General features: G+C 42.5%; 3 protein-coding genes across 5 annotated transcripts in view; all 3 read left to right on the top strand.

Moving 5' to 3' along the window:
- The first annotated feature begins 8,227 nt into the window (after positions 1–8,227).
- Positions 8,228–267,483, top strand: KIAA1671 (KIAA1671 ortholog). 3 transcript variants are annotated; one of them, XM_073629519.1, is made up of 13 exons: positions 8,228–8,380; positions 65,171–66,375; positions 74,783–74,876; positions 100,863–103,670; positions 104,171–104,296; positions 218,515–218,636; positions 232,404–232,460; positions 252,787–253,003; positions 254,258–254,429; positions 255,854–255,969; positions 257,124–257,260; positions 258,786–258,867; positions 261,489–267,483. In XM_073629519.1, the coding sequence occupies exons 2-12, from the start codon at positions 65,237–65,239 to the stop codon at positions 258,862–258,864; spliced, it is 5,067 nt and encodes a 1,688-aa protein (XP_073485620.1). In that variant the 5' UTR covers positions 8,228–8,380; positions 65,171–65,236; the 3' UTR covers positions 258,865–258,867; positions 261,489–267,483. The 3 variants fall into 3 exon arrangements, with proteins under 3 accessions (XP_073485620.1, XP_073485604.1, XP_073485612.1); XM_073629503.1 differs by having other exon boundaries at positions 65,171–66,672; XM_073629511.1 differs by lacking the exon at positions 232,404–232,460 and having other exon boundaries at positions 65,171–66,672.
- A 96,413-nt stretch (positions 267,484–363,896) lies between these two features.
- On the top strand, positions 363,897–387,778 carry CRYBB3 (crystallin beta B3). The gene is made up of 6 exons (XM_073629477.1): positions 363,897–364,044; positions 370,462–370,542; positions 378,162–378,280; positions 380,771–380,903; positions 383,768–383,910; positions 387,419–387,778. The coding sequence occupies exons 2-6, from the start codon at positions 370,468–370,470 to the stop codon at positions 387,630–387,632; spliced, it is 684 nt and encodes a 227-aa protein (XP_073485578.1). The 5' UTR covers positions 363,897–364,044; positions 370,462–370,467; the 3' UTR covers positions 387,633–387,778.
- A 34,155-nt stretch (positions 387,779–421,933) lies between these two features.
- The window catches only part of CRYBB2 (crystallin beta B2), a 59,266-nt gene continuing 6,184 nt past the window's right edge, over positions 421,934–475,015 (top strand). The window contains exons 1-5 of the mRNA XM_073629490.1: positions 421,934–422,039; positions 425,233–425,307; positions 444,833–444,951; positions 460,825–460,957; positions 470,350–470,492. Of these exons, the coding sequence (XP_073485591.1) occupies positions 425,254–425,307; positions 444,833–444,951; positions 460,825–460,957; positions 470,350–470,492 (449 nt within the window). The 5' untranslated portion in view covers positions 421,934–422,039; positions 425,233–425,253. The remainder of the gene's footprint in view (positions 422,040–425,232; positions 425,308–444,832; positions 444,952–460,824; positions 460,958–470,349; positions 470,493–475,015) is intronic.

Raw genomic sequence — 475,015 nt, 5'->3', positions numbered from 1 at the left:
AGACTGTATTTTTGCACACTGTGGACTGACATAGATCTTTTTTTTCCACGTTCTTGTATATAAGTTATATCATAAGCTTGTTAAATCTTTAGCGCTACACTTGTTTGTGCACATTGGCACTGTGAAGAACCAATGGGCTTTGAAGATAATTTGATGGGCGGAATGAACCGCCAATCAGTGAGCTGGCTGTAGTTCCGCTCCGACGTGCATCACAAGGCACGTCGGGCAAGCGGAAGTGACGTCACGCACGAAGATGTATCAGGCGTGCGTCTGTCCGTAGATACGGCGGGCCAGGATCCTATTACACAGAACGCCGGTACACGTGTAAAGCTGAGGGAAGTGACGTGGTGCTTGAAATGCGCCAAACGTCAGACCCTCATCACGTGATCGGCTACGAGAGCCTGGCCAGACTGAGGGAGGACTGAAATATAGGATATGCTGTCAGTTATCTGGACTCACTGCGCATGTGAACAGAGAGGTTGAAATCAGCAAAATCTGTCTAACATGTCGCAATAGGAAAAATGGCTTAATTTTAACTGGATATTGTCGCGGTGTGCACCCCATCAAAAAATATGATAGGTGAAAATTAAATACAGAGTGAAAAATAAAAATAAAAATAAAAAGTGAAAAATAAATGAAATGTGAAAATAAAAATGAAATCTGAAAATAAAAAAATATATGAATAAAAATAAATGTAAAATGAAAAATAAATAAAAATAAAATAAAAAATAAAAATAAAAAATAAAAATAATAATAAAAATAAAAAATCAACAAAAAAATGGAAATTGAAAAAAAAAAAAAATAAGAATAAAAAATATATAAAAAAATTTTGTACATAGTGAACACGTATCCGCATTCAGAGGGTGAACTAAAGTAGTTAGTGAACATCCTGAACGAGTGACTGGTAAGTAGTAATACTTGTAAAGCAAATTCTTAATGATCAGGACCTTCTTGAAATGACAGACCCTGAAGCGAAAACTAATGAAATGGGGAAAAAATTTAAAAATTTGGAACACGGAAATAGAAATGTTGGGTGATCAGGACCGGTTAATGAAAGAGAAAGACTTGAGGTCCCACTCCACGTTCAACCCAAATGGGAAGTAGGACCTCAACTCGTATATCCAGTAAGTTTCGAGGCGGGAGACACCACGAAGTCGTGACTCTCCCCTCCAATGAGGGACAAACCGGTCAATAACTTGAAAGAGAGTCCCAGTGGGGTCTCTGTTATGGCACTCTAAATAGTGCCAAGGTACTGTGTGTTTACTTTTGCCCTTCTTGATACCAGTATACATGTTCGTTGACCCGGATCGAGAAGGTCCTGATGGTGCGACCCACATATTGTTTACGGCAGGGGCAAGTCACTAGGTAAACAATATATTGTGAAGAGCAAGTGGTGAAATGTTTCATGTGATATAAACGGTAAGTAACAGTGGATATAAAAGTGGTACTTTTACGTCTCCAATGTTATGACAACACACTTTACATCTACGGCAAGGGTAATAACCCTTGCTTTCCTGAAAGAAGGAAACTTTCTTGGGTGGGTCAATTATATTCGGAGCCATTTGTCCCTGAATGGACTGTGCCCCTCTAAAAACTATAGCCGACTGCTCAGGCAAAATGGGATTGAGAAGCCTATCGTTTAAGAGTACTTTCCAATGTTTCTTTAGAATAGCCTTAATCTGTTTGGATTAAGTAGAATGGGTGGTAAAAAACAACCATTTATACTTCGATTCAGGTGTACTTTTAGGGCGTTCTATTAGAGTGGAGATTCTTTCAGTGGATAAAGCTCTATTGAGTTCTCCGTCCAATAGGTCTGGGTCATAACCCTTTTCTAAGAAACGATCCTTGAGGACCTGTGACTGAGCTAAAAAATCAGAGGTTCTAGTACAGTTGCGCCGCAGCCTCAAAAATTGGCTGAGTGGAACCGACCTAAGCCACTGTTCTTGATGACAACTATCGACCGGAATGAAACTGTTCCGGTCGGTAGCTTTAAAGTATGTACGGAATTCTAAGTGTTGTTCAACTACAAAAATTTCTAGTTCCAAAAAATGTATCCTAGTGGAACTGGCCTCGTAGCTCAGAGATATCCCCCTATCATTGTTGTTTAATGCTGCCATAAAGATATCCAATGATGTGCGGTCCCCATCCCATAGGAAGAGGATGTCGTCTATGTACCTGGCCCAGAGAATCAGCTCAGGTCTCTGTGCAGCATAGACGACATCCTCTTCCCACTGGGCCATGAAGAGGTTGACGAGGCTGGGGGCAAATTTGGCCCCCATTGCCACGTCAGTCTTCTGCAGAAAAAACTGGTTTTGGAACCAGAAATAATTGTGCTGTGGCGAATTTTAGCAACTGCATAATGAAGTTGCGTTGCAACGAGGGAAGTTTGTTGTCTCAAGAAAGGTGTTTCTCAACCACATCAAAGCCCAAGAGATGCGGTATGCACATGTACAGTGCCGCCACATCTGCCGTGACGAGAAGCATCCCATCAAGAAATTGAACTGGCTCCAATAATTTAATGGTGTCTCTAGTGTCCTTTAAGAAAGAAGGGGTGGCTCGAACCAACAGCTGTAAATAGAAGTCCACATATTTCCCAATGCGAGCCGTAACGGAATTAATCCTGCTGACAATGGGTCGACCGGGGGGATTGGGTCCTTGTGGACTTTAGGGAGATAGTATATGGCGGGAATGCGTGGAACCTGGGGTACCAAGAACCTTTTTTCTTTTTTGTTTAAAATCCCCAGGGCAAAACCCTCATCAATTAATTCCACTAGAGCCTTTTTGAAAAGCCTAGTGGGGTCTGTAGGAATGGGGATATATGTATTTGTGTCACTAAGTATTCTGTTCATTTCCTTGAGGTAGTCTACTTTGTGTGGCGGCAACCAGGTGAGGAGTACAAAGACAAGTGTGTCTTGCCTACAGTCAAGCATGGTGATGGGAGTGTCATGGTCTGGGGCTGCATGAGTGCTGCCGACACTGGCGAGCTACAGTTCATTGAGGGAACCATGAATGCCAACATGTACTGTGACATACTGAAGCAGAGCATGATCCCCTCCCTTCGAGAATGAGCCGCAGGGCAGTATTCCAACATGATAACGACCCCAAACACACCTCCAAGACGACCACTGCCTTGCTAAAGAAGCTGAGGGTAAAGGTGATGGACTGCAGCATGTCTCCAGACCCAAACCCTATTGAGCATCTGTGGGGCATCCTCAAACAGAAGGTGGAGGAGCGCAAGGTCTCTAATATCCACCAGCTCCGTGATGTCGTCATGGAGGAGTGGAAGACTACTCCAGTGGCAACCTGTGAATAGGTATGGTCTTGATGTTCGAGTTGAAGGTAAGTTCTGGATATGCCATCAAACAGCCTGGCAGCCAAATGCCCCCTGGGATAGGCCCAATCTCTGGACTAGCAGCCCAGGGCAGAAAACACACGTCCACCCAGGCGGCAGTCCGGGTGGTACAGAACACAGATCAGAGGGATCTGGGGTCTCTCAAAGTGTACCTGTCATATGTCTATTGCTGTCACAAGGGATGTTTACATTGTTTGCGACAGCAATAAAAGTGATCAACAAAAAAATGTTAAGCAGAATTGTAAAAATAACAAAAATAAAATAAATTAATTAATTAAAAAACCCAAAAAACTAAAGTAACCCCATCTCCCTGTACTTACGCGCTAAGGCAAACGCATATCACTGTGAACAGATCATGGGCAGTAATTCTATCACCAGACCTTTTCTATAAAAGTGTCACCTGTGGATAGTAAAATGTATGCCATTTGTTGCCGTTGCACAGGTGTACGCAATTTTAAAGCGTGACATGTTTGGTATCTATTCACTAGGTGTAACATCATCTTTTACAGTTTACAAAAAAATTGGGTTATGTATTGTGTATTTTTTGCATTAAAACTCAAAGCAGTGTATTTTTTCCCAAAGAACTGCGTTTGAAAAATCGCTGCGCAAATACCGTGTGACATAAAAAATTGCAAAACCCACCAATTTATTCTCTAGGGCCTCTGCTTTAAAAAATATATATATATAATGTTTGGGGGTTCCAAGTCATTTTCTAGCAAAAAATACTAGGGCTGTTACTGATTAAAATTTTTTGTTCGATTAATCGATTTTTTTTTAAATCGATTAACTGACTAATTTCGATTAATTATAACGCACATACGCGGCCAAAGTTTTCACACTCAGCTTGTAAACACACAGTGGGTGATGCCCGCAGACTGTGTATGACATATAGTGGAAGAGGAGGAGGGAGCGGAGCGCTGCGCTGCAGCCACAGCTTGGCCCAAAGCGGCCCCAGGGCAGGCAGCCTACTGATCAAAAAAATTTTGATCGATCAAAAAAATTAACGATTAACCGAGGAATTAATCGTTAATTTCCACAGCCCTAAAAAATACTAATTGTTACATGCAAAAAATGCCAGAAAAGGTCTGGTCTGGAAGTGGTTTACAATGGGGTAATGCGTCATCTCTGCGAGCCAAGTGTTTGGCTAGCAGTTGCAGAGTGGCCCCATTGACTCGAATAGCTGAGTTAGATTGACCATACATGGAGCGAATTTCTTTCCTACAACCACGTGTTGCAGGAAAGAAATTTGCTTGATTCCCCCAACGCAGACAGTGTTGATGTGGGAATCCCTCCTGCTGGGCCATTGTCTGGGAAGAAGCGGATGGGGAAAGCTGTCTCGGCTGTCTCAGAGAAGTCAGTGATGATTGCTATTGCTAGAATCGATAATCGCAAGAGAATCCGGCAGTCTGGTTGTACCCAAGTTGATTGATCAACTTGGTACATTCAGCCTGCTCATTAATGGTTTGAATCTGCTGAACTGGCCAAGAATCGAACTGCGTATGGCCGGCCTTGTACAGGTGGTGCCGCCAGTCATGTGATATGCCGCATTAAATTTGGTTTAGGTAGACCATAGAATGCCCCTGTCAGGAGCCTTGTGCCATTGGGGGGTAAAGCCTAAGTGGGGTACACACTATAAGATTTTCCTTGTTGTTTTACAGCAAGCCGGAACCAGGGAAGGAAGTAATGAAATAATGTACGAAAATTCTTGTACCACAAAAGGCTTTTTTTTTTGTTTGTTGTTTCTGATCATGCGCAGTTTTCCTTCTCTGATTTTTCTCGTACAAAAAAGGTACACATTAAATGAAAATTAGGTGGTGCTGCGCTAATCCTAGATGAATAAACTAAAACCATAGAGTATAAATATCAATCTAAGTAGCTCTGGTCGAATCTTGCATCAGCTAAATATAAAATATCAGCTTTTATTAGAAAAATAAAGTACTCACATAAAAGTAAATGAACAGCGATTAGATCCGACGAGCGGCGAACTCGTGAGCCTCTAGCAGTATGTACAGCCTGTCCCGTCCCTACGCGTGACGTCACACTACACGTGACTTCATCAGGGGATATATATGCTTGGACGTTGCTGTCATCACTTTGCAATAGAAATGTTTTTGTGTGGAGCACCTTGAATTTTATATATTTTTCTGGGACATTTATTTTCTTTATTTTTATCTGCACCTTTTAAGAGGACACACGTTTATCTTATTACCAGTGAGTTAATTTTATGCAGATATGCTTTTAATATGTGGGTATATATGAATATGCCTTCACGTTTATAACTTATTTGCTTTATCAGTATCCTAACGGTTTTTTGTCACTTACCACACATACCGAATCTCTATTTGGCTGATGCAAGATTCGACCAGAGTTACTTAGATTGATATTTATACTCTATGGTTTTAGTTTATTCATCTAGGATTAGCGCAGCACCACCTATCTATATTTATTAACTTTTAAGGTCAGGTGTGTACCCGATTCGGTGCAAGCAGCTTTTCCCATTTTAGTGACTGCCATACCTGATAGCGCGGGAATAACCTTACCATTTTTAGATTAAATGAAAATTGTTCATTCTGTTCCATTAAAAGAAAAATTTTGGAGTTTATCCCTTTAGAAATTTTTGTTCGGAAGGTCGGAATTGGATTGGAATTGGCTGTCGAAAGTTGTGTACACACTATCAGAAATTCATACGATTGTTCCTCGGATTAAAATGTTCACTTGATTTTCTCATTTTTCTTAGAGGCCCTTCCTCTTCAGAGGTTTGCCCATGTCCTGTGGAGGCTGGTGTTTTTTTTTTTTTTGGGGGGGGGCAAAGAAGCAGCTGGTGGCACTGCTGTTTGCCGGTACTTACCCCATCTAGGCGGGTGGCGGGCAGCGGCTTTGTGTCCTCTCCCCCATTGGCGGCTTCCAGCATGTGGCTCCTCCACTCTTCCTAGGCATCCAATAGGATCACCTGTCCTTTCAGCTAATCGGGTTGACGGGTGTCAAAACCCGCTTCCTGATAGGCCGGGAGGAGGATCAGTTTTACGATAGCGAATATTCATTCGTTGTTGTAACACACCTGGGTGAATTCTCTGCACTTGGAGACCACCCTGTTTTGAAGCACCCAGTACTTCAAAAAAACACCCCCCATTGGAATTCATGCATCCAGCGACCTGAAAGGGGCTGGACGCATGGATAGGGGGAGGCGGTGATGGATAGGGGGAGGCGGCGATGATGGATAGGGGGAGGCGGCGATGGATAGGGGGAGGCGGCAATGATGGATAGGGGGAGGTAGAGATGGATAGGGGGAAGCGGCGATGGATAGGGGGAGGCGGTGATGGATAGGGGGAGGCGGCGATGGATAGGGGAAGTGGCCATGGATAGGGGGAAGTGGCGATGGATAGGGGGAGGTGGCGATGGATAGGGGGAGGTGGCGATGGATAGGGGGAAGTGGCGATGGATAGGGGGAGGCGGCGATGGATAGGGGGAGGCGGAGATGGATAGGGGGAAGCGGAGATGGATAGGGGGAAGCGGCGATGGATAGGGGGAAGTGGGGATGGATAGGGGGAGGCAGCAATGGATAGAGGGAAGCGGGGATGGATAGGGGGAGGCGGCGATGGATAGGGGGAGGCGGAGATGGATAGGGGGAAGCGGCGATGGATAGGGGGCAGCGGCGATGGATAGGGGGAAGCGGCGATGGATAGGGGGAGGCGGCGATGGATAGGGGGAGGCGGCGATGGATAGGGGGCAGTGGCGATGGATAGGGGGAAGCGGCGATGGATAGGGGGAGGCGGCGATGGATAGGGGGAGGCGGCGATGGATAGGGGAAGTGGCGATGGATAGGGGGAGGCGGCGATGGATAGGGGGAGGCGGGGATGGATAGGGGGAAGTGGCGATGGATAGGGGGAGGTGGCGATGGATAGGGGGAAGTTGCAATGGATAGGGGGAGGCGGGCGATGGATAGGGGGAGGCGGCGATGGATAGGGGGAGGCGTCGATGGATAGGGGGAGGCGTCGATGGATAGGGGGAGGCGGCGATGGATAGGGGGAAGCGGCGATGGATAGGGGGAGGCAATGATGGATAGGGGAAATGACGATGGATAGGGGGAGGTGGCGATTGATAGGGGGAGGCGAGGATGGATAGGGGGAAGTGGCGATGGATAGGGGAGCAGCGATGGATAGGGGGAAGTGGCGATGGATAGGGGGAGGCGGCGATGGATAGGGGGAAGTGGCGATGGATAGGGGGAGGCGGCGATGGATAGTGGGAGGCGGCGATGGATAGGGGGAAGTGGCGATGGATAGGGGGAGGCGGCGATGGATAGGGGGAAGTGGCGATGGATAGGGGGAGGCGGCGATGGATAGTGGGAGGCGGCGATGGATAGGGGGAAGCGGCGATGGATAGGGGGAGGCGGCGCCTGTGCACCCCTGCCCATGTCTGCATCCTTCTTGCACTTTTTTGTGAGCTGGGATTTCATGCTTCACTTTTTTGTGTTCAGGGGGGTCGTATCATGTGAACAGCCCCCACTTGAAGTAGTTTAGACTTCAGGTGGGTAGTAAAACCTGTAAAAGAAGCCTTAGCCATGCATGCTTCCAGAAGAGCTGGTGCATAGCACACATACAGCCAGCATTTATCACAGCCAGTATTCCCAACTTGTATTCATTTATTTCAGGCTTCGCTGACTACACAGGAATCAATTCCTCACACCTAATTGTGAAATACGGACGTTGTAATGCTGCGAGCGGCCAGCCGGTGGCGACAGACACTCGCACCACCTTTTAGTCTTCTCTGCAGCCACAGGTTGCCATGCTAACAAAGCCGCTTCCAAGCCTTAGCCCCGCCCAGACGCCTGACAAACAAGCTAGGTTGCGCGGCCTTTGTCCCAGCAGCCGGGGGTTCCCTGTGGAAGGCACGGCAGGGTAGGAGGCGTGGCCTGGCTTGCAGCAGGTTGGGTTGGTCGGGTGGGGGCAGCAGGTGGAATATGGAGAAAGAGGAAGGAAGACGTTGAGCGCAGGCACCGGGGACAAAGGGGGGAACGGGGCAGCCGGCCAGGTAAGACTGCTTCCTAAACTAGGTCAATGGAAACTTTGTGTACCGGGGAGAGAGAGAGCGGAGTGCTGTGTACAAGTGTCATGGCAGGGGAAAGTTGTGTACCTGGAAGTGGGGCGCCCCCTCCTCCTCACCTGACATGAGGAGTCACCCCAGGGGATCATGAGAAGAAAGTGTCACCAGGATCTCCAACCCCAGGAGAACATACAGGAGGACTAGGGGAGAACATACAGGAGGACTAGGGGCAGTGTGTTCTATGGGCTGCAGTGATGTGTCCAGGATCCTGATTTATTATTATTGGCTGCTCAGTGATGCTAGTAAAGGGTTCATCCAGCTTTATGGATCGCTTCCCTGGGAATGCTGCCTCTTCTTCTCAGGAACAGCCTTCTGATTGGAAGAAGGGGCTTTGTATACAGTCCACGCATCTAATAATCCAGCCATCTGATCTGCCCCGCACTTTAATAACTAAATGTGTCTACAGAATGAATAGGAAAACAATCTGCACTACAATACAAGTGGGTCTGTTTTGGGTATTTCAAGTCACTCTCCTGCAGAGCTAGCAATTGATTGTGTTAATTAACCCCCCCCCCCTTACATCCCAGCCCGCTCTTCTCCCTGCTTGTGTTTATACTCTTTTAGGCTGATGACTTTTGTTACAGTTGTTGGAAATTTACTACAGCATTGGGTTGTGCTCTGCTAGAAATCGCTCTCCTTCACTGATTTGGAGCTAAGCTTAGCAACATTGCATAGGAAAGAGCGTCTGCCGCTAGCGATTGTGCCACCGAGCGAAAACGCAGACAAATCTCAACCACAAATCGCTTAAAAAATTGCATTGCTAGTGATCCTGTGGAAAATCGGTATGATTTTCTGACTAATCACTGCAACAAAAAGGGGGAGGTCAGTGTTATCACTGCAAGAAAATGATTGCTGCAAGTGATCCGGTAGAAAAATCATTATGATTTTCTTAGGAACTAATCGCTGCAAAGAAAGGAGGGGGGGGGGGGTACTTACTGCAGGATCATAACCCATGTGTCATCAGCTTTACATTGGTCCGCCATACATTATTCAATTTTCTTGTACAATTTTCCTTAAAGGTTCATTATTCTTTTATTTATTTTAAAATAACAAACATGTTATACTTGCCTACTCTGTGCAGTTGGTTTTGCACAGAGTGGCCCTGATCCTCCTCTTCTGGGGGCCCTCAGCAGCGCTCCTGGGTTTTCCTCTTCTCAAGTGCCCCCACAGAGAGCTGCATTCCATGGGGGCACTCATGCTGGTGTGCTCCTGAGTCCTGCTGTCTCCATTGACACAGACAGCAGGACTTGGCCCCCGTGTCACTGGATTTGATTGACAGCAGCGGGAGCCAATGGCTCCTGCTGTTATCAATCTATCCAATGAGGACCCAAGACAGATGTTGGAGCTGCTGTGCTTATCCCCGTCGCTGGAACTATCGGGTTCAGGTAAGTAAAAGGGGGGGGGGGGGCTGCTGCACTACAGAAGGTTTTTCACCTTAATGCATTGAATGCATTAAGTTGAAAAACCTTGAGGGTTTACAACCCCTTTGAGATTTAACAAAACCATATCACATAGGGTCAGACCTAAACACTTTCAAATTGTATGCAATCAGGCAGGCCCTTGCACTACATAGCTGAAGGTAAATCTAAGGTTGCTTTCCCATTGATCAGTTTTTCTTCCACTTTTGCATAAAAAAAGTGTAATAAAAAACGTGTGATCCATGTAATCCTATGGAACTCTTCACACTGATCCGTTGCAGGTCTGCTGTGCTTGGTAAAATCCTGCTTGCTGCATTTTTGGTGCGGTTAATTAAAAAAAAAAACAAAATAAAAAAAAGTAAAAAACGCACCTCCTTATTGAAATGCTTAAAAAACGTGGCAAAAAACACATTAAAAAGCATCAAAAATGCCCTGGTTGCATATTTCATACAGTTTTTCAGTCAAATGTCCAGTGAAAAAAGAGCGCCGCAAACGTGGTAAAAACACAGCAAAGACACATACCACTTTGTGTTTTTCCTGCGTTTTTGCTATGGACCAGTGTGAAAGTGCCCTAAAGGAAATTCAGTAAGAAAATTGTATAATGTAGGGCCAGCTTTAAGCTTCATTCACACAGCTGTAAAATGTTACTGATGTTATTACATGTGTTTTTTCTGGGAGAAAAATCCCAGCAAAATGATCAGTAAAATACCTGCGTATAGATGCGTTTAAATGCGTGCAGATGCATATACGTACATAATTTGTTTTTATAATTTATTTTTCTTCTTTGTTTGCACTTAATTTGCATGCATACGAACAGTATACAGGCGTTTATACGCCTAAGTGTGTAAAGCACATGTTCTTGGACGCAGATTTTTGTATTCTGTGTTATTCTGGCCATGCATTATACAATTCTCTTGTACAATTTTTCTTTAGATTTACTAAAACCAAATAATATGTCAAATCTAAACACTTTCAATTTGTATGCAGTCGGGCAGGCCCTTGCTCTACATAGCTGAAGGTAAATCTAAATTAAGTTGAATAAGAAAATTGTAAAATGTATGGGCAGCCTTACGGATTTGAAAGCAGCTCATGTTTACTCACCTGTGTGAATGGCTGTATTGAAAACAATGCAGCTGTGTTCAGATCCGTAATTAAAAACACTCGTATGTGTGTAATTTTACGTCCGTGTCAATAAATCCTTAACCACTCCTGCCGCTCTATAACCTAAAGATGGCTACAGCACGGGCTTATTTTGCCAGGAGGGCATATGTAGACGGCCTCTCGTGATCGCGCTGCCTCCTGTGACTGGTGTGGACTCAGCTGATCGCAGATCAGCATAAAAGGGCCAATAACAGTGGCCCTTTACCATGTGATCAGCTGTCCAATGACAGCTGATCTCGATGTAAACACAAGCTGGTTATCAGCTTTCCATTCCCCATGCTGACAGCCAGAAGAGAGCCGATAACTGGCTTGTGTTGAAGGGACATCTGCACTGATAATTGGGGCACTGATTATCAGTGTTTTGATTATCCGTGCCAATCGGTGCTCATCAGTGAAGTTGAAAAATTACCTGTTTGCAAAATTTTATAACAAACTATAAAAAAAAATTTTTTTTTTTTTTTTTTTTGTTTTTGTTTTCCAAATTTTCAGTCTTTTATTTTCATTTTGTTTAGCAAAAACAAAAAAAAAAAGAACCCAGTGGTGATTAAATACCACCAAAAGAAAGCTCTATTTGTGTGAAAAAATATGATAAAAATTTTCATTTGGGTACAGCGTTGCATGACCACGCAATTGTCATTCAAAGTGTGACAGCGCTGAAAGCGGGGGTAAACATGCCCAGTAGGCAAGTTGTTTAACTTGCCATACACTGGTAGATTCCTGAAAGAACATTCATATGAAAAATCCCATCGTTCCGTTCAATAATGCCATCAGAGACTTGACAGATGTGGTTTGAAAGTAGTTCAAAATTTAGTTTACTTTTAAAATGTGATTATGGTATCGATAGAATCTTCTCGAACAAAAGCCACATACACTGGTTAGAAACTTGTTTTCTATGGGGAAAATCTTCCATCCTGCTCTTTTGAACTTTCCCGTCACTGCAATAGAAAATGATCCGGGATTTGACCCCGCTAGCCATTTGAAAAATGAGCGAAGTTAGCAAAAAATGTTCCATCTAAATTCTGCTGTTGCATGGCCAGCTTTAGATTGTAAGCTCTTGGGAGCAGGGCCCTCCTAGCCCTGTTGTATTGTAAATGTACTGTCTCCCTTTATTTAGTAAAGAGCTGCACAAACTGTTGGGACTATGAATATTCAGTATAATAATATTATCATTAATAATAATAAAGCCTATTGTTTTTTTCAAGATGCTGCTGCTGCAGCTGTCTGTTATCTAATTTAACCTGTTTGTTGCTGGAGTGCAGGGCTGGCAAGGTTTGAAAATGACATGAAATAAGGGTGGAGGGTGGAGAGCCTTTCCTTATTAGGATATTCCAGGCACCATTTTCCCATGTACAGTAATGTCGGTGGCATCCAAAGGTCAGCGCACTCCTACTGTGCATTTTCTGCACACTGCAAATCATAGAGGGAAAAATAAAAACAAAGCCCGCTCCATCCCACCCTTTAAAACATTTGGGAGAAATTAGCAGAGAAAAGGAACAGATTCCTATCCGCCCCCCTTCCCTCCTTGCTATGCGCTCTGGAGCATGGACGACATTGTTTATATGGGACTTTAAGCCCTGTTTGTTGTTGGAAGTACAGTGATAAGTGGTGAGTGCTCAGAATAACAATACATTCTTTAATGAAATTCAGCTGCAGGTCTCCCGGCTGTAGATCAAATCGGACACTTGTGTTGTGAAACCAGCGCTGGCTACAAACACACCGATGTATGTATAGGACCCTGACCAGTTCCAGTGTTTGCCAAGGATGTTTATATCACAAGTTCATCAGAAAACATCCTTTACTGGCTTTATTTTTGTTTGATGTCTTACTGATCTGTCCTGGATTGAATTCTGAAAGCAGTATTCCTAGAAGTTAAAAGCTGGGCAGCCTCATTCAGCACTGTATTTATCTTCGCTGTTTGCTTTAGTAGAATGTCATTCCCTTCCACAGTGCCATGTGCTATGGTTTTTTAAAGTGTCGGTGTTGGTTTTGAAGGAGCGTGACTTTGCTAAAATACACACAACAGCGAATTCTCCAATGACTTTGTTTTGATCATAATAGGACAGATTGTCTCTGGCATTACCTTTTATAGAATTCATACAAGTGTTCTATGCACTGTTCTATTTATTGAGCATGGGTTTTGTTCTGCAGGAAAGAATGGGACGTTTCCTTTATGGTTAATATGTACACATAACGCCTGCTGGGTATGTGGCTAAAAATAAGTTGTCTAAATATCGTCTATACATTTTTTTTTTTTTTCCATTTTCAGGGGTGTTTGGTATTTGATTGACAATGTATACATTATGTTGGCTGTCTGTGATGGCGACTAAACTGTTTGGATGTGGATACTAACGTTAGTGACTACTGCTGTGTTTGACTGAAGCTAAACAGAGTCTTGAGAGATAAAACATATGTGCCTAATGGTTTGTTGTGATCCAACCCAAGGGCAATTATTTCCAAGCGCTGAAATTTTAATATCAATTTGTAGCAGAATAAGGCCCCTTTCACACGGGCTGTCTGACTAGGTTAGCCTGTCAGTTTTTAAGGCCGACCTGATCGGGCGTTCCATTAACCCCTATGGAGCGGTGGATGTCAGCAGTGACATATCCACTGACATCCGCTGCTATCTGATCTGATCCTGTCCGCAAAATAGGACCACCAATTGGGCCCCACTCTCTTGTCACTGGCTCTGACATCCTGCTGATGTATCTGAGCCTTTAAGGGGGGAGAGAGCCTCGGCTCTCTTGCACATCGCTGGATCAATATTGGGCTTGGTGTGTATTTTCGGGGGACTGCAAGGGGAGCTGCACACAGGTGTTATCTTACTGCATAGAAAGAAATAAGGTAAAAAACCTTCAGCCTTTAAAACCACTTTAACGCCATATGAATCTATTCCTGATGTGAGAAAAGAATTCTGATATTTAAGATTTCAAAAGTGCGCCACATCCCACGAAGAACAAAAAGAGTCCCTAAATATACTTTTAGTTTATTATGAAAATTACATGAAATATTGAACATGATCATGAATATTGAGGAATCAAGATATGCAAAAAGACGCGTTTCAGGGATGAGCGTTATCTCCTTCAGGGGTTAACAGGAAATATATAATCTATTAAAATTCAAATACAGATAATCAACAATAAGTTAGTACAGCCATCCAATAATAAATAGCCGTGAAAAGGCCATAAGTGCTGGTAACTTACATCTTGTTCAATTGCATATACATAAGAACATCCATATTCATTTTAAAAGAAGGACACTGTCACATGGAGTCTTCCGATCGTCCTGCCCACTTTATGGCTGCTGCAATAAACCCCCTGTAATAGAGGTATCTCCAGCCCAAAGCCTATAATGGTGATAAAGAGATATACGAACTATGCCCCAGATCGATAGAAAGGGGTTTTGTCCCTGAATGTAGTGAAGCCACTGGGGCCTACAAGATGGGTTATTAGAGTCGGCTGCACCGCCCCCCAAATGGGTGTCAGCTGTGTGCGGCCAGAAATCACTCAGGGCTCCATAAAGACCCCTTAATTCGTGTTCGCGCCATGCCTCCCCACAGTGCATGAGCGATGTAACATCATACGCACGCACTGCGGAGTGATGTGACGCGTGCGCGTCCCACCGGCGTGGATGTCTCCAGGAAGACACAAAGCAACCGACTGCAATACACATATTTTAACTCGGGCTTCAAAAATGGACAGACATGGTGACCAGGGAGACTCATCCAGAGCTCCTGATGAGAGAGATTAAATACATTCACAGTGAGTAACATGGGGAACTTGCTGATCTACATTCTATTGCTATTACAGTTCAAATACGCCATTCCTAGGGGTGGCTATTGACGTTCTGTATTTTCTCCTCTTCTCTTTTTTTCCTCTTTCTCCGAATTTGGGACTTTATACAGTCCTAACTACAACAGTGATTTTTCTCATTGGATTACTCCACAGCATCTCCTGATTTTTCTGTCCTCCTGAGCCTGGCTGCCGGTTTTTGATGTGACATTTTAGGTACATCTAAACAGAGTATAGCCTTTTGGTGATCATGGATGCATGTTCATACTTTATTTACTTTTTTATTTTTATTCATACGTATTTTTATTACATTATGTGCTTTTTCCCAGGATTCCCATCTTGCAGGCCCCAGTACACGTGGCTTCGCTACATTCAGGTAAGTGACTGTACCTAGCCCGACAGGTGCAGCCTGGGAGGATGATGGGATCAGTCTGTTGCCAATCGGATAAAGAATATATTTCATCCTTTCCTTTCCCAGTTATCATATAGACAGACCAAGGAATGTGGTAAAGGAAAGCAACAGGGTGGATGATCTCCGTAGGATAATGTATACTTTGTAGATCTCACCAAATAATCACCCCTATGTGATCAGTCGATTGCAACCCCTGCAATGCTGCCAACTCCTGCCACCTGTTAGGGTTGGCAATGTGCATATGGAACCAAGTGATGCCCTAGGATCCTCCTTAGCTCTGACATGTCAAGTGACACAGAAGGGAGACCTGGGAGGACATCTTCACTCTGCCACATGCTGCTGCTTCTGAGGTCTGTTGAGTGAATTTTTACAGAGAGAAGGATGAATTTTGTTGTGGCACTGACCCCTGCACTCTGTGTTAAATATAACTAACCTCTGAACTCTGCGTTACTTATTCCTGACCGCTAAACTCTGTTATTTCTCATGATCCCTGCACTCTGCATTATTTTACTCCTGACCCCTGCTTTTACATACTACTGACCTCCTGTGCTCTTAACACCTTCCGTTTTAATGAGGCCTTCTAAGGCTATCTAAAAAAGAAAAAAAAAAAGCATGCTGCACCTTGGTGATCTTTGATCTCTTCCATGTTGTTAAGTTTGATTTCCACCTCTCCAGGGTTGCCTACTTCTGGTGCACACAGTTCAGAACAGTAACCGCACAGGCACTAAAACCAGTAAGTTAATGCTGATTTTTGCTGATACCTGAGCAGAGATGGCACTGACCTGGGCAGAAAGAAATATAAGTAAATTGAGAGATCATGAAAACTTGGAAGTGTTATATTTTTGATATTGCTTATAATGCATTCCCTGAACAAATATGTGGCACTAAGTACCCCTTAAAGTGAGGTTAATAGCAGGTTTATATTATTGTTACCATCCCCAGTCGCACATACTTCTTGTCTCTTAAAAAAAAGTATGTTTTTTAAATTTTTTTTTATTTTAGATTAATTCTTACCTATGTGGATGGAGCATCAGACCGATGCTGCAGCTGTCCCCCACCGTCTCTGCACTGAGAACCAAGCCACTGAATATCGCCCGTGGCTCGGTTTTCACAGATCCCCGAGAGGAGAGCTGCTGCCTGTCAGTCGGCGTCTCTCCTCTCTGCTTCTCCGCGCTCACTGGAGTGCTGAGCTGTGGAGGGCGGGGAGCGTCCATCTCAGCGGCTCACTGAGACTGCCATCAATCAAGGCAGCTGGCGGAAGTCGGGATGATGCGCTGCCTCGACTGATGGCAGTGACGTCAGTGGAGAGCGGACTTCAGACCGCTCCCTGCTGAAAACTGGTCACAGGAATGCAAAATACTCAGGCTGGACTTCTCCTTTTTAACTCCCCAACTGCACCTGGACAACAGTTACATTAACCCATTGCTTTGCAACAAAGTTGGGTGGTCATTATTCTTGGGGAGGGGAGAAAGCTGTGTGTGCTTTTGAGGAGGGTTGAAGGGGTAAAGAGTTCAGGAATGTTTACAAGTCTTAGGGGGTGGAAAGTTGAGCAGGAGATCATCCGCTCAGGAAGGTGGTTTACAGGTACTCATCAATGGGAATGGTGTCAACGGTGTTCATTAACCTATGTTCCAGTGTTCAAAGGGATAGAAAGATTGTTTATTTGAAGCTGTCTTGCCACGTAGGACTTCCGATTTAAAGTCTACCCTGGTGAGACTGCTGCCATACCTTCAGGCTTGCGTAGGGTAGTGCATCATCTCTATGGTTCAGCGATCCCACACATTCTCTTTCTTTGCTCATAAGTCACATGATCGGCAGAGAAAGCCTGTCTCTTTCCAATCTGTAGGCTGTGATGAGCTCATAGAAGCTTTTTTTTCTTGGTAGCTAAGACTGAATACATACATTTTAGTACTGATTGGAGAGTAATAACCTTCAGTAGCAGGCACTTTGCTAGGGATGGCTTTTCCATTTCGCTGTGTCTGAGAAGCTTGTCTGGTATAATGAATTCTTATATCCATCTGCCTGTTTTTTACTTCTACTGGACCAGACCTATCAGATAGGTGGGTCACTCCCATGACTAAGCTTTGACCATCTGCTTCTCATTGACCGTTTCATTTCTAGAGGGGGTGTTTAATGTTATCTTGGTATTTTGTTCAGCAATGTTCTATTATGAATAATAGAAACAAACCTGTTTCGTATCACGCTAGGGCTTGGATCTCACCAGATGCTTTGTCATATACAGTACTTGGCTGCATTTTCAACGGCAAGTAAAATGCATGGACTTGAAAAAATACATGATCCCATACTGGGCAAATACATTGACAGGTTGCAAAGGTAGAACATCTGCCATGCTGTGTTCGTTTACTCGATCTGTGATTTTGCATTGATTGAGGTTAATGGGACACCAAACTGACAATGCATATCAAGGTTTTACAGGGGCAGGCCAAATGCATATCTGGTTGAGTAGACTAAGGCCTCATGCACACTGGACGTTTTTACAGCTGCTGTTTTTTGCTTCAGACGTTTTTTTCTACAGTCAATAAACTCCCCATCATGTTATCCTATGTGTCCATGCAGACATAGGCTGTTATCAGCAGTTTTTGGCTGATGCATTTTTGGTTTTAAAAAAAACACCAAAACTAGTGGGTTTTGATAGGAGTTTTTCAGCTGTAAAAGCGCTCTAATGTCAAAAAACGCTGATAAACACCAACGTTAATGTTTTTGATCCATTGAGGAAAAAAAACCTGCTAATGCGGAAAAACGCTATTGCAAAAACGTTGAAAAACTCACTGCAAAGCTACTGGCGTTTTTATAACATTATTTTTACATCAAGTGTGCACAAGGCCTGAAATTTGAAGAGCCCTGTAGTCTTATTAGACCACTTTGAGGCAGTTTTCAGGCATTAGAAATGGCTCCTGAAAACTTTCCCATTCATTACAATGGGTGCTGTGTTTGCGGGACGTTCAGAAAAGTCCTGTATGCAGCATCTGTTAGCGGGCCGCCACTCACCTGCTGCCGCCACGTCCCTCACCTTGTTGTGTCACTGCCGCATCACCAGCCGTCCCATTAAAGTGAATGGGACTGTTGTGGAGTCAACTGCGGGTCAGAGGAGGAGCTGCTGCAGGACAGTTGCTCTTTAAAAACTATGATTTAAATCAAGCCTTTTTACCAGTGATTTAAAGCGACTTGATTTAAATCAAAACCACCCTGTATCAATGACCTGTGGCTCTGGGTGTGAGAGGTAGGTAGTGCCAAGCTTGAATTAGAAAAAACAATTTTGAATAGAAACTAAGCTGCTTATATCTCTCACTCTGCGAATTGTTTTGACATATGGATTACGGTAAAATTAAACCTGCACTTTTAAACTTTTTCCATTAAATGATCATTTTGATTTGTTTCAAATATTCCTGTATACTTGCAAAGCTTTGTCAAGAGTCATCCATGCTGTATGGTTACTTTACATTGAAAAGTGAGACTCCCATGCTCTGTAACTACAATTTTATTCTACCGTGCCTCAATTCTCATGTGTCTGGACTCATTGTTTTTAATCTTATTTATATTATACCGGATTTATTTAGCACCAACAGTTTGCAAAGCACTTTACAAAATAAAGGGAGACAGTACAGTTGCAATACAATTTTAAGACAAGTGGTGACCCGCTTGTGAAAGCTTACAATCTAAAAGGCAAGGGCTCCGTGTGTGTGTGTGTCTAGATGCCTGCTTTGTTAAAGTGGATCAGAAAGTAATGTTAACCGCTTCCCGACCGCCTCACGCAGATATACTGCGGCAGAAGGGCACGTACAGGCAGATGAACGTACCTGTACGTTGCCCTGTAAGAGGCGGCTTGCAGGCGTGCGCCCGCCGGCAGCTCGGTGACCGTGATCGCATGTCCCGCAGACCTGATGTCCCCGGGGATACCCGCGATCGCCTCACGGTGAGGAAGAACGGGGAGATGCTAATGTAAACAAGCATCTCCCCATTCTGCCTAATGATACTGATCTCTGCTCCCTGTGATCGGGAGCGGCGATCACTGTATTGTCACACACAGCCCCTCCCCCCCCACAGTTAGAATCACTCCCTAGGACACACCAAACCCCTACAGCGCCACCTAGAGGTTAACCCCTTCACTGCCAGTGACATTTTTACAGTAAGCAATGCAATTTTCTTTAGCATTGATCGCTGTATTAATTAGAGGTCGACCGATATATCGGCCGGCCGATATTTGGTGTTTTTTTCTTAATCGGCACCGGCCGATTGTGCTGATAAAAAAGGCCAATATAACTCAGCCTCAGCGCGACTTGCAAATGACTTCTGAAGTCAATACAAGTTGCCTGTAGTCTTCTGTGAAGCACTTCTCTCCCCTCTCTGGGCAGCCTGCCAAATCTGATAGAAAGAACCTGAATTGATACAATGTTTACACTTCTGAATGAGCTGAACTCTGTGTGTAGAAGTTCTCAGTTTAACCATTTAAAGACTAAATCTTTTCTGACATTTGTTGCTTACAAGTAAAAATCCTGTATTTTCTGCTAGAAAATCACTTAGAACCCCCAAACATTATATATTTTTTTTTTTAGCAGAGACCCTAGGGAATAAAATAGCGGTTGTTGCAATATTTTATGTCACACGATATTTGCGCAGCGGTCTTTCAAACGCAATTTAAAAAAAAAAAAAATACACTAATAAATTAAAAAAAAAACTAAGCAGTAAAGTTAGCCCATTTTTTTCGTCCAAAAGTTTTGATTACCTGTTTTTGTGTATTTATTTTTAAGATATAGTTTTTTTTTTTTATATATTTTTTTTTTATCTAAATTATACATACAAGTGAACTGATTGGAGGTTTGTTTAATAAATGTTTAAATGTAAAAAATTTTCTGTATCACTTTAGGTTGCTTTCACACTGCAGCGGGCATGCGTTGACGGTAAAACGCTGCTAGTTTTAGCGGCGCTTTAGCGTCATTTTAGCGGCGCTATTCGGCTGCTAGCGGGGAGCTTATAACCCAGCTAGCAGCCGAGGAAGGTGTTAAATGCACCCCTGAAGTGCCGCTGCCGAAACGCTTTGCAGGCGCTTTGGCAGCGGTGCGCATTCATTTCAATGGGCAGGAGTGGTGGTATACACCGCTCCAAAGATGCTGCTTGCAGGACTTTTTTTAACATCCTGCCAGCGCATCGCCTCAGTGTGAAAGTACTCAGGATATCACACTGAGACTGCAGGGGAGCCGTTTTACAGGCACTTTACAGGCGCTATTTTTAGCCCAAAAGCGCCTGAAAAACGCCCCAGTGTGAAAGGGGTCTAACTGTTAAATTTGATGAGATGAAGGAAAAAAAAAATCGGCCTAATATATCGGCCCAAAAAAATCGGCATCACATATCGGCCATCGGCCACCGAGATTTCTAAATATCGACATCGGCATCGGCCAGAGAAAAACCCATATCGGTCGACCTCTAGTATTAATGCCAGTGGTCCCAAAAATGTGTCAAAATTGTCCGCCATAATGTCGCAGTCACAATAAAGATCACTGCCATTACTAGTAAAACAAATTATTAATAAAAATGCCATAAAACTATCCCCTATTTTGTAGACGCTATAACATTTGCGCAAACCAATCAATAAACGCTTATTGAGATTTTTTTTTTTTTTTAACCGAAAATATGTATAAGAATACGTATTGCCCTAAACTGAGGAAAAAAATGTTTTTTTTTATATATTTATTATAGCAAAAAGTAAAAAATAATGCGTTTTTTTTTTTTTTTTTTTTTTTTTTTCAAAATTGTCGCTCTTCTTGTGTTTATAGCGCAAAGAATAAAAACCGCAGAGGTGATCAATACGACAAAAAGAAAGCTCTATTTGTGGGAAAAAAAGGACGTCCATTTTGTTTGGGAGCCATGTTGCACGACCGCGCAATTGTCAGTTATAGCGGCGCAGTGCCGAATCGCAAAAAGTGCTCTGGTCAGGAAGGGGGTAGATCCTTCTGGGCCTGAAGTGGTTAAAGTTCTATGCATTAAGATAAAAAGCCTTCTGTGTGCAGCAGCCCCCCTCGGCCCCCCTAATACTTACCTGAGCCCCATCTGTATCCAGTGATGTCCACGGGTCCCTCGGCCACCTGGGAATCTCCCTCCTGATTGACTGAGACACAGCAGCGCCACCATTAGCTCCCACTGCTGTCAATCAAACTCAGTTAGCCAATCAGGAGAGAGAGGGGGTGGGGCCGTGCCATTGCTCCATGTCTGAATGAATACACGGAGCTGCAGCTCAGCTTGGGTGCCCCCATAGCAAGCTGCTTGCTGTGGGGGCATTCAACAGGAGGGAGGGGCCAGGAGCTCCAGCCAGGGACCCGAGAAGAGGAGGACCTGGGCTGCTCTATGCAAAACCAACTGCACAGAACAGGTAAGTATATCATGTTTGTTATTTTAATAGAAAAAAAAAAACTAGACTTTACAATCCCTTTAACCTTTACTATCTATAATGAGGAACATTTTTAGATGTTAATTGTGCCCAAGAGTACCTATAATTCCTGAAAATGGCAGTGAACTTCCTTGTCTGTGATATTGCCGTCCTAGGCACTACTCTGCATACAGCTTGCAGTGTGATATTAGGGCACTGCTGCCTCTACCTGCCAATCTCATGAGAATTGGAATTAGAATTGGCAATGTCACATGCATAGCTTTAATTTGCATAGTGCTCGTCTTGGGGCTAAGGCAGCTGTAATTAAAGGGTGTTGTGTATTGGGTGAAACTACCAGACTGCCTTTATGCTGGGCCCTTTGTATGCATCCTCTGGGAGGCTGTAGATAAAATAAAAGGGACGGTTTCCTTAAAGTGGTAGTTTACCTTTTGAAATACTAAGGGGTCATTCTCTGTGAATGGGGCCTTTAAAAAAAAAAACACCATTCCAGTGGCCAAATACTGTATTTGGCCACTGGATTGAGCTAGGAATTGTAGAAAATTTCTATAATATTTAACCCAATTTAGTGGACAATTGCATTAATTTCCATTTTAAATCAGTGGTTTACATTCATTTTTGCCTCATTCATACAGAACAAAGATGCATGCATTTTCACCTTGCAGACGGCTATGCAAATTCTTTAAAAATCAACCCGTATGTCTACATTTTTTTGTTAATGTATAATGGGTATTTGGATAAAAGTTTGGGTTATAGCTGTGCTCCTGTTATCTGCAATTTGCATCTAAATCTGTTGGCAACTTTCAGCGACCCTCATGCAATCCATGGTGTCACTCAGCTCCTCTCTTGCACACAATATCCTTTCACTGGCAGCACAAGCGCATGCACATTTATTTTGTCCCAGCCAAACTTGCAGAAAATCAAGATGGCTTGCAGAAAATCTTGCAGAAAATCAAGATGGCGTGTGCACTCCAAGATTTTGCTGCACATGTATGTTTTTAGACGTGGGTGTTCTATTCGGGGAGAGCCTGGAACATCAGGAAGCAATGAAAACCCCATCACAATCCTTTCTCCACAATAAATTACAAAGTTAAGTGCAGAAGTTGATATATAGAATATGTGGGTTTGTTTGTCTTGTCAGGCTGAATAACTTCAGCATTGTCCATTTAATTTCGATCAATACAATAGTTTATTTCCACTTTAAGGATATTTCATTTTTTTTTTAAAGGTTGCCAGGATTAGGGCAGACAGAGGATCTGCAGAAAAATATAAAAATAATTATATATGTACATCTTTTGTTGCCAAGGAGAGCCTGTTGCCCTATGATTTATGCTACACATTCTGTAGTTCCCTTTTCATTATAAAAAGGATATTATATTGACTGACTCTGTTATAGTACATCATAAAAAAGCTGCAGAGTGTCAGATATAAATCACCCGCTGACACACTCCATATTATTGCCAGCAAATTTATATGAAGCAAAGGTCTTCAAGGCCACTGACATTTGTGTAAGAAGCAAGCTTTAGCCTCCATAGTCATAGACGTTCTTTTCATGGTTGGCACCACAGCTTGTATCTGCGCTCCTGCCACAATGGACCCTGCAAGCAGGATGGGACACCCTCTTGACAACACAGGAGGGTGTCAAGTGGCTGTTCCAAGTGGTGCATTGGATAAGGATTTGTATATCTGTTCTGTTTTTTGATGCCACACGCCTCATTTTCTAACAGCACCTCAGGAGCTGGTGGCTACACAAGGTTCTGGATCCTGGGAGGGAGTGGTGGCATCCGGGGTGTGGAGTCCCTCGTGAAAAGATCCTAGTCAGAAAACTGTGGTGGCGTTTAATAATGCTAACTATTTACATACAGTGAATCAAGCTTGGCTAAACTACTGATGTAAATAGCTTTTTGCAGTTGTATGTTCCTTTTCATTTTCATGGTTTAGTTTAACAGCCTACACAGGGGATAGACTTGACCTCTCACTGCTCTTCTGAAGAAACAGAGCTCGTTATTGTGAAGGGACACACCCATAAGAATTGTGTTTAAAGCATGCAATATTCTGTTTTATATGTAATTGCTCTGCATTGCTTCATCTTGTGATGCCATTGATGACACTGGTGGTAGTTAAGGACGCAGGAAAACATGTTGTTGCTGTGATTTCTCACTAATCTTGCTATCTGTTACTCCTAAAGAATAGCTCAGGCTGGTCCTTTTGATATCTTCTTTAACAGCTGGGTGTGCACCATACTTTCTGGTATGTCCTTAGGGTGCATAGCACAATAGATTTTATTTAACAATATAGTTTAAAGAACAGCAGTGTACAGTTACCTGTACTGATTTCAGTGTAGTCGGGTCATGTCATCCAGATTGCTTTGAATTTGTGCATTATTGACGTTGCTATTAACCTTCTTTATTATGAAGGTCATTGAGGGATATTGTGTAAGGCAGTGGTCATCAGCCCTGTCCTCAGGGCCCACTAACAGGCCAGGTTTGCAAGATAACTGAAATACATCACAGGTGATATAATTTGCTGCTCAGTGATTGCAGTATTCTAGTCTGCATCTCCCCAAGGTAATACATAAAACCTGGCCTGTTAGTGGGCCCTGAGGACAGGGTTGATGACCACTGATGTAAGGTACTACACAGAAATACAATGGGCCTTATAAACTACTATTTTCTGGTGCACATGTGAGGTGCATTTAACATGTGTCAAATAAAAAACAGTGTGCCTATGTTGAAGAGGCTTTGCGACACGTATGCCAGAAATGGAAAAACATAAATTGTGACTTGTCAAAGGAATGTCGCCATTTCTGTATTCTATAAACTGATATCCATACTATAGAGGCCTAACCAGGTACAGATCTGCACTTTGGACTCGCTCCTTCTGAGAAGCGTCTGTACTGATACTTTACCAGAGGGAGATTGAGCCCAGAGAAGCTGTCTTCTCCCTCTGCCTGGGCAGAGAGGAAGAAGGCACCCAGCAGGTTCCCTCTGATGAGAATCCCAACAGATACTTACACCAAAGGGTGCGCCATGCATAGTTTCTTGGGCCGAATATGTTATAAATGAGTGGAGCTGCCTACACTAGTGTTTTAGGTTGGTACAGTATTGAGCTGATTCAAAATTTTTTTGCTGTGGATTAAAAAGACAATTTAACTTCTGTGTTTTTCTGTTGCAATAGGGGTTTTGGGGTTTCTTTTTCAAACTTCAGTAGACCACTTTGCCATGTCAAATTGATATTTTGCTGCTTGCAGGCTACATATGGTGTTCATCTGTACTGTGCCCATTGTAAATTTGCTAATAATCTGGTCAGGTGTTCCTTGACAAAAGTGCAAAATTTACTTTTTAGTATCTGTGCATTTCTGTAAATAATTTTGGTAAGGCATAGTCCACTTTTTTTTTTTTAAGTTTATTTTTCTAAAGGATATTTCAACTCCCTGCAGCAACAATTTAACTATAATAAGCTCTGCAGATATGACTGTCTGTCCTTCCTTCCTTCTTCCTTTTTTTTTTTTTTTTTTTTTTTTGTACGTTTTTATCAGATTTTGCTCAGGAACACAACTGGAAATTGCTCCAGTGCATGTCTTGTCTGAGGGGCCAGCATGTGAAAAGGATCAACCACCCCCAGGGATACAGACATAGTTTACACTTCATGCTTCCACGGAGTGCCTCTTTAGTATGCAAAGTATCAATGCTCTCCTGAGAGCTGCTCTTGTTATACTAAGTTTATACAGCGTTGAGAATTCGCTTCAAGTCTCTTTCATGCACAAACTACTGAAGTCATCCTTTCATCTTGAAAGTAGTGTCCAGTCTGTGTCCTATTTGGTGAAAAAGTTTTTTCAGGGGAGAAAAAAAAACCTGCATATCAACAGTAAATGACCTCTTTTAGGATTGTATGATTGTTCAATGTTGCTGGAAGATCAAGTTTATTTCAAGCCAAAATTAATTTACCTGAATCAGTGGCAGCAAGAGATTCAAGAGCATCCTCCAAAAAAGTGAAAGAATAACCTTTCTACGTGCACTTTCTTCTGTCAGTCAAGTTGCTAAATATACTAGACATCCCAACTTGCAAAAACTAATTTCAGGGAGGTGGCAAGCTCATTTCAGGGAGGTCACGCTTCGTGCCGACACCCCCCCCCCCCCTTATTCATAATAAAATACTATGATAAATTAATGCTTTAAAGATTAATAATATAATGCCATAATAAAATAATACTTTAATAAATAATGTTGTGTCACATTCACCAACAATGCACCCTCACTGTGCCCATTTGCAGCCTCATCAGTGCCAACAATCCAGCCTCACTGTGCCACCAATGCAGCCTCACTGTGCCCATCTGTATCCTCATCAGTGCCCATCTCCAGCCTCGCCAGAACCTTGATTACACAGAGTGGGTGTCTCCCGAAGTGTCATACAGCTGCAGTCTTAACTGTTCGGCGGCCGTCCACTGTAACAAAGCCCCGCCTCCTCACCCATGATAGACGGTCAACTGAACACTGATACAATGCAGGGAAATTGAATCATTGTTCCGTCCTATCATGGATGAGGAGGCGGAGCTTTGTTACAGTGGACGGCCCCTAAACAGTTAAGACTGCAGCTTCATGACACAGCGGGAGACACCTGCTGTTTATGATTACTCCAGGCTGAGTTGCAGTGCAGGCTCAGCTGGGAGGTCGTGCCGCACTCGCGGGTGTCCGTGAGCCCACTGTCAAATGCTGTAGTATCCTGCGAGTCGCGGGAGACTTGAGATGTCTGGTATACAATTGCATCAGATTCTGAAGCTTTGGACAATGGTCAGATGTTCAACTTGTTACTTGTGTACAGCCTGAGGACTAGTTCAGAAGCAGTGCCCCTTTAAATGACATTGCTTGGGAAGTCAATGGTAGTCAAATCAAAAATGGCCATTGTCTAATGATTCTCCAAAAATAGCGTGGGGGAAGAGTTACTACCCTGGGGAACATACACCAATGCAAACAAATTAAAATTCAGTTTGGCCAGGAGTATTTTTTTTTTTAATGCATAAAGCGAAACATTAAAAATGCCCAAATAAGACCCCTTTCACACTGGAGGAGTTTTTCAGGTGCTTTAGTGCTAAAAATAGCACCTGTAAAGCGCCTGAAAAAAGCCTAAGCTGCAATCCCAGTGTAAAAGCCCAAGTGCTTTCACACTGGGGCGCTGCGCTGGCAGGACGTCAAAAAAAGTCCTGCAAGCTGCTTCTTTGTAGCGCTGTAGGAGCAGCGGCGCTTTGTGGGCGGTTTTAAGCCTTTTTCGGCTGCTAGCGGCAGGAAAGTGCTGCAAAAACGACGGTAAAGCACCACTAAAAATAGCGGCGATTTACCGCCGACGCCCGGGCACTGGCATTGTGAAAGTGCCCTAAATAACATGTCTAGGGGGCAGAGGAATGGGTGCCCTAATCCTGCTTGTGAAAGAGGCATATCTTTGTAATGTATAGAAAGCTGCAGCAAAGTATTTTAAATTAATGACAAATCACATTAACTTGCTGGCATCTTAAAAAAACAAAAAAAAGGAAACACACACACACACACATCCCTCCAGAGGTCCCCCCCAAATACAGCAACCCCTTAGGCTGCATTCACACCTTGCTGAGCAACGTTCAGGTATTTTATTTGAAAGCTTTTGAGCATTTTAGAAGTGTATTACAAGTGTTTTACAGCTACTAGACATTGAAATGAATGGATGCTCAGGTGCTAAATGCACCTAGCGTTACCACATGTTTAGACGCTGCTCCAGGACGCACTGGCTGTGGGGGTTCTTTCTGCCTCTAAAGGCCCCCTTTAGACCCCTTTCACACTGAAGTGCCACTAAAACAGTACTAAAGCGCCGGTTGTTTTTTGCAGTGTTTTAGCGGCGCTTTTCAGGCGCATACGGGTGGGTTTTTTAAGGTAACGTGACCTTAAAAAGAAAAGAGAAAAGACTAGTTTTTGCGGTGCATTGAAAGCGCTGCTCATTTAATATTGCATTAAAATTTTAATTCAATGAATTCTTAATTTAATTTTAATGGGCAGGGGCTTTTTTAACCCACCCCAAAGATGCTGCTTGCAGGACTTTTTCTAACGGCCAACAAGTGCACCGTGAAAGCACTCATTACAATGAATGGGAGGCAGTTTTCAGGCGCTTTTCAGAGGCTATTTCTAGCGCTAAAATGCCTGAAAACTGCCTTGGCGTGAAAGGGGTCTTAAACTCCTCCATAAGCCTATGTGTGAATGGACACAGGCTAACGTGCAGGGAGGACTTGAAGAAAACGCCAAACGCCCCTAGGAGCAGCTGAAAAAATGTTCAGTGTGCATGAGTCCTAAAACAGGACGTGTTACTGACCAGTTCACCAGGTACATAAAAAGACAAAAAAAGAGGTCCCCTGCTACATTCAGGCTCGGTTCACACTAGGACGACTTGGGATCCGACTTGTAAGCCCTCAAGTCGCCCCAAGTCGCCCCAGAAAGAGATTCACATTACAGTGAATGGGAGCGTCTTAATAGACACTACTGAAGTCGCTCCGACTTCAGAGCGTACTCCCTGTACTACTTGGATCCGACTTGGTAGGCGACCTGTACCATAGAAATCAATGGAAGTCGCCTCCAAGTCGGATCTCCATCTACAGTCAAGCGACTTTGCAGGGAAAAAATTTAGTTTGCCCAGGCAAACCCCTCCCTCCCAGAGAGCTGATTATCCTGTGATTGGCCACAGCCAAAGTCGCCTGTCCTGGAGGCGACTTGAAGTCGCGTTGTAATTTGCTAAAGTCGCGTTGAAGTCGCCGTACAAAGTCGCGCTGAAATCGTGTTGCCTCTGTGTGAACCGAGCCTTAGGGATTGGTAAGGTTAAAATATATTTAAACGGTTTAATACCACTTTAACAACAGAGCACTAATATATGCGAAGTTGCGTCGACTTTATTACTATATTGGTCTGGCTCATGGAAACAAAACAGTCGCTGCCAAGTCGTTCAAAACAGTAAAGATGAAGAATTTGCATTTCTCATGCACAAATAGTTTTTCCATTTGCATGTTGCGGTGTGCTACTTCTTAACTCCATCCTTTGTTTAGGAATGTAACTATGCAGGAGTTTGTTATATTATTGTCATATACTATACTATGGGGCATTTATAAAAGCTTGAATTTTGCTTCTGACTTGTGTTTCAGTTTGTAAGGAATGCAGTATTTCAACTTTGATGCAGATTTATGGAACATTTGTTTTCTTAGGGTTATTGCTGGCTTTGGGTAAAACTGCATATCAAGAGCTTAGCTTCCCCATGCCCACCCCTAGTTGGTAACAAGACATTTGGAAGGATAACAGGAGTATTCCAAAAGCAAGCCTATTTTCCATGAAAGTACGTGAAATCCTGCTACATTTGACTTTGCTTCTTAGCTGGCCAAAGACATCTTAAATTTTGTCCGGTTCCTGACTTTTTCTATGGATCCCGTAATGAGCATATGTGAGGAAATGCTCCTGACGTTGCTGTTGATGAGGCTGGAAAGACGCTGGAAATTGCATGCGAGGACCAGAGTCGTCGCTACTGGACTCCTCCATTGATTGCGCAGCGCATGTCTGTAGGATATTTTTCCAACATGTATGTACAGCAATGCTAGTGGTGTATTGGATTGGATTGTGGGCTCATTAGGGGTATATAAATGGTCTATGAAGCATTGCAAGCAGTTACAAGTTTTTAAAATATTTTTTTTTTTAGTGATTTTTCATAATTTGCTATAATTTTTAAAGTTTTTTTGTAATGTTAAAAAAAGTAGGGCACCTTTTTGAAAATGTGGCTAAACGCTGGTACCGCGCTTGGCATGTCAGTAACTTAGGTGTCTGATCTCATTTTTTTTGCCTTCAAAGAAAAGCCTCTAAACGCAACTGCCTAAAAACGACATTAAATGAACTTGTGTACATGTACACCTAAGATAACATTGGATGAGTTGAGGGGCAGCTGAAAAAAGCAGCCAACTGCCTCTGAACATCCGTTTACCAGCAGCAGTGTACATGAGGCCTTATTCTGCTGCTTGTGCACGAAAAACCCTAAGGCCCCTTTCACATGGGCAATCCGAACAGGTCCGGCCATCAGTTTTTCAGGCGGACCTGATTGGACCCGCCAGTCTCTTCTATGGAGCTTCGCATGTCATCGGACACATGTCCACTGACACACACCGCCATCCGATCTGATCCTGTTTGCCAAAAACAGATAGATGGGGGACCTATTCCCCATCTGTCTGAAGCATCAGATGGAAACAGGCGGTCCGTTTCCATCCGGTTGCCCCATAGACGAGCGGGCTGTGTACATGTCTGCTCTGCGGAGTGGACACAGACCTGTCCATCCGCCTGCTCGGAGGGATCCTGCTTTGCGGCCTAAGGGCTCATTCACACCAGGTATGGTAGGACTGTGTTGGGCAGCCATTCCAGGGCAGTCCTGCTGCAGAATGAATGCCTTGTCTCCTACCTGGCTAATTCACACCGCTACGTTGTTATGGTGCGCACTGGAAAAAGTACGATGTGCAGTACTTTTCTTTCTTTCTTTCTTTCTTTCTTTCTTTCTTTCTTTCTTTCTTTCTTTCTTTCTTTCTTTCTTTCTTTCTTTCTTTCTTTCTTTCTTTCTTTCTTTCTTTCTTTCTTTCTTTCTTTCTTTCTTTCTTTCTTTCTTTCTTTCTTTCTTTCTTTCTTTCTTTCTTTCTTTCTTTCTTTCTTTCTTTCTTTCTTTCTTTCTTTCTTTCTTTCTTTCTTTCTTTCTTTCTTTCTTTCCATTGCCTTGCACCATGCTAGGACTTGGACCCCTTTCACACTGAAGGCGCTTTTCAGGCGTTTTAGCGCTAAAAATAGTGCCTGAAAAGCGCCTCTCAAGCCTCCCCAGTTTAAAAGCCTGAGTGATTTCAAACTGGGGCGGGGCGCTTGCAGGACGGAAAAAAAAGTCCTGCAAGTAGTGTCTTTGGGGCGGTGTGGGAGTGGTGTGTACACCGCTCCTAAACCGCCTCTGCCATTGAAATCTATGGGCAGCGCTGCCGAAGCACCTGCAAAGATTCGGCAGTGGCCCTTTTTGGGTGCTTTTAACCCCTTATTTGGGGTTAAAAGCGCCCCGCTTCTGCCTGCACAGCACCGCTAAAACTATCGGCGCTTTACCGCTGATGCGGCTGCGCTACTAGTGTGAAAGGGGTCTTAAAGTGGAACTTCACCCAAAAGGGAAAGTTCTGCTTGTTTGACAGTTCGTTTTGACAGGTACCTGCTCCCACTTCTGCCCGGATTGCCTAGGTGATCCGAGAGGAAGTGCTTTGCCTGCACCCTTCTGGGACTTATCACGGGTCCCAGAAGACCGCGGGACCATTTGCAAAGCTCAGTGTGGTTTCCTTAGTTAAAATGGCGGCGCTAGGGACCTGAAGCCCAGTGAAGAATCGGCTCAGGTGAGGACAGTGCTGGGCCCCTGGACAGGTAAGTGTCCTTGTATTAAGGGTCAGCAGCTACAGTATTTGTAGCTGCTGGCTTTAAATTTTTTTGGGGGGAGACTGAAGCTCCTCTTTAATAAAATGTGACCTTAAAGCTTTAATTTTGTGTTTGTTTTTTTCTAACAAAAAGTAAATTGTGCAATGTGCTGTGGATGGTGCATTGGTACCGTTGTCCTACAACACACCTAGTACAGTCACTGGTGTGAATGGACCCTAAAATTCAACAGAATGCACTTTCCACTTTTTTTTTTTTTTTTTGGTTTTATACTGTATCTCTTTTTAAGTAGTTACAGCAGCCAACTTTTATTTTTGTTATTTTTAGTCTTTAAAAAAGTAAAGGCTATGCAAATGGTATTTCATTGAGAACAGAGATTGTCTGTCTGGTAATTTTAACCCAGCATTGGCACTTCCCTTTCTATAATGGTGTGATTGGGCAATTTGTTATGCTCAGACAATACCTCATACCCATATCATATGTTCTTCATTGTTTGGTTGAACGTATTGGTGTTTAAATGACCACGTGTATTGATACTCAATTGCGGGCATCTGCAGAGCACGACTTTCCATCAAGTTAGAAAATCATCTTGACCAATATTTCCTGTTTTATCTGTCTTTTGTACCTAGAATATTGCAGTGTTCTTCAATCAAAGATATGAGATTTCCCAAAATGTTCCTGTCTGTAAAAAAAAAAAAAACTTTGCACAATTTAATAATTATTAAATATTATTAAAAAAAAATAATTGTGCTGCTTATCCATTCTTCAACAGTCAGCAAGCACAAGAAGTGCCCACATCCTTCGATTTTGTGTAGCTGCAGTGGAGGTCCAAGACCTGGCTGTGCTGTCTGGCAGGGGGTTCTGGACTAGACTAGCTCACAGAATTAATAATCCTTTAGCAGGTAAACGCACACGACACTTGCCAAATCTTTGTTTTTAGGCTTTCTTGCCCACTTTTATTTAAAAGAAAGTTCAAATTCACACAAAAGGTTATCCTTGCAGGGTTTTTTCAGCATTCCATTGCCATAACTAACATACCAGTCTCCCTTCCTTCCTTCCTTCCTTCCTCCTTTTTATTTATTTATTTATTTTTTCAAAGCACCACTGCTTTTCTTGCTTCAGGCCCTCATCTGCTTCTCCTCCAGTGGGTAAATAAAGAGGATCTGCAGTCTGGAAATACTGTAGCTGCTGACTTTTAATAAAATGCACTTACCAGTCCAGGGATCCAGCTCGGTCCTCATCCGGTCTGATTCTTCACTGGTCTTCAGGCCCTTGGCATCTCCATCTCGGATGTGGGAAGCTGTCCTTGACTTCCTGCGGCTTCAGAGATGGTGCTCCACTGAGCCTGCATGAGTCGGGCTGTGCTTTGTAAATGGATCTGCAGCCTCGTGGGACCTGTGATGTGTCCCAGGTGGTTGTGGACAGTGGAGGGCCAGGGCTGGTGAACTTCGCCTAGATCATCCAAGCGGAAGTGGAGCGGGTACCTGTCAGAAATAGGTACCCACTCCCCAACCCCCCCCCAAGAAAAAAAAAAAGAGTAAACTTTCATTTTTGGGGTAAGTTCTGCTTTAAAAACATCTCTATTCTCTGGCCCCAACTCTCTCCTGGGTGGAGCTGTACTGTCTCCTGATGGTGAAACCCATAACTACTGCCAGTACCCAACTCATAAGGACTGTGCACAACTACCCTATCAGGTTGCTAGTTGTCTGCAAAACGTGGACCCAGGATTAAACGCTTCCTCCCTCGCCCTCTAAATAGCCTCCACCATAGGTTGGGTCCTGGGTCAGAACCTTGGGTGACATAGGACTCTTTTTTTACCATGACAGAGTACTATACAGTTATTTAGTGGTCTGCCTGGAGTTTACATTAAAGTAGAATTGAACACAAAAACAAAAATGTAATATTTTGCAGCTTACCTATCCTTAGATGTGGTGGCTGCATTTGTTTTTTTCCCTTTTTTTTTTTTTTTTTATCTTCATCTGGTGATTCAGTAAATAACACACTTCTGTCTGAGGCTTCATATACACCTGAGCATTTTGTGAACGTGCTTTTACACGTGTTCACAAGATGTGTGGAAAACGCACACGTCTTGCTTGCAGTGTCATTCATTGTTAATAGCACCCCCAACATGGTAAGCACAAACACTTTTTCATGCACTACAAAACATACAGAGCTCAATACACAAAAAGGTGCATGAGCTGCATTGGTGCATTTGTTACACATTGAAACACCAATGAAAAAAAAGGCAAAAAAAAATGGAAATGCATGCAAAAGAAAAAAAAGAAAAAACAGAATTGCAAAATGCTAGGTGTGAACCTAGCCTCAATCTGTCTACATTATGGATGTAGAAAGTAGACACCTTTTGGACAGCAGCTTTGTCTGTCTGGGGGGAGGGGTGCGTTAGACTAGCAGATTTAGATAAACTTGACTAACAAAGTGAAGCTAAACTCCAGCTAATACTTTATAAGTGGTTACAGCAAACAGTTTTTTTTCTCTTTTTTTGGTTTAAAGGTTTTCAATAATGGAAAAAAGGTGACAATTGCAAGCACCCCTGTCAGTGTTAATTGGTTTGCTTCAATCCTCTAACTGCTAAATTGTCCGAAAAGCTTGGTCTGTTAATGTAAGTTCAAAAATAACAGACTTACTGGCCAAAACAGAGGGGGAAAAAAAGCCAAAAAAGAAAACTAATGTAGCCACCACATCTTTGAAATTGGTAAGCTGCAATTTTGAAAACGTTTTTTTGATTTAATACTGCTTTAAGGGCTCGGTCACACTAGCGCAAGGGATCAAAGATCACCAGGGTTCAGCAATTTTTATTTCTTTTTTATTAAGAAATTAACTAAATGGTAAGGAAAATTTAGAAAAATCTAATCTAACAAGTGTCACTGTAAAAATATAAACTTGGCCTACTTCAAAATTGAACAGTGTCCGTCACAGTATTGGCAGTGGACAGTGTGTGGACAGTATCAGTAAGGTAGTGGATGGTGCAAGTAAAGCAGTGGATAGACATGTCAATACGGCAGAGGTTGGTGTCAGGAGGGCAGAGGACGGTGTCAGTAGTTTTTTTTTTTTATTTTTGTTGTTTTATTTCTTATAATATTTCTTTTTTTTTTTTTTTTATTTAGCAGTCCTGTTAGGGGGCATTGGTGATATATCAGGGGTCTAAACATACCCCAGATGTCTCACTTTTGATACAAAAAAAGGAGATTGAGGACACAGTCCTCAATTTCCATCTTTGTAGCCTCAGCTGCACAGAATGAATGAACAGAATGGGCTCTGCACTGTCTCCCTGTTCATTCGCAAACCAAAGCATAGTAAACACCAATACCAATCACTCACTGGGTTCAGTCAGAAAAGGAATACAATTTATCAGAAGTAGCAGGCTTTTAGGGGCTCCAGGAAGAAAATACAGGGATCAGTTCCAGTAAGGGTCGGTTCACACTGGGGCGACTTGGGATCCGACTTGTACGCCCTCAAGTCGCCCCAAGTCGCCCCAAGTCGCTTTGCATTTAGATTATCATGGTAGGCAATGGGAGCGTCTTAATTGACACTACTGAAGTCGCTCCGACTTCAGAAAAGGTTCCTGTACTACTTCTATCCGACTTGTAGGCGACTTGTACCATATTCAACTCAATGTAAGTCGCCTGCAAGTCGGATCTCTCAAGCGACTTTGCAGAGAAAACCCCTCCCTCCCCCCTCCCTCCCAGAGAGGTGATTGGCCACAGGCGAAGTCGCCTGTCATGGAGGCGACTTCAAGTCGCCTCGTAATTTGCCGAAGTCGCGCTGAAGTCGCGGTACAAAGTCGCGCTAAAGTCGTGTTGCCCATGTGTGAACCGACCCTAAATGCTGCTGCCGCTCCTGTCTGGGTTCCTGAGGTTGGCAAGGAAGGGACGTGATCTGCCTGTAGCCTACCTGCGATCAACAGGTTATCAACCCCCACACTAGCGGTTGGGGAGTCGCTGGATCACATGGTTTACCACCTTCATTCTGCTACGTCTTTTAGCTGCAGAGGCAGCAGCCGGGGGTGTACACATGCTCCCGCTGTGATGCTTTGATTGGCATCTGCAAAATATATATCCGGATGTGGACTGCTCTTCAAAGACCAAAGCTAGTGTTCAACAAGCCCTTCAAGTTTCAGCAAACAACACTTTATACAAATCTAACTGAAGGTGTCATTTTGATGTGATCATTGATTTTTCTATGCATTGATAGCGTAGCAATGAATGTATACAGTGTATTGGATATATAAAATGAAGACTTTTACTAGTCCACAATTCTTTTATGAGGAAAGCCTAAAAACATGACCCGTTCTGACATCTGTATAGAAACAGAGTACATTTTCCTAGTGTGAAAGAGTCTAATTATAGATTTGTAGGTATAAGCAAATCACACCTGCAAGGAAGGCTTGCCTCATTTCACTAATGTATGTCTTCTTTGCATTGAGTGCATCTAATATAACATCCTGTTCTTGTGAAGTACTTACCTGAAATACCATGAATGGGTGCACCTCTGAGCACTACAGGAACATGTTTAAAGACCCACGCCCTGGAACTGACCTTTGCTCCTTGAACAACTAACTCGCCCATTTCAAAAACTAATTAAGAGTAGAATCATTTTTGCTTATGGATTTCTGTCTTTTGAGTCACCTTGGGTCTGTACTGAGAAAATACCTAGGTAGACATTGTAGAACACTGAAAATCCTGGTTACCTGGCTGTTAGGCAATAATGAATAAGCAGCACGATAATGCTTATGCTGGCTATACACTATATGAAAAATTGGCCGAACCCATTTTCGAAAAACGAACATTCAGTTGTGAGAGCAAACGATAGTGCCATCATGTAATGACCGATAAATCGTTCAGTGGACATAAATGAATCCATTTTTTTGTTCGTTTTTATACATATACCTAGTGCAAACAGTTCGGATGGGAAACACATTAAAGCGGATGTTCACTCAATTTTCAAAGTTTAGCTCATTCATATTAGACAACAGCATAGAATGCAAAACGGAACTTTTTTTTTTTTTTTTTTTTTTTTTCGGGTGTACCTGTGTATATGTGCTTCGGTCTTTTTTCTCCCTGCGGCTATGGGCGGGTATTTTCGTAATTTCCGCCGCACTGTCTCCTGGGAGCTAGTGTCATTGTTCCCAGGAGTCAGTGCGGAGGCCCGCCACGAAATCTCGCGGGATTTAAACAGAAGAAGTGACGTTAGACATCGCAACGGGGCGGGAACTTCCTAGGACGCCGCCCATTGTGATGGCAACCAGGATGCTTACGACGCTCCGCGCCGTTACAACTGAGCATGCGCGGGAACCAGCAAGGAATGCTGGTAGCTCAGCATCACTGGAACTAGGAAGTGAATGCTTGTGGGCTTCAAATGCCCACAAGCAAGATGAAAACGGGCGTCCACATTTTGAAAAACGTATTATTTGCAACGAAACCGGACATCTGGGGAGGAAATTAACGCAAAACGTGAGTGTGCCATTGTCATTATGTGATGTTTTAAGTGTTTGAAAAAAATAAAAAACGTCAGTGAACATCCGCTTTAACCTTTCAATTTATCGTTTGTTCGTCAGAAAATTTCCAAACTTGTCCTTCGTTTTTTTTCGGCTCAAAAACATCCAGAACAGCCAGGTTCTGTCGGACAGGGTGGCATAAACAAGGGCAAAACAGCCGGCTTCTGTCAGACATGGTGGTATGCACATGGGCAAAACAGCCAGCTTCTGTTGAACAGGGTGGTATACACACGGGCCAACTGCCAGGCAGTTTTTTTTTTTTTTTTTTAACTGGCCAGTGTTGTCGCCACACCATCACAGGAATCTGTGGCAGGCATAACAGATACCGTATTTATCGGTGTATAACACGCACCCCAAGTTTAGGAGGGAATTATAAGGAAAAAAATGTTTTAAGGAAAAAAAAACTTACATTTAAATGCCCATCAATGCAGCCTTGCACAGCGTCCATCTGCATGCTTGTCCAGTGTCATTTGCAGCCTTGCGGTCATTTGCAGCCTTGCAGTCAGCAGTCTTAGTGTCATTTGCAGCCTTGCAGCTTTGTCAGTGCTGATCTGCAGCTTTCTTTGTCCATTTGCAGCCTTGCTCAGGCTGCAGTTAAGCTGCAGTGACTTTTCATTGTCGCTGCAGTTTGAAAATGGCGCCGCCGGCACCGAAATACACAGAGCCGGTCCTCGGCTCTTCTCGGCGGCTCTCGTTCACTTTCGGCTCCACTCGTAGTCCCGCCCAGGATGGGCGTGACTGTGAGCGGAGCTATCTGAACCTAGCCGAGTACACTCGGCTAGGTTCGGGCTGCGCTCGAGAGAAGCTGAAAGTGGGCGAGAAGAGCCGAGGACCGGCTCTGTGTATTTCGGCGCCGGCGGCGCCATTTTCAAATCGCGGTCGGCGATTTTGAAGCTCAGGATCGCAGGGGATGGGCGTATAACACGCACCCACGATTTTCCCCTGATTTTAAGGGGAAAAAAGTGCATGTTATACACCGATAAATACAGTATTTTTGAGACTATGCAGAGGGAATAAGAGAATCTGTAAATGCGATGCTGCAGCACATATTTTTTTTTATTTGGAGGTTGCAGGTTTTTCAGTTAAAACTTCCCTTTGGACTGGCTGGTTCTTGAATTGATCATTGATTTGTCTGCCTCTACCATAAACTATCTTTGTCAGTGTCAGAGCTGGCCTTATGAACCTTCCTGCATCTTCTCTTCTGGCTAAACCTGTTTTTCATGCCCATAGTAACTATCGCCTTTCTGTCTCAGTACTCAGACAGTATAAACCGCAGTCCTTGATACTCTTTTCAGGTAAACTTTACTTCCTAGTGTGGCTGTACATTGTAGCGATTATTGAGGAATGGGCGGTGTAATTAGGCATCCAGGTAATAAAGGCTTCCAGCTGTGGAAAACCTTTTGTGCACAAAGATTTTGAAAGTTTCTAAAGTATTTTTGCCACAGGCCTGAGCTGCATTCTGTTTTTTCACAGAGATTACATAGGTCACAATTGACCATACATTGTTTCATTGTCAGTAAGACGTCTGACTGTAAAGCTAGGTACACACAGGCTAAAAACCAGCAGAAAAGGCTTGTGTGCACAGCATCCGATCAGCGCTTGCAGCCAGTGGCTGATCATTGTGGTCTGGCGTGGGGGCAATCCCCCTGTCAGAACACAATAGCTCAGCGTGGAGATTGCCGCACTAATATCACTGGGTTGAATAAAGAAAAACAAAACAAAACAAAAAAAACTTCCCATGTGTACCTAGCGTTAGACTACCCATACCTTTTTTAGTTTAATGTATTTTAGGGTTTATATTATTAGGCTTTTTTTTTTTGTCCCTACTTCTCCTATGGATCAAAGGAGTACAGTTCGTTCTGTACTCCTGTGACTCGTTTTTCAGTGCTGTCAGCCGACTTTACTCAGCTGGTCCAGGCTCTGGAAAGATCCTGACTTTACTTTCGAGATCAACCCAGATGCCTGGACCGGTGTTTCGTCAGAATCGGAAACCTGTCAGATTAGGTAACGGAAGTGACATTCCGTCACTACACTGCGACGGCCATCTTGGTACACCCCACGCTTGGCCGCAGAAAGCCTGCAGTCAGAAGGAGGCAGCGGACATATTTTTACACCCACTCAAGTCTTGAATTTTACACTTCTTTTTACCAGTAAACTGGGCTTGTATAGTGAAATACAATAATTTGAAATCCGTCAGACTGTTTTTGATGTTGAATTTTAAAAGCAGCGGAGTTCTGTTAGATTAGCAAACCTGTAAGATCAGCAGGCTTGCCGCTGCTTTTAAATTCAACATCAAAACAGTGTCATGGATTTCAAAATACTGTATTTCACTGTGTGAAATGTAAGACTTGGCTGGGTGTAAAAAGATGTCCGCTGCCGCCTTCTGACTGCAGGTTTACTGCGGAGGAGTGCGGGGTGTAGCAAGATGGCCGTTGCGGTGTTGTTACGGAGTGTCACTTCTGTTATCTATTGTGATAGGTCGATGATTCTGATGGAACCCCCTGCAGCTGGCGTAGCCTCTCAGCGAGCCGCTAGGACGACTGAGCTAGCCACTCCCACCCCCTCCACAGCCAGGCTGTTCAGTGAGCACTGGAGGTGCAGAGCAGAGAGCCAGTGACTGACACAACAGCTCACTGAAGACTTGTTGAATCTATGCCATGAAGAATTAAGGCAGTTCTGAATGCAAAAAGGGGTCCAACTCGTACTAGCAAGGTGTACCTAATAAAGTGGCCGGTGAGTGTGTATGCTGATGCCTGTATGAAATTTGACATAATGCAATCATTTAAATCGCTGGTTGAATGAAAAAAATGTAGTCATCTATGGCCAGCTTAAGCCCTCATTCCCACAAGGCGGATCCGCTGCCACGGAGGCCGCCGCTGGCTCAGCGGGAGATCTCTCCGTTGATCTCTGCTGAGCTGGTGGATGACAGGTCCCTCTCTGCTCACTCGGGGAGAGGCTTGTAGAACGCCGCTGGTTGCTATGGAGGGATCGGACGAAAACGGACAGCATGTCCATTTTCGTCAGATCTCCCCCGATCTGATCCGCCAGGGACGGATGTGAACGTAGGGCCATCCATCTGATTTTTAGCGGATCGGACCGGGTCGGATGTCAGCGGACATGTCACTTCTGACATCCATCTTTCCATAGCCTTACATGGAACACCTGCCAGTTTTGTCGGCGGACCTGAACGGTCCATTCGTGTGAAAGGGGCCTTAAATGTTGTTAAACCCAGGACCCTGCATTCACTATATCTGGTCTCCTACAGTACACAGAACATGGAAATGCAATTATTTTAGTAAATATAAACTGATAAATACCTTTTCTCATCAGCAGTATATAGCAGTCTTATGACTTCTATCAGTGTCTGGTTACAATGTGTAGGATGAGTTTTATTCTACTCTTGACTGTCTTGGGAGGCTGCAGGACCCCTGACCCTCTATCTGGACAGTAGTGATTGGCCCTGTGCTGATCACATGTACCCTCCCAAGAATGAAAAAAAACTCCCTGGTAATACACATCAAACTGAGCATGAGCGGAGTGCCCCCAAGGCTCTGTTTTATCAGCAGATGGATTTTAGACAGTAAAAGAAGGGGAGGATCAGAGAAGACAGGATCAAACAGCCTTTTTTACACACTGCAGAGGATTAACTCCTTAGGTTCAACAGTGAGTATAACCAGCATGCTTTACTGCATATACAGACTGATTTGAGGGTCTGGGGGTTTGGTAACACTTTAAAGCCCCCTTCACACTGATTGGGTGCAGTTTTCCCACACTACATGTGCAGCGCAGTGTACCCGCGGGTTCCCTACAGTTTACCAAAGACTTCTATTGCATCAGGTGGTTTTAGTGCGTTTTCTGAAAGCCCACCAAAAGCCCTGCATGCAGAAAAATTGCACCACATCGGTGTGAAAGTTCCCTAAGTAGTGCAAGGACCTGTCTGATTTGATGCTAAATGAAAGGATTGCTTAGGCTTTTTATTCTGTTACATAGGGGTTTATTTACTAAAGGCAAATCCATTTTGCACTACAAGTGTACTTGAAAATTCAGTCACTGTAGATCTGAGGGGGACATGCAAGGAAAATTAAAAAACAGCATTTTAGCTTGCACATGATTGAAGGGGATACAATCAGCAGAGCTTCCCTCTCATTTTGATCTTCCCTCTCATTTTGATCGCCTCCCCCTCATTTCGACCCCCCCCCCCCCCCCCCTCATTTCAATCTTCCCATTAGATCTACAGCGACTGCACTTCTAAGTGCACTTGCAGTGCAAAGTGGATTTGCCTTTGGTAAATGGACCCCATAGTGTTGGTAAAGTCAAAGCAGATTGTACAATGAGATTGTATTGTGTTCAGTTTAAGAAGGAAATTCCTTTTACTTCCTGTGACCTTTTTGGTAAATTAAAAATAACCTTTTGGTTTTGACCCTTCCCTACTGTAAAGTTTTTTTAGTTATACATATACTTTAAAGTGATTGTAAACCTAATTACACCACTTGTACCTACAGATAAGCCTATAATAAGGCTTACCTGTAGGTACTGTAAATATCTCCTAAACCTGCACGGTTTAGGAGATATTTACCATATACACTTGCGCTGACGTCATTGGCGCATGCGCTGTGAAGAAACGGTCCTCCGTGCCGTTACTTCACTAGCAAGTGCCGTTACTAGCGGCTATCGCCAGTCACAGAGCTGGAGTCCGCACCCCTGGAAGGAAGAGGGGTGAAGATGGATGCGGGGACAGTGCAGGCTTCATTTGCAGGTAAGTGCCACATAATGGGCTAGTATGCAATGCATGATAGCCCATTATGCTTTTACTTTGCAGGGGAAAAAAGAGGGGTAAAACACATCGGGTTTACTTCCTCTTTAATGCTTCCTTTTATATGTGATTTTCTCACATAGCACAGATATTTAGGCGTCCTTTGCTCATGATCAGGTTGTACACAATTTAGGAAACTAAATATTTGGCTAGAGTTCGCTACATAAACATTCTAAAATGAAGGAAAATGTCTTTTGTAAAGATATCTTCTTCTTTTTTTTTTTTTTTTCCACAAAAGGTTTTGTAAAGATATCTTCTAGTAGAAAAATCGACCTCTATGGCAGGGATATGCAATTAGCGGACCTGCAGCTGGTCAGAGAACTACAAGTCCCATGGGGCATAGCAAGACTCTGACAGCCACAAGCATGACACCCATACGCTAATTGCATATCCCCGCTCTATGGGTATCATAGCATAGGATCAGGACACTACTCTCTATAGCATAGGATTAGGACACTACTCTCTATAGCATAGGATCAGGACACTACTCTCTATAGCATAGGATCAGGACACTACTCTCTATAGCATAGGATCAGGACACTACTCTCTCGCGTCTAAGGACTTCTTTACAAATAGTGCCCATAAGGATTGAAGAGCATCACATACTTGCTCAGTAATGAAGCAAGAACATAGGTAATGTATTTTACCCTTGCGGTAAACTAAGGCTTGTCTTCACTGACCTATATTGGCATATGAATATGACTGGAGACCAAGGCTCATACTGTACTCCTGTGTTAGCAGTCCTGGCCCCTTCCCTGGAATGCTGCACCTAGCTTTTGTATTTACATATTCAGGTCCATGGTCTGTACAAATGTCTGAAACTTGACTCCTCTACTTTCTAAAGTGAATCATGATTTGATAGTCACTTCACTGCCACGGTTTTCCTTTTTACCTTCGCTGTCCACTGTGATCGTCTTTTCAGTTTGTGCCTCAATCTTTTTCCCCCTTATTTCCCGTGTGATTGTTTTGTTTTCTAACATTGATCTTTTTTTTTTGCTAGCTTTCTTGTTGTGGAGGACTTCTGTACTGTTAATGTTCAAATTAAATACTCTGATAGGATTCTCAGAGGGATCAGCTTTTTTAGATAGACGAAAAACTTTCCCTTATTATCGCGACAGTCTGGGAAAATTTGGCTGTCACCCCAAAATTTCCCCAGTGTACACACTGACCAAATGGTTTGAATGACATATATGGACACAGCTAGATCCTATCCACATTTTTGTAATAAATTCATTTTTTAAGTCTTCCCAAGTGGCTCAATAGTGTGTGTTTGTGTGTGTGTTTGTTTTTATTGTGTATGTCCCACCAGATTTTCCTTAAAGAGGTACTAAAGTCTCATTTTTTTCCCCCCTATAAAAATAACAAACATGTTATACTTACCTGCTCTATGCGGTGGTTTTGCACAGAGCAGCCCAGATCCTCCTCTTCTCGGGTCCCTCTTCTGTGACCCTGGCCACTCCCCCCTGTTCAGTGCCCCCACAGCACGCAGCTTGCTATGGGGGCACCTGAGCTGAGTCACAGCTCCCTGTGACTCCTTGTGACTACAAAGTGATTGTAAACCCTTATATATACCAAGTGAAGTGACTATCCTTAGGTGGTACACAGAGGTGTAACAAATCCCCCTACATACGTTTTACCTGTTTACCTGCAGCCTGCTCTCTCTTCTAAAGCCATTCAAGGTACAGAATTTAGACCACATTTCTGAGCTTCAGAAAGCAAGGGGCAAGGATCTGACATTACACACTGCACAGCTTAGAGCACAAAGCTGAGTGTAATCTGAGACCTGAATGGAGGGAAAGACTACCCCCCTCTACACCGTCTCATGGGGAAACATGCACAGCTGAGGCGGTCAATCGCCTGCCGTGTGCTGGGACAGGGCTATCTCCCAGGATTGTCTGTCAGCATAGACTGTCAGAAGTGACTCCTGCAGATATCAGAGGGGGGAGAGATCAGCTAGGAACCACACTTGGTGCTTTGGATTGAGGCTAGTACACACTACAGAAAGATATACTTTGTTCATTTTTCATTTAAGAGGTTTACAACCACATCCTTATTACGCAGGGGGCTTTGAAATCCATTGTATACAGAAGATCGCTCTAAAGTTAATTAAATAGTTGTGCTTTCAGTCCACATAAAGTTACATTGACCTTGCATTTCTGGCAAGATCAATAGGTATTTTCTGTACTTGCAGTTTTCTTAGCTTGAAAAATGAAAAGGAATGCAGCTATCACATCTAAAGAACTTGTAAGCTGCATTCTATTATAATTTGGGTACTTGGGTTTAGATAACCGGTAACCGTGTATGGGAGCTGGTAGGGCCCTTCTCTGGCACTGGCCCACAAACACACTTTTAGGCTTGGTTCACACATGCGCTTTTGCGGACCGCATTTACTCAGACAAGGCAGTCCATTCATTTTAATGGGCTGCTGTGCTTGCGTTTCCAGCAGAAAAAGGTGCATGCACCTTTTGCTAAACACGGCAGGGAAATCCTGCGATTATTATTTTTATTTTTTTTTTCCCCCCTGGTGATTTCCCTGCATTTTCAGCACTCACGTTTTTACATGCTAGAGGGTACCATTCAGAATGAATGGCAGACCCGCACATTTTTCTCGCAGCGTAGCGTTTTCCCTGCGGGTGTGGAAATGGCAGCGAGTCCCACACACGCAGCCACCCGCATGGATTTGAACTGAGCCTAAGCGAGCATTAATACTACCTAGCTTGCCAGCACAGGGCTTTGTCCAAATATCACAAGCTATTGGCAGTGTTGTGTTGCCTGATAATGCTGTAGAACAGGGATATGCAATTAGCGGACCTCCAGCTGTTGCAGAACTACAAGTCCCATGAGGCATAGCGAGACTGACAGCCACAAGCATGACACCCAGAGGCAGAGGCATGATGGGACTTGTAGTTCTGTAACAGCTGGAGGTCTGCTAATTGCATATCCCTGCCGTAGCAGCTTCGTGTTGTAAGGTATCACATACACAGTATTGCAGTGTGGTTCATGGTTCTGTGTATTTTCTATAATACTTATCAGCTTACCCATTTTTTTTTTAAACTTGGCTCTAATACTGTTTGAAATACTCGTTGGTGATTCGATGTAGAAGTAGGAGAATAATGAAATCTGCAGGTGTAAAAATGTTGTCAACCAGGCTTGTCACTGTCCAAACAGATCTGGTAGCATAGTTGTGTCAGCTGAACTCATGACCTAAGCAGGATAAGCTTCAAAGACCAGAAGGCAGGGTGCACTTTGTGAACACTGGAAGTATTATTTTGCAAATCTCATACTTCATGCAAAGACAGCAAAAATGTGTTTATGTGAAAGATTTTAGGGGTTTATTAAAGTGACACTAAACTCTGGTTTAAAAAAAAAAAAAAAAAAAAGAAAAGAAAATCCTATTTAAGTATGCCAAACTCATAAGAGTGCCTTCTGTTGCTCTTAGCCTCCCCCAAATCTCTCCTTTTTTTTTTTGTTTTTTTTTTTTTTGTTGCTGTGATTCAACTTCCTGAGGGGTAGCTACTTTTTGTTCTCCATGGTCCCACTATATGTATAGGAATGAATTCACCCTCCATAGTTTTCCAAGATGGACTATGGATTTGTAGTGTGCATAGAGCAGTAAAAGTGACTGCAACTGACATGCACTAAAAACCAAGGGAAGTTGGGGAGAATAGAGGTTCAGTGGCAGGAAGGAAGACTACATGAAGGCAAAAAAATATAGTAAGCAATGAATTCATGATAAATGGGTTACAGGGCCGTTAAGTAGTGAATGTGTATGGTTTATTAGGATATCTCTATAGAAGAGTCATTTTAATTACTTGTGGACCGCCTACTGCATATTTACTGCGGCAGGTCGGCTCTATTGCGCAAAATTGCTGACCTGTACATCTTTTCGTGCAATAGCCACTGAGGCGCGATCGTGTGCTGATTGGACACTGGGAATGCCAATCAGTGGGTCCGGCAGACCGGATGTCTGCCAGCCACCCGCGATCGTTACGCAGAGAGGCAGAACGGGCGATCTGCCTATGTAAACAGATCGCTGTTCTGACAGGGAAGAAGATGGAGATCTTGTGTTCTTGCTGGAACATAGATCTCTGTCTCTGTCTTCATTCAGTCAGAGCAACTCCCACACAGTACTCCCTAGGAGTACACTTAACCCTTTGATTGCCCCTGATGTTAACCCCTTCCATGCCAGTGTCATTTAGTACAGTAACAGTGCATATTTTTTAGCACTAATCACTGTATTAGTGTCACTGGTCCTCAAAAAGGTGTCGGAGCCCAAATTGTCCACTGCAATGTCGCAGTCCCGCTAAAAATCGCTGATCGCCGCCATTACTAGTATAAAAAATAAATAAATATAACTTTTGCGCAAACCAATCAATATACGCTTTTTTGGGATTTTTTTTTTCAAAAATATATGTAGCTGAATACATATTGGCCTAAATTAATGAAAAAATTAGATTTTTTTTTGCTATTGGATATGTTTTATAGCAGAAAGTAAAAAATATTTGTTTTTTTTTTTCAAAATTGTCGCTCCTTTTTTTTTGTTTTACACCGCAAAAAATAAAAACCACAGAGGTAATCAAATGCCACCAAAAGAAAGCTCTATTTGTGGGAAAAAAGATATAAATTTTATTTGGGTACAGTGTCGCACGACCACGCAATTGTCAGTTAAAGTAACGCAGTGCCCTATCGCAAGAAATGGCCTGGTCAATAAGGGGGTAAAACCTTCCGGGGCTGAAGTGGTTAAAGCGTATCCATTTAACAAACAAGCATTATATTCCAGCTTTCTAGGCCTTATATGCGGTAGCTGCTTTATTATATTTTGTCAGCTCCCCCCCCCCTTTATTTTTACCTAGTTACACTACCAGTGGTTTCTGTCCTAGGATAGCTATGAATGTTCACTTTAAAGTGTTTTTTTTTTTTTTTTACCCTAAAAATATAAAAAAAACTATCCTCTTCCTTTTAAAGCATGTTATACAGCACAGTGCATGTGCTGTGTAATTTGGCCACCTGAAATACCTTGGTGATCCTGCCTGGTTCTGCCCCCCCCCCCCCCCCCCCCCCCTGTAAATTGACCATGGTTTATCAAGGCTGCTGAGCCCTGACACCGTGGTCGGTTTAAGTGCCTCAGTCATCCGCAGCTCTTCTCTCTGCTCTGCCCCCTCTCCCCTCCCCTCCTTGCCTGTCAGCTTGTGACCGTGCCTACCCCTTCCCCTCCTGCTGCTGAAATAACTTTAAATGCTTTATATAATCCTGTGTGTTTCCTAATCCTGTTTGCCCCTGTCTCTGTGCTTTATAAAAAAAAATATGGCGTCTATACCTGATTTCAGAGCGCCGCTCTGCGCTCAGGTGACCGGCCGGCTCTCTCCTCCTTTCCTTCTCCTGACTGATGTCAGCGGGAGATTTTCGGCCCCTCCTGCTCTAGCTGTCAGATCAGGAGAACCGGCCAGTCACACGAGCGGCGCTCTAAAAAGACGGAATTTTTTTTTTTTTTTTTTAGAAAACACAGAGACATGGGCACAAAGCATTATGAAACGCACAGGATTATATAAATATGGCATTGGATTAACAACCACTTTAAGGGCCCCTTTCACACTGACTGTTTTTTTTTTTTTTTTCTTTTTTCTTTTTTTTTTTTTTTTTTAATTCTATGGGTTGCTTTACAGGTGGGCTTGCTTATGAGTCAAACTTAAGCATACATGGATTTCATCTTCAACTGAAATTAGACAGGGTTGTCACCAGGGTACAGCCCAAGGGGGTACACCAGGGCACAGCACAGAAAATCTGTAGTAGTGTTTTAGTTTCCTGCACATGCAGAGTGGTGCAGGGAAGTTGCTGTCTGTTCTAGTGCTGATCCCAGCCAGCCCGCCTCTTGTCCATCGCAGATGAAGTCACATACAAGCGCCTGGGATGGACAGAAGAGGGCCTGAGGGGATCAGCACAGTACAATTAAAGCGGGGTTCCACCCAAATTTTGAACAATATCTGTATGTATTCTCTTCCTTGCCTAGATGCTGACATGCCGTTTAAAAAAATTTAAATCGCCGTAATTACCTTTTATTTTTCTATTCTTCTTTGCACTTCCGGGTTCTCCTCCCATGGGAGTAGGCGTGTTTCTAGCCTCTCCTAGACTCCTGGGAGCTAGTCTCAGGCTTCCCAGGATGCCACTGAGCATGTGCAGGAACGAGCGGTGAATGCTGGGAGCACAGCATTCACCACATCCAGGAAATAAATGCTTGTGGGCTTCAAATGGCCACAATGAAGATGGAAACCGCCTGCAGTGAATAATATAAGTTATTCTTTCCGACGAAATCTGACACAGGCGGACATATTACACACAATATGTGAGTATGTAATGCTGAGAAGAAAAGTTTGTGAATGAACTCAAAGAAAAAAAACCGATAGATAGGTGGACCCCCGCTTTAAGTATTTGTTCCCTGTGCTGCTCTGCAGATACACCTCAGTACAGATTCACCTAAAAAAAAATGTGCTCACCTGGCTACAGTATATTCCCCAGCTGGCATCACATCAACCTCAATAAATGAGGGGAACAGGATTCTCCCACGCTGCACGCACTCTAATCCTGTGCTGCCCTCTGCAGTGACATCTCAGGAGCCAGGACTATGGGGGGGGGTTATCAGGTGTCAATGTGCCCTGGCACCACCATTGGGCAGATATACATCCCCGACTATAGTGAATTGTTGTGGAACCCTGGGTTTGGAAATGGACAGGCTCTCTTTCATCAATTGCATCTATCTGTTGCTTTATTTGAATTTGCTTTAGGACTATATATACTTGCTTCTGGATTTTGCTTCTCTGTATTGCCCTTATTTGTATAATTTTGTAGAACAGTATAGGAGATGAGGGAGTTGCATAATTCAGTGATAATTTTAAAAATAGCCATGGTTATGGATGGAGTATGTTTTAATTTTAATTATTTTCAGTGTGTGCTAATATATCTTGCTTTACTCATTTGAAGGTAAACAGTTAAGCCCCATTCACAGCTGGGCATTTTGTAGCTTGAAGCCTGAAGCTACAAAATGCTGGAGGGGAAAAAAAATCAATTATTCTCTATGGAGATGGTCCACATCTCCGCTCCAAAACACCTGAAGCTCAAACAAGTTCTGGAACTTTTTTTTTAGGCAGATTACAGGCATTTTTCTGCTTTTTTCATTGGTGACCTTTTGATGCGGTAAAATCGTGCAACTTTCTGCTTCAAAATGCTTCGCACAGGTGTGAATGGGGCCTTTGTGAACACATTGAGGGCAACTGACTTCAAATATCATCTAGACTGGATTTTTTTATCTTGTTTTCTGAATTTACTGTAAAATTGAAGCCCGACAGGCAAAGGATAAGGCATGATTTGATTGAGGTCAGAGTGGTTACTAAATTTTTTTCCCAGTTCTTGAGAAATTCAGGTATAGATTACTTGAATGGGTTGAAAAATAGTTGATGCGATATATGGGCACCATCTTGATTAATGACTTTGAAGCAGGTGGACTGCTGAAGGGTAGGTGAGCATCTGGTGAGAGGGGTAAGAAAATGTCATAGCTGCACAGCCTGCCAAATGGGCAGGGATATCATTATTCATAGATCTGATAAAGACTTTTGCTTCAATCCATAAGTGTTTTTAGTCTAAAGCCATTAAAGGTAACTGTTTAAAGGACTGATCTGAGGTGCATGAGTGGAAGAGTGAATGGCTTATGATGAGAGTCTTTTTCAGAGAGGCCTACTGTGGTGGAGATCATCTCTTTGCTTTGTGCCAGTGGTCATAGAATGCTTCTGATGGAGATCTAGTGCTCCTTGTTTTAATTGGATCCAGCACTTTTCTTATTTAAGACCGCACGATTCTAATACTCGCACCATGTGAGTAGTTTTATGGTACCGGATAGGGTCTTGAAAACCTATGATCTTCCCTTTTTTGTTTGGGCAGAGAAAGCAGAGCCTTGTTTATCTAGTAGGCTATATGGGACCAAAAAATATGAGACACTATCCCCACTTCTCTTAGGAAAAGAGTTGAAGATTTTTATTGGGAGAGCCTGGAATAGATCTGCTGGACTTATTTATAAACTCATGGTAAAGCCTAGTATACATGGGCCGAATGTTGGACATCCCGTGTGTATGGCAGCCGGTCTGACGTTCGTCCGGCTTCTGTTGAAGGGTCATGTAACCGAAAAAGGTCTGCCGACCGACTCCCGGACAGCATTCTCAGCTAATGGCTGAGAGCGCTGACTGAAGTGGTCTGGCGGGGGGGACCGTCCTGCTGTCAGAACACAATGGCACAGCAGTGGAGATTGCTGTACTAACATTGGAATGCTAGTACAATGGCTCTGACCTGAGCTGTCAGGTTTTTTTGTTTTTTGTTTTTTTCAACCCAGCTAGTAGTGTTTACGAGGCTTACGTTTGGCAGATTCTAAGCTGTTTTGCCTCTCTATGTAAAGTAGCATATGATATATAAATACTTCCTTTTTAAATTACAATTGTGTTGCAATGGATTGGGCTAACCTGTTATGCTGGGTTTTGAGGATATGTATTTATTTCATAAGATTTGCTAGTTTATCCTATCTAGTTAGTTAATTAATTTATTTTTATTTTATAGGAAATTATTGTGGCATGTTTTTTATATTTTTATTTGTGTTCTTTTGAAGCCTCAACCAGATTCACTTGTTTTCTCTAAAAATAAGTAGAAGTATGCTATGAATGGGACTCTTGTATTTTTCACCTAGATGTTTGTTTCTTGTTTACTCTACTTGACAGCATGTGCAAGGTGTCTTTGTTGTCAAAGTCAGTGAGTCATATAGGAGCACTGCATTCTTCACCACACCTTTCGTGCCCTTTGTGTTTCAGATGAAACATAGATATGATTTCTGTATTGGCAGTGTTATTGAATTTGCCTATTAGGAAATCCTAAATGTTGAACTGTAATCAAACCGCAGAATACACAGTTGAAATACATATAGTATTCCAAAACTGTTAAGCCTAACAAAGCTTAATAATTCTGTTTACTCTAGTGATCTAGGGTTATCCAGCTGGAGAGCATAGCGTGGTCAGTGACCTCTATTTTCTTATTTTCTAGTTAAGAAAAACAGCTTGATCTTCAATTCACCCTAAGCTGGCATTTTCAGGGAGGAGAGTTTAGAAATGATGGTATATATATATTATATATATTATATTTTATGATAGATGTGCTTTTCATAAATGTAGTTAATGTTGTGGGTTCGCTCTGGCACTGTTTTGCGGGCGGATTTAACCCCTTTTCGGCCTATAACAGCAGGGTTAAAACCGCCCCGCTAGTGGGCAAATAGTGCCGCTAAGACGGCACTAAAAATAGTGCCGCTTTACTTTTGACGCCCGGGGCGGCTCGGTGTAAAAGGGCTCTTACCGTTGTTTTAGCGGCACTATTCGGGCGCTAGTGGGGAGGTTTAAACCCCCCACTAGCAGCTGAAAAGGGGTTAAATCCGCCCGCAAAGCGCCACCGGGAAGGCGTTTTGCCATCGGTATCGCAGCGCTGCCCCATTGATTTTTCTGACACCCTGCCAGCACATCGCTCCAGTGTGAAAGCCCTCGGGCTTTCACACTGGAGTGAATGCAGCAGCTGTTTTGGGGTGGTTTGCAGGCGCTATTTTTAATGCTATAGGGCCTGCAAAACACTCCAGTGTAAAGATCTAGAGATGAACACATGGTGAGAGCGTCCTGTTGGTTCTCGGACTTCCACTTTCATCATTATCCTGGAACATCCATCACTATCCACCACCCAAGCCTGACTTGACCCAGTCGGGCGTATGCCCCCTTGGGTCCACGTCATCTGGTAAGCCTCCTTACAGTTGGTGGTGGTGTGTCTCCTCTGTGTCCACCTCAGATGTCACACATTTGCTATGTTCTTCACACGAAGTCACTGATATTTTTGAATCTTATTTATACGGAGGACTTTTTCTATATGTTTCTTGACATCCTTGTTTACATAAGCAGATTGCAGTTTTGCCTCTCTGATGATCGTCGGGTGCCGGCGGATATTGGGTCCACGGTACCCGCCGATTGGCTCCTGCTTTGTGCAATCGTAGTGGGAGAGAGCCGCCGGCGGCACGCATTCCTGCCCCCTACCTGGAAGTGCAAGATCATGTATGTGTGTATGATCACAGCTGCCACCCTGTAGCAGTAAAACTGCTATAGTGCGGTTGCTAAGTGGTTAACCTATGTACAAAACACCAGAGTAAAGCTGGTTACAAACTATGAGAAAATGGGAAGGAAAATTGCATACAAGGCATGATCATTTGATTTTTGTATTGTGTGTACACAATTTTTGAAATCTGATTCAGACTTGTGGGGACGGAAGGTATTCAGACCCCCTTACATTTTTCACTCTTGCAGCCATTTGCTAAAATCATTTAAGTTCATTTTTTTCCTCATTAATGTACACACAGCACCCCATATTGACAGAAAAACACAGAATTGTTGACACTTTTGCAGATTTATTAAAAAAGAAAAACTGAAATATCACATGGTCCTAAGTATTTAGACCCTTTGCTGTGACACTCATATATTTAACTCAGGTGCTGTCCATTTCCTCTGATCATCCTTGAGATGGTTCATTTGAGTCCAGCTGTGTTTGATTATTATGATTGGGCTTGATTAGGAAAGCCACACACCTGTCTATATAAGACCTTACAGCTGACAGTGCATGTCAGAGCAAATGAGAATCATGAGGTCAAATGAACTGCCTGAAGAGCTCAGAGACAGAATTGTGGCAAGGCACAGATCTGGCTAAGGTTACAAAAAGTTTCTGCTGCACTTAAGGTTCCTAAGAGCACCTCCATAATCCTTAAATGGAAGACGTTTGGGACGACTAGAACCCTTCCTAGAGCTGGCCGTCTGGCCAAACTGAGCTATCGGGGGAGAAGAGCCTTGGTGAGAGAGGTAAAGAAGAACCCAAAGATCACTGTGGCTGAGCTCCAGAGATGGAGATGGGAGAAAGTTGTAGAAAGTCAACCATCACTGCAGCCCTCCACCAGTCGGGGCTTTATGGCAGAGTGGCCCGGCGGAAGCCTCTCTTCAGTGCAAGACACATGAAAGCCCGCATGGAGTTTGCTAAAAAAAACACCTGAAGGACTTCAAGATGGTGATAAATAAGATTCTCTGGTCTGAAAACCAGGCACTGCTCATCACCTGTCCAATACAGTCCCAACAGTGAAGCATGGTGGAGGCCGCATCATGCTGTGGGGGTGTTTTTCAGCTGCAGGAACAGGGCGTCTGGTTGCAATCGAGGGTAAGATGAATGCGACCAAGTACAGGGATGTCCTAGACGAAAACCTTCTCCAGAGTCCTCAGGACCTCAGACTGGGCCGAAGGTTTACCTTCCACCAAGACAATGACCCTAAGCACACAGCTAAAATAACAAAGGAGTGGCTTCACAACAACTCTGTGACTGTTCTTGAATGGCCCAGCCAGAGCCCTGACTTAAACCCAATTGAGCATCTCTGGAGAGACCTAAAAATGGCTGTCCACCAACGTTTACCATCCAACCTGACAGAACTGGAGAGGATCTGCAAGGAGGAATGGCAGAGGATCCCCAAATCCAGGTGTGAAAAACTTGTTGCATCTTTCCCAATAAGACTCATGGCTGTCTTAGATCAAAAGGGTGCTTCTAATAAATACTGAGCAAAGGGTCTGAATACTTAGGACCATGTGATATTTCAGTTTTTCTTTATTAATAAATCTGCAAAAATGTCAACAATTCTGTGTTTTTCTGTCGATATGGGGTGCTGTGTGTACATTAATGAGGAAAAAAAATGAACTTAAATGATTTTAGCAAATGGCTGCAATGTAACAAAGAGTGAAAAATTTAAGGGGGTCTGAATACTTTCCGTCCCCATTGTATATACCAGCAATTTATCCATCAAGCATCCTCATTTACCAGTACTTCTATGATTTATTTTCTATATATTGATCACTTGGAATGCTGAATGTCTCTACTACTAGGCCATGCAGGAGACTATTGTCACACCCCGGTTCTATATGCGTATATATATTGTGCGTTTCAAAAAAAATCATTCATTGACACTACTGTTCTTTGGGTGTGTATGGTGCACTCTTATGTCTCATGAAGAAGAAACATCTTATCTAACCAGTTGAGGCTCATAGCTTGCTTTATATGTAAACTATTCAGCAGGATTGTGCTTTCAGTAAGTAATTAAGCCTCAGCCCCACACACCCACACCTAGTGTCAGAATCTAAAGTTCACCTGCTGTGATCACTTCCACAAATCTTTATAGACACTCAGGTTGATGTTCTCACGGCATACCTTGCTTAAAAAGTTGTAAAGATAGGGCAATGCAGAATGCTTATGCTAATGTATGATTGATATTAAGTTTTATCTTTAGAGATCTTGCATGTTCTCTTCGTGTTCTTGTTTTAGATCTTTGTTTTTTTTTTTTAGCAGCAGAAAAGCTTTTAGGTAAGTAAATTGACAACCAAATTGTTCCCCAAAATGTGCTGTGTATTTGTATGACTGAGGCCAGCCATACACAGTTCGAATCTCGGCCGGTTCAGCAGGAACCAGCTGAGATTCGAACCATTAATGGGCAGGCTCGCCAGGCTGAATGTACCAAGTTGGTCGATCAATCACCTTGGGTATAATTAGCCTGCCAGATTCTGTTGCAATTATTGCTAGCGGCTGCTATAGCCGCTAGCGATAATCACTGTCTTCTCCTGGCGGAAATGGATTCCCCCACTCCCCTGCCGGGAGAAGACAATTACTGATTCTCCTGTCAACACTGCTTAAGGTGGAAGTAAACACTGCAAAGGTAAAGCATAATGGGCTACTATGCATCGCATAGTAGCCCATTATGTGTCACTTACCTGAAACCGAAGCTTGCGATGTCACTGCTGTGCCCACTAGCAGCGAGCGTCCATCAACAACCCCTCTTCCTTCCGGAGCCGCAAACTCCAGCTCTGTGACTGGCCAGAGTCGGGTGACAACACTCCCATGCATGCGCGCGGGAGCCGCCAGTCATGGTATGACCCCTATTAGTGCGCATGCACCGTAGTCATCGGCAATCGCCTTTTTTTGTAAATATCTCCTAAACCGTGGAGGTTTAGGAGATATTTCAAGCACCTACAGGTAAGCCTTAATATAGGTTTACCTGTAGGTAAAAGTGGTCGACCGTATAGGGTGTACAACCACTTTAATGGGGGAATCGTGTGAACTCCTTTCCTGCAACCTGTAGTTGCAGGAAAGAAATTTACTCTGTGTATGGCCTGCCTTAGGTTCTAAGCTTCATCTGGGCAGTACTAATGGGAGTTCAAAATATTTTCTGGCTGAACTAAAGAAATTAAGATTTGCTATGTTGTAGGGAACATTTAGAATTGTTAAAGTACATATAAGGGCAGCAAACTTCCCAATAGCATTGCTAGTATTGCTTTGTCAGTTTCTTGAGACAATATCTAAAAGAATTGCTGTATAATAACCTTTTTTATTCATTTGTTAGCTGTAATCACAAGACTGCTAACCTTCTAGAAAACTTTCCCTCCTCCCTGGGTGGTAGACATTGACTTTCAGGGAATGATGTCGCATCAGGATGTGATGTACTGCAATACCAGAGTTGGTTAGGATTTTAACCACTTCAGCCCCGGAAGGATTTAACCCCTTAATGACCAGGCCATTTTTTGCGATATGGCACTGCGTTATCTTAACTGACATTTGCGCGGTTGTGCGGCGCTGTACCCAAATAAAATTGATGTCTTTTTTTTCCCCACAAATAGAAATTTGTTTTGGTGGTATTTGATCTCCTCCTGTTTTTATTGTTTGCGCTTTAAACAAAAAAAGAGCAACAATTTAAAAAAAAAAAAAAAAAAACCCCAATATTTTTTACTTTCTGCTATAAAACCTATCCAATAAAAATATGTAAAAAAATCAAATTTCTTCATCAATTTAGGCCAATTTGTATTCTGCTCCATATTTTTGATAAAAAATATCCCAATTGGTGTATATTGATTGGTTTGCGCAAAAGTTTTATTGCGTCCACAAACTAGGAGATAGATTTAGGGACTTTTTTTTACTAGTGGGTAAAAACTAGTGAACTGCCAAACTACTCCCCTAAAGTGAAAATCAAAAATTAAAAATATAAATAAAAATAAAATAAATAATAAAAATAAACTAAAAAACAGTTGCCAACACTTACCATACTTCCCCAGATGTGACAATGCAAACTGATCTATCAAATGTGCGGCGCTTAAATAGCTATACAACTAATATACATGTGTAGCACAAATGCCATAAATAACCAGAAAATATATCCTGTAATACAAAGGTAATTAATAAATGTCCAAAAACAATAATATAATATAATAAAGTGCTCATGCTCCGTGTATTGCACAAAGATCCTTAATAATACAGTATCCTGTGATATAATAAAGTGCTCATGCTCCGTGTATTGCACAAAGATCCTTAATAATACAGTATCTTGTGATAAAAGGGTAAAGTGTCCAAAAAATATATATAAATAAAGTGCACATGCTCCGTGTATTCCACAAAAATCCTTAAAGATAACATTTCAAAAATCCATTATGAAACCATAAAACGTGATGATATCTTCATGCAGTTTGCACACACCCTCCACCAGATGTACCCTCACCTTAAGGGCTTTATATAAAAGCCTGTGATAAATATTATCAATTTGAAAAGACCCTCCTGTGTTTCCTCTCTCTTGTGGTGGCTAATTTTGGCTTAAATGCCTGATACAAGGATCACTTCTTCCTCCTGATTAAAGTGCAGATCAAAAGCCACTGCTTCCTCCTGGCTATCAGCAGGCTCCTTGTATATAACACATGTAGAAGACAATAGAAGCTTGCAATAGTGTGATGACGTTTAAAACAGGTTTATTGCAACTTAAAATCCACATAGATTTACACTCACATTTTACATAATAAAAACACGCCTTGGTATGCTTATAGATTGCTATCTTTTTTACCATTGATTTGTATGTGTTTGTTTTTCTTTTTTTTTTTTTCTTCTTTAACATTCTGCTTAAAAATTTGTGAATCAGTACTGCTTGGACCTTGAAGAAGGGAACATACCCCGAAAGCTTGTCCTGAAAAATTGTATGTTAGTGCAAATAAAAAAAGTATCACGGACAGTACTCAATTTTCTCTATGCTTATAGACAAAGGGGTGATAACATCGCCTGGAGACGGAATCTGCAGCCCTGGATCCCAGTGTTCACCCCGTCCTAAGTCTGTGCTGGAAGACTCCTTGCTTACTTCCTTGTCAGCCGATCAAGCGCCTCCAGTACTTTACCCTTGTATCACAGGATACTACATTATTAAGGAGCTTTGTGCAATACATGGAGCACAAGCACTTTTTTTTTTTTTTTTTATTTATAACCGGAACAGGGCCACACGGACCTACATTTTACAAGATAACACATAATACAGAATATAGATCAATATTACTTATAGCAACTTCTGACATATTAGGTACAACTCCTAGATTACTTCCGCCTGATGTCACATTATAAACCATTATCAGAAGGGTTTGGTATTCGGTAGTGAAGTTGTCTTCTGTGTTTATTTATATCAAGATGTGTTGTTGAGGCACATGTATCCCGTCCCTTCATTTTCTCTTATTAGTAAAAAGGGGGGTTCCCGAATATGGGAGTAGGAAAGGATGAAGAGAGCAGTCAGGGTTGGAATGTAGGAAAAGTAATGGGGGTGTGAGCTAGGGGGGTCGAGAGGGGTGGGGGGGAGAGAGAGATGAAGGAAGGAAGAGGGTTAGTGAGAGGGTGTGGAATGTCCCCTCGCTCGAGCATGGGATGTCGCAAGGGTTTTCTCCTGGTACATTGGCATGGATCTGTAATGACTTTGTCTAATGGGAGTGCGTACCACAAGCACTTTTTTTTTATTATTATTATTGTTTTTGGACATTTTATTAATTACCAATCCTTTTTTTTTTTAAACAGTCGATCAGCGATTTTTTTTTTTTTTTTTTTTATGTGTTCCCTATGTGTGCTTTCTAACTGTGTGGGGGGATGTTGACACTAGATAAAGAGAGAGATCGCTGTTCCTAAATAGTAGGAATCACAGACATCTCTCTTCCTCTGTGAGGCATGCGCTGCCATGTACAGGTACGTTGTTTCGTCCATTAACTGTGGCAGGGTGGCCCGGCTGCGTGAAACAACGTACCTGTACATGGCAGCGTGTGCCTCACAGAGGAAGAGAGATATCTGTGATTCCTACTATTTAGGAACAGCGATCTCTCTTTTTGTCTAGTGTCAGCATCCCCCACACAATTAGAAAGCACACATAGGGAACACATTTTTTTGTTAAAAAAACGCTGATCGACTGTTTAAAAAAAAAAGATCGGTAATTAATAAAATGTCCAAAAACAATAATAATAAAAAAGTGCTTGTGCTCCATGTATTGCACAAAGCTCCTTAATAATGTAGTATCCTGTGATACAAGGGTAAAGTGCTGGAGGCGCTTGATCGGCTGACGAGGAAGTAAGCAGCACAGACTTAGGACGGGGTGAACACTGGGATCCAGGGCTGCAGATTCCGTCTCCAGGTGATATTATCACCCCTTTGTCTATAAGCATACCAAGGCGTGTTTTTATTATGTAAAATGTGAGTGTAAATCTATGTGGATTTTAAGTTGCAATAAACCTGTTTATAAACGTCATCACACTATTGCAAGCTTCTATTGTCCTCTACATGTGTTATATACAAGGAGCCTGCTGATAGCCAGGAGGAAGCAGTGGCTTTTGATCTGCACTTTAATCAGGAGGAAGGAGTGATCCTTGTATCGGCATTTAAGCCAAAATTAGCCACCACAAGAGAGAGGAAACACAGGAACTCACCCACTTCAACATAAATCACACCCCTCATTCTGCAGCCAGCAAGCCATACATAACACACAGTATGATAGGTTACAGCCTTATAAATAGAGAGCATTTTAATATAAATGCAAACCAGTGCAATGTGTCAATGTCCACCAGTGCCGCATGTCGGGGACCACCCCCGGTGCCGCATGTCGGGGACCACCTCCAGTGCAGATTATTAGTGTGGTGACACCAGTGCCTTATCAGTGCCCAACAGTGCGTTGTCACCAGTGCCTTATCAGTGCCCATCATTGTAGAGCAGGGATAATTACAGATCATCGGGATGACAGAGCGCATCTCGGGCTGATAGGTCTATATGTGAGAACATTGCTCCTCATACAGCCCCACCTCCCTGCACCGGAATTGTGATGGACAGCGCAGATCGCACTATTCCATTGTGCGGGGAGGCAGGGCTGTACCACGAGCGGTGTTCTCACTTACAGACCTATAAGCCTGAGGTGCGCTCTGTCACCCCAATGATCTGTAACTCTCCCCACACTGCAGACAGATGGCGGGCGGTGCTGGCAGAGAGGAGGAGGACACCACCTCTATGGGTGGCACAGACCAGGGGCTGTGAGACCCCTCCGCCCACTACAGCGAACCACGCGGAAAAAGAACTTCCTGCTCGCTTTCAAAGAACTATAAGGGGGGCGTGTCAGACCGCTGGCTGAGGTTACTGGAGGGATAGCAGCCAGCGGTCTTATAAACAGGGAATCAGCAGGCAATAACTGTTTTTAGCAAGTTCAGCAGGGTATTGCAGAGGAACTACAGAGCTTAGAAGAACATGGCTGACATAGTTGGTGAAGGTAGGAGATCCACAATGAGAACATGGACATTTTTTTTTTGCCCGGAGTATTGCTTTAATGCAAGGAATGGATGCAAAAATGTTTAGGCTTTACAACCACTTTAAGCAGCCCAAACATTAGTCAGTTTTTTTGCTTCAACCAGCAGAGTTATTGTATTCTGACAGTGGGGGGACTTCCCCACCAACTGAATACACTGATCAGCATTGCAGAATACACTGATCAGCACTGCAGACTAAAGCCTGCAGCACCGATCAAGTGGGGAAAATGTGAAAAGGATCAGCAGGGAACGGCCACATTTTAATCCATATATAGCCAGCTTTAGTGTCTAAACACAAAAATATGATATGCTATACAGGAAGTCCCCGAGTTACGAACACAATAGGGACTGTAGGTTTGTTCGTAACTCGCAACACTGCATTTGTAAGTGTAACTTCCGGTCGGAACACTGCGTTCGTAAGTGTAACGTCCGTCTGTGCATGGATGTGGGATGTTCCAGGCGCTGGTTATGTTATCTGGGGCTCTTCTGGCCATGCAGTACATGTAGTACTGCAGTATGGGATGTGTCTGGAGGTATCCAGGACCAGCGTGGAGCACATTTGAGGCCCTTCATAAGTAGGAGTCGTTTGTAACTCGGGTGTTCGTAACTCGGGGACTGCCTGTATTGCAGTTTAGCAGTTCTTAGATTTGGTAGCTGCACTGTGCATTGACCCCATGCATAAATGTGAATCTGACCTGACAAATATATTTTCCACAGTATGCACACATCATTGCATATTTCTAGGTGTTCTAGGAGTAACCTCTATTATCAGGAATGCAAATTGTATGCAGCTGACAAAATGGCCTTTGTTTTTTTTTTTTGTTTTTTTGTTTGTTTGTTTTTTTTCTGTGTAATTGGCTTATGTTACGCGAGAAATGTTCATATCCTCCTTGATGAATCCTTTTTACCATAGGAATCTCCACTTCCTTTAGTTTGACTTTCGACATTAGGGCTATATTACGTATGATTGATTGATTTTCTTCCTTGTTTCAGAGAAAATCAATCACCCTTATGTGCATGTGAAATATTCTAGCTTCTTTTTCCTTGTTTGGTCCATGAGATCATGGCTACAAAATGCTGTGTATTGATTGGAGGAAAGCTGGACCTTGGTGACTGGCAATGCATTATCTTGTAGTACACACATGTTCTACTACCTCTGATCAGAGATTGTTCAGAGACATGAACAAAAAAAAAAAACAACTGCTTTTAAGCCCTTTGTCTGTTTTTAGGGACCATTTACACTAGGAACTGCATGTGCATCGCATAGGAACAGCTGCGTTTTCCTGTGCAGTTCACATGCAGTTATGTGCAGTACGATTTCAGCCCATTCATTTTGACTACTTTTGGAAATGCACTGCAACCAGATCACATGATACTTTTGTTCCATATGATTCGTGCAAGCAGAAATGTTGGTTTCCTGCACGGCATTCTAATGTGCATGGGCCCTTAACCACTTGACCTCCGGAAGATTTACCCCCTTCATGACCAGGCCATTTTTTCCTTTTTGGCACTACCTTACTTTAACTGACAATTGCATGGACATGCAACGCTGTACACAAATGACCTTTTTATATTTTTCTAACACAAATAGAGCTTTCTTTTGGTGGTATTTAATCACCGCTGGGTTTTTATTTTTTTTACGATATAAACGAAAAAAGACCAAAAATTTTGAAAAACCTATTTTTTTTTTTTAATTTTCAGCTGTAATTATTATCCAATAATAAAAAAAAAAAATTAAATCTAATTTCTTCATAAATTTAAGCCAATATGTATTCTGCTACATATTTTTGGTAAAACAAATCCCAATAAGCAATTTTTTTTTCCATACTACTAATGGCAGCAATCAGCGACTTATAGCGGGACTGCGATAGAATCATGGGCAATCTGGCACCAACTGACAATCAGTAACACTAATACAGTGCTAAAAATATACTGGCTGGGAAGAGGTTAACATCTAGTTCACATCTAAATATGTGCCTAACAGTGCTTGGTGCATTCTCTGTGTGCTGTTTTTTTACTAAGGGATGTGCAGGTTTTTATTATCTGCTTTGCAGGGAAACAAAACCGACACATTCTCACTGACAGGACAGAGCTCTGTATCTATTGCATTCACAGAGCCCTGTCCTGTCATCCTCTTCGCCGATCAGCAGGTGCCATCAGTCAATCATTGGCCGGCACCTGCTGATGTGCTCCCCATACCCTGAAGTGCTGGATTACGTACCAGATCTAGCGCAGGAGGGCCGCTCTGCTGCCGTACTCCTACATGGGGCGAGCCGTTAAGGTAGAACTCATGAATCGGTCAGTCCAGTTCAAGTTATTTAAAGGTCATATACAGGCACAGGTTTTTCTGAAAAGTGTATTAGCTGAATGCTTTTTTGCCCTTTACTTTATTACTCTTCATAAACCCTTGTTTTGTCAAAATAGGTTGCCTTTTATAATCATGGAGGCACCTATTTCCTGCATTTGGGAGCAGACACCTCAGACTCATCTTATGTGTTGGATGACAGGTTACCTCACCACCTCTCTGTTGTTCTGTTGGGGCAGTGGTGACGTCGTCATGACATCATCAACGGAAGCTAGGCTGTGATACCAGTGATGCATCTCCCAACCTAGATTTCACCTTTCCATCTCTGGCCCCTGCTCCACTGATTGGCATCCTGCTGCGTAACAGGATGCTGACAAGTGTGAGCAAGGCACCAGTGTCTAAGAGACCAGACCGTGCCACTTGCAAATCACTCCTCATGACAGAGGTCACACCTTGATTTTAGTAGCTACCCATGTTTATTCTACTATTAAATAGACGTTATTTCTCGTTGGCCAAGTTATTCCTGCACGAATTGCATGGTATTTATCTTCTATTAACTAGCTTAATAGTTTGTTGTAACATTTACATGGATAACTTGTTAAAATGGCTGCCAAGAAAATATCCTTAATAAAAGTAGATATTAAATGCCCGGGGTATTATAATATTATAATGTAACTGTGTCATAGTTTTCTTGGTTTTTGTGCAGTTGCTCCTTTGATGTAAAGCCAAATACAAAGGTTTAAATCTCTAAATTTACATATACTTCTATGAATCTTTAAGGCCTAACTCCCGCCACTTTTTGGGATGGAATGCAAAAGCGTTAACATTTCTGTCAGGTTGCCCAATTAGGGAAATTGTGCCTTCAGTTCTTGTCCCTGTTATGCCTGTATAAGAAATGGTGAATGTGGTTGTCACCAGGACAAAAAAGCATAGACAGCAATTAAAACATTTTCAGACATCCTGACCCTTCCTCACTGTACTAAAAAAAGTGTGTCCTTCCTGTCCTGATGTGAGAGGAGTTCTCCACAACAGGACACAGAAAGTAATGAAAATCTAATAAAGGCTCTAAGTCTTTCCCACATTTTCCAAAATGGAGATTGTGTTTAAAAATGTGTTGTACCCAGCCAGGAAAATGCAAACTTGCTTTTTAGTATGGCGTTTTCCTATACATACAGTACATATATGCAGTGACTTGTCTCAAAACAGTTCTGTTTCTGGATACTAATAACTGTTGCTTGTTAAGGACAGGAAGAAAACTACCTATTACCATGGAATCATTCTAGTTTGGCAATGTGGGGAATTTATGTAAAGGCTGGTAAAAAAAAAGTATTGCCCCTTAAACTAAAGTATATGTATGTATGTATGTATACACAGTGGGGAAAATTAATTATTTGATCCCCTGCAGATAAGACGTTTCCTGTAGTTGGTTACCAGGTTTGCGCACATCTCAGTGGGGCATTTTGGTCCACTCTCCTTTACAGATCTTCTCTAAATCTCTAAGGTTTCTTGGCTATCGCTTGGCAACTTGAAGTTTCACATCCCTCCATACATTTTCTATAGGATTAAGTTCTGGAGGCTGGCTAGGCCACTCAATGGCTTTAATGTGCTTCTTCTTGAGCCACTCTTTTGTTGCCTTGGTGGTATGTTTTGGGTCATTGTCATGCTGGAAGACCCACCCACGACCCATCTTCACTGCTATGGCTGAAGGAATAAGGTTCTCATCCAATGTTTTACAATACATGGTCCTGTCCATTGGCCCCTCAATTCGGCAAAGTCTGCCTGTACCTTTAGCAGAGAAACCGTCCTAAAGCATAATGTTTACACTTCCATGCTTGACTGTAGGCATGGCGTTTTTCGGATCATAGTCAGCATTTGTTTTCCTCCAAACACGGCAAGTTGAGTTAATGCTAAAGAGCTAAATTTTGGTCTCTCTTGATCACGTCACTTTCTACCAATCCTTTGCTGAATCATTTAGATGTTCATTGGCAAACTTCAGACATGCCTGTACATGTACCTTCTTGAGGAGGGGGACCTTGCGGGTCAATCCTGGCAGAGTATTGTGTCACCAATGGTTTGGTGACTGTGGTCCCAACTGCCTTGAGAATATTCACAAGCTTCTCCCGTGTAGTTCTGGGCTAATCCCTCACTTTTCTCATGAGCTTCCTTACCCCATGAGGCGAAATTTTGCATGTAGCTCCAGACCGAGGGCGATAGATGGTTAATTTTTTTTATTTCTTCCATTTGCGAATAGTCTCTCCCAACAGTTGTCTGCTTCTCACCAAGCTTCATCCTGATGGTCTTGTAGCCCATTCCAATTTTGTGCAGGTCAACAATCTGACGTCATTTGACATTTCTTTGGTCTTGCCATTGATGGTGAGGTTTGCATGGAAGAAAGATTGTGGAAAGGTGTCTTTTATACACATAACAAGTTGTCCTTAGGAGCACCTTCTTAAATTGACAGGCCTAAGCTATGTACCACATGAGCACATACTGTAGCCAGTCTGTAAGAGAGAGAATTCTTGTTGGTTGGTAGGTGATCAAATTTTTATCAATATTTTACTCACTGAACTGCAACTTGATTTATGACATTTGTATCCTGTTTGTTCTGGATTTTTGGTTGATATCATGTCTCTATCATTTATAATACACTTATGATAAAAATTCTAGACTCTTCAATTCTTTGTAATTTGGACAAACTTACAAAATCTGTAGGGGATCAAATAATTATTTCCACCATTGTATATACAGCGAGTGTTGAATGTTAAGATTCTGCCAGAGGCAGTAGCTCCTCAATAGCGCAAAGATCCAAAAAATGGGTAGCAGGATAGTTAAGTATTTAAATATTTTGCTGGGAGAGGCAGCACTCTGAGCCAGTCAGGTTCTGTTGCATGCCCATGTGCTTTCAATGAACAATCTGACAGAGACAAGTGACACGACCTAACAGTCTCCTGCCGCTCTTTCTCTGTCCCATCACTGAGAGCATAAAAGGTGACCAAGTTGTATTGCTTAAATCAGTATTTAACCCAAAACTGAACATGTAATATATTACAGCTTACCAATCATTAGATGTAGTGGCTGCATTTGTTTTGTTTTCTTTCTTGGGGGTTTTCCCCTCTGTCTTCACCTGGTGATGTGGCCAGTAAAACACCTACTGTATTAGAGTGCCCCCCATTCTGGATGAAGGAGCACAGGGGGATTTTCTGAGAGCAGCATTGTCAGTCTGGGGGAGGGTAGTGTTAGATGTACTAGCAGATTTAGATACACTAACAAATTGAAGCCAAACTTCAGCTCACCCTGCCAGTTACACAAGCAGTTACAGCAACCATTTGTTTCCCTTTTGCACTAAAGATTTTATATGAATAACTAAAAGTTGATCATTACAAAAGAGGATGTTCTTTTGAAAAACAGACTTTCGTGGCCAGATCACCAGATGAAAATAAAGGCAAAAAAGCCTAAAAAAGAAACAAATGCTTCCACCACATCTAAGAATTGTTAAGCTACAATATAATAAATCATTGCATTTGGGTTTAATGTTGCTTAAACAGCACTGGTTGGACAAAATTACAAATCATTTGTCAGGTAAAATGACTCCTGTTTATGTATTTAATGGTGTATCTAGGTATTTCTCTGGGATTCATTTTTAATGTAAATAATCCTATCCATGAGTGTAAAAACTATATTTAACACCTCTAGTTTGGAGTTGCGCTAACAATAATAAGTGTACAGCCGGTTAATTTATTTCTGTTTTTGTTTTGTTTTTTTAGAGCTACGGACTGGGTTACTCCATTGCTTAGAAAACCTTACAAATGGCATCATAACTAAAGAATGTCATGGCTACACGAGTAGAGCTAACAACGAGGAATGCAAGGAGTGATATTGTAAATGAGGGGAAATCTACCAGGTCATATGTTAGTCCTCTATCAGACGCAAGCAATAAGTCCAGTGAGTCCATTTCTAGTTCTCTTATTTTTGAAGAGACTGCAAGAGTTCCCTCCAAATCAGTGAACATGTTCAACGTAGGATTGAAGCCAAGACTTTCACCAAAGCCATTTACAAGGGAAAAACCTCCTGAAACCCGAAGGATTGTGGGAATGTCTGCAGATATGAAGTCAGAAAGTGATGTGCCATTTCAAACTTCTACCAGCATTTCCTTGTCTGATACAAAAACTGAAGACCATGAAAGAGGTCGTAGAATTTTTACCTCCACTTATCAACCAGACACTGAAGAGGACCAATTATATAAGTCGGATGTATTTTCTTCTTCCGTTTTTAGTAGAAAACAGACAAGCTCTAGCTGGACACCCACAGACATCGGAGAATCTAAATTGCTGTCACAGGCTGATGAACCGAAAGTGACATCAAAACCTCCACTGATGTCCAAAAAAACTGATGTTTTACAACAGCAGGAAAAAATCCATGCTAGCTCCTTCAGAAGACCCTCAGCAGATGCTACAGATGAACAAATGGAGGCTGTGGAAAAAGCAAAAGATAAGGCATTCCTGTCTGATTCAATGGACAGCTTAACTGTTAGAGCTCAGTTAAGGCCAAAGCGTCGTCCAGTATCTGCTATGTTTCTAGACTCTGTAAGTGACCAAACATCTGACAGTAAAATAACAGACAAGAGACATTGGAATAGAAGGCCACTTTCAGAGGACCTTACCTCATTATTTGAAAGTGGACTTCTTGGGAACCAAAAAGAGAGTCCCTCTGAAGAAACTAAGGAAAATAGACCTTTAAACAAAAGTTCCTTAAACAGTAGCATCACAGAGGACCAGTCTGATTTGGCATCCAAAGTGGGAGATTTTAGTAATGCTAAAAATGCCGGCAATGAAACAAGAACAGGTAGAAATAGGATTTCTTCAAGAAATTTGTTACCTGAAAGGTGGACAAAAGATACTATTACAGAAACCAGATCTAGTATGGAGCAGGAAAATACCACTGCTACTGAGGTTGACTCTATAATGAAGAGGTCAGTAAATAATAAGAACCAAGATTCTAAAGCTCTTCCTGATTCCACTGATGATTTAAGCAATGAGGTAAAGAACGCAGATGGCAGTGGCATTGCTCCTGGGATCACAAAAAAACGAATCAGTCGCTATCTTGCCAATACGAGCTCTACACTGGATTTACCTGATTCACCTACAAGTAAAGATAAACTTACTTTTACAGTTGAGAGAATGATTAGAGCAATCGGTTCTGATAAAGATATTGAATTAGGAAGACCACAAATGGCATCACAATATCAAACTGCAGACGTGACTAAGAAGTATGTATGGGTTAATACACATTTCTAAACTTATAGTTGTTAGGTGGGGAGTAAACGAATGACCTTCATTCAAAAGACAAGGTGTGCCTTACTATTTCTAAAGCTGAAAGACAACTAGATATGCAAGAAACTGTATCGATGCTTTATGACAGTACTAAGAATTAAGAAAATGATATTTTTCCTACTCTGCCCACATGCCAATTTCATTATGGTTTTTTGAAAGGGAGGGGAGTAAAAGAATATGTGCTGTTGGATTCTAAAGTGCCTCTGTTCATGGTGGCCACAGGTTAATTTAAAGCAGAACTGAAGGCAGAACTTTTTTTTTTTTTTTTTGTCATTTTGAATAGAGTAAGGTTGCAGGTTATAACCCCTGCTAAATTTTGTTTTATGTGTGCCACATTGGGGAGATTTCCCCTAACATCCCTGTCCCATAGTCACAATAGGAAGCAATAAGAAATCCCTCCAAAGTAAGGGAAATCCCAGGTAGTCACCGGGGCCACTACAATTAGTGTCCCTATTAACCTCTATTCCTGTTTTGGCAACCACTCAAAATTTGGGATTTTCTTTAACTTTTGGTGATAACAGTTATTAAGACAAGTGGGCGAATCTCCCTAACTGGGATTTAGGCTGACCATACATTATACAATCTACGTATACAACTTTCCTTTCGATTTACAGAAACCATATAATAGGAGGTCAAACCTAAACGCTTTCAATTTGTATGCAATCAGCAAGCCCTTGCACTACATAGTTATTATTATTATTATTATTATTATACAGGATTTATATAGCGCCAACAGTTTACGTAGCGCTTTACAACTTGAGGGTAGACAGTACAAATACAATACACTTTGATACAGTAGGAATCAGAGGGCCCTGCTCCTTAGAGCTTACAATCTAAGAGAAAGGTAAATCCTAAAGAAAATTGAATAAGAAAAATTTATGGTGTATGACCAGCTTTAGACCACAATAAAAAACTGACAACTGTTTTTTAATCTCTCCATTCTATCTAAAACTAAAAAAATGCCTAATTTATACCTTAAAATTCATCTAAAACGCAAAAAAAAAAAAAAAACTTATTGCCGTTAGCCATTCATGGGTGTAGATGTTGCATTTATTTTCTTTTGTTAGAGTAAGGGCATTTCTGCATATACAGAAAAATACCCTTTTAATCCCACCAGAATTCCATTGCCCTGTGCATTGAACTAAAATCTTAAAGTGATTGTAAACGGCTAAACGTTTTTTTTTTTTTTTTTAACCTGCAAGGTAAACTTACCTTAAAACAAAGCTCTTCCGCACTGAGCTGTCAGATCTGGAGGCCGCTTCCATCTTCATCCATCTTGCTTCCGGGTTCACCGACTCCAGCTCTGTGACTGGCTGGAGCCGTGATAACGTCACTTTGTGCATGCGCACGGGAGCTGCTGGTCATGGCACAGGGTTCTGAAGAAACGGCATGGTTGGCCGTTCCTTCATAAAGCCAGATGTCACTGGCTTTATGTACAGTAAATATCTCCTAAACGGTGCATGTTTAGGAGATCTTTACATAACCTATAGGTAAACCTTATTATATGCTTACCTGTAGGGTAAAAGTCGTGTATGGAAGTTGACTTCCACTTTAAGCAATGTTATTAGGCTTTCTAGTTGTCTCTGTGGACAGATCGATAGAACGTCTCCTCCTATGTTAAGGAGAAGTGGATGGGAGCTGTTCTGTAGTCTTAACACACTATCCTAGGGTGACAATACTGTTCCATAGATCAGCAAATCGGTGTTTTTACCCTGGGACAACAAGTGAGCTACTGTCAGTATCGCCAGATGAAAATGAAGGAAAAAGCATAAAAAAAATAAAAGTATAGCAGTCATCACATCCTCAGACTGTTAAGCTGCAGTATATAAAGTTTTTAGGTTTTGCGACACTTAAAGATAAAAACTCACATACAGGCCTATGCAATAATCTAATCAGTCCTTAAAGTACATCCAACCAAAACTTTTTTTTAATTTTTTTTTGGATAGAGTAGGGAGCCATTAAAACCCCGTCAAAGTTTTTTGTTTTTTTTCCCATCTGTGTCCCAGTTGGGAGATTTCCCATGTATACAAAACGGGAAGTGGGAGGGAATCTCTCTAAAGTAAGGTAAACCTACCTACTCTTAGTAGCCACTGAAACATTTTTTTTTTGTATTGCATTATGTGTCCCCAGTTCTGTAGACTGTTGTCACTGGGACTGAAGCTGAGGGGAAATCTTATACAAATGTATATCCACAAGAACAAAAAAAAAAATAATAATAAAATTACTCCAAAGTCATGCTGGTAGGTTAATTGGCTTCTGTCTAAATTGGCCCTAGTATATGAATGTGTTTGGGGACCTTAGATTGTAAGCTCCTTGAGGGTAGGGACCGATGTGAATGTACAGTGTGTATATATAAAGCGCTGCGTAAATTGACGGCGTTATATAAGTACCTTTTTAAAGTGGTTGTAAACAGATTACAATCACTTTAACCTACAGGAAAGCCTAGATTAAGGCTTACCTGTAGGTGCAAGAAATATCTCCCAAACCTAAAAGGTTTGGGAGATATTTGCAGGAATAGCGGCACCGATGTCACTGAGCGTGCCGTTTCTAACGGCGATCATGGCGTTTAATGGCGGCACCAGCGCACATGCGCGGGAATGACGTCATCGCGACTCGGGCCAGTCACAGCGCCGGAGCCGCGATACCCGGAAGTCACTCCAGGATAGATGGCGTCGTCGGAGGAGGCGAACGAGGGCCGATGCCGGGGCTTCGATCTCAGGTAAGTAATTCATAATGAGCTAGTATGCTATGCATACTAGCGCATTATTCCTTTGCCTTGCAGGGTGTATTTTTTTTTTTAAGAGGCTTTACTTCTTCTTTAAATAATAATAATGTGTGTGTATATATGTATGTATGTGTATATATATATATATATATATATATAACAACATGTTCTGCACTCATTTTCCTTTTAACAAGTTTACCGTTCATGTTCCAGTGAAGTTGGGTTAATAGAGTGATATAGCATAAAGCGATATTAAAGGCTAAGTTCGGTCAAAAAATAAATAATGCACGTAATTTTGCAAATAAAAAGGTACTTTTATTTTTTTGTACAAAATAAATGACATGGTTGTTTGGGTCGAGCCTAAAATAGGAAACACAATAATGGTCTGAAGCACCTTAAAATCAACAAAGGAGTAGCTCATAAAGAATAAATATAGGGTTATGGACTGCCATAGTCAAAGCTTCAACAGGTTCCCGTTCCCACTTCCGACTCAGTTTGCCACGGCGGTCTGAGCCGAAAGTTCAACTCCCCCTCTTTTCCCTGCAGCCTTTTGGGACACATCACAGGTCCCAGAAGACTATGGGACCATTCACAAGGCCCAGCGTGGCTTGCGTATGCACAGTAGGAAACTGGCTATGAAGCCTCAAGCCAAAGAATCGGTTCGGGTGAGGACATCGCTGGATCCCTGGACAGGTAAATGTCCTTTATATTAAGTCAGCAGCTAAAGTATTTGACAAGTTTAAGGCTTCATGTACACTGCTGCTGGTAAACGGACGTTTGGGAGCAGGTGGGCATTTTTTTCAACTGCTCCTGAACTCTCCTCTGTTATCTTATCAGTAGATGTACACAGGGTCATTTACAGTTGTTTCTAGGCAGTTGAGTTTAGAGGCTTTTTTTGGAACGCAAAAAAATGGGTCCAGAAGCTGAGTTTAGAGGCATTTCAAGTGCCAGAAGCTTCTAAACACGGGAACTCTCATTTAGCTGCATTTCGTTTACAGGCGTTTTTCATTTTTGGCTATTTTGTAAAAAAAATAATAACATTTTTATTTTTTTTAAAAAACGCTTCTAAACGCAAATGCGACATGTAAACGCGTCAAAACTAACGTTTTAAACGTTTGTTACTGTCAAGTTAAATCGTTCAGCAGAGGTTGTAAAAACATCCTGGTGTACATGAAGTCTAACAAGTTGAGCACAATAAACTAAACATTTCCCTGTAAATTATTTTTTAAGATTCTTACCCCAGCACTTGCAGTTTATTATGCAATTTATGCAGTTTTTAACTTTCAATGCTGCTGCCTCCTGCTCTCAGTGCTGCATCCCTGAACTTCTGGTTTTCACTGGAAAGAGTTAATAGTGAACAGTGGTGTCTCCAGCCAGTCTCTTAGCTTGGTGAAGGAAAGGGGAATGAGGAGGAGGGAGCAGGAGTGTGCCTTGCCATCCTAGGCTACTGGGTTGTGTTTCTATTGACGTGCTTAGTGTAGGGAGATACAACTCTAGTCACTACATGGAAGGGTGGCTCCATGGGATGCTGCAAGAGAAAGGAGCCACGCTAAAACAGGAAACCTAAACTTGTGGTAATGGCACCAGCTTAACCTGGAACATAGGCAAGGGTTAAAAGATAAAAAAAAAAACTGCACACCATTTGAGGCCTTGTTTATACTGTGGTCTAGTTCAGCGTACTCCCCACCGTATGTGACCTATTCAATGTGCTGGTGAAGGGTTTAGGGGGTTCAAAAAGACAATGAGGAGGCAATAGAGCGCCACCTCGTCACCACCTAAATGCCCTCTGAAATGCCGTCAAATGCCCTCTTCAAAGTGTGTAAATAAGCCCTAAGTGATTAAATCAGCTGCTGAAAATGCTTAAAAATACTGAGGATTTAATATCACTTTAATAAGGTTTGCATGGAGAAGTGTTCAAAGTTTCAGATATTGGTAGGCAATTATAAACAAAATGCCTAAAAAGTAATTTCTACTACAGGGGGATATACCAGCTTTTAATGCCACGGGTGTACCTATATTTTCCGCAGTACACCATTACATGTATTAATGTTTTTGTTGAATAAATGATGAAATTGCATTATTTTCTTGTTCTATTCCGGTATTATCATTATCTGTAGACACTATCTTAATTATGATCTAATGTTTGCAGAAAAAGACAACAATTTCCATGAGATATACTTCATTTTTCACATGACTATACACAATCAACATTGGGTCAGTTTTTGTACTCCTTCATTGTTGGTATACAGAATATAGTACTGATGATTTGCAGTTTGTAATCCTGGGTTGAGTTCACGGGCCTTCTTCTTATCTACAGTAAATATAAAAAGTCTACACACCCCTGTTCAAATGTCAGGTTTCTGTGAAGTAAAAAAATGAGACAAAGATAAATCATTTCAGAACTTTTCCCACCTTTTTAATGTGACCTATAAACTATACAACTCAGTTAAACAACAAACTGAAATCTTTTAGGTGGAGGGAAGTAAAAATAAAAAACTAAAATATGGTTGCATAAGTGTGCACACCCTTAAACTAATACTTTGTTGAAGCACCTTTTGATTTTATTAGAGCATTCAGTCTTTTTGGGTATGAGTCTATCAGCATGGCACATCTTGACTTGGCAATATTTGCCCACTCTTCTTTGCAAAAAGACTTCAAATCTGTCAGATAGCAAGGGCATCTCCTGTGCACAGACCTCTTCAGATCACCCCACAGATTTTCAATCGGATTCAGGTCTGGGCTTTGGCTGGGCCACTCCGAAACTTGAATCTTCTGGTGAAGCCATTCCTTTGTTGATTTGGATGTATGCTTTGGGTCGTTGACATGCTGAAAGATGAATTTCCTCTTCATGTTCAGCTTTCTAGCTGAAGCCTGAAGGTTTTGTGCCAATATTGACTGGTGTTTGGAGCTGTTCATAATTCCCTCTACTTTGACTAAGGCCCCTAGGGGTCCCAGCTGAAGAAAAACAGCCCAAAAGCATGATGCTGCCACCACCATGCTTCACTGTGGGCATGGTGTTCTTATGGTGATGTGCAGTGTTGTTTTTGCAACAAATGTATCTTTTGGAATTATGGCCAAAAAAGTTTAAACCTTGGTTTCATCAGACCATAGCACATTTTCCCACATGCTTTTGGGAGACTTCAGATGTGTTTTTGCAAAATGTAGCCAGGCTTGGATGTTTTTCTTCGTAAGAAAAGGCTTCTGTCTTGCCACTCTACCCCATAGCCCATACATATGAAGAATACGGGAGATTGTTGTTACATGTACCACACAGCCAGTACTTGCCAGATATTCCTGCAGCTCCTTTAACCACTTGCCTACCAGGCACGAACACCCCATTCCTGCCCAAGCCATTTTTCAGCTTTCAGCGCTGTCGCACTTTGACAATTGCGTGGTCATACTACACTGTACCCAAACAAATTTTTGATCATTTTCTTCACACAAATAGAGCTTTCTTTTGCTGGTATGTAATCACTGTTGGTTTTTTTTTTTTTTTTTTACAAAAAAAAAGACCAAAAATTTTGAAAAAAATTTTTTTTACTTTTTTCTGTCAGTAAATTTTGTAACTAAGTAATTTTTCGCCTTCACTGATGTGCGCTGATGAGGCGGCACTGATAGGCTGAACTGGTGGGCATTGATGAGGTGGCACTGAGGCGGCACTTATGGGCACTGATGAGGTGGCACTGATGAGGCAATAATATGTCACACTTATGGGCACTGATAGGTGGCACTGTTAGGTGGCACTGGTGGGCACTGATAGGTGGCAATGGCGGGCACTGAGAGGCGGCACTGGTGGGCAAGGATAGGCGGCATGGATAGGCGGTACAGATGGGCAATGATAGGCATTGATGGGTGGCACTGATGGGCGACACTGGGCAATGATGGGCAGCACTGATGGGCAATGATGGGCAGCACTGATAGGCGGCACTGACTGACATGGCTAATGGGCACTGATTTGTGGCACTTATGGGCAGTGTGGGCACTGATTGCTGCCACTGGTGGGCTATGATCACTGGCATTGGTGGGCACTGTATGCTGGCATTGGTGGGCATGGTATTTTATTTATTTATGGCAGTTTTTTTATATATTGTAATCAGGGCACTGATGATCAGTGCCCTGATTACTTCCCTAGGTGTCCCCCTGTGAGGAGATGCCGCTGATTGGCTCTCCTACCCTCACACTCTGTCAGTGTGAGGCGAGGAGAGCCGATTACCGGTATCTCCGTGTTTTCATGTGACCGGCTGTGATTGGACACAGCCAATCACATGGTTAAAGAGCCACGGACTCGGCTCTTTACACAGATCAGTGTTGCACCGTGTCCTAGCAACACGGTGCGGCCACGATCACCGCGGGCGCGCGAGAGCGGCTGTTCTTTGCTGCCGTCATATGACGGCGGCCCAGAACAAGAGCTGCACCGCCCCGCCGTCATATGACGGTGGGCGGGCAGCAACTGGTTAATGTTGCTGTAGGCATCTTGGCAGCCTCCCTGACCAGTTTTCTTCTCATCTTTTCATCAATTTTGGAGGGATGTCCAGTTCTTGGTAATGTCACTGTTGTGCCATATTTTCTCCACTTGATGACTGTCTTCACTGTGTTCCATGGTATATCTAATGCCTTGGAAATTCTTTTGTACCCTTCTCCTGACTGATACCTTTTAACAATGAGATTCCGCTGATGCTTTGGAAGTTCTCTGCGGACCATGGCTTTTGCTGTAGGATGCGACTAAAAAAATGTCAGGAAAGACCTACTAAAACAGGTGAACTTAATTTGGGGTTAATCAGAGGCATTTAAATGATGGTAGGTGTTTACTGACTCCTATTTAATATAAGTTTTAATGTGATTGCCTCATTCTGAACATCGCTACATCCCCAGTTATAAAAGGGTGTGCACACTCATGCAACCATATTTTTACTCCCCAGTTTATAGGCCATATTAAAGGTAGAAAAAGTTCTGAAATGATTTATGTGTGTCTCCTTTTTTTTATATCACAGAAACCGGACAATGCTGAAAAGTGTCTGGAACAAACTTTGTCTCAACTTGATCAGTTTCATTTTCAAAGCTTTGTGAAAAAAAAAAAAAAAAATAGAAGCAAATGGGTTGCTGTGAGCAAGAGCACCAGTTGAGGTAGAACTTGTCTCAGGCACTTTTATTTATCCTCAATAGTGACTTCATATGTGTATGCTTACAGTGGGGGGAAGTTAGTTTAATGCAGAATACTTGGTACTATATAAATAAGTGAAAGAAATAGGGATGGACATTATCACTAATGGTTTTCTAGTTTGGCATCATACATATGTTTTATTATGACTTTTTTTCTACAGTTTTTCAACACCCTCTTCAAATGTGGAGCCAAGATCAGGGAAAACAGATGAAGAGAGGAATGCCTTGACCTCACAAGATGTCGGAGTTCAAAAGGTTAGATTGTGTTGGATAACCTCTCAAGCAACTGAAAGAGTGTTCATGGTCAAACTAGTAGCCAAGGGACAGTTTTGAAAAGAACTTTGTCGAAAGTCAACTGAAGCCTTGACAGTTGCTGCGTGTCAACTGCCAAACTTTATATACAAAGTAATGCCTCGTTCACATCATGTGCAGAGACCAGCGTTTTTCTGCATGCGTTCTGCAAGGGTACAAAGAAAACATTTTGTTCTCTATGTGCCCTATTCACACCACAGAAATGATCTCATATGCAGATTTTTTCTGCTCTGGAATCTGCAACCTGTATAAAATTTACGGAAATGTGCATAAAAACTAATGTAAACTGATGCCTCTGCAAGTGAAATCTGTGTGTTTTTCACCATCCGTTTTTCTGCGCGTATGTAAATATGGCCTTAGAGTGTGTATAGTGAGGTAGTTATCAAGCTGCAAATGTGAAACTTCAGGTGGCCTCTAAATTCCTAACTAAAGTGGAGCTAAGCCATCCTGTTCTTTTCAGCCAAGGAAGCTGCCATCTTAGCCTCTTTTTGTTCTGCAACTGCCATGATGCTGCACATGTGATCGGTTATCACACCAGCTATTTGATGGTTTGACAATTTGTTTAAGAGCGCATCCTATGTGACAGCATTCCTGGCATGCTGAGAATGTAACCTGTTTTATACCATTAAACCTCTTCAAACTTTAGGGCTTGTCTTAGGCCCCTTCCACATGGGGCGGACTCCGCAAGGAATCTGTCTGCAGTAGTTGCGGCCAGTGTTTTTTTTTTTTTTTTTTTTGGGGGGGGGGGTGGCAAACATCCTATGACTCTAATCAGGTTCTTCAAAAAACACCCTTGCCGCTCTAACTCATATGCCTGGTGACCCGAAAGGTGCTGGACACATGAATAGGGGGCGGCTGTGGCTAGATTAATGCCATGCTATGCATGAATCCACTGCATATAGGGGTTGGTGAGGATAGGGGGCGGTGCCCCTTTTGGACGGGCCACCCCTGGTTTGCAGGCAGATGGCTGGTCCATATCTGTTCCGCTTACGCAGAGCGGACACAGACGCAGCAGCCTCTCCTGTATGGGCGGTTGGATGTAAACAGACCTCCTGTCTGTTTACACTTGACTGCTATCCAATCTGATCTACTAGACGAACGAGGAACGGATTGGGTGTCGGTGGGTGTAAATGGATACATCTCCATTTACATCTCCATTTACACCCGATCGAGTCCGCCTGAAAAACTGATAGGTGGATCCAATCATGTGAAAGGGGTCTTAAAGGGCTTTTCTTCACTTTAGAATTGCTTCTAGTCCCATACAAGTCTATAGGGTTGTTAAAGCAGCTGAAGTAGGCCAAATGCAAGTCAACTGCACCTGCAATGAATTCTAAATGATCTCAGAAACATCTCAGACTGAAATGGAAGCTCATTGACACAGCCCTTACTTTTTTCAGCCTGACACTTTAACTGTATCCATGGGAAATCTAAATTACATGCAAGTCTGCAGGGGTATAATGAAAATGGACCTACTAGCCAGATTCCTGCACAAGCTTAGTAGTGAATTATTTTTTTCAATAACAAACATGTCATACTTATCTGCTCTGTGCAATGGGTTTGTACAGAGCAGCCTTGATTCCCCCCCCCCCCCCCCTTTATCTTGAGTCTCCTGCTGGCACTGCATAGACACACAGAATATGGCTTGGCCCTGCCTCCCTTCTCACTGGCTGTGATTTGACAGCAGCAGGAGCCAATGGATCCCGCTGCTGTCTCCGAGCATATAAGGAGGAAGAGAGCAAAGAGAGCTGCTGCTCTTGTGCACAGTTCCTGATCGAGATTGGGCTCAGGTAAGTATAAGGGTGGGCTGGGGGATGCTGTACCCAGGTTTTTTACCCTAATGCAGAGAATGCATTATGGTAAAAAACCTTTAGCCTTCAGAATATGACAAATCTAGAAGGGGCTTTAAAAGTTATACCTCAGCTATGGTTTCTTAAATGTATTGCCCACCTGGCTCCAAGTATTTGTCCAATCACGTCCTTAGTGATGGAACAGCAATTTGCCTATTATGGATTTTAAAACAGCTTTTGAGACGCCTTTATTAAATGTCAACATCAGAATTTCTTGTTTCACATTGTAAGTTGTGCTACATCACTTGAAGTGATACTAAAGTCTCGTTTTCTTTCATTTAAAAAAAAAAAAAAACATGTTATACTTACCTGGTCTTTGCAGTGGTTTTGCACAGAGCAGCCCAGATACTCCTCTTTTCTCGAGTCCCTCGCAGGCACTCCTGGCCCCTCCCTCCTGCCGAGAGCCCCCACAGCAAGCAGCTTGCTATGGGGGCGCCCGAGCTGAGCCGCTGCTCCTGTGTGTCCATTCAGACATGAAGCCGTGACTCAGCCCCGCCCCCTCTCTCTCCTCATTGGCTCACTGACTTTGACAGCAGCGGAAGCCAATGTGCCTCGCTGCTATCGCAGCCAATGAGGAGGGAGAGTCCTGGACAGCCGAGACTCACGTGCAACATCGCTGGATCGAGATGGGGCTCAGGTAAGTATGAGGGGGGCTGCTGCACACAGAAGGTTTTTATCTTACTGCATAATGCATGAATGCATTAGGATAAAAAAAAACATTTTGACTTTAGAACCACTTTAAGCTGTATCTGTGGTAGAACAGCACCCTCTGAGAGGGTATAGTACAGGGGGGGTTAGGGTTGAATGGGAGCCGTTCTCCAAGCCGGGGCAAGAGAGAGTAGAGGAAGAGGTGAGCTAGCTGGATCATCAGAGAGCGGGGATTGCCCACTGTAACAGCTTTATTTTGAATTGCCAGGTGTTCCCACCACTCGTCATCCCACAGTCCCCCCTCCTGGCCCGGTGCATTTGATAGACAGAACACAGGTGCAAGGCCGGGACATGTGACGTTATCAAAGGCGCCGGCCAGAAGGCAGGACTGTGTGACAGTGAGTGACGGGAACACTGGGCAATTCAAAAGAATGCTGTTACAACGGGCACTCCCCTCTCTCTGATAGTTCGGCCGGTTCGCCTCTTCCTCTGCACAGGTCAGGCTGCATCGATGGGCACAGGTCAGGCTGCATCGATGGGCACAGGTCAGGCTGCATCGATGGGCACAGGTCAGGCTACATTGCTGGGCACTGGTGTGACCACACCTATGGGCACTGATAAAGTTGTTGTCAATATTTATTTTTGTAACTTAATTCTGCATAAAATATTTAAGTGTCATTTTATAGGATAATTTATGAGGTCGTGTTTAGGGGCGGGGCATGGTAAGGGTTGGGTGGGGCAATTGGTGGCAAGTAACCCTTAAGGCCTGGCTAGTAGCTCAGGACTTGAAATTTTGAGCCCTGGTATAGTAGATACCCCCAGGTTGTCTTTTAGAATTCTCTGGGAGCACTATACCTTTGGGGTGCTCTAATATGAATATCAAATTCAGCTGTGTTATTTTGTGGGTGGGGTGGGAGACAAAGTAATGGGTTACTTGCAGCTTTAATACTAAGAGTTTATTTGTATAGCAAAACATTGAACCAAATGATGTGTTTTGGTTCGATTACTGCTGCTTGCAGTTTAATTTTCATACATAGTAGAGGTCACGGGAATGAGAGACTTGTTTGCTGCAGGGCCTGTGGGGTATTTTTGGCTGTAGTTAATAAAATGCTGTCTGAAAAGCTTGGTTTGTTATTTCACATGGACTAGAGAAAGCATTTCCTGCTTTCTTTCCCAAGATTGTTTAGGGTTCAGAGTTAGAATGCTGAGGAATGTACACTCTAAGTTAAAGGTTTACTTAAAAAAAAAAAAAAAAAAAAAAAATGGAAAGAATTTAATGTTTTGAATTTGCACACACTAGCATTACACTTGCTTTTGCACATCTGCACATTTAATTTGAAGATTAAGGCCTCATGCACACGAGACGCTGTTAAACTCGCGTTCAGAGGCAGTTGGACACTTTTTTCAACTGCCCCTGAACCCATTTAATGTTATCCTATGTGTCCATGTACACAGTCTCGTTTTTTGACGTTTTCGGGCAGTTGCGTTTAACCTCGTTTTTGCGGAAGCCAAAAAATGGGTTCAGACGCAAAAGTTTTCAACGTTTCAGACGCCAAACGCCGGTACCGTGTTTAGCCGCGTATGCGTTTATAAGTGTTTTTTTACAACCCGAATTTGGGGCCCCATATCTCGGGGCCACTTGGTGCTAGGAACTCCAAATTTGGCATCTCGGACCCATTTAGTTGCAGGAGCCCCAAATTTGGTGTTTGGTGGAACTAGCACTACAACATATCCAAATTTGGAGTTCCTAGCACCAAGTGGCCCCAAGATATGGGGCCCCAAATTCGGGTCACAATGTCATTCTCTGCTGCAGAAAAGTGCTTGACATTTTGCGACCTGACTTTGGGGCCCCATATCTCGGGGCCACTTAGTGCTAGGAACCTCAAATTTGGATATGTTGTAGTGCTAGTTCCACTGTGTTAGTACACCAAATTTGGGGTCCCTGCAACTAAGTGGGCCCGAGATACGGGGGCCCAAATTTGGGTCGCAAAGTGTCATTCTCTGCTCTGCAAACGCGGCTAAACGCGGCATGCAAACTCGGCAAAACATATGTTTCTAAATGCCGGTTTCAGCTTTTAAAAACCTGTGTTCGCAGAGTTTGCACCAGCGTCTCGTGTGCATGAGGCCTTACTCCAGAATAGTTTCTAAATCCTCCCATTACTACTTCTCCGTTTTTTTTCCAGCTTAGTTTTTTTAAATAAGTACCTTTATTTTTTTTTTGTGCAGAAGGTCATCCTTTTACAAGGGAGAGAACAGTTATGTCCAGGCACCATGAGGACAGATCAGTTAAGCACTGATGCCAATTCCATTTTCTGTTTGATGCAAATGTATCAAAATACAATTCCCATCATGCAGTGGAAATTAGTGCATTTAAAGGGTGTGAGTAGGTGATCAGAGACTATTTCCTGGTCTGTCAGTCAAGGTATACTGTCATGGAGGATGGGGCAACCCTGGAGTCTGAGATGCCAGGGTCCTCCCACTGCAGCGAGCGGCAATGTAATGACACCGTAACTGTTAGAAATAAACTAAAATGGGGAAGTTACACTGCTGGTGGCTCAGGGAAGAGCGGGCACAGTGGCTACTGGTCTTACTTACAAGATATTAGCTACTCTGAGCCCTGAAAATGCTGCATTTAATAAAAAATTGGCTAGCTGCTGCTATGTTTATTATTATTATTATTATACAGGATTTATATAGCGCCAACAGTTTAGTCATCGCTTTACAACATGAGGGCAGACAATACAATTACAATACAATTCAATACAGGAGGAATCGGAGAGCTCTGCTTGCTAGAGCTTACAATCCACGATGATTACAAACTATATTTGTTAAAGGTAGGCATGAACTGACTGTAAAAAAGGCGATTTAAATTTTCTACCTGGAGCTTTAATATAATGTCTTTACTTTTCAGCACATAGATGCAGATATCTATTGCTACATAGGATTTTCCCTACTACAGCCCCCCCTCCCTTTATTACTGGTCTGGTATACTTGAGTAGTGTGGGAGTGCATTTCTCAGAATATCATTGCAGAGGGCGAAAATCGGTTCAGTAAAATGCGGAGCAAAAGGAAAAGAATTTGTAGCAGGCTCAGTGGTTTGATGCAGAGGTAGATAAAGTTGCTCAACATACCACTCCAAGCTGCACTAATACAATGGCAAGTCATTGGATGCTTACCAAGTGGGTTCATTTACACTGCTTCATTGACAAGCTAGAAAAGATGAAATGGGGCCAAACATCGACCAGATTCTTCCCCACAGTAAAATGTATTGCAGTTTACAAAATTAACTAGGATTTTTTTTTAATCTTTTCTGTTTTACAGGTTTTATGATTGATCTCTCACAGGGGCAGACTGACCATTCGGGCACTCGGGCACTGCCCGAGGGCCCCATGCCACTAAGGGGCCCCATCAGGGTTGCCAGCCTCAATAAAACCAGGGACAGTATGTAAAAATCTGTTTTTTTTTTTTTTTTAAATACCAAGATTATAGCTGCCCCGCCTCTCCAGTACCTTTTCAGTGTTTGTATGTGTATTCTGTGTGTGTATATTGTGTGTCTGTATACTGTATGTATGTGTGTGTATACTGTGTGGCCCCATAATCTCCTATTGCCTGGGGGCCCCCATAATCTCCTATTGCCTGGGGGGGCCCCCATAATCTTCTATTGCCGGGGGGCCCCCATAATCTCCTATTGCCTGGGGGCCCCCATAATCTCCTATTGCCTGGGGGCCCCCATAATCTCCTATTGCCTGGGGGGCCCATGAGTTGTCAGTCCACCCCTGATCTCTCATATTCTGGTGGTGGTGGTAGTGTCACCACAATTTTGCCTGTATATTCACATCCTCTATACTGAGTTGCAATCATATCAAAGTTTCTTCTGTTCTCTTGCTTTTAAATACTGTAACTGTATGTTAACACTGCGTTCAGTAGCCTTGGCTTTTACCTTGGAATATTGGCTTGAAATATTACCCCCCTGTACTTTGACTGTCACGTGTGTAGAAATGTATTTCCTACGGTCATGTTCTTCAAGAAGCAGGTTACTGTCCCTTGGCACCCTGATAAGCTTTTATGGTCCGGACTTTGTGTCGGTCTTGCAGCCATCATTTGAATTATTTACTTTACCATCATACTTGAATTTACAGCTCTTACAAATGCAGTAATGGTTTAGTTTAGTGCGGTGACCTCCTCTGGTGTCTTATTTTTGGCTGCAGATATTGGAGGAGATTTACTAAATCTGGGGCACACAGACTCTGACGCCGCTGTGCATAGCAATCAGCTTCTAGATTTTATTGGCAAATAATTGAACAAGCTGAAGTTAGCAATTGATTTGTTACTATGCACAGCTGCACCAGTTTTAGTAAATCTCTGTACTTGGTTTAGGCTGGGTTCACACTGGTCCGACAAACGCTCCGACATTGGGAGCTCATGTCGCATGACGTGTGAAATTTAATGTTTCCCTATGGGAGCCGTCCTAACTGGTCCGACACAAGTCGTTCCGACTTTAGAAATGCTCCCTGTACTACTTTGGTCCGACTTTGATCCTACTTCAGCCTATTGACTATCATTGAAGTCGGATCAAAGTCGGATTGCCGTCTTGCATGATCCGACTTCGGCACGCGACTTGTGCTCAGATGTTCTTGAGGGGGAACTCCGCGCCAAATTTTAAATAAAAAACCGGCATGGGTTCCCCCTCCAAGAGCATACCAGGCCCTTGGGTCTGGTATGGACCTTGAGGGGAACCCCCTACGCCGAAAAAACGGCGTGGGGGGTCGCCCCCAATCCATACCAGACCCTTATCCGAGCACGCAGCCCGGCCGGACAGGAATGGGGGTGGGGACGAGCGAGCGCCCCCCCCCCCCTCCTGAACCGTACCAGGCCGCATGCCCTCAACATGGGGGGTGGTGCCTTGGGGGAGGGGGCGCACTGCGGCCCCCCCACCCCAAAGCACCTTGTCCCCATGTTGATGAGGACAAGGGCCTCTTCCCGACAACCCTGGCCGTTGGTTGTCGGGGTCTGCGGGCGGGGGCTTATCGGAATCCGGGAGCCCCCTTTAATAAGGGGGCCCCCAGATCCCGGCCCCCCACCATATGTGAATGAGTATGGGGTACATCGTACCCCTACCCATTCACCTAGGGAAAAAGTGTCAATTAAAAAAAAACACTACACAGATTTTTAAAGTAATTTATTAGACAGCTCCGGGGGTCTTCTTCCGACTTCGGGGGTCTCTCCGGTTCTTCTCCGCGCTCTCCGGGTCTTCTGCCGGGCTCCTCCGCTATTTTCTGCTCTTTTGCTATAGCGGAGGAGCCCGGTCTGCTGCCTTCTTCTCTTCGGGGGTCTCTCCGGTTCTTCTCCGCGCTCTCCGGACCTTCTGCCGGGCTCCTCCGCTCTCTTCTGCTCTTTTGCCGCTCTTTTGCTATAGCGAAGGAGCCCGGTCTTCAATCTTCTGCCTTCTGCTCTCTTCTCCTGATGTTGACACGACGCTCTCTGGGGCTGGAATGCACTCTGAGCGCTCCGCTCTGACTTATATAGGTGGTGACCACGCCCCCTTATGCCGTCACAGTCCCTGGGCATGCTGGGACTGTGACGTTTTAGGGGGCGTGGTCATCACCCGATGACCACGCCCCCTTATGCCGTCATAGTCATGCCGTTCGGAGAGACCCCCGAAGTCGGAAGAAGACCCCCGGAGCTGTCTAATAAATTACTTTAAAAATCTGTGTAGTGTTTTTTTTTAATTGACACTTTTTCCCTAGGTGAATGGGTAGGGGTACGATGTACCCCATACTCATTCACATAGGGTGGGGGGCCGGGATCTGGGGGCCCCCTTATTAAAGGGGGCTCCCGGATTCCGATAAGCCCCCGCCCGCAGACCCCGACAACCAACGGCCAGGGTTGTCGGGAAGAGGCCCTTGTCCTCATCAACATGGGGACAAGGTGCTTTGGCCCCCTCCCCCAAGGCACCACCCCCCATGTTGAGGGCATGCGGCCTGGTACGGTTCAGGAGGGGGGGGGGGGGGCGCTCGCTCGTCCCCACCCCCATTCCTGTCCGGCCGGGCTGCGTGCTCGGATAAGGGTCTGGTATGGATTGGGGGCGACCCCCCCATGCCGTTTTTTCGGCGTAGGGGGTTCCCCTCAAGGTCCATACCAGACCCAAGGGCCTGGTATGCTCCTGGAGGGGGAACCCATGCCGGTTTTTTTATTTAAAATTTGGCGCGGTGTTCCCCCTAAAGATTCATACCAAACACTGCCGGGTATTGGCGGGGATCCAAGTCGGATCCCCGTTCATTGAAAGTCGGACACATGCCGGCTTCATGTCGCAGGGCAAAGTCGGATCCAAAGTAGGACGGCTGTCGTGTCGCACCAGTGTGAACCCAGCCTTAAAAGTGACATTCTACGCACATCTCGTACACAAACCTGACCATGTTCAGTTATAATTTTATCCTTGCACACCTATTGACCTTTTAATTATTGCATTTCAATTGTATTACAATTACAATTCACATATTAGAGTGTGTAAAAAGTAAATTCACGCCACTCCCTCTCGTCTTACCTTTTGTGTTAGGTTATCCGCAGAAACATACTTGCACATCCAGCGAATCCAGCAGTGCTCTGTAAGGATCCACTGCTGCACACTCAGTCCCATGCCACCATACTTCCCCCTAACTTCATCAGGAGAAGACTGTCACTTTTAGGTCCTTGCAGCCAACCCCCTTGTGATGCACAGCAGCATGTGCTCTGTAAAGTACCCGTGAACCCTTGGGATGCCTGATTTGAGTATCCCTAGGATCTGCAGGCAGCTGAATATATCATTCTCACCTAAGAGGGAAGTGGGTGGGGAAGAATGGCGGTCTGTTTTGAAATATATCTAAACCATATTTCAGTTTACAAGTTTGAAGATTACATAGTTATATAGTTGATGAGGTTGAAAAAAAAGACACAAGTCCATCAAGTCCAACCTGTGTGTGTGCTTTTATATCAGTATTACATTGTATATCCCTGTATGTTGTGGTTGTTCAGGTGCTTATCTAATAGTTTTTTGAAATTATCTATGCTCCCTGCTGAAATCACCGCCAGTGGAAGAGAATTCCACATTCTTACCGCTCTTACAGTAAAGAACCCTCTACACAGTTTAAGGTTAAACTGCTTCTCTTCTAATTTTAGTGAATGGCCACGTGTCTTTTTTAAATTCCCTATCGGGGAAAAGTTTTATCCATATTGTGGGGTCACCAGTACGGTATTTGTACATTGAAATCATATCCGATCTCTCGAGCGTCTCTTCTCCAGAGAGAATAAGTTCAGTGCTTGCAGTCTTTCCCCATAGCTGTGATCCCCCAGTCTCTTAATTAGCTTTGTTCCCCTTCTCTGGACTCTCCCCAGTTCCAGCACATCCTTCCTGAGGACTGGTGCCCAGAACTGGACGGATAATCCCAGCTGCGGCCGGACCAGAGTCTTGTAGAGAATTATCGTTTTATCTCTGGAGTTAATCCCCTTTTTAATGCATGCCAATATTCTGTTGACTTTGCTTGCAGCAGTTTAGCATTGCATGCTATTGCTGAGCCTATCATCTACTAGGACCCCAAGGTCCTTTTCCATCCTAGATTCCCCCAGAGGTTTTCCCCCTAGTGAGTAGATTGCATTCATATTTTTGCCACCCACATGCATTATTTATTTTTTTACACTGAACCTCGTTTGCCATGTAGTTGCCCACCCCATTAATTTGTTCAGATCTTCTTGCAAGGTTTCCACATCCTGCGGATAAATTATTGCCCTGCTTAGCTTTGTACCATCCGCAAATACAGAGATTTAGCTGTTTATCCCGTTCCCCAGGTCCTTTATGAATATATTAAATAGGATTGGTCCCAGGACAGAACCTTGGGGGACCCCACTTTCCACACCGGACCAATCCGAGTATTCCCCATTTATGACCACCCTCTGAACTCGCCCTTGTGGCCAGTTTTCAATCCGTGTACTCACCCTACTCACCCTCATCCATGCCAACGGACCTTATTTTGTACAGTAAACATTTATGGGGAACTGTGTCAAATGCTTTTGCAAAATCCAGACAAACCATGTCTACGGGCCTTCCTTTATCTAGATGGCAACTTATACCTTACAACTTACCTCCTCATAGAAGGTTTGGTAAGAACGATTCTTCATGAATCCATGCTGATTACTGCTAATGATACCGTTTTCAGTACTAAAATCTTGTAAGATGTGGAGACTTCATTATTAATTTTCTTTTTTAAGGCCTAGTTCATTATCTGCAATTACCAAAAACGAACTCCTGATTCTGTAAGAAATCTTGTATCCTTGTAACTTCCCGCAGGCTGAACTAAAACTTCAAATGGTTATCAGTTTTCTCACCTATCTTCTGTGAGCTACAAAAGCAACACCGCTTATGTGATGTAGATGAGGAGAGAGTAAAATGTTTGTAGTTCAAATCAGAAGAGCAGGCTAGACTGACAACACAGCTGCTCCATAGATGCAGTGCATTGAATATTGTCACCCTGGGACATGAAACATGGTTACTTGCTGAATCACCAAGTGAAAATGAAGCCTGTAAAAAGAAAACTATTGCAGGTACTTCATTTAATGGTAAGCCGCAATACATTTTTGTTTTTAAATCTAGATGCAATTTAATTTGATTAAAATTAAACCTCATTTCATAAGGCTCCTTTCACACTAGCAGTAGTGTTTACCACCCCCTTGAAAACCTTTACATAGACTAGTGAAAAAAGGTTTGCAGGTGAATACAGCTGCCTCCTGATGACTGTTTTTTAGGGCTTTTTCTCCTGCCAAATGCCAGTTTTGTATTGCAGGACTGCAGCGCAACTGCAAGCCAAGTTTGACTTGCGGTGCAGTTCCATTCACTTACATGGGAGATTTTGACAAGCGAGGCTGCCTGTGAAGCTTGGTATGTCGCATTAAAATTGCTGCCCATCGTGCCACATTTACAGATTTAACTTCTAGATATCCTAGTAATGAATAGAAAATACCAGATAACAGTAATATACACTGGATTTAGAATGCGAACATTATTCAGTTCGACAGCACTGAATGCTTTGAGACTGATACATTGTATCTTGATTACTTCTCTAAGGCTAGGTTCACACCATTGCATTTTTTTAGTGCGTTTTGGAGTTTGCAAAAATGCACTTGAGTCCATTTAACATGGTTTCCTATGATACACATTCACATCTATGCATTTTTGGAAAGGGTCGGAGACTCCCCCCCCCCCCCCCCCCCCCCCGCAGCAGATTGCGTTTTGCGTGTAATAGACTTCAATCAACATGCACCAAAAAAATTGTTGCTTTTTTGATGCGTTTTGCATGTTGTGTTTTTTTTTTTTTCTCTTTAACAAACAGTGCTGGTTGCTAAAGAGTGGGCCAGGTAGCTAGCTGCAGTGTCCTTAGTCTTGTTGTGTCGTGAGCTGTCAGCGGGGGGTCCCCCCCAAATCCATACCAGACCTTTATCCGAGCATGCAGCCTGGCATATAAAAAAGGGAGGGGACGAGCGCCCCCCCCCATTCCTGAACCATAGCAGGCCACATGCCCTCAACATGGGGAGATTCTGATAAGCCCCCCACTAGCAGACCCCCAAAACCACAGCCCAGGGTTGTGGAGAAGAGGGTAGAGCTCCCCGCCTCAAAGCACTTCCCCAACACAGGGCATGTGACCTGGTATGGTTCAGGGGGCGGGTGCTCACTCGTCCCCTCCCTTTCCTGGCCTGCCGGGCTGCATGCTCGGGAAAGGGTCTGGTATGAAATCAGGGGGGTGGTACCCCACGCGTTTATCAGAATTTGGAAGCCCCCTAGGGGACTCCCAGATCCCCATCAGTTGACAGCATATGAGTCATCCGTTGTTAAGGAAGCGGCGACTGGCTTCCCGGCCCACTCCCTAACAACCAGCTATATAGAGTTTATTAACCCCTTCCCGTCTGCGCTATAGCCGAATGACGGCTACAGCGCAGACCTGCTTTGCCGGCAGGGCATCAATAGACGTCGTCCCGTGCTCGAGCGCCCTGCGCGCCCCCTGCAGGGCGTGCATGGCGCGCTCTGTGATCAGCGAGTCTTTGAGACTTGGCTGATCACAGATCGGAGTAAGGGGTGGATCCCGGCCCCTTACCACGTGATCAGCTGTCAGCCAATGACAGCTGATCATGTGATGTAAACAGAGCCGGTAATCGGCTATTTTTTCTCCTCATGTTGATGGCGTGAGAAGAAGAAAAAAAAAAGCCGATCACCAGCGGCTGTCAGAGGGACATCTGTCCTGATCAAGGAGAGCAGCCGCGTAGTCATCTGTGCCCACCAGTGCCACCTACCAGTGAACAACAGTGCCACCCAGCAGTGCCCACAGTTCCACCTATCAATGTCACCAATCAGTGCCTCATCACCAGTGCTGCTTATCAGTGTCACCCATCTGTGCCTATCAGTGACACCTTATCTGTGCCTATCAGTGCCCATCAGTGCAGCCTCAACGGCGCATATCAATGAAGGAGAAAAATAACCTGTTTGCAAAATTTTAAAACAAACTATGAAACATGTATTTTTTTTTCCCGTCTTTTTTTTGTTTTTTAGCAAAAAATGAAAAACCCCAGTAGTGATTAAATACCACCAAAATAAAGCTCTATTTGTGTGAAAAAAAGATAAAAATGTAATTTGGGTACAGTGTTGTATCACTGCGCAATTGTCATTTAAAGTGCGACAGTGCTGAAAATTGGCCTGGGCAGGAGGGGGATTTAAGTGCCCAGTAAGCAAGTGGTTAAAGAGATTTTAAAAAAACGCATCAAAAATGCATGTTCAAAACTACAAAACGCACCGCAGAACTTGCCTGAAAACTGCATCAACCACAACCGCATAGATGTGAACCTAGACTAACCCCATGTTTGCCGTATTTAAATTTTAAATCCTTACATGTGTTGCTGACATTTACACCCTTCATTCAAAGCGGTGACTGTACCTAGATTTGCTTGGATGTTAAGGAAAGCCTCGTTTGTGGCTTTGGAAAAACATCTTTTAGGCCTCTTGCACATTGGCACCTGAACCCGTGCAATGTAAATTTCAGCATATGGCCCCTTTCACATGTGTACCTGAGCCTGTGCAGCATAAGTTCCAGCATGTTGTCCCCACCTGGAAATCCCAGGTGCTGCGTACAGCCCCCATAGACATGAATGGCTTTGTGTAGCTATACTCGCATATACACCAGTGCTCACATAAACATTCCTATAGCATATGCAAAAAAAATAGAACATTTTGAGTGTTTATGCAAGCAGGGAAAATGCACTGGAATTTTGTTGTTGTATGGGCCCAGAATCCCATGTGTAAGAGGCCTAATCCTCCTCCTGACACCTAAAAGTGCATATAAACACAAGCAAATTATAGAGCAAGGGTAGCCTCCAACAGTGTGAAGATAAAAACAACTCTCCCAACATACTTCTACTGGTTTTTGCATTGATTTTAAACTGTTTTCTTTAGGGCTGGTTCACACCAAAAAAAAGAAACCCAGATCCATTCCAGATGCGTTTCTGCATGCGCATTTTTTAACCTGTTTTTGACCTGTTCCAGTGTGTTTTTGATGCGTTTCCGGATGCATTCCAGGTGCTTTTTTACTTCTTGTTTTCTGCCTGTTTTTTTCCACTGTACTGGGGTCTGGAGCGTTTTTGATGTGTTCCAGTGCATTCCAATCCATTTTTGATGCATTTTACTGCGTTCCAGGGCAGGAAAAATGCAACCTGTTCTACTTTATTTTCTGGAACTGGAACACCATGGAACGGACCACACTTGTGTGAACTATGCAATTGAAAACAATATAACCTACTTTCAATGTGTTTTCGATGCAGAAAAAAGTGCACTTGGCTGCATGTGGTGTGATCTGGCCCTTAGTTATGCTGGCCAGTTTTGGAAACCTTTTTTTTTTTATTTTTTTTTTTTTTTTTTTTTCCATCAGCACAATCTTTTATTTATTTATTTTTTTTAACAGAAGGAATGTTTATTGGAGTAGTAAACCATTACACATATAAACGATACATTAGTTTGACATAAAGGAGTAATTCAACAGTGCTGTTACAGATCCTTTCTTCACCACAGGAACCAGCCAACATAAATCCACTCTCAATAGTTAGTACCCAATGCCAAATTGCAATATCTCACCAAATTGCAATATCTCATCAACCCCCTACAGGGGTTCAGTATGTAAGAGTAGAAGCGGGGGGGAGAGGGGGGACATGGGGAAAAGGAGAAGGGGGACATGGGGGGGAAAAGGAGAGGGGGGTAACGGGGAAAAGGAAGGGGGGGGGGCGCAACGGGGAAAAGCTGCATCCACCTTAGGCCCTGGGATAAATTTCTGGCATCTAGCAGGCAAAAGGGGGATCTAGCTATACCTGTGCATCCCTCAGCCAGTTACTTATTACAATCTCTCATATTGTCCAAGTTGCTCATATCGTGAGGTGCCTAGCTTGTACCCAGGTTGCCCAGATTTTGTCAATTTTCAGAGAGCAATTGCGCCCCATATAAATAATGTTGTATAGGGGTAGAACAGCATTAATAAGTGAGATCTGGGGGGGATCTGGGAGCTTTCATCTGGACAGAATCGTCTTCCTAGCATAGTAGGCCACACAAAATATGAAGAGTTTAGTGTGTTTGGTGGTTGCCAGATTATCAGTGATGCCCAGCAAAAAGACAAGTGGTTCCCTGTCCAGAGAGAGGCCTGTAACCCCATTCACGTCAGCAACCACTGCCTGCCAGAAGGTTTGAATATGGGGGCAGTCCCACACCATATGAATGAAAGTTCCCACCGACTGCCTGCCTCGGCTAGCGGCCGAGAAATGGTTAAAAACCACCGCAAAGCGCCTCTGCTGAGGCGCTTTGCTGGCGGTATAGACGCGCCGTCCCATTGATTTCAATGGGCAGGAGCGGTGAAGGAGCGGTATACACTCCGCTCCTTCACCGCTCCGAAGATGCTGCTGGCAGGACTATTTTTCCCGTCCTGCCAGCGCATCGCTCCAGTGCGAAAGCCCTCGGGGCTTTCACACTGGAATGAAAGCAGTGCCACTTTCGGGTCGGTTTGCAGGCGCTATTATTAGCGCAATAGCGCCTGCAAACCGCCCCAGTGGGAAAGGACCCTAAAAGAAATCAAGAAAAATAATTGTGGTGGCCAGTAACAGTTAGATTTATAGAACAAGCACAGGGAATAAATTATGGAATCACTCAATTCTGAAGAAAAAATTATGGAATCATGAAAAACAAACAAAATAACACTCCAACACATCACTAGTACTTTGTTGCACCACCTCTGGCTTTTATAACTGCTTGCAGTCTCTGAGGCATTGATTTAATGAGTGATAAACAGTACTCTTCATCAATCTGGCTCCAGCCTTCTCCGATTGCTGTTGCCAAATTATCTTTGCAGGTCGGAGCCTTGTCATGGACCATTTCCTTTAACTTCCACCACAGATTTTCAATTGGTTTGAGAATCGGACTGTTTGCAGGCCATGACATTGACCTTATGTGTCTTTCTTCAAGGAATTTTTTCACAGTTTTTGCTCTATGGCAAGATGCATTATCATCTTGATAAATGATTTCATCATCCCCAAACATCCTTTCAATAGATGGGATAAGAAAAGTGTCCAAAATTTCAATGTAAACCTGTGCATTTATTGAAGATTTAATGACAGCCATCTCCCCAGTGCCCTTACCTGACATGCAGCCCCATGTCATAATTGACTGTGGAAATTTGCATGTTTTCTTTAGACAGTCGTCTACATAAATCTCATTGGAACGGCACCAAACAAAAGTTCCAGCATCATCACCTTGCCCAATGCAGATTCGAGATTCATCACTGAATATGACTTTCATCCAATCATCCACAGTCCACGATTGCCTTTCCTTAGCCCATTGTAACCTTGTTTTTTTGTGTTTAGGTGTTAGAGATGGCTTTCTTTTAGCTTTTCTGTATGTAAATCCCATTTCCTTTAGGCGGTTTCTTACAGTTCGGTCACAGATGTTGACTCCAGTTTCCTCCCATTTGTTCCCCATTTGTTTTGTTGTACATTTTCTGTTTTCAAGGCATATTGCTTTAAGTTTTCTGTCTTGACGCTTTGATGTCTTCCTTGGTCTACCAGTATGCTTGCCTTTAACCACCTTCCCATGTTGTTTGTATTTGGTCCATGTTTTAGACACAGTCGACTGTGAACAACCAACACCTTGTGCAACACTGCGTGATGATTTACCCTCTTTACCTACATACTAACAAGCAGATTTAATCTGATGCAGGTGTTAGTGTTTGTAATGAAAATTTACAGGGTGATTCCATATTTTTTTTCCTCAGAATTGAGTGATTCCATAATTTATTCCCTGTGCTTGTTCTATAAATCTAACTGTTACTGGCCACCACAATTATTTTTCTTGATTTCTTTTAGTGTTTCTTAAAGCCAGAAAGTTGCCATTGGAAATGCCTTTAGTTTTTGGCCATGTCTGTGATCTGCCTTTTTTCTACAACAATAAACAACTGAAGGAACATCCTCAGGGACTGGTGATTCCATAATTTTTGCCAGGGGTTGTACAAAGCGGTCCTTGGCTGAGATCATAAATGGGATGCATTGTTGCAGACCCTCAGTCCAATTCTCCTCTGTCAGAGCAGGAATGTCCTGCCGCCACACTCCAAACAACCGAAGCATGTTCAATGTATCTTTGCAGGTAAGTCTCAGGTATATGGAGGACAGTGTGCGGCTGATTCCAGCAGCAGCAAAGAAGGATTCAACTGAGTGTACAGCAAGAACAACCCCATCAGGGAATTGGGCCCGTACGGCATGTCAGAGTTGCATATATCTAAAGTACATCCATGGAGGTAGTTTAAATTGACGCCTGAGTTCCTCTAGGGGAAGGATGTGCCCTCCTGACATGATATGACTCAGTTTTGTAATAGTATATCTAGCCCACATCTGGGGATCCGGTAAAGATCTGAGATGAGGTAGAGAGGGATTGCCCCATAATGGGGTGTGTGGAGATATGGTGCCCACCTCGCTAAGATGCTGGGTAACCTGCTTCCAGGCCATAAGCGTTGTTTTTATAGGAGTGGTTACTTGGGAACTATATTTGGGCCTTCAATATACAAGATTGCTAAGATCAGAGTAGGACCCCAGAATGGCCGCCTCCAGTTTCACTGCCGGGTTGGAAATGTCTTGAGCAAACCACCACCTCACAGTGACCAATTGTACAGCCCAATAGTATTTTCTGAAGTTTGGCAGGGACAAACCACCCTCAGTCAGCGAAAACTGCAGTGTGTTTTTGGCCTCTCGGGGGGGGGTCGAGCCCGCCCAGAGAAATGAGAGGATGGCTCGATCAAGTTTAGCGAAGAAAGCAGCCGGGATACGGACTGGGGATTGGTGGAAGATGTAGAGGAATTTAGGTAGATAGGATATTTTTTATCAGATTTACTCCTCCCACGGCAAGGTGTGTGGAAGTTCTTCCATATATTACATTGGTGGATAAATTGTTGGAGTACAGGGTATAAGTTGTCATCCAAATATCGTAGGGGTTTCCTTTGAATATTTAAAACGGGATATAGAGGGATCTGGATCGACCAACTGATTCCCCCTCTGTCAATGGAAACAGAAGCAATTTGTCCCAATTCACCTTAACTCCTGAAAAGAACCCAAACTGGTCAATAATAGCCAAGGCCGTCCGTAGTGACTGTCGGGCATCATGCAGGTACAGTAACGTATCATCTGCATACTGAGACACCTTTTTTTCAACTGGGGGGGGGGTGAGATGCCCTATACCTTCCCGGAGGTCCTCAAGAGCTCCGTCAATGGCTCAATTGCCAATGTGAAATCAGCCAGGCAGAGGGGACTGCCTTGCCTGGTGCCTCGGTGGAGAGGGTAGGGGGCCGAAAGCATAACATTTGTCCAAACTCTGGCTGAAGGGGCCGAATAAAGCATCCGCAGCCAGGAGATAAAGTTAGGCCCTAGACCAACCTTCTGAAGGGTGAGCCACAGATATTCCCACTCCACTGAGTCAAGGGCATTCTCAGCATCCAGCGAAGCCACCACCCCGGAGCCCCCCCCCCCCCCTGCCGAAACACTGGTTATGACTGTGTGTAGCCTTCTCAAGTTGATGTCAGTAACCCGCCCCGGCATAAACCCAGTTTGGTCTCTGTGGACCAAGGATAGGATGAACTTGTTAAAGCGAGTCGCCAGCACCTGCGAATGGATCTTTGCATCGTTGTTAAACAGTGAAATGGGCATATACGAGGAGCGTAGCTCAGGGTCCTTGCCGGGTTTGGGTAGCACAACAATAATAGCCGTAGACATCGAGGAAGAGAGAAAAGAGGCCTCAAAGGAGGCCGACAGTACTTTCAACAGCCTAATAGCCAGTGCCTCCATATGTGCTTTGTAAAATTCCACCGAGAGACCATCATCTCCTGGCATTTTCCCTGCTTGCATGGAACCAATAGCCTGCTGAATTTCCTTTAAGGTGAGTGGAGCGTCAACCCTCCGAGCCTCCTCAGACAAAGTGGAAAGCTGGATGTCCTACAGAAGAGCCTGGAGCTCAGGTCCAGAGTATCTTGCCCTAGAAGAGTAGAGGTCTCTCTAAAAGGAGGCAAAGGAGTCATTAATACCTCCAGGGTCAGATACCAGCTGTCCATCAGCATCTTTAACATCTGCAATACCTGTCATGACCGACTGCTCTTTGCGTAGCCATGCCAAGAGACGACCAGTCCGCTCACCCCGTTTGAAAATACACTGCGACTGATGCAACAGTAGTTTTTTGGCCGATGCAACCCTTAGCAACCTCACCTCACGCAGAGCACACTGTAGGTCTCAGCGTGTAACCTCATCTCTAGCAGTAACATATTGTTGTTCTAGTGCACTGGCTCTCTGCTCAGCCTGGGCCAGCTCCAGTCCAGATTGGCGTCGGACCTGACTGATTTTCATCTGATGGTATCCCCGTACATGGGCTTTAAAAGCATCCCAGCTAGAGGCTGGGTCAGTGGCAGGTGGGTTAGCTTCCCAAATACCTTTTGTACATCTGATTCAGCACCCGGGGCAACCCTGTCACCTGAGATCCAGAACCGTGACAGGCACCACAGGCAGTCAGTGGGAGCAGGACAGACATTTAGACGTAGCAGGATAGGCGTGTGATCAGATATTCCCCTAGGCAGAATAGATATATCTTGTACCTTGGTAAGGACAGGGCCGCTGACATGCACAAGATCAATTCTGGACATGGCTGCTTAAGTGGCAGACTGACAGCTAAAACTTCTCTGGAGGGAATTTTTCCATCGCCAGACGTCAGTAAGGCCAAATGTGGAGGCCCAGTGAGAAAGCGGGGAGTCCACGGCCCCACCCGGTGTCAGCTTGTCCAGATCGGGACAGGGAGGCATGTTAAAAGTTCCTGCCAGAACCACATTATCAACCGAAATGTTTGCTAGGTACTGGGCAATCTTATTCAAGACTGGCAAAGATGCCATTGGGGGGGGGGGCGGGTGTGTATAGTCCCACCACTGCCATAGGTACATTTGCAATTACCGCATGGAGAATGACAAATTTCCCCCCAGGGTCCAGATGCAAATCCACCAGAGTGAAAGAGAGGGACTTGTGAATAAGCACACCCACCCCCCTGGCGTAGGAGGAGTAAGTGGTGCGATAATAGTGACCCACCCAGGGTTTTTTAAGGCTAAGGACTTTACTGCCTGTTTAAATGAGTTTACTGAAAAATACATATATCAGGGCGGTATGTTTTAAGGAAATAAAACACCCAGGAGCGCTTAATCCGGGAGTTTAGGCCCCTGACGTTCCATGAGTTCATAGTTAAAGGAGCCATGGCTGAGGGTAGAAATGGACGGTGCGATAGGACCAAGTGTATAAAAGCATCCGGACCCTGGGAAGAGGTCAGTTCCAGACCCCTCCCGCATCACCCACCACCACATCCAATGAAAAAAGAACTTTGGTCAGCTATGTACATGCGGCTTACGAGCCCCTTGCAGGATCAGGTCACTGTCTCGGAAATTAAGCAGCCTGAAGATGAAGGTACATGGTGGGGAGCCAGCCGGCCCACAATGCAGTGGCATCCTGTGCGCTCTCTCCACCGCAAAGAAGGTCGAGAAGGCCGCCTGAGGGAAAAGTGTGTGGAACAGCCGCTCCATGTATGCAGGGGGGATCCGAGCATTCCGATCCCTTAGGCGGACCTATGATCCTAAGATTGTTCTGTCGGTTGCGGTTCTCCGCATCCTCAGCTCTCGACTCGAGGGAACGCACTCTCACCTGCAGGGTGTGCATGGAGGCTGAGTGGTCGCGGACCGTGTCTTTCGTATCACCCAGCCAGCGCTCGTTCTCTGTAGCCCTCTGGCGGATCTTATCGAAATCCTGCCGGATGAGGCCCGATCTCCAGATGAACGGTCTCTATCTTGGTAGTGAGAGTTGATGGCGTGGATTGGCAGCCTGTAATCACCTGCATTAGGGTAGCAAAGTTACTCTGCTCCGGGAGTGTGGGCTCTGGGACCTCTGTCTGGGACGCCATGTTGCTCTTACTGGCCACATGTACAGCCGCTCCGCCAGGAGACTTGGTGATTTAGGGGTGTTTCCCTGCTTTTGCATCTTAGTACGGTTCCGGGTCCATGCCATTCCCCGCCAGGATGATTTAGGGAGAAATACAGATAGCCTAGGAGAGTCCCAGGGTAGAAAAACAGGTTAAATTCCCCACGGTGGTAGCAGAGCTCCTCAACTAAGCGTCCTACACCGCCGCCATCTTGGTCACGCCCTCAAGTCAGCATAATTTAGTGGAATTGAACTGTACACAGTATTTTGACCCCCATAGCTTAGCTGGTTTCCTATGTCTCCAAATGGTTAAGATTGGGGTAGAAATGATACAAAAAACATTTGATCTGCATTACGTTTTTTGTATCTTATATAAATTTAGTCACTAGGAGATTCATAACTGATGGAAAACTTGTAACGTTGCCATAAAATTGCCAAATTTTATGCCGGCAATTTTGAAGAAGTTGAGTTTTAGAATACCAAATATTTTTTTTTTTTCTGACCAATCAAATTTTTTAAAACAAACAAATTTATATCTAGCTTGCTACACTGGTTGTAGGAATCGGGCATAGTTGCTACCAATAACTGTTTTGTGTGATTGTTACTAGTAACAAGGCTCTTACAAAAATGCATGATAAGGATAAAGATACCAGGGGTAATTTTTTTTTTTTTTTTTTTTTGCACGTGGACCTTAGGCTGCACGTATCTAGCCAATTTACAGTAAGGCCTCATGTACACCGCTGCTGGTAAACGGACGTTCAGAGGCAGTTAGATGCTTTTTCAGCTGCCCCTCAACTCATCCAATGTTATCTTATCTGTACATGTACACAGGTTCGTTTTAATGTCATTTTTAGGCAGTTGCGTTTAGAGGCTTTTCTTTGAAGGCAAAAAAATGAGTTCAGATGCCGAAGTTTCTGGCGCCAAAATATGTTGCCATTTCCTGCATTGCTAGCGAAAGACCAGCTGTGAACAGATGCATCTGCAAGAAGCGCTTATGATGAGGTCAGTTGAAAAGATTTTTATGACATGCAGCACTGAAACCTTCTCAGGAAAAATTATTAGAAAAATGGTCATTTGCAGCTGCAGAACTGTATTGTCATTAGTTAATATTGTAGCATGGCCAATTCTCAGTCATGTAGTAGCTTAATCATTTACTTTTGTTTCCATCATACTGAATTAAACTGCAGCTTAACGTGAACCTATACTTGCCTTCCCTTCACTTCTTTGCCCCTGTGTTTGAGCAGCAGGAATAACAAAAGTTAAATATTCCCCTATATGGCAGTGCCACTATATAAAAGGAAGGCAAGAAAAGACTGCCGGTGGACCAATTATTAAAGTGAATCTGTTGCTTTGGCAAAGCATAGGTTCACTTTGAAGTTGCAGTATATTTTAGTATGATGTAAATACTAGTAACTGATATAGCTACTACATTAGAGCTTGGTACACACTATGAGTTTTTTCCTTTCAACCCAGCAGGTTAATCGAAAATAAACTGTCAGCTCCGGTGAGAGCCGCTGTACTAACGATCCAACGTTGGTACAGCAATCTTCCCCGCTGAGCTGTTGTGTTCTGACAGGGGGGTGCGCCCCCTGCCAGAACACCCCGATCAGCTGCTGGTTTTCCAGCATGCTCTTCTTACGGAAGCCGGCCAAACAGCTGCCATACACACGGCCGATTGTCAGCCAGTTTTATTGACACGGCCAATGTTGCCTGGCATTCTGCCTGTGTGTACGGGGCTTAACAATTGGCCATGTTGCAATAGCAACTAAAGACAATCCAATTCTGTAACTGCTCTTGACCACAACTTTTCCCTTAAAAGGTACAGCTTGCTGTAAAAATCTTTTCAACTCGCCTCATCATAAAAGCTGCTTGCAGATGCAAGAAGTGATTGCAATTGCAGCGATGATGTGCAAAGCTCGGTAACATAGTAGCCGGTTTTAAGAGAACTCTTAGACTCCTTTCGCGCCTGCAATGTGCCCTGAAAGAGCCGCTGCTGTCTCTCCAATGTGAAAGCCCCGAGGGCTTTCACACAGGAGCGATGCGCTGGCAGGACGGTAAAGAAAGTCCTGCTAGCGGCATCTTTGGAGCAGTGTGTATACCGCTCCTCCACCGCTCCTGCCCATTGAAATCAATCGGCAGCGTGACTATAACGCCGGCATAGCGCTTTGCGGGTGGTTTTAACCCTTTTTCGGCCGATAGTGGGGGTTAAAAGCGCCCCGATACCGGCCGAATACCCCCGCAAATATGACGGTAAAGCACCGCTAAAAATAGCGGCACTTTACCGCCGCCCCAGTGTGAAAGGGGCCTTATGGATTTCACTGTGGCAAACCAAAAATCTTGTTGGTATAGAGCATTGGTGCTCAACTTTCTTGATATGGGTAGTCTCAAGTGCGATCCGATCCCTGACATTGCCAAGGGACCCACATAATATTAATAAAATATATACGTGTGTATGTATATATATATATATATATATATATATATGTGTATGTGTGTGTGTGTGTGTGTGTGTGTATATATATATATATATATATATATATATATATATATATATATATATATATATGTGTATATATATAATCTCTCAATGTGCATAACTATTCACCCCCCCCTAAAGTCAATACTTTGTAGAGCCACCTTTTGCAGCTATCACAGCTCCAAGTCGCTTTGGATAAGTCTCTATGAGCTTGCCACATCTTACCACCGGGATTTTTGCCCATTCCTCCTTGCAAAACTGCTTCTGGTTGGATGGTTTGTGCTTGTGACCAGCAATCTTTAAGTCTGACCACAGATTTTCTATTGGATTGAGGTCTGGGCTTTGACTAGGCTATTCCAACACATTTACATGTTTACCCTTAAACCACTCACGTGTTGCTTTAGTAGGGTGTATAGCCTCAAATCACACACAGAGTGGTACAGGTTTTCCTCAAAAATATCCCTGTATTTAGCACCATCCATCTTTCCCTCAACTCTGACCAGTTTCCCAGTCCTGACTGCTGAAAAACACCCCCACAGCATGATGCTGCCACCGCCATGTTTCACTGTGGGGATGGTGTTCTATGGGTGATGTGATGTGTTGGGTTTGCGCCAGACAGCGTTTTCTTTGATGGCCATTTTGGGAGTCTCCCACGTGCCATTTCGCAAACTCAAAACGTGCCATTTTGTTTTTTGCTGAAAGTAATGGCTTTCTTGTGGCCACTCTACCATAAAGCCCAACTCTGTGGAGCGTAGGGCTTATTGTCATCCTATGTACAGATACTCCAGTCTCTGCTATGGAACTCTGCAGCTCCTCCGTGGTTACCTTAGGTCTCTGTGCTGCCTCTCTGATTAATGTCCTCCTTGCCCAGTCCGTGAGTTTGTCTGCGGGCCATCTCTTGGCAGGTTTGCTGTTGTGCCATGTTCTTTCCATTTGGTTATGATAGATTTGATGGTGCTCCTAGGGATCATCAAAGATTTGGATATTTTTTTATAATCTAACCCTGACTTGTACTTCTCAACAACATTGTCCCTTACTTGTTTGGAGAGTTCCTTGGTCTTCATGGCAGTGTTTGGTTAGTGGTGCCTCTTGCTTAGGTGTTGCAGCCTCTGGGGCCTTTCAAATAGGTGTGTGTATATGTAATGACAGATCATGTGACACTTAGATTGCACACAGGTGGACATCGTTTCACTAATTATGTGACTTCTGAAGGTAATTGGTTGCACCAGAGCTTTTTATGGGCTTCATAACAAAGGGAGTGAATACATACACACATGCCAATTATCAGTTTTTTATTTCTGAAAAATAGTTTTATGTATATATTTTTCTAATTTTACTTCACCAACTTAGACTATTGTGTTCTGATCCATCACATATAATTCAGATTAAAAAAGCATTGAACTAAAGGCTGTAATGTAACAAAATAGGTAAAAAGCAAAGGGGGTGAATACTTTTGCAAGGCACTGTAAGAGATGGTTAGAGATTGCAGACATAATACATGAGATGGTTAGAGACTGTGGACATCCTACAGGAGATTGTCTGAGACTGGGTACATGATATAAGAGATGGTCAAAGACTGCAGGAGATGTCAGAGACTACAGGCATGACACAAGAGATGGTCAGAGACTATAGGCTTAATACAAGAGATGTTTAGAGTGCACAGACATGCTACAGAAGATGGTCAGGCACATGGTTACATGGTTAAGGAGACATATTGCATAAGGCTACTGGAGATCACTGCTTTAAAAGGACAATAGGCAAATCCAGAATGTCGTTTGCAGGGGCCCAGAGGGCCATACAAAAAAACTCAGGTGGGGGCACAAGGGATGTAGAGTATCACAGTTGGCACATTAAGATTACATCATGTTCTGTGTTATTAGGTTTACTTAAAGATTATTTGTTCACAATGACTTAAACTTTTCGCAAAAAGAAAATAAACTCAAGCTAAAAGTTGTGTAGTAGGGTACAAATTCAATAATGTGGTGGCAAGAAAGTTCACTGTAACTACGGTGTGGATATTGTTTTCATGTGTTCTTTTTCTGCTTTCTGTGGCTTAAAGCGGAACTAAACCCTTGTATCATTTTCAGCCAAGGAAGCTGCCTTCTTGGCCTCTGTTTGATCTTCAACTGTCATGATTGCTGCACATGTGATTAGTTATGACGCCAGCTCTTTGATGGTTTGACAGTTTGGTTAAGAGCACAACCAATATGACAGTTATATTCCCATCACCCGACGGGAATGTAACAGTTTTTTTTTTTTAAACTGTTAAATTGATGCGTTTAGGTCCGCTTTAAATCTGTAATTTTATTCATTAGTTGCACATCTTATTTTAACAGATGTCTGGATTTGGATACTAATGTTATTGAAAGATATCTGTAGAACATTATCCCATTTACATACTTATGTGCATCTTTTTTCTTTTATTTTCAGGAAAAAAAAGATTGGAGAACCAGTGAATTTTCAGAAGACAAACTACAGAAACCAAGGAGGTCATTTAGAAAAAAAGAAGAAACTTTACCACCACAGCAAAATGAAGATGTTTTTATTGACAGAAAAAGCCATCTTTATAAAGATAAGCAGTTTGGCATTACAACTGAGGAAGCTGAAGACAAGTACAAACAACCTGTCAGATCAGATGACACATTTAGGACTGTGAAAGCAACAATGTTTGAACATAATGTAGAATGGCATAGCCCCCCTGAACTGCTGAGTGACAGAAATCCTACATCCAGCCAGCTTGCTAGAAGTGATATTTTGTCTGAAAATACAGAAGGTAAAAAAGATGCAGGAAGCTGGTCAAAGTGGCTGAGTGACGATAGTGTGCATTCAGTCACACAGCTCCACAAAGGCAATGATAATTCAGACATAAGGTTCAGCAATAGCAGAGTTGGAAAGGCTGAATCACCTGCAGGCCACGACATACTTCAAAACCTCAAAGTTGATGAAAAAACGCGTATAGAGCCAAGGTTCGAAGTTATCCAGGCAGTTAGCGAAAGGGTTTTAAGTGAATCCATTCAAATGGCACCTGAAGACAAAGCTGTGGCTCTTCGATCTCAAAGATCTTTCCACAGGAAAGAAGGGGAATTGAAGAATTTGGAAGTGGATGAAAGTATCTTGCGTCGTCCAGTAAGCAGCCTCCAGAGAAGTAAGAGTGAATACAGGAGGAGAGATACAAGCTTACAAGAAAACTCAACTAATAAGTATGTTTCTAGAGACCTTGATTTTTCATTTGCTAGAAAGAGTTTAAGGGCAGCAAAAATTGACACAGTGAAAGCACCAGAAGATAGGAAGTATGAAACTGGTGGGAACAAAAGCATTGTAGACGAAACAGTCTCTGATTTTCAACCAAAGTCCTATAAACTGGACTACAAACCGAAAAAAGAAAATGCTTCTGAACAATATTCCACCGAACAGTCTCTATTTGGAATTGGTGCAACAGATGGCAAAGAAATGACAAAATCTTTGAATGATTTCAGTTGTCATGTCCATAGACCATCCAGCGACTTGGTAGAGAAAGTGTTTGAAACAGGAATAAGAACCGTTAAAGTTGAGCCAGCGGGATTTAACTTGAATATTAGGGAGGATACGAAAAAATCATCACACACTGAAGAGGATAAAAAGCAATCATACCAACGAAATAGGTTTCTTTCTGACAAAGAGTCACCTGTAACCAAAAAAGTTAATAAAGATGAATCAAATTATTTGATTAGTGAAATGTTAAGCAATGAGGTTGAAAAATTCAAAAATGACTTGACTACTCATATCACAAAAGATACTAACAGTTTCTTAAGAGGGAAGCAATTCAAGGAAGAATATGTAGAACAATCTAAATGGGAGAGAAAGCAAACACCATTTCAGGACAAGAACCCAAGCAGCAGTGGCAAAGGAAACATGTCAGATCTATACAGTTTTGAGTATGAGGAAACAAAGAGAAAACAGAATATGTCTACAATATCTCCAACAGAATCAAAAGCAACATATTTTGCAGTAACTGCAATAGACAACAAAAAAGAAAAGAATGATAGTAATTTTGAAAGCCAGAACTTTGCTCCCAGCAGCTGGACAACAGAAGAATTTTTTAAGCGAGATGTGAAAATGAGTACCACTATTTCAGGGTCTGGCACTGACAGCATTTCTTACAGGTCAGAAGCAATAAATACACAAGGAGACTTTGAAACCTCAAGTGCCTATAAAGAACTAAAAACACACAGAAACCAGAGAGTTCTTGAGGATGATTTTGTTGGTAAGCCAGAGAAAATTTTGGAAAAAAAGAGTGTTATTGATATTGATGCTTTAATCAGGAAGCAAAAGCAAAAAACAAGCCTAGATGATAAAGTTTCCTCATCAAGAGATCCTAAACCTGAGCTGAAAATATCTGCACCAGACTTGGACGCTACAGAAAGTTCCCCTCTGAAGCTTGACAGATCTTATAAATCTAAAGTTGTTGATATTGATTCCCTAATGGCAGACTATAATTCAAATCCTTCAAAAGAAAGCATATTCAGAGATGAAGATCATAATCTACCCAAGTGGGAAAGCTCTAAATCTTTAATTGAGAGCACTTCAAAAAGTTCTGGCAGCAAATGGAGAGATCCCTCTGTAAAGCATGTTAACACCAATGAAAGCTACCCGTTTGAAACAGTTGCTTCATGGTATTCTTCTCAAACAACTACCTCAACAACAGAAAGCACTAAAAAAGATGCACACAAAATTTCAAATACTGCAGATCACGTGAAATCTCTTAAAGATGCAAAATATGAGCAATATCAAGCAAAAGAAAGAGATCAAGGATTCCAAGCACGTTCAGAAGGAAATCCGAATATAGCAAGTTTTGATTTCCCACAAGAGTCATTAACCAGAAATGTAGAGAACTCTAAATCTCAGTCAATACGGGTCTCAGAATCGCCTACTGTAATTGGGGACTGGTCACCTTCACGTACTTTAGCCAAAACAACAGTTGTGGAAATTAGTGTTGATAAAGAAGACTCTGCTGCAGCAAAGCTTCACCATAGGGTTTCTGGGAAAACTGATAGGAAATCCATTGTAACTGGAGAAAGGCAACCACCTTCTGAGGGAAGACGGCCAGCAAAAGCTAGTGATTTAATTTCCCTAATGCTAGAAAATAAAGAAAAACGAATGGAACAGCATCGCGTGCGTCGGACCATTCCAGGAGAGCACCATTTTGAGTCAACACACAGATTAAAAAGCCAAAAAGAATGGCAATATAATGAGAGCAAGGTATGAATTATTGGTTGGTATTTGTGTGCAATCACCAAAATTCAATTAGGGTGAACAGGCAGCTGATTGGCTAAATATGCATATACCTACTGTTCATGTTCTTACCTGCCAAAATATTTGTAATACTGTTCAGATTTTCTTGCCTGGTCATGGTGCCTTTGGTAACTCCCCTTTGTACAGTCTAACAAATGAGCATCAGTGTGCTATTGAAGTTCTCCATGTATTCAGCCACTGCTTTTTGATGCTTTACACTGCCCCTCCAGTCCCCTGAAATATATTGGGATAGCTGGCGAGACAGTAGATTAATGCTACTTACAATGAAGGCACTACCAGTCTTTGTAAATGCATGGTATGCAAAATATTTATGATTTACTGTACTAGACACTTTAAAATACATGTAAGTAGGCTTGTAATTACAAACCTTCTAAATAAACCAAAATGGCATAATTGAGTCACTTCTCAAGCACTGTCTTTAAGTTCACATTTTATCTGTGTTTTAGGACTATTCAGAAAGAGAAAGCTCCAGACAAAATGCAAAACTATACCAGGTACCAGAAAGTGTCATGGACTTGCCACGAAGAAAAAGCTTAAATAGACCTCGAGAGCGGGACTTGAGATCAGATGAGGTAGGCTGTTGGTTTCATTGTAAAATAACAGGTATCCGCGCTTAGGAAAAATACGTGAACTGCAGCCTCCCTCTTAAAGAACTTCACCAAAGTTTTTTTTTCTTGTCACATTTTATTTCAGACTGCTGAGTGTCCATTTTTAGTGACTCTGTCTTGAGAAAATTATAGATACTGCCTCTGGGCTGGGGGTTACCACCTTTTGAAAATGGTGGCTGCCTGGCTGTGTCAACAAGTATGCTGTAAATGAGCGTCAGAAAACTGCCAGAATGTCCATGCTTTATTTATGTTAGTGACTTTGAAAACACTGACTCCAAAGCTAAAACATGGCAGCCAAGATATTACCATATTTAAAGAAAATTCATGAGTTCATTAGTGACAAGCTACATACTTTTCTGACTACAGAGCCACTTTAGGGTAAGTGTGTTTTCTTTTCAGATTAATACCAGTCTGTTCTGACTAATTTATAAACTGGTACTCGTATCCAAACATAAACCCCCAGGCAGGCTGGTTTGTGCTATACTGATGAAAATTGGGAAATGGAGGCAAAGGAGCATCTTTATAGACGCTTACATTTCACTATATACATAATTGAACTTGGGGACGTTAAACTGTATTTTTTCCATATTTAAAAGAGGATTGGGTGGGACTTTAAATGAGGTAATGATACAATCATTTACCTCCATCCCGGTATTTGTATATAAAAAAGAGAGAACAGAAAGGGGCGGGACTTTAAATGAAGTATGTGCGGGATAGGGGTCTGATTATTTTGGTAGTGGACATATCTATAGTACATTTTATATATTATATACGCATAATTAATTCATAAATAACTATTTTGTATTCTTCAGAGAAATTCATAAATATACACATAAATACCAGCTTGGTTAAAGTTATTCCAATTAGTAACGGGGAAAGACAGTAAAATAAACAATTAAAATTTAACAGCTTTATTGTATAGAATAAAAATAATGTATGGTTTAGAGCAGTCCATACAATTAATAAACGTAAGGAAAAAATAACAAAAATGACAGTACACAGGCAGAAAACAGTTGCAATATGGTAAATGCTTTTAGGACACATAATTGAAACACGGTATCTGTTAGCTCTACGCGTTTCACGACTTATCGCTCATCAGGAGCATACGTGTATTGTGTCTCTGCAAAGACATAGATAAATTTCAAATTGAACAAAAGCATCCACACACATAAAAAAACTGCGAGCAGGAATTAGAGTCCCAGATGGTACTTATGGGATATCCATGTACTGTCTGCCCGGAGATCGGGCCACACATGCCCCCAATCACGGGAACCGCTCTCCCCCCATGGGGACTGAGATGGGGTACTTCACGGCAGGTAGCCAAAACAGGACGCACCCAGGGTGGACAGGCATCAAGCAGAAATTGATGTGTAGACATAAGGTCAATGGCCGGTAGTGGCTGTAAAAGAGTGAGGTTTTAAACTGAGGGTGTGTTACACTAAATGTGTGAGAGTAGTGAGGGAATGAGTGGGAAGAAAGGGCAAGTGACATAAAACTAAACGTGACCAATAAGGCACATAAAAAACACATCCAATAAGCAGCCACCAATATAAACAAGAGGGTAAAGGGATGGGTGCATAAGGGGACAGCAAGCTATGTGAAAGAGGATTACCATAATTGAACCATGGAGCGTATGATGGGTGTTGTTCTGTGAGAAGATGATGGCCAAATGCCTGAACCAACCAAGGATGCAATTGGTTCTTTTTGAAGAGTGCATTTTTTCTTTTCCGAAGGTCTTTGCCATCTGTTATTGTAATTGTATTGTAATTTTTCCAAAATGGAAATCTTAGTAAAAATTACTGTTAGGTGAATCAAGCTGAGTGGATCTCTCAGACACATTCCATGGTCAAATAGATAAGTGGCTAAAGGCCCTAACCCTTTGTTGTTAAGCTGTTCTGGTTGACAGTTTATGTTCTAGTTCCATACTTGCTGCAAGGCACTAGAGCCTGTTCACATTAGGAGATCATCATTTGAATTACAGTTATAAAACCAGGTCATAAATCAGCAGTCATTAAGTCTCAGGCACAGTGAACTGCTGATCACATGCATTTTGCCTTCAGGCATTATCTAGCTAAAGATTTTAAAGTTCATAACCAAGCCCATTCGTAGATACTGGAGTTGTGTTTAACGCATTTGCTGCTAGTGAATATGTGTCCTGCAAACATTATTTTGTACACATTGCATTCTGAATGAAGCATATGTATTTGGACAGTGTTAAAATGTTTTATAATTGGGTCTATTTAAATCTTGGCTGACCTGCAGACCCAAGTGGACTTCAAGTGGTTATACTAGTGCTGTTTTTTACAGCCAATAGTCAGCTGTCCTGTAAAAGCAATCTTAGCGGCTAACTAGCCGCTGAATTGCTTTTACAAGCAGCGGCAGGAGATGTCCTCTGTCCCACCGGGACACCCGATCGACCAGCCAGTGCTTCCGCCAGGTGAACAAAGACCGGCACTGATCTGTTCGCCTCTATGATATAGGGAACTGGAAGCGATGAGCTTACATTACTTTCAGTTTACCTGGATGTAAACTGCACATTTTTAAAAATGAAAAGCATTTAATCACACCGATCTTTGTTTTAAGGGCAAAGAAGGGATGTGGGGTTTTTTAGACCTCAGATCTCTCCATAAAGAGTACCTGTGCCATGTCTATTGCTGTCACAAACCAGACACAAAACACATTGTTAGTATGATTTGCTTCTCCTTGCTTTTCTAACCTGGTGACCTCGCACCACGCAGCAGTGTGAACCGGCCCTTAAACTGAATGGGTTGTTTTACTCGGTGATTCTTTCTTTCGTTTTCAAAACTTAAAGTATATGTAATCTGTTTGGTTGTCATGTACATCTGCTCCCAATTCTGGCTGCTGCGGTCTTTGTAAATTGCCCTCCATGTATGTGGTTTTGTTTGAAAGTTAGTACCCACCTGTCTTTAGAAATAGAAAGTATAATGAAAAAAAGACTGGGTGACATTAAAATGAACACTGCTGCATAAAAATATGAATGAATAGGTTAACTGCACAGGCTAAAATGTGCAACAATTCTAGGTCTGTTATGAGATGCACAGGAACTATGTTGTGCTATCAATCGCTTTTGTATTGTATTGATTCTAATTACAGTGTATAAAATACAGTATATTTGAATACAGATCTAATTATGTTTTCTGCTTCTCTAAAGATGGTTTGCAGATCTTCCTTTTGTGATTCAGACTTGTAATAGTCACCAGTGCACCAATCTTCCTCCTTTACACAGATTTTATTAACCACTTTTAAAAAGCACACTGAGCACACATGCTTTTGTTGCGACTAGGGTTTGGACGTCAACAGGTGGCATCTGACTAAAGAAGCCAAGCAAAGAAAAGGTGTAAATGAGAGTTGGTATGCCTGGCATGAATCCCAAACTGTAAATTGGGGGTACATTTTACAGTGTACAGTCGCTATATTGTTTAATGTTTTCACAGTTCCAAGCTAGGCTGTATAAGCAATGGAGGATAGCTTTGTTGTTAAAGTGAGGAATTGCACTATACATGCTGAATCATTTTAAGTTTATACATCCTTCCCTTTGGCTTGCTAGATACCCACGATACAATTTTTACATTGTATTCTTCTGATTTAAGTTTTTTTAGCATATCTTCTTTTTTTAAAAACCTTGGGTAGAACTCCATTTTAATAAGAACCTCTTTTTTTTTTTTTTTTTTTTTTTTAAAGGATAGCTAAATCTAAACTTTGTTATCATGGTCATTGGGACTGAAAATGCGGGTAAATCAATTGTCTTTCCAAAGCAAACTGTTACATTGTAAAAGTAGCAATAACATCATCACTGAGCTGCACAGCCTGTTCACAACGTAGAGCTGTGGTTGGGTCTAGTCTGTGGCTTTGGTCCTTTCCTAGTGACGTGTGCTCCAGGGAAATTACCATTTCAAAGATTTCCACCACTGCCTTGATTAGTGTTTTTGGGCAGAGTTTGGGTTGGGCATGGGTGCATCAGTGCCAGGATCATTCTGACTGATTTGCCCGTGCTGCCTATCAGAGTTCATAAGTCGGAGCAGACCAGGGGATCCACATAGAGGGCCCATATGCATCAGACTGCCTGCAGAAAACTACAAGGGGCAGCTATTGCACCAGAGCATCATTGACCTGTCTTTATTACAGAAGCTCTTGTTCTTTCAGGCTGCTTTACTGCAACCATCTACAAGCAGTACCAAAAGGACACCAATATTTAAAGTAGAACTATAGGCAAAACTTTTTTCTTTTCATTTTGGATAAAGCAATGGAGGATTATAACCCCTGCCAATTTTTTTTTTTCAACATCTATGTCCTGTTGCAGAGATTTTCTTTCACTTCCTGACCCATAGCCAAACAGGAAGTGAGATGAAATCCCTACAAATTAGTGTTACTAAACCCCCGGACCCTGCATTCAATATATCTGGTCTCCCGCAGTGCACAGAACATGGAAATGGAATTATTTTAGTAAATATAAACTGCTAAATACGTTTTTGCATCAGGAGTATATAGCAGTCTTGTGACTTCTATCAGTGTCTAGTTAAAGCTTGTAGGAGGAGATTAATTCTCCTCTGACTGTCCTTTGAGGCTGCAGGATCACTGGCCCTCTGTCTGGACAGTGCTGATTGGCCCTGTGCTGATCACATGCACCCTCCCAAGAAAAAAAAACAAAAAAACTCTAGCAATACACGCCAAACTGAGCATGCACAGAGTTCCCCCAAGGCTCTATTCTATCAGGAGGTGGATTAGGGACAATAAAAAAAGGGGAGCATCAGAGAAGACAGAATTTAAACAGCCTTTTTACACAATTCAGAGAATTATCCCTTATGCCCTGTACACACGGTCGTACATTGGTCGGACATTCTGACAACAAAATCCATTGATTTTTTTCGGCGGATGTTGGCTTAAACTTGTCTTGCATGCACACAGTCACACAAAGTTGTCAGAAAATCCGATCGTTCTGAACGCGGTGACGTAAAACACGTATGTCGGGACTATAAACAGGGCAGTAGCCAATAGCTTTCCTCTCCTAATTTATTCTGAGCATGCGTGGCACTTTGTGCGCCGGATTTGTGTACACACGACCAGAATTTTGTTGTTGGAAAATTTTATAGCAAGCGCTCAAACTTTGTGTGTCGGAAATTCCTATGGAAAATGTGTGATGGAGCCTACACACGGTCGGAATTTCCGACAACAAGGTCCTATCGCACATTTTCCGTTGGAAAATCCTATCATGTGTACAGGGCATAAGGTTCCACAGTGAGTATAACCACATGCTTTACTGTATAAACAGACAGATTTTTCTGTTGTGGGTTTAGTAACACTTTAAGAAAATTCATTGGGACCCCCCAGGTCACCAGAACTAGTGTCCCCATTGGAAATTTTCCCCTCTATTACTTTTCTGGGGACAATCCAAAATTTGGGATTTTCTTTTACTTTCACTTTAAATGAAAATGGTAAACAGGACATATATAGCTTGTGAATCTCCTTAATGGGGGCACAGACAGCAATAAAAACTGGCAAGCAATATAATCCTTCTCAACCCTTTCCAAAACTAAAAGAAAAAGTGTTGCCTTTAGTTATACTTTAAATAAAAAAAATGAATGCCTTTTGTATTTACACTAAATTTTTGTAGGCCAGAATTTTCCTGCTGGACATTTACTGCTCTATTCAATGATTTGCTTCTTTGGAGTGTACTCTTTATGGATTCTTGTGCAGTACGAATATATCAAGAATATACAGATAGTAAGTGGAACCAAGATCTTCAACTCAGAGCAGAACACAAGTTATCAATGAAGAACAGGTGGTAAAGCTTTACCAGGGTCATATACAGATATTGTATTAACAGGCTAAGTAACACACTTTTAGCTTGACAGCTCAACCCGCCTTTCCTGATCTACCAGTGAAGCGCCCTGTAAATTCCTTCGTATACACAGACTGATGATAGGTCATTCATTTAACAAGACACTGTCAGGGTGAGACCAGGCACCTTATTGCCTCTGGTTTACAGAATTTGCAGTGCGTGTGATCAGTTTGCACTGGGCACAAATTTTAATTTAAATCACACCCACAGCAAAGTGAAAAAAAAAAATAGAATTCAGGTTCAGATTCAATATCAGAGGGATGTTTCGGTGTTGACAGTTTGTGTACTTTTTTTTTTTTTTTTTTTCCAAAAGAAAATGGTATTAGTACCCTCTGCTGGTCGATAATGGGAACTACAGTTAATGTTATTTTCTTTTTCCCAGTCAGTAATAAATTAGTTGTTGTTCCTGCTATGAGTTTGATAATATTTGTTAAGGTGTCTAATGGAGTAGCTGGTAGTAAGAAATGCCTTCAATGACCTTACAAGTACACCTTTTCTTTTTTTTTTAATTTACAGATCATGTATTATTATTTATTAGGTTCAGTCTTTTTCTTTAGCCCATTTGTTGTGCCTCTGAAGGCGGGTTTTAATTCCAAGTTTGGCTGTCCTAGCACAGCTTATATCAAATGTGTATTTTGTGTACTTTGATACTTTGGATCGGGTCTATTCACATTCTTGCGTAAATGTTAGAATTTTGTTACGCTTTGTTTCCCTTTTTTAAATGCAGCCATATAAAACATTTTTCACAAAGATAAAATAAGAGTACAAAGAAGTTTTTCCTTTGTCATTTATATTTTGATTTCCATTGTTTTTAGAAGGACTTTTAGGTAATGTATAGGAGTAGAAAAAGTAGTAATTAGTAATTCTCTTTTAATTCTGTTTAAACTAGTTCTGCAAGTTATCAGATGTTAACACATGACTTATAGTCTGTTTCTTCAGATCGTTTCTCCTGTTTGTAAACTAGAGCATAGGAAATAAATTTAAAACAATGGGACTTGGCCACAAAAATCCATCCTAGCTGATCATTTCTTCACAAAAAAGATATAATATCATTGTCTAGCTGACTGCAGCCATCCAGATTAGGCAAATACTTTCTTATGTTTTAGGACACAATAGATGGAAATTCAATCTCTTAAAATCCATATATGCTTTAACATGTTAACTTCACTTCAATATTTATTTATTTTTTTAATCATTTTAATTTGCAGCTTTTATTAAGGGCCAGTTTACACCATAGAAACGCAGTCAGGATGCGTTCCAGGTGCTTTTCTGCATGCGTATTTTTGATGCGGTCCAGTGCTTCCCCCCCCCTTTTTTCTTAACCTTAAATAAGTACAAGTGTGTTGCAGTGTGTTTTTGGTGCATTTAGGTGCGTTCCAGTGCGTTTTTGATGTGTTTTACACAGTTCCAGTACAGTCCAGTGCAGAAAAAATGCAGCATGTTCTACTTTTTTTTTCTGGAACGCACTGGAACTGCAAGCACTGGTGTGAACTATGCCATTGAAAACCTATATGACCTACTTAACATGCATTTTTGATGCAGAAAAAAAACGCACTGGACTGCATGTGGTGTGAACTGGCCCTAAGAGAATCCCATCTGCCCCTTCCTATCAAGGTTCTTGTTCAAGCACATCTTATTAGGGGTTACACGTTTCTCCCAGATTTGTTCCTGCATTGTCATCCTCTCACATGTGCCCCTGGTAGAGACTGCAGGAGGTGTTGATGACACACGTTGAGCTGCCATTGGTCTGTGACTTTCAGGAACCTGGCTCTAAGTGGTGATGTGCAGCTTAGACTGGAGTGATTGCATGTCTACAGGAAGTGGCTCAAAGAGACTGGATGATCTTCGATTGAAAAAAAGGAAATAACAGTGTTAACTAAAAGCAAAACTTTTTTTTTTTTTAGCTTTAGATAGTGTTTTTATAGCTGTCCGTATCTCCTGTTTAGGAGATTCACCCTCTCTATTTGTCCTGAAAATCGCAAATTTGGGGTTTTCCCCAGAAATGTAATAGAGGGGAAATGTTCCACTGGGGGCACTAGTTCTGGTGAGCTGGGGGTCTCCAAGGAATTCCCTTAATTTGCAGGGATTTCCATCCACTTCCTGTTTGGATATAGGACAGGAAGTGAAAGGAAATCTCTGAAATGGGACACAGATGGTGAAAAAAAAAATCTGACAGAGTAAGGAAAGGGTTATAACTTCTATCTATCCAAAATGGAAAAAAAAATGTGCCTATAGTTCTACTTTAATGCAAATCATGGCATTATTTGATACTTTGTGCTTTAGCAAGCTAAAGGGTTTAGATTTACTTTAAAGAGACTCCATCACCTTGCTCATTCAAGGGAAAAAGTTAGAGTCTGCATAAAGCTTACTTACCCTTACTCCGTTCTGCTCAAATTCACAGCATTTGCAGATGCTCCAACCTCTATCACAGACACTGCAAAGTATTGTTAGTAGTGCCTGAGCTTACAGGGAACATTGACGTTAACCTCCTCCATTATGTGATGGTGTACAACTCCTAGAAACTGGCTGCAGGGCTCAAGCTCTTCATTATTGGAGGATGTTACATGTTCTCCATTGCCAGGAAGCGCCAGGTATTTTGCAACAGCTGAGTAAGGAGGTGAGGGGGGGGAGCAGCATAGTGAAGGTGAATATAGCTGGGTTGAGGGGTTGGGCTTTTAGCCAGTTGTGGACCTCTAATAAAGTGCATGTGTTGTATGTCCTGTTTTTCTGCTGCTCTGTAAGGCCAAACCTCCCCCCCCCCCCCCCCCCATTTGCTGTGTGATTACCATGATTACTCATTCATCTGCAGATCAAAGGGTTGAGCTTCCATTTTCATATACTGTTCGTTAGAGCAACCTGACAAGTAAAACATAAGTAACTAAACAATATGTCTATTGAATAATTCTATTTTTAGTGTCATGTTCAATAGTACAAATTTATAAAATGTATACTTATCTACGGAAACACTTATTTGTGTGTTTGTTGTTTTTTGCATCTTTTTTTATTTTATTTGTGTGTTTGTTGTTTTTTGCATCTCTTTTTATTTTAATGGCTTGCTTAAAAAGAACATTTTTTTTTTGCAAGACCATATCACCTAAAGGAAGACTTGTTTTGTCCTACAAAAAAACGATATATATATATATATATATATATATATATATATATATATATATATATATATATATATATATATATTACTGTGTTACCATTTTACATGGTGGGCTTTCCTCCTCCAAAAGGGTTTTTTGCATCCACAGCTACAAATACTGTTCCAATGCATTAGCCTTTTAAAAAGATAATTTATCTTGTGTTCATCCAATATGGCAGTGCATAACCAAAACAGCAAAGGGGGAGAAAATAATAAGATTGTTAGAAAATTCAAGATCACTGATAAAAGAGAGCTTTTCTGGGAAGGACATCTATAACTTTTGTTTATGCTTATATTTTAAATGTCCCTACAAATAAAACCTGATTCACAAAATAGATGCACTTTGTTACTTTTGGAATGAAAAATAAGTATCCACATGGTGGCACTGTCTACAGCGCAGTGTTGTAACACAAACTGTACTACTTTACAATAGACGCTTTTAGGAACTTATAATTTGCCAGTCATTCCACAAGCCCATAATAAGTAATGTGCACAACTGCAGAGAAACCTAACACTTGTATTCTGTCCTTCAGCAACTACACAGAGAAACAAACTAAAATAATCCCCTCTTATTCTGTTTTGGAATATTCTACCAAAGCTTGACATTTCAGTTTTAACCCATAAATAATTATTTTTATTTTATCACTCTATTTAAAAAAAGTTGGCCTTAGTGTGAGTGTGTTTTCTCTTTCCATACATTTAGTTGTTTTTTTTAATTCAGTTTTTATTGTTTTTAAAAGAAAAACTAAATATAATTATTAGGTAAGTGACAGAACGTAGACCATAGGAAAAAAAAGATGGGAGGAAAAATCATAGTTATCACTATATTATGTCAATGTAGTGTGTTGTTCAGAAATAGGAAGTGATTGTACAGGAAGTTTACAGAATCCTACAGAAGAGCAGAGACCAGGTAAGGCTTCATACAAGTATAGATATACCATATCAGCAATAGTATAGATTATACCAGAGCTCGACAAACCCCAGGCGCCAGGTCGTCTCCCCGGCTGCCGCTCGAATGCTGCACCCCCCGCGCTATGCATCCTGGGCTCCACTTGCCCATCTGCGGGACCAGGGTCGGCATGGCTGGTGTCACTGAGTAGAGAAGCAGGGGGGAGGGGAGGAGAGCAAACACACATGACATGACCGTTTCCTTGGTCATCAAGGCCTGGAAAAAATGCAATGCAGTCTTTTAGACCCTGGATGCCTTATTAAATAAACCGGTCACCAAAAAATAATCATCACATAGGGGACTTTTTGACCCCTATGTGATGGGGAAAAAAATTAAGTTAAGTAAAAAAAAAAAAAAAAAAGAAAATGTTTTTTAATTGTAAAAAATTAAAGTTGCATCCAATCACACAAATCCCCCCCCCCCCCCAAAAAAAATTGAGGCCCCCTCACATATACGCACGTACAAACATAAACACACGTGGCAGGGCGCCTATGCTTGAAAACGTCTACTGCGATACACATGTTGCATATCGCCGAGCCCACCAGACCGAGAGCAATAATTCTAGCACCAGACCTCCTTTGTATTGCTAAACTGATGACTTATAGAGGGCTTTTAAAGTGTCACCTATGGAAAATATAGGGTACTGACATGTTTAAGGTTTAACATGTTGGGTATCTAATTACTCGGTGCAACCTCGGCTTTTATATTTTCCCGAAAAATTGGGTAAATTCCTGCATCTTTGTGCCCCCTAACGTTAACTTTTAATGTGGTGTTTTTTTGTTTTTTTTTTTTTACTGAAATTTTGTGTTTACTAGACCTTTTCGGTAATATTGTGTGACAAACAATTGGAACTACTGTTATTTTATTCTCTAGGGCAAGGGTGTCAAACTGGCGGCCATCCAGCTGTTCAGGAACTACTCCCATGAGGCATTGCAAGGCTGGCAGTTACAAGCCTGACTCCGAAAGCCAGAGGCATGATGGGACTTGTAGTTCCATAACAGCTGGAGGGCCACCAGTTTTACATCTCTGCTCTAGTGTCTGCTTTAAGAAAATATATAAAGTTTGGGGGTTTTAGGTCATCTTCGGGCCTAAAAAATTTTTCAAACGTGCAAAAACTTGGCTGTGAAAGGGTTAAAGGATAAGTTCACGTTTGGGAACATGTTAAATCCATAACCCTTTCATGCCTAAGCCTATTTCTGACATATGGTATTTACGGGTTAAAATCTGTATTTTTTGCTAGAAAATGACTTAGAACCCCCAAAGATTATATAAATAAAATGGTGATTGTTACAATATTTTATGTCACACGATTTGTGCAGTGTTTTAAACGCAACTTTTTGGGAAAAGGGACACTTTCATGATTTAAAAAAAAAACGAAACAGTAAAGTTAGCCCAATTTTTTTGTATAATGTTACAGATGATATTACGCCGAGTAAATAGATACCAAACATGTCATGCTTTATAATTGCACGCACTCATGGAATGGAGACAAACCACGGTACCTAAAAATCTCCATACGCGAAAGCTTTACATTTTTTTTTTTTTTTTTTTTTTTTTTTTTACGGTTACCAGGTTAGAGTTACAGAGGAGGTTTAGTGCCAGAATTATTGCTCTCGCTCTGACAATCGTGGTGATACCTCACATGTGTGATTTGAACACCGTTTACATATGCGGGCACGACTTCCGTATGCGTTTTCTTTGCTGCGCGAGCTCGCGGGGACGGGGGGGCTTTAAAATTTTTTTTTTTCTTATTTTATTTATTTTTATATTATCAAATTGTGTTTTAAAAAAAAATTGATCACTTTTATTGCTGTCACAGGGAATGTAAACATCACTTATGACAGTAATAGGTGGTGACAGGTACTCTTTATAGAGGAATCGGGGGTCTAAAAAGACCTCCAATCCCTCCTTTGCACTTCAAAGTATTCAGATCGCTGAAAATGGCGATTCTGAATACTGTATATTTTTTTAAATCCGGCGACATTGGCAGCCAAGTAAACCGGAAGTGACGTCGCTTCCGTGTTTACATTCAGGAGACTGTAACGAAGCCGTTTACAGCTTCATTCCAGTCTGTGGCTAGACGCCGGAAGTGCGGGATCGTGGATCGGGTCAACCAATGGGACAGGAGGCCCGGTCAAAGCAGCCGGAACAACAATCAAGCGGCTTTTAGCCGCTTCGCTTGTTATCCCTGAAAAGCCGATCGCCCACTCTAAAAAACGGTGCAGCTGCGGGCATCATCCCGATATAACCCCCGAAAGCCGTGGCTGCATATATGCGTACGCTCGGCGCGAAGGGGATAAGATTTGTTGATTAATAAAAAACTGGCTCCTAACTTTAACAGGCTCCTAGAGTCAAAGCAAATTTGTCAAGCCCTGGAATATACGATTTGAGGGCTTTGCAGAGTTCACTGTGAGATAATATTAAATTGATTTCTGTTAAAGAGGTTGTAAATCTCAGAACCCCCTCCCCCCCCAAAAAAAAAACCCTGCAAGACAAAGGCATAATGAGTAGAGGTCGACCGATATGGGTTTTTCTCTGGCCGATGCCGATATTTAGAAATCGCGGTGGCCGATGGCCGATATGTGATGCCGATTTTTTTGGGCCGATATATTTGGCCGATTTTTTTTTTTTTTTCTTTTCTTTTTTCCCTTCATCTCATAAAATCTAACAGTTAGACCCCTTTCACACTGGGGCGTTTTTCAGGCGCTTTTGGGCTAAAAATAGCGCCTGTAAAGTGCCTGTAAAACGGCTCCCCTGCAGTCTCAGTGTGATATCCCGAGTTCTTTCACACTGAGGCGATGCGCTGGCAGGATGTAAAAAAAAGTCCTGCAAACGGCATCTTTGGAGCGGTGTATACCGCTGCTCCACCACTCCTGCCCATTGAAATGAATGCGCACCGCTGCCGAAGCGCCTGCAAAGCGTTTTGGCAGCGGCGCTTCAGGGGCGCATTTAACCCCTTCCTCGGCCGCTAGCTGGGTTATAAGCGCCCCGCTAGCAGCCGAATAGCGCCTCCAAAATGACGGTAAAGCGCCGCTAAAACTAGCAGCGTTTTACCATCAACGCATGCCCGCTCCAGTGTGAAAGCAGCCTTAAGTAATACAGAAATTTTTTTTCATTTAAACATTAAACAAAACAAACCTTCAATCAGTTCACTTGTATGTATAATTTAAAAAAACAAACAAAAAAAAAAAAAAATATCTTAAATAATAAATACACAAAAACAGGTAATCAAAACTTTTGGACGAAAAAAAATGGGCTAACTTTACTGCTTAGGTTTTTTTTTTTTAATTCATTACTGTATTTTTTTTTTTAAATTGCGTTTGAAAGACCGCTGCGCAAATACCGTGTGACATAAAATATTGCAACAATCACCATTTTATTCCCTACGGTCTCTGCTAAAAAAATATATATAATGTTTGGGGGTTCTAAGTGATTTTCTAGCAGAAAATACAGGATTTTTACTTGTAAGCAACAAGTGTCAGAAAAGATTTAGTCTTTAAATGGTTAAACTGAGAGCTTCTACACACCGAGTTCAGTCTATTGATAAAAGAACCTGAAAGATACAATGTATCTTCTTATCAGACTTGGCAGGCTGCCCAGAGGAGGAGAGAATCCTCTCCACAGATAACTTCAAGAAACTTGCATTAACTTCTATTACAGAAGTCATTTGGCTGAAGTTATAATCGGCCTTTTTTATCAGCACAATCGGCCGATGCCGATTAAGTAAAAAAACGCCAAATATCGGCCGATATATCGGCCGGCCGATATATCGGTCGACCTCTAATAATGAGCATCGCATACTAGCTCATTGCAAAATACTTACCTTTAGAACGATGTCCTGCACTCCGCTCCCACACCTGACATCTTTCACTGGGGTTACTTCCGGGTTCTTGGGCTCCGACGCTGTGATTGGCTGGAGCCACAATGACGTCACTCCCGCACATGTGGCGGGTGCTGCCAGTCACGGCACGAGTACTGAAGAATGGCGCAAACGGTCCGTTTCTTCCAATGACGTCGGCGGCATGTGCATATAGTGAATATCTCCTAAACTGTGCAAGTTTAAGAGATATTTACAGTACCTACAGTTAAGCCTTATTACAGGCTTACCTGTAAGTACAAGTGGTGAAACAGAGTTTACAAACACTTTAAAGAAAACTATATACTGTACATCTAGGAATTCTGAGTTATCAATATTAACAGCAAAGTGGTTGGAAAATTCAAACGGCGGCTTGAAAATTTGACTTTGAAAAGCAAAGTCAATGAATTCTGAATATTCCCAGAAGCGTCACAAACTGATGTCATCAACACAAGCTCGAAGCCCTTCGACACAAACCCTAAAGAATATTAAAAATATGTAAAGATTTATTTAAAGGACCTGTTAAGAATTCCTTCCTTCCATTTTAGAAGAAAGGAATATGGCATATGTTGAAGATCTGATCTGAGCATCAGGTCAGATTTTCTGCTTGCTTTGACAGTCTGCCATGAAAGCTTGCAAAACATTGCTAGTGATAAGGATTTATGTTGGTTGTGTACAATTAGCATCATCCAGTGCTGCAGCTTCAGAGAGCAAAACTGGGCAGTTGTAGTGTTTTCCGTGTGGAAACTCCTACTCATCTCAAACTGCTGCCAGTTTAAAAAAAAAGCTACACTGAGGGGAAAAAAGTATTTGATCCCGTGCTAATGTTGTATGTTTACCCATTGACAAAGAAATGATCAGTCTATAATTTTAATGGTAGGTTTATTTTAACAGTGAGAGACCCAATAGCAAAAAAATCCAGAAAAACGCATTTCAAGAAAGTTCTAAATTGATTTGCATTTTAATGAGTGAAATTAGTATTTGACCCCTTTGCAAAACATGACTCAGTACTTAGTGGTAAAACCCTTGTTGGCAATCAGAGGTCAGACATTTCTTGTACTTGGCCACCAGGTTTGCACACATCTCAGGAAGGATTTTGTCCCACTCCTCTTTGCAGATCCTCTCCAAGTCATTAAGGTTTCAAGGCTGTCGTTTGGTAACTCTAACCTTCAGCTCCTGCCACGTGAGATTAAGGTCTGGAGACTGGCTAGGCCACTCCAGGACCTCCAATGTGCTTCTATCTGAGCTACTCCTTTGTTGCCTTGGCCGTGCGTTTTGGGTCCCTGTCATGCTGGAATACCTATCCGCGACCCATTTTCAATGCCCTGGCTGAGGGAAGGAGGTTCTCACACAAGATTTGACAGTACATGGCCCCGTCCATCGTCCCTTTGATGCAGTGAAGTTGTCCTGTCCCCTTAGCAGAAAAACACCCCCAAAACATAATGTTTCCACCTTCATGTTTGACGGTGGGGATGTTGTTCTTGGGGTCATAGGCAGCATTCTTTTCTACCAAACAGGGTGAGTTGAGTTGATGCCAAAGAGCTTGATTTTGTATTCCTCTGCCCACAACACTTTCACCCAGTTCTCCTCTGAATCATTCAGATAATCATTGGCAAACTTCAGATGGGGCTGGCTGTACATGTGCTTTCTTGAGCCAGGGGGACCTTGCGGGCGCTGCAAGATTTCAGTCCTTCATGGCGTAGTGTGTTACCTATTGTTCTCTTGGTGACTATGGTCCCAGCTGCCTTGAGATCATTGACCAGATTCTCCCGTGTATTTCTGGGCTGATTCCTCACTGTTCTCATGATCATTGAAACTCCACGAGGTGAGATCTTGCATGGAGCTCCAGACCGAAGGAGACTGACCGTTATTTTGTGTTTCTTCCATTTGTGAATAATTGTTCTGTCTCTCACTGTTAAAATAAACCTACCATTAAATTTATAGACTGATCATTTCTTTGTCAGTGGGCAAACGTACAAAATCAGCAGGGGGATCAAATACTTTTTTCCCCTCACTGTACAACTGTTGATATTTGAGTTCTTGTGGTGAACCATATTATGCCATTGGTATTTTAATCACTTTAGCACTTTTATTTAGTTATTTCATTTAACATGTTCATTTTTAGGAGTTTGCAGAGCTATAATGGCACTGTGAAATGCAAGTAGCCATCTCTCAGTGAAATTGTAATACTTGGCTTTAAATACTGATATATTACCAGAAATGATGTCGACTGTTCAGAACTGACTTGCATAGCCACTAAAAACACATAACTAGAAATTGATCTGCCCTAGCCACCTTCTTCAGCTATGCCTGTAGAATCTTTATTCAGCATGTTGAAGTAAGGTTTAAGAAACAGCAATGGGTAGCAAGTAGGAATTAACTATTATCATGCTAATAAAGTATATGGGAGAAATCAGCAGATGATAGCAGTACCTGCCTTGAAAATGTAAGAATAGATAGAATAGGGAAGAATTGGAGCCCCTGTCATGTTTTAATTGGTGTCTATGGTCCCATATAGGTACATCCTTCATTTTTATTTGTCCTAGTGACCTCTGTCCAAAAGACAAAGCTATGTGTAATCCAAAATTTTACATCTGTAACTAGGTCAAGAGGTTAAGGTAAATCTTCTTCTAGGGACAACTGTTTAAGGCCTGGTTCACATTATTGTAGCTTGGCGAGCCATGTTTGCATGGGCACGGCAGCCCATTCATTTGATTTGAATCGACTGAATTTCATGCAGGGAAAAGGTTTCTGCACCGTTTTTGAAATGCAGTGGCAGGGAAATCGCATGGTGATTTTGCACCATGTAATTTTCCAATGGTTCCCCCACCTGAAAATGTGCTGCATTTGTAGATGTGTGGGGGTGCCATTAAGAATACATGGCAGCCCCGCAGTATACAATAAATATAACGTTACCTTTCAGTGGCAAAACTATGACTTGGCTGCAGGAGAAACGATAGTTCTTTGTTACATTGGTATTACTATGACTTGGCTGTGGGAGAAAAGAAGAAGTTGACGGGGGAAGAAACTATTTAATTTACTTGAATAGGACTAGGTGAATTGTGAATAGGATCCTGACATGATATATAGGGGAAACATTATAACTATTAGTGCAAGCTCAGTGTTGATATGAGAGAGATTACAATCTACATCCCTTCAGATGAGGATGAGCCTTGGAGAGCATCTTGCCAAAAATATAATGCTGGGCTCTTTCATAAGAAAGCCCAACCTAGTTCTGCACTTGATAACTGCTCCTGCATACAGGAAATATTGAAAATGTCACCCTCCTGTTAAATTATTATTATTTTTTTAACGTTTCTTTCATTTTCTGAACTCTTTCTGAAACTCACACTCCTCGTGCTGGTTGCAGTTTGTTGTATATATTTTATATTTACTTTTACTGGATTAAAATTATTTACATTGCATCATTCCTGAACATATAAAAAAATATACATGTATGTACAATAAACAGTAAAACTGGCTGACTTTGCTTTAGAGCCCTTTCACACTGGGTGGTAGCGGTAAAGCGCCGCTAGTTTTAATGGTGCTTTACCGCTGTTATAGCGGCACTTTGGCTATTTGGGCAGGAGCGGGCTGCTTTTAACCCCCTAGAAGGGGTTAAAAAGGGTTAAAAATGCCCGTGTAGCACCACTGCAGAAGCGCCTGCTGTCCATGCATTCCAATGGGCAGGAGTGGTGTATACACGGCTCGCAGACTGCCCCAAAGATGCTGCTTGCAGGACTTTTTCTAACGTCCTGCAAGCACACCGCCCCAGTGTGAAAGCACTTGGCTTTCATACTGGGACTGCAGATGAGGCATTTTTCAGGCGCTTTACAGGCGCTATTTTTAGCACTAAAGTGCATGAAAAACACCCCAGTGTGAAAGGGGTCTTAAACCTGTTACGCAACAACTTCGTTTAACACCTTTTGATTTGCAAACCAGATGAATAACCCAGACTCCAATTCACAGTATGATTTCAGTCACTTCCCATTATTTACCTAGTGTATGGAAATCGCTTTACAGTAGAATTAGGTCATTTCCTGCATCCTGTGTATATGTTTATCTTAGCTTTACAGAGCTGTGATGTACTGCTGGAAACCTTCTTCATATTAATTTACAGTGATTTAGGATGTGTTGTAAGCCAACACCACACTGTGGTGGAGACATTGTAAAGCAGACCGGTAATAATACGTTAGGCTACAACAATGGTGAAAGAAGTGCAGGGCATATGAAAAATATGTCGATTGCCTAAGGTAATGGAGTTTTCTAGGTCAGTGTTTCTCAACCTTTTTCCAGTCGGGGCACCCTTAAAAAGTATTTTCAGTCTTGAGGCACCCCAGTTCAAGGCTTAGTTCACGTTACTGTGTGTCGCAGAACATGCGCAAAATCGCACTCGTTCCTGACACACAGACAAATGCTCTGCTCTTTAGGAGTGCCATTAATTCTTAATGGTACCTCACACATTGGAAAATGTGCTTTTGGTGCAGTGCAATTTAAAAAAAGGTTGGGGACTTCCTTCCCTGAATTTTTGTGGTTAGGGAAGCCCATTGAAATGAATGGGCTGCCCTACACGCAGCACGCAGCCACACAGATGTGAACCAAGGCCTTGTTCACATGTCAGGTTGGAGGGGTGGTAAAAGCACATGGTTAAGCTGTTTTTACCACCCCCAACTTCTTCCCCTTTAGCTGCAGAGACAGCAGCTGGGGGTGTACACATGCTGTGGCTGCAGCTGGATGTATACCCAGGGTGAATGGGGCTGCACTGCACCTACCCTGCAACTGTGTTCATTGCACGGTTGCGGTGTAGTGATGCTGCATTAAAACAGGTGGTGAGGAGGCAACATAATGCCTCTTTACCGCCTGTCAAATGCCTCTGAAAAGCGATCTGTGCATGGGTTGCTTTTCAGAGGAGAAGCAGTCCTTGCTATCACAAACAAGACCTACAAAAGCAATTCTGATGGTACAGGAATGGAGGGTGGGTGTCAGGATTAAAAGTAACATACACACGCACATATACAGACACATACACGTGCACACACACATACAGACACTTGTACACACGCACATGCAGACACGTGCGCACACACATGCAGACACATGCACGCACACACATGCAGACACATGTGCGCACACACACATACAGACACATGTGCGCACACACACATGCGCACGCACACACACATACAGACACATGCATACAGACACATGCGTGCACACACACACATACAGACACATGCGCACGCACACACACATACAGACACATGCATACAGACACATGCGTGCACACACACATACAAACACATGTATACAGACACGTGCGCGCGCACACACACACATACAAACACACATACAGACACATGCGCACACATACAGACACATGCGCACACACATACAGACACATGCGCACACACATACAGACATATGCGCACACGCACACATACAGACACATATACACACATACATATATACAGACACATGCGCGCACACACATACATATATACAGACACATGCGCGCACACACACATACAGACACATGCACACACACACACATGTACAAACACATACAGATGTACACACATACAGACACTCACATGCTCACGCACATACAGACACATGCAGCCACACACATACCAGACACGTGCACACACACATGCAGACACACACATACCAGACACGTGCACACACACATACAGACTCATGCACACACATGCACACACATACATGCACATACACACATGTACAAACACACATACAGACACATGTGTACACACACACACAGACAGTCAGACACTCACATGTACACACACACAGACACATGTATAAAGCCCTTTTAAAACAAATCTAGCTTGTAGCACAGTACCTTTCCAGTTTCCTCATTCAGCCAGGTACTGCACTGTAGTGGGAAGCAGAGAGCATAGCACACCCCCCCTGCACTTTACTGTCACTTTGTTGAGGTTGACAGAGCTTCTCACAGTGCCGATGTACAGTTCGGCAGGGGATCGGGAGATCAGGCTCATCTGACAGCCCTTCTCTCCCCTGATCCCGCAGCACACCTGAGAACCTCTGACTGCACACCAGTTGAGAAAGGCTGTTCTAGGTAGTAATCTAGCAGCAACAAATATATTTATGGTCAGGATTGTTGCAGAAACCTTTTTATGAAGCTGTGAATCCATTTGGAAAAGTGACAGTTGGTATTACAGAGCCTGCATATATAGAATTATTATTTCTCAGTGGTGGTTCACACTAGCGGAATGCGGGAACCCTCGTCGCATAGGAGGCAGGCAGTTGACACTGCCCTATGTGAACCGCTGCGGGTTTCAATACAAGGTTAATATCACCCCCAGATCAGCTTGCATATCGCAATGCAAACCGTCAAGTGGTGCAGGAATCGGATCGCATGGGAGTGAACACCCTTTCGATTTGAGTGCGGACCAAAAAAGGGTCCTGCACCATTTTGGTGTGAATGCGATGCGAATTCAGCCATACAATCTGTATAACTGAATTTGCATCGCACAGACATCACACGTGATCTGTACAGCTGTGAGGTGCAAATCACATGCGATGTCTAACATCGCACCAGTGTGAACCCAGTCTCAGTGTTACCAGTGAAAACTCAGAATGACTTTTTAATCCCAAACTTGTGATAGTGTTGTAGTTGTTTATGGCCAAAAAGGAATAGCTGGACAGCAATTACAATTATTTTCTAGAATTCTGTAAAATCTTCATGGCCATGACAACAAACTTTGTTTATATTTAAAGTAAACGCCAAACCTAACTAAGCCTAACCTATCTAGCCTTGTAAAGAAAAGATCGCTATACTTGCCTATTTTGGAGCCTCTTTGGTCCAGTCTCCAGCGATGCCCTCTGTTTACAGGAAAAAGCCAAAAACAGCTGGGAAGGTACATCATCTATAGACTTACTATGGGGCTTCCATTGTCGGCTTCTTCTCTTATGAAGTGGTATCAAAAAATTTTGAGACTAGTTTTGGAACACGCCAACAGATGGCAGCACAAGGCTGCATGCACAGTCACAGGGAGCATCGACCTTCATAAGTCAATTTGCCAAAAGACATCGTCCTGTGTACATCAGGAGCTGTGAAACTGGTGCTGTTCTGACCACGTGCGTTACCACATCTGCTATTTCATCATGGACAGAGTTAGAACAAATGCGAACTGAGTTTGGGGTGTCCACAGAGGATCATCATGCACAAGTTGCCAAATAGTTTTGGGCGGCGCATGCTGGTCGATCAGCAGCACCGTATCCCGGAGGAGGATGCCTGTGGGCTTCACATGCCCACAGGCAAGATGAGAACGTTCAGGATGACAATTTATAAGTTGCTTTTTTATAATAAAACAGGCATCATGATTTATTTTAAACAACAAACATGAGTATTAAATTGTGATTACATCATCTTTGTCATTTGGCAAAAAAAAAAAAAGTTTTATACGTTGGAACTCCGCTTTAAGTATAGCTAAAGGCAAATCTATTTGTTTTAGTCTTGGAGAGGGATTAGACTGTTTACCATTATCACAGAGAGTGAAAGAAATAGAGGGGAAATCTTCCAATAGGGATACTAGCTCTGGTGACAGCTAGGGATTCTCTCACTTTGGAAGAATTTTCTTGGAATTCCTGTTTTGTCTATGGGACAGAAAGTGAGGGGCAATTTTTCTAATTGGACATACATGTAAAAAAAAAAAGCCTGACATGGGTTGTAAAATGGGAAAATAGGTTTTCTTCTAGCTCTACTTTATTATAGAACTATAGGAAAAACTTTTTTTTTTCATTTTGGATTGAGTGAAGAAAGGGTTATAACCCCTATAAGGTTTATTTTTGCCATCTGTCCCATTGAGGAGATTTACCTTCACTTCCTGTCCCATAACAGGAAGTGAGAGGAAATCCCTGCAAATTAAGGAAATCTCTTGGTTACAAGAACTAGTGTCCCCATTAGAAGATTTCCCCTTTTTCAGGGGACAACACAATTTTGGATTTTCTTTTACTTTCAGTGATCATGGTAAACAGGACAAACTGCAAGAAAAACTGACAGGTGTTCTAATCTCTCTCCACTCTATCCGAAAAAAGAAAAAAAAAGTTTTGCCTTTTTAGTTATACTTTAAGGGCTCCTATTAATACTTTGGTAACCCATACAGTTTAGTTGCAGAATGGGGGTGAGAATCTGGTAGTATATGTCCTTCCTCGTCTAGAGAAAAGTGAGATAACATCTTGAGCATCATGCATGCAAGAGAATTAGCAACATCCCTTTATACACTCATCATAAGCATATTGTAATATTTCCTTTAGCTCCTAAGATCCTAATACCTTTGGGACTAGAAGAAATATAGCTGATAGAAACACGTTTTCTTCCTGGGATTAAAATTGTCTAAGACTTGGATGAAAGCCATTATTAAAGCAGGATGGCTTTTTTATGCTATCTCTGGGGTATCTGCTGATCAATCACCGACTAGTGTGACTAAATACTTTGCTCTTCTCCTTTGCACTTCCTTCCTGGCTGAATAATACAGACTAGAAGCTGTGTGTTTTCTCACTGTGCCTGCGTTCTACTAAAACAATTAGACCATCGAGGAGGAGTTTAAAGGGGCTCATGACTTGTCCACAAACAACCAGCCTGTATTGAATGGCATCTTCTTCTGTAAATGATACTTTGTGTTTGTGTGTACTGTATAATAGAAGCTGCCAGCTCTGTCTGCTTTACTTGAACTGGCCTTTTGATGTCTTTGTTTACAGCAAATCATATATAAAACTATTATTAAATTGTCATGCTTTTCCAGTAATTGTAACAGTTAAGCATGCCAGGCATTTGGCAATTTCTTTGAAGGCAGCAGGCTGACTATGGTTTACTCATCCCACATAATGATTTTGCTTTATCAGTAATACATAAAGTGAGCAAATTCTTATGCACATTACAGATACAATTTCTTAGGTCAGTGATCTGATAGATAGCGAGGTGTGTGTCACATGACCCGCTTGTCTCCAGCACGATGCTGTGCTGCTGAAAGAGGAAGTGTCTGTGCTGTGCTGGAGAACCTTTAAATTATAGATGTTACATCGAGAAGTTCTGAAGCTTGTAGAACAATGACCTGCCCTGTCTAAAGCGTTAAGATCATGGACTATTACTACGTTCCTCAAGTTTTTAAGTGCCTCCAGGCCTCCTGGGTAAGATGGCTTAACAAAGTACTCCGTTTTTTTATTCTTTTGCTCTCATTGGATTATAAATTAATTTGTAATCAACATTAATGTGATATAATATATGTGACTTTTTCTAGGAACTGCATTGTTAATGTATTGTAGGTTATTGTTATGGTGCTTCTAAATAATTGTGATAGTTGTTGTCGAGGAAACAAATTATTTTGCATTGAAAGGCTTTTGCTTAAAGTGAATGTGTTCAATATTAAAATTCATTTTTTATATATATATATATATATATATATATATATATATATCTATCTACAGTATCTCACATAAGTGAGTACACCCCTCACATTTTTTGTAAATATTTTAATATATCTTTTCTAGTGACAACACTGAAGAAACGACACTTTGTTATACAAGCTGTACACTCACTACTTTACATTGTAGCAAAGTGTCATTTCTTCAGTGTTGTCACATGAAAAGATAAAATAAAATATTTACAAAAATGTGAGGGGTGTACTCACTTTTGTGAGATACTGTGTATGTAGATAGATAGAGAGAGAGAGAGAATCTCTATATCTAGCTAGCTAGCTATCTATCTATCTATTTATTTCTGGTACTTATATAGCGCTGTCAATTTATGCAGCGCTTTACATATACATTGTACATTCACATCAGTCCCTACCCTCAAGGAGCTTACAATCTAAGGTCCCTAACTCACATTCATACATACTAGGGACAATTTAGACAGGATCCAATTAACCTACCAGCATTGGAGTGTGGGAGGAAACCCACGCAGGCACAGAGAGAACATGCAAACTCCAGGCAGGTAGTGTCGTGGTTGGGATTCGAACCAGCAACCCTTCTTACTGCTAGGCGAGAGTGCTACCCACTAGACCACTGTGCCGCATATATATATATATATATATATATATATATATATATATATATATATATATATATATATATATATATATATATATATATATATATATATATATATATATATATATATATATATATATATATATATATATATATATATATATAACACACCTCCTGTATTAGAGTGCCCCCACTCAGTATGAAGGAGCACAGGGGGCACCCTGGATAGCAGCATTGTCAATTTGGGGGGAGGGGAGTGTTAGATATACTAGCACATTTAGATACACTAACAAATTGAAACCATTTTCTGGCTAATACTTTATAAGCAGTTACAGCAAGCTGTTTTCTCTTTTTAGGGTAAAGGTTATGCATAAATAAAAGCTGATCGTTGTAAGCATGCCCAGGGTGGATAAAAATCAATGATTTAAAAAAAAAAAAATCGGATTTATTTGATTTTGATCAAATTCATTTTAATAAAATACCTTTTGGAGTAAAAATCTAAAGATAGTTTTCTGTTTAAGATACATTAATAATTTAGTTTATTCAGCATGAAATGGAGCTTAGTTATGTAGCATGAGGCTGCATATTCTGTAATATTTACATTTTTGGTAAACTCGTTCAGTGAATCCAAGCTCAGTAAGCTGCGATAACATGCACTGCATTTGATGCATTCACACGATTTCACAGTAACCATGAGAAAAAACAAAGTTCAGGCATATTCTTTTATCCCATTGTTTTGCAAATCTATGTACACTACAAACTGTATGATTGAATCAGTTCTGATATCGCTGTTTTACTAACCTGACAGATTATTATTCTAAATATGAAACCTTCATTTTGTTAGCAAATATTAAAGATTCTAACTACCAGTGAGAATAAGTCCTTACATTCAAAGAGCACCTGTCATTTCAGATCCATCATGGCAGCGCCTGTTAGCGGGCATCCACTCACCTGCTGCAACTACGTCCCTCACCTTGTTGTGTCACTGCCACATCACCAGTTTTTTCATTAAAGTGAATTCGACTGTTGTGGAGTCAACAGAGGAGGAGCTGCTGCGGGACAGAGATGACAGTTGATCTTTAAAAATTATGATTTAAATCGATTTGATTCTAAACTGCAGTAACTCGGTAACACCTCCTATTTTAATGGTGTTCACTGTCTGACGTAGGTTCCTACTACCACTCCTGTGCGGTTGTGTTTGTACTGGAACTTCAAATATGCAATTGAAGCTACAACGCTGACAGCTATCATCTCTGGCACGTCATGCATCTTACTGTTAACGTAAAGCCAGTTTGTCTTAACTAGCTGTAATCCTTCAAAATAGCTCTTGCAGCTTTTCCCCTGCAGAATATATTTGCTGGTTTAATTGTACTGTATCTCCTAAATATCTCTAACTCAAGTTAAGTAAAAGAAATGCGTACAACGTGACTGGGCTCATATGCCTCGAAAACAAGGGTGGGCTGAGAGATTAACAGGGTGGTGTTCCCTCTGCTGCTTCTGATAAGGGCTCTCTCACTAGGTCATGTTTTAGCCATCACATTCCTTAGGACAAGTGCAAGCATCCTGTTCCCTTCCTAGATCTTGATTTGAGTCGCAATTTTACGGAACTTGGACTATCTCCACCCCCTGAAACTATTCTGGAAGTATAATACCATTTGTTTTACATATCCTTGCTAATTAACATTCACAAAATACTTCTCAAAAGGTCAGTTCAAAGAGGTCATTTTAAATAAACACTTTTGTAGTTATGCAGTTTTTCTTCCCATTCTGCAGTTCATTTGGTCAAAAATGTAAACACATTCATGGATACATAAACTATGTATTGTTACCTATTCAGAACTTGTACAGATTGACGATAATGGCAGACTTATATTGAATAAACAGCATTTGGAGCTATTTATAATTTGATTTAAAATAATTGCATAATACGTAGTTGACTGCATTTAAAATGCAAGACATGTGATGGTAACCATTGTGATGATTTGGGGTATTTTAGCTCATTGGTAGTGCCAAACAGTGAGTTTACTCCACTCCAAAAGCCTGTTTTAGGGCTTTTTTCTGCCCACTTTAACTGAAAACAAAGTGAAAGTTCACATTAGAATGGTTTCCTTTGTAGGGGTTCTCACCATCAATGTGATAACCAAACAGTACGCAGTCTCTAGGCCAGTGTTTCTCAACCTTTCAACCTTGGAGGAACCCCTGGCAAAAAGTTTGAGATCTCGAGGAACCCCTGAAATAATGTTCACATCTACAGCTCACGGAACATTGGTATTATCAGCGAGCTGTTGATAAAAAAAATTATTTATAGAAATAGCATTAAATAAATATTTAAATATTAAAACTTACCTATTTAATGTGAAATTTGTGCTTTCTTTTCCTGCAGAGCTGATCCATTCAGGGGACATTACATGGGGCAGAGCACATGACAGGGGACATGACAGGGGACATTACAGGGGACAGGGCACATGACAGGGGACATTACATGGGGCGGCACAGTGGTGCAGTGGATAGCACTTTGACCTAGTATTAAAATAGGTCGCTGGTTTGAATCCCAACCACGACACTACCTGCCTGAAGTTTGCATGTTCACCCTGTGCCTGTGTGGGTTTCCTCCGGGTACTCCGCTTTCCTCCCACACTCCAAAGACATGCTGATAGGTTAATTGGATCCTGTCTAAATTGTCCCTAGTATGTATAAATGTGAGTTAAGGACCTTAGAGTGTAAGCTCCTTAAGGGTAGGGACTGACGTGAATGTGCAATGTATATGTAAAGCGCTGCATAAATTGACGGCGCTATACAAGTACATGAAATAAATAAAAAAATAAAATTACATGGGACAGGGCACATTACATGGGGCAGAGCAAATTGCATGGAACAGGGCACATGTCAGGGGGCATTACATGGGGCAGAGCACATGTCAGGGGGCATTACATGGGGCAGAGCACATGTCAGGGGGCATTACATGGGGCAGAGCACATGTCAGGGGGCATTACATGGGGCAGAGCACATGACAGGCAACATTACATGGGGCAGAGCACATGGCAGTGACCATTACATTGGACAAAGCACATGACGGAAAATTACATGAGGCATAGCACATGACAGGGGGCATTACATGAGGCATAGCACATGACAGGGGGCATTACATGAGGCAGAGCACATGACGGGACATTACATGGGGCAGAGCACATGACAGGCAACATTACATGGGGCAGAGCACATGGCAGAGCACATTACATGGGACAAAGCACATGACGGAAAATTACATGAGGCAGAGCACGTGACAGGGGACATTACATGAGGCAGAGCACATGACAGGGGGAATTACATGAGGCATAGCACATGACAGGGGGCATTACATGAGGCAGAGCACATGACAGGGGACATTACATGGGGCAGAGCACATGACAGGCAACATTACATGGGGCAGAGCACATGGCAGAGCACATTACATGGGACAAAGCACATGACGGAAAATTACATGAGGCAGAGCACGTGACAGGGGACATTACATGAGGCAGAGCACATGACAGGGGAAATTACATGGGGCAGAGCACATTACATGGGGCAGAGCACATGACAGGGGACATTACATGGGGCAGAGCACATGACAGGGGACATTACATGGGGCAGAGCACATTACATGGGACAGAGCACATGACAGGGGAAATTACATGGGGCAGAGCACATTACATGGGGCAGAGCACATGACAGGGGACATTACATGGGGTAGAGCACATTACATGGGACAGAGCACATGACAGGGGAAATTACATGGGGCAGAGCACATTACATGGGGCAGAGCACATGACAGGGGACATTACATGGGGTAGAGCACATGACAGGGGACATTACATGGGACAGAGCACATTACATGGGACAGAGCACATTACATGGGGCAGAGCACATGACAGGGGACATTACATGGGGGCAGAGCACGTGACAGGGGACATTACATGGGGCAGAGCACATTACATGGGACAGAGCACATTACATGGGACAGAGCACATGACAGGGGAAATTACATGGGGCAGAGCACATTACATGGGGCAGAGCACATGACAGGGGACATTACATGGGACAGAGCACATTACATGGGGCAGAGCACATGACAGGGGACATTACATGGGGGCAGAGCACATGACAGGGGACATTACATGGGGCAGAGCACATGACAGAGGACATTACATGGGGCAGAGCACATGACAGGGGACATTACATGGGGCAGAGCACATGACAGGGGACATTACATGGGGCAGAGCACATGACAGGGGACATTACATGGGGCAGAGCACATGGCAGTGCCCATTACATGGGACAAAGCACATGACGGAAAATTACATGAGGCAGAGCACATGACGGGGCATTACATGGGGCAGAGCACATGACAGGGGACATTACATGGGGCAGAGCACATGTCAGGGGGCATTACATGGGGCAGAGCACATGACAGGGGGCATTACATGGGGCAGAGCACATGTCAGGGGGCATTACATGGGGCAGAGCACATGACAGGCAACATTACATGGGGCAGAGCACATGGCAGTGACCATTACATTGGACAAAGCACATGACGGAAAATTACATGAGGCATAGCACATGACAGGGGGCATTACATGAGGCATAGCACATGACGGGACATTACATGGGGCAGAGCACATGACAGGCAACATTACATGGGGCAGAGCACATGGCAGAGCACATTACATGGGACAAAGCACATGACGGAAAATTACATGAGGCAGAGCACGTGACAGGGGACATTACATGAGGCAGAGCACATGACAGGGGGAATTACATGAGGCATAGCACATGACAGGGGGCATTACATGAGGCAGAGCACATGACAGGGGACATTACATGGGGCAGAGCACATGACAGGCAACATTACATGGGGCAGAGCACATGGCAGAGCACATTACATGGGACAAAGCACATGACGGAAAATTACATGAGGCAGAGCACGTGACAGGGGACATTACATGAGGCAGAGCACATGACAGGGGAAATTACATGGGGCAGAGCACATTACATGGGGCAGAGCACATGACAGGGGACATTACATGGGGCAGAGCACATGACAGGGGACATTACATGGGGCAGAGCACATTACATGGGACAAAGCACATGACGGAAAATTACATGAGGCAGAGCACATGACAGAGGACATTACATGGGGCAGAGCACGTTACATGGGACAGAGCACATGACAGGGGAAATTACATGGGGCAGAGCACATTACATGGGGCAGAGCACATGACAGGGGACATTACATGGGACAGAGCACATTACATGGGGCAGAGCACATGACAGGGGACATTACATGGGGGCAGAGCACATGACAGGGGACATTACATGGGGCAGAGCACATGACAGAGGACATTACATGGGGCAGAGCACATGACAGGGGACATTACATGGGGCAGAGCACATGACAGGGGACATTACATGGGGCAGAGCACATGACAGGGGACATTACATGGGGCAGAGCACATGACAGGGGACATTACATGGGGCAGAGCACATGGCAGTGCCCATTACATGGGACAAAGCACATGACGGAAAATTACATGAGGCAGAGCACATGACGGGGCATTACATGGGGCAGAGCACATGACAGGGGACATTACATGGGGCAGAGCACATTACATGGGACAAAGCACATGACGGAAAATTACATGAGGCAGAGCACATGACAGAGGACATTACATGGGGCAGAGCACGTTACATGGGACAGAGCACATGACAGGGGAAATTACATGGGGCAGAGCACATTACATGGGGCAGAGCACATGACAGGGGACATTACATGGGGCAGAGCACATGACATAGGACATTACATGGGGGGCAGAGCACATGACAGGGGACATTACATGGGGCAGAGAACATGACAGGCAACATTACATGGGACAGAGCACATGACGGAAAATTACATGAGGCAGAGCACATGACAGGGGACATTACATGGGGCAGAGCACATTACATGGGGCAGAGCACATGACAGGGGAAATTACATGGGGCAGAGCACATGACAGGGGACATTACTTGGGGCAGAGCACATTACATGGGACATTACATGGGGCAGAGCACATGACAGGGGACGTTACATGGGGCAGAGCATATGACAGGGGACGTTACATGGGGCAGAGCAAATGAAAGGGGACATTACATGGGGCAGAGCACATTACATGGGACAAGCCACATGACAGGGGACATTACATTGGGGAGGACCCATGACAAGGGACATTACATGGGGCATAGCACATTACATGGGACATCACATTGGGCAGAGCACATGACAGGGGACATAACATGGGGCAGAGCACATGATATGGGGCAGAGCACATGACAGGGGACATTACATGGGGCAGAGCACATGACAGGGGACATTACATGGGGCAGAGCACATGACAGGGGACATTACATGGGGCAGAGCACATGACAGGGGACAGACTGTTGGGCACATTGTGGGGTGGGGGGGGCAGTGGGGCACACTTCAGTACTCGCTTTCTTCTTCTGGTTTCAGAGCTCATTTCATATCTTCTCCAGTGGCGCGCTGTTTCCCCTCAGCCCCTCCTCCTCCTATCCTGTCCACCCCAGATAATGTCACATCGGGAAGGACAGGAGGGGCCTGCAGGAAACAGCGCGCTGCAGCCAATAGGGTGCCAGCCGCTTCCCTGCCTACCTCTGCCTGTGTCTGCGATCCTCCTGTCAGCTGCCTGCGACTGCCAGTCAGATCGACGCGGAACCCCAGTTGAGAACCACTGCTCTAGGCTCTTCTTTGCAGTTTCACTGCATAGGCCTCTTGCCTTGGTCCTCCAGACCTTCAAACATACAATCCCAGTGCTTGTGCACAAAACGCGGAACCTTCCTCAGCTCTGACTATTTTTCCTGCAGCTCCTTACTACTACATGCTAACAGTCTCCGCCTTTCACTGCCCCAATGTGGACAGTATGCAGCAACGTGCTCCTCATATCTCCCTTTCACAGACTGACCCCCTTGGGAGGGTGGGGCCACTCACCTCTAATTCTGGCTCTAACATATGCCCAGCACATGCCTTTATCATTAGTGTGCTTGTTTAATGCAAAACCTGGCCCAAACTGCCAAAATAGTGACATGGGCTCGCCTCTCTACACCATATATAACTTGTATTTATATCATGATGCATGTATGACGCCACACGTGGGCAGGAGATGTAGCAGCCATGCCCCCAAACCATATTACAAATAGATCTGCAATGCAAGCAGCCACCATTTGCCATGTGTTTTTTTTAATCACTTTATGCACTGTACACACCTGATGAAGCCTTGCATTTTAGGCGAAACATGTTAGGGGTTAAGGGATGTTTTGTGGTTTTTAATTTTTTTTTTTTCCATTATGGGCACTTCAATCTATTGGGGCAATGTGGATTTAGTTGTAGGAGGAAAAGGAAGAGTTTTGTGGACCAGTCGAGATAGTGGGTTGATAGCAGTGCATTATTTTCCCAGGCTGGAAGGGTACGGTGGAATATTTGATTTTAATGGGCACCTAAGCCTTTTGGTAACCACAGTAACCCTTAATATCTATGCCTTTGGGTTGTGGTATGTGGCCAGGATACTGACCCCACCCTATACACATCTCTACTCCGACAGAAAGATTGACCAACGACAGCTAGAGACATACTTGCTTTCTGGTTATCTCCACATAATGAGAGCAGTTGTATACCTGTTCCATCATTTTGTATTTTTGCACTAATCCTGCATTGCCTTATCAGACTATACACCTAGCATTCTTATGACTTCCTTTCATTTTCTTCATTATAGATTTTTAGACAGATATGAATAAAAGTGAAGATTTAGGTCATAGTTTGGTGCATGGGTATAGCGCACCCCTGCTGATGTTTCCCACGTAAAGACCAATCTTATAGTATAAGTCTACATAAGGTAGTTTTTTTATTTGAATGGTAACCATATGAAAGACCACTAGGTGGCACAACATTGTTGGGAAACAGTGCTTTATTAAACAGCTTGCAGGACCAATGCTCGGCTCTTCAGTTTCTAAAGAGCTGCAAACATTCATATCCATTTCTACAAAATTAGTGGGTAGAACACACCAAATGTATTCTAGCAGTCTTTTATTATATTCATGTGACAATTATACAAATATTTAAATATTCATGCTGCAATACATTGAATCAATTAAATAAGATGTGCACAATAATAATGGTTGGCAGAAGTCTACACCATATATGCAAGACAACCACTGGCACTTTGGTTTATGCAGCTGAAGCAAAAGGCAATATGGAGATTCCATGAATTAAACATAAGATATCTGCTTGTAGCAAAAGCTACACTGTGTAGTGTGTCATTAAAAGAGAAGATGGTCTGCTTTCAGTTTTTGGCTTATTATTGCAGCTCTTACATGATATTAACAATTAATGAGACTTTTACAGGTTTGTTGTATTTTTACATTATTTTAATAAGAAAAAAGGGGTAGGGGAGCTTTGCCTTCTTATTAACTGTTGAGGTTAGTTCTCCATATAGGGATTGCATTGTTTATATGGGCTTAGCAAACTGAGAGATGTGCATTGTGACAAGGAGCAGTAAAGTGCAATCTTGTATGGTACGGCAAAGCAATGTAGAGCTTTCTCGTGTAATTTACACGTATGGCTGTCCTGATGCGCTGTATAATTAGAAAATACATAGAGAAACACATATGTTACTAAGATTTTTAACATCAATTGTTTTATTTTGTATGTAAATCTAAAAATAATCCTAAAACATTAAAATGGCTATATAAAACCTTTAAGGCTCATTCACACAAGCAGCTTATTACTGCCCCTCTGAAAAGTGAAGGGTTTGTGGATAATGGCTTTTCAGAGGGCAGTTGACAGTGGGTGAGGAGGTGATTTGTCGCCTTCTTACTGCCTGCTTTGACTCTTAATATGTCCCTTGTCTGCCGTTGTGAGCGAACCCTTTAAAAGACTTTGTAATATTGCCTATTTGTGGCAGAGTCCTAACCCTTTGTAAGCCCCATGTCTTATTGTGTTAGACTTTATAAAGGTTTCATGATTTCACCCTCCCTCTCATGTTACATAGTTAGTCTGGTTGAAAAAAGACACAGGTCCATCCGGTTCAACCAATAGAAGGCAATAGAATGTGACCTTGTATTCGGCCGCTATGGTCCAAGCTGTGCATCATGAGAATGGGTCTTGTGCTGCCTCATACCTGAAAGCACCAGGGATTTTATGATGACTCTGATGGAGCAGCAGACTGTGGAGGAACCTGGTGAAGGTCAGCATAAGGTTGTCCATGGGTACGGTTTAAGAGCTATGTAAACTGCAATAAATCACAGTCATACTGTACATATTTCCATGAATGTAGTACAACCAGTATTTCAGAACAAGTATACATACGAAATATATTAAGCAGAGCATAAATAAAACGGAGCACGCTGCTGACTCATGAGAAAAAAAATAAAAAATGACCCTCAGAGCTTCAGCCTGGAATCCCTTTCCCAAGGTAGAAACCAGAACAGCAGCTTACTCTGATTGTTTAGCAAGCTTCACTCTGCTGCTAGCTCTGTGGCTGGAAAGGTATCACATTTTGCAGCTATTAACTTACAGGAACATGTTGTCTTCTTTCTGTCTCGCTTAGTTATAACGCTGCCATCAAGCCAAATTACATTTAACAGTTTGTGCAGCTTCTGGAGATAGCTGAAGGTCATAAGTGGCTTCAAAGTTTGTAATTTGCTTTCTTGTCTCTGCTTTAGCTGTCACAACCATGAATATATGTCATTTCTTTCCCCTTTTGTAGGTAGTTAAGTGACTATATTTGAAATAATAGACAGTGCTCATGAAATTAAAGGCACTTTGGAATATAATGCACAAGAAACTACATTTGGGCATGTATCCAAAGCTTTCAAAGACAGGAGCAGCAATAATGTTTGTTTTTGCAGCACCAATCAGTACAGAAATGTGAACCAAAAGGGGGAATACGGGCTTTGGTGAATGTGTCTTAGAAGAAGCACTAGTTTAATGGAGTGAGCAGACAAATCTGATCTTTAGTAAAATTACTGATTTTCATATTTACCTAAATGTTATGAAGATCAGCCCATAGCTTCCCTAAACAGCACTGCAAGGAAAAAATTTGATTGACTTTTAAGGCCCAACGTGTTGTCCATTCCTGTGAGATTTACACACAGTTCTGTGCGGTGCGATTTCAGTCCATTCATTTTGAAATTGCACCGTGCCAAAAGTAGTGCATGCACTGCTTTTGGAAACTCACTGCAACCACATCGCATGGTACTTCTGTACCATGCAATCAGGTGCCGCAAACGCACTGCGCTTGTAATCTGCACCTGGGGTGTCATTAACTCATGCTCGGTTCACACTATGAACTGCATGTGAATAGCACCGGACCGCACCGCATTCCTGTTCAATTTATGTGTTATTCAGTGCTGTGCGCTTTCATTGCGAATGGGCTTAATTTGCACCACATAACTTCAAAGTTGTGCATGCACCAATTTTGGAACCGCACTGCAACCGGATACAAAAGTACTATGCCATCTGGTGCGGACAAACGCACTGTGTTTGCGACCTATGTTTGGGGTGTCATTAAGATTGGAACTGACACCCACTGGAAATCTCAAGGGCAATAGTGCGGGAAACGCGCATGTATCATGGGGTTTCTTGCTCTGCATTAGTGTGAACTTAGGCATAATCTTGACACCCGCTGCAGATCGCTCTAGGTAATTAAGCTGACCTGTCAGAGTGTAACGATCTGTCTGTATTAAAGATATGGGCAGACAGCTACACAGACATTCTGCAGGACTGTGGCATTACATGATTACATGGTTTGCAGATTGTGGAGTCAATGCTTTACAGGCCCCAAATAAAAATATATATACATATATAATAATAAATGATTTTTTTTTTTTTTTTCCTGCAAAAAAAATTTCCTATTATTATTATTATTATATTTTTTTTTTTTTCTAAAAGTAAACTTATCCTTTAATGCAGATCTGCAATAATTAATACATTCATTTTTTTTTTCAATGCAAGCAGTGTAAATACCTAAATGTGACATGCTATGGGCGTCTTGCAGTCCATGTTTAGAAGGGCTGGATATGAGAGGAAAAAAACAGCAGAAGGAGCCAGCTGGAAAGAGCTGAAAGTAAAAAGCTGCTTTTTTTTTTTATTATATCTGAACTTTGGGATAGAAAAAATACTTTTCCTGTGAGTAAACAACCCCCAACCCCCCACTGCAAAATTAACTGCTTTTTAAGTCTAAGGCCCCTTTCACACCAGGGCGGGAGGTGCGTCTGCGGTAAAGCACAGCTATTTTTAGTGGCGGTATTCGGCCGCTATCGGGGGCGGTTTTACCCCCCTGCTAGCGGCCGAAAAAGGCAGAGGTGCTTTGCCGGCGGTATAGCCGCGATGCCCCATTGATTTCAATGGGCAGGAGCAGTGAAGGAGCGGTATACACACCGCTCCTTCATCGCTCCAAAGATGCTGCTAGCAGGACTTTTTTTCCCGTCCTGCTAGCGCACCGCTTTCACATTGGAGACAAAGCAGCGGCACTTTCAGGGCGCTATTTTTAGCGCTGTAGCGCCTGCAAAGCGCCCCAGTGTGAAAGGGGTCTAAGGGTAGGGGAATAAGATGTAATAATGTAGTACTCATCTTATTCCTTGCTCTGGCAGGCTTCTTAGCCTGCGGTCAAACCGGGTACGATTTAAAGCAGTGCGATTTTAAAGCCTGACTTCAACCACTACTTCTGTGAGATTTGCAACCATTTGATATGACTTCAGTGCTACTTCAGTGAGACGGGCTGTCCATGTCACAGTGAGGAACAGGGATGTTATGAACAAAAGTTTAACTAGCAAAGGGTTAATACTTAACTACTTTTAGGCTCAAGTAGTGCTGATATAGGCACAGCACACTTTACATTATAGTCTATGGCAGTGAAATTGTGCTGAAGTCCTAAAAAAGTAATACATGAACCTATTAAGACACTGCCATAGAAACACATTAGATGCTACTTTCAGGTACGATTTGCGAGTCACATGACGTACTTGAAGTCGTACTAGTGTGACTGGGGGCTTACATTTATGTCTTCTCTCTGATAAGTTAGAAAAAAGATTGTGCCATTCCCACATACAATAAAGGACTGTTGGTCCTGCATTGTACATGATGACGTCAAAGTGTGACTGCTGGCCAGAGCACCCAAGAGAAGAGGCTTTGGAGGGTCTGGTCACACAGCGTAAAGGAAGTCTGCCAGAAGTAAGTATTACAACTTATTCCTCTAACCCTAGACTTAACAAGCATTTAACCCTTGGAGTACGGAGAGGTCCCACTGCAAAAAGGTTTTTTTGTTGCTGGTGCCCGGAGTGGGGTTTTAAAGGGCTGTATATTTTTATCTTGTTTTTGTCTGCAGTTCTGCTTTGAATATAAGGAGAGTAATTTTTTTTTTTTCAGTAAGACTTTTTTGTGCTGTTTTGGCTTGTTATAACTAAAGTACAGAGCTATCCAAAATTTTCTGTTTTGTATCTTGTAACTATTCGACCATAGAGCTCAGCTACACTGGCAGATTTGCTATACCAGCCATGTGACCACAAATTGGTGTAAAGCACAGTAACTTCATTTGTTATGCTTTGTTGTAGTTTTAACTACTTGTATAAACTGACACTAGTGAATGCACCTTTTAAAGCAGAGTTCCACACAAAAATGGAACTTCCGCTTTTCGGAACCCCCCCCCCCTCCGGTGTCACATTTGGCACCTTTCAGGGGGGAGGGGGGTGCAGATACCTGTCTAAGACAGGTCCCAGGAGATAGCAGGGACCAGTTACGACGGGCAGCAAAGACTCGCGCATGAGCAGTAGGGAATCGGGAAGTGAAGCCGCAACGCTTCACTTCCTGATTCCCTCACCTAGAATGGCGGCAGCAGCTGCCGAGAGTCGAGCCATTTATCGGCGTCGGCTGCCGACATCGCTGGACCCTGGGACAGGTAAGTGGCCATGTATTAAAAGTCAGCAGCTGCAGTATTTGTAGCTGCTGGCTTTTAATATTTTTTTTTTTTAGGTGGACCCCCTCTTTAAGGTGGCCATAGATGGTTTAAATCTCGGTTCAGCAGAAACCGGCCGAGATTTGAACCATGTATGGATAGGCTGAGTGTACCCAAGTTGACGATCAATCAACTTGGGTACAACCAGCCTGCCAGATTTCACATGCAATTTATTGCTTGCGGCTGTTATAGCTGTTGGCAATAATCACAGTGTTCACCCGGCGGGGATGGCTTTCCCTGCCCCGCTGATTGACATCCGATCAGTGTTTGCAGCCAATGGTGGTGTGTTCTGGAGGAGGGGCAGCCCCCCTGTCAGAACACAATAGCTCAGTGGGGAAATTGCTGTACTACAGTCGCATCATTAGTACAGCAACCTCTTCCCGAGCTCCTCAGTTTCTCTTCATTCAGCCCGCTAGGCTAAACGAAAAAAAAAACCTCCTAGTGTGCACCAGGCAATAAAGTGTAACTTCACTTTTGCTGAGAACTAAACAATTTCCCCCTGTTCCTAAATTACAAGGGTCTTCGCAAATGTCTTTAACCACTTGAGTGCCAGCCTGTAATATCCATTCATTAGCCGTTTTTCAGTTTTCAGTGCCATGATAGTTTTACTGACAATTACTTTTTAATACAACATTGGAACCAAATGAGTTTTGTATAATTTTTAGAGACAGTAATAGCTTTCTTTTGGTGGGCATTTTAATATATATTTTTTTATTTTTTACTATAAAAAGAAAAAGACCTAACATTAAAAAAAAAAAAAAAAACATAGAAAATGCTAATACTGTACCAAAACCTCTAATACAGCCTTGTTTTGGAAAACAGATACTCCCAAGATGATTTCAGTTTTGCCTCACTTTTTGAAAATTGAGAAGTATACTGTAATTGAGGTAGTTAAATCTGAAGCTCTGGAATTGTGCACTAGATATTTAAATAAACATGATTAAATAAACAGGTCATACACAGGGGTAGGAGGAAGTGAAAGGGTTAATGTACAGGTTACATACAATGGCAGGAGGGAGATGAAGGTGTTAATGTTCAAATGTGCAGAATAAGGGGAGGGGTTTAAAATACAGGTCTCTAGAGGAGAGGTGGGGGGGGGGGGGGTCGATTTAAAAATATCCCTGTGTCACTGAAGCAGAATGAATCTGCTGCTGCTGATATCTTCATTATTTTTCCATGCACAAGTACTAAAATCTTTCTTTCCTCTGTTGTAAGTAGAAGGGGAGGGATCAATACTATAAACAATAGCATGTGATCGCTGTGATGACCAATCAGAACGATCCCATTGGTACCCAGCCCCTCGGATTAGTACAGTGTCTGTTTACCAGGTGCTTACTGGGCAAACCGGCTGCCAGACCGCTACCTATCCTGTGCCGTTTATTAACAGAATAGGGGTTAAAACTTGTCCTATACGGTATCCCTTGCAATTGAATCTCCATTTTCTCCCTTCTGGAGAAAATAAAGGCCTGTGCACACAATGTGAAAATCGGAAGTAAAATTTCGTCTGAACGATCTGACGATTTTGGGATTGTTAGTACGGTGCTTTCGACAGCCAATTCTGGTTTCTCATCTGACAAAAGCTGGATGTGCAGAATATAAAGTTTTTGTCGGATGTGAACGTCCGATTTTCGTATAATTAGTATGGTTTTCGTACAAAAAAATCATAAGAGCATGCTCAGAAACAAAAGAATACATACAAAGCCATTCAACACATTATACCACTTCTGAAGTTGTATTCTGTCGTACGAGAATTTTTGTATGGTGAGTAACCTCTTCACTTTCGACAAGAGACTAGCATGCAACAAAAAACGGTCGTCCACAAATCTGATCGTGTGTACAAGGCTTAACCACTTAAGGACCATCCTCGTTTTGGATTTTAGGTGTTTACATGTTTAAAACAGGTTTTTTTGCTAGAAAATTACTTAGAACCCCCAAACATTATATATGTTTTTTCTTCTAACACCCTAGAGAATAAAATGGCGGTCCTTGCAATACTTTTTTTTTTTTTGCACCGTATTTGCACAGCGGTCTTAAAAGCGCACTTTTTTTGGAAAAAAAATCACTTTTTTGAATAAAAAAAATAAGACAACAGTAAAGTTAGCCCAATTTTTTTTTTTTTATACTGTGAAATATAATGTTACGCCAAGTAAATTGATACCCAACATGCTTGAAAATTGCGCCCGCTCGTGGAATGGCGTCAAACTTTTACCCTCAAAAATCTCCATAGGCGACGTTTATGGCGATACCTCACATGTGTGGTTTGACCACCGTTTTCATATACGGGCGCTACTCGCGTATGCATTCGCTTCTGCGCGCGAGCTCGTCAGGACGGGGTGGGGGGGGTTTGAAAATTTTTTTTATTATTTTTATTTTACAATATATTTTTTTTTTTACACTGTTTTAAAAAGGAAAAAAAAATGGTGTCACTTTTATTCCTATTACAAGGAATGTAAACATCCCTTGTAATAGAAAAAAGCATGACAGGACCTCTTAAATATGAGATCTGGGGTCAAAAAGACCTCAGATCTCATATTTACACTAAAATGCAATTAAAAAAAAAAAAAATCATGTAAAAAAATGACATTTGAAAAAAATGTGCCTTTAAGAGGCGTGGACGGAAGTGACGTTTTGACGTCGCTTCCACCCAGCAGTGTCATGGAGACGAGTGGGCGCCATCTTAGCCTCACTCGTCTCCAGGCCGAGGAGGGAGACGGAGCGATCGCCTCCGCCGCTACCGACGGCTCCGGTAAACGGCGGAGGGCACCGGATTGCGGCGGGAGGGGGGGGCCCTCTCCCGCCACCGATTAAAAGTGATCTCGCGGCGAATCCGCCGCAGGGACCACTTTTATCAGAAAGAAGACCGCCGCACGAAAACGGGGATACCGGGGTTATGGCAGCTAGCAAGTTTGGACGTACATCGTCGTGCGGCGGTCGGTAAGTGGTTAAAGGGGTTTCTAAACCCTCATGGTAAGGTGAAAAATCTTTTTTTAGTGCTGCAGCCCCCCGAGCCCCCCCCCCCCCCCATTTTTTACTTACCTGGACACTGTCATTCTCTGCCTGGGAACGAGCACACCAACTGTAGCTGGTTTATCGTGTCCCGATTGGATAGATTGATAGCAGCGCAGCCATTGGCTCCCGCTGCTGTCAATCAAATCCAACGACGCGGCGCTGGGTGGCGGGGCCGAGTCCTGCATTCTGTGTGAATGGACACAGATGTGGGACTCGGGAGCGTGCCTGCAGGAGTGTCCATCAAGGAGAGCGCTTCTCCGACGTGGACACTCGATGAGGGGTGGAACCCCAGAAGACCAGGTTCGGGGCCACTCTGTGCAAAACAAACTGCACAGTGGAGGTAAGTGTAACATGTTTGTTATTTAAAAAAAACAAAAACATAGAAATGGGAGCAGAGAGAAAATAGCATGAAGAGCTCTTTGCATTTCTGTGGGATTTCTGTACAACAACCATGTACACAACTCCCCCATACAAGGAAGCCATTTTGGAATAGGAAGTGAAGGCAAATCTGTGCATCTATATCTTTGTTACTTCCTGTGAAACTAAAAGCACAAACAATTTTATCTTTCCTCTTTAAACTACCTATTCCCAGAACTCCCTTGTAATGGAGATGTAGACCAGAAAACATATATAAAGTCTAAAAGGGGTGATGACCATGGTTCTCTCCATAGATACATTAGAGTAAGCTAGCGCACCCACCCTACAACAAGAAATCTTAACCCCTTGCCACCCAAGCCAATTCTGACACTTCTCTCCTACATGTAAAAATCATCATTTTTTTGCACACGATCCAACATAGCAGTGCTGAGCAATCAGGCTCAGGCCCTTCCACAGGCCATATATAGAAAAAGTACAAATGGGATTGATGCACTTATTTGAAAAAGACATCAATTCACATTCCATTTGGTGTTATATATCTATATATATCTAAATATCTATAGATAGAGAGATATATATATAGATAGAGATATATATATGAAAATGCATGTAGACATATGTTGAATCATGGGTCATCAGGTGTGATCGCTTTTCTCATTACATTCGATATGCATAAAGAAGAACAAACACACATCGTGAAAAGAGAGGAAAAGGAAAAAATAAACAAATCAAAAAAATACATATAAATCAAAATCTGAAATCAATCCATTGGGCAATAATGTATTCAAACAATGTATCCATTGAACCTCCCATTTCTTAAGGGTTAATTCTCTATTTCCTCAATGTCTATTCTTAGATATGCCATCTATAACCATAAAGTTTACTTGAGAAACAGCATGTCCCTTCTCCAGAAAATGCCTGCCTACTAGGGTAGTTTATCTAATTTGTCTCTAATGGAATACTTGTGTCTGGCAATTCTATCTTTGACTTTCTGAGTAGTTTCTCCCACATATAATAACCCACAAGGGCATTTTATTAGTATGATAAAAGGGCAATCTTTTTCTCATCCACATAAAGGGTATAACATTGATATCAAAAATCATTATACTTGTCAATCCTCTACATTATATACATAATAAAATGCCCTTGTGGGAGAAAGTACTCAAAGTTTTCTGGTTTAGGCTTGTGCAATAATGATAACATTTATCATTATTTTTTATTTTTGGGATATAGCTGGTCATATATACAAATTCACGATGTGTGTTTGTTCTTCTTTAATGAATATCGAATGTAATGAGAAAAGCGATCACACCTGATGACCCATGATTCGACATATGTCTACATGCATTTTTCTATATTGTTAGCTTTTTTGGCATTGAATGATTAATTCCCATATGAGACAAAAGTATGTGTGCGTGTGTATATGTGTGTGTGTGTGTGTATATATATATATATATATATATATATATATATATATATATATATATATATATATATATATATATATATATATATATATATATATAAAAAATATATACTTGTAAAGATCACCATTATTGTATGTGTCTTGTTCTGAAGAAGGGCGCTATCTGTACAGCCCGAAATTGTCATGCATTTGGCACTGAATGCCAAATGCATGACAATTTAGCAGAGACCCTATTGAATAAAATGGCAGTTGTTGCAATTTTTTATGTCACACAGTATTTGCACAGCAATTTTTCAAATGCTTTTTTTTTTGAAAAAAAAAACAAAATACAATATTTACACTAATTTTTTTGTATAATGTGAAAGATGATGTTACGCAGAGTAATTAGATACCTAACATGTCACCCTTTAAAATTGTGCATACTCGTGGAATGGTGCCAAACTTTGGTACCTAAATCTCTATAGGCTACCTCTCCTCTATGCTGGAAAGCCTGATATCAAAGAAAAAAAAATCAAACTCAGGCTTTCCAGCTAAAAAAAAACGGCAGTGTTTACATCTGCCAGGGCCAAAAATAACATCTCTTCCGGCCTCCAAGAGTCATATAGATGGCCAGTGTATGGTAAACCACTGCTGTCAGACGTGTCTACCCGCCGCTTCTAAAAGCAATCAAGTGGCTAAACAGCCGCTATGATTGCTTTTACATTGCAGGGAATCACCTACTGATAAAAAAGATATCTGGATGATGACTGTAGCTGCAGGCATCATTCAGATCTCTCCACTTCAAGTCGTCCCTGATGTCGTATGACGTCAACCCGGGTGAAGCGGTTAAATACAATCCTTGTCAATTTGTGTGAGATTAACTAAAAGCAAAAACAATGTTGTCTTCATCCTGTAAACTACTAACCACCACCCCCATGTAATGAATATGAAGGGAGAAAGACATGTTTGAGGTCCAGCAGGGTGACAGCCATGACTCCCTCTATAGATACAGTAGAAGAAATGAGTATAGGACAGAAAAGTGTGTTATGCGCAGAGGTACCAGACTGGGAAAAGGAAAACCAACGCAGTCACCTCATCTTAAGTTTGTTAAGCTGCAATAAATTACATTTTTGTTTTTGGTTTAGATACTCTTTAATGATTACCTAAGGCAATGCAACTTTCATGTTGCTTTTCTATAAGGATAGTTACAATCTTAGAAACAGCTAAAAAAATAAAAATTGTTGGCACGCTCCCTTTCCACCTATGACTGGATAATCTGTTGTCCTCTATACCAGAATTTGTGTTGTGAAAATGCTTTACAAAAGTGTATTAGTTGTGAAAAATGTCCTGTATTTTTTCCTTTTTTCCATGCCCGGGAAACATTTAGTGGAAAAGTTACAGCCATTTCCCTTTTCGTGTGTGCTTTTATTTTATTTATTTATTTTTTCATCTGGTCCTTTGAGGGTTTTCATGCCAAGAACAATAAACACAAGCATGACTATTAAGTTGAACAGAGTACTGATCAAGGAACACAAATCAAACCATTTGATCATTTGTCTAACAATAGTATGACTAAACAGGTCCACATTTGTGGTATATATCCTGAGAACTAGGCTGCATTGTACAAATAGGGTGTATTTCCACTTTTATAGACATTTTTTTAAATCTGATTTTTGGCCACTGCTCCCGCCACTATTCCATCCTAGGCCAGAATGATGTGTACCTGGTCCTGCAGCCTCCTGGGATACTTGGATCACTTCTAAGTGGGGAAAAAAAAACATAGGTTGGGGATAGTTGAGTACCGCTTTAAAATGTAAGTTCACCTTTTCAGAAAAAATGAATTGTTCTATATAAAATACAAACTTTATCAATGTACAATAAAATCTTAAAACAATTTAAAATGAAAGCAAGGTAGGATCCTGCACCCTGTGTCGATTAGGGTGATAGCCCAGATATTTTATCACAATACAGTTACTAAAGACTGACAATCAAACTCCTAAGTAGTATAAATTATAAAGGGATCCACCATCCATTCCCATAAAGCGAAGAAGCAGAAGGTTCAAACATAAAAGTGCTACCTATAAAAAGAAGAAAAAATAAGTAGTATAAATAATAGTGCATATACAGTATAGGGATAATGTATAAATGATATGCTCCATAACCATTGATAGATTACATTTGAGATGAGCAACAGGACACAGGTAGAGTGTATTCATGAAAATCATTGAACTATCCTCCTTGAGAAAGATGTGACCTATATAATTGTTTCCAAATTGAAATGCGTTTGTCAGTTGGTACATTCTTAGTTCTTAGTCCTAGTTAGGATATAGTCAACTTATTTTTGTGCTAACGCACATTCTTTTATTTAGAGTAAGTAAGATAAAGCCTGTACAGGGCAGTCTTATGTAAAATAAAGAATGTAAAATATTTGCCGCAAGCAAACATCTATTTCTTTTTACATTTTTTTTTTCATTCTTATGGATCAGTGATGTAGTTTTATTCAGGGACACAATAATAAATGGGACTTGAAGCCATATGGCAATGCAGGGGTTACGTGCGGTTAATACCTTCATGTAAGTGTACCTCTGAGAGATGTAGCTCAGAGGAGAGGAATCTGTCTGTACTGAGGGAACGCCTTGCCTGTGTGTATGCTTGAATGGAATTTGTAATGTATCAAGTAAAGGACAAGTCAAGGCAGGTTCCAATGAAGGAGAGATAGGACCGTTTCATACCAAGGACTCCAATCCTGTAAAGATTCATATCAGGGTCACTATATACTGCTGTGTGTTTAACAAAAATAAAGCTCATCAAAGCAGCCACAATTCTGTAGATTAGCACCATTGTGTGTAATGTCTCCCCATTCAGAACTGTACAGTAACAAAAAATAAATACAGTACTAGACCCCAAGCAAAATTTAGTTATATTGTGATAAATACAAGCATCATTTTTATCAAAACAAGGTTTACTGCGTCATTAAAGCCGAGCTCCAGGTTCCTTCAGAAAAAAATTAAAATTCAGCAGCTACAAGTACTGTAGCTGCTGACTTTTAATATTAGGACACTTACCTGTCCAGGAATACAGCAGTGTCTTCACCTCAGCCGATTTTTCGATCGGCTCTCAGGTGCTGCCGCCGTCATCTCCACTATAGGAAACTGGCAGTGAAGCCTTGCTATTCCCTGCTGTGCTTTGTGAATGGCTCAGCGTCGGGGGAAGGAGAAGGGAGGCCATACTTCCTGATGCGTTTGCCGCACCAAGATCAGCTGGAAGTGAGAGCGGGTACCTGTCAAAAGCAGGTACTCCCTCCCCTTGAATGGTGCCAAATGTGGCAGTGAAGGGAGCAGGGAGGAGGCAAATAAGCAGAGCTTCCCATTTTGGTTAGAACTTCGCTTTAACTAATTGGGTAAAAATTCTAAGTGTTCGGATTCATATCAGGGTTATATAAGCAAGTTATAGTTATGAACGTCACCCAAGGTGAATCCATATTTCATTGATTATGACTGGGGGCTATGTTATTCCTTATAAAACAAAGACTTTGATGTACTTGGACTGATGAATCAATGTACTTGGGTAAATTCTTAGGTAAAGTTAATCAGTTGGCAGTACCAAAGGCCACACTCCTCCTTTTAATACTCTAGTTTTTATCTGGCTGAAAATCTCTCACAAGTGAATAGTTTTTAATCAAAGCAAGAGCAGTAAAAACCTTGGTTTAAGAGTAACTTGGTTTTGAGAGCGTTTTGCAAGACCGGCAATGTCTTGATATACAAGTATCGTTATGTCACAACTGAGTATAAAAGAGAAGAGAGGCGCCTCTAAGTGTAGCAACATGGTTACATTTAATGAAGGTACATTTAGTAATTCATATGGTTGACGATTAAAACAGGCACATCTAAGTATGCAGGCATCCGGGGTAAAGCTGTCCACATAGACCATCCTCCACACCACCATTGACGTCATCCCTTCCGCTCTGCGCTCCACGAGCGGTTCAATTGCTCTGCTGCAGGGTAGTCTTCCCAGTCATGATTGCAGACTGACAGCGATGAGAGCCGGTGGTGTGAAGGATGGTCTATGTGGACATCTTTACCCCAGATGCCTGCATACTTAGATGTGCCTCTTTTAATCATCAACCATGTGAGTTGCTAAATGTTGTACCTTCATTAAATATAACCATATTGCTACACAGTCACCTCTCTACTCTTTTATACAGTGGAACCTTGGTTTACGAGTAACGCAGTTAACGAGCGTTTTGAAAGACTAGCAACTTTTTTTTTAAAATCCTGAATCCTGTTTTGTGAGCGTTGTCTCGCAAAACAAGCAGGATTCAAGCCAATGGGGTGTGCAGTATCGCATTTGGCCAGAGGTGCGGGGGCACAGGTGACACTTGGAACGGTTTTAAGCCATTCGGAAATACTCAGTTTTCGAGCCTTTCCGAGGGTTTCCAAGTTCAGCTGAGCTGTCCCCGAGTATTTCCGAGGTTCTCTGGTACCCCCCCCCCCCCACCTCTGGCCACATGCGGCATTGCATGCAATAGAAGTCAATGCGGAACGAATTATCTTCATTTCCGTTGACTTCTATGGGGAAACTCGTTTTGATATGGATTACAAGCATTCTCCTGGAATGGATTATGCTTGTAATCCAAGGTTCCACCGTACTCTGTAGCTTCTGCTGGATTTTGCTTCTAATCCCCTTGTGGAGGCTGCCATTTGTGGATGGACATTTTATGGTTACACAGCCATATAACATTGCTATAATCTTTTTATATGGACTTTAAACTGAAGGACTTATGAACAAATGGTTGTGAAACAAATCATTTGAGTTTCCATGCTTTTTTATGGGGAAATTCGCTTTTTGTTATACAAGTGCTTTGGATTACAAGCATGTTTCTGGAATGAATTATGCTCTCAATCCAAGATTTTACTGTAATAGTAAGTAGGCAAAATGAACTCTGTTTGAACAGCTGTAGGTGATGACGGTAGGCAGAGTAGAACTTCGGAAACATTGTGACCTCCTATTAATTTCTATGTTACTATTATTGTGCTAACTGATGTCAGCAGTGCTGATGCCTTGCTGGAATGCATTGATTCATTTAGATATAAATACAACACACTTCAGCTGACAGTACAGAATTGGGTCTCCCCAAGCCTGACACAAATGTGAGTCACTCTGTCACTGGGTTGGTGATGGTGAAAGGTCCCCTATACACAATATTGTTGACTGTTGCTGTCATTGGCTAACCTTGCATACCTACAAACAAACATTTGTAATATAGCTGCACCATTAATTGAAAATCAAAGCCTGGCCATACGCATATAGGTTTCTTTAGTTTAGTCTCCTAAATCCATATTTTATTTACAATAGAAACTAAAAAACATATTTAATGTTTAAACTGAGAAAATGTACCATTTTAGGAAAAAAATATGGTAATTTTGAAATTGATGACACTAACACATTTAAAAAAAAAATTGGGACAGGACCGAAAACCGGAAGTGATGTTGTGTGGACTTGAAACCAGAAACTTAATTGACGCAATTTCCGGTTTCAAGTCCACACAACGTCACTTCCGGTTTCCGTTGGAACGCACGCCAGCAGCGGCACTTCCCATTGCAATCCTTTGCTAAACCCATGCTTGTTTTAACCTACATTTTGTAAGTACCTTTTTTTATCTGCGAAATAAATACCTTTACCAAGCAGTACTTCTACTATAGTTCCCTTCCATTATGTCATTTTGGGCACTATGAGCCATGCTTGATTGTCATGAGCATTGGAGATCTTTCTGGTATCCTGATGTGAATTTGCCATCCCCGGCCAACACTCTAAGCCTGAACGACCCCTAGACTGAAAAGCTGGGGGTCCATTCCATCCGGTGAGTGGGGACACAGCAGGGAGTGTGGTGCACTTCGAGTTTTGGAGCACGATCGCACTTTATAAATTGGAGCACATCATTCACCAATATATGGACATTCACCTTCTTGTGAATTGGTTTATTTATTGATACATTATTTGAATTACTGCGAGCGCTGTAATTCATTTTATTTCAGACAAGTCACGGCCTTTCCTCTGTAGATACCTTTGCATAGAATGGGTAGTTTATTTCTTGCAATCTAAATAATGCCTGTTAAATCAGTGGTTTTATTGGTCCAAACTCACTATATTGCGAAAGTGGTTTATCCCTCCAAAAATACATGTCTGTCAGCTGAGTATGACGGATTGTATTAAATTTATTTAAGATGTGTACACTATGCTCATATGCAAAATGATTTATTGAAAGAAAGAATATCATGTGCAGATATATATGTTTTTTCCATTATCTGGAAGCTGTACATGTATACCTGTACTGCAAGACTGTTTCTTTCAGGATTCTCTGTATGGTCACCACCTGATCAGTACAAACAGGTTACGGCTTTGGCTGCATTCCATGTTACCTTGTTGGCAGTAACTAGGTGTGTAACTTAGTACATTTGTTAAACATTAGAGGGAGCTTTGCAGACACTGAAAGCTGTAAAGCAAGATGCAATGTCTTGAGGTCAGCCCTTCTAATCTATGATTTTATGATGGCATTTTAACAGATGAAACCTTTTTGTAGCAGCCCTATGTATCTTTTCATCTGGTAAACTGATAACTAGATATCCAGATTTACTAGATAACATGACCTGGGAGGAAGTTTCAACTGCTGATCATTCCTATTGTTGTTCTCAAGCATTTCTCAAAGTATATGTGAGCCCTTGCCTTGTAAAACAACCCATTCAGTTTAAAATCATTTTGTGTATATCTATATTAAAAAAAAATATATATATATATATATATATATATATATATATATATATATATATATATATATATATATATATATATATATATATATATACAATTTTTTTTTTTAATTTATATTATATTTTATATAAGTGTTCACATAATCTCTGTTCTCAGCTGCATAAGGGTCTTAAAAAGGTGGAGTTGAAGAAGCCGCAATACACTGATCTTCCTAGTGATTAGCTTTCTGGGGTGGCAGGTCAGCACAAGTCAGACCATTGGAGAACAGGCAGGCTGTGCTACCAGCACAGTCAGAAAACTGACCAAGCTGGGATGGATGTGCTCTCAAGCCTAGTGTGGTCAGTTTGAAATAGGAACGCAGTGGGACTATCAGGAACACCAGATATTTCACACAAAGAAAGAAAGGCAAAGAGAACAAGATACTTTTTAACACAAGTACATGGTACCACAGACGTTAATCAGAAATATGAAACGGGGTAACATCAGGGGCATAGCTATAGGGGATGCAAGAGTTGCAATTGCGACCCAGCCCCAGGCTGCAGGGGGCCCGTGCAGCTCCCCTGTCAAGTTTGTCTACACTTCTGTGAGCCGGAGTTGGGGCAGGAAGGTGGAGCTGGTGGTCCTAGGTACGGAAGACTACTTGCCTCTTGACTCTACACTCTGGATGCAGCTAGTACCGGGCTGGATAGGAAGGCCAACGGGGCGGCATATTGGAGAACAGATCTCTATTCTACTCCTGTCTCCTTCAGGTCTTTCAGCAGCTGCGGGATCTATTCCCCGCCGGCTCTCCTATCCAGCCAAGAAGCAAGCAGTCATCTGCCCGCCCCCCCCCGGCTGGCTCCTGCTTCCTGTCTCGAGGCTGTTCCTGCCCCCGGAATGGTAGGAGAAATGCTCCCTGCCCCGAGGCTGCTCCTGGTAAGCAAACTCTGTCACAGCAGAGTGTAAAAGCATACACTGCCCAGCGAACATACTGTTCCAGGTGTCCTACTGACTGTGCTCCCTCCCATACTGCCCCCTCCGGTCATGCTGTCCCCCCATACTGCCCTCCACTACCCCCCCATCATGCTGTCCCGCCATACTATCTCTACTACCCCCCATCATGCTGTCTCCCCCCATACTGCCCTCCAGTACCCCCCATCATGCTGTCCCCCCATACTCTCTTCCACTACCCCCTTCCCATCATGCTGTCCCCCCTTACTGCTCATAACTACCCCCTCCCTCCAGTCATGCTGTCCCCTCCCATACTGCTCTCCACTACCCCCTCCCTCCGGTCATGCTGTCCCCCCCCATACTGCCCTCCACTACCCCCCATCCTGCTGTCCCCCCCATACTGCCCTCCACTACCCCCCTCCCATCCTGCTGTCCCCCCCCATACCGCCCTCCACTACCCCCCTCCAATCATGCTGTCCCCCCATACTGCCCTCCACTACCGCCCTCCCATCATGCTGTCCCCCCATACTGCCCTCCACTGCCTCCCTTCCATCAAAAATTGGGATAAATAAAATAACAAAAAATAAAAATTTTTGACCCCGTCCACTGCCCTACTGACCCCCGTCCACTGCCCTACCGGGCCACGTCCACTGTCCTCCTGGTAATGTCCACTGCCCTCCTGACCACATCCACTGCTCTACTGACTGACGCAATTCACAGTCCACACTGACACCCCTGGCCGAACTACCAGGGTTGCAAAGGTCGCACTTGGGGCCCAAGATTGAAGGACTGCACAACATGAGTCGGATCAGTGGCAAGGGCTTTGGGCTCAGAGGGACTGGCCCAGGTCAGAAGTCGGGGCCTTTCATGATTTATTGCACCAGGGCCCTGAAGGTTCTAGTTAAGCCTCTGGGTAACGTATTTTTTAAAGGATATGTTCACTTTTGGGAACATGTTACATGTTTTATCTGTATTTAGGGTGGAACATGTAACATGTTCCACCTCCTGCCGCCAATCTCCCCTGCTCTGGGATAGTGGGCCGGGGATCTTCCCCCCACCTGCTGTCACTTTTTGAAAAAAATGCGGGGCTCAGCCCACACAGCCGCATCATTCTTTTACAGTTTCCTGTAGAGCTGCACGATTAATCGTTAAAGAATCAAGATCACGATTCAACTCTCCTCACGATCTTAAAATAGCTTTTTCCAGATTCTATGTAACAAGTGCAGACAGTTCTCTGCTCACTTCTGATAGCTGACAAAATCCAGGCAGCCTGCCACGTTTTATCACAATATTCCTTTAGGCAAGATAAAGAAAAAACATTGTAACATGTAGTTCTTTTAGATCAAAGGAATGAAGTGCCCATTTTAGATCAAAGGAATTAACTTTGGTCTGTAAGTGAGGGCAGTTTAACCACTTAAAGACTAAACCTTTTTTCTAACACTTATTGCTTAAAAGTTAAAATCCGTATTTTTTGCTAGGAAATTACTTGGAACCCCTAAACATTTTATTTAAAAAATAAATAAAATAAAAAAAAAAAAAAAATATATATATATATATATATATATATATATATATATATATATATATATGTGTGTGTGTATATATATGTATATGTATGTGTATATATATATATATATATATATATATAAATAAATAAAATGTTTAGGGGTTCCAAGTAATTTTCTAGCAAAAAATACTGATTTTAACTTGTAAGCAATAAGTGTCAGAAAAAAGGTTTAGTCTTTAAGTGGTTAAACTGCCCTCATTTACAGACCAAAGTTTCCTTTGATCTAAAATGGGCACTTAATTCCTTTGATATTTAGCAGGGACCCTAGAGGATAAAACGGCAGTTGCAATATTTTATGCCACACTCTAATTGTGCAGCGGCCTTTCTAACACAAAAAAAATGTGAAAAAAATGCACTTTAATGAATTAAAAAACTAAACTGTAAAGTTAGCCCAATTTTTTGGTTTGATGTGAAAGATGATGTTACGCCGCAAGAATCATGATCTTTATTCGAAGCAAAAAAATCTTGATTCTCATTTTAGCCAGAGTTGTGCAGCTCTAGTTTCCTGTAAATGAATTGACTAAAACTACTGTAAGCCATTGCTGATGGCTTGCAGTTCTCAAACTGCGACGCTGCTGATGAGCGCCTTCGTGGTTCCTTGATTTATCCTGCTCTCAAGTAACTGCCTACCCGTATGAGGCTCACTAGAAAAGAAAAATAATAAATGCACATTTTTTTTATCTGCAAAAAAGTGCATATATTATTTTTTATGAAAAGTGAACTTATTCTTTAAAGAAATGTGATAGCATAGAACAAATACAACACAGTAAAGCCTTCTTAAAACAGAAGGTATCCATGTGTCTCATTCGATCACATATCCCAAAAATTAGACGATTATTTATTTTTTCAGACTAGTGGGTGGAGCCATGCAAATCATTATTTTATGCCCCAAAGAGCCAAATGCACATCCAGAACCACTGGTGTAAATCTGCCCTAATACAGTATAGTCATTTATTCCAAACTACATGTGACGATTCATGCTTTTTGACCGTCCACCGTACAGTGTAGGAAAACCACGGCTTCTATGGAGTAGGACTTGGGACCCAACAAGACATTTCTGAATTTACTGTGCTGCACATTGGAGTCAGGGCTTCTTGATTGCGTTAGTCCCTTCCCACCCTACTGTTATACTATCTTGTTGGATCCCAAGCCCTGCTCGATAGGAGCCATGGTATCCATACACTGGTACTCATGATGGCCAACTAGCCTGAAACAGCTGTATGCAGTTTGGAATAAATGGCTTTTTTAATGTTGGGCTATAGTTGCACTATGCACCAGCAACTCTGGCTGTTCATTTGGCTCTTTGGGGCGCAAATGACTTGCGTGGCTCAACCCATGACTGTTTGGAAATGAGGAATTGTCATTTCTTTTGGGATATGCGTGGCTTTTTTTTTAGCAGGAACGTGTGGGGGGAATGCATTTCCGGCACCGTCAGCGCTGAATATATGTAATGGCAAGAGGAGGTGGGGTGTTCTGGAGGTTATATTGTTGCTGGCTCCTGGGGGATCTATTGTTGCTAATGAGGTCTTCTGTTGCTGGGAGGGGTCTACTCTTGAGGGAGGGGTCTGTTGTTGCAGGCTGCTGGAGGGTCTATTGATGCAAGCTGCTGGGAGATCTATTGTTGACAGGGAATCTATTGTTGCTAGCTGCTGAGGATCAGGGAGGGTGCTCAGAGGTGGGTAGTGGAGAGACAAGGGGTGACTCGAATAGAGGGGAAAACCTGCATCTATTCTCTGAGAAAAAAGCCCTGGGGATATATGATGGAATGAAACATTCTGTTTTAGGAAGGCTTTACTCTGCTACACTGATTGCCTTAGCCCCTTCTCACCATAACCTTGGTTATAATGTCTCATTGAATAAATATTAAAGTATATTTGTTTTAACCTGTGCTGGAAAGTTTTATTAAAACATGGACCTAACAGATCAGTAGAGTAAATGGGTATGTTCTTGTGGCAGTTCATTGGCATGTTTGCTGTGGATAAACGGCTGCTCAGCTGAATAGAGTACTTTCATTTCTGGGAGAAGTGTTCTTTTCTTTCCAGATTATACTGCATTGGATTGGATTTCATTTTGTATTGGATTTCATTTTCACCAGTGTTGTCCTGTTGCACAGAAGTGTAAGGATAGTCAGGAATATTTCACATTAAGTTCAAAAACTGAGAGAAAAGTTCTGAAATGGTTTGGTTAAGTTTGGCAATAATTCACTGTCGCATTTAAATGCACACTGAGCATCTGTTCAGCATGCTCACTGTCACGTCACTTATCAGTAATACCACTCTGAACCCATCCCTGCTGTCTGTGGATTGTGACTTCATTAGCAATATATAGCAGAATCTATTCCTGGCCTGGAAACCGTGTGATATACTCAGGATCACTGTATGTTATCTACCCAGACTTCGTCAAAGCTGATCTCTGGAAATGAGCAAAAATGTACCCCCCTTTGCAAAGTTTAAATGCTCATTAAAAGAGAAGTATGGGAATCGTTTTTTTTTCTTTAATCATATGTTCTATGTGGATGCATTGCTCCGATGCTGCATCTGTCCCCCAGCCAGCTCTAAGACTGAGAACTGCGCGATCGAACAACGCCGATTGGTCAGTTCTCACACCTCCCTGAGCAGAGAGCCGGTGACTATCAGTCACCGGCTCTCTGCTCAGCCCCCCTGCAGTCACTGGAGCACTGGGCTACAGAGGGTGTGAGAGGGCCGGCTCAGTCTCTTAGCGACTCACTGAGAGGCTGATCTGGGTGCCGGTCCAGGCATGTGGACGGATCCCGACCATATGGTCGCAATCTTTCCCGAGCTTGGACCTGCTCTGTAACGTCAACCAACAACGGGCTTTAGCACGCTGTCTGCTTAAAACGGGTCACAGCAGTGCAGAACGAACTGCACTCATGTGATCTACAGGAGAAGTACAGCCAAACAAGCTTTGGCTGTACTTCTCCTTTAAATTTAGAGGGGAGATGAAGATGATATATTACTTACCTCACCTCCGCTTCGGCCAGCTCTGGCACTCTCCTTTCTCCCACAGCTTAGACCTTTTCTTGCATTATACTGTACATGAAGAAGACTGGAATGTGAGAGGCGGCAGCTAGACTGGTCACATGGATCGAAAGAGTAGGTAAAAAGGTAAGTATTATACCTTTTAACCATGCACCCCTAGACCTGATATGCAGTTAACTCTTGCAGTGGGGGTAGGTCAAGAATCAGATTTTGGGCAATTCCTAGAGTTTAACTTCAATGTCCTCCAATTTCCTGTTTGCAATGATCTATTCCTATATGTAAAAGCCCTGTTCAATTAGGCATATTATTAAATCGTTAAGCTATACCTTATTCTGTTGAATTTTTCATAATGTTGTTACAAAAGATGGTGTAGTAAAGGGAATGGATAACAACCCATAGCAAACATGTAGAAACTGACATTTACAGACTTGTTAATTTTAAATATCATTCTAGACACAGAGGAGTAGTATTTTCACAGTGCATATGTTAAAAGGATGTCACTTCAGTTGAGAGGAAGAGTTTTTTAGGCCCTCGGTGAACTGAGGACAGGCAGATGTCATTACAACCTTGATATGCCAGGCTGTGGCCACCATTTTATGGTTTAATAGTAGTGTAGTACAATACACTAAGTTGGCACAATCCATACTGCAACACCGCATGGGGAATTTATTTAGAGTATCTATGACATGCTTTAGAAGTCTGACGTGCCTCCAGACAACAAATGTAAATGCGAGCAATAGACTGGTAAATGGGTAATGAATCGGGGGGGCACACACAGCGTGTGGAGGAGTCCTAAAACCAGAGTGTCCATATGAACACTCTGCCCTCGGTTCAACTTTGCTTCCTCTTGCCGGTGCAGCTGTCACACTGACAGGGCAGCAGTGGGGAAGCTTTCTATCTGAGATGGAGATTTTGCAGACATTAGTTTCTCGCCTATAGACCAGTGGTTCTCAACTCCTGTCCTCAGGGCCCACTAAGTGCCGGTTCACACAGGGGCGGCACGACTTGCAGGTCGCCTCAGCGAGGCGACCTGCAAACGACTTCCGAGGCGACTTGCAAAACGACTTCTGTACAGAAGTCTATGTAAGTCGCCCCAAGTCGCCCCCAAAGTAGTACAGGAACCTTTTTCTAAGTCGGAGCGACTTGCGTCGCTCCTATTAGAACGGTTCCGTAGCACAGAACGGGAGGCGACTTGTCAGGCGACTAGGTCGCCTGACAAGTCGCCCCTATGTGAACCGGCACTAACAGGCCAGGTTTGCAAGATAACTGAAATACATCACAGGTGATATCATTTGCTGCTCAGTCCCCAAGGTAATACATAAAACCTGGCCTGTTAGTGGGCCCTGAGGACAGGAGTTGAGACCCACTGCAATAGACAGACTGCTATTGGTTATAGAATAAGCCCACTGCTTGCTGTTAATTACAAGAGGAGCGGGGAAATAGTGTCTTAGCTTTCCCATCAGACTCTGCCCACTTCAGCATAACTGGTTGCTTGGAAGCTGTCGTTGGCTGTGAAGCCAATGGCATCCTTAACCAGTGACAGGGAAGGGGATAGAGGCAGCAAACACAGCATATTTGGATAGGCACTCTGCCTGTCTCTTTACGCCAACTGGTCTTAAGGAAGACTTTCTTACTTGGAATTCAGCAGGTGTTAGGGAAGTTGTATACTGTCATAGAGGTCTTGCATAACAAAATTTGTACTGAAACAATAAACAGTCTTATGAGATATAATAAACGTTAGTGAATTTTAGGAAGCAAAATTGAGTTGCAATTCTGTGTTTTAGAAAATGACTTCCCACTAATAAATATAGGGTGTGATCATACTGGCAGTCACATGGGACATGGTAAATCCAAGTTCTAGTTATTATATCTTTAATGTTGCTGTACAGCTACTTTTATCATTTCTGTTGATTGCCAAGACGAGTCGCATTACAAACTACTACACTAGAAAATGTGGATTGTAAAATTTTCATTTTCTTTAGCAACAGTAATTAGCACACTCTTTTAGGGCCAGTTCACACCACATGCAGTCCATTGCATTTTTGTTCTGCATCCAAAATGCATGGACAGTTATATGGTTTCCAATGGCATAGTTCACACCAGTGCAGTCAGTTATTATTATTATTATTATTATTATTATTATTCTGGCCAGTTAAAAAATGAATTGAGGCCCAAGCGCTTGATGGGCCTAAACCCATTACACATGTTTACAGGAGTCAAGGGTTTTTTCTGCCAAAACGCTGATGCCAGAAGAAAAGGCATCTAGGGGAGATGGCCAAAGTGTCCAGTGTGCATGAGGCTTAACTGTGTCTCTGTTACAGAAGAGGTTGTTACAGACATACTTCTCAATCTCACAAATAGCAGTAGAATGAATTAGCTGTATGTTTTAGTGGCTGCATGCACATTTAGAAGACATGATTACACTGCACAGAGGGCAGTACATCATGTTCATTAAGTACAGTGGAAGTTGCACCTCTGTGGTTCGTGATGAGGTAATGTGTGGCGGCCCCTAAACCCAATCTTTTTCTGTTTATTGGCACTGTCTCTCTGGGTGATGTTAAGGATATTTTGTAACAAATGACCCTGACGTTCAAATGGTCCTGTGCTTTGAGAGCAATTCCTAGTTGTTTTTTGTAATCCACGCAACTGTACACTCAAAAGTTGCAAATTCTAAGGCTAATTCTTTACTTTGGTGTTCAGTTATTGCTCCGGTCAACTATGGCTGTGAGATTTTTTTCTTTTCTTTTTCTTTTCTTTTTCTTTAAATGCTGTGTAGCTGGAGGAGTTGGGTCCCCAGAGAATGGATTCAAATTAACTTTGTATAGATGTTTATAGAGAATTGTATAGAATGCCAGTGTTATTCATATGACATTCACAATACTTTAGGCTGCCAATACATTCTGTAATTTTCTTGTACACTTATTCTTTTGATTTTTTTAAAAACAATATAATATGCGGAGGGGGTCGACGCCGCAGAGCCATGGGAGAAAGTGGAAGCTGGTAAGCCCCCCCCCCCCCCCCCCCCAAAGATGACATGTCAAATGTGGCATCTCAGGGAGTCACCAGTACCTAGAGCAGAAGTTTCATTTTTGGGTGGAACTCCGCTTTAAGGGCCATACACACGGGTCGAATATATGGCGGCATTATCCAGCTCAACAGAAACCGACCGACATTCAGCCCATGTGTACAGCATCCGGTCCAACAGTAAAGGGGGCATGACAGAAAAAGGTCTGTCAGTCGGCATCCAATCAGTGCTCTCAGCCAATCGTGTCTCCTTGTTAGAACACAAAAGCACGGCGAGGGAGATTGCTGTACTAACATTGAATAGTTAGTGCAGTGGCTGCTCCTCTCAAGCGCTTCAGTTCTTTTTTCATTCAGCCCCCTAGGTTGAATGAATGAAAAAAACTTCTAGTGTTTAGCCATCTCTTGCCAAAGCAATCAAATTATTCTGACAATCCTTATTCATACCTTATCAATGTCCAATAAATTACCCTTCAAAACGAAGCTACTTTATTTTATTTTTAATAATAGGATAAAGGGCCATATATAGAGGTTTGAATCTATGCAATGAAGTGTGTGGGAGTCCTTTGTGAACATAGCTCGGCTTCCAGGAGCTGAATATAAATGAACAAACACCTTTCCTAGTGAGGAGGCGGATAGGTACAGTACATACTGGTGCATTGGAAATAGATTTCTGTTGGGGAACACTGCATTCTGTAACTCATTCTTTTCCATGCTTTGGCTACAACTACTGCTTTATTATGATACAAACAAACACATATGGAAATAGAACCTGCAGTTGTTATAACCTAAATACCTGGCCAAAGATGCTTATAATCCTGTTACATGAATATGTTGTACAGTATCTCAAAAACGTGAGTACATATTATAATAATAATTTATTATATGATATGATAACACTGAAGAAATTACACTTTGCTACAATGTAAAGTAGTGAGTGTACAGCTTGTATAACAGTGTAAATTTGCTGTCCCCTCAAAATAACTCAACACACAGCCATTAATGTCTAAACCGCTGGCAACAAAAGTGAGTACACCCCTAAGTGAAAATGTCCACGTTGGGTCCAATTAGCCATTTTCCCTCCCCGGTGTCATATGACTCGTTACAGGGTCTCATGTGAGAATAAGGAGCAGGTGTGTTAAATTTGGTGTTATCGCTCTCACTCTGGTCACTGGAACTTCAGCATGGCAAAGAACTCTCTGCGGATCTGAAAAATATAATTGTTGCTCTACATAAAGATGGCCTAGGCTATAAGAAGATTGCCAAGACCCTGAAACTGAGCTGCAGCATGGTGGCCAAGACCATACAGCAGTTTAACAGGACAGGTTCCACTTAGAACAGACTTCGCCATGGTCGACCAAAGAAGTTGAATGCACGTGCTCAGCGTCATATTCAGAGGTTGTCTTTGGGAAATAGACGTATGAGTGCTGCCAGCATTGTTTCAGAGGTTGAAGGGGTGGGGTGTCAGCCTGTCAGTGCTCAGACCATGCACCGCACACTGCATCAAATTAGTCTGCATGGCTGTCATCCCAGAAGGAAGCCTCTTCTAAAGATGATGCACAAGAAAGCCCACAAACAGTTTGCTGACGACAAGCAGACTAAGGACTTGGATTATTGGAACCATGTCCTGTGGTCTGATGAGACCAAGATAAACTTATTTGGTTCAGATGGTGTCAAGCATGTGTGGCTGCAACCAGTTGACGAGTACAAAGACAAGTGTGTCTTGCCTACAGTCAAGCATGGTGGTGGGAGTGTCATGGTCATGAGTGCTGCTGGCACTGGGGAGCTACAGTTCATTCATGGAACCATGAATGCCAACATGTACTGTGACATACTGAAGCAGAGCATGACCCCCCCCTCCTTTCGGAGACTGGGCCACAGGGCAGTATTCCAACATAAGGACCCCAAACACACCTCCAAGATGACCACTGCCTTGCTTATGAAGCTGAGAGTAAAGGTGATGGACTGGTCAAGCATGTCTCCAGACCTAAACCCTATTGAGCAAGCTGTACACTCACTACTTTACATTGTAGCAAAGTGTCATTTCTTCAGTGTTGTCACATGAAAAGATGTATTCAAATATTTACAAAAATGCGAGGGGTGTACTCACTTTTGTGAGATACTGTGTGTGTGTGTGTGTGTGTGTGTGTGCGTGTGTGTGATATATATATATATATATATATATATATATATATATATATATATATATATATATATATATATATATATATATATATATAATGAGAGAGAGACAGAGAGAGAGAATGAATGAATATACACAGGTGGTGCATCTTGTTTAGGGCAGCCCATTTAGTCCTATGCACAAAAAAGTACAAGCTCCTTCCTTTTTTTTTTTTTTTTTTTTTTTTTTTAATTCATTCCACGCCACACCAAAATGCAAGGTACTTTTTGTTACCATGTTTTAGCATGATTTTGTTTGCACATTAGCAAGGTGTAAGCATTGATGACTCCACCGCACACCTACAATCTGAGGGGATGTGAGAATTTTGTGTGCGTTCCTGCACCTCACAAGTGTGAACCTGGGTTATATTGGTATTTAATATACCCATCATTTTGTTAAATATATTTTTTAATGGTGTGTTGCTGGTTCTGTGACTATTATTTAAACAAAAGTATTTTTCCTTTAAAGTTCTAGCTATGTGGTGGTGGAGTAAAATATGATTCATATGTTTAAACTGATATTGTGTGTATAAACACACATTGTTTATCATCTACAATTCTCCATCTTACGAAAAGGGTTAAAGTGTCACTGTGTCATGTGACCATAAGCTATGCACAAATCATTCCCATAGATCTCACAACCCCAGCCTTCCTAAGCAGATGATGTCCCCTGGTTGCTATGACAATGGTTGCCTGTAGCGTAAAGAAAAAAAAAAAAAAGCCCAGCCCAAATCGTTTTCCTTTGGCAGACCTCTGCGGCTGCCTCACCTAGCCCATTGTTTGACTGCTATGGATTAAAGAGAAAAGGCAATAGCAGAATAAGGCATATGGAAGGCAGCAGTGGCACCCTTCCTTCCTGCCTCCTCCAGTATTTGCAAGGAAGCACAGAAAATCCTTCCATACGTTTAACACAGCAGCTGCAAGGCAACATCTAGCCATTCTTGGAAATGACTGCAGCGAAAAGGAGATCTGGGGGACTTTGAAATAGGCGTGGATGGAGGAAGTGTGTAAGTGGTAGGGGATTTTCTTTTTTTTTTTTTTTTTTTTTTTTTTTTTTTCGTTTGGCTCTCAGCCTTTAGGTTTATCTGTCCCAGCTGCATTCCTCAGTTATGCAGCTCTTTTGCAAAGGCTTGATGTCATTCAGAAAAATCTCCTGCCAAATGGAAAGAGTGTGCTTGCAAGCACGGTCTTGAAGAGAGCAGAACCGTTCCTTTCAGGCTGTGTACTGGCTAACCCATCCGTGGATTTACACAGGCACGTCTGTTCCTCAGTTTGCTCAAGAGCCATGGTTTGTGCAAGGAAATCACAGCTTATTCTTTTTATTTAAGCCTCCATATAACCACAGTTTACAAAGCTATATCACTTTATCAACCTAGAGAATTCGGCACAAGAGCTGTATGAATAGATGTTTCCAGCACAATTTGGAGCAAAGGAGCATCATACAAAACCAGGAAAATGAACAGCTGCAGCTCTCCGTGTCTGTGTAGGCTGAATGTATGGAAGATGGGAACTTACTCAGGTTAGAAGGAAGTATGTGTGTACCAACAATTGCCAGCAACAATGAGGACACAGGCTTCAATCTGATTCACACCAAAGCATTTAAGGAGAGTGTCTTTCTTTTTTTAAAGCTGTTTAATGATTTTGTACCTCTTTTCACCTGGATGACAAAACAGACACTCAACATTGTTTTCTGCGTCAGTACTTCATTTGCTTTATAGTAGTTTTTACTTTTGCAATACTGGAGAATGGAGTACCTTGGAGATAAGTTGACAGTGGCACATACGCATATGAACCAGTGGATGGGGACGATGAGGAGGTCCTTGCAGGACGCTTTCAGTTTAGTTACGACTGCTGTGACAAACGAGAGAACTAGCATAGAAGCCGGCAGCAGAAACCCTTTTAAACGCACATCATCCTTCCGACACTTTGCTTCCCGGAGCCGAGAGTCCTTCCGCAGGTTTTCAGTCCGAAGCCAGCAGAGGTTTTCTTCTTTGAGGAAAAGACACCCCGTTCCAGAACAAGCCGACCCTGTAAGCAGATTACTGTTGGTTTTTGTATGTTGAATAATATTACTTTTTAACAAACCTTATTTTTTTTGCATAAAAGTGATTTTATAATATCCTATCTTATATAGATTTTTTTTTCCCCTTTACGTTCATGCATCTGAGAGTGGGTTGTAGAGTATTTTCAAAAATATGTTTGTGGCGATTACATATTAAGAAAATGTAGGTTTTATTTAGTGAAGTCTTCATGATAAATTCATGGTGACTTCAAATCAGCTTTGGTTTTATGTTCTGTACACCATAATTCCCTGGTGCATTTGGAATTTTGGCATTGAATAGCAGCATCTGCAGCCAGTAGAGTGACTATAGGGTTTGGAGATCTTGATGAAGAATCAAACTGCTCAGCTATAAAATGTACTTACATCATGCCTACACCGGACATATAGTGGTTGATTTACTAAAACTGGAGAGTGAAAAATCAGGTTCAGCTGTGTATGGTAGTCAATCAGCTTCTAACTATAGCTTGTTCAATTTGACAAAAAAAAACCTGGAAGGTGATTTGATTGGTTTCTATGTAGGACTGCACCAGATTTTGCACTCCAGGTTTAGTAAATAAAGCCCATTCACACTTGTCTGTTTTTTACCGCATGGTATACACTTCTTGTAAAAAATCTTTTATTTCATATGGCTAGTGTACTTTTATGCATTACAGCACAGCATGTCTTTGAAAAACAGGACAGGTAGCATGTTTCTGTAGATTAGCATACATTGAGTAGGGCTATTGAAATGTATTGTGTTTCTATTAATTGTTATTGCATCTACACCATAGCAAAGCTATATTCATATATAGTATTTTGTAGCACACCAACAAGAATTTGAATAAACATGTTAAAAGTGCACATAAACACATAAGCGCACTTGAACATGCCAATACCTGTAAGCAACATATTGCATGGTGACTGTAGCAACCTGCATACAAGTGAAAGTGCTTTGGTAATACTTTGATCTCTGTTCTGTTTCCAGTTGTAAATGCCTGATTTAAAATCTATGGCAATATATAATGAAGAATATTAGTCATTTTATTGAGGTTATGTGAACTATTGGTTTTATTGACATAGTGAAGTTGGGAATCGTGTAGTTTGTTACCCATGTAAATAGTGATACAACAAACTCGCTAATATGTAGGCTGGGTGGTATACCATGTTTGGCCATCTTTGGAAGTAAGCGCCTGCTTCTACAATAGGCCTTGCTACATGAACATTTCTTGATATATCTCTGCTGTTGTCTGCTGTGGCTTGTTTTTGTGAGCGATTTCAAACTAGTCAAGGAATTTACTTGTAGATAAACACATACATTCAAAAAAACAGACCCCATAATAGCCTCTGCATGCCAATTTGCAAGTAACAAACTGATGATTCCTGCACAGTGTTTAGAATTTGAAAACAAATGGGTTCTGCAGGGACACATAGAGTTTAATGAACTATTAGGCACCATTTATGTCCATAGGGTACATTCTAAGGCTCCAAGCACACTGGGCTTTAAAAAAAAAAAGTCTGTTCTTTCGGGAGTAAAAAACGCTCATGTAGAGCATTTTTGTACAAAGTTTAGACGAGTTTAGGAGAGGTGTTTTTTTTTTTTTTTTTAATTCTGCTTCCAAGCTCCAATCAGAAACGCGAACCAGAAGGTTTTTTTTTTTCTGCCTCTAAACATTAAACTCAAAATATGCCTCTTGGCGGCCTAATGTACATGGACACATAGGAAAACATTGAGCTGCTTCTACAGGGAGAACACAGAACTCCTGTAGAGACAACGTTTTTTAAGCCAGTGGGCATGGGGCCTAAAAGCCACTCTTGTGCCACCATAGGAACAACTCAACAGTGCATTTACAACATGATTCCAGGCTTTGTACTCTCCTGGTTATCTTCATTTCAGCCAGCACATCCAGTAATTTTGTTACAAAAGGCACATGGATTGAAGAGTTAGATTGTTTCTTGATTCTGCCTTTAGGGAGTTCTAGCCAGGCTTCATGCTATGCTGGTTCTTAGGAATAAGAGATGGCTCAAAGGAAAGCTTTTATCTGTGCTTGCTAATTGATTGGCTTCTGCATAAAATATGCTGTCACTTGTTCCCTGGGGGAAGAAATCCTAAATTACTGGCAAGTGTGACCACATTTAATCGATACCCTATATCCATGTAGATTGTATTGTGCACACACACTTGCTTATGAAATTAGTTTTTATGTGGGCTGCGTATCTCTGTAATAAATGCAATCGAATTGCAAGCCTCTTGTTTTATAGCCAATTCAAAAAAAAGAAAAAATCAGGTACACATAAATCATATGGATGCCATTAGGTAAAACTGCCTATTCACCATAGAATATTGGTTGAAAGATTTGGCCAAGCGTCTGCATGGACAAATCTGAAAGCTATAGCTGCATGTAGTCTGCATTAAAATGCTGTATTGTGTAAAGGACAGTAATTGCAGTCACATGATGTCCACATTAATGAAATCAGTAAACAGCATTGTCAATTTGTATACTCACTGGGATAGACATTCCGGAAGCTGCTCTCACCCCAAATATAGTGTGGGATCTTAATGGATTAGGTTTGCTCCACCTATCATGCCTATTATTCAGAAAATGCATGGACATATTCATTAAATGCATAACAAGTTTGTAAAGGATGTTGACTACAAAACCTTTAAATGCAAAGCTGAGATTAGGCCAAAAAAAGCTATTCATACAGTTGATATAACTCATATTTGAACTGTACACCTATCAAACCCACTCCATATTGAACAGGTCTCCTTTTTGCTGCTAAAACAGCTCTGACACATGAAGGCATGGATGATACTAGGCCTCTGAAAGTATGCTGTGGTAATCTGGCACCAAGCTGTGAGTAGCAGATCCTTTAAGTCTTGTAAATTACGGGATGGGGCCTTCATGGATAGGACTTGTTTTTCCAGCATATCCTACAGATGCCTAATTGGATTGAGCTCTGGAGAATTTGGAGGCCTTGAACTCGTTTTGTTCCTCAAACATTCTTGAACCATTTTTGCAGTGTGGCAGGGTGCAATATCCTGTTGCAAATGGCCACAGCAATCAGGGAATACTGTTTCCATGTACTTCCTCTGCAGCAATATTTAAGTAGGTAGTACGTGTCAATGTACCATCCACATGAATGGCAAGACCAAGGTTTCTCAGCAACTCATTGCCCAAAGCATCGCACTGCCTTTGCCAGCTTGCCTTTTTCCCATACTTCATGCTGTTGTCATTTCTTCCCAGGTAAGCAACGCACATGCACCCTGCCATCCACATGAAGTAAAAGAAAACATGATTCATTGAAGCCGGCCACCTTCTTCTATTGCTTCGTGGTCCAGTTCTGATGCTCATGCGTCTAATCTAGGCACTTTTGACTGTGAACACGGGTCAGCTTGGGCACCCTGATTGGTCTGCAGCTATGCAGCCCCATTCATAACAAACTGTGATGCTCATTTTTTCTGCTTTCAACACATCAACTTCATGGATAACATGTTTACTTGCTGCCTAATATATCCCACCGACTTTCAGATGCCATGAGATAATCACTTTTATTCACCTAACCCGTCAGTGGTCATAAAGTTATGACTGATTGGTGTATATCTGTCTGATTATTTGTCTTTCAGTTTATTCACCTTTGGGATTCATGTAGCTCTGCCATACTGCATAGTCAGGAGGATGACATTCTGTTACTACTATAATTAAGAAGTGCGGTGTTGCCCTTCTTCCTCAGTCTAATAGCTGGGCAGTATTTTTCTTGTTTTAGCCTGGCAGCTCTGTGCAAAAACAAACAAATGTACTTTATTAGTTTTTTTTTTTTTTTATGGAATTAGTGATTTTTTTAGGTATTAAATTGTGTATTGGATCTTCCTGGAGGTTCCCTTGAAACTGCAAGTCTTTAAAGCTTTAAAGGGGTTGTAAAGGCAGAAGGTTTTCTTTTATCTTAAGGCATTCTGTGTGTAGCAGCCCCCCAAGCACCCTCTAATACTTACCTGGGCCCCATCTTTATCCAGCGATGTCCACGGGTCCCTTGGCTGTCCTGATTGGCTGAGACACAGCAGCGGCGCCAATGGCTCCCACTGCTGTCACACAAAGTCAGTTAGCCAATCGGGAGAGAGGGGACAGAGCCGAACTGCAACGGAGCTGCAGCTTGTCTCGGGTGCCCCCATAGCAAGCTTCTGGCTGTGGGGGCACTCGACAGGAGGAAGGGGCCAGGAGCAACGAAAAGGGACCCAAGAAGAGGAGGAACCAGGCTGTCCTGTGCAAATCCACTGCACAGAGCAGGTAAGTATAGGGTCCCTTTCACACGGGCGGATCTGCTCAGCAGAGTATGCCAGCTCAGCGGGAGATTGCTCCGTTGATCTCCGTTGAGTCGGCAGATGACAGGTCTGTCTCTGCTTACTGAGCAGGGAGGGACCTGTCAGAGCCCTGCTGATTTCTATGGGGATATTGGACACAAACGGACAGCATGTCCGTTTTCATCAGATCTAATCCGATCCGCCAGACGGATGGCTGAATGTATCGCCATGCGTCTGTCTTGATTGAATGGCAGGTGGGTGTCGGCGGACACATCTCCGCTGACACCCGCCTGCCCATTGGAGTCAATGGATGGCCCGCTCGGATCTACCTGAAAAACGGACACGTGGATCCAAGCGGGCTTATCGTGTGAAAGGGACCTAACAGGTTTTATATTTAAAAAAAAAAAAAACACAAGACTTTACAATCACTTTAACAAAAACTTGTTACAAAAGAAAAGTTTATTACACAATAATAATAACCCCCACTTTCTTATTGATTGACGCTATATTTATAAGGGCACTTTCACACTAAGGTGCAGGGGCGTCGGTGGTAAAGTGCCGCTAGTTTTAGCGGTGCTTTACTATCGTTTCAGAGGCACTTTTCGGCCGGTAACGGGGCGCTTTAACCCCACTAGAGGGCGGATAAAGGGTTAAAAGCTTTGGCGCACTGCCCATTGATTTTATTGCGCTGCCCATTGATTTCAATGGGTAGGGGCGCTTTAGGGGCGGGGCATCTACAGCACTCCTAAAGCGCTGCAAAGATGCTGCTTATAGGACTTTTTTTAACGTCCCGCAATCGCACCGCTCCAGTGTGAAAACCTTCAGGCTTTCACACTGGAGTGACAGGAGAGGTGCTTTGCAGGCGCTATTTTTAGCGCTATAGTGCCTGTAAAGCACCTCAGTGTGAAAGTAGCCTAAGCCTCAGGCTCTGTAGGCATGTGCATGTGATCTTCTGTAGATGAATTGTACTAGTTTGAGGGCAGTGCTTCAGAGTACCCTAGATGAGAATCATGTGCACTGTTTTTAACTTTTGATAGCATTTTCAGTAATTGATTCCACTTGACATATACAATTTCTGAAAGCATAACCAACTCTATTGGCATCAGAATTCACAGCTAATTTCTAGATTAATATGAGTAACAGATGAAACCGTTTTCTCATCTTCTTAGCTGCTTGACCACGTTTATGTATCACAACTTTACTCTTAAGAAAAATGCTTTATGCTAGTTGGTAAAGCTCTCTGTCAGCTGACGTCACAAAGCTGCTCCAGGACTATATTGTCGTATTGTCGGAATCCACCCAGCTGCCTGAGTTTACATCTGGCTTTCAGTGTGCTGCTGAGCACAAGGCAAATGCACCTGCCCCCTTCCTAGCACGGTGCTCCAGTGAGCAGTGGAAGGGCAGAGCAGAGAGCTGCCCGAGAACAGAGTGATCATGTGATTGCTCGGAGATTGTGGGTGGGGGCAGCTGCAGATTGAAGTGGGTATGCGTGTTATTTATTCCCATACTTCTCCATTCTTCTTCTTTTTTTTTTTTAAGATATACTTAGAAATTGTATTGATGTATATGACCTTAGTACTCTAGTTTTTTTTTCTCTATACTTTTGTCATTCTATAGGTACTGGGAGCAGCGATATTTATGTTCAATGGCTCTGCTTCTTCTTTCGCAGTGCAATTTTTGTGCTATTTGCTCTTTTGTTTACAGTGCAAGTCTGAGTTGATTGACTTTTGAAATGCATGTATTCCCTATGTGGGTGATATCTCAGCAATTTTTAAAGCTGAGCTCCAGGCACTCCTGAATCTGTGGTCACGTGACACACCTGGTTCAAAGTCTTTTATCTTCCTTCCTGCAGAGGAGCAAGGTTCCTTTCCTGTTCAAATATTTTATTGCATATTCATATCAATATACATGACCACTTAAAACCTTTTATGAAACCCTGAAAGTTCAGTTTTAAATAGAGGCATGTATTTAACAAGCTCACTATTGAAAGTCTAATAACAACCCCTTTACATCCCAACGACTATAGTTAGTCGTTTGAGGCAGCTTAGCTAGCTTCAAATAACTATGGACTAATCTGATTTTATAAGTTTTTAGTGATATTCCCAACCTCAGTATGACTTGGAGGAGTCTGACCTTGTGCCCACAGACATGAGAATCATGGCTAGATCAGATGAAGATTATCTCATGTCCATGGCCACCTCTATGGTTCACCCATGGACTAATGAAGCTGGAGGAAATTTAGGTAACCATAAGAGAATTTAACAGCTGCTTTTGTTTTGTACCTCATTGGACTGTGCAAACCTTTTGTGTGGAATGTGCTAGAGAAAACATGATCTGACATGAGCTTCCAAAATATGGTAATTACCAGCAGAGAATTTCTTTCATCAGAGGTCAAATTTCCAGCAACAATAATGAAACCTTTCTTTCACGATCCTTACTATTTCACTGTAGATATTACTTCAATATTACCACCATATCTATCTCTATAGATGGCGCCATTGGCTCCCGCTGCTGTCAAAGTCAGTCAGCCAATGAAGAGAGAAAGGGGGCGAGGCCGGACCACAGCTCCGTGTCTGAATGGACACAGGGAGCTGTGGCTCATCTCGGGTGCCCCCATAGCAAGCTGCTTGCTGTGGGGGCACTCAGCAGGAGGGAGGGACCCGAGAAGAGGAGGATCCAGGCTGCTCTGTGCAAATCACTGCACAGGGCAGGTAAGTATGAAATGTTTATTATTTCTAACTAAAAAAAAAACAAGACTTTAGTATCACTTTAAGTATTACATTAAACTGTATTGAGAAATTAGGTTAGTATTTAATGGTCACAGAACTACTTTTTTAAAATCTCCCTCTTATTTGTAATATACCACTGCTGCTTTAGAGTGAATTTTTTACAGTAATTTCATCTCTTCTAAGGTTTAACCTTGACCACTGAGATCACTTCTCTTTTTAATGTGTCCTGCTTTGATCTTGTACGCTGACCTCCATGGATCAATATTTCAGGTGGCTTTACAAATAGCATTTGTGGCCTGTGTTAAGTTCTGGAATACTATTTTCTATAAACAATAATATGAATCTCCTACTAATAACTGTTCCATCTGAGTCTCGTTTAAATCTTTTTTTTTTCTGGCAGCCCTATAGTAATCTGAATGTCATGTCATTAATATTTCCTCTAGACATTTATGGTTGAAGCCCTATGGCCGATACGGATATGAACAAAATAGACTTACCATAAGACTTACAACATGAATTGGACCTGAAGTGTGCCCTGATCTGATGGTCGGTATACCAAAATAAGGGGGCATACCCAAGATTAGTAATTAATATTTTGTGGAGAGAAATGAGTTTGAGAAATGCCCTGAAAAGGGGATGGGAGGGTGGGTATCGTGCACAGGAAACCGACAAAGACCACAGGCGAGCGGGCTGCTTAAATACCCCCCCGGGCTCCTCCCATAAATTCAGGCCACCATACTGGCCTTCCTACTTATGGTTGAAGCCCTATGGCTGATACAGATATGAACAAAATAGACTTACCATAAGACTTACAACATGAAATGGACCTGAAGTGTTCCCTGGTCTGATGGTCGGTATACCAAAATTAGGGGGCAAAAACATTCAGGTAGGGATGTAGTTTTATTAGTTTTAGCTTTGTTCATTGAGCGAGTTTGGTGAATGATTGTGCCATTTTCACCCGAGGATTGGGGATATATACCAAGCGAAGCAGGCAGACTTCCACCTGCCTAGTCTCTTAATGACTTGATCTGGGACCCCATGCCGGGAGGCCGCCGAGGCTGCTCCAATATGGAAAGAGTGACCGGAGTACTGACTGGGGTTGAGGTGTAGATTGCGTAGAAGAATCCTCATGTGTTTGATGAACTGGCAGGCACTCAAGGGTTTGACCGGAAAAGGTAGTAGGGGACTAGAGTTTGACTGTTCTGGTAGGGGTGACAGCAGGCGGTCGAGTATAGTTACTGGACAGCAGACATTGTTGATTTTATAGAGATGGATGTCTACCCCAGAGCCTGATTGCTGGGTTTTAGACACTGCAAGGTGGAGGATGAAATGATCTTGGTGCCGAGCCAAGTGACGTCTACGCAGAACTTGGCCTTCGGGCTTGCTGCAGGTGAACTCGCTAGGCCGCAAGAACCCGTAGTAGGCTAAGTAAATGGCTGCTTGTATGACCAGGCTGGGGAGAAGGCCAAATGGAGAACTAGCAAGGATAGTAGACATATCCCGGAAGATGGCACTTGTTATAGGCAGACGTTTGGCATTGATCATCGGTTGTCATTTTTGGATGCCGCATAGGATGGCTCGGATCGCATGGGATGCGAATAAAGATGGTTCTGCGGGATCTCGTAAGGCCAGAAAGTGCTGGATGCTGGCTAAGTATAGACGAATAGAGTTATGGGATAGGGCCAACTGATTATGGCAATATGTGATAAAAGCCAGTATGTGCTTGGTGTCTGTTTGCTGAACACGTTCCAAGCTGTGTGGTAGGCTTTGAGCGTGTTGTGGGACAGAGACTGGTTGATGAACTGTGTCACTCCGTGCAGATGCTGTTCTAGTCCAGAGTCAGCTGAGACCAAGGAGGGATAAGGGCTGGTATTGGGTTGGCTCCGGGTTTCTGCTGGAAAAAAGCAAGTGTAATTAAAGCGGGACAATGCGTCTGCTGCGAGGTTGCACTTGCCCGGAATGAACATACAGTGGACATTAAACTGGTGCTGTAGAGATAATTATACCAGCCTGCGTAGAAAAGACATAATTTAGAGCGACTTGGACCTGCCTTTATTATTAATATCGGCCGTGGCCTGGTTGTCGGTGGTGAAGGCCACGGTTTGTCCTGTCCAGATATGACCCCAGGGTATAGTTCGAACAGGGAGGAAGTCTGGGTAAAACCAGGGATTAGGAGTATCTCTGGAGGCCATGGTCCTGCAAACCAGTGGTGGCCAAAAATTGCAGCGAAGCCTCTGGAGGCTGCGGCATCTGTCACTGCCTGCGGTGATAGGGGCGATATCGACGGTATAAACATTGATAATACCATTCCACGTAGTAAGGAATTCCTCCCACATTGATAGGTCTGCTACTGCCGCAGTGTCTAAGTTAAGGATCTGACCGTGGTCCTGTGTCTGGGAGAGGAACACCAGGAGGCATGTACGGGTGAAGTCTTGGAGGACTGACCTGATGCGGTTTGCGCTATGCTGGCCTATTGATTTAAATGGGCAGGAGTGGTATATACACCGCTCCAAAGATGCTTCTAGCGGGACTTTTTTTAGTGTCCTACCAGCGCACCGCTCCAGTGTGAAAGCCCTCGGGGCTTTCACATTGGAGACGCAGCAGCGGCTCTTTCAGGGCACTCTGCAGGTGCTATTTTTAGCGCTGTAGCGCCTACAAAGAGCCCCGGTGTGAAAGGGGTTTACCTGCGACAGCCGAGCCAGACACGTTGTACAAAAGCCCCTGAAAGATTAAACACGCAACTCACGAACACTAGCGAGTTGAGTAGTCGGTCTAGCGACGTAGTAATGAGCACAGGAAACCGACAAATACCACAGGCGAGTGGGCTGCTTAAATACCCCCTGGGCTCCTCCCATAAATTCAGGCCACCATACAGGCCTTCCTACATGTTCATTATTTTTTTAGTCTTACAAATTTGTCAGAAGCACACTATCAGCTACTGTATTTTGACATGTGAAACGCATTGATGTAATTTCCGGTCTTGAGTTCCAATGTTGTCACTTCCTGTTGGGGTGGAACGCACACTGGCTACGGCATTTCAGGAAGAGTCTTACATGCTTAATTGATGCCCCGTTTTTACTGCTGTCCTGTAAGTACCTGTTTTTACATGCGCAATAAATCACCAGCATTATAGTACTTCACTATTGGCTCCCTGTTCTAGTTCCTGTTTTTGGTTTACATCTGCTGAGAACCTCGTTGGGGGGGATCCCCACCGGACCTGTATGATCTACCACTCTCAACCAGATACAAAGCTTCATTGACCCCCAGACTGAAGAGCTGGGAGTCCATTATCTCTGGTGAGTAGAGACACAGGAGGGGTGTGTGTCACATCACTGAGAAGTTGGAGCATTTTTAGCACTTTCATGAAGATTGAAGCACTATAGCACATTGAAGATTTGAGTATGCAGCACTTTTATGAAGTTTGGAGTTTCATCAGCACTTTTTTTTGGGACATTAATAGCAATATATGTTTCTATGCACAATGTTTGTATTTAATTGCTAGCGCTGTATATCTCATTTTATCATATTGGTGAAAATGTTTATCTTCTAGACACAATTGCGGTTTCCATAACTTTGTTTTGGGTCACTGGATCCTGATAGCTGTGAAATAAATTATTCTCTATTTGTGAGCATAGCTGTTCAGTTCAGTGGCTCTGCTACGCAGGACCAGGTCAATGCTGGATGAGAATGATTATATTTGTCAGCAATTCTCTAGCCTGTGAAATTTGACATTGGGAACTCAAGTGATACTTCAGAACACCATCGTTTTGCCACAGAGTGGGGGGGGGGGGGGGGGTATAACTTGTGCTGCAAAGGGCATTTTAAACGTAAAAACTGTGTTTTTTTTTTTTTTTTGGTATCCAACCATGTCAAGCCAACTGAGTAGAGCTGCTCTTCCTATCAGTTTTACAAAGGAGTTTCATTTTGAAAGTATAACTTTACATAACAATGTCTTGTGTCTTAGTAGAATATTAAATATTCTAAATTAAAAATTACTTATGAAGCGCATTGACATGAGATGACTGTTGCCCATTATGTCTGTCTGTTTTTGGATGGATTTAGTACCAATCTCTTGCCTAGGATAGCAGATAGACAATCGCCAATCCGCATCAAAGGGACAGTTTAGAAAACCTAAACTGGGTTTGGGGGGCTTATAGAGTTTTAGTGCTCTGAGGTATTCATTCGGGGATGGGTCTTTGTGCATGAAGCAGCCCATTACTTTCTTTCGGTTATTGTTTTTTGCTTGCTCTGAATAGTTATGTCCCATACAGGTTGCAAAGGCCAAACTATCTCTAATCACTCCATTGGCTACTTTGTTTATGCTTATCACCCACTAAGTATAACTGTTTACTCTGTATGAAGTGGGACATTTGGGAATGGGATCACTGGTTATTTGCTGGTATTCACTATATACTGTATAGGTTGGTTGTTGTGCATGTACTAATGGGTCTGTTGGTGGACAAAATGTCTCATTTCTTGACAGGTAAAGTGTACAGTACATTTGTGCTGGCAACACCTTTTTTTTTTTTTTTTTTTTTTTTTCTTTTATCATTTCACAATGGTATCAGCAATCGTTTGCATCTTACGGTTACACACTGTGCTTGGATCAATGCCAACTCTCTGCTTACTCTTTTCTTACCTTAGAAATGATACAGTTTTCTGCAGCACTGGGAAATACAAGCATAATCCAGGCACACTCAAAAGTCTGTGTCCAGCCATGTGTGTTGTGTGAGCTTGCCCAATCTAAGGGCAAATTCACAGCAACCGCTGTGTTGCTGTGCAGCGTCTGGTGGTGCAGTCCAGAGGGAGCATTGCTGTGCTAATATGCTGGTCTTGGTGCATCTCAATGTTCACTTCTTTCTTTGTTTTTTTTTTTTTTAACAAAATTTATTGAAATGTTACTGTGTGACATTTCATTAAGTTCAGTTGGCTGCTGCAAAGTGGGGGATTGCCTCACACTGTGCTGCACTGAAAAAAAGCAAAGCCTGTATTACTTTTTTCACCAAACACTACCCGTACACCACCGCAGTGCAGTTGTGTGAACCAGGCACACAGGAGACGAGGCATTTTGCGTTGTCTTACAGTCGGACTGCGCTGGACGCCGCCCAATGCTGTCCTCCTGCATCTGGTGTGAATGGACCCTAAGCGATTTATGCTCAGTTAGGGGCAAATGATTGTCCTCAGATGCTTAAACTAGAACTCCAGTATTTACAGCATTAGCTCCCCCTAGCCCCTTTCCATATAAATAATATGTGGCCAAGCTCTACTTACCGTCTCCATGCTCCAGCACTGTTACCAGCTTCTTTCTCTTTTCAGAATTGCCAGTCCTGTTCAGGTTGAATGCCAGTGAGCATCATTTACCCACTTCCTGGTTGCCCAGGCTGTTAATGACACACCCCCCCCCGGGGGCCTGGTGACACTTCCACTTAGACCCCTTTCACACCGAGGGCGTTTTGCTATAGCATTAAAAATAGTGCCTGCAATCCGCCCTCAAACAGCTGCAGCATTGTCTCCAGTGTGAAAGCCCGAGGGCTTTCACACCGGAGCGCTGCGCTGGCAGGACGAGAAAAAAAGTCCTGCCAGCAGCTTCTTTGGAGCGGTGTGTTTACTGTTCCTCCACCGCTGCTCCCCATTGAAATCAATGGGGCAGCGCTGGGATACCGCCGGCAAAACGCCGCTATTGCGGCGCATTGCGGGCTGTTTTAACCCTTTCTCGGCCGCTAGTGGGGGGTAAAAGCTCCCCGCTAGCGGCCGAAATGCGCCGATAATCCGACGGTAAAACGCCGCTAAAAATAGTGTCATTTTACCGCGGATGCAATGGGCGGCCCGGTGTGAGAGGGCTCTTAGGCTCAATTCACATCTATGCATGTTGCTTTTGAGCGTTTCTGGAGTTTTTTTTGTGTTGCTTGCCATGTTTTTGAGCAGCGTTTTTGTGGCGTTTTTGCCACGTTTTGCTTTTTTTTTTTTTTTTTTCCAGTTTTTTTTAGACTGTATACAGCCAAAAACGCTGCAAAAACGCTGCACTTGCATTTTTGATGCTAGTCCATTGAATTCTATTACATGCAAAACACTCCATTTTGCATGAAAAAAAGTCCCTGACCCTTTCCAAAAACGCAGAGGTACAAAAAGGCATTGATGTGAACATGTTCCAGAGGAACCCATGTTAAAAAAATTCCCATGCATTTCTGCAAAATGCATCAAAAAACCGCTAGTGTGAATGGAGCCTTAGAGCAGTACTCACACTTCCTTACCTGATCTCAGTTCAGACGGAAGGACTGCCCCATGTCAAAATTCAAGAGAAAGGGCCTGCAACATTGCTGAACTGACTAGTAAACTGCAGAGAAAAAGTTGCCTTTTGAAAATCAAACAGCAGTGATGTGATTTAAGCCATGGCAACCAATGTCAGATATAAATTAAACCTAATATTTTAGGTTAGAAATATTGGAAAGCTTACACCCAAGGTAAACTGCGCAATATACAGAATAAATACATATATGCAAGCTGTTTTGCCTGACAGAAATATTTCTGTTCATCCTGCCCTGAGATTTACACAGCTCTGCCCAACAGTACAGCCTTGTCTAGAAGGGGAGGGGATTTTAGCTTTCTCTCGCGCAGTTTAACTTTTACTTAGTCCCCCTCCCTGTAACTGGACAGTGAAAGGAGAAGCAGCAGACTAAAAAGCTCACGTCTCTGTCACTCTTCCATTCAGTATGCTTTTGCCCATTTAAAGGGTTCTGACAATATCATACTTAGGTGATTCATCTACACTGAAAAACCACAGGGTGAACTTTGTAGGTATATGTTTTTATTTAAAGCTGAATCTCATGTAGATATAATGGACTATATTCACTAAGTTAGTGAAATGGTGAAAGTAGGTACATTTGCCTTGTGTCGGTTTCTTCCTGTTCCCTATACAGCAGTGCACAGACTGGAAACGATGAGGATGCTACTGGGGTAATTGGGTGTGCTAGATGCAAATATGAGGGAGTAGAGTTGCCCTCCCTGGTCTGCTGCTGCTCCATCAATGTCCAATCACTAGGCTGGATTTGGAGAGATTACACCAATGGTATTCCTTAATTGTAGGAAACAAAAAGGGTTCATCCCTTAGTGGTGGTGTTTCTGTCATGCTTCTTGAATTAGGCAGACTACCATTGATCTTTTTCTGAAAAAGCTAGTGTGGTTATCTGACTTCACTACCTGCAAACTTGTTTTAGGTTAGTGACTTGGTATGTTTGAAAAAACAGAGAAAGCCAGGCAGCTAACATTTTATTAAGGTCAGCAAAACAAATACTTATTTTTTGTCATAGTGAGTCTTTTTTGCACAGTGGTGCAAGTGAAAGCCTAGCAAAGAACAAATTGAAATAATTATACCGTAGAATGAATTCCTCCTGTGCTACTTTACTTGTGTTGTTGGTTTCCCTGCATTTTCCTGTTACTGGAGTAATATGGAGATTATGTGACTTTACCAACCTTCAAGTGTCACTGAAATTACACACATAGTCACACAAGAGAAGCAGCAGAAATGGAGTACTAACATAAGTATGCTTTAGTAGATTGGCAAGAAGAAAAAGCTGAGAGCTACATAATAGAATATTTATTAGGAGGCTATCCTCTACTTTTTGTTAAAAAAAAAAAAAATACATGTTTAGATATTGATAAAAAAAAAAATCTAAGAGTAAAATGTCTTCAATGTGCTTTCCAAGTCAGCCAGAATACGTAACAGTATTAAAAATGTTATCTCCCCACAACCCACAGTAAACGTACGCTCATGTAAGAAAGAAGGCATCTCCAGGTGCCTACATACAAGCAAAAGAGACTAAAAAGAGCAAAAATGGCTCTTGTGTGAAGGCCTAATATGTTCAGATAACATGAAATAAGTCCAAATTCCATAAGCTCATAGTCCATGGACATCATTAGTACACTTCACCCAAAAGACTGACATGCTTTTGCTTTTTTTTGTTTTGTTCTGTAATGTGACCCTCCCAAGGACTCTTGTGTTTTACTATTGATCCATCGCTTTGATGGACAGTCTCACCAGCCAACATGAAAAGCAGTTGGCAGGAGGAGGCAGGCCAGAGTCATCACCATAGAAGCTGTTTGCATTACCGAGTGACCAGGTTACTCTTTCAGTGTTCAGGCGTGTCTGATCTTTTTATTCCTTGGAAGTTTACAATTTTTCTGGGACCACAGGTCTAAGGGCTATGCTGAAAAAATACCTGTTCATGAATAGCTGAAGCTTAAAGTGGTTGTAAAGGCCAACTTTTTTTTTTACCTTAATGCATTCTCTACATTAGGGTAAAAAAAACTTTTAATGTTCGCTCCACCCTTAAATACTTACCTGAGCCTGATCTTAATCCAGTGATGTGCCTCTCTGCAGCAGCAATGCTCTTCTCTACCTTCTTGTCACAGGAGGCTCAGCAACAGCAAGAGGCCATTGGCCCCTACTGCTGTCAATCAAATCCTGTGAAAAGAGAGCAGGGGATGAGGCTGAGCCACACTGTGTGGGTCAATAGACACACAAAGCCGCGGCTTGTTATTGAGCCTACAGGTGTGCCCCCATAGCTATGGTTCAGGGGTGCTCTATGCAATACCAATCCAGAGAGCAGGTAAGTATACCATGTTTGTTACTATACCATGTTTGTTACTTTTAAAAAAAAAAGTAGTTTTAGCTTAGGTTCACATTGATGCGACTTGGCATGCAATTTGATGTGTAAAATCGCATGCCAAATCGGAGGCAATGGCACCATCCGAATCGGCGCGGCACCGACTTTGTGGCGCTGCACCAATTCCCAAAAGTAGTTCCTGTACTACTTTTGGCGACTTCGGGGGGTAATTTGTATAGACATCTGTGCAGGAACCCACACAGATGTCTGTCAAATCGCCGCTGAAGTCAGACTGCATTGCCTGGTTAGAAATCGGGTGAGTTCAGCTGAACCCGCACAATTTCTGACTCTCTCCAATGTGAACCTAGGCTCACAGTCACTTTAACTTTATATACCACTGAATGAGAAAGAAGAGCATCTCTCCCTGCTTGCTGTGGGGCTATATAGAGCTCCAATTGCACAAGAAAAAAATCACAAAGGAAGCCGTTACTGCTGGGTTGTCCCTTTACAAAACCCAATATGCACTGCAATACCAGTGCCATAGGTGTTGCACCATTTCTTAAAACAAAACTATACTTCTCCCATACTATGCAAAGTAGTACATTCACTGCAAAGCAGTATCGTAAGGTTAAGGCTGTACCTACGTTACATATACTACCCTGCAAAATGCGCAGTGTTTCTGGGAGTGCTGGAAAGGTTAGTAAAGTCCAGTTTATGGTGCTTATGATCCTGTTTTGTCTAGTATGTGAGGATTGCAAGTTTGATATAAAAGATTATTTAAAAAAAAAAGTAAAGATGTATAAATAATAAAAAGTATATAAAAATATCAGTTTAAGCCCTGGTTCACATTGATGCTACTTTGAAATCACGCCCACTTCACTTGAAGTAGCGCAATTTCAAAGTAGCAAGGTCAGCGCAACTTCAGGTGCTACTTGATAGACATCTGGTGGCTTCATGCACAGATGTCTATTGAAGTTGTACCTGAAATCAGCAAAAGTAGTGCATGAACTACTTTTGCAAATTGGTGCGGCGCCGCAAAATGGGTGTTGCACCGATTGGAACAGTGCCATTGCCTCTAATAGGCTGCGACTTGTCATGCGATTTGAGCTCTCAAATCGCATGAGAAATCGATCCAATGTGAACCTAGGCTTAGTGCTGGTTCACACTTCTGCACTCTAGGAGATAACATGTGATCTGCACTGCAGTGCAAATCACATGCAATGTCCCTGCGATGTGATTTGCACTGCAGTGCAAATCACATGCAATGTCCCTGCGATGTGATTTTAGCCATACAGATGGTATGACTGATATCGCATCACATTCAGACCAAACTCGCACAGGACCCTTTTTTGGGTCCGTACCAGAATCGGATCACGTGGATGTGATCCGATTCCTGTCCGAACTGACAGTTTGCACTGCGATATGCGAGCTGAAATGGGGGTGTCACTGTCATTAACAATGTATTGACACTCCCGGCAGTTTGTATATGGTAGTGTAAACTGCCGTGCAAGTCGGGTGCGATGCGGGAACCCACAGTGCATTCTCAGGGTTCCCTCATCACACAAGTGTGAACCAAGCCTAAAGCAGTTGTTAAACTCCAGAGGTTATTAATGCCAAACATAAACTAGTGTGTTAGACATTAGTGAGCTATGGCTAGACATTATGGGGTTGATTTACTAAAACTGGAGAGTGCAAAATCTGGTGCAACTCTGCATAGAAACCAATCCGCTTCCTGATGTTTTTTTGTGAAAGCTTGAAGCGGAGTTCCACCCAAAAATGGAACTTCCGCTTTTCGGAATCCTCCCCCCCTCCAGTGTCACATTTGGCACCTTTCAGGGGGGAGCAGATACCTGTCTAATACAGGTATTTTGCTCCCAATTCCGGGTAAAGATAGCCGAGCCACCCGTGGGTATCTACGCCACTTCCGGCGCCTTCTCCCCCCCCCCCCCCCCTGCTGTCTTCTGGGAGACACACAGGTCCCAGAAGACAGCAGGGACCAGTGGGCTTGCGCAGCGCAATTCACACATGCGCAGTAGGGAACCAGGAAGTGAAGACGCAAGTCTTCACATCCTGATTCCCTTACCGGAGATGGTGGCGCCTCCACCTGAGAGCTGAGGGCGCCCTGGACAGATAATTGTCCTTATTTTATAAGTCAGCAGCTGCAGAATTTGTAGCTGCTGACTTAAAAAAAAAAAAGGCGGATCTCCGCTTTAATTGAACAATCTGAAGTTAGAAGCTGATTGACTACCGTGCACAGCTGCACCAGATTTTGTACTCTCCAGTTTTAGTAAATAAACCCCAATTTGACTTCACTTTATGTACTAGAACATTTCACTGTTTTTTGCCTACAGTACAGTATTACTGAAGCTTTTGAACCTTGAAATCACTGCTAAGAAGTGGATATTGTGATTGTTAGCTCTGTCGGTTAAATATAAAGTCAATCAAAGGCAACCTTTCGTTATTGCTCTACATACACATATCGGGAAAAAAAAAGCTGGCTTGTGTTGTTGGGTTTATATAGAAATATCTGATCCATTGTTGGAAATGGTCACTGCTGTGCCTGAGTGTTTGGAGATGATTAGATTAGAAAGCTTATTCAATAAGCTGTCCATTGATCTCATGTCTATGGGGGCAGGCAGTTGCCTGGTAGCCAAGTACTTTCAGGGGGAACCCTGAGCAAATAGGTTTGAAAACCTAATGACTATTGTACTCCCTCCCCCTCAAGGTTAGCAGCTCTGGAAACTTCTACCTAAGCATTTGTTCAGTACTCCTGCTTCCAAAAACGTATTAACGCATAGCTGAGCTGAGGACATAAAGCGGCGCTGTGCACTCATGGGGCCTTAGGGCCTGCAGTGATAATTAGCAAAGTTTAGTAACCCACAGCAATTACTTGATGGAGAGATTAACCCTGATAGATTGTTGTGGGCTACTTCTTTTCTTTGTATTACTTACCTGTTTACCTGGCCAGTGAGTTTACAGAAGGATACATCAATCTTTCCGTAAAATATCCCTGGTTAAAGTATTTCATTTTCTTAGCAGTCACTTTGTTTATAGCTCTATTATTGTAGTCTGCTGTGCGTTAATAGAATGCAGGCACACACATCTCAGTGACTACATGTTAGAGAATGTGACAGCACAACTGTGGAAGGAGTTGTGTTCTTGTCGGTTAGATCTGGTTGCTATTTATAAAGCCCTGAAAAGAAGCAACTTCTTATCTTCTGCTTTTGATTCAACACAGTTTAATGCATAACAGTAGTAATGGGTGATACACTACGCATGCAAATTCTACTTGGGATGATTTTCTGCTGTCCTTTAAATTTAATCTTTCTCAAGAACTGATGCACAAATAGTTTTTTTTATAGCAGCCATAGATGGAACAGTTTTTCAGTATATGTGTATGCTATATGGGCTGTCCTTACTACTATCTGTCCTTTCATTTTTTTTTTTTCCTGTTTTCTCTTCAGTGTTTGCTAACAAGGCAAGTCCACAGTTGAACTGGCAAATATTTGATATTAGCAGCCTGATAATGGAAGGCAGTGCATTTTTAATGTGCCCTGAAATCGTATGTCAGGTAATGAGTGTTGAACGTGCAATATGTTCATAACCCATTATCATTAAGGCTGCCCGTAATCAAGATGATTTTATGTAGGATTTGATGAAGACTTTAAACCTTCCCATGTTATCAGAATGATCGTAAGTGGACAAACGGTATTAACTTTGCAGATCTTTTTTTTTTTTTTTTTGTACACTTCTTGGTTGCTCTTTCTTTTTCTACATTGTTTGTATTCCTGTGGAGCAGTAGACAAAATCTACATTGGAATTGATCTTTTTCTACAAATATATTTATTATATTATGTGTGTAGAGTTGGAAAATCATTTCAACAAATCCTTTCTATTTATGTCTGTGATGATTGTTTTTGCACCGAAAGTTTTACCACTGTATTTTGAAATGAAAGGTAATCCAGTTGTTTAAAAGGGCTTTGTGTGCAGGGCCAGTTTGTGTAATGACAGGACAGCTAAGTACTGCAAAAAGATTTGCCCATACTCTCAAACCAATGCCAAGACCCTGGTACCACTGTCATTTTCAGCCTTGATTTGTTCAGCATTTCGTGCCATGAATGTGCAGCAAAACCATTGTTCCTATTTCTCATCAAATGGAATTGAATGCCAGCAGCAAGAGATACTCTTCCTCTCTATATAGTCTGCTTTTATTTTATTTTTGAAACAAATAAAATAAAAAAAAAAAACACAATCAGATAACCTATTAGATGAACATTCTCAGCGTATTTTAAGTATTAGTAGCCATTTACATTTTGTACTTTAAAAAAAACAACAAAAAAAACATACATTTGAGTTTCCTAAAACCAATTTCTGTGTGTTTTTATATAGTGTTTTTTTTTTTTACCTCTGGTGATGTGTGATGATATCAGGAAGAGACGTAGAAAAGAGAACGAGGAACTTTTATGCTTATGGTTCTAAAACAGTGCAGAGCATTTGATAACTGCTAAAAGCAATACAGATTTCTTCTTTAAGACACGTTCATTCACGAGGCTGAGAATGGATGGCAAATGTAAGCAAGAAAAATTATGGGAGTTACATTTCAGCTTGCCATTTTAATAAGGTTGGCTGTACAAACTCTATTTTATAGAAAGGTGTTTTTGATGCATGTTTTATTGTGGTGTTCAGATGGTTTTTATTGCATTTTAATAAATGATTTACCAGAATACAAGCAGACAATGTAGCACAAAAGTATTATTGACATGGGTCAAGTTAAAAAAAAAAAAAAAAAAAAAAAAGATAATCTAAACCTGATTACTTAAGGTGTGTGAACCCTTAAAGGAGTTGTAAAGGCAGAAGCGTTTTATCTTTATGCATTCTATGCATTAAGATAATGAACTTTATTTTATATAGTGCCATTAAAGGTGGCTTCTCAAAGATAAAAAGACTGTGTGCAGCAGCCTCCCCAGCACCCCTTAATACTTACCTGAGCCCCATCTCTGTCCAGTGATGTCCACGAGTCCCTCGAAAGTCTGGAACTCTCCCTCCTGATTGGCTGAGACATAGCAGCGGCGCCATTGTCTCCCGTGGCTGTCAATCCAAGTCAGTTAGCCAATCAGCAGAGAGGGAGTGGGGCCAAACTCCATGCCTGAATGGACACACAGAGCTGTGACTCAGCTTGGGTGCCCCCATAGCAAGCTGCTTGCTGTGGGGGCACTCGACAGGAGGGAGGGGCCAGGAGCAGTGAAGAGGGACCTGAGAAAAGGAGGATCCAGGCTGCACTGTGCAAAACCACTGCAACAGAGGAGGTAAGTATAACATGTGTTTTTATTTTTTAAATGAGACTTTACAATCATTTTAAGATATTGTGGGGTGGCTAGGTACGTAAAATATGATTAAACAGAATACTTTTCAAGCTCCAGCCCTATCGCAGTGTATAGTGGAGTTATCAAATATATGGGAAAAAAAGATGAGTCAACACGGAAGTAAAGCATGGCAGTTAGACAGGAAATAGGAAAGAAGAAAAAAACATGACTGCTCTGAAGACTTCAGAGTGTGGTGTGAATCTGAGTTGATTATATTCATTTGAGTTTGAATATTCTATCCAGTAGTACTAAATATACAGTATCTCACAAAAGTGAGTACACCCCCTCACATTTTTTGTAAATATTTTATTTATAAATATTTCATGTGACAACACTGAAGGAATGACCGTTTGCTACAATGTAAAGTAGTTAGTGTAGAACTTGTATAACAGTGTAAATTTGCTGTCCCCTCCAAATAACTCAACACGCAGCCATTAATGTCTAAACCGCTGGCATCAAAAGGGAGTACACCCCTTATTGAAAATGTCCAAATTGGGCCCAATTAGACATTTTCTCTCCCTGGTGTCATGTGACTCGTTAGTGTTACAAGGTCTCAGGTGTGAATGGGGAGCAGGTGTGTTAAATTTGGTGTTATCGCTCTCACTCTCTTACTGTTCACTGGAAGTTCAACGTGGCAAAGAACTCTCTGAGGATCTGAAAAAAGTAATTGTAGCTGTACATAAAGATGGCTTAGGCTATAAGAAGTTTGCCTAGATCCTGAAACTGAGCTGCAGCACGGTGGCCAAGACCATACAGCGGTTTAACAGGACAGGTTCCTTTTGGTCACACAATAAAGATACCCTTGAAATATTGGAGGTTGAATTACATGAAGCTGCTGCCAAGGCTATACTTTTTTCCCTAAAGTTGAGATTTGCAGAACTTTGCCTTTATAGGCTCAGGTTAGCTTAGCATGGCTGTAACAAGTATACACCTTTTTCTCATTAAAATGGGCACAGATGCTAGAACATGTCATTATGCCGCTGGCATCAAGCAAGATTAGACTGCAAAATAATTAAGTACATTCTATACTATTGAAGGTGTTGTCACTATTATTCCACCCAAAAAAATAAATGTGCTGATTAGCAAAATTCAAGTGGTTGTTTACATGAAGACTGGATGCAGTGAAATAGAACATAATGAAGAAATAAAATCATGCTTCCATAATTGTGATTTCCCTTATGGAGGGTTTCAGCTGTCTCTTTGCATGAGTTATGCCGCGTACACACGGTCGGACTTTTCGTCTACAAAAGTCCAACGGACGCTGACGGACTAAAGCTGGCTGGTAATCCGATCGTGTGTGGGCTTCTCCGGACTTTCAACTGACTTTTTTAGCCTCAAATCCGACGGACTTTAGATTTGAAACATGCTTCAAATCTTTACGTCGTAAGTACGACGGACCCCGAAATCCGCTCGTCTGTGTGCTAGTCCGACGGACAAAAACCCATGCTAGGGCAGCTATTGGCTACTGGCTATGAACTTCCTTATTTTAGTCTGGTGTACGTCATCACGTACGAATCCGTCGGACTTTTGTGTGGTCGTGTGTAGGCAAGTCCGTTCGTTAGAAAGTCTGCTGCAAGTCCGCCGAAAGTCCGCCGGAAGTCTGTCGGACAGGCTGTCGGACTTTTGTAGACGAAAAGTCCGACCGTGTGTACGCGGCATTATAGTTACACTTCCCCCTTATCAGCAGTCCTGTGATAGCCAGCACCCAAATCCCATTCTGATGATGTGGTTGCTGGCATGTCTGATTTTCAGAATGCAATATAACTTTTCCTGGCATTAACGGCTCCCCGCACCCCCCCCCCCACCTGCAGGGAGAACTAAGTACCTCTATGGGAGGGATTCTCCTATCAACACTAACTTTGGTTGCAGGAAAGGAAATCACACTATCTATGGCCTGCCCAAGAGCTGGGGTTTGCATCGGCTACAGTTGTTACCATCAGGAAAAGCTACCCTAAGCAATGATCTGTAGCTTCTGCCTAAGCACATAAATAGTACTGTGCAAAAGCTTTAGGCACTTGTAACAAAATGATTTTAAAAACGATAAATCGTTTTTATCAGCAACCTACAAAATGCCCAAACAGAAAACAAATATTTAATATTCATTGGGTCTCCCTTTTGCCTTTACAACAGTAAAGGTTTGTTGGGAACTCTGCAGTTAGGTTTTGCCAAACATTCTTCTGTGGCTCTTGGGTAGTTGCTTGTCACTCTTCTTTTAATCCCAAACAGACTCAATATTGTTGGAATCAGGGTTCTGTGTGGGCCATACTATCTCTTCCAAGACTCCTTGATCTTTTTACTGAAGATAGATCTTTTGCTATTTGAGGTCATTCTCCTGCTGTTGAATTTTCTTGGAACCAATCAGACACCTTTTCTGATTATTAATATTAATATTATTATACATGATTTATATATCGCCAACAGTTTATGCATACAATATAAAGAGAGACCGTGCAGTAACAATATAATTCAGTACAAGAGGTTTAGGATGGTACTGAATGATTTTCGGCCTGTAATTTTCAGCAATCCCCAAATCCAAGTGCGGAAATGCACCATTCTTCACTTTTGCCTGCAGACACTCATCCTTGTGTCACTGTCCAGGCCTTCAGCAAACATGCTGCATTCTATTTCAGCCAGATATTAAAAAAATTGGACTTGCCAGTCCAGAGCATCTGCTGTCATTTTTCTGCACACCAGTTCTTTTGTTGTTGTGCATAGATTAGTCACTTGGTCTTATTTTCTTTGTACAAGCTATTTTATTTTTAGTGACAAGCCTTCCATGAAGTCCACTGGTAGGCGGCAATGATGAGGAGGCACTGATGGGCACAGATTGGCAGCACTGGTGGACACTATTGGGACTGCACTGATAATCGGGACACTGATGATCAGTGCCCTGATTATCAGTGTACATGTCCCGTTTAGAGAAGCTGGTTATCGGCTCGCTTCTCCTCTCCTCGTGCTGACAGCATGAGGAAAGGAGTGCCGATAACCAGCTTCTATCTACATCCATGATCAGCTGTGATCGGACACAGCTGATCACGTTGTAAAGAGCTGCTGATTTGGCTCTTTACCTCAGTCTGTGATCAACACTGTCATCATATGATGGCCTCCCAGAACTAGCCGGCCGCGCTGTAGCCATCAATCGGCTATAGCGTAGTCGGCAAGTGCTTAAAGCGGTGTTAAACCCCAAAATGTTTTATATTGCAGCTAACTGATCATTATTGTGGTAGTTGCGTTAGTTTTTCTCTTTTAGGCTTTTTGCCCCTGTGTTTTCACCTGGTGATCTAACCAATAAAGCACCTACAGTATTCGAATGCCCCACTCTGTATAAAGGAGCACAAGAAAGCCTTTGGACAGCAGCGTTGTTTATCTGGGGGTATGAGAATGTTAAATGGACTTGTGCTTCAACAGAGGAGCAGTGTCTAAAAATACATGACTGACTTGAAGTTTCTGCCTGTGGGAGACCTTGTTAATGCAGTAAGACCACCCTGTGTCTGGTTGCTGTGCCTTTTTGTAGGATTTCAGTGTTCAGTGACCTTAACTTGTTAGAACATGGCTTTTTCCTCACCCAGTTTTATTCCCCCTGCACCGTTGATTCTGTTAGATTTATTTATTGTATTTTAACCTACATGTTATTTACCTGGGTGGGAACAGCAAATATTTATTTGACTTATGTATTTTTTTTCTGTTTATGCACTTTGAAAGTTGTTATTGATAACACATTTTTAAATATTACAGCATTTTTAAATATTATTTTTTAAATATTACAGCATTGTTTCACAAGTAGATAAAACTTTTTTTTTTTTTTTTTTGCAAAATATTATATATAGACCGGACGTAGCACCAAAGAGGCTGGGGGAGATAAAAAAATGAATAGAACACAATTTCCTTTAATACTTGAGCTTCCAACAGACATAAATTCCTGCTGCACATGGAGCTGGAAAAACACCGGTTTAGTTTTTAGAAGATTCAATAAAGCTTCAGGAAAAGGTCAACGATTATTCTTGATTAATCATAGTAAGTGAACAACCCATAGCAGCTTATAATCTGTAGTTGTCTTATGGAAGACATAGAATATTAGAGTGATTGGTCATTGTTTACAATCTTTGCAGTTTTATCAGTAATATATATATATATATATATATATATATATATGTATATGTGTATATATATATATATATATATATATATATATATATATATATATATATATGTATACATTTTGCTCGCAATCGCCCTGTTTTATATTATATAAGAGTGTTTTATAATGACACACTTTCTTAAAGGAGAAGTATGGCAAAAGCTTTTTTGGCCATACTTCTCCTATGGATCACTAGAGTGCAGTTCGTGCTGCACTCCTTTTGACTCGTTTTCAGCCGACAGTCACTCAGGCTGTCCAGGCTAGGGAAGGATCCCGACTGCCTGAACCGTCACCTGGCTCAGCCTCTGTACTGATAGCCTGAGCCAACCACTTCCGCCCTCTCCACAGCCAAATGCTCCAGTGAGCGTTGGAGGGGAGAACAGAGAGCCGTTGACTGACAGTCCTGGTGGAGGAGGGAACTGAGCAACCAGAGATGTTCACTGCAGAGGTGGCGGGGGGGACAGATGCAGCATTGGATCAATGCTGCATTCACCTAGCTAAGTAGAAGGATGTAAAAACCCTGCACTTCTCATTTATACAGTCCTCGACACAACACGTTTCAGACACAATAATTTCTTTCATCAGGGGTTGGTAGAGGAGAGATGCTGATTATTTATCAAACAATGAATAACACCAAGTATAGCCGTTATTAGGTCTAAAAACAATGTCCACCATCTCTCCTCTACCTACCTTTGATGAAAGACCTTATTGTGTCTGAAACAAGGATGAAGAGGACACACAATTGCACCAAATCAGGGTTCATCCACTGAATATTTAGTCGTGGATATCAATTGTTTGATGTCATTTTGTTCCTCGTTATTTTAAAACATTGTAATTTTATGGAATCTATTACTAAGTATTTTTGTATCCCTTAAAGTCCCACCATAAGGGTGTAGTCTCTATATTTTGTACATGGGCATTTGTTTGCCTCCCCCTTTTTTTTTTTGGGGGGGGGGGGGGGATACCTTATAATTTGAATGCAAAATCCTCTCAAAAGCTATGTATGCCTGTACGCACAACCTTTTAGCAAAGCAGGAAATAGACTTGCAGGAGGAACATTGTTGCAGCAGTTGCCAGCTTGGTAATATATATTGGGAGAAAGAACTGAGATTCATCTGACCTTTTATACAGTGCCAGTAAGTGAAGTGGATACTGAGTGATCTGTCAGAAAGATACCAGTCTGGTTTAAGGACAAGAAGTGGTCATACAAAATAAATTCTATAGACCTTTGTGGTGTAAGTTTCCCATTGAACCAGGATTCATTTTTGTACATGATTTATTTCTGCTTATTTCTTTCTTTCAGTAAAAGAACATTTACATCCTTCAGGCTTCCATCACAGCATTCACCTTAATAGGCATATTTCTCACTAAACACAGCACAGATAGTGTGCGCTAAAATTAGAGCTGTTATTATGCACGGGAAGAAGAACCATGGTAATCATTTAAACATTTAGACATCAGGCATTTTCTGCCCCAGAATAAATGACGCAGAGTTTTAATGTGTAATGGGTATGCTGAAGTGCTAGTCAAGTGGCTGTCAATCAGCTGTTCAATTATGTTGTTTGCCCAGAATTGCACCATTCTGTCACTGATAAACCTGGCAGTTTGCCAAGTCCTGTGCACATTTAAAGTGCACCTGTGCCCAACTATTGAACAACCAAGTAAGGGTAGCCCTGTATAGAGAATGAAAGCCTCATTTTAGTTTCCTTTAAAAACACAAAAGTGGCTCAGCATTTGTAAAGAATAAGTAAGGTTTTGCTTCAAAACTGATCTTCTCCCTACCAGTTTCCTCTGAAGACACACCACTCTGTGGTCCAGTGCTGGTCTTCTTCTGGTTTGAATGATGCCCTAAATGATTCAAGCCACTTTGATGGCGAACCTGGGCACCCCAGAGGTTTTGGAACTACATTTCCGATAATGCTCATGCACTCTGCAGTGTAGGTGAGCAGCCAAAGTTCGCCATTACTGGCCTAGAGTGTTAGACCCACCTCCTTGGGAGTTCTTCATCAAGAGGCCCTGCTCTCACAGTACAATGGTTGAGGAAGAAGCACTAATGTCAGCGCCACTCTCTGCATCATTAACTACCTCCCCACCGGCCTCTGTATATATACGTCCTGGTAGGGAGGTGGTTATACCGGTGTTCTGCCGAGAAAGTTCCACTCGGCAGATAAGTTCCCCCTACTGCCTGTGCAGTAGGATCCGGTGGAAATAGCCGAAGCGGAATAGCTGAAAATCAGCTGTACACGGCGCCTGTAAGAGGGCCCCTCGCGGGCTCGCTGCGCTCGCCACGCTTCGGGCACGGGAACCAATTCCCTTTAGAAGTCACCTGATTAGTAAATAGAGTCCACCTGTGTGTAATTTAATCTCAGTATAAATACAGCTGTTCTGTGAAGCCCTCAGAGGTTTGTTAGAGAACTTTGGTGCACAAACAGCATTATGAAGGCCAAGGAATACACCAGACAGGTCAGGGATAAAGTTGTGGAGAAGTTTTAAAGCAGGGTTAGGTTATAAAAAATATCCAAAACTTTGGAAAGGGTATGGCACAACTGCAAACCTACCAAGACATGTCCGTCCACCTAAACTGACAGGCCGGGCAAGTAGAGCATTAATCAGAGAAGCAGCCAAGAGGCCCATGGTAACTCTGGAGGAGCTGCAGAGATCCACAACTCAGGTGGGAGAATCTGTCCACAGGACAACTATTAGGTGTGCACTCCACAAATCTGGTCTTTATGGAAAAGTGGCAAGAAAAAAGCCATTGTTGAAAGAAAGCCATAAGAAGTCCCGTTTTGTGAGAAGCCATGTGGGGGACACAGAACACGTGTGAAAAAAGGTGCTCTGGTCAGATGAGACCAAAATTGAACTTTTTGGCCTAAAACCAAAATGCTATGTGAGGCGGAAAACTAACACTGCACATAACCCTGAACAAACCATCCCCACCGTGAAACATGGTGGTGGCAGCATCATGTGTGGGGATGCTTTTCTTCAGCAGGGACAGGGAAGCTCATCAGAGCTGATAGGAAGATGGATGCAGCCAAATACAGGGCAATCTTAGAAGAAAACCTGTTAGAGTCTGCAAAAGACTTGAAACTAGGACAAGGGTTCACTTTCCAGCAGGACAACGACCCTAAACATACAGCCAGAGCTACAATGGAAAGGTTTAGATCAAAGCATATTCATGTGCTCGAATGGCCCAGTCAAAGTGCAGACCTAAATCCAATTGAGAATCTGTGGCAAGACTTGAAAATTGCTGTTCACAGACGCTCTCCATCCAATCTGACAGAGCTTGAGCTATTTTGCAAAGAAGAATGGGCAAACATTTCAATCTAGATGTGACAAACTGGTAGAGACATAACCAAAAAGACTTGCAGCTGTAATTGCAGTGAAAGGTGGTTCTACAAAGTATTGACTCAGGGGGGTTGAATACAAATGTATGCCACACTTTTCAGACACTTATTTGTAAAAAATGTAGAAAATCATTTATCATTTTTTTTCCAATTCACAATTTTATCTGCCACTTTGTGTTGGTCTATCACATAAAATCCCAATAAAATACATTTATATCCAATGTCTCCCTCTGTCCAGCAGCACTTTCAGTATGTTCAAAGACTGTACAATAGCAAAATAGTCATACTACACACAACCATGCTCTGTAACCCAAAATCCTCTAAAGTCTTGATTTCAAACCTGTAGTCTGATGGCTGTAAGTGGCTTCTTGGCTGATTCACATGGCAAATCCGGGCCAAACACCTCCCAGATTAGCATATCTTTGTGGCAGGTATGTCTAGGTGTTTGCAATCATCCATAGCTGCTCAGCTTGTACAAATAACAGGCTGACACTGTCCATGGCTGTTCATGTGTGATAGCACAAGGAATGATTATATGTGGTTAGAGACATATAGTCAGCCTTGGATTCAAAGTGTCTGCGTACAGGGCTGCTCATGTGTCCCTAACCACATGTAATCACTCCGATTATATGTGAAGAGCCGCAGACAGTGTCGATTCAGACAGGCTTTCTGTTCTCAGCTGATTGCAAACATCTGACTGTCCCCACTGCAGAAATATGCTGAACTGCCATATAAATGAGCTTGTTTGTATGTCCCACAGACCTCATTGACCAGTTGGTGTTTTTTTTTTTTAACTGCCTATGAATGGATCAGCCTATGACCTTTAATGACCCACTTATTTTTATAATAGATCTTGCTGTGGGAAATCTGAAAGGTGGCAAAAGTCATATTTAGGGGCCTGTAGGTAAGGGGCAAAATTGCGGTGCATTAATTTGTAAGAGAGTTGCAATGACCGTGATCTTTAGCAGTCTCACGTAACATTTGTCTGGTCTTTAACCATCTCTGTGTACAGTACTCATTACACGTGTCCCTTTGGTGATGTCAGGGACATGAGGTCCCTTTCTCTAGTTTGTTGACTCATTGTTTTCATACATCCTGGATGACACTCTGAGCACTTAAAAGCTGTTCACCAAATGCCTAAAAGCTGCAATGGTCCTTTGATAGTTATTTTCACCATCTGTTTGTAACAAAATGTTATACATTCAATGAGATTTTTGGTTATGTGTAAACTTTAACAATCCTGCACAATCTATGTATGCTGCTCCAATCATTCTGTTTACATTAGATAACAGAAGTTTTTTTTTTTTTTTGTAAAATCCAGGTTTCTTTGCATTCATGACTGATTTTATAATCTCCCATTAAGCTTTTCTGAGCTTGGCAAAATGTCAGGTTTATCAGAAATGGAATAGTGCAGACATGATGCTTCCTCTGCTTCTTTGTCTAGCATTGATTAGGGAATACATGGATTTTAATGAAGACGGTGTTTCTGCTGACACCTTCCTGCCACCTCATCTAATGGCATTTCTGTGAAATCAATAATTAATTTTCCTTGGTTTCTTTTTCTTTTGTGTCATGTAATATATGTTTATATACAGTGAACCTGTCATTTGGTCATGAAGGGCAAGCCATATGTTCACTTGAATTCCCACCTCTCAGCAGCACACATTCAGCTTACCTTAACTTCCATATTTCTCCATTCAGCTGCTGGGAACATGGGAATCTGCCCTGTGTGTGCTATGAGTTGTTCAGATTGCAGTTTACACAGGGCTATGGAATCCCCCATGCCAGAATGTTAGTGACTTGCCCAACTTGGAATCAGTCACAAGCTCCACTGTACCCAAAAGTACAGAGATTTTCAACACTATTGACCTTTGAACGGAGAGCAATGGAGGTTTAAAGGAAAGGTGAGTATATGCTGCTGGGAGGAGAGGAATAAAGCAAACCCGACTTGCATAAGCAAAGCACAGGTTTGCATTAAAGAGGAACTTAAGGCAAAAATGATTTGCAATCGGGAAGGTTTTTAACTGCAGAAGAGACATACCATGTCTCTTCTGCAATAAAGGATTCCTAACTTCCTCCTCCCAAACTCATTGTAGTGTACAATTAGAAGCCTGATAAAGTTTCTGTGGATTCTCACAGACACCTATTTGTGTATTCACATCTGTCATTTTAGAAGGGAATTTTAATGTGTCATCATTAGTACCCAGTTTTGGATAATATTTAATATTTCGCTCAAAAGTGATATTTTATGTGACATACATTTTCTTTTACTTCAAGGCCACATCATATATATTTATTTTATATTTCATGCAAAATGTTGCTCCAAGCGATCATCTGTATGTTAGGCATTCCTTGCTTTACAAGTGTTTGAATAAACTTCGTTAATTATATAGAAAGGCTGTTTTCAGTCAGATCAAACCTGACCCATAGACTTGCATCAATAGAGAAGAGCATTATGCCGCGTACACACGGTCGGACTTTTCGGCTACAAAAGTCCGGCGGACAATCTGATTGTGTGTGGGCTTCCCCGGACTTTCAGCGGACTTTTCCAGCTGGAAATCTGACAGACTTTAGATTTGGAACATGCTTCAAATCTTTACGTCGTAACTCCGCCGGACCCAGAAATCCGCTCGTCTGTATGCTAGTCCGACGGACAAAAACCCACGCTAGGGCAGCTATTGGCTACTGGCTATCAACTTCCTTATTTTAGTCTGGTGTATGTCATCACATACGAATCCGTCGGACTTTTGTGTGATCGTGTGTAGGCAAGTCCGGTCGTTAGAAAGTCTGTTGAAAGTCCGTCGAAAGTCTGTCGGACGGGCTGTCGGACTTTTGTAGCTGAAAAGTCTGACCGTGTGTACGCGGCATTAGAGTCTACATTTGTATGAACAAGTATAACTGTCCCATGTGCATTTCAGAAAGTATACTTTGCTATAAACCATGTGGAAGGAACTCGTTTTTGAAAGGTAAAAACATATTGTTACATCTAAATACCCAGTTAGTTAAAATATAGGTATGTGTATAAATAATTTTCTCATCCAGGGCCAGAAAGCTAGGCAGATCCCGGTCCTTCCTGATGAGTAACCTACAGTTCAACTTTATCTAAGCCCAAAAACAAATACTTAATTCATTACAGTTCACCGGTTCTTAGATGTGGCTCCTGCACATTTTAACAAATACAGAAAATACCCGTTGGTCTTGTCAGAAATGCAGTGTTCTAGACACTTCCTGTGAGCTAAAAAAACAGCAGAAATAGTCCCATCAATACACCATGTAATAGAGATGAACAAAGACAAGACAGACACGTTTGAAGTCCAGCATGAGTGACCACCATTATAGATATGATTGAGAAGTAATTATGGACACAAAAGCACAGTGAGTGCGTTATATGCTGCATTATCAGGTGAAAATAGGAAAAACACCTGAAAAGCAAAAACAAACGTAGCTAACACATCTAAAGCTTTGCATAGACAGTTCAAATTTTGTCCATTTCAGCTGGAACTGACCGAGATTCGTACAATGTATGGGCAGGCGGAATGTACCTAAGTTGATCAATCAACTTGGGTACAACCAGCCTGCCGGATTTTACATATGATTATTGCTAGCAGCTGTCATAGCCACTAGCAATAATCACTGCTTCCCTTGCCGGGAGAACTCAATATCTCTGCATGAGGGATTGCCCTATCAACACTGTCCCGTAGTTGAAGGAAAGAAATTTGCTCGGTCTATGGCCAGCCATAGGACTGGTAGGCTGCAGTGCATATAAAAATTTTTTTTTTTGGGGGGGGGGTGCTTTGTATACATTTTAAGTAATACAACCTGGTCTCGGACCTTCCCCAGACTGTGAAGCAGATAACAGTACTTTGCTATGGTCATGCCTTCGCTCTCTTCTGCTGTAAGCATGCTTTTGCAAACCAATACCAATATATATGGGAGAAAATGGTTAGCGCTCTATGCTTCCATCCCCAGAATTACAGGTGACTGACAGATTCCAGTTATATCTGCTAGTTGCATGTCAAAATCAGTTTTTGTTTAGACTTAACTGGATTACAATTTTTTTTCTCTAGCTGCATGCAGTTTTAGCTTTAATTGCGCCTCAACAAATTGGATTATTAGCACCAACAATACAACTTGGAAGCTCAACTGTTTGAAATACGTTGGCCAAAAATCCTCTTTAAATATTTTCCGCCTCTAAATCAGTCTTCCCAAATCCTCCACCCACAAATGAAAGTATTTAAGCATATAAAGTGGTAGAGAGAAGAACATAGTATAAAAAGCGCTCTCATATTTTCTACCATGTAATTTTCCTTACTGTACTCCCACCTTATAGACAAGTCTTCACTTTCATGTCAGTTCACCTTACTGGCTGTGAGACCACAGGAGCTCTTATATTGTCCAACCCACGTTTGTCCCCATGAACTATACAAACCTTTTATTGTCAGCTGTGACTCATGCTTCATAATCTTTTTAATTTTTGTATCCAGGCAGCAAAAAAGTGTCATAATTACTCCCATTAACATTTCTTGTCAAGCTCATTGTATATAGCTGAACATGTTGACTAAAAGAGCAGCACAGACATAAAAACACAGATAAATGTGAAAATTGTTTTCTGCAAATTGTTTTCTTATTTTCCATTAACTGTGAATTAAAGGTGCAGTGAGGAGCACAGTGAACAATCACCACTGTGATTATGTATATGATACATACATCTGGCTTCCATTCTATGGCTTTTTTTTTCTTTCCTGGCCAGGTGTCAGATTGTGGCTAGATGTTTAACACTGATACTTGAGGCTGTATTTAGATAAAAAAAAAATTGCAGAGCTACTCGTCCTATAAAACTGCATTCATTCTTGGCCAATGGGGGCAAAATAAAGTGTTATTAGGCTATTCCTATTTACTAAAATAAAAAGAAAAAACCGCGCTGAGTTACCTAAAAAATATTAGTGAAATAATCATGCAATCCTATCCCGAGAACTCCTCTTGGGAAGTACATAAACCATAATGAAGATCAAAAATAATGTCCATACATATAGATGTGAATCAAACAGTGGTGTCCATAAGATTACATGGGAATCTTTATATATCTGATGTTATCAGAAACAGTCCCAGAGGAAAGCCCATAGGTGAACACAACAAAACTCAGTGGTGAAGATGGAAAAGACACCCCACTCCGTGATCCGTCAACACACAGATTTTGCGCTTACCACAAAGCAAGAAAAAAGTAGCCTGTAATCCGTCTCAACATGGGAAATCCAGCTGGTGTATGCTGACTGCAAGCAACGTGGCTAGGAAGATACCGCAGGGACCCCAAACACTTGTCTCAGAGGCATGTGAATGAAAGAAAACTGGCCATAGTGTAAATCTGGCAGGATGATTTATTAAAAAGAGGTAGAAAACTTACATAACAAGGTATAAAAACAGCAAAACGCCGGCCGGCATAGCGAGCACGCGTCCACAATAGGATGGCAATGACGTCAGAGCGTCAACCTCCCGGCGTACGTTTCACCACAAATGTCGTCGTCTGGGGAACCATATTCCTATTTACTGTAACCATCAGCTCCATCTAGTGACTATAACGCAGCATTTCATTCTATTTTTTGTGAAAGCATAACATTCTACCTAGAGGGAAAATAGCCTAACAACATTCAACTTTGCCCTCATTTCCACAGAACGAATACACATGCAGTGTAACAAGAGCTCTCCTTTATTTTTATTTATAAATGCACCCCTAGGTGTATAGCATATTTGTAAAATGAGATCACTTAGATAGGTGGCCTTCACATACTGCGCTATTTTTCCCTTTCGTCTACCAGTACTTTTACATTGTTACTCAGCGACCAATATGTGCAGTACATGAGTGCTGCAAGTGCAAGTGGGCTGTATTGAGTATTAATGTCAGGTAGTACCTGTGTATTGTGAGTACCTGAGTGTTGTCTGAGTAGTGCGTGTGGATCATTAGTACTTGTGTATTGTGCGTGTGAGTGCACGTTGGTCAGTGAGTGCACGTTGGTCAGCAAGTACCTGTGTATTGTCCTGTTGAGTATTAGTGTCAGGAAGCTAGTTGTTGGGTAATTTGGGCAGGGTATAATCCCCAATCCTCATTAAATTAGTAGGTACGGTGCCCGGTGGGCGTGGAGATGCAACTCGGTGTACATCTTGTGGCATGTATGCATCCCTTGATCATCCGATCGAGGGCGAATACTGCTGTGCAAAATGTAAGCACATTGTTTCCCTGGAAGCCCAGGTTCTGAATCTGGGTTAACAACTGTCAGCGCTGAGAAGTCCCTCCATACTAAAGGAGAGCCAAGAATGTAAACGGCAGGTGCCGGCAGGGGCCAGCACAGAAGCAGGTGGAGACAAAGAGCGCAGGCACTAGGAAAGAGTAGATGAGTGACAGGAAGGGTAGCGGGGGAAGTGCCAGGGAGGCCGATCTAGGGCTGGAGCATCCCAATAAGTACGCTCCAGTGAGTGACATTGGTGAAACTAGTCAGGGACCAGCACTGCTGGAGCTGAGGGACTCTCCTAGCTGCTGGGGGAAGAACTCCTCCAGTGAGAGTGGGCGGTAAGCGAAGGGAAAGGCTGAAGAGCTGGTGTAGTAAGGAGGGGTTTGGGTTCCTGGAGGACTGGGCCGACTTCTCATTCGATCACCAGTACTATAGAAGGGATGGACTGCACCTAAATGAGGAGGGTGCAGATCAGCTGGGAGTAAAGATGGCCAAAAAGTTAGAGGGGTTTTTAAACTAGGCGACAAGGGGGAGGGACCAGAGGTAGAGATAGTCAGCGCGGAACATAGGGTAGTATTGGTGGCATTAGTGGTAGGTTGACTAAAGCACATAAACCCAAGGTAAGTATAGTAAAAAGTCCTAGTTGCAGTCTTAGAATACCCAATTAGAGGCTAGTATGGGACCGGTCTAAACTTCGTGGCATGTTCACCAATGCCAGGAGCCTGGCGGACAAGATGGGTGAACTAGAGATACTGTTGTACGAGGAGGATTTGGATTTTGTGGGAATTTCAGAGACCTGGTTCAACAGCTCTCATGATTGGCTGGCAACTATTCAAGGGTATACCCTTTATCACAGGGATAGAGAGGGTAAAAAAGTGGGAGGGATATGCCTATATATCAAGAATAATGTACAAGTGAATGTGAGAAATTACATCACTAAGGGAGCTAGGGAGGAGGTGGGGAAAATAATACTGGGAGTATGCTATAGGCCCCCTAACCTGAGGGAGGAGGGGGAGACGGATCTCCTACCACAAGTTGGATTAGCAGCAAGGATGGGAAGTGTTATCATAATGGGGATTTTAAGTATCCAGACATAGACTGGGTGGAGGAAACCACGCATTCGTCTAAGGCTCGCCAGTTCCTAAATGTTTTGCAGGACAATTTCATGGTTCAGATGGTAGACACATCAACTAGAAATAAAGCGTTACTGGATCTACTGATTACCAACAATACAGACCTGATCACGGATGTGGAAATACGGGGCAATTTAGGAAACACAGGTCAATTGGTTTCAGTAGAAATCACACAAATAGGAAACATAAGGGGAATACAAAGACACTGAATTTCAAAAGAGCCAACTTCCCTAAACTACGAACCTTATTTGCAGGCACGAATTGGGATAAAATCTTGGGAACAAAGAACACGGAGGAGAGATGGGTTTGCTTTAGGAGCATATTAAATAAGGGCATTAGCCAATGCATCCCGTTGGGTAATAAATTTAAAAGAGCGAACAAAAGTCCTGGATGACTTAACTCCAATGTAAAAATGCATATAAAAGCAAAGGAGAAGGCCTTCAAACAATACAAGGTTGAGGGATCATCATCATCAGCATTCAGACTTTATAAAGAATGCAACAAGAAATGTAAGGATGCAATTAGGGCGGCTAAGAAAGAACACGAAAGACACATAGCGGAGGAGAGAAAAAAAAATTCCAAGAAATTCTTTAAGTATGTAAACAGTAAAAAAGGGCGGACAGATCATATTGGCCCCATAAAGAATGAGGAAGGACATATGGTTACAAAAGATGGGGAGATGGCAAAGGTATTGAATTTATTCTTCTCTTCAATCTTCACGAGGGAATCGGAGGGCTTCAGTAACCAAAACTGCAGTGTTTATCCTTATGACACATCCCAGGAAGCACCTCCATGGTTAACAGAGGACAGAATTAAAATTAGACTTTGGAAACTTAACATTAATAAATCACTGGGACCAGATGGCTTGCATACGAGGGTACTTAGGGAACTCAGTCAAGTAATTGCCAGACCATTGTTCCTAATTTTTACTGACAGTCTACTGACTGGAATGGTACCAGCTGATTGGAGAATAGCAAATGTAGCACCAATATACAATATACAAGATTTCAGTAATGAGAATGGTATCGTTAGCAGTAATCGGCATGGATTCATGAAGAATTGTTCTATTAACCTTCTATGAGGAAGTGAGTTGCCTTCTAGATAAAGGAAGGCCCGTAGGTGTATCTGGATTTTGCAAAAGCATTTGACACAGTTCCCCATAAACGTTTACTGTACAAAATTAGGTCCGCTGGCATGGACCATAGGGGTGAGTACATGGATTGAAAACTGGCTACAAGGGCAAGTTCAGAGGGTGGTGATAAATAGGGAGTACTCGGAATGGTCAGGGGTGGGTAGTGGGGTCCCCCAGGATTCTGTGCTGGGACCAGTCCTATTTATTTTGTTCGTAAACGACCTGGAGGATGGGGTAAACAGTTCAATCTCTGTATTTGCGGACGATGCTAAGCAGGGCAATAACTTCCCTGCAGGATATGGAAACCCTGCAAAAGGATCTGAACAAATTAATGAGGTGGGCAACTACATGACAGATGAGGTTTAATGTAGAAAAATTAAAAAAAATGCATTTGGGTGGCAAAAATATGAATGCAGTCTTTACACTGGGGGGAGAACCTCTGGAGGAATCTAGGATGGAAAAGGACCTGGGGGTCCTAGTAGATGATAGGCTCAGCAATGGCATGCAATGCCAAGCTGCTGCTAACAAAGCAAACAGAATATTGGCATGCATTAAAAAGGCTATTAACGCCAGTGATAAAATGATAATTCTCCCACTCTACAAGACTCTGGTCCGGCCGCACCTAGAGTATGCTGTCCAGTTCTGGGCACCAGTCCCCAGGAAGGATGTACTGGAAATGGAGCGAGTACAAAGAAGGGCAACAAAGCTAATAAAGGGTCTGGAGGATATTAGTTATGAGGAAAGGTTGCGAGCACTGAACTTATTCTCTCTGGAGAAGAGATGCTTGAGAGGGGATATGATTTAAATTTTTTAAATACCGTACTGGTGACCTCACAATAGGGATAAAACTTTTTTGTGGAAGGGAGTTTAACAAGACACGTGGCCACTCTTTAAAATTAAAAGAAGAGAGGTTTAACCTTAAACTACGCAGAGGGTTCTTTACTGTGGGATCGGCAAGGATGTGGAATTCCCTTCCACAGGTGGTAGTCTCAGCGGTGGGCATCAATAGTTTCAAAAAACTATTGGATAAGCACCCGAACGACCAAAACATACAGGGATATACAATGTAATACTGACATATAATCACACACAGGTTGGACTTGATGGGTTTGTGTCTTTTTTTTTTTTTTTTTTAACCTCACCTACTATGTATGCAACTATGTTATAGATTCAGATCTTACCTACTATAATCAGGTAGTTTCCAAATGACAACCTAACAACATTTTCACTTTCTCCACTAGTAATGGAATGATCCTTTTATAACTCAAGAGCTATAGTTACAATTTGACTGCGCGAGTAGTTCAAGTCTCATTGGGTTCAGTGTTGCTGCCCTTTTATAGACTACTGGCAGCTCCGTGGACTGTAACCGGATAGCACTGTAAACACTTTAATAGGTCATCATACAGCCACATTTTATTGTTTCTGCAAAAGCCAGATATTTGGCTTGGGTGAGGAATATCAGGATGTGAAAGATCACTTGTTCAAAATTTGATAGTTTATGTATAACAAAATAAATATGTATAGCATGTTGAATGGCCAGGTTACGAATGTTCACAATTTTCATAGGGGAAGTATCACAGAACTATATACAAAGACTATAAGTCTGTGTGTACTGTATGTCACAAAGGGTCTTTCATTTTAATGATAGTTTCATAATGGACCACAGAAACTATCCAGATACAGCCAGCAAAAACCCATCATGAGTTGGGCAGGTCAAATCGAGCATGTGATCAAAAAAAAAAAAAAATTTAAAATTGCATGTAAAAAAAAAAAAAAAACAATTGCTAGAGCCAGCTAAATCTCATTTTGTCTTGAAAAAGGAAAGCTGTTTCCCACTCATGTTTGCATTCTCTGCCTCCTGTTTGTCCGCCCTAGCGATGTGCAATCTTGCTAACCATTTAAAGCAGGACTGCACTGCATCTGAGCACCACAAACCAAAAGTGCTATTAATTTTTAATATCAAAGCAAACTCCCCATCCATCCTTGTCTCCATGCTTTATTATGCTGAGAAATCACTTTGAAAAACACCCCACTTGCATTTCTGGCCGTGACCATCTTGAGTAAGGGCAAATGATTTAGGTAGAATTTACTTCCTGTAATCGATCTGCCCTTAGCTGAGAATATCCCTCCTCCCCTCGTGAAGACTCCTGGGATGTATGAAATCATTTGCCTAGGCAAGGAAACCAGGAAGTAACTGAAGAAATGTAAAATAGAGTTTAAAACAAGTAAATATGATATACTTTCCTATCGATTTACTAATGCTAGCAGCACCAGACTTAAAAATGGTCAATGTTGATTGAGAGAGTGAAGTTCCACTTTAAGTTGACCTACACTGGTAAATTTTCTTACAAACATTCCCAGTAAATACATACAGACGTGACAAATGTTGTTCAAAAGTACCTCAAAAATGTTTTGTCTTTTATGGCTTGAATTTGGAACAAATAGACTTTCCTTATCAAAAACCACATACACTGTCAGAAATATGTTTTATCAAAAAAACATTTCCATCCTACTTCTTCAAATGTTCTTTTCACTGCAGTTGAAAACGATTTTTGATTTGGCCCCCTAACGATTAGAAAATGGAAATGATGCTCTTAAAATGAAAACATTTAAAACAAACTTCTTCTAATGTATATAGTAAGTTTAGGACTGTGCAAATGGTTGGTTCCAAGCTCAACTTTTCTGGTATATGTATATACCCAGATGACCGTATCTCTGGATTTACTGAGGGTCTTGACAGCTGCTTTTCACTGACCATAACCTATGCTTGTGCATGTTCATATACCCAACAAAGTTAGTAATTGTGATTACCAGCACAGAAGGGCCAAAGGGTGGGGGTGTGGCCATCTTAAAGAATGAATAACTAGACCTCTTTAAAGTTTGAAGTCTCGGTTCACACTGGGGTGGCTTCAAAGTCGTCTGACTCTGAAGCCGTCCAGCACAGCGTGACTTCAGCATGGCTTGCAAAGGACTTCTTTAATAGAAGTCAATGCAAGCCACTCCAATGTCGCCTCCAAGAAGTACAGGAACCTTTTTCTAAGTCAGAGCGGCTTGAGTCGCCGATTAGAACGGTTCCATTGCACTGAATGGAGCATGACTTGTCGGGCGTCTAAGTCAGCTGACAGGTCGCCTCAGTGTGAACCGAGCCTTACAGTAGCAGCTTTGCTTATTAGAAGAATAATTTATCAGAAATAGCACATTTTTATTTCTTTTTCATAGTGACATTCGGCATGTGTGCAATGCAGCCAGTCTAACAGAAACCTGCTGTGCGGTCGGAATCTGTCGGACGAGCATGCTGGAAAACCAGCAGCTGACCGGCTCCTGATTAGTGCTCTCAGGCACCTATAGCATATGATAAAAAGGTATAAAGATATTTGAGTGAAAAATCACAAAAGAATGAGTAGATTCAGATATGTAATCATCTGCTGTTATATTCAAATCTCCATTTCCTGTGAAGTCAAGCTTTGTCCTGCCTCCCACCTTCATACAGCTCAGTGAGGAAGATCACTGTACTAATGTTGGATCATTAGTACAGCGGCCGCTGGGGTGAATGATAAAAAAACGATTAGTGTGTACTAGGCTTAAGCGCAAAGTAAATTAGCATAACTGCGCTGGTTTTATTGATCTTTGATAATAAATCAAGGTTAGTACAGAGAATAAAGCTGGCCATAGATCAACTTTTTTTTTTTCGTTCAACCAGTGGGCTGAATGAAAAAGAAAAAAAAAAAACAGATTCCTCCTTCCACATAAACGAGGTGGATGAAGTCACCCCCCAAGGCGTTATACTCGTGATCAACAAAAGTTTTCCAACTTGTTCATTTGACAGAAGTCAATCTAATGATCGGCTTCAGTTGAATAGTCCCTACTGAACTGATTGAATTTCAATCTCATCTATGGCCACCTTAAAACATGCTTTAAAAATCTTTATGCTAACATGAATTCTAAACGCTGACTGTTTGAAGTCAATGCAGGCAGGCATAGCTGAGATACCTGGGGACAGAACAATGTAGCCTGGAGCTGTTTGTGCAGTATGTTTGTTGCTCAGTAACAGAATGATGTGGAACAAGGGTGTGACTGTCCGCTTTAAAGGTGTACTTCTGCTTTAGTAGAGATATCAGGTTGACACATATATACATTAGTAGCCTGTACTGAAATTTTGCATTTGCTTTGTAATTTTACTAACCTGAATAGACAGGTTTGTGATTCTGAAAGAGAAAACGTAAAGACAACCTGAATATGGACAGTTGAAATTCATGGCACCTAGCGTATGATAAAAAAAAAGTATAAATATTTGAGTGAAAAAAATCACAAAAATATTAGTAGAGTCAGATATGTAATCATCTGGCGTTATATGCAAATCTACATTTCCTGTGAAGTCGAGCTTTGTCCTGCCTCCTGCTACATCCATCCAGCCTCATGTGGCCTCATTGACCAAAAGGGAGGCTTTGGAGGTCAAAGTGGGTAGAGCAAAATTCTACATTTACAGAAAGTGTCAAAATTTGTATAGTATGCAATCGTGCAAGTTTCATTCCCACATGTCAGTCCTGATTTTGGGGACGATTTTAGAGACATCTGTGCAGGTTTCTGCACAGATGGCAATGGAAACCGCACCCCAAAATTGTCAAAAGTAGTACAGAAACTACTTTTGGAAATCGGTGAGGCTCCGTGCTGATTTGGCATGTGATTTGACATGTCAAATCACATGCCAGTTTGCACCAATGTGAACCAGGGCTCAAGTTTCATTTATTTTTTTGTAGTCCTTTTACCCCTGTATAATATATAATTAATTTTTATTTGGAAATGTCTTAAAATACTTTTTTTTCCCTAGTGAAAATGCTGATTCCGGTCTTCACACTATAGTGCTCTTGGTTGGTTAATCTGAGTAGCAGCAACACCCCTCATCGCATGTGGAATGGAAGGAAGAGAGGGGGGTGTTTGTTACAGGTCTGCTACTAGGTACCGATTACTGAAACTATTGAGTCTAAGGCCTTGATCATAGGAGATGTACATAACTGTATACCTATGGAGGGTCATGTTTACCTACACAGGGATGCACAGATGTTTCATGCATCCCCATGCAGGCAGTCCCAATGTTGTCAATTGGGATGCAGCAGCTGCACGGACAGACTCACTGCTCCCAATGTGACATCTATTCGAGGGCGCGGCCCAGAACGCATCCAGGATAACCGCAATGAGACTACCCATTTGGTTAGGTACTTCCTGTGTGAATGGGGTATTACTCTCAAGAATATTAGTCTGGCATCATATTTAGATACGGTTGTCATAGGAAACTGAAGCAAATCATAAGGTGCTATGGTTTGTAAAATGAAAAAAATGTTACTCTCTAGAGGGAAAAAGGATTGCTTAAGAAGGTGTCACAGTCCTCTTTGGGGATAGGTCAGAAAGAAAAATACACATCTTTAAAGCCTCTGGTACAATTAGCTGTTCTATTACCCCAAGGCTACATACTAGTTATGTGGGTGTGGGTTTACACTTTCTTTTTTCACGAAAACTAGAATAGATCTTGAATGGCTAGTTTATTTTTTTTTAGAAGGCTTTTGAGACAGGTATTTTATTTTCATTGTGAACACTGCTTTCAGTGTTTGTGTTAGGACTCTAGCTAAATATAAACCCTCCCTCTTTATGCCAGTTATGTATTACCTAAATATCTTTAAAAGTGTATATAAATGCGGTTTAGAATAACTGGTATTCTTTTGTAATCACTTTGCATGGCAGAAATGGGGTTGGGGCCTATTGACAAGCCAGGCATTGTGCAGTGCTCCTAGTGTTTGGAACTGGTGGAGAATGAGAGCCTCACCAATCATGTGAAATTCATTGACTATGCAATAGACCAGTGTGTTGTGATTTTAGGTAGACGATAATAACAGGAAATTCATTAAGAGCTGTGCAGAGGAACCATAATAAAACTAGTAGGTGCTGCGCTAATAAAATGGCAAAACAAAATCACTTCACATATTTAGATTTATACATATATAATATATATATATATATATATATATATATATATATGAAGCGCCCTACTCCCGTAGGAGCGGCTAAAAGTTCGTTCTACCCTGGAGCTTTGCCATCACCCCCACTCCTCAACCAAATAGAACACGCAGTCAATGAAAGTGAACTATATACAAGTTTATTGTGGTTTCCATATGAAATGCAGCATCATGTTGAAAAGTCACTTTGAACAATGCAGCACTGTACTGAAAAGTCACTCTGAATAACTCAGCAGGGTTGGATGATATGCAATACAATACTATTCTCGGATTACATAAGCCCCGAGTAGTAGACCTCCTGTTGTATAATATTCCCTTGTGTGATGCATGTTTCCTTCTTCCTCTTTACCACCACTTCCTGACTTTAGCAGCACCTATGATTATATCTTCTTGGATGATTCCTCGAATAACATTCAGAAGATGACTTCTGGATTCCCCAAGGGTATCAGTTCTCTAAGGCCCAGCTTCATTACCCTGAACCCGCACACCGATCCCTGTAAAGTCTCTCCTAGGTACTGTTTCCCTTTGGGTTACACTCACTTGTGTTTCTGAGTAATGATCCATGTCGCACACGGAAAATCCTCACCCATTCCTGGTTGTCAGTATTGGCAGCGACTTGGAAGAAAGTATTTTAGTTCCTCTCCATCTGCATAGCTTTGCTTTTCCTCTCCTGTCACCGGAAAGAACATCAGTGCTATATCAGTGTCTGTTTCTTGGCTCCTGGGTCTCTTCTCCACCCATCCATATCCACACCAGGCCACAGATCCAGCCCCCCCCCCCCCCCCCCCCCCCCCGAGGGGGAAGAGCACACGCGGAAGCCTCCTGGTTTCTATATCCTCCACCAGGCTCCTCTCACTTCCCATGCAGAACAAGAACCCCGGGAAGCATGTGACCAGGCCTTAAATAGAAGTCCCGCCCCTGTCCCAACAAATTAACCATTGGTCCAGAGATGTCTTCCAAAAGCTACCTGTCACTCACACTTGTATTCCTCCTGTCTTCTAGGCCAACCCCCAGAAAACAAAGGAAACTGTTCAAGCAGAGTGCAGGGGGTCACACCCTACACTATTAAACCTCCCCAGAAATCAAACCCCACCAGATTACACTGCAGAGTGAGATTCTGTCAAATTTAACCTATTTTAACACTAACCTCTCTATTGTAGCACTCACCCAAACTGGTGGGTGCTACATATATACACACACAGTTGTGCTCATAAGCTTACATACCCTGGCAGAATGTAATTTCTTGGCCATTTTCAGCGAATATGAATGATAACACAGAAACTTTTCTTTCACTCATGGTTAGTGTTTGGCTGAAGCCATTTATCATCAATCAACTGTGTTTACTCTTTTTAAATCATAATGGCAACAGAAACTACCCAAATGACCCTGATCAAAAGTTTACATACCCCAGTTCTTAATACCGTGTATTGCCCCTTTTAACATCTATGACAGCTTGAAGTCTTTTGTGGTATTTGTGGATGAGGCTCTTTATCTTCTCAGATGATAAAGCTGCCCATTCATCCTGGAAAAAAGCATCCAGTTCCTTTAAATTCTTGAGCTGTCTTGCATGAACTGCATGTTTGAGATCTCCCCAGAGTGGCTCAATGATATTGAGGTCAGGAGACTGAGATGGCCACTCGAGAACCTTCACTTTATTCTGCTGTAGCCAATGACAGGTCGACTTGGCCTTGTATTTTGGATCATTGTCATACTGGAATGTCCAAGCAGGTTCCATGCGCAGCTTCCTGGCTAATGAATGCAAATGTTCCTCCAGTATTTTTTGATAACATACTGCATTCATCTTGCCAACAATTTTGACCAAATTTCCTGTGCTTTTGTAGCTCACACATGCCCAAAACATCAGTGATCCACCTCTGTAATTTACATCATAGGCCTTGTTGACTCCTCTCCAAATGTAGCATTTATGGTTGTGGCCAAAAAGCTCAATTTTGGTCTCATCACTCCAAATGACTTTGTGCCAGAAGGTTTGAGGCCTGTGTCTGTGCTGTTTGGCATATTGTAAGCGGGATATTTTGTGGCATTTGCGTAGTAATGGCTTTCTTCTGGCGACTCGACCATGCAGCCCATCTTTCTTCAAGTGCTTCCTTATTGTGCATCTTGAAACAGCCACACCACATGTTTTGAGAAAGTCCTGTATTTCACCTGAAGTTATTTGTGGGTTTTTCTTTGCATCCTGAACAATTTCCCTGGCTGAAATTTTAGTTGGTCTACCTGACCGTGGTTTGGTTTCTATATCTATATGTATATGTATCTATATGAGATATATATATCTATATATTTATCTTTTATCTGTCATTGAAAGATAAATTGATATGTTTAGCAAATAAAATAAGATATACGTTTTCTAGCATTGGTATAGAAATGAAATTCTGCATAATTCCTGGATGTTGGCAGAGTTCAGGAAATGCTTGCAGGGGATTTTGCACAAATCATAGCTTTGGAGAAAAAAAAAAAAAGACTCTGGGATTCTTTAGGCTTAATCTACAAGGGACGTTTTTACAACCTCTCCTGAACAATTTAACTTGACAGATAGTAACCCACGTTTAAAACGTCCGTTTTGCCGTGTTTACATGCCTCGTTTAGCCGCGTTTGCGTTTAGAAGCGTTTGAAAAAAAAAAATTTTTTTTTCACAATAGTCAAAAATGAAAAATGCCTGTATACGAAATGCGGCTAAACACGAGTTACCGCATTTAGCTCTTGAAATGCCTCTAAACTCAGCGACTGAACTCTATTTTTTGCTTTCCAAAAAAGGCCTCTAAACTCAACTGCCTAAAAACGTCATTAAACGATCCTGTGTACATGTACTGATAAGATAACATTGGATGAGTTCAGGGGCAGCTAAAAAAAGCATCCAACTGCCTCTGAATTTCCGTTTACCAGCAGCAGTGTATATGAGGCCTAAGTGTTTATGCTTCTACATCTAACCTTCCCTTCAGTGTTCCATTGATTTCTGAAATTATAATACTTTCCAATATGTCAGTGTTTTCCTCTTGGGCCATTACATTTACCTTTAAATATTTGACAGGATGAAGTAGAAAAAAATTTAAATATTTTTCCCCTTCCTCCAACAATTCCTGCTCAGGCAAAAATAGTAATTTAAATGTCATTGGTTCATCCACTAAAACTGTAACGCTAAATGAAAACCACTGTCATTTGTACCTCCAAGCTATTGAAGAACTCATAATAAACAGGGTTCTTTATGTGAGAGGGGGGTCACCTCTATGTGTCCTCTGCACCTGCAGTGATGGGAAGGTGACTTATGAAAACTCATTAGTGAAGTCCATTGTAACCGCTCAATTATTCTTCAATGTCTGAATGCTACGTGCTTGAATTTTATGTACTGTTAGAATACTGAATATGGCTTTTAAAATAAAATACTCAGACATGCTCATAACCCACTTGTCAATATTCCTATCGCACACGTTCCTGGAAAGTACGGCTCTTAAAATATTGGGTGCTGTAGCTCTTACCAGTTGGGTCCTGGAAACATCAAGCACGTGAACATATTCGCCAGCACACCATGGATCAACACTTCGTCACATGCCTGATGAAGGGGCCCTGCGCAGATCCGAAACATTTCACTTATTTCTGTGATGTGATCTCTCTCAATAAAAGAAACCTTTGGACGGAAGTGTTGATCCATGGTGTGCTGGCGAATATGTTCACATGCTCATAACCCAGCCTCAAACAACCTTCTTTTTTCCTGTACCAAGCCAGATGACCTCGACCTCTCAAGAGCAAACTGTCAGCAGGTTTTTTGAGTTTATAATTATCGATCATAGGGTTCCCACTGCTCATCTAATCTCTGCAGGTAGCCATTTAGTGCCGGTTCACACTAGACGCGGCACGACTTGCAGGTCGCCTCACCGAGGCGACCTGCACACGACTGCCGGGGCGACTTGCAAGACGACTTCTGTATAGAAGTCTATGCAAGTCGCCCCCAAAGTAGTACAGGAACCTTTCTTCTAAGTCGGAGCGACTTGCGTCGCTCCGATTAGAACGGTTCCATTGTACAGAACGGGAGGCGACTTGTCAGGCGGCTAGGTCGCCTGACAAGTCGCCCCCGTGTGAACCGGCTCTTAGAATCAAAAGAAGTTGCACTTATGCATAACTTTTTTAGTAGCCTGAATTTTTTAGCAAAACAGTTGTTCGCATGCAGGTGGACCCAATCAGGCCATGGTATCCCCACCATGCTTGGCTGCTTTTAGGTCTAGTTCAGAGTGGGAATCAATAATACTGATTTCGTGTCTAGTTTGTATCTCAATTACATGAACGAGCAACAAAGCTAAGACCAATAATCCAGTGTATGCAAGCCTATTTCCAAATAGAACATATTAACATACGCTGCTAGAAGTGCTTACTTTAGAATTATATGCCTGAAAACATAAATCATAGCTTTCTTTTGGATTGCAGCATGTGGACTGTTAAGATGTTACATATAATTTTTTTCCATATATATATATAATACTGCAAAAAGCAGAAGCGTTCTCTTGTTAAAAGTCGGAGGATGGCATCACACCTACAACATGCAAACCGTTATTGGAAATTTCCAATTTCTTTTTAGAGGTTTAAATTGCCTTATGACAACGAAGACTGCCGCTAGTGTTTTTTTGTGAATCAGTCGATTTGATAACTTGTAATTAGGGATGGGCCGAACACCCCCCTGTTCGGTTCGCAGCAGAACTCCCGAACGGGGAATGTTCTAACCCAAACTGCGAAACCCATTGAAGTCTATGGGAGCCAAACAGGAAAAATCAAAAGTGGCCATTTTGAAGGCTTCTATACAAGTATTCAACCAAAAATGGGGTTTGGGTGTCTGGTTAAAAAAAAAAAACATTTTTTTTTCAGGAGCAGTGATTTTAATTATGCTTAAAGTGCAAAAATAAAAATGAAAAATTTCCCTAAATATAGTGCCGGGGGGGGGGGTTCCTTTTTAATGTGCCTGTAAAGTGGCGCATCTATAGCATGCATAAAACATGCTACAGCAAAAATGACATTTCTAAAGAGAAAAAAAACAGTCAAATCCCGTTTAAAACGACTTGCGGTTACAATTGCCAGTACCCGGCTATTGAAAAAATAAAGAAAAACAATGTGCCCCCCCCCCCCCCCCCCCCAGTCCATACAAGGCCCTTCGGGTCTGGTATGGATTTTAAGGGTCCCCTCCTGAATCATACCAGGCCACCTGCCCTCCAACATGGGTGAGTGCTTTGGGGCGTGGGGGGACCACACACTGGTAAATGAGCAAGTTTACAAAATCTGCAGGGGATCAAATCATTTTCCTCACTGTACACCCTTAACCGATATTTCACTTCTTGGCTGTTGCTGGCAAATAGAATTACACTATATTGTTTAGGTACTTCAAGTGGAGTTCCACCCAAAAATGGAAATTCCGTTTTAAGGGAAGGTGACCCCTGACATGCCACATTTGGCATGTCATTTTTTTGGGGGGGGGGGGGAGGGGGGGGACGGATATTCTCTTTTTAGAGGGTTCCAGCTCCCACTTCCTCCTGGCGCACCGCGGCATCGGAAGGGAGATCACCTCTCCCCCCTCCCTCTCGGCAATCATCTGGGACACGTCACAGGTCCCAGATTGCCTGGCCAGTTACGGTGTGCTGCGCGGCGAGTGCCCGGCTGTGACGCCACAGCTGGGCGCCCAGAGTGACTATGCCAGCGCCGCAGAGAGGAGGGGGAGACGAGCGGGGCTTAGTTCCCTCACATCGCTGGACTCCAGGACAGATAAGTGTCCGATTATTAAACGTCAGCAGCTTTTTTTTTAAAGCGGAACTCCGCTTTCAGTTATGAGCTGATGAATTTCCATGTCGCTGCAGTTTCTGGTCTTGTGAATAAAGTCTGACACTAGATTGTGTCCTGCAGATATTTTCCCCTGTGGCTCTGATGTTGGGTTTCATTGACCTTTAGAGAAAATTCAACTTAACCCTTTCACGACTAAGCCTATTTTTGAAATTTGGTGTTTACAAGTTAAAATCCGTATTTTGTGTTAGAAAATTACTTAGAACCCCCAAACATTATATATATTTTTTTAGCAGAGAATCTAGAGAATAAAATGGAGATTGTTGCAATATTTGATATCACACGGTATTTGTGCAGCAGTGTTTTAAATGGAAATTTTGTGGAAAAGGGACAATTTCATGAATTTTAAAAAATCCAAACAGTAAAGTTACCCCAATTTTTTTGTATAATGTGAAAGATGATGTAAATAGATACCAAACATGTCACGCTTTATAATTGCACGCACTCGTGGAATGGCGACAAACTACGGTACCTAAGAATTTCCATAGGCGACGCTTTACATTTTTTTTACGGTTACCAGGTTAGAGTTACAGAGGAGGTCTAGTGCTAAAATGATTGCTCTCGCTCTGAAGATCGCGGCGATACCTCACATGTGTGATTTGAACACCGTTTACATATGCGGGCGCAACTTCCATATGCGTTTTCTTTGCTGCGCGAGCTCGCGGGGACGGGAGCACTTTAACAATTTTTTTTTCTTATTTATTTTTATAAAATGTGTTTTAAAAAAACTTTTTGATCACTTTTATTGCTGTCACAAGGAATGTAAATGTCCCTTGTGACAGTAATAAGTGATGACAGGTACACTTTATGGAGGGATCGGGGGTCTTTTAGACCCCCGATCCCTCCATAAAGTGTACCTGTCATCATGCCTTTGCCATGCATGGCCATGCCTTTGCACTTCACAGTATTCAGATCGCCGAAAACGGCGATTCTGAATACTGTGTATCTTTTTAAAACCGGCGCCATTGGCAGCCGAGTAAACGGGAAGTGACGTCATTGCGTTTACAATGAGAAGGCTGGAACGAAGCCGTCCACAGCTTCGTTCCAGCCCGCCCCCAGCCGCCGGAGGCACCGGATTGGTCACCAGACCTCCCGATGGCACGGGAGGCGGCGGGAGGGGGGGGGACGTCCCCTCCCGCTGCTCCGGTATAACAGCCGAGCGGCTTTTAGCCGCATCGGTTGTTCTATCTGGATAGCCGATCGCCGGCTCTAAACAACGGTACCGGGATGATGCCTGCAGCTGCGGGCATCATCCCGGTATAACCCCGGAAAGCCGAGTACACATATCTGCATACGCTCGGCGGGAAGGGGTTAAAGAATAGCTAAAACTGTAATGTAATGAAGCTTATGAGTTCTTAGATGTGGTGGCTGCATTAGCTTTCTTTTTTCAGGGTAAGATCATTTTAAGCAAGTACAGAAAATACCTGTTACTCTTGCAAGAAGTGCATTGTACTTGTCACTTCCTGTGCGCTGAACTAGAAATATAAAACATTTTTTTCTTAAAACTACTATCTCTCTATTCCCCATGTAATGGAAATAAAGGCTGACATGGTTGAAGTCCAAAACTAAAGTTAGAAGACCGTTCCCAATCACCATTATATCCTCCTCTTACAAGTGGTGCTGGCAGTATATGTAAGAGACATTCCTCTTTCACCTTTTAAGCAACTTATTTTTATGAATAGTAAATCTATTGGGGTGGAGTACTGATAGTTTTCCTACTTTCTTTGTGCTTTGCTCTTTCAATATAAAATATTTTGGATAAAGGATGTTTCTTGATCACTTTGTAAGGCGTATATTTGATCTTAAATGTTAGGCAATGACACTTTTACAATATAAACACATTTTTGAGGAACCTAATGCATTACACAAGTTGTCCAAGCTGGACCAATGTAACTGTAAAAACATACCATACCTAGAATTTCAATTTAAATAAATCTTTATTTATTCAATGTATAAAAACAAAACATAAGATGTATAGACAGGAAACCATAAAAAGGCAAAAGAAAGTTACCCATTTGTCAACAGACCCAGCAGGAACTCAACTTGATACATGTAAAGGGGCCCGATTGACCATCCGACATAAGGAACATAGGGACATCTGCACGCGTAGTATTAACCACTTCAGCCCCGGATTTTAACCCCTTCTTGACCAGAGCACTTTTTAGAATTTGGCATTGCGTCACTTTAACTGGTAATTGCGCGGTCATGCGATGCTGTACCCAAAAAAAATTTGCGGCCTTTTTTTCCCACAAATAGAGCTTTCTTTTGGTGGTATTTGATCACCTCTGTGGTTTTTATTTTTTGCGCTATAAACAAAAAAAAACAGCGCCAATTTTGAAAAAAAAAAAACAATATTTTTTTACTTTTTGCTATAATATCCCCAAAAATGTTTTTAAAAAATACATTTCTTCACCAGTTTAGGCCAAAATATATTCTTCTACGTATTCTTGGTAAAAAAAATCGCAATAAGCGTATATTGTTTGGTTTGCGAAAAAGTTATAGCATCTGCAAACTATGGGAAAGATTTATGGCATTTTTATTATTTTTTTTTTTTTTTTTTTTACTAGTAATGGCGGAGATCTGCGATTTTTATCGGGATTGCGGCAGACATATCGAACACTTTTGACACATTTTTGGGACCATCGACATTTATACAGCGATCAGTGCTATAAAAATGCACTGATTACCGTGTAAATGTCACTGGTAGGGAAGGGGTTAGCATTAGGGGGCGATCAAGGGGTTAAATGTGTGTTCCCTCAGTGTGTTCTAACTTTATGGGGATTGGACTGAGTAAGAGAGAAGACATATCGTTGTTCCTATTTACTAGGAACAAATGACATGTCTCCTCTCCCCTGACGGCACAGGGATTTGTGCGTTTACTCACACAAATTCCAATGCTGGCGCTCGTGCCCTCTGGTGGGTCTTAAAGGGCTGACGTACCCATACGGGATTTCACGCACCCGTGCCACTTTGCCGGCGTATATCGGCGTGAGCCGATCAGCAAGTGGTTAATACAGATAAATCCACACACTTTGAATTGCCATATTCCTATTGACTAATCCCAGTATCGATTAGCACCCATCAATATATATTCGTAATATCAGGGATAAACAATCCAACAGAGAAGGTCAATAAGTGCATGACAAAAAAAAGGGGGAAGGAGGGGGAGAAGGGGGAACAAAGTAAGAAGGTAACAGAGAACAGCACTCTAGTATAAATACTTGTACGTATACAATAGAATACTCCTTGGATCTGAGCCATTGAATCTTAAACTGCCACTTATCAACAAAGTCCATCGTTCAAGAAGTTATTGGTTGAGAATTCCATGGGAGCGTATTAGTACAGTGGATCCACATAGCCCAAATACTGTAAAACTTGTCATGTCTACCTTTGCATGTCACCATCCATTCCTCCACGGTCATAATATTGTTTACTAAGCGTATCCAATCCTCCCTACTAGGAATTTCAGCTGATTTCCAGTGTACTGGAATTAATCGTCTAGCCGCATTCAGAAGATGGGGTAGTACTGATTTACGATAATGGATGGGGGGGGGACATGCAACAAAAGCTCCAACGGGGAGTTGGGGAGTTCACGATCTACGATCACTTTGACCTGGGTTTTGATATCTTGCCAATAGGGTCTAAGTTCGGGGCATTCCCTCCAAACATGCAGGAATGTGCCCCGCTGCCCACAACTCCTCCAGCAAGCATAATTTAGTGTTGGGTAAATCCTAGAGGGGACCCTACACCAGCAAATCAGTAATTTGAACCCACTCTTGCATTTTCGTATCTACAGAGCTGGAATGTGTAAAACGGTAAAGATGGTCAAGTTGTAGCTCTGTGAATTCGTGTTGCAGGTCTCTCTCCCGCTCTCTTATCTATAGGGGTTTCCCCCTTGTCTCAAGTGACTGCAGCATCCCATATAACACGTAAATAGAGTGAGGTATCACAGAGGTGGACATACAGAGCTTCTCAAAGGGGGTAGCAGAAGAGGGGGATTGGATGGGCTGAGGCAAACTGCTAATGAAATGTCAGAGCTGTCTAAAGTGCCATTCATCGATAGGAAAATGGCCATATTGGTCCCTGAGAGCATCTAGAGTTAACAACCCCTTGTGTGTAAATGTATTAAGTTTATATCTGAAATAGAAGTTGGAAGTGTGCAATTTGCTGACCTTTTTTCTTTTTTTATCTTCAGGACCATGTAAAACAGTGTTTCTCAAGATCCTCTACAAGTAACAAGGACACAGACTCGCTAGTGCAAGATCCTGACCGACAGTATGGAACATGGAGCCAGGATAAACAGCAGACTGAGGACAGGTGAGTCATTTATTACATCTATTTGTACTACTCGTCCTATTTTAAAATTAAGCATTGCCTTGTCTGCCACCCATGTCCTTGGGAGTCTAATAGCTTTGGTTTTAAAGGAACCTGTCAGGATAAGAATAGAAATACTGCTGCTGTCTTGTTTTTGACATTGCACGCTCCAGGACTTTGATTATTATCCTTGCTTTACAGCTTAGTACGTCACTGGCCTAGAAGAAGCTTAGATCCAGATGTGTGAGGCACCTAATATGGCCAATTTCTCAATATGCTGTGAATACAGGATCAGGACGTAAGGCCTGAAGCATGCACCTTTAAAATAAGTCAGCAGTGACAGCTATGGTATTTGCGCCTCAGCATTTGTTTATATTGTCGAAGTATACTACAGCTCCCAAATGAAGCCCTCAATATTTGATAGTAGACATATTAAAGCGAAGTTCCACCGACTTATTAATTTTTTTTTTTCTCTTTCGTTCATTGACAGACACAGAGCTCCATTATTCAGAACCATAGCGTTATATTGCCCCCTACAGGAGTAGGCAGAAAAAAGACTTGGCTACGCCTATGGGCAGTCCTAGGTGATATACACCCCCTCTCTGCTATAGGCCTTCAGTTTTTTTTTTCTGCCTAGTCAGAAGTAAGGACCTAGTTCCCTGCTGGGATCTCTGGTCCTGACAATTTTTTTGTTTTTGCTTTTTAAGCTACTTTTTTTTCCATTGGATTTTTTCCTGTGAGATCTACAATCAACTGCCAGACTGGGCGACGGGCTGGACACTAAGATTCAGTGGTCTCCCCAGTCTGGCCAGCGAGCGCGTGCAGACCGCAGCTACGCGTTAGGTCGGCCGCGACATTGTCCCACTGGACAGGGGCTGGCCCTGCAAGTTAAACGTCTCACGAGGTCGCATACGACCGGTTCTCAGCCTGTGTCACAGCGTTCCTCATAGCCGACAGCCCCCCCACTTTAGTGTCGAGGAGGATCTGTCTGGGAGCATTACCCACGCACTCGTTGGAGCGGTAAGTAAGGGGCCCCCTCCTCTCCTTCCCTGGAGTGGTGTGGGGTGTGGGTACTCCTTGGGGTGGTCGGTCCCTCTGGGGTTCTCCTCCACATCCCCTCCCTTCCCCAGGTGAAGCCCAGGCCTCTGGCTTAGGTGCTTCGGACACTCTGTCCACCCCCTTCCCCTCTAGGGTTGTCACTATGGGGGGGTACACCTTGGCACCTGATGGTTGGAATGGGTGACCAGGCATCCGCAGATCCGCACCCCCTGTGGCGGCCCTCCACTAATTTAGGTCGCGGCTTTGCAGCCTACCGAGCACTCACAGCGGGCGGCCAAAAATTTAGGCCGCGGCTTTTGTGGCCTACCGACCGGGCGATGAGCGGGCTGCGGAGGTTGCCGCTTTCCATTGCGGGCATCTGCCCTCCTTCCTCAGCTCTAGCTTGGTCCGGTCCCCTCGCGGACCTGTGCACTCGAAAATTTAGGCCCGCGGCCTGCTAGTCTGCACAGCCACGCCGGACGCCTTTTTACAGAGGGATGGCGCTGTGGGGGCTCTGAGGGCAAACCCCTTTTGGGGGGTTTTTTAAGTGGGCCCTCCATAGGCGCCCCCTGTGAGGGGCCTTAGTAGATGCACCCTGTGAGGGGCCTTAGTAGATGCCTCCCGTAAGTGCCTTTGTGGATGCCACTTGTGAGGGGCCTCAGCCAGTGCCCTCTGTGAAGGGCCCAGTGGTGTCCCCTCTGCGGGGCATCCGTAGGCGCCCCCTGTGCAGGGTCTCAGCCAGTGCCCCCTATGAGGGGCCCAGTGGTGCCCCCTATGTGGGGTATCAGTAGGCGCCCCAGTGCGGGGGTCTCGGCCGGTGCTTTTTGTGAGGAGCCCGGGTCAGCACCCCCTGTGCAGGGCCTTGGTCGACGTCTCCCATGTGGGACCTCGGTGAAGCCCCTGTGTGGGGCCTAAGGTGGCGGAGGTCTCAGTCGGTGCCCCCCTATGGTGTTTGCATTTTCATAGGTGGCACTTGGGCATATAGGCTAGTGAATGGCACCCCCCCACCTCCCCTGCCTCATCGGTCTCGACTGATCCTATGTTTGGCTCTGCCGTTGTGGATGTGGACCATCTTGTGGGGTTGGTGGCCACACTCCCTGTCCTGTCAGTGAGGTTGTTCCTCCACAACTGCAGTGGCACACAAAAAGGTGCTGGTTGTCTCCCTTTATTACATCTGTGTAGGAAGCGTTAAAGATGGAGGATGCAGCTGTGACTGTGACAGCTGTCCCCTTGGCACCCATAAACTGTCTTGCATGACAAAAGCGTTCCGTTCTCCCTCCTATTTTGGAATGTTTGTTCGTAAAGACTGGGAGTGTCCAAAGCATCCCTTTGTGGTTCCAAAGACGCTTCGCTGTGAGGTACCCCTTTGTTCTCCTTATAGAGTGGACTATCCCACCAGTAGTGGATCCCCCTGTCTCTAGGTTGCGCAAGGCAACCATGATTCTGGTAGAGCAGTCTCTGGCTTTTAAGGATCTGGCTGACATACCTGGAGGGGGAGCAGATTCCCTCTGTTTTCGCTGAGTTGGCAGACCAGTTGGTCTGGGGGCTGCAGTTTGTATGCAATGCCTCCTGGACGCAGTTCCCTTAGTTGCTAAGCTGTCTGTTTCTGCAGTGGTACTTAGACATGTATTGGGGCTTAAGTGTTGGTCTGCAGACTGGGCTTCTAAAAAAGCTCTTACTGGGTTACCATTTCAAGGCAATTGTCTGTTTGGGGCTACCCTGGATGACATCGTTATGAGTCTCAAAGGAGGAAAGTGTAAATGTCTTCCACAGTCTGAAATGGGGGGAAAGGGGCCTTGTAGCGGATGCGGTCCTTCTCGGCACGCAATGGATCTGGTCTGGCGAGCCGAGAGTGGGGCTCCCTAGATCCATGGACAAGGCCCCTTCAGCATGAAGGTGCGCCCTAACTTATGTCCTATTGTTCCGGCCTTGAACCCCGAAAAGGGTTTTTTCCTTCCAATTGGCGTCTGTCATTGGACTGTTGGCAGTTCTTCTTGGGACTCTGCAAGCCCTGTTGCTTCAGGGTGTACTTGTCACGGTTCCAGTGGGTACAGAATGGAGTCCATCCGCATCCCTTCATCATGGGAACTTTCGGGCTTCTGTCGACATCACGGATGCCTTTTTACGTACTCCAATATGTGCCCAACACCAACACTTCCTCCATTTTACTGTGGGAAAAGAGCATTTTCAGCTCGCAGTGTTGACTTTTGGTTTCACCTCCACCCCTTGCTTACTCACAGAGGTGTTGGCCCCAGTTCTGGTGTGGTTACGTGAGCGAGGGATTGCGGTCCTGGGCTGCTTGAATGATCTTTGTCTGCAAGCAAAGTCCTCGGCTACCCTGAGGGGCGACGTAGCTCGCTATACAGACCTGTTTTCAGTTGTCTTCTATACTACCTGAAGTCTGCTCCGGCTACTTCCAGAAAATTGGATTATCTGGGCCTGACTCTGATTTCATCTCTGGCCAGAGTGTTTCTTCCTCTGGACAAACTCCAGAAGTTGCATGCTGCGTTTCAGCTACTGTTGTCTCTCAGGTGGGCCTGCAGGTGGGTGTTGGGCCTAATAGTATCTACCTTCAAGGCGGTTCCATTTGCGCAGTTCCATACAAGCTCCTTTCAAGTGAGATCCTGCCGTAAAGTGCCCGAGGTCTTTGGGCTATCAGATTCGGCTGAGCCAGAAAACCAGAGGTCCCTGGTCTGGTGGCTTCGCTCTTCGGGATTTCGGCAGGGCACATCCTTTTTCCACTTGTATTGGACAGTGATTACCACCAATGCCAGTCTGTCCGGGTGGGGAGGTGTCCTGGGACTGGGTTCTGCTCAGGGTCATTAAACGCTGGAGGAATCCCGACTGCCAATCGATATCCTGGGACTTCGATCAGACTATGTATGGATCATGGAGGTCGACTTCGGGGGCTCGGGTATGTATCCAGTTGGACGATGCCACGCTGATGGTCTATGTCAATCACCAGGGCGGAATGAAGAGTGTGTTGGCAGCCCTGACAGTAGCCAGCATCCTCCGGTGGGCAGAACGCATTGTTACGGCCCTCTCCACCGTATGCATTCTAGGAGTGGAAAAATGGCAGATGGTTGCCTCAGTCGGCTAGTGTTGGTCCACGGGGTGGTCCCTTCACCAGGAAATGTTTCATCGGATATGTCTCCAATGGGGCACTCCCGAGGTAGACCTGTTGACGTCCCGCCTTTACAGGATGGTAGTGAGGTTTCTGGCAAGGTCACAGGCTCCTCTGGTGGACACTGCAGACTCTGGTGGGCCCTTGGATCTACACCTCTCCAGTCGGATCTACGCCTCTCTGGCTTTTGCGCAGGTTCGAGGCCAAAGGGATTGCAGTCATTCTAGTGGGCCCCGGATGGTCTTGTCGGTCTTGGTATGCTGACCTGGTGCGCTTGGTCGCTGACGTCCCTTGGTAACTGCCTCTCAGGGAGGTTCAACAGTCCCAAGGGCCGATCTTCCATCCTGCTTCAGTCTCTGGTTTTTGAAGGCCTGGCTGTTATGAGCCAGGTGCTGAAGTTACGACGCTTCTGAAGGCTAGGAAGCCTTCCTCTGGGAAGATTTACCACTGGACATGGATAGCATAAATATCCTGGTAAGGGGAACTTGCCATTTACCCTCGTTCTTTTTTGGTGGATCGGATTTCGACCTTCCTTCACAAGGGGGTTGAGCAGAACTTGGCCTTGAGTACCATCAAGGGCCAGGTGTTGGCCTTTGCGGTTTCCTTCGGCGTCCCCTGGTCTCGCACTCCCTGGTGCGTACTCCTAATATAGGGGTTCAACATCTGCCTCCACCGGTGCGGTCGCTTCTACCTCCGTGGGATCTATTCTTGGTGTGTTCGGTTCTACAGGACCCTTCCTTTGAAAATATTCAGGAGGTTCTTCTGCTTGCTCTGTCCTAGAAGGTGTCTTTTTTGGTTGCTACCACCTCTGTGACTGTAACTGTGGGCGTTACCATGTCATACTCCTTACCTGGTGATCCACAAAGATGAAGTGGTTCTTCACCCTTGTCCGTGGTTACCTCCTCTGATTCCTTTTGATTGTATTGCCTTTCCTGTGTCCCAGGTCAAAATGTCCTTAGGCATTTATCTTACATGCCCTGGATGTGTTCGGGTGATTCAGGTGTATTTGGCAGTCACAGGGCCTTTTGGAGATCAGACTCACTGCTATAACGGACGGGCCAAGGGGGCTGTCTGCTTCTTCTGCGACCTTTGTAGATGGCTCAGACAGACGATGACTCTGGTCTATTCTATCAGGGGTTGGGTCCCTGCTTTCCCTGTTACGGCGCATTCTACTTGGCTGCTTATTGCTTCTTGGGCCTTCCATCATCAGGCGTCGGCTGCTCTGGTTTGCAAGGCAGCCACTTGGTCGTTGGTGAACACTTTCACCAAACTCTACAACGTGGCTGTGCTGGCATCAGAGGATGCTTCTTTTGGCCGCAAGGTGTTGCAGGCTGCTGTTTAGAAGGTCTATTCCCTCTTGAAGGGGTAAAGTTCAGATTTGGCTCCAGTTTTTCTGTGTTGAGCTCCTGTTACCTGGTTGGCTCTTGTGTTAGCCTTGGGTTTTTTCGTTGTCCTACCCCTCATGTTTGGCACTGCTTTGGGACGTCCCTATGGTTCTGAATAATGGAGCGTTGTGTCTGTCAATGAACGAAAGAGAAAATGGGATTTTTGACTTACCGTAAAATCCATTTCTCCATTTGACAGTCACAGCACCCACCCTCTCTAAGGAGTTTTGATACTGCTTGTTACTAAATTGAAGGCCTATAGCAGAGAGGGGGCGTATATCACATAGGACTGCCCATAGGCGTAGCTGAGTCTTTTTTCTGCCTAGTGTCCTACTCCTGTAGGGGGCGATATAACCCTATGGTTCAGAATAATGGTGCGCTGTGTCTGTCAATGAACTTAGAGAAATGGATTTTACGGTAAGTCAAAAATCCATTTTTTTCAAAAGCCATCTCTTATGATTGTTAGTAATACTGCCGCTATATTTCTTCTTTTTTTTTTTTTTTAAACTAGCCTTTCTTTCTGTGTGTTGCGTGGTTCTTCTGTCTTGCTTGTGGGCATGCGAAGCCCACTAGGATACTCTTCCGGGATACGGTGCTGCTGACTAACCAGCATGCACGGCCCAATCTCGCGCATGCGCATTATACACACCTCGCAGCGCAGGAAACATCTTTGGGATCTCACGATGATGAGAGGCGGCGATGCCCACTGACTCCTGGGAATAATGATACACATCTCCCAGGAACCAGTGCGCAGTAGGATATTGCGTACATCGCGGAGGAGAGAGACAGGAAGTGCTAAAGAATGCCTTGTAAACGAGATAAGCACAGGGAAAAAAGAAAAAATTGCCCATTGCAGTGAGTATGGTAAGGTCTGAAGCAGATGATGTGGAGATAGAAAAGTGGGTGGAACTCCACTTTAAGCTTCAACTGCAATGCAGCATTTCTAATCATGTACATGCCTTCTTTATATCTATGTTATACTAACTAATTTAGAAAGTGAGGCAAAACCTGTACAGGGAAACAGACAGCAATAAAACGCTGAAAGAAGTTCTAGGGCTCCCCTACTCAAATTTAAAAAGGTGTTTTTACTACTGCCTGGGTGGTTTTTAGGCTAGCCATACATAGCTAGATTTCTCTGTGGGCTAATCAAAAGAAAATCAATAGAATTCTCCTTGCACACTAAGCAGCATGGATGGAAGATTCTGCACTGCTGACTGCATCTGATAGAATAAAGTTACTGTTTGGGTGTTTTCCCACTTGGCTTCTTTTATTTTCTGTCAGGATTGGTCAAGCAAGGTGGTGCTGACAGGGCCACCAGCAACTCAAATTTCAACTGATTCCTCTGGAATCAGCCAAAATTTTCAACCTTTTCTCAGACAAGGAGTTAGAGCTGCACAATTAATCGTTAAAAAATTGTTAAAAAAATTGTGATCTCAATTCACCCCCTTTGACGATCTCTCCTGCAAATTTTGCCAATTCTTTCAAATAACAAGTGGAGAAACTTTATCTGCTCACTCAGCTCTCAAAAGAAAGCATCCGGGCAGCCTGCCAAGTCTTTAACTTGAAACATTGTAACTAAAGCCTAAAACTAAAACATGGGCGGCCGTTTCGACCGGACTGGTCCGACAGACTTTCCGACGGACTTTCAACGGACTTTTGACGGACTTCCGACTGACTTTTTAATAAACGAACTTGCCTACACACGATCACACCAAAGTCCGACGGATTCGTACGTGATGACGTACACCGGACTAAAATAAGGAAGTTGATAGCCAGTAGCCAATAGCTGCCCTAGCGTGGGTTTTTGTCCGTCGGACTAGCATACAGACGAGCGGATTTCTGGGTCCGGCGGAGTTACGACATAAAGATTTGAAGCATGTCCCAAACCTAAAGTCCGTCAGATTTTCGACTGGAAAAGTCCGCTGAACGTCTGATGAAGCCGACGCACGATCGGATTGTCCACCGGACTCGGTCCGTCTGACCAGTCCGGTCGAAAAGTGTGTACGCTGCATAAGCTTCCTTCTTAGATCAAAGGGATAGAACTTCTGTGTAAATAAATAACCTGGGCAGTCTGCCAAGTTTTCAACAACGTGTAAATGCAAAAAGTTTAACCACTTAAAGTCTAATGCCGCGTACACAAGGTCGGACCTTTCGACCGGACTTGTCCGCCGGACGCCGACGACCAAATCCGGCAGACAATCGGATCATGTGGGCTTCACCGGACCTTCAGCAGACTTTTCCAGTCGCAAATCTGATGGACTTTAGATTTGGAACATGCTTCAAATCTTTACGTTGTAACTCCGCCGGACCCAGAAATCCGCTCGTCTGTATGTTAGTCTGATGGACAAAAACCCACGCTAGGGGAGCTATTGGCTACTTGGCTATCAACTTCCTTATTTTAGTCCGGTGTACGTCATCACGTACGAATCCGTCGGACTTTGGTGTGATCGTGTGTAGGCAAATCCGGTCGTTAGAAAGTCTGTTGAAAGTCCGCCAAAAGTTCATCGAAAGTCTGTCGGACGGGCTGTCGGACTTTTGTAGCTGAAAAGTCCGACCGTGTGTACGCAGCATTAATCTTTTTCTGACACTTCTTTCTTAAGTTAAAAGCAATATTTATTGCTAGACAATTACGGAACCCCCAAACATTATATATATTTTAGCAGAAACCCTAGGGAATAAAATGGCAATTGCTGCAATATTATATGTCACACTATTTGCCCAGCTGTCTTTCAAATGCCATCTTTTGGGATAAAATACACTTCAATGAATAAAAAAAAAACGAAACAGTAAAGTTAGCCCAATTTTTTTTGTTTTAATGTGAAAGATGATGTTACGCTGCGAGAATCGTGAGAGAATTGTGATCTATCTTCTAAGCAAAAAAATCGTGATTCTCATTTTAGCCAGAATTGTGCAGCTCTACAGGGAGTAAGGGAATCTCTCCAAAAGACCCGCCTCAAAACTTGACAGGATCCTGTTCTAATCATTTTATACTCTATGCAAAACTAAAAAAGCTTTGGCTATAGTCAGCAGTAATAAGCTAAAATAAAATCCATATCTACAATACTGCCAGTGAGCTTTTTCATCCCAAGATAGGAAATGTAAAAATTGTAGGATCCCCAGATGAAAAAAAAAAAGAAATTGGTAAAAAGCAAACCAATGTAGTCACCACTCTAGTGACTGGTAAGCTGCAATATACGTTACATCTTTGTTTTTGGGTTTGGATTTGCTTAAAACTAATCTCCCTGGAAAATGCAAAGTTACCCTTGCAGTGGGGTTACCAGTGCAATCACAAGCATTCTGTTGCAATCGCATGCAGAGTAGGACCAGCAGTCCTGCATTGTTAGTAAGGAAGCTAAGGGCCTGTTCACAAAGTCAGCGCATCAGAGAGAAGAGGCAAGCACCGGCTGCCAGGAGAACAAGGGATAATAAGGTGATTAAAATTTTTTTGTTATTGCTTCCCTATACAAAAACTGGTATTTCATCTTTGCAGTGCATGGGAGCCACACTGCAAGTTCAGCTTTCTTGAGAGATTGAGATCGGCAGTGTACAACACACTGTGTGTATTGAGCTTACCCACCTAGATTGTGAGACAGTGACAAACTATTTAGCACCGTCCAAGCTATCAAATGGCTACAGAGGCCATTGATTGCATTTGGCTTTCTTTGTGGCTGTGAAATTGTGACTGCAGTAGAGAGTGTTTCATAATTAAAAGTGATTATCTTGAACCAGGAACAGTGGTTGCCTCGCTTTCTGTGGGAAACTACCTTTGCATTGTCATTTGCACAATTTATTATGTTTTAAAAAAAATAGATGAATGCATTTTATATGTATAATATGAATACCAGGTACAGTATACAATTAGTAGTTAACAAAAATGACTTGGAGCCATCAGTAACATTTTGGATTTGATGATCTTCAAGGATCCAAAAATAAATAGGACATTAGTCTGGCACAGCTAAACCCTGAATTCCCCAGGAGGCAGTTTTGTCACTAGATTTGCCAGTGATCTGTAACTAGAAACACAAGGGCTTTGGTACATATGCAGTGTTTGATCTAGCTTCCTCATCAATAAAAACCTGCGGGAGCTGGGCTAACATTCAACAGTGTCACTCAATGCCTGGCTGTGCAAAAACATCAGTTTATACAAAATTCGTTGCTTTCTCGTTCATTAAAGGGCACAGGAAATCTTTAACCTTTGGGTTATACTGCCACATACAGAAGGATTGGACACTGATGAACAATAAAACCATAGACCAGCCCAGGACCCCCGCCCCCCCCCCCCCCCCCCCCCCCCAACTACCAGCATGCCTCCAATTTTTGTTAGTGTCCCAAGAGGATGGATATCTTTTCTTCAGTTCTGCTGTTTTAAGGACTTAACCTTTTTTTTCTAGCTTTTTTGCTTTGTAAAAACTTGATTTTTTTTTTTCCTTCAAGCAGGAGCTACCTCATTTACATTGGATACCGGGTGCCATTGTTCCTCGTTTCTGACAGTTCTGTGGCAAATGAGGTTAACGCTGTGGAACTGAGCGCTGACTTCATCTGCTGGTAAGAGTGTTGTGAGCGCCCTCTCTGTGCTCTTTCCTGCCATAAAGCGACAAGGAAACGTCTCCCCCACTGACGCTCCTCGCAAGAGCCATCTGGAACTTTGATCCAATCCTGCTGCCCAGAAGGTGACTTTGGTCACCTATGACTATCTGACCCTCACTTACTTCCAGGTTTCGTAAGTATTGCCTTGAACCTATGTTGCTGTACCACCATGTGGTTGCAACACATCTGATTCCACATACTGGGGGTGGGGGTTTTCAGCCTGAAGTCATGTTGTCCTCTGCTCTTTGAGTCTATCTCATCCTTGCAGTCCTCTTTAACTCTGTCAGGAGTGGCTGCATCCCCTTACCTTTTGGCTGAGGTTTTTACTACAGTCACGCAAGATTGATCCGTATCACCCAGTTATTTGCTGTCTCTAATTGCAGAGGCTACTGGTGCACTCCATTACTCTCTCTTGCAGATTCTGTAAATGATTTTCCTGCAGCTTCTGAGACATTGACCACCAGATACTCTAATTCTATTTCCATTCCTTGACTTATAAGCATACCCATGATCAGTAGCAGCCTAAAGCTGTTACTTCCAAATTAAAGTAGACTGTTTTGGGTCTTATTGAGGAAGTGGTCACCACTCTGAAAAAAAATCTTAGTGTTGCTAATATTGTTTTCATCATTGGGTCATAAAACTTCAAAGGTCACAAAGACATTCCCTGTACACTCATATTTCTAGTTATGTCTCTATGGAGATTGGAGGCATCCGAGGCACTTTGCTTTCTCTAAGTGCTTAGTCTTGTGTTGGTTTGGTGAGAATTTTGTACAGAAGTGGTCCATTCCGACTGTCGGTCTGGTAGTGTTTCTCCTTTACACTGTGCTTTACACGATAAATGTTTGGGAGCACTTTTTAGAGCTCTGTTTTTACTGGTGGTTTTTACTTCTGGCTGTTACTGTACTTTGTGAAACCACAAGGTGCCTGGTGCAGTTGATCCCTCATTTAGAGAAAGCATGGAGCAGATGACTAAAGAAATACATTTTAGCTGTGATGCTTTGCTGGAAACCTTCCATCTCATCTCTCAGATTTTTCATGTCAGTACATTTGTGTAAGCTACTTTGACTAAAGTACTGGACAGCAGAACCCTTGTGTAAAAAGCGTTTTAAACACATGACCTTTGAGGGACAACGTTTCTTCACACTAGCTCCTGACAACATCAGGGATGCTACTGGTGGAAAGAGTACCCATATTGCTTATTAGAGGTTGCCTAAGACTGCGGATTCTTGTTCATCTCTGGATGTTGAGAAACACTCCTTTCATTTCTCCACTCCCTTGACCTACTCGTCTGAACTTTCCAAGCTTAGCTCCCCATCCACCCACAAGGTCTGGCACTCATTGTCTGCCATATTCTCCAACAGACTTTCCTACAACAAACTTTCCTCTGCACGCACTTTTCAGAGTGGGGGGGATGTTTGCTAACCCTTGTGGACGCTTGGACAGTTTGTGTGCTCAATACTTGGGTACAGGAGGTGGAATCCCCAGGCTCCTGCACCCAATTTTCCCTGCCCCCTCCTTGAGTTCTTATCTCCAACTTTCCTGTGTCACCTCACGAACTTGCAGATCGCCATTGGGTCCTCTCAGGTCTTCCTGATCAATGTGTATTTGCCCCAGTTCCTATGACAAAATATTTCCAGGGGCTTAGTCCAATCTGTTCATTATTCCCAAGCTTAAAAGGGGCATTCTCCACATTCTGGATCTCAAAGCATTGAATGTCTTCATTGGGGTCTGGAAGTTTCACGTGGAATTTACTAAATCTGCCCTCTCCTCCCTTTAGTAAGGAAACCACCTGGCTTCTGTGGACATCAGTGATGCTTACCTATTTGCTGTGGGGCCACTGCACTACCAGGTTGTGGCCCTGCTGTTCAGCTTTTCATCTGTACCAAGCTGCTGGCCCGAATTTTAGCCCTGCTGTGCTCTTATGACATCCCCGTTGTGAGATACTTAGAGGCCAACAACATGGCTTTGACTGTCAAGATATTACAGCAGTTCAGATGGATCCTGAACCTTCAGAAATTGTCACTTGAACTGACTCATGGTTTGGAGTATCTAGGTCTAGTTCTGGACACGGCTGAGATCAGAATGTTTCTTCTACAGGAGAAAATGTAGACACTCCAGTCTCAGATTTGAACTCTCCAGTCCAGGAGACTAATCACTGCATTTGCATGAGAGTCCTAATTGTCACCTCCTTCAGAGCAATTGCATTTGCCCAGTTTCAAACCACTACAAAGCAACATTCTGTTATCATGGGGCAAGTCAATCTGGTTTCTGGACAGACCAGTTCATTTGTCACTGATTACTAGGTTTTCCCTTGTTTGGTGCCTTAGCAATCCAGTTCTTGAGTCTGGGAAGTCCTTCCTTTATGTCTTTTGAGGATCCTCACAAAATATGCCAGCCCGTCGATCTGAAAAGGCACCCTGTTTGCACAGGGGTGTTAATCAATCTAGACAAAGTAACTCGGAGTCTTGCCGCAAAAAGAGTGCACCCTGTCCTGGGCAGAACTTAACCTCCCAGCCTTTTCAGCTGACTACATTCCAGATGTAGACGGCAGGCAGGCAGGCAAATGTCTTCAACTGGCAGCACCTGGACCCAGGGGACTAGTCCCTTTACCTAGAGGTGTTACAGAACCCAGGTGGTTCCTTCATTTAAAAGCCCCTTTCACTCTAGGGCACATCTAAACTGCCAGTAAACCGCTGAACGCTTTTGAAGAGCTTTTCAGGCGCTTTTGAAGAACTTTCCATTAATTTCAATGGAGAGTGGCATTTTTTCACCGCCCTGCCAGCGCACTGCCCCAGTGTGAAAGCATTCATTGATTTTAAAGGAAATAGGTTTTCGTGAGCTTTTCAGGCACTTTTTTTTAGCGTAAAAGCGCCTATGTTTGAAAGGGGTCTAAGGTGTTCCAGGGCCTTAGTTGCAGGTGGGGGATGCTGGATTTGGACCATCTGGCCTCCATGTTCAACAACTAACTGGACAAGTTTGTCTCCAGTTACAAGGACCCTCTAGTGGAAGCAGTGCAGTGGACACTCTGGTGGCTCCATGGGATCAGTGTACCCTGATCTATGCATTTCCTTCCTCAAAACTCCTTGCTTTGCAGGATGTGGTAAATTGACGTGCTAAGACTTCTGGCAGACCATTATCCAAGCCTATGCTCCCAAGGATGAGGTTGCACCCTTTCCTGCCGCAGCACACTACTAGATTTGTGATTGTTTTTTGGGCAATGTTCACTTGTTCTCGAAGTTCTAACAGCGGATGTTTGGTCCTCATCTGATGCCATCTTCGAGTGTAAGGTCCTTCAGACAGCTCATTGACCAGCACACAGTCCCCAGTTTTCCTTTGCTTTTCTTGAGCCTGTTTTTGTTTGTTTTGTTGTTTGACCCTTTCCTCAGTTGGACTGCTTTTGTATGTCTCGAAGTTTGAAACCTTCCTGTGTCTTTTAATGGATGAGAAAGAATAAAAGACTTTTGTACTCGCCATAAATTGCTTTCTTGGAATCTATTAGGGGACACTGATCCCACTGTGTTTATGAGCACGCTCGCGATAATGCTTTGCTACTAAAATGAGACATGCTGGTAGTAGGAGGGTTTATCTTCGACTGGCCTATAGTATTTTGTTTGTCAGTGTCCACTTCTCCTATAGGCAGCAGTGTAACCCGAAAGTATGGAAGACTCCCTGTGTTCTTCAATGGGCTCAATGGTGAGTTATATAAAAAATGTTAACACATCTAATGCATGTTTGTTTTGCTCTTCAGCATGCTTTTATGCATTTTTATGAGTATACAGATCTTTTAAGCTAAACTCTTGGGATGAAAAACATTTTCCCTTAAGTCCCCTCTCCCCTACTGCAAGCGTTAACTCCTTCTAGTTCCTAGGGGATGATTAAAAAGGTGATATACCTTCCCTTTTCTTTGCGTCTGCAGGCTGCGTCCTCTTCCTGTGACTGGTCCCCTAGAGCTGCCCGACAGATGACAGCTCCCTGACATCAATTCCTTACAATACAGGACCAGCTGTCCTGAACTAATGCCATCCCTGTGGTGTCCCCTTGGAAGTGGATAGTCACTGGTAGTAGTCACTGCTACTCCAGTGATCGTGGCCCTATTTTAGGTCCCATGCCAAGCAGCTGCCCTTCTGCATAGAGAACTCAAGGGGTCGCTTGCTCAGCATGGGTGTCATTGCTGAGCATGTTGAATTTTTCTCAATTAATGCAAAACATTTACAGTTTACATACCCTGGCAGAATTTATGATTTCTTGGCCATTTTTCAGAGACTATGCATGATAACACAAAAACATTTCTTTCACTCATGGTTAGTGTTTGGCTGAAGCCATTTATTATCAATCATCTGTGTTTACTCTTTTAAAATCATAATCGCAACAGAAACTATCTAAATGACCCTGATCAAAAATTTGCATACCCTGGTGATTTTGGCCTGATAACATGCACACAAGTTGACACAAAGGGGTTTGAATGGCTATTAAAGGTAACCATCCTCACCTGTGATCTGTTTGCTTGTAATTAGCGTGTGTGTATAAAAGGTCAATGAGTTTCTGGACTCCCGACAGACCCCTTGAATCTTTCATCCAGTGCTGCACTGACGTTTCTGGATTCTGAGTCATGGGGAAAGCAAAAGAATTGTCAAAGGATCTGCAGGAAAAGGTAGTTGAACTGTATAAAATAGGAAAGGGATATAAAAAGATATCCAAGGAATTGAGAATGCCAATCAGCAGTGTTTAAACTCTAACAAAGAAGTGGAAAATGAGGGGTTCTGTTGAAACCAAACCACGGTCAGGTAGACCAACTAAGCTTTGAGCCACAACTGCCAGGAAAATTGTTCAGGATGCAAAGAAAAACCCACAAATAACTTCAGATAAAATACAGGACTCTCTGAAAACGTGTTGCTCTTTCAAGATGCACAATAAGGAGGCACTTGAAGGATGGACTGCATGGTCGAGTCACCAGAAGAAAGCCATTACTATGCAAATGCCACAAAGTATCCCGCTTACAATACGCCAAACAGCACAGAGACAAGCCTCAAACCTTCTGGCACAAAGTCATTTGAAGTGACGAGACCAAAATTGAGCCTTTTCGCAACAAACATAATCTCTGCATTTGGAGAGTCAACAAGGCCTATGATGAAAGGTACACCATTCCTATTGTGTAACACGGAGGTGGATCGCTGATGTTTTGGGGATGTGTGAGCTACAAAAGCACAGTAAATTTGGTCAAAATTGATGGCAAGTTAAATGCAGTATGTTATCAAAAAATACTGGAGGAACATTTGCATTCATCAGCCAGGAAGCTGCGCATGAGACGTACTTGGACATTCCAACATGACAATGATCCAAAACACAAGGCCAAGTCGACCTGTCATTGGTTACAGCAGAATGAAGTGAAGGTTTTGGAGTGGCCATCTCAGTCTCCTGACCTCAATATCTTTGAGCCACTCTGGGGAGATCTCAAACGTGCAGTTCATGCAAGACAGCCCAAGAATTTACAGGAGCTGAAGGCTTTTTGCCAAGAGGAATGGGCAGCTTTACCATCTGAGAAGATAAAGAGCCTCATCCACAAATACCACAAAATACTTCAAGGTGTCATTGATGTTAAAGGGGGCAATATACCGTATCAAGAACTGTGGTATGTAAACTTTTGATCAGGGTCATTTTGGATAGTTTCTGTTGTCATTATGATTTAAAAAGAGTAAACACAGTTGATTGATAATAAATGGCTTCAGCCAAACACTAACCATGAGTGAAAGAAAAGTTTTTGTGTTGGCATTGGCATTCATATTCTCTGAAAAATGGCCAAGAAATCATAAATTCTGCCAGGGGATATAAACTTATGAGCACAACTGTATATAGCGGCAAAAAATGTACCCAGTGCTTTACATACTGTACATTCATATCAGTCCCAAAGAACTAACAATCTCATGTCTCTATCTCAAATGCCGACATACATAGGCTCACATACTAGAGCCAATTTTGAAGGAAACCACCTAACCTAACTATAAGTTTTTTGGAGTGTGGAAGGAAGTTGGAGTACCTAGAGCACAGGGAGAACATGGAAACTACATACAGATAGCAAACTGGACAAGATCGGAACTAAGGACTTCAGTGCTGCAAAGAAAAAGTGTTAACCGCCAAACTATTGTGTCTCCTTTCTTTTAGTCCTTTATATTTCATCCAATAGATTGCTATTCAAAAATGTCCCTAAATGGACTTTGCTTGGGACAAAATGACATTCCAACAGTACAATATACATTACTTCCTTTTCCAAAGTAAAGAAGCTAAAGTATAAAAATATTGATTCTGTTAAGACCCTGGCCCCTTCCACTACATAATGCTATTTACAGTTCAGCAAATCTTTATGGCAATATATTGAGACAGGGAAGACGTGATGGTCTGCTGGTCATATAATACAAAAGTATTTGTAATTACCTTCCTAGTTGTTTACTGAAAGGTATTGCCAATCATCTATATCTTTACAAACGTTCAGTTAAAAAAGAAAAAAACTCACTCCCGTTCATACTGCCAGTGAATGGAGAATAAGGGCAGTTTGCCTGCAAAGTAAAACCGTACATGTGCAGTTTTCAGAGTCAGCCAAGTCTGAGAAAGAAGTGACAGTCATTATGTACAATAACAATACAGCCTCCCCCTAATCCCACCAATTCCCGATGGAGCCCCACCTCTGAAATTTTTAGAGAGTTGGTGGGTCTAGGCCACAAGAAAATAGCACTGGGAATCCCTCACTGGTGTTGCACAGCTCTGCAGTCTGCTGCACAGATGTCCGTATGCACAGCACGCATAGAAGCCCAAAATACAGATGGCTTGTGAAAGTGATACTAAAGTCTAATTTTTTTTTCTTTCAAAATAACAAACATGTTATACTTCCCTGCTCTGCGCAGTGGTTTTCCCTTCCCGGGTCCTTCTTCTATGCTCCTAGCCCCTCCCTCCTGTTGAGTTCCCCCACAGCAAGCAGCCTGCTATGGGAGCACCCGAGCCGAGCTGCAGCTCCCTGTGTCACTTCAGACATGGAGCTGTGGCTCAGTCCCACCCCCCCTCTCTCCTCATTGGCTTACTGATTTTGATTGACGGCAGCGGAAGCCAATGGTGCTTCGCTGCTGTCTCAGCCTGTGAGAAGGGAGAGTCCCTGATAGCTGAGTCTCTTATGCAACATTGCTGGATCGAGATGGGGCTCAGGTAAGTATTAGGGGGGCTGCTGCACACAGAAGGATTTTTATCTTAATGCGTAGATTGCATTAAGATAAAGAACCTTCTGCCTTTACAACCACTTTAAAGTGTATGTGCAGCTAAAACCATTTTTTTCTACTTTTAGATAGTGAACAAGGATTAAAACCCTTCCCTGGTTTTACTGCTATACTGGGTTCCATTACGGAGGTTTCCTCTGACTAATTGTCCCAGAGACAACCATTTTCTCAGACAGGAAGTGAGGAAGAATCTCCAACTGCAACACAGACAGAAGTATAAATACTTTATATTTTGTGATGTATAGGAAACCTAGAACTCTAGTAAGGTTTTCATTGCTGTGCCCCTGCTCTAGCTTTTTTTCTCTCGCTTCCTGTCTAAAGAAACCATTGAATTAATGGAGCCCCAGAAGGTGATAAATCCTGATGGTTCGTATTTTCTCCACCCTTTCTAAAGACCCATAAACGATAAGGAAATCAGAAGTAAAATTTCATACGACAAACGATCGGCCAATTAACTGCTACTGCTTTCGACAGCCGATTCCAACTTTTCGGATGACTAAACCTGAAGGTGCATGCTATAAAATTTTTATTGTATGTGAACACAACGTCCAATTTTTGTTTTAAATAAGTACAGTTTTCGTCCGAACAAAATTGTAAAAAAAATTGTAAAAAGACTATGCATGCTCGGAAATGAAAGAATACATTACAAAACAATTCAACACGTTACATCACTTTACAAGTTGTATTCTGTATGAGAATTTTCATAAGTTGAGTAACCTCTTCACTTTTGACATGAGACTAGTATGCAACAAAAAACAGATGACTATTCATCCGATAATCTGATCGTGTGTACCAGGCTTTAGGGAAAAAAAATGGCTTGACTAATACTTTAACCACTTGCCGCCCGCCCACCATCAATTGACAGAGTGGCGGTGCAGCTCTCGTTCTGGGATGACGTCATATGATGGCGCCCCAGAACGGCCGCACTTGAGCGCCCGCGCCGCATTCCTAGGACACTGCACGACCCCGATCTCCTTAAAGAGCCGATGACGCAGCTCTTTAACCACGTGATCAGCTGTGTCCAATAACACCCGGTCACATGTAAATGCGAAAGTGCCCTTTATCGGCTCCCCTCACCTCACACTGGCAGAGTGTAGGTAATCGGGGAACTGATCATCAGTGCCCTGATTACAGTAAAGCCCCAGCAATGCCCCTCAGTGGCACCAAGCAGTGCCCATTAGTGATGCCAGTCAGTGCTACCTTTCAATGCCACCTATCTCTGCCCACCAGTGCCACCTGTCAGTACTCATCAGTGTGGCATATTAGTGCCTCCTCATCAGTGCCACCTAATCAGTGCCCTTCAGGGGCGTCTCATCAGTGCCCATAAGTGCCACTTCATCAGTGCTCATCAATGAGGGAGAAAAATTTCTTATTTTCAAAATTTACTGACAGAAACTAAGAAAAACTTTTTTTTTTCAAAATGTTCGGTCTATTTTTTTTTTTTTTTTTAGTAAAAAATAAAAAAACCCAGCAGTGATTAAATACCACCAAAAGAAATCTCTATTTGTGTGAAAACAAATGATAAAAATGTACTAAGTCTCTCAAAGACTTCAACCAATACAAATCTGCCCTCCAAAAATACTATTCTTTCCTCCACACTGCCAAGCAAACCTATTTTACAACTCTTACTAACACCTTCTCATCCAGTCCCCGTAAACTCTTCTCTACCTTGAATTCTCTACTTCGTCCTCCACCGCCTCCACCCACTGACTCACTCACTGCCCAGGAGATCGCTAATCACTTCAAAAACAAGATTGGTACAATCCGTCATGAAATCTCCACTCTACAGGTATCTCCCCCAGTTAAGACCCCATGTCAACAGGTACAACTGACACTGCCCTTATTCAAATCTGCTACTACAGACGAAGTTGCTAAACTCCTTTCTAGCGCCCACCTAACCACCTGTCCCCTGGACCCTATTCCCTCTCAAATGCTACGGTCGCTCTCTGACTCTATCCTACACTCTCTAACCCACATCTTCAATCTCTCCCTTACCTCTGGCATTTTCCCCAATGCTCTAAAACATGCACTGGTCACCCCCATATCTAAAAAGCCATCCTTGGACCCTACCAATCTTAACAACCTACACCCTAGATCCTTGCTCCCCTTTTCCTCTAAACTCTTTGAACGCCTGATTTACAACCAACTGAGTGACCACCTCATTAAGAACAACTTTCTTGATCCCCTTCAATCTGGATTTCGCCCTCAACACTCAACAGAAACTGCTCTTTTAAAACTCACAAATGACCTACTAACTGCAAAAACTAATGGACACTATTCTGTACTCCTACTTCTGGACCTTTCAGCTGCCTTTGACACAGTTGACCTCCCCCTCCTCCTCAAAAAAACTTTACTCCCTCGGTCTCCGTGACTGTGCTCTTCAGTGGCTCTCATCCTACCTATCCCAACGCACCTTCAGTGTCACAATTCTACTTCCTTCACTCCTCTTCCCTTCTCCATCGAGGTCCCCCAAGGTTCTGTTCTTGGACCTTATTTTCAATCTACACCTTTTCCCTGGGTCAGCTGATAGCCTCTCACGGCTTTCAATATGATTTCTACGCTGACGACACACAAATCTATCTCTACACCCCTCAGCTCACTCCATCAGTCTCCTCACGCATCACTAACTTACTAACCAACATATCTGTATGGATGTCACACCATTTCCTCAAACTCAACTTGTCCAAAACCGAGCTTGTAATATTTCCTCCCCTACGTGCCTCTTCCCCTGACTTGTCTGTCGAGCAATGGCACAACCATTCACCCATCCCCACATGTCAGCGTGCTAGGTGTTATCCTGGACTCTGAACTCTCCTTTCGGCCCCACATCCAATCACTTTCCAACACTTGCCGCCTCAACCTCCGCAACGTCTCTAAACTACGTCCCTTTCTAACCAATGAAACCACAAAGCTCCTGATTTACTCCCTGGTTATCTCTTGCCTCGACTACGGCAACTCCCTCCTCATTGGCTTACCTTTAAATAGACTATCCCCCCTTCAGTCCATCATGAATGCTGCTGCCAGACTCATCCACCTTACAAACCGCTCAGTGTCTGCTACCCCTCTCTGCCAATCCCTCCATTGGTTGCCACTCGCCCAACGAATCCATAATACTAATAATAAGTTACAAAGCCATCCACAACTCTGCCCCCAGCTACATCACTAGCCTAGTCTCAAAATAGCAACCTAATCGCCCTCTTTGTTCCTCCCAAGACATCCTGCTCTCTAGCTCCCTCATCACCTCCTCCCATATCCGCCTCCAGGACTTCTACCCCAATCTGTCAGACTGTCTCCAAATGTATCCACTTTTAGGCGATCCCTGAAAACTTTCCTCTTCAGAGAAGCCTACCCTGCCTCCATCTAACAACTTCACTATTTTCTCCATTAGCTCATCCCCCACAGCTATTACCCTTTTGCAAGGGCGTTGCTAGGGGGTGGCTTTTGGGGCTATAGCCCCGAATCTGAGGCCAATAGCCCCGAGTCTCTGCAGGGGTCCCCAAGGGGAGGGGAGGCTCTCTGGAGACCCTTATGTAAGTGGGGGGGCTCTCTGGGGTCCCTGATGTAAGGGAGAGGCTCTCTGGGGACCCTGATTTTAAGGTCTAGGCTCTCTAGGGACCCAGATTTAAGGGGGAGGCTCTCTGGGGACCCTAATGTAAGGGGGCCTCTCTGGGAACCCTGATGTAAGTGGGGGGGCCCTCTGGGTACCCTGATGAAAGGGGGAGGCTCTGTGAGGACTCTGATGTAAGGAGGAGGCTCTCTGGGGACCCTGATGTAAGGTGATGTAAGGGGGGGCTCTCTGGGGACCCTGATGTAAGCGGGGGGCTCTCTGGGGATATATATACACCCACACGTATATTACTGTATATACATGTGTATGCCCGCCCAAGCGTATGACTTTCTTTACTACACTGCTATGGGCTCTAGCCCCAGATCTTTTGTAGACCTAGCAACGCCTCTGCCCTTTTGTATAACTTGACCCTCCCTCCTAGATTGTAAGCTCTAATGAGCAGGACTCTCTGATTCCTCCTGTATTAAATTGTATTGTAATTGTACTGTCTGCCCTAATGTTGTAAAGCGCTGCGTAAACTGTCGGCGCTATATAAATCCTGTATGATAATAATTTGGGTACAGTGTTGCATGACCTCACAATTGTCATTCAAAGTGTGAGAGCACTGAAAGCTGAAAATTGGCCTAGACAGGAAGGGGATGAAAGTGCCTACTGGGCAAGTGGTTAACACTGGGAATTCCAATGCTTCTGGTTTGGAACATTTTGGAATCCTTTATGCTATTGCTGTTGCGTGTATTGTGTACCGAGTAACATTAGGGGGGAAATAATATACCAGCTTTAAAGATTGTGAATATGAAACACAGATTTTCTGCTCTGTTAGTGATGACTAACTTCCAATACCTGCCAATGTATTGATAATAAGAATGGTAATCGTATTTTTAGATTATATTTACGCTGTGAGTGTCTGTAATGCAATGCCATCCGCTACAGTGACAGATATTGTATTGTTAGTTGTAGGGAAATTACAAGCCTTAAATTCACACCCACATTTGCGAATGCCTATAATTTGCTGTAGCGCACTCTTTTTTTTTTTTTTTTCTTCCCTACTGTTAAGATGTCCTATATAATTCTGGAGAATGTTTCCAACTGTGTGATATGTTGCAGATTTCAGGGATATGCTGCTGATCAAAATGTGGAGGCCGAAAATACTTAGTGAATATTTTTTGTGCAAAAAGTAAGAAGCATTCTGGTAGGTGTCAAAAGGTTGCACCTACCTTGTTAGTACCCCCCCCCCCCCCCACTGCACTGCTACAGACAGACACCCCACATAAGCAAATACCAACTTTCTGAAACTGAATTTATAACTAGGGCTATGTATACCTCCCACTTCTCACCTGAGATTGTGTGGTCTTGGTGAATCATAATGCATTGATCGAAGTAAGGTAAAGTGTAGAATTTTACCCCATATTGGAAATGTGGGGTTTTGTTCAGACTTTGGGACAGTTTGTCAACCCTTCTATAAAGGTGGGGTTTTTTTGTTTTGTTTTTTGTTTTAATTGATTTTTAATGAACGTCTCATGAGAATTTAAAGGCTTTCAGGAAAATGGGAATCTAAACGTAATCTTAATCCCTTTAATCTATGCAGTCTCAAAGTATGTAGAGATGATAGATCCAGAAAACACTCCTACGCAGAAAAAGCAAATTGTGTGGAATAGACAGTGGCAGTTAGCCACTTTGATAATCAGGTTGTTTACCTTGAATAATGGTCATTCAAAAACCAAAGTCATGAGTCATGAAGGCCATAACATATCTGTAACAATAAAGCTAGTAGAATCAGGGTACTTTTATTAGCCTTATGCATTCTTAAGCTACATATAGACTATAGTGTATTATATAAGGAGGAATACACTGCCTGTAGATTAAATACAATAAGAGTGACACATTAACGGCTGAAATCCCACTTTAAAAAAGATTGTGCACTACTGAATTTTAATTGATGATGAAAAAAGGAGACATGCTAAATGGAATGGTGTCAGAGCTGATCTTAAAGTCCCAAAACCTTACCCAGAAGTATGGATTTAAAGACTTTGTCTTGCTTTAAATATTCATTTTAATCTGTACTATTCGGCCACAAAGCAGCCCACTACCTTCTTTATAGCACTCTGTCATCTTCATTACTTATTTCTTACTGCATGATGTTTCCCACCACTCCAGGATGCAGTCACCATAAATAAAGCTAAGCTTCCCAAGACTGTGCTAATGGATAAATCATCTCTTCCTTAGTGAAGTGCATTCCACTATTTAGATACATGTTGTAAGACAAAAACCAGCAGACCCATATGTGAGATTTCTCTGTGTACAGCTGGCCCTTTTCCTATGAAAGCTTAGTTGTTCATGGGAATTGTTCCTCTTATCACCTCGTCTTGCTTTACAAACCTAGGATTTTTAACACGCTTTACCCTTTCTGTAAAATGCATTCGCTTTCGAAACAAAGCATTGATATCATAACCAAGACTTTAAACTAGGGGTGCTCAACCCATGGCCTGTGGGCCCTCTGATGTGGCTTGCAACCTCGAACCAGAGAAGTGCATGCCCATGCTCTGAGACGGTGGGTCGGCAAGCCCAGTTCGTGATGAACATGTCGACCCACCATCCCACAGCATCAGAGTTCATGGTGCTGGTAAACCCCAGCACATCAGTGTGAAAGCAGCTCTCTAGGGGGCTCAGGACAGTGGGGCTCATTATAAGTCTCTTATAATTTATTGTATTCATTGATTCATTTTCAGATGAAGGTTTGGTTAGTGGTCATAGCGTCTCACTTTATCTGTGTACCATTACTTTCTTCCAAGGGTCCACATTTACATCTACAATGCATACATATACTGTATGTGTGATACCTTACAAGTCTCCTTGACGTTTTGCTTCCTCCCTGTCCCTAATAGGTTATACGTTCTTCTGAACTAGGCCTTATTCAATCTATATTAACTTGTAGATCCATTGTTATGGTTGCAGAGAATTGTACTTGTTACATTGTCTGGGATGTGCTGCTTTTTTGGACAGTACTGTGCACTGTTATGGCTGCAGTGCATTGTACTTGTTACATTGTCTGGGATGTGCTGCTTTTTTGTACAGTACTGTGCAAAATGTACGGCAACTAACAATGGTAACACTGTTCTCATTGTCCAAACTGGTTTAACTAGTTATGCAAGCATATTATAAGATTAAAACTTGTTGTATTTTTAGTAAATATGGTCTAAAGCATTTTTAAATTGTGTGTAAACCCTAACAATCAACCTTTTGGTTGGTTAAATGAATGATTAAAATGTATTTTTACACCTTTTTAGTAAGTGCAAAAAAATACTTGTTCATCCTGCAAAAAAAAAGGCTTCTAAGTGAGCTTCTAACTTAGGCTGGTTTCACACGGGTGTTCTCCAAAGTCCGCAGGGGACCTCCCCGCTGAGCAGGCGGATGACAGGTCACGGACACAGCCCCACTGATCTCTTTGGGGCTGTCAGATGGAAACGGACCACCTATCCGTTTCCATCTGACTGTCATCAGATCTGATTTGCTGTTTTTGGCAGACAGGATCAAATCAAATGCCAGCGGACATATGTCCACTGACATCCGCCTCTCCATAGAGAGCTATGGATGGTCTGATCAGGTCCGTCGGAAGAACTGACAGGTGGACCTGATTGGACAGCCTGTGTGAAACCAGCCTTCCTGGGCAAATCTTGAACTGTCTTATCAGCCCTGTATAATCTACAGAGCCCTTCCTCCCTATGTAATGGAGAACATGAAAGACGTGTTTTAGTCCAGATCAGGAATGCAACGTGGGTGTGACAATAATGTGACTTCTATAGATACAGTACCGTTAGTAAGAGTTGTCACCCTAGTACAGGAGGTGTGGTAATCGCAGTATCGCCAGGTGAAACTAAAGGGTGAAAAAGCCTGAAGAAAGGAAACTAATGCAGCCACTACACCTATGGACTGGTAAGCTGTAATATAGAATATTTCTGTTTTTAGGTTTAGATATGCTTTAGAAATGTTCAGCAGTATCGGGCACATTCTTCTGAATGTATTGTAACAGGAAAAATGGTAAAAAAAAATAATACTGCCACATTTGCATTGAAATAGAAGCACGTAAGCTAATGAGATGGAAAACTGAACTGCAGCTTAATGTAAAGGTGTTTTTGTACAATTGTTTTGTCAGAATGACTCCATTCCTGACTTATTCACCTTAACACAATTGTATCTGCTTGCCAAAGCAATGCAATGCCCCATTTTAGTTGCTGCCTCAGGCACATCCCTGCTCATGCACTGCCAAAGAGCATTTTGCTTTAGATTCTGGCAGTCCAGTGTCTATCGTACATTAGTCTGCATTAATTCAGTAATAAAGTAACATGCAGCTTAGTCAGTAGGTGGAAGTGGTTTGTGTTTCACTTGCTGCATAGCCCATTGAGGCCTGCTCTCCCTGTCTGCATTGGTTAATGGCACATTGGTGTTGTCATTGTGATGTGACTGCATGCCTATAAATAGACGCATGACACTCGTACAGCAGGGAATCAGCAGCGGCTGACGTGAGCCTCCGTACACGGCTAAATCCAAATATTTACAGATATGGGAGGACAGCCTCTGGTATCTACTTCCCTAGTAGGGCAGTGATAAAGGGGAAGAGCCATTCCTAAAAGAGCCCAGCTTATCTCATTATCCTTGTTTATAGGATAAGTCATGGCAGAATCGCAGACACCTTTACTGGAAAGAACATTTGTGCTTGGAGTCTGCAAATCATGTATTGCATGGGGAAGCCAGTGACAGGAATAGGAGGCGGGTGTTCATACCAACAGGGTTTACATTCTTAGTCATTGCTACAAATTTTTATCTTATTTTCATTTTTGGTTTGGCTATTACATTTCTATGATTGTATTTCACTGGTTTAGTGGTAATCAGCCTGAAAACCTATTAAATACCTTCTGAGATAAGCAGATATTGACAAACTATGTTTCTTTTAGTCCTTTCTGTGCACGCATTAACAAGAAAAGCAATACAGTTACTGTGCTACACCTAAAAATAGAAAGCATATGCGTGAATAAATATGGCCAGCATCTACATATACAGTATATTTACACAGAATCAAGCTCATTATGTCAGGTATACACAATGATAAGAATATATACTGTGTATTTAGCAGATTAAGAATATAGATTTACTTTAAAGCGGAACTGCACTGCGTCTGAGCACCACAAACCAAAAATGCTATTTAATTCATTTTTAATATTCAAAGCAAACTCCATCCATCCATTCCTGTCCCCATGCTTTAGTTTGCTGAGAAAAACGCCCTCTAGCATTTCTGACCGTGGCCATCTTGAGTAAGGGCAGATGATTAATGTAGCATTTTCCTCCTGGAATCCATCTTCCCTTAGCTCTGGCACGCAGGCAGGAGAGTGTGCTATAAAGCGGAGCTCCAGGTTCCTTCAGAAAAAAGTAAAAGTCAAATACTGTAGCTGCTGACTTTTAATATTAGCACACTTATTTGTCCACGGACCCAGTGGTGTCCCTCACCATATCGGCTGAGGGAAACCAGCAGTGAAGCTTTGCAGCTTCACAGCCGGTTCCCTACTGCGCATGCGCACTGCACTTTGTTAATGGTCCATCTGCGAGGGAAAGAGGAGGGGGCCGAACAGCGAACTCAGCTAGAAGTGGGAGCAGGTACCTGTCAAAACCAGAAACCCTCCCGAAGACTCCTGAGATGTATGACATCATTTGCCAGAAAGCAGCAAATAACTGAAGAAATGTAAAAAAAAAAAAAAAAAAAAATGAAAACAAGTAAATATGATACTTTCCTATCAATTTACTAATGCTAGCAGCATGAGTATTAAAAATAGTCAATGTTGATTGAACGAGTGCTGTAATGTCTGAAGCATTTTATCAAACACAAAGATTCTGCAACCTGTAAAAGCTGAACTCCAAGCAGATATAAAAGACACAAAGGAATGCAGCCCCATAATCATTCTTGCGTAAATACATGTATTATTAATGCAAGCAGTGTGAGTACCTGAATTTGACTTGGTATCAACCTCCTTCAGTCCACTGTACAGTCTCTACAGCAATGCTCAGAGGGGGGGGAGATGCTGCCCAGAGAGCCAATCAGGTGTGCTGCAATACAAGGAGCATTGTGATAGGACAGAACAGAGAGATGAGCTCATCAGTCTGCTGCTTCTCCTTTCACTGTCCAGTCACAGGGTTGCGGTATGGTGAGGAGGGGATGATCAAGCAAAATTGTGGCAGAGAAAGAACAGGTCCTCTTCCTTGCAATTAAGGACTGTGCTGTAGGGCAGAGCTGTGTAATCAGGGCTGAAAGGATAATTACAGATCCCTTGGTAAGCAGAACATTTTTGTACCCTGAATTCTGAACAGACTGCAATAAATTCTTCCTATGTGAGCAAAGTCATGTAAATGTTTCTGCCGCTCTTGTAGTTATTGTTTTGGGCAGAGAAGCATGCAAAGAATGTGAAAAAAAATGTCTTCTGCAGATGCATGGAAGTGTCATTAATTCTTAATGGTACCCCAAAGCACCTTGCTAACGTTCGTGCAAAATTGTGAGCCAAAATGCAAAGTGCCATGTGTTTTGGTGTGTTACAATTTAAAAAAAGGTGCTTGCACTTCTTTAATGGACATCCCTACACACGATGAGCAAAAACATTTGCGCAGCCATTGCATGTGCAGGGGTGTGAACAGAATCTAAGGAAGCTTGAGCGCCTGAAATATGGATGTAAAAAAAACCCAAATTTTCTTAAAAGAAAGGATCTGGAGCTTAAGGCTGGGTTCACACTGAGGAACGGAGCGGCTCACAGCAGGGGGTCCGGTGCGTCTCCATTCACCGTTTTCAGGTCCGATTACAGCCCAAATTTTTGGCTAAATTCATACCTGAAATGGACCAGAAGACACACAGGACTCCTGTGCAACTCGCACCGGAGCCGGTTCACACATCTCCAGAGCGGCTCCAGTCACAATCTCCTGACATGTGAATTGGATGCGGGGAAACCCGCATCTAATTTGCACTGGTGTGAACCCAGCCTTCAGATTTATTGAAGTTTCATCTCTATATAAGCGATATTGGGGATGTGAATCTGTTGGCTATAATTTTAGGTATAGATAGCAAAGAAAGGGTCCAAGGGCAGAGCTTTGTGGTTAATGGTGGGCAAGGAAACAAGGTGGTATAGAAAAGTAAATGTATCCTAGTTGGGCTTGGTATCAGCACCTTGTAGTCCCCGTACAGCAGAGCTCACAGGGAGAGGGAGGGATGCAGCAAAATAAGCCAATCAGGTGTGCTGCAGTGCAAGGAGCATGCTGATAGAAGGAAGGAGCAGAGTGACAGAGAGATAAGCTCATTAGTCAGCTGGTTTTCTCTTTTGCTGTCCAGTGGTAAGCAGGAGGCCTGTATGTGAAAGTGCAGCAGAGAAAGATCAGGTTCCGTCCCCTACCTGTGCCTGTTCTGTGTGGCAAAACTGTGCAGATCCCTGGACTGGATTGACACATTTGAATCATTTGACAGGGAAAACCAGACTCCTATATCTATTTCACCTGTGTAATTTAGCTGTTCACCTGGAGCTTAGCTTTAATAATTTTTAACTTGACCTAAAGCAAATGTAACACAAATACAATCCAAATACCAGTGTGCAGTTACCCAATGTTACTGCTTTGAGCAAACCATTTGATTCAAGCTGGTTATGTGTGCTACTACTAGTCCACTTTGGGTAGTCTGAAGTTCTGACATACCCTACATGTGTATGGTTCTGTTTGTGTCATCTGGTTGGCATCCACATTAAAAAAGGGGGGTGTAGACACATGGCGGCCTGGGGCACCTTATAAAATACTAGCATTGCAAAATATTAACAATCAACAACCTTCATTTGATAGTCCCAAAGGATTGCAAATTCCCCTTAAACCCCTTCACCTTACATTTCCTCGCTGTATGGAACAATATTAAACTGTGCTTCGGACTTCTCTCCCCACATGCTCCAATGCTTTCTTTTATGCAGAACCCTTCATTTTATTCAGCTTATATCTCTCCCGCCTCTTTTTGAACCTGGTCAAGACCTAAAACTAACCAGCTTGCACCACTCAGCAGGTCCCAACAGGATTCTCACCTTTCAAACACTACGTCAGTGCTTCAAACTCCCAGCTGCTGAGATCTTTATGTACAAATTATAAATGTTTTTCACTCTAGCACAGCCTTTTGTTCACCATGGACCAGTTCACTGCTTTTAAGCATATGTGTGATAGAGACCCCCGCTTTCCAGGCCTTAGCTTAACACCTTTTGATGCTTTCTAAACTTTACCCACACCCCCATTTTATGTTAGTAACTGGGAGACTGACCTCGGTGTCACCATAGAACCTGAGAAATGGCCCAAAGTCCTCTCCCAATGGTATTTGGTCCCTGCTCAATAGTTAGTAAATTCTGGTTGGAGATCTTTATCCTTTCCAAGGGGCTTAACAGGACCATCACCCTGGACCCAACAATCGCTCTCCTCTCCCTAAGACACCACTAACACACAATTTAAACTTTTCCTGTAACTCACAACTGCAGCAAAACAAACAATGGCTAATGCCCGAAGAACATGGATCCTTGCCCTCATTGAATCTAAGAATCAGATCACCCATGCCTGATTGATGTCAAAATTGAAGCTACTCTACAAGACAGCGTCCCTTAATATGCTAAAATATGGCAGCCCTGAACGGACAACTTTCTCCCGTTTAGGATTTGATCTTACGCTTATTAAACCCCAAAGTGCCATCCATTGTTACTTGGGTCCGGAGACCTATCATCGCTTACCCAGAACCCTTGGGAACCCCTCCCAATCCCATTCTATTCCATATTTGATCTCTCCCTCCTCCAATCCCTGCAAAATCTGTTGAGCTGGGTGCAAAGGTATGAAAAAACTGTTGATTATGTTACTGGTCTAATGTGCGTATACAGTATGTAAAGCATCTTGCTATCTGCATCCAACTTGTTTTTGCTAATGGAATATGAATTCTTACATCCATTATTGTGCACCATATGCTGTATTTCATTTGTATTTAACACGTTTAAATGAAAATCTTGCATATAAAAAAAAGGGGGATGTAGAAGTAAGTTTACAGTTGCTGACTGCATTGTACGAGTTCTGGAAACTTGATCCTCTTAATGATTTTGATATGTAATGCTCTTTAGTACATTAGAGCTTACATTAGAGTAATTGCTGGAGTTAAATCATGTTTTTAGTAAGAACTCAATATCCTCTAAAACCTCTACATATAGTACTTAATAGAAGGAAGACAACTCATCCAGATATAACGGTGCATAGGGTCAGTACATGAATATTTCAGAATTGTCTATGGGCATTTCAACCTTACGTGAAGACATTATAACACCGCCATTGATGGCCCTTTTTAGTATTTCAAGAACATTTGCAGTGTATTGGCCAGATTTCTTCCCAACATTACCTGCAGTAATTGTTATGCTTTTACCGAGCACTGTTATTGAGCAATGCTGTTAGGCTTGGCTACCTCTTCTTGCCCTGGAGAACTATCAGTGAACAGTTATGGCCCCTCCTAGATTTCTGTGCTGAACTAATGATCGTACTTTCACCTAATCCCAATACAAAGCCCTAGAGCGATGGAGTATATGTGTTCTGTTTGTTTTGTGGGTTTGCTTCCATTCTTGGCGTCGGTATGTGTTTATTGCGGTGTTCTAAGGCTTTAACCCTATCTAAATGCCTGTTCCACATTGTGCAATAATTTAGATCTGAGCATAGCACCAGTTGTTGTAATACAGCAATTGAAATCCAAAATGCTGCACAGAATACTAGTAATCAAAAAATGAATTGTTCTTTAGCAGTCAACAGGTTAGTATTGCCCTAACACATGGTAGCATAGTGGTTACACAGTTCTACATTGAAGATGAAAGGCCCCTTTTCTTACACAATCACCCTCATCACATATATTCACCTTATAAGCCACAAACTCACCATAATGCAGAGCATGAATGGCAGAGCTGTTCAGAGATGTTTTCCCATGACGCCAGAGCTTTGTCATGTGATCTATTGTCACATGTGTCCAAATACAGAGTGCTAATGGTTAAGCGTTCCTGCACCCCCAGCTTGTATCATTCCTGTGCAGCCATTCAGCACATCCATTCACAAATCTCTGTATTAGGGTAACAGTGACAAGGCAATAAGAGTCTTTTAGAAACTAGCCTAGTTACTGGCGCAAACCTGGTACCTGAACTATTCATTTATTGTGACTCTATAAATGGGATTACATTTTCTCAAATATACTTTTAGCCTAGATTTTTCTGAACATTTCACAAAACACAAGGACAGCTAACTACGAATAACTGTAAGAAATAAGTATATTCAAGTATAACAATATATTGCATTAATAATGGTAATTTCCAGATCATTATAGTCAGTTTCTAAGTGACAAATAACAGAAATGTTCCGGGGAGATGACAATAGACAAACACAGATGATAGAAGCATTTTGTTCTCAATAATCTGTTTTACATACAGTATCTCACGAAAGTGAGTACACCCCTCAGATTTTTGTAAATATTTTATTCTATCTTTTCATGTGACAACACTGAAGAAATGACACTTTGCTACAATGTAAAGTAGTGAGTGTACAGCTTGTATAACAGTGTAAATTTGCTGTCCCCTCAAAATAACTCAACACACAGCCATTAATGTCTAGACCGCTGGCAACGAAAGTGAGTACACCCCTAAGTGAAAATGTCCAAATTGGGCCTAAAGTGTCAATATTTTGTGTGGCCACCATTATTTTCCAGCACTACCTTAACCCTCTTGGGCATAGAGTTAACCAGAGCCTCACAGGTTGCCACTAGAGTCCTCTTCCACTTCTTCATGATGAGATCACAGAGCTGGTGGATGTTGGAGACCTTGCGCTCCTGCACCTTCCATTTGAGGATGCCCCACAGATGCTCAATAGGGTTTAGGTCTAGAGACATGCTTGGCCAGTCCATCACCTATACCGTCAGCTTGTTTAGCAAGGTAGTGGTTAACTTGGAGGTATGTTTGGGGTCGTTATCTTGTTGGAATACTGCTCTGCGGCCCAGTCTCCGAAGGGAGGGGATCGTGCTCTGCTTCAGTATGTCACAGTACATGTTGGCATTCATGGTTCCCTCAATGAACTGTAGCTCCCCAGTGCCGGAAGCACTCATGCAGCCCCAGACCATGACACCCACCACGCTTGACTGTAGGCAAGACACACTTGTCTTTGTACTCCTCACCTGGTTGCCGCTACACATGCTTGACACCATCTGAACCAAATAAGTTTATATTGGTCTCATCAGGCCACAGGACATGGTTCCAGTAATCCATGTCCTTAGTCTGCTTGTCTTCAGCAAACTGTTTATGGGCTTTCTTGTGCATCATCTTTAGAAGAGGCTTCCTTCTGGGATGACAGCCATGCAGACCAATTTGATGCAGTGTGCGGCGTATGGTCTGAGCACTGACAGGTTGACCCCCCACCCCTTCAACTTCTGCAGCAATGCTGGCAGCACTCATATGTCCATATCCCAAAGACAACCTCTGGATATGACACTGAGCATGTGCACTCAACTCCTTTAGTCGACCATGGCGAGGCCTGTTCTGAGTGGAATCTGTCCTGTTAAACCGCTGTATGGTCTTGGCCACCGTGCTGCAGCTCAGTTTCAGGGTCTTGGCAATCTTCTTATAGCCTAGGCCATCTTTATGTAGAGCAACAATTCTTTTCTTCTTTTTTTTTCAGATCCTCAGAGAGTTCTTTGCCATGAGGTGCCGTATTGAACTTCCAGTGACCAGAATGAGAGCGTGTTAACACCAAATTTAACACACCTGCTCCCCATTCACACCTGAGATCTTGTACCACTAATGAGTCATATGTCATTGGGGAGGGAAAATTGCTAATTGGGCACAATTTGGACATTTTCAATTAGGGGTGTACTCACTTTTGTTGCCAGCGGTTTAGACATTAATGGCTGTGTGTTGAGTTATTTTGAGGGGACATCAAATTTACACTGTTATATAAGCTGTACACTCACTACTTTACATTGTAGCAAAGTGTCATTTCTTCAGTTTTGTCACATGAAAAGATATAATAAAATATTTACAAAAATGTGAGCAGTGTACTCACTTTTGTGAGATACTGTATAGCGCTGGTTATAGACATACTGTATGTTAATCAAATATGACAGCTATGCATAGTCTGACTGCCAAGTGCTGTCTGTGTTATCTGAGGTGCCATGACTATGCAGGGTGAATTGATTCATCTTTCGTGGCAGCATTACCAGCTGCAAAAATCCAACCTGGCCAATCTGTTTAGTAATATTTCAAGTCAACATTGTGGAACAGGTTACCCATAAGGCTGTAAACATTGTGTGCTCCCAATATGCATGCGTCATACTGATGTCTGTTAGATGGTGGGAATGATTGCACCCAGTACATTGTCAGAATGTCTCACAGGGTATTTTGTATTACATCATTATAAAACGCTCCTTCCTTAAAGCAAACCTATATTGGGAGAAATATCGAGGCTGCCATGGGTGAACTGAAAATGCTAGTCGTCTGGCTGTCTGATTTCATTAGGTCGAGTCACTAAGCTGAAACAAGCATGAAAAAGAAGGATAAGCAGAACTCTTGTTGTGCATGTGTATTCCCATTCAGTGCAACAGTATTGAGGACATCGGATCATTATGACAACAGCCAGGAACTAGCATTTTCAGAAAAGATAGTGAAATCAGCCTACATAGTTTCTAAGTATGGAATGAGTCAGAAAAAAGACAAGTTGCAAGTCTGATTGTTTCTGCCTATTGGCTGGGTCTGTGCTATTTAACTAGCACCTTACAATTATAGCTGCGTTTGAAGGACTTGGATGCCCTCTACTGTTCAACTTGCAGTAATTTTTTTTCATAACATAAGTGGTAATTGACAGAAAGAACCCCATTTCTGTGTTACAAGATGTGACATGATGACAACATGACCTAGACACACACACACTCATTTTGCCAGGAGAGGTTTTTTATATTGATGTCTATGCCTCTGTATTTAGTAGGGCACAAACTATAAGAAGTGGTTACATCAATCTCTAGAAGTTAGACATTTTAAATGACAGATCATAGAACAATTAAATACGTCAAATGTAAAATTGTTTACCATTGCTTAAACTCTTTGTTGATTTTTCGTATGTATGTTGATTCAATTATACTTTCTTTCAGCTGTGTTACTGACTCGCCATCGTATGATAACAGCAGCCGTAAGCAGCATTCACACAGTCGCCTGTCCTCACTGTCCCATACTGAAACAGACCAGCATGACTCTATCACTGAAGCCCGGGATGGCAGTCTGGACCGTTGTAGCATGGATTTGGATTCCATTGAAGGCACTGAAAGCACACCTTCTGAAGTCAGATCAGCTGACTTCTCATTCATTGATGTAAGCTTGAAACTCCAATATCTTTAGTATTCTTAACATCTATATAGTGCAAATAATATCTATAGCTAACATTTAAAAAAAATGCATTTATATAATGCAAATATAACATCTGAAACATCACATGCTTTCTTTAAAAAATTTTTTTTTTTTTTATTACTGACTTGTCCTAAAAGGCTTTACATTTCCCCACTGCTGCCTGTATGTCTGCAGATAAACTGTTTTTTAGCAGAACATCTATATGGATCCTAGATTACCATCTCGGCCACTTTCCAAAACTAATCTTTTTTTGCATTACCGTCCAATGCTAGTTTGTGCAACACAACGTGCATTGGAGGCAAATGGTTTTCCAAAGATGGCCTAATTCCTGGGGTTGCTCATTTGCAAAAACTTATTCATAGGGGTTCTGAACTGAACACCCTAACTTCCATGGATTTGCCTGATTCACCTGGGTCAGTGCCGATATGCAAATTCTGCGGATAAAAGAAGCTTTCTTGATTGGAATTTAGGATATGTGAACATCGGTTCATATTCTGCCTCAGCACAACATTCAGGGTGGGCATGGAATGAAATACGAAAAGTCATGTTCTATTTCTGGTTTATTTGCTCTTGGATGAGAGTTCTGTGCAAAATACATTGAAGAGGTACATGCGGAACAGACAGCTTTATATTTGTATTGCCATAGCCATTCCCTAACAATAGTCAATGACTTTTTAGGATGTCTCTTTTCAGACATAGATGTTCTTCAGTGTTTTAAACTTGGGGCTTATGGGCCCATATTGTGTAAATGAGCACCTTGTATATGTGGCTGGAGCTGCATGGACCCTGCGAGCAAGTGGCTGTGTCTGTACAGCTGTTGCGTCCACGTAAAGAAATATGAGCTAACTGTATGCAGCTTCAGCTGCATAAACTAGGCGCTCCTTCATGCTGTATGGACCACGCTTTTGTGGGAATGAGACCTTACTTCACAAAAATATTTCTTTTTACTTCTGAATAGAGTGGGGGAAAAGGTAAAACGTCAGTTTTTTATTTAGGCCTGTACAGTATGTCCATTGAGGAGATTTTCTGTCACTCCCTGTATAATTTTCATCAGGGCAGGAAGGTCTTTCCTGCTCTACTAAACTGTGTTTTTGTCTGTGTCAGTGTTGGAGAGTGTTTCCCATCACTGCAGTCTTAACAGAGGAAGTAAGGGGAAATTTTTATGTAGTTTAATTCATTGCAGCTAAACAGGAAGTTAATCTCTCATTTCTTCCACAGCAAACATCAGTGTTGGACTCAACAGCCCTGAAGAACAGAGTCCAGTTAAGTCGGAAGAGCCAGCGCCGAGCACCAAGTCAATTACAGCGCAGAAGTCGATTGTTGCAATCAAGTAGCCAACTAGCTGTGATTGAGGACACAGACAACCTTTGGATGTATAGTGATACTACAGGTATTGAATTTTTTATAAAGTACAATTTAAAAAAACGGCTTAGTGCTCTGTAAGCTAAGTTAAAGGGCACTTGAGGAAATATACACACACACACTCTACTTTCCCACAAAAAAAGGTTTTTACCATATAAAGTGCATCCTTTTTAACACGGGGGAACCCTTGCCCCGGAAATAGCTTTCAGGTCTCTGCGAACCTCTGCCAAGATTTATTATAACTACAGCTGAGACACTGGCAAGCTTAAAAGCAAAAGGAATGTGGCATATTTGGCATATTAGACACCCTGGGCTGCTCTTTACAGCTATATTATTTTCAGAAATAATAATGACACAAAACTCAAAATTAATATTATAAACACAGTAAAAATTGTAGCGCATTGGTGATCAGTTGGAAGAATACTCCCTTATGCTGGTGCTCAGTGGAAAGACTGGCCGCTTACATTAGTGGTCAGTGGGGAAATATCAGCTGGGTCAACAGAAACCATCCGACATTCGGCCAGTGTGTACAGCAGCCTGTCTGACAGAAGCCGGCCTAACATCCACCTTCTGTCGAACGGCCATGCTGGAAAACCAGCAGCCGATCGGCATTCAATCAACACTGGCAGCCAATGGCAGGGGGTGCCCAGGGGGCAGTCCCCCTGTCAGAACACAATAGCTCAGCAGGGAGATGCAATGTTAGTACAGTGAGCCCCTCCTTTTTTTTTTTTTTTTTTGTTCAGCCCGCTGGGTTGAACGAAAAAAAAAAAACTGCTTGTGTGTATCAGGCATTACACTGCTGGTCAGTGGGAAGAATCACACCCATACAGATACCTGAAAAGATCATTGGTAACTTATCCATGAGCAAAAATTTCTCACTGCTCAGTGAACCGCTAGCAGCCTCTGGAGAAACACTGGTTGAGGAAGACTGCCCTAAAGTGTACTTGTACAGAAGGGTTTCTCAATAACGTACAACCTTTTCATTACGATGTAGAGTTGGTCAGTGAAGATTTTGTTGGTAAACAATATACTTTTGTGACTTTAAATTAGGCCAATGCAACATTATTGGTCATTCTTTGTTGGAGTGTTGAGTGGGACACCGCTGTAGACTATAATGGTGGCTTCACACTACCCTGGTGCACTTTGGCCACAGTGTGTGTGCAGCGCAGTGTATCCATGGTTTTGATGTGGATTAGCTGCACTTTGCCATAGACTTCTATTATGTCCTGCCTTTTTAGTTTTCTGAAAGTACACCAAAAGTCCTGCATGCAGGACTTTTGGTGCAAAAACTCATCAGAACTGGGGGACATAAAAGTTTGAAGCAAAGTGCTGCTAATTGTGTGGGTACAGCACCCAGCAGCTTAAGCACTTCAGTGTAAAGCCGCCCTAATCCAATTCAAATTAGATTAATAACCAGAGTGGTACGGTATGCATTTTTCTCTTGTATTTTAGAAGAGAAGCCAGAAAAAAAGGAAGAGGTTGAAGAAGAGGAGGAAAAACCCAAGCGGTCCTCTGTTCATTCACCACGAATGCCAATGTTCCCAGGAATGGACCATTCAACTTTGATGGTAAGCAATGAAGTCCTTTGACTGATTGTTGTGCATAACCTTGGACATCTCTATTATAAATTAAATAACTAAATCTATGTCCTATATAAGAGGTGAGCAAGAGCCTATGGCTTGGAATAGGCTTACTAGAGCAATTTAGGCTGAATTAAAGCACTAATAGTCTAAATTATAGCACTCTGTGCAAGGATATTGGACTGAGTGACCTCGATCCTCCTCTTCTGGGGTCCCCTGCCAACAATCCATTAAAATTATTTTATTGCTTTGTGTGTTGTTATATCTGAATAGTCAGACAGATGTAAACAGCTGCTGAATAGCAGTTCCCATTTATCTTTTACTATCATGGTATGCATTTGTGACACCTGTTTGGAAAAAGAAAAAATGAAAGTTCTCCGTGGGGTTTTTTAGCAGCAATTATAAATCGGAAAAAGTTTTATTCATAATGTTTAATTTTATTTGAAAAAGACTCTGGACATAGGCCATACAAAACACGAATTTAAAAACATGAGCTCCGGTTTACATAATGCATAACACAGTAAGTTGAGGTAACAAATCAGACAGTAAATTTAGTATTATGTAAAAATTATTGTAAAGGATGTGCATACAACGATGTCACCTATAACATTAATTGAAAGGTGGTCACAGACGACGTGGCCCCCACCCAGAAACTGAGGGAGGAGACTGGAGAAAAGCGACACCTGATTGCTATGATTAAAAAAGTTGGACGTATGCAACATCCAGAAAAGCAAATGCATACCATTTGATCACAATAAGGACCCCGTAGGTTTGTGGGTTGTCATGCCCTCATTGCGGATCAACTGAGTCAAACTGCGTTTGTGACACCTTGTTTGCATTTTTAAGCCAAGAAACTCTTTTAATTGTAAATATAAGAAGAATATAGACTGCAATAAAAAAAATTAGATTGCCTATCTTAGGGCTGTCACAAAATTTGCACCAATAGTGATGGTGATCTAGCAAGAGACTGTTGGTGTCAAATGCTGGGAAAAGCTGAAGTAATTACTTACATTCTATTTCAAATATGGCTTGTGTAGTACAACTGGAATACTAAATCGAGCAATGACCACACTATGAACTTAAATCTGTTTCCCTTAATGTGAGCGTTTGCCTTTTATATTTAATTGCTTTTTTTTCGATAGGCACAACTTCGGAAAAGGCAAGATGCGGAAAGCAGTAGTGAATCTTCACCCCAAGTTACTAAGTCGCCAAAATCGCCTCTACCACATGGAACACTGGGCGTCAAACTTCTGCCAACCTCTGCAGACAAGCTAGACAAGTTAGTTCACTGAGAATATTATGCTTTAGTGCAGTCATAGCCTGATTGTTACATTGGTTACCTCTAATTGTGCAGTACTGACACTGTTGTATATACATCATATACCAGTTACACCTAAATCACAAATCCACTTTTTAAACCTAACCACCCCAGCATTCCTGTTTCTTTAAAGAATTTGCCTGGTACACACCTTAAAGAGTTTGAAAACCCTCAGACCCCATTCACACAGGGGCAACACGACTTGCAGGTCGCCTCAGCGAGGCGACCTGCAAACGAATGCCCGGGCGACTTGCAAAACGACTTCTGCATAGAAGTCTATGCAAGTCGCCCCAAGTCGCCCCCGAAGTCGTACAGGAACCTTTTTCTAAGTCGGAGCGACTTGCATCGCTCCCCTTAGAACGGCTCCATAGTACAGAACGGGAGGCGACTTGTCAGGCGACTAGGTCGCTTGACAAGTCGTCCCTGTGTGAATGGGGTCTAACAAATAAAGCAGAACTAAAGTTCAGCTGTAACAAATAATTATCAGGCAGGCTTTTATTGCAGAGGATCTCTTTTCTGCAATGAAATGCCTGCCTGCTCGCTGTTTTCTCTGGCTGTGAAAACTAGCTGCACATGCACAGCTCCGCTTACAGAACCAGGCTGGTCTCTGTGTGCCAGAATGATGGCCTCCTGTGCGTGCACAGGAGTGACATCACCCCATGCCGGCCAAGGAAGACAGCTGAATACTTTCACAAAGGAGAAGATGCTGACTATTAGAAAGGTGCTTATTAACCCCATTAGTTCCGCCTCAACTCCTCTTATTTGCATCTTTGGGAATCATAATTATATAGTTTAAAGCATTTTGTAATATCTCTTTGATAAGTGCAAAAAATACCTGCCCCAAATCCAGTGATCACATATGTTCCTGTGGTGTCTGTCTCTGCTGCACAGAAATCTAAAGTGTTACCAACCCTGTGCAGGTCACCTTTGTGAACCACGGTAGCCTTTAATAAATGAAAATAAGCAAAAGGGACCATTGAGAGCCGTAGGTGTCACAGGAGATACCCTTGTGGACTTCACAGATTTTTCAGGGTCAGATTGGTGTTCAGCGGCATGGGCAGCAGGAAAGATGGGGAATTTATACTCCTCTTAAACAGATAATAATTACGGTATTAAAATTTTGTATATTGACATGGTTGTATTAACAGTGACCCTTATGTAGGCAAATGGCTTTCTGAGCAAGTCTTTCCTTACATGGAGCTTCTGCCAACACAGAGATATGAATAATATGTAACAGAACATTTTTTTTCTGTGTACATCTGCACAGCTTTTTAAATGCAGTGCTAGAATACAGTTACACTTATCTGCACATCTGAAATTGCAAGACCACAATTGATGAATGTGGCTAAACAAGAACAGTATGGAAATGAACAGGCCATTTAGGTACAGTGGTTGGTTCACAAGAGGTAAATCAAGGCTGTTTATCTTTTTCTTTTAACAACAGTTTTTCTAGAGAGATTTTTAATTTGTTTCTTTTCTGTTTCAGAGCTACAGGAGAATCTCCGCAGTGGTTGAAAGAGTTGAAGTCAAAGAAGAGACAGAGCCAATATGAAAATCACAGTTAACAGGTATATTTCTAATTACTGCAGCTTTTTTTTCCTGCAGTGAGTATATATGATAAGTTAGCTGAGTATCAGTTTTTGCTACTGCTTTGTTTAAAAGTGAAGTATGAACAAAGCTTTTTTTGGCCATGCTTCTTTTGTGGGTCACAAGAGTGCACTTACTTGTGCACTGCTGTGACCCATAATCGGCTGTCAGTGGGCTAAAGCTGCTGACATCATTAAGCCGCTGCAGACTCTGGTGAGATCCCAAAAATAATGTTGGGATCCACCCAAATGCTTCACAGGCAGCTGGCTCAGCCTTTCGGTGCACCGCTGAGAGGCTGAGCCAGCTGCTCCTGCCTGGTACTTTAATGAGCGAAGGAAGGGCAGAGCACATATTGGTGACTGACGGTCACTGCTGTCTGCTCAGGGTGGACCCAACAACTGAGTGATCAGTGATGACTGATCATAGCGTAGCTGCTTCCCTCACTTCTCCTTTAAAGCAATAAATAGCAAACTCCAACTTCTCATTGGCAATAGGGGGACAAGGACTGCATTTAGTTGACTGGCTCCATTAAGACTTGGTGAAGCCATTACTTAGCTTTGTGTCGCCTCTTAATAAAATAAATTGAATCAGCAAAAGCTGCCTGCATCCACTCTGCAGTGACCACTTACCTTTGTTGCCTGAGAGCTTTGTGTGTTTCTTGTTGATTGTAAACTGTTACATTATATAAAATATATCAGTCATTTAAAAGGACCACTAGGTGAACTGCTGATGTGCGGTAACTGCTGAATTGAAGTCAAAACATTCATAAAATAGCATTTTTTTTCAGACTAGTTTACATTACATCAAAAACCTTATTTTTTGTTCAATAGAGCGTATAAGAGTCAGAATTTTTGTGAGGTTTTTATTACTGTTTGTGTCCTCAATGTGAATATTATGTGGACATAAAGAAATGGAGAGCAATAAAATCCTGACGGATGCTCTAACTCCTACTAAATTCATGTACATTTGTTCTTATCTTTGGCAACATGTCAGAGCTATCCCCATCACTGTCTGGTTTTGTGTTACAGAACAGAAAGTGAAAAACTTCAATGGGGAAACAGACAACAATAATAAGCTGACATATATTCTGACCTCATTTGTACTAAACTAAAAACAACAAAAACATTTTGGTTGGAGAAGAGCTTTAGTTTCCTGCTACAGACAAAAACTGTTTTAGTTCTTACAAACCAAGTCCCTACAAATCAACAGCAGTACAGACAAGTCTTCACTTTACTGATTTATTACGTAATTTGGGTTTTGCTTGCTGTTCTCACTCAAATTACTCTATTGGTGGGTGAAAAAAAAAAAAAATAAAATAAAAAAGGGCATGCTACCACCCAATTTTTCACCTTGTATAAGAGCTATGAGGGCCAGAACAATCTTCACCGTTGACACTTCCAAGAGTATTGCATGCCTGCATTCCCAGCTGCATGTTATGGTTCCTTTCTTCTGATATTTCCTTCAGTGTTGCAGCTTTATTTTAAACGCACATATTTGGTTAGCGCGGGAATATCTTTTTATCTTATGTTATGGTTCCTTCCACTGACCCTCCAACAAACCCAGAAATATGTCAAACGTGACAAAACTTTTACTCTGTAGGAGTGCAATGATTGGAGTACTGGGGGGTGGACAAGTGAGTATAAATCCTCCTGTATTGCAGGTGGTGCTTTTTGACATGTTTCTTTTAACCCAGTGAGTCCTTTTAAGAATAATAAGTGGATGCCTGTACCATGGATTCAATAAAGTGTCACTAAACCCAGATCATAACAAACTATCAATAAATGGTGTATTAAATGCTGTTCATACTCACTCAGTCACTATGAGATTCATTTTCTGTATTTTGCAAAAAAACCTGGTTGATGTTGCTGCTCTCTATCGCCCCCTTCTGTCCATGTCCCCAATGCAGTTGGGGATTTTGCACAACAGTGTTGGCAGCTGTGCACATACTCAGTTTTCAGTGAGTTTGTATGCTGAGCATTTCCTCCCTATCACATCTGAGCAGCCCATGGGACTATAGAGTCACACATGTGGACGCATAGACTGTAATAAATTACAGCCCACTCCCTCCCTCCTCCATACCCACTAACCAGCTAAACACAATGGGGGGTGGGATATTACATCTTGATCCATGGTGGCTTCACGTCCTTGTTATACTAAGACACAGGCTGGAGGGGTGTGACATAGGCCGTGACTGGCAGATATCCACTCACACCATCGTTTTGCCAACAATCATAAATATTTGATTTCAAATAGATATTTGTATGACATGCTGTATCCCAAAGGCTGTTTTTTTTTAATTTTTTTTTTTATACATTTTAACATGTGACCAGCAGTAAAGGACTATACGTTCCCCCTGCTTATGTGTCCCTGCAGACAGGCTGGGAGAGAGCTGGATCATGTGACAGCTGTATATTGATTAGGAAAAGGATACTTAAAGGTTTTTTTTATTAAAATAATTACAGTGCCATCAGCCACATACTGAAATAGAAGGGGCAATGTAAATGAAACAGTGTGTGTCACTTTATCACTTTAACTTAAATTGATTTGTAGAAGTACACTATTAACTGTGTATTTACCTCGTTTTCTTTTTTTTTCACCCTAGATCAACACTCAACAAGAGTGAACATAGCAGTTTAACATAAGCCTTAATCCAGCCAGCCGTACAGATGCACACCCTTCTACTGTCTTGCTTCATCTCAGCTGCGACGTGTTCTGTGCCTTCCCATTTTTGCAGAGGAAAAAAGCTGCTTAGTACTTACACAGATACAAAAAAAAATGTATTTTATTGTGGAGGAGAGAAAAGTCACTTTAAAAAAAGATATCTACTTGAAACAGATCTGTACAAAAGCCAAAGGTCATGCCTCCTGATGACCTTTTGACACAGAGTGATTCAGGACAGTGGCCACTAATGTCTGTCAGTGGAGCGAATGTGAAGAACCTGATGTTGTGCATGGATAGCCCAGTACAGAACGAGTGTGGGAAATAAAGACTGACTTTTATATTTGTTTATGGAAAAAAAATTTAATTTCACAAGAGTTTATCTTTTGTTGCTTAGAATATTGTAATTCACTATCCAGATGATTTATTTGTTCTAGAGTATAAATATATCTATATATAGATATAGAGATATATATCTATAGCTATATATACTGTATCTATATAGATATATATAGAGAGAGAGAAAGAGAACAAAATGTTTACTGCCAATATTAACAAAAGCTTGACCACTTTTTGTAAAAATAATTTTTAAACTTCTTGCTTAGAGAGAGAATGTCAGAATGAACACATTGTATTTTATGTTTCTGCGCTTTTATTTTGGGTTCTGCACAATACTGTTTTTATTAGTGAATATTTTTTAAGTAATTTTGCTGTTGATCTATGTACACACAGAGATATACATTCATTTTTAATTTTATCATTATTCATTGTATGACAATTACTCCATCTCTCTGACAGTTATCATTGTTCTGCCTAACCTGTTGTAACACACTAAAGTTTCCAATCCAGTATCGTTTTGTTCCCTGTGTAAAACTCTTGTCTGTCTGTCCGTCCCCACATAGCATTATTTTTTTACACGATGTATGTGCATGTTAGAAACACAGCCTTCTTCCCATGCTCTTGGCTTTCCCTCTGTTATGTATAAGTCTGTGTTTACTGTGCAGCATGAATCAGTACATTGTGGGGAACACAGAAAAGATGCTCCTGAAAATGTGGAACTTAAAGGTCTGAAATATGTAAACACAAGTTGGCTTAAGGTTCTCATAGAGTCAATTGTCTAATTTTGGCAAAAAACGTCAGATTAGGGAGTGATAGAATGTCAGCGGGCCATCCACAACCTTTGTATACATGCCTAGTGACCTCAGGGGAAGGATTTAATATCCCTGGATGATTTCCAGGGTAACCCAGAGATAAGGCCAGTATCAGAGATGTATGCATCAAGCATAATGTGCATACTCTGCTGTTCCATTTTTAAGTCCTCATGTTTATATGGTATAGAGGAATTGACTATCAGTTTGTTTCAATAACTCAGGCCCCTTTCACACTGCTGCGACTTGAAAGTCGCGCGATTTTGCCATGATTTCACAACAGCGATTTTTGCCTCGAGTTCAGGGAATCAACTCGCATCAAAGTCAGACCAAAAGTAGTACAGAGACGACTTTGAAGTCGGTGTGACTTGAAGTTGCACAGATATGAATGGTACTCATTGGAAATCATGGGGTACGACTTGTCATGCAGCTTTGCAGTCCCAAATTGCAGGACAAGTCGAATAAGTGTAAAATTATATCTGTAATGCATTTGGTATTACAGCACCCTTGACTCTGACTTTTAGGAAAAGCTGTATGAGGTTTGGTTCTGATCAATTAAAAGCAATTTTGAGTAGGACCTGTTGCTATAAAGATCCTAACCTATAGATGCTTAATTGGTTTTTTAGGTATGTGATCAGGACTTTTCCTACCAAACAGCCTTTCTTAATAGCATTAATTACTAAGTTATTTTTAAAGGATATTTTCATCTTTACAAAAACTAAACGCACATTTTTTTTTGCAGGTAAAAAAATATGCATTTTTTTTGTTAGGGATCAGCAGATGGTGAGTGTAATGACACAGTTCTTCAGACTGTCTATCTGTCTGCCTGTACCTCCTATATGGGCAGGCAGTTACACTGTGAAAGGAAGCTCATCGAACTACCACAGCGCTCAACAGCGCCATGGTAGTTCAATGAGAACTACAAGCTGACAGCTGCAAAGGCTATCGGACCTTGTTGTTTTCCTCATTCACAGACCTCTGTGAAGGGATGACACGGCCGGGCAGGCAGAGCCCCGCATGGCCACGTCTTTTTTAGATTGTGACATCTAGTGGGGGGAGAAAATCCCCCCACTAGGTTGGTTGGAAGCAGGAACCGGTGCATATGTAACCTATTACAGCCTAAAATTTGTTACAAAAGGTGAATTTATCCTTTAAACCTCACACGGTCTTCAACTGTCCCTGTGAGTTATTAGAGGTGAAGATGCTGCATGGCTTGTCTGCTTAGGATAAGTGAAGTCATTTTACCCATTTTGAAGGGAACCACTTTAAATTTCATGTCAAAAGTGATTTTGGTCTATGCCTACACTGTCCTTGACATTGGCTCACTCATTGATTAGTAGTGGTCACACAACTGCTGTGTGAAAAATAGCGATCAAGACTTTGCATATGACATTTCTCTAAAGTAGCAATAATTTACGTTCTTTCATCTTTGTTTTTTTTTAACCTTTGTCAATAGAGTGTTCACTGATCAGCTAGGTGTTTAGTGTTATGGGTTCAGCCAGGTCAGTTTTGGGAAAAGCTATTTACAGTGCACTTTGGTGGATCTGTGAACATTTTCTTCTTATCATTATGATTCGATAATCAATGATATATTCTGTTCTTTAAAGTTTTTACTTTTTTTTTTTTTTTTAAGAAGCCAACCTGTGCTTTAGGTTTATTGGCCCTTTAATACTAGTTGGTTCAGGTAAATGAACTATGTTAAATATTCTGGCAAATCACATTAGAAGGAAAAATACTGGAAACTACTGGGTCATTTTCTGTGCCATATAGTGAGACGGGGAAACAGCAATAATTTTACATTCTATTTTACATGTATTTAAAATGGAACACCTGCAGTAAACTAAAGTATGTTGACATGGTTACAATTGTGTTGCAGAACATCAATTTTTTATAAATGGCTTTTTTTTTGTTACTCACAAGATAAACTATCTATTTTAGTGATGCCTTGATTTATTGACCAGTTGATCAGTCCATTTGTTGCAGAGTTATATTATTCATCACAAAAATGCCTTTGCAGACCAGTCTTTCTAATTCAAATGGGGTTCCTACAAATATGTTGTACAGAGAGTCTATTTCTTGTGTGGGGATGTAGAAAACATTATGAATGGTATACATCTACAGTGTTACAATTTCTGGTAGAGAAATGGTTAATAAGCATTATAATTTAAATGCGTTCCAGCTAAAGTTTGCAGTAAGGATAACCAATTTTCAAACGAGTGTATTAATAATGGCTTTACAGAGAGGCGGTTTCCATTGATTGCATGCAAATCCTGACTTGCAGTCCAAGTCTAGATTTGTCACCCCATTACCCCGTCCTCAATGCATTGTGTAAACCTTTCAGCCTCTTTAAGGGGTGTGTCATAAGTTTTGCCGTAGACTGCAGATTCAGATTTACATGCAAATTGCCTAGGTTCCCAAATGTTCAGGAGCTTCCCATAAGGAAATAAAACTAAGATGTGTAAACACCTCAAAGCCAAACTTTGTAGACACTGCTGTCTAACCATTATGGAATTTGCCCAAACCCCCACCTTGGTTCTGCACTCCTGTGACCCAGATTCAGCTGCCAGCAGGCTAAAGTCCGCTGTCAGCTGATGTCACAGAGCCTCTGCAGGGATCCAGACAATAATGTTGGGATCCCCCCAGGTGCCTGACCAGCAGCTGGCTCAGGCTCTCATTCCCCTGCTAAGAGCCTGAGCCAGCCGCATCTACCCCCTCCGCAGCCCGGTGCTCCAGTGAGTGCTGGAGGGGCAGAGCAGTGTCTGACGGTCACTGCTGTGTGCTTAGACCGGACCCAAGAACTGAGCGATCAGCTCGGTGTAATTCTCTATGTAGAGTCAGTGGTGGACAACTGCATTGGATTGATGCTGCATCCACCTAGGCAAGTATGTATGTTTTTTTTTTGTTAAATCCTGCACTTCTTTTCCAAGTAAAGCTGCCTTGACTGCAGTGCATAAGTTGCAATTGCCTAAAGGATGAGTTCACCTGTACAAAAAATAATAAATGCATATTTTTTTTTACCTGCAAATAAAAAATTGCATTTATTATTTTTTTTGTTAGGAATCTGTAAGGCATTAGACCCACAATCAGCAGATCGTGGGTGTAAGGCCACAGTCCTTCAGACTGTACCTCTGATATGGGCAATTGGTTACACTCTGACAGGAAGCTCAGTGAACTACCTAGAGCGTTCACCTGCACCCTGATAGTTCATTGAGAGCTACAATCTGACAGCCACAAAGGCTGCTGGTACTTGTAGTTCCCCTATTCACAGAACTGGTGCATTTGTAACATGTTGCATCCTGAATATGGGTGTATCGTGTTACAAAAGGTGAACTTATCCTTTAACTCAGGGGTCTCGAACTGGCGGCCCTCCAGCTGTTGCGAAACTACAAGTCCCATCATGCCTCTGCCTGGGGAAGTCATACTTGTAACTCTCAGCCTTGCAATGCCTCATGGGACTTGTAGTTTTGCAACAGCTGGAGGGCCGCCAGTTTGAGACCCCTGCTTTAACTCCTTCGAAGATAAAAGTTCCCAAGCTCTCATGCTGACCCCCTGGTGGTGAATTTTGGAGTCACTGACCCCTAGCAAGTATACAGTTCAAAAAACAGACAAAGGGCATAATTCCATGTCAGTGACCTAAAGTATCAAAGTTAGAAAGTTTGCATGACAGCCAGGCAACTAGCTTTTCAGAAGGAGAGTTCAAGCAATGGTAGGCTCAATTGCTCCCCATAGTAGGTTTCCTGTAAAGAAGTGTGAGTCTATTTGCTTGGACTTGCCCCACCCCGAGGACTTCAAAATGTGATTTTCTCCCCTAGCAGCATGTACTGCCTTGGGTGTCTGAGGTTTCCTAATAAATGTCAGTGAAGCCAATAGATGGTTTGTGTATTGAGGGAACGTAAATGGCTCAGAATCTTTAAGGTAGATATTTCCATCTGATCTGCCTCCAACAGCTATAAGTCCGTTTGCATGAAGGACTTCACTCCAATCAGGTTGGTAGGAACAGGTGACATTACTGTGGCATAAAGCCCACTGATGTCCAGGTCTCTTAAAAATAGGTGCTTCCTTATGTTCTCATTAACATGTACACTTTAAAATCAGTAGACTGGACATCGCTTATAGTTCCTTTAATCCTATCTCTGGCAGAAAAGAAAAACACTGTAGAAAATAAATTCATGGGATAAACATTTATTTTTGACTACAGGACGTCAACCTGAAATAGATTGTATATTAGTGTAAATTTTAATGTCTTTAAACATTTAATAAACACATTGCTGTAATTACCTTTTATAAAATTATGAGAAAAGTGTTTGTGAGCCAAAACCAAATTATTGTCAACCCAGGTGTTCACAACCTGGGAGAAGTGAAGATGTCTTTCTTAATTACCTACTGAGGGAGCATGCAAAACAATGTGGAGACACGACAGGTAATGAGAAGGGGGTAGAAATGCGTTGTGTATATCTGAAATGTCAGTAGCACTCCCACTGTAAACTCTCTTGCACAAAGTGAAACTTGTATATACTTTCAGAATACTTTGCACTTACTGTCGTACTACTGTACCAGCAGGAGATGCTTGCGAAGAGGCCTTTCAATGTTCTTTGCATCTCAATTAACTGCTGCAGATTTTATTGTTGTCGCTCCAATCAGTCACAGAATAAAGTTTTATTCCACTATGTACAAATTATCTGTATACGGTGTGTAATATATATACACATATATGTATACACACAAGCACACATTATACAAATATGGTTGCAATAAAAACTGGTTTTGAATACACAGAATATATATTTAAAATATGTCTCTGCTTTGTTGTTTTTTTATTAATGTCTTCCAATGTTGCAATCAATGAGAGTTTATGAAAAAAATGCTAAATAATCAATGTAATTAAAAAATGCCTGTCCTGAGAGAGGGCTGCCTGTACTGGCCTTCTTCTGAAAATGTTAGCTTTTTGGCTGCCACCACCTTTTAAATCATAGTGCTGGAGCCAAACATGGAGCAAAAAAAAAAATATGAACTTTTGATCATTATACTTGCTTGGGGTCACCGTGTGACTATGCCTGTATTGTTTGTATCACATGATTGAAAAATTCAACGGCTTCCATTAAAGTGTTACTAAATCTAGGACCCTGCATTCACTATATCTGGTCTTCCACAGAACATGGAAATTCAATTATTTTCGTAAATATAAACTGCTAAATACCTTTTCTCATCAGTATATAGCAGTCTTGTGACTTCTATCAGTGTCTGCTTGTAGGAGGAGTTTTCGTTCTTCTTTGACTGTCCTATAAGGCTGCAGGACCTTTTCCCAATAAAAAAAATTCTTGCAATACACACCAAACTGAACATGTGCAGAGAGCCTCCTAGGGCTCTGTACTATCATCAGATGGATTGGGGGACAGTGGAAGAAGGGGATCAGAGAAGACCGGTTCAAACAATTCAACAAGCATGTTTTACTTCATATACTGACTGATTTTACTGTTGAACGTTTAGTAACACTTTAAGGAGTTAAATAAGGTAAAGAGGTTTGACTTTTAAAGATATCCATAATTACAGCTTGTATTTATGTAAGTGCCCATTTCTATAAGACCACAGTTAATAATCTGAGTTAAACCATTCTCTAGCACTACAGTTGCTATTAAAACCACTGCATTACCATGACACCGAGACAACTTGCAATTTCACAAAGACAGAATAACTATGGCAGTGTGCATATTCTCCAAAGCAAACTTTTCTTTAAAGAAAATCTGTGCTCACAGCATACGCTTTCATGGTGTAACATCAGCATTTCAATACAAATAATAGTTATTTTTGACAAATTCAATATAAACTTAATTAAAAAAAAAAACTCCTTTCTTGTTGTGACTTCTGCTGTCTACTGACCATCTTTCCACAACCCACTGGATTCCCTGAATGCTTTGCAGCTTCTCCCCTGCTGTTTTCTTTCATTTTGTAAGGACTACATGTCTAATGGTACCTTGCCTGCAAGCTGCGATTCCTGTACTGACTCCGCCTCCTGAATCTCCTCCTCTCAGCACCTCTTTAGTTCAGAATGCCGGCTCTGAACTGTGTGAAACAGCAGCGTTTACTCACAGGACAGTGAATGTGTCACATAATTCGAAGAAGTAAATGTGTAGAAATAATTAAAATACATTGCGATAATAAATATATCGTAACATGCATACGTAACAAGTAAATGCAAAATGCATTTATACAGTTGCAATAAGGTCTGTGAACCCATTGAACTTAATTTGTTATGACTTAAATTAGGATCGCACTGCATTTTAGGAGCTATTCATTCAGAAATAAAAATTACATTTTAAGAGTTCATAAAATTTTTCTTGCAAATGTAACTACATACAAATTTGTTTTTGCAAACTTTCACCATACATTGGCTAGATGATTTAAATAAAGCTTGTGAAGGGTTTTATGCTGACTCCTTCATAAGCATAAATGCTGGTGTCAATATCATGAGTATTTATTTCTACCCAAGGATAAACGCCAACAAAAGATACCTTGAGCATGTAAAAACAAAGGACTAGGATTAGAATCATATGGACCTGGAAGGAGAGAATTAGGAAAATTGTTGTCCATACTTACCGTAATTTTCCTTTCCTGGATCCTCCCCATGTCAGCCTACTATGGGTCAGCTCTGCCCCCTCTGACCCCTCCAGGACCACCTCTTTTCTAGCCCATAAAAGGGCGGCTGTCTGCCCACACCAGTGTTCAAAAAAACCCCGCCTTGCAATGGATAAACTGGGTGGGAATCCTCCGGCTGACATGGGGAGGATCCAGGAAAGGAAAATTACGGTAAGTATGGACAACAATTTTCCTTATTCCTGGACCTCCCCATGTCAGCCTACTATGGGATGTACCAAGCAATATTAAGAAGGGAGGGAAGACATAAAATAAAAAATAACCCAAACCCTCAATGCAATGCTACTTAAAATTTTTAATGGGCAACAGCCGCCGTAATACTGTAGAGCCAAATGTTTCCTCAGGCGGACAAGCCATATTAAGCTTTTAATGCCTAATAAAAAGGTGTTGGGCACGCTCCAGCTTGCTGCTCTGCAAACTACCTCAGGGGCGACCTTCGTGTATGCCCAGGATGCTGCCATACCCCTCGTCGAATGTGCTTTGATCTCTGAAGTAGGAGGAAGGCCCAGCGCTTTGTATGCAATATGCATGGTCTTGACAAACCAGGAAGACCAACTCTGGATGTTGCTGGCATACCCTTTTTAGGCTCCATTGGGAAAACCTACAGCTGATCTTGTTTGCCAAAGCTTTTAGCCCATTTCAGGTAGGTTGAAACCGCAGAGACCAGGTTTAACCTACTCCACTCAACATCAGCTGTATCCACCGGAAAGGCTGGGAGAATGACCTCCCAGTTCATATGAAATTATGTGGCCACCTTAGGGAGAAAGCTTGGTATCGGCCTAAGGACTATCTTGTCTGGGAGCACCAAACAATATGGTTCTTTAGATGAGAAGGCGCACAACTCGGAGTCTTTCTGGCCGAGGCCACGGCTAGTAAAAAACAAAACTGTTAAAAGAAATAATGAACAAGAGAAAGCTTGATCAAGCAGAGGAACCAGCAATGTTCCCAAGACTAGTGTTAAGTCCTCTTTTGGAAAAAACGATTTCAATGGAGGTCAGATTTCTATGGCTGCCCCTAAAAAAAAAAAAATATCAGATCAACGGATGTAGAGCATATCTTGTACACGACATAGCCGACAAGGCAGGGATTTGACCCTTCAGGGAATTATAAGCTAACCCTTGGAGACTACTCTACAGAAATGTTAGATACTGAAGGAGATCCAAGGTCCCAACCCCTTTCTATAGTATTCCAGATCCGGTGATAGGTTACATTTGTTCTGACGATCCTGTAATAATGTCATCAACTTTATCCTCCTGCGGTTCGGGTGTCAGGCCCCACTCTGCAGAAGGAGATTTTGACAAGGAGGCAGAGGGATTGGTGAGCCCAACTTTATCCTCCAAACCAGAGGAAACCACAGCTCCCTGAGCCGGTAAGGTAGGACTACTATTGCTGTGACCCTTTCTCGCTGAATCTTCAGCAGGATTTTGAGAGCAAATGGAAGCGGCGGGAACACATACACCAAGGGGAAGTTCCAAGACCTGGACAGAGCACCCTGACCCTGCCTGTGGATGCTAGGTCCAGGTGAAGAAGCAAGGCAGTTGACAATTCTCCAATGCCATAAGATCTATCGAAGGCATCCCCCAGACCATGAAGATCTTGCGTAGGTACTTAAGGTTGAGGCCCCATTTGTTGTGATCCCCAAAGCCTCGACTCAAGCGATCTGCTAAAACATTGCCAGGCCCTGGGAGTTAAGATGCTGTAAGAGAGCGGAGATTCTTCTCTGTGCAGAGGAAGATTGACATGCCACCTGAAGGAGAGGGTGACTTCTTGTGCCCCCTTGATGAGATGCGTAAGCCACCGTAGTTTTGTTGTCCAAAAGAATCTTGACAGCACGACCTCGCAACATAGGTTGGAACACTAAGCGCGTCTGACAGCATCCAATCCCAGGAAATTTGAACTCTTCGCCCCACAAAGGTACCATTGGCCTTGAACCTGCTGTCCCAGGCAGTGTGCCCTGCAGCCTGCCAGACTGGCATTAGTCGATACCACTATTGGTTCTGAGGCCTTCAACGGAACTCCGCTGGAAAGATTGCGAGCTACTGACCACCAACCAGGGACCAGATTATCGTAATTGGCAGATGATCCCACTGAAGAAGAAAGTTGCATTGAAACCTCCTTCTTCGCCACTTGATCCATGAGACTACTGGACCTGTGACTGATAAAACCCCCAGATACTGCATGGATTCCTTCAGCATCATAGAAGGCCTGACCATCACTGTTTTGTCTGAGACTGGATCCCCTGGACCTTCCTCTGAGGAAGAGAAACACGACCCCGATCCGTGTTGAATGTACTCCTAAATACTCCATTTGGGTCAGATGCATCTGGCTCTTCCGAAAGTTGATCAAATAACCGAAAGGAGTTAGTGTTTTGCAGGTGAATTCACATGAACTAGAAGGAGCTAATTTGACGGACCCAGAAGTAGCATGTCATCTAGATAATGAAATATTTGCACTCCCTTGACCCTGAGAGTCGCAACGACAGCAGACAGTAGCTTTAAAAACCTTCTCGGAGTCGTGCAGAGACCGAATGGGAGAGATTGAAAATGAAAGCCTTCCACGGAAGGCCTGAGAAAGTGATGGTGAGATGCGTCTATAGAGACATGAAGATATGCATCCGCCAGATCGATGGAAACCATCCAGTCTCCTGACTCTACACCCAAAACAATCGTTTTCAACGACTCCATTTTGAATGGTGGAAACTTCATGTAAGAATTCAGGACTTTGAGGTCAAAAACTGGTCTGAAACCCCCTGAAGCCTCTGGGACCAAAAACAGAGGGGGAACATACTCTTTGACCCAATTCGTGCCCTGGAACCCGGAAGGATGGCCTTTGCTGCCAACAGCTCCCCTCTATATCCTTGCAAACATTGCCTCCTTTCCAAATCCGTAGGAAGTCCAGTTTCTATGAACAAGGTCTGAGGGGGCCTTGTTCTGAACTCAAGACGATAACGTGATCAAATGACGGCTACGATCCAGGCATCATGTAATTTGTCCGCCCAAACCCCCCCTGAATTGGGCTCTTGCTCCTACTTGAGAGGGTTAAGCAGAGACAGCTTCATAAGGACTTATTTGAAGCCTTAGGCTCTGTCTCCACTACTGCGAGTTGTTGTGCGACCTGACACATGTGAAGTCGCATGACAAGTCAAAACCCATGTATTTCAATGGTCCCTGTTTTAATTGGTGCGACATCAAAAAAGGTTTTTGCACTACTTTTTTCCGACATCTGTGCGATTTATTCTCACATGATTTTCATAGGTCGAAAGACATCGCATCACAAATCGCACAGCAAAGCCGCAGTGTAAATCGCGCGACTCTGGGGACGCAGAAGTGGAAACAGCCCCAGGAGCTTTGTTGGCCCTGGGCTTGGAAGGTTTCACCAGCTCCCCTCCACTGTCTGAAAAACTGTAAGCCCTGGTCTCTCTGAATCCTTCTTTGGATCTCTTGTTAAACCGAAAGGGCTGCTGTGTCTTAAAGAGCCATTATCTTTGCTGTCATCTTGACCTGATCGACAGCCACTTCAGCCACAACTCTACAGCAGTCTGCAAAGGAGAAGAACTGCCACTTCCCAGACTTTCATCCAAACATCCATCCACCAGCTCCGTTACCCACACTCTAAGGCTGAATTCACACCCATGCACTCCCAGCGCATTCCACGGAACCGCACCACAGAACGTCTTCCATAGGAGACCATGATAAACGGACGGTTGTGCAAATCCGCAAAAAGCACCAAAAAAACACACAGGTGCGAACCCAGCCCAAGTGCTGCTGCCACAGGAGTGAATGCTACCGCCGGTCTGCAGGCTGCTGTCCAAACTATACAACCTTTTTAGGTCTGCGTTTATTTTGCGATCCATAGGATCCCTAAAAGAGACCGAATACTCCAGCAGAAGCGTATTGTGGCGGGCGAATATACGTAAAGAAGCTTCCACCTTAGGCGTAGTGTCCCAAGGAGTCAAGCTTCGATACTGCATTATGCACATTGAGCTTCTTCTCAGGCCCCCCCCATTCATCGTCAATTACTTTTTTAATTTCAGAAATGAAATGGGAAGGAGGGTAACAATTTCTTTAAATACGGGTAGTATCTTTGCTGTTTCTTTGGTGGCGAAGATTCTTTCCTTAACAGCCTCCACCAAGGCTGGAACCAGTGCAAAAAATCAAATGTATGTGATTCTGAGACCATCTCAGATGGATCCGAATGGCTATCGACTTCAGAGTTAAAACGCACTGAAAACATATGATCTGAATCTGCAGATGGTAAAGATACAGCAGGATGAGCAGGATTCCTTGAAACACTCTTTAACCCTTCCTTGACTGCGTGCTTAATGTAGGATTTAACCTGGTGTGCTTTCGCAGCATTGTCCTGAGCCGTCTGATGGCTTGACCTCTCTTGGCTTGGGTCCGAGCGACTAAAGTGAGGTAAGAGCGAAGGAGATCTGGAATGCTGTGACAACAGGCATCTATCCATGCGACTCTGCGATTTGTCATGTCTAGTCCCTTCTTTACTCTTTTGAGGCTGGAATGCTGATTTGGAACCTCTTTGCAGGAGTTTATCTCGCAGTGGACCCTTCTCTCTGTAAAACACAGGGGATGTGCTCTCTTTAAAATAAATAAACTACAATTAAAATAAACTTAGGTGCTTAAGGCAGCTAGGCAGGCAGGCAAAATTCCCCAGTCCTAGAAGGTACAGGATAATAAAAATACTCTGACAGACAAGAAACACAGCAGAAAGTACCTGGAAGGAGGCTTACTAGAGCAGAGTAGAGAAGCAGATTGACCAGCTGGATTGACCACTGCTGATTGCAGCAGGACAGAGGCTGCTGCAATCAGCAGTGAGCATTCTGGTGTTTGCTAGACAACCCAAAGAGGAAGCTACCTCGGACCTCACCTGCACAACTCTGAGGTTCCTGAAAGGAGTACATGTGGAGGAGGTGAACTACAAGACCCAGCGAGCCAAACCATGTACACACAAAAACATGGAAGGAGAGAGTGCCAGCACCTGCCTAACGAAGGTATATACAGTCATTTATACTGCCTGCGACCTTTGCCAGTAATACACAGTCATTTATACTGTACCATACAATCCCAGCACCACGGGAACCCACCTCCTCAGGAGATTTACAGCCTATATGGGGGGTCTTCTGAATCGGGAGAGGCTAAACCCGACAGGATGGATGGATGGATGGAGAAGAGAAAAATAAATAAAAATAAACTTTAAAAGGCGTCCGAAGCAAGGACGAAAAAAGAACACTGGTGTGGGCAGACAGCCGCCCTTTTATGGGCTAGAAAAGAGGTGGTCCTGGAGGGGTCAGAGGGGGCGGAGCTGACCCATAGTAGGCTGACATGGGGAGGTCCAGGAAAACTATCTTGCTGAAGATTTTGGTTACTTGTAACCAACTTGTAAACCTCATATTTGCTTCTCTGACCTGGGGGGGGGGGAGAAAAAGCTATCCTCTGCCAGATGTAGGGCGGCACAGTGGTGTAGTGGATAGCACTTTCACCTAGCAGTAAGAAGGGTTGCTGGTTCGAATCCCAACCAGGACACTACCTGCCTGGAGTTTGCATGTTCTCCCTGTGCCTGCGTGGGTTTCCTCCGGGTACTCTGGTTTCCTCCCACACTCCAAAGACATGCTGGTAGGTTAATTGGATCATGTCTAAATTGTCCCTACTATGTATGAATGTGAGTTTGGGACCTTAGATTGTAAGCTCCTTGAGGGTAGGGACTGATGTGAATGTACAATGTATGTAAAGCGCTGCGTAAAGTACCTGAAATAAATAAAAATAAATAAATGTAGCAAGTGAGTGATAGAGCAGGTTATTTGTGAGAGAAGAGATTATATTTTGTTTTAACCACTTGACGTCCGGGCCATAGCCGAATGACGGCTACAGCGCGGACCTGAATTTTCGGGAGGCTGTCAATAGACGTCCTCCCCTTTCCTCCCTTGGACACAGCCAATCACTGATCGCTGTAAATGGCCAATCACAGCGGCCATTTACTATGCGATCGGCATGGCCAATGAGAGATGATCTCAAATGTAAACATATGAGGTCAGCTCTCATTGCCGACTTTCCCTCCGCACACAGAGACCGCGTGTGAGGAGAGAGAGGATCTGACAGCGATCTGTGCCTTCAGTGAGTTAAAACATCATAAATTACAGTGCCCCATTAGTACAGTGCCTATTTGGGATCTGTGCCCACCTGTGCCATCAGTGTCCATCTGTGCACATCTTTGCAAACCGTGCCACCTCATCGGTGCCCACCTGTGCCAATCAGTGCTGCCTCATAAGTGCACATCTGTGCCACCTCAGTGCAATCAATCAGTGCACATCTGTGCCATAAATCAGTGCCCATCTGCCACCTCATCAGTGCCCATCTGTGCCGCCTCAGTGCACATCTGTGTAATCAGTGCACATCTGTGCCGCCTCATCAGTGCACATCTGTTCCACCTCATCAGTGCCCCTCTGTGCCACCTCACTGCCCATCTGTGCTCATCAGTGCTGCCTCATCAGTGCCCATCAGTGCAGGCTTAGAACACACCTGTGTAGTCGCATCACCACCAGCAACCATGTCCAAAAGATGCTTTTCCGCCGAGGAGGCGTACCAAATACTTTCCCAGGTCGACGAGAGCAATGGGGAGCTCTCTCTTTTTGGATTCCCTTTCAACCTCGGATTCTGAGTCGGACGTAAATTATGAGCCAGACCTCAGTAGTGGAACACTGAGTGACTCAGAGGAGGAAAATATTCTGCCTGCCAAACGAAGGCGTTCTGGTGAGCAGGCAGTGGCATCCACCAGCACCGCAGTGCCATCCACCAGCACCGCAGTACCTCGGCAAGAAAGGCCAAGGACCCATGCCAGCCTTCCCTATGCCCTTCAGAACCCCTTGTGGCTTCCTCCTAATTCAGGAGAAGCAACATTCCCCAATCAATTTTTTTTATTTAATTTTTACAGAGGACATGCTATCAACCATTGTGGCTCAGTGCAACCTGTTTGCACAGCAATTTATTTTAAATAATCCAACATCCTATTACGCCTGTCCCTACGAGTGGAGTGACGGTGGAGAGGTTGAAGGTTTTGTTAGGCCTCACATTTTGTATGGGACTCACCAAAAAAAACACTTTGAATTCCTATTGGTCAATCCACCCCATCCACTACATGCCAATCTTCTCCAAGGTAATGCCCAGAACCAGATACCTCATGATCATGAGTTTCCTCCATTTCAATGATACTACCCAGTGCCCTCCCCGAAATGACCCAAATTATGACAGGCTTTTCAAATATCGGCCACTACTAAATTATTTTTCAGAAATATTCCCCCAGCTGTTTACCCCGGATCAACACATATGTGTGGATGAGTCCCTTGTTAAATTTAGTGGCAGGCTTAAAATCAAACAATTTATTCCCAGCAAAAGGGCCCGCTATGGGGTGAAGGTACACAAATTATTTGACCGAGTCACAGGGTACATATATGCCTTCAAAGTGTACGAAGGGAAGGAAACCTAGCTGCATCCCCCTAATTGCCCAAACTACTTGGGATCAAGCGGGAAAATTGTTTGGGACCTCATATACCCCCTACTGGAGAAAGGCTACCATTTGTACGTAGACAACTTCTACACATCTCTGCCCCTGTTCCACAACCTTCACCGGAAGAAAACACCAGCATGTGGCACCATAAAAAAGAACCGGAAGGGCTTTCTTCAAAGTCTTGTCAATAAGAAATTGAGAAAAGGAGAAACGGCAAGTCTGCGAAACAAGGAGATTTTGGCAGTGAAGTGGAGGAACAGAAGGGATGTCTACATGTTGTCTTCGATCCACAATAATACCTTCGTGGAAATACCCAGAAGGAATGGCCCCATCTAAAAACCAAAATGCATCTATGAATATAATTTGTTCATGGGGGGAGTCAACTTCAATGACGAAATGCTCGAAGCCTACCTTGACACAAGACGGACATACCATTGGTATAAAAAAGTTGCAATTTACTTTTTTCAATTAGCCATATACAACTCATATATCATTTACCGCAACTCCACCCAAAACCCCAAATGCTTCCTTGGCTAACAGGAGGAAGTTTTCACTGCCCTTATATTCCCAAACAGCCCACCAGAAAACATCCAATCAGATGTTCTTAGTCGACTCTCCGAATGCCACTTTCCCGATAAAATCCCTCCCAGACCAACAGGCCAACAATGTAAAAAAAAAATGTAAGGTGTGTACCAGAGCAGGAGTCAGAAGAGACACATCTTATTATTGTGCCCAATGTCCTTCCCAACTAGGCCTCTGCATAGGTGACTGTTTTTGCCGTTACCATACTTCAATAAATTATTAGTGAAGTATGGTAAACGTAATCCTCAGTTCCTGCCATCACATATCTTCACACCCCTTATGCCACTGCCTGCTCTGACCCTGGCTTTTTATTTGACCACGCTTCTGTCTGCCGATTCTGTACATACCTCTGCCTGATCTGGAACTGACCCTGGACTGTTATTCGACCACGCTTCTGTCTACCAATTCTGTACATCCCTCTGCCTGGTCTGGAACTGACCCTAGACTGTTATTCGACCATGCTTCTGCCTAACAATTCTGAACATACCTCTGCCTGATCTGGAACTGACGGACTGTTTGACCATGTTTTTTGCCTGTCTCATGGGCTGATTTTCTACCCTGCTACTGGACTAGTGGGATTCAACACAGGGGTCTCACATATGTGATGGGCTCCAGAATTGTTTTTCGCAATTAAGAAAACAATTTTTTTGTTTTCTCATTCCTAGATTAGGGTCTGGAGACTCGGAGGCTTCAAAGAGATTTGGGTGGGAGAAGCCTCTACCCCTGTCCTCATTCTGTCCTGAACAAGGCCCAACTTCTGCCTGCTGCCTGTAGGACTTACTGCCATTATGTCTCTGCCTGTCGCACTGACCACACCACATGTTCCTGCATACTACCAGGACCAATATTTTTGGCACTGCTGACAATATCTCTGCCTGCACTGACCCTGGACTGTATATGGACAGTATCCCTGCCTGCTGCTTGGACTATTGTGTTCGCCGTTGCTGACCAAGTCCCTGCCTGCTGCCTGGACCAGTGCTATCCTCCTTTGTATAACTGCGCTACTAAAACCACAGGTAATCTTTTGTTTACGCTTTGCTCAGCATAATGTATTTTGGGGTGTAATTCTTGGTATGTGCATGCTATGTGTCCCTGGAACACCTGACTATGCATGTTGGATCTCTGTAAGTGGCCAGGCTGTGTAGAAGTCTCACAAATGTGGTATCACCATATTCAGGAGGAGTAGCAGAATGTATTTTGGGGTGTCATTTTTGCCATCTAAATGCTATGTGTTGGAGATATCTTATAAACGGACAACTTTGTGTAAAAAAAATGCGTTTTAATTTTTTTTCCACATTTTCCAAAAACTTCTGGAAAAAATAAACTGTTCAAAAGACTCATTATGCCTCATAGATTATACGTTGGGGTGTTAGCTTTCCAAAATAGGGTCATTTTGTGGGCGTTTCCATTGTCCTGGTGCTCCAGGGCCTTCAAAAGTGTAATAGGTGGTTGAGAAATGAGATTTGTAATTTATGCTTCTAGAACGCCTGAAGGTGCTACTTCAATGTTGGGCCTCTGTATGTGGCCAGGCTGTGTAGAAGTCTCACACGTGGTATCGTTATACTCAAGAGGAGTAGCAGAATGTATTTTGGGGTGTCATTTTTGCTATCTAAATGCTATGTGTTGGAAATATCTTTTAAACGGACAACTTTGTGTAAAAAAAAATGCGTTTTCATTTTTTTCCCACATTTTCCAAAAACTTCTGGAAAAAAATGAACCATTCAAAAGACTTATTATGCCTTATTATACAGATTATATGTTGGGGTGTTAGCTTTCCAAAATGGGGTTATTTTGTGGGTGTTTCCATTGTCCTGGTGCTCCAGTACATCAGTACATCAGATGTGATAATTTTTTATGATTTGCACCATAGCTTGTAGACTCTAAAACTTTCACACAGACCAAATATTTTCCACTAATTTTGGGTTATTTTTACCAAATATATGTAGCAGTAAAAATTGTGGCCAAAATTTATGAAGAAAAATTACTAATTTGCAAAATTTTATCACAGAAATTAAGAAAAATTAGTTTTTTTTCAAAATTTTCGGTCTTTTTTCATTTATAGCACAAAAAATAAAAAACCCAGAGGTGATCAAATACCACCAAAAGAAATCTCTATTTGTATGAAAAAAGGACAAAAAAAATAATGTGGGTACAGTGTTGCATGACTGAGTAATTTTCATCCAAAGTGTGAGAGCACTGAAAGCTGAAAATTGGTCTGGACGGGGGGGGGAGTTAAGTGCCCATTAAGCAAGTGGTTAATATTAATATGGTGTCTTATGACAATGGGGCGATTTACTAAGAAGAAAGCACTGCACCAGTTCATACATTAATTGGTGCGCCGGAAAATCATTAATCGAATGTGTGAACCAGCGCACATTGAATCGCAAATATCGATAATAAATACCCGCATATGTAAACTGCAACTGTCGCTAGGGTAACTGCGGTTTTCTCATTGATAATACCGCATGCCCAATACAATTGGTTAATTTCATCTCACTGGATGTGTCTTGTTAGGCAATTAGTAGGTGTTCTCAGTTAATTAACCCTTTTGATGCCAATCTCATTCCTATCACTTCTAATATATCTTTGAAATGTGTTTTTTTTCTTTTTTTACCCAAATCTTTCAATACATTACAAAGAACAGAGAAGTGTTTCTAAACCCAATAAATTTATATTTTCAGATCTTGATCTTTAAAGGTGACCATACACTGCAATCAGTTAGATCTTAAACTGATTAGATTTAGTGCAAGAGCCTGTCTGATTTCCTATAATTTGAATTAATTGTTCAAGTGTGTCTTCCTATTTTGCCTAAATATCAAGTTGTACAGAGATTGGCCAATCAGATTGCATAGTGCATGACCATCTTAAGTGCCAAATTTGGAATGTAGACGTGCCATGACCCACTTGAGAAACCACCTGTTTTCAAGACATGCTAGAGTGATTAGGAATCTTCAAACTACGGCTCTCCAGCTGTTGCAGAACTACACATCCCATGAGGCATTGTAAAACTCTGACATTCACAGACCTGACTAGGCATGATGGGAATTGTAGTTCCTGAACAACTGGAGGGCCGTAGTTTGAAGACCCCTGTGCTTAGACCATTATTATGCCTCCAGAATTGGGAGTGTGGCATCTACCCAACTTCTTTCTAATGGTGGACACAAGAACCTACATCTATAGAGATAGATAGATAGATAGATAGATAGATAGATAGATAGATAGATAGATAGATAGATAGATAGATAGATAGATCGATCTATATATACACACACACTGAAGCAGGAAGCAATATACATTGGCCTGGAAGTGAATCTGTACACAGGAAGTAAGTGTGTGTTTTGAGGCCAATAGACATACACACATGACCCACACAAACACCACCCCATGTAAAATTAATTCAAAAATGATCTTAATTTGCAAATAAGGATCATCTCTTCCTCAGAGAACAGTGAGCGGGGCATGGTGGTGGGAAGAAATTAGCAGCAGTACAAGCAACTTCCTGGAGGGGCATAATGTCATTCCGGTGTGCTGGCCACCGCTTCCGGGAACCAGATATGTGCCACGGGTACATACCTTCACACACACAGCAGTTGCGCATCCCACATACACAGCAGTCACGCATCTAGCTGCAGGAACCCAATTTTTATGGAAATTAATAGTAAAGCAGATGCAGATTTCCAGGACTGGACTAACAAATGTTTACAGTGAAAGGCAACAGGTGTTCTATTAAGCAAGGTCTAAATGGGCCATTGACATGCATCACAGTTGAACTTAGGAATGTGTATTTGCAAAGTTAAACTAAATGAAATCCTTTCTTATTTTTGCTTGGGGATAGAGTGCAGAGGGATTAGAAGTCTTGTCAGTTTTTGGGGATGTCTGCACCCCTGATAGGGTGAAGACACCTCCCAAATTTTAGCAGTTTCTCCTTCAAATTTATTCACTTCCTGTCACAAAGCCAAACAGGAAGTGAGGGTAAAACCCTACCAATGTCTTTCCTTGGGGGAGGGGGGAGGGGGCACAGGTCAATCTAAATAGTTTCCCCATTAGGTAAATTGCACTCTAGCATTTTGCTGTGTACAGCCCAAATTATTAGGTATCTTGAACTTTATTTACTAAAGGCAAATTCACTTTGTACTACAAGTGCACTTGGAAGTGCAGTTGCATGAGATCTGAGGGGGACATGCAAGGAAAATAAAAAAACAGCATCTTTGCTTCTACATGATTGGATGATAAAATCAGCAGTGCTTCCCCTCAGATTTACAGCGAGTACACTTGTATTGCAGAGTGGATTTGCCTTTAATAAACCCCAAAATACCTAATAATTTGGGATGTACACAACAAAGTGCTAGAGTGAAATTTTCCTACCGGGGACACTAGTTAGATTGATCTGTGTGTACCCAAGGAAAGACATTGGTAGGGTTTTACCCTCACTTTCTGTTTGGCTATGTGACAGGAAGTGAAGCCAATTTTCAGAAAAGGGACACAAAGCCCAACCTAAAAAAGACAAGCAGGGGTTCTAACAAGCACTTGGTTTCCCTCAAATGCCCACAATTAAAATAGGATTGTCTTGAGCTAGATTTTAGCTCAGTGCTTTAAATCAGTGGTTCTCAACCCTGTCCTCAAGTACCCTCAACAGGCCATGTTTGCAGTGGCAATACCAATACCAATGGCTTGGTATTTTGGACAGCTATTTTAGCTAAGATAAATTCCCAAAACATGTCCTGTCAGGGATACTTGAGGACTGAGGCTGAGGACCACTGCGCTAAAATGGAAAATTGAATACTGACCTCTCAGTAATTTTCCTTTCCTGGTGCCTATCCATGGCAGCATACGCACAATCAATGCATATGCTACCATGAAGGCACCGGGAAAGTAGGTTTTAGACAATTTGCACCTTTTTTTGTTTTGCCATGCTAATCAGCCTAGCTAAGCTGCAGCTGGGAAATCTGTTGCATGAAGTGTAAAATGTATTACTTGGATTGAACATGCTACAAATTTTAGTGGTCAACAAAACAGGACTTGGAAAAGAGCAAGGAAAGCAAAAAACACATGTATGTTAATTTGAGACACTAACAGAATATGGTTTTGAGGTCTGACCATTTTGCAAAGGAAATTAACAGGAGTTAAAAGGACTGCGCCCACAAATGGACAGTCTCTTAAGGATTTAAACACTTATTAGTCACAACATCTTGAGAAAGATTTTCCAAAATAATGCAGCACAGACAATTAAATCAAAGTGCAATTAACAACCTACAAAACACACACACACTTTTAGGACAAGGTAAAGAATGTTATCTGCAAGCTTTATATAACATAGGTTTGTGTGCTAACGAGGCAATTGAAAACACATGCACAGTCCATGAAACACACAAAATGCAAGTTGACCCAGTGTAGAGCCAGTGGGTACACCTTTTAACAAAACTACAGATGGGACAAACACCCCCCAGTCCAGAGGGGCAAACAAAGAGCCTAACATGGGCAAACGTTATACAACGAATACCATTGCAGTCTATGGGAACTGACTTTTTGATTTTGCTAGTCCCCACTTGGTAGGCTTATATTCTATTATTGACCTTAAAATGTGTTTGGGGCCCAGGTCCCACCCTGACGGACACATATCAATGTCACCAATTTGGACAACCCCCCAAAAAACAAGGATAAGTGCCTTTAAAAATGCAAAATTGCTTAAAAGCTAGTAACTTAGGGGGCTTACTCTGCTTGTAAAGTAGTGCATCTGTAGCATGTACCTAAAATGCTGCTTCAAAGATGTATGGATTTAGAGAAAACTTACAAATCTACATTGCAGCTGAAAGTTTTGAACCCAAAACAAAAAATATCCTGACCCCCCCCCCCCCCCCCCAATACATACAAGGCCATTTAAATCTTTTAAGGCTTAAAATGAGAACCCCCACATGAAAAATACCACCCCAAACTGAAAAAATATTGTGCTCCTTGTGCCCCTCCCACATACTAACAAACCCCTAGCTAAACACACAGCAAGCCAGCCCAAGAAAAGGGGGTGGATGCTTGGGGGCAGGAGGGGCTCAGGCACCCCAAAAGTCAACTACCTTGTTCCCATATTCAGGGGGACAAGGGCCTCTTCCACACAACCCTAGGCTGGGGTTATGGGGGGCTGCAGACGGGGCTTTACGAAATGTGGAAAGTCCCTTTAAAATAGTGGGTATAAGGTGCTTTGTGGTTGGTATTGGGCTGAGCCCAACATGCCCCAAAGGCAGCCAGCTATGTTGAGTGCATGTGGCCTTGTATGGTTCAGGAGGGGGTTGGGCAATCGCTCTTCTCGCCCATTTCCTAGCTGGCCCTCTTGTATGCTCTGAAAAAGGATGTGGTTTGGTGAGGGCAGTTCACAGCCTTTTGAGAATGGAGTGGAGTGTAGAGTTCCCCTTTAAAAACAAAAGCTAGCCCATGGAAATCCAAGGGATTAGAGGGGGAAGACAAGTGCATTGGAGAATGGAGTGTGGAGTTCTCCTTTAAAAGCAAAAGGTAGCCCATGGAAATCCAAAGGATTAGAGGGGGGAGACAAGAGCATTGGAGAATGGAGTGTGGAGTTCCCCTTTAAAAGCAAAAGTTAGCCCAAAGAAATCGTATGCATTAGAGGGGAAAGGTTAAATGCCCTTTTAGGAGGAGCGGGAGTCTTTTTACATGCTTTTAACAAGGTGCATGTCACAGGCTGGCAACGTACCATGCTAACATGACCTGTGTGCAAATATCCTTAAAAAAAAATACATAAGGGTGAACCAACGTAAAAAAAAAAAAAAAAAAATGTCAAGTTTAGAGGTGCAATTGCATGTGTGTTGCTTAACATTTACTAAGATTTTGGCCGCGCAGTGAACAAACTCATGTGAACGAGCTGAAGAACCGCTTGCGCATGCGCACTGCTAACATTGATCTCACGCAGTTCTAAACGTACTTGCAAGCACAGCAGGCTTTCTCTTTAAAAGTTACCTTCTCATTCTATTTTGGGCATCTTTGATACTTGGGCAGTTGTTACTAAACTTCCTCACATCACCTCATAATATTGGCACCTCCATCTTCTGTCAATATTGAATTGGAGATGGGGGCGTGTCCGGATGTAAGCTGAGGAGGAGGTGTCCCTGTAGAGCTCCGTCCATCCTGAAAAAAATCCTTCGCCATCCTCTGCACAGAAAGGCCCGGTGAGCACACACAGCTGCCCTGCCTGTCCCAGGTTGACTCCTGCAGCGGTATCGCCCTTCATTTAGGAGTCCGGCGGCCCGGTTGTGTGGATACACGGCCTCCGGCCTTCCACCCCTCAGCGAGACCTGCCGCCATCTTGTGGCCTACAAAGCCTCCTGAAGCCTCCGCGCTCGGGTGCCGCGATCCGCAGAACGAGCGAACGCCCCACGCCAGCGCATCCACGGCAGCTCACCGATCAGCGGCCAGCTCCAGAGGTGCCCGAGGGACCCCACACGTCCAGCCGCACACACCCGCGGACCGCCGCCATCTTGCGGCCTACGAGGCCTGCACTGTTCTCCTCAGCCAGGTACTGTGACTAGTGGAGGGGCGGCCGGTATACACCACCCCCCTTTGTGACAACTTCTCTGGGGGGACAGGTGGTGACTGCTTCATCTGGGGACTTTGGGCCAGCACCATTAGGCCTCAGTGGGAGAGCTCAGTATTGCACCAGCCACAGATGTTTATTGCCCCTGCATGACAGTCTCTCTCACTGCTACTGCAGGCTCTTAAAGGGAACAAACCATCCATCCTGAATTTCTACTCTGCGTAACTCCAGATTGCTTGCTCATGCCATCAAAGAGCAAAACAGCGACTAAAAAGGCGCCAGCACAGCCTGCCCAGCCCGCCCAATGTCCCAGTGCCATTTTGGATCAATTTAAAGCGCTTTTAGTGGACATGGAACAGGCAGCGATTCCAACGGCCTCTACATCTCCTCAAGCACCTGCACCAGTAAGTGATACCACTGTCATCCTTGCAGCCATAGAACAGAGCAGAACCTCCTTACTGGTCCGCATTGACCATTTGGCTGCGGAATGTAACCTCATCAGCGCAGACCTGGACAAATTCAGGGGCAGACTTTCTGAGACTGAGTCACGAATTTCCACCACAGAGGACCTCACTATCCGCCATGATGATGCCATCCACGCATTGCAGCGCACTGTCCAATCCCTGGTGGCTAAATCGGACGCTGCCGAAAATCGTCTTCGGAGAAATAATGTGAGGGTCCTGGGTCTCCCGGAGGGGGGCGGAGGGGGACCATCCAGCTGAATTCGCGGAAGCATTCTTTAAGAAACTTCTTAACTTGACTGAGGTCACCCCGACTTATGCGGTAGAAAGGGCCCATAGAGTCCCGACGGGCCGGAGCATCCCTGGAGCTCCCCCAAGGCCTTTCTTGGTGAGATTCCTCAATTTCAGAGACCGTGACCGCATCCTCCATGAGGCCCGTAAACATCCCACCCTTCCTTTTGAGCACACAGTGGTGCATCTCTATCCTGACTTCTCTGCAGACCTACAAAGACGTCGCAAAACTTTCACCGATATTAGAAGACGACTTTGGGAACGTGATATTAAATATTCAATGCTCTACCCAAGCCGCCTACGAGTTCAGCATGGCGGTTCAGTGAAGTTTTTTGACTCCCCTGACGAGGCCAACACCTGGTTACTATCATTACAGTAATTTTTGAGCCTTCTCTCCAGTCTGCAATCCTGGCTGCTGTTCCTGTCCCAAGGATCATCTGTTCTAGTTCCGTGGCGGTTTGATTAACCTAGCATATTACTCACTATCATTGGTTAATACTGTTCTGGGGTTTTTTTGTACAGTGCAGGACTTCTCCAACCTGGCCTCTGTTTGCGCCATGTATCCCCCTTCCTTTTTTTTTTTTTTTTCTGGGAACATTTACCATTCATGGGGGTAGGGAAGGGGCGCTAACCAACAACGTATCCATGTGAACAACTGACGGATATCCTTGCGGAGCCATGGAGCCCTACAGATACAGACACCGTCTTCAGAAAGATGGACCTTAAAACAGTTTTTTTGTGTTTTTTTTTTGCATTTTTTTATTTTAATTTTTTCTATCGTCATGCCTTCCAGGACTTTTTTTGGACAAGTTTTGGGAAAAAGCTGCGTGTACTTTTTGTTTCGGTTTGCTACACAGCAGCAGGGAGTTAATGGGGTTTTGGGATGTTTCTACCTAGCAGGTGCAGCCTTTCACTGTAGTCCCTTCGTTATACAAATGATGTGGTACACGCATGATTTGCATAATCTACTTTGTTTTTTCTCTTTGCTACAGGTACACTATATAATATATGTTGAGTTAAAATGTGAATATGGCAGGATCAAAAGTTAATGTGATATCTTGGAACGTCCGAGGCCTAAACAACAAATTTCGCAGAGCCTTAATGTTTCAATATTTAAAGACGATAACACCGCACGTGGTGTTTTTACAGGAGACACATCTGGATGGGAGCAGGGTACTGGCATTGCGTAGAGCCTGGATACAGAGGGCGATGCACGCAACATACTCCACCTATGCTAGGGGAGTGTCAATCCTGATTAGCAAGGCGGTACCCTGCACCATACACCATGTCATCTCAGACCCGGGCGGCAGGTTCCTAATAGTTATAGCTGACATTAGTACATGCAAGATGGTCTTAGTTAATGTCTATATACCTCCTCCTTTTCAGGTACAGATTATTTATGATCTCCTTGGTAAATTAGCCTCTTACATGCATCTTCCTCTTATTATAGCAGGAGATTTCAATGCCATACTATCTGCCGCTCTAGACTCATCGAATGTAGATAGGGTGGCATCTGCCGACCTTTCTGCCTGGGCGGCTGTGGCCTCCCTGACAGAATTATGGCGATGGAAAAACCCCACCACCAAAAGCTATTCACACTTATCAAAAACACACAGGTCCTCCTCGAGAATAGATTTGGCATTCGCTAACGCGCCAATGTTACAATTAGTGGGAGGAGCTAGTTACCTAGCTGGGGGCATTTCAGATCACACACCACTACTGGTGCATATTAGTATTCCCTCGGCTCTTAGGGGGGGGGGGTATGGAGGTTAAACCCTGGCTGGTTGGAGGTGGAAGAGGTGTCCTCCCATGTGGCGCCACATTTCACTGACTACTGGAAAGATAATATAGGCTCGGCAGACCCCACCACAGTATGGGATGCGTTCAAGGCTTGTATGCGTGGACATTATATCTCGGCCATTAAGCAGGCCCGCAGGTCTCACAATAAAAAAGAACAGGAATTGCAGGAAAAAGAAAGGGTCTGTGAACTTGCTCACACAAATGATCAGTCCGATATAACATATGAAGAGCTTCTAGAGGCAGGACGCGTGCTGGCACTTCACTTTACCGAATTAACACATACATCCAGGGCAAAAAGAGCTGAATCCATTTTTGAGCAGGGAGATAAGAATGGAAAGTTGTTGGCAATGTTAGTGGCAGAACAGAGGATACAAACAAACATACCATGTATTAAAAATGACCGGGGAGACATTCTCACAAACCCAACTGATATTCTGGATACGTTTGTGGAGCACTACAAGGCCTTGTATGCTCCTATACCAGTCTATGATAATCAAGAATTGGATGCATTATTGACGTCACTGAATGTGCCGGTACTGACTGAGATGGATAGGGACGTTTTGGAAGCTGACATAACTGACAAAGAAATTGAAACGGCTATCACGGCCTTCCCTCCTCATAAATCACCCGGACCAGATGGTTTTTGTATTGAGTGGTATAGACTACATATAGAGGACATGGTTCCCAGACTGAAAGCTCTGTTTCATCATTGTCTTAAACATAAATGCCTCCCAGACTCATTCTTAGAAGCACAGGTGATTCTATTGCCAAAACCAGGCAAGGACCTTTTGACTTGCTCCTTCTACAGACCCATAGCACTATTTAATCAGGATCTAAAAATTCTATCTTAGCTACAAGACTGTCCCAAGTTATTACTACCTTAGTAGACATAGATCAGACGGGTTTCATGCCTCAAAAATCGACAGACACTAACTTACGCAGACTGTTTACTCATTTGCAGATTGATCATGACAAGTCAGGAACTAGGGTGGTAGTGTCCCTCGACATGGCCAAAGCTTTTGACTCTGTGGACTGGAAATATATGCTGGCGGTACTGCGCCACATGGGGTTTGGGGACGTGTTCATGACCTGGATCTCATTATTGTATAGCAATCCCAAAGCGGTCATAAAGCTGGGCACGTCGCTCTCCTCCCAATTTACAGTGGGTAGAGGCACACGCCAGGGGTGCCCGTTGTCACCATCTCTATTCGCCCTAGCGATAGAACCTTTGGCCATAGCACTGAGGAGATCCCCTGACGTGGGAGCATTGGAGGTGGGAGGTATACGGGAATGCATTGCACTCTATGCAGATGACATGCTACTTTTCCTAAAAAACGCAGGGCCATCGCTAGAGGCAGTGTTTGAAATACTGGATAAATTTGCCATCTTTTCGGGACTGCAGGTTAACTGGGAGAAATCCAGTGCAATGGCTATTGACGCAGACACCCAGGCCTCGGCAACCAAACGGGTTCCCATTTCATGGGTAACGGAGTTTAAGTACCTGGGCATACGTATATCGCCCAGGGTTGGTGATTTTATGTCCATAAATTTACTCCCTGCATTGGTCAAGGTCAAATCGCAGCTTGATGCCTGGAAACATCTCCCATTGTCCCTAATTGGTAGGGTCAACCTACTTAAAATGAAGATTCTCCCAGTTTTCTTGTACTTCCTGCGGAACACACCAATTTGGATCCCCTGTTCTTTTTTTAGGAGGGTAAACAGCTTATTTAGCTCCTTCATATGGGCCATTGCTCACCCCAGAATTGGTCTCCGTACTTTACAGGAGCCATGGGGTCAAGGTGGACTGGCGATGCCAGATCTTTTCAAATACTTTATAGCGGGACAGATGGTGATTGCCAGACGCTGGTTGATGAGGGACGATGGGGACTCAGCAACAGTATTAGAGGCAGCTCTCATGGGATCGTATGAGAGCCTATCCTATTTAGTTTACAGGGGACCCCAAGCCTCCCCATCCCTGACTGCCTCAATGCGTGTCACTGTCCACGCATGGGACAGGGCACGAGTTTTGATGAAAGTCGAAGATGGGAGCTGGTCACAGGACACCCCCCTATGGTTCAACCCTAGACTAACACACTTTGGTGCGATCCCTGACCCGGTGATTTGGGCCAGGGTTGGCATTAAACAACTGAAGCACATAGTGGGGGGGGAAAAATTACTCACATTTGATCAACTTAAAGATAAATATAATCTTCCTAACTAGTATCTATTTAGATACCTCCAGTTGAGACATGCTTTTCTTACTCAGTTCAGTTCTGACACACTAGAGCTGGGCACATCCCCATTGGAGAACATGCTCGGGGCTGAGGACCTACAAAAACCGCTATCAACAGTCTACAAAGAACTATTTGTGGAAAGACCCAAAATGCTTAACAAATGTAAAGATACATGGAGTGCATTAGTAACAGATTTTGGGGGGGAAGATTGGGACGACATGTGGGATCACCCGTTCCGGACTCTGGTGTCGGCCAGGGATAGGCTCATTCAATTTAAAATACTCCACAGGGTGTATTATACTCCTGCAAGGATAGCCAGGATATATGGTACAGGTGCAACAGAATGCTGGCGATGCACGGTTAGCCATGCTGATTTTGACCACATATTTTGGCAGTGTCAGCCGATAGGGGAGTTCTGGAAGGGAGTATCATGCACTAAACAGAAGGTACTTTCGGTACCGATTCCTGTTACGGTTGCTTGGTCTAGTGGAGGAGTTGGCGCCCCGGGGGGCTCAAAGAACTATGATTTCTCTCTCCCTTTTTTATGCACGTAAAGCTATTTTATTGTGTTGGAAAAAACCTGAACTGCCCACAGTGTCTTATTGGAAAGGCATAATCAATAAAGCATTACCTTTTTACACAGCAACATACTTAAGCAGGGGTTGTCCAAAAAAATTCGAAAAAGTATGGCAATGTTGGCTGGATAACAAGGACACTTTGAATTGATCTGCTACGGTGGGGGAGTGCTTCAGCAAGCACTCTAAGTATTGGGTAAAATGATGATGTAATCCTGATTAGATAATTATTTGACTGTGTGAGGATTGGGTGTACATTTGATCTCTAGCAAAAGAAATATTTTATGAGTATGGAATGTGATTTAGCCATAGTGAAAGCAATATTCAAAGGCTGTGCAAGAGATTCAGCAACAGTGAAAGGCTGCACAAGGGTAAGGGTTAGGGGGAGGGAAGGGAGGGAGAGGGGGGAATTTTGGTACACGTTGTACTGTACTGTATGAGCTGTTAAAATGTTAATAAACAAAAATTTTCAAAAAAAAAAAAAATATTGAATTGGAGATGCAGTGCGCCATGTCCATAGTGGCGCACAGATTGCATGCTCCTGTGCGCCGAGATCGCTATAGTAAATGGGGGATTCGAGCTCTGTTACTGGCACACCATTTCGTAAATATGGAAATGTGCGTTGCACCTCGCCGTGCGCCTCTACTGATGGCGCATGGCTTTCATAAATCACCCTCAACGTATGATGAAGTAAAGGTTAGCAGGTTTGCAGGTCATCTATCATCTTGTCTTCGTCTAAGGAGTATTAGCAGAAGGGAGAGAAAAATACAAAATAGACACAGTACAGTGACGAGTAATGGAGAGAACATTGAGTTTGTTACATCATTTAGTCATGTTTGTTATCAGTGCAATACAAAACAAATGGCGACTCTTAAAAGTTAGAGTTGGGGACTACAGAAAATGGGGTGCCTTGACGGGGCCTGTAGCATACGCATGTATTTGCAAATGTGTGCAGACTAAACCTCTGTTTTTTACGCATACTGTTAGACCGATCAATTCGGTTGGTCGCAGTCCGGTCAGAATATTGAGCTTGGAAATTTCTCTGGTTTTGTTTATCAGTGCAGACCAGTGCCTTTGTCACAAAGGCGAGGGTCAAAACTGCCAAATGACTTCAGGTTGTGCAGGGTCTAATTGTTCTGCATGATGTATTTAACACTTAAAGCAACCCTGTCGCAATCTTTGAAACCTGAAACTGGCAGCTTCCTACAAAGCAAAGTTTATATATACACCTGTCCTGTTCCTGAACTCTTCTGAAAGATCTTTACCATCCAGCACACTTCGGGATGTCTGTCCCCCACTGCATTGTGTATCCTGTAGTGACATAGGGGTCAGCAGAATCACAGAATGCAGAGGATGATGCTAGTATCTGACTCTTAGAAGTATCAAATGCAGAACTTAACCACTTCAGCCCGGAAGATTTTACCCCCTTAATGACAGGCCATTTTTTGTGATACGGCACTGTGACGCTTTAACTGACAGTTGCGCGGTTGTGCAACGTTGTACCCAAACAAAATTGATGTCTTTTTTCCCCACAAATAGAACTTTCTTTTGGTGGTATTTTATCACCTCTGCAGTTTTTATTGTTTGTGCTATAAACCAAAAAAGACCGACAATTTTGAAAAAAAATTGGTGATAAACCGCACACCCTATATACACATCAACTATAAATGCAAAATCGTGAACAACCACTAGATGGTGGTAAAGTGGATGACATAGCTTGATCAGCATATGAAATCTTTAGCCAATATTCACTCTAAAGTGCATAAGTGCAAACACATTGGGGTTTATTTACTAAAGCTGGAGAGTGCAAAATCAGGCTAATTTCTGCATAGCAGCCAATCCGCTTCTAACCTCAGTTTGTTTAATTAAGCTTTGACAATAAAATCTGGAAGCTGATTGTTTTTATGCAGAAGTGAGACTGATTGTGCACCTTCCAGCTTTCGTAAATAAACTCCCGTATGTGTGACTACCACCAGATATCTCCAGAGGTTATAAATGGGAATAGATAAAGTGTCCAAAAAACAAATATAAAGTGTCGAAAAATAAGTGTCCAAAAAATCAATCATATAAATTTGTGTAATATCCATAAACTTCCATCAAAAGGACTTCCAATGGTGCATGAGTTGCCTTATCCAGCAGAAAGCGACTATAAGTCTTCTTCCACCAACACCTGTCACACAGCCTACTCAACAGAATTACATGACTCCCATTACAGGACTCACATAGAGCGGATGACCTCTCAATAGATGCTGCAGCGGTTCCAGCCTCAATTATATTTTTCTACATATTTTTGTTGAAAAAAAAAATCGCAATAAGCATATATTGATTAGTTTGTGCAAACGTTATCACATCTACAAACTATGAGAAAGATTTATGGACTTTTTGTTTTATTTTTATGTTTTTACTGGTACTGGCAATCTGCGATTTTTAGCAGGACTGTGACATTGCAGCGGACAAATCTGACCCTAATGGAAAATGGGAGGGTAGAAGTGGTAATCTGTACATTTTTGAGATATCCTCTGTACCTCCAACCAATACTGTCTAATCTTTGAGCAAGACCAAAAGATGTGAAGTAAAGTCCCTTGTTCCTCTCTGCATCGCCAACAGCGATCCGAGGCCTCTAGAGAAAATTTGCAAAGAGGTGACAAGGTATAATACCAGCGCGTCAATAATTTATAATTAGATTCCCAAATTCATGTACAAATAGTTACGTTCAACGAGAGGTGGATAATGTTCTGACACTGGGCTGGTGTAAAGGTCTTATTGAGATCTCTTTCCCATTTACTAAGACCCGGGATCAAAAAGTCATCTGAAGGAGCAATTAACAAGGCATACATCTTAGAAATAGTACGAAAAAGAGATTCCTTTTCATTACAGTATGATTCAAATGTTGTTTGTTGACGTCAATAGTTTGTCGGTGGTCCTAAAGATCCGAAAAAAATGGCGTAACTTCAACGCCTGCCAGAAGTTTATTTCATACTGGCCCCTCGGTTGTGTCATTAAAGCCACCGTGGGCCAAGTTTCAGAAGTCAAAAAGTGTGAGGCCTTAAAGCAGCCCTTCAACAAAAGACTGTCAAATGCACTCGGTTCTATGCCTGGAAGAAAACTAGGGTTCCCTAGAATGGGGAACAACGATGATTGTATGGAAGAAAACGTAGGATTCCAACAAATCCTAAAGCCAATTCACAGTGTAGGGCCTATGATGTTGCAAATTTTAAGTCTAAAGCTGAAATCCAGACAAACTGTTAAATACACAGCTGGAATACATATAAGGGAGCAGTTGTAACCATCCAGTTATGGGGTTTACATAGCCTCACCATGCAACAAAGCCAGGCTGAAGAACTGACTATTCTATGCTGCAGTTAAACATGGTTAGGTCACCTCCCGGCCTCCATGCCTTTGACTGGACAGTAGAGAGCCTGAAACAGAATGATGAGGTAATCTCTCCTCCTGTCAAAATGTTCTTTGTAAGCACATGCTTATGCAGAACACCAGGCTGGCACAGAGAACTGAAGCTCACTATCAGGTTTGAGTGCTGCTGCACAGGCTATTCAATGAGGCGGAGGCAGCTCTAGGCTTTGTAAGGCCTTAGCCAAACCTTAGACACGAGGCTCCAATCACGCCCATAATGGGAAAAAATAATTCAAGTGATAAAAGTTAACTGTATGAATTGCATATATTAACCACTTGACGACCGCCTCACGCCGATGTACGTCGGCAAAGTGGCACGGACAGGCAAAATCACGTACATATACGTGATTTGCCTTCCGCGGGTGGGGGGTCCGATCGGACCCCCCCCCGGTGCCCGAGGCGGTCGTCTTTTGTCCAGCGGCGATCGGTGATGAGGGGGAGACCATCCGTTCGTGGCCCCCCCCTCGTGATCGCCGCCGGCCAATGAGAACACTCCTTTGCTGCTGTATGCTAAACAGCAGCAAAGGAAGTGATGTCATCTCCCCTCGGGTTGGTATTTTCCGTTCCGGCCCGAGGAGAGAAGACATCTATGTGAGTGCACAAACACTACACACACACAGTAGAACATGCCAGGCACACAAAACACCCCGATCCCCCCCCCGATCGCCCCCCGATCCCCCCCCAATCACCCCCCCCCCCTGTCACAAACTGACACCAGCAGTTTTTTTTTTTTTTTTTTTTCTGATTACTGCATAGTGTCAGTTTGTGACAGTTACAGTGTTGGGACAGTGAGTATTACCCCCCTTTAGGTCTAGGGTACCCCCCTAACCCCCCCTAATAAAGTTTTAACCCCTTGATCACTCCCTGTCACCAGTGTCGCTAAGCGATCATTTTTCTGATCGCTGTATTAGTGTCGCTGGTGACGCTAGTTAGTGAGGTAAATATTTAGGTTCGCCGTCAGCGTTTTATAGCGTCAGGGACCCCCATATACTACCTAATAAATGTTTTAACCCCTTGATTGCCCCCTAGTTAACCCTTTCACCACTGATCACTGTATAACCGTTACGGATGACGCTGGTTAGTTCGTTTATTTTTTATAGTGTCAGGGCACCCGCCGTTTATTACCGAATAAAGGTTTAGCCCCCTGATCGCCCGGCGGTGATATGCGTCGCCCCAGGCAGCGTCAGATTAGCGCCAGTACCGCTAACACCCACGCATGCAGCATACGCCTCCCTTAGTGGTATAGTATCTGATCGGATCAATATCTGATCCGATCAGATCTATACTAGCGTCCCCAGCAGTTTAGGGTTCCCAAAAACGCAGTGTTAGCGGGATCAGCCCAGATACTTGCTAGCACCTGCGTTTTGTGCCTCCGCCCAGCCCACCCAAGTGCAGTATCGATCGATCACTGTCACTTACAAAACACTAAACGCATAACTGCAGCGTTCGCAGAGTCAGGCCTGATCCCTGCGATCGCTAACAGTTTTTTTGGTAGCATTTTGGTGAACTGGCAAGCACCAGCCCCAGGCGTCAGGTTAGCGCCAGTACCGCTAACACCCACGCACGCAGCATACGCCTCCCTTAGTGGTATAGTATCTGAACGGATCAATATCTGATCCGATCAGATCTATACTAGCGTCCCCAGCAGTTTAGGGTTCCCAAAAACACAGTGTTAGCGGAATCAGCCCAGATACCTGCTAGCACCTGCGTTTTGCCCCTCCGCCCGGCCCAGCCCAGCCCACCCAAGTGCAGTTTCGATCGATCACTGACACTTACAAAACACTAAACGCATAACTGCAGCGTTCGCAGAGTCAGGCCTGATCCCTGCGATCGCTAACAGTTTTTTTTGTAGCGTTTTGGTGAACTGGCAAGCACCAGCCCCAGGCAGCGTCAGATTAGCGCCAGTACCGCTAACACCCACGCACGCACCGTACACCTCCCTTAGTGGTATAGTATCTGATCGCATCAATATCTGATCCGATCAGATCTATACTAGCGTCACCAGCAGTTTAGGGTTCCCAAAAACGCAGTGTTAGCGGGATCAGCCCAGATACCTGCTAGCACCTGCGTTTTGCCCCTCCGCCCGGCCCGGCCCGGCCCGGCCCAGCCCACCCAAGTGCAGTATCGATCGATCACTGACACTTACAAAACACTAAACGCATAACTGCAGCGTTCGCAGAGTCAGGCCTGATCCCTGCGATCGCTAACGTTTTTTGGTAGCGTTTTGGTGAACTGGCAAGCGCCAGCGGCCTAGTACACCCCGGTCGTAGTCAAACCAGCACTGCAGTAACACTTGGTGACATGGCGAGTCCCATAAGTGCAGTTGAAGCTGGTGAGGTGGCAAGCACAAGTAGTGTCCCGCTGCCACCAAAAAGACAAACACAGGCCCATCGTGCCCATAGTGCCCTTCCTGCTGCATTCGCCAATCCTAATTGGGAACCCACCGCTTCTGCAGCGCCCGTACTTCCCCCATTCACATCCCCAACCAAATGCAGTCGGCTGCATGAGAGGCATTTTTATGTCCTCCCGAGTACCCCTACCCAACGAACCCCCAAAAAAGATGTTGTGTCTGCAGTAAGAGCGCGGATATAGGCGTGACACCCGCTATTATTGTCCCTCCTGTCCTGACAATCCTGGTCTTGCATTGGTGAATGTTTTGAACGCTACCATTCACTAGTTGAGTATTAGCGTAGGGTACAGCATTGCACAGACTAGGCACACTTTCACAGGGTCTCCCAAGATGCCATCGCATTTTGAGAGACCCGAACCTGGAACCGGTTACCGTTATAAAAGTTAGTTACAAAAAAAAGTGTAAAAAAAAAAAAAATATGAAATAAAAAAAAATAGTTGTTGTTTTATTGTTCTCTCTCTCTCTATTCTCTCTCTCTATTGTTCTGCTCTTTTTTACTGTATTCTATTCTGCAATGTTTTATTGTTATTGTTATTGTTATTATGTTTTATCATGTTTGTTTTTCAGGTGTGTAATTATTTACACTTTACTGTGCTTTATTGTTAACCATTGTTAACCATTTTTTTGTCTTCAGGTACGCCATTCACGACTTTGAGTGGTTATACCAGAATGATGCCTGCAGGTTTAGGTATCATCTTGGTATCATTCTTTTCAGCCAGCGGTCGGCTTTCATGTAAAAGCAATCCTAGCGGCTAATTAGCCTCTAGACTGCTTTTACAAGCCGTGGGAGGGAATGCCCCCCCCCCCACCGTCTTCCGTGTTTTTCTCTGGCTCTCCTGTCTCAACAGGGAACCTGAGAATGCAGCTGGTGATTCAGCCAGCTGACCATAGAGCTGATCAGAGACCAGAGTGGCTCCAAACATCTCTATGGCCTAAGAAACCGGAAGCTACGAGTATTTCATGACTTAGATTTCGCCGGATGTAAATAGCGCCATTGGGAAATTGGGGAAGCATTTTATCACACCGATCTTGGTGTGGTCAGATGCTATGAGGGCAGAGGAGAGATCTAGGGTCTAATAGACCACAATTTTTTCAAAAAAGAGTACCTGTCACTACCTATTGCTATCATAGGGGATATTTACATTCCCCGAGATAACAATAAAAATGATTAAAAAAAAAAATATGAAAGGAACAGTTTAAAAGTAAGATTAAAAAAGCAAAAAAATAATAAAGAAAAAAAAAAAAAAAAAAAAACACCCCTGTCGCCCCCTGCTCTCGCGCTAAGGCGAACGCAAGCGGCGGTCTGTCGTCAAACATAAACAGCAATTGCACCATGCATGTGAGGTATCACCGCGAAGGCCAGATCGAGTGCAGTAATTTTTACAGTAGACCTCCTCTGTAAATCTAAAGTGGTAACCTGTAAAGGCTTTTGAAGGCTTTTAAACATGTATTTATTTTGTTGCCACTGCACGTTTGTGCGCAATTTTAAAGCATGTCATGTTTGGTATCCATGTACTCGGCCTAAGATCATCTTTTTTATTTCATCAAACATTTGGGCAATATAGCGTGTTTTAGTGCATTAAAATTAAAAAAAGTGTGTTTTTTCCCCAAAAAATGCGTTTGAAAAATCGCTGCGCAATTACTGTGTGAAAAAAAAAAATGAAACACCCACCATTTTAATCTGTAGGGCATTTGCTTTAAAAAAATATATAATGTTTGGGGGTTCAAAGTAATTTTTTTGCAAAAAAAAAAAAACTTTTTCATGTAAACAATAAGTGTCAGAAAGGGCTTTGTCTTCAAGTGGTTAGAAGAGTGGGTGATGTGTGACATAAGCTTCTAAATGTTGTGCATAAAATGCCAGGACAGTTCAAAACCCCCCCAAATGACCCCATTTTGGAAAGTAGACACCCCAAGCTATTTGCTGAGAGGCATGTCGAGTCCATGGAATATTTTATATTGCGACACAAGTTGCGGGAAAGAGACAAATTTTTTTTTTTTTTTTTTTTTTTTGCACAAAGTTGTCACTAAATGATATATTGCTCAAACATGCCATGGAAATATGTGAAATTACACCCCAAAATACATTCTGCTGCTTCTCCTGAGTACGGGGATACCACATGTGTGAGACTTTTTGGGAGCCTAGCCGCGTACGGGACCCCGAAAACCAAGCACCGCCTTCAGGCTTTCTAAGGGCGTGAATTTTTGATTTCACTCTTCACTGCCTATCACAGTTTCGGAGGCCATGGAATGCCCAGGTGGCACAAAACCCCCCCAAATGACCCCATTTTGGAAAGTAGACACCCCAAGCTATTTGCTGAGAGGTATAGTGAGTATTTTGCAGACCTCACTTTTTGTCACAAAGTTTTGAAAATTGAAAAAAGAAAAAAAAAAATGTTTTTTCTTGTCTTTCTTCATTTTCAAAAACAAATGAGAGCTGCAAAATACTCACCATGCCTTTCAGCAAATAGCTTGGGGTGTCTACTTTCCAAAATGGGGTCATTTGGGGGGGTTTTGTGCCACCTGGGCATTCCATGGCCTCCGAAACTGTGATAGGCAGTAAAGAGTGAAATCAAAAATTTTCACCCTTAGAAATCCTGAAGACAGTGATTGGTTTTCGGGGTCCAGTACGCGGCTAGGCTCCCAAAAAGTCCCACACATGTGGTATCCCCATACTCAGGAGAAGCAGCTAAATGTATTTTGGGGTGCAATTCCACATATGCCCATGGCCTGTGTGAGCAATATATCATTTAGTGACAACTTTATGAAAAAAAAAAAAAAAAAAAGTGTCACTTTCCCGCAACTTGTGTCAAAATATAAAATATTCCATGGACTCAATATGCCTCTCAGCAAATAGCTTGGGGTGTCTACTTTCCAAAATGGGGTCATTTTGGGGGGTTTTGTGCCACCTGGGCATTCCATGGCCTCCGAAACTGTGATAGGCAGTGAAGAGTGAAAGCAAAAATTTACACCCTTAGAAATCCTGAAGGCGGTGATTGGTTTTCGGGGCCCCGTACGCGGCTAGGCTCCCAAAAAGTCCCACACATGTGGTATCCCCATACTCAGGAGAAGCAGCTAAATGTATTTTGGGGTGCAATTCCACATAGGCCCATGGCCTGTGTGAGCAATATATCATTTAGTGACGACTTTTTGTAAATATTTTTTTTTTTTTTTGTCATTTTTCAATCACTTGGGACAAAAAAAATAAATATTCAATGGGTTCAACATGCCTCTCAGCAATTTCCTTGGGGTGTCTACTTTCCAAAATGGGGTCATTTGGGGGGGTTTTGTACTGCCCTGCCATTTTAGCACCTCAAGAAATGACATAGGCAGTCATAAACTAAAAGCTGTGTAAATTACAGAAAATGTACCCTAGTTTGTAGACGCTATAACTTTTGCGCAAACCAATAAATATACGCTTATTGACATTTTTTTTACCAAAGACATGTGGCCGAATACATTTTGGCCTAAATGTATGACTAAAATTGAGTTTATTGGATTTTTTTTATAACAAAAAGTAGAAAATATCATTTTTTTTCAAAATTTTCGGTCTTTTTCCGTTTATAGCGCAAAAAATAAAAACCGCAGAGGTGATCAAATACCATCAAAAGAAAGCTCTATTTGTGGGAAGAAAAGGACGCAAATTTCGTTTGGGTACAGCATTGCATGACCGCGCAATTAGCAGTTAAAGCGACGCAGTGCCAAATTGGAAAAAGACCTCTGGTCCTTAGGCAGCATAATGGTCCGGGGCTCAAGTGGTTAAGAGCCTTAAATCCTTCGAACTATGAATTCAGTTTCTAGAATTTTCTTTAACCATTTATTATTTAATCAAAGATCTTCAAAGATATTATATGAACACAAATATAGATAACATTTGTGCAGCTGCTACTAGCAACAAAAGTCAAAAAACATATTTCTCCATTTACAAGGTCAGGTTAATATAACCCAGCACAGAGTTCCACCTTAGGAGATGGTCAGAGTCTATGCGGACATGATACAGGGATGGTCAGAGACTGTATGGACATAATACAGGAGATGGTTACAGACTGTGCGGCTATAATACAGGAGAGGGTCAGAGACTGTGGAAACAGGATACAGGAGATGGTCAGAGACTGTGTGGACATGATACAGGAGATGGTCAGGGACTGTGCAGCCATAATATAGGAGATGGTCAAAGACTGTGCGGACATGATACAGGAGATTGTCAGAGACTGTGAAGACATGATAGAAGAGATGGTCAGAGACTGTATGGACATAATACAGGAGATGGTTAGAGACTGTATGGCTATAATACAGCAGAGGGTCAGAGACTGTGCAGACATGATACAAGAGATGGTCAGAGACTGTGCAGCCCTAATACAAGAGATGGTCAGGTACTGTGCGGTTTGATACAAGAGATGCTCAGAGACTGTGCGGTTTGATACAGGAGATGGTCAGAGACTGTGCGGACATGATACAGGAGATGGTCTGAGACTGTGCGGACATGATACAGGAGATGGTCAGAGACTGTGCGGACATGATACAGGAGATGGTCAGAGACTGTGAAGACATGATACAAGAGATGGTCAGAGACTGTATGGAAATAATACAGGAGATGGTTAGAGACTGTGTGGCTATAATACAGGAGAGGGTCAGAGACTGTGCGGACATGATACAGGAGATGGTCAGAGACTGTGCAGTGTTAATACAGGAGATGGTCAGGGACTATGTTAGACATGGTACAAGACATGGTCAGAGACTGTGTGGACAGGATACAGGAGATGGTCAGAGACTGTGCGCCCATAATATAGGAGATGGTCAGAGACTGTGCGGACATGATACGGAAGATGGTCAGAGACTGTGTGGACATGGTGCAGGAGATTGTCAGAGACTGTGCAGCCATAATATAGGAGATGGTCAGAGACTGTGCGGTCTTAATACAGGAGATAATAAGTGACTGTGTGGACATGATACAGGAGAGGGTCAGAGATTGTGTGGACATGATACAGGAGATGGTCAGAGCCTGTGCAGACATGATACAAGAGATGCTCGAAGACTGTGCGGCCTTATAAACAGGAGATGGTCAGGGGCTGTGTGGACATGATACAATTAATGGTCAGAGACTGTGTGAACATGATACAAGAGATGGTCAGAGATTATGCAGACATGATACAAACGATGGTCAGAGACTGTGCAGTGTTAATGCAGGAGATGGTCAGGGACTGTGTGGACATGGTACAAGACATGGTCAGAGACTGTGTGGACATGATACAGGAGATGGTCAGAGACTGTGCGGCCATAATATAGGAAATGGTCAGAGACTATGCGGACATGATACAGGAGATGGTCAGAGACTGTGAAGACATGATACAAGAGATGGTCAGAGACTGTATTGACATAATACAGGAGATGGTTAGAGACTGTGCGGCTATAATACAGGAGAGGGTCAGAGACTGTTCGGACATGATACAGGAGATGGTCAGAGCCTGTGTAAACATGATACAAGAGATGGTCAGAGACTGTATGGCCTTAGTACAAGAGATGGTCAGGTACTGTGTGGACATGATACAAGAGATGCTCAGAGACTGTGCGGTTTGATACAGGAGATGGTCAGAGACTGTGTGGCCATAACACAGGAGATGGTCAGAGGCTGTGCAGACATGATATAGGAGATGGTCAGAGACTATGCAGACATGATACAAGACATTGTCAGTAGACTGTGTGGACATGATACAGGAGAAGATCAGAGACTGCGTCCTTAATACAGGAGATGGTCAGAGACTGTGTTGGACATGGTACGAGACATGGTCAGAGACTGTGTGGACATGATACAGGAGATGGTCAGAGACTGTGCGCCCATAATATAGGAGATGATCAGAGACTGTGCGGACATGATATGGGAGATGGTCAGAGACTGTGTGGACATGGTACAGGAGATTGTCAGAGTCTGTGCAGCCATAATATAGGAGATGGTCAGAGACTGTGCGGTCTTAATACAGGAGATAATCAGCGACTGTGTGGGCATGATACAGGAGATGGTCAGAGACTGTGTGGACATGATACAGGAGATGGTCAGAGACTGTGTGGACATGATACAGGAGATGGTCAGAGATTGTGTGGACATGATACAGGAGATGGTCAGAGCCTGTGCAAACATGATACAAGACATGCTCAAAGACCGTGCGGCCTTATAAACAGGAGATGGTCTGGGGCTGTGTGGACATTATACAATTGATGGTCAGAGACTGTGCAAACATGATACAAGAGATGGTCAGAGACTATGCAGACCTTATACAAACGATGGTCAGAGACTGTGCGGTATTAATACAGGAGATGGTCAGGGACTGTGTGGACATGGTACAAGACATGGTCAGAGACTGTGTGGACATGATACAGGAGATGGTCAGAGACTGTATTGACATAATACAAGAGATGGTTAGAGACTGTGCGGCTATAATACAGGAGAGGGTCAGAGACTGTGCGGACATGATACAGGAGATGGTCAGAGCCTGTGCAAACATCATACAAGAGATGGTCAGAGACTGTGTGGCCTTAATTCAAGAGATGGTCAGGTACTGTGTGGACATGATACAAGAGATGGTCAGAGACTGTGCAGTTTGATACAGGAGATGGTCAGATACTGTGCAGCCATTATATAGGAGATGGTCAGAGACTGTGAGTTAGTGTATTATGGTAAGGGGGGGGTTACTGATAGAAGGATTAACCTTTAGATCAGTGCTCCCTTACCTTATTGTATTCACTCCCCCTTACATCAGTGCCCCCCCCAGACTGGTCTTGCTACACTGTCACTGACCTCCTTTCAGGTGCACTGTGCAGAGCTCAGTCAGACGGTCCTCTCTGGGCTACAGCTTGGCAGCTCTGGTTTCATCCTATAGTCTCCTTTTCCACACACATCTGACTCCTCCTGTGACTCCTGTCTTGGCAGCGCTCCCACTCTTGACTCCTCTGTAGGCTCCCCCCCAAGGACTGTAGACATGATACAGCAGATGGTCAGAGACACTGTGGACATGATACAAGAGATGGTCAGAGACTGTGTGGACATAACACAGGAGATCGTCAGAGACTGTGCAGACATGATATAGGAGATGGTCAGAGACTATGCAGACATGATACAAGAGATGGTCAGAGACTGTGTGGACATGATACAGGAGATGGTCAGAGACTGTGCGGCCTTAATACAGGAGATATTCAGGGACTGTGTGGACATGATACAAGACATGGTCAGAGACTGTGTGGACATGATACAGGAGATGGTCAGAAACTGTGCAGCCATAACACAGGAGATGGTCAGAGACTGTGCGGATATGATACAGGAGATGGTCAGAGACTGTGCGGACATAATACAGGCAATGGTTAGAGACTGTGTGGCTATAATACAGGAGAGGGTGAGAGACTGTGTGGATATGATACAAGAGATGGTCAGAGCCTGTGCAGACATGATACAAGAGATGGTCAGAGACTGTGAAGACATGATACAAGAGATGGTCAGAGACTGTATGAACATAATACAGGAGATGGTTACAGACTGTGCGGCTATAATACAGGAGAGGGTCAGAGACTGTGTGGTCTTAATACAGGAGATGGTCAGGGACTGTGTGGACATGGTACAAGACATGGTCAGAGACTGTGTGGACATGATACAGGAGATGGTCAGAGACTGTATGGACATAATACAAACGATGGTTAGAGACTGTGCGGCTATAATACAGGAGAGGGTCAGAGACTGTACGGACATGATACAGGAGATGGTCAGAGACTGTGCAGACATGATACAGGAGATGGCCAGAGACTGTACGGACATGATACAGGAGTTGGTCAGAGCCTGTGCAGACATGATACAAGAGATGCTCAGAGACTGTGCGGCCTTATAAACAGGAGATGGTCAGGGGCTATGTGGACATGATACAAGAGATGGTCAGAGACTGTGCGAACATGATACAAGAGATGGTCAGAGACTATGCAGACATGATACAAGCGATGGTCAGAGACTGTGCGGTCTTAATACAGGAGAAGATCAGGGACTGTGTGGACATGGTACATGACATGGTCAGAGACTGTGTGGACATGATACAAGAGATGGTCAGAGACTGTGCGGCCATAATATACAATGCCTTGCAAAAGTATTCACCCCCCTTGGCTTTTTACCTATTTTGTTACATTACAGCCTTTAGTTCAATGTTTTTTTAATATGAATTATATGTGATGGATCAGAACACAATAGTCTAAGTTGGTGAAGTAAAATTAGAAAAATATATACATAAAACTATTTTTCAGAAATAAAAAACTGATAATTGGCATGTGCGTATGTATTCACCGCCTTTGTTATGAAGCCCATAAAAAGCTCTGGTGCAACCAATTACCTTCAGAAGTCAGGGACAATGTTGTTGAGAAGTACAAGTCAGGGTTAGGTTATAAAAAGTATCCAAATCTTTTTTTTTTTTTTTTTTTTAACATAAAGTTTATTTATTTATCTCAAACAAACAGATTACAAAGCAAGTTACATTAGCTCAAGACAGATAATGTACAATGATCGTCCATACCATATCAAGTCAATAAGTACACTGTAGATAATATAGTACAACCGCACACTTAATAGCAAGAGTAGAGTTGTAAAACTTCAAATCTAGGTTGCTATAAAAGCCCCCATAAGAGGGGAGGAAGTGTGGGGGGGGGGCCGGGGGGGGAAAGGCCCGGGTAGGAAGGCCCAACAGGGGTCCTCCAAGTTTAGTTATATATTAACCTTGTATGTATCTGGGAGGCCTTGTCCGGGGCTGAATTACTAAAAACAAGGATGAATGGACATCCCAGAGTGTAAGTTATAGTACTTAAATTATCTATGGAATAGTCAGATGTTTGGCCTCCACCCAATCCGCCCAGATCCTATCAAACTTCTTTGGGCAGTTCCTTCCCATATATGTTAGTTTATACAGGGGCAGGGCTGCATTGATGAGAGAGAGCCATAATTGTTTCGTAGGTGATTGAGGCTGATTCCAGTTAAGGAGAATCGCCTTTCTGGCATACATTGCAGTGTAAAAAACAAATAATTTTTTTCCCCTTTAGGGGCCTCTAGAGAGTCACATATGCCCAGCAGGAGGGGGAGAGGGCTGTAGGGGACCCTGAGTTTATCCACCGAGTTAATATCGTCCAGAACTGTCTTCCAATAAACCACTATCATTGGACATGTCCATACAGTATGGTAAAAGTCTGCATCATCCGAACCACATCTGGGACAGCTAGCTGTTCTATTTGTGTAAATTTTTGCAAGGCACGATGGGGAGTAATAAGCTCGGTGTAGAAATTTTAATTGGGTAAATCTATCCCTAGAGGAGATTGTCAAAGTTAGGTATTGCTGCACCCCCTCCTCCCTGTCGTCTTCAGTCAGGTCAGGAATGTCATGCTGCCAAGTTGTCAACAGTTTTGAAACCCTAGACGTGTCCAGCAGGATAAGTTTGTTATAAATAGACGAGAGTATTCTAGTGCCTTCAGGTGCACGAAGTTCAGTTTCCAAATCCGACATCCGCAGAGTTATCGGGCTGGGAAACTGGGAACGAAATGCATGCCTTATCTGAAGAAATCTAAAAAACATCCGGTTTGGGAGGCCCTTTCTATTTTTCAGATCATCGAACGTTATCAGTTGTCCCTGCGACACAATATCACCAAGAGCAACTATTCCATATCTAGCCCAAATGACGGGGTCTGGGATTGACTAAAAATTACTCAACCGCGGGTTACCCCAGAGAGGTGTTACAGGGGACCACGCATTATGTTTCTCTAGTTTCGCTTTCACTGTATCCCACACCTTAATGGTCGTTTTCATGGACATTGATATTTTGGGATTGGAGCGGGGCCCTCTATGTATGAGGTTCCTTAGTTCCGAGTAGGAACCAAGTAACGCGGCCTCCACATCGGATGCCGGGTTAGAGGGCTCCTCCGCGAGCCACCACTTCAACGTTACCAGGACTGCCGCCCAATAATATTTTAAGAAACATGGGAGTGCTAAGCCTCCCAGAGTAATCGGTAGTTGTAGTGTTGTTTTTGCGATTCTAGGGGCCATTCCATTCCATACAAAAGAGATGACCAAACTGTCCAACTTGGCAAAGAAGGAAAGAGGTATGGATACAGGAGTTTGTCTGAACAAATAGGTGAATTTGGGGAGGATGGACATCTTAATTAAGTTTACGCGGCCCACTGGACTAAGGGGAAGGGATTTCCAGGAAGAAAATTGGTGGGACACGCGAGACATCACCGGGGTCAGATTCAGGCCAATGAACTGACAAAGGTCTCTGTGTATCTCTACGCCAAGGTATCTGAACTGTGATACCCGGCAAAGCTGTGCGTCCAAATGCGAAGGAGCACCCCCAGAGTGTAGTGGGAACAATACTGATTTTCCCCAGTTAATACATATTCCTGAGTATCGCCCACACCTATCTATAACCTGAAGCGCTTGTGTTAATGATTGTCCGTCATCTTTAAGGTATAACAAGGTGTCATCCGCATACAATGACACCTTTTCCTGAAGTGGACCTATAGTAATACCCTGTATTTGTGAGGTGGACCTGATAAGGATAGCCATGGGCTCTATCGCCAGTGCAAAGAGCCCCAGGGATAACGGACATCCCTGCCTCGTACCCCTACGAAGGGGGAAAGACGGAGAGAGGACCGCTCCAGTGCGCACCCTGGCCATCGGGGATCTGTACACTGCCTCAACCCAGGAGATGAAGACGGGACCAAATCCAAATCTGCGGAGGACCTCCCACAGATATTTCCATTCCACAGAATCGAAAGCTTTTTCTGCATCTAGGGAGGCCACTACCGCTTGGTCAACGTCTCCAATCCCCGAGGCCAAGACCGCATACAGTCTCCGGAGGTTAATGTCTGTGCCCTTGCCGGGCATAAATCCCGATTGATCTTCGTGCACTAATGTCAGTATTACTTCATTGAGATGCCTGGCGAGTATTTTGGTTAAAATTTTTGCATCAGAGTTCAACAGGGAAATGGGTCTGTATGATGAACACATTTGGGGATCTTTTCCTGGTTTGGGCACTACGACTATGATTGCTTGTGCCATAGAAGGGGGGAGAACTCCCTCCCCTAGTGTTTTAACAAACATGTTATGTATTCTTGGAGCCATTTCCTCAGTATATTGCTGATAAAACTCAAGAGGGAATCCATCCGCCCCAGGTGTTTTACCTGGTTGTAGAGAGCCCAGTGCTATTTGGACCTCTTCTAGTGTGATTGGACTATCCAGGGACTGCCTTGCCTCCGGGGTCAGAGTAGGAAATTCCACTTCATCCAAGAACCCAGATAGCTCTTCTTCAGAATATCCTACTCTTGATGAATACAGATTGGAATAGAATTCCATAAAGCATGTGTTGATATCTGATGGGTCTGTCTTTATTGTTCCGTCAGTTGCCTGAATTCTCGCTATAGTGGGGGTCGTGGATTGTTCTTTAGCAAGCCAGGCTAACAGTCTCCCCGTCTTCTCCCCTTGTTCAAATATCTTTTGTGATTGAACTAATTGTCTTTTATTTACTTTGGCCACCCTAAGAAGCAAAACCTCCCTATACGCTGCTTTCATGTCCTGTCCTGTGATGGGGTTAGCCGCGAGGGCAAAGTCAGATTCGAGAGTCTGAGCCTTGGCCTCCGCCTCCTCAAGTATAAGCTGGTTATTTTTATGTTCCATAGCAATAGAAGACATATAGCATCCTCTGATATAGGCCTTAAATGCATCCCAGTCATTACCCGGGCGAAGTTGAGCCAGCATTTATCAACCAATATTGTCTAATCAGGGTGGCCATCTCAAACTCTAAAGTCGGGTGGTTTATCCAAAATCTAGACAGACGCCAGATTCTGTCAGCCGGGGGTGTCGCCGCTTGTATAACACAGAACATCGGTGTGTGAGAGGGAACAGCATGTGTATGAGCGCTCATTAGGGTATTTCCATCTCCAGACATCCTCAAAACCAAATATATCCGCCCATCTGGATAGGGAAGAGTCTGTGGCTGGGTCAGGTGTGAGTCTATCTCGGGACGGATCTGGCGCTATATTGAAATCCCCTGCCAAAAGGACATTATCTGTGGGGTATTGAGCTAGGAGGGGGATAAGGTTATGGATTAGGGACATGTCTGCCGGGGGTGGTAAGTAGATGCCCACCACTACCATCTCAACTGTATCAACAATTGCATGAATTAGTACATACCTACCCCCAGGGTCCAGCCTAACATCCAGCAACTCAAATTGGAGGGACTTATGAGTCAAAATACTGACTCCACGTGAGTAGCTAGAGTGGGTGGCATGAAGATGCCGCCCCACCCATGGGCGTTTGAGACTCATAATCTTACTCCCCACTAGGTGCGTTTCCTGCAATATGCAGATGTGGGGGTTGTATTTCTTAATATAATCAAATACTAGGGAACGCTTTATTTTATCGCCCAGTCCCCGGACATTCCAGGAAAGAATTCTCAGGGGGGCCATAGCATGGGAGGATATAAATATGCAAGGATTAAGTTACGTTCAGCTGGACCCTGGGAGGCCGTCATCATCATCAATACACTGTACCTATGGGTCCACCATGGATCCGGGCAAAGCAGTGGCAGGGCCCAAATCCATAGCACCCCTGGATAACATACATTGTCACTCATCTGTCTTATATAGTAAAGAATAACACTATAAAACAAGAAAAAACAAAAACCCAAGCCCCTCCCACCCCGCACGACCGCTGTGGAACTCGGCGTGCCTGGACCCCAAACAAAACCCATTAAGTTCTAGGAAAGTCTCCCACAAAGCAGAGAAACAACCCCCAGAACAGCACCAAACAACACAGGGGCGGTCAAAGTTCAGTGCAGTCCAGAGATATCCGTCCGTATCCTGAGGATAAAAGAAGCATAATAGGAATCCATATAACTTGTAAGCTAGAAACTTAAACTTGATAAAAAAGATTGAAAAAAAAACAAAAAAAAACACCTAGCCGCAGCTAGGGGCACATACTTTTGGGCAGACCCGTAATACAGAACCCCCACAGACCTGTCAAGAGGCCCTGGGGAGTAATGCTCTCCTCCATCGGTCTTCCTTCCCTTCAGGTGACAAGATATGGTGTGTCTATGCTGCCATAGTGTCCTCTTACATGAGGGTGGTTGAGGATAAAGTCTCCCAATAGAACACCATGGTGAGGAAAACGGGAAAAACCGCAAAAAGGGGGCCAATTACCCCCCCCCCGCACCTCCCCCCCAACCGGCACTCTTTAGTGAAACAGAACCAATTACAAAAGGGGGTGAGAGGGCTGCAATAAAGCTGTGTGGGCAGCATCATGAACTAAAATCGTCAGCCAGGTAGATGTTGAAGGTGACAAGCACACTTTAGCAGGAAAGTTACTTCTAAGGCACTTGGCCACAATGCTGGAGACATACCCAATCATTTCTGTACGGGCTACTCCTGCCCTCTTCGATCCCGGGGTAGGGTGTCCAACCAACGGGAAGCCTCCTCCGGCGAGGTGAAGTATCGAGAGGATTCTCCATCAATCACTCTAAGGCGAACCGGGAATAACATGCTATATTTTAGCCCTTTCGATCGTAGCTGTGCCTTGACGTGGTCGAAGGTTCTACGGAGCCGCTGGGTGTCGACAGAGTAATCTGGGAACATCATGATCTTGGTGTTTTCAAAGCGAAGCTTCGGACTCTTTCGGGCCTCTCGGAGAGCCAAGTCTCTATCACGGAAATTCAGCAATCGAAAAATGAAGGTACGCGGTGGGGCCCCAGGAGGGCCTCGCACCGGAGGCATCCTGTGCGCTCGCTCCACCACGAAGTGCGGGGAGAATGGAGCTTGTGGAAGTAGGGTGCGGAGCAAAGTCTCTGTGAAAGCCGTAGGGTCTTGACCCTCAGCGCCCTCCGGGAGGCCCACCAGCCGCAAATTGTTTCTGCGACTACGGTTCTCACTGTCCTCAGCTCGCGATTCAAGGATCTTTACCTTGGCTTGTAGGGTATGGATAGAGGCCCGGTTGTCACGAACGGCATCCTCCGAGTCACCAATACGTCGCTCTGCATCAGTCATGCGGTCCCGCATCTTGTCCATATCTCTACGCATAAGCCCAAATTCCATTTGCAAAGTGTCAATTTTGGCCGTTAGGGTGTTCTGGCAGCCAGAATAGCCAGCATAAGAGCTTGGAAGCGATCCTCCTCTGAACCCGGATCCGCCGGGACTGTCTGAGACGCCATGTTTGTGTAGCTGGTCTCGCCCACTGGGACCTGTGGCTTCCGCTGTGAAGAAGCTTTAGGGGTATGCCCACCTGTCTTCGCTGAGCCAGATCTGCCTCTTCTCATGCCCAAGTGCCCTCCACTTCTGGATGGGATAAGCTATGACGTGGGGCAGCACAAAGCAAGGGTTCAGGCTGTTAAATCTGCAGCTATACAGCCCCCCCAACACCCCCACAGTCCAATACCTTACTGTATATGATGTGGACTGTCCTTTAGGTCTCAGGTAGGATGCAAGCCTCTACTGCGAGTCCTCCAGTGGTCTTGGGGTATAGTCCCTTTGTAGGTACCGCACAAGTCCCAGGCCGAGCAGTGGCTCCCCCTCTGTATACTACTGCAGGGACTGGTGCTTCTGTTGCAGGCCTCAAAATGGCGGCCGGCGGCCTGTATGTATGTCAGTTTAGCTTCTCTGTAGGGTATTCTGTGTCCCTGCTGGTCCCCTCCGGCCCCGCTGCAGCTTACCGCCGGATGATGTTGCTATAGGACGAGCAGCGGCCCTCTGCACGCTAATCGCGGTACCCGAGGCCGGGGATCGCGGAGGCTCCGCAGGCCTCAAGATGGCGGATCCCCTCCTGTGTATAGCGCCAGCCGTAGGCCTCCGGGGTGCCGATCCACGTCTGTCTCTCCTTGGCTCTCCCCCTCCTGCTGCCAGACAGTCCTCCACTCGATGATCGCGGCACCCGAGGCCGGGGATCCCGAGAGCCGCGTAGGCCGCAAAATGGCGGATCGCCTCCGGGATGTGGAGTCAGCCGAGGGCCTAAAGCATCTCCACCAGATGATCCGCCTCCACTATAGCCCCCGGTTCTGCTGCTGATGGTGCCTGGCAGCACTTAGGAGTCTGTGCTGAAGAAAGATGCGGATTTTTGGAGCAGGATTCCTCCGGATTGCAAAAGGACCGGCCGAGCTCCTCTGGAACACTTCTGCTTCCTACTGCATCCGGACACGCCCCAAGTATCCAAATCTTTGATGATCCCTAGGAGCACCATCAAATCTATCATAACCAAAGGGAAAGAACATAGCACAACAGCAAACCTGCCAAGAGACGGCCGCACACCAAAACTCACGGACCGGGCAAGGAAGGCATTAATCAGAGAGGCAGCACAGAGACCTAAGGTACCCCTGGAGGAGCTGCAGAGTTCCACAGCAGAGACTGGAGTATCTGTACATAGGACGACAATAAGCCGTACGCTCTATAGAGTTGGGCTTTATGGCAGAGTGGCCAGAAGAAAGCCATTACTTTCAGCAAAAAAACAAAATGGCACACTTTGAGTTTGCGAAAAGGCACGTGGGAGACTCCCAAAAGGTATGGAGGAAGGTGCTCTGGTCTGATGAGACTGAAATTGAATGTTTTGGCCATCAAAGAAAACGCTGTCTGGCACAAACCCAACACATCACATCACCCAAGGAACAACATCCCCACAGTGAAACATGGTGGTGGCAGCATCATGCTGTGGGGATGTTTTTCAGCAGTCGGGACTGGGAAACTGGTCAGAGTTGAGGGAAAAATGGATGGTGCTAAATACTGGGATATTCTTGAGCAAAACCTGTACCACTCTGTGTGTTATTTGAGGCTATGATGGAGGTTCACCTTCCAGCAGGACAATGACCCCAAACACACTGCTAAAGCAACACTTGAGTGGTTTAAGGGGAATCATGTAAATGTGTTGGAATGGCCTAGTCAAAGCCCAGACCTCAATCCAATAGAAAATCTGTGGTCAGACTTAAATATTGCTGTTCACAAGCGCAAACCATCCAAGGAGATGGAGCAGTTTTGCAAGGAAGAATGGGCAAAAATACCAGTGGTAAGCTGTAGCAAGCTCATAGAGACTTATCCAAAGCGACATGGAGCTGTAATAGCAGCAAAAGGTGGCTCTACAAAGTATTGACTTTAGGGGAGTGAATAGTTTTGCACATGGACTTTTTCTTTTTTTTTTGTCCTATTTGTCTGCTTCACAATATAAAAAAAAACATCTTCAAAGTTGTGGGCATGTTCTGTAAATTAAATGATGCAAATCCTCAAACAATCCATATTAACTCCAGGTTGTGAGGCAACAAAACACAAAAAATGCCAAGGGGGGTGAATACTTTTGCAAGGCACTGTAGGAGATGGTCAGAGACTGTGCGGACATGATACAGGAGATGGTCAGAGACTGTGCGGACATGATACAGGAGATTGTCAGAGACTGTAAAGACATGATAGAAGAGATGGTCAGAGACTGTATGGAGATAATACAGGAGATGGTTAGAGACTGTGCGGCTATAATACAGGAGAGGGTCAGAGACTGTGCGGACATGATACAGGAGATGGTCAGAACCTGTGCAGACACAATACAAGAAATGGTCAGAGACTGTGCGGCCTTAATACAAGAGATGGTAAGGTACTGTGTGGACATGATACAAGAGATGCTCAGAGACTGTGCGGTTTGATACAGGAGATGGTCAGGGACTGTGTGGACATGATTCAAGAGATGGTCAGAGACTGTACTGTTTGATACAGGAGATGGTCAGAGACAGTGCGGACGTGATACAGGAGATGGCCAGAGACTGTGAAGACATGATACAAGAGATGGTGCAGCCATTATAAGGGAGATGGTCAGAGACTGTGAGTTAATGTACTAAGGTAAGGGGGGGGGGGGGGGGGGTTACTAATATAAGGACGAACCTATAGATCACTGCAAGGCCCCCCCCAGACTGGCCTTGCTACACTGTCACTGACCTCCTTTCAGGTGCACTGTGCAGAGCTCAGTCAGAGCAGCTCTGGTTTCAGTCCTATATTCTCCTTTTCACAGTCCACACACATCTGACTCCTCCTGTGACCCCTGTCTTGGCAGAGCTCCCACTCTTGACTCCTCTGTAGGCTCTCCCCCAGAGTCTGCAGACATGATACAGCAGATGGTCGGAAACACTGTGGACATGATACAAGAGATGGTCAGAGACTGTGTAGACATAACACAGGAGATGGTCAGAGACTGTGTGACTATAATACAGGAGATGGTCAGAGACTGTGCGGACATGATATAGGAGATGGTCAGAGACTATGCAGACATAATACAAGAGATGGTCAGAGACTGTGTGGACATGATACAAGACAGAGTCAGAGACTGTGTGGACATGATACAGGAGATGGTCAGAGACTGTGTGAACATGATACAAGACTTGGTCAAAGACTGTATGGAGATGATACAGGAGATGGTCAGAGACTGTGCAACTATGATACAGGAGATGGTCAGAGACTGTGCAGACATAATACAAGACATGGTCAGAGATGGTGTGGACATAATACAGGCGATGGTTAGAGACTGTGCGGCTATAATACAGGAGATAGCCAGAGCCTGTGCAGACATGATACAAGAGATGGTCAGAGACTGTGTGGACATGATACAAGACATGGTCAGAGACTGTGTGGACATGATACAGGAGATGGTCAGCAACTGTGCAGCCATAATACAGGAGATGGTTAGAGACTGTGTGGCTATAGTACAAGAGATGGTTAGAGACTGTGTGGCTATAGTACAAGAGATGGTCAGAGACTATGCAGACATGATACAAGCGATGGTCAGAGACTGTGTGGTCTTAATACAGGAGATGATCAGGGACTGTGTGGACATGGTACAAGACATAGTCAGAGACTGTGCGGACATGATACAGGAGATTGTCAGAGACTATGCAGACATAATACAAGAGATGGTCAGAGACTGTGCGGTCTTAATACTGGAGATGGTCAGGGACTGTGTGGACATGGTACAAGACATGGTCAGAGACTGTGCGGACATGATACAGGAGATTGTCAGAGACTATGAAGACCTGATACAAGAGATGGTGAGAGACTATATGGACATAATACAGACGATGGTTAGAGACTGTGCAGCTATAATACAGGAGAGGGTCATAGACTGTGCAGACATGATACAGAAGATGGTCAGAGACTGTGCGGACATGATACAGGAGATGGTCAGAGACTGTGTGGACATGATACAGGAGATGGTCAGAGCCTGTGCAGACATGATACAAGAGATGCTCAGAGACTGTGCGGCCTTATAAACAGGAGATGGTCAGGGACTGTGTGGACATGATACAAGAGATGGTCAGAGACTGTGTGAACATGATACAAGAGATGGTCAGAGACTATGCAGACATGATTCAAGCAATGGTCAGAGACTGTGTGGCCTTATAAACAGGAGATGGTCAGGGACTGTATGGACATGGTACAAGACATGGTCAGAGACTATGTGGACATGATACAGGAGATGGTCAGAGACTGTGCGGCCATAGTATAGGAGATGGTCAGAGACTGTGTGGACATAATACAAGAGATGGTCAGAGACTTTATGGACATAATACAGGAGATGGTTAGAGATTGTGCGGCTATAATACAGGAGAGGGTCAGAGCCTGCGCAGACATGATACAAGAGATGGTCAGAGACTGTGCGACCTTAATACAAGAGATGGTCAGGTACTGTGTGGACATGATACAAGAGATGTTCAGAGACTGTGCGGTTTGATACAGGAAATGGTCAGAGACTGTGCAGCCATTATACAGGAGATGGTCAGAGACTGTGCGGACATGATACAGGAGGTGGTCAGAGACTGTGAAGACATGATACAAGAGATGGTTAGAGACTGTGCAGCTATAATACAGGAGAGGGTCAGAAACTGTGCGGACATGATACAGGAGATGGTCAGAGCCTGGGCAGACATGATACAAAAGACGGTCAGAGACTGTGCGGCTTTATAAACAGGAGATGGTCAGGGACTGTGTGGACATGATGCAAGAGATGTTCAAAGACTGTGTGGACATGGTACAAGACATGGTCAGAGACTGTGTGGACATGGCATAGGAGATGGTCAGAGACTGTGCGGCCATAATATAGGAGATGATCAGAGACTGTGAAGACATGATACAAGAGATGGTTAGAGACTGTATGGACATAATACAGGAGATAGTTAGAGACTGTGCGGCTATGATACAGGAGAGGGTCAGAGACTGTGCGGACATGATACAGGAGATGGTCAGAGCCTTTGCAGACATGATACAAGAGATGGTCAGAGACTGTGCGACCTTAATACAAGAGATGGTCAGGTACTGTGCGGACATGATACAAGAGATGCTCAGAGACTGTGCGGCCTTATAGACAGGAGATGGTCAGGGACTGTGTGGACATGATACAAGAGATGGTCAGAGACTGTGCAGACATGATACAAGAGATGGTCAGAGAATGTGTAGCCATAATACAGGAGATGGCCAGAGATTGTGCGGACATGATACAAGAGATGGTCAGAGACTGTGCGGTCATAATACAAGAGATGGCCAGATACTCACACATGATACAAGAGATGGTCAGAGATTGTGCAGATATGATACAATAGATGGTCAGAGACTGTGCAAACATGATACAGGAGATGGTCAGAGACTGTGCGGACATGACTCTCCCATTGTGCTTATACTCACCTTTTCTTCATCTGGGGAGTAAATAGAGAGTCCTTATCCCTGCAGAAACTTTTCATGACTGTGGCAAGTAAATTGTGTGGTGGGGGACCCCAAGCTGTACATAATTCTTTATGCCCATATAGCTAATAGATGACAGAGCAGTAACTTGAAGTGCCCCCCCTCCATATCACTCCCGGTCTGTCCTAATACAGATTCAGTCTGTCCCCAGCACTCACTATACAGCTCCCATAGACAATGCTGTACAGAGCCACTATGATAATGAGCAGCAATGACACAGCTCACCTGTGTCCAATCCTAAGCATACCACCTGTCATCTCCGGTCTCCCCCTCCTCCCGGCATCTTCATGCTCCTTCGAGCACTCACTGCACACACATAGTACAGAGAGCCGGGCACACATGGTGGGTGAGGCGGGAGATGTCAGCAGCGCCCTCATTGGATACAGGGAACAGGGCTCTGCAGTGCAGTGTAACCTCTGATTGGCAGAATGTGTGGTGGCCGGGGCAGTGTGTATAAGCGGCCGTAAACAGTGAGTGGAAGGGAAGCCTGGGAGAAGGCAGCTCTTGTTAGGACATGCGGCCCCAGGGACACCGACCAGGGGACACTAACTCCCACTCCCCCACACACTGTAGGCAAATTAGGCTGCCGCGAGAGCCCTGTAAGTGTAAGGCCTTAGGCGACCGCCGATTTAGAGCGTCGCCTCTGCAATGAGGCCAAGCTCAAGCCTAATTCCAGTAGCCGTCTTTAAAATACATTAAATACTTTTTTTTTTTAGTAAATACATCCATTAGTATTTTCATATTTGCCTTGAGTTCTGAGAAATAAATACATTCATTAGTGTTTTCATATTTCTAGAATTCCATTTATTTTTCCTACTGCCTGGCCACACTGTTTGCTCATTTTACACTCACCTGAAATAAGTACCCCAAATCTTTTTCTTCTGTAGTGCTGGCCAACAATGTACCTCCAATGTTTTACTCTCTAAAGGACTAATTTTTCCCTAGGTGCATTATTTTACATTTAGAAGCATTGAACTGCAGTTTCCACTGATTGGACCAATCTTCCAGCAATGCAAAAAGAGACAGTGGGGGGGATGGTGTGATAGGTTGAGGAGATAATGGGGGATGGGATGAGGAGATAATGGAGAATGAGACAACGGGGTGGGGAGATAACGGGGGGACACCGGGGAGGGATATCTCCTATACTTTGCTGCACTGTGAGGATATTTTTCAGACATTCAGCAAACTGTACTAGGTGTGAGGACTGTGTTATTTTTCTGGTAAAGTTTCCTCTCCGTGTCTCACATGGAGCTCTCAGTGGATTTTTTCTCCTGATTTATGTGGGATTATTTATAATTATACAGGATTTGTTCAGTTTGTTCAGCGTTTTACAATATAAAGGTATTGTTAGTGTTTTGAACTTTATTCGTTGGGGAGGGATTGGCAGAGAGGAGTGGCGGACACTTAACGTTTGGTAAGATGGATGAATTAAATGAAGAAAAAACTGCGCTTTAGGGCCTGGCTATAGGGTCAGAAACCACAGGTTGCTGCCTCCCTTTCCACAAAGTCCCTATAAGGTTCTTTGCACAGTGTATAAAGGTAAAGAGTTAGGGTATATTGGCGCTACCTATAAACATTATATACAGGGATAGCCTAAAAGTATATCCCCCCTTACTTGTAGTGATAAATCTATAAGGTGTGTAGGTTATCTAAATTCCCCTTATAGTATAAATGATACCCCAGCAAACAATTATATGCCTACTAATCATAAATTATGGTAAATATGTAACACACGTCAAGTGTCGCACAGCATAGAAGGTCCTACAGCGTCTAGAAAAAAGGCCAGAGGCTATATTCCATTATGTGCATTTACAGAAAACCATATACCAATGCGGTGATGTGCATATAGGTTATATATACCAAATTAATACCATTTGCGTTTTAGACATAACTTGAAATCGCATACAAACAGAACAGCTAGTAGAAACACAGAGCATCCAGCAGTTAAATCTCCAATATATATTATGACAGTCCATATACTGATGTTACTATGACAATATTCAGATTCCCAATGGTGACTTTGGTGATGAATCAATTTGTCAGGTGACTCTCGTGCTCCCCCTATTGGTTGCCTACTCACCAGCTTCCAGAACCCCACCAGGGGTATAACGCCTGTGGTGTAGTATGCTGGGTCACTTCACTTGCTGCTTCATCTGGTAGATATTGCTTTAATCAGCTCCCCAGACCCCACACCGGGGAAATGCTCCTATGTTGGAAAATGGGCCGTCTAGCTGTTGTATATTGTGCTGGGTGACTCCTATATTTTTCAATCCATAGAGGCGTTGCTTCCCCTCATATATTCAAAAAGAAAGAGCTTCCATGGCGTAATAACGTATGACCACTTTATTTAAAAACATATATGCCCACAAAACAAGGATACTGGGCTAAAAAATAGTAAATTCAAACAAACAAGGCTAGACCACAGAAAATGATTGCGATAAAAAATTAAAAATAAAAAGTAAAAAAGGAGAAATCCAGGCACTATTGTGTATCTCTGTCCAGATGGAATAGGACAGCAATAGACCTGAGCAATGTAAAATTTAAAAAGTCCCTCCAAACAGGCATAAACAGCGAGGTGGGGGTATGTATCCACCAGCCGCTACATAGCGTCCTCCTCTCTCGTATGCCCTGGAGCTGACTGACAGAGCGTGATGCCGTTGAAGGGGTCCAAGAACAGAACCTTGAGGTACTGCTACAGAAAGAGGAAGTGGAGAGGAGGAAACAGAGTTATAGGTCACACTGAGGGAGTGCTGTGATAGTTAGGAGGAGATACAGGAGAGAGTGGAGACTTAAAGGCTAAGAGAGTGCAGTTTTTTGAGGAGGAGGGGAGGTCAACAGTATCAAAGACTGCAGAGAGGTCGAGTAGTAAGAGTATGGAGTAGTAGTAACCATTGGTTTTATCAGTTAGTAGATCATTAGTGAGTTTCAGTAGGGCAGTTTCAGGGCGGATTGCCCCCATGCTTCGGCATATATTTTTTAGGCACTGATTGCAATATTTTGTATTTGCTTTGCAGGTATGGTAAGTCTTACTGTTATACTGTAATATTACTTTGTTTTATTGTTAACCATCATTTGCTTAGCAGGTACGCCATTCAGCTGCAGCACGGGTTTATTTATCTTGACAGCAACAGTGTTTGCTCCCACGTTACGTAAAGCAGTGACTCCAGCGCTGTCGGAGGTGATTTCACCACCACAGTTTAAAAAAAGAGCATATATGCCGAAGCATGGGGGCAGGGGTGGAGGAGTGATTTGCTCCTAACATTAGGGGCGGATTGCCCCCATGCTTCGGCATATATTTTTTAGGCACAGATTGCGTTAAAAAAATGTTTTTTTTTTACTATGTTTTATTGTATTTGCTTTGCAGGTATGGCATGTCTTACTGTTATACTGTAATGTTACTTTGTTTTATTGTTAAACATCATATGCTTAGCAGGTACGCCATTCAGCTGCAGCACTGATTTATTTATCTTGACAGCAACGGCATTTGCTCCCACGATACGTAAATCAGTGACTCCATGTATGCCCATCATTAGAAGTGGGTGGATGAAGGGCGGTATTCTAATGGTGGGCATACCCACCGATCAGTCTCTTTTTTTCGTGCAGCCCACAGGCTGCATGAAAAAAAGAGCATTACAATGTATGCACAACCAGGACCAGCGACGTACTGGTACGTTGCTGGACTTTGAGTGGTTATACCAGAATGATGCCTGCAGGTTTAAGTATCATCTTGGTATCATTCTTTTCACCCAGTCAGCTTTCATGTAAAAGCAATCCTAGCAGCTAATTAGCCTCTAGACTGCTTTTACAAGCAGTGGGAGGGAACGCCCCCCACCATCTTCCATGGTTTTCTCAGGCTCTCCTGTCCCAACAGGGAACCCGAGAATGCAGCCGATGGTCCCGCCAGCTGACCATAGAGCTGATCAGAGACCAGAATGGCTCCAATCATCTCTATGGCCTAAGAAACCGGAAGCTACAAGCATTTCATGATTAAGGTTTTGCCGGATATAAACAGCGCCATTGGGAAATTGGCAAAGCATTTTATCACACCGATCTTGGTGTGGTCAGATGCTTTGAGGGCAGAGGAGAGACCCCAATTTTTCCGAAAAAGAGTATCTGTCACTAACTATTGCTATCATAGGGGATATTCACATTCCCTGAAATAACAATAAAAATGATTTAAAAAAAATGAAATGAACAGTTTAAAAATAAAATAAAACAGCAAAATACATAATTAAAAAAAAAAAAAAAAGCACCCCTGTTCCCCTGTGCTTATGCGCAAAGGCGAATGCAAGCGTCGGACTGATGTAAACAGCAATTGCACCATGCATGCAAGGTATCACCACGAAGGACAGATCGAGGGCAGTAATTTTAGCAGTATACCTCGTCTGTAAATCTAAAGTGGTAACCTGCAAAGGCTTTTAACCTTCTCAGATCCGGGCCATTGCCAAATGACGGCAACAGCGCGGATCTGAAATACCGGGACTACGTCTATTGACGTCGTCCCCTTTCCTCATTCCCAGCGCGCTCTCGTGAGCGCGCCTCGGGGAAAATCTGTGTTGGCCGTGTCCCTTGGACACAGCCAATCACAGATCGCTGTAAACGGCCAATCACAGCGGCCGTTTACAGCGCGATCGCCGCCTCCAATGAGAGATGATCTAAAAGGTAAACAATTGAGATCATCTCTCATTGCCGGCTCTCTCTCTCCTCACACAGAGACAGCGTGTGAGGAGAGAGAGCTTCTGTGAGTAGTAAAACAGCAAAGTGTGCCCAAAAAGTGCCCAACAGTGCCCACAGTGACACCAATATAGTGCCATCTGTGCCCACCTGTGCACATCAGTGCCCACTTGTGCCATCAGTGCATCATCAGTGCCCATCTGTGCCCATCTGTGCCCGTCTGTGCCCATCAGTGCCCGTCTGTGCCCGTCTGTGCAGTGCGCATCTGTGCAATCAGTGCGCATCTGTGCAATCAGTGCGCATCTGTGCCAACTCATCAGTGCCCGTCTGTGCCACCTCATCAGTGCCCATCTGTGCCATCTCATCAGTGCCCATCTGTGCCACCTCATCAGTGCCCATCTTGCCCATCTGTCGCTTCAGTGCCCACTTGTGCCATCAGTGCATCATCAGTGCCCATCTGTGCCCGTCTGTGCCCATCAGTGCCCATCAGTGCCCGTCTGTGCCCATCAGTGCCCGTCTGTGCCCATCAGTGCCCGTCTGTGCAGTGCACATCTGTGCAATCAGTGCGCATCTGTGCAATCAGTGCGCATCTGTGCCAACTCATCAGTGCCCATCTGTGCTGCCTTATCAGTGCCCATCTGTGCTGCCTTATCAGTGCCCATCTGTGCCGCTTCATCAGTGCCCATCTGTGCCACCTCACCTGTGCCATATCAGTGCATATCTGTGCCCACCTGTGCCGCCTCATTAGTGTAAATCTGTGCACATCTGTGCTGCTTCCTCAGTGCCCATCTGTGCTGCCTCAGTGCCCATTTGTGCCGCCTCATCAGTGCCCATCTGTGCGATCAGTGCCCATCTGTGCCGCCTCATCAGTGCCTATCTGTGCGATCAGTGCCCATCTGTGCCGCCTCATCAGTGCACATCTGTGCCATCAATCAGTGCCACCTCATCAGTGCAGGCTTAGCACACAGCTGTGCAATCTCATAACCACCAGCAGCCATGTCCAAAAAAAGCTTTTCCGCCGAGGAGGCATACCAAATTCTTTCTACGGCCGACGAGAGCAATGCGGAGCTCTCTTTTTCAGATTCCCTTTCCAATTCGGATTCTGACGTAAATTACGAGCCAGTCCTCAGTAGCGAAACACTTACAGACTCAGAGGAGGAAGAAACTCGGCCTGCCAAACGAAGGCGTTCTAGTGAGGAGGCAGTGGCATCCACCAGCACCGCAGTGGCACCCGCCAGCACCGCAGTGGCATCCGCCAGCACCGCAGTGGCATCCACTAGCACTGCAGTGCCATCCACTAGCACCGCAGTGCCTCGGCAAGAAAGGCCAAGTACCAGTGGGGTGTCACCCCAGCCCCAAAGGGTTAGGTCCCATGCCAGCCTTCCCTTTGCACTTCAGAACCCCTTGTGGCTTCCTCCGAATTCAGGAGAAGCTAGCGTCCCCCCTTTCACGGCCCAGCCAGGAGTCCAGGTGGATACAGGGAATTTCACCCCAATTAATTTTTTTAATTTAATTTTTACGGAGGACATGTTGGCGTCAATTGTGGCCCAGTGCAACCTGTATGCACAGTAATTTATTTTGCAAAATCCCACATCATATTATGCCCGTCCCTATGAGTGGAGAGACCTGACAGTGGAGGAGTTCAAGGTTTTTTTGGGCCTCACATTGAATATGGGGCTCACCAAAAAAAACGAATTCCGTTCCTATTGGTCAACCCACCCCCTCCACCACATGCCGCTCTTCTCCGCGGTAATGCCCAGAACCAGGTATCTGATGATAATGAGGTTCCTACATTTCAGCGACAATACCCAGTGCCCTCCCCAAACTGAACCAAATTTTGACAGGCTTTACAAAATTCGCCCAATATTAAATTATTTTTCCGAAGTATTCCCCCAGCTGTTCACCCCGGACCAACAAATATGTGTAGATGAGTCCCTTGTGAAATTTAGCGGCAGGCTTAAAATTAAGCAATATATCCCCAGCAAAAGGGCCCGCTATGGGGTGAAGGTGTACAAACTATGTGACCGAGCCACAGGGTACACATATTCCTTCATAGTGTACGAAGGGAAGGACACCCAGCTGCAGCCTCCTAATTGCCCGGACTACTTGGGAACCAGCGGGAAAGTTGTTTGGGACCTCATATACCCCCTACTCGACAAAGGATACCACCTGTATGTAGATAACTTCTACACTTCTCTGCCCCTGTTCCACAACCTTCATCGGAAGAAGACGCCAGCATGTGGCACCGTGAAAAAAAATCGGAAGGGCTTTCCTCAAAGTCTTGTTAATAAGAAGTTGAGAAAAGGAGAAACGGCATGTCTGCGTAACAAAGAGATTCTGGCAGTGAAGTGGAGGGACAGAAGGGATGTGTATATGTTGTCTTCCATCCACAACAACACCTATGTGGAAATCCCCAGAAGGAATGGCCCCATCCAGAAACCCACATGCATACATCAATACAATTTGTTTATGGGGGGAGTAGACTTCAACGATCAAATGTTGGAACCATATCTTGCCACAAGAAGGACATACCACTGGTACAAAAAAGTAGCGATTTATTTTTTTCAATTGGCCATGTACAACTCCTATATCATTTACCGCAAATCCACCCAAAACCCCCAACCCTTCCTTGGCTACCAGGAGGAAATTTACACTGCCCTTATATTCCCGAACGGCCCACCAGTAAACATCCGTTCAGATGTTGTTAGTCGACTCTCCGAGCGCCACTTTCCAGATAAACTCCCTCCCAGACCAACAGGCCAAAGACGTCAAAAAAGATGTAAGGTGTGTACCAGAGCAGGAGTCAGAAGAGACACATCTTATTATTGTGCAGAATGTCCTTCCGAACCAGGCCTCTGTATGGGTGAATGCTTCCGCCGTTACCATACTTCACTAAATTATTAGTGAAGTATGGTAACCGTAATCCTCAGTTCCTGCCTTCACACCCTTTATGCCACTGCCTGCTCTGTAACTGACCCTGGCTTGTTATTTGACCACGCTTCTGCCTGCCGATTTTGTACATACCACTGCCTCATCTGGAACTGACCCTGGACTGTTTTTTCGACCATGCTTCTGCCTAACGATTCTGTACATACCTCTGCCTGATATGGAACTGACCCTGGACTGTTATTCGACCATGCTTCTGCCTAACGATTCTGTACATACCTTTGCCTGATCTGGAACTGACCTTGGACTGTTTGACCATGCCTCTTGCCTGCCTCTTGGACTGATCTTGTACCCTGCAACTGGACTAGTGGGATTCAACACAGGGGTCTCACATATGTGAGGGGCTCCAGAATAGTTTTTCTGGATGAAGAAAACTATTTTCTTTGTTTTCTCATTCCTAGATTAGGGTCTGGAGACTCGGAGGCTTCAAAGAGATTTGGGTGGGAGAAGCCTCTACCCCTGTCCCCATTCTGTCCTGAACGAGGCCCTACTTCTGCCTGCTGCCTGTAGGAGTTACTGTCGTCATGCCTCTGTTTGTCGCACTGACCACAGCACATGGACCTTGTTCCTGCCTACTACCAAGACCAATATTTTGGCACTGCTGACAATCTCTGCCTGCACTGACCCTGCACTGCACTGACCTATGGACAGTATCCCTGCCTGCTGCCTGTACTGACTATGGACAGTATTTCTGCCTGCTGCCTGAAAAATTGTGTTCGCTGTTGCTGACCAAGTCCCTGCCTGCTGCCTGGACCAGTGCTATCCTCCTGTGGACAACTGTACTACTAAAACCACAGGTAATCTTTTGTTTCTCTTTGCTCAGCATAATGTATTTTGGGGTGTAATTCTTGGTATATGCATGCTATGTGTCCCTGGAACAGCTGATGGTGTTCCTTGCATGTTGGATCTCTGTATGTGGCCAGGCTGTGTAAAGGTCTCACACATGTGGTATTGCCATACTCAGAAGGAGTGGCACAATGTATTTTGGGGTGTCATTTTTGCTATGTAAATGCTATGTGTTGGAAATATCCTATAAACGGACAACTTTGTGTAAAAAAAATGCGTTTTCATTTTTTTTCCACATATTCCAAAAACTTCTGGAAAAAAATGAACCATTCAAAAGACTCATTATGCCTCATAGATTATACGTTGGGGTGTTAGCTTTCCAAAATGGGGTCATTTTGTGGGCGTTTCCATTGTCCTGGTGCTCCAGGGCCTTCAAAAGTGTAATAGGTGGGTGAGAAATGAGATGTGTAATTTATGCTCGTAGAACGCCTGAAAGTGCTACTTCAATATTAGGCCTCTGTATGTGGTCAGGCTGTGTAAAAGACTCACACATGTGGTATCGTTATACTCAGGAGGAGTAGCAGAATGTATTTTGGGGTGTTATTTTTGCTATGTAAATGCTATGTGTTGGAAATATCTTATAAACTGACAACTTTGTGTAAAAAAAATGCGTTTTCATTTTTTTTCCACATATTCCAAAAACTTCTGGAAAAAAATGAACCATTCAAAAGACTCATTATGCCTCATAGATTATACGTTGGGGTGTTAGCTTTCCAAAATGGGGTCATTTTGTGGGCGTTTCCATTGTCCTGGTGCTCCAGGGCCTTCAAAAGTGTAATAGGTGGGTGAGAAATGAGATGTGTAATTTATGCTCGTAGAACGCCTGAAAGTGCTACTTCAATATTAGGCCTCTGTATGTGGTCAGGCTGTGTAAAAGACTCACACATGTGGTATCGTTATACTCAGGAGGAGTAGCAGAATTTATTTTGGGGTGTTATATTTGCTATGTAAATGCTATGTGTTGGAAATATCTTATAAACGGACAACTTTGTGTAAAAAAAAAAATGCGTTTTCATTTTTTTTCCACATGTTCCAAAAACTTCTGGAAAAAAATGAACAGTTCAAAAGACTCATTATGCCTCATAGATTATACGTTGGGGTGTTAGCTTTCCAAAATGGGGTCATTTTGTGGGCGTTTCCATTGTCCTGTTGCTCCAGGACCTTCAAAAGTGTAATAGGTGGGTGAGAATCGAGATGTGTAATTTATGCTCCTAGAACACCTGAAGGTGCTACTTCAATTTTAGGCCTCTGTATGTGGTCAGGCTGTGTAAAAGTCTCACACACGTGGTATCGTTATACTCAGGAGGAGTAGCAGAATGTATTTCGGGGTGTTATATTTGCTATGTAAATGCTATGTGTTGGAAATATCTTATAAACGGACAACTTTGTGTAAAAAAAAATGCGTTTTCATTTTTTTTCCACATGTTCCAAAAACTTCTGGAAAAAAATGAACAGTTCAAAAGACTCATTATGCCTCATAGATTATACGTTGGGGTGTTAGCTTTCCAAAATGGGGTCATTTTGTGGGCGTTTCCATTGTCCTGGTGCTCTAGGGCCTTCAAAAGTGTAATAGGTAGTCAACAAGTTAGATGGGTAATTTATGCTCCTGGGAACACCTGATGATGCTCCCTGCATGTTGGGCCTCTGTATGTGGCCAGTTAGTGAAAAAGTCCCACACATGTGGTATTGTAATACTCAGGAGGAGTAGCCAAATGTATTTTGTGGTGTCATTTGTGGTATGCACATTCCATGTGAGAGAAATAAGCTATTACAATGACAATTTTCTGAAAAAAATATAAAAAATAAAAAAAAACCTTAATTTGCAAAGAATTGTGGGAAAAAATGGCAACTTCAAATAACTCACCATGCCTCTTACTAAATACCCTGGAATGTCTACTTTCCAAAAAGGGGTCATTTGGGGGGCATTTGTACTTTCCTGGCTTGTTAGGGTCTCAAGAAAGGAGATGGGCCTCAGTACATCAGGTGTGATCAGATGTGATCATTTTTTTATGATTTGTACCATAGCTTGTAGACTCTATAAATTTCATACAGACCACATAATATCCACTAATTTGGGTTATTTTTACCAAAGATATGTAGCAGTATAAATTGTGGCCAACATTTATGAATAAAAATTGCTAATTTGCAAAATTTTATCACAGAAACGAAGAAAAAAGCATTTTTTTTCAAAATTTTCGGTCTTTTTTCATTTATAGCGCAAAAATTAAAAAACCCAGAGGTGATCAAATACCACCAAATGAAAGCTCTATTTGTATGAAAAAAAGGACAAAAAAATTGTTTGGGTACAGTGTTGCATGACTGAGTAATTGTCATTCAAAGTGTGAGAGCACTGAAAGCTGAAAATTGGTCTGGGCAGGAGGGGGGTTTAAGTGCCCAGTAAGCAAGTGGTTAAAAATGTATGTAGTGTGTCATTGCTGCACGTTTGTGCGCAATTTTAAAGCATGTCGTGTTTGGTATCCATGTGCTTCGCATAAGATCATCTTTTTTATTTCATCAAACATTTGGGCAATATAGTGTGTTTTAGTGCATTAAAATTAAAAAAAGTGTGTTTTTTTTTTTTTAAAATTGCGTTTGAAAAATCGCTGCGCAAATACTGTGTAAAAAAAATTGCAACACCCACCATTTTAATCTGTAGGTCCTTTGCTTTAAAAATGTATTTAATGTTTGGGGGTTCAAAGTAATTTTCTAGCAAAATAAAAAAAATTGTTTTCATGTAAACAAAAAGTGTCAGAAAGGGCTTTGGCTTCAAGTGGGTGATGTGTGACATAAGCTTCTAAATGTTGTGCATAAAATGCCAGAACAGTTCAAACCCCCCCAAATGACACCTTTTTGGAAAGTAGACACCCCAAACTATTTTCTGATAGGCATGTTGAGTCCATGGAATATTTAATATTTTGCAACAAGTTGCGGGAATATGACAATTTTTTTTTTTTGCACAAACTCGTCACTAAATGATATATTGCTCAAACATGCCGTGGGTATATGTGAAATTACACCCCAAAATACATTCTGCTGCTTCCCCTGAGTACGGAGATGCCACATGCGTGAGACTTTTTGGGACCCAGCCGTGTACAGAACCCCGAAAACCAAGCACCGCCTTCATTCTTTCTAAGGGCGTAAAATGGTGATTTCACTTCCTCACTACCTATCACAGTTTTGGAGGCCATGAAATGTCAAGATAGCACAACCCCCCCCCCCAAATGACCCCATTTTGGAAAGAAGACATTTCAAGCTATTTGCTGAGAGGCATGTTGAGTCCATGGAATATTTTATATTTTGCCACAAGTTTCAGGAAAATTATTATTATTTTTTTTTTTTTACAGAAAGTTGTCACTAAATGATATATCGCTCAAACATGCCATGGGCATATGTGAAATTGCACCCCAAAATACATTCTGTTGCTTCTCCTGAGTACGGGGATACCACATGTGAGACTTTTTGGGAGCCTAACCGTGTACGGGACCCCGAAATCCAATCACCGCCTTCAGGCTTTCTAAGGGCGTAAATTTTTGATTTCACTCCTCAGTGCCTATCACAGTTTCGGAGGCCATGAAATGCCCAGATAGCACAAACCCCCTCAAATGACCCCATTTTGGAAAGTAGACACCCCAAGCTATGTGCTGAGAGGCCTGTTGAGTATTTTGCAGATCTCACTTTTTGTCACAAAGTTTTGAAATTTGAAAAAAGAAAAAAAAATACATTTTTCTTTTCTTTCTTCATTTTCAAAAAAAGAGAGCTGCAAAATACTCACCATGCCTTTTAGCAAATGCCTTGGGGTGTCTACTTTCCAAAATGGGGTCATTTGGGGGGTTTGTGCTATCTGGACATTTTCAGGACCTCTGTAACTGTGATAGGAAGTGAGGAGTAAAATCACCATTTTACGCCCTTAGAAAGCCTAAAGGCAGTAATTGGTTTTCAGGGTCCTGTACACGGCTAGGCTCCCAAAAAGGCTAGGCTGCCAAAAAGTCTCACACATGTGGTATCCCTATACTCAGGAGAAGCAGCAGAATGTATTTTGGGGAGTAATTCCACATATGCCCATGACATGTTTGAGCAATATATCATTTAGTGACAACTTTGTGTAAAAAAAACAAAAGTTTGTAATTTTCCCGCAACTTGTGGCAAAATATAAAATATTCCATGGACTCAACATGCCTCTCAGCAAATAGTCTTGGGTGTCTATTTTCCAAAATGGGGTCATTTGGGGGGGGGGGGGGTTGTGCTATCTGGGCATTTTATGGCCTTTGAAACTGTGATGGGTAGTGAGGAGTGAAATCAAAAATTTACACCCTTAGAAATCCTAAAGGCGGTGCTTGGTTTTCGGGGTCCTGTACGCGGCTAGGCTCCCAAAAAGTCTCACACATGTGGTATCTCCATACTCAGGAGAAGCAGCAGAATGTATTTTGGGGTGTAATCCCACATATAACCATGGCATGTGTAAGCAATATATCATTTAGTGACAACTTTATGCAATTTTTTTTTTGTCATTTTCCAATCACTCGTGACAAAAAAATAAAATGTTCAATGGGCTCAACATGCCTCTCAGCAATTTCCTTGGGGTTTCTACTTTCCAAAATGGGGTCATGCCCTGCCATTTTAGCACCTCAATAAATGAGATAGGCAGTCATAAACTAAAAGCTGCATAAATTCCAGAAAATGTACCATAGTTTGTAGACGCTATAACTTTTGCGCAAACCAATAAATATACGGTTATTGAATTTTTTTACCAAAGACATGCAGCTGAATGCATGTATGGCTAAAACTGAGTTTATTGGATTTTTCTACAAAAAGTAGAAAATATTATTTTTTTAAAATTTTCGGTCTTTTTCCGTTTTATATCCCAAAAAATTAAAATCACAGAAGCAATCCAATTCCATCAAAAGAAAGCTCTATTTCTGTGAAAAAAAAGGCGCAAATTTCGTTTGGGTACAACATTGCATGACCGAGCAATTACCAGTTAAAGCAGCGCAGTGCCAAATTGTAAAAAGTGCTCTGGTCATTGAGCAGCCTAATCTCCTGTGGTTGAAGTGGTTAAATATAGTTTGTCAGATTGAAAAGACCTAGCAGTGTTTTTTTTTTTGCTCTTTTAAAATTGGCAATTTAATTTTTCTCAAACATTTATTTTTGTTCCTTTATTTGCTCTAAATTGTGTTCAGATTTTTAATACTGTATCCTACGGATCACTCTGGAAATGTTTTTTTTTTGGTACATTTTGAAAAAGTACTATAGTTGCACTTTCTGTAATGCAAGGTTTTTTTTCTTTATTTTCTTTTTTTTTTTAATTTCTTTTTATTGAGTTTTTTCAATAGAGTAGTGTACAACTGGGTGCGTCAACGTGACACACTCCCAGTGAAACTTTGGCCTCGCAGGGCCTAACATGTCTAAATCCTAACAGGTACAGTCTAAGCCTACCCCATACCCCTTCCACTCCCACCCCCCCCCCCACCCCACCCAAAAACTTGTCACAGCTCAAGGATATTACTTAGCTAGATACATGCTTAGTCATATTCTTCACACTTACACATTTGTGGTATCACAGTAACTTCCACCTTCCATTCTATTTCCTAAAGTTTCAACCATTTATCCCCTCATGCAAGTATAGCATAACGTGTTTTTAGATTTTACCCTTTGAGTTTTACTCCTCACATGCGTATAAACCATGAAATATGTCTCTTTATCCCACCGTGGTGCTAGATTCCCACCATACCTTCCATATTTTGTCGAACTTTTTCTCGCAACCCCTCGCTCTATATGTTGACTTGTAAAATGGAAGCATACCATTGACTATCTGTTTCCAAAACCTCTGGAGCATTCTTATTCTTCCATTTAAGTAGGATCGCTTTTTTCCCATAAAATAAAAGAATGGTAATTAGCGTTCTCAAGGCTCTGGTTGGAACCAGGTCCTCTACCAGCCCCAATAAGCAAACCTTAATTGTCACTGGAATGGGAACTGAGACCAGGTCTGAGATGCACTGCGTGATTTCCTTCCAATATATTTGAATGAGTGGGCATGACCAAAATATGTGTTCCGCATTTGCTGGAGAGAAAGAGCATCTCCAGCACTTTGCTGTGTCTCCTCCATACATTTTTGCAAGCCTGGCCGGGGTATAATAACTTCTATGTAAAAACTTAAATTGTATCAATCTATCTCTTGCTGAAACTAAGTAATTAAAAGGTTGTGTCCACAAGTCATCCCAGTCTTCCCCCTGTAGTTCCGGAACCTCTGTCTCCCAATTAGTTCTACATTTAAGAACCGCCTTGGGAGTAGTTTTGAAAAATTCTTTATATGTTACTGAGAGAATTTTAGGTAATTCCTCCGCTGTCAACAGAGATTCAAGAGCCGAAGGCAGGGACTCCACTCTTAGCTCCTTGAATTGTTTTTGGAATGCGTGCCTGATTTGGAGGAATCGGAAGAGGTAAGAATTCAGCAGGTCATGTCTGGTCTTGAGCTGTGAAAATGTCAGAAGTTCACCAAATGATGTGATGTCCTTGAGTGTTTTTATACCTTTTACTGCCCATATCATTGGGTCCGGCAAACTGTAAAATTGTGGTAGTAGAGGATTCATCCATAATGGTGAGGACGGGGAGATACCTAGATAACTAGGAGATGCTAATTTTACCGCCAATCCCCAGGCTCTAATTGTGGCTATCATTGTCTCTGTAAGTGGTAGATCTGTTTTTGTACCCCTAAATAAGGCCAGTCGTAGGCTTTCATATGACCCAAGATGAGCCGCCTTTAAAACCGTAGCCGCGTCCCCATCGTCAGACAGTAGCCATCTGCGGGCAAACACCATTTGTCCTGCCAGATAGTACCTATGCCAGTCCGGTAACGCTAATCCTCCCTGTGCACTTGGCTCCTGGAGAACCCTGAGACCCACCCGGGGAAGCTTGGGTGTCCACAGAAATGAGACTATCAAGCTATCTATACGCTTGAAGTAAGCCTTAGGTATCCAAACCGGGGCGTGTCTGAGAAAATACAGGATTACCGGTAAAATTTTCATTTTTATAAGGCATATTCTGCCCATCAAGGAAAGGGGTAATTTAGCCCAGGCCTGAAATTTTTGCTTAATTAGGGTTAGCAGTGGGAGCAAATTTAAATTGTAGTAATCCTGTACTTTCGCTGTTATTTTTTCCCCGAGATATTTGAGTGTATCTACCCATTGCTGTCCGGGGTCCGCCTTATCTTTTGATTTGACGTCTATAGGCAATATGGACGACTTACTCCAGTTTACCTTGAGCCCTGAAAAAAGGGCGAATTTATTTAGAATTTCTAAGACCTCTTTTAAGGAATTGACAGGGTCATTCAGAAACAGAAGCATGTCGTCGACATATAAGGCCAACGTTTCGTGAATTGTTCCTACTCTAACAGCCTCCACACTACTCGAGGATCTCAGGGCAATAGCCAAGGGTTCCATTACCAGGGCAAACAGAAATGGGGATAGTGGACACCCTTGTCTAGTACCTCTACCCACCTCAAAGAATGTAGAAACTGTAGATCCAAGTCTTATAGCTACCTTTGGATTCTTGTAGAGCATATAAATCCATTTCCTCAAATTCGGACCGAATCCCATAACCTCCAGCACCCTAAACATGAAGTTCCAATCGACCGAGTCAAATGCTTTTTCTATGTCTATGGATACTACAATCCTTGTTTCCGAGTCTGAGGGCGGTAGCTGCAAGTGAGTAAATAGTCTCCTCAAGTTTGTGTCTGTCGATTTACCTGGCATAAATCCCGTTTGGTCTATATTTACTATGGCCGGGATTACCGTCGCTAGTCTTGTCGCAAGAATTTTTGTTAGAATCTTTAAGTCTGTGTTTAAAAGTGCTATTGGCCTGTAAGACGCACAGTCCGTAGGGTCTTTCCCTGGCTTCAGCAACAGGACCATATATGCCTCTAGCATAGAGTTAGGAAGGGAAGAATTTTTGTGACAATGCTCCAGTAGCCAATTAAGTCTGGACGCCAACTGTTCTACGTTATCCTTGTAAAAATCTATGGGGAACCCATCCAGGCCCCGGAGCCATGTTAGGCGGGAAAGCAAATATTGCTGCCTGTATTTCTTTAATTGTTATGTTTGCCTCTAATAATTGACGATCACCATCTGATAATCTCGGGATAGGTAGCCCCTCTAATAGCGCATGCATTTCTTCAGTGTTATAATTAGGGATTGGTGAGTATAGGGAGGAGAAGAAGTCAATAAACTCCTGCATTATGGCGGTCGGTTCATTGACCAAAACACCCTGCTTGTTTTTAATGACCGGTATATGAGCAATGGGTAATTGGTCTGCCACTAGCATAGCCAGGAGCTTGCCATTCTTGTCCCCCTCTGCAAACACCCTATGTGCTGCCCTTGTCAAGTCTGCGCTAGTTAAACCCTTCACATGTAGAGATAATCGCTGTCTCGCCTCTAGCAGAGCTTCATAGGAGGACCCATTATTAGTCCTAGCGTGAACCTCAGCACACTGCCTCTCACCCTGTTTTAAAATTTCCATTTCCTCATTCTCATTTACTCTTGCAGTTTTTATAGCTGATAGGCATTCCCCCCTAGTTACTGCTTTGAAATCATCCCACACCGTTGTTGGTTCAGCAGACTCTGAATTAACCGCCCAGTATGACTTAGTGGCTTCCTCTATTTGGGTTGCCACCTGTTCGTTTTGCAACCAGATGGCCGAGAGGCGCCATCCTCCCCCCCTTGCCTCGGCTGGAAGGGACAGAGCAAGAGAGAGAGGATTATGGTCAGAAAGGCCCCCGGCCAGATATTCAATATTACCCACATATTGTAAGATTTTATTGTTACCAAAGGCCAGATCGATTCTCGCTGCCGACCTATGTGTCGATGACAGGTGAGAATAACATCTATCCGTCGGATGTTTCCATCTCCATAATTCTATTAGGCCGGCCGCAGAGGCCCATCCACACAGGTCCGCCGAACTCACCCTGCCCGCATTGGACGAGTCCAATGCCGCATCTAGTACCGCATTGAAGTCTCCCATCAGGACAGAGGGAGATGCAGAAACTGGGCCAATCGGGTCAACATATCATATAGCATCTGGATCTGGAAAGGAGGAGGAATGTAAACATTTACCAGTAGTATCCTACTATAATACACATCCATTACCATTGCCACATATCGGCCATTAGGGTCTGTTACAATATTGTATACGTTACACGGAATTGTCTTGCTAACCAGTACCGATACTCCTCTAGCAAAAGTGGAGTGGGTGGAGTGGAAAGCTTTTTGTATCCATGGTTTGCGGAGAGACATCACCTCTCCACCATCCAAGTGTGTCTCCTGTAAAAACACAAGGTGTGGTTTTGATTGCTTTAGGTATTGGAACACCGAAGCCCTCTTAAACTTATTGTTTAGGCCTCTAACGTTCCAAGACACTATGTGCAAATTATCCGTCCCTGTCATTGGAATGATAATAAAATTTGTTACCACCTTTTAAAGAAAACTTCTCCCTCCTTTGCATTGAACACCAACTAGTTATGTAATCTATTCCACTTTTATCAATCTGAGCCATGACAAGTTTGCTATACCCTCCCCCCCCTGCTATTATACCAGTGAACAACCCCAACCGAACATAAAAAAGTCTGGCATGTAGCTTAATCCCAAAAACCAAAAAAACAAAAAATAACGTGGGCATCTGCCGCATACGACGAAAGTCTGACAGCTCTTCTACTGTACTCTTCTTCCTTCAAAATGCTCCGGGCAACAATATACTTTGGAGCCTGTAAACTTTTGAGGATTAGGGGACTTAGATGAGAGTCCCTATGAAGCCTCTCCGTCCCCTGTTGGGTTTTGGGGCGGGTATGACTGGAGTGATCTCCATTAGACACCCTTCAGGAGGACCACCCCACCCCCTTGTTGGTGAAAAACTTCCCACCCAAACGGCAAACAGGAACAAAAAGAAAAATAAAGAAATAGATCCGAAAAAAGAATAAGAATGAAAATCAGCTTCATAAGTGTCAACACCAATTGAAACGGAGACCTTCAGAAAGGTTGTCATAACTTCTGCCAAACTGTTCTAAAATTCTGGAGACTGAAACCGGGGTATTTCCGAACTCCCAGGCCCTGTAGTCATATGTTAACTCCTGGTTGCGATGTTAATTCCAGGAGCGGTCATAAGTTCTCCATTTTTTAGCTTCATGACGTATCTTCCTGGCGCTGGATCCGACACATGACCAATTGGCACACTTCCATCTCCAACAGCGGGAATGATTTTTAGCAAATAACAACCTTGCTTTCAAACAGTGGTGCCTTTAAAGAGGTTAAACTGCATCTGTCCACCCAGGTAGCATTCTCTCTAATCACTGATTTTAGGAGAGTTCTTTGTCCATCCATTCACATGCTTCAGTGGGATTATCAAGGAAACGCACATTGCCTTTATACTGTATCCTGAGCCTGCTGGGATATAGCATGCTGTATTGCACCTCCTTCTCCCGTAAACGTTTGCGTACATCATTAAAGGAACAACGCTGTTGTTGTGTGGCTGCAGAAAAGTCTGGGAACAGCATTATCTTGGCATTTTCAAATTTTAATTCTTTGGCCTTCCTGGATTGCGTCAGGATCATGTCCCTATCCCTATAGTTTAGGAATCTCACCAGAAAGGGTCTTGGGAAGGCTCCTGGTGGTCTTTTTCCAGTGGGGATCCTATGCGCTCTTTCCACTATATAAGTGGGGGGGTAAATCTTCCAGCGAGAGGAGCTTTGCGAAGAACTCTTCAGCAAATAGCGCTGGCCTGTCCCCTTCTGCTCCCTCTGGCAGGCCAACCACCCTTACATTGTTTCTTCTTTGGCGGTCCTCAGCGTCATCTGCTCTGCGTTGCAGGGAGTTTACCAGGCCACGGAGTTCAGCAAACTGGTTTCTCTGAGTGTGGGATGTGTCTTCTACCCCGGAAACCCTGTCCTCCACTGTGGTCAGCCGACCTATAATTTTGTCAAGATCATGTCTGATCAATGTGCATTTAGATGATAAGTGGTCAATTCTCCCCATTAATTCTGACTTACTAGCGCTGATGGCTTCCAGGATTGGTCTTATGATCGCCTCCGCATCCACCGCCACAGCCTGCTCCTCAACCCCCTCTGTAACAGCCAGCAGCTCCTCTGTGTCCTCTGCCTGTGCCATCTTGGTTGTTGTGTGCTGGGCGCGCTGTTCAGGCTTCCGGGAAGACAAGATGGCGGGGGCGGAGCCTCTGTCCGTCCCCTTAGCGGAGCGAGTCTGGCGCTGCTCTGAATGGCCCTTCTGCTGCATTTTAGAGGCCGCGGAAGGCATCTCTGTGATCCTCTCACCTTCCCCCAGGTGCCGGTTCTGTTGTAGAACGGATCGGAATGCTCCAATGTAGCGGATTGTGATCAGGATGGACGGAGCTCTGAAGAAAAGCTAGCTGCCTCGCTCACATCCGGCCACGCCCTTTTCTTTATTTTCTTAACTTTTTTTTTTCTTAAACATTTATTTTGAACATAGTGTAGAGAAATTCTCTGATAAATGCATGTAATGTGGAGAATGCAATATGAAGGTGGGGCTTTGTGTGGGTGTGGTTTGAGTATAGGCAGGGACACAGGGGGCCCCATGATCTCCTATTGCCCGGAGGCCCCATGAGTTGTCAGTCCGCCTATGTCATCAGCAAAAAGACATACCTTGCCCAACAAACCTTTAGTTATATTGCTTATAAATTGATTAAATAGAACAGGACCTAATACAGAGCCTTGTGGTATATCACTAGTGACTGGTCTTTGTTCTGAATGAACCTCCATTTACAGTCATAATCTGGCATCTATCCTTTCACCAACTGCATATCCAGAAACCTACCCATGGGCTAAGTCCTAGCTTGTACAGCTTTTTATATTAAATCATTATATGGAACTTAATCAAATGCTTTACTGAATTCAGTATCAGCACCACCCCGGTCCAAAACATTGATAATATAGTCAAAAAATTCAATCAGATTAGTCTGACATGATCTGCCCTCAGTAAAGCCATGCTGCTTTGGATCCAGCAAATTGTGTGTTTTTCAATCAATTACCCTTCTTTTTAAGAGTGATTTCATTAACGTGACTACAACAGATGTTAAACTCACTGGCCTGTAATTGCCAGCTTTTACCTTGCTGCCCTTCTTATGGATAGGTACAATATTAGCTGTCTGCCAGAACTTCTCTTGTTAGTTTAATGGTCCAAAAACTATATATTGAAGTTCTCTTAGAACTCTGGGATAAATACCATCAGGACCCATTGTTTTTTTTAAGATTTAACCAAGCTAGTTCCTCTGCTAACTCTGTCTCTAGAAATTAATCGTCATTACTATAAACCATATGATTTCCCAACTTGTCATCTTTTTCTAAAAAGACTGAACAAGGGTAAATGATTAAATGGACAAAAAAATACTAGGCCCTCCACTGTGCCACACCCAGGATGGCATAAAACAAAACGATTGCAGGAATGTATCCTGCCGCAATTTTGGACTTTTTTGGCATCCACATGAGACAAGCACACCGGTGCACAAAAAAACCCCAAAGTCTTTATTCACAATTCATAAAAAAACTGTGATGCATACACATATATTTAAAAAGATACAGTCCCCAGAGCTCCACATGTGGGTCTGAAACATAAATGAACCCCAAAAGGACCAGAATAGTACCACCTACAGTGCCTTGAAAAAGTATTCATACCCCTTGAAATTTTCCACATTTTGTCATGTTACAACCAAAAGTGTATTTTACTGGGATTTTATGCGATAGACCAACACAAAGTGTACCATATGTACATATGTACCATACTTGTGAAGTGGAAGGAAAGTGATAAATGGTTTTCAAATTTTTTTACAAATAAATATCTGAAAAAGTGTGGCGTGCATTTGTATTCAGCCCCCTTTACTCCGATACCCCTAACTAAAGTCTAGTGGAACCAGTTGCCTTCAGAAGTTATCTAGATAGTAGAAAGAGTCCACCCATGTGTAATTGAATCTCTGTATAAATACAGCTGTTCTGTGAAGCCCTCATAGTCTTTTTTTAGAGAACCTTAGTGAACAAACAGCATCATGAAGGCCAAAGGAACACACCAGACAGGTCAGGGATAAAGTTGTGGAAAAGTTTAAAGCAGGGTTAGGTTATAAAAATATATCCCAAGCTTTGAACATCTCACAGAGAACTGTGCAATCCATCATTTGAAAATGTAAAGAGTATGGCACAACTGCAAACCTTCCAAGACATGGCCGTCCACCTAAACTGACAGGCTGGGCAAGGAGCGCATTAATCAGAGAAGCAGCCAAGAGGCCCATGGTAACTCTGGAGGAGCTGCAGAGATCCACAGCTCAGGTGAGAGAATCTGTCCACAGGACATCTATTAGTCATGCACTCCACAAATCTGGCCTTTATGGAAGAGTGCAAGAAGAAAGCCATTGTTGAGAGAAAGCCATAAGAAGTCCCGTTTGCAATTTGTGAGAAGCCATGTGGGGGACATAGCAAACACGTGGAAGAAGGTGCTCTGGTCAGATGAGACCAAAATTTATCTTTTTGGCCTAAAAGCAAAATGCTATGTGTGGCAGAAAACTAACACTGCACATCACCCTGAACACATCATCCCCACCGTGAAACATGGTGGTGGATGTATCATGTTGTAGGGGATGCTTTTCTTCAGCAGGGACAGGGAAGCTGGTCAGAGTTGATGGGAAGATGAATGGAGCCAAATACAGGGCACTCTTAGAAGAAAACCTGTTAGAGTCTGCAAAAGACTTGAGACTGGGGCAGAGGTTCACCTTCCAGCAGGACAACGACCCTAAACATACAGCCAGAGCTACAATGGAATGGTTTAGATCAACACATATTCATGTGTTAGAATGGCCCAGTCAAAGTCCAGACCTAAATCCATTTGAGAATCTGTGGCAAAACTTGAAAATTGCTGTTAACAGATGCTCTCCACCCAACCTGACAGAATGTAAAGTGGTTGTAAACCCTTACAGACCACTTTCACCTACAGGTAAGCCTAGATTAAGGCTTACCTGTAGGTCCAAGAAATATCTCCTAAACCTACACGGTGATATGCCGTTAGTGGTGGCTCCCGTGCTCATGCGCGGGAGTGACGTTATCACGGCTCCGGCCAATCAAAGCGCCGGAGCCACGATTCCCGGAAAGAAGATGGATGCTCCGTAGCAGAGGGGACAGCGGTGACATCGCAGGCTCCTGTGTCAGGTAAGTGACACATAATGGGCTACTATACGATGCATAGTAGCCCATTATGCTTTACCTTGGCAGGGTAACAAAGACGAAGTAAACACTATAGCACTTTATCTTTCTATCGTTGATGTACCTAAAAAAAGGTTTTGTCTCCTTTCTTAATAGATTTAGCCATTTAGCCATTTCCTTCTTTTTCTGTGCTTTGACAGCACTGATAATGTGTTTGGCCTCCTTTTGTCTATTTTTATACACTTCAGCTACACTTTCTGTTTCCTTGAATCTCCTATATGCTAATTTGTTCTCATTTACTATCCTACTATTCATTTAGTGAACCATGTTGTTTTTTGCTTATCTTTACTCTTACTAATTTGACTGACATAACTATACATTCATCCCTGTTCTATTAAAAACAAACTATGCCTTTATACTGGATCCCAATGTCTTTTCTAACCAAAAGATCTATAAGCATTATGTACATGTAATCAAAAACGGAAATACATAATCTAAACAAAATCTTCTTTGACTGTCCTTTAATTATAATGTCATGTATTCACAGAAGTCATGTATCTGCAAAAATATAACATACAAATAATTAATATTCTATAAATTTTTTTTCTATGAACAAACTCTCACCAGAAGCTTGTTAAATCTTCCAGAGAGCACTATGTTTATAGCATTTGTCCCTGTTAAAATGTAAAGTCATTTCCACTTGCTTATTTATTATTACTCTATTTTAGAATTATGGTTTCCTCTCGCTTACCCCCTGAAGAAGGAGGCAACTTAGCACTCTGAAACGCGTTGGGCGCGAGAGATTATAAACTGTATTGTATATACATTTTCTATATGTGTAGCAGTGTATACATATACAGATATGCTCAAACATTCCTCGTTTTTATACATGAATATTGTTTTTTGTCTACATATTTGCTAATTAAAATTCTTGAAATTAGCAATACGTAAACCGGAATGGTTAACACTCTCTAAACAAACAGTGGCCAAGGCATGGAAATCTCCTACATTGGTACTAGCAGAAACAATTCACAGAATGAATAATACAATGTCCCATGCTAAGATTGTAGCCATCGATCAAAATCAAATTCCAAAATTTGAAAAACTTTGGCATCCTTGGATAAAACAACAGTTCCTGTCAAACTTCAATGACTCTGTCCTGTTGCCATGGTAACAGATTAAATGACTTACAGAGACACCCATTCTAAGGCTTCAAAGAGAACTAAAAAGAATAATAAACTGACGAGCGGGACAACCTTGTGGACCATACCTCTACCTTTCTACCCTTTTTCTTCTTTCTCTTTCCTTTTCTCCACCTTACGATTAAAGCTCATTATCAGAATTTATTTGACCTATATACACTCTACCTGTAAACAATATGTATAGTAGGTATAAATCATTTAAATACCTACAAAAGTAACTAAGGAAATGATATATATCTTTAATTTAGGTTTACGTGAACCCAATGTTTAATATTTGAAATTTCATGATATTTACCTATATAAACCCTACTGTAATATAATGAGCTTACTTTATAGATCATTGTAAACTTACTTTATGTATCTTTATAATATTGTATACTCAATGAACTTCTTTTGACAAGGAAATTAGCAATACGTTTTACTAAAATCTTTTAAAACAATACAGTGCCTTAAAAGTCCATTCTCGCTTCCATATCATGAAAAGAAAGCATTTTTGTCTTTAAAACAATATATGTATTACCTTGCAGGCATGTACTGGCCATCGGGACTACTGGGAGTTTCCCGGTGGGTCGATGGCTCAGTGGGCCAGTTTCAGTGACAGTCGGCCTGTCAAAGTAATGGCTGCGCGGCTTGAGCACCACTGTACTGCCTAGGGCCGGCCCTACCAAAGGACCCAGGTGGCAATTCAGGGGTGGGCTGGGCCAGGATGGTGGGAGTGTGCTGGGAGCTTCAGTGCTTCTTATCATTGCTGGCCCACCCACCACCTGTAGCACAGAGCTGACAGGCTTTTGGAGCACTTCCTTTTTCTCTGCTGCTGCGATGGGTGTCTGAAAGGCATGCTGGTGGGCGGGGACAGAAGTCCTCCTCCGACTGCTGCCGTTCCATCCTTCGGATCATCCCTGGTGTCAGTGTGTGGGCAGCGGGTGACAGCCGACTTGATGCAGCTGCCCTAGAAGAGGGGATACACACACTGCTCCATCCAGCATGCCTGAGCCAGCTTGTGACACACACTGCTTCTGCCGCCCCTCTCTCTCTGTGCTGCATCTATGAAGAGGAAAGGGGGGGGCGGAAAGATTAAACAAGCAGCTGACAGCCACATTAAAGTCGCTGACTGTGAGCTCCCCTCCCTGGACCATCCAAGTGAGTGAGCTGAGCACTGTCACTGACCAGACCCTGGCCCCTCTCTCTGCCCCCGCCCTGTCCCCCCTCTCGCTGTCCCCTTCCCCCTCTCTTTCTCCCTGTCCCCCCTCTTTCTGCCTCCCTCTCCCTGCCCTCTCTCTGGCAGTAGGCGATGGTGACAAGTGACATGCTGCATCTGGGTGGCAGGTGACAGTGGCAAGTGACATGCTGCATTTGATGGCAGTTGACAGTGGAAAGTGACACACTGCAATTGGTGGCAAGCGACGGTGGCAAGTGACATGCTGCATTTCGTGGCAGGTGACGTTGGCAAGTGACATGCAGCATCTGGTGGCAGGCGATGGTAGAATGTGACACGCTGCATCTGGCGACAAGCGGAGGTGGCAAATGGCATGCTGCATCTGGCCGAAGGTGATGGTGACACGCTGCATCTGGTGGCAAGTATCAAGCTGCATCTGGTGTCAGGAGCTGAATCTGGTGTGCAGGCAACAGTGACAAGTGACATGCTGCATCTGGTGGCAGGCAGCAGGGGCAAGTGACATGCTCCCATTGCTGCTCTCCCTGCAACCTCTCTAACACCCCCTTTGCTCTCTCTGCTCTTAACCTTATCCGTTTCACGCTCTCCCTGTCTCCTACCTCCCATGCTGTCAACCTGCAACCTCAACCCTTCTCTTCTTCATTCTGCTACTGATAATATTTATGACAAAATCACACCCCTGTCCTGCCCAGACCTAACCACTTCCATCTACAACAACATGCTGTCACCCTCCCTAGATGCACTTGCTCCTCTTTTTACACGTAGAACCAGGCCTTATCTGCCACAATCCTGGCAAACAGATGACACCAGAAGTCTTAAGAGACGCAGCCGTGCTCTTGAGCGAGCGTGGCGTAAATCTAAATCCCTGCAAGACTTTACCCTCTAGAAATCTGCCCTTCTCAAATACAACTCCTGCCTCCACACTGCTAAACAAACTTACTACAACACTTTCATCAAAACCCTCTCATCCAAACCTCGTCAACTCTTTTCTACCTTTAAAACCTTACTTCACCCCCCCACTTCCCCCATCCACCAACCTGCTTACCACTCAAGTGCTTGCCAACCATTTCAAAAGCAAAATCAACACAATTCACAAGGAGATATCCAGCATTCAACTTCCTCCCCTACCCAACACATCAGGTCCAACACCGCACTCAACACTCTCCTCCTTCTGCCGAGTTACCACAGATGAAGTTGATAAACTCCTCTACATGGCTCACCTCCCCACCTGTCCCCTGGACCCTGTACCCTCACAATTACTGCGACCACCTTCCCGCTCTATCCTAACCCGCATCTTCAACCTCTCCCTCTCTGCCAGCACCTTTCCTTCCCCGCTCAAACATGCACTGGTTACCCCCATACTTAAAAAAACCCTCACTAGACCCCACCTGTTTGAATAACTTAAGACCCATCTCCCTGGTCCCGTTTGCCTCCAAGCCGTACGCCTTGTCCATGACCGAATGAGTTGCTACCTCACTGACAACAACCTTCTCGACCCCCTACAGTCCAGCTTCCGCCCACAACATTCCACTGTAACTGCCCTACTAAAACTCTCCAATGACCTACTAACTGCTAACACTAATGGCCAATACTCCATACTCATACTCTTAGACCTCTCTGCTGCATTCAACACAGTTGACCACCTGCTCCTCCTCAGCAAACTACACTCCCTTGGCCTCTGTGATTCTGCTCTATCCTGTTTATCTTTTTTAAGCTTTTTGGAAAACATAGGGAAGGGTTATCACCCCTGTGACATTTGTTTCGCTGTCTGTGCTCCTCTTCAGAAGATTGAACCTCACTTTTTGTCCCAATGACAAATGTTTTTCGAAAATTTGGGTTTTTTTGTGAAACAAGGATTGGTGATAAAGCATCAGTGGAAAGGAGAAATGTTTTTTCCCATATTAACTCTTACAGGAGAGAATTTCACTTCCTAGGGGTAGATTTCATCTCACTTCCTGTTGTCTCCTTCCGTTTGCAAGTAGGAGTCGTTTGTAAGTTGGATGTTTGAAAGTAGGGGCCTCCCCTATATACTCAGCAGAAATCTGGGCCTTAGGTGTTGTTGTGGCCACAACACTGTAAGCCCCCACAGGGCCCTGCTGTGAAATATTAGATCAAGAATTGTAATTACATGCCCCTGTTGAACAGGGGCAAAAAAATTGGGCCTTTGGTGGTGGTGGTGGTGCTGGTGCCACAACACTGTAAGTCCTCACTCGCTCTTGGTGGGCGCAGAAACGGGCCCTGCTGTGAAATATTAGATCAAGAATTGTAATTACATGCCCCTGTTGAACAGGGGCAGAAAAATGGGGCCTTTGGTGGTGGTGGTGGTGCTGGTGCCACAACACTGTAAGTCCTCACTCGCTCTTGGTGGGCACAGAAACGGGCCTTGCTGTGAAATATTAGATCAAGAATTGTAATTACATGCCCCTGTTTAACAGGGGCTGAAAAATTGGGCCTTTGGTGGTGGTGGTGCTGGTGCCACAACACTGTAAGTCCTCACTCGCTCTTGGTGGGCGCAGAAACGGGCCCTGCTGTGAAATATTAGATCAAGAATTGTAATTACATGCCCCTGTTGAACAGGGGCTGAAAAATTGGGCCTTTGGTGGTGGTGGTGGTGGTGGTGCTGGTGCCACAACACTGTAAGTCCTCACTCGCTCTTGGTGGGCGCAGAAACGGGCCCTGTTGTGAAATATTAGATCAAGAATTGTAATTACATGCCCCTGTTGAACAGGGGCTGAAAAATTGGGCCTTAGGCACTGGTGCTGGTGCCACAACACTGCAACCCCTCACAGATACTCTAGTTGGAACGCAGGAACGAGCCCTGCTGCAAAGTATTGCATCAAAAATTGTAATTACACGCCCCTGTTAAACAGGGGCTGAAAAATTGGGCCTTAGGCACTGGTGCCACAACACTGCAACTTCTCACAGAAACTCTAGTTGGAACGCAGGAATGAGCCCTGCTGCAAAGTATTGCATCAAAAATTGTAATTACACGCCCCTGTTAAACAGGGGCTGAAAAATTGGGCCTTAGGCACTGGTGGCGGCGCCCAGAACCAAAAATGTTCTTACAAGCTATCAGCGTGATCATTGAGGAGGAAGAGGATAATTACTCAGGATAGTCACTCAGCATCAGCATAGGCAGTCTTTGAAGGGATCTGAGATTTAAAAAAAAAAGTAGTGTGTCCTCCTCACAGTGTTCAGCGAAAACTACAAATTAGTGTAGGGCGACCTCTGCACAGTGTTCAGCTAAAGCTACCAGTTAGTTTAGTGCGTCCTCCTCACAGTGTTCAGCTAAGACTACAAGTTAGTGTAGTGCTACCTCTGCACAGTGTTCAGCTAAAGCTACATGTTAGTGTAGTGCGTCCTCCTCACAGTGTTCAGCTAAAACTACAAGTTAGTGTAGTGCGACCTCTGCACAGTGTTCAGCTAAAGCTACAAGTTAGTGTAGTGCGTCCTCCTCACAGTGTTCAGCTAAACCTACAAGTTATTTTTTGGCGAGCTCTGCACAAAAAATAACTTGTAGGTTTACAGATATCACCCAAATCATCCCCTCCGCTCCACCCAGGACCTCCTGCTCTCTAGCTCCCTTGTTACCTCCTCCCATGCTCACCTTCAGGACCTCTCCTATCCTCTGGAACTCCTTGCCCCGGTATGTCTGATCAGCCCCTATTCTGTCCACCTTTAGGAGATCCCCGAAAACTAATTTATTCAGGGAAGCCTAGCCCACACCTACCTTTTGTATCACCACCTCCTCCCTGTAGAATGTAAACTCTATAAACAGTGCCCTCCTGTCCCTTCTGTATTGAACTGTACTGTAATTGTGCTGTCCCCCCTCTACATTGTAAAGCACTGCGTAAACTGCTGGCGCTATATAAATCATGTATAATAATAATACTATTAATAATCTGGTAACATGTGACAGTGGCAAATGGTGGCAGGCAATGGTGGCAAGTGACACGCTGCATCCGGTGGCAAGTCACAAGCTCAGGGTTCCCACTGATTCTGCATTATGGTTGGGTTGAACTATTGCATTATATATTACAATTTAGTAATAGAAATAATGTGATTTGATCATCCTGACACCATATTAAGCATGGTGTTGGGATAATTTCAGTGCTAGCACCAGCCATTCACCCGACAAATCACCCCCACCGCTGAATTCCCCGTCAACTCTGAGACTACATTCCCCCCTGGTCCTTGGCAAAATTGTCCCTGAATGGCAGTTTGGAAATGTGGTCACCCTACCAGGGTGGCAATTTCCCCCCGGGCCGCTGTGATGCCCCATACAAAGGCCGCACCGCTTCCCTCAGATCCATCCCAAACTCAATCCGTATCCATATCCATTTCCATATCACACAGATGAGTATAATTTATATACTGTTTTTGTGCGTGTTTGCAAAATTAAAGTGGGCAGGTCAGGGTGAAGTCTAGGGCCAAATTTTTGTCCCAGTCCAGCCCTGGACCGCGGCAGGTATCATCCCAGTAGTGATTTTTAGAGCCGACAGTCGGCTTTCTTGTAAAAGCAATCCTAGTGGCTAACTAGGTGCTGGATTGCTTTTTCAAGCAGCGGGAGGGGACATCCCGCCTTGAGCTGCCTTCCATGTCTTTCCGCATTTGATCACACCGATCAAATGCTTTTAAGGACAGAGGAGGGATCTGGGGTCTTATTTGGGGTCTTATAGATCCCAGATTCCTCTATAAAGATTACCTGTTACTTGCATATTGCTGAAAAGGTATTTAGCAGTTTATATTTACTAAAATAATTGCATTTTCATGTTCTGTGTACTGTGGGAGACCAGATACAGTGAATGCAGGGTCCTGGGTTTAGTAACACTTTAATTGTGACAACTACGACAGAAATATCAAGGTTATGAAAATGTGGTTTTGACACCAACAGCTAAACTCTGTTGCCAAACACTAGTTGGAAATAAATACTACATGGGATTTCACATTGTCCTTACAGCCATCAATAAACCGTGACGTTAAAGCAAACAGAGAAGAAGAGAGCCGTACCACAAACGCCCCATGAGATGGAAGTAAAAGGCAGGAATGCCAACACAAATACTGCACTAAAAAAGAGACAGTTTTGGAGTCTGGTGAGAATTGTCATCTCAAAGAATGAAGAATAAAGAAGGCATTATAACCCAAAAATCAGATGATGGTTTTTGCAAAGCAGATATTTTTATTTTAATGGATAATTTGTGGATTGCAGTTAAAGGGCTAGTTTACACTAGCTTTCCCCTTAAAAAGCATTCCGTGTTGTTCTGACTAACCGCCGCCTGTTTTAACCCCTAAAAGTCTATATTGCTGTGCCACAACTGTGTACGTTGCATGCAGTTACGTTGTGGCCCCTTTCACTCAGAATGCAACAGAGGAGATCATTTTTGCCATGCAAGAGAGATGCCATTGTTAGGAGGAAGTGTGTTATGGCTGTCCAGTGTACACCATGAGCTGTTAGATCACCTGTGTGTCCTGGGTACAGCAGAGGATCGCTAAGGAGGTGCCCAATAAGGATTGAATGCTGAAGACCACTGTCCCCCCCAATGGAAGATAGGAGGATTGAGGAACCATTCAGAGAGTAGATTTATATGTGTCATGCTGCTTATAACTTGGCAGCTTGAATTTTGGTGAGTGTGCATTCACAATATTCGAGGAAGGCTTTCAGCAGTATTTCATTATTTGGCCTGTTTACTGCTTACAATTTAGCAGCCTTAATTTTTGGTGAGTTACCATTTATTTTCAATCCTGAGCTCAGAGAAGAACATTTTCACACCGATACATTGTACATTTTTAACTTCCTGGCCAGTGCAGAGTCCCTCTAATTGTTATTTTGTACTTTTCTAAAATTCCGCCAGCCAACACCAGGTGATAAATAACGAATCTGTGTGTTTTTTAGTGCATTGACTTTAATGATTTATCACTTTTCTTTTTGCAGTATTTACCTTACTATTTTAACAAATGTGCAATATTTACCTCACATTCGATATTTTACTTTGAGGAATTGACTCTTTTATTATCTCATGCAATATTTCCAAAAAATGAGTCATGTGACCTTGATATCGCATGCAGTAACCTTTATTGAATCTCTCTGTGTGATCCACAACATACAGTACATGGTAAGATAGTAATTTAAAGCCAGCAGAATAGAAAATATTTGCTAAAACAGAGTGTTAGAGCTGCAGTAGATCTTATTTTTATGAGTGAGTGTTCTGATTTAGAGTAAAGCCAATTTCCTGTCTGAGGTTTTGTGATAATATGTCATCTGTTGACTGCAACAACTACAGGAACTACAAGAGTTTCAGTGTCTCTTGGCAGCTGCCAGCAACCGACTGAAATCAAGATCCACCCATGGTACAGTGACCGAGAACAATACATAAGATTATGCTGCTCACCCTTGTGCATAAACAGATCTCTCCATTGTAGCGCACCACAGTGTGTTTTAAAGGCTGAACATAGAAGATAGATTTGAAAATTTTGGAGATGTGCTGTAATGCTAAATAATACAGTTCTGAATGTGGTAGCTGAAATACTTCTAGTGTCAGCCCTGTTTATTCAGCACAATACCTGTCATTTGTGTTATATTCTTTGCTTCTGCAATCAAACTAGTTTGTTACAGATTATAAAGGAAAGATGAGAAGATGGGACTTTATATGAGACCATGACTATCCAGTACACAGATCTCCATCCCTATGGGTTTGTAAAGGAGGGGAGAAGGGGGAATAGGGAAAATGGGACTTTATATGAAACACAACACTTGGGTAGATTGAATCACTCAAAGATAGTAATTAAAACATTTATTAATAACACAATTGAGCATAGTGCAATAGGTAACATGATTGGTAGAAAAATAGATACAGAATAAAGATAAACATGATTGATGCATCATATAGTAAAATAGTAGACATTATTGCACATGGTAAATGGTAAATCAACAGTATACTCAAAAATGTGTAAAAACATGATAGGTAATGTACATAATTGATTGATGATTCAAACAAATCAGACCCATGGTATTCACATGATTGTTGTGGCATAGCATGAAATATAAAGCTTGACGCGTTTTGTGGGTTGTCTCCACTCATCAGGAGCAGCTATACATAAGGGGTACCTATAATGGGTTGTAAATTAAATTAATCATCAATAGTAATTGATTAAAAAAAAGGGAGAGAGGGAACAACAAACTATGGTCCTAGCACTCTTACCTATGGGTATAATTTACAAGGATGTAGATCATGATGATAATAATGGGAGGCGCTGGGGGGTGAAGAAACATAGTTTATTACATAGTTACATAGTAGGCGAGGATGAAAAAAGACACAAGTCCATCAAGTCCAACCTATGTGTGTGATTTTATGTCAGTATTACATTGTATATCCTTGTATGTTATGGTCGTTCAAGTGCTTATCGAATAGTTTTTTTTAATTATCTATGCTCCTCGCTGAAACCACTGCCTGTGGAAAAGAATTCCACATCCTAAACGCTTTTACAGTATTGAACTCTCTACGCAATTTAAGTTTAAACTGCTTTTCTTCTAGTGTTAGTGAATGGCCGCATGTCTTATTAAATTCCCTTTCGCTGAAAAGTTTTAACCCTATTGTGGGGTCACCAGTACGGTATTTGTACATTGAAATCACATCCCCTCTCAAGTGTCTCTTCTCCAGAGAGAATAAGTTCAGTGCTCGCAACCTTTCCTCATAACTAAGGTCCTCCAGTCCCTTTATTAGTTTTGTTGCCCTTCTCTGAACTCTCCAGTTCTAGCGGATCCTTCCTGAGGACTGGTGCCCAGAACTGGACAGCAGACTCCAAGTGCAGCTGGACCAGAGTCTTTTAGGGTGGGAAAATTATCGTTTTATCCCTGGAGTGAATCCCCTTTTTAATGCATGCCAATATTCTATTTGCTTTGCTTGCAGCAGCTTGGCATTGCATGCCATTGCTGAGCCTGTCATCTACTAGGACCCCCAGGTCCTTTTCCATCCTAGATTGCCCCAGAGGTTCTCCCCCTAGTGACTAGATTGCATTCATATTTTTGCCACCCAAATGCATTATTTTACATTTTTCTACATTTAACTTAATTTGCCATGTAGTTGCCCACTCCATTAATTTGTTCAGATCTTCTTGCAAGGTTTCCACATCCTGCAGAGAAGTTATTGTCCTGCTTAGCTTAGTATCGTCCGCAAATACAGAGATTGAGCTGTTTATCCCATCCTCCAGGTCGTTAATGAATACATTAAATAGAATTCGTCCCAGGACAGAACCCTGGGGGACCCCACTTTCCACCCCGGACCATTCGGAGTACTCCCCATTTATCACTACCCTCTGAACTTGCCCCGTAGCCAGTTTTCAATCCATGTACTCACCCTATGGTCCATGCCCATACAGTAAATGTAAATGTTTATGGGGAACTGTATCAAATTCTTTTGCAAAATCCAGATACACCACGTCTACGGGCCTTCCTTTATCTAGATGGCAGCTCACCTCCTCATAGAAGGTTAATAGATTGGTTTGGAAAGAACAATTCTTCATGAATCCATGCTGATTACTGCTAATGATACCGTTGTCATTACTAAAATCTTGAATATAGTCCCTTATCATCCCCTCCAAGTGCTTGTATACAATTGATGTTAGGCTAACTGCTCTGTAATTCCTAAGGATGTAACTTGACCCTTTTTAAATATCGGTGCTACATTAGCTTTTCTCCAATCAGCTGGTACCATTCTAGTCAGTAGACTGTTTGTAAAAATTAGGAACAATGGTCTCGCAATTACTTGACTGAGTTCCTTAAGGACCCTCAGGTGCAAGCCATCTGGTCCTGGTGACTTATTAATGTTACGTTTTTCAAGTCTAATTCTAATTCTCTCCTCTGTGCTTCCTGTGACATGTCATGAGGATAAACATTGCAGTTTTGGTTACTGAAGCCCCCCGATTCCCTCGTGAAGACTGAGCAGAAGAATAAATTCAATACCTTCGCCATCTCTCCATCCTTAGTAACCAGATTCCCTTCATCATTCTTTATGGGACCAATATGATCTGACCTCCCTTTCTTACTATTTATGTACTTAAAGAATTTCTTGGGGTTTTGTTTTACTCTCCTCTGCTATGTGCCTTTCGGGTTCTATCTTAGCCGCCCTGATTGCACCCTTACCTTTCTTGTTGCATTCTTTGTAAAGTTGGAATGCTGATGATGATCCCTCATCCTTGTATTTTTTTAAGACCTTCTCCTTTGCTTTTATATGCATTTTTACAATGGAGTTAAGCCACCCAGGACTTTTATTAGCTCTTTTAAATGTATTTATTTGTGATGTCCTTGTAGAAGAAATTCATAATTTAATGTTACATAATGGGACCACACATTGGGCAATGGTGTATGGTACTAGGAGATTTCCATGACTTTGTCTTAGACACACTATGTGCTCTTCTTGTCCAATCTTCCAGGTAAACTGTCAAAAGTGGTTCTAAAGGCTGAAGGTAAAAAACCTTCTCTGTGCAGCAGCCCCCCTAACACTCACCTGAGACCTATTGTGATCCGGCGATGTACACGAGAGCCTCAGCTCTCTGGGGACTCTCCCTCCTCATTGACTGAGACAGCAGTGGGAGCAATTGGCTCTCACTGCTGTCAATCACAGCCAGCGGGCCAATGAGGAGAGAGAGCAGGGATGAGGAATGGCTTTGTGTGTGAACAGACACACAGAGCAGCGGCTCAAGAGCCAGCCTGCTTGGGTGCCCCCAGAGAAGGCTGCTTGGCAGGAGGGAGGGGCCAGGAGTGCTGGCGGGGGACCTGAGAAGAGGAGGATCTGGGCTGCTCTGTGCAAAACCACTGCACAGGTAGGTCAGTGTAGTGGACAGGTAGGTCAGGTAGGTCAGTATAGTGGACAGCGTAGGGATCAGGTAGGTTAGTGCAGTGGTCAGGTAGGTCAGTGTAGGAATCAGGTAGGTCAGTGTAGTGGACAGTGTAGGGATCAGGTAGGTTAGTGTAGTGGTCAGTGTAGGAATCAGGTAGGTCAGTGTAGGAATCAGGTAGGTCAGTGTAGGAATCAGGTAGGTTAGTGTAGTGGTCAGGTAGGTCAGTGTAGGAATCAGGTAGGTTAGTGTAGTGGACAGTGTAGGGATCAGGTAGGTTAGTGTAGTGGTCAGGTAGATCAGTGTAGGGATCAGGTTGGTCAGTACTACTGTACTAGTGGAAGGTACTCGGGGAGTGCTAAAGGTCTGTGAGTTAGGGGGGGCGCAAATTTCTTGCCTTGTCCGGGGCGCAGACAACCCATGCTGCGCCACTGACTGCTTATATAATTTGAGGAAAATATGCGTATCAAATAGTTTACCAATTTGCAATAAAAAAAAAATGTCCCCGGATTTCATTTTAAAAATCTGGTCACCTTATGCTAGAGGGCAATCCTGTAGTGTACACTTGATTCTAATAAAGAATGAAACACTGAAACAACTATATTTTTTGAGACATTATCAATGAATCTTTACCCTAAAAGTTGTACGCTTTTATTTTTATCTAGAACTGTCTCAAGTGTTCCTGCAAGAGCAAGGCATGCAAGGATGTCAACAGACAATGGAATCGGAGCTGAAGCAAACCAAGAAACAAATGCAGAGCGAGTTTCTCCTGATGAAAATCAACCACCCACTCAAGCACCTGTGGTATGTTTCTTTCAAAATGTCACAATTGTCATGTCACAGCTTCCATCTACAAACCACTTATTGCTGACACCTTCAAAAATGGCAACTGGTGTTGGTGCAGTGACATATTTGTAGAAAAGCATAATCTGTATTTTCATTCTATTTACAGGCAAATTTTGATAGGAGAGTCCAGTCTAGTTCCACCACCCGTCAAACACACCGTACTCAGCAAGAGCCCCCTTTTGAAGAATATTTTGATTGCTTACTTCCCGAATGAAAAAACATTCTCAAACCCTGTCAAAAAATGAGCGTACTGAGCGTACAGTGCCTTGAAAAAGTATTCATACCCCTTGAAATTTCCCACATTTTGTCATGTTACAACCAAAAACGTAAATGTATATTATTGGGATTTTATGTGATAGACCAACATAAAGTGGCACATAATTGTGAAGTGAAAGGAAAATGATAAACGGTTTTAAGAATTTTTTACAAATAAATTTGTGAAAAGTGTGGCATGCATTTGTATTCATCCCCCTGAGTCAATACTTTGTAGAACCCCCTTTTGCTGCAATTACAGCTGCAAGTCTTTTTGGTTATGTCTCTACCAGCTTTGCACATCTAGAGAGTGACATTTTTGCCCATTCTTCTTTGCAAAATAGCTCAAGCGCTGTCAGATTGGATAGAGAGCATCTGTTAACAGCAATTTTCAAGTCTTGCCACAGATTTTCAATTGGATTTAGGTCTGGACTTTGACTGGGCCATTCTAACACATGAATATGCTTTGATCTAAACCATTCCATTGTAGTTCTGGCTGTATGTTTAGGGTCATTGTCCTGCTGGAAGGTGAACCTCTGCCTCAGTCTCAAGTCTTTTGCAGACTCTAACAGGTTTTCTTCTAAGATTGTCCTGTATTTGGCTCCATTAATCTTCCCATCAACTTTGACCAGCTTCCCCGTCCCTGCTGAAAAAAAGCATCCCCACAACATGATGCTGCCTCCACCATGTTTCACAGGATGGTGTGTTCAGGGTGATGTGCAGTGTTAGTTTTCCGCCACACATAGTGTTTTGCTTTTAGGCCAAAAAGTTCAATTTTGGTCTCATCTGACCAGAGCACCTTCTTCCACATGTTTGCTGTGTCCCCCACATGACTTCTTGCAAACTGCAAATGTTTTTCCTCTTATGGAACTTTAAAAGGCAGGAGTCTTCAAACAATAATTAATTCAAAAGTATACATTTATTACAAAAGGTTAAAACATGACAGTGATAAAAGAGATGGATGCAAATGGGGTTGGAAGGTATGTATATAAATCTGATACAACAATACTAAAAAAGCACCACACACAACTGTCCAAGCAGTGGGCTGGGACAGAAAGGACTGAATATTTGTTTCAAGGTTGTAAGTATATTTGTAGGTTGTAAGTATATTTGTAGGTTGTAGTAAAATTCTGACCGTGTCACTTTTGAGCCAACCATGTCACTTTTGAGCCAACATCAAAATAAAATATTTTGATGTTGGCTCAAAAGTGACACGGTCAGAATATTTCAAATGTGCTAACTAGGTTTTTTGCATGTTTAATGTATATGACCATAAAATTGTTCTGTATTAGTTATGTCTGCTTACTCTGTATTTTCTGTAAAATACTTTCAGATAAACATACACCTCACCATCAGCCCCTGAAGAAGAGGTTTAACTACTTACAACCTTGAAACGCGTCGGGCCTTTCTGTCCCAGCCCACTGCTTGTACAGTTGTGTGTGGTGCTTTTTTAGTATCGTTGTATCAGATTTATACAGATTTATATACATACCTTTGTTTGCTAACTTCCAACCCCATTTGCATCCATCTCTTTTATCACTGTCATGTTTTAACTAGGGATGAGCTTCGAGTTCGAGTCGAACTCATGTTCGAGTCGAACTCATGTTCGACTCGAACTCATGTTCGACTCGAACATCGGGTGTTCGCAAGTTCGCCGAACAGCGAACAATTTGGGGTGTGAGCGGCAAATTCGAATGCCGCGGAACACCCTTTAAAAGTCTATGGGAGAAATCAAAAGTGCTAATTTTAAAGGCTTATATGCATGGTATTGTCATAAAAAGTGTTTGGGGACCTGGGTCCTGCCCCAGGGGACATGGATCAATGCAAAAAAAGTTTTAAAAACGGCCGTTTTTTCGGGAGCAGTGATTTTAATAATGCTTAAAGTGAAACAATAAAAGTATAATATCCCTTTAAATTTCGTACCTGGAGGGTGTCTATAGTATGCCTGTAAAGGGGCGCATGTTTCCTGTGTTTAGAACAGTCTGACAGCAAAATGACATTTCAAAGGAAAAAAAGTCATTTAAACTACTCGCGGTTATTAATGAATTGCCGGTCCGACAATACAGATAAAAGTTCATTGATAAAAACGGCATGGGAATTCCCCACAGGGGAACCCCGAACCAAAATGTTCGACTCGAACTCATGTTCGACTCAAACATCGGGTGTTCGCAAGTTCGCCGAACAGCGAACAATTTGGGGTGTGAGCGGCAAATTCGAATGCCGCGGAACACCCTTTAAAAGTCTATGGGAGAAATCAAAAGTGCTAATTTTAAAGGCTTATATGCATGGTATTGTCATAAAAAGTGTTTGGGGACCTGGGTCCTGCCCCAGGGGACATGGATCAATGCAAAAAAAGTTTTAAAAACGGCCGTTTTTTCGGGAGCAGTGATTTTAATAATGCTTAAAGTGAAACAATAAAAGTATAATATCCCTTTAAATTTCGTACCTGGAGGGTGTCTATAGTATGCCTGTAAAGGGGCGCATGTTTCCTGTGTTTAGAACAGTCTGACAGCAAAATGACATTTCAAAGGAAAAAAAGTCATTTAAACTACTCGCGGTTATTAATGAATTGCCGGTCCGACAATACAGATAAAAGTTCATTGATAAAAACGGCATGGGAATTCCCCACAGGGGAACCCCGAACCAAAATTAAAAATAAAAATGACGTGGGGGTCCCCCTAAATTCCATACCAGGCCCTTCAGGTCTGGTATGGATATTAAGGGGAGCCCCGGCCAAAATTAAAAAAAAAAACATGGCGTGGGGTCCCCCTCAAAATCTATACCAGACCCTTCAGCCTGGTATGGATTTTAAGGGGAACCCCGCACCAACACTTTTATAAAAAACGGCGTGGGGTCCCCCCAAAAATCCATACCAGACCCTTATCTGAGCACGCAACCTGGCAGGCCGCAGGAAAAGAGGGGGGGAGGAGAGAGCGCCCCCCCTCCTGAACCGTACAAGGCCACATGCCCTCAACATTGGGAGGGTGCTTTGGGGTAGCCCCCCAAAACACCTTGTCCCCATGTTGATGAGGACAAGGGCCTCATCCCCACAACCCTGGCCAGTGGTTTTGGGGGTCTGCGGGCGGTGGGCTTATCGGAATCTGGAAGCCCCCTTTAACAAGGGGACCCCCAGATTCTGGCCCTCCCCCCTGTGTGAAATGGTAAGGGGGTACTACCATTTCACTAAAAAACTGTCAAAAATGTTAAAAATGACAAGAGACAGTTTTTGACAATTCCTTTATTTAAATGCTTCTTCTTTCTTCATCTTCATCTTCATCTTCATCTTCTTCTCTTCATCTTCTTCTCTTCATCTTCTTTTCGAGCCGCTCCACATCCATGCTGGCATGGAGGGAGGCTCCCGCTGTGTGACGCTTCTCCTCTTCTGACGGTTCTTAAATAACTGACGCACGGTGACTTGACGGGACTTCCCTGTGGCGTCACGGGGAATGCCACAGGGAAGTCCCGTCAAGTCACCGTGCGTCAGGGGGGGGCGGGGTCACCGGGTGGCCCACCCCCGTTATTTAAGAACTGTAAGAAGAGGAGAAGCGTCACACAGCAGGAGCCTCCCTCCATGCCAGCATGGATGCGGAGCAGCCCGAAAAGAAGATGAAGAGAAGAAGATGAAGAGAAGAAGATGAATATGGTATAGATTTTGAAGGGGACCCCACGCCATTTTTTTAAAAAAACTTTGTCCTGGGTTCCCCTTAATATCCATACCAGACCTGAAGGGCCTGGTATGGAATTTAGGGGGACCCCCCACGTCATTTTTTTTTAAATTTTGGTTTGGGGTTCCCCTGTGGGGAATTCCCATGGCGTTTTTATCAATGAACTTTTATGTGTATTGTCGGACCGGCAATTCATTAATAGCCGTGAGTAGTTTAAATGACTTTTTTTCCTTTAATATGTCATTTTGCTGTCAGACTGTTCTAAACACGAGAAACATGCGCCCCTTTACAGGCATACTATAGACACCCCCCAGGTACGAAATTTAAAGGGATATTACACTTTTATTGTTTGACTTTAAGCATTATTAAAATCACTGCTCCCGAAAAAACTTCAGTTTTTAAAACTTTTTTTTGCATTGATCCATGTCCCCTGGGGCAGGACCCGGGTCCTCAAACACTTTTTATGACAATAACTTGCATATAAGCCTTTAAAATTAGCACTTTTGATTATTCATGTTTATATCCCAAACCCATGTCGTCCACCCTCATCTTTATCTTCCCTGAATCACCCATAGATGTCAGCAGGGAACCAAGCCATTCTTCCCTGCATTCCCCTTGCCCGGTTTATGAAAACTTGTAGTTTTGTTTACTGCTTCTAATTTGTTATATATACGCCTGATTTATTTTTATATTGTGATTTAATCCGACTGATACCTTTGCTGTAATCAGGTATATCCAACTTCCTGCTGATTATGCTATCCCCACTAAAGACATGTTTTCATCATGGCATTGTCAAACTTCTTCAATCTTACCATTTCAACCCCCCCTTTGTGTCCTATGCTCCAGCCATCTTGTCTGCACACAGCCTGCAAAACCAGAATGTGTCCAGGTAAGATGAATGACAGTATACTTTTCACAAATCCTGTTAAATCTAGCCAAACCAATTCCTGATTTTTTTTGTAAATAAAGTAGGGGGGATGAAGGAGAGGTTACCGACACAAAATCACAACACGCAATTTATGACACAAAAAAAAAATGTAAGTCTTTTTATTTGCAGCGCAAAAAATAAAAACCCCAGTGGTGATCAAATACCACTGAAAGAAAGCTGTATTTTGTGGGGGAACAAATGCTAAAAATGTTGTTGGGCTACAGTGTTGCATGACCGCGCAATTGTCATTCAAAATACGACAGCGCTGAAAGCTGAAAATTGGACTGGGCAGGAAAGGGGTGAAAGTGCCCTGTACTGAAGTGGTTAAAGTTTGTGCGTTTCAGAATCCAAGCGATGTAAAAAATATTTTTTCAAGCAATACAAGTGGCCACTGTAAGCCCAGCATGTACCATCCAGTACACGCAGTACTACGCAGTAGTTGGTAGTAAAGTTGTGAAGATCTCTGATAATTATATACGATGATGTTACTATCTGCACCCCTGTAATTCAGAACAAGTCATGCATGCATACATTTTTTTGGTGTGTATAGCAACTATTATTATTATTATGTTTATTATGTTTTTGTTACATTACATGACAGAGCAATACTTAAAATTTTTGTGATTTATGCAAGGGATTTATTGTGACTCATGTTATCACACCTGCAATACTGAGTCAAAAATAGTTTTGTATACTTAAAACTAAAAAAAATTTTCTCACCATTCCAAAGGAAAAAAAATTGTTTTTTTTACATGCAAACATCAAGGTTTTGTATTTTGAAGACCTAAGGTCTTCTTTCTTTGGTTACTAAGTTTGTTACTTGTTTATATAAAGCAAACATAAAAATAAATTCAATATACAGTAATTGGACAAAGGTGTTGACTTTTTTTTACGTTATTAAAAAATGTAAAACTGGTATATTATCTATAGAAATGTAACAAAAAAGTAAACATGTTTAAAATTATAAAATGGTACAACAGTGGTAATTACAAGTTTACTACATGGAAAGACTCTTAATAAAAGATTAGATAAAGTTATATAGCCACGGAACCTGTCCTTTATCAGAAAGGAAGTAGTCCGCAAAATGTGCACGTATTTGGAGGGCACGATTACTGTGATGAGTGCCAGTTAGATGACCTTGGGGTTCATTTGAGATCCATTCTGGAGATTCACTGGACACATTCTCCTTTATCCTTAAAAAGTTATGTAGAGCACAGCATGCCAAAACTACATTGACTGCATGCTCACTATCCAGGTGCATTGATGTTAATAAAACATGCCTTTTTGATGTACAGACGCCAAAAAATGCATTTCCTGGAATCAGAACCATACCTCGTGTAAAGAAAATGCCTCATCTGCTGAAACTGCTAAAGGCAGATCTGGCCCAGCAGCACCAGGCAAAGGCCTTGATTGCAGGACGTCAAACTCCCCATATTAGAGACACCGACCCATCACAAAATATTCTAGAATCTCCAGAACTTCCATAGGCTCCAACATCCACTGCTCACAGTTGAGATTCCCATTAAAAATTGATGATGTAGGGAGGTGAAACTGGCACCAGTGGCAAGGTATTTGCAATACAAAATTGAAAAAAATTGGGAAACAAAATCGGAAAAATTGGAAAATCGGAAGAGAAATAATTTCACATATTTTTAAGCATCTGTTCAACATATCGAAAACCTACCTTAAAGTCTCTAACAGACGTTCTTCAGCACTGATGCTTTGCCTCATGTTGGTATGCCTTTGACTCAGACGTCCTCTTACAAGGTCTAATAACTGATCAAAGGTTGCCACCGACATCCTAGTAAAATTGTAGAACTTGTCTTGGTGAGTACACATTTCTCCAAACACGAGGGCAAAGTAGCCACTAGATCAGGGGTAGCCAACCTTTTGAGCACAGTGTGCCGAAAAATATTTTCAAAGGAATTGAGAATGCCGATTTTATAATAATGTCAACTTCACACTCTGAATCACGAAGAGGATTTTTTATAAAGTAAATGCTGTAAACTACTTGAGTAGTAGTGAGTAATTAACATTCTGCACTGTCATGCCTCAGATCAGCCCCAATTCATGCACCTTCACACCTCAGATCACTGTCCCCCCTGCAAATTGGATTCACCACTGTGCCCCCCTGCACATCTGCCCTACCTTTGTACCCACCTGCTCATCTGCCCCACCACTGTACCCCCTGCACATCTGCCCTACCTCTGTACCCCCTGCTCATCTGCCCCACCACTGTAACCCCCTGCTCATCTGCCCCACCAATGTTCCCCCTTTCTCATCTGCCCCACCACTGTACCTCCCTGCACATCTGCTCCACCGCCATACCCCCATGCTCTTCTGTCTCACCACTGAACCATCTTCTCATCTGTCCTAACACTGAACTTATCTGCTCATCTGCCCCACCACTGTAACCCCCTTTCTCATCTGCCCCACCAATGTACCTCCTGCACATCTGCCCCATCTCTGTTCCGTCTGCTCATCTGCCCCACCGCTGTAAGCCACTTTCTCATCTGCCCCACCAATGTACCTCCTGCACATCTGCCCCACCTCTGTTCCCTCTGCTCATCTGTCCCACCAATGTACCTCCTTTCTCCTCTATCCCACCACTGTACCCCCCTGTACATCTGCCCCACCTCTGTTCCATCTGCTCATCTGCCCCACCAATGTAACCTCCTTTCTTATCTGCCCCACCAATGTACCTCCTGCACATCTGCCCCACCTCTGTTCTGTCTGCTCATCTGCCCCACTGCTGTAACCCACTTTTTCATCTGCCCCACCAATGTACCTCCTGCACATCTGCCCCACCTCTGTTCCGTCTGCTCATCTGTCCCACCAATGTACCTCCTTTCTCCTCTACCCCACCACTGTACCCCCCTGTACATCTGCCCCACCTCTGTTCCGTCTGCTCATCTGTCCCACCAATGTACCTCCTTTCTCCTCTATCCCATCACTGTACCCCCCTGTACATCTGCCCCACCTCTGTTCCATCTGCTCATCTGCCCCAGCAATGTAACCTCCTTTCTTATCTGCCCCACCAATGTACCTCCTGCACATCTGCCCCACCTCTGTTCTGTCTGCTCATCTGCCCCACTGCTGTAACCCACTTTCTCATCTGCCCCACCAATGTACTTCCTGCACATCTGCCCCACCTCTGTTCCGTCTGCTTATCTGTCCCACCAATGTACCTCCTTTCTCCTCTACCCCACCACTGTACCCCCCTGTACATCTGCCCCACCTCTGTTCCGTCTGCTCATCTGTCCAACCACTGTAAACCCCTGCTCATCTGCCCCACCGCTGTACCCCCCTGCTCTTCTGTCCCACCGATGAACCCCCTGCTCATCTTTCCCACCACTGTAACCCCCTTCTCATATGCCCCAACACTGAACCCCCCTGCTCATCTGTCCCACCACTGAACCCCCTTCTCATCTGCCCCAACACTGAACCCCCCCGCTCATCTGTTCCACCACCGTAACCCCCTGCTCATCTGCCCCATCACTGTACCCTCCTGCTTTTCTGTCCCACTGCTAAACCCCCTTGCTCTTCTCTCCCACCACTGTAACCCTGCTGCTCATCTGCCCCATCAATGTACCCCTTTTCTCATCTGACCCACCACTGTACCTCCCTGCACATCTGCTCCACCGACATATCCCCATGCTCTTCTGTCTCACTACTGAATCACCTTCTCATCTGTTTTAACACTAAGCCCATCTGCTCATCTGCCCCATCACTGTAACGCGCTTTCTCATCTGCCCCACTCCTGCACATCTGTCTCACCTCTGTACCCCCTGCTCTTCTGCCCCACCTCTGTTCCCCCTGCTCATCTGTTCCACTACTGAAGCCCCTTCTCATCCCTTCCACCACTGTACCTCCCTGCACTTCTGCCCCACCGCTGTACCCCCTGCTCTTCTGTCCCACCACTGTAACCCCCTGCTCATCTGCCCCACCCCAACACTGAACCCCCCTGCTTATCTGTCCCACCACTGTAACCCCCTTCTCATTTGGCCCAACACTGAACCCCCCTGCTCATCTGCCCCATCACTGTACCCCCCTGCTCTACTGTCCCACTACTGAAGCCCCTTCTCATCTCTTCCACCACTGTACCTCCCTGCACATCTGCCCCACTGCTATACCCCCTGCTCTTCTCTCCCTAGGAGTGGGCATCCTGTAAAGATAACTGCAAGAGCACAGCGCAGACTGCTCAATGAGGTGAAGAAGAATCCTAGAGTGTCAGCTAAAGACTTACAAAAGTCTCTGGCATATGCTAACATCCCTGTTAGCGAATCTACGATACGTAAAACACTAAACAAGAATGGATTTCATGGGAGGATACCACAGAGGAAGCCACTGCTGTCCAAAAAAACATTGCTGCACGTTTCACAGTTTGTACAAGAGCACCTGGATGTTCCGCAGCAGTACTGGCAAAATATTCTGTGGACAGATGAAACCAAAATTGAGTTGTTTGGAAGAAACACGCAACACTATGTGTGGAGAAAAAGAGGCAAAGCAGACTAACATCAAAACCTCATCCCAACTATGAAATATGGTGGTGGGGGCATCATGGTTTGGGGCTGCTTTGCTGCGTCAGGGCCTGGACAGATTGCTATCATCGAAGGAAAAATGAATTCCCAACTTTATCAAGACATTTTGCAGGAGAACTTAAGGCCATCTGTCCACCACCTGAAGCATAGAAGTAAATCAACAACAGAATGGCTTAAACAGAAGAAAATACGCCTTCTGGAGTGGCCAGAGTCCTGACCTCAACCCGATTGAGATGCTGTGGCATGACCTCAAGAAAGCGATTCACACCAGACATTCCAAGAATATTGCTGAACGGAAACAGCTCTGTAAAGAGGAATGGTCAAGAATTACTCCTAACCGTTGTGCACGTCTGATCTGCAACTACAGGAAACGTTTGTTTGAAGTTTTTGCTGCTAAAGAAGGTTCAACCAGTTCATAAATCCAAGGGTTCACATACTTTTTCCACCTGCACTGTGAATGTTTACATGGTGTGTTCAATAAAAACATGGTAACATTTAATTCTTTGTGTGTTATTAGTTTAAGCAGACTGTGATTGTCTATTGCTGTGACTTAGATGAAGATCAGATCACATTTTATGACCAATTTGTGCAGAAATCCATATTATTCCAAAAGGGTTCACATACTTTTTATTGCAACTGTATGGGATGTCACATACAAGCATCTGGAATGGATGCACAATGATGAGCTCAGGTCAAGGGTATTTTCTGAAAGCAGTGGGCCTGTGTGCAGGATCATAACTTGGGCCTCCGCAGCTGAGAAAAAGTGCGGCGCTCTGTGCCGCAGCAAAGGTTGGGTGTGATTTTCATTGCACTGAATACTGGTTGTGGCTTAAAGGGACACAGAGTGCAGGGGATCAGTAGTAAGTGACACAAAGGTTCAGGAATAATTTCAACAAAGTTCCCAGAAGCGCAACAGTAATTCCACAAACTGTCACCTGATTGTGGTTTTCTCAATCACAGTGAAATCCCTTCTTTCTTTGAGATTGATAGTGGCAACCAAGTGAGTCATCTTCCTCCAGATGGTGGGCGGGGCTAGCGGGACTGTGATTGGCTTTAGCAGTGGCCAATGACAGTCCTCCTCCTGGAAACAAGGACCGCCCCCCAGCAGAACTGCACCCAATCTCTTCCCCTTCACAAAAGCTGACAATCGCAGCTACAGCAAAGTTAGAGAACCAAACAATGTTTTCCATCTTTCATAATGTGTGGGGGCACGGTGCCTGCCCCTCAGTGCAGGTGCAGCGTGGGGAATTCTGAAAATGGAATGCATTAGTGTCTCACTGACATCTCCCTGTGCTGATGGGGAGGGAGCCGAGTGCCGGCAAAAGAGGCTTTGAGTGCCGCTTGTGGCACCAGTGCCGGGGGTTGCCTACCCCTGTACTAGATGGACACTGGGAGGTCAAGTAAAGTACCCAGTAAAGACAACGTCTCCACCAAATCAGATGAATCTGTCTCCTTCTTTTCATCCTCATGAGCAGCAAAATGAGCATTGTAATCAGATTGCTTCCTTAATCCATATTCAATGATCACACTTCAACAAAGGTCAAAGTCCTCTCACTGAACAAAGAAACAGGCACTGAACAAAGACACAGGAAATGGGTGGGCAGAAATGCTCTATGGGTAGTCAAGGGACCAAAAAAATAAAAGTAAATAGTTGCTATGGAAAAGGAAAGAATGTTCAACCGCAGCTAAACGCAGCCGCATGTAAACGCAAGTGATCGCTGTTAATCTAAATTTACAACCTCAAGTGATCACTGTGCTTGGGTTTTCAAAATATCAAAACATGCTTTTACCAGCGGCAGGACAGCCGCCCATGTAAAAGAGGCCTTATAGCTGCTGCTGTCAAAAACAGGCCATCTGACAATGTTTTTAGACAGTCCAGATGCTAAATAGAGAGATACAGAGTAATGCCGTGTACACACGGGTGGACTTTTCAGCATCAAAGGTCCGACAGTCTTTCTGACGGACTTTCGAAAGACTTTTGACGGACTTCCGACGGACTTTCGAGCGAACTTGCCTACACATGATCACACCAAAGTCCAACGGATTCCTATGTGATGACGTACGACCGAACTAAAATAAGGAAGTTGAAAGCCAGTAGCCAATAGCTGCCCTAGCGTCGGGTTTCGTCTGTTGGACTAGCATACAGACGAGCAGATTTTTCGACCGGACTCGAGTCCGTTGGAAAGATTTGAAACATGTTCCAAATCTAAAGTCCGTCGGATTTTCGACCGAAAATGTCCGCTGCAGGTCCGATGAAGCCCACACACGGTCGGATTGTCCGAAGGATTCGCCCCGTCGGACCAGTCCAGTCGAAAAGTCCGCCCATGTGTACAGGGCATTACATTGTCACTTTTGTATCTACTTTGTTTTAATATCTGTAGATCAGATGGACGAGTTTCAATCTGCTTATGATGTCAGTTAAAGCAACCTGACAAGTAAAAAAAAAAATAGCAAAATAAAAGTTTTTTAAACCACTTCCTGTTATAGATAATATTTGCACGATTTAATATTTTTTATTCTCGATATAGAGATGTGAGAAAGCCAACCTAAAAAAAATGTATTTTTGAAAACAGCACTACACCATTTGCTGTACATAAAAAATAGTTGAGAGACACTACCTTAAGAAAAAAAATTGAGCAGATATACGTTGAAGTTGAATCTGTTTGTCTTGTTTATTTGGATGTAGGGATTCAAATTGTTACTTTAGAAAATGCTGAGAGCTGCAGTAGGTCTGACATATTTGGCATGAGGTGGCGGAGTGAGGCAATCTGAACATGCTGACCCAAAGGTAATCACTAATCTTCTGAAAATGAGCTGTCGAGCTGTAAGGCAGACCAGTGTCTGATGGGCTCAGTGGATGCCCAGCTCACCCTATTCATGTGAACTCTGATGGAGACAATGCGATAGACACACTTGCTGCCTCAGCACCTGTGTACTCTAAAGCTCTATTCATTGCTATCATATATATATAAGGTACACTACTAGAGCAGGACATGGACATTTGGGAAAACAGTCAGCAGAAGAGGTACAGTGTTTTCCCTCCATCTGACGGTGGGGTTGGCATATCTCTGGATTTCTACTTATTCTTGACCTTGGGATGATGATTTTAATCTGTGCTCTCAATTTTCTTTATGCTTTGGCTGAAGCCTGTTTTATTACCTTCTGCTGTGGCTGTCCTCCATGGAGGACGGAGCTGACGGAGCTGAACTGGTACTCAGTGTAAAGCGACCAGCACAGTTGTTTCCTACCAGCCAGTATATGATAATTGGGACCCTCAATGTACGAGCTCCATGCACCACTTTTTAAGGAATTGACTCAGGCCTCACTTATAATTTTAATATTTAGGGATTGTTTTTGTGGGGTTTTTTTAGGTTTTAAAAATGAAACATGAGAAATGTGTAATAGTGTTTTTATGGAAGTGTTAGAGTGTGAACCAAGGAAACAATGTTAATATGTACGGATTGCATTCATTACATACTGGTCTTAGTCAATGAAAATGTGTTGTGGGTATTATTGTTATCACAGATGGTGTATGCAATATTTGGTATTAGGATGATTTTAAAAAGGCAAATGGGCAGTGATTGTAATGATTACTTAAAGTGTTTGTCAGTCAAAACTTTTTTTTCTAGTTTTACATGGGAAAAGATGAATATTTGTTGGATATTTAGAAAAAAATACCCTCACTTCCTGTCCTGCTAACACCGGACAGAGAGGAAGAGAGGGAAAATCTCTAGACAGACAGAAATAAAAATCTTATAGGGGTTCTAACACTCCCTGATTCTACTGAAGAAAAGCATTTTTATTTCTATCTGTGATGTTCCCTCACTTCCTGTCTGGAAAAAAACAGTGTCAGCAAGAAAAGGAGTGAGGGTAAATCTCTTTGATGGTGCTCTGAATAGCAGTAAAACCTTACAATGGTTGTAATCCATCTTTACTTTATCCAAAACTATGACATTTTTTTTAGCCTGGACATACACTTTAATGATGGCAGTGGATTGTTGACTCACCATTACTCCTAGAATTTTGTGTTGGCATATTTGTATTGAGTCAGACTCAATACAAACTTGTGTCCATTACAATGAACACTGACTTTTTTCTTCCAGCTCTTTACTGAAAGTAGATTTACAAAAACAATAATTATGAGGTTAGTGCAAAATCAAAATGAACATCATCTTCAACAAAATCTGATGAGCATTATAGTTAATGAATAGTCAACATTTTATGACCTACTTGAACAGCTGTTAAAGTGGTAGTAAAGTCCCATTGGACACTACTACCTACAGATAAGCCTATAATAAAGCTTACCTGTAGATACAAGGAATATCAACTAAACTTGCACCATTTAGGACAGGAGTAGGCAACCTCGACACTCCAGCTATGGTAAAACTACAAATCCCATCATGCCTCTGCCTCTAGGAGTCATGCCTGTGATTGTCAGGGTCTTGCAATGTCTCATGGGACTTGTAGTTTCACCACAGCTGGAGGGCCAAGGTTGCCTACCCCTGATTTAGGAGATATTCAGTGTCTCTGAAGCCGGTGAAGTCACCAGCACATGCAATCTGAAAGAATGGCTTGGGTATGTACCGTAAACAGTGACTCCCACAACGTCATAGCGGCTTGGCCATTCAAACGACCGAAGCATGCACACCTAGAAGGAGGATCGGTGAATATAGAAGCCCTGTCAGCGGTGACAGCTCCCCGCTGGAGGGCTTTGTTTCAAGGTTAGCTTTTCATAATGTGTTTGTATGCGATGCATAATAGCACATTATGACTTTACCTTACAGGGAGAAGATTTTATTTATTTATTTTAGTTACCTTTACTACTGCTTTAATGGTGAAATGGCCTTTTTAAATTTGTAATCTTATGCTTAGTAATGATACAATCATAGGCATGTGCAGGGGGTGTGCTATGTGCGGTGCTGATTCCCCCTACTGCCCGGTGTCCCCCCCTTGTTTTCCCCCTCGCCCCACAATGCTGCTGGCTTCTCTCCTCTCCTTTCCCCCCAGCTGCTGCGGGGGGATGTTTCAAGATGGGGAGCGGGGGAAGGGGCTAGTAAAATATGTCATTTACCGACCCCTTCCTTTTCTAAATGAACACAGTGAACACACTCGCTCACTGTGTCCATTCATAACTAAAGCATAATAAACTGTTTTTACTATGCTTTAGTTTGTGAATGAACAGGAAGCTGCTCAGAACAGAGCACTTCCCATTCATTCACTATTCAGTGCAGCTGAGGCTGCAGAGAACGACGTGTCTGTTTGAGCTTTGGGGTGTACACCCTAATGCAATAGGCTGTGCACACCTATGGATATAATAAACATAGTAGATTAGTACCTTTTTAAAATAATTTTCCGGAATTTCATGTTGAATTTACATTTTCAACCTCTGCTTCTTTTTTCCAGAATATATTATTTTACAGTTTGTGTGGTGTGCAAAGTGATGTGAGGTCTAAAAATGTTTGTAATTTCTGAAATTTAAAATGGTAACTTTTTTCTAGATTTTGAAAGAGTGGTGAAGTTATAGAATCTCTGTAAATTGTTTTTCTGTAACTCCATTCATTTTCTCTCCTGGTACTACTGTCTCCAAAAATCTAACATTTTGCAGCTGACAATGAAACAGGAGATGAGGGTTCATTTGCAAATGGAGACCCCTGTTCCAGTAAAAATGGCAATTTCCCACTTTCTGTGGAGATTTTCCCTTACTTTCTGTTGTATCTGTTGCACGGGAAGTGAGGTGAAATGTCTTTAAGGCATTTAAGGTGGGCGTAGATAATAAAAACTAGGCAGAAGTTCTAATCAAAAACTAAAAAAGTTTTACTGGAGTTAAACTTTAACTATGTTCATCCAGTTGTAGATTTATTTATAGGAAAGTCCAAGGGGGTTGCAGCATAAATGAGATTTATTGTAATTTCAAAGACAATGTGATCTATATTTAAAGTGATTGTAAACGACCACCTTGTAAAACTATCCATTCCGTTTAAAATAGAAATGAAGCAAAACATTTGTATATAGATATAAAAACACACTATACCTACCTTTATACATTCCCTCTGTCCCTTCTGTTCTTAGATCAATGGAGGAGAGCAGGCTGAGTTCCCAGCAAAGCTAGAAAACTGACCACAATGTGCTCTCCTGCTTAGTGTGGTCAGTTTTTAATAGGAAAGCAGAGGGACTTGCAGGAACACCAGGGATTTCACTCAAAGGAAGCAATACAAAGAACGAGACTTTCTCATATAGGTGCATGGTACGGGAAGCACATATCAGGAATATGAAATGTTGGGGTAACAAACACTTTAATCCATATTGACAAATTGGCCTTTACTTGGCCCTTTTAAGGCAGGGCTCTGGTTGCTAGTATTCAGTATATATCCTGCAGGTGCTGTTTACCTTTCTTTGTATATATACACAGTATATATATAAATAAGCACTGTGCAATGACATAGGGTGATAGCTAAGGCAGTGTTACTGTTTGACATTGGTACAGACATATTGTCTGCATGCAAAATGGTATCTTGAATTATTAGAATAACAACAGGTTTACATAACATGCACCTTCTATAGGTCAAAGAGAGGCAGAGTCACCCAGCATGGAGACATATTTCATTACTTATGGGAAGACCTTTTGGTCTGAAAATCTCATTAACTGGGTTAACTACAAAGCCTGCCGGACTGGACAGTTTAATGTCTAGCAACCCCTCGTTTGCTGTAAAGGTCATAAGCTTGATATTCACAGATGGTTCTCATATTTACGCCCACATCCTCTCATAGTATCTGAAATGCACTTACAAGACATTTCTTAAACAGATTTCAACGTTTAGCCATTTCTTTAATAACCACTATTCATCTGGGGTATTTCATTTACTAAATATTTATGTATTACCATATGACAAGAGAAAAAGATGGCTACAATTTGGTTTAAATATGTACAAATAATGTTTTCTGCCTGATGTATAATATACTGCACCTGCAACTATATCAGATATTCTCAATATACTTAGTAATATTACACCAAATGGGGTTAAATACAAAGTTCAGAAGTGTAAGTAACTCTAATTATAAACTCTTATTTGCTTCCTTTTAGTGTTTTAAATATACCATTCTAAAACACTTCCTATCTTAGGGCGACAATGCTGCTCCTCCATAGATACAATAGGGTGAGTGAGTGTTGTCACTCTGGGACATGAAGTGTGTTACTGGCAGGACCACCTGCAACCACATCTAAAGATGATGATGAGCTGCAAAATGTTATTGAGAAACAGATGCAGCGCTCACTTCAAGGAGCCAGGATAGCCAGGTGAGGAATCTGAATAGTCGGTGCTCTGGCTCCAAGTGTCCTCCAAACACCCAAACAGGATATAGATAGATGAATATATCACATATCTTTCATATTAAAGTCTTTAGCTACAGAATAGTGACCCTCAAACACTTATGCATTTCAGCAAATAGGCTTAATCATAGGCTATTTGCCAAATCGCGAGTTGTTTCTACTGTCACTATTCTGCAGCTGCAAAATATTACACTTTTTAATTTTTTTTAGATAGGCTTTAACTTGTGGGGATACATTCTGTATCATAATGCATAGTGAAGAAGAAGCATAGAGGTGCCTTGGTGGAAAAAAAGAGAATAATTTTTCTTGATTTTATATATTACATTGTATTTATTTCCTTACCAAGCTAGCCAAAAACTTAACCTGGCCCTATACATTACAATCTTAGGGTGTATCAACAACTATGTAGTACAAGAACCTACCTGAATGGAAATCGTAGACAGGGCTTCTACTACATGGTTATGGAAAAAGGGCATTGATTAGTGATTGCATGAGGAGAGTATTACATATTTGTGGCTAGATTTAGAATTACCCTACACCTCATAGCTAGCTGACCTTTCTCTTGATCATTTATTTACAATGCAATATGTTTAAATAGCTTTCTCGCCCTGGCTTCAGCTTACTAACCAAAGGGGGCGTTTGCAGAACACGTGCCTCCCAAAGAAAGGAATGGAGAGTCATCTATAGGATTACCAGACAGGAATGGAGCTTAGCTTTAAAAAATATCTCCCTAGCTTCTCTATCACTTAAATATCTTCTGGTAACCTCTTGAAACTGTTTTCCAGCATTATTTATGCTATGTATTTACATTATATACAGTATATATTATGTATCTTGCCCATACCACAGCACAAGAAATTGTCAGTTATCTGTTCTTTTATTGTCTTTATGGCATTTATTTTATTTATGTTCAGAAAGAAAAATACAAAAAAGGTTTTGTTTTCTATAAGTACTTTTATGGTCAAATATTGCCTATAAATATTTTATGCTTACTATTTGGCAGCCATCAGGTGGCAAGTGCAAGTCTGGTACACCAGGGTTTCAGATAAATCATTACTGGTGTGCTATGAAAGACCACCATAACAGGATTTTAGGATGCACCCACTGTGAACCTAAACCGAGGCAGGGGTTATTATTACCTATCACATGCTGGGCTTGTATGGTGCGCAGTGGTTGAGATTTTTTTCTCCTTCTTCTGAGGATTTTAGGATAAAAACACAGAGGAGGGTACACTCCCTCCCAAGCCTAGTTGTTTCAGCCTTTGGCTGAAAGCGCTGATCGGATTCTGAATGGCAGACCATTTTCGGTCATGCCCCTTTGACAGAAGCCGTTCTTCACTCTGCCACCCAATATTTTGCCCATGTATATGGCCCTTTAGGATCCATTCACACCAGCCGCTGCTTTGTATTGCAGCACAGCGGTTGGTGTGTGGTGCGGTCCATTGGGAATTACAACCCTGTACCGCACCGCTCTTTTTTATTTTTTAAACAAACTTTATTGAAATGTCACTCAAACATTTTATAAAGTTCAACTGGCCTTACGCTGCACTGAGCTAAAAAAAAAAGTAGGCACTACTCTTTTTCAGTGCACTGTGCCTGCACACCACCACAACACAATAATATGAATCGGGCACACAGGAGACAAGGCATTTTGCCTTGTCATGAGGTGGGACTGTGCTGGATTAACCACTAAGTGCAATCCCACCACATCTGGTGTGAATGGGGCCTTATTCGTCCCAGTCTGGTTCCTTGGTCTGTAGAAGCAGTTAACAATTGCAGAACTAGTGCTGGGCTTACTTATAAGACAGCCCAGCATGCACTACACACACTAAAGCATGGAAGCACCCAGTATTAAATGTCCATTTGTGAAAAGGGGATTTTGCTAAGAATAATAGTATGAATGTTAACAAAATTGATAAAAAAAACCTCTGTAGTTAGATAGTTGTCAGCTCATCAACACACCATTATTTCACTGGAAAAAAAAAACATTTTCTGGCTTTGAGAAAATGCTACCTTTGAGCTTGATTAACATAGTTACACTGTGCACTATACCATGTCACTTTTATTTTAAAATAATAGATAGTTTGTAACACTAGACTTTTTTTTAACTTTACAGGTAAATATGACTGAACCACAGAGTACCCCTGAACAAATGGCAGCTGGCAAGAGCCATGGAGGAATTGGTGGCAACTACAAGGTAAGACAGGTCACTGTTAATGTTTCCTTCAATATGGTAAAACATTGTATTTACATGATAAATGTCAGGGCATCCTTTTAAATTGGAACTCCAGGCAAACAGATAAAGACATGGTTGACATAAATATTTATCTACGGTTTTACCTGCCAAGAGAGAGTTAATTTTTGACAGCCATACTCCTGATTCACATACCTTGCTGGTTAGTAAGAAACTCTTCCTAGGTCACTTCCGTACTCATTGGACAGAGGTGATGATACTGATTCTCTCTTTAATGAAGAGACTGTGCAAGATGGAAAATATATACAATCACAAAATAAGTCGACAAAGTCACAACTCAACTGTGTTTATCTGCCGGTTTGGAGTTGCTAGATTTTACATCATAATCCAACTCATATGTAGTTTAAAGTAAACACAAGGAGCAATTCAACCATTCCAAAATTTCAGAATTGTCCAGAGTAATGGCCCGTACACACGATCCGAATATTGTACGACTTTTTTAGCCTAATAGTTGCAAGTAGAAATTGAATAGGTTACTAAAGTCAAGAAAATTTTTGTACGAAAGAAAAAAAAAAAATCGGAAGTGATGTCATGTATTTTCGGACGACAACTGTACTGACTAAACAAAATCGTACAAGGAAAATTTTCGTGCTTGTCCGATCGAATAATATTGGATGAATTGTTGTGATCGGCTCTCAAAAGCTGAGTAGTAATGATCCGATTATCGTACGATCGCGTCGAAATCGGTATTTTTCATCTGATTTTTGGATTGTGTGGAAAAAGAAAATCTTCTGAATGAATGCCTAATCCCCATCTCCAAGAACAACATAAAGCAAAACTTCACTCTCTCAGTCAACATTGACTATTTTTAATCCTCATGCTGCTAGGAAAGTATATCATATTTACTTGTGCAAAACTTTTTTTTACATTTCTTCAGTTACCTCCTGGTTTCCAGGCCTAGGCAAATGATGTCAATCATCCCAGAAGTCTTCAGGAGAGGAGGAGGGGTTTCATTAGCTAAGCACACCCTCCTTCCTGTGTACCTGAGCTAAGGCAGATGGATTCCAGGAAGTAAGTGCTACATGAATCATGTGCCCTTACTCAATATGGCCACGGCCAGAAATGCTAGGGGGAGTTTTTCAAAGTGATTTCTCAACAAAATAAAGCATGGAGACATGGCTGAGTAGGAGAGTTTGCTTTGAATATTAAAAATTAATTATAAAACATTTTTGGTTTGGGGTGCTCAGATGCAGTGTAGTTCTGCTTTAAAGTGATAATAAACACCCCCATGTGTTTTTTTTAACTCTCTAGCTGTATTGCCAGGTTATGTTCAAATAGCATACTCACCTGCACAGAGAATCCAGCATTGTCCCACTGTGATCCACTGTTTCAGTAATATAGCCCGGACAATGCTCTGCCATCTTGGTCCTCTTCAGCTAGCTACCTCTTCTAGGTTCCAGCAGCCAGCTCTGGATGACACACTGGGCCCACCCTCTAGCTGCTCTGTGTCCCTAGTCGGGCAACCTCATGGGAGATATGACACGAGTATCTCAGTAGGCTGCAGAACCAGGACACATTATTCTGGCTTAGACTAGAATGGCGGCAGGGCCAGGACAAAAGTAATAAAAAAAAAATATATATAAACAAAATAAAAACCCATTTGTGATTTTGAGGGGAAGAGTATTGAAAGGAACAAACTCCATTTTTGGAGTCAAGTTCCACTTTAAACAAGCATACAAACATTACAAATATTTGTATTCCAGTTATAGATGCAAAATATAAGTATAATCTAGGTATTTCAATTTAATCTACCCCAAATCTTTTTTATGTTATCTTTGTCCAATCTGAATTATAGTGTAAATCATACTGATAGTGGAAGGTTATGCACTCTGAGCCAGCCTTTACTGCATTTTTGCTATACTTTTCCATCTAATATGTTTTTAGTCAATGCAAGATGGAGAGGAAAGTGATTAGGAAGGTAAAAATCATGGTAGCAACCCTGTGATGATGGTGTGCTTAGTGGAATAAACAATATTTAAAGACAGCCGCAAAGAAAAAAAAAAGTTGAGTACGTGAGAGCCCTTATGGTGTACTACTGGTATATGAGTGAGTTTATGCTCAAAAGAGATACAGAAAGCAGAAAACCATAACTTGAGAGAATGCAAGTGGCTATTTTTTACATGGCAGCTGCAGCTTAGGTATAATTGCTAGTACAAGGAGCAGACATGTATCATTAAAAAAAAGCCACTGGAGAAAATAAACGTGTTTACAGTAGTTGTCGCTACCATAAAACCTGTATATTGGCATTTAGGTACAAGTAACATGCCCATTGATTCAGGCTTGGAGGTTACCAGTAGGGACAATCAGGGGACTGTGGACAGGAGATAGCCAGGGACAGTACAGTACTGGGATTGGGAAACGAGTCCAGATGTAGTCATATAAACTTTGCTGCATTGCTTCCTCCCTGTTCTCTAGATACACTTATGTAATGCCTAATTTTTGCTGGAATTGCTAGCCTGACCAAAAAGATTATTCAGACATTTAGATAAACTGTTATGTTTTCTGGTTTAGTAAAACATCTTGAATGCAAAATGTTACCTTGTGATGTCCTTAGGCACACGCTTATAAGTATCTTGTGTAGCATAGGTGTAGAACAGCCTTTCTCAACCTTTTCAACACAGAGGAACCCCTAAAATAACTTTCCAGTCTCAGGGAACCCCTGCTTAAAATAACTACCGTATATCTACAAATCAAGATATATTTGTGATGTCAGTGGGTAGAACGCTCCTTACACTTGTGGTCACTGGGAAGAATTGCCCCCTTACAGATAGCTAAAAACTCAAAGGTCAAACAACCTCTGGAGAGGAAACCTAGGGTTCCACAGAACCCTGGTTGAGAAACTCTGGTGTAGAATATCTAAAACATTGTTGTGTTTGTGCTGTCCTCTGCACAATCAATAGAACAAGCTGCAGAAAATTGTTTACTTTTCTATATAGAATTAGGAAACAAATTGTTAGAGATGGTGGTGTAAACTATGAAAGACACTGGTGGTAACGAGGAGATAACCTGGACACCAAAGTAGAGTACAAATTGAAAGTGTATAAAAAAAGCATTTTTTGGTTTGGATAGGAGTAGGGAAAGGTTAGTACCTCTGACAAGTTTTTATTGCTGTATGTGTCCCCAATGGGGTAAGCCACCCTTCTATTTGTGACCACTACCACTGAAAAATAAATTGAGGGGAAGTCAAAATTTTTACAGATGTCACCAGAGCAAGAGGTGAAGTTAAAGCCTAACTCCAGATTTGCTATTACTTTAAATAGTTTGTTTAGGCCAGGCTGGCTGGCCTGTGTTTCAACAGCAGTATGGGGACTTCCTATCCCATTCCTGGAACAAAATCGAATCGGTCTGAGCACTGTTTTGCCATTCACAGGAGACCTTGTATTTTTATGAATGAATATAAGCTTTCCTCTGATTGGCTAAGCTGGAGAAGCTGGTGGATAATATTGTGTTCTCCAGCCGTTCAGAAGAAAACTTGTATTTATAATATTGTATTCATTGATTGATAAAATACAAGGCTTCCTGTGAATGGCTGAGCAGTGCTCAAACCAAATTGATTTGGTTCCAAGAACGAGATGGGAAGTGTCTGTACTGTTGCTGAAACACATCGCTGTATTCTGTATGTAGTTGATGCTACTTATAGTTTATATAGCGCTGACAGCAGGTGCACGTGTTAATGAAGACAATGGTTAGTTTGAGCCAGCTTGGATTAAACAGTCTATTTAAAGTGATGGGAAAGCTTGAATTAGGCTTTAAATTATCCAAAGGGGATGCCTGTTCTGATGATAACATGTCTAATATTTCATTAATATAGGTATTTTCATAGTTCCAACAATTTATGCAGAGCTTTACAAACTGTACAGTCACAAAAATCCCTATCTTCAAGGAGCTTACAATCTAAGGTCCATAATTCACATGCATACATACATGTACTAGGGCCAATTTAGACAGGAGCCAATTAACCTACCAGCATGTCTTTGAAGTGTGGGAGGAAACTGAAGTACCTGGATGAAAACCCACACAAATACAAGGAGAGCATGCAAGCTCTATGCAGGTATTGGTGTCAAACCAATGGCCATAGTGCTACCAGACAGAAGTGCTAACTATTACACCACTTACGCAATGGGAACACCTGTTCCAATGACAACTGTTCTACACTTTGTAGAAACAATAACCTGATAGGAGGTTTAACCCTTACCTTACCTTACCTACTAAACAAAACAAAGATTTAGGTATACATAATAAAACAGACCTTTCTTTGGTAACTGGAATTCTGATGACAGAAAACATAATTTGTTTGAATGCTAGCATATGTGCGCAAGCACATGCCCTAGCCGTTGGCATAGGGGACCAGTCTAACCTGTTTCACAACAGAAGTCTTTGCATACATTAAGACATGTCTATGGTGGATTCATAGCCTTGTCAGGGCACCCTCTGTAACTTGGACAGCTTTAATTATTATTGAGAATATTAACACGCAAACATATGCAAGCTTTCATTGAACTGAAAATGTACCTAGAATTCAACCCAGGACACCCTATGGATGCTACACAACAGGATTGATTTACTAAAAGCAAATAGGAAATAGGAAGGGAAGTGTCATTTTGCAAGGTAATTATCCCCAGAGCTTAGCGAATGTGGTAAATTTCACTTTACAAAGAATATCCAATCAGGTGCAAGGAAAAATGCATTTTTTAATTGCATGTGATTGTACGATGGAAGCCTTGCAGAGCTTCACCTCTTTCTTTAAGCTGGGGGAAATTCCTTTGCAAAGTGATCTGCTTATTTACCTTTATTTGCCCTTAAGTAAACTCCAAAAAAGCCTAGAACCGAAACAAAGCACGACTGAAGGCTTTTCACATACATGAATACAATGTAACAAGCAAGAAAATTAGTGTCCCCCCAATCTCCCACACATTTCCTTTCTAAATTCAGAACTCACTAGATTCAGGAAGTTTTCTGACTGATCCCCTTTGGTTAATATACTTATGTTCTATTTTATTTTGTTAATACTTGTTTTATTATAAGTTATAGAGACTAAGTTTCAATGTGAAGTAAGCATTTTCTGAATTCATGCGAAGTAAGCATTTCTGAATTCAGAAATTTTATATATATATATATATATATATATATATATATATATATATATATATATATATATATATATATATATATATATATAATTTCTGAATTCAGAAATGCTTATATATATATTTTTTTTTTTTTTGTAGATACTTTTTATTTTTTTTTTAGTATTGTAAAATGTGTTGAATTTCTTCATGAGTATTTTTAGCAGGTGGTCAAATACACAGCATCATCATCCATTCACAGATCAGTTCATATGGATCTGTAAATGGAAGACTACAAACTTCATCTTACACCACAGCAGAGGAACTCATCGATAGAGCACAAGTGAGGTAATGCCACTGCACTTGTAGTCTTCAAATCCATTGATACCTTCTCCAGCTACATAGCTGAGAAATCTTACCTCTGTATGGACTGGAGGCTGGAAGAATAATCTGCAGGAGCCTGTACATTGCACCCGTTATCCGCCGATTGCATTCACATTTGCAGGCTCCATTGCAAAAAATAATTAATGCGTATTTTTCTTTTTCAATATGGGTTGCATTTAATCATTTATAATATTTCTTCTATTTATAAATGTTAGCACACAAGATTAAAAAAAAAATCACAAAAGTGTCACACATAATGGGATTCAAATGGAAAAAGTGTGGATATTGGGTGAAAGGTTTATAAATAGACCATATGGGGTTGTTTAACTAAAACTGAAGAGTACAAAATCAGCTGCCACTCTGCATAGAAACCGATCAACTTCCATTTTTTTTTTTGTCAAAGCTTATTTGAACAAGCTGAAGTTAAAAGCTGATTGGTTACCACGCAGAGCTGCACCAGATTTTCCACTCTCCAGTTTTAGTAAATCAACCCCACTGTGTTACAGTATGTTTCTTTTTGAGATTCTCAGTAATGTGTGCAATAAAATGGAGGAAGTGGTTAGGTAAAATCACAACTTCTACAGTTTCTTACCTTCTTTAGAATTTTTAACATCTATTAAAGAGGCCATGGTTGATAAAAAGGTTGTAGTTTAGGAGAACTGTTTTTTCACATTATTTGTGCACCTTTAAACTTTTTTTACATTAATCAGTGCTTTTTCTTGGTCTGTATTATATTGTTTTAGTATTAGATGGGTTAAACCCCTGCTAGGTTTTTTGTTGCTGTCTGTATTCAATTGATGATGTTTTCCTTAACTTCCCTGCTCAGGGACACCACAGGGAGTAGGAGAAAAACTCTTCAAAGGGAGATCTATTCCCCACTTAAAAAAGTGGCATTAATGGAAGATTTCCCCTCTATTCCTGTTTCAGTGACAACTGTAAAAGTTTTGATTTTCCATGACTCTGTCTAGATGACAATTGTCAGCAGGACTTAAAAAAGAGTGACAAAGACAGCAAAAAAAAAAGAAAGAAAGATAGATATTCTAATCCTTGCCTACTAGCCCTAGTAGGTTTGCATATATGTTATAGTCCATGGCAGATAATAATTGATTTGATAGGATATGTGTATCTTCAAAATAAAATTTGAATGTTGCTCCCCCTTATAAAAGGTTAATATGCTATGCAGACCTTAGCTGCATTTTAATACAGTAGTTTTATTTCCCATGGACTGCCCATTACCATGTACTGTTTTTTCACATCTATGTCCTCTCCAGCCCCAAATGCTTATTAAGAAAACATACATTGTCCTTAAATAGCTATCAAAAGCAATGTCAGTTCCAAGAGCTTGCACAAAGCATGTTTATCTTTTTTACAAGCAGATGGGACTGAATGGTGCATAGAAATAAAAAATTGTGATTGGGAGCAGGCAATTTTGTGTGATTTGGGCTGGGGCCAAATGAAAAATGTCGTTACCATTACCCTACAACCCAACAAATATATAATGGGCCATCAAGCCTCAATTTGAAGGAATAAAGATAATGAAGCTATGCTCAGAACGTCAAAACCTGCCACTGGATCAGACCAAGTTTGCACTCTTCCCATTAAGTTGTTCACATATTGTATTGTGAGTAAACTCCGGAGGGAACAAAACATATTACTTGCTTGGGTATCTGGATCATAAATCCTTTATATCCATCCAGTGTTGGCCAAGAAGAAAAGGTGTTTTCATTTTCCAGGGGCAAGCACGTCACTGACATCAATAAGCATGACATGTTTTGAAACTTATATACATATTACTTTTATTTGAACATATAGGACATAATATGTTGGTTATATTTGGTCTCCGATGGTTTATATATCCAGTAGTAGGATCTCCCCATGACAGTATATTCTGACCTCAGTAACATCATTATGAAGACAGACAGGGTAATATCTTTGCTCCTGCTTTATTTTCTAAAGAGAGAGTGATGCATCCTTGTACAGCTGTAGCAGATGGTAAGAGCTGGTATCTCAGTTGCAGAGATCTCCATACTACACACACTATCTCACCCAAGCAAATAAAAAAAAAGAAAGAAAGATGACAAAAACAGCTATTTCTGTTTTATTTTCCTTCAGATCACACTCTTTGAGTTTGAAAATTTCCAGGGTAAGAAGTGTGAGCTCACTGGGGAGTGCCAGAACTTATCAGAGAAAGGACTTGAGAAAGTTGGATCCATCCAGGTGGAATCTGGACCGTGAGTAGATTATTATCATACAGGATTGCACAGTGCTTTACAAAATAAAGGGATTCAATACAATTAAAATACGAATCAATACAAGAGGATTAGGAGGGCTTTGCTCATGAGAGCTTACAATCTAAGGGGTCATACTGTGATGAATAGGACACAGAAAACGTCAACCAAACATTACACTGTAGCATTGATCTAGTAAATAGAGGATGAAAGAATTCATCTTACGTTTCCTAATGTCACCCCACAGCCAATCTGATATATGAGGTGTACATGTAACAGTGCTACTGACCTTTCATGTCACCATCTCTGTCTGTTTGCTATGAACTCCAAACACTCATCTCATTACTCATTTATATAAGATTTTCTGAGGTGCTTTACTGTGTACAATGACCCACTCACACCATTGCCTTATCTGAATATAATCAATAAGCCACACAAAGACATTGGTGGCATTTTATGAAGGGTTGATTGGCCCCCACTAGTATATTTTTGGGTGGTGGAATAAAAATGCCAGGAGGCAATCCTTATGAAGAGAAGAAATATATAGAAAACCCTGTGATAATAGTGCATCTTGTAATAGCCTTGGACCCCAGTAATTTAATTGCATTACAAAGCAATTACCCATCCAAGGACCTCTTACAGATTTGTCAGGAATATGAATTCTATGACCCTAGTGCGTAAATCAGAAGCTATGTGTCTTTGGTTCTTAGGTAGTAATAGATCAGTACAGAGCTGTATGCGTTACCACGAATGACACTGCATTAAGTCATTGTTTTGACAGTTAAATTAGTCGTATATTTCTCCCTGTGCTGGGTCTTGACTTTTTATAAACTTAGTGTTGCTTTTGGTTGTAAATATCTATGTCATCTGTGTTTACTGGAAAAGGGTTTATGGCAGGACATAATTAATAACTAAACTGGTAGAACTAATGGCTGTGTATATTCAAGACCATTTAAAGTATAAATATTCATACATACATCAGCCGAGCTCATTGCCAGATCACATTACGGTTGTGAATAAAAAGTACCCCGTTTCTGATGGAATATAAAAAAAAACGGTGCTCCTAAGCTCATACGTGTGCCCTAAAGCCATAGTGGGTGTTCACACTAATAGGACAGAAGAGTCTGTTCTTTTTAATTAGACAGTTTGGTAAGAACACTGTGAAAAGATCAGGAACATTTACTGGCATCCATAAAATGCAGTCTGAATTTAAATTCTCATATTTGCCTTTTGCTATAGAGGAGCCTAATATCTATCTTTTAAATAAATAAAGACCCAGATCAGTTGATTAAAAAGGGTACTGGCAAGCAGTATGAGATAACCATTGTTCCATATGTCATGTTACTCAGTCTTAAAGTATTGTAATCTGTCATTTTCGTGATATTGCTAATCACCACAGATAGCAAGGTGTTTCATGAAACGCCAGTGGTGTTCACAGCATGAGCATACATTATTTTGTATAGCACATGTTTATAAAGAGTAGGGTAGACAGGACATAAATAAAAGCTAAATTGGTAAAACTAATGATTTTGGACTTAAAGCATTTGTTACCACAACGCTTTATATTCCTGATATGTGACTGCTGTACCATGTATTTGTATGAGAAAGTATACTGTTCTCTTTGTATTGCTTCCTTTATGTGAAACCCCTGGTGTCCCTGCCAGTCCCTCTGCTTTCCTAATAAAAACTGACCACACCAAGCAGGAGAACACACTGTGGTCAGTTCTCTAGCTATGCTGGGAACTCAGTGTGCTCTCCTCCAATGATCAGACTTGTTCTGACATGCCTCCGCTGCACAGCCATTCACTGGAAAGCTCAGTATGCTGCTGCTTCTCCTCCTCCCCCCCAGCTTTGATGCAGCTGAGAACAGAGGGAATGTGATCACCTTTAAAAAAAGGCAAAAAGGTATTTATTATGTTTCTTTTTATATCTATACAAAAATGTTTTGCCTTTGATTGTTGTTGATTGTTGTTGAGCTGCTCATTTTCTGTAGTGCTGGGACTGACGCAAATTCTCATGCAACTCACCTAATGGATTACAGTGACACATTAACAGCTAACATTTCACTCCACTTGTCTCATTTAGAAGAGGGAAACTTTGGCCAGGTCACATAGGAAATCTCCAGAATCTCTGCTCATTACCACCTACTAGACATACCCCTAAACAGTTCAACCTTTACCCAAGCAATACATTTGGTGGTGGGACATTATCGGCATCCAAAGTAAAGTGCATGCAAAAGGTAGCAATGAACTTCTCTGAATTGCTGACTTTTGGTCTTATAAGTATATAGTTGGAATCTCTAATTATATCTGTTCAATAAACTGCACTATATTAAAATGTGTGTTCTTGGGGTTAGATACTATAACAGGCATAAGCTATTGTAGTGCTTTACTTGCACAAAACTGCATAGCGTATGACTTTAAAAAGGAGCTATGTGTCACTACTTACATAAACCTAGAGTATATAATCATTTTGTTTCTCCTCTGGCTGTAGATGGCTCAGCTTTGAACGTCAAGCATTTGGTGGGGAACAGTTTGTCCTGGAGAAGGGCGACTATCCACGATGGGACACCTGGTCTAACAGCCACAGAAGTGACTATGTGATGTCCATCCGTCCCTTGAGCATTGTGAGTTTGGTAATAAACTGCTGTTTAAGGGAACACTGTACTGTAGTTAAAACAAGAAATGGAGGTAACTAGTGCAAAACACACTTTGATTATGCACAATGGAAGCCCTATGAGTTATCTCAGGTATTCATGGGCAACATGAAGTGAAAACACTTAATCAAACAGGCTATAAAAAGTCCATGAGTCCAATTGGTGGCTAATGTTGGCAGCTGTCGTTAGAGATAAGCCAACTTGATGAAAACAAGTAAAAAAGACAAAGCAGGAAGCGCCCCCTGAGTGTAGAATTAGAATGAACAGATTTAATCGCAAGGTTAAAAACACTCACAGTAACAAAGTAAAAAACAGGCTCATCTGGTGCATGGGGGGGGGGGGCACTCCAATCCATCCCACGGATATCGCGCTGCACACAGAGAACACTGGTGCTGTGAAGAAGCTGGAAGGTGTCCAGAGAAACCGGAGAGCCGCCATGGACCACATGGTGGATGTGACGTCTCCAGAGGCGGCCAGGAAAAATGCAGGAAGAGTCACTCTAATGAACAGGCTACCCGCTCTGAGCTACAGCTCCTTCTAAAGGCCTGGGGCTGTATAGCTTAACAATCTATTTATAATGGAGTGCTGGCTGTGGGACTACTATAGCCAGCAAGTCCATAAATAGCAAGCAGCAATATCATGGCAGCAAATAACAGTTAGAAACATAAGATAACAAGTGGTAGGGAATAGTATACTAATTTGGCAAAATAAAACAGCATATTAAGAAGCATATATTAAAAAAAAAATGTTTGTGTGTATATATATATATATATATATATATAAGCATATATAAAAAAAATATAAAAAATATAGCAAAAAAAAAAAATTAGAGGATAAAAACAGTTTAGACAGTAATTAACTTTTTTGCATTTTGAACCACAGTTAAGTTAGAAACATGAACAAATGCCAGGAGTGGGTAATATGTAGAATAACTCAGAGCAAGGAATGAACCTCATTTTCTTCATTTAACTCTCTGGGCGTGAGGGTACACTACCCAGGGAATAAATCCAGAAGGTTTTGAGCTGGCACAGGAGTTTAAAATGCTCGGCCAGGGAGAAAGTCCCAGGCACTGCAACCTTGCAATTAAATCTGTTCATTCTAATACTACACTCAGGTGGTGCTTCCTGCTTTGTCTTTTTTCTTTTGTACTGTAGTTAAAGAAGTGCATAATAAGTTTATATAGTAAATGTTAATTAAAAGGAATGAAGAGAAAAGCATAACTTAAAGAGGAAGTAAAGCCTAATGGGTTTTACTTCCTTTTTTATTCCCTGCAAAGTAAAAGCATAATGGGCTAGTATGCATTGCATACTTGCCCATTATGTGGCACTTACCTGCAAACAAAGCCTACGCTGTCCCTGCTGGAGGCCACATGCATCTTCGCCCCTCTTCCTTCCGGGGCTACGGACTCCAGAAGTCGCATGATGTCACTTCCGCCATTTCTTTATAACACATGCGCCGATTACATCATCGGCGCAGAACAGAGTAAATATCTCCTAAACGGCGCACATTTAGGAGATATTTACTGTACCTATAGGTAAGCCTTATTATAAGCTTACCTATAGGTACAAATTGAAAATGGAGGTTTACAACCACTTTAACAATCATAGCACTAATTTAAGGAAAAACTAGATGGTTTTGCCATGACATCAGTTGCTGTATTGGTTGCTGCATTTCACATTTCCTAACTCCACAAACAGACTAAGTTCATACTTAAGCGACTAGGAGTCGTGGCAAAACAGGCGATGTGCATTTGGGTGGCATTCATCCTGAATGACACCCCAAACACGGTGCAATTTTCCAGCGACTGTTGCACAACAAAACAAGCAAGAATCATGCCAAAATATGCGTGTAAAATTGTGACTGGTCAGGGCCAAAATTTGGTTTCTGAGCTTCTTTGTCATGACAAATGCGCATAGGGCAGCCCATTAAAGTGAATGGGCTGCCTTATGCACGACATGAGTAATTGCATGAGAATCATACACACAATTTGCGAGCGGGAACTCGAGTTCTTGTTACGTGCAGTGAAAACGTGGCCTAAAAATGGTTTAGTGTGCCAATGGCAAAGTAATAACGTTAAGAGTGCATGTTAGTTATTTCGTTTGTGATATATGTTTAGTTTATGAATAATGGAAACACACAAAGGAAAATACATTAATTTAATTAAGTGCGGGTAAAAAAACATATAACAGGCAACTCCCAGGGGTCTCAATGTAAATAAAAAAGGCTCATGCTATTTCTGTTCTCATTTTTATGGTTAGTGTGAAAATTTGACATAGAAACCAGTTTTTGGTATTCACTGGGTTTATTGATCTTTATTTATGAAAGTAACATTTATAGCACATCACATATATCCTTTAAAAAACATGACAAAAATGTAGCAGTACAAACATGCGTGGCATATACTGATACATAATCATGGAATGGTGGTCACTCAATTCAACTGTTTGAAGGCAACTATCTTACATCTATTGGAGGCCTCCATGAAGCTTTCATACAGCATCTACGTTAGGTCCCAATCAATAAGATGGATAAAAAGTTTATCTTAAGTAATATTGTGTTCCCTGTGATACAAGCAGTGCTGGGAGCATCTGCCCGCATTGCTTTTCTGTTTATACTTCTACTCCCAGAAACAGGAGAATTTAGGTGAGATAAACATCCATGTTTGTAAAAGGTGTGGGAAAAGGCAGTCAGATAGTGTCCACACATTTCAAGTTTTTATGGACACCTTTAGGCTGCTATTTTTGTTTTAAATGATCACATTTATTAATAACCTTACTAATCCAAAATCTTTACTAATATATATATATATATATATATATATATTTTTTATACAGGATAGTGCTGACCACAAAATCCACCTTTTTGAGAATGCAGGCTACAATGGAAGAAAAATGGAGATTGTGGATGACGATGTACCCAGTCTGTGGGCTCATGGCTTCCAGGACCGTGTAGCCAGCATTAAAGTTCTCAATGGAACGTAAGAACATTTAATTGACAATTTTAATTCTTGCATTCTGTTACTCACTAAAAATATAATTCACTCACATTTTGTGTGTAACAAATTAAAATACACATACACAACTTATTGTGCGCAGCATCCTGTTAAAATCTATTCAGACTTGCTTGTGAACAAATGGATAGAAAAAGGCAAACAAATGAAATGTTTACACCTATACTTCTGTACTTCGAAACATAAAGTTCACCAGTGCCCAGATTATGGACATTAAACAATTTACATATTCTTAACAAGCAGTAAAAGGGCTTTAACCACTTGCTGCCCACCCACTAGGGTTGCCACCTTTTCTTCAAGTCAAGCCCGAACACTTCAGCGTCACACAGCAATTTTTTTTTCATAGTATGCATAGATAAACTATGCATAGATGTTTCTATTAAATACAATTTCTAATCATATGAAGTCAATCACAAAAGTCCCCCTTTACATCAGAGTCCACAGAGTTCCTCCCTTAAATCAGAGTTCACAGAGTTCCCCTTTTACATCTGAATCTGCAGAGTTCCCTTTTACATCAGAACTTGCAGAGTTCCCTTTCACTGTAAGGGTGGGCTCTGCAGATTCTAAAGTAAGGGAGAACTCTGGGGACTCTAACATAAGGGATGATCTGGTGTACGGAGATGACTCTGATGTAAGGGGGAACACTGTGGCCTCTGGTGTAAAGGGGAGCTCTGATGTAGTGAGTGCTCTAAGAACCCTGATTTACCTTAGCATACTCACTTATAGGCAGGAGAGAGAAGGGTAGGAGGGGGAGATTTCAGTCACAGACAGGGATGGATAGTGAGCTCACTCATCCCTTGGCAGTCAGCACCTCTCATCCAGATGTATCTGAGACTGCTGGGCTTCAAATTTCCCATCCCTACTTTCCTTTTCTGAGGTACAGTGCTGGGGATTGAAGTGTGGTCAGACAAAGAGGGGTAGGGGCGGGAGAAAGAGGTGCAGATTGAGCCCTCTCTCCTCTCCCATTTGTGTGTGTGTTTGGGGGGGGGGGGGGGGGACTGTTAGTGCTGGCTTTGCCAGTGGAAGAGAGTGTAACAGACGCTCTCAGCTTAGACAACTGCAGCCAGCAACCCTGCTGGAAAGCCATAGTCCGGGCTGAATAATGTGTCTGGGTCTCAGACAGTCTGAAACCCGGACGCATGATTCCAAACCCGAACTGTCCAGGTGAATGCCGAACAGGTGGCAACCTTACTACCCACAGTACATTTATTGCGAACGGGCTGTGGGTGCAGGCTAGGTAATGTAACTGTTGGTTACCGTTGATCCTCCGAGTTTGTGGAGTGCATGTGCACACCCCCCTGCTGACTTGTGCTGTGATTAGATACAGCATGAGTTTATCAGCAGGTTACAGCCAATGATTATGGCTGTATACCCGCTGATCGACTGTGGCCAGTCACAGCACAGTGTTCTGTGTTTACAAACAGACAGCGATCTGGCTGTTTTTTCTCCCTGAAATCAACTCTGAGTTCAGGGAGAAATAGTAGCCAGATCTGTGACTAAGGAAGCACACATTAAACTTGTTAGGCACACAGGTAACCCCTTGATTACACCTTGATGACAACCCCTTACCAAGCAGTGTCTTTAGTAGTGTCAGTGTACAGCAGGGCTTTTTTCTCAGAGAATAGGTGCAGGAACTCCCCCTTTCCGAGTCACCCCTTTTCTCCCCCCTTACTGACCTCTGAGGACCAGTACTTGGCTCCACCCCCTACCCACCTCCCAGTACTGCCCTTTTAGAGAATACAGAACTACATATCATTTTGTGGTGCTAAGTAATTTGTATGAAAATTTTGTAATAACAAGAAAAGCAGTAAAATAGATCCCCTGCAGCCAGTAACAATAGAGCCCCCGCCAGCAACAATAGATCCCCCTAACAATAATGGACCACTCACAACAAAATTTCCCACCCAAGCAACAATAGACTCTCGGCAGCAACAACAGATAGTAACAATAGACCCCTCCCTTAACAGTAGATCTCTTCTAGCAACAACTGACCCCTCAGCAATATAAGAATCACCCTCAGCAACAGTAGGTCCCACACCAGGAACAATAGACCCCCTGCAAAAACAGATCCCATCCAGCTAGAACAAATCCCCCAGCAACCCATGCAGCACACCTCAGCACCCCCTGTCATTACATATAGTAAGTTCTGGAGGTGCTGGCACTGCATTCCCCCGCGTTCCCACTGAAAAAAAGCCCTGGTGTACAGTATTATCAATGATCAGTGTATTAGTGTCACTAGCAACATCAGTGTCATTTAGTGTCCCTCTCAGCCAGTGGCAATTAGCGCCAGATTGGCCCGCCACACTATCACAGTCACACTATAAGTCTCTGATCACTGCCATGACTAGTATAGTGTCTGTACGGATCAGAATCTTGTTCACGATCAGAACCATAATAGTGTCCCCAAAAACACAGTTTGGTTTTTACCAAAGACATGTAGCAGAATACATTTTGCCCTACATTTATGAAGAAATGTAATTTTATTTGGATATGTTTTATAACAGAAAATATTGGGGGGGGGGGGGGTTTCAAAATTGTTGTTTTTTTTTTCGTTTCAAATACCACCAAAAGAAAGCTTTATTTGTGTGAAAAAAATGATATAAATGTAATTAGCATACCGTGTTGCATAACTAAAGAATTGCCAGTTAAAGTAGCACAGTGCTGAAAAGCAAAAAATGCCCTGGTCATAAAGGGGGTAAAAGCTTCTGGGGGTCAAGTGGTAAAAACAAGACCCCTCACGTTTCTAGCTGCTTGTAATGTGAAGTAATTATCTTCCAGAGAACCTGGATAACTGCAGGGTAGCAGGGACACATTTTACTGTGGCTGACGTGACAGTATTATGGCTAGGAGTGACTTCTAAAGATTTAGAAAATGTGTTGCTGCCAGACATGCTGCAAAGGTTATGTAGAAAAAAAGTATCTATCCAGTCTGGTTTTAAGGCTAATAATCAACGTAGGTGTTACTGTGTAATTCATCTCGTATATTGGTGCACATAACACATACCTCCCAACATTTTGAGATGGGAATGAGGAACACCTACTAGCAAACATATGTAGGCATAGGACACACACCCTGCCACACCCCCTTAAAGGAGAATTAACCAAAAAAAAGTTAATTAAATCCACAAGGGCTTTTTTTTTTTACCACTACTATTCCTTTATATTGGCTTTTAAAATTTATAAATGCAGCAATTTAGAAATTGGGCGAAAGGTTTAGCACTGGGAAATACTTTGTGAAAGATAAAAAGTGCATTTTATATACAACTATATAGATCAGACCAAAATGAGGGTCAAATGAGGAGGAAAGACGGACAGAGGGACATTGCTCCAAATCAGGGACAGTCCCTCGAAATCAGGGACAGTTGGGAGCTTTGCATAACATATGTAAAACAAGGTGGTCATTTTGCCATTTGTGTATTGCTTGAAAACAACATAAGCTGACATTTGCCTTTCATCCAGTGTGTTCTTTTTTTCAGATGGGTAGGTTATGAATACCCTGGCTACAGAGGTCGTCAGTATGTCTTTGAGAAGAATGAATACAGACACTGGAATGACTGGGAAGCCAACCAGCCTCAGATTCAGTCCGTTCGCCGTATTCGTGATATGCAGTGGCACAAGCGTGGATGCTTTGCTCCTGCCCCCGTGGCTGCAGCTGCTGCTGCCCCCGCTCCAGCCCCTGCTAGTAGCTGAAGGAGAACAAAGCAAGCTCACCAGATGTCACCCTCTTCTGCTGACAAGCACGGCAAGAAGAGACGCATTACATGATTTTAAAACTTGATAACGTCTCTTTAATGTGTCAGTCTGTAATCTTAAATAAAGATTACTGCATCACTAAATGTTGTTGTTTCGTGCTGTTCTGGTGCCATGTTTTTTCTTTTTCGATTAAAGCGGTATTAAACCCAAAAGCAAATATTTATTATATTGCAGCTTACTAATTCTTAGATGTGATGGCTGCATTAGTTTTCTTTTTTTGGTTTTCTTTCTCTTATTTCTATCTGGTCATCCAGCCAGTAAGTCTGTTGTTTTTTAAAAGAATAAGCTGTCTTCCAGATGTATCTACATGGATGGAACAAACCATTTAAAACTGGCAGGGGTGCTTTCAATGATCAACTTTTATTTATTCATTTAAAACCTTTATCCAGAAATGAAAAAAAAGTTTGCTATAACTGTCTCCACTGTCTCCAGTGCTCATTCCTCCAGAGTTATGTCTCACTAATACAGGAGGTATGAAAAAAAAACGAAAAAAAAGAAAACAAATGCAGCCACTACATCCAAGGATTGGTAAACTGCAATATATTACATTTTTGGTTTTGAATTTAATACTGCTTTAAATATAGTTAATCTACTCTGTGAGGTAACATCATAATGTGGTGATAGGACCAAACCTGAAAGGTAAGGTTGACTCTAAGTTTGGACTCCAGGCAGATATAGAAACAATAATTATTGTAATTACACACACATTAAAAAATTATTAATAAATCATAAATATTGTGCTATGATGCAATGGAAGGGCAATTTATCAGATTAACTTTGCTAGCTAGAGATGTAATGTTTCTCTAAAAAACCAGGAACATAACAATCTGACAATGATGATATAAAATAAGACTAAAAGCTGGCCATACACCAATAGAATTCAGTTTGAAAATATTCCTTTTGGAAATGTTTGTTTGATTTTCTAATTGTTAGTGAGGTCAAATTGACGATCATTTTCAACTGTAGTGATGAGAACATTAAAAGGAGCAGATTTTTTTTTTTGCCATTGGTGTCGTCCCATTGTGGAGATTTCCCATAGCCAACAGGAAGTGAGAGGACATCCCTGAAAATTAGGGGATTCCTTGGGGACCCGCAGGTCACCAGAACTAGTGTCTCCATTGCAAGATTTCCCCTCTACTACTTTTCCGGGGACAACCCAAAATTTGGGATATTCTTTTACTTTCACTTTTAATGATAATGGTAAACATGACAAATAAAGAGGGCGAATCTCCATAACGGGGACACAGACAGCCATAAAAACTGACAGGTGTTCTAATTCCTCTTCATTCTGTCCAAAAGTTAAAAAAAATGTTTTGCCTTTAGTTATACTTCAAGTATCTGGTCTGGATTAAGTTTTAAGGTCTTTTGAATGAAATTAGTTGACTCATTTGAATGATTTTTTAGAATTGTTGTACAAAGTTTTGAAGGAAATTGTACTATTTTTGCATTCAGCACAATAGAAATATAAAACCCTGAATAAACAAAACCACGTTGCTTTTAGGAATGAGAGGAAACTATTTAGGCCTTGTGCACACAGGGTGTTTAGACCCTGTGCGTAACACTCCGGCGTTTAGGTGCGGGCGGAAGGCACAGTGCACCATCCAGCCTTTAAAACTCAATGAGAGTCTGGAAGCTGCTCCAGCTGAATGGGGCTGGATGATGTACCAAGTGGTACTAACACATAGGCCGTATGTGTCCAGAGACAAATGCTCGTAACGCAGACTGCTTGAAATGAAATGATATTGACTAGTTGCTGTGGGCAGCAAGAATTGTTCTTGTTAGCACAGTTTTTCAATATTACCCCCAGTGTCAGCTCATCTCTTTCTGCTTTGTCCCTCCCTGTGTTCAAATTTATTCAGGTGATGGAGGGGTGTGTATCTACTGAGAAATTCTACACTGAACACAATGCCTTATTTACTAACCCCTACATCACTTTTCAAAGTAAATTTTATAGAAGAATACATTAAATATGGATGTGCTAAATACTGTTATCAGGAGCAGTTACAATTGTAACTGGAGACGGAGAAAGTGTAGAAAGTGCAGACAGTGGACTAGGCTAAAGGGTCTCCATGATAAATTCCAGGAATAAGTCTATAATTGGGAAAAGTAAATAAAATATTGTATGCCTTTCGGTTTCCTTCATTCCAATTTGATGTGGATCTTTTTGCCTGAATACATCGTTGATGGACATGTCTCATAATTCTTCAAAAATGCCTTATACATATATTTAAATATAGTTGTAGCAAGGTCCCAGACCTCCTTCGGTCTAATGAGAACCTCCAGGGCCAGAGATAGCTGACATCCTTCTGTATGTAGTGGGTTGTGAGGCATAGTGGGGGCAAAGATGGTGAAAGTCACTGGGTGCCAGACACTTCTTGGATGTAAAAGAGGTTTTATTTCTCTTAACAGTCCTTTTTGTATTTTGGGGGAAAAGTGGGTTAGGGCCAGGGCACCCTTAGATAGTTGCAAATTCAATTAGCAGACTCTGAGACTTCAATAGAAGGACAGCCATGCAGGGAAAGGCCTCCAACAAGAAGCCACATCTGCAAGTGCAGGAATGCTGTCTCCTATGGCAACAGTCTTTAACAATTCCTAACACAAAGCGTAACAGTTCTTTCAGCTTCACTACAACTTCTCCTTGTAGTTCTTCCATACACTGAGTTCCGGGTCTCTCACTAGACCCTCTGATTCACTGCCACTAAATCCCTTAAGCTCCTCCATTCTTCACAGTGGTATCTTCCTCAGGCGTCACCCCCGCTTCTCTGCTGGGTCCTCTAGATACCTCTGAAGCTTCACCCATGCTGGCCTGCTTGGTCCCTAGCTTGACACACAAGGCTGTTCTACAAGCGTCACCTCCACTGGCTGGGTCCCTGGCTTGATTCCCACTGAAGCTTCCCGGTTCTTCACCATCCCTGTCTGATGAGAATGCTGCTCCAATACTTGCTTCAGTTACTCACTTTGGTCCCTGGTAATAAGGCAGATAGTCCCTACTGGCGACAGCTTCCCCTCTACCTCCGACCACGACAGATTCTCCGGCCGGCAGAACCGGCACTTTTGTTTGGACTGCAAGCCGCAATCCCAACCCTGCGTTGCTCTCTTGCTTCCGGTCTGGATAGGCACTCAGACCGCCTAGCAGACAGCTGTGCACGGGATAGGCCCAAACTTTAGTCTAGCAGCCCGGGCAATACAGCCCACGTCCACCCAGACAGCCATCCAGGTGGCACAGAACACAGATCACCTGACTCCACCCGAATATATAGGTTCTCCCAGCAGGCCAGGGAATCCAAGAAAACCCCTGCCCATTGGCTGAGATACCCCATATACCCATAACCTTACCTTGCCTTTCTCATATCTAGTACCGCCAAATACCCGACCACCTAGTGGCAGAAGAGAAAAGTGCACCAAGGCCAAACTTAGGGAGGAATTAATAGATCTCTAGTAATCAACCAGGATAACTACTCCTGGTAAGTAAATTTGTGAGGAGCAACCCTGCCTAAACTCCAGGGTGCTACATCCTCCCCCTGAAAGAGAGTAAACAGCAATGCAAATGCATCCTATCCTATGGTAACATAGTGCAACATATATATATATATATACATACGTAATTGAATGGTTTTCAATTGTCTTCAGCCGAAGACACATAGCAGTGTAAATACACCCTATAGAATTTTACATTATTTACACCTTTAGAAGCAGGTTCCACCCTACGTGGAGAATACCACTTTCTTCCCATTTATCAACAAACTTACATCTATCACATAATGTGAATAAAGTTCACTCAGGTCGGCATCGCTCACGCAACCTGGTGACCACACTAGAGACAGTCCAAGCAAATTATTTAGTCCATTATTCAGATGCATAGTGAGAATTGACCCTTCTATTATAACCTAATCTAAGTGACTAAACACTTGTCCAAAACAGTTTCCAGTCCATCAATTCCCTCTGGGCGGATTATATTTCCCAGCAGTTTCACGTCTTTTCCAGGGACAACTCCGGGACAAAAAGCACAGCTGCATTTCAAGCAACAAGCAGCCAAGCCTTAGTGCATGGACCACACTTTAGGATACAGGTCCCCTTGCAAAGACATCCTCAGTCTGTCCACATGACAGCTGGGGACTTTAGAAGATTTTTTTAAGAGCAACAACCTTCTGAAGATCATAGGTCGCCCTTCAGGATGGATCACCCCAACAACTTTAACAAACTTTAGCCAACAGATGGGCACTCCATGTATCTGCCGGCAGCATTCAGTCCAGCATAGTCCGAGCAGAACAGCTCTCTGGAATGTCCTCCACTAGCAACACTTTAAATGTGTGTATGAAGTGGCTGTCAGCATAGCATCCTTAACATCACACAACACATATTTGTAATCCAAGCTAATAGTAATAGTAGCATCTTTATAGTATTTACCAGTAGCAACCAGGGTCGGGTACCCATTGAGAGGAGAAATGGACAGAAATGCAGAATCTATTGGTTTTTAAAAGAACTGTAACTCCCAAATCTCCCATAACATAATTTCACTATCACTTTAGCTAATTTGTATGCAGATTTAGCAAATCGTATAAAAGATTACACAAAGCTGGGGATTGAGGGAGGGTGCTTGTCTGTCTTAGAGGGGGAGCAGACAGATAGTATCAATGCATAAAATATGTATGATTGCTACATAATTATGATAGGACTTAAAGCATTACTAAACCCAAAACCAAAAATGTTATATATATTGCAGCTTGCCAATCCTCAAATGCAGTGGCTGCATTAATTTATTTAAAGTGGTTTTAAAGGCTCAAGATTTTTTTTACCTTACTTGCATTCTATACAGTAAGGTAAAAAAACTTTCTGGTGCAGCGTCCCCCCCCCCCACCTTAATATTTACCAGAGCCCCATCTCGATCCAGCGATGTGCATGAGAGCATTGCCTCTCCTCGGGTCTGTTCCTCCTCATTGGCTGAGACAGCAGCAGAGCCATTGGCTCCTGCTACTGTTAATCACAGCCAGTGAGCCACGTGTGAATGGACACACAGAGCAGAGTCTCAGGAGCGAGCACGCTTGGGTTCCCCCATAGCAATCTGCTTGCATTGGGCGCACTCGGCAGAAAGGTGGGGACTCGAGAAGAGGAGGATCAGGGCTGCTCTGTGCAAAACCACTGCATAGAGCAGGTAAGTATAACATGTTTGGTATTTAAAAAGGAAAAAAATCTGTCTTTGACTTTAAAGCTTTTTGTCTCTGTCCTCACCTAATGATCTGGCCAGCAACACGCCTCCTGTATTAGAGTGTCCCCACTCTGGATGGAGGAGGAGAGGATGCACAGCAGACAGCAGTATTGTAAATCTGGGGGATGGTGAGTGCTATATGTACTAGCAGACTTAGGTACACTAACAAATTAAAGCCAAATTCCAGCTGTGTTTCAATGCACTGACCTCTTCCAAGTGGCATGAGTGGGTTTATATGAAATCTCTTTCAGAGTTAGTTTCAGTGGTTCTCAGGCCTTCATTTTGTCTCTCGGATATACTTCAAACACCAACAGGTCTTCCAGTCCTTCACAGCAGCCAGACACATCCTTCCTATAAAAGTGTAGGTTCTAGCTCCCGCAGCTATTTTCATGGAGAGAAAGACAGAATCTGTCACTCAAAGTATAAAGTCTACATTCTGCCTTGAAGAGCTGCCCACATGGGAAATTACAGCTCTACCTATGCAGGAAATGAACGGAAATCTCCACAATGGGACAGGGATGGAAAAAAATAAACTGACAGGGGCTGTTGCCATTAATTCTACTTTAAGCACAAATTTCTGCTAAATTTATGGAGAGGACTAAGAGGATATAACCATGCAAGTGGTGCAGCAAAAAATATATAGTACAGTGATGAAGCTATGTGGTCCAGGCATTGAGCAAAGGAAGGATTGGGGGCAGGAACAAATAATTCCATCTGTTTATTTTTCTCATCGGCAATTAACAGAAATAAAATTAAGATTCCTTAATATGCACAACTGACACAAGCAAAGGATTGCAGGAGAGTCCTACTACCTACCTGCCAGGTATAGGTGACCATGTCAGTGTTCCTTGTGTCTGCACCATCCCTAGATTAAAAGCCCTTTGGCAGTTAGGTAAGTGCCATGCAAGTTTCACCCAAATAGTGTAGCTTTCCTTCTACCCTGGGTACACCATGCTATATAATCTAGTCAGCTATACCTCCTACAAAGATTAGCAGTAGCTGATATCTATGGTAAGTCACTAAAATATATAGCAACTCGTCTGCCAAAGGCAAATAAATAATCATACGATTTCCTAATATTTAACTGCAATAGGCATCATTGCAAGCTTGAAAGCCCTCAGGGGTTTCTAGTATATACAGTATATATATTAGACTGTGATCACCCAAAGGTTTGCAGGAAAGTCTTACTACCTACCTACTAAGTGTAGCTGACCATCTCAGTCTCCCTTGCACCTGCACCATCCCTACTACTCAGATTAGAAGCCCAGTGGCAGCTAGGTAATTGTCCTGAAATTTCCACTCAACTGGTGTGGTTTTCCTTTCAGCCTGGGTACTTACAGCCTTCCTGGCTCCCTTCACGTGTCTCCCCTGCACCTCTCCCAACATAGGGTCTCCTCACACAGTGAAGAGCTTCTCCCCCTTCACTCTACCGCCCACACCTGTCAGCTGGCTTTCTCCTCCGGACAGTTTCAGCCTCCCGACATGGCATCTGTTTCTCTGTAGCTGAGAACTCAGGTGAGAGGTCCCCTGTGATGATAGGACAGTTAAAACTAGAAGTGACACCCCCCACAGTTGCTGAATGCCGGCCACCCTTTTCATGCCGCCCCCCTGCAAAGTGCCGCTCTAGGCCTGGGCCTGGGCTTTTCAAAAGTTTACGGACCTAATAGACACCTGTTTTTTAATAATTGATAATATATATATGATTGACTAACAGTTTTTAACATGTTAAAACTTTGGGAGGGCGGCGCCCCTTATTGACAGGCCGCCACTGTTACTGACTAGTATGGTGTATAAATTACAAGAAGGCTGGTTAAAATTACAAATCCTTTAGAACCCTGTTGTTCAGCCTGCGGCCAGGGGTTGCATGTGGCCCTTTGGCACTTATTGTGCAGCTCTTAGAGCCCTGCAGACCGCAGTCTGTGTTTTGGTGCCTACTTAAGCCAGTGAAGGAAAATATTTAGACTGGCTTCCAGTAATTAAATAGTTTGGTGTATTTTTTTTAACATTCTTACTTTTTCTGTGCTGTCCATTCTTTTTTTTCCTATGTCATATTATAATTGATTTTGCTGAGAGAAATATCAAATATGGTACAAGTTATTTTTCTTGGGAGCTCTAAGGAGCACACGGGTGAAAGCAATGAGTTGTAAAGGAACCGGAACAGCAGTGATCTCTAGTAGTCTCATAAATCGTGTCTCCCGTGCATGATTGTCTTCTGAAGCATGTGTTTAGACCCCACAATTACTATAGTCCCTGACTTTTTACTGTAGAATGTCTGACCATCTTTTGTTGGATGCCATAGGTTTCGACCAATTCTGTTGCATGTTTGCAGTCCAGTGATGGCTGGTGCTCAAATTTTTTTTGGGGGGTGCAGACAAACTGAAAAATTAAACTGTTAGTAATGCAGGACTGTAAATAGCCTTTTATCAAGGGATTATGTATCATTACTGCTAGGATTATTGGATGTGTTTTATAGCAAAAAGTAAAAAATATCGTTTTTTTTTTTTTTAAATTGTCACTCTTTTTTCTTTATAGTGCAAAAAATAAAAACTGCAGAGGTGCTCAAATACCACCAAAAGAATTTGTGGGAAAAAAAAGGACATCAATTTTATATGGGTACAGCGTCACACGACTGCACAATTGTCAGTTAAAACAACGCAGTGCTGAATTGCAAAAAATGGCCCGGTCATAAAGGGGGTAAAACCTTCCGGAGCTGAAGTGGTTAAAGACAGATTCAAATTACAGAACATCAAAATATGTATTTCAGTGCAGCTTCAAATTACATACTTTATCCCTTCATGACAGAGATCTGCATGGTCTGTTAAATTAAGGACGACCTGATAATAGAGTGAATTGAAACTGGCACTGTCTGGTAAAATTATGAAAATAGATGTGCTGCAGCAAGGGTAGGGTATTTATCCATTCACAATTGCTTTGTATGGAGATAATATATGCTGCCCTTAGCACACTTAATTAACTCACTTACATGTCTTCTTCTGAACAAATAAAATTGCAATGCATTCTCACTAAGGTGTAACTTCACTCATGGTGCAATGCTACTTCTCCATGTGTATGGTCCTTTCAACTCTCACAACCAACAACCACACGGCCATACCCTCGATCACTATATATATATCCCCACCATGGGAAGCACCACAGACCAAAGAGGGCAGACACAACACAGCACAATAAATCACATGAGAGAATAACATTTTAGGCACCTGAATGCATGCAGAATTGCAGATGCAGCAGCAACAGCAATAGCAGAAAGTGTGGCACGCTACTGCCCGGCCGACTCAAAGAGGCCTTGCATTCCATCGTGGGACAGTCCAGAAACTGGAAGTGATGCGATTCCGTGATGACGCTTAAAGCACTGCCCTACGGACTGCCAATCACATACCACCAAACAAAGCTCTGCGCCCCGAGGACATTCTGGAGGAAGCCAGGAAAGCTGTCAGTCTCAATCACGTGATTTAAAAAACCTTATGCTTCCCATGCACACCTGTGTGTCCGGCGCCCTGCACACAGCTTTTTGTTGCATGACATTCACTGTATATTATGTGCGTCCCTTTAGTAATGTCAAGGCCACCATTAAGATTTTAAGTAAATTGACCACCATTGTTTTAGAAGGCAAACAAGTAAACATGCTGTATATGCATTCAAATCCTGTATTTAGACTTTGCCTTAGAATTCCATGTTAAAGTATGTCTTCTTAGAACTTATTTTAATAATGGAGTACCTGTTCTGTCCTCGCTACACATTTCCCTGTGACATGCAGCTAAACCTTCCTATAGTGCAAAAACTCTGAATGACTAAGACCCCTTTCACACTGTGGCAGTTTTCAGGCATTTTAGCGCTAGAAATAGCGCCTGAAAACTGCTTCCCATGCCGCCCGAATGTAAAAAGCCTGAGTGCTTTCACACTGGGGCAGTGCAGTTGTGGGACATTAGAAAAAGCCATTCAAGCAGCATCTTTGGGGCGATTTGGGAGTGCAGTTCCCAGTGCTCCCAAAATGCCCTGCTCATTGAAATGAATGGGCAGCGCTTCCAAAGCGCCAGAAAAGTGATTCAGAGCACTGCGACATGGGCGCTTTTAACCCCTTCTTTGGCCGATGGCAGAGGTTAAAAGCGCCCCGGTAGTGGCCAAAAAACCCCGCTTAAACAGCGCAAAAGCGTCGCTAACACGAGCGGCACTTTGGCGCTGATGCGGCCGTGGCTCAGTGTGAAAGGGGTCTGAATGTAATCTTGAACATTTATAACAAAACAGGGTGGGGGAAAAACAGATGAGAAATACATACAATCAATTTATGAAACATACAGAAACACAATGAAATAAATGGGCTGCAGATGGCAATAAGTCTATGCTCTCCAGCAATGCTGGCTGTAAGGGATGTAAGTTTAGTCCACAAAATGTGCTGCAGGTATGATGGCTGGTTTCCTCCCCCACAGTTCTTAAGATGCAGTCTGAGCTCCAAGGATGCAATTGTGGAGTACCGGTTCTTCTCTCGCTACACGTTTCTCTGTGTGTAGCATCACATGCAGCTAAACCTTCCTATAGTGCAAAAACTCTGAATGACTAAGACCCCTTTCACACTGAGGCAGTTTTCAGGCATTTTAGCGCTAGAAATAGCGCCTGAAAACTGCTTCCCATGTAAAAAGCCCGAGTGCTTTCACACTGGGGCAGTGCGCTTGCGGGACATTAGAAAAAGTCCTGCAAGTAAGCGCAATAGCGTCACAAACACGAGCGGTACTTTGGTGCTGATGCGGCCGTGGCTCAGTGTGAAAGGGGTCTCCAAGGATGCAATTGTTTCCTTTTCTCAAATTGAGGGATGATGGGAGCTTTTATTAAAGCTCAACAGTTTTTAGTTTCTGTAAAACAGTACATTTACTCTGGGCTCCATCTAGTTGCCAAATTTAATATTGCAGGGGAAACAGACATATTGGGTTTTCTGCTGGAGGCAGAACAGTACATTTGTGCTAACAAGTTCATATCAGGTGGTATACCTCCAAGCTTGGACAAGGATAAACAGTTGTGCAAAACAACATATCGTTTTGTATATACAGTACCACATAATACATAATGTTATAGATTATAGACTGTACAGAACAGTGTTTAGCACGGAGTGGTGTGCAATTTGTTCCACTAAATTTTAGTTAGGGGTATCAGAGTAAAGGGGGCTGAATACAAATGCACGCCACACCTTTCACATATTTATTTGTAAAAAACATTTAAAACCATTTATCATTTTCCTTCCACTTCACAATTATGTACCACTTTGTGTTGGTCTTTCACATAAAATCCATATAAAATACATTTACGTTTTTGGTTGTAACATGACAAAATGTGGATAATTTCAAGGGATATGAATACTTTTTCAAGGTACTTAATACAGGCATATGAGCATTATTCGTAGTGCAGAAAAAAAAAACCCTAACACAGGTGAAGGGCTGGGTGCATTGTACATTTACAAAAGCATTTTCTTTTTTACCTCTCATTCTCTGTTAAATAAGAATATACTCCTAACTAAAATATCAACTGCACAAATAAATTATGTCCAGCAGATGGAGCCAGTGTTACATAATTAAAAGCACAATTGGAAAAGGGAGTACAGAAAGGGTGTTCCTTGAACCAATGGCTCTCCACATTTATCACATTAAGAATAACTTGACAAGCTCCTTGAATGGGGCCACCTTCCTTTGTTTTTTTCTTAGTTGCCAATGTGCCTTAAAAATATTTACAATTTTATCTTGGACTGAAGAAAGGGCTGTAATAAATTACATTTCAAAAATAAAACAATTCACGTGGCCTATAAATTATTTTGGTAGTGCACAGCTGCTAGACTGCAGACCAGAATCAGGCTATGAAGGAGAGATGGACAACCAGTGTATTGACATTTACTACATCTGTGCTTTTCATCCACGTAGATAACAATGATTGAACGTTTTATATAAATAGGATGTCATGAGACACAGGTCCCTTTAAAATATTATTATTATTATTATTATACAGGATTTATACTGTATAGCGCCAACAGTTTACGCAGCGCTTTACAATATAAAAATATGCTTTAAAGTTTTTTTTTATCGCATAGTGGAAAGACACATTAGCATAAAATGTAGACTTCGGCAGTAAATTGATATTTTTTTAAGAAGACATGGTCACTTTGAGTTAAGGGTAAGCTTTCAAAAGGATTCAGGGCACTTATACTCATCTTTGTTGTGCCTTCCTCTGCTGGGTGCTCCTGGGTATTTCTGATCACGTGACCCCCTCCCATGATGCAGTGCCTGGGCCTCAGCAGCCAATCGTTGTGCATGTACACTGTACGTGGGGAGGGGGGGGGGGGGGAACGTCATCAACCTTGTGAAAGCTCCACCCAAGATATGACACATTACATACACTGATGAGCATATACAATATATATATATATATATATATATATATGACAGAAGATGTAAACATTCACCTGGTTTTACTAAATCAGTAAAACATGTTCACTTTCAAAGCGAATTTTCACCTTTCATAGTGAATAGGGTGAAGCAAAATGAAAATCAACTTCATAAAGAGTACCCAATCATGTGCACGGAAAAAAAAAAATAACAGGATTTTTGCTTCCACATTATTGGATGACTGAAGTCAGCAAAACGTCTCCTCCTTCACTGAGCTAAGTGAAAATTCAATTTGCAAAGAGAAAATTCACCTACCTAAGGCTGGGTTCACAATATTGTGCATCCAGTGAGGCATATCTGCACAGGCACAGTGGCTCATTTATTTGAATGGGCTGCTGTAACTATGGGAAACACAGCTGCAGGGGAACCGCATGATGCTGTGGCAGCATGTGGTCTTGTGCACCTGAAAACGCACTGCATTTTCAGATGCGTGGGGGTGCCATTAAAAATTATTGGCACCTCCTAACGTCTTTTTTTTTTTTTAAATACAAAAGCAACCAACACATCGCACCAATATCTAAACAGAAAAAATGCAGTTGAACAGGATAAGTGCCAAAAATAACATAATACCTCAGGTCACAAAATGTACAGAGATAAATAACACTACTATATTACCTAAGATAAGACCATTGAATAGAAACCAGGTTGGATATTCAGGTTTTTGTTATAACAGAGGAAAGAAGAAAAAGGAGGGAGAAGGAAAAAGGATGGGTGGGAAGAGAAAAATAAAGGGGGGGGGGGGGGGTGTGGGGGATGGAGGCTAACCGCGCGGGCCAATGTGGGATATTTAGAACGGCGGGGATGGGCCATCTAGCAGGGATTCGGGTATGTGAACATTTTCTTTTGAAGCCACGTTTTCTTATAATGTTCGTTCTTGTGTTTTGCAGAGAGCACTAGGTCCTCCATTTTGTTGATGCCCTCAACCTTTCTGAGCCACATTTGGATAGACGGAGGGTTAGATTCTTTTCATCGCAAAGCAATGCAGTTTTTGGCAGCGTTAAGTAAATAGCGCAGGACTAACTTTTTATACCTCCGCGCGTTTGTTAAGGAGCAGCACATTTTTGGCTGCGGGTGCCTTCCGGTGGGGTAACACGTGCGATTTATATGTGTTCCAGAATCTGCAGCAGTGTGAACTTAGTCTTTTTAAATGAGGTGACGTTGTGTTGACTTCATTAATCCAATCACATTTAAGATTTTTTAATTTTCTGTTTGACATGATTAGGTATTCTTTACAAAGTGACTTTTCATTTTGTTTTACTTCATTCACTAAGATAAGTGCAAAATTTGATTTGAAAGTTAACCTACCCCTTTAGTAAATCAACCATTGCATCTTGCAGAAAGTCTTAGTAAGGCCTCTTTCACACGGGTGCCTTCGTGAAGTGGATCTCTCACCGCTATGCAGAGCGGACACGGACACAGTCCCATTCTTCTCTATAGGGCAATCGGATGGAAACGTACCACCTGTTCGTTTCCATCCGATTCGCTAGCCGGATGGGGAATAGGACCACCATCCATCTGTTTTTAGCGGACAGGATCGGATTGGATGGTGGCGTGTGTGGGGGGACATGTGTCCGCTGACATCTGCTGTTCCATAGAAGAGACTGGAGCGTTCGATCAGGTACACCTGAAAAACTGACAGGCGGACCTGATCGGATCGCCCATGTGAAAAGGGTCTAAGTGGTTTGAAGACTCTGCAGTTCTTGAGTCTTCCTCACCAGTCCAACAGCAAGCTGATTTCCAACAGTGTAGAGAGCGAACTACTAAGAAACCTGCAAAATGTTAGAAACTGTGTTTTAACTTACTGTGCACCTGTCCCCAGAATATGGACAATAAACAATAGACATATTGTAAACCAGTAATAGAGCTTTAAATCAAGCCAAGTCACCTCTGTAGCTGCTTGTACTGTGAAGTCATTTATTCTCAATTTTTTCTAAGGCTGGGTTTACACATGCAGCAGTGCTTGCCGCCCCTCTCAAATGCAATCCGTGGTGGTTTGTTTTTCAGACGTTTGACAGGTGTTCAGAAGATAATTTTGCCTCTGCCTGTTTCATTCTGTAAATGCTGCACCGGTGCACTGCAATCACTTGCATTACACACAATGCAGCACAGCCCCATTCACTTGAATAGGATGCATTCAGCAGCAGTACTGCCCGCTGGACATAATGGGGGAATAATTTTTGCTACGTATGCAGTATGTGTTCACCTCCGTCCAGTTGCCTTTGCAGCTTAAGGTTCAGGGGAAATACGAACATCTGTTTTTACAGCCCCTCAACTGCAACGCCCTATCAGCTCAGCAATACCTGCTGGTTGTTTTTAGGAGAGGGTTGGCAGGCTGTCAAGATATGCTCTTCATACAAACAAGCTGTAATTTCTATATATCTGTTGTGAACTTTGAAGATGAATCTCTCCACAATACCTGTAACTATGGAGGCGAATGAGGACTTTTTTCTTAAAGTTCTTTTACTGCTTTTTCAGAATATGTACATTCTTTAGTGTACATAGTCTGAGCATAGGTTTGCTAAAGGCATGATTAATGTTTATTTATGGAACATTAGAGTATTTATATATGTTTGGAGGTGTATGCTTGTTATGCTTTTGTCTGCTCTTCATCTTATGTCATTTTTGCATTAGAGGAGAAGTACAGCCAAAGCTTGTATGGCTGTACTTCTCCTGTGGATAACGAACGAACTGCACTCCTTTGACCCTTTTTCAGCAGACAGCAGGCTGAAGCCCACTGTCGACTGATGTCAAGGAGCCGGTCCAGGCTCGGGCAAGATCAGGACAATTAGGTCAGGATACGCCCACATGCCTGGACTGTCACCTGGCTCAGCCTCTCAGCGAGCCACTGAGAGTCTGAGCTGGCCGCTCCTGCCCCCTCCAGAGCCCAGCACTCCCGTGAGCACAGGAGGGCAGGGCAGAGAGCTGTGACTGACAGTCACCAGCTCTCTGCTCAGGGAGAACCGAGTGATCGGCAGTGTTCTCAGTGTTAGAGCCAGCGGGGGACAGATGCAGCATCGGATCGATGCTGCATCAACCTAAGTAAGTATGATTAAAAAAAATAAATAATCCCATACTTCTCTTTTAGAGAAATTCAGGGTTTGTAAATAAACTTACATACTCACCTCTATGCTACAGCATCGGTGTGATGCTGCAGCTGTCCTACGTTGGATCTAAGCCCTAGAAATAAGCAGTCACATGACCATCAGTCACTGCTCTCCGCTAGACATGTGCAATTTGTTTCGCTCCGAATTCATTTTCTAACGAATTTTGACAAATTAGTTAATTCGGAAATATCCAAATTATGAAAACCCGTTTAATGAAAAATTGTTTAACGAATATTAGTAAACTCAAATATTCGTAAATTTGAAAACCTGAAAATTTGAAAATCTGAAATAATAACTAATAATAACTTAACTATTACTAACTATTAAATTATAGGTATTGGAATTTCCTTTAAAATTTGGCTCTTAGGGAATGTAATGAATACGAATTAATTTGAAGTTACGAATTATCCGAAATAATGAATGCCGTATCTAAACGAATGGAACATAACAAATTAATAATAATAAATAACCATAATAATAATAAAAATGTTTTATTATTATTTATTATTAATTCGTTCCGTTCCATTTGTTTAGATGCGGCATTTGTTATTTCAGATAATTCGTAAATTTGGATAAATTCGTATTCATTACATTCTCTAACAGCCAAATTTGAAAGGAAATTCCAATACCTGTATTTCAATAGTTAGTTATTATTAGTTAGTTGGTTAGTTAGTTAGTTGGTTAGTTAGTTATTCTTTCGAATTTTAGGATTTTGTTTCCTATTTTCGGATTTTCGAATTTACAAATTTATGAATTTACGAATTGTGATCGTAACAAATAAACCAAACAACGAAAAAAAAAATTAAAAATGAATGAAGCTAAAACGAAAACAAACACATTTTTCACCAGTGCACATGTCTACTCTCCGCTCTGCTCCTCCAGCGCCCATTGGAGCACCCGGCTGGGGAGGGGGTGGGACCGTTTGTAGAGCAAAAGCAAGTGCACTCTTTGACCCACAAGAGATGTATGGCTCAAAACACTTTGGCCATTCTTCTTTTTTAATCTCGGTTTTGTTGTAAAGTCTTCAGCAAAGAAAACATTTTTGAAACCACTGTCCTTGCTACCCAGAATCTATATCTCCAAACATCTTGACATGCCTGCAGTGAGGCGCTGCAAACAGAAATTGGTGTAGGTCAGTATAGCTCTGCATGCTGATATCAAATCATCTTACGTTAAGCTAGTTAAAGAAACATTTCTCTCTGCTTACAATTACTGTATTTCCACTGCTTGTTTGAGTAAGGTATATAATAAAGGAGGACTGAGGATCCTCAAGAGGTACTTCAAAAAGGAGTAATGTGGGTGATAGGAAAAATATAAATTGCTTTATTGGTAATTGGTATTGGATAGCTAAAACCACAGAGACCTTCACAATTTCATAATAAAATATGACAATGTTGTCAAACCAGACAGGTAGCTACCACAATCATACCTCAGTCTTCACACATACACACACTCAGATCTAAATCCCCAAAGATAATACTGGGTTAGATCCTCGGCCGGATGTCAGTAAAGTTCCACATTAGCGACAGAGGGCTCTGTATGCAGTGAATAAGAGTCGAGCTGGTGCAGAGCAATGCCGACAGGCAGTGGACTCCCGCAGGTACAGATTGTGTGCAACACGGAGCTTAAGGTGGTGTCCGGTTAAGGCAGGTACAGGTAAATAGCAGATACTACTGATTTGGTTGGTCTCACCAGTCCTCGCTGCCACCAGAAGATCCACAGGTCAACTCCGAGATCAACTTCCACAGCACAGCAAAACAAATCACCACGTCCACACTCCTCCTATCAATCCAGCTAGAGTCCCAGCTGAGTAGCTGAAGTCGCAAGGCAGGTCCGATAGCTCCTGTCTGGGTCAGGACATCATAGTTACTGTTGAAATGACATCACGTTGACACGTTTCACTCTTCATGTGCGTTTCTTCAGAGCGAGGTGGGGGGGGCTGGAAAGAGGCGTCATTTAAGGACTCCAGACACCTGGGAATTTAATTACTTTTCACCACTAACATTCCAGACATCCCAACCTCATCAGACTTTCATCACTGAGTAGGCATTAAACATTAAGTGCAGTATAGGAAACAATGTCTGCTTAATTATTTAAATAGAGGAGAAACGAAAACAGAAACAAAAACAAGCAAACTAAGAAAACACACAGGGATTAATCAAATAGGGTTCAAATATATATATCACAATCAAGAAAAAGGTTGGTCATTAGGCAGCAACATGGATACAAAGAGTACATCAAACAGTGCCAATCTCATCTAAGTCCTGGGGGATAATTGTTCCAAAAATGTAAATATTAAATCACCTGTTAGGGTTCCAAAAATGCAGATAGATTGCACTCTATGTTTAACCCTTTCGGATGTAGGGTATCTAAACAATAAATTCAAATTTTTTCCTTTTGGATTAGAATCCTGTCAAAATCTCCTCGTCTAGTAGGTAAGTTCAGGCTATAAATACCCTTAACTTTTAACCCCTTGGGGGTCCCCCCCCATGGTGTTGAATGAAGTGCAAAGCAAGAGGGTGTTCGTCATCTTTTTTCTTGATACTTTGAATATGCTCACTAATCCGGATCTTAAGCTGTGGTTTTGCCCACATATGCTTTACCGCAGGGACAGGTGAGCATATAAATGACAAATGACCCGGGTAGTTGAGCAGTTGATGAAATGTTGTATACTAAAGCTCATACTTCCATTGGAACTCACAAATGAGTCAGTTTTTTTTCACATATTTGCAAATCGTGCATCCTCCACATGGATGCATGCCTTGCAAGGGTGGTAAATCCTATCTTGTGTTAATATTGTTTGAGTAAGGCACTGTTAATATAACCAGGACCTCTTAGCTGCATCCTGGGAAAGCTACATCACCCCATCAGACGATGTGCATATTTACATGTTCCATGAGACAGACCCAGAGTTCTAGAAGACTTCCAGGAAGTAATGGGAGAAACATTCATCTGTACTTAGTAAAAATGGCTGCCATGAAAAGAAAAATAATGTATGCAAAGAATAAAGAGCCTGCAAGCTGAGCTTCAGAAAGATATAAACCATTTGAATCCCTACTATGTTTTTTTAAGTGTAAAAAATACAATAATAAAGAGTAGTAATTATATATAAATAATGATGAAATAAAAAACGATTCAATAAAGCAATAAACAAATATAAAAAATATATATATATATAAAAATTCAATCTCCAGGCCCCCTCAATGACATTGCATGCTTTGGATGACATGAGCCAAGTACTTACATTAGTAACACCATTTAGAGTGACCATAAATCTGTAAAAATGTCACCATTGTTCCAATTTATGTCTGCACAGACTGACAGTCTTGTTATGCTAAAAATTTATACTTCCATTCATATGTATCCAAACCAGCTACCAACTCAACACCCTATTCCAAATAAATAAATAAACAAAATAAAATAAAATGCCAGGTGGAATACAAAATCACAACAAAAATAGTCTGGGACCTAAGGCCTGGTTCACACCTATGCATTTTTTAGTGCATTTTTAGTTTTGCAGAATTACACTACAGTCCATTTAACATGGTTTCCTATGGATTAGTTCACATCTATGCATTTTATGGAAAGGGCCAGGGTTTCTTATCTGGTTTTGGTTCCATAGACTTCAATGGTTTAAAGATGTGTATTGAAAAATGCAAAATGCACCCGCAATATGCAAAATGCAACTTGCACAAGTGTGAATCAGGCCTAAGGCTCCATTCACACTAGCGCATTTTGCAGAAATGCATGGGAATTTTTTAACATGGGTTCCTATGGAACATAGAAAATAGAGGGTTGGAGTGACTGGGTGGTCCTCGGTACGATACAGCACCTCATCCCAATACTTTTCAAAGTGTTATATGGACCAGAGATACAGGGATTATTGCGGTGCCAAAGAAAAACCAAAATACATAAAATAAAACGTATAATATTTTATTGACAGAGTTAAAAAAATGTTTGTATATTGTTACATATACAGGGTGTGCATCAAACTACAGAAACCATTTTGTAGCAGTGTTTACAAGATTTAGCCTAGGAGCGTGGTGGCCAATCTTGTAAGCAGGTAGTCAGAGGTCCTACATGTTTCGCCAGAAGTGGCTTCCTCAGGGACAGTTGGTTGTACCTGTATCGCTACTGTAAATTCTATAATGAGAAATTCACAATCAAACACAAATAATAATGTGCAGTAGGCTAGACATAAGTGAGAAAAATAATAAATTTTGTGAATTGTCAGACATGATCGTGCATCAGACCGCCCAGGGCATGACCATGGAGCACCTGGTGCATACCACCCACCCAGACAGCCCTCCCCAGGACCAACAGGCAACCCAGAGTGCCTAATGATGGAAAAATAACTACCTGCAGATCACCGGAGGCAGATGTGAGCAACTCCCGGAGCAGCCCCAAGGTGTCAGGTACAATGAGCGGCTGCAGGGGGTAGATAAGAGGACCTGGTGAAAAGGTATATATATGGTAAGGTAGACAAAACAGCTTAAGTGGGTACCAGAGTCACTCTGGATCCACAAGCCAAAAAGCATGGGGTCGGACTTGACCTTGTAGCTTTGTTGTTGGGCACATGCGCAGTGGCATCTCTCGTCCGCTCACACGTGCAGTGACGTCAGACGCTGCACGTGTGTTGGGGGGTATAAGAACACCGCCGGGGACCACAGGACACCCATGCTACAGTTACTATTCCTTTTGGTAAGCTTACAAGCCTCCTACTACCTATCTATCTGATATCCCTCATACTATTACTGAGGAAGCCACTTCTGGCGAAACATGAAGGACCTCTGACTACCTGCTTACAAGATTGGGCACCACGCTCCCAGGCTAAATCTTGTAAACACTACTACAAAATGGTTTTAACTCTCTGTAGTTTGATGCACACCCTGTATATGTAACATTATACAAATTTTTTTAACTTTGTCAATAAAATATTATACGTTTTATTTTATGTATTTTGGTTTTCCTTTGGCACCGCAATAATCCCTGTATCTCTGGTCCATATAACTATTCCTATGGAACATGTTCACATCAATGCCTTTTTGTACCTCTGCATTTTTGGAAAGGGTCAGGGACTTTTTTTCATGCAAAATGCAGCGTTTTGCATGTAATAGAATTCAATGGACCAGCATCAAAAACGCAAGTGCAGCGTTTTTGCAGCGTTTTTACAGCGTTTTTGATGCGTTTTGCGTTTTTTGGCATTTTTTTTTTAGACTGTATACAGTATCAAAAAAACTTAAAAAAAAAAAACGCAAAATGCGGCAAAAACGCCACAAGAACGCTGTAAAAACGCTACAAAAACGCTGCTCAAAAACGTGGCAAGCATCACAAAAAAAACTCCAAAAACGCTCAAAAGCAACATGCATAGGTGTGAATCCAGCCTAAGAGGTTTAAGAACAGCTAATAACTGAATGTGTGGTGGTATCAACCTCTTGTAATCTCTTATGCCCTGTGCACACGGTCGGACATTGATCGGACATTCTGACAACAAAATCCTAGGATTTTTTCCGACGGATGTTGGCTCAAACTTGTCTTCCAATCGCTCTGAACGCGGTGATGTAAAAGACGTACGTCGGGACTATAAACGGGGCAGTAGCCAATAGCTTTTGTTTCTTAATTTATTCTGAGCATGCGTGGCACTTTGTGCGTCGGATTTGTGTACACACGATCGGAATTTCTGACAACGGATTTTGTTGTCGGAAAATTTTATAGCAAGCTCTCAAACTTTGTGTGTCGGAAATTCCTATGGAAAATGTGTGATGGAGCCTACACACGGTCGGAATTTCCGACAACAAGGTCCTATCACACATTTTCCATCGGAAAATCCTATCGTGTGTACGGGGCATTAGTCTTGATTCACACTAATGCATTTTTGGTCCATTTTGCATTTTGCAGAAATGCAGGGAAATTTTACCTCGATTTTACCTCTGATTTTGCCGCGGTTTGCGTTGTGCGTTTTTTTATTTCTTTTTTTTACACTGTATATAGCTGGTTGCTAAGGAGGGGGCTGGGAAGCTGGCCGCCGCGTCCTTAACAACCGATGAGTCATCAGCTGTCAGCTGTCTTCCCGCTGAATGTAAAGAAAAAGAATTGCCGGCAAAAAAAACAGTGTGGGGTCCCCCCCCCCAGGTCCATGCCAGGCCCTTGGGTCTAGTATGGAATCGGAGGAGACCCCCATGCCAAACATTTTTTTTAAAATGGTGTGGGGTCCCCCAAAATCCATACCAGACCCTTATCCGAGCATGCAGCCCGGCAGGTCAGGAAAGGGAGGGGACGAGCGAGCACCCCCCCTCCTGAAACATACCAGGCCGCATGCCCTCAACATGGGGGGATGGGTGCTTTGGGGCAGGGGGTGCTCTGCGCCCCCCCACCCCAAAGCACCGTGCCCCCATGTTGATGGGGACAAGGGCCTCTTCCCGACAACACTTGCCCAGTGGTTGTCGGGGTTTGCGGGCGGGGGGCTTATCGGAATCTGGAAGCCCCCTTTTACAAGGGGGCCCCCCAGATCCCACCCCCCCATGTGAATGAGTAGGGTACATTGTACCCCTACTCATTCACTAAAAAAAAAGTAGTGTAGTGTTAAAAAATACAGTAGACAGTTTTTGACAAGTCTTTTATTAAAAATCTTCTTCTTCTTCTCCACTTCTTCCTCCGGTCTTCCTCCATCTTCTCCCGCATCTTCATCCTCTGGTCTTCTCCTTCTCCCTCTGCTTCTTCTTCTGCTCTTCTTTGTCCGGTGTTCTTCTTCCTCTGTTGCCGCTCCTGCCGACGACACTCCTCGGATGCTGCATCCCGCTGATCTGTTGGTGCTGATGTCCTACATTTCTTAAATAACGATGGGGCGTGGCAATCGGATTACATCATCCAGAAGCCACACCCCCTTGTGACATCACGGACCCATCATGCCCCGGGCTGTTACATCATAAGGGGCAGGGTCACCAGATTACATCACCCCGCCCCATGCCTATATAAGTCGCTACGCACCGCGCACACGCATTACAGAGGGAGAGAGCGTCAAGTCAACATCAGAAGAAGAGAGGAGGGCAGAAGATGACGAAGAAGACCGGGCAAGAGCTAGCAAAAGAGCGGGCAAAAGAGCAGAAGAACCCGGCAGAAGGCACCGGACAGCGGGAGAAGAACCAGAGAGCGTGAAGAAGAGAGTGGAGAAGTCAGAAGAGACCCCGAAGTCGGAAGAGACCCCCAGAGCTGCCTAAGAAATTACTTTTAAAACCTGTGTAGTGTTTTTTAATTTTGAAACTTTTTTCCAGGTGAATGGAAAGGGGTACGATGTACCCAATACTCATTCACATAGAGTGGATGGTCGGGATCTTGGGGCCCCCTATTAAAGGGGGCTCCCAGAATGCGATAAGCCCCCCGCCCGCAGACCCTGACAACCAACGGCCAGGTAGAGAGAGAGTAACACCGCTCCAGGTGGGTCAGATCAAGGTAAAAGGCATCTCCTTCAGTCTAGAAGTCCAGGTGCTGGCAATACTATGGCAGTTAGACATCAAAGAAATTCTGCTCAAAAGAAACATGTATAGATGTGCATCAAGCCTTATACAGCAAACTGAGAGGGGGAGGGACAGCCAATCAATTCTCATTTATTCAGGAACATGCCTATTAGAAAAGAGAATAGAGTGGTGACTCAGCAGTCTGCTGCTTCTCTTTCACTGTCCAGTCAAAGCCTTGAGACAGGATGGTGATCAAGCTGTATTGCTTCACTGCAGTGGAGAAATGTTAGGTTACAAGCCTGGCTGTATTGTCTGGTAGTAGTCCGTGTTAACCTTAGCACTAAATAGAAATGGACATGATTTGGTAGCTCCTATATTCTGTAATAAAGTGTAATTCTGTTAAAGTGTAAAAAGTGCACTTTAAATGACATCCCTGCAAAAATTTAAAGTGAGCCTGTCATTAGAATTAGTCTCAATCACCACAAGCCCAAGAGAAAGCTATGCTATATGTTTCTACCAGATCAACTTTCTTTATATGACTCCGATGTTGTACAGCAGAAACAACACCAACAACCTACCTGAATAAACAATTCCTATTTTACAGTACAGTAACCCATAAGAATGCACTCTGCTGAAATTGACAGTTAAGCAAGCATAGCCACATAGCCATATTGATTCCTGGGTTAATTTCCTCTTTGTTGCAAACACGCATTTTGTCACCAAACTGTACTAAAATGTACATTGTTATTATTATTATCTTGTTTTATTGGCCAAATGTTGTGGCCACTCTTATGCCCTGTACACACAGTCGGATTTTCCGACGGGAAATGTTCGATGGGAGCTTGTTGTCGGAAATTCCGACCGTGTGTAGGCTCCATTGGACGTTTTTCGTCGGAACTTCCGACAAACAAAATTTGAGATCTGGATCTCAAATTTTCCAACAACAAAATCCCTTGTCGTAAATTCCGATCGTGTGTACACAATTCCGACGCACAAAGTTCCACGCATGCTTGGAATCAAGCAGAAGAGCCGCACTGGCTATTGAATTTCATTTTTCTTGGCTCGTCGTACATGTTGTACGTCACCGCGTTCTTGATGTTCGGAATTTCCGACAAGATTTGTGTGACCATGTGTATGCAAGACAAGTTTGAGCCAACATCCATCGGAAAAAAAACATGGATTTTGTTGTCGGAATGTGCGATCGCGTATACGCGGCATAATTGTCAATTGCATTTTCACATTAAAAAAAATCATTAAAAAAAAAAAAAAACATCCCAAGATATAGCAGTAGTATATGCTGCACCAAGGACAGAAATGTATCTCCAAGTATTTATTTTTTCTCATTATGTATAGTAGGTGCTGTTTAAAAAAACACATTAGTAAATATGTTGAAAGGTTCACTTTAAGAAACATAAAACAGTAAACATGATTCTATATAGTGGAATTTATGTCACAGTTTTGCAGTCTTCTTGTTCTCATAAAGACTGCATTAACAGGATGTGTGCTAAGGACCATCTCCTCCCTTTGTTAACCACAAAGGTGTTGAAATAACAAACTGAAATGGCTTCACTGCCGACTCCTTCCTCACATATTTGCAGTGGGGGAAGGAATAAAGGGCTCAGCTTTCTGCTCATTAACAAGCAATGCTTTAGAGGGAATGAATAGCCTTTTCAAAGATTTTTTTCATTGTTAGTGTTAAAGCTTAATGTGAATATCAATGCGCGTGAATACTTTTGTTTTTTTGCTTTTTTATGTGTGGTACATACATACATGAGGCAGCCATATTTGCTCAGTACATAGGTGGGCACTACTTCTTGCTTCCTAGTGCTACACAGTCGTTGGGCTTACTTCTCCTTCTCACAAGGCAAATCTAAACTCAAAGACAAAAATGCAATATATTGCAACTTATCCGTCCTTAGATGTCGTGACTGCATTCATTTCCTTTTTTCAGCTTCTTTTTTTCCTTTAGCTTCACCTGGAGATCCTGCCAGTAACATACTTTGTATCCCTTGATGACAGTGCTCACTCATTCTACTGTATCAGGACACCAAAAATGTGATTAGACTACATAATTCTTTACCTCTTCTATTTTTCATAACATAGAGGGACATGGTTTTGTATTCCTCATGCCGAAGCTCCCATCAGACTTTTTCTGTCAGGAAGTCCGGCCGTGTGTACGCGGCATTAGAGATAGCCCAGAACAAATATAATTGATAACAGTCAGAACAAGCAGAGAGCACAGACAGTTATGAGCTCTCAAGGTTTTTGGCAGGATCAGCTGGTATTTTTTTAACTTATTAAATGGACAGAACCAGACACTTGCTAAGGTCAATTTTACAAACCAAAACTAGGCAAATAAGAGAAGTTCATTGTGAGGATTTCAAAGGTGTGTGCAGGGGGTGTGCCAGGTTTACACACCCTAATTACGCTTTGCGGTGCAGATCCCCCCTACTGCCTGGGCATCCCCTCGTGTTGCGCCCCCCCCTCCCTACAGTGCTGCTGGCTTCCTTCATCTCCTCTCCCCCCCTCTTCCCGGCTACTGCAGGGGATGTTTCAGGATGGAGAGCGGGGGAAGGGGCTAATCAATATGTCATTTACTGGCCCTTTCCTTTTCTAAATGAACACAGTGAACATACTCACTCAATGTGTTCAATCATAACTGCAGCATAGTAAACTGTGTGTGTGAAGTATGCTCCAATTTGTGAATGAACAGGAAGCTGCTCAGCACAGAGCGCTTCCCAATTATTCACTGTCCCATGCAGCTGAGGCTGCAGAGAAAGGCATGTGTGTTTGAGCTTTGGGGTGCACATCTATGGAGGATTTACATACAGTTTAAGATTGGCCATACATGGATCAAAATTTCACCGATTCAGCAGGGACCAGCTGAATTTTGATCCATGTATAGGTAGGCTGATTGGACACAAGGTGATCTATCATCTGACTTGTGTACAAGCAGCCTATCAGGTTTTCCGCGAATGATCAGTGCCGCTGTCTATAACCCGCAACATCGATCATTGTATTCTGATGGCGGGGAAGGCTTTCCACCAACAGAACACAATAGCACAGTGGGAGTGATTCCCCCATCCACCTTGAATGTGTGTGTAGCAATAACTCTCGGTGGAGCTGCTGGTTTAAAGCGGGCTTGTTACCTTCACTCTCGACACCTCTGTTTCACCGGCACCGGGTCTAGGGTTCCATTGAGAATGCAACCTCTGGATGATATAAGCACCAAACACTTGAGTAGGTTTTCCAATGCTTTCATAAAACGAACAAGGGAAGTAGCAGGAAAGAGGTAGTAGGAAAGCTGCAGGGAAGCTCAAATACCTTTCTGTTGTATTTCTTCAGAAAATTCTTTGTAATTGAACACTTGTAATTGAATAGTCCCCCTTTCGTAGGATTCAATCTTTGCCCGCCTGGATAGACCCCTGTCACTGGTCTAGCAGCCAGCACGAAGCATGAACAAAAGTCTTTGCCACAGACTTATCTGGAATAAAACCCATATGATCCTCTGCCACAGGATGTATTGGTTTGCAATGAATGTCAGATACAGTACTTGAACCTTTAAGCCAACCCGGCAGTACTATACTGTAAGATTACTTCGGAATGCGTCCTCCAACCGAGTCACCAGGCCCCTCTCCAGACCAGCACTCTGCATGATCCTTCCATGACGGGTCCTCCCCTGGGATCTTCTCGGTTGTCCAGCTTCTTCACTCAGGATAGACAGCTCAGGACTATTCCTCCGCTGCTGTGATAGGCCCCAGACAGGCTTCTGGGCCCACCCACATGCCGCAGGGACGCGGGCCTCCGGAACGGAGGACCACGAGGTGGTATTCCTAGTGCATACCTGTCGGCCAGGAGGGCCAGCAGGTGGCTGAAAATGAACCCTAAAACATGGCGTCTGACCCATAAATACCCTCTCCCAGAATGCAACTCGGAGGACCACCTCCACCGAGTTGTCTCTGGGACAGAGAAGCACTCATTCGCTTCAACACGTTGATTTTCCAACACCTGCTGATGGTAACAACGACACCCACCGGCACAATGCGGAACTGCATGCAATGTCAGCCAAGCTGAAACAGAGGCAAATCTAACTTCCTATAATAAGCGACCCACTAAATTTACCTATCAGCGGTAGATAAAAATCTACCAGCGTTACATGTGGATTAATGATTAATGTATGACCAGTCAGCAAACTCATTCAAAACATTAGACTCCCTTTGTGATTGACATCTTATCTTAGCCTTTCCTAAGAAAAATATGGGGCCAGCCACTGCTGATCTCCTAAAAATGTTAATTGCCTGAATTTTGGGCTGAACCTCAGGCTTTAAGGCCTAGTTTATATCTGTAGCAGCCAGGGTCGTATCATTAAAAGAGTGGGCCTGTGTGCAAGATAATAAGTGGGCCCCAGGCTCACGCAGAAATGTGGGCGTGGCTTAAATTGCGTGAAATATTGGGCGTGGCTTAAAGGGGGTTTAAGAGGCTAAGATGACTTACATAGTGCACAATGTGGTAATATTAAATAGGGACAATGCAGAGTGTATGGAGGTGGGTAGTATGTGCAGAAGAGGAGTATGGAGTGTATGGTAGTGGGTAGTATGTGCAGAAGAGTAGTATGGAGTGTATGGTGGTGGGTAGTATGTGCAGAAGAGGAGTGTGGAGTGTATGGTGGTGGGTAGTATGTGCAGAAGAGGAGTATGGAGTGGATGGTGGTGGGTAGTATGTGCAGAAGACGAGTATGGAGTGTATGGTGGTTGGTATTATGTGCAGGGGAGTAGTTTGGAGAGTATAGAAGTGGGAAGTATATGCAGGAGAGGAGTGCTGAGTGTTTTGAGGTGGGTAGTATGTGCAGAAGAGTAGTATGGAGTGTATGGAGTTGGGTAGTATGTGCAGAAGAATAGTATGGAGTGTATTGTGGTGGGTAGTATGTGCAGAAGAGTAGTATGGAGTGTATGGTGGTGGGTGGTATGTGCAGAAGAGTAGTATGAAGTGTATGGTGGTGGGTAGTACGTGCAGAAGAGGAGTGTGGAGTGTATGGTGGTGGGTAGTATGTGCAGAAGAGAAGTATGGAGTGTATGGTGGTGGGTAGTATGTGCAGAAGAGGAGTATGGAGTGTATGGAGGTAGGTAGTACGTGCAGAAGAGGAGTGCGGAGTGTATGGTGGTGGGTAGTATGTGCAGAAGAGGAGTATGGAGTGTATGGAGGTGGGTAGTATGTGCAGAAGAGGAGTGTGGAGTGTATGGTGGTGGGTAGTATGTGCAGGAGAGGAGTATGGAGTGTATGGAGGTGGGTAGTATGTGCAGAAGAGGAGTATGGAGTGTATGGTGGTGGGTAGTATGCGCAGAAGAGTAGTATGGAGTGTATGGTGGTTGGTATTATGTGCAGGGGAGTAGTTTGGAGAGTATAGAAGTGGGAAGTATATGCAGGAGAGGAGTGCTGAGTGTTTTGAGGTGGGTAGTATGTGCAGAAGAGTAGTATGGAGTGTATGGAGGTGGGTAGTATGTGCAGAAGAATAGTATGGAGTGTATGGTGGTGGGTAGTATGTGCAGAAGAGTAGTATGGAGTGTATGGTGGTGGGTGGTATGTGCAGAAGAGTAGTATGGAGTGTATGGTGGTGGGTAGTATGTGCAGAAGAGGAGTGTGGAGTGTATGGTGGTGGGTAGTATGTGCAGAAGAGAAGTATGGAGTGTATGGTGGTGGGTAGTATGTGCAGAAGAGGAGTATGGAGTGTATGGAGGTGGGTAGTATGTGCAGAAGAGGAGTGTGGAGTGTATGGTGGTGGGTAGTATGTGCAGAAGAGGAGTATGGAGTGTATGGAGGTGGGTAGTATGTGCAGAAGAGGAGTGTGGAGTGTATGGTGGTGGGTAGTATGTGCAGGAGAGGAGTATGGAGTGTATGGAGGTGGGTAGTATGTGCAGAAGAGGAGTATGGAGTGTATGGTGGTGGGTAGTATGCGCAGAAGAGTAGTATGGAGTGTATGGTGGTTGGTATTATGTGCAGGGGAGTAGTTTGGAGAGTATAGAAGTGGGAAGTATATGCAGGAGAGGAGTGCTGAGTGTTTTGAGGTGGGTAGTATGTGCAGAAGAGTAGTATGGAGTGTATGGAGGTGGGTAGTATGTGCAGAAGAATAGTATGGAGTGTATGGTGGTGGGTAGTATGTGCAGAAGAGTAGTATGGAGTGTATGGTGGTGGGTGGTATGTGCAGAAGAGTAGTATGGAGTGTATGGTGGTGGGTAGTATGTGCAGAAGAGGAGTGTGGAGTGTATGGTGGTGGGTAGTATGTGCAGAAGAGAAGTATGGAGTGTATGGTGGTGGGTAGTATGTGCAGAAGAGGAGTATGGAGTGTATGGAGGTGGGTAGTATGTGCAGAAGAGGAGTGTGGAGTGTATGGTGGTGGGTAGTATGTGCAGAAGAGGAGTATGGAGTGTATGGAGGTGGGTAGTATGTGCAGAAGAGGAGTGTGGAGTGTATGGTGGTGGGTAGTATGTGCAGGAGAGGAGTATGGAGTGTATGGAGGTGGGTAGTATGTGCAGAAGAGGAGTATGGAGTGTATGGTGGTGGGTAGTATGCGCAGAAGAGTAGTATGGAGTGTATGGTGGTTGGTATTATGTGCAGGGGAGTAGTTTGGAGAGTATAGAAGTGGGAAGTATATGCAGGAGAGGAGTGCTGAGTGTTTTGAGGTCGGTAGTATGTGCAGAAGAGTAGTAATGGAGTGTATGGAGGTGGGTAGTATGTGCAGAAGAATAGTATGGAGTGTATGGTGGTGGGTAGTATGTGCAGAAGAGTAGTATGGAGTGTATGGTGGTGGGTAGTATGTGCAGAAGAGTAGTATGGAGTGTATGGTGGTGGGTAGTATGTGCAGAAGAGGAGTGTGGAGTGTATGGTGGTGGGTAGTATGTGCAGAAGAGAAGTATGGAGTGTATGGTGGTGGGTAGTATGTGCAGAAGAGAAGTATGGAGTGTATGGAGGTGGGTAGTATGTGCAGAAGAGGAGTGTGGAGTGTATGGTGGTGGGTAGTATGTGCAGAAGAGGAGTATGGAGTGTATGGAGGTGGGTAGTATGTGCAGAAGAGGAGTGTGGAGTGTATGGTGGTGGGTAGTATGTGCAGGAGAGGAGTATGGAGTGTATGGAGGTGGGTAGTATGTGCAGAAGAGGAGTATGGAGTGTATGGTGGTGGGTAGTATGCGCAGAAGAGTAGTATGGAGTGTATGGTGGTTGGTATTATGTGCAGGAGAGGAGTGCGGAGATTATGGTGAACGGTGTCAGCAGTTTTTTGTTTTTATTGTTTTATTATCTATTATTTTTTAGAATTTTGTTTTTTATTTTTTTTTAAATATTTTTCCCCCCCCAGTGCTTTTACAGTGCCTGGGGAGGGGATGGGAGGATGGCTAATGGGGCAGTGGGAGGTGTCAGTAGGGCAGTGGACAGTGTCAGTAGAGCAGTGTATTGCGTCAATAGTTTTTTTTTGTTTTTATATATTTTTATTTACAATTTAATTTGTTTTTCATTTTTTTTCACAATGCTTTTTAGTGGGGAGAGGGGGTTGGGACTGTGGACAGTGTTGGTAGGGCGGGGGGGGGGGGTTGGGGTTGGGTAGTTTTTTATTTTATATTTATTTTTTATTATTTGTTTATCCAATTTTATATTTGTATCTGTTGCAATTTTTAATTTGTTTTTAATAAGCCCTGTTGGGGGGCTTTGGTATCATATCAGGGGTCTAAACAGACCCCTAACATCTCCCATTTGAGACCGAGAAAGGGGCTGAGGACAGAGATTCCCAAGTACCTTTCTCAGCAGCTTCAGCATTGAAGATGAATGAACAGGAGACAGCCACTCTTGTTCATTCATAAACTGAAGCAGAGTAACACACAATTTACAATGCTCAGTTATTACAGGACACAGGAGAGATCCGTAGCGATTGCTCTCTATGTCCAATTCAGAAAAGGAAGGGGTCGGTAAATTACATATTTACCGGACCCTTCCTCCACTCTCCATCCGGACATCCCCCACAGCAGCAGGTGAGAGAGGAGAGGAGGGAGCTGGCTGCAGGGGGCATGGGGGGCGGAAGAGGAGGACAGGGGGCAGGAGAACACAGGGACTGGAAGAGTAGGAGGAGACGGCTGACATTGGGGGGATGATCAATGCGGCACTGTGGCAGGGGGACAGTTGTGAGCACCGATCCCCCTGTATGGCTTTTCAGACAGCCGCTTCTCTTCCTCTTTCAGCTGATGGCCACGGGAGGGAGAGGAATAGAAGCGGCTGTCTGAAAAGCCATACAGGGCGATCGGTGCTCGCAGCCGTCCCCCTGGCGCAGTGCTGCACCGATCATCCCTGGCTATCAAGGGACAATCATCCATGTGCCTTCGATGATGTCATGTATGATGAAACTAGTAGGGCGGAGTCTATGTCCAACTACACCACGCTACTTTGATCCAGATCTGCAGATTTTTATGTAGGAACTTTTATTCATGTGTTGCACTTTATTGGACCTGTGGAAACTTTTAAAGCATTTTTTTAATAAAACCACCACGGTTTTACACTATGTGGCGACTTTCTCCCCTTTATTCATATAACATTAACGAGAGAGTGAACAATTAGCACTGTTTGCTGTGATGTTAACCTCCTACTTACCCAGTGGATGGATCCTTCATGATGTGTGAATCCATGTCAGACTAGGCTCCTATAGCATGGAGTCTAGGCATCCGGTAAGGGCACATCTTGTACTATCAAGGTGGAAGGTGCACTTGGGTGTATGGTTGTCCATTATGTTTGGACACAATTGCAACAATTTCATCAAATTTATTTTTATAGCGACACCTTTATGGACTGACCATTGTCACTTATATTTGTATGCATTTATCATCACTCACATAGCGTGAAAATTGCGTTGATTTATAATCATCCATGTGCCCATATGCCAATTTGACAGAGTGATTAAGGGCTCATTCACACCATATGTGCATGAAAACTGATGGGAACTGAAGGGAAAACCGTGCAGATTTCACTTGCAGAGACATCAGTTTCACATTGGTTTTCATGCACGTTGACGTCAGTTTTTATGCGCGTGGGTTATGTACCCATCACCAATGTTGATGTCAGGTCAGTTTTTTTCCATGCAGAAAACTGCATACCTGTTGCAGATTCCTGCACAGAAAAAATCAGCACGTTGTGGTGTGAAAAGAGGTCATAGAAGACCATTGTTTTTGTTGTGCCCTTGCAGAATGCGTGTAGGAAAACTGACGACTCTGCACCATGGTTGTGGTGCAGCATGCTTCTGCATGATTATGGGACACAAATAGCCCCAATCATACTGGGTAGAAAAATCTGATCTCTAGAACTGCTAAAGTTTTTTCCTGTTTTTTCAATTGCTTTTTTAAATAGATATTTCAAAAAACTGTACTAAACCTTTTAATTCATCATTCAGTTCTGACGTTACCACTGACTGAGTTCTGGTGTTGATGTTCTTTTTTTCCCACAAAGAGAGCTCTCTTTTGGTAGTATTTGATCACCTTTGCGGTTTTTATTTTTTGCGCTATAAAAAAAAAAAAGCAACAACCAAAAACCCAACATTTTTTCACTTTTTGCTATAATAAATATCCCCAAAAAAGAAAAAAAAAACAGATTTCTTCATCAGTTTAGGCTAATATGTATTCTTCTACATATTTTTGGTAAAAAAAAATCGCAATACGCGTATATTGATTGGTTTGCGCAAAAGTTATAGCATCTACAAAATAGGGGATAGATTTATGGCATTTTTATTATTTCTTTTTACTTTTACTAGTAATGGTGGCGATCTGTGATTTTTAGTGGGACTACAACACTGCTGCGGACGGATCGGACACTTTTGACACATTAATGGGACCATTGACATGTATACAGCGATCAGTGCTATACAAATGCACTGATTACTGTGTAAATGTCACTGCCAAGGAAGGGGTTAACACTAGGGGGCAATCAAGGGGTTAAATGTGTTCCTTGGGAGGTGTTTCTAACTGTGGGGGGATAGGACTGACCAGAGGAGGAGAGAGATCGCTGTTCCTAATCACTAGGAACAGCCGCTCTGTCTCTCCTCCCCTGTCAGAACAGGGATCTGTCTGTTTACATTGACAGATCCCTGTTCTGGCTCTCTATGGAGCGATCGCAGGTGGCCAGCGGCATCGGCTCCAGCGTCGCGCTGTGAGAGCGCCCCCTAGAGCTCTTAAAACAGCCAAGGTACAATGGTGGTGATTCGCCCAGGATAGCCAACCTGCCGCAGTACAACTGCGGCGGCTGGTCCTCGAGCAGTTAAAGTGATGAAATTGTAAGACTGTGATAGTTGCATAAAATAACTTTAAATGAAAAAAATGCAATAGCAACTCAAAATAAATAGTAATTTCACTACATTAAAATGCAAAGACCTCAAAGTTGTATAAAAACTTTGCTTTCTGTAATATCAATATGTTAAAAGCACTTATTTATTATTATATTATTTTAAATACTTTTTTTTCGGGTTAATTTGCATTTAATTTCATGTACAATCTTGTACAAATATGTACAAGATGCAATAATAAAAAATTACTCCTACCAGCTGATTAACTACTAAATGATCATAATGTTAAAATCTGGTATCTGGTTGTCCATTAAGGGATATAGCATTAATACTTTGGATTATTACCCATAGCATGCATATTCTAGCTAGTGTGGGTTAAAAAAAGGAAATAAAAATTGTGATTGGTTGTTTCAGGAAACATGGACGCACATGTTTTTGTCAAGATTTTTAACTCCCTTAGATTGTTAACTCCTTCTGTATTGACTTGTATGGTAATTTTACTGTGTTCCTTTATTTTGTAAAGCGCTAAGCAAAATGTTGGTGCTATACAGACCCTGATTTATATAGTGCCAACAGTTTGCGCAGCGCTTTACAATATGAGGGCAGACAATACAGTTACAATACAATTCAATCAGAGGGCCCTGCAATCATAGGTGTGCGCAGGGGGTGTGCCGGGTGTGCCTGGGCACACCCTAATCACCCTGTGCGGTGCAGATTCCCCATGTTGATATTTCACCAAAGCCCCCAATGGAGCTCCTAAAAAGTTGTAAAAAAAATAAAATAGAAATAAAAAACTACTTACACTGTCCACTGCCCTACTGACACCAACCTTGGCCCTACAGAAAAGTCCACTACCTACTAACACCGTTCATGTTTTAATACATTTGGGGTGCACACCCTAATGCAATAGGCTGGGCACACCTATGCCTGCAATATAATAAAATAATGCTGAAATCACTTATACACTAATACTTTTTTGGGGGATATATTAACTCCATGCTATTAAACTAGCATTGTTGCATTGTTCTCAGTAATGATTGTCACTATGCTTACAGCCAAAATTACATTGATTATCAGTAATTGAACTGGTTGGTAGGGGATTTTAAATTTTTCTCTCATCCTATTTCCTAAGATCAGCATGATTTGAAAAGTAGGCTTTTTAACCTCCAAGGGGTCATAAAGGAAACCTATAATGAAAGGCTGCCGTTGTTGATCTCCTTTTGAAAAATGCTGGTTGGGTGACCATTTTTTACAAATACAATGGCATCAATACTTACAATACTATGATACTCAGAGTTACTGACTTAGAACAAGCTAAGGTTCAAGCTCTGAGTTTTTTTTTATCATAGGTTTCCAAATACATGTTCTGCATTCGGAGAAAAGTCTGATAAGTGAATAATTTTTCACTCTAGCCTCCTGGACCTGAACTATGCACAGCTTCTGCAAAGGACACAATCACTGGCTCTAAATGCCCTGAAGCATAACTGGCCCGGCTGCTCTGATTGTTCAAATGAGATGTTCCAGGTCTTGGCATTCAGAGGGCTGATGCATGCAAAGTTCAAATCTCCTAACCAACAGGCCAAACAATGCCGGACCAGCCGAATGTGAAAGCTAATGAAATAATTCTTCAACTCTATGCTACTTAAAACAATGCAGGCTGTGCATCAGCAGAGCCGGGTTTTCATCGGAGCTGTAATCCAGTATTATCGCTTTGCATCACGCTGGAACTATTTTGTAAATAGTCCTGGCACTGTTCGCCTGTCTACTTCCAGTATAAATGTGACCCGGAGCAGTAGGCCCGTTACTGGAACAAGCGGGTACTGGCATACGGGTAAGATCTGCATACTTCTTGGATTTGTCAAGTAAATGCTTCAGACAAAAAAAGTCACACAAGATTTCAGACCCCTGCACAGATATATTTCCTAGAAAGCCAATACATCATAAACATAATAGTCTCCTTGAAGAGTAAAAATGTATTAACTTGCCTAATATTTGATTATAATCTATTGTTTAGCCTTTTTATATACACAGTATGCCTTAATATGAAGAATCAATATAATAAGTTATTTTATGATACACACTGACTGCTCCTGGGCCAATGATCTTACCAAGGGTACCTACAGTAATTAGTTATGGTCAGAGTTATCTCATAATTCATAGGGGTGCTCAGCCTATTGCATTAGGGTGTGCACCCCAAAGCTTAAACACACATGCCTGTGTATACATATTGCATACAGTACAGTGTCAGTAGAGCAATGGACAGTGTCACAAGGGCAGAGACTGGTGTCAGTAAGGCAGTGGACAGTGTCAGTAGTTTTTATTTTTATAATTTTTTACTATTTAATTTTTTTTATTACAATTTGCTTAGGAGCCCCATTCGATTTGGTGTTTAGGGGTCTAAACAGGGAGAATCTGCACCACACAGGGTGATTAGGGTGTGCCCAGGCACACCTGGCACACCCTGTGCGCACACCTATGTCATAATTACTGACACTTATGTGGGATGATACCTGTTAAAGTTAAAAAAAAGGTACAACAAGCACCCAGCATTTCATGTGAGTTTTGTGATTTGTGTATCTGTAATGGCAATTTTATTTTTTTTAATCTAGATAGAATGGGATGGGTCTGGCCAATGTGAAGTTTTTTTTTATTGCTGTCTGTGTCCCCATTGGAGAGAGTCACCTTCTTTATTTGTACTGGTGACTGTTATTATCAAGACAACAGGTGAGGTTACACCCAATGGTGTAAATGAGAGGAATTTTCCTCATATCAGGAGATTTCATGTAACTGTGTTTTGAGAGGAGCAAAAAGAAAAGGAAATTTCTCAATAGTACACAGACAGCAAAAAAAAATATTTTACGGGGGGTTGTAATCTTTCCCTAATCTATCTAAATTTAAAGAACGTTTTGGCTATACATAAACTTTGATGCAATCTTTTGATCTGGACAAAACAACCTGCTAACTTTAAATATTTAAGGTATTTTTTATCATCAAAAAATAACAGAGTTTCAAAAAAGTTTTTGTTGTTACATTTTGTAATATCAATAGTAATTCAAAAACATGTTATATAGTAATTCAGCGCCACACTTGCATACTAGTATACAAATGGATATGTATGTGAATTCATGTATGTGAAGTCCATCAAGTAAGTAATCGTCATATAATTCCATCGTTACAAAAAAACAAAACAAAAAAAAAGACAAAAAATACAAGAAATACTACTAAAATAAAATAAAAAACGAACTACAAAAATAATTCAAAAAAATTTAAAAAAATGATAAAAGAGCATGTGAATGTGCTTCACCACCAACAAACTGAAATCCTCTTATGTGTGAATGTATAAGCACACATAAGAGGATTTCAGTTTGTTATTTGGTGCAGCACATTCACGTGGATATTTTTTTTAACCTAAAATACCTCTGGGGAAGTCCTGAAGACATGCAATGTGATGTATATGGTGATGCGGCATGGTAGCATTAGCTGGGGGATACCACGGTTTGCAGTTTTCTCTGTCATATGCGACATGTTATATGCAGCAGAGGCCACAGGAGGCACTGAGCCATAACATTTAGTATATATGGAATCGTATGAAATTTTAAAACAAATATTTTCCAAACAATTTAATAAAGTATTCATTATTTTTTAAACAGTGTATTTTGTCTATATATTGGGTTGTCAGTAAAGTCCCACTGTAAAGTCCCACTATTAAGAGGTAGCTTAGATTATGCAATAAAGGGGATGATGACAACCACCCACCCAGTCATATGAACTTCTTTTTTTTCTCAAATTTTTAATTTTATTTTCTTATATCGGTGGTTCAGTTTTTATTTTATTTTAGTATTATTTCTTGTATTTTTTTTTTGTCTTTTGTTTTGTTTTTTTGAAACAGTGCAATTATAAGATGATTTTATTACATACTTGATGGATTTATGAATTCCTACATACATATTCATACCAAATGTGTTCTATTGTGTTGAAGTCAGGACTCTGTGCAGGCCAGTCAAGTTCCTAAACCCCAAACTCACCCATCCATGTCTTTATAGACCTTGTTTGTGAACTGGTGTGCAGTCATGTTGGAACAGGAAAGGGCCATCCTCAAACTGTTCCCACAAAGTTGGGAGCATAAAAACTCTTGGTATGCTGACGCCATAAGAGCTCCCTTCACTGGAACTAAGGGGCCAAGACCAACTTCTGAAAAACAACCCCACATCATAATCCCCCCTCCACCAGATGATTTGGACCAGTGCTCAAAGCAAGGTCTATAAAGACATGGATGAGTGAGTTTGGGGTGGAGGAGCTTGACTGGCCTGCACAAAGTCCTGACCTCAACCCAATAGAACACCTTTGGGATGAATTTTCCAACATCAGTGCCTGACCTCACAAATGTGCTTCTGGAAGAATGGTCGGTCAAACACTCCCATAGACACCTAGCCTTCCCAGAAGAGTTGAAGCTGTTATAGCTGCAAAGGGTGGGCCAACTCAATACTGAACCCTACAGACTAAGACTGGGATGTCATTAAAGTTCATGTGTGTGTAAAGGCAGGTGTCCCAATACTTTTGACTATAGAGTGTATAAAATTATAACCTACATATAGAGACAACATTTTTAAAGCATTAATACATGACATTTACATCAAGCGAATCTCCATTACACCTTTGTGTGAAAAAAATAATTGAAAAGACTATACATGGCCTCTAAATAGCACCATCAAACAGTTGGCGTGTCACTCCCTATTCATCTACACATGCTGCATTTGGGAAGAAACAAGAGCAACAATAAATATCAAATCCTATATACAGTACATATATATTCATGTTTCTAACAACATGATGGCTGCTTGGGGACTACATTAATTTGTCCATTCATTAATGCTTCAATGATGAGAAATCATATGAAAAATGACTAAGCAAGGCAGCCTATTTGGCCCAGTGTTTTACAGAAATTTCTATACTAAGGCATCCAAATAAAATTTGGCCAGACAAGGTTTGTTTCAGTTGAATAATTACATGTTTTCTTTTCCCAGGAACCAAATATCAGTGTAACAATGGCATCTGACCATCAATCTCCTGCCACTAAACAACAGCAACCTAGCTCAAAGGTGGGTGCAACATACCTGAAATATTGTAACTGGGTCAAATGGAAATGGATATCTCTGTATTGCATTAATATGAAGAATATATTTATTTTGTGTAATATGACCTATTAGCTTGTTTATTTAAGCAAAATAATATTTTGCCCCAAAGTTCTATTTAATATTTATATGAACATGATATTTGTACTGAAGCTGAGACTGACCCCTAAACTTTAGCATGTCCTTTGGAGTACCAAGAAAAAGTCTTATGAACTCCTTGAGTAGTACTTTACCACAGTATATAAAATAGACCTTTATGATAATGTTAATAATAAAAAAGAAGAATAACAGAAGTAAAAAGGCTCTAAGAATAATAACCAAAGAAATATGTATTGTATAAAAGGGTTGAATGTGCTTTTGCTTTTTCACCCAATGCTAGATCTGTAAGGTGCTACTCATTCATTTCGACATGGGGGGGGGGGGGGGGGTTATTTATGAAAGGCAAATCCACTTTGCACTACAAGTGCAAACAACATGTGCAAAGTGCACTTGAAATTGCACTGAAAGTGCACTTGGAAGTGCAGTCGCTGTAGATCTGAGGGGGACATGCAAGGAAAATATAAAACAGCATTTTGGCTTGCACATGATTGGATGATAAAATCAGCAGAGCTTCCCCTCATTTCAGATCTACCCCTCAGATTTACAGTGACTGCACTTCTAAGTGCACTTTCAGTGCAATTTCAGGTGCACTTTGCACTTGTATTTTGCACTTGTAGTGCAAAGTGGATTTGCCTTTAGTAAATAACCCCCCGATGTCCATTCCAATCATTTTCATTTGCATATAGAGAGATTTGTGCCATGAAATGGTAGCAGGGTTGCCAACCTCCCGCAGCATTTTTTACTGACAAGACATGGAAAATTTAGTGACGGAGCACAACCTGAGAAATTACAGCACTCCTATTGAAAACTAACACAGTGAACAGTATAAAAATGATATAGAAAAACTGACAACACCTATAACAAAGTAATTTGCTTAATTTACACTTAAAAGTCAATACAGCATAAAAATGATCAGCCCCTGATATTTACTGGCAGTTGTAAAAAAAATCACAGATTTTTACAAACTGTCAGTAAATTTACTGGCGGTTGGCAACCCTGAATGGTAGCCACCAAATCAGAATGAAAACAAACAAAAGCTAGACAAAAAGCACAAAAAAATCAGAACCATATAAATTCTAAATGACTATTTGGTGTTAGAGGCGGGCGTGCAACTTTGTGGCTAGTGACTAGGGATGAGCTCAATGTTCGAGTCAAACATTGGGTGTTTGCCAAACAGCGAATATTATATTATATTGCCACGTAACGCCCCATAATGCACTGTGAGATCGCAGTGCATTGCTGTATGATGATTGGCCAAAGCATGCACCTGACCTGCATGCTTTGGCCAATCACAGCGTGCTCTGCTGAGAGAGCCATAATTGGCCAAAGGCAGGGTGCCTTTGGCCAATCATGGCTCAAGGGGACTAAGTCCACGCCCCACACTATATAAGACTGCTTACATAGCGGCCATCTATAGTGTGTGGACGGAGAGAGATTGAGCTGGATTAGGCAGGCAGGTTAGTTAGTGGTGTGCAGGCAGTGTATTTAATTCATATTAAATATAGTATATAGTGTAGACTAGACTATACTATATAGTATAGACTATACTATAGTATTTAGTGTAGACTACATATTCAGTGTAGACTCTATATTCAGTCAGTGCATGCAGTGTAATTTATATAACACAGTGTATTGAAGTGGTTAAGGGGAACCCTGCGCCAAAATTAAAAAAAAATGGCATGGGGTCCCCCCAAAATCCATCCCAGGCCCTTCAGGTCTGGGATGGATTTTAAGGGGAACCCCCGTGCCAAAAAAAAAAAAATGGCATGGGGGTCCACCCTAAAATCCATACCAGACCCTTATCCGAGCATGCAACTTGGCAGGCCACAGGAAAAGGAGGGGGGACGAGAGTGCCCCCCCTCCTGAACTGTACCAGACCACATGCCCTCAACACAATCCCCCCCAAAGCACCCTACCCATGTTGAGGGCATGTGGCCTGGTACGGTTCAGGAGGGGGGTGCTCTCTCGTGTCCCCCCTTTTCCTGCGGCCTGCCAGGTTGCATGCTCGGATAAAGGTCTGGTATGGATTTTGGGGGGACCCCCACCCCATTTTTAAAAAATTTTGACATGGGGTTTCCCTTAAAATCCATACCAGACCTGAAGGGCCTGGTATGGATTTTGGAGGGGAACCCCCACGTCATTTTATAAAAACTTTTGGCATGGAATTTCCCTTAAAATCCATACCAGACCTGAAGGGCCTGGTATGGATTTTGGGGGGCCACAACATTTTTTTTTTACATTTTGGCATGGAGTTCCCCTTAATACCCATACCAGACACGAAGGGCCTGGTATGGTCTGGGGGGGGAACCCACACCATTTTTTTCAATGTTTTTTTGTGTATATTGCCGGGATCCATCAATACATTACAGCCGCAAGCAATTTTGGATGAAATTTTTTCCTTTAGAAATGTAATTTTTCTGCAATACTGTTATGGGAAAGATGCACTACATTACAGGCAGACTAAAGAGACCCCCAGGCACAATATTTAAAGGAATATTTCATTTTTTATGGTTTCACTTTAAGCATTATTAAAATCACTGCTCCTGAAAAAATGGCCATTTTAAAACCTTTTTTTGCATTGATACATGTCCCCTGGGGCAGTACCCGAGTTACCATACACTTTATATGGCAATAACTTGCATTTAAGCCTTTAAAATGAACACTTTTGATTTTTCACGTTCGTGTCCCATAGACACATAGTGGAGCGTTCTCACAACGAGGCTTGGGGCGCAGTTAGTGTGCAGGCAAGGAGGGATGACATCACTGGAAAGCGACACATTTCCTGAGTGTACAGGCTGTGAGTGACGTGACAGCCGTGCTCCTTCTTCAAGCTTGAAAATGCGTCGCTTTCCAGTGACGTCATCCTTCCTTCCCTGCACACCAACTGCGCCCCAAGCCTTGTTTTATGAACGCTCCACTGTGGGCGTCTTTTTCATCATCCAGCGGTGTCTGTACCGAGCAGAGCGCCTTGCAGGAATGGAATGACGAACTGATGACCAGACTACCACCATGTTTGGGACTTATTTATGGCTACTCATGACTTCTCAAATGTGAGTTGCCTGTATTACGTGTTATTAAAACTTGTTCTATAGCTGCACCCAGAGGCACCTCTCTCCTTGTATCTATCCAGTGTTTGGGAACATGGTTTCTGTTCCCCCCCGATGGCAGCCCTGAGTGTGGGACCCCTCATCATCACTCCATATGGTCCTTGGACCTCTTAACGTATTACAAGACTATGGACTCTTGTATTGTTATCTCCTAAATCAGAATGTTTTTAACCTATACATTATTTATACTTTATTTACTGTGGGTCATTTCATATTCTAGTTCTTGCGCTTGTACTTGTATATAGTACACGATCAGTGCTTCTGGGTAGGGCCTCTAGTTTTTAGACCAGGGGTCTCAAACTGGTGGCCCTCCAGATGTTGTGGAACTACAAGTCCCATGAGCCATTGCAAGACTGACAGTTACAAGCATGACTCTCTTAGGTAGAGGCATGATGGGACTTGTAGTTCCGCAACAGCTGGAGGGCCACCAGTTTGAGACCCCTGTTTTAGACGCTTCCACAACTTCACCTTACTAGCAGAGTTTGGCTGTTCCTCACCCAGTTTTAAGCCTCCTATACAGCTGTTTCTGTTTCAGTTAATGACTGTGTTTTAACCTACATATGAAATTAATGATCATTAGCCCCTGTTTGGTATAATTGGTTAATCATACCACCTGACTCTAATCCTACAAACTCTCTGACTTTGCACATGTAAGAATTGAAGCTGGTTTGAAGCCAAAGGGTAGTCACACCAAATTATGATTTTATTTAAATTTTTCTTCTGTTTGCTCACTTTGCATTTGATAAATTGATAAAAATAAACAATTACAATCTATATTTTTGAAAGCATTCTTACTTTACAGCATTTCTTCATACCTGCCTAAAACTTTTGCACAGTAGTGTATATACTTTGCTCCCTAATCTTACTGCAGGAAACACCAAATGTGAAAACAGCCATTATAAAGCGCATTTAAACTCAAACACAAAAATGTAATATATCGCAACTTATCAGTTTTTAGATGTGGGGGCTGCATTTACATACTTACATAGTAGGTGAGGTTGAAAAAAGACACAAGTCCATCAAGTCCAACCTATGTGTGTGATTATATGTCAGTATTACATTGTACATCCCTGTATGCTGGGGTCGTTCAGGTGCTTATCTAATAGTTTTTTGAAACTATCGATGCCCCCCCCGCTCAGACCATCGCCTGTGGAAGGGAATTCCACATCCTTGCCGCTCTTACAGTAAAGAACCCTCTACGTAGTTTAAGGTTCAACCTCTTTTCTTCTAATTTTAATGAGTGGCCACGTGTCTTGTTAAACTCCCTTCCGCGAAAAAGTTTTATCCCTATTGTGGAGTCACCAGTACGTTATTTATAAATTGAAATCATATCCCCTCTCAAGAGTCTCTTCTCCAGAGAGAATAAGTTCAGTGCTCGCAACCTTTCCTCATAACTAATACCCTCCAGACCCTTTATTAGCTTTGTTGCCCTTCTTTGTACTCGCTCCATTTCCAGTACATCCTTCCTGAGGACTGGTGCCCAGAACTGGACAGCATACTTTAGGTGCGGCCTAAACAGAGTTCTGTAGAGCGGGAGAATTATCGTTTTATCTCTGGAGTTGATCCCCTTTTTAATGCATGCCAATATTCTGTTTGCTTTGTTAGCAGCAGCTTGGCATTGCGGAGAAGTTATTGCCCTGCTTAGCTTAGTATCGTCCGCAAATACAGAGCTTGAACTGTTTACCCCAACCTCCAGGTAATAGGATTGGTCCCAGCACAGAACCCTGGGGGACCCCACTACCCACCTCTGATCATTCCGAGTACTCGCCATTTATCACTATCCTCTGTACTCGCCCTTGTAGCCAGTTTTCAATCCATGTGCTCACCCTATGGTCCATGCCAACAGACCTTATTTTGTACAGTAAACGTTTATGGGGAACTGTGTCAAATGCTTTTGCAAAATCCAGATACACTATGTCGATGGGCCTTCCTTTATCTAGATGGCAACTCACCTCCTCATAGATGGTTAATAGATTGGTTTGGCAAGAACGATTCTTCATGAATCCATGCTCATTACTGCTAATGATACTGTTCTCGTTACTAAAATCTTGTATATAGTCCCTTATCATCCCCTCCAAGAGCTTGCATACTATTGATGTTAGGCTAACTGGTCTGTAATTCCCAGGGATGTATTTTGGGCCCTTTTTAAATATTGGTGCTACATTGGCTTTTCTCCAATCATCTAGTGCCATACCAGTCTGTAGACTGTCAGTAAAAATTAGGAACAATGGTCTGGCAATTACTTGACTGAGTTCTCTAAGTACCCTCGGGTGCAAGTCATCTGGTCCCGGTGATTTATTAATGTTAAGTTTCCAAAGTCTAATTTTAATTCTGTCCTCTGTTAACCATGGAGGTACTTACTGTGATGTGTCATAAGGATAAACACTGCAGTTTTGGTTACTGAAGCCCCGCCGATTCCCTTGTGAAGACTGAGGAGAAGAATAAATTAAATACCTTCGCCATCTCCCCATCCTTTGTAACCAGATGTCCTTTCTCATTCTTTATAGGGCCAATATGGTCTGTCCTTCCTTTTTTACTGTTTACATACTTAAAGAATTTCTTGGGATTTTTTTTGCTCTCCTCCGCTATGTGTTTTTCGTGTTCTATCTTAGCCGCCCTAATTGCCCCCTTACATTTCTTGTTGCATTCTTTATAAAGTCTGAATGCTGATGATGATCCCTCAACCTTGTATTTTTTGAAGACCTTCTCCTTTGCTTTTATATGCATTTTTACATTGGAGTTAAGCCATCCAGGACTTTTGTTCGCTCTTTTAAATGTATTACCCAATGGGATGCATTGGCTAATGCCCTTATTTAATATGCACTTAAAGCAAACCCATCTCTCCTCCGTGTTCTTTGTTCCTAAGATTTTATCCCAATTCATGCCTTCTAACAAGATTTGTAGTTTAGGGAAGTTGGCTGTTTTGAAATTCAGTGTCTTTGTATTCCCCTTATGTTTCCTATTTGTGTGATTTATACTGAAGCCAATTGACCTGTGATCGCTGTTTCCCAAATTGCCCCATATTTCCACATCCATGATCAGGTCTGTATTGTTGGTAATCAGTAGATCCAGTAACGCTTTATTTCTAGTTGGTGCATCTACCATCTGAGCCATTAAATTGTCCTGCAAGACATTTAGGAACTGGTGAGCCTTAGACGAATGTGTGGTTCCCTTCGCCCAGTCTATGTCTGGATAAATAAAATCCTGTATTATTATAACACTTCCCATCCTTGCTGATAAATCAACTTGTGATAGGAGATTTGTCTCCCCCTCCTCCCTCAGGTTAGGGGGCCTATAGCATACTCCCAGAAATATTTTCCCTTTAGCTTCATCCCTTTGGAGCGCTACCCATAAGGATTCGGCCTCCTCCCTAGCTCCCTTAGTGATGTCATCTCTCACATTTACTTGTACAAAGATTTGTTTCCTTTACTCTGGATTTTTTCAGGACCCATTCACACCAGCAGCCACATTGTAATGCATTGTTGTGTGCTGTGAATTAAACAGTGCCGATGCACTGATTACAGCGCATCGCACCATTTACCTTTTTTATTTATTTTTTTAAAATTCTTTTTATGCCATTTACCTTTTTTAAACGACTTTATTGAAATGCCAATATGACATTTCATTAACCTTTATGCACTGCAGTGTGTTGCATTGCGGTATATTGTGTCGCAGCATGCTGCAGTGAAAAAAAGTAGTGCATGTGTTACTTTTCTTTCAGCTCACACCACAGCAACACTATGGTGTAATCTGAACACATGGTACACAAGGCAAGGCTTTGTCTATGCTATCGGCTGCATTGGGCAAGGCTGCCCAGCACAGTGCCTTGCATTTAGGTATAAACTGCCCTGATGATGCCAGTAACACATTTCCTGTCCTAGGGTGACAACACTCACTTAACATACTGTATACATGGAGGAGCAGTATTATTGCTCTAGGAAATTACTACAGGACACCTTCTCTTTCTTCTGCTCCATTACATAGGAAGAAGGGTTGTTTTGATTCACAGAGGATCTTGGAAAGCTTCAGTTAATTTCGGTGCATGGGGATTTACAGAACACCAGATTTCTGCATCAACTTTTCTTTTTGTACTTGCAGAAAATGTACTTAATCTGAGTGTTTGAGTTCTGGATATATTTTATAGGGGTAGTAATCTCTGTTCACTACTAGGGATGAGCCCAACTGCCCTGGGTTCAGTTCAAGCATTATGAAAAAAAAGGGGGTAAATAATTGGGACTTTATATGAACACAACTAAATGAACAAACCAATGGGTATATAATGGATATTTAATATTGCAAAGGAGTATATATACATCTTAATAACAGTGGAAGATAATTAGTCTCAGTAAATAGCGTCTGCATAATTCATTGATATATACACATAAGTATTCCAACATGATAAAACATATAAGAGACATTAAAGTGGGGTTCCACCCAAAAAAAAAAAAACCTACATAAAAAAATCCTAAAAAAAAATACAAAAAAAATTTGGATATTTTTTTTTTTTACTTACCTCTAAATGCCTGTTGCTAGGTGGTCCCTTGTAGTCTGCCTCTTCCAGTGCCTGGGCTGGTGACATCACTTCCCCTTCAGCACAGGAAGGGCTCAGCTCTGCTCCCTCCCTCCTGTCAATCATCTGGGACCCATTACAGGTCCCAGGTGACTGAGCGGCCAATCACGGCGTGCGGCGCCGCTCGCGCATGCGCAGTGGGCGCCAGGCTGTGAAACCACAGCCCGGTGCCCACAGTTGCAATGCCGGCGCTGCTGAATGGAGGGGGAGACGAGCGGGGTTTCGATTCCCCGCATCGCTGGACCCTGGGACAGGTAAGTGTCCAATTAAAAGTCAGCAGCTGCAGTATTTGTAGCTGCTGACTTTTAATTTTTTTTTTTTTTTGACTGGACCTTGGGTGGAACTCCTCTTTAAGTATGCATACCCAGAAAGCAATAAGCCTAACCACGTAAGACATGATGATATAAATAGGAATGATTCATTATGATATAAGATAAAATACTGATATGATGCAAATATTTCCTGTGACGTAGTATTGTAAGATGGCTCTACGCGTTTTGTGATTATTTCACTCATCAGGAGCCAATGCAAATTAGATGTATCTATATTAAAAGGTAAAAAATGCCAAGATAGGATAATGACAAAATAGAAAAAAATCGGGGAAAGGTAAAGAGGGGGAACAATGGTCCCAACAACTCTTACCTAGGGTTAGTATATAGGTCAAATAAATGGATAATATCAGTAACTGGAAGCTTAGTGGGAAAATCCCCAGGAGCTGAAGTGGTGAAAGCTGCAGCGAGACGTCGGCACCAACACCAGTGGTTGAACATCTATTGAGATTAGATACCCAGTAAAACAGTTGTGATACTCAATGGGTGCTATATATGGTTCCATAAGGCTTAAATAAAAATTAATTAACCATGAATGAGTGAGCTGGGGGAAGGGTGGTAGTAGACCAGAAGACCATAGACCAATGACTAGGTGACTAGGTGAAAGAAACAAAGAGTTGGAACAGAAACTATACAGTATATAGAGCTATATATCCAATCAAGGAAAACGAGTCAGTTCCAGCATTGTTTGGCAAACTTTTTTTTTTTTTTTTTAATTCTGTTTATTAAATTTTTGGACATATAAACATACAAAAATAGTGGACTGACCGGCACAACACCGGCCATTCCTTGACCAACATGGTCAACTTGAAACCAACATTTGTCTACCTAACACAGGTGACATCTTATACCTAACCCCCCCCCCCCCCAACATACTGTACCACAGTTCACCACAATTAAGAAAACTGACTTCTCCTTAATTTACCAATGGGGGACCATCTGAAGTAAAACGATGTAAAAATGTATGTATGAGTTTATTATACTCCCCAAAGCACTGCACCTTACTTGATGGTTAGCTAATTTATGAACAAAAGGACACCACTACCAGTAGCTCCCACCCCTCCTCATGTAATTGGTTATATCAGTATCCCATGACTATAACTTTACCTCATATGGGATCTATGGCAGAACTAGTCAGCCGTAACCTCCGTGCCAAACCATGCCTGCCAAACTTTGTCAAACTTTTTTCCGCACCCTCTAGATTGGTACGTTGCCTTATAATATGGCATCATGGAATTTACGAGACCCTTCCAAAATGGAACAGCAGGGGGAGCGGAATTCCTCCATTTAAATAATATGGCTTTTCTTGCATAGAAAAATAGAATGTTTAGTAAAGTTCTAAGAGCTCTGGATGGAACTACCTCCTCTACTAGGCCCAACAAACATACTCTGATGGACAATGGGATAGGTATACTTAAAATTTCTTCTATACATGTTATTACTCCTTCCCAAAAAGTCTTGATGTGCGGGCAATCCCAGAAAATATGTTTGGCATCTGCCGGTGAAAAACCACATCTCCAACAAGCTGAGGAGACTGATGGGTAGATTACAGCCAATCTGGCTGGTGTAAAATAAATTCTGTGTAAAAATTTAAAATGTATGAGCCTGTCTCTTGCAGAGACTAAATGTTTAAAGGGATGCACCCATACGTCATCCCAGTCCTCCCCATCCACTTCACTCTCCCAACGCTGTCAACATTTAGCCATTGCCGCCGGACTTTTCTTAAACAGTTCTTTATATGTGACCGACAAAGTTTTAGGGAGGTCTTCTACCATGAGCAAGTCTTCTAAAGCCGATGGGATGGACTCTACCACCCTATCTCTGAATTGGGCCTGAAATGCGTGTCAAAGCTGTATGTATCTGAAGAAATATGAGTTAGGGAGGTTATGCTTAGTCTTTAGCTGGTCAAAAGTCAGAAGTATTCCATCTTTGGTGATGTCCTTTAGTAACTTAATTCCCTTGACCACCCACACCATAGGATCCTGGAAGGAGTAGAATTCAGACAACTTGGGGTTCCCCCACAAGGGAGTCTGAGGTGAGAAACCCAAATAGCTCGGGCAAGCCAACACCACTGCCTCCCCCCAAGCCTTAATAGTGGCCTTCATGGCCAATGTCAAAGGAAGCTCCGACCCAACACCCCTGTGAATGGCCAACTGGAGGGTCTCATATGACCCCAAGTGAGCCGCCTCCACAACAGTTGCAGAATCTCCGTCATCAGATGTCAACCATTTATGGACAAATACCATCTGACCAGCTAGGTAATACTTCTTCCAGTCAGGCAAGGCCAAACCCCCCTGCCCCCAAGGTTCCTGAAGTACCTTAAATCCGATGCGTGGTTGCTTGGGGGCCCATATGAATGAACTGGTAATGCCCTCTAGTTTTTTAAAAAAGGATTTGGGAGGCCGTACCGGAGCATGTCTCAAAAAATAGAGTATGACTGGAAGAGTTTTCATTTTCAGTAAACTTATCTTCCCTATCAGTGACAGAGGGAGCCTTTGCCAGGCCTGCGCCTTTTGCTTAAAAAAGGACAATAGGGGCAGTAGATTAAGAGTCACATAGTCAGCACTGTCTGCTGTAATTTTAACTCCTAGGTATTTGATGGAAGAAACCCACTTCAGCGGCAGACTATGGACAACCTCATTCCTGGCCCCAACATCCAATGGTAAAATGGAGGATTTGCTCCAGCTCACCTTTAGTCCCAAAAAAACTGTGAAATCATTGAAAATTTTTAGAACCGCCTGCAATGATGATCCAGGGTCCTCCAAAAACAAGAGCATGTCATCCGCATATAAAGCTAAGCATTCCTTAATGGAACCCACTCTAATTGCCTTGACTTCACTAGACGTTCTGAGTGCTACTGCTAAGGGTTCCATCATAAGCGCAAATAAAAATGGGGATAGAGGGCACCCCTGCCTGGTGCCCCTGCCCACCGAGAAGAAGGGAGAAGTGTTCTGACCCAATCTAATTGCTACTCTGGGATTGGAATATAGCAACGTTATTCACCTCCTAAAAATGCTGCCGAACCCCATCACCTCCAGCACCCGGAGCATATACGACCAATCAATTGAGTCGAATGCCTTTTCTATGTCGATCGAAACAATAATTCTGGTTCCATCCTCAGACCCCGGTAGCTGGAGGTGAGTAAACAACCTTCTCAAATTAGTGTCAGTGGATTTACCGGGCATGAAACCCGTCTGGTCAATATTGACCAGGGAGGGGATCCCCCCGACCAGTCTGTTGGCCAATACCTTCGTCAGTATCTTCAGGTTCGTGTTTAAGAGGGAGATTGGCCTGTATGAAGAACAATCTAAGGGATCTTTACCCGGTTTCAGTAATAGCACCATATAGGCATCTAGCATAGATGCCGGAAGACTGTTCTGTTCTAAACATTTGGCCAGGAGTGTGTTCAGTCTGGGGGCTAATTCGTCAGCATAGTTTTTATAAAAAAACGGTCCCGGTCCGGTCCGGTCCCGGAGCCTTACAGGGTGGGAAGTCAAAAATAGCTGCCATTATTTGTTTGGTGGTGATTTTACTATCTAATTCCACTTGGTCAGTTTCGGTTAAACTCGGAATGGTCACTGTATCCAAAAGAGCATTCAAATCTGCCTGATCATACCTCGGTATAGGAGCATAGAGTTCAGAAAAGAAGTTTCTAAATTCTTCCAATATACCTAAGGGGTCACTGATCATATTGCCATCCCGCCCTCTAACTACTGGGATGTTTGTTATTTGATTTATCAACTGCCGCCAGCAATTTCCCATTTTTATCACCTTCTGCAAAAACTGAGTTAGCCCTGTGTCCCAACTCGGTATGAGCCAGATCCGAGAAATGTAGAGAGAGAAGACGGCTAGCCTCCATCAGAGACAAATATGTGGACTCAGAAGGACTGCCAGCATGTCTCTCCGCACATTCCTTCTCATCTTCCTGTAACCTGGTGACCTCAGCGTTGTGAGCCACCCCTTCAGCTTTTATCGCCGAAATACATTCTCCCCTTATCACTGCCTTGAATGCATCCCAAACCACCTGAGAGTCCGCTGTATTCTCATTAGAAGACCAGTAAGAGGCGATAGACTCCTGTAAGCGGGCAGATACCTGCTCATTTTGCAGCCATCCTGGGGACAGCCGCCAACCCCCTGCCCCCCTTCCAACCGACATACTGAGGTCAAGGGACAGAGGGCAATGATCAGATAAACCCCCCGCCAGGTAAGCTATGTCCTTCACAAACGGTAACAAGGTCTGGTTTCCAAACGCCATGTCTATCCTGGCCGATGAGCGGTGGGTCAATGAGACATGCGAATAGGCTCTGCACGATGGATTTCCAGCTCGTCACAACTCCGTCAACCCAGTCACCGCGGCCCAGGATAGAAGATCACCAGAACCCACTCTCCCTGGGTTTGAGGAGTCCAACGCATCTAAAATGGCGTTGAAATCACCCATCAGAATAAGAGGGAGTTGAGCAAAGGGAGCCAATCTGGTAAACAAATCATATAAAATTTGAACGTTTACAGGAGGAGGCAGGTATACATTCACTAATAACATTTTGTAATGATAAACATCCAATAGAACAGCCACATATCTACCCCCTGGATCCGAGAAAACCTGATGTATAGTAGATGGCAGGGCCTTGCTGATAAGAATTGAGACGCCTCTGGCGAACGTGGAAAACGTTGCATGAAAAGATTTTTGGACCCAGGGTCTACGCATAGCCAGGACCCTACTACCATCTAGATGGGTCTCTTGCAGGAAGGTGATATGTGGCTTAGACTGTTTAAGGAACTGAAATATGGATGCTCTTTTATACTTGTTATTTTGTTTGGCAAACTTTAAGGTGTTTTTGATCCGAACCCCGTAAAAATAAACAGGGAAAAGCACCTTGTTCCATGGCAAAGCACCTTGTCACATGTTGACATGCAGACAGAGGGCTTATAGTAATCTGGAAACCCTTTTGTTAATAAGGGGGCCTCAGATGAGTATGAGGTGCAAAGTACCCCTACTCATTCACAGAAAATGACCTAGAAGTAAAGACACGCACACTTTTGACAAGTCCTTTATTAAAAAATAAATATTCTCACCATTAAATCAGCAATCATAATGGTCGGTGACTTGCCGGAAAAGCTGTCATCAGGCATATAAGAGAAAGGGTCAGTGGCCATATTTGGGATGCATCGGGTGCAAGGACCTGCTGCTTGCTTAGTAACCAGTGACAGCGGGAAGCTGTCCAATATATATAAGTAGTGGAAATACCACTTCTATATATGATGCTTGGCTCCCACCGAACAAGGGCAAACGTTTGTGTGTTCATCCAAATGCCCGAACAGTTAAAGTTTGGTCTAATCCTAGGTACAGTCTGAACCATTGGCTCATCCCTGTTCTCTACAAGTCTGATGTAACATATCCCCAGTCCTTGGTTATTTGTTGTAGAATATCCCCAGCCTCTGAACATTCCTGAAGCATGCCGGCAATCTTTGAGTATCTGCTACAGAATTTCCCTAGTCTCTCACCATTTTATGTAATATACCATGGTCTTTGACAGTCTTTTATAGCATTACAGATTTCAAATATCATGTGCAACCCTTTGGCACACATTTCTGAAACATTATAAATGCTGAAAGTTATATGCTGCCCCCTATATCTAGTTAGTTGAACACCACTACTGTAAGATCCAAAGTACTTTTGTTTGTGACTAGGCCTAAATATATATATGTATTGTCTTGAGTACATTATTTTATATACTCTATAAATACAGTATATATATATTCATATACTCCTAATAAATGCAGTTTTTGTATCAATAATTTTCTGTTATTTGAATGCCTAAACATTAAAACATGATCAATGTAGAATATTCATGTTTTGTATAAAAACTGTTAGCTAGATTTGTGCTTTTGTTTCTGTTAACACTCCTAATTATTGCATATAGGCAGCACTGTGTATGGTTTCTCAGCTATGCATGAGCTTCACATTCATAAATTCACTAAATTTCATGCTGTATGATGATAAAAGTCAAGGAAATGATAATTAAAAAAGTGTTGAGTCTTGCAGTTAACACAGGAAATAGGAGGATGGACATGCAATGAAAATATAGAAGATAAAAGTCTATATGACCTTAGAACCATGCCGCTAACAGAAAAGTAAGGTGCCAAATTTGCTAACATTTTCACACTGAAGACATTTCAGTAGCTTGGTTAGAACAAATAAGAAAGCTCATGACCGTGGGGTCAATTCAGTTAGATAATATAAATGAAGGAATTCACAAGATAACAATAATAAAACCTTTTGGCTTCATGAGGGTTACTAACAACTATTTGAATCCATATGCATACAGTGTGACCTTATGTGTTCTCCTGGAATAGATTGACAAACACAAAATGTGGAAATAATGCACATTAATCCCATTAATGCATTTATATTTATGTTTGAAACAGCAAGCCTGGCAACCGTAAAGTTTCAATCTGATAACATTAAAGAGCCATGAATGTATTCTGTCATTTATCTTGATAGGTTTGCAGGTACCTTTCTTCTAGGAGACATTCATTAAGTTTTGTAGATAAATACAAGGCTTGGCGTTATCGCTTGTGTTTGTCTGTGGGTTGGTTTTCTAACCTACTTGTTTAATGAATGACATTCATAACTCTAATTAGTTTATAAGGACAAAATTATAACCACTGTAGCTCAAGTGACTGCCTTGGGACCCATGAGCACAGCAAACCTTCTTTATGTGGCTGTGTGATATTAAATAATCGTGAGACTGTAAAATGTTTATGCACTATTGCACCTGTGCCAATCTTATCAACAAAGTACACAGCTCTCAGTGGTGGGGTTATGATGAATTGAGGAGTAGGGATTCCATAATATAAAATAAGTGACAAAATCTGCGCTGTGCTTAAACTATTAAAAGTGTGAGGCAGCTGGCACTAAAGGCAGTATAGCAAACCTAATCAAACTTGTATATCAAGTGCAGCACCAGCAAATAAGTAATAATTAAATCACTGTAATAGTATATTTAAACAACAAATAAATTCCATAAAGTCCAGAAAATCTGTGTGTGAACATAGAGAATGGAAAAAAATTAGGAAAGTCTGGTGTAGTCTCTCCAGTGAATGCAGATCGAGTGTAAAAATGTGTCCAAATAGATATTCTCCACCTCCATATAGAATGTAAACTCACCAGAAATAACAGAGGTAAGAAAGTGGGGTGGTTGGCACTACCCTATTTTACAAGGTAAGTATACAGGAAGGTATTACATAAGTGCTCAGTTACCCAAGAAAAAAATAATAATAAGGGGATACCTATCCTGTGTAAAATAAATTATATATATGTGCTTGTCCACTGGTGATTAGGTGTATATAAGTGTACCCTGCAGTGATGGATATTAAACGTATCCTCGCACAAGTGTAATTAAACAAGTGTCAGTATATGTGAGACAAACATGAGCAAGTAATAGAAGTGATCAACCAAGATATAACTTTCACAAAAAAAAATTATTGAGTAGGTAATATAAGTGATCAACCAAGATATAACTTTCACATAAAAATTATATATGTATATGTGTGTCCATCAGGTCAAAAATAAACGACCTAAAACATACAAGTATTGCACAAAGGTACTATCTGGCTGTCCAAAAAATAATAATAATAAACCATAAAACTCAAAACATGAAAAATCAAAAAATCAAAGTGCTTGTCCCAAGATATGAAAAAGAAGGTGCAGTTGCAGAGTAGCCAATTGTATTCCTTCAGGTGACTTCAGTGCTCGGCAAAAACAGGTGACTGGTAGTGCTCCCCCCATCAGGTCCCCACTCACCAAAAGTAGTAACCCCTGCAGGGGTAATGGGCATGCATGGGTAACCTTGGATGGAACTCCTCCTCAGCTCTATCAGTGTCCCATCTGTTGGTCTGTCCGGATCCTGCAGCTGACTCCATACGATCAAGCTACCACAGCTGTCTCCACACAGTCAGGGGTAATCACTTCAGTCAGTAACTCCCAAGAGGTTGCTCCACAATTCGGTCCTCAGAACATAGCACTAATTCATGGACTAAAGTCCATGCATGCAATTCTAAAGTAACAAACCTTTCCCTCCTCTAGTAAACTGTAGTGTATACATGGGCAGCAGCCACTCACCAGTCCTGTGTAAAAAGAGGCTTTCTGTCCAAGCACCAGGCAAAAAGGTTTTTCTCTCTTTCTCCCTGTTGGTGTCCTCAGCGTCTGGCTCCTTAACTGCACAGCAGGCTCCCCACAGTCCAGGTTGCACTCCAATGCTCCAGAATAGTGTCCACTCTGCCTCCACTCCTCTCAGGTAGGGGTCACCCATTTACCATCTTCATGGCACTCAGTGGGTCACAGTCTATCACAGTTCTGGTCTACCGGCAGAAAAAGCAAGCCTTCTCTTCCTCCCTTAGCCCAGGAAAACTACTCCAGCTCCTCCCCTTTAATGTCCCTTGTCATGGGAATTAAACAACGTGTAGTTTCCAGCAAACCAGTGGTGATAGTTCAGTCTCTTCAGCAAACTACACTTCCCACAATCCTCTAAATTTTTTCCAAAGGAAATCCCTTCTGCTAAAATCTCCTCTTTTCTCATAGTCCATTTTCTTTTTTACTGGTTCTTATTCAGTTTGAATATTATGAACTTACACTTTTTTATGATGAGTTTTTCTGCTGATGATGTGATACAAATACATGGTTAAAGACTATAAACGCAGAAGCCACCTCTTTGCCACCCAAACTCTTTTTTAGATTACGGTGCCTAATGGTAGATGCTGTCCTGTCCTACAGTTGAGCCCATGTAATTAGGTTAACCCATGCCTGCTCTGCTTGTAATCATTTTGTAATCAAAATTATGCATTTAAAGCCTTTATTGGTTGCAAATACTGTTATATACACTTTAAAACGCTCTTGTACATTGAAGATTACATAGAAAATGTATTTATTTTTAACTTTATTCAAGATTGCAGGCCAAATTGAGATTAAACATGTAAGGCTACCCATAGATGGATCAGCTTTTTTTTTCTTCACTCAGCGGGTTAAATGAAAAAACTGACTGATTCCCTCATCCACATATTCGAGCTACATCAGGGAATTTTCCCTGCCGTGTCATTGTATTCTGACAGCAGGGAAACTTTCCCTCTATCAGAATACACTGATCAGCTTGCAGCCCTGATCGAATGGGGAAAATCCGAAAGGGCGATTGAACAGAAGTTGATTGGTAGATCGACTTCTGTTTAACCAAAGAGACCATACATGGATTTAAATTTTTGATCCACATATGGCCAGTTTTGGTTTTGTTATGTAATACATGCCCCAGGCCCTCTTTATTGGTGAGAGCTTTAAATATATACAGTGCCTTGCAAAAGTATTCACCCCCTTGGCATTTGCAATGTTTTGTTGCCTCACAACCTGGAATTAACATGGATTGTTTGAGGATTTGCATCATTTAATTTACAAAACATGCCCACAACTTTGAAGATTTTTTATTTTTTTTTATTGTGAAGCAAGCAACAAATTGGACAAAATGACAGAAAAAGTTGATGTGCATAACTATTCACCCCCTAAAGTCAATACTTTGTAGAGCCACCTTTTCCAGCTATCACAGCTCCAAGTAGCTTTGGATAAATCTCTATGAGCTTGCCACATCTTACCACTGGGATTTTTGCCCATTCCTCCTTGCAAAACTGCTCCAGATCCTTCAAGTTGGATGGTTTGCGCTTGTGAACAGCAATCTTTAAGTCTGATCACAGATTTTCTATTGGATTGAGGTCTGGGCTTTGACTAGGCCATTCCAACACATTTACATGTTTCCCCTTAAACCACTCAAGTGTTGCTTTAGCAGTGTGTTTGGGATCATTGTCCTGCTGGAAGGGGAACCTCCGTACTAGCCTCAAATCACACACAGAGCGGTACAGGTTTTGCTCAAGAATATCCCTGTATTTAGCACCATCCATCTTTCCCTCAACTCTGACCAGTGTCCTAGTCCCGACTGCTGAAAAACATCCCCACAGCATGAGGCTGCCACCACCATGTTTCACTGTGGGGATGGTGTTCTTTGGGCGATGTGATGTTTTGGGTTTGCGCCAGACATATCGTTTTCTTTGATGGCCAAAAAGTTCAATTTTAGTCTCATCAGACCAGAGCACCTTCCTCCATACATTTTGGGAGTCTCCCACATACCTTTTTGCAAACTCAAAACGTGCCATTTTGTTTTTTGCTGAAAGTAATTGCTTTCTTCTGGCCACTCTGCCATAAAGCTCAACTCTATGGAGCGTATGGCTTATTGTCGTCCTATGTACAGATACTCAAGTCTCTGCTGTGGAACTCTGCAGCTCCTCCAGGGTTACCTTAGGTCTCTGTGCTGCCTTTCTGATTAATGCCCTCCTTGCTTGGTCCGTGAGTTTTAGTGTGCGGCCGTCTCTTCTCAGGTTTGCTGTTGTGCCATGTTCTTTCTCTTATGATAGATTATGATAGATTTGATGATGGTGCTCCTAGGGATCATCAAAGATTTGGATATTTTTTTATAATCTAACCCTGACTTGTACTTCTCTACAACATTGTCCCTTTCTTGTTTGGAGAGTTCCTTGGTCTTCATGGCAGTGTTTGGTTAGTGGTGCCTCTTGCTTAGGTGTTGCAGCCTCTGGGGCCTTTCAAAAAGGTGTGTATATATAATGACAGAACATGTAACACAGATTGCACACAGGTAGACATCATTTCACTAATTATGTGACTTCTGAAGGTAATTGGTTGCACAAGAGCTTTTTATGGGCTTAATAACAAAGGAGGTGAATACATATACGCACATGCCAATTATCAGTTTTTTATTTCTGAAAAATTGTTTTATGTATATATTTTTCAAATTTTACTTCCCCAACTTAGACTATTGTGTTATGATCCATCACATATAATTCAGATTAAAAAAACATTGAACTAAAGGCTGTAATGTAACAAAATAGGTAAAAATCCAAGGAGGGGTGAACACTTTTGCAAGGCACTGTACCTGTTATGCAGACACAATGCCTGGCCTGCCCAGATATAGGCAAACTTCAGTTTTCTGTCCTCATTGTTTGTAATCTGAACCTTGCAACTGTGTTGGGCACTGCATTTCAATATAATGAGTGTAGCCATTCAATTCCATGAAAAAAATCAGCACATGTATAAAGTTAGGCATATGGACACTAGAGCACACATTGAAGGGAAACCTGGACCCATTTTGTAAATACTCATCAGTTCTAGCTTTATAGGGCAGTGTATTTAAATGGGATTTAGGATTTTTCGTGCAAGCACCGATGAGGGAGGTATATTGTATAACTAAGCTTACACTTTAAATATGAAAACAGTATTAACATTTCTATTAAATTTGTACATATTCTAAGAACATTGAAAAACGTTTGCCTTTCAGATTGTCCTCTTTGAGCAAGAAAACTTCCAAGGCCGCTGCCATGAACTCAGTGGACCCTGTACCAGCCTAAAAGAGGCCGGTATGGAGAAAATTGGTTCTATCCTTGTACACTCTGGACCGTATGTATCAATAAATTTTACTGCTTTAAGATCCTATTATATTAACATAAGATTACTGATTGCATTAAGGGCTGTATTTACCATTGAGGCTTATGGAAAACTACATCTAGCAATTTTTTTACATATGAACTAGAAATTGAATTTGAAATTATCAATGATTAAAGTAACATTGCTTAGAAAGGGGGCTCTTGTAATAAGATAAGAGAAGCATGAAAAGGTAAAGAGGAGCTCCAGGCTTCCCCCCAATAAATACTGTAGCTGCTGACTTGTAATATAAGGACACTTACCTGTCCAGGGATCCAAGGATGTCCTCACCTGAGTCGCTTCTTCAACAAGCTTCGGGTGCAAGTGCTGGCATCTCAAGTAAGGGAAGCAGGCAGGCCTAAGGAATCAATAATTTGTCATTGTTATAACAGGGTCTGTGTCACCAGGCTTTTGTTCATGTAAAGCTGAGTACACAGTAATAGTTTTTTTGCATTCAACCCAGCGGGTTGAACTAAAAAAAAACTGACAGCTCCAGACTAAGCCACTGTACTAATGATCTGACATTAGTGCAGCGATCTCCCCTGCTGAGCTGTTGTGTTCTGACAGGGGGATGCCCTGCCATTGGCTGAGAGCGCTGATCGGGAGGTGGTAGGCTGCTGGTTTTTCAGCATGCTCGTCAGACAGAAGCCAGCCAAACAGCTGGCTTCTTTCGGACCGGCTGACATACACACGGGCAGAATGTTGGCAGGTTTTTATTGAACCGGCCGATGTCTCCCGACATTTGGCCTTTGCATCCCCATACAAGTCTATGGAAGGGGAAAATCTACTTCAAGCAGTTCAGCTGCAGGCCAAACACACCTAATTTCTGAATGATCTCAGAAGCTTTTCAAATTGCTATGAAACTGATGCCATCAACACAAGCCCAAGGCCCTTTGATACCAGCCCTTATAGTGATGAGAGGTGGAATCAGATATCTTGCTGTAGTGTTTAGGTCACTGTGCTTTGCATACTGTTACTACACTATTCTGTTACAGTAGAACTTAGTTAAGTACTATTTGCATCAACTGAAAACATAACTAATTTAATTTTTTAAAGAATTCAATCCTTTCTAAACAGATGTTTGCATCTGAGCCCAACATTTTTAATTGTATTTGTTCTTCTGAGCAACTGCTGCATTAAATACCTTGTTATGAGAGGAAAAAGTTTGCTTTTTTTGCTATTTTTCCATATAGTATGACCCTCAACTGCTTGTTATAATGAAAAATGCCCACTAGATGGTAAAATGCGGGGTTCTTTGACTATGTTTAAAATTTTTATGAATATGGGTTTGATGGCATCATCATTTTGTAAACTGGTCCTATTTTAGGTTGGCAGTACAACACTAAAACTGTATATACAAATGATAAGGATAAAAGAGTGTTTATATTGTCCACATTTAAGTAACTCTTTCTTGCTACAAAAAAATAAATGAAAATAACGAACCTGATATCAAACCCTAAGGTTTTTCAAGGACTTTCATTAGCTGATCTAATCATTTATTGCGTACACAGCTCCTTTATCTTCTAATCCTTGTCTATGTTCCAGTTTAAGCTGATGCCATAACCCCTGCCCCAGGGTCACTGCTTCAGGGTGGCTCCTTTCTCTTTCAGCAGCACGTGGAGGCACCCTTGCACCCTTTCTCCCTACACTGTGTGCATCAATAGAAAAACACGACACCATAGCCTAGAATGGTAGAGCACATCCCTGCTCCTCCCTTCTCCAGGCTAACAAACTGGCTGGAGAGAGGGCTGTTGATTGTTAACTCTTTCCTGTGAAAACCAGAAGTTCAGGGAAGCAACACTAGGAAAGCAGGAGCAAGCAACATTGAAAGCTGTAAACTGCAAGTGCTGGGGTAAGAATTTTAACAAATAGCTTACTCTGAAATGTTTATTTTCTAAAGAGCAACATGTTAAGCTAAAAAAATGCTGAGTATTTAATACTACTTAAAATCTCTGTGGGTTCTTATTTATCCAAGTCATGGTAAAGTCAGCAATAGTTGGTCACATTCAGCAGGATTTATTCTGTAATGCTAAAGACATTTCACAGCTTATCCAAGCCAATTCTTCAGCTCTAATAAGTGTGAGGAACATACCCCAGCTTTTATAGCCACACAAGTCTCAATAACCTGTATATCATGGACTATGTCAAGGCAGATCTGGATTGTCTAGAAGCAGTTTGGGAGATATGAAAGTGTGTGGAAACACCATGTTCCAAATACATAATTCAGTCTCTCAGTGCTAGAAATTCTACAACAGGTGTTTATCTTTCAATCTACATGGTGGAAGGTGTGAAATGTTCTTAAGTTGCTGGGGTAGAGATGTTAAAAACATCCTCTAAGACCAAGTCTCAGCAGCATCAACTCTTTCACATGTAACATCACTAAGTGTATGGCTACTATTCTATCACCCTTTGTTGGCAACACAGTGCACAGTATTCAGAACACTATCAAGATTTTTCAATGCATCCCTTTTTTTTTGTACACCAACTATTGAGATTGTAAGGAAACATCTGAAATGAGAAAATAATCTTGACAGCCAAACAAAACTCCAGCAAGACCAAGTATGAGCCTTGCTGGATCTTTAACTCAACGCCAGCTATTTTAAGTACAAGGATACCTTCTTTAGATAGGGACTTGGCTGCACAAACATCTTCAATTGTAGATAACCATTGCTGTGAACCTGCAAATCAAAGTGGAGGAAAGAAGAGCTTTAAACTCATTCAGTGCATGTGGATGATACTTGGATCAAGATAATAACATCTGAAGTAAATACTTTTAGTGAACACACCAATTCAATGGATAAAAACATCACGTTTACATTAGAAGACACGAAGAATAATAAATTACATTTTTCTCTGCGTGTATCAAGGATGGATGTGACTTGCCATTCAATTCTACAGGAAACCTTCCCGAACAGATCAGCGTCTGCTTTTTGAAACCCACCACCAACCAGAACACAAACTCTGGATTATTATAATGCTACAACACCCAGCTAAATTGGTAAGAACAGAGTATAAAGAGAAGGAGCGACGACATTTCAGAAGTGCTTTGAAAGTTTGTGGCTACCCAGGCCAGGCATTTATCCACAAGGTCAAGCAAAAACACAATGTAATAAAAATGGAAATGGAAGTATAACACCACTTCCAAGAGGTCCAGATACAACTTTATCAACAAAAAATAAAATTAAGGAGGACAATCCAAAAGTAACCAACGCATTTCGAGGGTCCAAAAACACCTACTTCATCAGGGTTTAATTAGACACAATGTGAATAGACTAGAAGTGAATTGGACCTTTAAAGTGATATTACAGTCTTGTTTTTTTGTCTAAAAATAACAAACATGTTATACTTACCTGCTCTGTGTAGTGGTTTTGCACAGAGCAGCTCAGATCCTCCTATTCTCGGGTCCTGGCCCCTCCCTCCTGCTGAGTACCCCACAGCAAGCAGCATGCTATGGGGGCACTTGAGCTGAGTTGCTGCTCGCCCACCCCTCTCTTTCCTCATTGGCTCATTGACTTTGATGGTGCCCACTGCTGTCTCAGCCAATAAGAAGGGAGAGTCTCGGACAGCCAAGGCTCTCATGCAATATCACTTGATCGAGATGGGACTCAGGTAAGTATTAGTGGGGCTGCTGCACATAGAAGGTTTTTAATCCTAATGCATAGAATGCATTAAGATAAAAAAACTTCTGCCTTTACAACCACTTTATTGATATTTGTTTCAGTGTGATTATAGTACAGGCTTTTTCAGCAGTTTGGTAAAAACACAGGACTGCCGAACGAGGAGATAAGTAGAACACACGTAGTAATATGTCATCTTATATGTACAGTGGGGACGGAAAGTATTCAGACCCCCTTAAATTTATCACTCTTTGTTATATTGCAGCCATTTGCTATAATGATTTAAGTTCATTTTTTTCCTCATTAATGTACACACAGCACCCCATATTGACAGAAAAACACAGAATTGTTGATTTATTAAAAAAGTAAATTGAAATATCACATGGTCCTAAGTATTCAGACCCTTTGCTGTGACACTCCTATATTTAACTCAGGTGCTGTCAATTTCTTCTGATCATCCTTGAGATGGTTCTACACCTTCATTTGAGTCCAGCTGTGTTTGATTATACTGATTGGACTTGGTTAGGAAAGCCACACACCTGTCTATATAAGACCTTACGTCTCACAGTGCATGTCAGAGAAAATGAGAATCATGAGGTCAAAGGAACTGCCTGAAGAGCTCAGAGACAGAATTGTGGCAATGCACAGATCTGGCCAAGGTTACAAAAAAATTTCTGCTGCACTTAAGGTTCCTAAGACACAGTGGCCTCCATAATCCTTAAATGGAAGACGTTTGGGATGTCCAAAAACCCTTCCGAGAGCTGGCCGCCCGGCCAAAGTGAGCTATCAGGGGAGAAGAGCCTTGGTGAGAGAGGTAAAGAAGAACCCAAAGATCACTGTTGCTGAGCTCCAGAGATGCAGTCGGGAGATGGGAGACAGTTGTAGAAAGTCAACCATCACTGCAGCCCTCCACCAGTTGGGGCTTTATGGCAGAGTGGCCCGACAAAATCCTCTCCTCAGTGCAAGACACATGAAAGCCCTTATGGAGTTTGCTAAAAAAACACCTGAAGGACTCCAAGATGGTGAGAAATAAGATTTTTGGTCTGATGAGACCAAGATAAAACTTTTTGGCCTTAATTCTAAGCGGTATGTGTGGAGAAAACCAGGCGCTGCTCATCACCTGTCCAATGCAGTCCCAACAGTGAAGCATGGTGGTGGCAGCATCATGCTGTGGGGGTGTTTTTCAGCTGCAGGGACAGGACGACTGGTTGCAATTGAGGGAAAGACGAATGCGGCCAAGTACAGGGATATCCTGGATGAAAAGCTTCTCCAGAGTGCTCAGGACCTCAGACTGGGCCGAAGGTTTACCTTCCGAAGGTTTACCTTCCAACAAGACAGTGACCTAAGCACACAGCTAAAATAACAAAGGAGTGGCTTCACAACAACTCTGTGACTGTTCTTGAATGGCCCAGCCAGAGCCCTGACTTAAATTTAATTGAGCATCTATAGAGAGAAGTAAAAATGGCTGTCCACCAACGTTTACCATCCAACCTGACAGAACTGGAGAGGGTCTGCAAGGAGGAATGGCAGAGGATCCCCAAATCCAGGTGTAAAAACTTGTTGCATCTTTCCCAAAAAGACTCATGGCTGTATTAGATCAAAAGGGTGCTTCTACTAAATACTAAGCAAAGGGACTGAATACGCAAAAATGTCAACAATTCTGTGTTTTTCTGTCAATATGGGGTGCTGTGTGTACATTAATGAGGAAAAAAATGAACTTTATATGATTTTAGCAAATGGCTGCAATATAACAAAGAGTGAAACATTTAAGGGGGTCTGAATACTTTCCGTCCCCACTGTAGCTGGAGTGTCAGAAAAACTCAGATTATTTTTAACAAACATTGCATATCTGAGAGATTCTAGCCCAGGAATATGCTAATACAGTAGCTTGTACATCTAAAAGACCCAACACCCAAACACAAATGAAAAAGAAAGTCTTTTGAAGACAGTGAGGTGTGCATTTTTGATACAGGACAACTGGTTCGCAAGAGGTATGAAAGAGGCGATCTATATAAAAATGGAACAACCATTCCTAAAAAGGTATGGGCGGGCTTTCAAAACCATCTGTCACCTACATATGATGGCATTTTAACACGTCTACTCTGGCATTTTGACAACCATGTAATTCAAATGATTAAAATGTTTGTTATCTCAACATTTCAAATGCCTGATATGTGTCTGTTGTACCGTGTACTTTTATGAAAAAGTATCCTGTTCTCTTCGTAGTGCTTTCTTTTTTGTGAAATGCCTGGTGATCCTGGTGATTAGGGATGAGCTTCGTGTTCGAGTCGAACCCATGTTCGACTCGAACATCGGCTGTTCGATCGTTCGCCGAATTGCGAACGTTATGGGCCGTTCGCGCTAAATTCGTGTGGCGCGTCACGGCCCATAATTCACTGCGGCATCGCAGTGCATTGCTGGCTGATGATTGGCCAAGCATGCACTATGACCCGCATGCTTGGCCAATCATAGCGCCCTCAGTAGAGAGAGCTGTAATTGGCCAAAGCCAGGGTGGCTTTGGCCAATTATGGCTCAGGGGATTTAGTACACACCCCACACTATATAAGGCCGCCTGCACGGCGGCCCTGTGTAGTGTGTGTTCCGGTGTGCTGAGAGATAGAGAGAGAGAGAGACAGTGTCATTTGATTTGAGTTAGATAGATTAGGCAGAACAGTCAGTCAGTTAGCTGCACTTACAGTGTATTGTGTATATATATGCATCCCAGGTGTTGCATATATATATATATACACTGTATTCAGTTTAGCTAGATCCGTTCCTGTTATCTTCTATCTAGACTATTTACATTTAATGCAGTGCGTCCTGCTCACAGTGTTCAGCTAGATCCGTTCCTGCTATTTACATTTAGTGCAGTGCGTCCTGCTCACAGTGTTCAGCTAGATCCGTTCCTGTTATCTTCTAGACTATTTACATTTAGTGCAGTGCGTCCTGCTCACAGTGTTCAGCTAGATCCGTTCCTGCTATTTACATTTAGTGCAGTGCGTCCTGCTCACAGTGTTCAGCTAGATCCGTTCCTGTTATTTACATTTAGTGCAGTGCGTCCTGCTCACAGTGTTCAGCTAGATCCGTTCCTGCTATTTACATTTAGTGCAGTGCGTCCTGCTCACAGTGTTCAGCTAGATCCGTTCCTGCTATTTACATTTAGTGCAGTGCGTCCTGCTCACAGTGTTCAGCTAGATCCGTTCCTGCTATTTACATTTAGTGCAGTGCGTCCTGCTCACAGTGTTCAGCTAGATCCGTTCCTGTTATCTTCTAGACTATTTACATTTAGTGCAGTGCGTCCTGCTCACAGTGTTCAGCTAGATCCGTTCCTGCTATTTACATTTAGTGCAGTGCGTCCTGCTCACAGTGTTCAGCTAGAGCCGTTCCTGCTATTTACATTTAGTGCAGTGCGTCCTGCTCACAGTGTTCAGCTAGATCCGTTCCTGTTATCTTCTAGACTATTTACATTTAGTGCAGTGCGTCCTGCTCACAGTGTTCAGCTAGATCCGTTCCTGTTATCTTCTAGACTATTTACATTTAGTGCAGTGCGTCCTGCTCACAGTGTTCAGCTAGATCCGTTCCTGTTATCTTCTAGACTATTTACATTTAGTGCAGTGCGTCCTGCTCACAGTGTTCAGCTAGATCCGTTCCTGTTAAATTCCTACTGACAGGCAGGCTTGTCTGGTTACAGTATATAAAGCTACCTGAAGAAAATTACAGGTGTTCTATTTGATCCTATTAGTACCACGGTCAGGCAGCTAGACTATTTACATTTAGTACAGTGCGTCCTGCTCACAGTGTTCAGCTAGATCCGTTCCTGTTATCTTCCTACTGACAGGCAGGCTTGTCTGGTTACAGTATATAAAGCTACCTGAAGAAAATTACAGGTGTTCTATTTGATCCTATTAGTACCACGGTCAGGCAGCTAGACTATTTACATTTAGTACAGTGCGTCCTGCTCACAGTGTACAGCTAGATCCGTTCCTGTTATCTTCCTACTGACAGGCAGGCTTGTCTGGTTACAGTATATAAAGCTACCTGAAGAAAATTACAGGTGTTCTATTTGATCCTATTAGTACCACGGTCAGGCAGCTAGACTATTTACATTTAGTACAGTGCGTCCTGCTCACAGTGTTCAGCTAGATCCGTTCCTGTTATCTTCCTACTGACAGGCAGGCTTGTCTGGTTACAGTATATAAAGCTACCTGAAGAAAATTACAGGTGTTCTATCCCAGCTTAGTGCAGCTACAGGCCATTAGTATGTCTGGAAGGCCAAGAAGGAGAGGCAGACAGTCACAAGCCAATAAGAGAGGGCAAGCAGGCTCTGTGTCTAGTGCTGGTCGTGGAGACGGTGCATCCTCATCAGCACGTGGCCATGGGACACGCTTGGCCTTTTTTTCGGCAGCTGGCCGTGTTGAGCCGCAACATGCGGAAGACTTGGTCGAGTGGATGACCAAGCCGTCCTCATCCTCCTCATCCTCTCTCACCCATGCCCAGGGTGCTTTGTCTGGCAAAGCAGCGGCCTCTTCCCTCAGCTCAATGTCATCAGTGACTCCTTCCCTAGCTCCACCATGTCCTCATGAGGATTCCCTCGAACTGTTTGACCACAGTGTTGGGTACATGCTCCAGGAGGATGCCCAGCGTTTGGAAGGCTCTGATGACGATACTGAGCTCGATGAAGGCAGTAACATGAGCACGGACAGAGGGGGTGCCCAAGAAGGACAGCAATCTGGCAGTCATGCTCCCCCTGCTGCAGCATACTGCCAGGTTTGCTCCAGTGATGAGGAGGGAGGGGATGATGAGGTCACTGACTCAACGTGGGTGGCAGGTACCCAAACGCCACTTTTTCTCACGGAAGGCGATTCCGGCTCTCTACCGGCATGTGGAAGGCAATGTCCATGCCTCGCTGGACAGGGCGGTCAGCGGTAAGGTGCATATTACCGCTGACTCATGGTCCAGCAGGCATGGACAGGGACGTTACCTAAGTTTCACGGCGCATTGGGTGACTCTGCTGGCAGCTGGGAAGGATGCAGGACAAGGTGCAGTAGTGTTGGAGGTTGTTCCGCCACCACGCCTCCAAAATGCTGATTGTGACACACCTCTCTCCTCCACCCCCTCCTCTTCTTCTTCTTCCTCCATGGCCTCTTCCTCGGAACCAGCGGTGCTCCGTAGGCGTTCAAGGGGCTACGCAAGTACGCAGGCCAAAAGATGCCATGCGGTGCTTGAGCTGGTGTGCTTGGGGGACAGGAGCCACACTGGGGCAGAGGTTCTGTCAGCTCTGCAGGGGCAGGTTCAGAGGTGGTTGACGCCACGCCAACTTAAGGCAGGAATGGTGGTTTGCGACAATGGCACCAACCTCCTCTCTGCCCTCCGACAGGGACAAATGACCCATGTGCCCTGTTTGGCTCACGTCCTTAACTTGGTGGTGCAGCGGTTCTTGGGCAGGTACCCGGGCTTACAGGATGTCCTGAGGCAGGCCAGGAAAGTCTGTGTGCATTTCCGCCGGTCATATAATGCCAGTGCTCGGCTGACGGACCTCCAAAAGGAGTTTAACCTGCCCAAGAACCGCCTAATCTGTGACATGCCCACCAGGTGGAACTCAACGTTGGCCATGCTGCAGCGGCTGCACACGCAGCAGAGGGCCATCAATGAGTACCTGTGCGACTATGGCACCAGGACAGGGTCAGGGGAGCTTGGTTTTTTTTCCCCACGCCAGTGGGCCATGATCAGGGATGCATGCACTGTCCTGTCACCATTCGAGGAGGCCACGAGGATGGTGAGCAGTGACAGTGCATGCATCAGTGACACTGTCCCCCTTGTCCACCTGTTGGAGCACACGCTGCGTGGAATAATGGACAGGGCACTTGAGGCAGAACAGAGGCAGGAAGAGGAGGACTTCCTTAGCTCTCAAGGCCCCCTTTATCCAGACAGTGTTCCTGCGTGCCCGCCGATCACACAGGAAGAGGACGAGGAGGAAGAGGAGGAGGAGGAAGATTGTGTCAGTATGGAGGTGGAGCCTGGCACTCAGCATCAGCAGCAGTCTTTAAGGGATCAGTCCCAAGAAACACATGGACTTGTACGTGGCTGGGAGGGGGTGGCTGCGGACCATGTCGTTCTTAGTGACCCAGAGGACTCCGGACCGAATGCCTCAGCAAACCTACGCTGCATGGCCTCCCTGATCCTGCAAAGCCTGCGTAAGGATCCTCGTATTCGTGGTATCAAGGAGAAGGACCAATACTGGCTGGCAACCCTCCTTGATCCACGTTACAAGGGTAAGGTTGCGGACCTTATCTTGCCATCGCAGAGGGAGCAGAGGATGAAACATCTTCGGGAGGCCTTGCAGAAAGGTCTGTGCAACGCGTTCCCAGAGACTGGGAGGTTACAAACTCCTCTTTCTGGACAACGTGTTGCTGAGGCTTCGGTCAGTCAAAGAAGGAGCGGTGGAGAAGGTGGCCGTCTGACCGATGCGTTCAGACAATTTTTTGGTCCGCAGCCCCAAGGTATGATCGGTTCCAGCAACCATCGCCAGCGTCTGTTTTACATGGTGCAGGAATACCTAGGGGCAAGATCAGACTTGGACACCTTTCCCACCGAAAATCCTCTGGGTTACTGGGTCTTGAGGATGGATCACTGGCCAGAGCTTGCACAGTATGCAATTGAGCTACTGGCCTGTCCTGCATCCAGCGTTCTTTCGGAACGCACATTCAGTGCTGCTGGAGGCGTGGTAACCGATCACAGGGTGCGTCTGTCCACCGACTCGGTCGATCGGCTGACCTTCATAAAAATGAATGAGTCTTGGATCACCACCAGCTACCAAGCACCTGATGGTGATGTAACCGAATAATTTTTTTTGAAATCTCAGATCCCTTCAAAGACTGCCTATGCTGATGCTGAGTGACTATCCCTGAGTAATTATCCTCTTCCTCCTCAATCATCACGCTGATAGCTTGTAAGAACATTTTTGGTTCTGGGCGCCACCACCAGTGCCTAAGGCACAATTTTTCAGCCCCTGTTTAACAGGGGCGTGTAATTACAATTTTTGATGTAATACTTTGCAGCAGGGCTCGTTCCTGCATTCCAACTAGAGTGTCTGTGAGGGGTTGCAGTGTTGTGGCACCAGCACCAGTGCCTAAGGCCCAATTTTTCTGCCCCTGTCTAACAGGGGCGTGTAATTACAATTTTTGATGCAATACTTTGCAACAGGGCTCGTTCCTGCGTTCCAACTAGAGTGTCTGTGAGGGGTTGCAGTGTTGTGGCACCAGCACCAGTGCCTAAGGCCCAATTTTTCTGCCCCTGTCTAACAGGGGCGTGTAATTACAATTTTTGATGCAATACTTTGCAGCAGGGCTCGTTCCTGCGTTCCAACTAGAGTGTCTGTGAGGGGTTGCAGTGTTGTGGCACCAGCACCAGTGCCTAAGGCCCAATTTTTCTGCCCCTGTCTAACAGGGGCGTGTAATTACAATTTTTGAAGCAATACTTTGCAGCAGGGCTCATTCCTGCGTTCCAACTAGAGTGTCTGTGAGGGGTTGCAGTGTTGTGGCACCAGCACCAGTGCCTAAGGCCTAATTTTTCAGCTCCTGTTCAACAGGGGCATGTAATTACAATTCTTGATCTAATATTTCACAGCAGGGCCCTGTGAGGGCTTACAGTGTTGTGGCCACAGCAACACCTAAGGCCCAAATTTCTGCTGAGTATATAGGGCAGGACCCTACTTTCAAACATCTAACTTACAAACGACTCCTACTTGCAAACGGAAGGAGACAACAGGAAGTGAGATGAAATCTACCCCTAGGAAGGGAAATTCTCTCCTGTAAGAGTTAATATGGGAAAACAATTTCTCCTTTCCACTGATGCTTTCCAATCCTTGTTCCACAAAAAAACCCAAATTTTCAAAAAACATTTTTCATTGGGACAAAAAAGTGAGGTGAAATCTTCTGAAGAGGAGGAAAGACAGCAAAACAAATGTCACAGGGGTGATAACCCTTCCCTATGTTTTCCAAAAAGCTTAGAAAAGATTTTTTGGCTTGAGCTAAACACGTTAAAAATGTTCAAAATTACAAACAGATTCTACTTAACAACAAACCTACAGTCCCTGTCTTGTTTGCACCGCCTGTATACTGCTGTTCAGAGTATATAGGGCCTGGTGGCCCCACACCTTTCCTTATTTTAATTTGGGTGCGGGGTTCCCCTTAATATCCATACAAGACCCAAAGGGCCTGGTAATGGACTGGGGGGTACCCATGCCGTTTGTCTCACTGATTTTCATCCATATTGCCATGACCCGACATGACATTAAACCCGCAAGCAGTTTTAAATGAGATTTTTTCCTTTAAAAATGACATTTGGTGCAGGGACTGTTCTAAACATGGGAAACACGCGTCACTTTACAGGCATACTATAGACACCCCCCAGGTACGATATTTAAAGGAATATTTCACTTTTTTTTTTTACTTTAAGCATCATTAAAATCACTGCTCCCGAAAAAACGGCCGTTTTATGATTTGCCTTGTATCTCAATTTCCAGCTGAATGGTTTGTTTTAACAGGTAAGGGTTCACATATAATTTAACACCTGTTGCAGACTTTTTGGCACCACAGGATTGATTATGTAATCAGAATCAAGGTGTTTCCACAAACTTTCACAGCTCCCATCATATTCTTGGGCAACTAACATCTGCCTTGACACATTCCATGGGGACTGAATTAATATGACTGAGTTACCTGTGTAGCTATAAATACCGGAGTATCTTATACTCATTAGAACTGAGCAAGTGGCTTTGATAAGCTGCAAAATGTTTTCAACATTACAGAACAAATCAAATTGAATGTGACTTCTACTAGTTACAAATAGTTAAGATAAACCTTTTTCCTAAAAATAAAGGAAATTAAGGAAAAAAAGAAACAACTACAACCGATACACATAAGAAACTGCCATCCCAAGAAATAAAAGAAAGAGAAAACAAAGAGAATGGAAGGGAAGAAAGTTAGTTTATGAGATTTATTAAAAAATATTCTCAACTACTATGAAAATAATTGGCACACTATTCTTACCAGTTCACCTGAGAACACAGACCTTTGCACATTATGTGATCACAACTACTGCTACAGTTCTAACTTGCAGTGTGCCTTTAGATCATATTGTTTTTGTGCCTCTCAGCATTTTTTAGGTTAGTTAACAAATTGAGCACAATTAAATAAACATTCCCCAGTAAACTATTTGTTAAATGTCTTACCCCAGCATGCCCAGCTTACAACTATTAATGCTGCTGGCTCCTGCTCTCTCGGGTGCTGCATCCCTGAACTTCTGGTCTTCACAGGAAAGAGTTACCAGTGGATAATGCAGTCTCTAGCCAGTCTGTTATCTTGGAGAAGGGAGAAGCAGGGGAGAGCCTAGCCATCCTAGGCTACTGGGCTGTATGCTTTTATTGATGTGCATAGTGTAGGGAAATACAACTCATGCAAGGGCTACTCCACAGTTGCGTACAACTGCATGCAAGGGTGACTCCATGGGATGCTGTAAGAGAAAGGAGCCATCTTGAAATAGGAAACCTGGGGCAGTGGTCATAGCACCAGCATAAACTGGAACATAGGCTAGGTTTAAGAGATAAAAAAGCTGTATATGCAATAAGTGTTTAAGTCAGCTGCTGACAGTGCTTAAAAACTGAAGGTTTAATGCCCCTTTAAGGAATGTGTGTGTTATGTTTCTGCCAAAAAAAAAAAAAAACATGTACAATGTAGCATCATGATTACTTGTTAAAGCAGACCTCCATCCAAAAGGGGAAGTTCTGCTTGTTCACACCCTACCCCCCTCCACTGCCACATGTTGGGCCCCTCCTCCTTCCCCTTCCTAAAAGGACAGCGGAACCATTCAGAAAGCACAGTGCAACTCGCACATGTGCAGTAGGAAACCAGCTGTGAAGCCTGAAGGCTTCACTGCTGATTTCCCTTTGTGAAGATGCTGGCGTCTGCACCAAAAGCCGAAAGGATCAGCGGGGGGGGGGGGGGGCCAACATCGCTGGATCTCTGGACAGGTAAATGTCCTTATTAGGCATGAGCCAGCGGTTCGAGTTGAACGTAAGTTGGACTCGAACATCGGGTGTTTGTTTGTTCTAAAACAAACCGAACATATGGTTCATTCGTGGGAAATTTGAGCATCACAGAATGCCCTATAATGCACTGCGAGATCGCAGTGTATCGCTGTATGATGATTGGCCAAAGCATGCACCTGACCTGCATGCTTTTGCCAATCACAGCTTGCTCTGCTGAGAGAGCCATAATTGGCTGAAAGCAGGGCCCGTTCCTGCGCCCAACAAGAGTAACTGTGAGGGGTTATAGTGTTCTGGCACCACCAAAACTAAAGGCCCAATTTTTCTAACCCTGTTTAACAGGGCCATGTAATTACCATATTTGATACAATATTTCAATGCAGGGCCTGTTCCTGCGCCCAACAAGAGTAACTGTGAGGGGTTATAGTGTTCTGGCACCACCAAAACCAAAGGCCCAATTTTTCTAACCCTGTTTAACAGGGCCATGTAATTACAATTTTTGATACAATATTTCAATGCAGGGCCCGTTCCTGCACCCAACTGTGGGGGGTTACAGTGTTCTGGCACCACCAACACCTAAGGCCCAATTTTTCTGCAGAGTATATAGAGCAGGCCATATAGTATATATACTGCTGTTCAGAGTATATAGTGCATGGGGGACGCCCATGCCATTTTTTTAAATTTTGGTGTGGGGTTCCCCTTAATATCCATACCAGACCCGAAGGGCCTGGTATGCATTTTGGGGGGGACATCCACGCCTTTTTTTTGGTATTTTTGGCGTGGGGTTCCCCTTAATATTCATACCAGACCCAAAGGGCCTGGTTTTGTACTGGGGGGAAAGCCACGCAGTTTTTTTCAATGATTTTTATCTATATTGCTGGGATCCGACAATACATTACAGCCGCGAGCAGTTTTAAATGACCTTTTTTCCTTTAGAAATGTAATTTTGCTGTGGTACAGTTATAAACACTTAACATGCAGAATAAGGAGACCCCACAGGCAGAATATTTAAAGGAATATTTAATTTTTATTATTTCATTTTAAGCATTATTAAAATCATCGCTCAAGAAAAAAACGGCTGTTTTTAAAACTTTTTTTTGTATTGATACATGCCCCCTGGGGCAGGACCCGGGTCCCCAAACCCTTTTTATGGCAATAATTTGCATATAAGCCTTTAAAATGAGCACTTTTGATTTTTCATATTTGCATCCCATAGACTTTAACGGTGTTCGCATGTTCGCACAAATGTTTTGCCTAATCGCATGTTCTGCTGCAAACCGAAGGGAGGGGTGTTCGGCTCATCCCTAGTCCTTATATTAAAAGTCAGCAGCTACAGTATTTGTAGCTGCTCACTTTTGATTTTTTTTTTTGCCCAGACTGAAGCTCCTTTTTAAAGCGGTAGTAAACCGCTGAAAAAAAAAAAACCCTGCAAGACAATAGCTTAATGTACTAGTATGCATTGCATACTAGCACATTATGAAATACTTACCTTAGAACGAGGCCCCCACAGCACACCAGGTCACTGCTGAGGGAGCTGACATGTTCTCTCTGCGTTTCTTCTGGGTTCGCTGGTTCCAACGCTGTGAGTGGCTGGAGCCACAATGACGTCACCCCCCGTATGCACACGGGAGTCCTCCGTTCCAGGAAGAAGCTCTGAATGTCTGAATTTCGGGCATGATCTGCCGGACCTTCAGAGCAAAAGTGCTGCTGATGTCAGTGGCTGCATGCAGAGCGAATATTCATTACCTACAGATAAGCCTTATTCTGTTTTGTCCACATTTTCCTTTGCATGACTTTATTTTTTACTAATCTAGGTGAACATTTACTTTCCTAGATGAACATCAACTTTTTTAAGTGAACATTCTCTACTCCTTTGGAAAGTATTGATGTTTTTTCAGAACATGGAAATCTCGTTCCCTTCTCTTATTGAAAGTGAGGTTTGCAAGGTGGCATCTAATTATGTACCCAAGGTCAGCTACAGTTTTGTTTCAATTAGACGAGGAGCAAAGCTTTAAGCCTTAGCTGTGTCTTCAGGGAAGACTAGGAAAATAACTTTCAGTTAGGTCTCTGTAGACACATACAACAAAGTATTTCAGAATGGATATGAAATATTCAGATGATTTCTTAAATTTCCTGAGCTCTGTTGGCACTACTTTCCAGAAATCTAATGTTGCTTCTATTCCACAGCTGGGTAGGATATGAACAACAAAACTGCAAGGGAGAACAATTTGTCTTTGAGAAGGGAGAATACCCTCGCTGGGACTCCTGGACGAACAGCCGAAAGAGCGAAAGCATCTCCTCCTTGAGACCAATCAAAGTGGTAAGAACAAGACTATGCACATTTCTTAATATAATGAATCACATGCAAATAATAATATTTCTTCTTATTATTATAAATAATAATGATTACATATATAACAATACTTACACCAGCATAACAGAAATATAGCTGGGTTTCAGTGTTTAGCACAAGAAGAATTAAAACAATTCCCAATCCTCAGTAGCAATCGTATAATTTAGATACCTCCATCTAGTTCAGCCAACAGAAAAAATAAAAACATGGAAAAACTTCATATTCAGAACTCTATAGCCATAGCTGATCCAGAGGAAGGAAAAATTAAAACAATATAAACGTGATCCAATTTGCCCCAACAGGGGAAAAAATCTTTCCTGAATCTCCAGGAGTCAATTGGATATTTCTTGGATCAACTACCCTTGGTGTTATTACCTGTAAATGTTAAAGTGGTTGTAAAGGCTCAAGGTTTTTTTACCTTCATGCATTCTATGCATAAAAGTAAAAAACTTTCTGTGTGCAGCAGCCCCCCCAGGGCCCCTAACACTTACCTGAGCCCCATCTCGATCCAGTGATGTGCACGAGAGCAGCTTCTCTTCCGGGTCTCTGCCTCCTCATCGACTGAGCCGCGCTCCATATATGAATGTCCACACAGAGCAGCGGCACGGGAGTGAGCAGACTGCGTGCTATGGGGGCACTTGGCAGGAGGGAGGGGCCAGGAGCAGCGGCGGGGGACCGAGAAGAGGGGGGTCAGGGCTGCTTTGTGCAAAGCCACTGTACAGAGCAGGTAAGTATGACATATTTGTGATTTAAAAGAAAAAAAATCTGCCTTTAATATCATTTTAATATCCAGTGTGTGCATTTGGAAATGTATCCATCACTTTTAGACAATCTAATGAGCTAGCTGGAACTAGTTCTTGAGGGAGTCTATTTCGCACTTTTCAGCTTTTATTGTGAAGAAGCCTTTCAGTGTGTGGGAACCTCTTTTCAGGCAGACAAAGAGTGGCCCCTAGTGCCTTGTAAACACCTGAAAGTGAATAACTGTACACCCAGTTCACTATATGGACCACTTATGTATTTTTCCATAGTGATCATATCCCCCCTAAATCACCTTTTCTCCAGAGAGAATAAAATCAGTTCCTCTAATCTTTTTTTAATAGCTAAGTTCCTTCATGCCTCTTATCAGTTTGGTTCCCCTTCTGCGCTCTTTCTTCAGTTTCCCAATATCCTTTTTGTGAACTGTGCCCACAACTGACCTGAATATTCCCGTTAAGGTGTTATTAATGATTTCCACAGAGGCAAAATTATGTCTCTGGAATCTATACCTCTTAACAGAAAAAAGTTTTTAAAAACTTCAGCTTGGCATTGCATGCTATTAATGAGTCTATGATCTACTACAACACGCAAATCCTTCTCCACCATTGATTCTCCCAGCTGCTCTCCTTCTAGTATGTAAGATACATGCATGTTTTTAGCCCTAAGTGCATAACTTGACATTTATCAATATTAAACCTCATTTGCCACCAGGGCCGGGACAAGGGGTAGGCAGAAGGGGCGACTGCCCTGGGCACTGTGGTATCATGTGAGGTTTGGGGGCACCAAAAGGAGATTGGGGGCAGGTGATTTGTTATGGGAGGAGGAATTTGGGGGGGTGTCATGAGGTAAGAATTGTTCTAGGAGGGGAAATCTGGGGAGGTGTGCTAGGAGAGGTGATCTGGGGGGAAATTGTGTTGAGAGGGGAGATAGTGTAAGATGATATTTGCTAAGATGGGGGATTTGTGGGGTTTATGCTAGAAAAGGTAATATGGTGGGGGGGGGATTTTTGCTAGGAGGGGAATTTTTTTGGGGTGGGGGATTTGTGCTAGTAGGGATGATTGGGGGCATTTATGCTGGGAGGGGGGTTTTGGACTGGGGAGGAGGGGGGTTGTGCTCTGAGGGGAAATTTGAGGGGTAGAGGATTTGTGCTAGGAGGGGAAATTTGAGGGGTAGAAGATTTGTGCTTGGAAGGGTAATATTTTTTTTTTTGGGGGGGGGGGGGCATACTGTATGTGGAATAAGAGGATTTGAGTTAAGCATGCAGATTAGCACTTGGTGGGAACGTTGGGAACGGGAAGGCAATTTGGCATTGGGGGCTCTAGATTACCTTGTCCCAGCACTGTTGAGGCCAGCTTGGAAGTTGGAGACATCCTGTAAGGACGTTATTTCACTGCATAGCTTGGTGTCATCTGAAAACACTGAAATTGTACTTTTATTCCCAAATGCTGTTTAATCCCTGTAACATTTATAAATGGATAAAAAGTGGGAGTCCCAACACTGAACTTTGGGATACACCACTAATAACCATTTAATTCACATATCATATTCAAGTTTGCATTTGGATTACTAACATGTTGAAAAAAGTTTCAGACTTTTTTTCTCATTAAAAATGACAAATTGCTGCCTGCTGTTCTCAAGGCCAAGAGCAATGTGAAAACTGCAGTAACTCATAAACAGTCGGTAATCATATTTCATTATTCCGAAGCTGTATACTGCTAATAGCACATGGTTATTCTTTTCCTATTAATTAAACAGTTTATGGGCTTATTCAATGAGAATGCACAGCAAACAATGAGATGTACCCAAAAAGCAAGTTAGCATTTTTTTCTTTTAGTTTTGGATGCTGTTTATGATTCAGGTTGGAGCTTTCACCTCACTTTCTGTCATTCTGAGATCTCTGTGCACCATATATGACATAGACAGCAATTACTTTTCTGTATAATGTAACCTTTTCCCACTTTACTAAATAATCTTTTAGGCACCATTTACATTTGTGCATTGCATTTAACGCAATCACAATGACATGTGTTGTATTAGGGCAGCCCATTCATTTGAATAGGCTGCCCAAACAGCAACTTAAAAAGGTGCATGCATCATTTTTAGCAGTTCATCTAAATGCACGACAGTACATTACCACTCAATAGGGTATGCTATAACGTAGGCACATTGGGAGGTGCATTGAGATGTCATTCAAAGTGATAGGCCCCATAGCGCACCGACACAAACAATGTGTGTAACTGAAATGTAACAGTGTGAAACTGACCTCAGTCTAAGGCAGGTCATACATTTTTTTCGTTCAATCATCAGATTGAATGAAAACAAAAATGTGTCGATTCCCCCATCCTCCCACCTGATGTAGATGGGGGAATCACACCCGCTGTGCAATTGTGTTCTCACAGTGAGAACACAATAATCAGTTTTGTTGGCTATAGCCAGCAGGACTATTGCTTGTGAAAAAATCGAAAGGGTGGTTGTATAGAAGTCAATCTATCGATCAACTTCTGTACAAATAGGGTGCCCATGCATAGACTGAAATTTGACTGGTTCAGCAGGGATTCAATCCTTGTATTGCCTGCTTTATGACTTATTCACACTAAGTCATTGGGCTGTGCTGGGCAGCCTTGCCCATTGCAGTCCCAATGCGTGGAAAAAGCAAATGGTCTTTTGTCCTATTTGTTCTGCAGTGGTGTGTGCTAATAAATAAGGAGGACATGCACTACATTTTTTTTCATCAAAACTTAAATGAAATGTCATTTTATGACAAAAAGAAAAAAGTAAAAAGTGCAATGTACTGTAATCAGTTCTACACGGCACATACCAGTGGTATTAACCAGCCCTTGTAGGGATTTCACTTTGTGTCATAATGTTGTCTCTGGGACAGGAAGTGAGGTGAAATCACAAGAGTGCAAATAGTAACAAAGACCTGACAGTGGTTCACACTTTTTCCTGTGTAATCCAAGACTAATGCCTAGTACACACTATCAGTTTTTTTTTCTTTCAAGCCAGCAAGCAATACGATGTTAGTACAGCGATCTCCCCCATTGAGCTATTGTGATCTGATAGGGGGACTGCCTCCCCACCAGAACACATCGGTCAGCGCTCTCTGCCATTGGCTGAGAGCGCTGATTGGATGCCTATTTTTTTGCCTTTTTGGGCCAGCTTCTGTCAGACAGGTTGCCGTACACACAGGTCGAATGTTGGGCGGTGCCGGTCGGTTTCTAATAAACCGGCCGGCGCTGCCCAATATTCGGCCCATGTGTACAAGGCTTTAAAGAAAGCTTTGTGTGGAGTTCCACTTCTACTAACTAATTTGTGTGTACCAAAATCTGAACAGTTGCTCTGAGTCATTGTACTGTGCACATCCTTATTTGCAATCTCTTACTGCATAAACTTGTTTGTCTTATTAATGGTTTACCATGCTTAAGACCTTCATAGTTGAATATTGTTCTTCCCAAAGGGGACTAAATGCGGCACTCTTTTATTACCATCTGCTAAAGTGCAAAGCCAATATTAGAACAACAGTACATTCATCTAGACCATTGACTCTTGTTTGTAGTGCACTACACAGAAACTATTGTTTAAGTCTGGATATAGTGTGTTGTCACAGGATGCACACTTCCCTATTGTCCAGATGAGTTTATTGTTCAGAGCTTTTACAGCCGGTGCAATATTATGTTCACAGTGTTTGTCTGGTATTTTCCAGCAGTGCTGTCTGCATCCACTTATGTTTTGAAAGTCTCTCTATAAATTATAAATGGATAGACACAACGAATAAGAACCATCATGTGCTTTTATCATATATATATATATATATATATATATATATATATATATATATATATATATACCGGTATATATATATATACTGTATATATATCTATATATAGATATATACTGCTTAAAAAAGTTAAAGAAATGCTTTGAAAACACATCAGATCTCAATGGGGAAAAATATCATGCTGGATATCTATACTGTGGTGGACTGGGTAATGTGTTAGGAACAAAAAGATGCCACATCATTTGATTAATATTAAAATTAAAATTAAAATAATAACCTACAGAGGGCTGCATTCAAAGACACCCTGAAAATCAAAATGAAAAAATGATGCAGCAGGCTAGTCCATTTTGCTAAAATTTCATTGCAGCAACTCAAAATGGTACTCAGTAATTTGTATGGCCCCCACGTGCTTGTATGCATGCCTGACAACGTCGGGGCATGCTCCTAATGAGACAACGGATGGTGTCCTGGGATATTTCCTCCCAGATCTGGACCAGGGCATAACTGAGCTCCTGAACAGATGGGGTTGATTACTGATGTGGTGAAATAAACAATGTGTTTTCTTAGGATCCTAGTAAATTCGGTTCTTGGTCCTGGAGCCCTAGGACCTACACCTTACCTGGTAGCCAGACCTCGTTAATAGTCTCAGTTATGCACAGATCTTTATATATGTGCGCTTAATGAAACTTAGGGCTCTCTTTCTCTCTTGCTCTCTCTGCTGTTGGAGGCTGCTAGTAGGTGAAAAGGCTGACTGCTGACAGAACACTAAAAAGGTACAAGTGCTGCCTGTTTGTTTTGGGAAACCCATTAGAAGACACCTTGTTAGTTTGGAACTAACATGGTGTTAGTTAGTGGCACAGACAAGCAGATGTTTAGTTTGTTTTTTGCTGTGGACTTGTTGTACAAATACCTTCTGCATTGAAGACTCTGTTCGTTTTGCTGCCTTGCTGAATAAAAGTGTAGGACAAACTGGCTTGGACTGGTACTGACTGAGTATCCCTGCCTGGGGCATGATTTACCCCTGCCACTACCATTTGAATCTGTTCCAGTGCCGGTTCACATTGGTGCGGTGCCAAACATCGCACAGATATCATATGTAATTCACAGCGCACTGCCGTTCACATTACATGCGATGTCTGTGTGGTGCGATATCAGCCATAGAGATAGTATGGCTGATATCGCACCGCATTCGGTGCAAACACGCACAGGACCCTTTTTTCTGTTCGGACCAGAATCGGATCGCATGTGTGTTCACACATATGCGATCCGATTCATGTCCGAACTGTCAGTTCGCAGTGCGATATGCAAGCTGAACTGGGGGTGTCGTTAACAATGTATTGACACTCCCCAGCGATTCGCATATGGCAGTGTGAACTGACATGCGATGCGGGAACACGCAGTGGATTCGCAGTGTTCTCGCATCGCACCAGTGTGAACTGGCACTGATGTGAGATCTTTCATAATGATTAAATCAAGATCATCACTGTTTTATTAATTCTTGATTCGCTGGAATATTTCCATGTAAATCTGTCTGTCAAATGATTTGGAAATCCAGATCGCAATTCATTATTATATGATTCTCTGCAGACTAGACACACTGTCTAAAAAAAAAAAAAAAATAATAAAAATGTATTTTCTAATAATTTATAATCCCATTATTCAGCAATGGCCACATGAGATGACTACCAACTCACATCTATGGGTGCCCAAAGCCTGATGCTGTGCACATTTTGTAATTTGAAGTTATTCTGTTAATGTTTCTAGGACATAATGCCAATTTCTTAGATTTCCTTCTACATTCCTCAATTTGTCACCTCAGTATAGCTTCCTTTAACAGCAGTACCAGTGAATGTTCCTTGTGACTGAACATAATACATAGTTCCAAGGAAGATTGGAAGACAAAATGAAAGACACAGATTGTACCTAATCACTAAATAAGTGATACAAAGAATTATTTTTAGCAAAAGTGGAGTTTAGCTTTAAAGCGGTAGTAAACTCAAAAGCAAACTCCTATTATATCGCTGCTTACCAATTCTTAGATGTGATGGCTGAATTTGTTTTCTTTTTTAGGTTTTTAGGTTTATTTTTCTCTATTTTCTGGTGATCTGGCCAGTAAGTCTGTTTGGAGGCACTCTAATACAGGAGGTGTGTTACTGGCCAGGTCACCAGGTGAAAACAGAGGAGAAAAACGCCTAAAATAATAAAACAAATGCAGCCACCACATCCAAGGATTGTTAAGCTGCAATATATTACATTTTTGGTTTTGAGTTTACTACCACTTTAACCATATATATCTATAGTTAAAGCAGTATAGTGAAAGCAAAACCTGTACTAGATGGATGGCAGATATCTTAAAGCTGAAAAAATATTTTTTGAAAAAAGAACCAGTGATATAACTTACCTGTAATGAAGTGTACCCCATGTCCTGCAGGCTGACGGTTCCTGTAGCAATACACCCTTCACTGATGCCGGTGTATTGTCAAAACAGCCAATTCGTCAAAATCTCCAACCACATCACTTCCGGTGACTCTACAGCATCGGTAATTGGAGATGTGGACGAGTTTGCTGTTTTGACACAACACTGGCAGCGTATACACTACAGTAGACAATATAATGAGTGGACATTGTTAGCCTGCCAGCTAGTAACCAACAACATGGCGGCAACAACTTTTTCCTCCTTAACCGCTGTTCTGTCAAAACAGTCAAGTCGCTGTGTACCGTACTGTATACGCTGACGGTGTTGTGTCAAAACAGCCAACTCATTGAAATCTCCATTTACTGATGCTGGAGAGTAACCGGAAGTGACATGGTTGGAGATTTCGACGAGTTGGCTATTTTGACAGAACACCAGTCCTCCCCACAACATTGATCTTCTGGTGCTGCAGGAACTATAGCCTGCAGTACTGATCAAGCAGGGAAAGTCCAACCCGGTGGTTGTACAGAAGTCAGCTGGTAGATCAACGTCTTTACAACTACAGTGCCCATACATAGGTCAAAATTCAGCCAGTCCCTGCTGAACCAAGGCTTAAAGTAGAACTAAAGGCAAAACTTTTTTTTTTCAATTTTGAATAGAGTAAGGGAGGGTTATAACCCCTGTAAGGCTTATTTTTGCCATCTGACTCCTATTTGGGAGATTTAACTTTACTTCCTGTCCCATAGCCAAACAGGAAGTGAGAGGAAATACTTGCAAATTAAGTGAATCTCTTGGGAACTCCCAGGTCACTAGAACTAGTGTCCCCTGATTTCCCTGCTATTACTTTTCTTGGGACAACCTAAATTGTGGGATTTTCTTTTACTTTCACTTTCAATTATAATGGTAATCAGGACAAATAGAGAGGGTGAATCTCCTTAATGGGGGCACAGAGAGCATAAAAACTGAGAGGTGTTCTAATCCATCTCCGCTGTGTTCAAAATAAAAAAAAAGTTCTGCCTTTAGTTAGGCTAGGTTCACACCACCCGCACAGTGAAAAGCGAGACCCGCGGGTGAGTGGCATTAATCCTAATGGCTCGCTGCCCACCCTGGACATCGTACCTGCACTGAAAACCACGCTGTACTTGCAGTTCCGTGCTAGGTTGCCATTTCCAAAGTAGAGCAGGGACTGGTTTCCTGCGTTTCACAGGGCATGGCAGCCCATTCAAATGAAAGAACTGTTGTGCCCGATCAAACATGGGCCGCACGGCCCATACAAGTGTGAACCTAGCCTTATGTTGTAACAGAGGTAGGGACCTGACCTTTCTCTGTTTCAATTTCTAAGCCTGTAACTGGACAGTGAAAGGAGAAGCAGCACACTGATTAGTTAATTTCTTGGTCATTCTGCTCTCTGCCTATCAGAATGCTTCTTTCACTGCAGCACACCTAGTGCACTCCCTGTGTTGCTTCTCCCTCCATCTGTGTGAGTTCTGCTGTAAAGGGACTGCAAGAAACTGATACCAAGCCAAATGAAGATACTTATGCTGTTTATATTAAAAAAAATACATTTTAATATATGCCTGGATTTTAGCTTTAACATAGCTCACAACATTTTGAAATGGGAATGAGGGACACCTACCGGCAAATGTATGTAGGCATGGGACACGCCCCCGCCACACCCCCTTAAAGGAGAATTAACCCAAGAAAAAGGTTAATTAAATCCACAAGGGCTTTTTTTAACCACTGCTATTCCTTTATATTGGCTTTTAAAATGTACAAATGCAGCAATTTAGAATTTGGAAGAAAAGTTTAGCACTGGGAAAAACTTTCTGAAAGATAAAAAGTGCATTTTATGTACAGCTATATGGATAAAACCAAAATGAATGATAAATGAGGAGAAATGAGTGACAGAGAGACATTGCTCCAAATCAGGGACAGTCCCTCGAAATCAGGGACTGTTGGGAGCTATGCATTAAGGCATGGGGAATGGGGGTTGTTTTTGCAAAGGCCCAAAGAATTTAGTCATTCAAAGCGGTGATAACTTATGGATTGATTCTACCTTGGCTGTAAAATCCTATCATTTACTTTCTTAATTTGTGTGGACTGTGCCTTGAAGCTGGACATAGAAATCAGGTTATGCTATATATTTTATTCCTGGTAATGGGTATTGGGTTCCTGGTGAATTTCAGCTAATAGATCTCAGCCTGGATACACACATTTCAAGCATTGTGATCAAAATGTACCATACCGTTCACACATACATAATCACGTTTTTTCACACATGTAGACGTTCATCTTTTAATTAAAAAAAAAAACATTTTAGGAAAACTGAAATATAATTCCAAACATACTATAAGTGGAATGAATTTTGGTGAATTTGTGTTATAATGGCATTGATTTCTCTGTGTTTTGCAGGATAGTCAGGAACATAAGATTGTCCTTTATGAAAACCCAAACTTTACCGGGAAGAAGATTGAAATAATTGATGATGATGTACCAAGTTTCCATGCTCACGGCTATCAGGAAAAAGTATCTTCAGTGAGAGTACAAAGTGGAACGTGAGTACTTATATGACCGTATGTACTGATCAACCACTGGCAGCATTTATTGATGTGTTCAGTTGGAATGTTTACATTGCTGATACCGACCTGTGCAGATTGTGCTTCTTTAACACACAAAGATAAATGAGGCCAGTTGCAATCATTTGACAAACTTATACAGAAATTCAGATTGAAGTTTTATTTTTCTTCAATGAAAGCAGTTCAGAACAGAAGGACAATATCTGATCCTCACAGCTGTTTAAATGCTACAGTCAACATATGTCACACATTAGGCCTTGGGGAACATCTGAATATTACAGATAAGTCTTTAGCTCTTGGTGGCTGGAAGGAGGGCAGGAAAGAGACTAAAGCAGAACAAATCGTGTTCTCTGTACCCATTTAAAATAATTGGTGAAACTGAATAATGGCAAGGGAAAGAATTTGTTTTAAGATGTTATATAATAAATATTTGTGTCATTGTCAAAGATTGTGAGACATTACACTTACTGCTAAGACTTTTAACATATTTACCCTCAGATGCCAAGACAGTAAAAGAGCTTTCACCTATGGCCTGTAAGTACTTTACTCACATCATGATATCATCCATGCAGCCAATTCCAATCATCACATCTCTATCCTCAGTAATAAATAGTATATCTTCCTGTGGTCAAGCTTTCCTTCACACAGTATGAACATGAGACCAAAGCCTAGTACACACAATCAGAAAATTGTACAAAAAATACTGCTTTCAAGGCGATCGTACATTAATCTGAACGTTAGTTTCGAGAGCCGATTACAATAGTTCATCCAAAATTATCCAAAGGGACAAACACAAAAAGTTTTCTTGTACAATACCAGATTGTACCATTTTCGTTTAATCTGTACTTTTTGTTTAAAAAAAACAAATACAATACAATACATTACATCACTTCCAAAGTTGTTTTCTGTCCTATGAGAAACTGAGTAGTCTTCATTTTCGATATGGAGACTAGTGTAGCACATCCCCCGTAAGAGGTGAATAGTTGATCCCCCACTCTGCGCAGCCAGGTACACCGAATTTCCACAGACTCACTTGAGACAGGAAACAGTCCAGCAACTTAGTTTTTGTATTTTATTAGGGGTTAATAAACTTGGATGGGAATGGAATGATTATCGGGTGCCCACTTGACTGGAACAAACGTCTTCAGGACACTTCAACTATATACACTATCTGTATACACTCTTCTTCCTCCAGCACATCACTTGCTTGCAGAAAACAACACAGACCCAGCTGGAACACTGTTTGATGAATCTGGCAAGCCACTCTACCAGAACAAGCAAAAGCCCTTTACAGGCAGGGACCGTGTGCCCCATTGGTGTGTAGAGAAAAAGTCCAGTGTCCAGCTACATTCCTGTAGCTACTGAACCCAGCACCAGCTCTTCAGTCACTGCCAGCCTGCCTGGCTGCAGCTGCCTTTTTCTCTAACCCTCCTGGCTACTTCCCACAGTCCTCCTAGACTGTCACACTCACCAGCCACCTGGCTGTCTTCTCCCTGGAAATCTCCTAGACGTGCTAGCTGGATCCTGCTGTCCTCACTCTTGCACCCGTGCCTCTGGACAGGACACCTTTGTGTGTCTTGAGAGGATACCTCCAGCACCTGAGGCCCCCCCCGGGGGACTAGGGGGCTACCCTCAAGGGCCACCGACAGCCTCCTTAGCACTCCACTTCCAGCTTCCACCTAAACTCCACACTGTCCCTGCTGGCTTGACTCTGAGGATTTAAGAGGGGCCTACCCCTCTTTTTAATGTATTTGAATGCTATTTAACTGTAAACATCCCCCTTGTGTGGACATCTAAAAGCACAGAGACTCCTGCTGGGCACCACCATCTTTGATTTGATGTCAGCAGCCCTAGCAGATTCAGAGCTGTTACTGAAGTGACACGCTATATTATTCCCTTTCGCTACCCTCCAGCATCCACATAAAAAATTATGTAAAGGGAGGGGCAGAGGACAGGAAATAGCACAGACAGTCATTTTACACTTCCAGATAAGGAAAGGGCTATGATGTGCAAGGAGGAGTAGACTGTGCTATGAAAATGACAAGTACATTTTTTTTCTAGCAAGTTAAAAAAAACACTATTTTTATCCACTTCCATGTTTAAAGTAATTGTATGTGAGCATCTTTCTCAGTAACATACCAAAACTCCATACAGATAAAATTGGTTGTACAAAGAATTTATAGAGATTAAGGACCAGTTTATGTAATGCTTCTGGGATTGTACACCAAACCTTGAACTTTATTAGCAGCAGACATCAAACATATAGAGATGGCTGGTACATTTCAACTGGTTTCATGCCTTTGCTGGCACTTCACCAGGAGCAACTGAAACACAATTACTACAACTGGAATTTTTTAGTTGTCCCTAATGAAGTGCCAGTAATGTCATGAAAATGGTCAGGCACCGGGCATTTGTCTGGCTTCTGAATAAAAATTACTCCTTAGGCATTATGTGAATTGATTCAGCATCTCCATAATTCTTTGTATAAGTTATTTTCTCACACTTTTTTTGTAAAAAAACAAAAAACTCTCCAAGCCTGTTTTTTACACACCTAAGCACACTGCTATGTCCTGTGTTGGTGCTTTTTCTGGTTGTAGAAACTGGTAAATCAGTGCTGCAGTCTGTTTTCCTCTTGAGCCTGAGCTGACCCCGTTGCTGGGCAGGCAATGGGAAGTGCTCATATCACTCAGGTAACTGTGGGTATCTGAAGAAGTACCCTTCTCCTGTGCTCCAGAAGTTTAAACACCTGGAACCCTGTGGATCATTTAACCACAGATTTATTAAGTATTTGTTGATTGTAGATTAGGATGCTTTAAAAATAGCCGCATTGATTAGCTAAACATGGTGGTCCTAACTTCAATTTCCAGAAAAAAAAACACTTACGTCTGTATGGTTACAATAGGAAGGATCAAAAACTCTGTCATCTGTGTTACTGGTCACAATATTCTCTTGGACAGGAAATAAGGGGAAATTTCCCCCAAAAGGAACACAGACAACTGAAAACATCTTAGTGGAGAAGGTTTAACCCTTCAATATTTAATCCTCAATATTAGTCTGAGCCCGTTGGCTGCAGTTTTATTTGGGTGTTGTCCACAACATTTTTTCCCACTATCTAGATCAGTGGTTCTCAACCCTACTAGTGCCTTGACCCCTTGATAAAATTTCCCAAGTTGTTGGGACCCCTAAGAGTAAAATTATTTTCGTAGTGTGGGTTGTCAGCACCCAAGGCAAGACAAGTAATTTGCACCCTTAACCCACAGATATTTAGCACTCCCTGACAGACATGTGCAGGATGAAAAAATTTGTTTAGTTTAGTTTCGATTCGTTATTTAACTAAATTCGTTTAGTTAAATTCGTTGCATTCATTACATTCGTTTTCGGAATTTGTTTCGTTTCGTATTCGAATTCGAAAAAATTCGACCGCATTCGAAAAAATTCGACCGTATTCGAAAAAAAACTATCAAATTCGAAAAAAATCTAACACATTCGAAAAAAGCTGTCAAATTCGAAAAAATTCTACCACATTCGAAAAAACTATCAAATTCGAAAAAATTCTACCACATTCGAAAAAAACTATCAAATTCGAAAAAATTCTACCACATTCGAAAAAAACTGTCAAATTCGAAAAAATTCTACCACATTCGAAAAAAACCTATCAAATTTGAAAAAATTCTACCACATTCGAAAAAAACTATCAAATTCAAAAAAAATTTTACTACATTCCAAAAAAATATCAAATTCGAAAAAATTCTACCACATTAAAAAAAAACTATAAAATTCGAAAAAATTCTACCGCATTCGAAAAAAACAATAACTGAATTTGAAAAAGTAAACTATATATAACCATTTTGCGAAATTTGAAATTCGTATAGAATGAAATCGAATTCCAATAGAAAAGATTAGGATAGAATAGAAAGTATAAAAGAATAGCATAGAAAAACAATAGAACAGAATAGAAAAAAATATAATATATTGTATTCTAATCTTTTCTATTTGAATTCGAATTCATTCTTTACCAAATTCCAATTTTGGAAGATGGTTAAATATATATATTATATTTTTTTTCTATTCTGTTCCATTGTTTTTCTATGCTATTCTTTTCTATTCTATTCTAAACTTTTCTATTCGAATTTGAATTAATTCTATGCGAAATTCGAATTTCTGAAGATGGCTTCTAAAATTAGAATTTCATATAGAATGAATTCGAATTTGAATAGAAAAGATTAGAATAGAAAATAATAGAAATAGAATAGACTAGAAAAACAATAGAACAGAAGAGAATAAAATATAATATATATATATATATATATTATATTTTTTTCTATTCTGTTTCATTGTTTTTCTATGCTATTCTTTTTTATTCTATTCTAAACTTTTCTATTCGAATTTGAATTCATTCTATATGAAATTCGAATTTCGGAAGATGGCTTCTGAAATTCGAATTTCGTATGGAATTAATTTGAATTTGAATAGAAAAGAATAGACTAGAAAAACAATAGAAC

Source organism: Aquarana catesbeiana, linkage group LG01 (genome assembly GCF_042186555.1).
Source record: "Aquarana catesbeiana isolate 2022-GZ linkage group LG01, ASM4218655v1, whole genome shotgun sequence".
Taxonomy (NCBI): domain Eukaryota; kingdom Metazoa; phylum Chordata; class Amphibia; order Anura; family Ranidae; genus Aquarana; species Aquarana catesbeiana.
Note: the sequence above shows the minus strand (reverse complement) of the source record. Positions and strands in the feature narration are given on the sequence as shown.

Excerpts from the sequence above, each read along its gene's own strand:
- CRYBB3 (XM_073629477.1), top strand. The coding sequence starts at position 370,468 with ATGACTGAACCACAGAGTACCCCTGAACAAATGGCAGCTGGCAAGAGC. Across the intron at positions 378,281-380,770 it reads ATCCAGGTGGAATCTGGACC|ATGGCTCAGCTTTGAACGTC; the intron begins GTGAGTAGATTA and ends CTCTGGCTGTAG. Across the intron at positions 380,904-383,767 it reads CCATCCGTCCCTTGAGCATT|GATAGTGCTGACCACAAAAT; the intron begins GTGAGTTTGGTA and ends TTTTTTATACAG.
- KIAA1671 (XM_073629503.1), top strand. The coding sequence starts at position 65,237 with ATGGCTACACGAGTAGAGCTAACAACGAGGAATGCAAGGAGTGATATT. Across the intron at positions 66,673-74,782 it reads ACTGCAGACGTGACTAAGAA|TTTTTCAACACCCTCTTCAA; the intron begins GTATGTATGGGT and ends TTTTTTCTACAG. Across the intron at positions 255,970-257,123 it reads TGGACCATTCAACTTTGATG|GCACAACTTCGGAAAAGGCA; the intron begins GTAAGCAATGAA and ends TTTTTTCGATAG.